A 487587-nucleotide genomic window follows, 5' to 3' on the forward strand; every position below is an offset into this window, starting at 1 on the left:
CCTATCCCTTCCCTGTCCCATCGTCGCCATAAGACCTATCTGTGTCGGTGCGACGTAAAGCAACTAGCAAAATAAAAAGAATAAAAATGTTTGTTTGTTCCACCATCACGTCGAAAGGGCTGGATAGATCTCAACCAAACTTCATATTTAGAGTATACTCACCCCGGGGAAGGTTTCGATATGCATATCATTTTAAAATCTTTGAAAAGACGGGGGTCTATAGGAAAACCACAACGGTCTTCCTCCATTTTCTCTTATACTATTGATTTTCTGCAAACTCTGTGGACCGTATGTGAAAGGTCTCTTCATCACAAACAACTTTCGTTGTGTTCATTGAGTGACCGACAGAGCGATAACGAATATATGGGTTACCATGGCAACGTCTCTGACTGCTTGCCAGCAGGGAAGTAACGTATTGTCATTTTCCTCATCATTCCTTTAAATTCGTGGTTGTTCCTTGGGTAGAAAGCAAGAGAGTCGTCAATCGGCCATTCTGCGGGATATTGGCGGAATATCATTGGAGGTTATAACCGTCCTCGAATAGCATAAGTAATAACACAAATATTCATCTTCTTATCTGATTACCTAAGAATCCCTGCGCCTAAATTTCTCTCCGATTACCGCTTTCTTATATCCATAACTCACTCCGGCATAATTTATTGAGGAGCATTTGATTTTCCAATACATTCACTTGGTATTTATATATTTGTCGTCATCCGGATGTCCTCTGTTATAATCTATTTTCTATTAATTTCAACTTACTAAACTGTATTACTTTCTTCCTTAATTACCACGTATGTATGCGAGTGCTAATCCCGAATGCTGTACACTCTTTCCTTTGAGGAAATATTCTAAGCTATGCAAATGTATAACTTCTGGCCCAGGAAAATTCCGAAATATGGATGCAATTTTAACGGCGGTGCAGACCTTCGTTTCGGGGTAATTGGTGGCTAATCAGTAAGTCGTATCAAAAGTCACAAAGCAAATTGCGTTTCATTTTGGAGAGATCTACAACTTTTGTCCTGTGACTTTTCGTCGTATTTCTATCCCTAATGCATTAAACACAAGTTGATTTTGTACTTTTACACGTATATGTTATCATTTGGCACACTTATAGGAAAGGTAGAATCATGACATTCGGCACGCACATTGACATGACCATTGGCAATGTTATAGCCAAATTTTATGATTCTAGCTGTCACACGAGAATCAAAAATATAAAGTAGCATTCAAAAACTGTACAAGATTTCACCCCATTCAATGACTCTAACTCAATCTAACCCATAAATAAAGGAGATACGAGAAGATGTCATAGGACCAACCATGTAGAGCACTGAAAGGGGCGTCTGATGGTGAAGTCCGTTTGTAGATACGTCGTACAGTTGCAAAGCAGTAACTATCGAAATAAAGGTCTACACTTCTAGAGTATGTCTGTACATTGACAATTTTGGCGAAATTTCCGTACAGTTAACCGTTTCAGGTGTAATAATGACCATCTGCATATATTCTGTTTTGGTGTCTGTCTGTTTGTTTGTTTGTCTGTTTGTCTAAAACTTGGAAACTACTGGATATATTTCCACCAAACTTGATATTTAGAATCCATCTGTCCTTTGGTAGGTTTTAGGGCAAGTATTGTTTCTGAATCCCTGAATTGACTGGGGGATTATACGAAACCGAAACCGTCATTTTGCAACCAAACTTAATGTAAATTTAGCTGCCGTAATGGAAATTCATTTCTAGGCCTTTTTCCTCATGTGCATCATTTCAATACGAGGATTAATAAGGGAGATATCATTAACGGACCGTTTTCCGGTACAAGTCCCACCGGACTTAACTCAAGAGCGGGTGCGTGTAAAGCGTATGTTTTACAACTTGAAAACTACTGAAGATATTTGAGTCAAACTTTATATTAACATCCACCTGTCCAACGGTAGGTGTTAATCGTCAATAACATTTCATGTTCCCGGAATGGACTGGCGGTTTATAGGGAACCGAAATGGTGATTTTACTCTTCCAGAATATATACAGTACAAGACCAACCTGACTGGAAATCGACCAAACATGATGGAATTCCATCTCTAAAACTTTTTTTCATGTGCATTTTTTAGACAGGAGGATTAATAAGGGAGATATCATAAACGGTCCGTTTTTCCGGTTAAGTCCAGCGGATATAGCCCAAAAGGTGTTGTACGTGGAGCAGGTTCCTTATTTATCTATGTAAATAAAATCGTAACTACTGTGTGCCTGTACATAGACTATTTTGTCGAAATTTTCGTACAGCTACACGCTTAAGGGGTAATAATGATCATCTGCATATTTTTTGGTTTAGTATCTTGAAAGTTCTACTTTTTACACTTCTCACTGAAAACCCAGATTGCGGCATAATCTGCCAGTCGAGAAAGAAAACTGAAATTTGGCAAAATTTTACGACTTAGCCTGTAACGGGCGGAAAACTTCCAAGAGCTTTAAATTTTTCCCTTTCTATCCCGAAGAATATCGAAATATGGAGGCAATTTTAATGATGGTGCAGACCTTCGGGAAGTATCATCACATAACGGATGGCACAATCCCCGTTCAATTTGGAGTGATCTACAACCTTGGTCGTACGACTTTTTGTCGTATTTATATCCATTTTACGTTTGACTTTTCTCTATTTCTCGATCTTAAGTAAAGTAGTACTTTTCACATACATAATTCATACCTTCCATCACTTAGAGGAAAGATAGAATCATCATACTCTACACGAAAATTGGTCCACCCAGTAGCCATATGTGAGCCAAATGCTATGTATGTAGCTGTCACTTAATTATCCGAAAAGCAATGCAATGTGAGATAATCTTACACAAATTTTACCCACGTTTCTAACTCAATCTGACCCATGAATAGATGAGATATCATATGACCAGCAATTTAGGCCGCTAAATCCGGCGTCTTATGGTACAATCTTTTCTCGATATGATGTACCGTTTAGAAGCAGTTAATCTGTAAATGAAGGTCTGCAATATTGTAAACAAGCACATACTTTCGTATGTCGAACTATATATATTCACTGATGTCGATTTTGTAGCGATCGAGAAAGGGTGTGTCTGCTATTGTAATCAGTACTCCGCACACCGACTATGACTGGCAGTAGGAATGGAGTCCTTCTCCAATTCCTGTGTAACTGGCATTAATGAGGCAGGCCTACCATTGTAATGAATAATTCACTTCTCGATTTGACTTTCAGAAGGCAAGGGAGCATGCAGCATATAGTCTTTGGCTGTAGGCAAGCGTTCCCGCAGTTATAAACAGATGTACCCATCTAAAATGTGACTGGCATTAGGCATACTGGCCTGCTATTTTGATGGAAACTCATCAACTTGGTGTGACTGGCAAGAAGCTGGCTGGCAGTTGGAAAAGGGGCCTATCATTATAATGATAACTGCACAACTCAATTTTGACTGGTTGTAGGGAAGTTTCCTGCCATTATAATAAAAACTCTTCAATTTGTAATATGTCTGGAGGTAGGAAAGGGGGCCTGCAATTGTAACGGAAACTCCCCAAATAGATTGTGACCGCGCAGTAGGCAATGGGGCCTGCAATTATAATGTAAACTTCCCAACTCGATTGTGAATCGCAGTAGGGAAGTGAGCCTGTCGTTATCATCACAAATCCGTAACAAGCACTTTACACTGGAAACAACGTATGGGGACCTCTGCATATTGTTTCTCGGATAACGCTAAGAGACATGCTATTTTAAAACAATCTTATTTACTGCATGTACAGTATTTACTTCAATATTCGTATACAATGCAGAATACCGTAGCGAAGCACGGGTACATTTGCTAGTCTCACATAACACCACAGCTACCATCACGCAATCACCATAGTACACTCGTGGCTACTACCGCACACAAAAACCAGTGCTCTGCGGTGGGTATTTGTGGCTTCAAATTGAAACATACGAACGCACGCGTCTTTTTTTATATGTAGTGGGCCACTTTCAACCCTTATATCGACCACACACAAACAGTGGTCTGCGATGCGTTGTTTGGCCGCGAGGTAAAAATATGGACACACACGTCTATTTTATATATACTAGATGTAGTACCCGACGTCGCCCGGATAATTTTTGAATGCTTACCTGTAAGTTTTGTATTACCTGATAATTATGTATCAGGTGAAATTTTGTAGAAATCCTTTCAGAAGTCGATTGACATTTTAAGATCTATTATGTAGTTTTAGAGTTATTTGGATGTAGATGATTTCAAATTTTAGAATTTCGAGTAAAACTTTGTCCTTGTGAAAGCGGAAATTAACTGGGAAATATTATATCCTTTTAAAAAATCTCTTTGTTTACCCTTCGTGCTATAGATATGGTGTAGATACACGATTCCAACTGTCACAGAGACTGCCACGTATCAGCCTTGTGATCCCAAAAGCAGTTGATTCAACACTAATCTCTGTCATTTTAGGCTATTTATTTTAAGCCCCTTTTAGTACCCCGTCTCAATGGAGACTGAACGTGGACCGAACGGTATCCACAGCATCACAATGAATCTCAGCGACACATATGCAATGGATTGGACATTAATATAGGTTATTTTCCATTATTTCTATATGTCATCCCCTCCCATAACCCAACCCTAGTGGGGGTTGCGATGTTTCTCTCCGTAGCATTTTTTTTTCCAGCTGGTCATATGTTTACCAAGTTTCGTTAGGAGCTATTCTGGAACATACCCACATACATGTATAATCTCGGTTAATTTTACTTTCATTTTCACCCCTTCTCAACCTCCATTCTGATTGATGCTGAAGTATGACAACCAGCATCCAGAGTGTCACATTTCAAATCAACGACTTCGTAAACCACGGATTCGACATTAATATCAGTAGTTTCCATTTATTTTTATAATACACCCCTTCCTGTACAAGTGCTAGGGATGTTTTACCCCAACAGTAATTATTCAGATAATAAGTCACATGCAAACCAATTTAGTTGAGATCTACTATGGAACACACACACATACAGCACATCCATAATCTCGGTAAATGTGGACATTTTTCTTTCACCCTTCTAAATCTGCTTTCGAATGGGGACTGAACATGGACTTAAATGACAATCGGATTGCCACCATTCCTCTCAGTGACCTCGGAAACTAGGGGTCCTATATGAATATTGGCCGTTTTCTATTATTTATATATTTCACCAATTTCCAGCCCCGCCCGTAGGGGTATCTCACCCCACAACGTTTTCCCCAAATAGTAAGTCATGTGTGTACCTTATTTTGTTGAGAGTTACGCTGGATTATGCACACATACATCCATGCTTTCGGTTTTTGTACAATATGTTTTACCCCTTCTCAACCCCCATGCCGACGGAGACTGAGCTTGGACTTGAAGTCCTACCGTTTTGCCACTATTGATCTCAATACCCCACCCCCATTGGCACTACACCTTTGAAGTGCCTTGACCTGACAAGCGACCGCTGCTCAGTCCGAAGGCCAGTAGATTACGAGGTGTCGTGTCGTTAGCACGACGGATCCTCTCGACCGTTGTTCTTGGCTTTCTAGACTGGGAATATTCATCTCAGGTATCCCAAAAACGATGGATTCTACAATAATATTGGCCGTTCTCTGTTCTTTTATATTTCATCCCTTTCAAGAATACGGGTGTCTTATCTCACAGTTTTCTTTCCCAAATAGAAATTAATATAATACCAAGTTTGCTTGAGAGCAATGCCAGAATATAGACATTTATTTACATAATATCGATGAAATGAAATGTCGTATGGCTTTTAATGCCGGGATATCCCAGAACGGGTTCGGCTCGCCAAGGTGCAGGTCTTTCTATTTGACACCCATAGGCGACCTGCGCGTCGTGATGAGGATGAAATGATGATGAAGACAACACGTACACCCAGCCCCCGTGCCATTGGAATTAACCAATTAAGGTTAAAATCCCCGACCCGGCCGGGAATCGAACCCGGGACCCTCTGAACCGAAGGCCAGTACGCTGACCGTTCAGCCAACGAGTCGGACTCATAATATCGATCATTTTGGACAATTTCCTTCTCAACCCATCTCACCCTGCATGCTGCTGGGGGCTGAAATTAGACCTAAAGTACATCTAGAGGGTCACTATTTACCTTAGCTACCCCGAAAACTATTGATTCTACATTAATATAGGACTTGCTATTGTTTGTATATTTCACCCCCTTCCCACCGCGCCCCTAGAATTTTTATCCAATACTAAGTCTTGTGTGTGTCAAGTTCGGTTGATAGCTATTCTGAAACACACATTTTTAATCTCGCTTTTTAGGATGAATTCTTGTTCACTACTTCTCGCTGTCACCGGCTCGCCGATGGGAGATAAACTTCGAGTTAAACAGCATCTGGAATGTAACTATTCATCTGAGTATTCTATGGATTAGACACTAATATTGGCCGTTTTCGATAAATTTGTTTGTCAACCTTGTGCAAGGCGTCACCCACTCAATAGGTGATAAGCACATGTAATAAAGTACATAAATGATTATATCCATTGAGACGGTTCCGTAATGTATTCTTTGTTCGACTTAAAGTAGGCCTACAACTAATTCTCTCTCCGATACTACCTATATTTCACTATTGTGATACTGTGTTGACTGAAATAACCTGCCACAGTAACAAGAAACTGGACCGGAGCCTGAACAGCCGCGTAAGATATATTTTAAATTGCGATATGATGCTCATATATTACCTTATTATTAAGGTGAGGATTTATAGGCACTAAAAATACCCAAAATAGGCAGGCACATATGCACTTAAAAATCGCAATATATGCACTAAAATGGCAAAAATAGGCACTAAAAACCAACCCGAATATACCATCTGCTTATCATTTAAAATGACTCAGTATATTTGAATCATGCCACTTAGTTCTCAGTTAAACGGTTTACGCCAAGGAACAAGTGACCACCAAAATCATGAAAAGGTAAAAGTAATAATGGTTATTATTATTATTATTAGTTATTATAATTATTATTAATACAATTGAAGACACTTATCTCTTACAGACTATAATTATGTGAACAGGACACTTCAAACGAATCTTAGCACAAGTTACAATGGACAGTTAGATATTGTTCCGAATTTTGCACATTAAATTTTTTCCTGTTGTCAGTTAATGTATTTTTAAATTGTGAAAATGACCTTTCCACTTCGTATGAGGTCAGGGGACAGTATGTTAAAGCAGAACTAGCTCTGCTGGGTGAAACCTGGTGGTGCTGCGTCGTTCCCTGCGAGAACAGCAGCAATGACCAAAGCATCCTTTCAGCCGGGATTTCTCTGCATTAAGCTACGAAATTTGGCACTGATCTTCGCTCCTATTGGTCCATTAAGGTTAACCATTGTTGCCTGCAGAGCTCTGTATTGAAGGTTTTCTGAGAACTGTCCCCCATTTGGTGGAGAAATGGCACCAGGCCTGTTGCTGGTTTTCTTGTCTTCAACATATGTGTAGCAGTGTTCTTGTGCTGGTCTAGACAGTATTTCTTCACACATTTTATCTGAAGGGACAGAAAACAAAACAGAAAATTAACTTTGAGAACTCGTGTGAAAAACATTAGCAGGTCTGCCGTATAGGGAATAAAAGTATGAAGCATTTAATAAACACTGCACTTACTTCTTTTGAACAGGCTTGGCAAAATATCACTTTCCCATCGGTAGTGAAATTTGAGTCGCCATTGATCCACTGCCGATACAGAATAGATCTGCATGATTTGTCCTTCGACATTTGCTCGAGAAATTATTTCACTTCGTTTAGAGAATGGAAAGCACCGCCCGCTATATCCTCCCTGACACCTTCAATTATATTAACACCATGTACGTGGTGCACTAACAATCTGGCTTTAACAAATATTTTTACGAGTCCAGGAATTCCGAAATTACTTGCAGCTTAGCACAAAACGGGTAGTGTGTAAGCAACTGTTCCCACCGTTCGCGTTCTCTTTCTCTCTCTCCCCACCTCCCCCACAACAGGGTGCAGATTCAAGGCCACTTGTTCCAAGCAGAATCAGAAGATAAAGAGAACACTGTTGTCCTCTCTAATCCCATTTAAGTGCCTGTCTTTGGTAGCTACCTGCAAACAATACCTGCTTTCAGCGGCTATCTGGTCAAGAAAACTAACAAGGTAGAGATGGCTGGAAAAATACGACTTAAAAACTTAATATTTTTTGTTTTAGGCACTTAACATGCAAATATCTTCAAAATAGGCGCTAATGCACGAAATAGGCATTTATTGGCAATATAAAACCCATGTATTTCCTTTGAAAATCGACTGAAACAGATTTTAGACTTGTAAGCATACGATTCTGGGTTGAGGATAAAAATAGGCATTTATGACGAAATCCTCACCCTATAAGTGCACCAGCGCCGTGAACTTCACATGTTATCGCTTCTGCTTAAAATACTTTTTACTAATACTCCCAACCATCTGTCTTCATCTTTTTCTTAGCTCTCGTCCTATCATGACCATAATACAAGACCTGACTCCTCCCTGGCCATACCTATAAACCACACTGTTTAAAACCACTCCTTCATAACCTCTGTGTCAAGGTCATGGAATTCGCTACCTGCGAAGATTAGAGATATTCACTCTCATCGCAAGTTTAAAGTGGCTTGCCACGAGCATTTGCTGAGTAGATCCCGCTGACTTGCTCGATAATTGGTGAATTAATGAATAAATGGATGGGATGAATGAATAGATTACTGCAGTTACGTCATTTAAGTGTAATTTATTTTGTATAATTTAAAATTAAGGATTACATTATAGTTATTAATATTATCATTATTGCTATTAACATCAATTGTTTCATTTGTGTTTGTAATTATGTACATGCATTTTTTCTAGTGGTGAAGTGTAAGAGAGGGACTTGAGCCCTAACTTCGCCACCAATAAATGCATTATCTATCTATCAATCTATCTATCTATGTATACCTCCACAGTATTTTTTTTCTTTTTCACATATTAAATATTTTGTTTAGAAAGTTTGGTTGAGATCTTTTCTGGAACATGCACAGATCTCATCCATAATCTGGGTCTTTAGGCATATGGAGTCTTGATTGTAGGCGGCTTCACATCGTCCATAAATAAATCAGCCCTCGTGGATAATAGATTCATTTACACTACATACAGTTTTAGTACACCTTTGCATGTGAGACAGGTTACACTGATTACACCAACCAGGCACAGAGAGGCGTGATGCTCATGCTCACTCCACGCCGCAGAATGACGCTAGTTTAGCAAGCTATACCCTGATGCAATGTTGCATCGTGCACAAGGGTGCGTTCTGTATGTGGGGCGAGTTCAATCTTCCCAATGCCGCCACAGGAACATTCTTTTCATCTCTTATAACCCCTCATATCGATGGGGAATGTAAATGGACTTAAGCGACATACGGAGTGTCATTGTTCAACTGAGCAACGTAAAATCACTATGGATTAGACATTAACTAGCAAATGTACCCGTGCTTCGCTACGGTATTCTACATTGTATACGGATATCGACGTAAATACTGTGCGTGCAGCAAATGAGATTGCATGTCTCTTAGCCTTATCCGAGAAATAGCATGGGGAGGTCCACATACGTTGTTTCCAATGTAAAGTGAGGGTTGCGGAGTTGTGATGATAACGCCAGGCTCACTTGCCTACTGCCATTCACAATCGAGTTGGCACGTTTACATTATAATTGCAGGCCCCAATGCCTACTGCGCGGTCACAATCGATTTGGGGAGTTTTAGTTACAATGGCAGACCCATTTCCTACTTTCAGACAGGTTACAGTTGAGGAGTTTTTATTATAATACCAGGCAACTTCCCTACCACCAGTCAAAATTGAGTTGTGCAGTTATCATTATAATGACAGTCCCTTTTTACTGCTGCTAGCCAGCTTACTGCCAGTCACACAGAATTAGTGAGTTTCCATGAAAATAGCAGGCCACTATGCCTAATGCTAGTCAAATTTTAGATTGGAACATTTGTTTATAATGGCGGGCACCCTGGCCTAGAGCCAAACACAATAGAGTAGGGGACTTTCGAACAAAACTGCATGATCCCTTGCCTTCTGCAAGACAAATCGAAAAGTGAATTATTCATTAAAATCGTAGGCCCTCCTTACTAATGCCAGTTACACAGGAGTTGGAGAAGGACCCCATTCCTACTGCCAGCAGTCAAAGTCGGTGTAGGGAGTACTGATTACAATAGCAGACACATCCTTTCTCGATCGCTACAAATCGACATCAATGAATATATATACAGATGGACATACGAAAGTATATGAATGTTTGCAATATTGCAGACCTTCATTTACAGATTAACTGCTGCTAAACGGCACGTCATATCGACAAAGGATTGTACCGTAAGGCGCAGTATTTAGCGATCTAAATGGCTGGTCCTATGATATTTTCTCGCATCTAATCTATTCATGGGTCAGATTGAATCAAAAACGTTGAATAGGTTGAAATTTGTGTAAGAATATCTTACATTGCATTACTTTTCGGATAATTATGTGACATAGCATTTGGCTCACATATGGGTACTGGGTGGGCCAATGTTCGTGTAGAGTTTGATCATACTATCTTTCCTGTAAGTGATTGAAATGATGCACATGAGAAGAAAAGGTTTAGAAATTAATTTCCATTAAGGCAGGTAGATTTCCATAAAGTTTGGTTGTGTGTATTTTGAGGGAGTGCAAAATCACGGTTTCGGTTTCGTATAAAACCCCAATTAGTTCAGGGATTTAGAAACAATATTTGCCCTAAAACCTCCCCAAAGGACAGGTGGATTATAAATATGAAGTTTGGTGGAAATATATCCAGTAGTTTTCAAGTTAGAGAAAGACAAACAGACCAACAAACAAACAAACTAACTAACTAACTAACTAACTAACTAACTAACTAACTAACTAACTAACAGACACCAAGGAAACCTACCATTGGACAGATGGATGCTATATATAAAATTTGGTTCAAATATCTTGTTAGTTTTCAAGTTGTAAGAAGTACGCTTTACACGCACCCGCTCTTGCGTTAAGTCCGCTGGGATTTGTACCGAAAAACGGTCCGTTAATGATATCTCCCTTACTAAATCCTGTTATCGAAATGATGCACATGAGAAAAAAAGGTTTAGAAATTCATTTTCATTAAGGCAGGTTGATTTCCATTAAGTTCGGTTGTGTATACTTTGAGGGAGTGCAAAAGCACGGTTTCGGTTTCGTAAAAATCCCCACTCAGTTCAGGGATTTAGAAACGATATTTGCGCTAAAACCTACCCAAGGAGAGGTGGATTCTAAATATGAAGTTTGGTGGAAATATATATTTAGTAGTTTTCAAGTTATAGAAGGACAGACAAACAGACAAACAGACAAACAAACAGACAAACAAACAGACAAACAGACACCAAAGTTAAAATGATGCAGATGGTCATTATTACACCTGAAACGGATAACTGTACGGAAATTTCGCCAAAATAATCAATGTACAAACACACGGTCGTTACGATTTTATTTTTTGCGCTAAAACCTACCCAACGACAGGTGGATTCTAAATATGAAGTCTGGTGGAAATATATCCAGTAGTTTTGAAGTTATAGAAGGACAGACAAACAGACAAACAAACAGACAAACGGACACCAAAGCAAAAAATGATGCAGATGGTCATAATTACACCTGAAACGGATAACTGTACGGAAATTTCGCCAAAATAATCAATGTACAGACACACGGTCGTTACGATTTTATTTATATAGATGACGGATAAGCATGAGCACGTTGAAAAGTGCAGACTTCCACTTCGAGATTCATATCTCCTAAACGGTTTATGATATTAAGAAACGGTTTGCGCCATCAGACGCCTCATTTATCACTCTACATGTTGGTTTCTAAACCACTTCCTCGTATCTCCCATATTAAGGGGGTAAATTGAGTTAAAATTTTGAATAGGGTGAAATTTGGGTGCATTTTTAACATTTTACATTACATTTTGCCTACTTATGTATAAGCTAGAATCATGAAATTTGGTACACATATGTCCCTTAATCGTGCCAATGTGCGCACACAACGTGATGATCCTATCATTCTTATAAGTGTGTCAAACAATGAAATATACTTGTAAAAATCACCAAATTTACGAACAATCCAGAAATACGGCCAAATTTAACGTATAAGGGAGAGAGATACGACAAAATGTCACAGGACCAAAGTTGTAGATCACTCCGAATTGAAGGGACATTGTGCCATCCGTTTTGTGATACGGCTTACCGTTTAGCCAAAAAATAGCTCAAAAGGAATGTCTGCACAGTCATTAAAATTGCCTCCATATTTCGATATCTTTGGGGGGTAAAAAGTGAAAAATTTGAACATCTTGGAATTTTCCCGTCGGTTAGGGACCAAAAGCTATAATTTCACCAAATTTCAATTGTCTACCTCGTCTGGCAGGTTGTGCCGCCATTTTGATTTGGGGGGATAGGGGATATAAATGAGGAAATTCCCGAAAATTTTTAAGCCCACGAAACCTATAGGTTATCGTTTTGGATATACTATACGACTGTGTTCTTATGCTGAGCCCAAAATTTGAGCCCCCCCAGCGTGCCCCCTTCAGGGAATTTTGAGAATTTCCGATTTTTCTAGGGATCCTGGGGTCATCAGTTTCCTCCGTACCAAGTTTCAAATTTCTGAGATTTCTGGAAGTGCCTCATTAATTCACGTCTTTTTTCATTTTTAAATATTTATATATACATCGCTCCAGCCCGACTTGCTTTTATATATATAGATGACGGATAAGCATGAGCACGTTGAAAAGTGCAGACTTCCACTTCGAGATTCATATCTCCTAAACGGTTTATGATATTAAGAAACGGTTTGCGCCATCAGACGCCTCATTTATCGCTCTACATGTTTGTTTCTAAACCATTGCCTCGTATCTCCCATATTAAGGGGGTAAATTGAGATCAAATTTTGAATAGGGTGAAATTTGGGTGCATTTTTAACATTTTACATTACTTTTTGCCTACTTATGTATAAGGTAGAATCATGAAATTTGGTACACATATGTCCCTCAATCGCGCCAATGTGCGCACACAACGTGATGATCCTATCATTCTTATAAGTGTGTCAAACAATGAAATATACTTGTAAAAATCACCAAATTTACGAACAATCCAGAAATACGGCCAACTTCAACGTATAAGGGAGAGAGATACGACAAAATGTCACAGGACCAAAGTTGTAGATCACTCCGAATTGAAGGGACATTGTGCCATCCGTTTTGTGATACGGCTTACCGTTTAGCCAAAAAATAGCTCAAAAGGAATGTCTGCACAGTCATTAAAATTGCCTCCATATTTCGATATCTTTGGGGGGTAAAAAGTGAAAAATTTGACATCTTGGAATTTTCCCGTCGGTTAGGGACCAAAAGCTATAATTTCACCAAATTTCAATTGTCTACCTCGTCTGGCAGGTTGTGCCGCCATTTTGATTTGGGGGGATAGGGGATAAAAATGAGGAAATTCCCGAAAATTTTTAAACCCACGAAGCCTATAGGTTATCGTTTTGGATATACTATACGACTGTGTTCTTATGCTGAGCCCAAAATTTGAGCCCCCCCAGCGTGCCCCCTTCAGGGAATTTTGAGAATTTCCGATTTTTCTAGGGATCCTGGGGTCAACAGTTTCCTCCGTACCAATTTTCAAATTTCTGAGATTTCTGGAAGTGCCTCATTAATTCACGTCTTTTTTCATTTTTAAATATTTATATATACATCGCTCCAGCCCGACTTGCTTTTATATATATAGATAGATGACGGATAAGCTAGAGCACGTTGAAAAGTGCAGACTTCCACTTCGAGATTCATATCTCCTAAACGGTTTATGATATTAAGAAACGGTTTGCGCCATCAGACGCCTCATTTATCGCTCTACATGTTTGTTTCTAAACCATTGCCTCGTATCTCCCATATTAAGGGGGTAAATTGAGATCAAATTTTGAATAGGGTGAAATTTGGGTGCATTTTTAACACTTTACATTACTTTTTGCCTACTTATGTATAAGCTAGAATCATGAAATTTGGTACACATATGTCCCTCAATCGCGCCAATGTGCGCACACAACGTGATGATCCTATCATTCTTATAAGTGTGTCAAACAATGAAATATACTTGTAAAAATCACCAAATTTACGAACAATCCAGAAATACGGCCAACTTTAACGTATAAGGGAGAGAGATACGACAAAATGTCACAGGACCAAAGTTGTAGATCACTCCGAATTGAAGGGACATTGTGCCATCCGTTTTGTGATACGGCTTACCGTTTAGCCAAAAAATAGCTCAAAAGGAATGTCTGCACAGTCATTAAAATTGCCTCCATATTTCGATATCTTTGGGGGGTAAAAAGTGAAAAATTTGACATCTTGGAATTTTCCCGTCGGTTAGGGACCAAAAGCTATAATTTCACCAAATTTCAATTGTCTACCTCGTCTGGCAGGTTGTGCCGCCATTTTGATTTGGGGGGATAGGGGATAAAAATGAGGAAATTCCCGAAAATTTTTAAACCCACGAAGCCTATAGGTTATCGTTTTGGATATACTATACGACTGTGTTCTTATGCTGAGCCCAAAATTTGAGCCCCCCCAGCGTGCCCCCTTCAGGGAATTTTGAGAATTTCCGATTTTTCTAGGGATCCTGGGGTCAACAGTTTCCTCCGTACCAATTTTCAAATTTCTGAGATTTCTGGAAGTGCCTCATTAATTCACGTCTTTTTTCATTTTTAAATATTTATATATACATCGCTCCAGCCCGACTTGCTTTTATATATATAGACGGATAAGCATGAGCACGTTGAAAAGTGCAGATTTCCACTTCGAGATTCATATCTCCTAAACGGTTTATGATATTAAGAAACGGTTTGCGCCATCAGACGCCTCATTTGTCGCTCTAAATGTTTGTATCTAAACCATATCCTCGTATCTCCCATATTAAGGGGGTAAATTGAGTTCAAATGTTGAATAGGGTGAAATTTGGGTGCATTTTTAACATTTTACATTACATTTTGCCTGCTTATGTATAAGCTAGAATCATGAAATTTGGTACACATATGTCCCTTAATCGTGCCAATGTGCACACCTAACGCGATCATCCTATCATTCTTATAAGTATGTCAAACATTGAAAATTACTTGTAAAAATCACCAAATTTACGAACAATCCAGAAATACGGCCAAATTTAACGTATAAGGGAGAGAGATAAGACAAAATGTCACAGGACCAAAGTTGTAGATCACTCCGAATTGAAGAGACATTGTGCCATCCGTTTTGTGATACGACTTACCGTTTAGCCAAAAAATAGCTCAAAAGGAATGTCTGCACAGTCATTAAAATTGCCTCCATATTTCGATATCTTTGGGGGTAAAAAGTGAAAAATTTGAACATCTTGGAATTTTCCCGTCCGTTAGGGACCAAAAGCTATATATTCACCAAATTTCAATTGTCTACCTCGTCTGGCAGGTTGTGCCGCCATCTTGATTTGGGGGGATAGGGGATAAAAATGAGGAAATTCCCGAAAATTTTTAAGCCCACGAAACCTATAGGTTATCGTTTTGGATATACTATACGACTGTGTTCTTATGCTGAGCCCAAAATTTGAGCCCCCCCAGCGTGCCCCCTTCAGGGAATTTTGAGAATTTCCGATTTTTCTAGGGATCCTGGGGTCATCAGTTTCCCTCGTACCAAGTTTCAAATTTATGAGATTTCTGGAAGTGCCTCATTAATTCACGTCTTTTTTCATTTTTAAATATTTATATATACATCGCTCCAGCCCGACTTGCTTTTATATATATAGATGACGGATAAGCATGAGCACGTTGAAAAGTGCAGATTTCCACTTCGAGATTCATATCTCCTAAACGGTTTATGATATTAAGAAACGGTTTGCGCCATCAGACGCCTCATTTATCGCTCTAAATGTTTGTTTCTAAACCATATCCTCGTATCTCCCATATTAAGGGGGTAAATTGAGTTCAAATGTTGAATAGGGTGAAATTTGGGTGCATTTTTAACATTTTACATTACATTTTGCCTACTTATGTATAAGCTAGAATCATGAAATTTGGTACACATATGTCCCTTAATCGTGCCAATGTGCACACTTAACGCGATCATCCTATCATTCTTATAAGTATGTCAAACATTGAAATTTACTTGTAAAAATCACCAAATTTACGAACAATCCAGAAATACGGCCAAATTTAACGTATAAGGGAGAGAGATACGACAAAATGTCACAGGACCAAAGTTGTAGATCACTCCGAATTGAAGGGACATTGTGCCATCCGTTTTGTGATACGGCTTACCGTTTAGCCAAAAAATAGCTCAAAAGGAATGTCTGCACAGTCATTAAAATTGCCTCCATATTTCGATATCTTTGGGGGGTAAAAAGTGAAAAATTTGAACATCTTGGAATTTTCCCGTCGGTTAGGGACCAAAAGCTATAATTTCACCAAATTTCAATTGTCTACCTCGTCTGGCAGGTTGTGCCGCCATTTTGATTTGGGGGGATAGGGGATATAAATGAGGAAATTCCCGAAAATTTTTAAGCCCACGAAACCTATAGGTTATCGTTTTGGATATACTATACGACTGTGTTCTTATGCTGAGCCCAAAATTTGAGCCCCCCCAGCGTGCCCCCTTCAGGGAATTTTGAGAATTTCCGATTTTTCTAGGGATCCTGGGGTCATCAGTTTCCTCCGTACCAAGTTTCAAATTTCTGAGATTTCTGGAAGTGCCTCATTAATTCACGTCTTTTTTCATTTTTAAATATTTATATATACATCGCTCCAGCCCGACTTGCTTTTATATATATAGATGACGGATAAGCATGAGCACGTTGAAAAGTGCAGACTTCCACTTCGAGATTCATATCTCCTAAACGGTTTATGATATTAAGAAACGGTTTGCGCCATCAGACGCCTCATTTATCGCTCTACATGTTTGTTTCTAAACCATTGCCTCGTATCTCCCATATTAAGGGGGTAAATTGAGATCAAATTTTGAATAGGGTGAAATTTGGGTGCATTTTTAACATTTTACATTACTTTTTGCCTACTTATGTATAAGGTAGAATCATGAAATTTGGTACACATATGTCCCTCAATCGCGCCAATGTGCGCACACAACGTGATGATCCTATCATTCTTATAAGTGTGTCAAACAATGAAATATACTTGTAAAAATCACCAAATTTACGAACAATCCAGAAATACGGCCAACTTTAACGTATAAGGGAGAGAGATACGACAAAATGTCACAGGACCAAAGTTGTAGATCACTCCGAATTGAAGGGACATTGTGCCATCCGTTTTGTGATACGGCTTACCGTTTAGCCAAAAAATAGCTCAAAAGGAATGTCTGCACAGTCATTAAAATTGCCTCCATATTTCGATATCTTTGGGGGGTAAAAAGTGAAAAATTTGACATCTTGGAATTTTCCCGTCGGTTAGGGACCAAAAGCTATAATTTCACCAAATTTCAATTGTCTACCTCGTCTGGCAGGTTGTGCCGCCATTTTGATTTGGGGGGATAGGGGATAAAAATGAGGAAATTCCCGAAAATTTTTAAACCCACGAAGCCTATAGGTTATCGTTTTGGATATACTATACGACTGTGTTCTTATGCTGAGCCCAAAATTTGAGCCCCCCCAGCGTGCCCCCTTCAGGGAATTTTGAGAATTTCCGATTTTTCTAGGGATCCTGGGGTCAACAGTTTCCTCCGTACCAATTTTCAAATTTCTGAGATTTCTGGAAGTGCCTCATTAATTCACGTCTTTTTTCATTTTTAAATATTTATATATACATCGCTCCAGCCCGACTTGCTTTTATATATATAGATAGATGACGGATAAGCTAGAGCACGTTGAAAAGTGCAGACTTCCACTTCGAGATTCATATCTCCTAAACGGTTTATGATATTAAGAAACGGTTTGCGCCATCAGACGCCTCATTTATCGCTCTACATGTTTGTTTCTAAACCATTGCCTCGTATCTCCCATATTAAGGGGGTAAATTGAGATCAAATTTTGAATAGGGTGAAATTTGGGTGCATTTTTAACACTTTACATTACTTTTTGCCTACTTATGTATAAGCTAGAATCATGAAATTTGGTACACATATGTCCCTCAATCGCGCCAATGTGCGCACACAACGTGATGATCCTATCATTCTTATAAGTGTGTCAAACAATGAAATATACTTGTAAAAATCACCAAATTTACGAACAATCCAGAAATACGGCCAACTTTAACGTATAAGGGAGAGAGATACGACAAAATGTCACAGGACCAAAGTTGTAGATCACTCCGAATTGAAGGGACATTGTGCCATCCGTTTTGTGATACGGCTTACCGTTTAGCCAAAAAATAGCTCAAAAGGAATGTCTGCACAGTCATTAAAATTGCCTCCATATTTCGATATCTTTGGGGGGTAAAAAGTGAAAAATTTGACATCTTGGAATTTTCCCGTCGGTTAGGGACCAAAAGCTATAATTTCACCAAATTTCAATTGTCTACCTCGTCTGGCAGGTTGTGCCGCCATTTTGATTTGGGGGGATAGGGGATAAAAATGAGGAAATTCCCGAAAATTTTTAAACCCACGAAGCCTATAGGTTATCGTTTTGGATATACTATACGACTGTGTTCTTATGCTGAGCCCAAAATTTGAGCCCCCCCAGCGTGCCCCCTTCAGGGAATTTTGAGAATTTCCGATTTTTCTAGGGATCCTGGGGTCAACAGTTTCCTCCGTACCAATTTTCAAATTTCTGAGATTTCTGGAAGTGCCTCATTAATTCACGTCTTTTTTCATTTTTAAATATTTATATATACATCGCTCCAGCCCGACTTGCTTTTATATATATAGACGGATAAGCATGAGCACGTTGAAAAGTGCAGATTTCCACTTCGAGATTCATATCTCCTAAACGGTTTATGATATTAAGAAACGGTTTGCGCCATCAGACGCCTCATTTGTCGCTCTAAATGTTTGTATCTAAACCATATCCTCGTATCTCCCATATTAAGGGGGTAAATTGAGTTCAAATGTTGAATAGGGTGAAATTTGGGTGCATTTTTAACATTTTACATTACATTTTGCCTGCTTATGTATAAGCTAGAATCATGAAATTTGGTACACATATGTCCCTTAATCGTGCCAATGTGCACACCTAACGCGATCATCCTATCATTCTTATAAGTATGTCAAACATTGAAAATTACTTGTAAAAATCACCAAATTTACGAACAATCCAGAAATACGGCCAAATTTAACGTATAAGGGAGAGAGATAAGACAAAATGTCACAGGACCAAAGTTGTAGATCACTCCGAATTGAAGAGACATTGTGCCATCCGTTTTGTGATACGACTTACCGTTTAGCCAAAAAATAGCTCAAAAGGAATGTCTGCACAGTCATTAAAATTGCCTCCATATTTCGATATCTTTGGGGGTAAAAAGTGAAAAATTTGAACATCTTGGAATTTTCCCGTCCGTTAGGGACCAAAAGCTATATATTCACCAAATTTCAATTGTCTACCTCGTCTGGCAGGTTGTGCCGCCATCTTGATTTGGGGGGATAGGGGATAAAAATGAGGAAATTCCCGAAAATTTTTAAGCCCACGAAACCTATAGGTTATCGTTTTGGATATACTATACGACTGTGTTCTTATGCTGAGCCCAAAATTTGAGCCCCCCCAGCGTGCCCCCTTCAGGGAATTTTGAGAATTTCCGATTTTTCTAGGGATCCTGGGGTCATCAGTTTCCCTCGTACCAAGTTTCAAATTTATGAGATTTCTGGAAGTGCCTCATTAATTCACGTCTTTTTTCATTTTTAAATATTTATATATACATCGCTCCAGCCCGACTTGCTTTTATATATATAGATGACGGATAAGCATGAGCACGTTGAAAAGTGCAGATTTCCACTTCGAGATTCATATCTCCTAAACGGTTTATGATATTAAGAAACGGTTTGCGCCATCAGACGCCTCATTTATCGCTCTAAATGTTTGTTTCTAAACCATATCCTCGTATCTCCCATATTAAGGGGGTAAATTGAGTTCAAATGTTGAATAGGGTGAAATTTGGGTGCATTTTTAACATTTTACATTACATTTTGCCTACTTATGTATAAGCTAGAATCATGAAATTTGGTACACATATGTCCCTTAATCGTGCCAATGTGCACACTTAACGCGATCATCCTATCATTCTTATAAGTATGTCAAACATTGAAATTTACTTGTAAAAATCACCAAATTTACGAACAATCCAGAAATACGGCCAAATTTAACGTATAAGGGAGAGAGATACGACAAAATGTCACAGGACCAAAGTTGTAGATCACTCCGAATTGAAGGGACATTGTGCCATCCGTTTTGTGATACGACTTACCGTTTAGCCAAAAAATAGCTCAAAAGGAATGTCTGCACAGTCATTAAAATTGCCTCCATATTTCGATATCTTTGGGGGTAAAAAGTGAAAAATTTGAACATCTTGGAATTTTCCCGTCCGTTAGGGACCAAAAGCTATATATTCACCAAATTTCAATTGTCTACCTCGTCTGGCAGGTTGTGCCGCCATCTTGATTTGGGGGGATAGGGGATAAAAATGAGGAAATTCCCGAAAAATTTTAAGCCCACGAAACCTATAGGTTATCGTTTTGGATATACTATACGACTGTGTTCTTATGCTGAGCCCAAAATTTGAGCCCCCCCAGCGTGCCCCCTTCAGGGAATTTTGAGAATTTCCGATTTTTCTAGGGATCCTGGGGTCATCAGTTTCCCTCGTACCAAGTTTCAAATTTATGAGATTTCTGGAAGTGCCTCATTAATTCACGTCTTTTTTCATTTTTAAATATTTATATATACATCGCTCCAGCCCGACTTGCTTTTATATATATAGATGACGGATAAGCATGAGCACGTTGAAAAGTGCAGATTTCCACTTCGAGATTCATATCTCCTAAACGGTTTATGATATTAAGAAACGGTTTGCGCCATCAGACGCCTCATTTATCGCTCTAAATGTTTGTTTCTAAACCATATCCTCGTATCTCCCATATTAAGGGGGTAAATTGAGTTCAAATGTTGAATAGGGTGAAATTTGGGTGCATTTTTAACATTTTACATTACATTTTGCCTACTTATGTATAAGCTAGAATCATGAAATTTGGTACACATATGTCCCTTAATCGTGCCAATGTGCACACTTAACGCGATCATCCTATCATTCTTATAAGTATGTCAAACATTGAAATTTACTTGTAAAAATCACCAAATTTACGAACAATCCAGAAATACGGCCAAATTTAACGTATAAGGGAGAGAGATACGACAAAATGTCACAGGACCAAAGTTGTAGATCACTCCGAATTGAAGGGACATTGTGCCATCCGTTTTGTGATACGACTTACCGTTTAGCCAAAAAATAGCTCAAAAGGAATGTCTGCACAGTCATTAAAATTGCCTCGATATTTCGATATTTTTTGGGGGTAAAAAGTGAAAAATTTGAACATCTTGGAATTTTCCCGTCGGTTAGGGACCAAAAGCTATAATTTCACCAAATTTCAATTGTCTACCTCGTCTGGCAGGTTGTGCCGCCATTTTGATTTGGGGGGATAGGGGATAAAAATGAGGAAATTCCCGAAAATTTTTAAGCCCACGAAACCTATAGGTTATCGTTTTGGATATACTATACGACTGTGTTCTTATGCAGATTACAAAATTTGAGCCCCCCAGCGTGCCCCCTTCAGGGAATTTTGAGAATTTCCGATTTTTCTAGGGATCCTGGGGTCATCAGTTTCCTCCGTACCAAGTTTCAAATTTCTGAGATTTCTGGAAGTGCCTCATTAATTCACGCCTTTTTTCATTTTTGAATATTTATATATACATCGCTCCAGCCCGACTTGCTTTTATATATATAGATGACGGATAATCATGAGCACGTTGAAAAGTGCAGACTTCCACTTCGAGATTCATATCTCCTAAACGGTTTATGATATTAAGAAACGGTTTGCGCCATAAGGCGCCTCGTTTATCGCTCTACATGTTTGTTTCTAAACCATTTCCTCGTATCTCCCATATTAAGGGGGTAAATTGAGTTCACATTTTGAATAGGGTGAAATTTGGGTGCATTTTTAACATTTTACATTACTTTTTGCCTACTTATGTATAAGCTAGAATCATGAAATTTGGTACATATATGTCCCTTAATCGTGCCAATGTGCACACCTAACGCGATCATCCTATCATTCTTATAAGTATGTCAAACATTGAAATTTACTTGTAAAAATCACCAAATTTACGAACAATCCAGAAATACGGCCAAATTTAACGTATAAGGGAGAGAGATACGACAAAATGTCACAGGACCAAAGTTGTAGATCACTCCGAATTGAAGGGACATTGTGCCATCCGTTTTGTGATACGACTTACCGTTTAGCCAAAAAACAGCTCAAAAGGAATGTCTGCACTGTCATTAAAATTGCCTCCATATTTCGATATCTTTGGGGGTAAAAAGTGAAAAATTTGAACATCTTGGAATTTTCCCGTCCGTTAGGGACCAAAAGCTATATATTCACCAAATTTCAATTGTCTACCTCGTCTGGCAGGTTGTGCCGCCATCTTGATTTGGGGGGATAGGGGATAAAAATGAGGAAATTCCCGAAAATGTTTAAGCCCACGAAACCTATAGGTTATCGTTTTGGATATACTATACGACTGTGTTCTTATGCTGAGCCCAAAATTTGAGCCCCCCCAGCGTGCCCCCTTCAGGGAATTTTGAGAATTGCCGATTTTTCTAGGGATCCTGGGGTCATCAGTTTCCCTCGTACCAAGTTTCAAATTTATGAGATTTCTGGAAGTGCCTCATTAATTCACGTCTTTTTTCATTTTTAAATATTTATATATACATCGCTCCAGCCCGACTTGCTTTTATATATATAGATATTGGTTGTTTTCGATTATTTTTAAGTTTCAACCCTCACCTAAGGGTGATAGGGATTTCTTACCCCAACCCCCAACCTTCCGATTTCATGTCTGATGATCTACGAGTTTCGCTACGGAGCTCTAGGCCATATTTGTTCTGCTGGTTGGGATCTGAGCTTCATGTGCAAGACTTGCGGTTCAGTATCGCACTTAGACATCGAAGGTTTCGAAAACGCAAGAATGTGAAAGGGATACGATGGTGCCTAGACATTCGAGTCACAGTTATTGCACAGGCAACTAGTATGTGTAAGGTGATGAATACGTAATCCACGAGCAACACGATGTTTATAACAAGAACGATTGCCTGGACAAAGACAATATGCTTCATATACTCTTCGAAAGGTTGAAAGATTGCTCACTAAAACGATGTTCTTTGGAAGGACCCTGTCGGTATTCGCAGTGCAGTCTGATTATAACGAAGAAGCTGTGTATAATATAAATGATAACTATCCCCACACTAGCTTATGAACCATAGCACAAGATCTGAACATTAGCCAAACGTCTGTAGTATGCATATCGCATTGCAATAAATTGTATTAGTCCAATGTAATATCTGATAATAATTATTGTTGGTCATAATTTTTACGGTTCACATAAGATTGAAATACATGTTTAAAGATATGATTCAGTCTGCATCAGGTTTGAACCTCCGGAAACTCGCCACAACATTAGCCGTTAACAAAGCGCGGCCGTGGAGAAGTCTTTTGCTGCTATTCCTGTATCGGAATATTTTAGTGTGAACGCACTTTCTGATCAACACGGACTGTCCCTTTTATACGAAGAGTACGGTTCTACGCGTTCTTTCTTTATCACCTCCTTACTGTTTAGTCAGCAACAAACAAATACATGTATTTCAAACCATATAATTTTATATGTAAACTCAGAAAGAGCTTATTATAGGGTGGGAGGGAGCGAGGCAGAAGCACGGATGTCCCCGACAACTTATTAGCACCCAGAACCTTGTAAACGATATCCTTATTGCACCAGGATAATTGGTCATTATTTCGCACAAGTACGTAAGCCTGCCTTCGACAATCGGCTTTACTGTCTATAAAGTAATTGGAAATTCTAAATGGGCTGTTAATATTCGTATCTTATGAAAATATTTACACATTCCAGGTCTTATACGGCATTTGAATGGAATCAAAATAGGTATTGTAGCACTTCTTCACTAACCATATTGAGTGCTACATAGGCTACAACTGTCTAAAATACTGGAGTGGAGAGATTTATCCCAACTTTAAACTTTGTACTAGTGGCTTATTCATTGTTACATAGAAGGCTAAATTTATAGTAAATTGCGTCCATTTAAGAACGAATGATATACCCGGATTTCCAGGTGCTAAATATATTCATGGAATAAAACACTTTCTTCCTGAAGCAGAGTCCGTCTGCACTTCCGGACGAACGGTATCTTCGTCCACCTCGCATAGATTCAATCTCGCCCCATTGCAAAAACCAGCTTTATAAACTTCATTAACAACATCGCACACTATTGAGGTCAATGCTAGTGTTCGTTACTTGGTCACCTATCAAACTATTCAGAACCAATTGTCTGATGTTGTTAATTTGTTCGTTTCTTGGGCAAACAATCTGCTAGTTTGGAAAACATTCTACTCTGACTTCGATGAAATGGAGAACCAAGTGAATGTCGTACAATATTTTTTGAAATACTGTTTTGTTGAATCTCAGTAATGCCGTTTGGCCTAGTTCTCCGGTTTCGAATTCTAGAATCCATTCAGTGATGTTAATTCTTAATTGACCGGATAACACTTTTTCTGTAACAGGGAGGAATTCTTCCAGGTACTGTCTGAAGCCTGCACCAATCAAGTTTACTTTTCTAGAGTAAGGTGATCTATTGTAGCAGGCCTACAAATGAAAATGTGTAAAGGGGAGCCATGGTTGCCTCGTCCCTGTCTCATTTACTCCGCATCTTTTGATATTCTTATGTTAGACGTAGAGACCTGCAAATTTAGAGTTATTTCTTTGTCTTTTATGAGACTTCAGTTCATTCATATTTCTCCAAACGCATCCTTTTAGCTTAAATTGTTTGTAGTAACTGCTTATTTTATCTTTGTCACTTGTTTACCCATTTCGTCTTCCTTGTTGAGGTTTAGTACGTTGGATGTCGACTCATGTAAAACAAAAAAGTTGTAACACACGAAATTCATACAGCCTTTGACGATCGAAAATTGAAATGAACGACTCGATATATGATAATAGGAAGGGAGAGGTTGAAGCCTGGTGCCGGCACGTAGCTTACTCCTGTCGAATAGCACCAAGGGATCTGCTCAAGTGCTTACGTCTGCATCCGACGGACGAATCACCATCAACAACGTTACTACGTCCTCACTCCATATGAGCACTGCGTACAGGTTTAAAATTTAATCCAGGCTTTTGGCACGAATTCTAGCAATTAGAACTTGTATACCGCCACCTCTCTTACCCTACCGGCCAATATTCTGAAGGTAAAAGCATTATCGACGGACCGGACTCGAATCAGACAACAACTCAGAGTCTATTTATGTAACCACTATAAGTGAAAAAAAAAGTATTGAATAGGTGGAACAAATTAAAACACCTTTATTGTTGTTGAACTGTAAATTTTCAATACGGACCTAAAATTAGGTTTATAACATGTGGATATTGTATGTGGAAAAATACTTTTTCTAGTAAAACGTTAGTAGAACACTAGAAAATACTTCATACACTCCTCTACTGTATCAGTTTTGAACCAAAAACACCCAGGAAATTCCCACGCCACTGGTAGGTGACGACTTAGGTCCTTCATACGCATCCTTCTCAGACATAGCTGCTACCTTCATTGTGGATCCTCTGATGTGCGACAAGGACCGGGAGAAAATTACCAACTCAGTCATATCATTCTCGATTGCAGTAAATATCGACACAAGCAACAATGTGAGTTATATGAAAATCTGGTCCCTGTTATTGTTCTTTTCCGTAATGAACAGTATTTTCTTCTAGCGGAAGTTCAAGGAACTGAATTTGCCGTGAAAAGACCCCTTTGAAATATCGAAGATTGAAAAGATTTGATGTTATTGAAATTGGTGGAGTGAAGAAGTTTGATTTCAACGGGTAAACCTATAGAGTATTATAATCATTTGTCTATTGAAACTACTTTATGAATCAATAATATAATACTGCCTTAGTAATGAGTATGTTTCATGTCAAGATTACAGGAAAATGAAACAAATTCCTAATGTCTTAGAGCAACTAGTCAATTCTAGATCTAACGAAATTTTTACACTCAAAACTAAAATTTCCTAGAGAACTGTTTCAGAACTACAATTTTTAAGAATTTCGGGTTCCGATAGCGATTTATTTACTACAGTGTATTTCTGTGTTGGTTGACAGTAAAGAAAGTAAACTCGTATCCTCTTACCCTCCACATGGTACAGTTCTTTATTAGGAATACCTAAATAGAAGTGAGCTATATGTACCTCTTTAACCACGTACTAGTCCTCCTAACGTTCTAAAATTACTGACAGTAGCGGGAATCTGACCCAGACCTCCGAGGACGGCAGATAATAACGTTAACCATTAGGTTACGGACTTTTTGTGTAACTGAAGAGGGATGTACTGAGAGAAACGTAAACATCCGGTCCCCGAGTCAGAGGAATTAATCAGACGAGGCAATAGTCCTCGTCTCGGCTGGGAATCGAAGTCGCGACCCACTGAACTGAGGTCCTCGACACTGACCATTCATCCAAGGAGCTGGCCAGGTTACGAAAGGCACAGGAGAAAACTGTATCGAATATGTTCACACCAGTAAAAATTTGTGGTACTCCAATAGTTTTCATATAAAAAGAAGTATTGGTAATGGCACGTATTACCAAAAACCGAACTGAACAATAAAATATTCACAATATTGTTTTCTAAAAATTTTGTTATATGGTATACCACGTTATTGTATTAACTGTTGTGGAAATATGTGCAAGGAGATTTAGGAGTTCTACCCAAAAAACCGCGCGGCTCAAGAGTACTTAAACAATTTGTAGCTGAGTTTTCTTTCCACTGTGCCTTGGAATGAATAACAACGTCCATGCCAATAATTCCCGTAGTTTTGGCCTTAAATTGCACAGAGAGACAAGAAAGAAAATGGAGCTGATCACTATACATCTCGGAGAAGATGAAATTGAAGTATTAGCAAAAATACTTAAAAATCACGTTTCAAAAATAATACGTATCTATTACGACTCTAGTTTTCACGAACACCTAAAGTATAGGGCTGTAAAACTTACGTACTAGCATAAAGACTGAGCATTTTACAAGGCTCATATAAGTCGTGATGCCATGAAATTTAAAAGTGCTGATTATTTGCACAGTAGAAACGAATTTATAGCTCACGATGCAACAGTTATCGTTAAAGTGGTTCTATTTTAATTGGTTAAATTTTTATTATGCATCATAATATTGCATACACATGAAGTAGATTTTACGATGCTCAGTCACACATATAAGTAAGGATTAAGCTCCAAATCCTGAACAGTAATCTGCAGAGAGATAACGTACTCGGTCAATATGTTGAGCCTGGTTTTGTCTGTAGTGCTCTTGGCACTTTCCCTTGGAAACTCTGGTAAGAACAGTCTTCAGTCTTCAATACCAATGGCTAATGTTTCCAAAACTTCGTTGTGCGAAATATTTTCTTCAGTAGTAGAAAACCTGATGTCTGTATGTTTAATAGTGTATCTAATTTGTGATATAGTGCAAAAATTCTTAGAAAATTTAGAAAACAACAACATTTAATCCAATGATTCCTTAAGTTGTAAAAATCCCCAGGAAAGCTATAATCTCTTTATATTACCGCTATTAACTTGGTTGCTTACCTGCTGCATTTCTACACCCACACGTGGTTTGAATTACGGTCAAAACCGGGATGGAGTTTTCAAGGATATCCAGCAAAACTAAAATGAGCCAAGGTTGCTCCAGTGATTTCAGAAATATCTGGTTATGGATTTCGTAACAACAATATTTGATTTACTTATAAGGTTTCTAAACCTTCATTGTTATAATAGAAACTTCTATACAATAGTGATCATAGGGGAAAATAATACTTGTTCCCTTTACGAAAGACTTATCATCTTAACGGAAATAGAATCACCACAATTGCTTCAACGTGTTATGACTAGAGCCCCGCGCGGATATATAAAATATTATCCACATCCACTCTGCATCCGCACTTCCTTCATCCGCGGATATTGCAACTACTTGACCATATGACGCCCAAGACATTTAAACGGATAGGTCTGTTAACAAAATACAATATGCCTGATACCTGGTACCAGCCCTCCTACAGTGACAGGTTTATGAGGGATTTCCCCTTGCGATAGCTACCGACATATTGAGCGGTTCTCTTTCGGAATCTTTGTTCCTTACATCCACTAATTGCGGACAGGAGCCAGTTAGGCTTGGGTCAGATTAACGACTTTAGGAACTCAAGGCTCTTCATATATCACTATTTTTCCACACTAATGTGAAGGGTGGCCTCACCACAAGCAAACATAACTGCATGAAATGAATGAAAGACTAACTTTCAGAGATTTCCAGAGTAAACCCGAGTGAAAGTCAATAACATCATTATTTAGAAATTATTGGCAAAGTTATCCACACTGCCATAGACTTCTCTTCCGCCAAGAAACTAACTTGGCGGATATTCGCGGATAAATCCGTCGATATCCGGATCTGTGCCGCCGGGTTCTGTTTATGTCGTATTTCTGAGCAACCGTCTTCTTCACTACAAAGCAGGAAATCAAAATAATTTACTCTTCCCCGTGTAAGTGAAATTTCCTCAGTGTAGCTGTATCTTGTGATTCGTGAATAAATAAATGAATAAAACATCTCACTAGCTAGCACCATTATTATTATTAGTAGTAGTAGTAGTAGTAGTAATAGCAGTAGTAGTAGTAGATGAAGTACCCGTTCTTCCCTTGAGTCATGAAAACGGATGAAAAATAAATCAAAAGCAAAGCCATCTCTACACAGGCCATGAAGGCCGTTTTTGGAATGGGAAATTAAGGCTCCATTTTCCGTAACCTTTGCACTATGAGTAAGTTGGATAGGATGGTTAATTTAATGCTTGGCCACCTTTACCCCTGGAATTAATCTGGTACTCATATTTTGTGGAGGCTGAGTGAACCTCAGAACCATATGCCACTTCAGGAATGGGAATCAGGTTTCATAAAATTTTTGACTTCCCACGTCCTCCTTCGTGAACCCAACGTTCTTTTACAGCCTCAGTTAGGTTTCCACAGTTTAATTAATCTTCCTAAGCACTGGAACTCGGGTACAGCCGAGGCTGTGTGCCACCAACTGATGCTGATATTCCAAATTAACATCTACAGATGCTGAAGTATTACATAACACCCGCAAACACTTGCTCTTTTAACATACTAAAAGAGCAAGTCGCGAAATTAAATACGATGCAGCGTTGCAAGTATTGCAACTCACTCTCTCTCACACACGTACACACACACGCACACGCACACGCACACACACACACACACACAAATCCTATCACAATGAAGCAATTAACAATTAACTGAAAACAAAAGCAATTAACAATTAACTAAAAACCAAACTTAAAAGACCAATTTAATAACATAGCACACAACATTTAACAATACACAAAACGGCCGACAGAGGAGACTCGAACGAGGCACCGGTATCGGCAGACACAAGATGGATATACAGAAACTAGGGTTACCTAGATATAACTGAATCTCAGTCTGCCAACAGATTTTATGCCATAGATGAGTGTGTTACGAGAACATGTGTAGAACCCAAATATATTTAATTTTAATGTAGATAGCATTCAAAGAATATTGTAGAGGTTATACGATGTATTATTAAGATTGGTTGTGGAAGAGTAACGTTATTAGACAGGACAAAGGCTAAAAATATGAGAATAAATGGATCCTATATTCATTATGTGTAAGAATAGGGGCAATGATACGTCGAGGGAGGTATTCCTATGATGATGTGCAGATATTGAGAAGAGATGCGATGTGAAATGCAGTAATTACGCGGTAGAAAACTTGATTGAAGTATAATATGGGATATGTAGGGCCTAGTCTATGGAAATGTATCCGTCGTCGAGTGTAAGAAGAAATTGAATACGCCAGGTAATAATTAATACGAGATAGAATCATACATGTCAATGATTGAATAGCAATGTGTTGTCTTCAAGAATATCTATACCACTGCAGCATACTCAATCCGATCTAAGACCTAATAATGGAGTATAGTCACCTGATAACCTCCCTATTATAAATTATGATTCTAGGTTATGATATGGTTAATCATCACCTACAGAGCTACAATCTTCATAATGAATGAAGTCAAGGTTGAAAGTTATAAAATAAATCATTTCTGTTGCACACGAGAATAAGTGATATTATGTAGTAGTATACCATCGGATATTGAGAATTTTCACTATGTTTACTGGCACACATACAGAAATTGAGCTAGACGGGACATACGTGACCTTGCTAGTGTATTATATGTACTGGATACTTAAATGTTAGACATGGTATTATTTCTTAATGAATAGTAGATTAATAACAGTGAATTTTAGCTGTATATAAATAAACTTGTTTAATATTCCGAAGCTAAAGCAGACAACGAAAAACATTATGAAACTCAGAACAACGAAACAACATCCATAAAAATTTGGTAACATGTAGAAAATAATTCAATTATGAGAACTATATTGGAATATTAAATATTATAATTCCTTGTAAGTTACAGTAGAAGATACTTCCATTTTCAGCTAAAAACGCATGTTAAAGAATAGATCAAATTTAAAGGGTTTCATTTTGTGAAATTGTATGAAGATAGAAGTTAGCCTATTTCAATTGATCATGAGCGAAAGATGAGAGCAAGAAAGTGATGCAATAGCTGTTCAGCAGCATATTATTAATTTGGTAATCTTTATGCAAATATCATGATTTTTCTCTTGAAATTTTTCTTTCCTTTCTATATTTTTTGCCAGTAAATAGTTGACATACCGATAGCCAGCGTCATGGTGGGTATGCTAGGTACCAACTGATGAGCCCAACCTAGCACACGGGGGTGAAACCCTGGCAACCAGGAATGAGTTAGCTGGAAAATTTGCAATGTCCAGTAACGGACCATATATATTGGTATTATAAATTTACTTATTCGGGACAAATATCTCAGGTTCCCCATGAGAATCGACATCTATATAAATAGTTGCAGTCAAAAAAGGAATTACTTCAGAACTTATTTATGAATATAATGTTGGAGTAAGGTATATTAGATAAGTCACTGCGTATCTGTAAGTTAGAATGTCACTGTTGATGCCTCCGATGTAGATGTCTATCAGGAAGAATGAAAATGAGTCACAATGTATCGATGCGTCGAAGTCTTTTTCGGATACCACATTAAATTAAATTGAAATTTCGATAACCCCTGAGAAGCTGGCTGGGAATCTTTTACGCTGACCTACCTGGACGCAGGAAGGGCGTAATACTTTCATATGCACTGAGTAAAATGCTGTTATTTTGACATTACCAACAACAGTTTTATTTATTTGCATAGATTATTCACCAACCAAGCATCAGCTTGGGCAATATTGTACAAGTGTGCAATAGAGGTAGGTGGGCAAAGAGGTTAATTAATTGGCGGAAGGAAGGAGGACGTAAAATTGAAATATATTAATCAGTTCAGATGGATGATTTGCAATTACCAATATATCCGTAAAAGTAATTATAGTGTCAAGATAATCATAATAGTTTCGTGAGGATGCTTACACCTACAAATTGTGTCGGATTTCGCAGGGAAGAAAGTGTCTGTGAAAGGCATCGCGCAAATCTTCCCAGAACTGAAAACGGTTCATATTCTCTAACCAAAATTTGCCCAAATATGTAGAAATCTTAGAGTGTAATAAGGTAAGAATTTGGGAACAGTGAGCTAACTGAGTTTGCAAAAATTTACGGGCAGAAAATAACTATAAAATTAAACTTCTTAGATCAGTGGTAGTTAACTGCGGGACTTGAAGAAGAGCTTGCGTTGTTATGTGAAAGTTAAGAGAATGTTGCAGGACTGTATTTGGGAGACTTAAGGAAATGTCAGGTTGATGTGTGGAAGTAGGAGGACAATATGTCTTCTGAGATGGATGTTCAGGGTCAGGTTGCATAGTGTGTATTCTAAGAAATGCTTCTGATACATTAGATGCAGGACTCAATGTTTAACAGGAAGTTCTAAATGTTCATAGAGAGGTAGTGTATCCGACAATTCAAATATTGAAGATGTATCCCCGAATTAGGGGCATTAAAATTTCGTAGAGACGGAGTCTGCGGCTGGTCAATATTGGAAGTAGACAAATCTAAAAGATCATCAGAAATATGTGCGACGATAAATGAAATATAAAACGGAGGTGAGAATATATATACACGAGAGAAGAAAAGAAGAAAAGTAATAGAGATATGAAAATCATACAATGAAGTCCCAAAAGTAGTTTGCTACACGATTAAAGAAACGGTAGTAGCTTGATGTAAGAATATTAGATGTACTCTGCTACCAACTGTTACATCACTTTACGGGTAGCATGAGTGTAATCAAAGTAAGGTTATTACTCCAATGGGGAATTCAATAGAATCCCAGTGAAATATACATATATGCGCAGTGGAAATGAAAAGGAAAATAATACGGGCTCGATGTTAGAGAAAGAGGACCATTAGGACCGAATGAATATAAGGGCAAGAACAACGTGATAGAATCTCAAATAAAATGTACCATTGTCTCCTTTTCCGCGTTCGCTCAGCCAGGTGCACGAGAGTCCCAAGGGTGGAACGTTCGTAGAGCCGAAATTGCTATATCAAGACATTTTTAATAAAATGTATATTAGCAGGGCATTGGTGGCAGGGTAGATGATGGCTGGCATACGAAATGACACAAAACAAAAATAAATGGACATTTATTTAACACAAAGACAATTCTGGACATTATTCTTAAAATAATGTTTTAACATTTTCTTTCTTGAATGAAGAAGAAAAAAATATTTACAAGTGCTTATAGTTCTTGAACTTCATTACGATTTTTACATATGAATCAAAAAATATTATCGTCTATGTACTAAACTTCCAGGCATCAAAGGTGAACCGTAATAATTGCAAATCAATCAAAATTTTCAACATTAGTTAAAATTCTTTCCATCTCAAATAACAATGTTACATTTCATAATAAATTCATTTGCTCCCAATGACATTTTCACTTTCCTGAGAAATTGAGCACCCTACTTACTCAGTAGTTCATTAAACCGTGTAGATTTCCAAATTTATCCTCATTTATTATTTCATCTTTAAGAAATTAGAGTATTATTTTCAGTTCTATTCCCTATGCCTATACCACTGTACATTTTATACTCAAAGATTCGAGTTAAATCTGAAATAATTTAATTGCTTTAGGCTTTTTTTATTTTCTCAGTTACGTTCCTTTCATTTCACAAGTTACCATTTCTACTTCTCAACTAATTATAGGCAACGTTTACTCCTATCATCAATTTATGTTGCATTTTAACCTTACACTCATTTGTATTATTTATTTCTAATTACGAGGCTTTTATCTTACATCAATAAATCAAGAAGGATTTTGATCATTATAGTCCTATGGCTCAATTTCGTTACAATACATTCCCATTTACTAACTACTTTCATTTTTATCACCTTCTAGTCTTACCAAATTCTTTGGTTTATTCCCTCCTTTCCGAGACCTTCCTCGATTGTATTCAATCTCGTTCATCATCAAACATTTACTGTATTAAACTATTTGTTGGAAATATACAGCATAATCTATCACAAATCATAGTCCTGGGTTCAACATGATCAGAATCACTCGCTACGTGAATACGCACAGAGTCCAAATGAATAAACACAAAGTAATGTACACAAGATTCCAAAATACATCACAACCACACCATCATATCAAATAAGAGTTTCATTACGGAATTATTGTTGTCTAGGCTTATTATTATCATTATTATTATATCCTTATTTTTCGGTTACGGAGCCCTCAGATTATGCAGATGACCCTACAATGATGTCACACTCAACTCCTAGCAATGGATGAAAACAAATAATGGGACAAAAAAAGTCACGATCAGACATACATCAATCCGCCATCAACACGTTGGCCTACAATTAGGGATATATTCAGATAACACACGCTCAATCGTGCGAAAGCAAAACTAAATGGAAACCAAAACCAAACCCCATGGCGCAACAGCCCCGCAGGGCCATAGCCTACCAAGCGAAGGCTGTTCAGCCCGAAGGCTTGCAGATTATGAGGTGTCGTGTGGTCAGCACGACGGATCCTCTCGGGCGTTATTCTTGGCTTTCTAGACCGGGGACGCTATCTCACCGTCAAATATCTCCTCAATTGTAATCACGTAGGCTTCGAACCAGCCCTCAGATGAAGGTAAAAATCCCTGACCTGGCCGGAAATAGAACCCGGGTTCTTCCGCTAAGAGGCAGGCACGCTACCCCTACACCACGGGGCCGGCCCAATACCAAATCACAGGATACAAATCTTTAATAAATTATTGTTGAGATCATTTTTATTAAATTATTATTACACCTAACCAACGTGTAACGTAGTAATCACCACGTGGTTATAATTCAATCCACCATTGCAATTAGCCCACTCATGCCCCACATTCGACGCATGGATTCAATTCCATATCATCACAGTCGAATTGGGCACCTTCGGCATTTCGACAATCACCTCACAACCAAATTTAACTCTCGACAATTATCCCGTCCTACTTCCCTTTACTTATATTTTCTGATTATTACTCCCTAGCATGAGAAAATATTCCGAAGACATAAATATCACGTGGCTGCCAAGGCATGAAATTAATGTTACAAACTGGTTTAAATAGTTACGATGGTCTCAACTTCAATCTATATTCTAATTTAAGTCATTGCTTTAATGTCGGCTTCTGAAAGCATTATTATTATTATTATTATTATTATTATTATTATTATTATTATTATTATTATTATTATTATTATTATTATTATTATTATTATTTAAATTATCTTATTATTATTATTATTATTATTATTATTATTATTATTATTATTATTATTATTATTATTGCCTCACTATTCTATTGATAATCTTTAAAGATCATATTTCACACACATACTCACATAATGAACTAGCAACACCCGTGCTCTAATTAACCAACACCAAGTGAAAGTAAAGATCAAATCTATCTAATCGTAAAGAAATTAATTAATCTAGAATACAATCTGACGAAAATCTACACAAAAGAAAACAATATTTAATTGGTACTCATGTTTCTCGATCCAGACAGATTCAAATGTGTGGACGTGAAGACAGGTCTCATCTCTCGATTAAGTTGGATCATACAAGTTCATTGTGCTGGCTTACACAGTCATAGCTTAGAAGTACATGATATCCACAAAGTCAGGCAATACGAAGTTGTGGCGATAATTACATGAAATTCTCGAGAAGATCCACCCTCGTCGATCCATGACTGATGATCTTGCTCTCGTAGTCAGATTAAAATTAAGTGAAATTAGAAAATAGATCCATTTGCGTTACATCACTAAGTTGCGCACGATTATACTTAACTTGTCTATTTCTTGACGCAAAGATGTACAACATTTAACGCTCCATTTATCCTCTGGCACCTTGGAATAGTGTCCAATACTTATAGATCCTAGCTAATAACTTGATTCAATGCCCTACAATTACACAACTCTTGCCATTAGCTGCTTGAATTTGTCTCTAGCCGACTTGCGCATTATTGTAAGCTTTTATGTTGATCCACTTCATGTTCGACGGGTTAACAAGTTTACTCGTAAAATAATAATTTCTTCTCGAAGAGTTGAAATATTACAAGTTTACTTTAGAACGAAATAATCCACACGAAATCGTAGAATGAAATTCCAACTCGAAGTTAGAATACGAACTCATAAGACATTTACAGACCTAGTCCATAAGATTACGTAGATGTATTCGAAGTTTCCGGATGTTGTATACAAGACGAAGTTGAATCATCTAGACTGTTCCAGAAAGAGGATGTTCGTTCCTTCACAGCTTCTCATTTCCTCAGAGAGAGATAAAAGACGAACGTTCGTCCATTCACATCAGCTTAACATTACACCTCTAGACCAATGAACTAGTAAAGTGACGTAATCTGCCGATTAGAGTTACTATTGGTCGAGATTGCAACTTAACTGTGATTCGTTCCCTCTTACGAGAGTACGGATCTTTCTAGAATTCTCACACCCCCTTCTCCAGTTCTCTCGCATGACATTGGCACACCGCTGTGACGTAGCCCACGTGTCCTTGACCGCTCGACCCATTTCCGGCTTACATATCCTCAACGGGACGGCCTGACTATCAGCTGTTAACTGGTCCGCGCGTATGCATGAATAAAATGAAAATTAAACCAAATATTCTTTCGTTCCTACAAGGTACCATTTAGACGGGTACTATATATATATTTCTTTCTGAACTAGCGGAAAAATAGAACTTATGGTTAAGCAACAACAATTTAATAACAATATTTCTAAAGATAAGCAGAAGGAGAACTGGACAAATAAAACGGAGTGTACAAAGCTATAAATTAATTTCACATTTAGAGTTTTTCTCCAAAACATTAATTGCCAAGACACAGCTGATGATAAATAACAGGAGTACCAAAGGCAAGAAAATATAGGAGCATTTAAGGGAAAAAGGGGTTGATGACCAAGCAAAATAAAAAGCAATTTCAAAACAACACTCTTACATTTATTAACATAAGCATTTCTCAACAAAAAAATCCTTGCTGGATTTTGTTTTACAACGAACTTTCATAATATTTTATTCTTCAGTAGTATTTGAGAACCACAAGTATTTCTCGTCCTCCAGCCTTACTGTTCTGGAATGAAAATTAACAAATGAAAATTAGGCCTTTACTTCCTTTAAAATTAAAATATTTAGCTGAAAGAGTTCAAAGACTCCAACAAAGATTTTTACAAAATTATTAGATAGCTGTCTCGCTTATGGTTCCACAATAAAAGTTGCTAAAGGTTCCATGAATTTACAGTAATCTCAACACGTGGTCAATCTGAATTCTGATAAATCACAACATTTAAAGTGTATAATATTCGTCATTTACACCAGTAGAAGCTTTAGTAAAAATCAAAATTAATTTCAAAATTTTATAATTAATTGATTATTATTATTATTATTATTATTTTGTTTTAGTAATAATCTCTAACCTTGTTTGTGTAACATGTTCCTTTATCATCACACGATCGTGTTTTCTAATTAGTGTATCTCACTGCATTATCCACATGGCAATTATAATTCACATTTTAAAATAATTATTCTTCAATTAATTACTATGACTCATTATTAGTAGAATTCAAGTTAATTATGCCGTTTGTGAACATTTAATTCTGATATTTGCATTGCATTCAAATTTTCAAATTAATTTAAAATGTTTCGAAATTTGAGTATAAATGTGTTGGAAATTTTCTTACCCACGTGTGACCTAATTAAAATATTAATTTACAAATCGCTTGCCTTTGCGGAAAATAAAGAGATGATCTTTCCCTTAAATCATAATAACAGCAAAATAAAATCCTACTCTAGTTTTTCTCGACATAAAACTCATTAATTTTTTCCTTAAGGTGTGCAAAAATAAATTCTCAAGGTGGCACACAACGTTGAACATAATCTGTGTCGCCATAGATGCACGACCAGATTAAATCAAAGTGAACAACCAAAAGACATGGAAAATATCATATTTACACACACACATATATCACATTCATACAAGTAACACGTATTTTTATATACATTATTTACAGCGAATCCTGCCCTTATGGTTTATTCTTTAATTTTAAGCATGGTCACGTCAACATTCTGCAGAGGATAAATTCTTGTACGGAGAATACTCTTTCTTCGATAGTGGCTAGTGATCGAAATTAGGGATATCACTAGGGTTGAAATATTCCTCTCACAACGATGGAGATTCATCTAAATTTCTGAGATATAATTGAAGATTCCAATAAAATTCCATAATCACCACCATCACGTGGGTTACAAGTCGCAACTATCACGCTCGTGAGCCTCAATCGCATTATTATTATTATTATTATTATTATTATTATTATTATTATTATTATTATTCCCTATCCGTGAAATACATACACAACACGTGCTCCATTTACAATAAATTCCATTGTGCTCCCAAAGACACAAGAACAAGTCAATCATCACAAATAAATTCTCCAATTAATCAATTACATAATTAACATCCCGCAGGATTGCCGTATTCCAGGCACTTCATAAACAGAGCACATTAAATCTCACATATAAGGAATCTAAGATAAGTTATAGCTCACGACCGTTTAATTCCATTTTTACCCGATCTTTATTTGATTTTATTATTACTCAAGTGATTACTATATCTATCAATCCTGATGAAATATCGTAAAATTAGATGACTCGATCCTAAAGAATACAAGTCATCTGAAAATGACACTAGGTTCGATCCTATCTCACAAATTGTACACGTAAATTCAAATCCGATTAATTTCAATATCACAGGCAAATAAATAAAGTTTATCGCGTGGTCAGTGATTTTTAGATATATCTAACTCACATGCATGGGAACTCACTCAAGGACAGACTACACATCTAATCTAATAGGTTCCAAATTCCAGTCACACACATGAAACTATACTACCATGACACCTCAAGAAATGGAAAAATGAAATGCTTCTATCTACAACAAAACTAATCGATCTACGATTTAAAGAAGAAAGACCTTCTACCTTTACAAAGATGAGAAAGAAAGAAACTTTTAAATGGTACTCAAGTTTTAGATGAAGTTCGATCCCAGGTTGTAGTCAGTTATTCCAGCATTTCCCCGGTCAGTCACCTTCTCTTGACCAGATACGCCTCATATACTTAGAAAGTCATGGAGACACGGCAGTAGACGTCCCACGATGAAGTTAAGGTGTACATTGTCGAAGAATTATTCATCTTGATGTACACTGCGATCTCCGGGATGACTTCTGTCGCGTTCCAGAAGTGTAAGCTGTAACCGAGACGACAAATATTAAGATATGCACACACACGCAGAATTTCTGAATGTTCTCCTGGATAATTGCACTTAACTTGGATTTTCTAGGTTGAATTTTACTCCATAAGAGTTAGTAAATAATTTCCACTAAATTCGGCACAACGGACGTCTGCTCATACGACAAAGTTCTCTCCCACGTGGTCACGATGAACACCAGAGTAACGTAGATCAGAGTAGAGTAGAGTAGAGTAGAAGAGAGTGATTTACTTAGAACATGGCTTTTTATATCCGTAGCTTGGGAGGTGTGTACTTTTCGAAGACGATTATTGGTTCCCGGGGTCTCTTATAATTGGCTCTGACTGTTCGAGAAGCTTGCTGGCAGTCAGGCCGTTCGCGCGTGGCAGGTTAGCACACGGGCTCGTAACGTGATTTACCTTGCCCTGGTCGAACGTGGATCAATACATCGCCCCTCTGAATGAAGAAAAAAACTGGTTCGGAGCTCGCTGACTGCTTTCCAAATGACAATTACAGCTTCCAGCGGAAAATAAAACATTTAATATTAACTTGTTGTAAATATTTTAAAGATCACCAAATTTGAAGGGGACAATATAAAGCTTACAGGTAAATATAATAAAATTTACAAATATAATAGCAATGAGTAGTTAAATTTTAAACCAATGGTAGTGGTAACAACTTGCTTGATATTACAGTTGTGGGTAAGAATGTCATACATGACAAGGGTAAACCTATTCCAAGGGATCACACTACATATTTAGAATCAATGGTGGTCTTGTGCAACTTCCTGTTCAGACAGTTTGACAGTTTGTGAAACCTATTCGTATGCACCGAACTAAATTGCTCTTAGTGTACGCTTTCATTACTTTCCCTTCAAGGCTCCTAATTTTCCTATTGTAGTATTCCGGATCTGGGTTCCTTTTTAGTAATTTAAGGGCCCCAATCTGTTCAAAAGCCCTATTATTAATCTAATATTTACGAATGTATCACACATTACGTTTATGTGCCTGCCTTTTGATGCCAAGTGAGGAAATATTTAAAATAGAAACTCTTCGAATTTAAAGGTGTCAGCTTAAATATACTGGTATACTTTTATTTTCTCCTCGTTACGTAGTTTAGTGTTTAAGGGATACCTAATATTTAATTCTGCAGCAGAGTGGTCACTAAATTCTGGTACTGGCTAACAGCTGTTGCGAATCTTCACACTTATGGGTATGTTTCCCAATCCCTTTAAAAATCATCAATCAATGCCAGTATATTGCCAAGTATTAGCAGGAACATCATTGCAAATATCAACAAGAGATCAATGCATAAGAAGTGAAACACTCCTGCGAATACGTTTTAGTGTGCAAGGCAAAGAACTCAGCAGAGTAGTGCGCAGGGAAAAGTAAGATATACGAATGTCACACTTCAAATGTTGACAATCATTCAAAACATTCAACAACACAGATCATGGGCACTTTCCCAGGAGGAATTTCCGTAATAAGTACATGTTAAACAAAGGGAGAGGGAAAACAAAAAAGGAATTCCCAAAACACAGGTTTTAAAAATAGAACAAATATATTGAATCAGGTTCAATTAGAATTACATATGTTTTCACAACGGAGGGTATAAACGGACCCAACGGGAAATTTACGAATGGATTATTATTTGGCTTTGGCTCATATAGATAATTACAACAGAGGGCCAATGACCCGTAAATCAGACTTAATTTTGGTATTGCACAGATACGAAGTCAGAAGTTAGACCAGAATAAACCAGCATTCTCAACACATTCAGGTTCCATTATGACGGTGTTCTCATAGACCGAACCAAAATTAAGCAAGAACAAGTAACAATTATTTTATGTTAAAGAGAACCTTTCAATATTTAAGGGTTTTACTTTGCGAAAAGACACCACTATCCCCCAAAACCTAACACAGCCTAGATAAATAAGGGAAACAACAAACATCCAAAATATAACGAATAGATACAGCGTAAAGGTTAGCAGACCACGATATTACAAATTTGCATAGTGAACGTGAGAAAGTAGGAACGGGAATGATGAAAAGGGGCCGAAAGACAGGAGCAGGACAAGATAACAAAAAAACAAAGAGGAGGGAAAAGGAGATAAAGTACTGATCAGGCTGCCAAGTCCGCTCTTCATATCAGCGTAAGGCTAAAGTTCACACATGACAGGTTAAGGTTAGAGCTGACCAAACATCGCTTGTCCTGGTCACTTCCTCCATCACAATCACACCACAAGTTCAAAGTTTTCAGTTTAACACAGCTTTAATCTCGTAGTGTCCTGAAGGGACCAAAGTTCGAACTCCAAGCAACACGTGAGCCCAAATGAAAAGAACGAGAGCAAAATTGAATGGATGTAAAATTTAAAAAAATATAAAGTCTGCTCACCCAGTACGTAGAGAAAAGAGGATTAAAACTGAAATGCACACGGTCCAGCCGGGTACACTGCCAGAGCTTCCACTGCCTATCACAACATTTCACTCACACCTGAACATCGAACAAGCAAAAGCAGGCCGTATATATACAGAAGCAAGGCGAGCAGGAGAACATACTAGAAGCAGGTGACGTCACAGAGCTCGCGTAGAACAAGGAAACAGTCCAAGCAGTGGAGTGACAGGCTTGAAGGCAGACAGTTCGTATAGCGACGGAGTGCACTGGGTCGAGCGTAGAAGAACAACAAGGTGAGCGAAATTGCACCCGTTACACAGCTTATGCGTAAGTCGTCGGATCTTACAATATAAACATCTTAAAAGTGTTGTTTCCTCTAGTAGGAACGTCTACTACTTGGGTAAATCCACCATCCCTAGTTCGCTTGTTTTCCACGACCTAAATGTAGCCCTTTCCCGTAGCTTTGCCACACCAGTTTGTGTCTGAAAAATTTAGGCCACCTGCAAATATAAAACTTTTCTGCATTTTGTTGCCTGTACACGTAACATCGTACAGACTGCCTAGTACCGAAAAGTTGTTACCAGGCTCCCTGTATATTCCTATTATTTGAATGAGGTTGGCATTACCTTGATCCATGATTTGCACACACAGCATTTCGAGATCCCCATCAACCCATTTCAAACAGCTACCTATGTATTTTTGCACACAGATAAATACAACCCTCCACCTGTACTCTCTGTCGCTTCTATATATACTTTACTACGCTACTGTTTACATTACCATTCCGCCATGACCTTGTAAAAATGACAATATCTACATGGTATGATTCACTAAGATTCCGAAATCCAATAATTTTATTTTGCACGCTTTGACAATTCACCTGCAATAGTCTTAGGGTCTTATGTCCATACTCTACAATCCGCGGCTGTTAATTCCCCATCGTCAGTTCCAGTTCGCTGCCGTCCTCCGACTCCAGTCTTCCTCATCCTTGCCTGCACGACTCAATGACTCTCTCGTGCAGGGTTCCTAACTCGCCTGTTCAGGTGCAGTCCGTCCCGCGTGAAGTTCCCGTCTCCTATTCAGCAATCCGTCCCAACATACACCAAGTCCAGTTCCTGACACACTCAATCTATCCTATCGTTCAAAGCTTTGACCCGCCGTAGAGGTACGTCCTTCCTTCGCATTGCGCCACTAAGTATGCTCTTCGCTTTCTTAAAGAGTTTCTTGGCTGCACTCGCCAGCACATACATCTCTCCCAGTAAATAGCCTACTGACAACTTTCTTCTAACATCGTTAGTTTCTCCATGAAGCACTAACTCTTCCACATCATTGCTATCTTCCACTCTCTGAACCTACTTAGGCAGCTATTCATTTTTTATTCCCGGATAACACTGTACCGTTTTACAAGTCACCGTTCCAGCGAATCATCGAGTCATCCATGATGAGTACGTCATGTCAAATTTTACGATCGAATCACTTTCCTCCTCTGAGTCAACTGTAGGAATATAATCAAGTTATGCTTCCTTCTTCCTTTTTGTGATATTTTCTATCTGTACCTTCACTGTTACCTCGAATAATGCAAGCTTCCACTCTAGATTATCTATTTTCAAGTCTCCAGCCTTGATTGCTTCCCTCATATTTTCCACAGTGTCACAAATTCTACAAAACCAAAAGTTGTCCGGACAATCTTCTTTCTTCACCTTAGCACAGCCGAAGTGGAACAACTTTGAACACGTAATACCCTAGATCCCATTATTTAACTTCTTGGTACACGTTGAACACTTAACTGCCATCGTTTGTGTAAAGGCCTGAACATCATACTCCACTGGAAGTCCTGGGTTCAACTCAATACCACCAAACTATACACAGGGTGTTTCAAAAATGGGGGGAATAATTTCAGGTATGTATTTGTTATATGTAGACAATCAAAATAGTTCATTACAACATGTGTCCGGAAATGCTTCATTTCCGAGTTATGGCGTTCACAACACTGAACTTCACCAGAACGTTTTTCTTCCGCAGGTCACTGTAATTACAAAAGATGTTCAAAATGTCCACCTCCTGCTTGAATACAGACCACACATCGATGTCTCATTGACATGGATCGAATGTTTCCTGATCGATGGATAGGTACAGGTGGCCCGATTGCTTGGTCTTTACGCTCATCTGATCTGAACCCTCTCGTTTTCTACTTGTGGGGCCATTTAGAATCATCGGTGTATTCGTGTCCGGTTCCTGATGTGGAAACCCTTCGGAATTGAATTGTGGCATCGTGTGAGGACATACGCAATACTCCTGGAGTTTGGGATTGTGTTCGCAGATCAATGAGATATCGATGTGAGGTCTGTATTCAAGCAGGAGGTGGACATTTTGAACATCTTCTGTAATGACAATGACCTGCGGAAGAAAAACGTTCCGGTGCAGTTCAATGTTGTGAACACCATAACTCGGAAATGAAGCATTTCCGGACACATGTTGTAATGCACTATTTTGATTGTCTACATGTAACCAATACATACCTGAAATTATGCCCCCTATTTTTGAAACACTCTGTATATAAAATGCCTAACTCTGTCTGACATTCACAGCGATAATGAGAAAATGTGGAGGTTTCAACAGATGATATTGGCACCAGTTATAGACTGTTGTGTCTACTATAAAAAAGCGAAACTCTCATGACCACGGCGTTTGTACTTTTAAAGGAAAACATTATTCCATCAGCGAACTTATTGTCTCATCGCCAAGAATATTTCTACCATCAGAACATTGGCTGGCGGGGTAGGGGGGATGTGGTATACAATTTATAATCACTAGATTGGTGCCAATTAAATTCGAAACCTGTACGCAGTGCTCATATGCAGTGAGGGCATATGGCGCTGTTGATGGTTATTCATTCATCGGATGGAGACGTAACTGCTTCCGCAGATCCCTTGGTGCTATTCGACAGGAGTAGGCTCTGGGCCAGCACTGGGCTTCATCCTCACCCTTCATCTATATATAAAATAACTTGTCCTGACTGACTGACTGATTCATCATCGCCGAGCCAAAACTACTGGACATAAAGAGATGAAATTTTGGGGATATATTCATATTAAGACGTAGGTGCTCGCTAAGAGAGGATTTTTGGATATTCCTTCGCTAAGGGGGTGAAAATGGGGGTGAAATTTTAAAATGAGTTGCTCTATATCTCAAAACTTTAAGAGTTTACAGATGTAAAAATTGGTATTTAGAATCTTCTTTAAAAATAAGGAAACACGTATTTTTTTGTTTTCAGAAAATCCCAATAGGAGGGGTGAAAAAGGGTGAAAATGGGGAAAAATTGGTTGAATGCCTTTAATCAGGATACCGGTACCTATATCTCAGAAACTGAAGATATTACAGACCTGAAAATTGGTACTTTTGATCTCTTTTAAAAATAAAGAAACGCGTAATTTTTTGTTTTCGGAAAATCCAATTAATGGGAGGGTGAAAAGGGGGTGAATTTTTAAAATGAGTGAATCAATATCTCCAAACTTTTAAAGTTTGCAGATGTAAAAATTGGTATTTAGAACCTTCATTAAAAATAAAGGAACACGTATTATTATTTTTCGGAAAATCGCAATAGGAGGAGTGAAAAGGGGCTAAAAAGTGGTTGAATGCCTTTAATGAGGCTACTTATATATCAGAAACTGAAGATATTACAGACCTGAAAATTGGTGTTTGGGATCTCCGTTAGAAATAAAGAAACACGTATTTTTTTGTTTCTGGAAAATCCAATTTAGGGGGGGGGGTGAAAAGGGAGTAATATTTTAAAATGAGTGTATCTATCTCAAAATTTTTAAAGGTTATATATGTGAAAATTGGTATTTAGAATCTCCTTTAAAAATAAATAAACGCACGTATTTTTTCGTTTTTGGAAAATACAAATATTGGGGTGTAAAATGGGGGTAGGGTAAATTTTTTAAAATGAGTGTGTATACATCTTAAAACTTTAAAATTTACAGATGTAATAAATGGTAGTTAGAATCTCCTCTAAAAATAAAGGAAAACGTATTTTTTGTTTCCTGTAAATCCCAATAGGAGGGGTGTAAAATGGGTTGAATGCCTTTAATGAGGATACATATATCTCAGAAACGAAAGATATTACAGAACTGAAAATTTGTATATGGGATCTCCTTTAAAAATAAAGAAACACGTATTTTTTAGTTTTGGAAAATCCAATTAATGGCGGTTAAACAGGAGTGACAAATTGGGTGAATTTTTGAAAGACTATATCTACAGAATATCTTGGAAACGTAAAATGTTACAGACGTAAAAAGTGGGTGTTTGTAATCTCCTGTAAATCTAAAGAAACATAGGTGATTTATGTTTGGAAACTCCACTTAAGGGGAACTCAAAAGGGGTGAAATTTTAAAATGAGAATTTTTACAGTTTATCTCAAAAAACTTAAAATGTTACGGAAGTGAAAAATGGTATTTTTTATCTCTATTAAATATAAAGAAACGTGTATTTCTAGTTTTCGGAAATACCACTTGGGTGGAGGGGGGGGATAAAAGTGACTGAAAATGGTGTTGAATTCTTTTAATTAGGCTACTGATATCTCAAAAATGAAGATGTTACAGACGTGAAATTTGATATTTGCAATCTGCTTTAAAAATAAATAAACACGTATTCTCGGAAAATCCAATGAAGGGGGGGGTGAAAGAATTGAAAAATTAATTGAATTAATTGAATGAGAATACATACATCTAATAAAAACTAAAGTTGTTACAGACGTGAAAATTCGTATTTGGATCTCCTTTAAAAACAAAGAAAAACGTGTTTTGGGTGGAAACCATCTTGGAGGGCGGGAGTGTAAAGGAGTTGAATTCCTTTCATGAGGACACATAAATCAAAAACTGAAGAAGTTAGATTCGTGATAATTGGTATTTATAAGATCCTTTACTATTAAAGAAACAAGTACTTTTTGCGGGAAAATTCACTTAGGGGGGGGGGGGGAGTAGTGTGAAATGAAGTGAAAAAAGTAAATTATTTTTATGGGGATACTTATATCTCAAAACTGAAGGTAATAGACGTGAACATTGGTGTTTGAAATCTTCTTTAAACATATGAAACAAGCCTTCTTTTAATTTTTTTTTGGGGGGGGGGGGGGTTGCCGGTAAATAAACTTAACGGCGGTGGGGTGTAGAAGGAGGTGAGACCAATTGATTTTACTGTTCTTAACGTACTTATAAGGATCCTCGGTAGCGCGCCGGCCTCTCACAGCTGGGTTCCGTGGTTCAAATCCCGTTCACTCCATGTGACATTCGTGCTGGACAAAACGGAGGCGGGACAGGTTTTTCTCCGGATACTCCGGTTTTCCTGTCATCATCCATTCCAGCAACACATAATAATAATAATAATAATAATAATAATAATAATAATAATAATAATGTTCCGGACCGTCATCAAATGTGCGGACCGCGCTGGAAACGTCTCCTGGACGGGTAATGACTAAGAATGCAGTCCGGCCGCGGGTTCAGTGCCTTCTAGGCACCCAATATGACACCACGCCGGATCTCCTGAAGGATTTTATCCATATTAAAAATTATTATAGGAAAAGATGGCAAAGATTTACCGACCCAACTGACCGGGAGGAATACCTGAGCCTAGCCCGGGAAGTACGAAATCGATTGCTGGAAAAGAAGATTGAAAAATGGGAGGAAACATGCCATAATCTAATAGAAAACGAGTCAGATCGGGAATTTTGGTGGGTTCTCGCGGAAAACGAGTCAAACCGCGAATTTCGGCGGATTATATATCTAAAACAATAAGCATTCAATTATAAATTTCAGTATAATACCGTAGCGAAGCACGGGTATCTTGCTAGTACTATCATATATTACATCATTCATTTCAATTTTTGATCGTCAAAGGCTGTATGAATTTCATGTGTTGAATCAATTGTTTTTAAATGTAACGCACTAAAACTCCACGAGGAAGACGAAAAGAGTAAACAAAGGCAAAAGTGGCAAAGATAAAATATGCAGTTACAGTGACAAACAATTGAAGCTGAAACGATGTGTTTCAAGAAAGATTAACTGAATAAAATTAAGTTAGAGGAAAGACAGAGAAATGACTCTAAATTCGCAGGGCTCCAGGTCTAACATAACAATGTCAGAAGACGCGGAGTAAATGAGACAGACTGAGTTAATCATATGGGACGAGGCAGCATGGTTTCACTTCACGCACTTTCAACATTAGGCCAGCTACTTAGAACGAACAACAAATCACTTCTCGCTAGAAATGCGATCTTGACTGGTGCAGGCTTCAGACAGTACCTGGCAGTATTTCCCCAACGTTACAGAATAGATGCTATCCAGTCTAGTTTTAAATATTCTACTTTATTGCCCAAAGTGATTTAACTTCACTCAATTGCTTCTAAAACTCGAAAACGGAGAACTCGGCTAAATGCCACGGGGTTAAAAGTCAGGTTGTGAGTTTTACAAATAGGAAAATTCCTCTCTGTTTTAATTACTGCCTTGATGAGGTGAAAGTTTCTTTTGGGGATCATTGTAAGTATGTACGTAGGTGATAATATAAGGAAAGATCTTCATTGGGGTAATCACATAAACGGGTTTGTAAATAAAGGGTACAGATCTCTGAACATGGTTGAGGGGGTTTAGCGGTTGTAGTAAGGATGTAAAGCAGAGGGCATGAGTCTCTGGTAAGACCCTCACCAGGATTACTTGATTCATGAACTGGAAAAATCCAAAGAAAAACAGCTCGATTTGTTCTGGGTGATTTCCGACAAAAGAGCAACGTTACCAAAAGTTTTGGTTTGGAAGAATTGAGAGAAAGAAGACGAGCTCCTAGACTAAGTGGTTCCGAGCTGTCAGCGGAGAGATGGCGTGGTATGACATTAGTAGACGAAAAAGTTTGAGTAGTGTCTTTAAAAGTAGGAAAGATCACAATACGAAGATAAATTTGGAATTCAAGAGGACAATTGGGGAAAATATTCGTTTATAGGAGGATGAGTTAGGGATTGGAATAACTTACCAAGGGTGATGTTCAATAAATTTCCAATTCCTTTGAAATGATTAAAGAAAATGCTAGAAAATCAACAGATAGGGAATATGCCACCTGGGCGACTGCCCTAAATGCAGATCAGCATTGATTGATTGATTGATTGAATGAGATTCTTCGAAACAGTACTTAAAATATTCTGTAAGAGATCCACTTGGTTTTTCCTTTCGTCTAAGTCAGAGTATAATATTTCCCCCATTCCGCTGTTTATCTGCATTAATAAGGACGAAGTACAGCCGTCCACATTTTGACTGTGATCGTTAACGCTTTAAATCTGTATGGTAGGTCTCTATGTCCATTAGTTGAAAATATTTTTGCCTTCAGAATGTTAGTATGCAGGCTAGGCGCTATTGCGGTGTAACATTTCCAACACCAGAATTCGTGACAAAAGCCTGGCTTAAATTCCAACCTCTCCGCAGTGCGAATATGGAATGAGAGCATATGACGCTGCTGATTTGATTCGTCCGTCCCGTTGGAGACGTAAAGCCTTGAACAGACCCCTTGGGGCTATTCGACTTGAGTAGATCATATGCCCAGCAACGGGCTTCACCCTCTCCCTTCCTACCATCATATATCACGTCATTAATTTCACCTCATGAACTCCTCTGATGAGGTTGACGTCAGGAAAGGTATCTTGTCGTAAAAACTCGCTACGAAGATTCATCTCACTTCATACCCGATCGCGAAGAGAAATGGGACAAATGTTGGGCATACAAACGTGAGACAGAAAGCCTTCCGCTGAGTTTGAAGAATGACATCTTAACAAAAGGGTGATCCCCATGCATTGTATGTGTTTCTATGGTAGAGATATGATTCGGTTGCGATGGAATTTCTATGCCTGGTTCATTCTCGACAAAATGCCTCCCTTTCAGCGAGGCGAGATTCTATTTTTTGCACGTAATGACATTAACGTCATTTATTGGCATAAGACTGAACGAAGTTCTACTCTTTACTTTTAAATTTCCGCGTATTTAATGCGTTAACATACAACAATTGCTCATGCTTCTCATTCAGTACAGTGAGATTATTTTTATTTTTTTTGCTAGTTGCTTTACGTCGCACCGACACATATAGGTCTTATGGCGACGATAGGACAGGAAGGGGTTAGGAGTGGGAAGGAAACGGCCGTGGCCTTAATTAAGGTACAGCCCCAGCATTTGCCTGGTGTGAAAATGGGAAACCACGGAAAACCATTTTCAGGGCTGCCGACAGTGGCATTCGAACCTACTATCTCCCGAATATTGGATACTGGCCACACTTAAGCGACTGCAGCTATCGAGCTCGGTAGATTGTTATTTTAAGGCAATCTAATGGCATTAGGCTAATGCTGCCAGCTTTGATGTCTTCACATTACAGACAGAAATATTAGCAAAATTTAATTATTCAATATTAAATATATGTGTATTCTGTGCATTTAAGTGTTTGGGTAGTAAATATCGTCTCCATTTTCTCGCACTACAATGGCAGATGTTTATTTACTAGGAGATTATGTTAATTATTTTTTCATGACATTGTCTCCAGAGAAACATATTTTAGGCAGCAAAATGTGTTTTTCCATTGGAGCTTGGAGTCTTGGACTTAATTCTACCGGCTATACTGCCACACACATATAGATAATAATTAGAAGAAATGTCAAAACATTGATGATGTCACGCATCGTATACGGCACGTGGTTTTACTGATTTCTTCAATGTTAATACTGTATTAAAGATAGTATAAACACTAATACTTCGTTGTCACGACACAAGGATTTTATATTTAGGCTGTTCCTGACTCCTGTCCCAGTGGTTATCACCTATTAGATCATTTGACAAACATAATGGATTGTGAAGTTTGCGCCATCGCTTTTGCTGCATGCGCCACTTAATCAGAAATCCTTCGGGAAAACATGGAGTCCATGAAGATATGAGGTCTCACTTGAAAGACATTTCGATCGTCAAAGGCTGTGTGAATTTCCTGTGTTAAATCAACAAATGTTTAAATGAGCCGGAAATCGAACGTACTAAAACTCCACGAGGAACACAAAATGAGTAAACAAATGCAGAAGTGGCAGAGATAATATGCGCAGTTACTGAGGCAAACAAGTGAAGCTAAAACGATACGTTTCGAGAAAGATGAATTGAGTAAAGTTAAGTCACAGGAAAGAGAGAGTAATTCTCGGACTCCCACGTCTAACAAAAGAATATCAGAAGACGCGAAGTAAATGAGAGAGGTTAGGTTAATCATATGGGATGAGGCGGCCATGGCTCCCCTTTACGCTCTTTCAGCAGTAAGTCAGCTCCTTCCGCTGGAAATATAATATTGTTTAGTTTACTGTTACAAAACAGGTGTTTTCCAGTCAAGTTTTAAATATTCTACTTTATGGCCCAAAATTATGATTTCACTTCACTGAATGGCTCCTAAAAGTCGAAAATGATGAACCAGGCCAAATGGCACTATTGAGATTCAACAAAACATAATTTCCAAAAGAAAATGTTTTACATTATTGAATTGGTTCTTCTTTTCATCCTAGTCAGAGAGCAATGTTTTGCAAAGCAGCATCCGCCCCCCCGTACAAGAAACGAACAAGTTAACATCATCAGCTAATCGGTTCTGAATAGTTTGATAGGTGAAAAAATTACGTACATTAGCATAGCCTAAGTAATGTGCCATTATGTTAATGAAGTTTAAAAAAAGCTGTTTTGTGCAATAGAACGAGATTGAGTCTACAGAATCTGAACAAAAATATCATTCACGCGGAAATTCAGATGGACTGAACTTCAGGAAGGAAGTGTTGTATAGGCCTACTAAGAATTCATTTAGAACCAGTACCATTAGCTCTTAAATGGAGACAATTTCCTCTAAATTTATCCATCTCTGTCACAACGAGTAAGTCACCAGGAAAAAATTTAATGTTGGAATAAATTTCCCCATTCCAGTGTTTTGGACAATTGTAGCTTTCTCAAGAGCACGTAGATTCATAGACGTCAAGTACAACTCCGAGCTACAACTGCACTCAATACGGTTTGTAAGGAAATATTACAATACCTGTTTTGATTCCATTCGAATGCCATATAAAGCCTGGAAAGTATACATTTTATTCGTAAGATGCATTAATAATTATTTCTCTTAGATAGTAATTTCGACTGTTGAAGACAGGCTTATTTACTAGTAGCCTTCGTCTTCTTCTTGTTCTGCTTCTTCTTTATCTGTTGAACCTCCAGGGTCGGTTTTTCCCTCAGACTCAGAGAGGGATCCCACCTCCGCCGCCTAAAGGACAATGTCCTGGAGCTTTAGACCCTCGGTCGGGGGATGAAACTGGGGAGGATGGCCAGTACCTCGCCCAGGTGGCCTCACCTGATGTGCTGAACAGGGGCCTTGGTGGGGGATGGGAAGATTGGAAGGGATAGACAAGGAAGAGGAAAGGAAGCGGTCGTGGCCTTAAGTTAGGTACCATCCCGGCATTTGTCTGGAGGAGTGGGAAACCACGGAAAACCACTTCCAGGATGGCTGAGCCAGGAATCGAACCCGGGCCCCCGGGGTGGCAGCTAATCACACTAACCACTACACCAGGGAGGCGCATATTTACTAGTATAGCATAATATAACAGAGATCGCTTTAACCCTCACTCAGTCGCAGCCTCCTGTTCCTTAACATTATCGAAATTGGTATGACAAATTTTAGTGATATATCTTGGAAACATACTGTTATTTAGGGAACCGTTTTCCACGATATCTATACGCAAGCTAATTATCTCTTATATAATCCAATAATAAAAACTTCTTCTTCTTCTTTTCCTGCCACTTTTCCCACACCTGTGGGGTCGCGGGTGTGAACTGCGTTACACATGTGGATTTGGCCCTGTTTTACGGCTGGATGCCCTTACTGACGCCAACCCTATATGGAGGGATGTAATCACTATTGCGTGTTTCTGTTATGGTTGAGAGTGTAGAGTGCTGTGTGAATATGAAGAGGAGAGTGTTGGGACGTACAAAAATACCCAGTCCCCAAGCCAGAAGAATTAATCAGAACAAATTAAAATCCCCGACCTGGCCGGGAATCGAACCCGGGATCCTCTAAGCCGAAGGCCAGTACGCAGACCATTCAATGAACGATTCTGACACTCCAATAATAAAATATTAATAATTTTTCCTTTGAGTTCGTACATATGCAGACACGTACTAATAACCCGCTTCACTGTGTTAATATTGCCTTCATGTTGGTTTTCTGCTGATTGGCGGATCCTTTAATACATCGAGAAAACTACAGGGACAGCCTTTCTGAGGATGTAAGAAGGTAGGTAGAGAATGAGTGTCTGCCATATGAGTAAACTGTCCAACTCGATTCTAACTGGCAGTAGGCAAGGGGCCTGTTATCGTAATGAATACTCCTCAACTCGATTGTGACTGGCGGTAGGCAAGGGGCGTGCCTTTACAGGGCTGCGTGAACTCAGAGTAGGGGACATACACTCGGCCCGTACACCTCTATTCCTACAGCACTGTCATAGGAATGCAGAAATAAAGTTGGCTATCTGCAAGACTGCCGCACATTATTTCACATTTCTCTCTTTGTATTTTGAAATTGATATTTTCAGTACTCAACCCTTTCAGAAACCATCACCGAACGAGTTGCCTGTGGGGACTGAAACTCACTATCTGTAGTCCTCAAGATGTTTTTCTGTGGTTTATAACTAGAGCCCGGATTTTTATGCATTAATAGGTTAGAATGCAAACTTACTGAAGCGAGTAGCAAGTATAGTCTACCTTCACAACTACTATGCTTTGGGGTTTGCATAAACATTAGGGGTAAGGCCCATCAGATCCCTATAATTTATGTTATTTTTGCTACATTATGGAAGAGCGGGTGGCCGACACTTCCCACTAATCAAGCTAGTTTGCAATCTAACCTGTTACTGCTTAAAAATCCGGGCTTTATTTATAACTTTAAAATCAGGTAAATGCTGTGTATGAACCTTAACTGAAGTCACGCCACCTTCCCTTTGCTATCCATTTGTCACAGAAAGCTTATCTGAGTTTACGTGACGTTAAACCACTATCAAGGGAAAATTACCTCAGACATCACTTTTTTACGTGTACGTATCAGAGAGTTCACTAGGCTGAAAACATTCATTTCAGTTCGCAATGGCAGTGTAACTAATATTGTACCAAATGTTTTACTTTCCAGGGAGCTATGCAAGTCAGATAGACGATCGAATCCGTGGTGGAGAGAAAATCTCCGATGATGAACGATATACAGTAAGTAAACGACAAAGATTATTATCAAAGCGCTACTAATGGTTTCAACTGTTTGCAACGTAGAATATACGTAGAAAGAGAAAGTGTGATTTCCTCATTCTTTTCCCTCGTATCAAAATTCGTGTTTTACCTTCATTGTTTTCGTGTGACAACAAAGAACGAAATCACTCTTACAGGTAATCTTCCGTATCACTTGTTTCAGGAAAACTTTCATCAGCTTATCGCAGTTATTGTCTGAGGTCACTGGAGCCATCCAAGTTAATTTCTTTTGGTCGGGAGTTTTATGGCCGGTTATTTTCTTTTATGAGATGAAAACGTCAACCCTGTAGGATCAGGGATTCAAACCTCATCCGTCCGGGGTGAAGCCAGTAACTAAGCCGCTGAGCTATTCATGCCTCTTCGGTACCTATCGAATAATAATAATAATAATAATAATAATAATAATAATAATAATAATAATAATAATAATAATAATAATAATAATAATAATAATAATAATAATAATAATAATAATACATTTTTTAATTTCGTGTAGCTATTTCTAGCCGAGTGCAGCCCTTGCAAGGCAGACCCTCCGATGAGGGTGGGCGGCATCTGCCATTTGTAGGTAACTGCGTGTTATTGTGGTGGAGGATAGTGTTATGTGTGGTGTGTGAGTTGCAGGGATGTTGGGGACAGCACAAACACCCAGCCCCCGGGCCATTGGAATTAACCAATTAAGGTTAAAATCCCCGACCCGGCCGGGAATCGAGCCCGGAACCCTCTGAACCGAAGGCCAGAACGCTGACCATTCAGCCAACGAGTCGGATATAATAATAATAATAATAATAATAATAATAATAATAATAATAATAATAATAATAATAATAATAATAATAATAATAATAAATAATAGGCTGTGTCAGACAATTTCGATAACCAGTGTGAAATGGTTGTAAACCTGGTCGTCCAGTGTGAAATGGTTGTAAACCTGGTCGTACGTATGAAACACAACACAACACTCGAAGTCTCATGCAATGGCGAATAAAGAAATGAAGAAACAGGTGCATCGGAGGAGCGTTCGGGCACGTCTAAAGCTGGTGCTGGACGTGACAGTTTACCAGTCACCAGCGGTTGACAGCTGATACAGCGGACACCTGCCGGCTCACCCGAAGAAGCCTCAGTTGCCAATGACAATACTGCTGATACCCACCATCAACATGTTAGCACCACCGAAGTGCTTTGCAGAATTCTTCTTCAACCACAAGAGCAGGCCAAACAATACAACGTTTGCTATGAACTCCAGAAATGAACACTGACGTCATGTGTTTCTATTTCAAAGCAAAAGACCTAGAAAAGAAACATAAGAGGATATTAAACTACTCTCCATCAGATGTTACCAATAAACACCCATATCGTACCTGAAAATAACTGAACAACGAGCAAGTGATCAGCCTAGAACAATAACATGAAAGAGTCTTCTAAGGAATTTTTACATACAACAAATAAAAGAGTGAGTCCTCAAAGAACTATAACGGATGCAGGAGAACTTCGATGAAAATTATGAGACCATTAGTACAGACATAGGTAGCAAAAAATTCAAGTAATACAGATAGCCTACCCGCACATTTACAAAATGAAACCATAAAATCACACAAAACAATAATATACAGTCTAAAAGCAGCATTTATCAAATGGTAAGGCACTGATCAAAATTCAAGGTCATTTATCTCGAAGCTGAGATCAAATCACAACACTAAAGAGGTTATTGAGGAAGTTAAGCGATGATTGCCATCATCTCATGATAGAGCAGAGAACCTTATGAACTTTCACCTACTCAGTATTACTCTCTCAACACTCCGCGACAAGAGTCCCAATGACCAAAACCTTAACCCCAGTAAGAAAATTATTCATCAGTGGAAACGACGGATAATCTATACTTTTATCCTTACTAATCTATCTACATAAATAAAATCGTAACTTCCGTGTGCCTGTATATTGACTGTTTTAGCAAAATTTCCGTGCGGTTATCAGTTTCAAGTGTAATAATGACCATCTGAATATTTTTAGCTTTGATGTCTGTTTATCTGTTTGTCTATTTGTTAATCTGTTTGTCTGTTTGTTTGCCTATAACTTGAAAACTACTGGATATATTTCTACCAAACTTCATATTTAGAATCAACCTGTCCTTGGGTAGGTTTTAGAGTCAATATTGTTTCTGAATCCCTGAAATGACTGGGGGTTTATCCGAAAACGAAACCGTGATTTTGCACTTCCTAAAAATATACACAACCAAACTGAATGGAAATCTACCTGCTTTAATGGAAGTCAATTTCTAAACCTTTATTCTCATGTGCATTTTTATAAATAGGAGGATTAACAGAGGAGATACCATTAACGGACGGTTATCCGTTTCAAGTGTAATAATAACCATCTGCATATTTCTTAGCTTTAGTTTCCTGAAAGTACTCACTTTTAAAACCCCTCCCCAAAGCAAGTTTGACGCACAATCTGCCAGACGAGCGAGAAAGTTGAAATTTGACAAAATTTTATGTCTTAGCCTGTAACGACGGAAGCTTCCAAGATCCTTAAATATTTAAATTTTTACCACCGAAAAGTATCGGAATATTGAGGCAATCTTAATGTCGGTACAGACCTTCGTTTCGAGGTATTTAATGACTAAACGGCAAGTCGTATCGCAAAAGGAATGGCACAATCCCTGTTCAATTTGGAGTGGTTTACAACTTTGGTCCTATGACGTTTCGTAGTATCTCTACTCCTAATGTGTTAGATTTGTCTATATTTCTCGAGTATACATATATGTTGCTTTTTCTACACGTATAATTCGTAGTTATAATCACTTACCCGAAAGATAGAATCAACTAATTCTACACGAACGTTGACCCCATCTATACGTGAGCCAAATGCTACTTTTCTAACGCAATGTTGCTTATAAATAGATGAGATAGGAGAAAATACCGTAAGACCAGCCATTTAGACCTCTAAATGAGGTGTCCTACGGCACAATCCGTTTGTCGATATGATGTTTAGCAGTCTGACTCGTTGGCTGAATGGTCAGCTTACTGGCCTTCGGTTCAGAGGGTCCCGGGTTCGATTCCAGGCCGGGTCGGGGATTTTAACCTTCATTGGTTAATTCCACAATGGCCCGGGGGCTGAGTGTTTGTGCTGTCCCCAACATCCCTCCAACTCACACACCACACATAACACTATCCTCCACCACAATTACACGCAGTTACCTACACATGGCATATGCCGCCCACCCTCATCCGAGGGTCTACCTTACATTCAGCTAGAAATAGCCACACGAAATTAAATTTTAATCGTTTAGCAGCAGTTAATCTGTAAATGAACGTTTGGAATATTGTAAACATGCATAAATTTCGGGCCTGGATAGCAGCCTGCGAACGCCAGAGGGCGTCCTCCTCCACTACTGCGCTGCCGTCCGCCGTTTGGGGCGCTTTCTCGGACTGCGCCTGGGTAATAAGCCTTTCCAGGTTGGCCTTGGTCTGGGTCCACTTCGCCGTAGTGGGCCTTGGGACCTCAGTCTGCATCCGAATGGCAGAGCCGAACCGATCGGCTGGGTCGCACAGTCCCGACTCCACGGCACCACCTGAGTAGTAGCGTCCTTGTTCTACAGCTGTGTGGTTTGCACTAAGTCGCTATTAACCGTCCTATGCCTTTGCCTCCTCGGCGTCTGGATAATAGCCTGCCTGGTCTCCGTCTCGGCCCTACTCCTGAGGGAGCCCCCGTTCGTCCCTGCCACACCATCGTTCCCTGGTAGTTGAACGACTTAAAACAGAGAAGAGCTCATTCTGCACGTCGCGCATCCACTCCCGGCCGTGATGCCTGATGATGAGGCCTCCTGGTAGGAAGCTCTCGACAGACATGGTCGTCGAGATCTTCTTGCCTTCGTGGAGAGGGCGCCGCATTCCATGCAGGACTAGGCCCCGTTCAAAAGGTACAGGGCGCCGCGGGCAGTAGTAGACGAACAGCGCATCGTAATCCAGCTTCGTATAGCCCTGAGAGAAGAAAAAGCCATTAAGGGGATCATACCCGTCCCTGTACAGTTCCGTCTGCACCTCGATCTCCGGTTCTGGTGCCGGCATTACCGGCTCCGTGCTGTGTACCGGCGCCGGTACAGGTGATTGTAGGGCCTCCTGTATGAGGCTACCAAAATCGCAGATTGCCTCCGTAGCACTCATCTTCTTCGCCTGGCTGCCCTCGTCGTTGTCTGCCATCGTAGGGCTGAGAAGCTCTGGGAAGTGCACTGGCACAGACAAATGCTGCTCTTTTCTGTTTGTACTAACAAGTACAGTTGTTTGACTAGTACTTGGGAAATACAAGTAGCCTGGAGAGAAAAAAGAAACGGGACGCACGTACGTCCTCTTGATTTGACTGTCAAACTCGTCTTCAGGGGAGAATTGCATCTCCACTTGCTATACATGCCCTCCCGGTCTAGCATGACCAAACATACGGATTCCGACTGAGATAGCTCAAACTCAATCGTCAAAAATTACCAGTGTTTCGTCCCACTGCGGCATGTGCTGATCAGTTGGATACCGCACCTTCCTAAGACACTGTCTGGCTAAAACGCCGGTAGCGACACCAGTGCAAGCTATACATGAGATAAGCGCAATGCAGTGCCGACGTACTAGGAGAAAATTGCATCTCCACTTGCTATATAAGCCCTCCCGGGCTAGCATGACCAAAAATATGGCTTCCGATTGAGAGAGAAAAATAAAATTCACCAGTGCTTCGCTCCAGTGCGGCATGGGTCGCAGTGGTGCAGTGTAGTCGCTACCGCGTGCTAGCCGGCCAGTGTCTTGGGGAGATGCTGTGCCATATCAAACATGACCCAAGAGTACAATGTGTAATAATGTGTAATACTGTGGACTCATTGCAAGAAGGAAGACCTGGTGTAAGCAGGAGGTTGCGCAATGCAAGCTCTCGTAAGCGCGTGGCATCGGAAGGAACTCGCTATCTTCCATGGTAACAGCGAGCAGTTTGTATATTTCATATGCGCCAGTTGGGAATATTACGAGATAGCTTGAGAGGGGCAGATTCGAAAGAGGCCAATCACAAGCTTGGAAGCGAAATTGTGAAATGCAGGGATCTACAGAACAAACGAATTCAGACCTACCAACTTTGACTTCCAAAGTGCTGCATCATCATCGATTTAATTAGCCAATCTGTTATAAAGCCATACTCTGCGTTTTCGATACGTAAAATAAGTTAATCATGTATTTCAAACTACCTGTAGACAGAAATAGTAATTAATTTTGATCTAATAAAGTAATAAATATATTTTTATTCAGTCAGCGTTTTCTACCAAGTAGGCGGCTGGGCCATTGCGTCATCGTATCAGTGGAGATCCCCGAGGTGTTACTAATACAGGAAGTCTTGTCAGCGCGTGCGGTTTGAGTTGCAATCTTACATTCATTCTGCTCTGAATTTTTGGACTGTGTGGGTTGGAGCTTCTTACACCAAGCACATGTTGAAGTGTGGTATTATTAACAGTGACGATTTTCTTTAACCAAGTACACAGATTTTACATCGTGAAATGTGAGACATTATTTAATCACGGAAGTGTACAGTACAATTTACGAAGCAATTAACTTCGCTATATATAATTATGTATTACGTTGCAGTATGCCAGAGTGCGGTTTTGGCACGGGATTGTTAATGACTAAGACAGTATTTGTTATCGATATCTCAAAGCCCGTGTACTCATTTTGCATTCCCGCAAAGAAAAAACTGTAATCGGTATGCTTTCCGCGGTCGCGAAGACCGTGTGCGTATCGTTATTTACCGTTCGATGTAAATTAATGGTGTGTTTGCGGGAGCACTATATTTCAAAGACGGCGATGGAAGAAACAAAGACCGGCAGTGTATTTTCTAACGCCATGCAGTGGGTTGCAATGATGGCGTAATTTACGCAGACGCAGTGGCCTGGGGACCGTGAAAGCTGAAACGACACCGGTTAAGTTTATCACACATTATAAGCGTGCTTAGATTGAAGAATTAGCCTAGTTCTATCGTGATGTAGTTTAATTGTAAATGTCAGTCTTTTTGTGGCTGAGCTGTGTTTTTATTATTGTAAAGTAAGGTTATGTTTCAGGGGAAATGCATGTTAGAACCCTGAAGTTCTCTTGTTATTATAATATTTCCTTTTTATTAGGTGGCAAAGAGGAAAATTATTAGGTGTAGATAGGCGTATGTGTTTGTCATAATGTTATTGTGTATTCCAATTTATGGTAAGAGATATACTCTTTCCTTAAGGAGGCTGCACAGCCTAAATATTGTATGGGCACAAATTTTAGTAGGGGACAGATTGTTTGTTTTAATGCATGGAGCATGACTTACAGGTAATTGCACGGCAGATGTATCCAGCTTGAAAGTTCATCGTTGTGTTAGTGCCTTTCAGGTAGGCAAAGAGGAGCAGCTAATTGTGAATGTGATGTGTATGATACGAAAGAAAGGCAAGATTAGCCTGATAAATTGAGATTTAGATAGATGTGTGTGAAGACAGGACAGAGGTGCCTGCAAAGTTTTATAATGGGGAAATGTAATGGTGTTAGCTAAGTAATTAGAGAAAGGCTTGATTTGCCTAGATTGCTCATTGATACTACAAGAGTCGAACTCTTGTACCACGAGGTGTTAGGCTTGATCTGCCACGTGTTTTATGATGTAGCTGTATTGAATGGAAAACTGTAATTAAGGCTGTAGTAATGCGTATTGAAGAGCATTGAGACGAGTTCGAGGTCCTTTGATTGAATAATGAACAGAGCAGTGATTTGCGGCGTTAATATGTCGCCCGGTATGTTAAGATCTCTCAGGCAAGGACTAAGAATCCAATTAGCTGATGTTATCTCTTGCGAGGCAGGCCGTGTTACAGCTGGAGAATTTAGTAGAAGATTTATGCTACGACGTAAAAGGTGATATGTTTACCCTCAACATGTTTAACTGAGTCAGGATTTCCATGTGTTTTCTAGTAAGTAGAAGTTTGGCATCTATATAAATAAAATTGTAGGAGGTCCGCTGTCTGTAATTTCTTTTGTTTTGCCAATTTTTCAGATATTTATCCGTTTTAGGTCAACTCAAGACCGAATCGGTGGTTTTTACGTTTCGTGTCTGTTTGTTTGTCTGTTTGTCTGTTTGTCTGTTTGTCTGTCTGTTTGTCTGTTTGTCTGTTCCAACATCGCGTCGAAACGGCTGGATAGATTTCAACCAAACTTAATATTTAGAGTATACTCATCCCGGGGAAGGTTTCGATATGCATATCATTTTAAACTCTTTGAATAGACGGGGGGTTTATAGGAAAACCAGAATGGTTTTTCCACCATCACGTCGAAACGGCTGGATAGATCTCGACCAAACTTCATATTTAGAGTATACTCACCCTGGGGAAGGTTTTGATATGCATATCATTTTAAAATCTTTGAATATACGGGGGTTTATAGGAAAACCAGAATGGTTTTTCCACCATCACGTCGAAAGGGCTAGATAGATCTCAACCAAACTTCATATTTAGAGTATACTCATCCCGAGGAAGGTTCGACCTGCGTATCATTTTAAAATCTTTGAATAGACGGGGGTTTATAGGAAAATCAGAATGGTTTTTCCACCATTACGTCGAAACGGCTGGATAGATCTCAACCAAACTTCATATTTAAAGTATACTCATCCCGCGGAAGGTTTCGATATGCATATCATTTTAAAATCTTTGAACATACGGGGGGTTTATAGGCAAACCAGAATGGTTTTTCCACTATCACGTCGAAACGGCTAGATAGATCTCAACCAAACTGCATATTTGGAGTATACTCATCCCGGGGAAGGTTTCGATATGCATATCATTTTAAAATCTTTGAAAAGACGGGGGTTTATAGGAAAACCAGAATGGTTTCCCTCCCTTTTCTCTTATACTATTGATTTTCTGTAAATTTCGTTTACCGTACGGGAAACGTCTCTTCATTATAAACAACTTTCGTTATGTTCATAATTTACCTTACTCTTCATATGACGGAGAAATTTTTAATTTTCGGCTGGTATCATGCTCTGCATTGAGTGACAGACAGACCGACAACGAACCTACAGGTTACCATGGCAAAGTTTCTGACTGCATGTCAGCAGGGAAGTAACGTATTGCCATTTTTCTCACCATGCATTTAAATTCGTGGTTGTTCCTTGCTTAGAAGACAAGAGAGGCGTCAATCGGCCTACCTGCGGGATATTGGCGGAATATCGTTGGTTGTTATAACCGCCCTCGAATAGATTAAGTAATAACACCATTAGTCATCTTCTTCTTATTTGTTTACCTAGGAATCACTGGACCTAAATTTCTCCTCTGTTACCGCTTTATTATATCCATAACTCAGACTAGCATAATTTATTGAGGGGCATTTGATTTTCCAATACATTCACTTGGCATTTACAAATTTGTCGTTATCCGACTGTCCTCAGTTATAATCCATTTTCTATTAGTTTCAACATCTTAACTGTATTATTTTCCTCCTTAATTACGCCGTATGTACGCGAGTGCTAGAAACTACTGGATGTATTTCCACCAAGACTCATATTTAGAATACACCTGTCCTTGAGAGGTTTTAGGGCAAATATTGTTTCTAAATCGCTGAACTGACTGGGGGTTTATACGAAACAGAAACAGGCTTTTGCACTTCCACGAAATATACACAACCAACGTTAATTTAAATCTACCTGCCTTGGTAGAAATTAATTTCTAAACTTTTTTTCTCATGTGCATCATTTCGATACGAGGATTAATAAGGGAGATATCATTAACGGACCGTTTTTCTGTACAAGTCCCATCGGACTTAACACACGAGCGGGTGCGTGTAAAGCGTATTCCTTACAACTTGAAAACTACTGAAGACATTCGAACCAAAATTTATATTTAGCATCCACCTGTCCAAAGGTAGGTTTTAAACGTAAATAACATTTCATGTTCCGGAATGGACTGGCGGTTTATAGGGAACCGAAATGGTGATTTTACTCTTCCACAATATATACAGAACAAAACCAACCTGACTGGAAATCGACCAAACGTGATGGAATTCCACCTCTAAACCTTTTCTTCATGTGCATTTTTTCGTCAGGAGGATTAATAAGGGAGATACCATGAATGGTCAGTTTTGCAGGTTAAGTCCAGCGGACATGGCCACAAAGGTGTTTTACATGGAGCAGATTCCTTATTTATATAAATCAAATCGTAACGACTGTGTGCCACTACACTGACTATTTTGGCGAAATTTTCGTACAGCTTTCCGTTTAAGGGGTAATAATGACCATCTGCACAATTTTTGGTTTAGTTTCCTGAAAGTCCTAATTTTTAACCGCCTCGCCCAAAATCCAGATTGCGGCATAATCTGCCAGAAGGAAAAAAGAAGATAATTGAAATTTGACAAAATTATACGTTTTAGCCTGTAACGAACGGAAAACATCCTAGATTATTACATTTTTCACTTTTTATCCCCGAAGAATATCGAAATATGCAGGCAATTTTAATGATGGTGCAGACCTTCGGAAATTCCTATCACATAACGGATTGCAAAATCTCCGTTCAATTTGGAATGATCTACAACCTTGGTCTTATGACTTTTTGCCGTATCTGTATCCCTTTTACGTTTGATTTTTCTCTATTAATCGATGTTAAGTCAGTTTGGAATTTTCACAAGCATAATTCATACTTTCAATTACTTATATGAAATACAGAATCATCAAACTCTTCACGAAAATTGGCCCACCTAGTAGCCATCAGTGAGCCAAATGCTATGTATGTAGCTGTCACATAATGTTTCGAAAAGTAATGTAATTTGAGATAATCTTACAAAAACGTTACCCTGTTCCACGTTTCTAACTCAATCTGACCCTAGAATAGATGACATATCATAGGACCAGCCATTTAGGGCACTAAATCCGGCGTGTCTTATAGTATAATTCTTTGTCGATATGACGTTCGTTTAGTAGCAGTTAATCTGTAAATGAAGGTCTTCAATATTGTAAATACGCATATACTTTCGTATGTCGATCTATATATATTCACTGATGTCGATTTGTAGCGATCGAGAAAGGGTGGGTCTGCTAATGTAATCAGTACTCCCCACACCGACTATGACTGGCTGTATGAAAGGGCCCTTCTCCAACTCCTGTGTAACTGTCATTAGTAAGGAAGGTCAACAATTGTAATGAATAGTTCGCTTGTCGATTTGACTTGCAGAAGGCAAGTGAGCATGCAGTTTTGTGCAAAACTTCCCTACCCGATTGTGTTTGGCAGAAGGCAAGGGTGCCCGCCATTATAAACAAATGTCCTCATCTAAAATGTGACGGGCATTAGGCATAGTGGCCTGCTATTTTGATGGACACTCACCAACTTGGTGTGATGGCAGTAAGCTGGCTGGCAGTAGGAAAATCGGTCTGACATTATAATGATAACGGCACAACTCAATTTTTAATGGTGGTAGGGAATTTGCCTGCCATTATAATAAAATCTCCTCGACTGCAATCTGTTTGGGAGTAGGAAATGGGGCCTGCCATTGTAACGAACACTCCCAACTTGATTGTGACCGTGCAGTAGGCAATGGGGCCTCCAATTATAATGTTAACTTCCAAACTCGATTGTGAATGGCAGTAGGCAAGTGAGCCTGCCGTTATATCACAAATCCGTAACAAACACTTTACATTGGAAACAACGTATGGGGACATCCCCATGCTCTTTCTCGGATAACGCTAAGAGACATGCAATTTTAAAACAATCTTATTTACTGCATGTACACTGTTTACTTCGATATTCGAATACAATGTTGAACACCGTAGCAAAGCACGGGTACATTTGCTAGTCTCATATAAATTGTATTTCAGCTATGCGGGCACACAGTGATATTCTTTTTATTTTTTCTTTGCATGATATTTACAGGATTAATTTGAGTGTTTCATTTATATTGAATTGTGTCATATATGGTATTGATGTTTATGTGTCATTGCCATCGTTGTTAAGGACTTGTTTCTTAAATATGAGCCCTCAGCTCATTTTGATGGGAAGTCGGCTATTTAAGCTTTCCACTTGTAACAAAACGGTCTGTTTGTAAATTCAGTGTAGATTTAAGTAGCAACCCCTAAAACAATGTAATTTGTTTATAATTGTTGTAAATATAACTTGTAATGTGGATCGGATCTAGTATAATTCTATATTGTGGTGGTATGTCTTATAAAACGTTTATTGAAATAATATCCATCAGGTTTTTTAAAGATAAATTTAACTGCGTCGACTCGAAGCGAAGTGTGTATTTTCCCCCACATTTATTTTGTAAATAGTTTTATATAAATACTGGATATTGCCCGTCTTTTCATGTAATATATTAGTTATTTGTTAACAATGTGCACGGCACATATTTGTGAATTTGGCATTTGTTTGGGCCATTTTCAAGCGTTTCAATAATGAGTTTATTATACGAATAATCTATAATGTTCTTAGATAATAAATCTTACCCTCTATTTTGCATTTTATTCACGGAATTATGTTGTTGTTTCCCGTCCACATACCTATGGTTTATTTATCCTGAGATTCTGATTTAATTTTAGCCCTGATCTTATTTTACGAACCGAACACGCAGATGTGCGATTGAATTTTGAAAGAGGCAGATGTTATATACTGTATCTTTGTTAAGGCTATTATACTGGTGTTGAAACCATAAAGAGTGAAAAGACGTTGTACCTATTTTCGACCGATAGAATGATGCTCGTCGCACACATAGCGAGTTATCATATAGGCCTTTAGAGGATTTTGTAATTCGACATTTTGGGAATGTTCGTGATGGATACCTGTGCTTAAATATTCATAAATTTTGATATTTAGAGATAATTTCGAATGGGTGAATGATAAATGACGAAGTCTGAGATTATTTTTCGATACCGAGACGGAGACATGTGAACTGGCAACCTAACGTAGTAGACAATTGAATGTAAGGTCCTGTGTTCAATATTACTTGTTGGTATGAGGATACAAGAGGGCAAAGTATATTTAGAGAAAGTCAGTAATATCTGAATATATTAAATTACGTCGGGATTTTATCGGCATTTAAATTAAACTTTTATATGGTGGATAATTGTGAATAGAACATGTTAGCCGATGAGAAAGACATGTCAAATATTAAATGATTCCATTGAAACTCGTGAACAATAATATGATTTCACATGAGGCAAAACAGATGATGGTATATCCTTCATATATAGTTGATCGGAGACATAGCCTGAAAAAAATGTTGTGTTTAGCTAATTTTTGAAAGCCAGTGAGTTAGTAAATTTTGTTATTTAGATTCTATTAGGGACACGAGATAGACTCAATCTCGGATGGAAACAGATAACTGTAGTGGCATTGTTATCGAAGGCTGAAGGTGTATGGACCACTGTAACGGGAGATATTATCCTTTAGCTGGAGATAATATGCAAATATAATTAGGCATTGTTGTCTATTGCTTAGATTTGAGCCCATATTAGGAAAAGCCTCTATTTAATTAAATATTTGGGGCTTAGAATTAAATTATTTTAAATACATTTTATTTGCATGTATTTTATATTGATTGTGCGTGATAAGAACATTATCGGTATTCGATAGGCAGTTTCGGCATGGCGGATTTTATAGCCATATTTTTTGTTGTTTATGTAACGTAAATCGCAGAAACTGATGAAATTAAATTTGAATCTGGGGAATATACTTAAAACTTTCATAACGGTAGCTAGGCGGCCCAGTCGTATTTTGATTTGGAATTCTGGCAGTAACCTTAGCTGACCTTATGGCTAAGATCGGAGAAAGAAGCGAAGAAGCGGGAGCAAGCAACGGAAAGACTTGAACAGGAGCGTATGCAGCAGATCATGGAGAAAATGGACTTAATGGCTGCGGAAGTGGAAAAACGTGAAAAGGAGCATAATCGGGAAAACTTGGCAGGGATTATGGAAACAATTGAATTAGCATCGGCTGAAGCTGAAAAAAGTGAAAGGGAACGTGAACAGAAAGCCTAGAAACGTGAGCAGGAAGGAATAAATTGCGAACTTAAGAACTGTAATGAACTTTTTGATAAAATATTAGAGGTGAATGGAAACGAGGAAAAGATCGATATAGTTCAAAAGTACTGTCACGAACGAATGATACGTTTAGAGAGGCTTATGGATGATATAGAAAATAGAAATGAGGAACAGGTAGATCTGGTCAGAAAAAACATTGAGGAGTTAACTGGCCAAATAACAGATGGAGCCGTAAAAACTGAAAAACAATTGGAGGAAATGACAAATAGCTTAGAGGAGGTGCGAACTGAGATAGGGAAAAATCGAAGCGCGATTGATCATTTAAGCGGGGCTACAGACGGAAGATTTTCTAATATTACGGAGGAAATTATTATCCCAATAGTCGAAGTACAACGGATGAATGAGGTTAAGCTGGAAGCGAAGTTATCCGAAAGACAACGGGAAACTGAGTTGACGATGAGGACTATGGAAGAAGAACTGAGACAAGAGGTCAAAGATCAAATTGCAGGCAAGGGTGAAGAAATCAAAAAGATGTTTTTGATAGACAGAGAAAATGCTAGAATCAACAGACAAGAATTAGGTGCAAGTATTGAGGCTTGGGTGAAGCTTCTCAGAAAAACACAAACAAGTTGATAATCTGTGAAAAAGGAGGTACAGCATTTGAAGAATAAAATAGAATTACTTGACATAAGAACAAATAAGGACCTGGATAAGCTGAAGTGTTCAATACAGCAAAATAGAATTGAGAGAGAAGTTAGTCAAGCTAGTGAACCAGTTATGATTAGTGACCCTCTGAATTTACCAAGACCGGAAGAAAGATAATCTACGCCAAGGGAGGCGAACGGAGGACAGATCTAGAACATATTCGTACTTCACTAAAAGATAAACCGCGAAAATTTAGTGGATTGGATGATAGAACACAAGTGCATTTCTTCGAGAGATGGATGATTATATGCCAGGTGCTAAGATACCAGCAGATAGAAGATTACGTACGATTGGAAAATTCTTATCTGATTCAGCGCTTGAATGGATGATGGCATTCCAATATACGTTTAGTACGTATGAGGAATTCAAGGTAGCATTCCTGAAAACATTTTGTCAATGTCCATGCAGCAATCGTTAAGTATGGAACTTTATTTTTTAAAAATATTCTGCAACCATTGCAACAAAGTTTGCTAATTATTTCATTTCTCAAATTATTAAATTCAGAGACCTGGATACACCACCGTCCGAGTCCGATATGATAGCTGTGATATCTAAGCAGTTACCGTTAGAAGTACAGAGAAATCTGATAGCAAATTTTAGAACAGCGACTGAGGCAGAGATGACCTTACACAAGCTGGATTTAACTTCTCCTCAAAATCAACCAAGGATTAGTCATGCGGAGGCTTTACATACGATTGATTTAACGAAACATAGTAGTCCACCACCTAAGATTAGGAAAGGAGGCAGAGTTCAGAGTTCAGGAACGCAAACGACATCACATCATACTAGACAGATGGAAGGTGTGCAACCACGGCGAGGTGAATGGAACTTCAATAACTATCCAGATATTAGGAGAGGACAAGGATACACCACTGATAGGAATGAAAACTGAGGATAAAATTTACTCATATGAAGAAATGGACGAACATTCAGATATCGACATAGAGGTTATGCAGGACAGCGACGACCTTATAACAGATGGGAAAACCGAAGAAATACGGATGGTCGGAACGATTTCAGACAAAAACCTGACTAATCATTTAAGAAATGCTGAATCACAGAGGTACGTGACGGAATTGAAAACATAGACGTTAAGATGGAGATCAATGACAACAAGCGATACATGGAAATTCAAGCAACCAAAACCATGGTGTGGAGAAAGTTATTAACTGTAATTTCAAGGAAGCAGATCAAAATAATGGACTAGGCTCACATACATTAGATTCCGATATGAGTCATACTGGAGCTATTAGAAAAAGAGTTCAACTATAGCAGTTGGAGATAGCACAAGGAGAAGATGACCTAAGATAAGATGATGATGACATTGATGCAGAAGAAGATGACATGACAAAAGAAGATGTGGAACAAGAAGATGAAGAAGAAGCTACAGAGGAGGTAAACATGGCAACTTTGGAAGGTAAGACCCATTATCAGCAGAAATTTGTCATCAATGTGACGAAAATGAACACAAGTTCCAAGATCTATTGGAAATATTTTATGAAGCTCGGAAAGAGAAAGAGATTGCTAGCTGAACAAGAATTATTATTGTCAGAAAAGTGGACAGAATTGGAGCCACAGTAGTGAAACATAAGATAAAATTGGGCAAAAAATACGTGGTCACATTTTTTTCTACGGGGTGTGGGGAGAATGTGCCATATCAAATACGACCCAAGAGTACAATGTGTAATATTGTGTGATACTGTGGACTCATTGCAAGAAGGAAGACCTGGCGTGAGTAGAAAGTTGCGCGATACAAGCTCTCGTGTGTGAGTGGCGTTGGAAATAACTCGTTATCTTCCATGGTAACAACGAGCAGTTTGTATATTTCATATGAGTCAGTTGGGAATATTACGAGATCGCTTGAGAGCGGCTGATTCGAAAGTTACCAGTCACAATCTTGGAAGCGAAACTGCGGGATGCAGGGCTGACTAGGACGGTATTTGTTATCGATATCTCAAAGCCCGTGTACTCAGTTTGCATTCGCGTAGTGCAAAAACTGTAATCGGTACGCGTTCTGCGACCGGGAAAACCGTGTGAGTATCGTTATTTACCGTTCGGTATGAATTAATGGTGTGTGCGTGTGTGTGCGCGCGGGAGCACCATATTTCAAAGACGGTGATGGAAGAAGCAAGCACGAGCAGTGTAATTTGTAACGCCATGCAGTGTGTTGCAATGATGCTATAATTTACGCAGACGTAGCGGCCTGGCGACCGTGATGAAAGCTGAGACGACATCGGTTAAGTTTATCACACATTATAAGCGTGCTTAGATAGAAGAATTAGCCTAGTTCGATCGTGAGAGAGTTTAATTGTAAATGTCAGTCTTTTTGTGGCTGAGCTGTGTTTTATTATTATAAAGTAATGTTATGTTTCAGGGGAAATGCATGTTCGAACCCTGAAGTTTAATTATTTTTCCTTTTTATTAGGTGGCAAAGAGGGAAATTATTAGGTGTATATAGGCGTATGTGTAGCAATTGAGGCTTTCACGGCCGGCGTTACAAATCATTTCAGCGTTTTCCAGGCTTGTAGGCCGTGATCTAAGAGCGAGTGAATGTCCCGACGTTTCACCGAAGACTGCGTTCGGCATTGTCAAGGGTTCCGACTGACTTCGATAGCAGCGAAGCTCTCAGTGGAACAGCTTCCACTACAAGCCCGGAAAACGCTGACATGATAGGCGTATGTGTTTGTCATGATGTTATTGTGTATTCCAATTTATGGTAAGAGATATACTCTTTCCTTAAGGAGGCTGCACAGCCTAAATATTGTATGAGTACAAATTTCAGTAGGGAACAGATTGTTTGTTTTAATGCATGGAGCATGACTTACAGGTAATTGCACGGCAGATGTATCCAGCTTGAAAGTTCATCGTTGTGTTAGTGCCTTTCAGGTAGGCAAAGAGGAGCAGCTAATTGTGAATGTGATGTGTATGATACGAGAGAAAGGCAAGATTAGCCTGATAAATTGAGATTTAGATAGATGTGTGTGAAGACAGGACAGAGGTGCCTGCAAAGTTTTATAATGGGGAAATGTAATGGTTTTAGCTACGTAATTAGAGAAAGGCTTTATTTGCCTAGATTGTTCATTGATACTACGAGAGTCGAACTCTTGTACCAGGAGGTGTTAGGCCTGATGTGCCACGTGTTTTATAATGTAGCTGTGTTGAATCGAAAACTCTAACTGAATGGGTGCTCGCAAAAACGGACTAACCAACAAATTTGGAAAAAATGATTTATGTGCTGCCATCAATTGCGGAAGGTTCAAAGTATCTTCTGTGAGTTGGGCTAACATGAGGCAATCCTGTGTGATGAGATACAACGCTTTGAATTTTATGCCATTTTATTTAGGCCAATTTTGTTATTGCAAAATCGGGCTAACAGACGTTTACGGAGGACGCCGTAAAGATGGCGTTGTTGTATATGTAGGTTAGCAAAACCTCATCCCCATGTATACTAGAGGCTGTGGGTGTTTCTTGTTTTTGTGCCAGATGAATGGAAGGATTTAGTAAAATGAGCTAGAGTAAGAAAATCATTTCAAGTAGTAAAAATGACAAGTGATAAGTTTGTGAGCACTCAACATTTGATAGAAAAAATAACCAAGAGAATGGTATCTGTAAATAAGCAAAGAGTACTAATTAGTAAAGTTTCAGGCATAGTATTTATGAAAGATGTACCATTTAAGTATTTTAAAAGTATTTATATAGTATTGTTGAGGAATATGATTGTGTTGACCTTCACGAAAGGAACAGTAATGGAGGTCGGCCATCACTTGCTAGTGTTTAGCTGTCACCAAAATACAGTGTTACAAGGCCAATAAAGCCAGCAAAGCTTAAGGACTAGCTTGAGCTATTGAATATATTCCTGCAATATATCACCAGTATTACAGAGAACTGACAACTGGCATTGGCCAAGAGGTGATTGAGGGATCATTTTCCAATGCATTAGAATATGACCCATATGACTGATGATTGCCCCATGAGGGAATGTTATGTCATATTTCAAAATAAGTCTGAAGCATTTTTATGTCTAAAAACCCACGGCACTTATGCACTTGGAAGGGCTCTGGCCTGCCCAGCGACCGCTAATCAGCCCGAAGGCCTGCAGATTTCGAGGGTTGGTGTGGTCAGCACGACGCATCCTCTCGGCCGTTATTCTGGGTTTTCTAGACCGGGGCCGCCATCTCACCGTCAGATAGCTCCTCAATTGTAATCACGTAGGCTGAGTGGACCTCGAATCAGCCCTCAGGTCGAGAGAAAAATCCCTGACCTGGCCGGAAATCGAACCCAGGGCCTCCGGGCGAGAGGCAGGCACGCTACCCCTACAACACGGGGGGCGGCATCTTTATGTCTAGTTTACTGTATAAAACACCTTTTTTGTATTGTATGATCATAAAATAAAGTTTGGTTACGAATCTAATGTAAACTATTAACTATAGCTAGGTCAACGCAGAAGTCAATTTTCCTCCATTTTTTATATTCCTATTTTTTCGAGCACTTTTCATTTTTAATACAGTTCCAATATATGGTATTGATAATTTAAAGGTACTACATCAAGATAAAATAATGAAACAAATATTATTTTTATGGTATAATTTTTGTTTTTTGACATTTGCAAAAATTGATTTATCTCTGTTCTGACAAAATGTTGGTTAGCCCGTTTTTACGAGCACCCATTCCATTAAGGCCGTAGTATTGCGTATCGAAGAGCATTGAGACGAGTTCGAGGTCCTTTGATTGTATAATGAACAGAGCAGTGATTTGCGGCCTTAATATGTCCCCCGGTATGTTAAGATCTCTCAGGCAAGAATAAAGAATCCAATTAGCTGATGTTATCTCTTGCTAGGCGGGCCGTGTTACAGCTGGAGAATTTATCAGAAGATTTATGCTACGACGTGCAAGGTGATATGTTTACCCTCAACATGTTTAACTGAGTCAGGATTTTCATGTGGTTTCTAATAAGAAATAGTTTAGTATCTCATATAAACTGTATTTCCGAAATGCTTGTACACAGTGATATTCTTTTTTATTTTTTATTTGCATGATGTATACAGGATTAATTTCAGTGTTTCATTTAGATTGAATTTTGTCATGTATGTTTTTGATGTTTATGTGTCATTGTCATCGTTATTAAAGACTTGTATTTTAAATATGAGCCCGCAGCTCATTTTGATGGAAAGTCGGCTATTTAATCTGTCCACTTGTAAAAAAAACGGTCTGTTTTTAAATTCAGTGTAGATTTAATTACGAACCCCTGGAACAATATAATTTGTTTATAATTGTTATAAATATAAATTTCAATATGGATCGGATCTAGTATAATTCTATATTGTGGCGGTATGTCTTATAAAACGTTTATTGAAATAATATCCATCAGGATTTATTAAGAGAAATTTAACTGCGTCGACTCGAAGCGAAGTGTGTATTTTTCCCGAGATTTATTTTGTAAATATTTTTCTATTAATACGGGATATTGCCCGTCTTTTCATGTATTGTATTAGTTATTTGTTAACAATGTGCACGGCACATGTTTGTGATTTTGACATTTGTTTGAGCCATTTTCAAGCGTTTCAATAATGAGTTTCTTTATTATACGAATAATCTATAATGTTCTTAGATAATAAATCTTACCCTCTATTTTGCATTTTATTCACGAAATTATGTTTCTGTTTCCCGTTCACATACCTATGGTTTATTTATCCTGAGATTCTGATTTAATTTTAGCCCTGATCTTATTTTACGAACCGAACACGCAGATCTCCGCCGGCGCCGGTAGACTTTTATTGGACGGGAACGGTACATAATTTTCTTGGCTTCCGTAACGTGGGGCTAGATTTGATGTTTATCGGGCAAGCTCCATAGCCACGATGGCGTATTGTTTTCCTCATTATCATTGCTATGTCCGAATATTGTTAAACAGGGACGGAGTAGAGTACCCTTATTTAAATTTATGTTGTTAACCCTGAATGTGCACTGGAGCGAAACACTGGTAATTTTTGAGGATTGAGTTTCCTGAATTTTATCTATGAAACATGAAGTTTACGTATCTCACGGAGATTCTTTAGCCCGTGGGCTTCGATTGGGTACCGTCTCTTGACATGTAAACATGGTGACTGATTCAAATTGTAGGGGACTAATTCTGAATTAGTTGGACACTTGTTGGATACTGGTCCCAAAATAAATCTTCCAAAAAACACTGGCTCTATTTGAGGCAACGATACCGCACGCAATGGACATAGATATGAAACCTCGCTATCCAACTACAGCCAACGGGCTTTGAAATGCTAAACAACACAAATAGTCGACGACATATTGGACACATCAATAGCAATAAACACAAATGAACCCTTCCTGAATATCAAGCAACATAAATTTCATTGAAGGACCATCGCGCTCACGAGCTCCAGAAGGTCTCGTATCCGCAGTCCGTGTAGAGTACACACAAACCTTCTCTTATGTACACGTCATCAAGCCGTGGAGTCAGCTGGGTGCAGTGGTATGAAAAACAAGTTTTTATCTGGAGTAGTCAAAAGGCTCTCTAGCGTACGCTGTTCTGGTAAATAACGGAATCCTGCAAATACTAGGTTCATTCACTGAGCTCACTAGGGCACTCTCATATATTTCAATTAAGGTGTGTTTCCCAAGGTGCGACTGTAGCCACCACGGCGGCCAGAGCAGCACGACTGTGGTCACCATATACGTTGGCGACAGCAGCCGCAGGGACGGGCATGTGGGGTGTTTTCTTAGACACGATTCCAGCCGCCAGTCGCGCAGTCCAGTCCGTCATAAATGGACGAGAGCACGGGCGATTTGGTTAGGGGCAGGGCTTTCGTTGACATTTTAATGAAAGAATAATAATAAGACGACCATTTACTGTCATTTTTGAACCAATATCATCTCAAACATTGTCTCGTACAAACATACCCTTGTACTGCAGGTGCTTTAAATTGTACACACATTTATGTTCGGAAAATAAGTGGCAAAGAGCTATATCATGCGAGTGACTGAACTCTCCCTCGACTTTTCGTTGCTTCCACATCGTACCCAAAGTCAATAATTAACTGCTACAGAATAGATACATTACTTGTATCAACTATCGCAGCGACTGCGGCCGCCAGCACTACTCACTGCACCAGTGTGGCGGCTCAAGCCGCAGTCGTCGCGAGTCGCAGACCAAACTCAAACTGCGCATGCGCGGAGGTCGAGACTGCTGTCGATGTGCGGCTACAATCCCACCTTGGCAAACGCACCCTTACCTGGCTTGGCTCTTCTGCTAGACCCAACCTTCCCGGTGGTCAGGCCTTGTACATTTATTCTTTTAACATACAGATGCGTCCACTCGCGCAAACTGTAGTTCTCATATTCACATACTGCCCTAAATCGAGCTTAACGTCGCAATCTTTATCCAACACACATCTTGGCCTATTCTTATTATTCATGGGCATTTTCAGCCGATGCAAAATTTCCTGGCTCCTTCCGGCCATATACTCAACAGTCCCTGGTTCACGTCCTTTGCACGGGTGAGTTACTCCGACTTCTCTTTGTTAATAATCCTCACTATTCAACGCCAAATATTATTCTGCACACGCACACAGCCAAAAATTCATGCGCTAACTATGGCATGCACATCCTGACTATAAATCTGATCTACCATTTTCTCTGAGTTTCCCTTCTATACTCATGAGGTGCCAAGCCCTACAATTTACAATGATGATCTTAACACTGCACAAAATTAATTGTCTGAAAGACACAATTGAACTACTCTGAAGCACACCTGATAAAAAAAGTCCTAACATAGCTCTCGTGTCCAAACCACTTACACTAATAAAATATGGGTGAAGGGATTACCTCCAGCCCCAGTTGTATTTACTTCAAATGAAATATCAGAACAGAAAGCCTATCTGGATTATATTTAAGACCACTATTACCGGGCTGAGTGCCTCAAACGGTTGAGGCGCTGGCCTTTTGACCCGCACTTGACAGGTGCGATGTGGCTGAGTCCAGTGGTATTTGAAGGTGTTCAAATACGTCAGCCTCGTGCCGGTAGATTTACTGGAACGTAAAAGAACTCCTACGGGACTAAATTCTGGCATCTCGGCGTCTCCGAGAAACGTAAAAGTAGTTAGTGGAACGTAAATCAAATAACATTCATTATTATTATTATTATTATTATTATTATTATTATTATTATTATTATTATTATTATTATTATTATTATGATTAAGACTATTATTTACCTACACACTATGGCTCTATATCGAATCTAATCCCTACACTTGCATGCAAACATATTGCACCAGGAAATGATTATGGTGCCAAAGCATGGGAAGGATCTCAGGTAGTGTTCGGTTTCTCATTGGAGCAGGTACAGAGATGGATAGTATCGTAGGGCGATGGTAAAATCTTTTTGACAATATTTATTAAAAATATTCATGAAAATCACTCTGCAGTTGAATCGTCAAATTCAAAATTTTCTGTCGATATTTCCAAAAATGCAAAGTAAAATATCGATGCTGTTGTATTCAGAGACATCCACTTGATTAAAATGTCCAAAATAAATATCACTCTTTTAGAGATTGCAAACACCCTACAGTTCATCTAAGAGCTTTGAAATGGTTTTAAATACCAACATAACCCTTTGCACACTGAATTTCATTAAGTCCATCACTTGTGATGCAAACCTACAGTTTTTCTAATATGTTTGAACATAATATTAGCACACACTTCCATGAATAAGTTGACAATTCAAATAAAAATATTTGATCACTTGCTGTATACTCCTACAGTTCATCTATGAGAAAATAAAATCGTGCACTTGCAAACCCAAGAGTTCATCTACGTGAAATTACTTCAAATTATATAAGATTTTAAAAATGAATTTACAGTTCAAAAGCAAGACATGAAACTTTCCTGAATTATTATGAATAGTAAGCTGAAATTCGCACGAAGCACTTTATTGTTCCTGGAGCACTATAATTAACTGAGTGCTTTGTTAAAACTCAATTAGTGGGATTATTCACTCAAAATATGGAAAGATCACGTGTAATCTGCTTATAAGTGTTGGTGTTGTGCTGTCCTGCGTCTTGGTGCCTGGAATATTCTGCAGCGTGCAGCCAAGGATCGAACTCAGCACTAGCAGCGTGACAAGTCCATTCAGTGAAGATACCACGTTAATATCCCTCGCCGACGTCCCTCGATGGGTACCATGATCGAAGAAACCACGTTAATCCCACGTTGGAAACGACGTTCGATGCAACAGAATCTCATAACATTTTGCCAAGATTTCCGTTATTCTTTTAGAGATAATGTCGGAACACGGAAAGTTCAATTGGCACTATAGAGCTTTCAATTATCACTAAGACTGATATTATACATCGACACAAGTCTCGATGCACAGTTCGTATTCTCACATTGGTTTTACGGTGTTGAACAGGTGACTTAGAATATCACAGTCTATACTACAGTGTGATTTGTAAGTCAGGTTAATGAAGTAAGGACTTACAATCGTTTTCAACACGGAAAACACAGTTTTTACACACACACAATTTTCGGAATTCGGATTTAACACTGTCACAATTCATAAGTCACTGATTATATCTGAGGTTAGACCGTAGAATAATCATCACAGTCCATAAAACACTGGAAGAATGTCATTAACAACAGTCTCTACAACAGTCTCTGGAATAATACTGTTCGTAGATTAAGACAATTTTATGACTGAATTTGCACAACACAAGTCCGTACGACTTAATATCGTCATAAAAAGTTCTTAATATTCTGTTAGTTTCTCGAAGTAGTGATCGAAAGTTCGAGTAAATGCACGAAAAAGTAGTCACTTTTAGCCTAGCTATTTGTTGGATGTATAGTGGAAAAGTATCTCACACAATTCACAATTGTACTAGTGTAGGAGAAATGTGTCTCAGAATCATTAAAATGGTCGCAAATTAGAAGTTTAGCTCATCACACGCAATATTTTAGAATACTGTCACAGTCAATGATGAAGTTCAGAACCACGTGAAAATGTCAAAGTCCACAATATCGTTTACTGATAAATGAAATACTTGACACCTCAATTCACAATTTCTATTATTCTTCACTCGGTTAATACACTCCTAAATATTATATAACGACGATTTAGTCGGAGAAAATTTTAGAACATTTCCTTCGTCGCGACACGGCAGAAACTTTACTTGCGACGTCTTCGCACAATTTCAAAGTGTTCGAGTGTGACTTCTACGTCCTCGCGGATCGCGATGGAGCATACTATCCTTCTGTCATAATCGCAGAACACACACTGGCTATACGCTCAGTTCAATGACCTATTTATACCTGGCTGCGAGCAGCGCTCGGAATCAGGTGATGAAGGGGTGATAATACTTTCCAAATTTTAACTTGTTATATCTTGGGAACCACTTCACGGATTAATCTCAAATTTGCAGCGAATTACTTTCAGAATATTGGCTACAATTTAGTATTGGTATCATGTTAATTGATCCAGGCATTAAAAATTCAAAAAAATGGATTCGAGAGAATTCTGAGGGGAGGGGAGGGAAGCTACAGGCAGTGCTGACGTCACTTGACCTTGATTCACTCATGTGGTCTCCCGCACGCAGTGCAGTGAGAACGAGAACATTCTCTCGCACAGCTGTTCGTGCATCGGGACTGCGTAGTCATCTTTCTCGTACCGCTGATAGCTGCCTGGAACCTCGTAACCCAGGTTAATATCGGAACTCTTCGCTGCTTAGCTTTTGCCCGAAGAACACATTCGCAATATAGGTTAGGATACATTTTACGTTATCCACTATTGCGGCATTAGTTTAGCCAAAAAATAGCAACCTAATTGGGATATCTCCCGTTTTCGTTCCCATCCTCCTCAGCAGTATCTCCGATTACCGCACTCGAATTTGTATTACGGTGCGACTCTACATAATTTACAGTATTTAGTATAGTTAACACTGCTCGGATGAGCTAAAGTTTTGCTAACTCTCTTGTATCACTGAATACGATAAAACATTTTTTATCCCGTTCTCGCAGAAGATCCACACACAACACGACTGTCTATGACACATTGGGGGCCGGTTAAAGTCTCACTTTCCCTCTTATAATCTCGGGCAGGGGACGCACCCAACAGTGCTTCGCCGGCTAACAAGAAGGTGCCTTTGTGTGAAGCAACGGATATTTCAAATACATCATAATTACACAAAACAGGCACAGTTGCTGGGTTATAAAGTCTCAATCCGCTCCATAAATGTCAATGGGAACTGTCCTCATCATGGACATGTTGGATATGACTGTGACGTATATACGAGATCGAATTCAAACAATTCCAGACCTGAATATTTTGTGTCTAGGGACACCCTGAAGTTGTTCGGACATTCCAGAGTTCAAATCCCTCGCTCTCTGTACTGGACGGTTTCCTTTCTTTGTCAGCGACTAGCGTACCCAAGCGGGTGACGGGGTTTACGCAAGTAAAATTAAAGCATCCTGCCTTCGTTCATCTGAGGGAACTCACTGCACTCTGCTTGCTATGGGTTCGACACACTTATTCTCATGCTCACCCAGTGTTCCTAAATTTCGTTCCTCGGCGCTAAATTCAAAAAATAATCCACAGGATTAAATCAATTCAGTTAGACCGTGTTATGTTACGGTTCAATATACGGAAGCTGCAACGTGCTAGAATCGAGTCCGTCATCTACAAACAGTGCATTTACTAAGTCGTAGACGCTCTCTTGTAGAACCAACAGAAAGTAGCTGTACCTACTTCAGGAAGGTAGTACCTGAGACCATTGAGTATTAAATATGCGTCGTTTTCTGCAGCGTTTCTAAAATATCGAACTTCCCAAATATTTTATAAATAGGATTTTCCAGCAATCATGGTATTTCCAACTTTCGATTGAGACCTTTTACATCATAGGTATTACAGTTGCCTCCATATTTTCGTACCAAGTTCAAATTAACTGTAGATAAAGAATGTAAATATTAATATTCCTAAGTTTATAATCAATATCGAATATACGAGTTTGGGAGACATCTTGAAATCTCCCTGCTATGCATCTGCACATTCATTAATTCTCGGTCACTGTTTTCCTAGATGTCATAGACTACTTATAGGAATAACAAATGGAAACTCTTGGAAGAAGATGTACTTAACACTTCTGTAATGTTATGTTTACTTCCATGTTTATTTTATAATAACCTTTTCATTTTTTTCAGATATTCTATGTCGGCCCATCGTTTTTTTGCTTTGTAACGAAGCTCAGTGAACAGTGGGTAATTACAACTTCGTACTGCATAAATGCGAACAAGTAAGTTGAATTTTTATGTCATAAGCTATAATCAAAACAACAATACCATTTATTTAATATTTCTATTAGAAACCAGTGTGGTTGCAGACAATAGAGTTGCTGTTAGGTCATATTTTCAGAATTTTTCAATTAATTGAAAAATGCTAAAAGAGAAACAGACACTTATGCGTATGTTTTAGAGATTCAGATAAGGAACATGGCAAAGTATGAAAGGAAAATACGTTGGCCATGTTGAGGGTTTATGGGAACAGCGGTAGGTTATTATACGCTGTCAAAGGCATTTCTGCTGACGATTGAATCATGGTATGAACTGAGGATAGAAGTAGTTATTGGTTCATAGTATTCCGCTCCATGGCTAACTGGTTTGCATGCTGTCCATTGCTCGAAGGAGTCCTCGTTTATATTCCCGGGCTGGTCAGCATTTAAAATTTCATTGGATAATTCCTCCGTGAGGGGGTCTGTGTATTCGTGATGTCTTCAACAACAGATATCATCCTAGGCCATAAATAAGCAAAATCGTGCCCGTTATTTGGTTTCCTGCTCGTTGACTTGCCGTGTTTGTCTTCGAGAGGCAATCCTGTTCTAACCGGGTTTGTTCCACCTCCTCCCCGTGTTCTTCGCCATCACTGATGTGTGTTCTCGTCGACATGTTCCTTGTACAATGTTATTTTTATTCATATTATATCTTTGTTTAGGCGGAGGCGGCACAGGTTTGTCTCCGGATACTCCAGTTTTACCTGTCATCCTTTATTCCAGCAACACTCTTCCGTTACCATTTCATCTATCAGTCATTAGTCATTGTCTCAGAGGAGTGTGACAGGCCTCGGCAGCCGGCACAATTTCTATCCTCGCCTCAACATGGGGGCTTCATTCATTCCATCCCTGACCCTATAAATGACTGGAAAACAGGTTGTAGGTTTAAAATATATATATTGAACCCTTTTGGTCCATATTGAGGGATACCTACCTTTCTTACCTATCAGCAACATGAGATCTGTCTCTTGGGTCGTATCGGGTTCTTCGTCACTTGCTGAGGTAAAGATAGTGTTCAGTAATTCTAATCTATCTACTAAATGAAAGGTCTGTTTAAAGATTCCTATTTATTCCTGAAATTCTGAAGCATTGTGATTTGTCAACGGTTTCATTGAAATTAATCGTGTCCACTGGACACCACAATAATTTTTATTACATATAAGGTCAGAACACTGGTGTGAGCCTTTGTCGTAACTGCCTGATGGGTATTCTTACTAGAAACCATTGTCTCTCTTTTTTTATTAAAGAAAGGAAAGTCTGGAAATCCTTAAATTCGGCTTCCATGTGAGACTACATGTATCATCATAGTGATTCGTTATGGTCCAGCCCTCGTAACACGAACTCTGGACTCTGGGTATAATTAAGGCAGTCCAATCGGTGTGTGCCACATAGTGGTTCTACGCCGTGGACCCTTAATTGAACCGATGAGACCTTCGTCTATGTCATGGATCGACATCTAAACTTATAAGTTACTTTAAAGTCATTGTGAATGATGACCGCAAGGAAAATGATGCTACAGTGGCATATGGCCCTAATCTAAGTCACTGAGTTTGATGACCCCTGACCATCCAAGTTTCTAAGCTGAAGGCTAAACACAATTAAGTTACATCGGTTGATGACCAAAGTTTCCACTTTACTAGCCCCAGCACATTCACTGCTCAATCAATCAAAGTTAAATAATACAACAATAGCAATGCTCACAATACTTTGTGGCAGTAAAATCCATTACCTTCGGATATGTCCCCTTAATCGTTACGTTAACATTTACACATTCCCCAGAAAACATTCTAAGATTTCCAGAATGCATCTCCAAGTTATTCTCTTGATTTCAAGTTATTTCAAAATGTGGTTTACTGAATTTAATAATTAAAGAAGTTTAAATGATTTAATGAAATCTTAAAGGATAAAAAATTCTATCTCCGCGGACTCTGGTTTCTTCACAAATTCCTACGCAATTGTGTTCTCACAATTTTAAAATCCCGTGAGGTTTATCTGTTTATTCCTATTGGCTGGAAAAGAATATTACATCATTCATGTCCAGTTTATATATCTTGTTTCATGACCTCACACTTTAAATCTAATCTAACCCTAGCCATTATTAACTCTTGGATACCCTAATAATCTACGTACAAACCAAAAGCAACTCGCCATATAATTACGATGTCATATCTCGTCATAACATTTTATAAAGTTTGCGCACCCCTCACAGACAAACAATCATCACTACCATCGCTCTATATTTTGGACAACCCTGAATTTGGCTAAAACTTGTTCACTGTACTCTAAGTCCGTGGCATCAAATGCACATTACGTCCCCAATTAAACAAATTTTACAGTATCTAATAACACTCAGGTTATTACCGGATGAAAATTTCAACTAAATCCAACATTTAACGTTATCCCTTGCCGAGAAATACAATCTCAATTCCACGCGTAACACATTCTCCATGTCCTGTTATCCCAGCGGCCAACCCCTCTCAGCTGACGGCATTTCGCCCCAGTCCGCTAGACAGTTACACGAGACATCTGTCGTTCTACCTAACTGGCCTCTCTCTTTAAATCTTTAAACTCTGCCGACATAATTAAACAAATACGATATTCTAACCAACAAATTGCACGTAGATTATACTTCAAAATGCCCACAATAATTATACACGTCGCAAATTAATATCAGCGCGGATTCCTTGTATATTGCTTTGCATTCCCAACATTATAAAATCTTCCTCGGGCTTCCACAAGTACCGGCTTCATTGATAGGTCTCTAACCTGATTCACAAATCTCATCTCGACTCACACGACAAAACTAACCTCTGTTTTCCAACTCACGACTATCACCGACAAAGGAACTGGAATAAAATCCTTACTAGAATCCACGACGCCTAATAACGCTCAATGCTTTAATAATAAATAACTTGGCATAAAATTATATCGTATTTTAATAACTGGATTTTCACGAAAATGACTGAAAAATTCTACTAGATCTTTTTATTGTCAGTGAGACACAGTTTAAATGAGCCTAGAAAAACATTTCACTCTGTGACCAAATTCATCACACTATACTCTCAAACGACAGCGCGCTTCCACTCGGTTGAAAATGGGTAACTATGGATTTCTTATATTATTTACGTCAAAATTTCGGACAGAAAACTTTTACGTCGAATGAACATCTTAATTTGACATCACAAAATATAGGCAATAAACATACGAAAATGACGACCTACATTGGACGTGATATCACTTCGAAACCCTATTTAATAACCGTTTTACAACATGATAAGGCACTCGCAAGACTTCAAAAATTTATCAAGTGGAAAATAAAACAAATGACTCTTTTTAGTCGTATTCTAACATTTACAAAAACCACATAGGGGTGACCACTGCGTCGTATATACCCCATTCAAATACACATTTTTAGAGATCATGAAAAAGATATAATAGGTAGTAAGATGGTAAGTCACATACCTTATGTTACGCCATCGGTCATCATTCGACTCACCAGCGACCCTGGCATTTTTATTTTGCCATTTTTACATTTCTGGCTTTACAGATCATTATATTCAGATTTCCTGGAAATAAAGCATAAAGAAAAGAAAATACCCTTCACTTGTTTTTGTTGAGCGCACACGATGGACTGTAATTAATTCCGCAAACGAATTTCTTTATCTATATAAATAAAATTGTAGGGGGTCCGCTGTCTGTAATTTCTTTTGTTTTGCCAATTTATCAGATATTTATCCGTTTTAGGTCAACTCAAGACCGAATCGGTGGTTTTTACGTTTCGTGTCTGTTTGTTTGTCTGTTTGTCTGTCTGTTTGTCTGTTTGTCTGTTCCACCATCACGTCGAAACGGCTGGATAGATCCCAACGAAACTTCATATTTAGAGTATACTCATCCCGGGGAAGGTTTCGATATGCATATCGTTTAAAAATCTTTGAATACACGGGGGGTTTATAGAAAAACCAGAATGGTTTTTCCACCATCACGTCGAAACGGCTGGATAGATCACAACCAAACTTCATATTTAGAGTACATTCATCCCGGGATAGCTTTTGATATGCATATCATTTTAAAATCTTTGAATAGACGGGGGTTTATAGGAAAACCTGAATGGTTTTTCCACCATCACTTCGAAACGGCTGGATAGATCTCAACCAAACTTCATACTTAGAGTATACTCATCCCGGGAAAGGTTTCGATATGCATATTATTTTAAAATCATTGAAGAGACGGGGGTTTATAGGAAAACCAGAATGGTTTTCCTCCATTTTCTCTTATACTATTGATCTTCTGTAAACTTAGTTTACCGTACGTGAAACGTCTCTTCATTATAAACAACTTTAGTTATGTTCATAATTTACCTTACTCTTCACATGACGGAGAAACTTACAATTTTCCGCTGGTATCATGCTCTGCATTGAGTGACCGAGAGACCGACAACGAACCTACAGGTTACCATGGCAACGTCTCTGACTGCATGCCAGCAGGGAAGTAACGTATTGCCATTTTCCTCATCGTGCTTTTAAATTCGTGGTTGTTCCTTGGGTAGAAGGCAAGAGAGGCGTCAATCGGCCTATCTGCGGGATATTGGCGGAATATCGTTGGATGTTATGACCGCCCTCGAATAGATTAAGTAATAGCACCATTAGTCATCTTCTTATTATTTGTTTACCTAAGAATCACTGGACCTAAATTTCTCCTCTGTTACCGCTTTATTATATCCATAACTCACACTAGCATAATTTATTGAGGGGCATTTGATTTTCCAATACATTCACTTGGCATTTACATATTTGTCGTTATCCGGCTGTCCTCAGTTATAATCCATTTTCTATTACTTTCAACTTTATTAACTGTAGTATTTTCTTCCTCAATTACGCCGTATGTACGCGAGTGCTACAAACTACTGGATGTATTTCCACCAAGACTCATATTTATAATACCCCTGTCCTTGATAGATTTTAGGGCAAATATTGTTTCGAAATCCCTGAACTGACCGGGGATTTATACGAAACCGAAACAGTGATTTTGCACTTCCACAAAATATACACAACCAAACTTGATGGAAATCTACCTACCTTGGTAGAAATTAATTTCTAAACGTTTTTCTCATGTGCATCATTTCGATACGAGGATTAATAAGGGAGATATCATTAACGGACCGTTTTTCTGTACAAGTCCCATCGGGCTTAACTCACGAGCGGGTGCGTGTAAAGCGTATTCCTTACAACTTGAAAACTACTGAAGACATTCGAACCAAAATTTATATTTAGCATCCACCTGTCCAAAGGTAGGTTTTAAACGTAAATAACATTTCATGTTCCGGAATGGACTGGCGGTTTATAGGGAACCGAAATGGTGATTTTACTCTTCCACAATATATACAGAACAAGACCAACCTGACTGGAAATCGACCAAACGTGATGGAATTCCACCTCTAAACCTTTTTTTCATGCGCATTTTTTTGTCAAGAGGATTAATAAGGGAGATATCATGAATGGTCAGTTTTGCAGGTTAAGTCCAGCGGACATAGCCCAAAAGGTGTTTTACATGGAGCATATTCCTTATCTATACAAATCAAATCGTAACCACTGTGTGCCTCTACATGACTATTTTGGCGAAATTTTCGTACAGATTTCCGTTTAAGGGGTAATAATGACCATCTCCATAATATTTTGTTTAGTTTCCTGAAAGTCCTACTTTTTACCCGCCTCGCCCAAAATCCAGATTGCGGCATAATCTGCCAGAAGAAAAAGAAGATAATTGAAATTTGACAAAATTATACGTTTTAGCCTGTAACGAACGGAAAACATCCTAGATCATTAAATTTTTCAGTTTTTATCCGCGAAGAATATCGAAATATGCAGGCAATTTTAATGATGGTGCGAATACAATGTAGAATACCGTAGCGAAGCACGGGTACATTCGCTAGTTTATCACATAAGAATTTACTCAGTACTTTGCCCGTCCTATCTGGTACAATTATTTCCACTCAAGAAAACTATCTCCACATGGAGTCAAGACCCCAGACACAATGGCTAAAATCTGCGGTTGAACTTAGTCTACTTTTGTTGTTTGATTTTCACAGAACAGCTCAACCCTTTGTTGTCCGCTTCGTAACACAAAATGCAGGAGAAGGAGACTTCGTCATGGCGTCAATTCTTATATATAGCAGCCACCCCCTCTCTTCGGGCATCTCCCTTTGCCGCCAAGGAAATTTCTATAAAATTTCTGACTTAACTAAACTGTAATTACAGGAGTTCTGAAGGTGACTACATACTCACTACATTTCTGGCGGTAGTGTTCATGGACATTTAAAATTTATATATGTTCAATTAATTGGATAAATGATCTCCTTTATTAGGCACTATATTTTCGACTTGGTTTGGGCACGCCATATACATGCGCTTTGAAATAGTTCACAAAAATGACTTAAGATTCTTCCGCCGTTGACACGTGCGACTGACGTCATGTATCCCAGAGCGGGGACAGAAGGTAATCACCCCCTCGTCACGTGTCAATTCCATGCTATCAAGAATCGAATTTCTTATTAAATTGACAGTTTATGCATAATATTCTTAGGGCACAAAGTTCATGGGTTCAATATCTTTGTTTCTTCGTATTATAAGCTAGCAAATATACACGTGTTTCGCTACGGTATTCTACCAAGTATACGACTGTCTGCGTAAATTACTGTACACGCAATGAGAAATACTACATTAAATTGCATATCTCTTAGTTCTATCTGAGAAGTAAAACAGGGAGGACGCCATACGTCGTTACCGACGTAAGGTATGCATTGGGAAAGTTTTGATGATGGTAGACCACATTTCCTACTGCCATTCACAATCGAGATCGGGAGTTCCTAGTACAAAGGCCAACTTGCCAACTGTGATTAAAAATTGAGATGGAGAATTTTCGTTCTAAACTGAGGCCCCTTTCCTAATGACAATCACAGTCGAGTTGGGGAGATTTGATTATAATCGAGAAATGGAGCGCTATCTAACCCATAAAGAATCAAGATACGACATAATGTCATAGGCCCAAAGTAGAACATCTCTAAAAATTGAGTTGCGATTGTCTAATCTGTTATGTGATATTGTGAGAAGGTACATATCGCCACCCGTTTCCTTATATGGAAGTAACAAGTCAGCCTTGAGGATAACGTCATCTTAGTACGGAACTTTCCTACCGTCCCCTTTATATAGGGAGATATTTTGGCTGAGAGGAGAGGGTTTAGTGTTTGAAGGCAGTGCGGCTTGTGACCTTAGTGACAAGACAAGGCACGACTCTGAATAAACCTGGCACTATTGAAAGGTAGAGAGAGTACTCCCACTGAAGGCACCCCCGAAGATGGTTTTCTGTGTGTTACCATTTTCACCCCAGGAAAATGCTGGGGCTGTACCTTAATTAAGGCCGCGGCCGCTTTCCTCTAACTCCTAGGCCTTTCATACCGCATCGTGTCCATAAGACCTATTTGTATCGGTACGACGTAAATCCACTAGAAAAAAAAAAAAGAATATTACATGTGATTATAAAGTAAAGTTTAAAACATTGGTAATTACCCAACAACTACAACAACATGAGTACATCAAGTATTCCCTGGAAATTGCTCCTTCTGGAGCGTTTTGGAATATTTCTGTATTGTTTTCTGTTTAGATTATCCATTATACGCCATGGGCTATTCTCTGTGTTTGTAATTGTGTTATTAAGCGGAAGAAAGAGAGAAAATATAAATTTCCGAAATTTTAGCTATATGTCCTGTCTGACCGTTCAAACGGCGCGTTTCCTTTCCCTCTGTGATCCGCGATAGTCCTGCAACAATTATTTTTGGCGTTTTCCCTTTGAACAAAATTAATATAAATTCCTAAACCTATTAAATGATCATCATCTCTGAAAGCTACCAGTATATGAACCTGTCAACGTTTTATTACCCAGGAATATAACATAATAATTCAAATTAAAAAATTTGCTACCCGATAATATAAAAGTATCAGACGTAAGACTTAAGAAAATTAATTTGTGTAATATAATCCTACTGATAAACAATGCAGGAATAAATGAACAAATAAATAAACAGGAACATGTTTCTACTTCTGAAACGGGAATTAATTGGTCTTTGCTTTTTCATACTGCGCTCCTCACGCCTGAGTCCCAAACTACCATTTATATCAGGGCCGACCGGTTCATCTCTAAAAATTTAAAATCAAAATACTTATATATTCCAAGTGATACTACTGGACAGAACGGGACATGCAAATGTTGGAGGGGTGAGGGCTCATTGTACTTTAAATCAAATGGGGCTGAGAGTGGGAGGCTCCATAATAGGATTGGGAAGACAACATTATCGATTACCATGGACAGGACCGACTATATGCAAGAAAACGTCAATGGAACTGTTTGGTTCTCAAATTCACAATTGAGTTAATGCAAGGTGTGTTACTGCAAAAATGTTGATCTCAAATAATGTCAACACATTTCTGGGCGCTTCCACACAAGAAAAAGACCTGGAGCTCCCGAGATTTTCACTTGAGAGAATTTCAAATAGATCATGTGGCTATTTAAAGAACAATCAAAAAGAAATAAAGAATGTTGGAGTTGAAAATGGAATCATAGACTCTGACCACTATATATCCTTAATCAAGGTAAAATTTCATTCAAAAAGGTCCAGACCAAGAATAACAAAAACCCTGCGCGTCAATCCGGAATTTCCTAAACAGAACACCAGTACTTTCATTGAAAGCATCCCTACTCACAATCCTTCGAACTAGGTAGAACTCAAAGACGTACGTTTGAAGGCATCTCAAAAACCACCCAGGAAATGCAAAGATAGGTGGTGGAATGAAATGTGCGACAAGGCCATAAGTTTTGGAATTAAAGCCAGGCAGAAATGGAATTATCATTCAACTGAACTAACATGGCAGGAATTCACCAAAGTACAGAAACAAACATAAAAATCATCAGGTCTGAGAAACGCAAATATGATCACTACAGATTGGGTAAAACTGAACTACATTTTACAAAAAACAATACATGTAACTTCCACAAAACTTTCCGAGAAGAATTTTCTAATTATCAGGCACCTGGTCTTCCCTTCAAACGCCCGAATGGAACATTAGAAACGAATAATCAAGAAAAGTGCAAATTTCTAGCAGTGTATTTCAATCATCTTTTAAACTGTGAATCCCCTAAAGAAAAACTCACCTTTGGAACACTCCTTCATCTAATCAAGATCCCTTACCTAACCGAACCCCATGGAACTACAGCCCTGAATGGCCTTAGCCTACCAAGCGACCGTAGATCAGGCCGAAAGCCTGCAGATTACGAGGTATCGCCTGATCAGCACGACGAATTCTCTCGGCCGTTATTATTGGCTTTCTAGACCGGGACCGCTATCTCACCGTCAGATAGCTTTTCAATTCTAATCACGTAGGCTGAGTGGACCTCGTATACCAATCCTCCGATCAAGGTAAAAATCCCTGTCCTGGTCGTGATTGGGATGGATTGGGTTTTGGAATGATTGAGGTGGAGGTACCATCGGTCGCAACAGGAGGAAACGATGCCTACGAAGGGATGCCTTGAACAGACGGAAGTGAGGCAAAATGGTGATTCATCGGCATATTAGAGGATTTGGTTGTATGGAAATGTCGGTGGCAGAAAGAAGAAATAGCAGTGGGGGTAGAGTAGAAACTTTGGATACTCCTACTGATATTGGGAAAGACTGGGATAGATGGCCGTTGAGTGATGTACAGGTAGTGCGATTGGTGAGATAGGTAGCAAAGACTCGGATCAAAGGCCTGGTTAAAATCGAAGGTAATAAGAAATTTTTCTACTACTACTTCTACTACTTCTACTACTTCTACTACTTCTACTACTACTACTACCTACCACTACTTCTTCTACTACTACTACTAAAATGTTTTAATTCCTACCCTGAAGGGGGAGGCGGGGGTCTTAGACGTCTCAGGCGGGGAGATTTGTGACTGTGAAGGAGATGATCGGAGAAGATGAGGGGGTTGGTAGTCATGGCCTATACTAGAAACTGTCCCGGCATTCGCCTTAGAGCAGGAGAATGGAAAACCACGGAAAATCGTTCTCAGGACAGCTGACCGTTGGGGCCAGCCCTGTCCCATCCCTCGAATGCCACGGTAGAGTCGTGGCCACCCCGCCTCTGCTCGGTTGGCCGGTCAGAGTGCAGAGCTGTTGGACCACGGACCAGCCGGGTCCACTTGCGGGCCGAGATCCACTCTGCATCTACCGACCTAAAATTTTGTTCTGAAATACCTGAATTTTGTTTCTTGTAGATTTTGGAAATGGCTTTTTAATGCCGGTCCGGGGACATGTTCGGCTTGCCAGGTGCAGGTCTTTTGATTTAACCACATTGGTGACCTGCGCATCGTGATGTGGATGAAATGATGATCAAGTCAACACATGCACCGAGCCCCCAGGCCAGAGGAATTAACCAATGATAGTTAAAATTCCCGACCTGCCGGTAATCGAACACGCAACCCCTGTGGCCAAAGGCCTGCACGCTAACCATTTAGACAAGGAGGCGGACTTTTTTCTCAATTACGCTTGTCAGTTCCTTATTGTTTACGATTGCTGGACACTCCTAATAGTGAGATGCCTGCGAATACTACAGATAGTGGATCATGTGGAGTGTGAGATTGCATGTGAACATGCCGTTCACCAAGTCAACTACATCCTTTTGAAATTTGGGTAATGGATATTCTTTAAAAATTGTATTTAACTCATTTTTAAGGACGGTTTCCCCCATTGTATTCTAGCTATTTCTCCCTTCTTCTCCTTCAAGAGTTTTCGGCGATTATCAAGCAAAGATGAATGTAATTCTGGTTGTTCGACGTTTTCAAAGTAATGATTTCACTTGGTTGTTAAATTCTTGTGGATTGGGAAGCTCCTTTTAAAACGATGCTTACTTGTATTGTCTATGTTTTATGGTGTTATCTACATCGTATGAAGAATTGTTCAAACACCAATCTTACGCCAAAGGTGTATCCTCACACCAGTTGTTGTTGTTGTTGTTGCTTTTGTAAATAGTATATGAGTGTTTCCAAAGAGGATTCTCGTCTTTATTGCGTGTAATCTTAATGCATTTTCCTATTTCATCTGCAAATAGTATGGAAATCTCATTTAGCCAAGTACCTTCTGAATTACAATAGAACTTCTTGAATACTGTGGAATTGCCTATTCACCGAACACCTATCAGCTGGAATAAGATCTACACGCGCCGAAAGGTAGTTCAGTGAAACGTTACATAAGGTTGTTGTACCTCGTACTTCGTATCGATTACCAAGTATCAATCAAACGTAACACAACTAATTTAGAAACACACGTTTTATGATAATTTAACGGACGTGTTTGTTGCTCTGGAGGTCAGGAAGATTGAATTAGTGTATAAACAAGGGAAACTGAAGTAATAGATGGTATTAGTGATCATGAAGCTGTTCTTGTCGTAGTTAAAAGTAAATGGATAGAAAGGAAGGTCTTAAAAGTAGGACAGTTAGGCAGTACCACATGGCTGATAAAGCAGGCATGAGGCAGTTTCTAAAAAGTAACTATGATCGGTGGAAAACGGTAAATAAAAATGTAAACAGACTCTGGGATGGGTTTAAAGATATTGTTGAGGAATGTGAAAACAGGTTTGTACTTGTAAGGGTGGTAAGGAATGGTAAAGATAATAGATAAGTAAAGATACTAAGAAGGAGGTGCAGACTGGACAGAAACAGAGTTAGAAATGGCTGTGGAAGTAAGGAGAAATTGAAGGAACTTACTAGAAAATTGAATCTAGAAAAGAAGGCAGCTAAGAATAACATGATGGCAGGCATAATTGGCAGTCATACATATTTTAGTGAAAATGGAAGGGTATGTATAGGTATTTTAAGGCAGAAACAGGTTACAAGAAGGACATTCCAGGAATAATTAATGAACAAGGGGAGTGTGTATGTGAGGATCTTCAAAAGGCAGAAGTATTCAGTCAGCAGTATGTAAAGATTGTTGGTTACAAGGATAATGTCGAGATAGAGGAGGAGACTAAGGCCAAAGAAGTATTAAAATTTACATATGATAACAATGACATTTACAATAAGATACACAAGTTGAAAACTAGAAAAGGGGCTGGAATTGGTCAGATTTCTGGGGATATACAAAAGACAATGGGTTGGGATATAGTACCATATCTGAAGTACCTATCTCATTATTGTTTGGTCGGAGGAGCTATACCAGATGAATGGAGAATTGCTATTGTAGCCCCTGTGTATGAAGGAGAGGGTGATAGACATAAAGCTGAAAATTACAGGCCAGTAAGTTTGACATGCATTGTATGTAAGCTCTGGGAAGAGGGGAGAAAATTCTCCTAAATAAATTTACAGTTTACCGCCTATAATCTCAGCCACCCTACCGCAACAATGACATTTTTCAACTAATCAGATGTCGGATTATATTAGACATGTTTGTGAAATGAATAACTGGATCAATAAAAGGCAGTTCGGTTTTAGGAAATGTTATTCCACTGAAGCTCAACTTGTAGGATTCCAGCAAGATATAGTAGATATCTTGGATTCCGGAGGTTAAATGGACTGTATCGCGATTGACCTGTCTAAAGCATTTGATAGGGTGGATCATGGGAGACTACTGGCAAAAATGAGTGCAATTGGATTAGACAAAAGAGTGACTGAATGGGTTGCTACATTTCTAGAAAATAGATCTCAGAGAATTAGAGTAGGTGAAGCTTTATCTGACCCTGTAATAATTAAGAAGGGAATTCCTCAACGCAGTATTATCGCACCTTTATGTTTTCTTATATACACTGACTGACAGAGCAAATGCAACACCAAGAAGGAGTGGTCAGAACTTTATGCCAATTGCAGGGTAGACTGACGTCACTGAGGTATGCTCATGATGTGAAATGCGCCGCTGTGCTGCGCACGTAGCGAACGATAAATGGGACACGGCGTTGGCGAATGGCCCACTTCGTACCGTGATTTCTCAGCCGACAGTCATTGTAGAACGTGTTGTCGTGTGCCACAGGACACGTGTATAGCTAAGAATGCCAGGCCGCCGTCAACGGAGGCATTTCCAGCAGACAGACGACTTTACGAGGGGTATGGTGATCGGGCTGAGAAAGGCAAATCGCAAAATGTAGTGAGATGGACAGATGGACACATGTTGATAAACGGAGTTAAAAGACAGGTTGTGAGTTTCACAAATAGGAAAAGTCCTCTCAGTTTTAATTACTGCGTTGATGGGGTGAAAGTTCCTTTTGGGTGTTAATATAGGGAAAGACCTTCATTGGGGTAATCACATATATGAGATTGTAAATAAAGGGTACAGATCTCTGCACACGGTTATGAGGGTGTTTAGGGGTTGTAGTAAGGATGTAAAGGAGAGGGCATATAGGTCTCTGGTAAGACCCCAACTAGAGTATGGTTCCAGTGTATGGGACAATCACCAGGATTACCTGATTCAAGAACTGGAAAAAGTCCAAAGAAAAGCAGCTCGATTTGTTCTGGGTGATTTCCGACAAAAGAGTAGCTTACAAAAATGTTGCAAAGTTTGGGTTGGGAAGAACTGAGAGAAATAAGAAGAGCTGCTCGACTAAGTGGTATGCTCCGAGCTGTCAGCGGAGAGGTGGCGTGGAATGTCATTAGTAGACGAATAAATTTGAATGGCGTTTATAAAAGTAGTAAAGATCACAATATGTAGATAAAGTTGGAATTCAAGAAGACAAACTGGGGCAAATATTCATTTATAGGAAGGGGAGTTAGGGATTGGAATAACTTACCAAGGGAGACGTTCAATAAATTTCCAATTTTTTTGACATCATTTAGGAAACGTCTAGGAAAACAACAGATAGGGAATCTGCCACCTGGGCGACTGCCCTAAATGCAGATCAGTATTGATTAAAGAGGTGAGTTATACATGCTGGAAAATTTATTTTTCGTGTAGTCTGAGGGATTACTTGGCTTTTTTAATCACACCAGAAAAGGTGTATTTTCATGTTCGGTCGTATCTGTAATATAGGAGAACGTATCAGCTTTCACTCACTGCTTGACTTTGATAATGACAAAGCAAGTGATTTTTTCCTGGACGTATTGGTATGAGACGGAGTTCATTCAGTCTTGTTAGGTCAATTGAGGTGATATGGAAGGGTTGCGTTCATGAATACGATACATGACATAGGCCTACCTGAATTAGGCACCGTTAAGGCTGTTATTGCAGATCCGCTGCACCATAAATGAATATTTAAATACAAAGAACATGATTCAAAGGGCAGAAGGCCTGAAAATGAAACAAAAAATATAACCATCAGATTTCTTTCAAAATTATACGGAGCAAGTTAGCACTGAAATTACACAGGTTTCACCTGCGACAGGTGAACCCTAAATATCCTCTCGGTGGCTGGATTCCTTAGTAACAACGTCACCGGGGTAAGGAAATCTAAAATAATGCACGGCCCATGAAATCTGGGGGCAAGCTTGCCCGCGGAAACAAAATTCTTGACCATAACCTGGTCGCCTACCTTCAAATGGGTGGGTCTCCGTCCACGATCATATCTTTCCCTAACCTTTTCATGAGACACTTTAAGATTGGCCTTAGCCTTCTTCCAAAGATATTTAATGTTATCCGGATCTATTGTCTCAGGTAGAATATCACTCAGAGACCAAAGGTTAGAGAGCGGCGTGTTGAGAACAAACTTGAACATCAAAGAAGCTGGAGTAAATTTATGGGATTCATGAACCGCCGAATTCAAAGCAAAAGCTAACCAATGCAGGGATGTGTCCCACCTAGAATGATCTTCATGATGATAGGCAATAAGAGCCGACCTCAGATTACGATTGACCCGTTCAGCCAGAGATGGTTGAGGATAGTAAGCAGAAGTTGTTACATGAGAGATAGATAGATCAAAACAAAATTTACGGAAAAGATTTGAAGTGAAAGCTTTAGCGTTATCGGACACGATATATTGACAAGGACCAAAAGAAGCAAAGATAGAATGTAAACAGGAAATGGTGGACTGAGCGGTAGCCAGCTTAGTCGGAAATAACCACGAAAATCGGGTGAAGCCATCTACACACACAAGGATAAACTTGTTGGCATTCCCCTTTGACTGGGGGAAGGGTCCGACGTAGTCGATATACAAACGTTCCATTGGGCGCGATGCTTGATGAGAAGACAATAGGCCTACCTTGGTGGACATGGTTGGTTTACTAAGCAAGCAAGATTTACAAGCTTTAACTAGTTCACGAATTTCACCGTCCATATCTTTCCAAATAAACAACTCCCGGATCTTTTCACGGGTTTTGAGGATACCTAAATGCCCCCCTAATGGGGTCTCATGATAGTACTTGAAGATCATGGGCACAAGAACGGCTGGAACCACCACCTTCATCTTCTTATCATGCCTCGACGGGCAACATAAAACACCATTCCTCAGCACATAAGGGACAACATGTTCCCCAGAAAGAAAGGGTTTCCATGATAGGGGCCAGCGTCGGATCTTCAGATCCCTAAACAATATGGGAGCATCAGTTAAAATGGCATTAACCTCAGGTCGTATGGAGTCGGGAGGTGAAGAACTATCGACCAGTTCATGAGTCTCTACATCATTGGAAAACATACGGCTGAGTCCGTCTGCGACAACATTTTCAGTACCTGTGATATGCCTAACGTCAAACTGGTAGGCAGAAATCCTGATGGCCCACCGGGCTATACGACCAGTACGACGCGGCCTACCTAAGACCCAACTTAAGGCTTGGTTATCGGTCTCCAAGTCGAATTTGACATGTTCCAGATAGAGACGGAACTTTTCTAAAGCAAATAAGACTGCCAAACCCTCAAGTTCATTGATGGAATACTTGGCTTCTTGAGCCGAAAGTGTCCTAGATGCGTAGGCGATGGGTCGCCTCCCTAGTTCAGTCTCTTGAAAAGGACTGCTGCCACCGCTGACGACGACGCGTCGGTTTGGACGATGAATTTCTTAGAGAAATCGGGTATAGCGAGGACAGGGGCATTACAGAGAGCTAATCTGAGGTCTTCGAAGGCGGCTTGTTGAGAAGGCCCCCACTCAAATTTGACGCCTTTCCTACGAAGAAGGTTCAAGGGCGCCACTCTATTGGCGAAATTTGGAATACATTTCCTGAACAAATTCACCATACCCATGAACCTAGCAATACCTTTGATGTCCTTGGGAGGCTTGAAATCACGGATGGCCTCTGTTCTAGAGTGATCGACTGCAACACCATCGCGCGACGAAGGCGATTGAGAACTTCTCGCAGATGATCTAGGTGTTCTTCGAAGGTCTCCGAAAATACGACATCATCAAGATAGTGGTACAAGTACTCAAACTTGATGTCGGAGAAGACCCTGTCTAGCAGTCTAGTGAGTACAGCTGCTCCCGTGGGGAGCCCAAAAGGCACGCGGTTGTATTCGTACAAGTTCCAATCTTTGGCAAAAGCTGTCAGGTGTTTAGATTCCTCTGCTAATGGTATCTGGTTATAAGCCTGGTTGAGGTCCAAGATGGTGAAGAACTTAGCTTTTCGAAACCATGAAAAAGAAGAATGAAGGTCTGGAAGGGGCACAGATTGTAACACCACCTTCCGATTGAGAGTCCTATAATCAATCACAGGCCTGAAGCCGCCTTGGGGTTTCGGGACAAGGAAAATAGGCGATGAATACGCCGACTTTGAGGGCCGAATAATACCATCTTTTAACATTTGATCGATGATCTCCTTCAAAGTTTTCATTTTAGGAGGAGACAGCCTATAAGGCGGAAACCGGACTGGAATCGAATCCGTAATCTCAGTCTTGTATTCAATAAGGTCAGTAACACCAAGATTATCAGAAAACACCTCTGGAAATGACTGACACAACTTACGAATTCTATCAGCCTGCTCCTCAGGTAGTTGTCTAAGATCTAACAACATCTCATCCTGGGTAGGCGAAACAGATGAGCATGACATAGAACTCCATTTAAGTAAAGGGATTTTACAATTAGAAGCAAATTTGAATGTGCACGACTTGCTCTGAAGATCGAGCACTAGACCGGTATGGGACATGAAGTCGGCTCCTAATATAATGGGGCAAGACAAGTGCTTTGCCACAAACAATTTAAATTTCCAAGTAAATTTAGAAACACGAATTTTGGCATTTAAGGAACCTAAAATTTCTAATGGAGAAGAATTATTCGAAACATATTGAACCGAAGACGAGCAAAGATCAGGAAGTTTACAAATAGATTTTAATTTGGAATACCATTCAGCCGAAATAATTGAACAAACACTGCCTGAATCTAAAAGAGCAGTTACAGGCTCATTATTCAATTCAATTTTCAGAAAAGGAACAGGTGCGGGGATATCCGCCGCAATCCTAAGACATTCTTTGGGACCTTCAAAATATAAATTTGAAGACTGAGTTTTCCCTGAAATTTCGACTTGTTTACTTGGGGCTGAGCCTCGGGAAGATGGGTTCGCCGACTCAACCGAAGCCAGTAGTCACTTATTATTATTGGCATTGGTGGAAGTTGCATCAGAAGTTGAGCAGGAGGGGGTGCTATTCGAATTTCGGCAATTCTTGGCAATATGTGAAAACGACCCGCATTTAAAGCAGCCTTGGGATGAACTTGCTCCATTCCTTGTCCCACTAGACTTGATCAATGGACATGTATTGTGAAGATGGTCAGGCGACCCGCAAGCGTAACATTTACGGGGTGTGACGGGTCGGCGAGGTGGAGGCCGAAAACTACTAGAGGATGGAGGGAGATCTCTCGCGACACGCGAGGTATCGGCGTATCGAACCCCTTTGGCTGAGACAGCCATAGCCTCTAACTCGGCAAAAGTTTGCGGACGCGACGCAAAACACAAGTATGATCGGTATGATGGAGAAATACCTTCCACTATGGCCTGAACAATTTGATCTTCGAGAAAATGAAGGCCAAATACACTAGTGTAGAATTTGATGTCTTGTATGAAGTCTGCCAGGTTTTCAACAAGTCGCTGCACTCTATAATAATACTTCTGAGTTAGAGATGACCTAGCTCGAGCTGGAATAAAATTAGCTAACAGATGGGCGTGGAAGTCTTCTATGGATGACTGTTCAGCAATTGCCCTAACTATTTTGTCCGATAGAACGCCAATAGAATACGGGTAAATAATCTGAAGGATTCGACACGGAGAAAGAGAAAAATCAAGGGCATGATCTTGGAACTCACTAAAAACCTTAAGAATGAAATTACGTCACTGGTAGAGTTAACAGAAAACTTAGAAATACCCCTGAGCAACATTGCTAATGGATGCGGCAAACTACTGAACCCGGGTGACATAGTAGGAAGGGGCCTAAGTGGCGGAGAAGCAGATTCAGAAGGAGCATTATTTAACACGAAGGGTGGAATGGACGTGCGACGATCGGACACAGTTTCTACTGGGGCAGATGTTCGTTGTGTAGCCTCCGCAGTACTACTCCTTTCCTCTTTAGAGGAATCCTCCCCACTTACAATATTTACTACCATAGGCTGGTCGACTTTAGGAATAGCAGATCCAGATAACAACTGGCTAACTTTACTAGAAATTTTAGACAAGCTTTCGGCAAGGGCGCTAGCTTCCTTACCCTGAACGTCATTTAACTTCAGAGAGAATAGATCACACGCCTTATTATAAAAGTGGTACAACCTGGCCTGTACTCTTTTGAGTTGATTAGGAGATGGATCACTTACTTCAAAAAAACTAACTACAGATGCTAGCTCAGTAGTATTACCATTGATCGTGGAGAGAGCGTCGTCAATCTCTTTTTCACCCAAAGTCGGGATGGTAACAGGCAAATCAAGGGAATCTTTTAACTTATTGGTGTCTATCGCAACCGTGCCTCCAGATTGAACATTTCTAATGGTTAATTCATAGATTAATTCCTCCTTGCGCAAGTAGCCGGGGTGGAGGACTTCGCGAGAGCCGGACATGATGACAAAAGATTAACAGTTTTGAAAATTGTTAGAGTTCGAAAGCAAAGCAATGTTTAGCCGTCAAAACGGGCTAAATTGTAACCCATTCAACCACGCTCTGCTACCACTTGTTACAAAGTTATCCGTGGTAGTTAGAGGTGAAAGAAGGTGCGGGCGGGAATAGGTCTCAACTTACGAAATTAAAGTTAATTTAAAACTTTAACAAAGGTTATATTTTCTTTTCAAACTCAACAAATAACAAATATAACAGGTACCCAGTAGCAAATCAACAAATTAACAAATTACGGTTCATTACAAAATTTGGGCTTCGAGCCCCAAGTTTACTTTCTGAGCTCTCAACTCGCAATCACAATTGCTAAAGGGCAGAAAACCCCTAAGTACAAGGAGCACTTGCTCCTAATTACAATGTTGAGGAAAAGAGCAGACCCGCTCCCAATTTTACAAGCCTATCAAAGGCTACAACAAACTTCATTCCTAACTGCCCTCAAGGCACACATGCAGTGAAACAGGGGTATCTTGTACCCAATCTACAGGGCTTTCACATGAAGAAAACAAAACTTTGGGTTAATTAACTGGCCCCAAAACCAAATTGACTGGAGGCGTAGCTTGCACTCCTAATACACTTTAAAACCTACTTGGCACTAGGCCGCATACACAAGGGCTAATCCCATACTAAGGAGGTGACTCGATAAGAAAACTTATTTACATTACGAAGAGAAGAAAAACGGTAATGAAAACGTAGTCACTTCAAAACAATATGAGTGGGAGATCGAGGGGGTTAGGCACTCTCTATCCCAATTTGTACTTAAAGATACGGAATTTACCAAATGTCTTTTACATTTTTAAAGGTAGGTTACATGAAAGTTTCGAACCTGCCCCGAGGGTTAAACTGCTGAGCTAGCAAGAAATAAAGTTATTAAGCGGCCATTACCTTGTGGAAGAACTGCTGCCCGAAGAAAGAGGCGCTACCCGCCCCCTGCTACATAATCACACACTAAGCAATATGTCGATGAAGTGGAGCAGCCATGAACCTCAGCAGTTTTATACCCACAAGGAAGCTTCGAGACCTTTCATGAAATAAAAGTGCCACATCCCTGCCCTTTATTGGCTAACATCAAAAGTTACACACAGCATGAACAAGAAACCTAGGATTGGAGGAAAATTAATTAAGAAAATTCGGGATTGGCTGAATTCAAAACTGGCGGCAACAGAGATCAATGTAGCCAACCAAAAGAAAGAAAGAAAGAAAGAAATTTCACAAAGAACAAACTTACGGATACAAAATTTTCTTCATAAACAGTTCGTTCACTTCGCACCAGCGTGCACAGTTATAGTTTTTGTGTAGTGACATCTAGAAGAGAATGTCCACACTTCTTGCTATAGAGCAAACAAACACAAATCGACATAGACACAGTTCAGAACACTTCAAAATTTACAGTAGTGACATCTTCCAAGAAACCTTTGAATTAATACAGATTGTCGAAGTTCAGGTTTCCTCCAGTAGAGGGATTCCAACTGGCGCAATATTTGAATTCGCGGCGTGGAGGTGTACCGCCCGGTACAATAATAATAATAATAATAATAATAATAATAATAATAATAATAATAATAATAATAATAATAATAATAATAATAATGCAATACAATATCATGTGGTTATTGTTAGTCTGCTGAATCCCTTGTAAAACAGACCATCCGACGAGGGTGAGTTTTATCTGCCCTGTACGGAAAACTGCGTGGTACTCAGGTGGAGGATAGTATTGTGTGTGGTGTATAATTTGCAGGGATGTTAGGGACAGCATAAACACCCTAACGTTGAACGGAAGAATTCACTATTTAAGTTTAAAATCTTCAATGCAACCTAGAATCGGATCCGGGGCCCTTTGAACAGAAGGCTTGTAACTCGTGTTGGCATTGTGTTAAAGTTCACTCTCATCCTCTCGTTGCCTTCTCGGATGGCCTGTCTCAAAAATACAAGTTACAAGTGACTTGTACTGACTTTTTTTCTAAAACTCGAGTTTCTAAAATTGAGTAATGTATTTTCCTGTGTAGTCTGAGTGCAAAATAAAATTATTAAAGGGTACAATATTTTAGCTTCTTTTGAAATTTATTTTGTTTTCATTCGTTTGCTCATGTTATTGAAATTAAGAACAACCCGCCATTTACTTGACAGGGCAGTAGCCAGCACTGAAAGTTCGGCATAACCGCTCCTATGCAATCCAATTTACGCACCCTATGTAGGAGGGGGGGAGAACTTTACAGAATACTACGTGAAGTAACTTATGACCGAGCTCGATAGCTGCAGTCGCTTAAGTGCGGCCAGTATTCGGGAGATAGTGGGTTTGAACCCCACTGTCGGCAGCCCTGAAAATGGTTCTCCGTGGTTTCCCATTTTCACATCAGGCAAATGCTGGGGCTGCACCTTAATTAAGGCCACGACCGCTTCCTTCCCAGTCCTAGCTCTTTCCTCTCCCATCGTCGCCGTAAGACGTATCTGTGTCGGTGCGACGTAAAGGCAATAGTAAAAAGAAACTTATGTCAGAGTGAAAGATTAACGTTAATTTTATTTTGTTTCTTTCCTCCAAGGGTTCGACCTGGTGAAATCTTTTTAGAAGAGCTCGGCACCGTGGCTGATATAACACTCCACTATGATTTGGCCCTCATCAAGGTAAGCTGTACGCTAAACTGATATTCCTACACATAATGCAACGGAAAATCTCTAAACGATGTCTTACACTGATTACTAGATTACAATAATGATTTAGCTTAGATTAAAAATCCTGTCAGTACTGCAGCGTACCGTAGGTAGAAAGGACCACCCAGGACGATCGCTCCATATCATGTCTGAAACTTCCGACTAAGCTCAAATGGGTAGAGAGTGGGTTAGACTGTCGAGGGTAGAATAAAAGCCGAAGTTCACCCTTATAACTACGTATAATGACCGGAATAATGAAGGCTTGTTGAATGAGAAATACAATTAAAGGTTAAGATGGATTCATTCCTGAAAATAACCGATCCGTACTAACTCAGTTAAAATTAAACAAATTAAATTGGCCTCAAGTCTGCTCCAAAATATAATCTGCAAATCACAAGAAAATAATTAAATTGAAGTCAAAGTAACTCAAAGAAATACAAACTCGGATATAGTTCCAAACTGATCACAAAATTGAAATTACATCGGGGTATCGACCCAAATCAAACTATACAAAAATCAGAGTTTTATTTACACATGGAGACACGACACTAAGTTTGCGTATTAACATAAGTATGATCCTGCATCCGTTAATTCTGATGTCGAGTGGCCTAACCACTGCGTTCGTTAACGTACATTTCATGAATTTATGATATACGAATAAATACTAGTGAATCAAAAACCACCCTTTATTTACATCCGTAATTACGGTCATACAATTCAAATACTATACACTGGTACAAGGTTGGCAGAATATCTCCCATCCAAAAACACGGATTCTACATGTGAGATCCGGCTCACGGCAATGATATAGTCAGAACTAGAAAACCAAAAATCATCAAACAGCATACGGGCTGTGTCCCCAATAAAAACAAGACAATATAAATATAAACACACAGCATGAACAAGACACTCCTGAAATAAAACAATGGCATAATATCACAACAAAAAGTAAAGAAGGCAACGGGAAACATTCCCGTCTCATCCAGCTGCACATGAGCGTAACACAGCGCCCACCGTCGTATCTCCTTCTCACACTACATGCTTGGCTAACAGCTGTAAACGTCAAATGCAGATCAACACACTGAACTTGGTTTGCTGTTTGGGGGCTAGTCTTACTACGGAAACGACCTTTCCCATCACACAGGGCTGATATTATCTTATCTGATTGCACTACTCGCTAGAGAAACTCACCATTCATTAGCCGCTCCTGGGCTCACATTAATACATACAGCGGGGAGACTAACAATTCTCTCAAATACACATAATATTCTCACTGCCGTGCATTCCAATGAATATCAATCCCCTTTCAAATACTGGGCTCACTCTGGCCTCTCACATTAAATTCAACATTGTCCATCGTGTACGCCGCACGAGCCCTTTCAAAAAAAAAATTCAGCCTCCATTTCAATATCATCAAACGTGCAACGTCACAAGCCCTTCATCCCTGTTATCCATGGTCCAACACCCTGCTCAACCTTCCCCCAGACACGTTTCCAATCTCTTTCATTGACCCTGCATTAATCAATGGCGTACACGCAACACATATCATCTTGTAGACACTGAAAAACATACGTTTGAAATGAATAATTTTGAAATGAAATTAACCTTAACGCAGCAGGCGTAAGTTATTTGATGATTTCTTCTAGCTAAACCTTCACAAGCATCACAAATGGAATAACATACATACCACTATACAAAACACACCGAAAAATACATATAAAGATAAACCTACAGTTCACTTGGATCCCAACTATCTAACTAAATACACAGAAAATCAAAGCAAACATATGCAATCCAACCCTGTCCATATATTTACATTTAACTATATACAAATGAGCAAATGCCTTCTGGCCGAAAATTACATTGAAACACTCTAATTCTCACTAGCATTTAATGTATATCATAAATCATGCATTAAAAAGACATCAAGAACTTAACTTCAGAAGCCTTACGACACACCTAGCGGTTCACATCTTCACTGTGTCCTGCCTCCTTACTCCATCATCATCACATGTGGCACACGCAGGCAAGTCCCTGCTTCTCCTCCAGTTGATGCCATCTTCTTATCAAACTCGTTCCTCTAGATCTGAAAAGTATGTCGAAGGTTAGTTCCTCTTCATCGCTAAGCGTGCTCGGTGCACAGCATCGAACAAACACAGGCTCTATATATATAACTTAGCCGTAGTACGAATTGTTTGTATTAGCACACCGTACGTTTAAGATATAAAGTACTTTAAGCTTCAATGCTCGTCCTAGGTAGCGCCACAATTTCATACGGAACGCACTCGTACAGTTTCCCTCACGCGTCCGCGACCAGACCGATGATAATAATCATAAGGGTCCGTCGCATTTTATTATCAGTCTGCGATTTTATAGTTACTATTTACATTGTTAATGCGCGTAAATAATGTCATCCCGCACTTGACAAAGGAATACAATTAATTTAAGGACGGCATGGTATCACTTATTCAAGATACAGCACACTGTTTCTGATATGCCTGACCGCACAAAGAAAGTCTATCCACGTGGAAACCGTCTCGTACAACTGTCACCACGCACAGTCAAAGAAAGGCAAATGAAGGAGAACTTTTCACCTTGTGGCGAGCTTATATATCCAACACCAGGTTCGTTAGCTCAGGGGAATCCCGTAATGTTTGAAAAGATAGCCAATCAGCGATCTATCCCTGCTCAACGGCACTGTATATATAGTATATATATAGACCTGCTCGTCCAGCCGCGAGAAAACGACGCCCAAGTTACCATTCTGGTCTGAATTAGTTCTGACTGCGTGGTGGTCTGCTATGATTGCCCTTACCATGAGGCGCAACGTTGTAAACTTTTATGGCTGTTGGTATTGTGTTCATAGCCATGGAACCCCCAGTTTTACGTGATATCGGAACATCATGAATGTGACATGTTTTTGAAGACTCTTACATGCATTAGTCGGTATCGAACAGTGGTCAACTAGGTGAGAAGTTATAAAATTGTCACTTTATTAATACACCTTACTGAACCTGCTCTAAGAGTATGGGAGCATTCAACTGACAACAAAAGCCAACATCACAGTTCCACTAACACATCAAGGATCAAAGATTACTGCAAAATTTCCGATACGATCACCTACCGTCACAAAATCTTACAATGCGAAATCTATCAAATGGATTTAATTGAGGGCATGAGTCCTCTTGGCGGAATGATAGCATACGCACTCCAGTTTGAAAATTAGGTACAGTACAGTGGTATTACAAGAGGTGTCAATGAAACTCGACCATAAACAGTCTTGAAATGACTGTATATACGACTCCGTAGTAATCGTATGTTGTAATTATGTCTAAACTAAAAATATATTTCATCATTATTGAAATATTTCACAAAACTTATGGTTAATTTGGTTGTTACAGTTGACCAATCCCGGTCCTTATTTTCATAGAATGAAGTCTGTAGCCCTTCCTGATCTTGATGAAGACTTGAACTTGTCAAACAACACCGAAGCAACCATCTTTGGATTATATATGGAGGTAAGAAGACGTTTCAAACTGTGTATATAGAGGTAATCATAGCACCTGGTTACATTAATGTGTCCTAATTATATTTTAACGCTCTGTACACAAAGTAATATAAACGCTTTCAGATGAAGGATATTTATTAGCTGAGTATTACAAAACTGTTATTTCCCTCTGACTTTAAATTTATCATCTATTTCTATCTCAAATTCTCTTAATCATTTGGATCCTCGGCTGAATGGCCAGCCTCGTAGCCTTCGATTCAGAGGCCTCCTGATTACATTCCCAGCAGATCGGGGAGTTTATCGTTATCTGTTTAATTGATCTAGGTCTGGGACTGGGAGTTTGCGTTTGTATCTGTACCACCACATAGGCAACGTAACAGTGAATACATCCCTCCATATACCGTTGGCGTCACTAAGGGCATTCTATCGTAAAAGAGAACCAATAGGTCATATCCGCGACCCCACAAGGTTTTGAGAAAAGCAATAAAGAAGAAGGAGAAAACGAATATTTCATATTAATCCTTCAAGTCAGCTGGGAAAGATGGAAATCAGTTAAAGTTTGCTCAGGCTGGTCGAATGAGACATACAAGAAGAAGAAAAGCTTACAGTAATTTGAGTCGTCCGTTCCACTAACCTAACTTATTAATTTCTTTCCTATCCCAGTAGTATATTTCGTAGGAACAGATCAATATTTCGGAGTATCTAAATTGCATATGTATACGTTAACTAGTAAGATTTCTGCGGATTAAGGGTGAAGTGTACTGAAGTGATTGAGAGAAGAAGTGAGTGCTCACACTTTTAGTGTTGCTGCTGAAATTTCGGATGAGTTTTAAAAATATTATTATGGCTGGTGTGCGAATTCTTCGTGGTCTGGTAGTGTTTCATATATTGCGCAGAGTCTCATGTCTGTTCAGGTTAAGTTGCTATTTTGTTTGCCCTAAGGCAAAGAATTAGTTTTAAGTGCTTCTCGCTCTGACGGTAAGTCATTTGCCCCTAGTTCTAGTCCATGGTCCTCTAACTTGGTGCCCAAATATTTTGTATGTCTACCAGCCCATCACCAGCCAACATCACCTGGTCGTTATTTTGAACTTATCCGTCGAAGCCTATTTCGTAATTGGTGATGGTGGTGATTGCTGTTTTAGGAGGAAGTACAACTAGGAAGCCATCCTCCCTTAACACTAACCAGAGGAAGAAAGAGAAGAGGGATAAGCTCCGATCATTCTTAGATGACTCCGCAAAAGAATGGGAAAGGATACGAAGGGCGTGAAAACGAGAGACTCCGCAAGCTTCAAATTTAAGTTGAACGAAAACGAGAGTTGACCAAGGGGAACCGAATAGGAAATATTAAAGTAAAGAAACTGGCACAACTCAGCTAGGGATCCGTTCTCACCAATCCATGCTCCCCTTTCATTTACCACAGAGAATACCGTGGATGTATTCTACCACCCACAGGGCGTTCCTCTTCTTTCAAAAGCTGCCCATTGAAACTTCTTCAGCATCGTCGTTGCACGAGTTTCCATTGATGTTTATACAATTGCTTCTGGCATATTGTCATTAATGTTAAAAGTGAATAGTAATTTTTTAAACTTAACTCTGTGAATCAGTATGCTGGCTGACGGTTTCATAACAAACCGATTATGAATGACAATATTAACTCTTCTAAATTAACACTGACAACGTCGAAGCTGGGTCAGATGAGCAGGAATAGAGGAGTAACAACTCAGAATGATTCCACGAAAATGTCATATCGAGGCCTAAATTGCCAAACTGATATAACATTTATTTTTGTTGAAGAAATGTATTTAGATATTTTAAAATCTCTTGTTACAGAAGGACGCATCGGAAAACCATTTTGCAATAGCCCGTATCTTACCTCAATTCTTGTGACAAAGGAAACTTATACAACCTGTGACAATAAAGTTCGGTGAATAGTCCTGTACTTTCAAGATAGATGAACAATGCACGATAGTGACCTTACTGTCCTTCAAAATAGTCCCTTCTCATAACTATGCACTGCTGAGATCGGCGACACATGTCCTGGAAACGTTGCAAGAAGGCTTCCTTCCTTTGGAATGGTGTTCAAAAGCCTCGTCTCGTTTCGTTGGATGTCAGGAATATCTCTTTTCTTTCAAAGCGAGTTTGATGCGTGACTTTTCGGCTCTGACCATTTTCCGACGAGGGGATCCCGGAGAACGCCTTTCCATGCCTTGCTGTTTCGTTTCAGGGTCGTACCTGAGACACCAGGTTCCATCCTCAGTGACAATACAGTTCAAGAAATTTGGTGTCGCATCCGCCGTTTCGACAAAATCCTGTGAAGCCTCTAAACGTGCCTGCTTCTGATCGTCAGTCATGTGATGTGGCACTAGACAAGAACACGTTTTCCTCTCCCCTAACTTCTGGGTAACGATTTGTCGCACGGATTCACAGTTAATCTGCAGTTCATCCGCTATCATGCGCACAGTTAATCGCCGATCGTTCGTGATTAATGTCCTCACCTTCTCAATGTTTTCGTCACTGACGGCGGTCTCCGGTCTTCCGCTACGGGGGTTGTCAGAAACACTTTCCCGGCCTCCTAGGCAACGGGCGAACGACTCGTACAAACACTTCAAGGACAGTGCTTGATCTTCATAAACACCGTATGCGTTCCTTTCGGTGTCTTGCCAAGCTTAAAACAAAATTGTACATTGATCATTTGGTCGTTAATGTTCCTGTTCACAGTTCAGGACCAACGCACTAAACACGCACTGTGTCAAAGAGGTCTTACACGGCAGACACAGGATACTCAACTGAACAACGTTGGGAGCAGGTGGTCAAAACCTGCTGCTACGCAGGTGAAGCGTTGTGTGTCGCCAGTGATGACCGGTCTGACTTCATTCACCGAACTTTATTGTCACAGGTTGTAAATACGCCAAATAACGTACATTTTTCATACCTTGATATTTACAAGTAATTTTATTTTCTTCAAGCTCATATATTTACATGTCAGAGTGATCTTTCCGTATGTACATAGTTATAAAGTATATTTTTCATAATTCTCTAAGTAGTTTGAAGGGGCACTTCATTGTTTAGGGAAGATTGTAGTCAGTCAGACTCAAACATAGGCAAAGTCGTCTACACAGCACAATAATCGATGGAACAAAATATCTTTCGGGATCCTTGGCCTACGTCACCCCAACGACATCTACAAAAACATATAGGAACATTTCCTTCTACAGTGAATAAGTTTCCCGCTACGGCGCCGTGACTGGCTGACTGATTGACTGACTGACATTGCGCACCTCCTCAAGTCAAGTCCGGTTGCTTTGGAGACATTAGTGATGTTACAATTTAACTGTGGTAGTGAAACAGTAATATGAGGAAATCATCAGCAGAAAGGCAATGAGAATACAAACAGCGTCTGATAAAAACATAAAGATAACAAAAGGAAAAGAAAATTCTAAAGCAAGAATAGGAATAGAGGCTAGAATTACAAAATGGAGTACATAAATAAGTTCAATGGTGAGTGCAGGAACTTGATGATGGTGCCGATACTGTGATGCCTGACACAGAAAAGTGCAGAAAACATTTACAGGAACCATTGCTCTGTTCACCTCGAAGAAGAAGGCAACTTGTTTTGTATTTGCCAGAAAAAGAGTGTGTAGGGATTAGCAAGAGAAGAAAATGTGTGCCTAGAAAGCAGCTATCGGATGATGTTAAAGCAGCTGTCATTAATTTTTATCGCTATGACGCCATCTCATATCAGGTTCCAAAAAGAGACGATAGTGCAGCGAGCCATTTTAAGCAAAAATACACCCTGAGAAATTTGGCGTTACTTTCTGCCACATTTGGATTTAAAATTGAAAGGAACTTTTTAGAATCATACCATGGAAAAAATGCAGTAGATGCAATTTGAGGCCAAGTAAAACGAATGGCGATGGTGCTGCAAAATCTGGAAAGAAGGTACAGAGTGCTGAAGATTTTGTAATCATTTTGAGCAATAAGACCGAGCAAATTACTCTACACTATGTACCACAGGTTGAAATAGAAGCGGTAAAGAGATATGTTGAAAAATTATTTCGACATATTTCAACTATTTCTTCCAACATTAGTTCATTATGTAGGAGTATTGGGCGAATATGTTATGGAATGTGCAGATCTTTCATGTGAACAATCAGCGAGAAGTATTCACAAGTTTCACAATTAGAACAAAAACTGTCGGATAATAAAGTGATACGTCAAATGATTGCACTGGGCAGCGTTTGTTGCAGCAGTGTCAGTCACACGTGCCCGGATGTTGCGTTATGTGTTCCATCCATCTGCTCAGATAAGAAGGTAATGACGCAAATTACAAACTACAAATAAAACACAGCTACATTATTTATTTATTTATTTATTTATTTATTTATTTATTTATTTATTTATTTATATATTTATTCACGAAGCACAAGATACAGCTACACTGAGCAAATTTCACTTGCACTGTCAACAGACTATTTAACAAACGTAAACTTTCATAATAAAATATAACAAACATAACAAAATATAACAAGATCAGGTACACATCCTACTAATAACTGTCCAAATCGAAAACCATGAGAATGTCCATGTTCATAGCCGAGTCGTCGTGGGTCAAGATGCCGGTATAATCCCTTCACATCAACTTATCTTTAAGGTACTATTTACACACCTCTCGAATACACTTTTATTTGATGCTATATCAAGCTCTTGTCTCCTATTAATATTGTTAAAGAGTGTTGGGAGGCGGATTAGGAAAGATCGTTGAAGTATTGAGTGCTGAGTGTGGGGAATGTGGAGAAGGTCTTTGGTTCTGGTGGAGCGGGAAGGAGCGCGGAGAGAGAAGAGAGAAACAAGATGTTCCGAGCGGTAATGTCCATTTAAGATCTCGTGGAGGAAACTCAGGTCAGCTACCTGTCGCCTGATGTGCAGCGGTGACACATTAATTGCCATTAATACCTGCTGCGTAGACAGATTTCTGAGCTTGGGGTTTCTGTTCCTTACAATTGCAGCAAAGAAGGACACTGCTCTGTCTAACTGCTTAGTATTGGAGGGGGCGGCTGTTGTCCAAATCGGGGAGCAGTAGTTTAAGAGAGGTTGAACGATCGTGAGGAAGAAGTGACGAAGAGCAATGGGGTCAGACATTTCTGTGAAGCGATAGAGAATGCCTAGTAATTTCATAGCCTTGGTTGTATTTGTTTCTATATGGGTCTTAAATTGTAATTTTGTATCGAATATTACACCTAGGTCACGCTGTTGCGTAACCACGGTGATGGGCTTGTCGAGTAGGTAATATGATGTCGGTAGAGGAGATTTACGCAGTGTTATGGTCATGTGGCTGCATTTTTGTGGATTGGGGATAAGTTTCCAAATACGGCACCAGTTCGAGAAGGCATTAAGTGAGGACTGTAGCAGAGCTGCATCTGCTGGATTCCTGATCTCCCTAAATATCTTGCAGTCGTCAGCAAAGAGTAGGGTATTCGCTGTTTCGTTGAGTTCGGACGGCAGATCGTCCATAAACAAAGAAAACAGCAAGGGGCCAAGAGTACTGCCTTGTGGGACACCGGAGGTGACTGGTAACCATGAGGATGAAGTGCCTGGTATTACCACTCTCTGCCAACGTTCATGTAGGAAGCCAGCAAGAAGGGTCAGAAGACTGCCATGTATATTAAATCGTTCGGAGAGTTTATGGAGCAACAGAGTATGGTCAACAGAATCGAAAGCTTTCGAAATGCCTACGTAGCAGATACCCAGCTGTGATTTAGCTGCAATGGCGTGTGATGCAAAGCTATGCAGAGTGGCCAGGTTTGTTAGACAAGAGCCACCTGGTAGAAAACCATGCTGCTTGGTTGAGATATACGGCAAAGTGAATGCGAGGAGACGCTGGTGTATAATTTTGTCAAAGATAAAGGATAGTGTGGGGAGAATAGAGATTGGTCGGTAAGACGAAACATTAAATTTGTTGCCTGATTTGAGAAGTGGAACAATATTTGCCTGTTTCCAGGTAATAGGAAAATAGCCCGCGGCAAAACATCTGTTAAATAATTTAGAGAGAGGGACGCAAAGAGTGCTGGCAGTATTTTTTAGGAAAAGAGGACCTATAGTGTCGGCACCGGTAGCTTTGTTGGTACGAAGAGTTTGAAGAAGGTTATGAACTTCACTTGGTGTGGTAGTTATGCTTGATAGGGTTCTGTTTGAAGCTGTACCAACGGGAGGGAGCGGTTGGTTTTGTAAGGGAGGGGAGAAGTTGGAGAAGAAATACCTGTTGAACAATTCATTGCGATCGGCGCCATCTGCTGTTGCATCGTTGTGGTTCACGCTGACAGGAATCCGCTCCGTCCTTCTCCGTGTGTTGATGAGACTCCAGTAGCGCTTGGGATTACTGCGGACGTATTCAGTGACAGTGTCTACGTGTGTTTTGTAGTCTCTTCTGACCATAAACCTCGCGTGGTGGCGGATTTTAACGAAGGTATTGTGAGTGTGTGGGTTAGGGAAGTCTTTCCACAAGCGCCAAGCTCTCTTATTAAATAGTATCAGTCTGGTCTCTTGTGATATCCAGTGTTGATGTTTGCTAGTAGTATTCCGTTGTGCCGGTACGAAGTCTTTAATTGCAGCTTGCAGCCAGTCGTACAGCAGATCAAGAGCCGATTCGATATCAGCTATTTCGAGCAGACTCCAGGGAAGGCATTCCAGGGCACGACACATTGCAGGCCAGTCGGCACGGCGCCAGATGTAGGTAGGGCGGTAGGATGTCCTGCTGTTATTCCTTCATTCATTTCATTTTCGTTTTTGTTCTTTAAAGTGAGAAACCTGCATTTACAGTAACGACCGTGATTTGATAACTTTTTTTGCCATGCACTGATGCGTGTAAAATTGTAAAAGAGTAAAATAATGTGATCACAGAATTATAATCAGTAAACTAACTCAGCATGAAATGTATTATTTCAGAGATATCAGTCACATAACGAGGTGAGTCAGTCATACACCACATGTTTACCAATGGATGAAGCTCTACGCATGAACCAGCTTCGGTGGTGTGGTCATGTGAGGCGAATGGAGGAGGATAGGTTACCTTCGAGAAGTATTGACTCTGTTGAGGGTAAGAGAAGAAGTAGAGGGCGACGATGGTTAGACTCAGTTTCTAACGTTTTTAAGATAAGAGCCATAGAACTAAACTGGCCCACAGCAAATGTAGCAAATAGGAGATAGTAGTGACCTGTAGTAAATACACCGAGGCTTACACACTGAACGCTAAAAGGCATAACGGTCTATAGTGAAAATGTATGAATGTGCATTTGTAGTGGTGAGATTGTGGTGCGAATTCTTAGCAAGCAAGAGGATTCACACTGATTTAACTCTTGCTTCACTCTCTGTGGTAAAGTTCGTCTGTCTACACGGTAGTGTTTCTACCAGTCTAGGCACTGAAGTCTCGAAAGTGGATCATTTTATCAGAGCGAAGTACATTTGTTAAAACTCCGTCCAGTTAGCGGTATAAGTCTTCTTTCTGGGCATCCGCTAATATTAACGTCGGGGAATAGAGTAGTTCACCGGTTGTTACCCGCTCTATAAGTGGAGCGTCGTGAGTCCTTCACTTATTCCGAAAGGTAATTGCTTAAGATGATTTATGAATAAATTTATTGTTTATTGCAAATCCAAGACCGTGAAGACGGGGTTCCTTTCCTTCTTAGCTTTCCAAAAGAAGATTTACAGTTCATTTTTCTGTGCGCCTAGTTTCACTTACAGCAGCAATGCCAACGTCAAATATTTTTAGTTCACGAGTTATAATTGCTTTTCGGTATTGTAGTCGAGTTTTGATGTCAGTGTCCATTAAAACAAAAATGGTACAGAAGTTCGCTATCACCTAAGTTACGTCATCACTCGACTCCTTTCGATGATTCAGAGAAAATAGAGTGTACCTAAGAAAATATTATTCCCCAAAAAAACCGTGAATGGCCTTGTCCGACCCGTGCATACAGAATCTTATTTACGAATGTAGTAATTACCATCACCACCACCATGTCATTCGCTAAATTATATCTTAGAAAGACCACGGGGAGGACCCCATACGTTGTATGCGCATTGGGAAGTTTTGCTGAAAATGGCAGGTCACGTTTCCTACCCCATTTCGCAATCAAGTTCGGGAGTTTCTACTATAACGGCAGGCTCACTTGCCTACTGCCATTCACAATGGAGATGCGGAGATGTCGTTATAAATACAGGCCCTTTTTCCCTAATGCCAGTCATAATCGAGTTGGGGAGTTCTGAACATAATCGAGGAATGCAGTTCTATCTAAAGCTAAAACGAAGTGGATTTATTGCAAGAATGAAATATCCCTCTCTACATTCTTATGATATGAGTTACGGATTTAAGAAAGCGGAAACAGAGGATATATTTAAGCTGAGAGATTCTTAGATAAGAAGATGACTTACGGTGTTATAACTTAAGGCTCGGTCAAACACGAAGCGGGCTGCCCACGCCCGACCGCTGTGAATTCAGCATCGCGTAATATAGCATCATCCTGGTTAAACAGAAGGCGGTCTACCGTGGCGGACCAAGCGAGTCCGCTGCGGGCAGGTGAGCGGTTGTGATTTTCCACAAAGTTCGCGCGGGCTGGAAGCCAAAACATGGCCGACGAAACTGAGAAGTTAATTGACTATGTGCGCGAGTGCGTTTTTTTATATGTTTTACGTCATCCGGACTACAAGGATGTAGTGACGAAAGCAGAAGAATGGAGAGTGATTGGGGAGACACTACGTCAAAGCAGTAAGTTACAGTATTATTACATTTTTATTCATAAATTAAAGATTCAAACAAAACTAAATGAAATTGAAGTGTGATCAAGTGATAACTGCAATAATATTATAGGTATAATAAGCACCAAAGAGTTAATAGTATAGTACAACATTATAAAAAAGATTGTACAAGTATAATAATGAATATATCATACAAAGGAAAGTAAAGTTTAATGAAAATATACATACGAAAATTGTTTGATACCATGATTCATGAAAGATCGTTCAAGTACTGAACGAAATGCTTTCGTACTGCACGGACATCATCACATTATCTTTCTCTCATTCGATTAGTAGCTGATGGAGCATTGATGGGCTGATTTGAGTTGTTTTCTGCTAATAATTCCCTCATCAGTAGTGAGATTCTCTATGTTATTACCTCGAATAAAACTGTGAAGGCAACAAGCAGATTTAACAGTGTGTACAACAGTATCAGTATCACACTGGATAGGGCTAGAAAAACACACGCCACTTTTGAGCTGAAATGCCGAATGCATTTTCAACGACGCGCCGTGGTCTTCAAAGTCGTTTAATGTAACTTCTTTTCTCTAAATCATCGAAGACAGCTTTTCTTGGAAAAGGACGCATTAAATACGTTTGTAACTTGAAACTTTCATCACCTACAAGCACATGAGGAACGGGGGTATCTGTCCCAGGGAATGGCTTTGGAGGCAAAATTGTTTTGTTAGCAACAAAATCGCGATAGAAGGAGGAACTCTCGAAGATAGTACTATCGCTGTGCCGCCCATAACTACCTACATCAACAACAATGAACTTCTAAGGATCAACTATGGCCAAGAAAACAATAGAATAATAATTTTGTGGCAAAAATAACTTGATCCGCTGTTATTAGGGCATTTAATTTCCAAGTGTTTGCCATCCATGCCCCCGATGCAGTTGGGAAAGTTCTCTAAACCCAACTTCGGACTTCCTCCAAACCTCCTCCGTTGGAGTGGGCAAGTACAGTGGTTGGAGAACATTCCAGATCTCCATACATACTTCTTTAATGATACTTGAAACAGTGGTGCGTCCAACACGGAACGAGAAAGGATAGTGTGATGGGAATCACCTGCAGCAAAATACCTGTAACAATGAATACAACATGAATAATTGCATAAACAAACAAAAACAAAAAACTATTATCATGACAAATTATTTTAACTCTATTTTAATAAAGATATACCTAAACAGTAATTGAAATAGTGCTATTTGTAACAATTATTTGTATTCATTTCTCACTTATATTTAACTTGACTGATTTCTTCTAAAATTACTGTTTTATTGTTTTCTATAGGTGACGCTGTGAGGCAGAAATGGAAGAATTTGAGGGATTCATACCTGAAGTACCTCAAGTTCTCAAACGGCGTTACTGGTTCGGCAAAGAAATACAAAAATTGGCTCTGAGCTAAAAATTTGCAGTTCCTTCAAGATACAATCTCTCCGCGGCCAATTGTGTGAAATGTACCATAGACAGGTGTGACAGATATTGTTCAGGTGGACGAGGATAGCAACGAGGATGGCTGTGCAACCAGCGGATCCCTAACAAAGCCACCGCCTCCGAAATAATCAAAGCCAAAGGACGTCAGCACGGAAGTTGGTACGGTTTTACAACATCTAGAGAGGAAAAGGACAACAAACCATAAAATTGTCTTGACCGTATCAGTCACCTATTTTTGAGCTAAGCTGAGACTTTTAAGAAGTTCTCACCTAGAACACAAGTTTTTTTTTTTTTTTAATTGAAATGGTCCAAATGTTTGGCCGGGCTGAAATTCGCGATATGGATGCTCAAACACCATCCCCAAGTTGTTCATCATAGCAAACCACTGCCAGTAATGATAATTTCCCTGAAGAAAGACTAACACTGATCTGAGCGATACAAACCGGTCACCACATGGATTCCGTGCACCCTCAGCGGATTCGGCGTAAGGGTGGTATAAAACGTTCACAGGAGATATGTGGGAGTAGCAGGGCCCTTCAGGGCTTAAATTTAATCTGTTGTATTGTGTTGTATTGTGAAATATGAATAAGCAAAAACAAAAAGCAAATTAATTAACATGCACTTTACTTACCTCAAGCATATTGCTAGTCTTTCCTTCGTCCCAATGTATTTCCTCCAGTTAGACGTCAGTTTTTGCTATTTTAGATTCAAGGAGATTATGTAAGTTGTCAAATTGTTGTACAGTCATTCGAAAATATACGAAGAAACGGTCTGTAGATGACCTCAGCTAACAGCATAGTTTGTGATACTCGCCGAACTCCTCTCTTTTTTCATTAATATTATGCACCAATTCTCTTTTCCGTCTTGCGAACAGAAGAAGCAATTCTTCTTCATCGGAGGAAGTGCTGGACCTGTCTAATATCACGAACATAAAACACTGTAATACGCACTTGATCGCGATTGCTTTCACACTGTTTCGCCTTGACTTGTCCGCATTCGGTTTGACCACCCTAGCGCGCGACGGACTGCGGTCAGTCCGTTCACTCGTATTTCTGTTTGATAGAACCTATAAGCCTAACGAGAAAAGGCAGAGACAAGAAATTAAACCAGAAAAGGGAAGTAGAAGAGATACACATACAGTAAAAATTATACCAATCCCTTAAAACACCTTAATGTGTGGAATAATGGGCTACAATCCGCGTACTGTTGAAATATTACAATCACACATAGATCTATTCGAAGACACTTGTAACCTCCAATGGTATTACGCAAATATCCCGCAGAATGGCAGCTTGACGTTTATCTCGCTTTCTACTCAACGAACAACCACGAGTTTACAGGAATAACAACGAAAATGACATTTCATTACTTCCCTGCTGGCAAGCGGCCAGAGAAGTTGCTCCCCTGTGGGTGGGGGCGGTAGAATAACACCTACGGTATCCCCTGCCTGTCGTAAGAAGCGAATAAACGGGGCCCCAGGGGCTCTGAACTTTGGAGCGTGGGCTGGCGACCGCGGGGCCCTGAGCCGAGTCCTGGCATTGCTTCCACTTACTTGTGCCAGGCTCCTCATTTTCATCTCCCCTATACGACCTCACTTGGTCAACTCTTGTTCCTTTCCGACCCCGACGGTATTACGTATGGAGGCCTAGGAAGTCTTTCATTTTCACGCCCTTCATGGCCCTTGTCTTCATTTGGCCGATATCTTCATTTTTCGAAGTGTCGGATCCCTTCCATTTTCCCCTCTGATTAGTGTTACATAGACGATGGTTGCCTTGTTGTACTTCCTCTTAAAACCATAATCACCACCACCACCAGAGAAGTTGTCATAGTAACAGGTATGTTCGTTTCTGGAGTGCGCGTCTGTCCGTCACTTATGCAGAGCATGAAACTCGCGGAAAATAGTAATTTTCTCCATCATTTGAAGAGTAAACGAAATTATGTGTACAAAAACTTTAATATGTTGAAGCGTTTCACATACGGTCTTCGGATTTTACAGTAAATCAATAGTACAAGAGAAAATTGAAAAATATGTTCTGGTTTCCGTATAAACTCCCGTCGATTCAGCGATTTTTAAAACCACTGATACGGTCTTGAGTTGACCTGAAACGGATAAAGAGCCTATCTGAAAACTTGACAAAATAAACGAAATTATAGACAGCGGACCCCCTACAATTTTATTTATAAATATTTTATGTTTTTGGTATTATATGGACTTTATTGTAGGACTAGGAGTTTCTATCTATATAGAAATATTTATATATTTATTTCAGCTGTATTTAGAAGTTGAAGGTGGCGTAGAATAAAGCTGAAATTCGAGTACCTGAAATGAAGTTGCTCGTGGTAAAAACTACATCTAAATGAAAACCGTTATTATAACCGTAATATCTGAAGTTCAGCCCCTTGGCTGAATGGTCAGTGTTAACAGCATTCTCTTCAGAGAATCGTGGATTCGATTCGCGTTCGATACTAGCTCATTTAGGTGTTCATTGTAATACTCAAGTATGTGCTGATTCTGGAACGGTTGAGGATAAAACCAGTCTGCGGGCTGAATGCTCAACATTCATACAAGTACCCCAGCCACGTGGTGGCAGAGTTAGCGGCACGACAGTTAACCCATGCGGTAGGTAATCCTTCCCCCTTAACGTCTTCGTACTCCATAACGGCATCTAGTCGGACGTACAGCTAATAATATTTAATCCTTTGTCCCTGATGTGAATTTGAACTTAAGTGTTGCTAACCAGTCGTATTATTCAGACAGGTGAGAAATCAAGGGTATCACTCTTTATTCTTCTTATTTTCCTTCAGTGATTTCTACGGTTTCAAGGTCGAGTTTTCGAATCAGTGTGCGCTAGTTTGCAGCTATGCATAGTTTCCGGGTCAAACTAGAAAATTCTCTCCCTTTTTTTTTTTTTACAATTTTTATTTCGTTGCACCGACACCAAACAGGTCTTATGGCGACGATGGGATATGAAAGAACTAGGAGTGGGAAGGAACCAGCCATGGCCTTAATTAAGATACGTACCCAGCATTTTCCTGGTGTGAAAAATAATTAATATTATTTGCTTTACGTCCCACTAACTACTTTTTCGGTTTTCGGAGACGCCGAGGTGCCGGAATTTTGTCCCGCAGGAGTTCTTTTACTTGCCAGTAAATCTACCGACACGAGGCTGACGTATTTGAGCATCTTCAGATACCACCGGACTGAGCTAGGACCGAACCTGCCAAGTCGGGGCCAGAAGGCCAGCGCCTTAACCGTCTGAGTCACTCAGCCCGGCGGTGAGAAAAATATAAACCACGGAAAACCATCTTCAGGACTGCCTACAGTGCAAGTCCACAGCTTCTCATATCTATGGCTTTAACCACGTAATTATTCAGACTTTCTCGGAAGCGTTCTCATGGACTATGAAAATATATTGTTAGTACTGCGGTCGACAACCTGGTGCTCCAGCTCCACCCCCTCACCCCTTCAGCTCCCACACTCCGGTGGATATGGTCCTTCGACTGCAAATGCCTTTCCGTTTGTTTAGGTGCAAATCTCAGCTGTTGGTGAATCGTGTTATTTAGTACGTTATCAAGAAGAGAAAACCCGGTAGACGAACATAACATAGCAAGTGTCAAAATTGTCACGGTCAGCACTTCGTACCGTTGTCGTGTCCTCCCAGGGACTTGAACCCAGGACTGCTATTCCCTCCGAGGATCGAACCCAGGGAACGTAGGAGGAATGGCTGTACCTGACGTATTGGGACCAGCCTGTAATAGAGGCTAGGAGTCAGGTATAGGCATGCCTAATAGGCGTACCTGATAATAATTAAAAGATGTAAAATTATTATATTCATGGAATTGAATAGTCAGTTAAGAGTGGAAATCATGTTTCTTGCATGTAGGAAATCTTGAGTAACAGAGAAGTTTGTCATACAGGAAGTGACTCATGTTGACCAGGGCATGGTTCAACCGCATAGACGCAGTAAGAATATACTAGAAGGGTCTCTTGGATACAGGCCACTGATTGGCCAGAATCACGGAAAGTGAGGCAGTCACGTACGCAGGTTACGACAAGCTTCGAGAACATTGGGCGTTGGCCCCGGAGGCTATATAAAGGCAAGGAAGCCATTATTCAGGGCTTCTACTATTCACTTCGCGGACCAGTTGTCAGTAGAATCCCTGCCGGTCGGTAGGACGATTACGCAATCAGTAATAATAATAATTATTATATACTTCAACGGACGACTAGTAGACAGAATTCCCGCTCAAGACTTGCCAACATTAAGTCTTTATTTTATATTGTACATAGTGTACATATTGTAGTCAACCTTCAGTATCAGAATATATTAACTTCGTGGGAATCCACTTCGTCTTCCTCCTGATCTGCACCTTAGTTGAAACTTCCCAACCTATACGTTCCAACCGCTCGGGAACGATCCAAACAACCTTCCAACCAATCTGACTTTTCCTGAGAGCTCACCTATAAGCTCTAATCCTGTCTGTCACGACACCGTACCATGCCACCGACCGTATTATTGTTCGGTTAACTTTCGTCATAACGATGATTGGCATAAATTACAGCGTGGTACTGTTTTTACCGGTTAATACCGCATTTACATTCTTTCGCATTTCGTGATCTGCAGGGCAAGGTATAGCTAACCCAGCACAAGGGTCAACGTACAGTACCGGTAACAGCACTGAAGTGATAAGAATGTAATATCGATTACTAATGAAAGCAAGAACTATATTATGTCAATCGGTTAGCACTGGCTATCACTGGCTATACAATGCTGCACAACAATCAACTTCTCTGGGTTCGCCACTAAAGATCCTTCTCGCAGCGCGGCCAGAGCACGACTACCAGATCGTACCCCTCAATATCGATGCATATCTCACAGCGTAGCCGTCGTTTGGTCAAAGGGGTATAAAATGATCGTTTGCCTTATAACCCTATTACTGAATAGAATTCTTCACCTTCATAATCATTATTGCCATCGCGTTTTGGATTAGATTCTAGTAACTATCAATATTGCCGTTACCTTTTACAAGGTCGTGGCGATTGTGCTCCCCGATAAATGAGCTGGGGCTGCTTTCTATACTGCTAATAATAAGAGTTGGTGTCTGACATTTCTTAGAGGGAGGTCCGTTTACTGCCTGCCGAGGCGGAATGAAGGGAGTGGCTGTGTGGTTGCCATAGAAACGAGGGTGGGGCGACTGCGGTTGCCATGGAGATAAAACTTCACGGCAGCTCGTCTTGCTGGGAGTTGCCAAACCTGTCACTGTCACTGATAAGAACCTGATTGTTTGTATAAGAGTGATCGCAAATGGGACGACACCGCCTGGCCAGGTAGTCTACAGCAGATCACAGCGGTCAGAATGAAGGTGGGAACAAATGAGCCGGAAGCGAGGGGTAAGAGTATGTGGAAAGGAATGCTGGAATGTGGCAACATCGTGAAATGGCACGTGCAGTGCTCCTCCCCCCAACATTACCTGTCAGACGCCAACTTTAGTTAAGTCTAGTATAGGCATTTAGATGTTGGAGAATTTGGTAGAGGCCACCTCTCCAATTTTGTGTGCACTATTACAGATCTGATTTTGGTGATGGTTGCAGGCAGCATGATTTATGCAACGCTATGATGTCGGCCATGTGAAGTAGCGTCGATAACAAGTAAAGGAAGAAGAACACTGGCTTCATAGTGAAACCTTTCTGAACGCTAATCTTTTTCGGAAAGCGCTCAGAGAGATTATAAACGTACTTCACGCTTTTACTATCGTTTTCAGAAAATGGTTTTTGAAAAATTATGTTTTTCTACCTTTCTAGTCATTGTTGGGTCTCCAAAGTCTTGCAGCTATGAATCACACTGCATTCATTATTTTAGGAGACAGTATAATATTACAGGATGTTCGGCACTCATATATGGATATACGTCAGTACGGTCTTGAACAAGGCTATCTTGTAACCCTCTATCGAATATCGCCAGACCAAAGCGAGGCGGCAACGTGCTTGCACTCAACTCGGAGTTCGCGTGTTTGATTCCTGGTCACTGCAGAAATTTTAGTTCTGAACTGAGGGCTGGAATAGGGTTCACTCAGCCTCGTGAGGCCAATTAAGGGGCTGGATATTACGAGAAGCTGAGGCTCCGGTCGAGAGAGCCAAGTAATACGGCTAAGGATGTTATCATACTGATCACGTTGTACTCTACTAACTGGAGGCAATTTGGATGGGCAGCAGTTGTTTGGACAGACAAAGCATTTACATGTTGATGCATGGGTTTGATATTTGTATGCAGTAAATCTTTTAACATTTACAGGTCATACAATCTGCGGAAATACATAAGATGAATGTGACGCTGAAGACTGGCGATGATTGCAAGAAGTTTTACCAAAGCCCGTACGCAAAGGAATACTATACATGTATGGAAATTACAGAAGAAAAAACTACATGCGCAGTAAGTAGCCTACTAATGTATACACCTATAGTTATGCCAGTTATTAAATATATAACGCTAATTTCCTTTTTTTTGTAAACTCGTAACATACACTTATCAGTTTCCTTACTAGGAGTATTAGTTGTAATACACTACCGTCATTGACCCAGCGGGAGGTAAACTTTGATGCAAAATTTACCCAAATGACATTAAACCAATTTGAATGCAATCGGAAGATGTTATGATGTTATTGATAAATTCCAGACACGCTTAATAGTGAAAAGTGTGATGAAACTGAGGGACTACAAATGTGTTAGTAGTAAGTGTTACTTAAGTGTGGACTGTAACTGATCTTATTCCATTATTGCTAGATATTTTTATGTACGACTCGTTGCCTGAATGGTCAGCGTACTGGACTTCGGTTCAGAGGGTCCCAGCTTCGATTCCCGGCCGGGTCGGGGATTTTAACCTTCATTGGTTAATTCCATTGGTTCGGAGGCTGGGTGTTTGTGCTGTCTCCAACATCCCTGCAACTCACACACCACACATAACACGATCCTCCACTACAATAACACGCAGTTACCTACAAATGGTAGATGCCGCCCACCATCATCGGAAGGTCTGCCTTACAAGGGCTGCACCCGGCTAGAAATAGCCCCACAAAATTATTATTATTATTATTATTATTATTATTATTATTATTATTATTATTAGATATTTTTATTACTTAAAAAGTGGGTTGCAACTAAATGACTGCAAGTGTATTAGTGGGCTATTGCCCTTTATTATTTTATTGTAGGTGGTGAGTAACGACTGAACATACATATAGAAACGAAACGGGGAAACTACCTAGGTAACGAGTCCGTTGACCTGTCATTTCTTGCCTGACTTTCAAAAGTAACGGAGTTTGAAGTTGAGTTCATCTAATCCCAAAGATAGCACCATCCTTACGCCCCACAAGGAAGACTGCAAGATGGAATTCACGCTGTATAATACAATCGGCAACATGTACAGTCATAGACAATGAAATAAACGAATTGTGTTGGATCCTGTAGGACACAGAAAGTCTCAATAGAAGGGTTATAGACACCTTACAAGTAATGCAGGGAACACTGTGTACAGCTCACTATATGAAAATGAGAGTTTTAATGGTGAAGCAACTGTACCCTCCAAGAACTGGAATAATACCATTGTGGGGTACGAATTCATATCTAACAAAATAATCTATATCAAATTAAACGCCTGTCCTTACAAACGTTACACAATCCACGTATATGCCGTTACTTATGGAGCAAGGACGTCCAAGATTTCTGTGATCAGTTAGAACATACTGTGAACAGAAGACCTAACGGAGAGATATTAATTCAGAAAGATTCCAATGCTAAAATTCGAAACAAACTCAAGATACGTACGTTAGGTATCTTCATGGTTCATATGGCTTAGGCACAGGAAATGATAGGAAAGAGCGTTTATCAGAATAATGTGCTAATATTTATTTAATTTGTTTCTACAATTCACTTTATATTGCACTAACGAGAGAACAGGAAAGGGTTAGGGTGGAAAAGAAGCGGATGTGGACTTAATTGAGGTACAGCCCCAGAATTTGCCTCGTGTGAAAATGGGAAACCACGGAAAACCATATTCAGGGTTTCCGTCATTGAGGTTCAAGCCCACTATCTCCCGAATGCAAGCTCACAGCCGCACGCCCCTAAAAGCACGGCCAAATCACTCGATGTGCTTATAATCACTTCACTGGATGCACCCCTCAATTCAAGACTTCTCTGCTGGACTACAAAATCTTCCCTGACGCGGACTGCAATACAGGCCACATTATGCTAGCTATGAAATATAGCATTAAGCTTGAAGTACATTAATAAAGAGAAAATAGTGGACAACACGTACGGACAAAATGTCCCTTAAAGTGTTTCTACAGTGCATAAAAGCATCAGGAGGGACAACATGAAGTCTAGTATCACATCATGCCTTCCAAGACCACAATGGATACAGGGTAAAAAGGAGCATTCTTGGTTATCGGATGCCACTGTTCAATTGGTTAGGGCAAATGACCTCGATCTTAGGCCCCTTTAAGCCAGAAACCTCATCATCATCATCATCATCGTCATTGAATTGGTTAAGGAGAAAAGTGACCTGAAGGAAAGTGCCGTACAAGTCATCGGTACAGAAGTCAAGTACAAGACGCTGAGCCGTGAGATACAGCGAAGTTGCAGGGCAGACAAAACACATTTCATCTAAAATATATATGACGAGATATAGGAATATCAAAACGGGAATGAATATAACGAACGTTTAACGAACTGAAAAGAATTCCGCGAAATCATATTGCGGATTTGAGTGGTTTATGATGATATGCGATCGTTAACTGATGATAGAGAAGCAACCACTGGGAGATGGAATAATTATTGCACTACGCTTTGTTGAGAGAAAGTTGCATTGCATCAGAGAACAACGGAGTATTCAGGAGCATAGCTTACTAAAACAGAGCCAAACGATTGGAACATTGCAGACGAAGAAGTAGACGTGTGCGTGCGTGCGTGCGTGCGTGCGCGCTGGGTGGGGGTGGAGGGCGAGGTCCTGAGTATAAGTAAAATGAAAATAGCAGTGGAACTCTACAGGGCAGTTATCGGCCGATGGAATAACCGCTTAAAGGTACGTGGAAGGAAAAATTATATTAACTACCATGAAACGCTGTTGTTGGCGATGAGGTGCTATTGATGATTGGAAGAGTGGAGATTAATCCTGGAGCCCTGAATTGGGAAAATATAGGAAGAACTAAGGATATGATAAAGGAGGTGCGGCAAGCCAAAATGACATGGGCGTTGATTATGGATCAGAACAAGGATATCAGGACCTGAAAAATAGCCTGAAATATGAACTGGCAGGGATTAGAGAAGGCCTAGAAAAATAGCAAGAGTAGATATACTTGTTAAATGGACATCACATGGTGCTGGAACAGCGTACACGAGAGCACTTACACAACATACGTGATCGTTGCCTCATTATATATGGCACTAGCTGATGTACCAATGCTTCGCTACGTAATTCTCAGATAGACTGATTTTGTATTTTTGCTAGCTGAAGTCAACATAGGTCATTACAAAAACGTCAGTAGGAATGTAACGATTAAAAGCAATGTTTTGATGTAAAATACTCGATCAAATGAAGAAAACGCACATTTTCTCACTTTCTACGAAGAGTACTACGGTGCCGATCTAACAGTCCAAAGTTCCAGAGCTGCACTGACCAGGCCGCAGACAGCCGTGAACACTGCTCTGCCATTATTCCGTGAAATATGCACACTGCTCATTCCAATCAGTGCCTCAGAGTAGGGATTGAATAGCTGGAATACTATGATGAACCAGTGTGTTACGTACCTGTAGTGTCAGGAAATATACGAATCAGAGGAAAGAAGAAAGTTATCTAACTCCCCAGCTACTTCCCACAAATATTCAGACAGTTGTTACACTCGGTACGACTGGGAGAGTTAGCCGTGCGGTTAGGGGCGCACATCTGCGAGGTCGCAACCGGGAGATGGTGTATTCGAACTCCACTGTCGGCAGCCCTGAAGATGCTATTTCACACCAAGCAAATGCTGGCTGGGGCTGTACCTTAATTAAGGACAAGGCCGCTTTCTTCACACTCCTGGCCCTTTCCCATCCCATCGTCGTCATAAAACCTATCTGTGTCGGTGCGATATAAAGCACATTTTACAAAAAGTACTCGGTAGGCAGCAGTACCTAATCCTGTCTATCGGAGATGAGCGGCAACAGAAGACACAAAGCACATAACAACAAACAATGGTCAATGTAATGTTATCGTTGATCAATTTTATGAGTTTTCTATATTGTAGACCTTCACATTTAGTTTTCTTTCAACTCTGAGATATTAAGGCGTCTTAAAAAATTATTTATAGCGTAGACTGTAGTTCCTTATTCTCAGATCTTACATATCGATTTTCATTATACCCATTTTCTCGATACTCGGAGCTGATATGAACTTAGAAACAAAAAGCCAAATTCATGAATATGTCTGTGATCATAGCCAGTATGGTAACGGTGTATAAAACATAAATGATCGGAAATTTAATACTATATAACTTAGGTTGTATATTAACTTTTAGGCCTTCCCCTAAACTACCATTTCACTCCATGTGAATACAATTATTCATAGCGTAGATTAAAGATTATATAGATATAGATTATATAGTATATCGATTTTCCTTAAGATACGACCACTAATAACATAAATATTTGAGAATTTCATTTAAAGCCTTCCCCTAAACTCCCATTTCACTCAGCGTGAATAAAACTGTTTATGGACTAGATTATAGCGACTCATTTCCCGACTTTTCATACCGATTTTCATTCAATTCTATACAGCCGTTTTCTCGTGATGCGTGTACAGACAGACAGACAGACAGACAGACAGACAGACAGACAGACAGACAGACAGACAGACAGACAGACAGACAGACAGACAGACAGACAGACAGACAGACAGACAGACAGACAAAAATTACGGAAAATTAAAAAGCGCATTTTGTTGTTACTATGGACACGACTGATACAGAAATACTTTCCTTTTTAAATTCTGAGCAATGTACAGACAAAACAAAATTTTATATATATAGATATAAGATAAGAAGAGCTATAATAAACTATCTTTACGAACATCTATTCTGGAAGAGATGAGAAGGGAGAGAATAAACTCTCGTTATGATCATTTGTGCTGGAAGAGATAACAGCAGGAATGAGAGTCTGCGCTGACTCTGATTTCGATGTTGTGGAGAGAATAGGAAGAAATGAGGAAAATAGGGCTATAAAGTTGCAACTGGTATCTGGTATGAAAGCTTACCAGATTCTATTTAATGCCAAGAATTCAGAAGGCACGGAGGTATGGATCAACAGAGAGATGGAATCTGAAGAGAGAAAGGAGATGAAAGTTCGTCGATTCCACTGGGGCAAAGCCAGAAAAGAGGGTATTACAGCTTTCTTAAGGAGCAAAATGTTGATCATCATGGAGTGTGGTTGAAGAAAAGTTACTCATTAGCACAGTTGGCTGGCTCGGGGAGGCAGAGCAGTGACAACGCCACAAGGCGGAATGAGGATTGCTGACACGCAAGAGGCAGAAGTGGAGCAGGTGCCAGCGGTATTTCTGTCAGCTACACAGCCCGAGGAGAGTGTCATCAGTGACGAGGGGCCAAATAGGATAGTACGCTTATGACCGGATGTTGGAAAGCAGACTGGGGCTAGTACAACACTGTCAGTGGTGGGAAGTAGGAATACACTAGGTTATTCAAAGAAAAAGAAACGAGTACAGGTTCTAAAAGGTTCTAAAGGTTCTAAATAAGGGGTATTCTGTAAAAGTTGGTGGAGGGAGTATATACCTCTGCTTAAGAAAGTGTAGTTCAACTTGATAAGCTTAAAAGTGCAAGAAGTAAAACAGAAAAAAATGGCAGATAACAGGAAAACTAAGTAACTGGAAATGAGGGTTGGCTATCTTAACCTAGATGGTTTATTAAGTAAACTGGAGAACGATGAAGTAGCCGAAAATGTTGACAATTGTGTTATCCACATTCTTAGAAACATGGTTACCCGAAGGGAAGACGCTATCGTAGAAGAGGTATGAGACTAGAGTGTAATGAAAAGAAAGAGAGGTTCATGAGACAGAAACCCTGGGGAAGTGTCACTTCTAATAAAGGAGTATGTTAGTAATCAGACTGAAGATTTATCAGATGATATGAAGGGAGCAGTTTGGATAAAACTTAAGCTGAATGGTAGAAGACAGAGAGTTATATGCATAGGCTTCCTATATAATTATCCAGCAAGTTCCAGTTTTATATTCGTATTTCCTGCCTTTAATAGGTCCACTCCAGCAGATTCGTTAACGAATGCCATTCCATGCCACTGCCAGCACGGAACATACCGCTTAGATGAGTATCTTGTCTTCTTACTAGGAAGTCTTCCCAGGCAAATGTTTGTACCATTTTTGTAATACTGATATTACCCAGAATAAATTATGCTGCTTTCCTTTGGATCTTTACCAGTCCATGTATCAAATAATTCTGGTGTGGGTTCAAACACTGGAACCATATTCTAAATGGGGCCTTACCAGAGACTAATAGGCTCTTTCTCCTACATCCTCAGTAAAACCTACAAATACTCTCACAACTATGTGAAGAGATCTGTAATCTTTATTTTCGACCTCATTAATGTGATTACCCCAAAGATGATATTTCCTCATATGAACACCTAATTACATGTAGTGACCTCCTTTAGGTACTAACACTAAAACTATCACGAAAAGGTTGTACTTACTTCTCATGAGAAATATGGGTTCGTGGTTCATGCCTCGACGCTCTTTTAAATACTTACAAAGGTCCCCTTCTCCCAGGACGTGGACCATCCATACGTCAAAATAGGTACATAATGGCACCTAACTACCGTTAAGCCACATAACGAAACCGAATGGTCTGATTTAAATATTTATTTGCTGACGGAAACAGAAGAAATTTATATAAAGATTAAAAACGGAGTTAACGAAATGTTTAAGGAAGTTACAACATAATAAAACCAAAAGATCTATTACAAAGGTTTACAACAACAATAACAGTTGGAACGGAAAAGATGACCTGAGATACAATAATTGACTAAATCTGCATTACATGAACTTGAAACCAGATAATCATCCAAACGTTTATTTAATTATAAAATTATATAATTGATAGTAAAATAACACAAAAATGGAAAGATGAATTAATTCCTTAACTAACCAATAATGAGCTACGTTGAAACTGGACTACAATACCAGCAGCATCATCAATCGATGATTGCATTTTAAAAATGACTGAAATACTGTTGTGATTAATGTATATTTATTTAAATTAATTGACTAATTCACAAAAATTATTTGTGAGTGATATCATTTTTTAAATGTGAGGTTCATTCTTATTTCATCCTGCATTTCTCATATCACTTAACTTTTTCAAATGCATATTCCTTGAACTATGCATAAGACTTGTCCCGTATTTTTGACTCGAACTTTGGACACTTCACTGACCTGATTTTATCACAAATCATAACTCGGATGTCTATAACACCATCAACAGTTTTTGAAATAGTCATGTGTTAACAAAATCTCTGACATTAAATATTTCATCCGAAAGGTCAGTTTAATCTTCGATTTTAAAATTACGCTGTAACAATTGCTCGTTACACTGAGAATTTATATTAGGCCATATGCCATGAATTCAAATGGTTTTTAAACTTGTTTCAGCTAACTCAACAGATCTCAAATTACTACATTGCAATTTCCATTGATTAATTAATTAAGTTACGTTACCTCGTTAATTATTGTTATCATAAGAGAATTGGTTATTGTTCTTAATTTTACGTTACACTTTCCATCGATGGAAACTCTTGGCTTGTGGAATACATTATGCAATGATCATTGTTACCTGTCCAGTTATCGTTCTGTTGTGGTAGCATTTCCATTTGAATATGCCTATTTAATAGTAATCAGCTGTCTGCACTGGCCCTAATTTCAATATCATTAATAAACAAAATGTGGTCTTTATAAGTGGACTATTTATCTGTCTATCTATATACATAAAAGTGAAACTATGTGTTTGTTTGTTTGTTTGTTTGTTTGTTTATTTGTTTGTTTGTTTGTTTGTTTGTCTCGCATGGACTCCAAAACTACTGGACCCTTTTCACTGAAATTTTCACATTTTGTACTTATTACTCCTGATACGGTTTTGGGAAGTGGTTTGAACGAAATCCGATTGGCCGATTTTTATGATGAGTAATTTTATGTAATTAATTTAATTGCAAACCCGCACCAAGATTGGATAGACATGATGGACAGATTGTCGTTAGAGGACAGCGACTTGTGCTGTATCATGATAGTCCGGCGAGAAATGCTGTGTACAGGAGGATGGGAATACGCCGCCATGTTTTATGAAGTCACTTTCTTTCTATGAGTTACGCGACCGTGCCTGTTATTTGGAAATTCAGTAGCAATCAAACATGCCGTGATCGAAATGTACCTTCATGTCATAGGACAACCTTGGTGATTGGTTTGCCATGTTTTAAGAATGTAGCTTAGCATTAGATGTGAATAAATATTTAAGAAACTGTGAAGAATGTAGAATATAAACAGTGGAGTGACACGAGTTATGTCTATATCATACAGTTCGTTCCAAAAAATTATCCCCAACTACAAATTTTACTTAATGCACTTTAAAACAACAACAAAGAGGCTATATTTCATTTGTTCTCTAAACTGTTTTAGTTTAATAGTTAAATTAAGTTGTACAGAACATATTACATCAAAATCAACTTACATGAGTACTTTTTATGTCCACCTCGTGCCTTTTTAAGGGCCTGAACTCCATATTTCATTGACTCAACAAGTTTTTCACATGTATCACGTGGAATTCCATGGTGCTAGACGTGAACAATTTTCTCAATTAACTTTACTCTATTTGTAAAACAATATTTACTTTGTTTTTGAGACATAATTAGTCACAAATTATCAATAGGTTTCATGTCGAGAGAATTTGGGGCCACCATAACAGCTGAATACCCAGATCGGCGCAACACTCCTTGACAACCCTGGCACGGTGACGGCTAGCATTGTCATCTTGGAAAATGAAAGGCCCATGATTTTCTCCACTGAAATGACCCCTTTCTGTACTTAATACCTCATTTTTAAGGATATAACAGTATTTTAACCCTGTAATTGAACCTGCCCAAACCTTAATTCTTCCCACTCTTTTAGCAGTAATTGCTCCCCACAGCATTACACTTTCACTGAACTTCTTCGTTTCCATTACACAATCTTTCTTTAATTACTATCCTGGCTCTATCCACAGTTTCAAACAACTGTCACTGCTATACACATTAAATTCCTTCTCATCCGAAAAATCACTCTCTTCCAGTCCTCAGATGTCCAGTGTTGATACAGATCAACAAACCTTTTTCTTTCTTCAACATGCTTTTGTGTTAGGAAAGCTTTCTTTGCAGGTTTTTTTTCTTCAGGTTGAGTCCAGAAAGGCGTCTTAGCACTGTTTGATGGGAAGTTGAGGTCCCAAACTCCTGCTCAATCTTAAAAGCGATCTGCCTTGAACTCAGTTTTCTGTCTTGCTTTGCCATCATTTTCATTGCCCTGCACAATCTGGGACTGGGGATTTTCTTCCAATCACATTTGTAAATCGAACTTGACTTTCCATTTTCAGATTGTTTCTTGAATATATTCCCGAAGTTCTGTGGTCAATTGATAATTTCCTAGCAACCCCTATTCGATAATCGTTCTGTTTTGAGTCCCAAAACCATCCCTTGGTGCCTTGGAGAAAAGCCTTTTCTCTTTCCTATAACCTGTGAAAACAAATATTTTTATAAATAACCATGGAAACACAAAGTCATGGTTATTTATGATTTAAATAGCTCAATAAGTAAATAATATAAAAACTGTCTGGATACTTACGGAATTAGGTTTTCACACAATTCTTTATGCAATCAATTCAGCTTAACAAGCAACAACTGACAGAAAATTGGAGGGAAGACAAACTAGAGACAACTGGTGGAGTGAAGTGAAACTTCCAAGTATGTAAGTGCCATCCTGTATCAATTTTTGTAACTAACTGATGTATATTTTATTTCTAAAAACGTATCGAGTCATTGACCGATCGAGTTAAAGCACTTAAAATGGCACGAGGTGGTAGACACACAAGATATTAATGCAAGCTGATTTTGATGCACTATATTCTGTACAACTTAATTTAACATTTAAAATATAATATAATATAATGTAATATAATATAATATAATATAATATAATATAATATAATATAATATAATATAATATAATATAATATAATATAATATAATATAATATAATATAATATAAGTACGCAACGAGTATAATTTCAACATCACCTAAATCACTGGAGCAATTTCAACCAAACTTGGCACTGAACGCATAATTCTACCTTGCTAAATATTGCAACTACAAGATGCAAGTACGAGGGCAACCGTAGTTCTTTATTGCAAGCTCATCTCACGTTCTGTGTCATGAAAACTCACAGTGGGGAACGAGCCGCCAAACATTCGAACGAGGTCGGAACCTCTCGGCAGACGTCGGGTAATTAATAATGAAATTCTAGATAATAACCCTCATTGCGAGAGATTTCGGCACTATCATTAACAAAGAAATAAGTAATTAAGAATTTTAAGAAATATTTTATGAAGCTTAAGTCTACAGGGTGGAAATGTATTTAAATAGGCCTGGAGAAAGTTGGCATCCATGTTGGCCATGAAGGAAACACGTATCATGGACATACAGTAAAAAATGTGCGGCAAACCTAATGCACGAAATTAATTAATTACGCCCCTTAAAGTAACGGGACAAATTAACAAACAATACCATCTTGACTGGAAAATTAGGTGGAAGTTTTGGGGTGAGTCTCGAAGAAATCAGTCCAGTGGTCATCCAATAATATGATTACACCAAAATACATCACGCCAAGTAAAGCGTCCCTAGAAAGGCTTTAAATACCCCTCCTCAGACAGCAAGTTCACTTACTATTCCGTGGTCCGAGTGCGTCGACCTGCGCCAGGCAACATCAAGAAGAGGGCTTCAAGTGGGCTAGAATGAACTTGTAAAATTTCGTAAGTCAGTTGGCTCGAGGGAGAATATTTTTACCAAGTGGCAAATAGTGAATGAAGACTAAATTAGCTATTGTTACAGTGTAGTTACGACATATATCATGATAAGTAAAGAAAATCCTTAGTTGAATTATTATAGGGTTCCTGAACTTCTCAAACGGAAACAGCGAATTCATAGAGAGCTTTCGTGAATTACTATGGGCGGTGTATATTTTTTGTAATCGGTAAAGGCATTGTTTGTAGACTGGCAGAGATAAGCTTCGGGTTTCACGGTCAGTCATATCTTTAAAATCACTTGGCAAAGGGGGAGTTGGAGATTTCCATATCTATAAAAATGTCGTATGGATGTGAAACACCCCTATATGTGGGGATGGGAAAGGGATGAAACGTAAAAATAATCGAAAAAGACGAATATTATTTTCGAACCCAGATTTATCGTGGTCGTTGGGATGAACACAGTGATTCTGGATGTCGTGCAAGTCCAAGTACAATCCCATCGGCGTTGGGAGTGAGAAGTGATCAGACAGAAAAACCCAAAATGATCAAGATTACGGATATATATATGCTCCAGTATAGCTCTCAACCAAACTTGATACATATAAGTTATGACTTACTAGCAGGAAAAAAGAAGAAATACTATGGAGGTGAGAAATTCCTATCCTCGCTAGTGGTGAGGAATGGGAGAGGATAACATGATATTAATGTCGAATCCATTGTTCATATGCCGCGGAGATATATTGTGATGCAATAGATACATTCTAAATCCACGTTTAGCCTCCATTAGGACGGGGGTTGTGATAGAGTGAAAAGTAAATAGTCTACAATGACCGACATTGGTATTGAATCCACAGTTTTGGGGGTCGCAAGGCTGGTTGGTAACAGTTTTAATGACAGGTGAAATCGTGTACATTTTGGGACCATACGTTCCTGGAATTCCCTCCCGGCTGAAATTAGAGACATAAGCAACCTAAAGGTATTCAAAAGAATGTGTTGGAACTTTTATCTACAATCAGAATAATTTACTCCAAGAAGTACCCTCAAATGTTATATTAAGTCAAATGAATAAAATGTAAATGTAAGATTAGTGACATTGACAATTTTCGAGGTATAGTTTTAATAATAGTAAATACTATAAATTCATTTTAAAATATAAAAACAAATTATTAAATTACATTTCACGTTAATTTTAAATTATATTAAACTTATTTTTAATTTTAAGTAGTTATAATGTTCTGTTTACACAGGTGTACAATTATATGGTTTGGCATAATAGCAGGCTTCATAGCCTGAGCCCCGCCATGTACAGAAAGACATTAATACATAAATAAATAAATAAATAAATATCTATAGCACTACGGGTAGGAACATGCATAATTTTCTTTTGAAAGTCTAAAATATTTGCCGGTCAATTCAGGCTTCCACAAAGACAAAGTTTAACTTAAGAATTGAATAACCTAACACTTAAAATGAAAGACATACAAATAACTCTAAAACTACACCATAGATCGTAAAAAATCAATCAACATTTCAATAAGGTATCCTACAAAAATTCCCTTCACACAAAATTAACAGACAATACAAATCTTAAAGGTAAACTTTCAAAACCTGTCCGAATAACGCCGGGTACTGCAGCTAGTGTATATATAAAGACAAAACATTTTAATTGATGGAAATAATCCAGCCCTCGACACAAGAATCATATTACCCTCATTACATGCACAATATTAGACACGCACACGCAAATATTTCCCTGTAATAATTTTCCAAGATATGAAACTTACGTCGTACATTATAGACGTTGAAACACAAACAAATGATTGACCAAAATTCGTCACAAAATTTGCAGGACACGGTGACATAATGAAGTAAACACTTTATGAAAAGGGTAATCCACATTACCGTAAACATCAGAATCCATTGCGAAGGGTGTTACCAGCTTTCCCTATGCCTTAGCCGGCCATCACTAATGCATTCCTGGATATGTTATACATTTTATTCACTTATTATAAATTTTCTTTTTGACACAATGGGTTTTACATTTTTCTAAACCTGTAAATAATCACAAAAAAATACCCTCACACACAAATTGGCTTTAACAAATCCACACTCGTTTGTACGAATGTTTTCCCACATACACTTTAATTGTACGTAGAACATCTTCTATTTTAATTCAATTCGGAATTTTTATTTTACCGTCTATGAATTTTAATATTACTCCATATTTTGAATGCCGACAATACATTTAATTGTTATGACTGACAATCATATTTGCGATTCGCAGTGTTTTACTTATTCTTTGGCCACTGCCAAGTGAATTCTGACTGACTAGTAATTCTCGGAGACAAAATACACTAGTGTTACAGAAATCCTTTCTCCTCTACTGCTGGATGCTATGCTCCAGGCTAGCCTACACGGCTAAAACCTAAGTCCTGTTTTTGGAGTTAGTCTCTAAACGTTGATTTGGAGCGTACGCAAAGCGACGTTTTTACTCCGAATTACCAAGTGAAAATGATCAAGATTAAGACGGTGGGAGCTGTTTCATTCCATCGTAACGATGTCATAGACTAGACACTGACAAATTTACATATCCAAATAATTTTAACCTGGACTCATATGGTATCGGAAAAATACACCGTTATTTGTTCTATTCGTCCAACGTTTAAGATGTTTACTTAATTTATAAGTTTTTAATTTCCAAACTGAAAGTTCACTCAGGCACTTTTCCTATGATGACACATAATTTTAACAATCAGGCGCATCGTTTCAGAAGCAAAGTTCGAACTTCGAGGCTGGGAAAGTAACTGCTTAGATACGACTATACGACTGAAAACTGTTAATCTCGCGCTTGGCCTGCTGTGGAACAAAGAGAATGATGAACAGTTCTGTGACGTTCGAATGATAACTGAAGCTAGAACCATCACAAGAAGAAATATCCTGTATACGGCTGAAGGGATTTTCGAGGTTTTTGGATTTTCATGTCCTCTTACTTTGAACCCAAAAATTCTTATACAGAGTAGTTGGAACCTCAAGATGGGCTGGGATGATCTGCCTGAAGAGATGCGGAAGAAATTCAAAAATGGGAGCAAGAAATTCTACAGCGTTCTGATTTGAGTGTACCAAGACGCATAAGTGCATGTGAAACTGAAGAAACTTGGAGCCTCTATACCTTCTGAGATGCCAACAAAAGTGCCTATGCCGCAGTTATCTTCCTGAGAAGTGGACCGGAAGTATCTGTTCTGGTGCAGCTTGTCATGACGAAGTCAAGCGTTATGTCTCTGAAGACTTTAGGTTAGAGCTTCTGGCTAGTTATACAGGGTGCCTTTTGGCAGCCAGTGTGAGGAAGACTTTAGGTAAGAATATCCCAGAGCATTTCTGGACTGGCTCTTCTACAGTATTGCACTGGCCCAAGACAAATGATTCATGGGGTCCATTTGTCAGTAACCGTGTGAAAGAGATTAGAACACTGACGAGAAAACAAGACTAAAGGCATACAGCCGGTGTTATGAATCCTGAAGACCTTCCATCCCGAGGATCTTCTGCACGATCTCTGATTGACACCCGATGGTGGAAGGGGCCAGGTTGGTTAAAGCTGGGAGAAAAGGACTGGCCCCTACCATGTGCTAATGGAGACGAAGATGAAATTCAGCAAGAGAAGAAAAGGGAGTCTCCATGCTGGATTACTACTTCACGCCAAGACGTAGCGTGGTATCTACGATGCTTTTCTAAATTTAATCAGATCGTCAGACTTGTAGCCTGGATACTACGCTTCGTTGCCAGAACGCTGAGGCAGATAAGGTGCGAAAGCGATGACCTCACGGTTGATGAAATACAAGAGGCTGAAAAAGGACTTCTAAAGCTCCTCCGGACAGCACAAGGAAAGGGAGAAGGTGACAGTATGAAATCACTTTGCACTTTCGTTGATAGGGGTGGTCTCCTAAGGCGGAAAATGAAAATTACTTGAAGGGAAGACAATGAAAACTTCAGATACCCTATTTTCTCGCCTTCCAAACACAGAATCACAGAACTTCTGACAGAAGAGTATCATGTGGAACATTCACACGCTGGAGTTCAGATGGTCGTTGGGAGGGGTAAGAGAAAAATATTGGATTTTAAGAGTCAGGAAGACAATTTGTGAAGTAATATCCAAATGTGTTACCTACAGAAGATTTGAGTCTAACAAGACAAGAGCATGCACCGCTGCCAAAGGATAGGGTGGTTTTAGAAGTAATTGGAGTGGAGCTCGCCAGACCGCTTTACATGGAGAGTTGTGAAAAGTCATGGACCGTGCTGTTCACCTACGCAGTCGATCGTGCTGTACATTTGAAGATGGTTATAAGTCTCCCTGCAGACGCATTCCCCTAGGGTTTGAGGAGGTCATCCTCAGTCATCCTCAGTCCCTACATACCACGTCCATCGACACCTCTGGATGAAAAACATTTTAAAAACCCTGCTGCTGACCGGCCATGACACCATCTCTGGTGAGAAAACGACCGTCCTCCCATGATGACACGACCGGTCCTATCCGTGGGGCCCGTAATACGCCCCAACCTTCCCTACCAGATGACAGTGCAGCTTTCTCACCATTCCATTAGCGGTCGACCTTGTGAGGTTGTAACCGCTCTTCTAGTATATCCCGCCTCTCTCCTCCTCGTTCCACATATATATATCTCTTGTATTTCCAAGGGGTAGGCCCGTCCTACCCCTCCTCGTCGGGGAGTGTCCTATTCTCTCTTACCAACTACTCCTTACTATTACTAACTGTACGTAAATCGTGAGAAAACTGCACCTGTCCAAATCTAAAAGTATTATAATAATAGCAATAATAATAATAATAGAAAAAGAAAATAATAATAATTGTTACGGGGCTACCCGTGGAGCAGAAAGAGTTTAAATAAGGTACGGGCTTGAATGGGTCTAACTACGATAACAAGAATAGATTTAAAACTTTAACAAAGGTTATATTTCTTTTAGAACTTCAAACTTAACAATTCTTCACAACAATGAAACATCATGTACAATGACAATTTAGAAAAAAGTATAGGAAAATCTAAGATTAGTGAACTTGGCAGATTCCGGACTTCAAGCCCCTCGTTTTACAATTCCTGAGCTCCTAGCTCAAATTTACAAAAGAGCACAAATTATTCAAGGGCAGAAATCCCCTAATTCAAAGAGCGCTTGCTCCCAAAATTACAACATCTAGCCTTCCAGAGGCATTCTTTACAGCATTTTGGAAAAGAGCAAACAGGCTCTCACTTCCTCAAGCCTATTCAAGGTAACATTACATCAATCTATGGTTTCTCAAACCACCATTTACCAATGGAACTTATTATTACAAGGGTGTTAAATACCTCGACCTACTGGGCCTTTGTGGGATAAGAATAACAGGTTCAATTAATGGCCCGAATACAAAATGAATGGAGGCGTATACTTGCACTCCTAGATATGAACACTTAAAAACCTAAAGGGCAAGAGGCCGATGAGACAGGGGCTATTCCCAAACTACTGAGGTGACTCGTATAGAATTTACTTTAACACATTACCGGAGGAAAAACAGTTTCAAAACGTAGTCACCTCAAACCAAGATGAAGGGGAGCTCGAGAGGGTACATCACTCTCTATCCCCGATTTTCAGTTGAATATTACCTTAGCCGAAAGAAGATTTACATTTTAGAAAAGTTGGTTACAGAGTCAAAGATTCGGACCTTTCGCTGCGGAGGTATCAAGAAAGAATCAAGTTATGTAGCCATTACCTTGTAGATGTTCTGGTTGCCGACGAAAGAGGCTGCCCACCTCCTGCTTAACACTCACGCTCAGAAAGATGACGATGAATTGGCCAAGAAACGTGAAAAGCCGCAGTTTGTAAACCCTCAGGGAAGGTTCGAGTCATTCAAGATGAATCAGGACACACCCTCTCAATGTTATTGGTAGATTTCAAAAGTAACACTCAAAATCGAAGAAGAAGCCTGTGATAGGTTGAAAATTAATTACAGAAATTAGTGATTGGTTGGATTCAAAACTGGCGGAAAGAAGATGAAATATTGCAAATCCAAAAATAAATGAACACCAATCCAAGAAAGCTTAGGAATACAAAACTTATTTGAATTATAAGTTGTTACACCTCACACCAGGGTGCATGATCATAGTCTTTAGTAGTGTCATCTGTGGAAGAATGTCCAAACTTCTTGATGTATAGCAAACAAAATTAGTTGAAATTCAGTCAGTTTAGGAAATTTCACAATAACAAAATTACATCATATTTCTGTGGTGACATCTTCTGAGTAAAGTCCTAAGTTGGTGTAGTTTCAGTTTCACTGTTTTACCAATAGAGGAGTTCGTTTATGCGCTGAATTTGAATGCACAGCGTTGGGGTGTACCTCTCGGTACAATAATAATAATAACAGTAATAATAATAATTCTCTAATAATACTATACTGAAGGTCTATATTCTAATTGGCTACCTGAACTAAATATTCATACTAGATATAACTGATACAAGAACATTTTGCTGCCGGAGTCACCGACTTCTCGACTCAGCACTCCTCACGTGTCCTTATGCACTCAGCAACTTGCTTCACATTCATTGTCCCCTGACCTACTTCCATTCAATTCCCAAAACAACGATAGTCAGCAATCACATTTCATTCTGCCATATCACACACAATAAGGCCTCTACCTTTGCAAAATAAGACATCATTGATCCAACCCCACCAACTCTCTAACTCAAATATGTACCCAACACCAGTACTCCCCTCACCTTGAAATAGACTGCTCATCCCCTTTTCTCAATAGTTTCCGATGTTCGGCACTCAATAATCTATTTCTTATCTTACTAGTTTCTTCACAGTCACCTAATTAGTGAAAATCGTCATTTACTGCCCCTCATAGTACACAAACTGTCTTGTCCCTCCCTTTTAATCAACCCTTATTCTTATGTAGATCCATCAGCCACCACACCAACCCACCCCTATTTAACCTGTCAACGTATCTAATATTTATCCCCGTTACTTCCTCTTCTTTAATAAAAACATTCAGCAAACATCGAGTTCTACTTTCCCCCAATAATTTCTGCCTATGAATGTCTCTAAACCTCCTCGAAAGCACTCTCAGCCCTCTGGCTTCTGTCTTCGTCCAGCCCTCCCCCCCCCCCCCACATGTGCCCTAATCCAATCATCTCCAAATATCTTTTAATTTTGACTAGACAGCATCCCTTTTACAAACTCTTCAGTTGTTGTTCGTACGCTGCTTGTAGCACCCTCCCGCAATCTTGTCTTTTCAAAATCATCCAATATTTCACTACTCGTTTCACACACTCAAATTCCAAGTCTTCCACAACATAGTAATTCCACCCCTGCATTAGCTGTGCACTGCGGAAGCCGCATCACCGATTTACCGAAATTACTAGTAATTCTACTCTTTTCTCATCCACCCCGCAATTTTCAGCCCCATACATTACCCTACCAAAAAACCACCGATCTTAAAACTAACCTCAAAGTTTTATAACTGATACCTGGGGCCTTGTTAATTGTGATGGCAAAAGCAAGTCTGACAGGAAATTGTGATCACTTGAAACCGAATGGTAAATCTGTTGGCATTAAAGGTATGGAAACGTCTTGACCTTTGTATTTTCTTGTCAATATTGTAGCTTCTATGATATTTGTTGACAGTCTTTTGACACTGAGCCTGGTAACGTTGAAAAGTTTTGGTGCATATAAATTACGTAATAGCAAAATGACAGAGCCAACTTTAAGCTGAAGTTGATGTGGTGGCATTCCAAGAGGGTTTGGTGTGTTCAAGAATTCAATGGGAAAATTCACATTACCATTGTACACTACTGTGTTTACAGGTTTATACTCGGTGATGGAGCCTGATATATCTTTAATCCGGTTGTTTGTCATGCACAACATCGTTTCTGGCTGCTACAATGGCTCTTTCACATTACCATTCGTGTTTTTTGTAATTTTTGGCCATGAGTGGATACATTTTGTTCATCATTTCTTTATCCGTTGCAACCTGAGTACAAAAATCATCTGGAAAGGTAATCTCTACGTTTGATTCAGTTGGTAATGTACCTTCACCGATTTGTTGAAGTCTATACGCAAAATGATGGGCAGTCTCATCTCTGAAGAGCCGAACCCTCATGTTTGTTTTTAACATGAATCTTTTAACAAACCTCCACAGAGGCGACATTTTAAGACAAACATTGAGCTCATCCGCCGGAGTCGATTTTGGTATGACTGGGAGAGTTTGTCGGAAGTTACCAGGAAGAATCAACAGAGAACCTTCCAGCAAGTGATCATTCTTCTTCAGGTCCCGGAGTGTCCCATGGAGGGCTTCCAATGATTTCTTATGAGCCATTGTGCATTCATCCCACACAATAATTATGCACGTTGGTATTTGCTGAAGAGCTGATGTCAACGTTGCTTGTCCCAGTGTTCATCATCTTCCAGTAAACCAAGTTTTTGACAGGCTTCCCTGAAGGTGTTACACACATTACCATGTACAGTTTTAAGCATTTCGTAAGATGTTGGTCCTTTGATTGTATGAAGCAACATTCTTAGGAAAAAGCACTCGGCATTATCTGGATGAACAGTGTAAACACGTCCTATAACCTAACTCACTACAACATCACTGCCCAAAACAATTACTCCTGTTTTCTTTCAGAAAAATCTTCCCAGGTACAGTAGCGAGGAACTTCCGAATATAACAATGTCCTTGCAAATGGATAGTGTTGACGTAACTGAAAGAAGCCTTTCAAGGTTGTCCTTGGTGGCTCAGCAGCAACTGCTTGTGCATTTTCTTTCTTAACACGTTCCGTGCGGTTCGGGTCACCATGTGTCCCGAAACATGTTACTCTTCTCCGTCGGTGCGAACTTCCCAGAATTGCGAAGTAAGTAACTACGTCCTAGTTACGAATTTCCGTTAACTAATGGCAACCTAGTGTTCCAATTGAAGTAAAGGATCGAGGCATACTGCTAGTTTTGATCGGCCCACCGGTGACCCGAAGGAAGTTTTTTCATCTTCCATTCATATCGCTTCGGGTCACCCTGAGTCCCGATTGTTGTCTGACCTATATTTTTACGCGGGAATCGCTTAGCGCGGTTACGGCGAATGAAGCCTAGAGTGTTGCTTCCCGCAGATGGTAGATTGTTGTTTAAGGAGTAACCCTTCTGATATCTGCTTTCTACATTGCTCTTAGGAAAGCCTATAGAGGTTACTGGAGTAGTTATTGATATATTTATTATCTTCCGAATATAATATTTACAAGCAATTTCACGTCCTTTTGAGGTATGGAGCTTTCACATTCTGACACACCGGTGGAACGGAAAAGAAAGAGGGTTAGGACAGCACTGGGGTAGGCTTATATCACGTTCCGTGTGGTTCGGGTCACCATGTGCCCCGAAATATGTTACTCTTATCCGTCGGTGCGAACTTCTCAGAATTGCGAAGTGAGTAACTACGTCCTAGTTACGAATTTCCGTTAACTAATCGACAACATATTGTTCCAATGGAAGTAAAGGATCGAGGCACACTGCTAGTTCTGATCGGCCCACCGGTGACCCAATTATTTCCGGGGTCATTTCTGTTTCACGCAATTGTTGAATAGGAACACTGTCGTACAGGTAAATACGCTGGAATGTCTCCTCAACAATAACGCACACAACAAGTGCACATGCATGGTTTAGGATGTCATACTAGAGAATAAACAAAGTCAAATTCGTCAGGTCACCGGTGACCCGAACCGATAATAACTAAAGGCAGCATCGGGTCACCGGTGGGCCGATACGACGTAACATTAAGTCATCGAAATTCACTGCCGCAGGGAACGTGTTAAAATAGACTCTTGGCCATTCTCTAAATGCACGCTAAGTTGAACGACAGCAGGGTACCTCTCATGAATGGGGAAACTTTGTACTCGCCAAACTGCCTCGTTACTACCAATGTATCATCCCAACTGATAAAGTGATACCTCATCATGCTATTTTCCCTTCGCTAAACCAAAAACAGCCATGTCACTACTCTTGTTGACATATTTGCATATGCACTTTATTGATTTGACTGAATTGTAGTATTGGACAGCTTGGAACATTTTAGAAAGGAGAGGAGAATATGGAACGACCCACTTCTTGTCGATCATAATTTCCTCCACTCGAATACTTAATTTCGCCTTGTATCCACCATCTTCTGGGCTCCTTATCCTATACTTCGAGTACTCATCATCTCCTGTTTGCGTCTCCTTAAACCTTTGTCCGGGATATTTCTTGCTATATCTGTCTTCTTTCATGCAAGGTGCGTTCAGGTTAATGTTTCCACAAGGGACATGTATAATGTTTTTCTTCACTATATCTGAAGAAATTTGGTCCACTTCAGGATTTGGTAACTGCAGAAATAACATCGTTTATTTTGGTCGTATGAATTTTATCTTTCAGCCAGATTAAGTTATGAGAATGCGGAAGACCAATTTTCTGCCATTCAATGGAATTCATCCAACAGCTGGTGTATCCATATATGTGGGTCTTGTCCAATACATTTATTCATTTTTGTTGTTTTACTCGAAAAATCCTGGCTAATAAGTCATGACGATCAATAGATGTCTGCCCAGGAGTTTGTTCTTCCTTTTTTTTCGGCCGTGCTGGATTACATGTAAATGTAATGAATAGGTCACGACGTCCATGTGATCTGACGTAGGTCATAGCATCTTGTGGGTACTCATGCATTTTGCTGGGACTGCCTATAAAAGTGGCAGGCAAAATCACCATTTTCCCAATATCGCTGACATTCTTCTCGCTGGCAACGGCACCTCTTAAATGAATGTATTCTTCACTTCGGAGTTTATTTTGATTAAGTCTTATGTAAGGAAGACGCTCCGTATCAGTTTTAGCGTAAATATCAAAAATAAACTGATGAAACAGCTGTCGAGCCATTAAAATGTGATTCGATGTGTTGTGGCGGATCATTGTCCTGTATGCATAAAAGTTCATCATGGAAACCTTCTTGTTAATTGTCGACTCTGTATTCGGATTATATTGCATGATGTTGAAGTGATATCCGTCCGCACCCTGCAAAATCATAATGGGATACTGGACTGCATGATAAGGGCGGTGAGTTCTGCAATGCGTTGTAGTGGGCCACATCCTTTTTGAATGACGATGTCCCTTCTGCCACAGTCACTCGATGCTATGATTATTGTCACCTCATTTATATGGAGACTGTTGAAGCGTCCCTCATGTTCCCCAACTGGTCATTTATCGGCACGGAGAACTAATTTGCACTCATCCGAAGGCATATCCTCTAAAGCTGTCTTCGATATTTTTATAAGCTGACTATGTTGTTGAAACCTTCGTTGAAGATTCAATACAATACCACGCCTCACTTCTGTTATGTTGTTACTTCGTTGATCCACTTCCAGTTCTTTGTCTCCCATGAAACAAATTTTTTAACACTTTGCGTTTCCCCTTGGAAGTGGGAGAAGTGAGCCTGCTTTGTGGTGTATTTGACGCTGCACCAAGAAAGTGGTTTCAAATCGACTTTGTTGAAGATGGCATGAGGTTCCTAATGAAGTCATCTGAAAACATGAATTGTATCTCCTGATATTTTAAAAGAAATGTGTTCTTTTCTATTTTGCTTTACGCCGCACCGACACAGATAGGTCTTATGGGACAATGGATGGGAAAAGCCTAGGAATGGGAAAGAAGGGCCGTGGCCTTAAATAAGGTTCAGCCCCAGCATTTGCCTGGTGTGAAAATGGGAAACCACGGAAAACCATCTTCAGGACTGCCGACAGTGGGATTCGAACCCACTATCTCCCGGATGCAAGCTCACAGCTGCGCGCTCCTAAGCGCACGGCCAACTCGCCCGGTTTAAGGAAATGTTTGGATTCTGAAGTATTCCCAGACATGTGAGACAGTAATGGGTCTGGTGGCGTTTCGAGTGCTGGTAGATTGAATGTCACGTTGCAGTAGCACATGCTCGGAGGTTCGCCTTTATATTTCTTCGCAAAACAGTATTTGCTTAATTGGTCCATTCCTCCAATTAACACACTGTTATGTTTGCTATATTCTTTCGTAGGATCGTAATGAAAACTCTCAAGAAATAAACAGTAATGCCATTCAGCCACACGCGATGCGGTTGTCTTCTCCCGTATTTCGTGAAGACGACGTTCATGTTGGACTTGGAATTCATTTGACCGGGATGTGCTAGCTCTCTCCCGCATTTAATGAAGACGACGTTCACGTTGGTCTTAGGATTCGTTTGATCGCCTAGCTCTCTCTCGCTTTTCGTGAAGACGACGTTCACGTTGGTCTTGAGATTCAGCCGCTCGAAATGTTGTGGCACGTTCCCGCATAGCCTGAAGCCGTTTTTGTTGTTGAACATCTGTTTCGTCAGCTCGCAGAATCTTTACTTTTTTTGCAACTGGGTTGAATTTGGCCTATTAACTTACGTTTCCTTTCAGGCATTATCTGAAATTATGAATTTCCGACTGAGGTTTTGACTTCGTTCTTCGATCTTAACACGTGCTCCTGTGTACTTGAATGAGCTACCATACGTGTTTACACACGTTGATGAATGCTTATATAGATGTAAGAGAACGATAAACATAATAATGAGAACAAATGCGGTACTAAAACCAGGCCTTGGATATCTTATGAAGAATCAATGGCAAATTCACGGCCGACTTGATGCATCGTTCTAGCTAGCTGGATTACGGCGTAGATATGGTCGGTCATGATAACTTAAACATAGTTCCATTGCGAACGTTAGATGGCAGACGCGTCACACGTTACATCATCGCTCTCGACTGCGCCACCACCTGCTCGATATACATCAAATGACTGCTTCGGATGGATATCGAGCTGGCAGTGGACTGTGCAGTCATAGTAGAGGGCGATGTTTACATATTGACGTCAGAAAAGTTGGATGGCGCAGCCACGCGGTAGAATGTTGAAGCTGCAACATAGTGACTGGTGAGATTTATTTACATGGCGAAGCATTGACGTCGTGATGGAAACAGAAAGAAAATTGTCAAATTTGAGGAGGTACTGCTCTGTATACGGTTGCAAATCGTATAAAACGGATGCGAAATCTCTTCACTACTTTCCTGTACAAAAAGTTCAGAGAGAAAGATGGGCTTCCGCGCTGTTAATTGGAAAACGCGTTACGCGATACATGACAGTTTGCAGTCTGCATTCTCGTGAAGACGACTTCTTTCCACAGCGTAGGTACCAGTACTGTTCATTGTACTCATTGATAGTTATTGTCTCTAATTTGTATTCACAAAGATTTAGCTGCATCAAAAATACTAATAAACTTGTAGCCTTCCTGTGCCGCACATAGAATGTAATCCGCTCTTTGTAAACTTCTTCATATGTGTAACAATAGACAGTAAATTAACTATCTACATGTGAGTAATATCTTTAACTGGTAGTAATTAAGCGCTGCATTAAAAATGCCTATAAAATACTTCTAACAATGAAAGAAAATATGTAGTATTTTTCCATCATAAATTAACTTTTCTTGCTATTTGTTTTACGCCACACCGACACAGACAGGTCTTATGGCGACGATGGGAAAGGAAAGGTCTAGGAATGGGAAGGAAGCGGCCGTGGCCTTAATTAAGGTACAGCCCCAGCATTTGCCTGGTGTGAAAATGGGAAACCACGGAAAACCACCTTCAGGACTGCCGACAGTGGGGTTCGAACCCACTATCTCCCGGATGCGAGCTCACAGCTTCACGATCCTAACCGCACGGCCAACTCGCCCGGTCATCTTAAATTAGAAGCCATAACCTAATTATTTGGTAGAATTGGACAAACCAAGTATTCTTCAACCCCAAACAGCTGTGACTGTAGAGGTTATAGTATTCTTAAATTATAATTTTCCAACTTTGGTCTGCATATTCTGTAGGTAGTTATAATTTTTATACTTATTATTGTCGGTTCTAAGTTCTAAATTTTGTGCTGATGGTAAAAATGGACGAACATTAAGTTTATGTGGGCTGTTCCAACACAAGCCTGTATAAAGCCTAGGATTTATTTGCTTTACAACATTTACTTAGTAGAATTATTATTTTCTTTCTTCCCCAAGATTACAGTTTACAAAACAGGTAACTCCCCCGTCACCTGGCTAAGGCTTTGGCATGGACCAAATCAACAAGAAATTACTCCATAACCTCTAATAGTGGAAAATTACAGTAGCTTAACTGTTAAGGTGAATCAGCGTGTCAACGGTAACATTTCTCTGACAAACCCGCTTTACATATACAGTTGCACTTCACATTTTCACCCCCTTGTTCAAGACAACATTAACTTTGTGCGGTTTTGAATCGATGTGGGATGATTGTAAACACAAAGCTACAACACCAGTTTCATCTTCGGTTTCAAACTTTTTACCTACACATATCAAGTAATTACGCTTGAATATTTCTTCCCCTTCCACCAATGGACGCGTGAAATCTCCGACAACTCTCAACAGTTGCGTATATGACACCAAAGACATTTTGAATACTTAATAAATCCTACAGACGCACACCCGATCACTGTCATGTTTACTTCCCGTCACTATCTCGCCGCCATATTGGAAACAGCTGACCGTAAGCTCCTCCCCCGTTTCGGACGTCAATAGTTCCATTGAAAGCGGTAGATGACAGACGAACGTACACAACTACGAATTTATACATGAGCGGCCACACTAAGAACGAACAAAGACGGGCAAATTTGATACCAAAGAAAGGCCAAGAATGTCTTCTTTACGATGAATGAAAAGTAAGTTGGACGTATTTATATGGCAACGGTAGATGGTTAGACGTGCTGAACTACATATTAATGTGAGTGGCGGGCCCGAAACGTGGTTAGGGAGGAGATCTGGAATAAGCATGATATAACTGTATGTATTTCGGTGGCGCGTTATAGATATGATGTAGACTATTCCAACTGTCATCGGGACTCTTAGCATCAAGACCACACACCGCTGACTGCGCAGTAGCGAGTGATTCGGGAAGAGCTGTCAAAGCACGTACCGCCATGTTATGGGCACTCCTCAGCACATCGAGGAGATGGTAATATGGAATTTTGCAATAACTTACATGGAACACGCGTGAAAACTGGAATCAGAAGATCCTTATATATAATTTTCAGTACCAACACAGTTCCTAGGAAAATATGTATGCTTCTTGAGAATAGTTGTTTAGCTCTTAAGAAGTCTTAACGTACACACAGCACATGTCACTACAAACCACTAGAGAAACACAATAGTTAACACATCCCTCCACATAGGGTTGCCGTCACGAAAGGCATCCGCGCGTAAGAGTCGGCTAATTCCATACAAAATTCTGACTCGACGTAATTGGGGAAAGGTATGAATGAAGAAGAATAAAAATAAGATAAATATATATGACCAGACTTCCTCTCTTTAAAAATTGACGATTAATTAAATTGCTATAGAAGGTATAACGTCTTATTCAGTGTAAATATTTAGCAATATACGTATAATTACTCCGTCACGTATAAACTACAACAGATCCATTCATAACAAACACGATTCAATAGTAAAACATGCACTTAACAGTAAACATTACCACTTGCTATTCATGCTGCCGTAGGTAAAACGCCGACAACACGGCCTTGCTCGAAGGTGTTCAATATAGCGCATAATATCAGCGGGGTCTGTGAGTCGAAATAAGCAATAGTGAAGTATTAGGCCCTATTCAGTGTAGGGATCCCGAAAACTGTGGATTCAAAAGTAATGTAGGTAATGTTCTCTCTTCTTCCTTCCAACCACCCTATGCGGCATCTCAGCGAGCTCAAAATGTATGGATTAGAATTGCTACATGCAAACCCCTCCCTTAGGCGTGCTAGGGGTGTCTTACCCGACAGTATTTTTGTCGAGATAGTAATTCGGATACGTACTAAATTTGATTGAGAGCTGTTCTGGCAGCTATACATCCAAAATCTCCGTCATTTTTTATATTTATTTTTTACCCATTCTCTCCCTCATGCTTATGGTCGATGAACTTGGACTTAAACTACACCCTGTGTATCACTATACATGTCGGTGACCGTAAAAAGTATGTACTCGACATTAATATTGGTAATTTTATATTCATTTTCAATTTCACACCTCTCCTAGGGTATGTCGGCAATTTTCGACATTTCCACTTTCACCCCTTATCACCACCACATCATGTCACTGGGGGAATATCTTGGACTTAAACAACATGTGGAGTGTCACTATTCATCTCAATGATCCGAAAAAGTATGGTTTGTAGGCTACATTCATATCGGAAACTATTATTTTTATGGTTCACCCCTTTCCAGCCTTCCCCTAGGAGTGTTAGGAATCCCGTACTATCTGCAGAATATACTATGGGGCTAGTTTATTTGTGCAGCAAGTTATATTGAGAGCTATGCTAAAACATACACACAACCATCCATAATCTCGGTCATTTTCGATTATGTTTACATTTCACCCCTATCCCACGGGTCTATGGGTCCCTTACCCCCTCCCCAGTACATTTTTCGAATATTAAGTCATACTTTTATCAATTTTGATTGATAGCTACATTGGAACACCATACATTCATAATCTGTGTCATTTAGGGCATTGTACTTTTCCACCATTTCTCTCATCTATGCCAAAGGGGTCTGAACTTAGACTTTAAAAATCCGGAGTGTCACTTTTCATCTCAGCAACCCCCAAAACTTTGGATCTACACTATTTTCGATTATTCTTATATCTCTCCCCCCTCGCTACTACACCACAGAGGGATGAATATGGAATTTAACAAATTTTGGAGTGTTACTATTTACCTCAGCAGCCACGGAAACTGCGGATTCGACATTATTTTCGATTTTTAACACCCCCTCGCCCACCATACCCAAGAGATAAAAATTCGTCGTGTCACTTTTCACCTCAGCGACACTGAAAAGTATACAATGGACACTATTTTCCATTATATATATCACTCCCCCCTCGCGCTCCCACTCCGAAGGCGTCTGAACTTTAACTTTGAAAAATCCGCAGTGCCACTTTTCATTCCAGCGACACGGAAAAGTATGGATTGGACACTATTTTCGATTTTTTTTTAAAATATCATTCCCCCCTCGTCCCCCACCAAAAGGCGCCTGAACTCTGACTTTAAAAAATTCCAGAGTGTAACTTTTCATCTCAGCGACACCGAAAAGTATGGATTGGAAACTATTTTCGATTAATTTTATAAATATCATTCCCCTCCTCGTCCCCCACCAAAAGGCGACTGAACTTGGGACTTTTAAAAAATCCGGAGTGTCACTATTCATCTCAGCGACCCCGAAATGCATTCGGCACTATTTTCAATTATTTTGATATATCATTCCCCCTCGCCCCCCACCTTGAAGGGGGCTAAACTTGGACTTTGAAAAATTCCGAAGTGTCACTATTCATCTCAGCGACCCCGAAAAGTATGCATTCGACACTATTTTCGAATATTTGAAATGGGACACCCTCGCCCTCCCCCGCCCCTAAGGGTATTTCGGGTGTCTTACCCCCACTCAATCAATCAATCAATCAACAATCAATACTGATCTGCATTTAGGGCAGTCGCCCAGGTGGCAGATCCCCTATCTGTTGCTTTCCTAGCCTTTTCCGAAATGATTTCAAAGAAAATGGAAATTTATTTAACATCTCCCTTGGTAAGGTATTCCAATCCCTAACTCCCCTTCCTATAAATGAATATTTGCCCCAGTTTGTCCTCTTGAATTCCAACTTTATCTTCATACTGTGATCTTTCCTACTTTTATAGACGCCATTCAAACCTATTCGTCTACTAATATCATTCCACGCCATCTCTCCGCTGACAGCTTGGAACATACCACTTAGTCGAGCAGCTCTTCTTCTTTCTCTCATTTCTACCCAACCCAAACATTGCAACATTTTTGTAACGCTACTCTTTTGTTAGAAATCACCCAGAACAAATCGAGCTGCTTTTCTTTGGATTTTTTCCAGTTCTTGAATCAGGTAATCCTGGTGAGGGTCCCATACACTGGAACCATACTCTAGTTGGGGTCTTACCAGAGACTTATATGCACTCTCCTTTACATCCTTACTACAAAGGTGGTATCATTGTAAAAACGTTTCAAGCTCTCGAAGTTAGACACATCTAGCGGCTGGCAGCGGTGAGCGGGGAAAGCAACACATCTCTATTCATAAAGCTGATGCAGTTTATCTCCTGACACTAAGTCGTAAACGCACCAAGTTTTCTTGAAATCGCCGTAATGGTTTAGGAGGAGACGTAATACTTACACACATACATACAGTGACATTTATAAATATAAGTTAATTTAGGGATTTCTCGACACGCTAAGCAAAAACCTGTAATTTTGATCATGCTTTATTTGTAAAATATGTCAATTATTTCCCTGGTGATTTTGTATACAGTTTATGTTTTCTATTAGGTTATTCATGTCAAAAAATAACATTTCGTAACATGTTAAATTATCAAATAAATAAATAAAAGATGCAATAATGTCCAGTTTTCCCTCACTTAGGGAGAACCTGACACTAGGTAAGTCCTCCGAATAGTTACACAACTATTGTACACAGTGGGTACATATAAACTGTTCATCGTTTCCGTTTTCCACACACATCTCGTGGAACAATTTCCTGCATTCCCATCTACATTGGAGCCATGCCTTATTAGGGTTGTCGTCATATACTGCGCAGTAATTCTCAGAACAATGAAGACTGCTTGAGAAAGTAGCTTTCCCGTTGCACACGCCGAGTTCTCGTTGTTGTCCTTCGATTTGAAGGATTCTTTTCATTTTCGCGTTTCCTATTCTTTAAATTCCCCCGATTATCCTGTGAAGTCACCGTGCCGGATTCTTGCGCTCTTCTTCCCCTTCCTTTATCAGATGGGAGTCTTAATATGGGAACAGGAGACAATTCTTGGACTGGGCAACTGAGAGGTGTTAATGCAGGTGAAGCTTCATGTTCCTGTGATAATGTAGGAGGACTATTGGTATTATCTTCTACGGTAATACTTTCTCCAACATGCACATGAGTTGAACCGTTTTCGTCTAGCACAAGGTCATATTAAAAATGTCGTCTTGGATGGAGGATATCGGGATTGTACGGATAAATGCCACATTTCCGAAATCCGCCGGTAAAATTTTCCTGCGTTGCGATTTGTCCCATGCCAGCTTTAGAAGATCTCCAAAATTGTCCTTAGTGATCCCTTTTCCCGGATGTGCGCGAACACAGTTCCTGGTGGTCTCATTGTAAAAACGTTTGAAGCTCTCGAAGTTAGACACATCTAGCGGCTGGCAGCGGTGAGCGGGGAAAGCAACACATCTCTATTCATAAAGCTGATGCATTATCAAGCACATCCGGATCTTTGCAATGCGTTGAGTGTCCGTCGATTATCAACCGAATTCTGACCCGAGGTTTGTAACGGTTTAAGTTATCAAGGAATAATGAAAATATCTCAGTGGTCGTATTTTCTGATTCGGACATTTTAACAACTGATCCACTGGGCATTCATTTTGAGTGTCTCCTTGCCTTACCCCTTTCGTTATAACAAAGGGTGATATACCATATCCAATAGCATTTCCACACACCATTACTGTTACCGCGGATTCCTTTTCTGCCGTGGTGATGTGAAACACGTTTTTCTTTCATTTTTCACTAATAATCTTCCCTGCCTTAAATACGACTGAACACCAGTTTCATTGGCATTGAAAATAGTACCAGGCTCTTAAAAAACCCAATCATATACAACCATGCCTTTTGTTTTCTAGATATGCTTCTTAACACCATTCCTTTGAGTGAACCTAAAAGCCAGTTCTCGTAAGTCGGTCACTGTTCGTCCAAACTCTTTAGAATCGAGATGAAAAAGATGGTTGACTAACAGGTCCTCAATAGCTTTGTCAATTGTTGCTCCGTTTTCCAGTTTTCTATCGGTAGATATACCAGATAGTATTCTGGATCTGAGTGTATTCCTTGGAACACTGAAATACTTCACAGCTCTTGCCAAAGGAGTTCCATTTTCTTTCACTTCCTTAATATCAGTAGCCATATTTTCTGCATTGCATTGTCCAAGCAGACCTTTCTACACATATTTCCGTGGCATCCTCCACCTATACCCATTTGGATGCAAAACTATTAATGCGAACTTCTACTTTATCATCAGTCTCCAACCTTCGTAATTTGCGTTTAACTTAACAAAACAATACAAACATTTTAATAAAAATATCGCATTACTAAAATATTATAAATATCCTAATACTCTATATTGTCATCATTTATTACTTCTACTAAACTGTAGTATTAACGCACCCTTAAACCCTGTCCTCAAAAATGTATCCCGGTTCAGAGATTTAGGGAGATCTCCCAGCTTGTCGTGTCTAGATCTCCCCGAGGTTCATTGGCAGGCAAGAGGTCGCAACACTTACCAAGCAGAAGGTTTGGCGATTTGGAAATGACATGACCGCTTCTCCGAAACTTGCTGTGTGCGCCTAACCTCAAACATTATCTTATCACATATCTACCTATGTCGTTACACAACCTACTCATCATATTATAGCAAGTTACTTTTAAATCATATATCACTTACTTACTCACTTTCAACTATTCATATGCCTTGTATTTATAGTGATAATCTTCAGCTAATAGATGACCATGAGCACAAAACCATACGGCTCTAGTAAATGTAGTTGCAAGTTTGACATGTGCAGTACTGTTGTTACCAGTAGCGCTAAGCTTAAAAGTATCGAGTTCTCCCTCATGTCGGGATCTCCCTAAGTTACTTTATATAGATTGTGATCTTTCTTTCTCTCAAAAACATCACTTATTCGTCTACTAATGTCATCCCACGCCATCCCTCCACTGACAGCTCGGAACATACCACTTAGTCCAGCCACTCGTCTCCTTTCGCCCAAGTCTTCCGAGCTCAAACTTGGCAACATTTGTGTAACGCCACTCTTCTGTTGGAAATCACTCAGAACAAATCAAGCTGCTTTCCTCTGCATTTTTCCCAGTTCTTAAATTAATTAATCCTCGTGAGGGTCCCATACACTGGAACCATACTCTAGTTTGGGTCTTACCAGAGACTTAAATGCCCTCTCTTTTACATCCTTACTACAACCCCTAAATATCCACATATCCATGTGCAGATATCTGCACCCTTTATGTACAATGCCATTTATGTGATTACCCCAATGAAGATCTTCCTTATATTAACACCTAGGTACTTCCAATGCTCGCCATAAGAAACTTTCACCCCATAAACACAGTAATTAAAATTGAGAGGAATTTTCCTATTTATGAAACTCACAACCTGACTTTTAATCCCATTTGTCATTTTACAATTGCCTACCGTCCATCTCACAACATTATCGAGGTCATTTTGCAGTTGCTCACAATCTCCTCTATACAGAATAACATCATTTGCCAAAACCGTTACCTGTGATTCCACTTCTCTACTCAGTCATATAATTTATATATAAGAAAATATAAACGTGCAATAATACTGCCCTCAGGAATTCCCCTCTTAATTATTACAGGGTCACATGAAGCTCCACCTACTAATTTTCTGAGTTCTATTTTCTATAAATATATCCACCTCTTCAGTCACTCTTTTGTCTAGTCCAGTTGCACTCATTTTTGCCTTGATTCTCCTATGATCCGCCCTATCAAATGCCTTACCAGACAGGTGAATCGTAATACAGGTGAATCCAGGATACCTGCTATATCTTGCTGGAATCCTACAAGTTGAGCTTCAGTGGAATAACCTCTCCTAAAGCCGAACTACCTTCTATCGAACCATTTATTAATTTCGCAAACATGTCTAATATAATCAGAAAGAATGCTTTTTTTTTTGCTATTTGCTTTACGTCGCACCGACACAGACATGTCTTACGGCGAGAAAGAATGCTTTCCTAAAGCTTACATGGAATGCATGTCAAACTGACTGGCCTGCAATTTTCAGCTTTGTGTCTACCACCCTTTCATTTATACACAGGGGCTACTGTAAACTCTAACCATTCATTTGGTGTAGCTCCTTCATGCAAATAATAATCCAGTAAGTAGATACTCCAGGTAAGGTACTATATCCCAACCCATTGTTTTAGAATCACCAGAAATCTCATCAATTCCTGCTGCTTTTCTAGTTTTCAACTTTTGTATCTAACTGTAAACGTCGTTGTTAACATTGGTAAATTTTAATATTTAATATTAGTCACCTCTCCTATTTGGACATTATCCTTGATACCAACGACCTTTACATACTGCCCACTACATACTTCTGCCTTTTGGGTATCCTCACATACACAGTCCCCTTGTTCATTAACGATTTCTGGGATGTCCTTCTTGGAACCTGTTTCTGCCTTAAAGTACCTATATATACCCTTCAATTTTGCACTAAAATTTGTATGATTGCCAATTATGCTTGCCACCATGTTATCCTTAGCTGATTTCTTTGTTAGATTCAATTTTCTAGTAAGTTCCTTCAATTTCTCTTTACTTCCACTGCCATTTATAAATCTATTTATTTCCAACCTGCACCTCTTTGTTAGTCTCTTTTATAATATAGTGGGTCTTTACCATTCCTTACAACCTTTAGAGGTACAAACCTGTTTTGAACTCCCTCAGCAATTGCTTTAAACCCTTCCCATAGTCTTTTTATACTTTTATTTACCGTCTTCCACCGAATACAGTTACTTTTTAAATTCTCCCTCATGCCTGTTTCATCAGCCATATGGTACTGCCTAATAGTCCTACTTTTAAGAACATACCACCTCTTTTTATAACTACGACAAAAGCAGATTCGTGATCGCTAATTCCATCTATTACTGCGGTTTCTCTATATAGCTCATCTGGTTTTAACAGCACCACATCCAGGATATTCTTCCCTTCTTTGGCTCTATAACTCTCTCGAGACTGAAAGACAACCAGCAACAACATGCCAGCGATGACAATGGGGTAGTTAGTGGAGACTATATGCAGTGCCGCATTCACTTGTTCACGCGCGATCGCTGAATGTAATGTCACTCGGGTTGCTTGTGTAAGAGCTGCGCGTCCGTTTCCTCTTCCGATTGGTATACGTTAAGTTAACTGTGTGTTGAGATCGAAAAGTGCACATTTAAAGTAAACAGCAAGAGTACATTTCGGGATGAATCAATGGAGCGAAGTCATTTGTAATAATAGGCCCTACTAATAATAGTAATAATGTTAATACTGAAAAGAACATCTACAGCCTATTTCCAGTCATTCGACCGCGTCCGGAATGCTATGAATGAAGACTCCATCTAGGGGCGAGGATATGAATTGTCGCGGCTGCCGAAGCCTGTCAGACTCCTCTGGCTCGTTGATTAATGACTGACGGATGAAATGAAATGATTTCGGCGAGTGTTGCTGGTATGAAAGATTACTGGAAAAATCGGAGTCCGGAGAAAAACCTGCCCTACCTCCACTTTGTCCAGCACAAATCTCATATGGATTGATGGGGATTTCAACCACAGAAACCGGCGATGAGAGGCGTGCGCACTGCCACCTGAACCACGGATGCTCAGTAATAATAATAATAATAATAATAATAATAATAATAATAATAATAATAATAATAATAATAATTGACAACTCGTCAAGAATGTTCTGCCCAGGAAACACCTCTCAACTATGGATCTCAAGTATGGATTTTCCGCACGTTAAAATGGGAAAACACGGAAAGCCGTCTTTAGGGCTGCCGAAATTGGAGTTCAAACCCACTGCCTCCCGAATGCAAGCTCATAGCTGCCCGCCCTTGACCTTAGTACCAATTTGCTATGCTGGGCGAGTAGCTCGAACGATAGAGCGCTGGCCTCCTGACCCCAACTTAGCAAGTTCGAACACGACTTATTTCGGTGGTATTTGAGGGTGCTCAAATACGTTAGTTTCGTGTCTGGAGATTTACTAGCATTTACCGTAGCAAAAACCGTAAAAAGTAGTACGCTGAACGTAAAACCATATTTTATCATCATTATTAGTAATAGTATCATTATTATTACGAAAGCTCAAATTATACGGATCAATTACAGTCTTCGTTTTACCTATCTCACTTACTGTCCAATAATAACCCTTCTATTACGAATACCTCGCGACACTTTTAAAGTAGCTCTTTACTCTTCCTGCATTTTCACATGGATGCAACTAAGGTCTTTGAAATTTGTGTCATTAATAACAACTTCACTGAATCTACAGATAGAATTTTTTCTGTGTCCACCTCCCTTTCAGTGCCAGAGACCATTATGAAAATAGCATAGACAACCCGCATAGTCTATTGTCAGAATTTCTACGTAGACTGACACAATAACACTGAAATGGTGCGTCCACTGTTCATTAACTCATGAACAATTTCCTTTAATGTTTGTCAGATTGGATCACGGAGTAATGCAATTGACGTCTTATAAATCACACACAACTGCACAACACTTGACTCGCATGTATATGACGGTACGGATATTCGACATAGACATGTACGTAAACGAGTGCAAATTAGCACTTGGCGGCAACATGAGAAGGCAAAAGTGTGGATACCTCCTTAAGGATTACGTGTACTTCTCACAGAGCACCCTAGACCGGCTCTCGAGTACAGCAGGTGGTCTGGTACACCCTCCCTACTTGCCAAGCGTTTAGGGGAAGAGCACAGCGACATGCGTTGGCGAGTGATGGCAAACAGGTTCAACAACCCCTATAATCTGCTCTTCTACTTTAACACATAACTCCACTACACGAGAACAGTATGACATAACCGCCGTTTCTTACAAGGGGCATTCAAAAAATATCAGTTTCTGAAATATTTGGCTCATTAACAGGGAAACTAAGGGGCAAGGTAAAACATACTTAGCATATGTTCTGAACTGTATTTTTCTTTACCGACTAGCAAAATATTTCCACATATGCCCATTACACCCTGATTTACATTACTCTCATTAACTGTATGAAGGAAGTCAGGAAGTATTGGATACCTTCTGAAGGATTATGAGTACTTACCACAGAGCATCCTAGACCCTAGTTGTTAAAACACAAAGAAAGAAATGTACAGATGAAACATATATACATATAACCAAATGGATCACACACACACATAAAATTAATCAAATTTCAATACGTGTTATCTACTTTATCCTTACGATAAGACAAGAGCACATTTAACAGTCGACCATCTACTAGTGCGTCCAACAATGGGCAAACATGATGATAAGATCATAGGATCAATTACGAGTGTGTTGCGGAAAAGAAGGTTGAGATTCTTGGGACACCTGATGAGGATGGACGACAACAGGTTGACCAAGATGATATGGAACGCCTCATGCTTAACTGAAAATGACTGGATGAAGAAAGTCAAGGAGGATTGGAAGACAATCAATATAATTGGAAGAAATCCACGGACGGCAGTACATTATAGATCCAGCCACGGGACACTGCTAGAAGGTCACAAATGGACTGACACTATAAACAATATTCAGATCATGGAAACAGGGAGAAACGGATGAGCGAGACAATGAAGATGTATCGGGAAGAACGAAGAAGCACTGAACAAGTTAACTCGTAATGCTAGGGGATAGTAACGAACCAGATAAATAAAGGTCTATTTACTTAACTATTTCTACTCATTGCTGATATTCTTGCTATTATTCTGTGTGATAATCGCCAATACACCAAACATTTGTGAGTGTTGCATAGTAAAATATGCTGTGGATAAAATGTAATTATTTGTACTTTTTCAGTATGACGAAGGAGCACTAATGGTTGTCAATGGTAAATTGGCAGCACTAGCAACCATCAGCACAGAAATAACGACCTGCCCTTCAGCTGCTACGTATCAGCTATTTGTGAAAATCTCTGCATTTAGAGCTTGGATCCACGATGTTACAAATCTGTAAAATGGTTGTGAAATCATTGATATAAATAAAAGCATTATACGATTTTACTTTACCTGATGCTGAAATGAAACTTGTCCAGATTTGTTTTGGATACCTTTCTAGTAACCAAATCCTTGAACGCATACATCCATACAGAAACTAGCAAATCGACCAAAAACCAGAGTATCTGAACACATCAAAGTCAAATTCTTCTCTTAACCTCATTCCACCTGCTTTTGACAGTTGCGAGGCGGGGATTTTGAAAAAGAAAGCAAGGCTGACTTCACACCTATCATTTTGATGCGGCTTGACCTCATTCTACTTGCGTTTGAGAGGCGTGAAGCGTGGATTTTGAAGAAAGTGAACGATCCTCACCTCACACCTGTTATCTTAACGGGACATAACCTAATTCCACATGCTTTTGACAGGCGTGAGACGGGGATTTTGAAAAAGAGAGTAAGGCTAACCTCACTCCACGTGCTTTTGACAGGTGTGTTGTTTGAAAAAAACCAAGGCTAACCTTACAGACGAAGTGTCTACCTACACTCTACGTGCTCAGACCACGTGCTCTTGTCTAACACAGTTCTCATACCTGGTATTCTTACGTTATTGTTATGTCATTAAACTTGTGAGCATGTAGTAGAGATGCCCTCTTGTCCTTTTTCACCTCCGGTTAAGACGTGTGCATTGATTTTATGCAATTTTCTTACTTACATTTTTCTATTTATCTCTTTTTAACGAACAAAAGAGAGAAGGGAGCGCAGGATGAATGTAGAGGGTTCGATAAGGAGGAGGTGATGGATTTTATATTTTTGGTTTATTTTGTAACATAATCCTAATCTAGTTTTTATATAAAATAATTAGAAAGAAAATGGAAGAGGAATAGAAGTGTGATTGGTGTACAGTTGTACTTCCTCTTAAAACAATAATCACTACCACAATCCAGATAAAAACAAAAAGATTTTATGCTTTTAGTCACTACTTAGCAGGGGATACCATGAAAAAATCTTTGTCCTGGTTATAAACGGAGAATGAACGACAGGTAAGGGATATTATGCACTACCACTATTAATGTAAATAGAGGATCGATATACAGTTGTACTTCCTCTTAAAACAATAATCACTACTACTATTAATGTTAATAGAGGGTGGATGTGCAGTTGTACTTCCTCTTAAAACAATAATCACTACTACTATTAATGTTAATAGAGGATGGATGTACAATTGTGCTTCCTCTTAAAACAATAATCAATACCACTACTATTTACGTTAAGAGTGGATTAGCGCACACAAGCCATAAGCAAAGAAATACGATTATTATTTTGTAACATTATTTTCACTACTACTGAACACGCATCACATCACTTACTTTAACACGTAATTGAATGTTATATTGTAAGAATAAAGAAACGCAGAATTAACATCATTCAGAGGATACTATTAAAAAAAAAATAATCACTACTAATTTTAATGTTAATAAGAGTTTGGATGTACAGTTGTACTTCCTCTTAAAACAATAATTACTACTATGAATGATAATAGAAGATGGATATGTAATTTACTTCCGTCCGTGGTTTCACATTTTCACTCTACACAGATAAAAGTTACGAATGAACTGTCTCCAGCACATCAGGCAGAGGATACTATTCTTAAAACAATAATCACTACTACCATTATTGTTAATAAGAGGATGGATTTACAGTTGTACTTCCTCTTAAAACAATAATTACTACTATTACTGATAATAGAAGATGGATATTTGATTGTACTTCCGTCCGTGGTTTCACATTTTCACTCTACGCAAATAGGAGGTGTGATCGTGCTGTTACGAATGAACTATCTCCAATCGAACATAGTCATAAAAAATATTGAATAAAACAGAAATCATAATTACAATTTCGCTGCTGCATATAAAAACATTTTCCCCATTTATTCACTACTTACGACATGCAGGGGATACAAAAAACATCTCTGACCACCTATAAATCGAATGAACGGGAAGTGAACGACAGGCATGAGGATACAGATCAATTCACATTATTATGTGGCTCTATAGCTCAGGCGGCAGCCTTATAGATGTCTCTTACATCACTTTCTTAAAATGATTAGAACACTGAATTTTTGATTGCAACATTTAGATCTTATAGACTTGAACACTGGAGACTTTTATATGTCTGCTGTAATGTTCACATCACATAGAGATAATCGAAAAAACTTTTCTGCCTTGCGATAACAGCACACCGTTATATTGATATTATTAGGGCGGCTCAATGGCTAAATGGGTTAGCATTCTGGCCATTAGTCACAGAAGTCTTGGGTTCGATTCCTTACAGTGTCTGTAATTTTAACAAAGGCTCACATTTTAATCATGCATTATACTGAAGAAAATATACATACACTTACCTTTGAAGAAAACAAAAATCACTACCGTTATTAACCCGCCATCGGTATCGTTGTTAGGTAGCCCCTAACAAAATCATTCCTTATTAAGAAAAGTTTTTTGGTTTAAGACTCAAACTTTTCAGACTCCAAGTATTCTCAAATGAGTTTATGATTCACATGTTTTCCTTCGTTATGCGATGATTCACGCACACGTATCACGTGGAGGAGTGGGGGAAGTGCGTTCTGTCTGGAGTGTTAATCCGCGCCTCGCTACGATACCGGTCGCGTCACAGTCAGTGTTAGGAGCATTCTAGCCTCGATACCTTTGGCGTCACAGTTTTTGAGCATTCCGTGCTGGTGTAATGTTTTAGTAAACAGTATCACAGTGAAATTATAATGGCTAATAGACCTAGTGAATCTCTTATTTTGAGTTGGATTGAAGAATCTTGCCCTGGAAATCGTAAAGCCACATCTGTTGAGACGTGCTTTAGTCGATGTTTTGTCAATTGGTCTCAGCAATTCCATCAAAAATATCTTAGGACAAGAAATTCCCGTCAGAAATGCGACACCAATAGCCCCAGGTAAGTATTGCTAACAGTTCTCACTTCTACATTTTTACAAGTATCTATTGAACACTTTGTAAAACTTGTGTATAATCATTACCAAAAAAAGCTATGGTGTTTACTGTATATATTTTCAGACGTTCCTGGGCGGAAACCAAGATGTGCCTACTCCCAGTTCGAAAAAAACGATTTACGTCAGCTCGCTGTGATGCGTGCAAACGCTCAATGTGCAAAGAGCACACGGGACTAACAAAAGTGGTATGCAGTGAATGTTTTTCGCAAGAAGTTGAAAGAAATGAGTGAAGAGGACAATGATACAAAATAATGAGGTTTACAAATCATGTTAACATTTCTTTTGTACTGTAATATGTATTTGTAATGCCAAGGATTTTTGTTACTTTTCATAATATTTAGTAATAGTTATGTAAATTTATATAAATAGTTAACATAAAACCAGTCTGTTAAAACAAAATTATAATTACCTTCTAAAAGAACGAAAACAGTGTACGAGTCGAAATTTTAGTAGCAAGTATTTAGGTAATAAACAATTGTGGATATATACAAATATGTAAATATATATACTAAATAACCAAATACTAGTGTAATTTATTCAAACTGCCGAGAAGAGCTCGTATAAGAACTAAAATCATATACCAAGCCGATGTTAGGTAGCCCCTATACACGCTACCTCTCGCGTAAGTGCGGACAACGATACCGATGGCGGGTTAATAGAGGATAGATGTACACATGCGCACACAAGCTGTAAGCTCGAACGTGAACACGCATCACAGTACTTACTTTAAAACGTAATTGAATATCGTATTGCATGAATGAATAAACTGAGAAAAAACATCGTGCAGAGGATACCATTCTTAAAACAATAATCACTACTACTATTAATGTTAATAAGAGGATAGGTGCACAGTTGTAATTCCTCTCCAAACAATAATCACTACTATTAATGATAATAGAAGATGGATGTATAGTTGTACTTCCGTCCATGGTTTTACATTTTCACTCTACGCAAATAAAAGTTACGAATGAACTATCCCCAGCACACGCAATAGCTTTCTGCGGTTTCACATTTTCATACTACAGTACACAAATAGAATGTGCGATCGGGCTGTTACGAATGTACGAATGAACTATCCCCTTCTTCTACATTTCGTTCACATTTTTTAATATTTTCTTTATAGTAGCATAAGGACTTACATGTATGAAAATAATAACAGGATTTATTTATGTTTTAAAATTATGAATGTAATATCGGCAATGTGTTGTTAAGAAATGTTCGTCTCTCTTAATCACAGCACAGCACACAGTGCTTGCTGCTTTGATCAGTACTTCCTGTGCTCTGCCTTGCTGCATCGAGCAGTACGGCGAAACCACCCTTACAATATTAAAATTAAAATCAATATTTCTTCTGGCTTGGAGACTGTGGGTGTTTTTGTTTGTTCCAACACACTCCTTTTTACAATGAGACAACACATTACACTACTAATCATGACAAAACACAGTATAGTAATTAGACAACAATAACAGTGAAAGGCATCCGACCGTAAAACCTACATATGTCAGTTCGCACCGTGGCTGAGTAGACGCAGTTCTACGCCTCATACTACTTTTCAAATTTGATAGCAGAGCTGGGGATCGAACCCCAGCCATGCTAGCTCTAGTATTTTGCCCGTTAGTCATAATTAAGATATAGTCTTGGTAATTGCCTGATGAAAACAACAGGAGCTGATAACATGAGGCTTGAAAGAACAGCCCTACAGTATTTTTGTCTGATGTGAAAATAGGAAACCACGTAAAACTACCTTTTATGGCTATCGACAAAGGCTTTAAGTCACGTCTAGGAGTGATTAATTCAATTCGCATTGTTATATGCCTCTATAGCTCAGTCGGCAGCGCGCCGGCCTCCTACCGTTGAATACCGAGGATTTAAAAATCCGCACACTCTATGTAAGACATTAGTTTTTACAACTAGATGCCCTTCCCAACGTCATCTTAGAAGAGCATAACCTTACAGGGTATGTAGATACCATTCTCGACGTTACCTTTTATGCGAGGATTTAAGGAAGTTGCTGGGGCCCCTGAAGTAAGGTAGCGGCTATACATAGGTTCCTATAGAGAAAGCTCGTTTAGGAGAGACATAGGACTTAAGGAGACGGCCTAGGGAGTAATGCGCAAGATAGTCTTCCTAGGGCCAAGGCCCCCGAGGCAAGCTAGTGGCTATAAGACTTCATACGTACGCTTTTAAACTTCAAGTTCGATACGCGGGCCTAACGTTACGATGACCACGCATTAACCTCTTAAGACTTGGAGTTGGACGTGGAACAAGATAGCGGCTATAAGGCTCCACACGTTTGCTTTTAGACTTTAAGTTCAATACCCGGGCTGCAAGGCTAACGTTACGCAGACTACGCGTTAACCTCTTAAGAGTTGGAGTTGAATATGGAACAAGATGGTGGATGTAAGGCTTCATACGTTTGCTTTTAAACATGAAGTTCGATACCTGGGCTGCAGGTCTAACGTTACGCTGCCTAAGCGGCGTTAACCTGACTTAACCTCCTTGAAATTAGAGTTGAATTTGGAACAAGATAGCGGCTATAAGGCCTTATACGTATGCTTCTAGACATGAAGTTCGATACCCGGGCTGCAGGCCCAACGTTACGCTGAGAACGCGTTAACCTCCTGAGAATTAGAGTTGAATTTGGAACAAGAAAGCGGCTATAGGGCTTCATACGTATGCTTCTAGACATGAAGTTCGATTAGGCCTAACGTTACATTGACTAGGCGTTAACCTCTTCATCTTGGAGTTGAACTTAGAGCAAGAAAGCGGCTATAAGGGTGCATACTAATGCTTTAAAACATGAAGTTCAATACCCGGGCTGCAGGCCCAACGTTAAGCTGACCACGCGTTAACCTCTCAAGACTTGGAGTTGAACTTAGAACAAGATAGCTTCTAAGTAGTATAATTGGACAGTTCTGCCGCCGCCACCGCCACCGGGCTCCCAGAGGCCACCTCCACCACCACCACAGCCAGAGGCCTCCCAGATGCCTCCTCCACCACCACCACATACAGAGGCCACCCAGAGGCCTCATCCACCACCCGCGGGAAATTTGAATTTGTAAACAAAGCCACGTGCTTTTTGACAGCTGTCATCGACAACAACGCATCGCTAACCTCAGTACTGCCATCTTGACGGGCCTAAAACTCAGTAGTGCCAACTTAACCTAACTAGCGCGAGATAAACAAAGCCACGTGCTTTTTGACAGCCACGTGCTTTTTGACAGCCACGTGCTTTTTGACAGACAACAATGCATCGCTAACCTCAGTACTGCCATCTTGACGGGCCTAAACCTCAGTAGTACCAACTTAACCTAACTAGCGTGTGGTAAACAAAGCCACGTGCTTTTTGACAGCCACGTGCTTTTTGACAGCAGTCATCCGCCATCTTTAAACCACAGAGCACTGTGCTGCCCCCTTTATCGTAGTAGATGTAAAATTCGTCACCTGTCATCGGCAGTGCTGCTATCTTGGCGGGCCTAAACCTTAGTGCTACCAACTTAACCTCACTAGCGTGAGATAAACAAATCCACGTGCTTTTTTGATAGCTGTCATCCGCCATCTTTAATCCAGAGAGCACCGTGCTGCCCTCTTTAGCTACTTACCTTTGAAATGTGGTACGTCACAGCTGTCATCCGCCATCTTGCATCGCAAACCTCAGTGCTGCACTCTTTAGCTAGATACCTTTGAAATGTAGTGGCGGCAATTTGAAAAATTCTTTATGCTCCTGTTTGGAAACAAACCTATGCGCTTTTTTGTCAGCTATCATCCGCCATCTTTAATCTAGAGAGCACCGTGCTGCCCTCTATGTGGTGGTGGTAAATTCTACACGCTCTTGTTTGGAAACAAGCCCATGTGCTATTCTGACAGCTGTCAACCGCCAGAGAGCACCGTGCTGCCCTCTTTATGCCGGTGACAAATTCTACGTGCTTTTTGACAGCTGTCATCCGCCATCTTTAATCAAGAGAGCACCGTGCTGCCATCTTTAGCTAGATACCTTTGAAATGTGGTGGTGGCAAATTCCACGTGCTCTTGTTTAGTAAACAAAGCCAAGTGCTATTTTGACAGCTATCATCCGCCATCTTTAATCAATAGAGCACTGTGCTGCTATCATGCGGGTAATTTCGTCAGCTGTCATCCACCATCTTTAATCTACAGAGCGCCATGCTGCTCTCTGTAGTAGCGGGCAATTTGAAAAGTTCTGTTACTTGTCATCCGTCATCTTTAATCAACAAAGCTTCGTACTGCTATCTTTAGCTACATACATTTAACATGTGGTGGCGGATAATTTGAAAATAAAAAACCTTCCGTTAGCTATCATCCGCCATCTTTATTCAACAGAGCACCGTGCTGCTATCTCTAGCTACATACATTTAACATGTGGTGACGGCAATTTGAAATTCTATCTAGATGCCATCTTTAATCAACAGAGCACCGTGCTGCTATCCCTTTGAATTGTGGTGACGGATAATTTGAAATTCCGTTAGCTATCATCATTAAACATTAGCGCATTCGCTAACCTAACCTCTCATCTACTATCTTGAAGGAGATTATACGACACCTCCTCTACCTCCTGCTCTTCCTCCTCCTCCTCCTCCCCTACCACCTCCGCCTCCTCCTCCTCCTCTGTCAAGGCATAACTTTATCGAACATGCATCGCGAAGGCAAGAGTGTGCAGCGATATGCATGTTTAGACTTGCGGATTACGAAAGAAACATAACAAGACTTGAATCGAACACTGCACTCGATGTCGTTAACTTCAACATGTGATTAAAACATTGTCCGGTGTGTTCAGAACACTACATAAGTAGAATCGAACGCTGTACAACATGTTAGGGGATACCTTTGTTCTAAGAAGATCGGATTGAAACATAACAAGATTAGAATTGAACACTGCACTCGATGTCGTTAACCTTAACATGTGATCAGAACATTGATTGATGTGTTGAGATCACTAAACAAGTAGAACCGAACACTGTACAACATGTTAGGGGATACCTTTGTTCTAAGAAAATTAGATTGCAAAATAATAAGACTAGAATCGAACACTACACTCGATGTCGTTAACCTTAACATGTGATCAGAACATTGATCGATGTGTTCAGATCACTAAACAAGTAGAACCGAACACTGTACAACATGTCAGGGGATACCTTTGTTCTAAGAAAATTAGATTGAAACATAACAAGACTAGAACCGAACACTGTACAACATGTTAGGGGATACCTTTGTTCTAAGAAGATCAGATTGAAACATAACAAGATTAGAATTGAACACTGCACTCGATACAACATGTGATCAGAACATTGATTGATGTGTTCAGATCACTAAACAAGTAGAACCGAACACTGTACAACATGTTAGGGGATACCTTTGTTCTAAGAAAATTAGATTGAAACATAACAAGACTAGAATCGAACACTGCACTCGATGTCGTTAACCTTAACATGTGATCCGATACAACATGTTAGGGGGTACCTTTGTTCTAAGAAAATTAGATTGAAACATAGCAAGACTAGAATCGAACACTGTAAGAACATTGTTTGATGTGTTCAGAGCAAAAGTACAACTTCAATGATTTACGTAGTATGAAAATCAAAAACACACTGTGCACATATCGCATAGCTAACTCGGCAACACTTCAAATGATTTGCTTAGTAGGAAAATAAAAAATCTATACCGCGTAGCTAACTCGTTCATCGCACTGCTAAGATGCTTAGTAATTGCAAATACACTGATATATGTCATACAAAAATCAAGAAAGCACACTGCGTAGCCAACTCGCTCGGGTCACTCGCTTAGTAATTGCAACACGACTAGAACACTGATACACGTTACTCTTTTTTTTCTCGAAACACACACACACACGGATAAGAATGTTCCGAGATACTACATACTTACATGTTTTTTTAAAAAAGATAGGGGGATGAAAGATCATAAATTATATGTACACATGTTGTCTCCTCCAAGTTGTAAGACGAAATAGACGCAGTACTGCGAGTTTCCGCTCTAGCTGGCGAACGGAAGTAGCATGATATCTCAGCAAAAAAAATACGCGTGTGCTTGCATACATGCAAGTCAGACACAATGATGGATACCGCGATTCAAATCCTGGCAACTTATGCCGTCAGGAAGGGCATCCGGCTAGATCATGTTATGACGATCGCGCAGGTCCCTCGCCTAGCATTTGCTATTTTTTTTGGCTTCCGACTGTAGGAGTTCGAACCTGCTATCTCCCGAAGTAGCGGGAATGATTGCGGGTACAAGAGTGTTGAGGGTGATTCATTTGTCGGATGGAGGCGTTAAGCTGTGTGGAGGCTTCTTCGGTAGGAGTAGGCTATGTGCCGGCACTGGGATATCTAGTTATAAATCCCGCTACAACAAAATTATCGCGTATACTGCGATTTAAAATCCTAGTCAGGAAGGGTAACCGGTCGTAAAACTATGGTGTATGATCTAAGAGGCGGGGTGTGCAAAAAAGCCAGCATTAAGTAAGGGCTGTTGATAGGAGGCGTTAAACCTTGTGCAGACTCCTTCGAAAATGATTTTGAGTACAAGACGTTGATGGTGATTCATCTGTCGGATGGAGGCAATAAGCTTTGTGCAGGCTTCTTCGGTAGGAGTAGGCTATGTGCCGGTACCGGGATATCTAGTTATAAAACCCGCTATAACAAATTTATCGCGTATACTGCGATTTAAAATCCTAGTCGGAAGGGTAACCGGTCGTAAAACTATGGTGTATGATCTAAGGGGCGGGGTGTGCAAAAAAGCTAGCATTAAGTAAGGGCTGTTGATCGGGGGGGGGTTAAACCTTGTGCTGACTCCTTCGAAAATGATTTTGAGTATAAGATGTTGAGGGTGATTTATCTGTCGGATGGAGGCGTTAAGCCTTGTGCAGGCTTCTTCGGTAGGAGTAGTCTATGTGCCGGCACCGGGTTTTACCCTCTCCCTACTATTGTATATTACATTCTTAGGTAGTTTCGAGGACGTGCAAAAAGCCAGCATTAAGTAAGGGCTGTTGATAGAGGGGTGTTAAACCTTGTACAGGCTCCTTCAACAGAAGAAGCCTACATGCCGGCGCCGTGCAGGCTCTTTCGATAGGAGTGGGCTATATGCTGGCACTGTGTTTTAACCTCTCCGTACAATCATGATATTTTATGTTAGGAGCTTACACGGGCTGAATGCTACTCAGCTAAGAAGACGTTCTATGAGTTACAAGTAGCTTATCACCACGCAGTGTCTTCGTTCAAGGTTACTACAGCCGGAAGATGTGTGTACAATTTCAGCCAACAACAGCCGATACAACTTCAAAGACTGTGGAACAAAAAAATTTAATCTATAGCCTACAGTTTGGTTTAGTGTGCATGCCTCTCACCCGGCAGTCTCGGGTTCGATTCTCTTGGGAATAAAAATATGTTTAAATCGCAAGAATTTGTTTTAAGACTAGTTGCCCTTCCTGATGCAAAACTGGCAGTATCTAGCCTCTTACATCATACACTATTGTTTTCGACCGGTTGCCCTTCCTGACGTCAAAGAACTCGGATTAAGAATCTGTTTTACAACTACTTGCACTTTCTAACACGAGAATCGGGGATTTACAGCTAGATGCACTTCTTAGATTTTAAATCGCTGTATCACGAACTATTGTTTTACAGCCGGATGCCCTTCCTGACGCAAAACTAAGATTTTTAAATCGCAAGAATTTGTATAAGTTGCCCTTCCTGACGCAAAACTGGCAGTATCTAGCCTCTTACATCACACACTATTGTTTTCGACCGGTTGCCCTTCCTGACGTCAAAGAACTCGGATTAAGAATCTGTTTTACAACTAGATGCTCCTTTTAACACGAGAATCGGGGATTTACAGCTAGATGCACTTCTTAGATTTTAAATCGCTGTATCACGAACTATTGTTTTACAGCCGGATGCCCTTCCTGACGCAAAACTAAGATTTTTAAATCGCAAGAATTTGTGTAAGTTGCCCTTCCTGACGCAAAACTGGCAGTATCTAGCCTCTTACATCATACACTATTGTTTTCGACCGGTTGCCCTTCCTGACGTCAAAGAACTCGGATTAAGAATCTGTTTTACAACTACTTGCACTTTCTAACACGAGAATCGGGGATTTACAGCTAGATGCTCCTCTTAGATTTTAAATCGCTGTATCACGAACTATCGTTTTACAGCCGGATGCTCTTCCTGACGCAAAACTAAGATTTTAAATCGCAAGAATTTGTTTTAAGACTAGTCGCCCTTCCTGACGCAAAACTGGTAGTATCTAGATTCTTTCATCATACACTGTTGTTTCCGACCGGTTGCCCTTCCTGACGTCAAAGAACTCGGATTAAGAATGTGTTTTACAACTAGATGCTATTTTTAACACGAGAATCGGGGTTTTAAAGCTAGATGCTCTTCTTAGATTTTAAATCGCTGTATCACGAACTATTGTTTTACAGCCGGATGCCCTTCCTGACGCAAAACTAAGATTTTAAATCGCAAGAATTTGTTTTAAGACTAGTTACCCTTCCTGACACAAAACTAGCAGTATCTAGCCTCTTACATCATATACTATTGTTTTCGACCGGTTGCACTTCCTGACGTCAAAGAACTAGGATTAAGAATCTGTTTTACAACTAGATGCTCTTTTTAACACGAGAATCGGGGTTTTACAGCTAGATGCACTTCTTAGATTTTAAATCGCTGTATCACGAACTATTGTTTTACAGCCGGATGCTCTTCCTGACGCAAAACTAAGATTTTAAATCGCAAGAATTTTTTTAAGACTAGTTGCCCTTCCTGACGCAAAACTGGCAGTATCTAGCCTCTTACATCATACACTATTGTTTTCGACCGGTTGCCCTGCCTGACGTCAAAGAACTCGGATTAAGAATCTGTTTTACAACTAGATGCTCTTTTTAACACAAGAATCGGGGATTTACAGCTAGGTGTTCTTCTTAGATTTTAAATCGCTGTATCACGAACTATTGTTTTACAGCCGGATGCCCTTCCTGACGCAAAACTAAGATTTTAAATCGCAAGAATTTGTTTTAAGGCTAGTTGCCCTTCTTGACGCAAAACTAGCAGTATCTAGCCTCTTACATCATACACTATTGTTTTCGGCCGGTTGCCCTTCCTGACATCAAAGAACTCGGATTAAGAATCTGTTTTACAACTAGATGCTCTTTTTAACACGAGAATCGGGGATCTACAGCTAGATGCTCGCCGGATGCCCTTCCTGACGGCATAAGTTGCCAGGATTTGAATCGCGGTATCCATCATTGTGTCTGACTTGCATGTATGCAAGCTCACGCGAACATTTTTTTTGTGAGATATCATGCTACTTCCGTTCGCCAGCTAGAGCGGAAACTCGCAGTACTGCGTCTATTTCGTCTTACAACTTGGAGGAGACAACATGTGTACATATAATTTATGATCTTTCATCCCCCTATCTTTTTTTAAAAAACATGTAAGTATGTAGTATCTCGGAACATTCTTATCCGTATGTGTGTGTGTTTCGAGAAAAAAAGAGTAACGTGTATCAGTGTTCTAGTCGTGTTGCAATTACTAAGCGAGTGACCCGAGCGAGTTGGCTACGCAGTGTGCTTTCTTGATTTTCGTATGACATATATCAGTGTATTTGCAATTACTAAGCGTCTTAGCAGTGCGATGAACGAGTTAGCTACGCGGTATAGATTTTTTATTTTCCTACTAAGCAAATCATTTGAAGTGTTGCCGAGTTAGCTATGCGATATGTGCACAGTGTGTTTTTGATTTTCATACTAGGCAAGTGATAGGCGAGATAGCTATGCGATATGTGCACAGTATGTGTTTTTGATTTTTACACTAGGTAAATCATTGAAGTTGTACTTTTGCTCTGAACACATCAAACAATGTTCTTACAGTGTTCGATTCTAGTCTTGTTATGTTTCAATCTAATTTTCTTAGAAGAAATATATCCCCTAACATGTTGTATCGGATCACATGTTAAGGTTAACCACATCGAGTGTAGTGTTCGATTCTAGTCTTGTTATGTTTCAATCTAATTTTCTTAGAACAAAGGTATCCCCTAACATGTTGTACAGTGTTCGGTTCTACTGGTTTAGTGATCTGAACACATCAATCAATGTTCTGATCACATGTTGTATCGAGTGCAGTGTTCAATTCTAGTCTTGTTATGTTTCAATCTGATCTTCTTAGAACAAAGGTATCCCCTAACATGTTGTACAGTGTTCGGTTCTAGTCTTGTTATGTTTCAATCTAATTTTCTTAGATCAAAGGTATCCCCTGACATGTTGTACAGTGTTCGGTTCTACTTGTTTAGTGATCTGAACACATCGATCAATGTTCTGATCACATGTTAAGGTTAACGACATCGAGTGTAGTGTTCGATTCTAGTCTTATTATTTTGCAATCTAATTTTCTTAGAACAAAGGTATCCCCTAACATGTTGTACAGTGTTCGGTTCTACTTGTTTAGTGATCTCAACACATCAATCAATGTTCTGATCACATGTTAAGGTTAACGACATCGAGTGCAGTGTTCAATTCTAATCTTGTTATGTTTCAATCTGATCTTCTTAGAACAAAGCTATCCCTTAACATGTTGTACAGCGTTCGATTCTACTTATGTAGTGTTCTGAACGCACCAGACAATGTTTTAATCACATGTTGAAGTTAACGACATCGAGTGCAGTGTTCGATTCAAGTCTTGTTATGTTTCTTTCGTAATCCGCAAGTCTAAACATGCATATCGCTGCACACTCTTGCCTTCGCGATGCATGTTCGATAAAGTTATGCCTTGACAGAGGAGGAGGAGGAGGCGGAGGTGGTAGGGGAGGAGGAGGAGGAGGAAGAGCAGGAGGTAGAGGAGGTGTCGTATAATCTCCTTCAAGATAGTAGATGAGAGGTTAGGTTAGCGAATGCACTAATGTTTAATGATGATAGCTAACGGAATTTCAAATTATCCGTCACCACAATTCAAAGGGATAGCAGCACGGTGCTCTGTTGATTAAAGATGGCATCTAGATAGAATTTCAAATTGCCGCCACCACATGTTAAATGTATGTAGCTAGAGATAGCAGCACGGTGCTCTGTTGAATAAAGATGGCGGATGATAGCTAACGGAAGGTTTTTTATTTTCAAATTATCCGCCACCACATGTTAAATGTATGTAGCTAAAGATAGCAGTACGAAGCTTTGTTGATTAAAGATGACGGATGACAAGTAACAGAACTTTTCAAATTGCCCGCTACTACAGAGAGCAGCACGGCGCTCTGTAGATTAAAGATGGTGGATGACAGCTGACGAAATTACCCGCATGATAGCAGCACAGTGCTCTATTGATTAAAGATGGCGGATGATAGCTGTCAAAAAAGCACGTGGCTTTGTTTACTAAACAAGAGCACGTGGAATTTGCCACCACCACATTTCAAAGGTATCTAGCTAAAGATGGCAGCACGGTGCTCTCTTGATTAAAGATGGCGGATGACAGCTGTCAAAAAGCACGTAGAATTTCTCACCGGCATAAAGAAGGCAGCACGGTGCTCTCTGGGGGTTGACAGCTGTCAGAAAAGCACATGGGTTTGTTTCCAAACAAGGGCGTGTAGTATTTACCACCACCACATAGAGGGCAGCACGGTGCTCTCTAGATTAAAGATGGCGGATGATAGCTGACAAAAAAGCGCATAGGTTTGTTTCCAAACAGGAGCATAAAGAATTTTTCAAATTGCCGCCACTACATTTCAAAGGTATCTAACTAAAGAGTGCAGCACTGAGGATTGCGATGCAAGATGGCGGATGACAGCTGTGACGTACCACATTTCAAAGGTAAGTAGCTAAAGAGAGCAGCACGGTGCTCTCTGTATTAAAGATGGTGGTTGACAGCTGCACGTGGCTTTGTTTCCAAACAAGAGCACGTGGAATTTGCCGCCACTACATTTCAAAGGTATCTAGCTAAAGAGTGCAGCACTGAGGTTTGCGATGCAAGATGGCGGATGACTGCTGTGACGTACCACATTTCAAAGGTAAGTAGCTAAAGAGGGCAGCACGGTGCTCTATAGATTAAAGATGGCGGATGACAGCTGCACGTGGCTTTGTTCCCAAACAAGAGCATAAAGAATTTGCCACCACTACATTTCAAAGGTATCTAGCTAAAGAGTGCAGCACTGAGGTTTGCGATGCAAGATGGCGGATGACAGCTGTGACGTACCACATTTCAAAGGTAAGTAGCTAAAGAGGGCAGCACGGTGCTCTCTGGATTAAAGATGGCGGATGACAGCTGTCAAAAAAGCACGTGGATTTGTTTATCTCACGCTAGTGAGGTTACGTTGGCACTACTGAGGTTTAGGCCCGTCAAGATGGCAGTACTGAGGTTAGCGATGCGTTGTTGTCGATGACAGCTTTCAAAAAGCACGTGGCTTTGTTTACAAATTTAAATTTCCCGCGGGTGGTGGAGGAGGCCTCTGGGAGGCCTCTGGATGTGGTGGTGGTGGTGGAGGAGGCATCTGGGAGGCCTCTGGCTGTGGTGGTGGTGGAGGTGGCCTCTGGGAGCCCGGTGGCGGTGGCGGCGGCAGAACTTTCCAATTATACTATGAAGTTCAATACCCGGGCTGCAGGCCCAACGTTAAGCTGACCACGCGTTAACCTCTCAAGACTTGGAGTTGAACTTAGAACAAGATAGCTTCTATACGGCTTCATGCGTTTGTTTTAGACTTTAAGTTCGATATCAGGGCTGCAGGCCTAACGTTACGCTGACTACCCGTTAACCTAACTTAACCTCCTAGACCCTAAAGTTGAATTTAGAAAAAAATAGCCCGTTTTTAGAACACAATATCTCTCTCGGGTGAAGCTTACAGCTGGACGCCTCTAACCGCACGGAATGCAACTAAAGAGAATGTCCAGTACCTCGCTCCCTGTTCTCATCTGCTGTGCAGAACAGAAGGTATGTAGGAGGATAGGAAACGTAAACAACATTAATGAACTCTGTTATAGGTTAGCCTACAGTAAATCAGGTTTTTGAACCCACTATCTCTCGGGTGTAGGAATTGAATCTGTAGTTGAGTAGAAACCGTTCTTTCTCTGTTAAATTTTGTTAAGAGCCGTGAATTAAACGCAAGAATGTGGTGTGTGACCATTATACAAAAAAATCACTTATAATGTTCATCAAGTATTCTTTGACGTAAAACTGAACAAGATAAGGAGGAGGAGGGAAGGAGCTCTATCCGTAAAACTGGGCCAGATGATGATGAGGAGGAGGACATCTAACCGTAAAACTAGGCTAGACGATGATGAGGGGGCATCTACCTGTAAAACTAGGCCATACGATGAGGATGAGGAAGGAGGGAAGGGGTACCTGACAGTAACGCTATGTCAGTTAAGGAGGGGGAGAGAAGGGGCATTTACCTGTAAGACTGGGCTTAATAAGGAGAAGGAGGGGAGGGGCATTTGACGAACAAACCAGATAACGAGGAGGAGTGAAGGGGATCCATCCGTAAAACTGGGCAAGACGATGAGGAAGAAGAGTAGGGCTTCTATCCGTATAACTAAAGGGCATCTAACCGTAAAAACTGGGATAGATGAGCAGGAAGAGGGAAGGGGACAAAACTATACCCAAGATAGCGACCGGGGACCCTATAAACCGAAGATCACAACGCTGTTTACTCTTCCCCTTGTAGACTTTGAAGTTCTATCAGAAAAGAAAATGTTTCATTTCTTATATTCACATAACAAATCAGTTCTACTTATAGACAGTTGTTATTGCCGGTTGCAGTATAAAACTCTACTTCGTATCTACCTAAGTGTGCACATTAATAGTAAAACGTCTATTATGTTTATGTGTGATCTTTGTATTGCGACTTTTTTTCAAGACTTGGCAATCTTCAACGACATAAAGCTGTAAAGCATAACTTTGGAATATTTTCATGCAAACATTGCACTGCTATATTTAACAGGCGTGATAATCTCACACATGTAAATTTTAAACTCATTTGTTTAAGTAATCTACCAGTAGAAAGCTTTGAAACTTCGACTTAATGTCGAAAGCGCAATATAAAAAAGAGTGATCTAAACTATACAACATCGTTTCAGCTTACTACAAGTTCTGTTACTAACCTCACAACATCAGAAAAAGAAAAGCAAGAAGAGGAGATACATTAGGAAGAGGAAGAAGAACTCAACGTCTCTTTTTTATCGGGGCTTTCTCATTCTGCTTTTTTCTCTAAGCCGACTGCATGTTCTATAGCTGTGCAAACATCTCAAGAAGAGAAGCAAGATGTAAGATACTGTAAAGACATTAACTTACTCGTTGAACGATTACTACTCCTAAGAGCTTACCAAAATGCTGGATACACAGTGTATGAACGAGAGATTCAAGAAATGGAAGAAGAATTACGTCGTTGGGGTATTATTGTGTAATAGCTTTTTAAAATGAAAACGCACATCAGTTACAACAACGAACTCATTCCATCTACCGTTGTAGACGGTGACATCACATGTAGAAACAAGATAAAAATCTGTAGTAATTTGTTTAATTTCGTAAATACATATTTTATTAAAATGTTCCACTTATTTCATTCCCATTACCTCTTTACACCTATCGTTAAGGCTTCAGTTTACTAGAGAATAACCTTAATAACGAACATGACTGAAAATTAATAACCATAACGATGTGACCGCTGCGGAGGAGGAGGGATTATGCTGACTTTCGTGACGTCACGCTGTTAGATACAGAAACTCTGATGGGGAGGAGTAGGAGGAGGAGGACGAACGTGGCTAAGTCCCGTCGGAAGAGGAGGAACATGGCTAAGTCCCGTCAAGGTAACAGCAGTGAGGTTTGCGATCGTTTGGGGGCATATTGGGAATGACAGCTAGCCTTAAAACTAGGGTTCTCTGAGGTTAGGCCCCCTCCAAGAGGGTGTCGAGAAAGGGGCATATCGAGAAGGGCAGCTAGCCTTAAAACTAAGGTCGTCTGAGGTTAGACCCTCCAAAATGGTAACATGTTCAGAAGGGCAGCATGTCTTAAACTAGGGTCCTTAGGCCCCTCCAAGGTGGCAGCTAGCTTTAAAATCAGTATCCCTTGAGGTTAGGCCCTTCCAAGATGGTGTCACACGTGACTAAATCCCGTTAAGGGATAGCAGTGAGGTTAAATCTTTCTCTTTTCGTAAAATTTCGTGCCTACACATGGCTAAGTCCTGCCAAGATCACAGCAGTGAGGATAAGGTTGTTCAAAATTCCGCACCAAAAACGTGTACAAGGTTAGAAAGTGTCAAGTTAACCACAATGAAGTTAGCCACGTTCACTTTTTTCAAATTCCGCGCCAGACAACTGCACGTTATTAGGACCTGTCAAGAAGGTAGCGGTGAGTTTAGCCACGTTCACTTGTTCAATATTCCGCGCCGACCTAAGAAGATAACTGCAAGAAGGTTAGGCAAGCGCAAGTGAACGTGGTTAGGACCTGTCAAGATGACAGCAGTGAGGTTAATGTTGCTCACTTATTGAAATTCCGTGCCGATCATGTGCACCTGGTTGGGACCTGTCAAGATGACAGCTGCCATGTTAGCCAAGTGCTCTTATTCAAATTCCCTGCCAAACAAGTGCACGTGTTCACGACCTGTCAAGATAGCAACAGTGAGATTAGCCGCGTTCACTTGTTCAAATTCCGCGCCCACGTGGTCAAATGAATGTAAGGTTACGACCCGTAAAGATGGCAGCTGTCTTTTTCGCAGCTGTTACTTATTCAAAATCCGCCCCATGAAGTTAAGATGGCAGCAGTGAGGTTAGGACCTGTCATGATGGCATCAGTGAGGTTGGCGACGTTCTCTTGTTCAAAAAAGTGATGTTAGCTTCTGTCAATATGGCAGCTGTCATATTGACAGCAGTCAAGATCAGGTGCTCATATTTACAAATAAGACAACGTGCTCGTGACGTCATGATCACCTGTTCATGACGTCTCTGGGTCAATGACCTCGGGTACTGACTCACCACAAAAATGCTGACGAGATGGCTCAGAACCTGCCTAGCCCATACTACTAGGTTAACCCAAGAGTGATTCCCTCATGCCATACCCAAGTTAATATTTTGTAAAGTGAGTACAGATGTTGTCGATTTTCTGGGTAATAGCTACTTAATATTTATTTCGTAGCTTTCGCTTTTGTTAGAAGCGAGAACATTGGTCAAAAATGTTCCAATTAAATTGTCGAGTTGTAAAGGAATATCGACTCAAATAATATTCCACTTGCATCTCTGGAATGTTGACATTTTTATGCCTCATAACAATACTCACAGGCACTCCTTGCTAAGCACGAAATAATGCCATGGTGGAGTAGGCCGTTGGAATAATTAAGGAAATGTTAAAGAAATATGCCAAGTATGGCAGAGACTATCATGAAGCGAATCTGCATTACAACAATTCGCCAATCTAAGTCATTGGTACCCCACCATCACGAATTTTAAGTAGCAGAATGTGCAGCACATAATTGAAGACTGGAAATTCCAAAGGGGCTAAGTAGGCCTACCATTTTTGTGAAAAATGAGATTTTGCTGCCTATAGGAGGTATGTATCAAGTCGAATGCCTGACGAAAGGTTCCAAGTCCGTGCGTGCTCCTGATAGTTTCCTATTGTACGTTTCCAAGGCTTCAGTACATAAACAAGCTACCGTGGTTCACAAATATGACGTTAGAATGGAGCACCATCGGTGAGCCTCGAACTCAGCCCAGTTGTCGAAGCCTCACCCTCCCCTACTAGAATAATTCGCTAGCTGAGTCGGTATCGCATTTTCGGGTCTGTAGACCTCCGATGGGGCGGTAAGTTCTTTAGTAATAGTCTCTATAGTAGGGGGAAAAGTTAATTATGAGAGGAATACTATGTCATTACTAATGAGAAGAGAAACTATATCTTGTATAACAAATTTTACTTATACTAGTGAAATACATATTATTTACATGGATATGCCATACAAACACCTTACATACAGTAAGTTGGGTGATCTTGACGTTTAAATGTTCGGTAGTCCTTTTTCTACACTTCATTATACGTTCAAATATTCAAACTTAAGAAGGCGTTCCCTCTTGGATTATTTACACTATCTCAAGTTTAGAGGGGCGCTTCATCTCGAATTATTTCACTCTACACTTACATTAAATCACACACATATTTAATCAGTATGGACACACCCCGCTGTAAATCTGTTTACCTGCCGAGAATTAATATATTCAAATTGTATCCAATTATGATATAAGTCTGCTAGAATCGGATGAACTGAAATAGGCAACTTACACTCCCAATCCTTTGAAAGTCGCGTTACAACACTCCTTAAGTTAAACGTTGCCAAATAGGCAGTATAATAAACACGCTCATTTCATTAGGATTTTTATCAATACACATAACAGGACAGTGTTTACACAACGTTGCTACCTATGGACAAGCACTTAGCGACTTCAATACCAGACCTCATAAACAAAGTATCATAGCACTACCTGCAATAAATGGACAAGAATATATACATTTCACACACACACGATGAATCAGAGATGGTACAAGCCACCCGCTGTTGGTAACAGTGAACATAAACTTTCACTTTCTCCTGGAACGAACCCAAGATATTCTGAGACGGGGTATATCTAACCTGGAATTCCCTGCACGCTATAAGTAATTAAGAAAAGAAATTGGAGGAATCCTTCCTTTAATGCATGTTGGAATCTATGCGACGTCGGCAATATTTAAATAGATGCACGTAATCATTGTATCCAAAGGAGAGAAACTCGCCACTTTAGTTGTTTCCTTTCACTGAAGGAAACACCTTTACTCCCTTTAAAGGGGGCCATAAATCTCAGCTGTTCCCTGCCCGTGACACACTTTAAAGGAGCGGCCTGCCAGCACTTCCCAGACAGTTATTTCACGGCAAATAATCTATTCACTTCTTTCAATACTGCTCACAATGGCATCACAACAAATCCCGGCTTTATATTCAGCCGTAATCGGCACATTCATATCGCGATATCCATATCGCGTATGTTAATAACAGATTCCAAGAGAACTTCACATTTTCATTTCACACTACATGTTATGGCCACAGCCTGTTCAATCATCTCGTTTCTCCTTTCGGTACATCAACCACGATGCATATATAACGATGAACTCCTACCACACGGGTCCAAATTACCTTACGCATTCCCGAGCTAATAATACGGCGAGATATATACCCCAATCTCATGCTCCATTCGCTGCTCCAGCAGTTTTAATTTCTAGTAAGGAGGATTTCCTAAGAGCTTGTGAAGTACCAAAAAAAATTTCTGAGATACCTTTGATGACTCATATTTGCTATAGAAAGGTGATAACTGGAGTAGTTTTTACAGAATATTAAGCCCTCTTCACTTGACAGTACTTCACATTTAATTGATCTACGGTCCTTAAATTTGCGTCATGCATTATCGAACCCTTATACAAGGATGGAAGTAAAATATGGTGATCGTAGCGGGAGATCTGAATTTGCCAGATGTCAATTGGGAAGGAAATGCGAACGACAGGAAGCATGACCAACAAATGGCAAATAAGCTAATATGGGAAGGACAGCTGATTCAGAAAGTGATGGAACCAACCAGAGGGAAAAATATCCTGGATGTGGTGCTGATAAAACCAGATGAGCTCTATAGGAAAACTGAAGTAATAGATGGTATTAGTGATCATGAAGCTGTTTTTGTGGTAGTTTAAAATAAATGTGATAGAAAGGAAGGTCTTAAAAGTAGGACTGTTAGGCAGTACCATATGGCTGATAAAGCCGGCATGAGGCAGTTTCTAAAAAGTAACTATGATCGGTGGAAAACGGTAAATAAAAATGTAAACAGACTCTGAGATGGGTTTTAAGAAATTGTTGAGGAATGCGAAAACAGGTTTGTACCTTTAAGGGTGGTAAGGAATGGTAAAGACCCACCTTATTATAATAGAGAAATAAAGAGTCTAAGAAGGAGGTGCAGACTGGAAAGATATAGAGTTAGAAATGGCTGTGGAAGTAAGGAGAAATTGAAGGAACTTACTAGAAAATTGTATCTAGCAAAGAAGGCAGCTAAGGATAACATGATGGCAAGCATAATTGGCAGTCATACGAATTTTAGTGAAAAATGGAAGGGTATGTATAGGTATTTTAAGGCAGAAACAGGTTCCAAGAAGGACATTCCAGGAATAATTAATGAACAAGGGGAGTGTGTATGTGATGATCTGCAAAAGGCAGAAGTATTCAGTCAGCAGTATGTAAAGATTGTTGGTTACAAGGATGATGTCGAGATAGAGGAGGAGACTAAGGCCAAAGAAGTAATAAAATTTACGTATGATAACAATGACATTTACAATAAGTTACAAAAGTTGAAACCTAGAAAAGCGGCTGGAACTGATCAGATTTCTGGGGATATACTAAAGATAATGGGTTGGGATATAGTACCATATCTGAAGTATTTATTTGATTATTTTTTGGTCGGAGGAGCTATACCAGATGAATGGAGAGTTGCTATAGTAGCCCCTGTGTGTAAAGGAAAGGGTGATAGACATAAAGCTGAAAATTACAGGCCAGTAAGTTTGACATGCATTGTATGTAAGCTTTGGGAAGGCATTCTTTCTGATTATATTAGACATGTTTGTGAAATTAATAATTGGTTCGATAGAAGGCAATTCGGTTTTAGGAAGGGTTATTCCACTGAAGCTCAACTTGTAGGATTCCAGCAAGATATAGCAGATATCTTGAATTCTGGAGGTCAAATGGACTGTATCGCGATTGACCTGTCTAAAGCATTTGATAGGGTGTATCATGGGAGACTACTGGCAAAAATGAGTGCAATTGAACTAGACAAAAGAGTGACTGAATGGGTTGCTACATTTCTAGAAAATAGATCTCGGAGAATTAGAGGAGGCAAAGCTTTATCTGACCCTGTAATAATTAAGAGGGGAATTCCTCAAGGCAGTATTATTGGACCTTTATGTTTTCTTATATATATAAATGATATGAGTAAAGAAGTGGAATCGGAGGTAAGGCTTTTTGCGGATGATGTTATTCTCTATAGAGTGATAAATAAGTTACAAGATTGTGAGCAACTGCAACGTGACCTCGAAAATGTTGTGAGATGGACAGCAGGCAATGGCATGTTGATAAACGGGCTTAAAAGTCAGGTTGTGAGTTTCACAAATAGGAAAAGTTCTCTCAGTTTTAATTACTGCGTTGATGGGGTGAAAGTTCCTTTTGGGGATCATTTTAAGTATCTAGGTGTTGATATACGGAAAGATCTTCATTGGTGTAATCACATAAATGAGATTGTAAATAAAGGGTACAGATTTCTGCAAATGGATATGAGAGTGTTTAGAGGTTGTAGTAAGGATGTAAAGGAGAGGGCATATAAGTCTCTGGTAAGACCCCAACTAGAGTATGGTTCCAGTGTATGGGACCCTCACCAGGATTACCTGATTCAAGAACTGGAAAATATCCAAAGAAAAGCAGCTCGATTTGTTCTGGGTGATTTCCGACAAAAGAGTAGCGTTACAAAAATGTTGCAATGTTTGTGTTGGGAAGAACTGAGAGAAAGAAGAAGAGGTGCTCGACTAAGTGGTATGTTCCGAGCTGTCAGCGGAGAGATGGCGTGGAATGACATTAGTAGACGAATAAGTTTGAATGGCGTCTATAAAAGTAGTAAAGATCACAATATGAAGATAAAGTTGGAATTCAAGAGGACAAACTGGGGCAAATATTCATTTATAGGAAGGGGAGTTAGGCATTGGAATAACTTACCAAGGAAGATGTTCAATAAATTTCCAATTTCTTTGAAATCATTTAGGAAAAGGCTAGGAAAGCAACAGATAGGGAATCAGCCACCTGGGCGACTGCCCTAAATGCAGATCAGTATTGATTGATTGATTGATTGATTGATTGATTGATTGATTGATTGATTGATTGATTGATTGATTGATTGATTGATTGATTGATTGATTGATTGATTGATTGATTGGTTGATTGTCCCAAAACCATGGTGAAAGTATTCTATAAAAGACCCAAATAAAAATGAAATTATTATTATTATCCCTCTGAAATGGCGTGCTTGCAGTCTACGTTACATCTATCTGAAAAATCTACATATTTACAATGGGACACGATCTTCAAAGATATAAATACTTGGAAATGTACTCAGCCTTCTGGATACCACGTTCACAGCCTTACAGAAGAGCACACCATGAGTTTACTCAAAACCCATAATGTAGTCAGCGATAAGAAGTTCTCTGGTGACCACCTGGTAAATCACGAACTCCATGGCTTGACCTCGTTCGACGTTCCAGATGATCTCCGCTACCCAGACAAAATGTCGGCAAACAGCTACATGACTCGTTCACTCCGGTACACTGTCGACGTTCTCATAGACATGTAAATGAGGGGAAGTTTTCTCGTGTGAATGCGTTAGTTTATTACACATCACAATTGAATATATGGTTAGATATACTCATTAGGACGAGCATTCCAACACGATGTCGGTTATGTCCCAGAAACCCGACATTAATCCCTTCTCATTTATCTATTCTTCTTGTAGGCAGCTATTATAGGCCCAGAAATTTCACTAGTTTCCCTAGAAACGACAGTGGTTAGGCCACTAATGTATTAGCATTCTCGTATTTCATGATACTAGTTCAGGCCTGTTCTATTGCACTTAGCCGTAAGTCGAGCTCTCAACTGCACTACGGATTACTTTAACGTGGCACTGTCCTCAATTGGGTCGACAATGAGCCGTTCACTGACCTTCTTGGTAATTCACATTTATATCGAGCACGCTCGCTCCACACACTTCGCTAAGTACGTCCCTATATATGTTAACTGAGCCGTATTAGCTTAGATACATAGGAGGCTCGATGTACGACCTCATCTACACACGGATATCGGTTATTGCGGTTTCGCACCGTTCCTATTTTATTAATTAGCGGCACACTGTACACGCTAACATCTCACTCAGATGGTGATTATTTCCACATATATTCACAGACTTTAATAAATCACTGCATTACACTGTTCAAATTACAAGATTATTTCTTCACAAACGACTCACACACAAACCACGACGAAATACTACCGTACTGGCGTTGCACTGAAAATGCACTGGGTAGTGTCTGCCTCTCAGCTTTTGAATATATAGGCGAGCTACGCGAGAGACTCGAATGCTGAGGGTGGGGGAAAAATGCGACCCTTTCTCACACGTTGGTCCGTTAATACGCAACGTATAGTGACGAACAGGATATCAAATTGTAGCTCTTGCATTCGCATTTCAACTGAGTGACTGTTTTTGTAATAGCTTCGTAGATTCTCAAACAATCTTAAAAGCGTCCTTTTTTTCTGGCGGTGAATGATGACGAGCGCTGGGGATTCCTTGTGTTCGCTGGCACGGTTAGGGTCCAACATATGTTAGTCATTAGGACGCACCCTTGTTTACAGCGTAGTTACCGCTCTGTCAGTTAAGTAAAGCACTTCTCGGTCTCATAATTATGCGTAAAATTCCCTGATTCAAATGAATGTTTGCGCTTAATTATCCATTGAGTATTTTGCGATTTATAAAAATTAACAGAAAGAAAACAGCTGAATGCGATAAGTTGGCAGTGGTGAATGAGCGAGGAAAACAGGGTATAATGTTAGTTTTCACGTTGGATATACTCTCTGGGCTCAGCTAGTGACTTAGATTCTCTGTCTAGTGATAACGCGTCTCTTTTCATCTCGCTCGCGGTTGGAGTGAGAAAACTTCGAGTACAAGCGCTCTTGCACCGCCTTGCTGCTAATTACCAGCAACTAGAACTGGGTCGCGCGACTCTGGATACTGCAAATCGAGTCCTGGAGCGGGTGTAAAAAATTCTAACTTGGGCAGTTTTTATCGTAGAATGACGCGGAAAACGGCATATTTCATCTCCTGGATGTCATGACATACCATAGGTGATGTTGTGAACGGTCACACTATGACTCCTCCTAGATTGCGCGGGTGGTACATCCAGCGCATGATGAATGTCGATAGGGGCTAAGTCCATTTTCTGCCACTGGATGCTCTGCTCTGTATCAGTCACCATATGTTAATGAAGATGGCTGATGTTACAGTGCGTAGTGATTCTATAGACTGTGCTGGACCAAAAACAGTGAAAAGAAAACCCGAAAGTGTAAGTAAGAGAGTGGTGGAGAAGAAAAGGAGATTGTCAGGTTTATCATACAAGACAAGAACAGGAAAAGCAATATCACCCAAGCAACAGTCAAGCATGCAGGTACGAGATCAGTGCGTTAAAATTTAATGTTTCACAGTAATATTGCACGATATTCATTGTAGTAGTTTCCTGGATTTCTTGTAGTGCTATTAGCGACAGTAATATACAAATATAACTTTGTTGCATTAAAACTAACACGTTTGCAATATTTTGGTTTTAGGTTACCTGCAAATGCGGGTATGATTGTCACTCCTTGTCAGCAGAACATAAGACGAATTTATTTGCTATGTTCTACCAGGAAGATGAGCAGACACAACGCACTTCTTTAATGGGGATCATGGATGTTATTCCTGTTCAACGTCGTTGAAACGGAAAGTATGCAGATCCACAACGAAGTCGCCGCCAGTGTACATAGATTTTTACGGTTCCTGATGGTGTGGGTGGACATAAGCAGGTATGTAAGAAGACCTTTATGGATGTTTTTGGTATTTCGAAGAAAAAAATACAGTTGATGGCGCAGAAGAAAACGGGCGGTGATACTGTTTTCGAAGACAAAAGAGGAGGAGCATCTAACAGGAAATACACACATGAAGACAGGCAGATGGTTCGGAACCACATTAAAATGTTGCCTAGAGATGTGAGTCACTACAGTCGAAAGCGTACAACGAAGGAGTACTTAAGCCCTGATCTTAATATGAACAGGCTATTTACTGCTTTTAAACTAAAATATCCAGATACTAATGTGACATATAAATTTTACAGAAAAGTTTTCCTTATGGATTTTCCACACGTATCCTTCCGAAAGCCACGATCAGATACATGCCGAACATGTGACCGACTCGTTCTAGAAGCTAAGGCAAATCACCAGAATGCTTAAAAAGCTAAGCAAGAACTTGAGTTGCACCATCGCAAAGCCGAAAAAGCCGCATCACTGTTAAGAAGGGATGCAATTTTTGCAACGTTACCAGATAGTGATACGAGCACTGTATCCATAGATCTCCAACAGGTAATGTTTGTACCATTCCTTACACATTCAGATATGTTCTATCTAAGACAACTCTCATGTTACAATTTCGGAGTACATATGCATGATACTGGTGACGCAACGATGTGTATGTGGAATGAGAGTGAAGGTGGCAGGGGGCCAATGAAATCGTGTCCTGTTTATTTACATTTTTCAATCAACTACGTAGCATTACAATGAAGAGAGAGCTGTGTGTATGGAGTGACAACTGCTCCGCACAATATTAAAACAAAATAATGCTATTCATGTACATGTTCCTTGTTTCTGGTGGTGTGTTTGAATGTATTGACCATAAATATCTCATATCTGGACATAGCTTTCTGGCATGCGATCGAGATTTCGCAATGATCGAAAAGAGAAAGAAGACAGTGAAGTGTTTTATTCCCGATGATCTGATGAAGTTAGTGAGATCATCACGTCATGCAAAGCCATTCAGAGTTTTGGAAATGCATGACTCTCACTTTCTGGACTTTAACATAGCAGCAGATAACTTGCTCACCACCAACAAACTGAATATATCAACTGCTTCTTGGATCAGAGTAACTACCCCAGGAGAAGTCAAAATACGAAGAACCCTGAATGAGCTTGAAGAGTGGACGACATTTAATGTTCTGAAGAAGGGAAAATCTGTTTGAGATTTCCAACATATTGAAATAAAGCAAATTGAGAACCGACATTGTATTTCAAAGGAGAAGAAGAAAGACCTTTTAAGCATGATTCAATATTTACCTGAAGAATATAGGAAGTTTTACCAGGATATTTGTAGTTAAAAGTGTGTAAAATGTCACAAGAAGGTATTTGTTACTCTCCTTCCACATCTTCTTGCTATTGTAATAATTTGTTTACATCAGAAGAAAAATGGACTTACCCCTTTTGTCATCAAAAGATAAATGGACTTAGCCCTTTTCTAAATTATCATTTTTGTTTTGGTACTATGTGCTTACTAGTTGTTCAGTTAAGTCTGTGAGTTAACTACCAGGCCACAGCAGCCTCTAGTGTGCAATATGAGTGTATTGTTTGTATCAAGTAATTCTTCAGGGAATAGATTGCTTTTCTTTAATTATCTCAAAACTTTCATTTTGGTACTTAGCCCCTTTGCAATTTCCAGCCTTCAATTGCCTATAATATAGGAGGTTGTCATCCCGGTAGTGCGGGACATACACGACCAGCTACTACGCTGGCTAAAATGAACATGGTGGCAGTGTAACACGTACGTTAGGCTCCGTAATAAACCGTGTAATACTGGGGATACAGAAGTAAATACTGCCATGTGAATGCACATCACGAGTCTTAACTGGTTTATATTAGTATGTATTACTTACATTAGAAGGTATATAGGTAGAAGCTTTACGCGGGTACTAAATCAAGGGCAGAAAAATTAAAAACGTAACGTGGCTCTGACCTTACAAGTTCGCAAGCTGGTTTATGTCGCACCCACACAGATAGGACTTATGGCGACGATGGTATGGGAAATGGCTAGGAATGGGAGGGAAGCGTCAGTGGCCTTAATTAAGGTACGGCCCCAGCATTTACGTGGTGCGAAAATGGGAAACCACTGAAAACCATCTTCAGGGCTGCGAACAGTGGGGTTCGAACTCTTAGAAGTTCAGGCGATTTTAAATTAGTGCTTTCGGTTAAGAGTGCATGCTGAAATTCCCATGGCGTCCTAGCCTAACGCTGGCTACGCGTGTAGGCTTAAATTTACAGGGCTGGGTTCGACCCCAAATTAGAAACGCGGGCTGCTGGCTAAGAGTGCATGCTTAAATTCACATGACGTCATAACCTAACGTTGGCTAAATGTTCAGGCTAAACCTTACATACCTAGGTTCGACCCAGTACTCAACCCACAAGGGCGTTAACTTAACAGACGTAAGTTCGATGACCAAGAGGGCAAACTTAACCTAACTAGGCAAGTTTCATTGGTCTAACTTTTGGGTGCTGAGGCACTGGCTACTAGGCAATATAACTGCTATACACTACAGTATTCTTATTGGCGTAACTTTGGAGAGCTACTTCAGGGGCTTATAATTTGTAACTTGGGGCCTAATAGTTACATCAGCCTAATTTTGGGAACTAACTCATGGACTATTAGGAAATATGGCTGCTATATACTATTCTTATGTGTAGAGAGCTACTTCGAGGCTTCGGAGCTGAGCTACTAATTGTTAACAAGATGACAACTATACGTTGTTCTTAGGGGTAAGGAGTGGGGCGAGGCTAAAGAACACTAAAGGGCACTGGAGGTGGAGGTGGAAGGGTTGGCTGAGGAGGAGGAGGAGGAGGTGGGGCGGAATTAGGGGTGGAGGCGATGAACACATGGACTGGTTATGCATATTAAGACATTTTCGCTGTGAAGCTCACTCTCTCCCTCGTAAACTAAACTGAAAAAAGTTCCAGATGCTGGAAGAGGACATACTGCTTTTAATCAAGAGTCTATATCCGATATTTTATATTCACTTCGAGCGGAAGCTCATTAGAAAATCGACAAAGAAATTGAGTTTCAATCGTGAGCTGTTTCTGGGTCAGCCTGTAACTGAGCCGCCTAGTCTCACTGGCCGTCGTGCACTACAGTGACGTATCACTGAAATTCCTCCCATCCGACTCTCACGCGCTCACACTGTCCTACGTTCGCTGATGGCTCCGTTCGCAAGTCCTCTACTATCTTTGTCACATAATCACAAGGGACACCCACGAGTGAAAGGTCGCTAACGGCCAATGGTACTGAATGCATTCCAAGCCCCATCTATCGTATACAGCGCATTCGCAGTATTGGCTGCTAATGGCAAGGGGGGCGGAACTGTAGATGTCCAAAAGTTAACAGAGCGTGAGGTTATAACAGGCAGTTAAACGGCGCATTTGACACGAACATTACAACAGTGCTATACTGTTAGTAGTACTGATATAAACCAGTGCAGTGGTAATCATAAACAAAGCAAACATTGTCTTGTATCTATAACAACAGTTGCGGTCTTCGACATTCCCTCAAAAAGAAACGCAAGATGATTATCATAATGAGAAGGAAGAGGCAGATGATATATTAGTGCTTTTTAAAGAAGAGTAAGTGGAATGTGTAGTGTTGTATACTCTCGACTATGTGGACACTGCACATGCGTACTTCACTGAAGACAATACGGGTGAAGGTGACGTAGAAATAGATGTCCAGGCATGCAGTTCACCGTCCATGTCAGATCCACAACTTCCCGCTCCAGTGAAGCGTAGTAAAGAACAATCGTTGTCCAACAAGACAGTACAAGGCATTATTGCGTACACGTATGGCCATCCACACACAGTAAAAAGTACTTACGAATAGATTTCAAGTAAGTCCGCAGCAATAAGACCGTGTGGTGCATAAGAAAAGCTGTGGTACTTCAAGGGAGAACAAGGCGAATCTGTAAAAATTATTGTTGTTTGCGCGACTCAAGGACGCTCGAGACAAGTTACATGATGTACGCGAAAAATACCTAGTGTGTTATGGGCATTGAATTAGGAAGAACATAGGTTACAGTAACTTCTAGGGGTGTAGTGGATGGTTGCAGAACTTCGATTGAATCTACAGCATTGGACGGTACAAATTAACGAGATTCCAAACAAAGCGGACAATTAAAGACGCACAGCAAACTGCAGAATCGGGTTCCGCATTTGTAGATGAGGTAAACAACCTTATCCCATCGTTTAGTGTGGAATTCGTTTCCAACATCGACCAATCGGGATTTGAAGAGGAAGTGCATACGAACGGCACTCTGGCAGTTAGAGGTACGAAGGGAATTATATTAAGAGCAACTAACATCAATGCCCTAACGCATTCGTATATAAACATGACAATTGTTAGTCCGGATGGCAAATTGGCTGGAAAGTAATTTATTGTGCAGCGAGAATTTGGAGGTTGTCTGCCTCCAACGATTCTGTCGCATGTCAGGGACAGCTATGGTACGAACACCGCTTTTGGCCCATAGCGGGTGAAAATATTTTCCTGTCGCTTGACTCCTGCTCCGTCTATAAACATCATACTGTGTTAGAGAAAACCATCCTTCCTCGAAAGTGTGTTACATCGCAGTTCTTATCACCTGGAACCGAGGGACAAATTCAACATCTGGATATCGGTTTTTTCTTGCCTACATACGATCACACCATCTGCAGCTACGCTATAAAGGATAGCCACTTTTACAATAAGCTACACGACATACTGGGTGGCATTCGGTTGCTTGGCATCTCTTTCTATCACTTCTCGTCACCACGTTATATCAATATAATTATCTAGGCATTCTTTAGGAGATGATTCATAGGTGATCGTTCTCAAGTATTTATAACTCCCAAGGCGTTCGCCTTTGATCCTTTTGGCGCTAACTTTCGTGATGAATGTGGCACGTCATTTTTCATTCGGTGCTCATGATGCAAGTGAAAGTTTTCTTTCGAACATTTTGTGAACAATGATGAAGTCCATTCTGTGAATTGTAACACATATATTCCATACATGGTTGATCTATGCACCTCCAGGACATTAATTTTCTGTCACCCTCCTATGAACAAGTGAGTCATCATGAGAATTATTATTTTCTGTCTCAATTGTCACTACAACACTTTCAAATGCCCCTTACTAGACTTCGCGCCTGCAAAGATATACCAACAACACCTATGTTAAATTCACTGAAGATCACCCGATTACAACCATAGATTGCAGAGGACGACCTCCTGTTCCCCCAAATGAAGTGAGATAACTAATAATACATAAATTTGATTAGGATCAATGATGAATTAGAACCATGTAGAATAATTTTTGTTATTATGCGCTGATGTATCTGGAACCGACTGGTGAAAATCTTATATCCTAGCTGTAGAGGTCGCACCCGCCAAGAAGTCTCATGAGGGGAACTGTGTGAGTGAGAAAGCAAATACTTGGGAATGGGAAAGCTGAATTCCCCTTTTACATTGGGATTTTGATGACGTACAAAAGCACTGGTAGGGAAGATTACGTTGATGTGTACCGTCCGAAGTGCACATGCATGGCCAGAAGTCTTCCTACCTGCTCAATCTAGTTTTGGGGAAGCACAATGCAGTTGTTTTAAAAAGCATACCGGTGACTACAATAGGCTGTATATCTTGCATGTCAACTTCGCCATTCGGAAACATCTGGAACACAATGACTGAAATGGCATGTCATAAGAATAAGCATTGCAAAAAAGTCATGCGGCATTGATAAGCAGGTTATGCGATGGTGGTGATTATTGTTTTATAAGAGGCAGAAAATTGAGGACAACTTCCCCTGACAAGAAAATTTATAAGGTTAAATTTAGTACAGAGTCTCCAAGAATATGCCAATAAAACCGAATTTGACGTAGCTCGTACGTTATTATTTTCATTCGATAGGCAACATATTGATCAGAAACGTACATTGCTGTTATACCAAACCCCTCACATTATTTCTAATTCCTGCCGTTGCCAGCCAGGCTTTTACCCCTCAATATCAGAGTTCTTCGACTATTAAGGATATAAATTTATTGACAATTGAATTGTTAATTAGGTATGTATCATGCAAATTATAAACATTATTAAGTTTTATTTAAGCTTTGTAGTGTATTTCACACGCTGCAAGGCATAACCGCAAACTCACGACCACTTGGGAGAGACCACAGACACAATCGGCTTGGTTTAATCCCAAATATCTCCATGTGTTTACTAATGTTTATTAGATTTGCATGTTTTTAAAATTATGCAAATTTGCTATATTGTACTGCATTTCTTTTGTTTGTTACAACCAAATAACAATACTCTTGTGCCTTTAGAGTTAATAGATACTGTACACTGTGTATAGTAATAAACATATTGTATTTGGATGACGTTTAATATGAGTGTTAACTTTTGATCTTAGTCATTGGTTGAAAGGTATACGTGTATCTTTATTCTAGGTAAATTTGAAATAACACAAATTATGGCCGTTTTCTATCGTAGTTTGAGAGGAAGGAGACGAGCTGCTCGACTAAATAGTATGTTCCGTGATGTCAGAAGAGAGTTGGCGTGGGATGACGTTGGTACATGAGTACGTAGAAAAGATCACAATATGAAGATCAATTTGGAATTAAAGAGGAAAAACTGGGGCAAATATTCGTTTATAGTGTAACCTTACACGTATTCCGATTCAGGGTTCAAGTTGTTGATGTTTTGCCTCTGCTTGTATCATGCGGAGATGCAAGGAACTCCACTCAAGGGACGTACAAGTTCGTCGAGTCTGGTCACAGTGTCTCACCGTTTAGATTTCCGAGGTCCGACTGACGTATGAGCATGTATATCCAATAATTACTTAAAACTATACCATACTATGATACTAAACTTAGCCTATTAATGAGAATTAAAAAATGATTATTTTCTTGGTAGGATATTCCGTTTATTGAATACCATATCACGAAAACACAATTACAAATTAATCGAAACAGAAACATAAATGGACATCTATTCGGAATTGAATATGATGACTAATTATAAACGTCCACAGTCCCTGAACTTTAGTTTGTTATTATATATCAGAATATCAGACCCATTCATAATATAAATGAAACATATTCGCTTCGCTATTAATCTTAAGATTCCAATAAAATTTGACAAACCAACATACGAGATGCTCAAGGCTTAATTACGTTACAAATACATTATTCACATTATTTATCATATGGCTAATTTAATGAAATTAAGGAAATATTATTTAGCACTCGTGTTCATTGATCCCAAAAATGCATGTCTTTCAGTATTCCGTTATCTTTTAAAGTCATCACCTAATTCAGAAATACAAGATAAAAACTACTTTGATGCTCCAATGATATGTTCTTAACTTTGTCGCTTATACCAATGTACGATCAGGAAATAGGATTACATTCTGATCCCCTCTCTAATTATTAATGTTGCGTAATAAATTGAAAATCAGACTCTTTCGAAATTCTGCAACAGCTGCATCTGAACAACAAAATTCCTGAAACTGAGGACATCACTAATAATAAATCAAAAATTCCGATGATTCTGCAGCCTCTGGCATTCTCCATGAAAAATCCTGAAAATCTGCACTCATTGCTCAAAACCAAATCTGTGATCTATCAGAAGAATATCATTTAGCAGGAAATCAAGCTGCGCATTGCTCAAACAATATCTACACATCTCATCTGCAACATGGATTTCATCTACACGGTGTCATTTATTATTCAAGATTCTATTTCATCCCTTCACATCTGTGCGTAACTAACTCACAGTAACTCTTAGGTTATCGCATGTTTGACGACTATCACAAAAGCAACTTTAGTATTCTTCGAAAACCTTCGATTGAGCATGATGCACATATAAAATGAGAAGGGTTTTGAATAGGATCGTCATTGAATTTCGTATTTAGTTCAGAAACCAATTAAGTGACGGCGCTTCGCTGGTCTCTGCAGTAAACTGCTGGTACATTTTGTGATGTGCCGCACCTTTCCGGTTGGCGCTGCTTCTCTGAATCCAGAATAGCCAGCTGTTCGGCTGTTTTATTGTCAGTGTTGTGTTTCTGGAATCGCATGTACGTAGTTTGTGAACAACTGAGTCAAAAAGTGTTTCTTTTATTTTGTGCAGTGTTTTTATAATAGTAGTGAAATGTCTGAAAGTTCAGAAGACGAACCTGTATCTAAAAGGAAATGAGGATTGGTAGAGAAACAAACTCACACGCGTACAGAATTTCTCACTCTCTGAAGAAATTAAATTTTACCCAACACGATTTAGATGTACGTATTTCAAACAACTCAGCAGGTTCAGTCATATTTAGTGCTCGTCACTTCATTGCACCTCCAGGACTAAGAACTGAATTTGTTACTTACAGTTTTCCAGAATGAAATAGAGATAGGAATCAAAAAGATATTTGGCCTTTCACCACACGGCGATGCAATCACCCTGGATCATACACAATCATATTGTCTCCTTCTTCTACTCGAATTCGATGAAAAGTCTAGCAGCAACAGCAAGGATTGGTGCTTCTTGTACAATAATCCGAAATAACAGACGACAGTCCGAGTATTGTCGTTACGCACAGAGATAAACAACGACGAGATGATTTCTATGCCTACTACCAGGTGGCAGTACGATACAGTCGAGCTCAAAGAAGGCTAGCGCTCACGTTAATCATCCGTACTACCAGGAGCTTACTGGAAAATGTAATAATTTAAGTGACATTCCAATAAGGACAACGAAGCATAATAATTATTGATTATTTGCCTTGATACTGCCCCAATATTACTAGTCAGCAGCCGGAGAACACTGAGGCACTTCAGGGGTGCTCAGTTCGCAAATAGGACGCACGAATGAAATATCCAAGGATGTGGCATGCATAGGGAAAAGATCTTAAATTGTGGAATATAATAAAGAAATACGGAATAAAATTAATATATGGCATGGTTTATTAAACAACAAAAAAAGTCTCAAATTGTCATCCATCAGAATTGTGTAGTGGAAATGATCGCTAATAAAATTAAAAATGTAGCTCTTGATGTACAAACGAAATAATCAAATGGGGTAGTACATAATTTCTCGCCCTATCTTGCCCTAACAAATCACAATTACATATTAATTTCAATAATTTTGTTCATGTTTACAGATTTCGTTTAGTTCACTGAAAGCTCTGGATTCAGATGATCCACTCTGAAATATTAGAAAAAAGAATTAATTTTGTACTATAATCACATTAAGTTTACAATTATCTATCTAAAGTTTACGTTTACCATTACATAATTTGATGCTATAATTTATCTCTAAAACTGAATCGAACCAATGAAATAATAATCTATTCAATTACCAGTCGCTTACTGGATTAACGAAATTAAATAAATATCTAAAGTCTGAAAATGTCGTAATATAAATTTGAAATGGTCTGCCTAACTCAAAATTTAACTTCTGAAATGCCATATCACAAATTCTGAATGCGAATATCGAAAACAAATTAACACTGTTCACATCGTATAACAACATCTGAGACAAAATATAAGAAAGTCAACTCAAAAATACCATGACCATATTATATTACTAGGTCATACTAATATTTACACAATATTTTACATTATCTACACATTTGGCTACTCAAAAGATGATCATAGAGTCAGGATGTCATCGAATAATTCTAGGATAGCTGAATGTACCTTAAAGTTTCTAGTATTCAATCAGATGACCTGGATGAAAGTCCTCGAATATTCGGGAAAAATCTCGAATTCGGGCAAAGTCTCGAATATTGTTCCAGAACCACCGTGAGTTAACGTGAACATTACAGTTATAAATTACAGAGAACTCGGTATAGAACTAATTAGGCATAACTCCTCGAAGACATAGTCAAATTCAAACATACGTAGGTTCATCATCCTAAATCACGCAAATATTCACCATATTGCACGACCAAATTATCACGTGCCTCAATAACCATCTTCTATAATCAAGGCGTGACTATTCTCGAAGAATTACATCAATTATTCACCACAATTTACTTTCTCTCGAAGACAAAATTATTACATTAATAATTGTGAAACCTCTAATAATGACGCATATTATACGACGATACATTTGTGATCCACCCCGAGATCTCAGAAATTCATTCCAATAGCATCGCGCAACTAGTCCGACGCGTATATAATTCTCGAAGATTCAGTCCGCCTACCGGTTCCCAAGTCTCGATATAACTATCTCTGTTACACACTTACATACACGGGTTCTGATTCAAAATGACGGAATCATTTTTTAAGACCAAGTTCAAATGTCACACAATTATATTCCAACGGATACCATATACAAGTATATTCCGCTTCTGTGCGACGACTGTACATCCAATAAAATCTAATCTACGTACTCGAATGTTCTAACATCATTCTCCACTAATCGTAGCTAAAATAAATTTATGATGAAGCAATGAGAATTATTACTGCCTGATACACCTAGCATAATTCATAAATCATGTACACCATTCAATATAACATTACGCCTATCTGACGGAGATAAATATGTGAGGACCATCTATTGTCACTATAATATGGCAAAGTACTACAACTACACAACTGAAACAGACTGCAAGACCATTTACCAATTACAACTACATAACTATCCCACTACAGAACAGATTGTATTATACAACTGCGTCGACTTAGCTTAACGATGTTTTCATGATGCTGAACGGCTGGTCGTCCTCAATAATACAATCACAGGTGCCTTTCTCTCAACCCATCGCTGTCAGCTATGGCCACATAGTTTAGGCTTCCATTTCAGCACCCATATACCGGTACACAGCGGTATGTAATATCAGCATGATGATATTCGTAACTGTCTTCTTCTTGAATTTCAGGCTGAAACTGATACAGTAGAAATTAATAAATTTGTTACACAACACTTCCTGGAAATATTGTCCAAATACTAAACACCGTAGGCAGCTCAAATTAACTTGACGTCTGTTGTGTTTCGTGTGTTGACAATCATAATAATCCAAATGATATATTTGTGGGATATCCAACTATGTTAAAACACAGTTCAACTTCCTCAATCAATCCTCAAGTATAGCCGTCCGCTATCGAACTATTTACTTGTTTTAACGGCGTGTCGAACACGACTGACGCACGGCGATTCACACACTAACACAGCAACCTACGTTTTCCTTCTCAACTGGCAAGCTGGAGTCCTTGAAGCTCTGCACACGCGCGCTCGGACCGGAAATCTCGTCATATTAACAACTGTAATAATTTCCCACATTGGTTTTACTCGTAAGATAATGTTCAGAAATGTTGTTATTATTATCATTATTATAACTTTCATTATTGGAATACGCATTGCCTTTCTAGCACGCTATTTGATAGTATCACAAGTCGTTCACATGGTTAGTTACAACCGGTGTTGGTCTACAGGCTTATCGTACGCTAGCGAGGCGCGCTCTCTTTCTTTCTCTTTCTTTCCTCTTTCTTTCGTCTTTCTTAGACGGGTTCACTCCTAATCGCCGACACAATTAATTCTAAGAGTACTACGTCCACAGGTGAAGTCAATGTGAATCCAGAGAGTACTAATTCCAAGATATACCACTCAGTTCATAAATTCGAGCCATCCGGCCTATCGAAACTGTCACAATACAATATGGCAATCTGCTAGGTACCCAAATAACATTAAACACTTCAAAATCCGCCAGAGTCTCCTCCCCCAAAAGACCAACATGGGGTTGGACGTAACAGTTGACGAGCGAAGAGAAAAATATTCTTTCCAATTTAAATGTAATAAGATGTTCTTACTATACGTTTCCAGGAGAAACAAGGGTACAGGTTAGAGTAAGACTTTCGAGATACCATGGTAGACGGGTAATACTAACAGTCAGCAAGTTGATCAGTATTTATCTGAGTCCATAAACTAATTTTCGTAGAACATGAACACATATCTCCATACGAGAATGATCTGTTAACACAAAAACAGTCTGTTACAAATGAGTAGCACATGAATCATTAAGGTTTCTTCTCATAAAATAACACAAGGTTTCATATTAAGTCTCCCTACGCTGAGGAAAACAGGTCACATCTTTCTTTTTGAACAATACTAGTAAATGTATTCGTAAATTAAATTTGGGGCTTCCACTACAGAGAAAGGCACGGTTCACACGCAAATACTAATTCGATAGAGAATAATATCCACACAGTCCCCGGGATAAATAGAAACAACAAACTAATGAATCAGTACATCGATATCATTTAACTAATAAAACAAAAATATATCAGAACAATCACTACATTTTCAGGAATTCAGGTATTCAACCCATCCAACGTAAATACTAAGCAGAAACAGAATGATGCCAGAAACTCAAACAGAGACCAAAGACGTATTGCTATTACATAGAAAACTACCAAGCAGTGAGTTAAATAATTAATACCTAGAATACTTTAATCGCACAACCAAAACAATTTAATAGTTTAAAGATAGCCCGGAGCTATATTTCACAAACACAATGCACAACCAGAAGGAAGAAGAATGAAAATAGGAACCAACTCTACGAACAGAAGAGTAACACAGAATTGATAAGGTTTAAAAGTAACACAAATCCATGGTTTAAAAGATAAATATATTCTAAACAAGGGAAGGATTGGCTGGACCGGTTGTAGACCTCTCCAATATTAAGATAGCAGGGTGCCGGATTAGTTTGTCATCAACAACAAATCAGCCAATTTACACCAAGCTACGAATAACTTACCGATCAGAAACTAATACCTCACTAGACCATAATAAGCACCATGGAACTAACAGGGCAAAAATAGGAATGGAATAGATTCAGGAGGGAACACCATCTTTAATCAAATAACCAACCTACTACTCGGGATCAATAAGACTATTCATTCCACAACGGCACATCCAATCAAAATAAAAAGGAAATGAAAAACACTTCCGATTATATGGCCAAGAAGGAAGATAAAGAGCAATAACCTACAAAACATACACCACGGGTTGTTCTTTACAGAACCTCGCCATGACCCGGTACTACAAAATAAATGACATCGCAATCACACTGCCGCTTCACGGCTGAACAGGTACCTCTTCCTATCCCCAGGAGACCAGGCAAATGAAATATAAGTGGCGGAATACGAGGCAAGTCCATAGAAAAGCTCAAAGAACCATGAAGAAACCAGTAATGCTGCTAATAGACCCATAATACATCATCAGGAAGACCCCAGTACCGACTAGAGAGTACTAGCTAATCCCGTACTTAACTAGTAGACCCACAGAACGGTAAGATGACCAACCAACCATGTCAAGAGACATCAAGAGTTCCGCTGAGGAAAAGAAAACGCCATAGAGTGGCAGATAACATTAAATGAGCTTTACAGTCGTAAAAATTAAACACAAGACTACATCGGATCAACAGGTAATGCAGGGACATATGAGGTGAAGAAACCAGGACACACGAAGCTAACATGTAACTAATAATAAGGCAAGGTAATTCACTAAGAGTTTCATATACATGGAAGAGTTCGTTTCAAAAACCTACTGGGACATAGAGGTAAATTAAAGGCCACACACCGCCCATACCGAAGTGCCATAACTACCTAACACCCGACAGTATAACACAATAATAGTAATGACTGGCAAGATACATGACTTAACTCATAAGAGATTAAGGGATAGTCATCCTCCACAACATGACTTCCAGCCAACATACAATCACAAATCAACACTAAACTGAAATGACATCACCAAAAGCAACCCTAAATCCAGGGCTCGAACCATACCATCTAGGTTCAAAGGAGATACACGTCTCGGGTTAAGAGTCCCTTTTTGCAGAACCAAAAAACACTAACAACAACCAGTAGATCAAGTAAATCACACTTCACCACCTGCAGTCCACAACTCAAAGATGAAAATCAAACGCTAAGGAATTACCAAGGTTTAGGACCAAAAATTCAACCACAGTGCTCAGAGTAGTACACAGACCGAACCCCCTTAGAAGAATGAAAGAGTAATATAATTTCGAGACAACTTCCAGCCACCAAGGTTATATTTATAAATATCATATAATGCCATTCACACGGTAAATGACGTTATAGATGGTTCACGCGTAGAATAAAGCACCAGAAACAGTTGACAAGGAAAACCAAGGAGAGAGCACAAGATTGTTTAGCAATAGATAAGTACAAGACATCAGTAGTCAGGAAATGAAATGCGATTAAGACATAGGGTCTATGCACTATCGAAACGGCCTACCATCTCTCACACTGACTAACCATACAACACCATAACCAATAGTAGCTCCATAAATAAATGACACAGAACGTAGCTCTGACTACTAGCAAGCGCCACGCACACCCACGCACACAATGAAAAGATGATAAATAGAAAATCTTTCACGCAGCAAACACACTCCATTCACCCCAGCACAAACACACCGCAGCTCAGCAATGATCAAGTCACGTCATCATAGATGAATCCAGCACTAAACTTTTCACCCAGAAACAGCCAAGATATGATTCCGTTAAGTTAAATTACAACAACTAGTATGCAGGAAACAAACCTCGAAACACAATTAACAAGGTTGAAGAAATTAGATATTAAAATGGCAATTTAGCTCCACAACACGCAAGCACAAGTTCCAAGTATACAATGATAATATTTTAAGAAATATTACAACATCACTAAGACAGATAATGTTGCAGAAAATGCATAGGTTACAAGCAAAAAGGTTCGCTAATGACCCAGCCACCAATACTTAACATAATGAAGACAAATTTATGAGCTCATCAACCTGCAGTTTGCGTACCAAGTTCAACAAAAAATACCAAGCCGCTACTAAAGTTACATTTAAGCAAAAAGGGTTTAGGAAAACATAACCAATTAACCAGCTTTTATTTAGGAAAGGTAAACACGCCTAATGCGTTTAGCCACCGGAGCACTCACCAGTACAGATACTGGAGACAAAACTCTAACAGGGTACAATGACCTTGATATCTGGGTCAAGAGTTGCAGAAATCTGAAAGGTAGCCTTACTGATGTGATAACATTTAACACATCACATGATCACTAACTTTCAAATTAGATTACTTTCTAGCTTTATCGTACTTATTGTTGACTTTCTCATATGACACAGACAAATTTTTCTTCGCTGTATCCCAATTTTTTTAACGTAATTATGTTTAGAAAACTCAGGTAAGAGATCTTCAATGCACAGCACATTCGACATAGGAGAATATGGTGTTTAACTGAACATAAGGGACATAGGTGTCTTACCATGTGATTCATGAGTAGCGGAGTTGAAGTGGTCGACCAACCAGTGCAGACAAGAACCGCATTTGGATTGATTATCATGATGATAAGCAATCAATGCGGACCTTAGGTTTACATTCATCCTTTCAGCTTATCAAGCGTTCGGATAGTATGGAGTGGCAGTAACGTGTGAGATGCACAACTGGAACAGATAATTCTTTAATCAATTACTAGTGAAGGAACGGGCGTTGTCAGAAACCGGAAACTTGGGAGGACCAAAGGATACAAAAATAGAATTTAAGCAGTCAATAGAAGTGCGAGAGTTAGTGGATCTGGTGGGAAATATCCAACGAAACCTAGAAAAAGCATCTATACACACTAAGATATGAGTGTTTCCCAGAGAAGTCCTAGGGAGAGAGCCTATATAGTCGATGAATAACCTTTCCATAGGACGAGAGGCTGGGGACGATGACAACAAACCAACTCGGTTATTCATGTTAGGTTTACTAACGCCACAAGATCTGCAAGATTTAAATATATTTATAATGCCACTGTCCATCTTCTTCAAATTAAAAACTGTCTGATTTTCGGCCGGGTTTTGTAAGTACCTAGATGACCTCCAATGGGGGAAGAGTGGTAGTACTTAAATATGACTGGTACAAGAACCCTAGGAACAACAATTTTGTTATTATGGTCCTTCCGACCCTTACAACAAAGGACACCCTTGATAGAAAGTAAGGTTTTACTTCAGTAACATAATTAATTTTGTCGATGATTCCTTTCAATTCTGGATCAGATTGTTGATGATCCCCAAACACTTCGTACAATAAAGGAACGTCCGAAAGGATGGCAAAGACACCAACAGCATTAACTTCAAGTTCTTCCACATCAGGTTTCACATCAGTTCCATAATTCCCTTCGAACATCCTACTCAAGCTATCGGCAACGACATTTTCGGATTCTTTAATATGTTGAACATTGAAACCAAAAGATGAAATATGGAGTGCCTATTTAGTTGTCATTCCGGTTCTTTTGGGTCGACATAGCACCCAAAAAGAGCTGGATTTTCCGTTCCTAACTCAAAGTTTACGTGTTCAATGAAAGACCTAAACATCTCAGGCCCAAACAATAAAGCGAGACATTCCAGTTCATAAACAGAGTATTTGCTTTCCAGATTGTTAAGAATCCTAGATACATAAGCTATAGGTATTCGTCCATCATCATATTCCTGCAGGAGGAAACCAGCAATAGCCTTACCTGAAGCATCGCTTCGTACGATGAAGCGCGTATTGAAATCTAGGATCGCCAATACTGGGGCATTAGTTACAGCAACTTTCAATGAATCGAAGGCTATCTGTTGGGCACTACCCCAGGTGAACTTCACATCTTTCCGTCTAAAATAAATAAAAGGAACAGCAACTTCTGCAAAGTTGGGCATGAACTTCCGGAAAAAGTTCACCATACATATGAAGCGGGCAACACCTTTATCAACCTTAAAACGAAACCAAACCCTATGACACTACAGCCCTTGAAGGGCCTTGGCCTATCCAAGCGACCGCTGCTCAGTCCGAAGGCCTGCAGATTACGAAGTGTCGTGTTGTCAGCACGACGAATTCTCTCGGCCGTTATTCTTGACTTCCTAGAACGCGGCCGCTATCTCACCGTCAGATAGCTCCTCAATTCTATTCACGTAGGCTGAGTGGACCTCGAACCAGCCCTCATGTCCAGGTAAAAATCCCTGTCCTGGCCGGGAATCGAACCCGGGGCCTCCGGGTAAGAGGCAGGCACGCTACCCCTACACCATGGGGCCGGCATCTTTATCAACCTCAGGGGGTTGGATATCTCTGATGCCCTGAGTCCTAGAATGGTCAACTGAGACATCATCTGACGAAACTACATGCCCGAGGAAGGACATGCTAGGCTTGGCCAGTACAACCTTGGATGGCTTCACGGTAAGTCCGGTCTTCTTCAGGCGTTGTAGAACTTCCATAAAGTGCTCCATATGTTCCTCAATAATGTAAGAAATACTTACCAGATCGTCCAAGTTATTGAACACAAAATTGAACCTTATGTCAGACAGGATTGAATTCAACAGGCTAGTAAGGTCGGCAGCGCCACATGATACACCAAACGGCAACCTCAAAAACTCGTATGATTCCAATCGGTGATAAATGTCGTAAGAGGAGTAGATCTTTTAGATAAAGGTACCTCGTAATATGTCTGGTTCAGATCAAGTACAGCGAAGCGTTTCGCCCCAGAAAACCAACCGAAACAAGTTTGCAGATCCGGCAAGGGGATAGATTGGAATACTATCTTACTATTCAAGGAACGATAGTCGGTAACAGCTCTGAAACCGCCAGAGGACATAGGTACCAAAAGTACAGGGGAAGCACATGGTGAAGTAGAGGGTCTGATAACCCCATTTTCTCCATTTGTTCAATTATTTTGTTCAACTCAAGCATTCGTGGTGGAAAAAGGCGATACGGGGCAGATCTAACCGGCTGGTTGTCCGATAACTCAGTGTCGTATTCCAAAATATCAGTTAAGCCTGATTTGCTTGCTAAAATTTCCAGACAAAGCGAACGGATTTGATCAGCTTCTACTTTCCCTAAATGACTTAGCTCCAGGCAATTCATGTCATTATCTTCACCAGAGGGAGGGTAACCCACTCAAGAAACAACAGGGACCTTCAACGGAACATCGATAAAACCAAATTTAATGTTAGGTGAAAATTTAAAAAATAAATTCGTACTTTGTAGGTCTAACACTAGTCCAGCGCCAGACAACAAATTGGTACAAAGGATTAAATTACAAGAAACGTTAGGTGTCACTAAGGACTTGATTTTCCAGGTAAAGCTACCTATCCTTAATTTAACTTTCACCAAACCCAAGATTTTCAAGAATTGACAATTAGCAGAACCTCATTTGACATTAGTATGTCCCAACTCAGGGAACTTACATGGAGATTTCATATGATAATACCATGTCGGATTAGTTAAGCACACAACACTTCCGGTGTCAGGCAAGGCATTTACAGGTTCATTATTGACTTCAACTAGAGCACAAGTACCTTGGTAGGGGACATGACCAGAAATCTTATTACATTGATAGGGAGAAATAGTTTTTTCAGAAGCATTGAATTTTCGAGACTAGGATGTTTACACTCCATTTTGTTGGCCTGTAGTCAGTGAGAACTATTTTGAACCTACAAGGGGCAATTTTTATTAAGGTGTTGTTTAGAACCAAAGGAATAGCAATCGCTAGGATTACATTTTACAGTAGGACAAGTGTTCCTCAAATGATTTCTGGACGCACTGCTGAAACATTTACGAACATTTACATCTTTAGAGGTTGAAGAAACAACAGGATACCCCGGTCTAACAGGAGGGGGAATCTTGACAGGTCTAGAAGCATTCCCGTGTTTAACGCCTTCAACAAATGAACACGCATCTTTTAGCTTCTGAAAATTGGTGGGACATCGAGTCAACGAAGGATAGGAACGATATGGAGGAGATATATCTTTTAGCGTTCTGAAACAGTGCTGCGGGATAAAGCTCTGGGGAGCAAGAGAGGGGATGAAATTCCCTAGCACTAGTTCATAGAAGACATTGATCGACAGCTTCCGTGGTATAGCTTGAAACATTTATCTTTTAAAGATCCCTTCGCAGTGAGAGAAGAGGGCGTGGAAAATACCCAAATCGTCAACTGAATAAACACTAACAGAATCAGTTAACTGGAAAAGAAATCGTGGGATTTTTTCTCAGAAATTGCCAGGTTGTCGATATCCCTGTTGACTAATTAAAGGTCAAGTTCGCGAAAATGCCTGAAACAACAGTTATCAACCTAATACGTTCAGATGTAAGCTCTGCCACAGGTTTAATCACAAGAAGGTCCTGAATTCGGCCAAGGTAGTGATGAGCTCTGACCTTCGACCTGTTTATCTGAGCTCTTGACGGAGGCATTTCGGAAACTCATCCCTGATGACATTTATTTCGTGCAACGAGTGGCATATTAGATTAAAAATTCAATACATTTGCTTCGATCGATAAGTGAGAGACTAATTTGAACTTGGGCACTTGCTGTCAACAAGGCAGCACACTCTCGTACAGTACCAACTGGTTCTCAGTCGCAGATGGATAGTTCATAAACCAATTCCGTCTTCCAAAGTTGATAGGGAAATATCACCGAGCGAGGCATATCTATGGACAAGAAATGGATGAAACAACAGATTACTCGCAACACATGCATTCTCTTTTACCAAATTCACTTATAGCCAGAGATTATTAGTCTCTTTTTCAACATTTAAATAACTCAACACTGCACGCGAACGGAACAATAGAAAATGAGAGGGCACGAGCAACCTACGAGAAACTTTAGGCACAAACAAAACGACTAGAGGTCTGGTAATACTCACTTCGCAGGTAAATTCGGCAAACTAACCTCATATAATTATCGTGCCCAAAATAAATAACAAGTCAGGGAGACACAGATACACACCAGCACAGATAACAATGAGACGTTCTTAGATCTTAGTCAATAATTATAATAAAATTCACAAGTTTAACTTCACACACAACCGAATAACAAATAAATAGTTTAATGAAAATCAATTAAATAACTCACCGATTCGCAGCCACACTACCAGCCCAAAGCACAATTTAGGGAATGTGTACGCGAATTTTTAGAAAAAATCGAATATTTTTGCTCTTATAATATCCCGCTGTATTTCCTGAATCCACCCATATACAATAAGATCATATTATTAATGTTTTAGGGTCTTTTACAGCCCTAACCTTAAATATCTGCAGAACTCTGCCACGCCCCTTTACATATCAAATGTATTTAAACTTCATAATACTTCCTGAACAAGTCACTTTGGGGCAGCAAAGGTAATTTCTATGAAAAAAACAGTAAATTTAACTTGCAAAAATTTGGCTAACCTGCACAATTTTCATCTTTCTCCACATCAGTAATATATAAACTACATCACATTAGTTTTTCTTAAAAGATAAGTAGTAAATATTTCCATAGATATGCCGAAGACTAGGAAATTTGGTGGTGGCAGGCGCAAGTTCTACGGAAATAGATTTACATCTAAAGAGCAAGAAACATAAATCATACCAGTGGTTCTGGTGAGAGTGAGGTTAAGGTGCAATCAAGTGCCTCAAAAAAAGAAACTGAAATATTTGGACTATTCATGCAGAAGTAGATTTAGTGAAGAAAAGAGGCAAAAAAGGAGGCAAGAACCAGAAAAAGGAATATAAATAGGAAGAAGGAGGACGAATAACTTCTGAACCAAGATGATTGAGGGTCTGGAATGCATTAAACACATCAGGTTAGGCCACAACTTTCATTAAAAGCAAAGTTAAACTTTAAGTCCAATTTCCCGAAAGTACAGTTTTCTGACATATTTAATTTAATAGACCAGAAACTACTTTTGCTAGAAGGCTGAATCTTTGTACATAGAATCAGTATGATAATTGAAGGAATGTAGACTACAATCATGGTCCTACTTTAACAAATAAGGACTTGACTTCAGTTAAGCCCCACAAAAAATTGCTGTATTTTTATGTGCCAAGTTGTAATTAATGCTGTTAATTCATTTCTTTCTGTATGTTCCCCAGAGTAGTCTACTTTGTGCACACACATATTTTCTGTATACAGTAAAATATTGGTGGATTTTATTGATAGGTTTCAAAGATATAGGTACCTAAAAAGCAGTCTACACTCCTAAAATGTAAATTACTTACGAAGGATAAATTAGGCTAATTACTAAAATACTTCACTAACTAATTTTTCTTTGTTGTTTTATGGTTCTAAAAGGTTAATTCCATTTGTACAGTGAATTTCAGGTGTATACGAAGCACACTACTGGTGATATATTGCGTGTGATTTGTAGTTAAAATTATGGTCCTTCACAGACATGTACCCTTAAGGACACTGGGAAGTGTTTTGAGGTCAAAAATTCGAATTTTCATTTTTGGTGTGATATTATTCCCTGGAGTGTACTCTACATGCTGATATAATTATGTTTTACATTATCACAATTTAAAGTCCCCAAATCGGTTTTTTAAATATGGCTTCTGTACAGCCACGCCCTCCTTGCAATGATCTGCAAATGTAACTGCTACAGTTGCAACAATTCTCTTTATTTATGAGTCTGTGGTAAATGTCAAATGACAGGTAGGTATCTTTGGCCACTCAGGAGTAGTTATGAGGCCCATGAAAACAAATGAACAGCATATTTCCCGCCTTTCATTTGTATGTTTACATGAGGTGTGTTTTGGTTAAAAGGTTAGTGAAACAATGTGTTTTACTAGTTTTGCTCTTATATTGTGTATCTAGTTTACGAGTATGGGCAGAATTAAGAAATTTGGGAAGGGAAAGTATTATTCCCATGTTGCCACTAAAGGAAACAGAGCCAATTGTAGTGAAACAATGGAATACTTTACGAATGTATCTATTAGTGCCTCCATGAACTTTGCCTAATAGGTGCTGACTCCTGGTGTGGGTACCAAAAGGCACAGGTAACTGGCGACACCTTTTCACATAAGCACTCATTACCTCAAGCAGTTCTGTCAGAAATAAAGCCTACGTACAGAGAACTCTGTGATTCAAAGCTGCTGACTAATTGTTTACATGGTCGTACCCAGAACCCTAAGGAAATCTTCAAGCATTTCATATGGGAAAGGATGCCCAAAACTGTTTTCATAGGAAGTAAAAACTTTAAAACAAGCAGTATTTGATGCAGTCATATGCTTTAACGATGGAGGTGTTAAAGGACTGCAAGTTATGGAGAAGCTTGGCATCAAACCATGGAAGAACATGGAGAGTGCCCTCCAGAAGATAAACTTGCAGCAAGTCATGGAAGCTGAAAAACTTTTCAGCAGATGAAAAAGGAAGCTAGGTTGAAAAGGAGGGTGAACAAAAAGAGGAAAGAAGGGGAGTTTTAACACCATTGGTATGTGCTAAATTGATATGGTTTTAGTTTTTTATGTTTTCCAAAAGTTGATACTTTCTTTATTTAGGTACACTTTTCTCAAGCCCTATTACTCATACAGTTCTGATGTTTTAGTAGTTATTAACAGGATTGAGTACAACACAGCTGGTAAAGATATGGTTATTATATGCAGATTAGTGTCCAGAAAAAACTGAAAGTTACTCAAAATATTGTATAAATTTCATGTATGTCAACAATTTTATTTTTAAAATGCAAGGAGGAAGATTGTAACTTTGAATTTCACCCACTATGTCAAACAGGGTCTTAGAAATCATGTATAAAAATTTTGCTGGAATCTGATCACTAGATTCTGAGAAAAGTGTATCTAATTGGTAGACAAATGCTTCCAAGTGTTTTCATAAGGAAGTGCAAGAAAATCTCTCTCCTAAAAGACATTTTAGATATATGGTATCTTATTTACATAGTCTTGTTTGGTAAGGGTCCCTAGTTATGTTTATGAAATTTCATTGGGATATCTCGAAATGGATAGGACTAAATGGAATTTAAATGACAACATATTTTAATAACATTTCCATCAGCAAACACTTCCCAGTGTCCTTAAGACAGCAAGCAATAACTTAGCATACGGAAGCTCAAAAAGCATAGAATCACGAACCAATAACACCAAGGTACATTACTCCACCGCAACATCCGGAATACACTCGATCAAGATAACAATTTGAACACGAAACAGAAACATTTCACATTATATTTCAAGCCAAATATAGCCTTCCCCTTTACAGTTTAGTGCTCCTAAAACACCCTTCTTTATTATTTTTGTCAGTATTTAATAACAAAAATGTTCCATTACGACTTCTTATAGTTTAACAAAAAGCAACAAGAACTACAAGGTAAATTAATGTTCAAAACAACAAGGAAGAACACAGTCGCAGCAACAACCACGCTCTGCTACCAGGGAAGATAACAAGTAGAATATTAAATAAATGCAAGACACTTACCAAGATGATCCCAAAGGAGAGTCGTGGCAAGGAGTGGAAGTTACTTGAGCCCGCCGAGGTCAGGTGGAGTACACAATAAATAAATTACTACTGAATAAAATATTAATACCAGATTTAAGTCAACACTAACTTTAATGAACATATAAGAAATTAAATAACTTCAAAGAAATTATAAATCGCCAAGTTAAAATAAGTAAATGTTAAATTAAATCAAAGATTTGTTTGTTAAAAATGAAGCCATGTTTTCCAGTGTTGACTTAGTTAACAAGGGTTTCTCAGTCTGTCAAACACACAGCAAGTACAATGTAAATTAAAACACTATAAACATATCTGTAAAACACACACTAACATTTAAATCAAAGAAGCATTGAACATATAAGTTTCATCATGACTAATGTGAAAGAAGTCTGTTTTCACAATGCAGTCCCCAGAGCTAATCATCAATCTGTTTAAAATAGATCTACTTTATTTTAAAGATAAAATTAAGGAACGAAGTACTCAATAAAAACTCTACACTTCTCTTTATATCCTAGGCTGCTGAGTGTTTGCACCGTTGCTCTGTCTTCAGTCTCAATTACATCAACTTCCTCTGAATCTCGTATACTGGGACGAGTACCCAATAACATTAGTCTCTCAAAATGGACAACTAAGTCAACATCTGATGACTTTTCTCTAACCCTATTCTCATTGACTATTTTCCATTTAAAGCAAATTTTCGTGCAACAGCCAGCAGCGTGATCCCAATGCTTTTTCTTAAATATTCCCGAAAATCACGCACAGCATTTATAGCATGTCAACAAAATTTTCAAAGTCAATATTGTACACACTATGATTTTATACACATTTACATCAGCATGTAACTGTTTTGTATATAATTCCTTTTCTTACACTAAATTTTCCACATCCTCTATTTTGACACCTGCGTTTTTAACGTCATCAATATATGTGAGTAGACCGTGCAATGGCTCCTCATGTAATTCAGGTGAGTCTTGTAATTTTATATCACCATTAAAATGTTCACAACATTCATATTCTAATAAAAAATCTGGAATTACACATTTTTTATAAGTTGTGTTAATAATACCTGTGGATCGTATCTTACTATTTGGTCAGTAAATGGTGCAAGGTTGATACATTGTAATTATCCCTACATTTACCAAGTTTACATTATGTGTTTCATCACAAACTAAGGTTACCTTTGTGAGTTTTGGAGTCAAATATAGATATTTATTGTCACTTACAGATAACAATACAGGCTGATTACCTTTAATTATGTTTTATTACACCCTTTTGGTATTGTTGTTGTCCCTTTCAACAAAGTTAAAACACAGTCTTTTTCTCCATGTATCAATTTTACCACAGATTTACACACTCTGTAAATTTCATCTACCTGTTCACAGTCTCTCACTTGTTCTTTAGTTAAATATGCATATAACTGCTGTTCTGAGCCAATAATAATGGAGTCTTCTTCTACCCTGATATGAACATATTCTTTTACATTATTTACATTATTATTACTGTCTTTCATTAACGTGGGAAAGGAAGTATTTCATACAATTGAAAGTTTCTCTTGTCACTCAGAGGCATAACCACTATATACACCAGCGAGTTTTTGTTTATGGACGCATTTTCAGTTGCAATCATTTAAACTAAATAATCTCGAGCCATATCCAACTCTACTGGTAGGATCATGCCTTGTGGAAACTGACTTTGTGATTTACTATAAGCTTTCAAAATCTCAGAAGGGCTCGTAATTTGCATATGAATTATCCCTAACTGTGTATACATTATACCGTATGATATCACTTCATACTGATCATACACTTGCGAGATGAGATCCTCTATCTCTGTTAAATGTCGGTTAATGGCAATCTGAACATCTAACTGAGTGAACTCACGTCAGTCTTTTATTTGTTCTAAATACTTATTTAATTTTAATTAATTAGCCGTTACGTCATGCAAGGAGTTATTCATTGATTGTAGTGTATACCTTACGATAATCATCTGTTCTTTTGCAAGTTTAAGTGTTGAAAGATTTTCCCTCTCTAATTCCGAAATTTTGTCTTGATAGAACTCGACGTCGTCACTATCCAACGTTCCGAATTGTGTTTTGGATAACGCGCCAATAAAATTAAATAAACGTCTCTTTTCTCGTTTTACAGTATTTTTAGTAAACTGTGTTAAAGTATCTCGTAGTTCTTGTACCCTCTGTAAACGACTAACTTCCATGTGCACTTTGTGTTGGCAGGTAAAGTTTAATTCACTCTGTAATTGATAACATAACACTTGAGTCTTTTGTATGTTCTTCCTAATTACTGTGCATGCTTCTGCTAATTTACTTAAGTTAACATAAATGACTAATCTCCACATGGTAATAGACATTTGTACGTTTCCCTCATCTTTGAAACATATCCCTGGGGTTTTCTCACAAGTAGTTTCTTGAAAATCTATTCCTTCCCCAATTATCTCTCCAGAAAAATGCACTATAATGGCTACATAAACTATCCAATGCATCTTGAACGTAGGGCGTAAACCACATTCTTGCTGAACTATGAACACTATAATAGTAACTCACTTGTAATGCGGGGTTAAGTTCACCACCTTATGTAGTACGCACATGTCACTGCCCTAGTGAACAATTCCCATATTGGGGTTCGTATCCCGCACGTGGTTTTGTTAAGTGCAGCCATCACCATATTTCATATAGCTCTAAATTGTACACCCCTTTTGGGTCGTTATGTCATTTCGCTTCCGTATATGCAATTGCTGCAGTCTAGTTCGTTCGACTCGCTCTCTTATCAGCGGTGGGCCTTGCCATGTTTACTAACAGCGACCCATGCTGAGAGCTACGGCCTCCCTTTATCCCTCTCATGCATGGTGTCCTCATATGAGGACATCCGAATTTTTAGGCGTTATTTATTCTCTAGAGTTTCTAAAGACGGAGTTTAAGTTATTGAAAGTATATTTTAGGTTAGTAAGAGTGAGAAACATCAGTTTTTAAAAGAACCAGCAGGTGGAAGCATTTAATTGGCATTATTGAAAACATGATATTCATGGTTCGCCAAGTTGTGAGAAGTCATCATAGTTTCCAATTGTTTTGAGCTGTTTCTATCTTGAAAATGCCCGAGGTAAGTGTGTGGTTCTTCATTTTGTACATTCTACTGTCATTACCACTATAATTCAGCTTATTCTGGTTTGTAGTCTTAGCACAATATTGGTATAATACGGGCGTCCACATATGAGGACATTATGCATCAAACTACCATGTGTTATTTTTGAGGTTAGCTTGTATTCTCAACTGCTTCATCCAATATTTATTTTCCAGGATTCTCCAAGTGGTGTATAATATTATCAGATGAGCGAGTGATGTTTGTAGGACAAGAATATAGTAGTTTACAACATTCCCACCAGATATCAGTATTCAGCTTACCCCTTGGGCTTAAACTGATATCTGGTTTTTAGGGACCCGAAGAGAAAATAGGCTGAAGGATGCTACAAAAAAATTGAAAGATGTCAAGGACCTAAAGAACGAGGGTCGAGGAAGCTCATCAGTTACAGCATCAACAGATGGCATCACAGTAATCCGGTGGGTTGATAATTCGGCAGTTCATATCATTTCTTCCTATGCAGGCTTAGAACCAGTTGGTAAGGCCAGAAGATGATGTAGAAAAGAGACGAAATTCATTTAAATTGACAGACCGAAGGGTATAGAAATACATAACGGCCATATGGGTGGTGTTGATCTCAGGAATTCCTTGGCGGCTCTTTACAGGAATGATATATGGAACTGCAGATGGTGCATAAGGATTTTTTACCATATGCTAAATGCCACAATTGTAAATGCTAGGTTACTATGGAAAATGGACTGTAAGACCCCTATGGACCTGTTCGAGTTCAGGAGTCGAGTGGTAACAGGACTCATCTTCAGTGGTAAGGCAGAAGTAGCACCACGGAAGAATGGCAAGAATGGCCCATCACCACCACTCAAGAAACAGGCTACACATACTGTGCCTGCTGAAAAGAGGATGGATGGAGTAGAGTAGGTCACTATCCGCAGAAAACACAGGCTGGAAATGCTAACTGATGCCGTGACAAAAACTGCGCAAGTAAAACGCGGTATATTTGTGGAAAATGTAATGTACCACTATGTCCAGAGTGTTTTCAGAGTTTTCATACCTTTGCCTGAAATATGAACATGTGAAGTACATCAGTTACATATAAATGCCCCCGTAGGACCAGTGTGATTTTGCTGTACTCATACAATTACCTCAGATGTAAAAAGTTCTTGTAAATACTAGTATAATAAACCAAAGTAGTAAATGTATCACGTGTTGCCATTATTCCACTAAATGCATGATGTCCTCATATGAGGACATCAAATTCCCGCCAAGTATGGTAACTTCATTATGTGTTTTAAGTTTGTATCACCTGATAGGGTCATTTTAACCAGGAAAATCACATTAAAGTATTTTTAATTTATTTATTTTTAAATTCATGCATGAGAGGGTTATCTACTGAGTACTGTTATGTTAGCCTTGACTGGTAATAATCAGTCATTTATTCGCCTCTCAAATATTGTATTCCCTTATTCAGTAAGTTTTCTAAGTGAGCTGGAACTTCTCTGGACATATATGCGCACATTAAATGATCACGTCTCTCCGTTCACTTCTATTCTATGGGGTCGGACTCTTAGTCTTATCTCCCTGAATGTGAGATTGACATCTGGGTTGTGAATCTCACTGACCACAACCTTTCTGAAGGGTGTTGCGATAGCACACACTGTGCTCCGTTCTACCAATTATTTTCTGGTCCCTTAGTTAACGAGGTTCGAATATCTAAATCCTTCTCGTGAAATTTAGGACGTGACTTGGCGCGGTATTTAAAAATTAACCCTACCAGCAGTCATCGCGATTTTCGAAGTGCCGTTGGGGTGGTGAGAAGTATAACCTACCTCGTCCTATATTGGAGCCAATTCTCAACCCTTTGATTCATACTTAACCCATTTCACATAACGTTTTAACCTGTTCTTATGTACCCCGATTATTTTGCCTTTTTTGTTAATTCTTAAAACACAGTTTACACAATCAATTCGTACTATTTTGTAAGGTTTAAGGGGTTTTCGAGCTTCTTGGACTTTCCACGCCTCAATGTTTCATACCTTAATAATACTTTGTCACCAACTTGAAAGGTTATCTCATGTTGTGTCTTATCGTACCTTAGTTTCTCTTACTCTGAATTAGAGTCTTTCTTGATATCTCATTGTTTTCCTGTAATCTACGGGTTAGGACTTCGATTACATCCCGATACTCATTAAAAGTAGGCTCTGGTTTTCATGCTAAATGCCCGGTATTTTAGCATTTCGTCCGAATATTAATTCATATGTCGTGAGCCCTGTGTTACTATGTTTCGAAGTGTTGTACACAAAAGTAGCTGTTGGCAAGAATCTGTCCCAATCATTCTGATCCTTACAGACGTAATGGCGCAAATATTCTATGATCACGCGGTGTGCTCGCTCAACACCCCTATTGGACTGCGACCGGAATGCCGTTGTGTGGACCGTTTCAATTCTCGAAATTTTACGTAAACTCTTACAGGTCTGGGTCATGAATTTACTTCGCGTGGCTGTCAAAATTGTAGTAGAGATTCCGAATATACTGATTACATTCATCATTAATGTCTTTGCCACTGTACCAGCCTCCTGATTGACCATCGGACTGGCAATTATATATTTCGACAATTGGTCTTGGCAGGTAAGTATGTACCAGCTTCCTTTCTCTTTATTTTTTTGGCACGAAGGACAAGAGCGGATAAACGCCTCTATATCCTTCTTCATATTTGGCCACTTTAATTCGTGCTAATGTTCTCGTGATCCCTTGATGTCCGCCTACAAGGGATATATGGGCATCACGTAATATTGACAACTTTTGTTCCTCACTTAAGTCCTTTCGCTCGCTAGCAGGTGAATTACTTTATTCTTTGGACTCACTCTCCTCTGCCATTGCGTACTCGGAGTTAGAGTCTTTCGTTCGTTCCTCGTTTCCTGACCTCTCTGCTTCCGCGTTCACGAGATCATTCCGCTCATTATTTACTCTTTCAGTTTCACCTGTTTCACCTGTCCCTTGGGGAATCGTTCCCTCTAAACTCATTACTTGCACCGCTCCTGCAGGCAAAGCGGGGATTCTACTCAATGCATCGGCATTTTTGTTCGTCTTACCCATTTTATATACGATCGTAAAATCGTATTCAGCTAACTTTAGCCTGAATTTTATTAGCCTTGATGACGGGTCTTGGACTTTGAATACCCATTTCAGTGGCTTGTAATCCGTCACAAATGTTGAATGTCGCCCGAATAGATACGGTCTCAAATACTTCACACCCCATAAAATTGCAAGTAATTCTTTCTCCGTAACTGAGTAGTTTTCCTCTGCTTTATTCAGTCCTACTCGCATATGCCAATGGTAAATCTTGGTCTAATTCCCCCTGTGACAGGATGACTCCTAAATCCTCGCCACTTGAATAAGTAGTAGGATGAATGGCTTTTCAAAGTGTGGGTATTGTAATACGGGTTTTTCGGTCAACTTCTGCTTCAATATATTGAAAGCCGTCTCCTGCTTGTCTGTCCATACATAAGGGACGTTGTTTTTCTGGAGTTTATACAGCGGTTTCGCAATCTTACTATACTCAGGAATGAACCTCCGATAATACCCGCTTATATCTAAAAATCCTTTCAATTGTTTCGTGGTTGTAGGCCTCGGAAAATTCTTTACTGCATCATCCCTTCGCTCGTCTGGTTGCACTCTATGCTCAGTAATTACGTGACCTAGAAATGTCACCTCTGTTCCCAGAAATTCGCATTTATCTGGCTGTAATTTTAACCGGTGTTCCCTGAGCCTCTGGAACACTTTCCGTAATTTCAGATTATGATCCTCAATTGAATCTCCGTATGTTAAAATGTCATCCATGTAAATTCAGGTATTTCACACCGTTTAGGCCTGACATTGCTGTAGTCATCAGCCTCGTGAAAGTACTAGGCTTGTCTTTAAGTCCCATTGGCATTCATAAGTACTCGTAATGCTTCCCTAAGGCTGAGAATGCCGTCCTCCCACGGCCCTCAGGCCTTATTAACACCTGATAGTACAATGACGCAAGGTGCATAGTGGAAAAGTACCGTGCTTTCCCTAAAGCATGTAAGAGTTATGATATGAGAGGTATCGGGAATACTGACCCTGTCGTCACTTCATGCAGTTTTCGAAATCAATGCAAATACGATATTTTTATTTCCCTGAAGCGTCCATTTTCTTTGCGACAATGGGGAATGGTGCGGACCACAACCTTGTACTAGGTACGATCATTTCGTCCTGTAACATTTTTTCAATCTGCCTCTGAATCTCTCCTTTCGAGCCTCGGGTAACCTGTAAGGTCTCACATTAATTGGAGGTTGATTTCCCTGACTCGGCTCTCGTGTTGTAACACATCAGTGTAGGTTAATTTATCCCCTTCTAAGTGAAAAATATCATGACATGCTGCACAAATAGCATACAACTCTCCTCTCTCTTTGGGTGCTAAATGGTCAGCCATTAACTGGTCTATCTCTCTTTGTTCTCAAGACTTCCCGTTCTCATGTTCTACTTGGGTAACCTGTTTCACTTTCTTTCGTTTTGCTCGCTCTGCGGTCGTCAAGCGTTCGCTCCCTTGCATAGAGTGTACGGGGCTTTCAAAATTTACTTCGGTATCCGTAGTGTTAAGCACGCTCACTAGTATTCAGTACTTAGTATTTGTTAGTATTTGCACGCTCACTGCTGCCCTGTGATCACGTGCCATCATTAAACAGATCGTTATGTATACCCCTGATAGATGTTTTTATTTAGACCTTTAGCCACTCTTTTGCTCGTTGTCACCTCGACAATCGTCTCTGTTCTAGGTTTGAGACAGATCGTGTGGACATGAGTGGTTTTCATGGTTGTGTGGTGTTGCTCACCCTTCTTTACAATTTATTATACTGTCCTTCAGTATATTTCTGACTATCATTCATACATGATCTGTACATCGTCACTCACTACGTGAAAGTCTGCATTCGACCTTCCTATTGGAAGCCTTACGGTACCCTTATTTCGGATTCTCTCTGAATCTACATCCTTTAATTTAGGCTCCCTAAAAATCATGGCTTCTCTTGGCACTATCTGTCACTTTATGTGGGATACTTCGCTCCCGTTATCCAGTAGAAATCGAAGCAGGTTCTTCTGACCTGGCATACCGACTTCTATGGTGCCTTCTAATGCACCCAAATTATCCCTATTAGCAACACGTATCTGACACATCTCCCGTACACTTAAGCCCAGTGGGTAACTTCGATCAAAAATCTTTACGTACCCATCTCGTTAATTAATTACGCTCTCTTTTAGAAGGTCTTTCCCTATGGAGCCATCTGCCGAAAGCCGAAATTCATCTCCGATAACATGAAATTGAGGGCAGGAATCCCCTACGTGCAATACAATGCAAACCTTGGTGCGTGACGTTCTCCCTGTCACACCTGAGAGATCCACTATTGTTTTACGGTAGTAAATCTCTCTTTTTTGTACACTTTTCTCTCTAAGTAGGCTAATGTCATCCCCTATATTGTCCCCTTTAAATTTGGCAATCTTGAGAATATTTCCAACAAGTTAATATTAAAAGTTTTATTGTCTGCCGGGAGCTGTAATTTGTCATTTGGGAAGTAGTCAGTGAGCTCCGAACCAGTTTTTCTTCATTCAGAGGGGCGATGTATTGATCCAGCTTCGACAAGGGCAAGGTAAATCACGTGACGAGCCCATGTGCTGTCCTGCCACGCGCGAACGACTGACAGCCAGCTTCTCGAACAGTCAGAGCCAATTACAAGAGACCCAATAGCCAATTATCGTCTTCGTAGAGTACACGCCTCCCAAGCCAAGGATATAAAAAGCCATGTTCCGAGTAAATCACTCTCTATGCTACTCTATGCTGTGCTGTTCTACTTTGTGCCGTTCGACTCTATGCTGTTCTTCTCTACGACGTTACTTGACGCTGATCTGCGTGACGGCGTGGAATGGAACCTTGCAGTCTGAGCATACGTCCGTTCTGCCAAATTTAGTTGAAATTGCTAACTAACTCTTATGGAGTAAATTTCAACTTAAAACCAAGTTAAGTGTGACTATCCAGGAGAATATTCAGTAATTCTGCGTGTGTTTGTGTCTATCTTAACATTTGCCGTCTCAGTTACAGCTTACACGTCTGGAACGCAACAGAAGTCATCCCGAAGATCGTAGTGCATCAAGATGGATAATTCGTTAATAATCTACACCTCAACTTCATCGTGGGACGTCTATTACCGTGTCTCCATGGATTTCTAAAATGTGAGGCCTATATGGTCAGGGGAAGGTGACTGACCGGGGAAATACTGGAATGATTGACTACTACCTGGGATCGAACCTCATCTAAAACTTTAGCACCATTTAAAAAAATTTATTTCTTTTTAATCTTTTGTAAAACTAGAGGTCTTTCTTCTTTAAATCGTAGATCTATTAGTTTTGTTGTAGTTAGAAACGTTTCATTTTTCCATTTCTTGAGGTGTCTTGGTAGTCGAGTTTCATGTGTGTGACTGAAATTTGGAACCTATTAGATTGGATGTGTAGTCTGTCTTTGAATGACTTCCCATGCATATGAGTTAGGTATCTAAAAATCACTGACCACGCGATAAACCTTCTTTCTTTGCATATAATATTGAATTAATCGGACTTGAATTTACGTGTACAACTTGTGAGATAGGGTCGAACCTAGTGTCTTTTTAAGATCAATTGTATTGCTTAGGATCGAGTCATCTAATTTTACGATATTTCAGGAGGATTGATAGATGTAATAATCACTTGAGTAATAATAAAATTAACTAAAAATCGGGTAAAAAGGAGAATTAAACGCTCGTGAGCTATAACTTATCTTAGCTTCCTTATATGTGAGATTCAATGTGCTCTGTTCATGAAGTGTCTGGAATATGATAAATTCTGCGGGATGTTAATTATGTAATTGAGTAATTGGAGAATTTATTTGTGATGATTGACTTGTTCTTGTGTCATTTGGAGCACAAAGGAACTTATTGTAAGTGGAGCACGTGCTGCGTGTTTATTTCACGGATAGGGAAAATAATAATGTGATTGAGGCTCACGGACGCGATAGTTGCAACTTGTAACCCAAGTGATGGTAGTGATTGTGGATTTTATTGGAATCTTCAATTATATCTTCAAATTTTAGATCAATCTCCATCATTGTGAGAAGAATATTTCAACACAAGTGATATCCCTAATTTTGATCACTAGTCACTATTGATGAAAGAGTAATTTCCGTACACGAATTTTTCTTCTACTGAATGTTGACGTGACCATGTTTAAATTAGAGAATAAAATTATAAGGACAGGATTCGATGTAAATAATGTATATAAAAATACGTGTTTCCCAGTATGAATGTGATGTGTGTGTATAAATATGAGTATTTTCCGTGTATCTTGGTTGTTCCATTTGATTTAATATTGTCGTGTACTTGTAGCGACGCAGATTACGTTCATTGTTGTGTGCCACCTTAAGAAGTTATTTTTTGCGCCCTTAAGGGAATATTTAATAAGTTTAAGTCGAGGAAGACTAGAAAAGGATTTATTTTGTTGATTAGTGTAATTTAAAAGGAAAGATCATCTCGTTATTTTCGCAAGGGCAAACGATTTGTAAAGCAAATTATCATTTAATTAGCTCACACGTGGATAACAAACACATTTATGTTTAAATTTCGAGACATTTTAAATTAATTGAAATGTGAATGCCATGCAAATGTCAGAATTAAATGTTCACAAACGGCATAATTATCTTAAATTCTAGTGATAATGAGTCACAGTAATTAATTGAGGAATAAGTATTTAAAATGTAAATGATAATTGCCATGTGGATAATGCAGTGAGATACATTAATTAGAAACATGGTCGTGTGATGGTAAAGAGCATGTTACTCAAACAAGGATAGAGATTAATAATAATAATATTAATATTAATAATAATAATAATAATAATAATAATAATAATAATAACAATTAATTAATTATGAGATTTTGAAATTGATTTTCATTTCTATTAAAGCTTATATTGGTGTAATTGACAAATGTTATATACTTTAAATGTTGAAATTTATTAGAATTCAGCTTAAACCACGTGTTGAGACTACTGTTAATTCATGAAACATTTAACTATTTTTATTGTAGAATCATCAGCGAGACAGCTATCTAATTATTTTGTAAAACCCTTTGTTAAATTATTTGAATTCTTTCAGCCAAATATTTTAATTTTAAAAGGCGGTAGAGGCCTAATTTTTCTTTGATTTTCATTCCAGAACAATAAGGCTGGAGGTCGATAGATACGTGTGATTCTCAAATACTGCGGAAGAATAAAATATTATGAAAGTTCATTGTACAACAAAAAACCATCAAGGATATTTTTTGTGATATGCTTATGTCAATAAATGTCAGTGTTGTTTTAAAATTTATTATCTTTGCCTGGTCATCAACCCCTTTTTCCCTGAAATGCCTCTAGAAAACGATAGCCATGAACGAACGGTCCACCTCGGGATTTCTCGCTCACTGGCTGAGCTTAGCTAGGCAATAATGGGGGCAGTATCTACCATAAATTTGAAGGGCTTATCTCCTTCTTTAGCATGTACCAATATTGAGAACGTTCTGTCATGTTCTTTTCGTGGTTTTTCCCGTTCGCTGACCCACTGCTCTCTATTCGTCCTCGCGTAGGGCTACGCGATTTTTTCACGATTTTCTGGATGCGCTCCTCCATGGGCCTTTACTTCGTTGGGACTCGTCCTTACGCCCGGTCTGGCGGTCCCTCCTTAGTTTAAATCTGTATCACTGGACCTTTTTTCCTTCGCATTTTATCTCTGTCCATCTATATATTCTACCTTCCCCGTCTAAAACAATGTTCTACCGGCGCCTTCGGAGAGCTGCGTGTTCGGTTCGTAAAATATGATCAGGGTGAAATAAATTAAAATTCTCAGGATAAAACATACCATGGTTATGTGAACTGGAAACAGTAACATAATTCCGAAATAAAATTCAAAATAAGGGATAAGATAAATTTATTATCTAAGAAAACATTATTGAAACTCGAAAATAAACAAATTAATATGAAAACGGTTCAAAACATGGCTGAAATCAATGCCAGAAATTCCAATATGTGCCATGCATATAATTAGCACAAAAACTATTACATGTCACAAAAAGACGGCAATGTACCTTTTTAGATAAAAAATACAAATAAAAAAACAACAACCTGGGGAAGAAAAACACACTTCGCATCGAGTCAACACAGCTAAGTTCATCTTATCGAATCCTGACGGATATCGTTCAATTTACGGATATAGGACATACCGTGCCAGAATAAATTTATGCTAAATCCGATCCAAATTAAAAATTATATTTACAGCACTTATTAGCAAATTAATGTTCCAGGGTTCTTATAGCTACACTGAGTTTACAAACAGACCGCTCTGTTACAAATTGGATGGATTGAAAGCCTACTTCCCAATAAAATGAGCTCCGGACTCATATCTAAGTACAAGTGTTTATCAACGATTGCAATGGCATGATCAGCAATAATACATGTAACAAAAATTAATATAAAATAAACACTCCAAGGAACCAGTAAAATTCATGCAAATTAAATAAACAAAACATCTGTGTATCCGTTATCTGAAATACAAGCAATAAAATGCTAAATTCCTTCATATTAAAAAGAACACGGAACTCCTGGCTCAGCTATCTATGTGTTGGTCTTTCTCTTAACACGCCGTATATAAATCAAGTGAAAATTCTAATGTTCCAGCTATGAAACATCCTGCCTTGCAAGAAAAGACACTAACTGATTGGATTTGAAGTTCCTGCCTGAGAGATTCTAGTATATCTGGGAACATATATTAACGCTGCCATTCACTTTCTTGTTCATTAAACTAAAGGCCTCGAAGTCAACTTATGGCATCACAATACACATTCATATGGCCCTAAATACATATTACAATTTAACACGGCTATAATATACGACATACGGCACATCTGGCTTAACACGTCGGAATCCATGAGTTCGACTCTCATAGTATAAATGAACACTCAAGGCAAATCAAGCATCTCTTTCACCATGCAGCTGCACCATTATATTTTCCCCTTTATTATATACCAGGCACCCACGTCCTGTATTAACACACATTGTAATCTCAGTATCAGGCTAATTTTGCCTTTTTCTCCTAAATTCATAACACAATACAAATTAGCTAGTTCTCTTTGCCGATCTAAAAGATACTAGTTCAACGGTGCAATTTCACGTTAGTTACAACTGCCATACACTCCTGTAATCATGCTACATGCTTTAAAAAATGTTCCCTACTGAAATTTATTCCCAAACAAGCTCTAGGCTAAGCAGCCTTCTTAATAAAAGAGTCTATATCTTGTTAATAAAATGGAGTACACAGTTACCTCTTGACATACATATATCCTCATCTACACCTATCATTTTCCTCTTTCCCATCTTATAAAAATAAAATAAAATAATATATAAAAATCAGGGTTCAAACATGCACCTTTCGTGAAACATGACATTAAACTATAAAAGGAAAACATAGCTCAGCCACAAAAGGACTGAAATTTACATTTAAACTACAATAGGATCGAATTAGCCTAATTTATTCTATCTAAGCATGCCTAAAATTTTGAAGATAAACTTAACTGGTGCCGTCTCAGCTTCTTCATGGTTCCAGGCCGCTGTGTCTAGGTAGATTACGCCATTATTGCAACAAACTGCATGGCGTTACCAAATACACTGCAGGTCCTTTCTTCTTCCATCATCTTTGAAATGTGGTGCTTCGCACACACAATTAAATTGAACCGAAACGTTAACGACAATTCGCACACGTTCTTCGCGGTAGCGGACGCGTACCGATCATAGTATTTGTTCTATACGGATGCAAATTACATATACGGGCTTGGAAATATCGATAGTAACTATCGTCTTAATTATAGTCAATCCCGTGCCACTACCACACTCTGGCATACTGCATCATCGTACGTGACCTTATATATATAGCAAAGGTAATTGCTTTGTTAGTGTACAATACATTTCGTAATTATATTATATAACTTGCATTTAGGTAATGTATATTCTCATAAAATAACGTTTCAGCTTTCAAAAAATATATCTACTTGTTTGATTAAAAATCGTCACTCTAAAAGTAACTTTCATATAACACTGGCTTAATATAAGAAACACCGAACCGCGCGGTTAGCAACTTCAAGGCAGAGTGAGCTTCCCATATCCAGAAGCTGCTGCGTTCACCAAACTTCCGGTATTAGTAATATCATAGGGGATTTCTCTGATGTGATGACGCCATGGCTCAGCCGCTTGCTCCGCAAAGCACTGACTCAATAGAAATATATTAATTACATTATTAGTTCAGAATTATGTACTGTAACTGTCTACAGATAGTTTTTAACGCCTAACTTGCTTCCATTTTATATCAAAAACCTGGAGTATGGCTTTATAACAGATTGCCTGATTAAATCAAGAGTAGTACAGCACTGTAAATCTCGAAGTTGGTAAGTCTGATTTCATTTGTTCTGTATATCCCTTCATTCCGCAATTTCGCCTCCAGGGCTGTGATTGGTCTCTTTTGAATCGGCCGCTCTCAAACACTCTCGTAAATTCCCCGATTGAATCATATAAAATACCCGAGTTGCTCGCTGTTACTATGGAAGATAAGAAGTTATTTCTGATGCCACGCGCTGCCGAGATATTGCATTAGGCAACTACTTTATTGCACCATGACTCCTTCTTGTATTAAATGCACAATATTACACCATATTACCTACATTATTCTTTGAGGCATATCTGATATGGCACGATATTTTTTATCCCTTTCATGACCCTTCTCCTCTTACTCCCGGGGTTTAAATTTTCGGTTTTCATTTGCACCGTTTCCCTTTTTCAACCAACAGGCTCTCTGTAAGTGACCCTTTCGTCCGCAAATGAAACATCTTTTCCCTTCATTGCTTCGGTCTTTCGCGGAAGTGGGATTGCTTGTCCCTCGTTCTGCCACAGTTATAACATCGGATTATTTCACAGATACGAATTTCACGGAACCGATTTTCTTCCTTCTCCCTAGATCTCTTTCTACAGTCCTTCTCTAGATGTCCTACCTTCTGACAATATTGGCAGGTAGGTGGACCTCCCTTGGGAGTTTTCTGCTTTCTGCAATCCCTGGCTATATGCCGCCCACGGTTACACTTATAGAAGATCACTCTAATATTCACGTTTTTACCTGAAGCTTGCCCGTCATTAGCGGTAACTACGTGTTCGGGTACGTCTTTGGCCTAATCTCTGTGGGCTTCCTAGCTTCAGTCATAAGTTGCTGCTTACATTGTGCCGAAACTATGGCTACCTCTTGCTCTTGGGCAATGTTTACGGACTGTTCTAGCGTTTGCGTGGCCCGGCTCTTGATAAGAGTTTGTATTCGTTCATCTCTGACAAGTTGCACGTTACTAACTTCCGTACCGCTCGTGCCTAGTGCTCCCTGGCCTTGGATCATCGCGTTTCGCAATCCGGCCTCCATACGGTCAGTTTTGTGCACCCACTGTGCTATGTTCTCACCTTTGCCTTGTCTCGCGGCAAACAATTTATACGCATAAAAGTCTACAGTTCGTTTCTCGGAGTATATATTCCTCTAAAGCTCCTTTTATATCGTCGCATGTTTCTATATCGGCCCGTACCAATAATTTACTACGCGCATCCCTCGTAATATTTGTGAGTATTAATTTGTAAATCAGTTCATGCTCTTCAGGCTTAACTAGCCCTGTCGCTGTTTCAACATTCTCACAGAATTATTGTAACCTTTCTGGGTGTAACCCATCGAACTCACCCCCTATGAGTTTTAAAGCTACTGTTACTGATAAAAAGCGGCCATGCAGAACTCCGCTTGTTTCATGTATTACATCTACATTACTAGGGGGTGGGACTATCGCTCCTATTTGACCCTTCAATTATAAATTAGCTTTTGACCCACCCTCTCAAAATACACCACTGGTCTCGAGCTCGATTGACTACTCCCGATAGCTGCTGCTATCTGCTTTCTGTTGCTGGTTCCGCCTCCAAGTGATTCGATCTCCTTCCTTTCCCGTTGATTTCCTTATAATGTACCTGAAACAGCAATCACACACAATTACAATTCTATTCGCTTATATTTCCAATCACTAAGCAACGCTTAAGGTGATCGTAATTACACTTATACATCTGCACACCAATTGAACATCAGATTTTTTTGTGATTTATCGTGAATTAATTATTACCCCACACCTGACACCATATTTTATAAGTCCACCTGTCATATCCTAAGGATGGGGCAGGCTTGGGACTTGGGAGCATATAATCAGATTGGCAAAGATTAAATTTCACTTCTTCTAAGACACTTGAATACGTATATATACAATTGCATATACATTTCTGACGCCATTTACTCTGTCACCATTACTTCTTCAATCCTCTCTTTTAACTAAAGACCTTTCTGTGAGTCTTTTAAGTCTTTATATTACACGAGAGTATTTATATTCACTGGTTGAAAACATAACTACTAGACTGATGTTCCTGGAATCTGTTGCTTCAGCGACGAGGCGGCACTACCCTGATTAAGAATAACTGCTGATTTTTATCGATTAGATTCCAACACTTAACTGACTACTTGTGTGGAAAACCCTGTGATCGTTCAATAACGAATCACACTCAGTTCTAGAGCCTATTGTTCCTCTAACTAGCTAATACTTTCTCTGCACACTTTCGGCTCTACTCATACTCTATCAGCACCCTTTAGTAAGCCTACCTGGACATCTAACTACTAGATCGCGGAGCGACAGGGCCTTCAGCTGCCCCAGTCAAAAAGCCTCGTTATTTACGAAATACTATCATTTATAGTTTCTTCTATTTTTTCGAGAACACTCCACTGACCAACACATCACCGCCACTTAGTCACTCGTACACGTCACAGTCTCAGTGGTCTTTGATTGGTTCCTCAACATGGGACCTCCCTGCCACGTGGCAATTACATATGACATCTAGAAAATCTTGGAAGCTGTCCGTAAGTCCCTAACACGTGACATACATTTCCAGAAGAAATGCGCATTTAGCGTATACAATGTTTTTCATAAGATTGAGTCACTAGGGAGCGTGCACGGTACTAGTAACGGAGCGCTCTGGCGGAGTTCCAAGAATTAATACGGTGAGAATGCGTTCCGCTGAAGTGAAGACTTGCGTTATAGTTACGGCAAAAAATATCGTTTCATCTTGTCGCAAGATATGAACTAGTGATATGGAAGTTGTAATACAATATGGATTTCAGTACATACACTTTCAAAATAGTCACAAATCAACAGTGAATAAATCGCAGAAACTAGTTGACGGTGGCCATGTGTTACAAGTTGAAGAAAGACGAACTGTTTCCAGTTGTACACTTACTGGCTTCGTCATAAGACAGACGAGTGTTAGCAAAAGCCCGTACAAGGTTACAATAGAGGTAATTGCGTTAGTTCATCATTGTTAAATGTACAGTATTATATTTTACATTTTAATTTTATGTGACTTGGCGAAGTCTGTGATATTTCGAATTTCTATTGCAACTTGAGAATCAACGAAACTGTGTTGATTCAAACTGTGACTGTGTGGCTGGTGCCGGAGGGCGCTGTAAACACGTATGCGCCATTATACAGCACTGCAATTCTGATTCAGGATTTAGTACGACAAATTTGCCACAAGAATGTGGAGAAACTAAATTTAAAAACAGCTGGTATGTAATATTATTGCTGTTAATTATGTAATAAATTTAAGTGCTCACAATATGATTAATACAGTGCAGATTTTATATCTTCTAGGTTCCGTAAAATATGCGCAAGGGAAGAAGGCTGAAGATCTCTTTCCCAAGAAGAGGGCGACAACTGACAAGGGTGCTGTTATTATCATCCACGAACTAGGAAAAACAGATCTAGATCATTCGCCTTGGACTGAAATTATTTGAGCGGATCTGAAAACAGAGTCTGAATCGGTACCTAAAAGTTTGTGTGAAGAGGTGTGCAATAATAGCATCAGTATTGGCATAAGGACAAATTTGCTAGGCCAGAAAATAAAATTAGAATTGCGTTTCTTGACTACTCCGAGAGCAATAAAAAATAATCACGCAGCAGTAGTCCGATACACCAAGTAAGTCTGTCAAGGCAGCAAAGGTTTTACCCAATTTCATTTTCATAAAAAAGAGTAAACAAACATCGTTATTACTTATTTATAGACACTTTAGAAAGAAAGAAAGAAAAAATGTGAATGTTTTTAATGAAAAACTTCTTAAATCCTTCAACTGTGCCTCACTTTTTATGCTCTGGTATCCATGAAATCCTCTGCATATGTCCAGGTGGTTGTTGGGACCACAACTTTTATCAAATTCTCCGAAATACTTTGAGGTACTGTGCTTGAGTTGCACTGTGTGCGTACATCATTCCCACTAAAACACAAGTGAATTCGAAAGTCGTTGCTACAATCTCAAACGCTGCTGGCACCGACTTACGTAGTTTTCCCACTCATTTTTCACAATAAATTCATGAGTTTCCTGATTATAAGGCTGATGTATATTTGAGAATTTCATTATTTTATCGGCTGTTTCAAACCGGGATACAGATTCTCTTTTCGGTTCCTTCTTATAGCTCTCATGAACCACAGATGGTATATATGATGGATGATTTTCAATATTACTTGGCTTTCCTCCAACATAATGTTCACTGCAAATGACAGAGCATTTGGTGGGTTCCCGTGGAGTTCTGTCTGCACTGAAATGCAGGAAAATTTTATTATTATTATTATTATTATATAATTCGCTGGGGCCATCAAGGACCACGTTAAGTCTTGTTGCATTTGACACTGAACTTGGCCTTCTTTAGAGCCCAAATTTGTCTCATTCTTTGTGAGTGGGCCCGCTTAAGCTCCTCTATACAAGGGGCACCGTGTCTTCTGTTCGGTTGCTCGTCTCGGTTTAGCCCGGTCGTCAATATTTTCTTGCGGAAGAGATCTCTGTTAAGGGCGTCTTCAGCTGAGATATTTAGCATTCGCAGGTCTTCTTTGGTATTTCTAAACCAGGGCATTGAATTTTTAGGGTTTGAATAAAAAAGTGAAAGATTTCTTTAGTTAACTTTCTTCCGTCCATTCCTTTCAGATGACCGTAAAATCGTGTCCGTCTTTTTCTGATTGTGTCGTTAATTTTCTCTAATTTGCTGTAGACTTCCTCATTGGATCTTTTTTGATGGATTCCATTCCTGTACTTTGATTCCAAGATTCCTCTCACAATTTTGCGTTCTTTTTTCTCTAGTTCTTCAAGGAGTCCTTTGTTGGCATTTAGAGACAGGGTTTCGGCTGCATATAGAACTACTGGCTTCAGAACTGTTTCATAGTGACGTATCTTGGTGTTTTGGGAAAGGCATTTTTTGTTGTACATTGTGCAGGAGGTTTGATAGGCTATTTCCAGTTTGCGTAATCGCTCCTGAAGTGCTTCTTTGTTCAGCCCATTTGTGATGATGATCCTACCCAGGTATTTGAATTTGTCTACTCGGGTGATGTCCCCGTATTTTGTATGGAGTTTTGGTGGAGCCTCTTTGATGTTAGTCATTACTTCTGTTTTCTCAAACGATATGTACAGACCAGTATGTTCGGCAATTTCCTTTAAAATTTCAACTTGAGCTCTAGCGGTTTCTATGTCGTTTGAGAGAACAACAATATCATCGACAAATGCTAAGCAGTCTGTTGCGATCACCTTGGATTTGGTTCCTATTCTTAATGGACTGTAGTTGGTTTCCTGTAATCTCACCCACCAGGTTCTGATGATCTTTTCAAGAACACAGTTGAAGAGTATCGGGGATAGCCCACCACCTTGTCGGACTCCTGTTTTGAGGTCAAAAGAATGCGAGAGACATCCGTGGAACTTCACCTTGGATTTTGTATCGGTCAGGGTGGCTCTAAGTAATGCCACCAGTTTCAAATCAACTCCAAATTCATTTAAGATGTTTAGCAGGACTTCCCGGTCAATGGAGTCGTACGATTTCTTGAAGTCCACAAAGACAGACACATACTGCTTGGACCTTAGTGTACAATATCTGATGATCGTTTTGAGATTTTGGATCTGTTCGGCTGTTGAGCGACCTTTACTGAACCCTCCTTGGTATTCACCTATTTGATGTTCGACTTGTGCTTCCAAACGCTGCAGCATGGTAATTGATAGAATTTTGTATTCCTCTGTAGTTGTTGATGTTCTTCATGCTGCCTTTTTTGTGTGTAATGGATGAGTCAAAGCTATTTTCCAATCTTCGGGTAGGGTCTCCTTGTTCCAAATTTCTTCTATTTGCTTTTGCAAGATATCAAGTGATTCCTCTGGGGCATATTTCCATAGTTCTGCTACTACTGAGTCTTCCCCCGGCGCTTTGTTATTTTTGAGATGGGGAATGTGGCGCTTGATTTCATCTCTGTCGGGTGGTCTGGAATCTGGGTACCTGAGTAAGGGTTCCTTGGTCTCAATGGGGCTTAGCGGTTTAGAGCAATTAAGTAAATTCTTGAAGTAGTCTGAAAGAAAGCTGCAATTCTCTTCATTTGACGTTGCCAGTGTGCCATCCTTTCGCTCAAAGCATAGAGATGGTAGTTTATAGCCAGTGAGTTTGCGTTTGAAGGCTCTGTAGTACTGTCTGCTTTCATTCTTCCTAAAGTTTTGTTCTATCTTTTCAATGAGAGATTTTTCGTATTTTCGTTTCTCAGTTCTGAATACCCTAGCTGCTTGGGCATGTTGGGTCTGGTAGGTTTCCCAATCATTTTCTGATTTCGTAGAGTAGTACTGTTTCCACGCATTGAGTCTTTCTTTGAGGACTGATTCGCAGGTACCATTCCATCAGGCATGCTTTTTGCTTTTCTTGATTGCTGCAACGTCTTTGGCGGCCTCAAAAAGGAGACATTTGGTGTTGTTAAAGTCACAGTCATTTGGTCTAGCCTTCTTCTGGAACTCCTCGATCCTTTGCCGAAGTTTATCATTGTCGAAGCGTGTGGTCTGTTTGGCTGTCTTCCTTGTGTTTGCGGGAATTGGTTTGATTTGATAAGAGACATATAGTGATCTGAGGCCACCTTGACATTCATAATCTCAGGACTGTTTCTCCTGGAGATTGCAACATGATCTATTTGGAACTCTCCGAGAGTTTGGACGGGAGAACGCCAAGTCATTTGCTTTCTGGGTAGATGGCGAAAGTGGGTCGACATGACCTGCAGGTTGTGATTTTCGCAAATGGACACCAGTCTTTTGCCGTTGGGATTGGTTCTTTTGTGAGCAGGGTAATTTCCTATGACTTTCTTGTACTTCTGTTCACGACCTAGTTGGGCATTGAAGTCACCCAAAAGAAGCTTGACATGGTGTTTGGGGATTTTGTTTATGTTTTCATCCAGTAGATCCCAGAAATTATCAACTTCGTTTGGATCAGACTTGTTCTTATCGTTTGTAGTAGCATGTTCGTCAACTAGGGCGTAGGTTTTGTTCGCGCATTTAATTGTGAGTATAGGCAATCTGTCATTCACAGGTTCGAAATTTGCAACCGATTTAAGGATCTTGGTTCTAACAGCATACGCAGTTCCAAGCATCACAGCTCCATTGAGGATTCCGTTTTGCGCTTTGCTCTTGAAAAATCGGTAGCCTTCGGATTCAAAAATCTCTTCATCTGGGTACCTTGTTTCCTGTAGGGCCATTATGGATATCTGATTTTCGTGAAGAGCTTTGGTGAGGGTTTTCAGCTTGCCAGTTTGTGTAAGTGAATTTATGTTGAAAGTTGCTAGAAAGGTTTTGGATTTTGGCCTGAGTTTTTGACTTTTCGGGGTACACCGAGACGCCTCGAATCGTCTCTTGAATGATGTCGAGTCTCCCCCAGAATCCGAACGAGACTCGTGCGCCGTGGCGTTCACGACGAGAGATTTATCCGAAGATTTACCCCCTGGGGTATGTTTCTTGAAATGTTGTGCCATCATGCATCTTGACTTGACTTTGCTTTTGACGGGTACCCATCCTTTTACAGCTAGGGTTGTTAGCCCTAGAGGTTCCCTCAAGATGTTTTCTGGCTTCTGGTCATTTACCAGTCTTCGCCGTAACCCTGGCCAGGGACCAGTTTTTTTCACGGTGGTATTTTAGTTCCCTACTACCCTCTGACTCTGCTGGCGGCAGACCCAGCGAGCTTCCCCAATTCCAATGGAGGTAACTGGTAAATACCCACACGGGTATTCTTCTTCTTCTTCTTCTTCTTCTTCTTCTTATTATTATTATTATTATTATTATTATTATAAATATTCGGCGTAGTTAAGACACGTGCACATGGAAGGACATGAATGTAAACATACGAACCTGCTGCAATGAACGTGTTCTTGACTTTTCATACCTGGTACGTTTGAAATGTGTGATTTACGTCACAAATGAAATAAGGTACTGTAACCTGTACTGGCATCGTAGCCCTAATTCTTGTCAAGTTCCACGTTGGACCGACAACAATATATGTATAACCATCGCGCTGTACTTCCTCTCAATTTGCTTCATGTTGTAATACTAATTTAATATGTTGTTGTCCGTGCTATATTTCCTCTTAAATGCTACTAATTAACTATACGAAATCGGGGACGAATATACAGATCAAGCGCGGTGGTTGCATGTCAATGTTTAGTCAGCGTCTCAGGGTAAAACATCCATATATATCAGATAATACTATCTACCCTCGTAAGTTCCGTTGAAGAGGGTGAATTTGTTCACTAAGTTACTCATTTCCCCCGAAATCCTATCGTAAAATCAATATGAGCCTCTAAATATATCATAACTCCGAAATACCAGTCTATATATTATCTTATAACTAATCTCCCTATCTCTACCTTGGAACATAAACGCTTAAATAATCTTAAAACTAATTTATTAGCATGCTAATACTACAAATAATAAAATAATATCAATCTCTGGTAATAGAGGAAAATAAACTCAAAAGTAACACGTTATCACTCTTGACAAATCAAATTCTTGAATTAATACAATTAAAATTGGGTAGGTCTCATTAATTCATTTGGGCATTAATTATTGTTTTGTTGTGTGACCACATTTCATGATTTTTATTTCATCATGGGGATAAATAAGGTTTATTCTTTATTAAAGGAGGGAGTGGTCTTTCTTTCCTTTAGCTCTATTTGCAGTCTTCTTTAGGATTGGTTTGGAAATACGTATTGACTTGTCTGTGGCATGAGATAAGTAATTCCTTTCCAACTATGGCTTCAAAATGCCATCTTAAGTAATTAAAAGAAATTATTCCTAACCATATTAATATAAATTCCAACATCCTAATATTTTAAAAAATATGTGCCAAAATAAAATCAAAAATCTTCATTCACGAGTGCCATATCCATGTTCATCAATCGTCATAACCTGCTAGAGTCGTACAAATCAATTAAATACTATGTGCATTTTCAATTAAAATGAATCCTTTTACTGCCTACCGATGTGTCATGTATAGGTTAAAACGTGCTCAAATATTATATATTCACTACGTAAGACAAATTTATTGCTAGGCGACTATATCTCTTTCCCATATGTGCTTCAAAACACATGTAAATTATGATCAACCTATCTCAATATTTGATTTAAATTCAACCAATCGACCATCTAACCTCTATGCTATACTTAATATTCACGTATCTAGGCATTAATTCCATTGCTTGCCTCATTTTCAATCATAACATAACCGTAGCTAGGCCATAAATTCGCGCCTATGTCATTCAATCATTCTTTACACAATAACCATTCAACATTTCAAAACACCAACATATTATTATTCACGCATCTAATTACTGCGATTCCTCCGCATACAATCAATATCTTTACTCAACTTCCCCATAATTAATACTACGTCGCAGTAAAACACTTGTTTTACCTCAGTATCTATTCATAACACTGCAAGCTGCTACTTTATTCCAATTCTTCGTAAATATGCACGATATTGGCCTTGTTAGTCGATCTGGTTGTTGGGTAACCTAGGCTTCTTACTATACACTTCACTTTCTTATCTTAGCCTCGCCTAGTTTGATATACGACGTTCTCTTAAGCATATAGGTTCAAAAATCTCATCATTCACTTCCCGATACTGCTCACATTAACCTAAGATCAACTTATGAGCACGGCAGTATATTACTATACATACATAACACATATCTGTGGTTATTTTCTCCGGCATATGCCTTAGAATTCACATATTGGCACAAACAAGTTATATTTTGGCACTTCAGCACTTCTACAATTATACTACACTAAATGAAGTAATTTGATAGTTAAATTTCTTGAAAATGTTACTTATCTCAAGCCATTTTTATGTCCGATGTTTGTTTCTTCTTCCTCCTCATGGCACCTCAGAACATCTAGCCTCGTGCTGGATTACGCCATACTGGATCTCTAAGTCGCCGGGCCTGAGCTTACGATGATCTGGTCAGCCTTCCTCCATCGATTTACGCTAGCTCCATTTCGAGTCCAAATTCCATGTAACGAAAAGACATTGTTAATTTCACAGAATACATCTTAGTTTTTCGTATACAAAGCTCTTCCAAGTACATTGACTAATTGTATTCATGCTTCTTATTCTTTAAGGATGATGCTCAGAGTTAATTATATCTTTATAAATTGGTTCTTCCTTGCTTGGTGAAATATATTGCCTAAACAATGTTATTTGAATCTTGTAGTTGGATTATTCGTATTATTTGAGAAAATATGGCCGCTTATTAAGTTACTATTGGCCTTATTTATGAATGCCGTAATCCGACACCTTTTCTTCAGCACAGTACTTGGAGTGTATTATACTTGCTTCCTTGCCGTTTTTTAAAAAGTAGTTTTCAATAGTTTGTTATTGGATTCTTCCCGCGTACGGAGTCTAGTACGGTTCTCTCGATTATAATAGCTGTTCTTCTGGTTAGGTAATCATAATTTTATAGCTCGTTTCTGGTGTAATCTTTTTGCCAAAGTAGATAAGAATAGGACGTTTTCAATTTTTTTTTTACGTACAATTGTTCATTTTTCATAGAGTTTCCTTTCCTTCTCGCCGGGCAATGCCTCTTAATTGCGATCAACTTGTCATAAAAGGTTACTCCGTGCATTCTTGACGCTTGAAGCTGACCTGCACCATTTTTCATCCGATCTATCTTCATGTCAATTGACGTCAGTTGTAACGTAATGGTACAGTACTGTACTTACTTTGTTCTCCCACAGCAGAAATCCTATTCCTGCGTCTGTCCGATTCCCATGGACGACCAGGAAATGTGTAAAATGTAATTCCTTTTCCATGCGTGTTTCTTTGTGTGTTGTGGCAGGTCACTACAGAACAGTTTCTATTTGATTTAGGCATTTTGATACACTACTACCACAATTTTACACCCACAGTTACACAGCCTGGACTGACAGCTAAAGACAAGATCACCAAAATATTACCAATTTCTTCCGCTAGAGGCGCTAAGACTGGCCGTGCACGCTCCCTCTACTCCTTCTTACAAGTTTCAACACAACGTAGAATGTTCCGATTCTGTCTTTGAAATGTTATTTCTATAATTCCTATTATTATTATTAATTATGAATTATACAGATATATACAGACTTTCCTGTAATTTCTCTTCATATATACGTGTGTTCATATACCAGCTACTCTTCATATCACAGGTAATGAAAATACCTATCAACTTTTCTCATAGGGAATAGTATGCTCGCATCCTCGCCCCGTGGTGGTGCAGCTCTTTTCAGACAACCCCCTCTCCCCCAATGGAGGTGAGCTATATGTACCATTCTATAATAGCCATCCTGCCATTCGTAAACCTCTGTTATTACCGGTAATCGAGCCCAGGTCGCCCAAAGACGGCAGCAAGTAACGTTAACCATTACGCTACGGAGGAGGACAGTTTTTCTTTTTATAGTTTTGCAATTTTCTTTACGTCGCACCGACACAGAAAGGTCTTATGGCGATGAGGGTCTAGGAAAGAGCAAGGAGCGACCGTGGCCTTAATTAAGATGCCCTGACCTTTGCCTCGTATGAAAATGGGAAACCACTGAAAACCATCTTCAGGGCTGTCGACAGTGATGTTCGAACCCACTGGCCTTTCCTCCTACGAGTCAATGGAATTCCAATGCTGTGGTTTTCTACCCCCAATACACACATATTTTCCGTCTTCGAATTAACTAACTTCTGTTCAGTTTTATTCAGTTAGTTGGCAAGTGTATATTCTTATAAGATGTCTCCAAGACATTCGTTCAAGGAGTTTGAGCTTCGTATGATAGTGAGCACCGTTTGTTTTATACCCTAGAGGGAAATAAGCTACGTGAAAAGCAGTTTCCTATTCATCAACGAACAGCTGATTGCCTTGGAATATCACATCGGTCTGTCAAACACGCAGTGAAGAAGGATTAAGAAAATAACTGCAAGGAAAACATTGAAGCTACCACCACGCCCTTTAAGAAGAAACGACTGTCAGCAGGACGACCGTGCATTACAATAGGTCAGTTCACTACTGGAATTAGCAGGCGTACCATTCACACGGTGTTCTTTATTTATTTATTTTTTTTGAGAAGGCTTTCCCGACGATTTTAAAATTAAAAGAGCGACTTCAAGATTCAATGACCGACTTTTCAGAAATGTCCCTTGAAAAACTTAGCTAAATTGTTCACAGTACCGGATTTCGATTTAAAAACTGAACAAAAATCCTGTTGTTATGGAGTCGTTATCAGTCGCAGCCTCCAGACACGTATTTTTAAGAAGAATTCGCCGACTTCGGGAAGAAGGCTACAGATGAAACATTGTGCCCCCAAAACCACACAATGACCTACGCGTTGCAAAGAAAGTTATTGAAGATCTGAAGAGACATGATAATTATGACCAGTACCGATACCACCTGGAGGAAATATACGGATGGAGGGGAGGTTTTGAAACTCCGACATGAGCTGGACAGCGTGCCATAATACTACACATTGGCAGTGAACAGAGATTTCTTCAAGGAACCGAGCTCTGCTTCGTGGGAAAGAAAGGAACAGGTGATTTTCGCCAAGAAATGAATTCACTCCACTTTGAAGACTGGTTCAGGAAGGTTTTAATCCCACTCCCTACAAATCTACTGTAGTTATAGCCCACGCATCTTACCACACAATGCTGGACCCAGAAATTAAGAACCCTACCAAGTCATGATTAAAAGCCGATTTTATAGCGTGGATTGAGAAATGAAACATCCCACTGCCGCCTTATGCAATTAATTTCAATTTCTTAACAAAAGCAGTACTATTCCATCATGCCAAACCCTACTTCAGAACGTCTCAAAAGAAAATTGAACGAATCACTAAAGAATTAAGAATAGTCACTGAACTTATCTGGCTGCCAGTAGCTCACAGTAAAATGAACGCTATATAGTTGATTTGGGCCCTTGTGAAGAATAAAATCGCAAAAATAAACCTTGGGAGCGCTGAAGAGAAGGGATGAAGCGTAAATATGACAAGGGACCTATGCCAAGAAACTTTACGTTCCGTAACGCCTGAGCTCTGGAAAAACTGTATAAAATATGCCATAGATATAAAAAATGTTACCGTGAAAAAGACCACCTTCCTGACGAGATTCAAATACAGCCAGTTGTAATCAGTCTTGGAAGTTCTGATTCTGAAAGCAATTAGTATGAATTATAAACGGATGACGATATTTCTTCTGATAAACTGTAAGCTAAATCAAACCAACGTATATATTGCTAATTTTTAGATATACCTAAATAAAATCTGTCAGAAGAATTAAAAAAATATAAAACGCAAATAACATAAAAGTATTAAAAAGCATTTTATAGCTGCCATTGAAGGTCCAAAGCCCTCGTGAGGAAAGCTAATGGGAAATGTTTTTCATTACCTCATAATGAATGGCATTTGCTTCAATGCTGACTTCAGGTAATTACTAAATACCGTAGGAACGTTTTAAGCATACGGAGAAGCAAATACCACTGTATATGTAACTGTAATCAGTAGACAAAACTTCCATCCTGGCGTGGCGTGGCGCGGTGTCTGGCACTATCGCGTCAACGTCGCAGGATCTTCCCAGCGCAAGCCATCTTCCCATTTATGTCATCCTACCCACTACAAATGCAAACTGATATAAAAAAGTGAAATCATGTACGTATTTCACAGTCATACAGCATAAATTTTGGATTCGTAACGATTACAACGCGACCAAGAACGCAATTTTCAACCAGCCCGAGTCGAGGAAACGTTACTTTAGAAAATTGATAACAACATTTTTCTTGGAAACGAAAAATTCTGAAATTTGTAAACTATACTTAAAATATCCAATGTATATTGTGTTAAAATTTGGAATCGATCAGATAACGGGATTTGGAGGAACGATGTCTTCAATTCGACGCATGGTTGAAACACGCTAAAAAGCGGGCAATTTTTGCATTCCACTTGTGATAAAAAATATTACAATGTAAATTAAAAATTCGAAACCAGCATTAAGTAACATGAAATAAAACGAGAAAAATGATGGTGTTATTGGATTTTCAGTGGGCCTATTGGTTATTTCATAAACAACCTCCAAACTCGAGTGCACATAATGTTTTGGTCGACAGTAGATGAATGAATCATTTTTACTCCTCTGTCAAACTTTCATATTCACCATATTCGCCGTATTCCCTCTGCTGTTTTACCTGCAGATATATATTTACATGATAATGTAATAGGAGTTCAATCATGGCTGAGATTTGACATTATTGATGCGGACATGCCGATTATGTGATGAAAAATGCCCATTATGACTGGACTGAAGGCATATCATTTGGTGGACTCTTTGCTGATGACACCACTCTCCTTGCCAGCAGTGAAGATGAATTGCAGAATGACTAGCAAGAGTAAAGGATGCAAGTTTAGAATATGGGCTAGAGATCAACATGAGGAAGTAGAAACTAATCATAATTGATAGAGTACCGCAGATCCAGCTGACAAGTCGATTAAAGGAACTGGAAGTAGTGAATTACTTTATATATCTTGGTCCAACAATTTGTGATACGGGAAGTTCCGAAAAAGAGGTTAGAAGGCGTACTACCTTAGGCCGAGCTGCCATGAGCAAGCTCTCTAAGATATGGCAGAGCAGAGCCATAACGTGCAGCACAAAGGTCAGAGTGATTGAATCGCTTGTGTTCTCTACCTTCTCCTATGTTTCCGAGACCTGCACCCTCAAGCCAGGAGATAATAGCCGTATCAAGGATTTTCTAATATGGTGTTGGAGAAGGATCGTCCGTGTACTTTGGACTCTCGACGAAAAAGAAAAACAATGCGTGTCTTATTCCAGAACCGAAAATCTCCAAACTTCTCCTCGCGTCATAAGGAGGATCATCCAGTTCTTTAGGTATAATAGTAAAAGTTTGGAGAGGTAAGGTAAGGTTGTTGGCAGAAGACCACGAGGAAGAATATCGAGCAGGTGGATTGATCAAATCAAGCACATCATTGAAATTATTTTTCAGCAGGCTTTAAGAGAAACTGAACACCGCCAGAGAGGGCGACGCTTAGTTCAGAATACTGTATGAAGTGAAATGGGGTTACGACGCTCAGCAATGATCGGTGTGTCACACGACTTACGATAGTGGTGACTGGAACAATCACACTAAGCAGTGACTGATGATGTTCGCGAGTAAATACCTTGCTCAAGTTTTGGTATTTAATAGATGTTCATAATCGTTACATTAGTGTAAGAGTGATCAGAAGTAAATATTTAGATCACCTACTATATTCTTGTAAGTAAGATACCTGACATTATTTCCGTGGTCCTTGTGTGAAGTGACGAACTATAGAGATAACCTAAAACCCTTTGTTGACCCACTCAAAATGGCCACCTCTCTTGATAGAGGTCGGCATTTATCGAATTCAATGAATGAAAAAATCAATGATATTTTTCCTCAACAGACACCATGCAAGCCAACAAATAATAATAACAACACCGTAAATAACCCTCCACATCCTAACAGTGCATCAGGTAACCAAATGACAACCGTCACAAGTAGGCCTAGTAACGAACGTAATTCAAGGTTAAGCTATTCTGCTGCAATACAGTCGTACCCCTCCAAAGAACAAGCTATTGTAATCGAATCTCATGACGGGATCAGTATCAAGGATTATGTGCTAGCTATAGGTAAACTTACAACCCCTAGCAACATTCGGTTTGTTTCACGTATATCGAACGGAAGGATATGCATCTTTCTCTCTAGTAAGAAAAATGTCGAAGATCTGATATTGACAAACCCTAAGATCTTAATAAACAATGTATCACTGGAAATACGACCCCTTCTAACAAAAAACAAGCGTATTATATTATCCAACGTCTGTCCTGTGATCCCAAACTATGTTATTGAAGAGGAATTGTTAAAACTCGGTGTGAAAATCATGTCTAGGATTACCCCAATCAGAGCAGGTTTGTCAATTCCTGGATTCTCCCACATTTTAAGCTTTCGAAGACAAATGTACATTCAGAATGAAGACTTTGATAAACTCCCCGAATCCCTTCATCTCGAATACGATGGTACAAACTACTGGATTTACCTATCATCCGATTCACCCACTTGTTTTCTTTGCCATACCGAAGGACATCTGGCCAAAGATTGTCCTAACAACGTATCACTTCCAAAAGATGAATCCTCTTCCAATAATTTTCCTCAGCTCCAAGAGATTTCACAAAAGTCACAGGTCGAAAACCCCAAAACAGACATCGGTACTTCTAGCTCTTCTAGCTCACTCCCAAAAGATAGGCCTACTCAAGAAGCCACTTCAATGACCAACCCTGACTTAGCACTTAGCCAAGTCTGTAATGATCCTCCCTCCTCCAGAATTCAAATTGAGAGAGAAATTGCAGCACCTATGGAAACACACGCCACCCCTACAACAGTGAATTTTCCTGGATGTAAAAGGCCAATTTCACTAGCTAGCAGTGAAACAACTAATCCAAATCCTCCTGATGGCAACAAATCCATACTGGCCTCTCCTGAACAAATAGAAAACCGTAAGACAAATCACACTTCCAAGAAACCCAAGACAGACACGCAAAAATCAATAAGTGATATGCTCCTGCCAGTAAAACAAGTTTTGGAAGCTGACCCATCAATATTCCCCCTCAGCTACCTACAGCTCCAGTCCTTCTTTGAAAATACAGTTGGTGCCAAGGACATATCAGAAATTGCTTCAAACTACACACAAGACTTAGAAGGTCTTGCTAAAGCCCTTCAAAAACTCTATCCTTACTATACCGATAAAAGCATAAAAAACAAAAGCACTCGAATAGTAAAAAAACTACTGAAATCCGCCAGTCAAAGTGAAGACCCAACGCATATCAATGTAACGCCAGACTATTCCAGCGACGACAATTCCTTCCCAGTATAACAATGGAGATAAACCTCGTTCTGCTTTTGATCATTATTATGGCAACATTACTCCAATGGAATCTTAACAGTTATCGATCACAGTTAGAATATCTACAACTCCTAATAAACAAACACCAACCATCTGTTATCTGTCTCCAAGAAACAAACTTTCAGAACGACTTTGCTGCCAATCTAAGACTCTACAGTGTCTACCACAAAAATAGAACTAATGTGAATCATGCGAGTGGAGGAGTAGCTACTTATATCAAAAACAATATCTATGCAAAGGAAATTACTGTTAACACTAATTTGGAAGCTGTAGCAATTTCAGTCCATCTACCACCTTCTCTATGTATCTGCAATGTTTATATCCCAAACAGTTATTTGTTTCAAGGTGACGATCTACGAAACCTTATCCACCAACCACCTAAACCATTCATCCTAGTAGGCGACTTCAACAGCCACAACACGTTATGGGGTAGCCATAGTTCTGATGCAAGAGGAAAAGAGATAGAAAAGATACTTGATGAATTTGATTTAATTCTAATGAACTCTACTGCTCCAACTCGCTTTGACATAGCCCACGGCACCTGTAGTAGTATAGACCTAACCATCTGCACACCGGACGTAGCAACCCTTTTCAACTGGTCTGTTTATTCAACACTCCAAGGAAATAGTGACCACTTCCCGATACTAATCAATAATGAAAATTCTTCTGTCAACTCCTCATTTATTAACAACTCCAAATGGAACTTAAATAAGGCAGATTGGACAAAATTTAGGCAGACAGTCAATAACCACTTAAAAGACTTAACCCCTCCAAATGATTTCCCTTCTAAGCACATAAATATCATTGTTCAAGATTTCACAGAAGTTCTTGTTAAATCTGCAGACATGAGTGTTCCAAAAGTAACCTCAAACTCCTTTAAGAAAAAAGTACCTTGGTGGAATGACACTTGTAAGGAGGCTATTAAGAATAAGAATCGTGCTTTCTACCTCTACAAAAGAAAACCCACACCTGAAAATAAAGCCCAATTTCAGAAATATAGAGCAATCGCTCGAAAAGAAATTAAACTCAGCAAAAAGAATTCATGGCTATCATTTGTCTCCTCGCTAAGTTCCCAAACCCCACAAAAGGAAATGTGGAATAAACTTCAAAGAATAAATGGCAAATATAATCACTTCTACATTACTTCCCTCAGAAACTCTGTTGATGGAACCTTCATAAACAAACCTCAAAACACCGCTGATAAATTAGCTGACACATTTGCCGAGATCTCTAGTGACAAAAATTATGATCCTGAATTTCTCCATACAAAGAAATCCAGTGAATCCGTTGATCTAAGGAAAGCTATCTCTGACCCTAACTATAATCTAAATGATACTTTTCAACTACAGGAAATAATTACTGAACTTGACAAATGTGGCAAATCTAGTCCTGGCCCAGATACAGTCCCTTATGAATTTCTAAAACAGCTTCCACTAAGTGCAATAAATTATCTTCTGGCCATTTTCAACCACATATGGAGCTCTAAGACATTTCCTGACCAATGGCGAAATGCCATTGTAGTTCCAATACCCAAACCAGGGAAAGACAACTCAATTGCAGAAAATTATCGCCCTATTGCTTTAACTAATGCGATGTGTAAACTCATGGAGAAAATAGTCAACAAAAGATTACGCTGGTATCTCGAGCACATAAATTTCTTCAGTAATGTGCAAAACGGGTTCCGTAAAGCACACTCCACAACAGACACTTTGATAAGTCTGGAATCTGAAATACAGGAAGCGTTTCTCAATAACCAACACCTAATAGCAGTCAGTTTAGATATTAATAAGGCATATGACATGGTATGGAAAGACTATGTAATCAAAGTTCTAATGACACATAATATATCTGGAAATATCCTATATTTCATTTATAATTTTCTCCAAATGCGCCGAATTCAAGTTAGAGTAAATGGAATGCTGTCAAAGGAAGTAGTAATCAACAATGGAGTCCCACAAGGATCAGTTATCAGTGTAACACTGTTTCTTGTGGCAATTAATGGTATAGTCTCTAACATCCACTCACCAGTTAAGTGTTGCCTTTTTGCTGACGATTTGATAATCTTCTGCCCAGGGAAAAACATTACGACGACTCAACTCCTATTACAAGAATCAATTGTAAATATTCAAAACTGGACTAAAACCACAGGATTAAAATTTTCTAAAACTAAAACCAAATGTATGCTCTTCTCCAAAAATAAACATACTATCGCTAACCCTGAATTATATATGGAAGACCATAAAATTGAATCAGTTAAAACTATTAAAATTCTAGGACTTCTATTTGATAACAAGCTCACCTGGACCCCATACCTTAAAAATCTTAAAGACGAGTGTCAAAGAAGAATGAATATCATGAAAATTCTCTCAGCAAAAAACTGGGGAGCAGACTACCATGTCCTAATGAACACATACAGAGCCACAATCAGAGCCAAACTGGATTATGGCAGTATAGTATATTGTTCTGCCAGACCATCTACTCTTAAGATCCTTGATACCATCCAATCTTCAGCTCTTCGAATTGCCCTAGGAGCCCACCGCACCAGCCCCATAGCTAGTATAGAGATCGAAGCCAACGAACCACCACTTGAAATCAGACGTAAACAGCTGAGTTTGACATACGCACTCAAGATAGCTGGTACAAGTAACCAACACTTGAAAAAACACCTAATTTCAAAGAGACATAAAGGAAAACTAACTGGATCTCAACCCCAACCCTTTAACATCAGAATATCCAATCTTCTCAAAGAAATAAACCTCAGCCTTCCACCCATTTTATTTCCACACAACTCACTAGATACCCCTCCATGGAAAACTCATTTGCCTCCAGTCAACTGGGAATTGAACAACAATCTTAAAGCTCAAACTGACACAGCAAAATTCCAACAGTTATTTAATGAAATTTGTAATAGATACTCATCATATAGTGCAATTTATACTGATGGATCAAAATTCAATGAGAGAAATGGTTGTGCAGTGAAATATAAAGACTATAGTAAGCTATACAGATTACCAGATCTTTTTACAGTGTTTACAAGTGAACTGTATGATCTTAAACAGGCCATGATTCATATTTCAAAAGCAAGCTACAACAACTCATTCATAATATTCTCTGATTCCAAAAGTGCATTAACTTCAATACAAAATCCATCAACAACACACCTACTTGTTAAAGAAATTCAAATGCTGTACCACAAGATCAAGATCGCAGGAAAAAATGTTATTTTTATGTGGATCCCATCTCACAGAGGAATACCAGGCAATGAATCAGTTGATCAAGCAGCAAAAGAAGCTACTAGTCTCCCAATCAACGACCGTCAAATTGCTACGCCACATTCTGATATCATCGCTTATATCAAAATCAAACTACACGAACAATGGAAAATGAACTGGCTTAAAACTTCCACTAGCAACCTCCAAAAAATTAAAATGATATCTACAAGAACATATCCTCTCCAAAACCTCACCAGACATGAACAAGTCTTAATCTCCCGACTAAGGATAGGACATACGAAGATCACCCACAACTATCTCCTAGAAAAGAAACAACCTCCCACCTGCAGCAAATGTAACTGCTCTCTCACTGTCAAGCATATCATCTCAGAATGTCAACTGTATGACCATTGGCGCCAACACCACAACATACCTAAAGGAATGGAACTGACACTGTCTTCTCCAGCACTGAGTCATCAAGTCATCAACTTCCTCAAAGACACTGGCTTGCACTCCAAAATGTAATTACATTATACTTATTTTTTTTCTTTACATAATTACAATATTATTATTATTATTACCATTATTCTGTAATCATATGTAAGAGTCGCGATAAGACCTTGGAGTTAAAGCGACTATAAACAACCCTAATAAAAAAAAAAAAAAAAAATCACACTAAGGTTCTTTGACGAAATACTGAGCCAGCTACCCTTTGTGGTGTATTATAACCCAGTGTAGCGATTACTCACATTTTCCCTAGCTTCAATGTTAAACTGAAATGTCACCCTACGTTCTTATAACGAGTGCGAAGTACAAGAGAAAAATCCCGATATAGGAGTCCCGATTTTTAAAAATGTTCATGGGGTCAAGAAATAATAAAAGTTCTAAGAATTTGACAACTCCTACGGATTTAAAAATCTTAGAAATTCAGAGGTTGTAATGTGGAACTGTACGAAAATAGTGATAAGAAAAGTATATAGCCACATTAAACAAATGGATTAGTTTAAAGCCAGCTATATTTTTTAATAGGTGTAGATGGAACAACATTACTGCTTACTGTGCTATAAAATGATAATCAACTTTTAGTACTTGAGTCAGTCTTCGACATAATTTGAACTATAATGCTATTGTTAAAGTTCAGAATAACTGCAAAATCACGAGTTCAAAGTAAAATGCTTTACTTTTATGCCTGAATCGTGTTTCACGTAAAGTGTGAGCGTATTGCACACGTTTCTCTAAGAATTTCACGAGAGGTTCCTTTTGAGTACAACAGACAGTATAAATAGCAGTTCATTGTTTGACAGCAACAGAATACACCAGCCATCATGAAAATACTCCTTGTGGTACTGTTCGCGGTGCACGTTTGTGCCTTGGATGATTGTGAGTATAGGAATTAATTTATAATTAGACTGGCTAAATACCCATTCTTCGTACGGAGTTATGAACAATGTTGGTTATGTAATATACATTGACAGGACACTAACAATGTAGATATTTGAGGATTAAATGTTAGGTTTTCCATAAAATACCATTTCACCCAGAGTGAATGCAATTATTTATAGCCTGGAGTGTAGAGCCTTATTCTCTTAACTTTACATATCGATTTTCATTAAATTCCGTTAGGCGAATTCCAAGTATTTGAACTGCGCCGGCTGAATAGGTCTGTCACACTACTCATGGGCGATAATTGATGAATAAGCCAAAGAAGTAATGAAGTACCTGTACTGGAATGAACTTTGAAACTGACAGGGGAAACTGTCGATCAAGTGGATTTCAGCACGATTTCGCCAAATAAATATTTTTATAAAAAAAGTAATATTATTATTATTGAATCGGAAGGAATGCGATTAGGTGAGTGGTTTGTTCACCTGCTTGCTTCCACCCAAAAGGCTGAAGTTCGAATCCCGTTCGATTCTCTGGGTCGAAATTTTCATCTTGGGAATCACATGGAGTTAGAAAAGGCATCCAGTCTAAAAACCCGGCCAAAATAAAAAAAAATAGGCAGGGTGGCTCAAGCGACCCCGTAAATAACTGGGATAAGCTGAAGAATGTTCTTATTATTATTATTATTATTATTATTATTATTATTATTATTATTATTATTACTCTCTCATTATTATCATCGGATTATTAGATTGGTATAAAATATGTTTATAACAGCGTATTTAAGCGTCAGTTTGCCTTGTGCAATAGTAATTAATCTGTATCGGTTAGGTGTACACCCAAGTCGGAATCAGAATCGTGGTCAGCACACGAAGTATCATCAATGGCGCTGGAGCTGTCATCACTGAGGTTGATCCTAGATTTTTTGTGAAGAAGTTCTATGAGGCCATCAGCTTTCCACATATGAATCTCCGTCTGTTTCACGTGTTTTACATAATGGCGCCATTGTTGTGAAGTAACTTCAGCACACGATACACACATATACTGTTTTTAACAGCGAATAAAACATTCCATTCTCTCACTGCTGTTTTAAAAGAACTCTGATAGTGACTGCACACACGTGGTCAAGACATCTATTGAGTAAGTATGGCAGCTCCGCACTGGCGGCAGCATTACCAGAACTCGTGTTAACAAAGGGCATGAAACGCGCGCCCCCTTACGTCTCTTCTACCATGTGACAACATCGTAGGCGCAACCCCTCTCACCCGCGTCTTCCCCTGGCCAACGCCCTCATTTTCGCTTTAGTCTGCTTAGAAAGTGGCCTGGCGCGTTGCCTACAAGATATTAAAAAGGCCGGGAAATAGAACGCACTAGACTCGGCCTCGAGATACTTCCGACTACCTCCACTAGAGTTCTCTTTACTGAGCTCTCTCATCCGCTCATTGCAACACGTGTGAGTATGAAAAACTATAAAATTCATTGAAACTAGTAATTTCAGAAGGCAGCAGACAGATATGACATGGAAGATAGACCAAGAGCAATTGGGAACATGCATCATTTTCAAAAATATTTTTTTTGAAAAGTACACCAATGAAATAGTACGTAAACGTATTACATTGTGGTATGTTGCCTTGTTTTCTACCATTAAAAAAATATTTAATAGTGCCTTTCCGCAAGGCGAGTGAAACGGCCTCTGACGTAAGCGGCGCGCTGTGACGTCACGATCCCGTATCGCATGGAGCTCTACCAGCCGTTGTGCATCAGCCGTTGCTAAAAGCCGATTGTTTATTATTCATGATCGCGAATAACTTCAGAATGACAGAAGAAAGGTTCAAAACAGCACAATCAGACAATCTATCATGTGTAGATGTCATCATTCTTGAAAAATAGTGACTTTTGTGGCCGCAGAATTTCGCGGATAAAAAGCAAGTTTGTAAGTGGCATCTTTTATATACGTGCAATGTACTGTAACCCATAGTATTAGGATAACAACTGAACCTGGATAGATATCACATCACTTTCAACATTTCCTTCTAGACTGATTCCCCTATTAAAGAATAACATTACATTTTCGGGCTTTCAGCATTAGTAAAGTAAGAAATCGGATTTCAGCACTAACATAAACATATAGGTAGCATTATAGTACTAGTCCGCTTCTGTGGTGTAGTGGTTAATGTGTGCCATTCCCGGAGGCCCGGTTTCGATTCCCGGCTCTGCCATGAAAGTTGAAAACAAATAGTACGAGGGCTGGAACGGGGTCTACTCAGCCTCGGGAGGTCAACTGAGTAGAAGGGTTTCGAATCCCACCTCAGCCATCCTCGAAGTGGTTTTTCGTATTTTCCTACTTCTCCTCCAGGCACCTAAGGCCACGGCCGTTTCCTTCCCTCTTCCTTGTCTATCCCTTCCGATCCTCCCATCCTCCAACAAGGCCCCTGTTGAGCATAACAGGTGAGGCCTCCTGGGCGAGGTAATGGCCCTCCTCACCAGTTTCATCACCATACTCAAAGTCTCACGTTCCAGGACACTGCCCTTGAAGTGGTAGAGGTGAAATCCCTCGCTGAGTCCGAGAGAAAACCAACCCTGAAGGATAAACTGATTAAGAAAGAAAGAAAGAAAGAAAGATCATAGTACTATAGGGCTATAATCTATCATTCCCAAAAAAATATATATTTATGGTTGGGACAACTGGCCTACCCACTTCCGGGGCCCATGAAAGAGAATTAAATATCTTTGTGGAGGGAAAAAGTTAAACATGATAAAGGTAAATATGACTTCATCTAGTTTTCACAAGTCGGGCTGAGTGGTTCAGACTGTTGAGGTGCTGGCCTTCTGACCCCAACTTGGCAGGTTCGATCCTGGTTCAGTCCGGTGGTAGTTGAAGGTGCTCAAATACGTCAGCCTCGTGTCGGTAGATTTACTGGCACGTAAAATAACTCCTGCAGGACTAAATTCCTGCACATCGGCGTCTCCGAAAATCGTAGAAGTAGTTAGCGGGGCGTGAAGCCAATAACATTAATTACATTTGGCTTTTAACAAGCTGAGCATATCAGGAAAGAAAAGTGTCCTGGTGACATTTTAGTCGTTCAATACAGGAATGTCTTTGGGTGCTGTGACTTTATTTTTTTTTCTGTTTGCTTTACGTCACACAGTCACATAATGGCGACGATGGGACAGGAAAGGCCTAGGAATGGGAACAAAGCAGCCGTGGCCTTAGGTACAGCCTCAGCATTTGCCTGGTGTGAAAATGGGAAACCACGGAAAACCATCTTCAGGGCTGCCGGCAGTGGGGTTCAAAACCCACTATCTCCCGGATGCGAGCTCACAGCTGCGCGCTCCTAACCGCACGGCCAACTCGCGCGGTATTTTTACCCTTCGGTTTATTGACTTGGCTTGTATAACCTAAAACTTAGGCTATGTTGGATTATATTTTAAACACCTACATCACTATTTTCACCTGTGTGCAATTATGTTATTTATTTCATTAATATTATGATAATTATTATAATTGAGCATTGTTAACTTATAAGACTCCAACAGACAAGCATTGGTTTTGTGTAGAGTTATACATTTGTTAAATTCACGTCGTTTCCTTTCATGATGTACACGCCTATTCTTTGCTACATTATAGGGTATTTAGACATAGCCTAAATTTCTTTACCAATTAAGCTCTTCAATAAAGACATACATAACTGTCCCATGCCAAGATATATTGGTAGAATTAGAGCTGTCAAAATGGTTCATAACCCCTTTGATTTATTATCTTGACATGGATCACCCAAAACATAGGTTAGGTTTGGAGAATACTTTAATAATCAGCATTATTTAATGCACCGTTTATTACTTTCATATTCCAAGATGTAATTGAAGCATTTAAATAAAGCATCATACATTAAAATTTAAAGTTTTACCACTAGAACAGCTGACATGGAAAAGTGATTTGAAAATTCAAACAAATTCATCTTACGTTAAAATCTTCAAAGAAATAAACTGTAGACTTTTCCGATATATCACCAGCATTTCTCCAGCTCGCCAAAATCCATTTCTCCCTAGTTTTAGCGTCTTTGGAACGTTTATAAACAATTTGTTTGGGATGGTATGCGATGTGCTATTGCACATCGGAACTCTACACCATTTATAAGTTTTCTGCCTCACTGTCTGCGCAGGATTCATTTTAAGTCTAAAATATACCACTCAGATTATTATCCAATGTATAGACCTCGAATTTAACCATACTAGACACTAACGTAAAGTAGAAATACGCGAAGTGTATCCTGCTTCTCACAGCACACTGTGTTATTTCGTCTGCTAATTCAGTCAACCTGTACGATGACGTCAGGCCAATGAGATCGCGTCCTTGCGTGACGTGACATTTTCGTAGATTTTTATCATGTTTGGAGTTATTATTTGTACATTCTGATCACATTTTTGAATTCTGCATGCAATTTTGTATCAGATTAGCATATTTTTAATTAAAACCCCGGATCATGCATGTTCCCTATTGCTTGACTCATTTTCTACAACGTATTTCTTATACCATGCTTAAACGAAATAAGTAATTCGCGAAAGAAGCAGAGAAATCTGATAGCGAGTTTGTCACTTCTTACCGATTCCTTTAATTGTGCCTCAGAGTATCCGATTAACGGATCGAGATTGCGGCGATAAATGACTTAGGATTTAATCGCCCTTTCACCAATTATCAGAGATCCAATCTTTTCCTCCGCACATCTGATGTTTTGTCATTCGTATTGAAGCCGCTGTTTGGTGAGCGCTGTTATGCTCGTTAACCACTAGAAAATACTATATACTTTTTAGCGTTCTCTGATCCGGTAGAGTTAGGCAGTGCAAGGTTCACAGAAATCTGTGACTGGTATGTGCTTTCCTATGCCAGAGGACGCGAATATTTAGCGTCGATTCACCGTATTTCTCTTTTTTCTTCCCGTAAAATTAAATTAGTTATAACAGGAATAAAGCTCCTAAATGACCAATTTTAGCATTCTTTTCAATTTGGTTCGCTTTTTGGTCAAGATCAGATACCTTAAAACATTTTTTTTTTCTGATTTCTTTACCCGTATCCTACTTCTCAATTTACAGATTGTTTTCTGTAATCTGGTATTTAATTTTCTCGTCCCTATATTTTTAGATTTAACAGAGATACTTGTAGCCATTCCTTGATATAGAAACGAGACTTCTACTCCTTTTTCGTTTGTGGCTGGCGTATGAAGATATGGTATGTTCATTATTATCTGAATCGGAACGTTTACTAAATTTTGATGGCAATACATCATTTCTTGGAGCCGGACGCTTCCTGCGTTTGACATTTTCCTGTTTGTGAACAGGATACACACTAAAAACATAAGGAACTTTGATTGATATGCTTGCACTGAAATCTGTTTTATGAGAAGAATTGCTAGGTACCTGAAGAGATCCTACTTTATCACCTTGCCTAGAAATAGCTTGCTTCCATTTCTCTCTTAAACCGCACTCGGAAGGCAAACTATGGAACGTCAATTTTCATGCTTTTTAAGTGTCATCCGATTTACATACAGGTGCACTTGTGCACTTTCTTCTCAACCGCACAGACACCGACAGAAACAATATTCACAATACATCACACAAAATCAACACAGCATCACAATTACTCCGCATATCACAATGTTTAAGTCCGCCAGAAACAGAACGGAGACCTGACATCTAGCGGCCAAACCGTGAACCGGAGTAGAACAGCCTGCCTATGTGTTAGTGGGAAGTAACTGGGGAGTTAGACAACTTTTTACCATGTCATTCCTCTAGTCTACACATGGTCTGATAATTACTGATATGTGACACACTGGTTGACGACGATGCGGTTCATTATCCACTTGAGTTCCTCAATTTTATTTTTGCGCCTGGTTTACCAGCACATGAAATTACCTCATAAACAAGAGTGCCGATAATGGTATGTGGAACCTAAACACACCGAAATCATGCAAGAGTATTCGCCTGAGAGTAAGGACATTATACAGGAATATAATTGAGGAAGATATTTTAACAGGTATTGGAAGGGATGAAATTGTTTATATACTACGTATTGCCCCAATTCCTACCAATTACTTCTTCCACTTTAGGTGACTTCAATTCCCCATAAGTGTCTGCTTTAGCCATGAACGTAAATAAGTCGCAAGGCTAAACGCTCACTATCGCTGGGGTATAGCTTGGACATTCAGGATCTTTCCCGCATAGACAATTGTATGTTTCTTGCTCTCGGTTCAGCTCTTCTAATACTCTTTGTATACATGTGTCAGGTGATGAGAACCAGAATATTAATAATAAATTTATTGCAACTAAATGGTCGTAATTTGTACACTTAAACATATTAAGATATATGTCAATAATAATATACAATCAATGCGTGCAGAACATCATCGGTTATTGACACAATTGTGTCAAGCTTCCTTTTCTACGGACACATTCGATGGCATGGTATATTATCACATCGTTGGTCACAGAAGACACATACGCAGCCTGGTCCTGGCTTATGAAATCCCAAGGTTCTGCATACCTTATGGTGGAACCCGTGTATGTCGAACCTGGTCACTATATGCCTCAGATCATATCCACCGCGCTTCCAATCCCTGTTCATCATCGCATGAGTAAAACTCATCCCATATCATAGCCCTCTTTGATTTCAGTTCCTGTAGCAACTCCCTGTAACTCCTTGTCACTTAAACTAACAATCTAAATCTTATGTCTTCAATGAAGTACGTCTCCTTTGCAAGAACGTATACTAGTCTTGATGATGTATATTTAGAGACACATAGAACTCTCCTCAAGAATCTAGAATACTGATTACCGGTATACCGAAGCTCTCCAAGAGAATGATGTCTGTTCTACTAACAGAACGAATATCTTAGAGATACAGTACTCAGTGCCACCTACAACGTATTACATACTATCTACAGTACTACCATGTTTTGATTTGTAGTTTACTTACCAAAAAGATTGTCTTTTTACAAACTGCCACATTCATATCCCCACTCTTGCTGCGAATTAGAACAACGTTACTATCTATGTATGTAAATAAAAACGTAACGACCGAGAGTGGTGGTGGTGATTATTTTGGCGACATTCTCTTATAGCTATGTTTTAAGTGAATTAATTACCATCTACATATTTTGAGCTCTGGTGCCTGTCTGTTAGTTCTTTGTTTGTTTACTGAAAAATACTGGACATATTTCAACAAACTTCATATTTAGAATCCACCTATCTAAATGTAGATTTCAGGGTCGATACCATTTCAAAATCCCTAAATGAACTGGGGTGGGGGTTATAGGAACACCGAAACATTGACTTTACTCTCTCACCAAGTATCCGTGATCAATCTTAATGGAAATGTATTTCTAACTTTTTGTCGTGTACAGTTTTCCGATAGGAGTATTAATAAGGGAGATGTTATTAGCGGAATGTTTTACAGTCAAATCAAAGCGGCCATTAGCCAAACGCAGGTGAGCGTAGAATTTAATACCCCCATAACCATTTGCAGAGATCTGTACCAGTTATTTAAAATCATATTTATGTGCTTACCCCAATGAAACCTACATTTAGATAGGTGGATTCTAAATATGAAGATTGTTGAAATATGTCCAGTAGTTTTTCAGTAAACAAACAAAGAACAAACAGACAGGCACCAGAGCTCAAAATCTGTAGATGGTAATTATTGCACCTGAAACAGATAGCTATAAGAGAATGTCGCTAAAATAATCAATGTAGAGACTCTGGGTCGTTACGTTAAAACCTGGGTACTTACAATGATCCCCAAAAGGTACTTCCACCCCATCAACACAATTAAAACTGAGAGGACTTTTCCTATTTGTGAAACTCACAACCTGACTCTTAACTCCGTTTATCATCATACTAGTGGTGGTCATTTCTGCTGTTTTAGGAAAACGCCAACGAACTGTTTGTTTGTTAAAAACAACTGTTTTCCCAAACAGTTTGAATACAACAGGTCATTCGTTCATAACGAGAAAGTGAAGGACGAGTAAGTCACATGCACAAGGGGGCTGCGGGATAGGAAATGAGATATTTCACCACCTTTCAATCTAACTTGTTTCGTAATGTCTAAGCAGACAGCACAAGCTGAAGGCTGACGAAATACCTGTATGAAGGATATAGGGAAGAACGATAAGACGAGTGAACACTCCATTGTTAAGCAAAGGATATAGTCTGTAAAGACATTCACTTATCATTAGGCTATCAACTGACATTAGCGTTTTGTGATCGCGGCGGTCTGCTCATCGATACGGTTCCACACACCCGGAGTTTTTGTTAACCAGTCTGTTATTAGTGAAGTATCTATAGCAGTATTATTATACAGTGTCTATGTTCATCATATACCATTATAAGATTATTGTTCAACGAGAACTACTTTAAAAAATAGAAGTTACAGAATGTTATAGATAACAGTGATAAATACACACAAAAAAAACGAGAGTATTCATAAGATGCACAATATTAGGAAAACACTTTAAAATTAATTATTCATATTTACATTAAGGAACATTAATATTTCGACCTCTTTTTGTGAGAGCTTTGCATTAATTACCAATCCAATTTGGGAAAGTAGGTCTTCAATATGGCACTGATGTGATCACTATGCTACACTTTATTATTCTGTTCACATGGTACCCGTTATGAAAAATACTCAAGCACTAACTCTTCGTATTTACATTGAGGAACATCAACATTTCTACCTTTCTTGATGACAGCCTTGTTCTCCTTTCATTAATAATCAGTCCAGTTCGGGAAAAAAGTCTTTCACAGGGCACTGAAGTGGCCACTATGTTATACTTTGTTACGAATATTTGTGCTAAATTGGGATACACATGTTGGTGATTTTTCCACCAATCTAAGGGGCAATTAGATTCTCCTGCTTCATTTACACGAGGTAAAATGTCATCTTTCAAATACAAATCCAGTTCCTTGTTGGCTCGTGACAGAGGGCTGGTTTGAGGACGTTTATCTCCAATAATGTCGTTGAAAATGCTCCAAGCGCTTATTGGACAAGAGGGCTGAAATGCACCAGTTGTAGATGGAAGTGAGGAGGACGGAATGTCAATATTCTGCTTCTCGCTGGTCTGGGCGTTTCTCTCTATTAAGTCTACTACCAAATTACGCACCCTCTTTTTGACGTTATCTAGTGCCGCAGGGTCCTGAAAAACGTGGTCTTTATAGCGCGGATCTAATAAAAGTGCATAAGGCAAAGGTGCTGTTGTGTTCAACGTTCTTGAACCTTTCTCCTAACCCTTTAATAAGGCTAGCAATTACGGCCCTCACTCCTTCTGTGAACTCGGCTGATTGCCCGAGTTTTTCGCAAATACCTTTCAGGCACCTGACGACCACAATCACAGAACTTCCAGTCATATATGCTTCTCCACTCAGAGAATTAGTCATTTCTTCAAACGGAGCTAGCACATTGCAAAGTTGACGACAAGCTTGCCACTCTTCGCCAGTTATTACGAGCAGATGTTTATCTAGCAGAGCAATAGTGGCTCTGATAGCTTCTTCGAGTTCTACAAATCGACGCAACATATAAAAAGTTGAATTCCAGCGCGTCGTGACGTCTTGGGAAAGGCGTTTAGGCACTGTATGTCCACTTGATATCTGGTACTTCAGTAGTTTTTCGCTTGCTAGTGAACTTCTCCTGAAGTAGCTGACAACTTTTTTGATTTTCTCAATGGTGACTTGCATGTCCTGAAGAGAACCCTGGACAATCAAATTTAATTTATGAGCAAAACAGCCATAGTGTTCCCACTTCAGAATTTCCTCAAACGCGTTTGTTATATTACTAGCGTTATCAGAAATTGAAAAATTCACTTTGTCATGCAGCTTCCAATCGGATAGTATGCACTTAATTTCGTTTGCCAACGCAACAGACGTATGGCTTCCAGAAAAACTAGAACACTTCAGTAAAACCGTCTTGAAGGAAAACTCTTTCGTAATGTAATGCGCTGTTACGGCAATGTAACTCTCTGCAACTAACGATGTCCACAAATCAGTTGTTATGCACACACTCACTGCTTCATTCTTCACTGTCTCTCTTATTAAAGAAAACTGTTGATGATAGAGTGTTGGAACCATCACATTTGAAATAGTCTTTCTACCAGGTAATTCATAGCCAGGGATCCACTTCATAAGTTTAGAAAACCCTCTATCCTCAACAATACTAAAGGGCTGATAATCTAAAATAAATAAATCAAGTAAGTCACGATCAATTAATTTCTTTTGGGCAGATGAAACATTTTTAGTGACGTAAGACCTAATTAATCTTTGTCTTTTAGGCGCAACACATGAATCAGCAGTCGAGGCTTCGCTATCAGGCCTGCTAGTGCTAATACTAGGTTCCTCTCTATCTTCTGTAGGCCTAGTTGGTCGTTTTTCCGCTGAAGGTATTTCCTTAACACTATGACACGTTAGCTCAGTATATATTGCTATATGTTTTCTTTGCAAATGTCCTTTCAAATTTGTAATAGTTGACTTGTAAGAAATAAGTTGCTTGCAGATAGTGCAAAGCGCCTTATCATTGTCACTTTTCGTGAAATAATTCCACACCTCGCTTCGTTTTGACATGTTGTAAAACAACTCGCCTCGCTCAGCACTCGGCAAACTTAACACCGTTCCGTTTTAAAACGGGCTTGAGAACACCGGTACATCACCCGCCAACAGCCCGCAACCAGCAATAAGCAAAAACGTTGAAGAACTGTTCAACGGCTAGAAGTTGCTTTTCCAAACAGCTCTTGGCTCACTGCCAACTAAATACGAGACAAACAGTCGATTTGACAGCGAGGGAATGGGAGTGGTTAAGTACCGAGCAATGCCGATTTCAGGCCGAATAGCTCCGAACGCGCGGGTAGGTTCAAGGTTACATCAGTGTCTACTCACTAGCGAACAGTGAAAGACAAACTGTGGACTGTATTGAAGGAAAAACAGTTTGGTGGAACTTTTAAAAACAGTTCGTTCGTTTTCCACCCGAAAACTGTTTTCTCCAAACAGTTGGGCGTTTTTCTGCCCATCACTACATCATACCATTGCCTACTGTCCATATCACAACATTATCGAGGTCATTTTGAAGTTGCTCATAAACTTGTAACTTATTTATTTCTCTGTACAGAATTACAACTTCTGAAAAAAAGCCTTATCTCTGATTACACTCTTTACACACGCACACATACACACACACACACACACACACACACACATATATATATATATATATATAAGAAAACATAAACATCCAATAAAACTGCCTTGAAGAATTCCTCTCTTAATTATTCCAATCAATTCCAGTCGCTTTTCTAGGTTTCAAATTTTGTACCTTACTAAAAGCGTCACTGTTATCATAGGTAAACTTTAATACTTATTTACCATTAGCCACCACCTCTATCAGAAGATTACCAAGCTCGATAGCTGCAGTCGCTTAAGCGCGGTCAGTATCCAGTATTCGGGAGATAGTAGGTTCGAACCCCACTGTCGACAGCCCGGAAGATGGTTTTCCGTGGTTTCCAATTTTCACATCAGGCAAATGCTGGGGCTGTACCTTCATAAAGGCCGCGGGCCACGGCCGCTTCCTTGCCATTCCTAGCCCTTTTCTGCCCCATCGTCGCAATAAGACCTATCTGTGTCGGTGCGACATAAAGCAACTAGCAAAAAAATATCTGGAGATTACCCTTGTAATCAACAAACTTTACATACTGCTGACTGAATAGTTCTGCTTTTTGATGATTCTCGCATACACACTATCATTGTTCATTAATGATTCCTGGGATGTCCTTCTTGGATCCCATTTTTGCCTTAAAGTACCTATACATACTATTCTATTTTTCACTAAAGTGTGCATGATCGCCCATAATCCTTGCCTTCTTTGCTAGATTCAGTTTCCTAGTAAGTTCCTTTAATTTCTCCTTACTTCCACAGCCATCTCTAACTCCATTTCTTTCCAACCTGCACCTCCTTAGTCTCTTTTTCCTCTGTTATAATGTAGTAGATCTTTACCATTCATTACCACTTTTAAAAGTAAAAATCTATTTCCACATTCCTCAACAATTGCTCTAAACTCATCCCAGAGTCTGTTTACTTTTTTAATTACCGCATTCCACCGATCACATTTACTTATTAAAAACTCCCTTCTGCCTATTTTATCAGCCATATGGCACTGCCTAATAGTCCTAATTTTGGTAACTTCCGTTCTTTCACAGTTATTTTTAACTATGGTGTAAACAGCATTGCGATCACTAATGCCATCTGTTATTTCGGTTTCTCTATAGTGCTCATCTGGTTTTACCAGCACCACATCCAGAATATTCTTCCATCTAGTTGGTTCCATCACTTTCTGAATCAGTTGCCCTTCCCATATTAACTTATTTGCTATTTGTTGGTTATGCTTCCTGTAGTTCGCATTTAACATTTGGTAAGTTTAGGTCACCCGCTACTATCACCTTCCTTTCCATATCGTTTCCCACAGAGCTGATTATCTTATCAAATAATTCTGAATCAGCGTCAGCGCAACCTTTTCCCGGTCTGTACAATTCAAAGACATCGAGTTGCCTATTATCTTTAGGGATGAGTCTTACACCTAGAATTTCATGTCCGCCATCGTTAACGTTTTCTTAGCTTACAAATGTTTTTCATTAGAATGAATACTCCCCTTCCCACCATTCTTATCCTATCTCTACGATTCACACTCCAGTTCCGTGAGTATATTTCTGCATCTATTATATAATTTCTCAGCCATGATTCAACTCCTATTACAATATCTGGCAAGTATATATATCTATTAAATTACTTAATTCTATCTGGTAAGTATATATATATTAAATTAATTCTATTCCTTTCTTTACAATGTTTCTACAGTTGAGCACTAAAATGTTTTGTCATCTTTACATGACGTCCAGTTCCCTGCACCCTTATCACCGCTCCCTAGACCACCCCGTTTCCCTTAATGTTCTTCTCTCTAACCCTTCTAAACAAATTTCCTAACTTATATGTACCACTACGGTATAAGTGAAGGCCATCTGAGTGCAGATCCCTATCTCCTACCCACACATTATGATCTATAATCTTACTCCCTGTTTCTCACGTACCCACTCCATAGTCTGATTTAAATCCCCAGTCACCTTCCATTCAGTATACCTCCTAGACAGTATTCCACTGATAACAATATCCGCTTCTCTAAACTTCACCCATGCTGCATTTACCAGATCCCACACATCCCCAACTATGTTGTACTTATACATGCTTGTCTTACGTTGTTAGCACCAACGTGAAACATTACCACCTTCTATTTTCCCTCCTCCTTCTCTTCTACTTTCCCCAATATCTGCCTCAACCTAATTCCTGGATAACATTCTACCCTGGTTGTCTTTCCTCCACACGCTTTCCTCGGAATCCCGTATGACAAGAGCCTAAATCCTACCCACCATATTTGATCTCCTCCCTTCCTGGTCAGCCCTATCTTTCCTGACAGCGAAGTATGACGTCAGTTTCGGAGGAAAATTTGTTCATCAAAATAAACAACATAAATATTTTAAAAAATAGCAAAAGTATCAAATAATCCAGATTTACATGACTCAGATTGTTGCTTTCTTCCAGTTGGATAGAGTCCATCTTGAGAATCAGAATATATTACAAATTTATAATGTATGCGACATACATACTTAACATATCAACTCAAATCTTGAAGTTTTATTAATTTTAATACATGGGCTTGCGTGCTCGTACCACGCTCCTGGCTTTACTTTTTGTTAACACTTTTAACTGTACATGAGTACGTTCCCCATTTCTGCACACTTGACATTGCAGTGGGGTCCCTAACCTTAAGAAAAGGCGTGATTTAATGCGCAAAAATGGGGGGAATAAAACTAACCTAACTGTACAATATATATATATATCACGCTGAGTGGTAAAACATCCTATGCACAATATATATACATCACGATTCATGAGCAATTTCATGAGCATAACAAACAATGTGGATCGGAACCACACAAAATCAAAATAATATAAATGGCAATATAAACATTCAAAGAAACAAACACATGATATATTTTCCAGGGCTCACCAAGGCATTCACGCAACTCGCATCCACTCAAAGCCTCAATGGAAATAAAAGGAAACAAAATTACATTTTAACCAGCACTTCCTATTCAACGCAGGTTCCTGGAAAATTATTACATGACACAAAATCAATCAACTGGTGGACTTTACAATATCACGCAAAAATCAACGTGGATTCCTGAAATGAAATTACGTGACACAAATTCATAAAAATTAATGACAGAGTAGGCTTTATCTTTCAATACCCAATTCAACGTTGTATCCTGGAAAATATTACATGAGACAAAATATTCCTCAGCGCGGTTATATCAATAAAAGATGGTCCGAAACAAACGTAGCGATATAAAACTCTCGTCAACTGCAACAACCGTAGAGACATGAACAGAAACAATAAAATCGCGAAGTATAGGCCGCTCAAATAAAACTCTCGTCGGTAGACAAACATATCACCCTCGCCAACACACAGCGGAATGACTCAAAGTGGAGATTCATGTGTCCCAAAAATAAAGCAGCAAATACCAAAACAACAGGGTCCAACCCTTTACACACGCTGCTCAACAGTCTACCCGAGGCAAGTCACATAAACAAGAAAACACGTCCTTAATCTTACTCAAAATCACACTAAATAAAATCTCATGTTCTAAAATTGCATAAAACCGAAGAAATATGACGGACGTCGTCTGACATTCGCTCGCATGAAAAGAAACAAGACCGCACTGTTCACAAATCCAAGCACTCGCGCTCAAAGTAAACATGAATAATAAAGTGGCCCACTCTGCAATAAATATGATAAACTGAAACTAAGAAATTGCCACATTGACAATCGATCATTTCTGAACATCGGAAAGTTACTGAAATATCTCAATCCTACATCGCGAGAAACTCGTATTGATAACAATAATAATAAATTTTACAGATATGTTATTCTAATATTCGGAACTCGAAATACGAAACAGCGTTTCACAAAATAGTGGTGAAGATGACGCTAACAATAAATGCAATGCAATAAATCCCAGAAAACGTGACGGCATGTTTCCGTACACTTTGAGCTCCCATTAATAATACTTTAATCTAGTCCTTCCCGACTTTAATTTGAATCCTTATTTACATTTGCAATTAAGCCCCGAGACGTACTCTGCGTCTCAAACATCAAAGCAAAACAAATAAAACAATTTATCAGGCTAAAATAAAAAGACTAACTCGTAAAAGAAATGACGCTAACCACTCAGCTAAATAAATCAGAATAAAATGTAAGAAAGCGAGCTGCGACCTCATGCAAACGGTCCAAATTTACGTTACAATTATATTTAAATTAACAAGCTTCCTTTCATTTACTTTAAATAGGACGTAGTCCTTCCAAACAAAGCTACATCCACTGAAATTAAATATCAAAGTAACCTATCCTCTTTTGCAACGTTAAACACGTTTCCACTCACATAATTACATTAAAAACTCTGTACTCATCTGTTTCGTTGACTTATGGCCGCCCGTATTTAGGAGACAGCCGATCCCATCTTGTTTTAGCCAACCATATTGATGGGGATGCTGCCTTCTGAAAAGACTTGGATCAGTCCTTTTGTCTCCATCAAGGGGTAGAAAGGTTCCGTTGCTGCTTCTGCTTCCGGATGTCGTCCAAAACATCCCCTCGTTCACGATGTAGGAACTAGGTCAAGTTCAATCTGTCGGTTACTAGAATACTACTGCCGGGAGCAATTTCCACTGACCGTGAAACCAGTTCTCATTCTGTCGCGGAACCGCTTCTCTTATCTACTCCCGTAACTAGGTCAAATATTTCCCATTTATAAAAGGCTGGACTGGAAATTGTTAAGTTTATGCCCTCGGAAAACTATTTACACAGGCAGGCTACTATGCGTTTTGAAATGATTAAATGGAACTCTTCTCTCCCTTTGGTAATCGTAAGTCAAATGCCATTCTCAGAGTATTAGAAAACTTGAATATATCAAATGCAGACTGAGCGTCTTCCAACAAAATTTACAAGTCCCCACACGATCACTCGCGTAAATAAAAAGTTCTTCTTACGATGTTACCTGCACAGAATCTTTCCGAATAAAAGGGTAACTAACTGACGTGGTCATCGTTTTTATTAACACGTCCTCGAAGACGCCGTCGTATCCTCGATTGGAGCCATCTCTTCCCTAGACCAATGCCATATCGACGGTGGCTCTATCGTTTCATTGGCTCAACACATCGCGTACCTAACGTTTACTTCAAACATCTCTCGTAGGCGACCCTAACCTCTCACCGGGCATCAGAAATGTTGCCCGTTGGAATTATATTGTTTCCCTGTTCGGCTTCCTGTACGTCATGTCGAAATTCCACCTTCCAAACTTAGCTGGCGAGCAAACAAACCCGAGCTCCTAGCTCTCTGCAGAAATTGCGACATATGCTGCTGAATATAATGCTCCCTGCCAGTTACTAGTACTTAATAAAATGAAATATTCTCTGTATATTTGAAGAAATGACTAATTAATTAAATGAGCACTTCAATAAGGGCTCAGAAGTACTACTTTATCCCACTATGCTCTAACAGAAATGAAACCCGCCGTTCGGTTAACTGCTAAATGCTACTCGCCCACAGAATATTCATAATCAAACTTAATGGCAATACGCCAGCATTAATGTAGATTTATTTCAAAAACTTGTTCAACTACACTTTTTCGATAGGAGGATTAATAAGGCAGATGTTATTAACGGAATATTTCAAAATCTAAGTCTAAGCGGGCAATGACCAAAAGCGGGTGCACGTATAGATGCTTTCTTATAATTGGAAAACTACTTGACACATTTTAATGAAACTGCATGTTTATAATCCACCTTTGCGAAGGTTCATTTTGGGATTCGCCCCTCACTGAAATACTGAAGTAGATATTAGTTGGGTTGTGCTATATTCGACCGTTTTATCCAGAGCTTGTCAACCTATATCATTGTTGATCATTGCAGTAGTGTGAAATATATCAAGTATATCTGCAAATATGTAAATAAGGGCAATGACCATAATGAATTTCTAAGATATCAGACCGTCCGAAGCTATTTGATGGATTCTCGCATTCCCAATTCATGAAAGGTATCCGGTGGTAATTCATTTGGATGTTCACCTAGTCCTTTCATTGCGTAGTTTTTTTCTGCTGATAACGCATAGGATGCTGTTCTGAGTTTACGGAACACCAGAAGAATGACATTTTTCATACTTTGCAAAATTCATTATTTTGCCATAGGACTGTTATATGAAGAAGTTGCATCCTTCTGCTACTTCAACAGACACCTTTAACAGAAGGAAATGGAGAAAGACTTCCGTGAGATGAAAAAAGAATATGCTATTTGAAGAGTGCATGCAGTGCACCCACTGAAAGCAGAATGCTTCTATTTGCATTTATTATTGCACGCTGTAAAAGGCCATACACCTTTCATCGACCTCAGGACTATAAATGGGATCCTTCATCAACCCTCAACAGTGCTAGCAAAGCTCTGGATCTCCTACAAGATGACTCCCACTGAGACTCTGCCTTAAATGGAGCATCATTTTCTCGCAGTCCATTAAAGCTAAGGCAGTTTCCGCAGTTATTTTACTATACTGTTATCCAACTCATACACTACATCTGTGGGATAAGTACAAGGAAAGCATGGCCAAGAACTTTCAAAGACAGCCACCACTAGTCACGGACAATATGGGAATTCAGAACATAAATACAGAAAATTAATATCTTCGAAAATTGGAAGTCCTTTATCAAAAGGAAGTCAGCAAATGATTACAGACTTCATGCTCCTGCTAATGTGGAAACGACTGAATTTACAATGTTTCATAAAAACGAGCTAATGAGGAATAACATGGCGAACACCATTCGCCATAACAAGCCTAGGCACAGTCCATGTTTAAAGTGCCCATTGATCTCGGCAACATCAACATCAACAAGGGAAGTATCAGGTAAGATAGGCCGGAACATACTTTGAAATTTTTTGATACACTCGTTGTACTATAAGAGGACAACGTGTGGAAAATCAGCCTCCATATTTAGCTGCAAGTCTTCGAAATCATGTGGTGAATCACATATCGATCAATGGGATGTTGCGCGAGTACTGTAAATGTACATGTTGACTTGAGTGGACAGCTCTGGTAGCCGACGTACCCAGTGATAAGCAGAGCCGCACGCGCCTTTTCTTAAAAAAAGTTATATTTATTCGTAGCGTCGACCTCAGTAGATCTTTTGCCACTACTTTCACCATATGTAGGAACTTGCGTGCAAGTGGAATTGCGGAAGTGTAGAGTGTTGAATGTGAGGAAAAGAACGTTAAGGACGACAAAATCACCCAGTCCCGAGGCCAGGGATATTAATCACTTACAATCAAAAACTCCTGACCCGGCCGGGAAACGAACCCAGGGCCGCTGGATGACAGGCGGACGCTTTGACCCGTACAACCCGTGGCCGGACGCCCCACGCGCTAGTCAGTTTAGGGCATCTTACTGCATCCATTAATTCAATGGTTTTGATGGTTGTTCTAAAGAAAGCAACACTGTGAAAATGAGTTCCTAGAAGAATTACGTTTTCACTCCTATTAACGTAACGAAGTTTGTAGTTAGTTATTTCCGCGAATAAGCGTTTTTCATGAAAATTAGCTCCACAGGAAAAGAAATGGAGCAATATCTGATTGATTTGATGGAATATAATCGCAGAGATGTGAAACGTATTGAGGAGGTTTTTCCACAGTAGAGACAGTGAAAGCGACTCAAGTGATTCCGTTCGTCAAAACCCTATGCCGATCGCAAACGAAGCTCCGAGTCCCATTTCGAAACTGGAATGCGACTCCTCAGAATCTATTGATGCTCTGAGTCAGCTACCACATAAACCGTCTAGTTTTAGTTATTTTCCTAGTTACGTAAAATGTGTGCGAGGAAACATCAGTATGGAGAGAAGAAGAGGGCCGTAAAATTCTGGCTTAACGAAGGTAGTAAAAAGTGATTATCACTTTCACACGTCCACAAATATTTTAGTTTAGTGAAGTCGGAGCAATATATTTACTTGTGGAAGAAGCAGTTGGAAAATACGGGTATGTCGGCAAGTTCGATTGAACATAAAATAGTATGTATAGTATGAAAAACTCTACTCCTATTTCCAGGGAAGCAAAAAGGGGAAGGTGAAATATAAGTGATGAAAATTTATGACTGAGGCCTTTGGAAATTGCACGTTAACTATCCATCGAAAAAAGTAATTTCTCCTCCTCTAAGGCCTGGACCAGCCGTTCCTAGAAACACAGAATTGGGAGTAGGAAAATTACGAAATGTGTTTCTCGTTCGTATATTCAGGACGGAAAACGAAATAATAAGTCTGCTAAAGAAGGGCGGCTCGAGAACGATTCTCGATTACACCCCATCCTCTATTTACAACACTGATAAAAGCAGTATATTTTGTAGGTGAGAAACACACACACATACACACACACACACACACAAAAACCAAATCGATTAGTTCACTCATACATTCATACACCATAATACCAACAATCACTATGCATGATTATTTGTTCCTAAATTATTTAATGTATTGCTGGAGCCGACCGGAACCTTCGGTTCTCTGGATTTAAAACATTTGTTTAAAACTGATAACATCGTTGTCATTGCCACAAAAGCAGGAAAACTTGAGAAAACAGAAGTGAAAGTATGGTTTAGAGAAGCCTTTTTTCCCGTTCTCTGGAGACAACTGTTCCCTGCTTTTCGATTTGTGGACCATACACAGTGATACAACTTGTCATGAAGACATCCTTCCATGCAAAACATTCGAACTGCTTCTGATTCCTCTAGGTACCACGAGTATGATTCAACCGTTAGACAAATTCTTACGGCAGTGGAAAGCTTTTTACCTCCGATAAACAGTAATTCTAACCTCTCGTAATGATGTAAATATTGAGGTCCACCATAGAGACGCAATCCTTAAACTGCAGTCTTTTATATATTTTCAGGTTTCATCTTCTCGATTTCGGCGTATGATAAAATTTCCATCGTTTGCAATGAATTGCGCACGAGAGTAACCTCCCGAGTTCGCAGTGCCCGCTAAGTATTGCTAGGAAAAGAAGAAATGTGTGAAGAATAGCGCGACAATGAAGTTCTAATTCATTGTGCTTCGTGTACAAAAACTTGTGTTATCATCATGCAATTTATACCAGTCATATCTGCTATTCTCTTGTAAATGAGTGAAGTGAATGAAACAATACAATTTCAGAACGAGTCGTGAGACTGCATGCATACCGCATACGTCCCGCCACAACCCAACCCCGAGCTGGCTCAGAGATGTCCAGTTGCGCCACCCGTCATTCTTGCGTACCAGGATTTTAGGTACGATTTCCGAGCCTTGCAGTTAAATCTGGAGACCGATTCTCCGCACGCTATCCCCTTACAGTACAACGATTGTGTCAAAACATTTCAAGGTACGTTTCGACCTCTCTTACCTGATACTTCCCTTGTGAGACACCAGTGTGCAATATATTGAAAGAGAAGATTATGCAGGACTGTGTACTGATTATATGGGATGAGTGGACAGTAACACACAAAAATACCATGATGGTCATTAAAACTGCTACACCGATAAGATAAGCAGGGAGTGGAATCAGACTGCATTTATTGTACACTTAGAGTGTGATGGGCGGATGAGATGACTGACTTGACAGGTAATCTTGAGGTACAGAGCATGCAGTAGATGCCAACTCTGGTAACGATAACAACTGTAATCTGGCTGGGTATCGAGTTGAACTGAGCCTGAATGACAGATACGCGTACGTAATTCCATGTGACTTCAACTCTATGCCAGAGTTCATCAATCGTAGTGGCTGACGAGTGGTTGCGAGTGACGAGTCACTTGGCAACCCATGACCAGATGTTCTGTCCGGCTCCATGGCTAAAGCGTACTGACCTTTGGTCACAGGGGTCCCGGGTTCGATTCCCGGCAAGGTCGGGAATTTTAACCATCATTGCTTAATTTCGCTGGCATGGGGACTGGGTGTATGTGTCGTCTTCATCATCATTTCATCTTCATCACGAGGCGCAGGTCGCCTACGGGGGTCAAATCAAAAGACCTGCACCTGGCGAGCCGAACATGGCCTCCGACACTCCCGCCACCAAAAGCCACACGCCATTTCATTATCAGATGTTCTCAGCTGGTGACAGATCAGGAGAACGTGCTGGTTAGGGCAACAGTCGAACAATCACCTGTATCTTGGAAGGTCAGACCAGCACGAAAAACATGCAGTTGTTCATTGTCCTGTTGAAAGGTATCATCATGGAGATAAGGCACAGCCATGGGCCTTAACATGTCAGAACTGTAACAGCGGCTGTCCATATTTGCGACTATATGAGCAATAGGTGACCAGGTTATGTACCCAATGCCACGCTAGATCATCACTCTAGCTGGTGGGCTAGTATGGCGATGACGAATGCAAGCTGGCTACGTTCGTCCTCTTCGGTACCTCCACACATGGATATGCACATAACGATGCTGTACGCAGAACCGGCATTCCTCTGAAAAGATAATAATACGCCATTTCTCTATTCATGGTCGTCGTTCAATGTCCCACTGTATGCCCGCCTGCCTCCGCTGCAGCATCAAGAGAAGCCGTAAGAGTGGTCACCATGCTGACAGTCTGTGGTGCTTCGGTGCTGCATATGTCGTCGCATTGTCCATGTGGACACTTGCCGTCTTGCAAACGAGCCATGTTCCCAACTCAGAGTACGCAACGTGGCTCTTCGACCTCGCAGGGCCATGCGCAAAGCATGTCTGTCCTCTTGAGCGTTAGTGGCCGGGGGTCACTGACATCCTGACACAATCAACTTTCGAATGCAACTTTCGACTGAGAAACCCGCCGTGCCATCTTCCCCTTTAATCACACTGTACATGGCATTACGCGAACCTGCTGCTTTGTGCACATGAACTGAAATGCAGATCACTTGTACATCCCGGCATGTTTTACCTTTCATGCAAATTTGATGTCCGTTGCATGCCAGATTCGTGGTACAGCAATTTAAATGGCCAGCAGTGTATATACTGGCAGCTGAATTATTGCTCCGAGATGTTCACAATTAGAACATTTGATTTGCTGGTGAATTTTTAAAGATCTTCATTGGGGTAATCACATAAATGGGATTGTAAATAAAGGGTACCGATCTCTGCACATGGTTATGAGGGTGTTTAGGGGTTGTAGTAAGGATGTAAAGGAGAGTGCATATAAGTCTCTGGTAAGACCCCAACTAGAGTATGGTTCCAGTGTATGGGACCCTCACCACGATTACCTGATTCAAGAACTGGAAAAAATCCAAAGAAAAGCAGCTCGATTTGTTCTGGGTGATTTCCGACAAAAGAGTAGCTTTACAAAAATGTTGCAATGTTTGGGTTGGGAAGATTTGAGAGAAAGAAGCAGAGCTGCTCGACTAAGTGGTATGTTCCGGGCTGTCAGCGGAGAGATGGCGTGGAATGACATTAGTAGACGAATAAGTTTGAATGGCGTTTATAAAAGTAGGAAAGATCACAATATGAAGATAAGGTTGGAATTCAAGAGGACAAACTGGGGCAAATATTCATTTATAGGAAGGGGAGTTAGGGATTGGAATAACTTACCAAGGGAGATGTTCAATACATTTCCAATTTCTTTGAAATCATTTCGGAAAAGGCTAGGAAAGCAACAGATAGGGAATCTGCCACCTGGGCGACTGCCCTAAATGCAGATCAGTATTGATTGATTGATTGATTGATTGATTGATTGATTGATTGATTGATTGATTGATTGATTGATTGATTGATTGATTGATTGATTGATTGATTGATTGATTGATTGATTGATTGATTGATTGATTGATTGATTGATTGATAAAGACTTTGCCTGTTGTCGCCAACAGAACCACAGCAGATGAAGTCAATGCCTTGCTGAAAAGATCCACTCTGAGGCCATTCATTTAAATGGGAGCTGATCTTGGAAGAAATCGCGTCAGCACATGATTTTCCTTATTACTCCTATCCATTGATAATGGAATAATGGGAGTAAGTGATGTAATAATATTATTCTCTACATCACCTCCGAATATCGATAACATCATAATACCCCAGTATTCAGAAAATAAATCTGAAACCGACTGAATGTCTCTATGAGCGAACAATACTAAATCCGACCAACAACAAAGCCAGAGCTATCAAAGGGTCCATCATGAATAGACCTCAAGCGCAGGAGGTGGCGGATACGTCGGTGAACCAAGTCGTAAATCAGGATGACGTAGTGCTTCTTCGGAATCTGTCCCGTCCAAAACTCTGAAATGGCACTTGATTAGATGTAACGACATTGAACAAACATGTGATTGACGAAGTTATACTCCTTGGCTGCGGCAAAAAAGATTACAGTTTTAGCATCTGCACTTCCCGGCCAGTCCATGTTTCAGGATAACTGTCAACAAGTCCGAGGTTCAGACACGCAGAACTGAACTCAGGTCGAGCTGATTCTCACATGGTAAACTGTATGGCACATATTTCCGTGTGAATATCAGCAATTGACTCTCTTTTTGTGCTCACGGTAACAGAATGACGAATGTGCTGTACAAAGAAGCATTACATTAAATGGCTGTCTCCAAGTAGCTTAAATATAGTATTGGTCTTACATGTAAGCGCCTAAAATTCAGTATGTCAGCAACGATAAAGTTGCGTATGCTTTGTGCGTATCAATCTCATATATTACATTGTTTCGGGCAGTGAAATTCAAAAAATAATGGATCGTATTACACCCATACGAAAAGATTATTTCACCGTGACGATTACCTCAAAGGTATGGTGCATGATACACTGAAGGGGTGGTTCATCTAAATTAACGGCTACACCGTTATACGCTGGATGGACTGGTAGTATGTAGTTAAGGGAAAAATGACTGGCTACAAATTAAATAATAATCTCTCATTGGCAGATATGGAAAGACTTATTACCCAAATAGTGAAATTATCAAATCATCATTTACAATGAGGGGGATTATTAACACCAAAACAATGGAGCATATTTTCAATAAAGTAGATCTGCCGTACAATGCTTCCTTAGCAAAGATCGATTAAACAAATATGTTTCTGCTACAATGACATCAGGCAAAATGATCATCCACAACCAAATTCCCTAATCGCATTACAGTACAACCAGGTGTCGGGGCAAATGAATTAATAATGACCAAATCAAAGAAAAGTACATGCTATATGGCGTCACAGATGACTAAGGAAATAAACTCGACGTAACAAAATAACTAATTGTTTTGCGAGTAAATTCAAGACGCGTGGAAATCGTCGCTTTTCACCCGAGCATGAAACTTTTTCGTAATAAAAATAAATGAATCAATAGTAATTACATGACTTTCGTAAAACATAAATATACACTTGTAACTTGGGCCGAAATCCAACCCATATAAAATAACAACGCTGTAGACCCTGCGAAAGATATTACATGAAATTCAAATAAAACAATAATCCGTGATCTGCATTGCTCTCCTGCATCACCGCTAAAATGCTACAGTAACACAAGCCCTAAACAAATGAGGACACAAAAAGAGACATACGCCTGAAAGGAAAAAACATGAGCTACAGATATTACTTTCAGTTCTCTCTACATCAAGAAGAAATCAAATCTCAGAACATACTCCCCCAAATCGTTAAATTAATAATGTTACTTTCTTTATAATTCGGAAGACTTCACATACTAGATTCCACACATATAATCGAACCCCGATTGGATGTCCTTCGTTACCTCGTGCATACCAAAAAAAAAAAAAAGGCCCTATTAACAGTACGTGAATGTCCCCTGGGAAACTATCAGCGTGATTATTTTCAAAGATCTCTCGTATATTACATACGGATGTAATATGCACATAACCAGAGTGGAATTTGTGGAGACTATAAATACTTCCCCTACCATCCACAGTACAAATTTACATAATGGTCTCCTTACATGTACCTATCCTTATGTTTATTATTTTTTTAACAAAAAATTTATATCACCCAAACTCATTTATAGACCACATTTTTCCATCACATATAACGAATTTTCATAAATACCACTTCCCATATTAATCATGTATAGGGTACGTTACGAGGACTTCGTCCTATATTCCACACGTCAAGATAATCCGTCCTAGCTAATAATTCACCAGCATATCAAGTTACATTCCTTTAGACTTTAGTACTCAGTTTGCTTTGATGACCCTCAACAATCCAGCGGCGCATTTTTATCTCGTAAGTTGATCATAAATTAATACCTTTGGTTATGAGAAGAATTTAGCCTCCGTAAATATGCACTCTAGGTCTCCACAACTGCTGCTTCAAATTGATATATACTCAACATAATTCTGATTATCTCCGAGGACATTATTCAAGCAATTCAGCATACCAACATTGGAAATATTTAGCCAGACACAATCTGTTTCCACAAAAATTACATATCGTGTTCACGTAAGGAAATCTTTTCCTTACTTTAATGAAGTACACAAAAAGAGCATAACAGAAAAGAAAAGGAATGTAGGAGTACACTGGGTTAATAACTGCATATATATATATTGCTAGTTGCTTTACGTCGCACCGACACAGACAGGTCTTATGGCGACGACGGGACAGGAAAGGGCTAGGAGTGGGAAGGAATCGGCCGTGGCCTTAATTAAGGTACAGCCCCAGCATTTGTCTGGTGTGAAAATGGAAACCACGGAAAACCATTTTCAGGGCTGCCGACAGTGGGAGTTCGAACCTACTATCTCCCGAATACTGGATACTGGCCGAACGTAAGCGACTGCAGCTATCGAGCTCGGTTTAATAAATACTAGCTGTAGTACCCGGCGTTGCCCGGATAGTTTTTGAATGTTTACCTTTAATATTTGTATTACCAGTTAGTTGAGTGTGAAGTGAATGCTTATAGAATTCTTTTTGAGATGCTGATTTTACGACTTATCATGTAGTTTTATAGTTATTTAGATGTATCTGATTTCAAGTTTTAGATTTAATTTTCGAGTAGACACTAATCTCGGTCATTTTATACTATTTACTTTTAAGCCCTTCTCAGCTCCTGCCTCGATGGAGGCTGAACGTGGACTTAAACGCTATCCACAGCGTCACAGTTCGTATCAGCGACACATAAACAATGGATTTCGAGATTAATATTGGTTATTTTCCTTATTTTTGCACGTCAGCCCCTCTCATTCCCCAACACCAGCGGGAGCTAGGTGTATCTGACCCCCACAGTAATGTTTTCTATACAGTAAGTCATCTGTATACCAAGTTTGATTGAGAGATATGCTAAAACATACACACATCCTTAAACTCTGTCCCTTTGGACGTTTTCAATTTTTTGCCAGTTCTCATCCGCCTGCCGAGTAGGACTGAGCTTTATCTTAAACGGCATCCAGAGTGTTACATTTAATCTCAGCGACCCCGAAAACTATGGATTAGACACAAATTTCGGTCATTTTCGGTTAATATTTACATTTCGCCCCTACTTTAGAGGCTAGGAGTCTCTTACCCCTAGCGTATATTTCTCCAGACAGTAGGTCCAGTATACACACATGCGTCCATTCTCTCGGTCATTTTCGAAATTTTGTTTTTCACTTTTTCTCACCGCTATGCGAAAGGAGGCAGAAATTTGACTTCTAAAAAAATTGGAGCTTTACTATTCATCTCAGCGACCCCGAAAAGAATGGATTCGACACTATTTTCGATTATTTCTACATCTCATCCCGTCGTAGGTGTGCTAGGGTTGTCATACCTCCACGCACTTTGTCTCCTGATAATAAGTCATAAGTGACCAAGTTTGTTTGAAATTGTTCCCGTAGTCCCGAAACGTATGGATTCAACACTAATATCGGTCATTATCGGTCTTAATTACATTTCGTACCCTTATCTAAGTCTTCAAGGGGTGTTTTTCCCGCTTAGTATTTTTTCAGGTAGTAGGTAATATTTGTATTAAGTTCTGCTGACAGTTATACTGGAACGTACAAAAAACATCCCTAATCTCGGTCATTTGGATATTTTCTGTTCTTGACTCCTTCTCACCCGCCTGGCAATTGGGGATCAACTTGGACTTAAACGACAACCGGAGTGTCACTCCTCATTTAAGCGACACCTAAAACCATGGATGTGACATTATTTTCGATTATTTTATATCTAACTCCCTTCCTAACCACTCACCACAAAAGGGGCCTTAATTTGGACTTTAAATGTCCAGAGTGCCACTATTCACCTCAGCGACCCTAAAAACTGTGCATTCGACACTAATTACGATTATTTTTATATATCACTCCCCCTTGCCCCCCACCCTAAAAGGGGCTGAACTTGAAATTAAGAATTTCCCGGAATGTCACTGTTCATCTAAGCGACCCCGAAAAGTATGGATTCGACACTATTTTCGTTTATTTTTATATATGACCCCCCTTGCCCCCCGCCCCTAATGGTTCCTGGGGTGTCTTATCCCCACGTGGTTTGTCTCCTGATACTAAAAATCCGGAGTTTCGCTATTCACTTTGGCGACCCCGAAAACTACGTATTCGACACAATTTTCGATTACATGTATATATCACTTCCCCTTTGCCCCCACGCCAAAGGGTCTGAACTTGGACTTAAAAAAATTGGAGTGTCACTATTCATCTCAGCAACCCCAAAACGTATGTATTCGACACTACTTTGATGATTTTCATATCTCAAGCCCCCCGCCCCCCCCCCCCTAATGGTTCCTGGGGTGTCTTATTCCCACGTGGTTTGTCTCCCGATATTAAAATTCCGGAGTGTTACTATTCACCTCGGCGACCCCGAAAACTGTATATTTGACACTAAATACTATTATTTATATATCTCACCCCCCTTGCTCCCCGCCTCAAAGGGGGATGAACTTGGACTTAAAAAAATCCCGGGGTGTCACTATTCATCTAACCGACCCCAAAAGTATGCATTCGACACTACTTTCGATGATTTTTATATCTCACCCCTTCGTCCCCCGCCCCTATGGGTTCCTGGGGTGCCCTAACCCAAGTGGTTTGTCTTCTGATAGTAAAAATCCGGAGTGTCAGTATTCATCTCAGCGACCCCGAAGAGTACTCGACATTCTTTTTGATTATTTTTATACATCACTCCCCCCTTGTCCCCCACCCTAAAGGGGGTTGAACTTGGAATTTAAAAATTCCCGGGATGTCACTATTCACCTAAGCGACCACGAAAAGTATGGACTCGACACTATTTTCGATTATGTGTATATATCACTCCCCCCTCGCCCCACCCCAAAGGGGGCTGAACTTGGACTTTTAAAAAATTCGGAGTGTAACTATTCATCTCAGCGACCCCGAAAAGTATGGATTCGACACTATTTTCGTTTATTTTTATTTATGACCCCCCTCGCCCTTCACCCCTTAGGGTTCCTGGGGTGTCTTACCCCCACGTGGTTTGTCTCCTGATACCAAAAATCCGGAGTGTCGCCATTCACTTTGGCGACCCCAAAAACTATGTATTTGACACTATTTTTGATTATTTGTATATATCACTCCCCCCTCGCCCCCACCCTAAAAGGGGGCTGAACTTGGACTTTTAAAAAAATCGGAGTGTCACTATTCATCTCAGCGACCCCGAAAAGTGTGGATTCGACAGTATTTTCGTTTATTTTTATTTATGACCCCCTCGCCCCCCGCCCCTAAGGGTTCCTGGCGTGTCTTACCCCCACGTGGTTTGTCTCCTGATACTGAAAATCCGGATTGTCGCTATTCACTTTGGCGACCCCGAAAACTATGTATTCGAGATTATTTTCGATTATTTGTATATATCACTCCCCCCTCGCCCCCACCCTAAAAGGGGGCTGAACTTGGACTTTTAAAAAATCGGAGTGGCACTATTCATCTCAGCGACCCCGAAAAGTGTGAATTCGACACTATTTTCGTTTATTTTTATTTATGACCCCCCTCGCCCCCCGCCCTAAGGGTTCCTGGCGTGTCTTACCCCAACGTGGTTTGTCTCCTGATACTGAAAATCCGGATTGTCGCTATTCACTTTGGCGAACCCGAAAACTATGTATTCGAGATTATTTTCGATTATTTGTATATATCACTCCCCCCTCACCCCCACCTCAAAGGGGGCTGAACTTGGACTTTTAAAAATATCGGAGTGTCACTATTCATCTCAGTGACCCCGAAAAGTATGGATTCTACACTATTTTCATTTACTTTTATATATGACCCCCTCGCCCCCCGCCGCTAAGGGTTCCTGGGGTTTTTTAACCCCACGTGATTTGTCTCCTGATACTAAAAATCCGGAGTGTCGCTATTCACTTTGGCGACCCCGAAAACTATGTATTTGACACTATTTTCGATTATTTGTATATATCAGTCCCCCCTCGCCCCCACCCCAAAGGGGGCTGAACTTGGACTTTTAAAAAATCGGAGTGTCACTATTCATCTCAGCGACCCCGAAAAGTGTGGATTCGACACTATTTTCGTTTATTTTTATTTATGACCCCCCTCGCCCCCCGCCCCTAAGGGTTCCTGGAGTGTCTTATCCCCACGTGGTTTGTCTCCTGATACTGAAAATCCGGAGTGTCGCTATTCACTTTGGCGACCCCGAAAACCATGCATTCGACATTATTTTCGATTATTTGTATATATCACTCCCCCCTCGCCCCCACCCCAAAGGGGGGCTGAACTTGGACTTTAAAAAAATTGGAGTGTCACTATTCATCTCAGCGACCCCGAAAAGTATGGATTCGACACTATTTTCATTTATTTTTATATATGACCCCCCTCGCCCCCAGCCCCCAGGGGTGTTTGGGATGTCTTACCCCCACGCGGTTTGTCTCCTGATACCAAGTCATAAGTGTATCAAATTTGGTTGAAATCGCTCCAATGGTTTGGGAGGAGATGTGGTACAAACCCACCCACCCACCCACCCACATACATACAATGACTTTTATATATATAGAGATTTGTAAGGTAAAAGTGTCCACTTACCTTGAGCCGTTTCCTCTTCGTCTGCCGCCGTCTTATCTCCAGCTGGAATTAACGTTTCGTTGTACTCATGGCTTCTGGAATAGTATTGCCCATTGTCCGTGCATGACCTGAAACTCAAAGAAAGGAGAGTTAATAACGTGTACACACTTCCACTTCCAACTTTTAAAGAACATAAAACGAGTACGCACCATATTACTATTACTAAACCTATAATTATTGCTTTCAGCAAAAATATGCACACTTCACGCGCTTATTATTTGTTTCCACAATCACTTGCAGAAAGCTATTGGTGCCCAAATTTACTTGGCATATTAAAAAGTAAATCTTGAAAATTCCCTTCAAATGGTTATGAATGAAGTTTCTGTGCAATCATCCATACAATTTTACCTAAAATAAAGAAATAAGAACAATGATTCCAAATGGAATGTGGAAAAGTTACTTACTGTAGGAAATTCACAGAAAACATGAAACTTAATGATTCCACTTGGAATCATAGGAATGGAGAAGGTCTTAAACTTCACACCACGTATTTACATAGTTTAGCTATCGTTTCAACCAGCTGCTTTGTCTCAACAGTCCAATGCACACACATCGAGTCGTCGTATTTTTTTTTTTTTTTTTGGAGCTAAAATGACCCACTCCAATGACGACAGTCAGCCGTGCCAAGGGAACATCAAGATTGTACCCACTAAACGAACATTACTACCCTCTATCGAAGCCAAAGACATGAGCGAGATGCTGTGGCCCAGACGTACATTGTTGAACGAAACTATTGCGATGTTGCCTTAACGACCTGGTCATTTCATGTTAATATAACGTTCTGAGAACTACCCGTACATGGTACACATTCGAGACTTCAGGTCCAATACTGCTAAGAAAGTATTTCAGACATTCTAAGTTTGGGCCATTCATGGATGAAGTCACTCTTCTTGAAGCAAATCCCGAGTATGCTCATATAAAACATCAAGGTGGAAAGGAGACTACTGTTTCGACTACAGACCTGGCACCATTGCCTTCTCCAATAGGCATTTCTGAAGAAAGGGGAGAAGAAGATGCCAGAGGAATAATAGATGGACAGCATTCCGATGGAAGTCCACAATATCGCCATTCCCCTGCCTCATCACCCGGATCTTCAATTCCAGTCCCATGCGAGACGCAATCTCTAGAATCATCGAGGTCAGAAGAAAGGGGTCCACCCGCCTCTCCCGCTCCTGACCGGCTACCGAGACGGACCATAAGAACCATTGCCTGTCCTACCTACCTAAAGGACTATTATTTTGGTGGGGGTGAATGATATATTATTTGACCTTATTTGTCTGATCTCTTTGATACTTCTTAGTCCAGTATTTTGCCTTATTTGTATATTTTCCCTGACACTACTTAGCCAGATGTTACTGTTGCCATTGAATTTGTTTATGTACCAATTAGTCATCTTGAGTTTGATAAAACCTTATAAAAGGTGATATTATAAATGTTCATTCAGTAGCTAGACGCACACGGAGAAGGCTTCGGCGCGTGATTGAATATGCGACCCGTACCCCACTTCCACCCCACGATCGAGCGGCCAGAGAAAGCTGAGTTCTCTCCGCTTACCTTGGCTGCTGGCGTGAACAAACCACAGTTGCTCTTCTGGTAGGCTTCATTACACAGATTCGCTTCTTGAAGGTACTTGCATGGAAGGTCATCGGCCCAGTTCTTTGTTTTACATTGTGTTTAAACGTATGTATATTTCTATGTTTGTGATATGCAATACTAAAGTGCTGGATAAAGAATATATCGTGTGTAAGCCAGATGACTTAAAAAGGAATTGATATATTATACACTACGTTTATTTACTTCATGTCCGACTCGTTGTCTGAATGGTCAGCGTACTGGCCTTCGATTCAGAGGGTCCCGTGTTCGATTCCCGGCCTGCTCGGGGATTTTAACCTTAATTGGTTAATTCCAATGGCTCGGGGCTGGGTGTGTGTTACGTATTCAGTATTAGAATTCATCCTAGGTAGGGCCCTCATCTTCATCTTCACAGACATGCAGGTCGCCTAACAGGCCGTCTACTAGAAAAAGACCTGCACCAGGCCATTTATTTATTTAATTAAAATTTATTTATTTACTTCATGCTAGCAACGGTATTCTATGCAACGCGAAAGGTAATTATTCAACTCTACGATTGTCTACAAATAGCTAGAGAAACTCTCTGCAAGAAAATAATTATTGCTTTTTTTCTTCCTTTGCAGTGAAGATTGAATTACCTATAGAAGAAAGGATCTATGGAGGTGAAGACGCAGGAGAACACGAGTTTCCAACTCAGGTATGAAATTAAGTGGTGCGATACGTACAGTGGTTAAACTCATGTGTCTAGTACTCAGCCCACTAGGATTTTCCTATCCAGTGATCCGCGGAACCAATTTAACGGGTCCTAAAATAATTTGCGCAAAATTCCCTAACATTAGAATGCATTCCCATTTTCAACATTCCATCTGAGTAGGAGCAAATTGAATGCGTGTAAGGGATTTGTGATGGATGGGAAAGTGTGATTTTGTGATACCGCCTTTAGTGGTGTGATTCCATTGATTTTTTTCACTTCAGTATACTTATCTTTTCTTTTTACAATCTGCTTTACGTCTCAGCGACAGATATAGGTATTATGGTGACGATGGGATAGAAAATGTCTAGGAGTGGGAAGGAATTGGCCGTAGCCTTAATTAACGTACAGCCCCAGCATTGTCCTGGTGTGAAGATTACTTAGATCACTGTACACTACAGATTTCAGTACACATGTATGTATGAAAAATATATGTATGTACGCGTAGGTACTGAGCGTTAATTTTTTGTAGCTTACCTGCAAAATAAATTAATCCGGCGGACTCAGTCGGTGACGTTCTTGAGCACTCATCTTTTCTTAGGGGTTCTTGGTCACTTGCATAAGACTATGGGAACAGTTAGGATTCAAATTATTCTACTACAAAATTAAAAGCTGGTAAGATATGATTTAATAAACTCAAGGCAAATAATTGAAATAGAGTGAAAAGAAAACAATTTAAATAAACAAGTCACCAGACTTGATGCCCGCATTGATCCAAACTACTCGGTTAGTGTTTCAAACTCTCGTAGCCATGTCATCTCACAATGGTGCCTGAAGGGCAATGAAATAGAAAAACCATCCTGGAAAAATATCATCATCATCATCATCATCATCATCATCATCATCATCATCATCATCATCATCATCATCATCATCACTCGAACGACAACCCTCTGTGGGCCTTGGCCTTTTCAAGAAGATTTCCCCATTATTTCCTGTTTAGTGCAGAGCTCCTCTAATTCTTGATTCCAGTTGTCTTTACATCCTCTCTCACCCCTTCTTCCCACCTTAGCTTTGATCTTCCAACTCCTGGTTCCTTCTGGCATTTCACTAAATATCTCCTTTATCATTCTGTCATTAAATAAACTCACTTACTTAAAACAACCACAATAATAACCTGAAAGCTGAAATTTCAACTTCCATTGACAACCGTGGGTTATTCCATGTTGTTCTGGAAAGTGTAGCTCCCGAGACTCGAGAACTAGCAAAGCAAAGCAAAGCTATGAAGGCCCTTGGAGGAGTGAAAAGTAAAGGCTTCCACCATTGTTAACCTCGGCACGTGATGGGGTAGAGTGGTTAACTCTACGCCCGGCCGCCTTTGCCCCCAGGAATTAACCTGTACTCATTTTTGGTGTAGGCTGAGTGAACCTCAGGGCCATATCCACATCCAGAAGGGGAAATCTCGTTTCTTAAATGTTACGACTTCCTGACGGGGATTCGAACCCACGTCCTTCCTGGCGAACCGAGCACGCCTTTACCGCCTCGGCCAGGCAGCCCCTCGAGATCTAGAATTTCTCTTAATTCCTAAGGTTGTTCACTAACTGAAGCGTTAAACAGGATCGTCGGTAGTCACCTGAACCCTTAATCGATTCGGACTGACCTCGGATGTCTCTATGTCATAAACGTTAATTTGAAGTTACTAGGGCTGATGGCAATGGATAAGTCCAATCGACTGATACCGGATTCAAGTTCCCAAGATGAAGTTAACTGCGTCATCATGTAAAAATAAACAAGTTAAATAATTAATTTAAAAAATGCTAAGTACAGTTAACAAAAATAAAACTCAAATAAAATAAATACAAAATAATTATTTGGAAGTACTCCCACAACAAAAATGAAGAAAATAACTTTCAAATTGATTACCCATACGACACGTGGGTCTAAATTGGCATTTATTACCATTACGTTTAATAAATTTAATAATTGAGAGTAAGCTTAAATGGCATGACTGTACTCGACGAGCAACTAAATTAAAAAAGCAACGATGGTTTTCCAAGAATTTAAATACAATAAAAAACTGTTTGGTTTATTGTTTCACTGATAGATCAAATCACGTGACCATCACATGTCTGCAGCACCTGAAAATGGAATACATGTGCTCCTAAATATAACTTACCATTCTAACTGTTGCATGAGTTACTAAATTACTAACTAAAAATCCTTAATCATATTTACACATGTGGGTATCCTGAGCTGACGCTTCAGCCAAAATAAATTCGCAAATAAAATAAAGGTGACATGAAATGATGTTCGCACATGACATCGAACCGAAATTACAGTGCACAGACCAGTGCTCACCCACTCCAAATGACGTCGTGGTAAAGACTACTAAGCTACCGTGGCAGTTTCCTAATCTCAGGAGGAAGAAAGTTCCGTTACCTTTCTGCGGATATCAACCGACGACCCTAAATATCGCAGGAATTAACTCCCATGATAATATTCCTATTGAACAACCCAAGCTCCGATTGATTCAGCGGTCACGGCTCATCACTACCTCGCTGACCGCGAAAGGAATAGCGACAACCGTAAAATCACCAAATGTGTCCTACGAAACACAGACTATACACTGGTACATTGTCACCGATCCAAATTTGAAATAAGGCGTAGTTGAGGAATAATGTCGGCTTTAAATTTCAATGTAGCTACTTGTTTCTCCCAGTCAGAAATGAAATCTTTCCGCTAGTGTGAAATACGGATATTCACCCTCTGGAAACAAACAGGTGGTCAGTGCCCTCGCAATCTCACCCTGCCTTTTATTCTACCTGCTCTGCTCGCTACTCCAGACAATAAACCCAAAGAGCACATTACTGACATCAGAGTTGCCCTCAATAAAATATAATTGTTTAAGCAACGTGAAATAACGCAGCAGAACCTGTCCTATACTTTGCCTGACAGCACGTTACCAAATATCAAAAAGCAATACGACTTCACAGATCACTATAACCAAGGAAAAATCACGGCCAAATTTTGTCGTTACAAATAATATCCTATTTCAGGACAATATCAAAACTACGTGGTCATCTCACCCTTCTCGTCACCAAGATACATATTACAACGACTCACCGACGACGCGAGAACAAAAAACCACGATATTCCCAATCCCTTCAGATAAAAATCGACTCACCTCGCGTGATCTCAAATTGTGACCGGTCTTACTACCTCTACAATCTCTACAAATCTCTATAAATTTTAATTGCACACAAAATTCCAAACCTCATTCTTCTCCCAAAACAACAATTATTACTTCACTGTCTACCTATTAGAGCCATAGTTACAAAAAAATGTCTATTACAGATTCAAAAGTATTTCCTCCTGCCCAAAACTTCACACCAATCTATTCCGGAATACAGTTACATTACCCAACTAAAATTTACGTTGTCTAATGCACACAAAACGTATTTATCAACACGCTTTGCCTAATTTATCTTAAATAAACACATTACAGCTTCAAAAATTATACATGAAAAATGACGGACTATTCCCGCGTCTGGAACAATTAAGATGGTAAGAGCACATGTCTACATAATTATTTACTACATGGATGCTGTACTTGTTTTCATAATGACTTTGGCTTCTGGCTGACATCACCAGCTTTTAAGGGGTCTGGTCCATCGTAATTACTGCTCACAGGGTAATACAATTAGGCAAAATGCCTTCATCATTGGTTATCTTTCCTATCTATATATTTATAAAATAAGAATTTTGTCTGTACATTGCTCGGAATTTGAAAAGAATGGTATTTATGTATCGGTTATGTCCATAGTAACAAGGAAATGCACTTTTTACTCTTCCGTAATTTCTGTCTGTCTGTCTGTCTGTCTGTCTGTCTGTCTGTCTGTCTGTCTGTCTGTCTGTCTGTCTGTTCACGCATCACGAGAAAACGGCTGAAGAGAATTTAATGAAGATCTGTATGTGAAGTCGGGTGATGAGCCGCTACAATCTAGGCTATAAATTATTTTACTCACGCTGAGTCATACATTGTTACCATACCTGCTTTGATAACACAGATATTCATGAATTTGTATTTTTGTTGCCAAGTCCATATCAACGCCGAGCCACGAGAAAATGGGTTAGCAGAATTTAATGAAAGTCGGTATATAGAATTGGGGAATAAGTACAGTCTAAGTTATAAACATTTTTATTCACCCTGGATGAAATTGTAGTTTATGGGAAGGCGCCTAAAAATTAATTTTTAAATACCTATGTTATTGTTCCTATCGAAAAGTACTACATAACAAAAGTTATAGAGAATACAATTTCCGACAATTTATGTTTTATTCAGTGCCGTACCGACTATGATAAGAGTGGTATTTCAGAGTTGGAAGAAAACTAAATGTGAAGGCCTACGATATTGGAAGCGCGTAACATTGATCAACAATAACATTACATTGGTCAATGTTGTGACGTTCTTTGTCTATTACGATACTGGAAGCACATAACATTGATCAACAATAACATTACATTGGTTAGTGTTGTCTATTACGCTGCCGCTGAACTTCGATAGATGGTATTACTGGCGGGAAATAGCTAGAGAGTTAGAAAACTTTCTTCTTTAGCATGTCATTCCTCTAGTTCATACACTTTCTGATACTGTACTGCTGGTACGTAACACAATGTTTCGTCATAGTATTCCAGCTATTCGATCCCTCTGACGCGCTGTTTTGCATGAGAGTGTGCACACTTAAGGCAGAAGCTCACTTAGTTGTAGTAGTAGTAGTTGTAGTAGTAGTAGTAGTATGACCTGGTCTAGAATTACATTTTAGGCATATTCCAAATCATAGCACCACATTTCACTAAATGACTCAACCCTGAAAAGAGCCGTTTCTTAAAAAAGAGTTTCTTCCTCTTCACTTTTATTAAATTCTACATTCATTTTATTCAAAATCAGCAGCGAAGAGGGGGTTTCTCCTCTGGCTTGGAAGCTTCCAAGTCAGATAGATTTTTCCACCGCCAGTGTAGTGAATAGAGATTTTGCGACTCATCGGGTACTCCTAAGAAACAAAGTAAAAGGGCATAGTTTTTGCCCTGGGACTCGCCACTATTCAACTCCCCCCGGAAAAAGGTAGAGAGGGTTCACGGAAAACGGCTCTCTGCGGCCTGGTCATTCCAGCTCTGGAACGTTGGACTCTTAGATCGGCAGCGTAGTACTGTTCGTTAAAAGTGAGAAAATGTGTGGTTTTTCATTTGATCGAGTATTTCATGTGAAATAATTGCTTTTACTCTCGCCATTCCTACTGACGTCATTGTATGACCTATGTTCATTTCAGTTGAGAAAACCACTAAGACAAAACTTTCTGAGGATGTAAAAAGGCAGGTGGAGAGCGAGTGTCTGCCATTATGATGTAATTCCTCAAACTGATTGTGACTGATGGTGGGCAAGTGGCCCTACCATTACAATGAAAATTCTCTAATGCAGTCTTCATATGAGAAAAGAAGTTTGGTGATTTCTCCTCGTGTTTCTAGAGTGAGGTTAAGATTTATGCAACTTAATACAGTCTTGCTCACAACGTGTACACTATCTAACCTACAATTCTGTATACAATGTAGAATTCCGTAGCAAAGCACGGGTACATCAGCTAGTATATTAAGGCAAAAAATGAAAACAGACGTGAATTAATGAGACCATTCTAGGCATCTTAGAAACTTAAAATTTGGTACCAGATAAGGTGATGACTTCAGCAGGATCCCAAGAAAAACCAAATATTCTCAAAATTCTCTGAGGGGGACACGCTGCGAGTTTCATATTTGCATAAGAACACAGTGTGTGATAATTATCCAGAACGATAAACTATAGGTTTCATGGGCTTAAAGGTTTTCTGAAAATCCTAATGTTTAACCCCTCCCCCATATCAAGATGGCAGCACAGTCCTCCAGACGAGTTAGAAAATTGATATTGTACCGTCGTGGTATAATCACAGTCTCCGTTCAATTTGGAGTGATCTACAACCTTCGACCTATGACTTTTGTCGTATCTCTATCACTTATACGTTAAACTTAGCTCTATTTCTGGATTTACCTCAATGTAGCACTTTCTACACGTATAATTGATGGTTTGATTCACTTATAGGAAAGATGGGATCATGAAATTCTACACGAATATTGGTCCACCAAATTCTGTGTTTGAACCTGTCTCATTAGTATCTGAAAAGTAATTCACTATGTGAAATCCTTACACAAATTTCACCCTATTCAATGTTTCTGAAACAATCTTACCTTTAAATTCATGAGATACGAGGAAATATCGTAGGGCCAGCCATTTAGATCGCTAAATGAGGTCAGAGGCGTCTTTTTGTACAATCCCTTTTTCGATATTATGCACCGTTTAGCAGGTTATTCTGTAAACATGCATATACTTCCGTATGTCGATCTACATTTATTCGTTTAAGTCGATTTGTAGCGATCTAGAATGGGCGTGTCTGACATTGTAATTAATAACATTATGATAATTATTTGGGGATATTAGGTCGTGTAATAATAAATAAATACTAGCTGACGCGTTTCAATCCTGCGACCAGGAGCAACAACAAAGCAAAATGGCTACTGTCACTCCATAGTAACCAGACTCAAGATAGAGAGACCCTGTTAGAAATGTAGTTCATTCCAGGGCCCCCAGAGTCACGGAGAAAGATGTTGACGAGTTTACTGTGGAGGGTAGCCATGATCTACTCAGTATATAGCCGTCACCTTTGTTGAAATTATTCGGGCGTTTAGCAATTTCTATCGCCTCACGAATGATTCTGGGAATAAAATGTTTCTCTTTACAAACGACAGAAGTTGCATCAAAAAATATTTGATGGTCATTATGTATGGCATGTTCTGCCACAGCAGATTTCTCTGGCTGGCAAAGACGCAAGTGCCTGTGATGTTCTCTAACCCTTGTTGCTACTTTCATACATGTTTGGCCAACATAAACCGATTCACAGGAGCAAGGAATCATATATATTCTAGCGCAGTTTAAATTAGGCTTAAAAATGGTCTTGATATTGTGCTTTCTGAGAATATTGCCAATCCTATCCGTGACAGACTGCACGTATGGCAAGAAGGCCAGACTCAAAGGACGAGAATCACGTGACAATCTGTCTTTTGGCTTAGGATGTAGCACTTCGTCAATCTGTTTCCTTGAATAGCCATTGCTCAGAAATGTTCTGGATAGGAACTCAAGTTCACCGTTTAATTTATCCTCCTCACAAACCTCCCTTGCTCGGCTGATAAGAGTGTTAAGCATAGCACGCTTTTGGCAAGGATGGTGATGAGAGGACCCATGAAGGTATCTATTAGTATGGGTAGGTTTACGGTAAACCGAATGACCTAAAGTTCCAACTGATTTCTTAGAAACCAAAACATCCAAGAACGGCAAACATCCTCCACGCTCAGTCTCCATGGTAAATTTAATGTTTGGATGTATGCTGTTCAAGTGATCCAAAAATATGGATAATTCGTGTTCACCATGGGGTCAGATAACAAATGTGTCATCGACATAAGCTTGGGATACATGAGAAACAGAAGGCAGGTTTTCCCCCATTAAACGTCTACTGCCTAACGACGTGGGTAAATGGCGTTTCCCGAAGACTGATTATTACAATACTTAGCAATATGTCCTTGTTCTTTACAACGAAAACAAATGACCGGGGACGAACAGTAGAAACGGAAGAGGAAGGCAATGATCGAGGTAGTGCAGTAGGGTTGATAACCGGTGGTGGAATAGAAGAATAATAAGAACGATCTCCTAAGGAGTTAATAGCACGAGATTGAGTTAGATTATATAACTGAAGAATGGAAACGGAAGGGTTAAGCATATTAAAAAGTGGACGGAATGAAGGGGTAGCAATGGAAATTACTTCCGAAGTATTATGGGCAATATTGATAACATCACTAAAGGTAATTATAGAATCTAAGTAATCATGTGCTGATGAATGAATATTTAATTTTCACGGCCGCATTGTAATCGAAACCGACTTTCAACTTATTAGGTCGTGTTACGTACATTTAGTACGTGTTGAAGGGATGTTAGGTACAGAACAAAAATGGCCAACCAGACACCAGTGGGATCCGAACCCACAACCTCCCGATTTCGCGTCGGTTGCTCTACCAATTGAGCTATGGTGGCCTAGGCCATCTTTGTTCTGTTGGAAAGGATCTGAGCTACAGGTCTGGTACTACCACCATCACACTGTAGAGTGCGTTTAAGTTGCCCGTTGAGGGTCAAGTCAATGAATATTGAATTTTCACGACCGCATTGTAATAGAAACCGACTTTCAACTTATTAGGTCGTGTTACGTACATTTAGTACGTGTTGAAGAGATGTTAGGTACAGAACAAAAATGGCCAACCAGACACCAGTGGGATCCGAACTCACAACCTCCCGATTTCGCGTCGGTTGCTCTACCAATTGAGCTATGGTGGCCTAGGCCATCTTTGTTCTGTTGGAAAGGATCTGAGCTACAGGTCTGGTACTACCACCATCACACTGTAGAGTGCGTTTAAGTTGCCCGTTGAGGGTCAAGTCAATGAATATTGAATTTTCACGATCGCATTGTAATCGAAACCGACTTTCAACTTATTAGGTCGTGTTACGTACATTTAGTACGTGTTGAAGAGATGTTAGGTACAGAACAAAAATGGCCAACCAGACACCAGTGGGATCCGAACCCACAACCTCCCGATTTCGCGTCAGTTGCTCTACCAATTGAGCTATGGTGGCCTAGGCCATCTTTGTTCTGTTGGAAAGGATCTGAGCTACAGGTCTGGTACTACCACCATCACACTGTAGAGTGCGTTTAAGTTGCCCGTTGAGGGTCAAGTCAATGAATATTGAATTTTCACGACCGCATTGTAATCGAAACCGACTTTCAACTTATTAGGTCGTGTTACGTACATTTAGTACGTGTTGAAGAGATGTTAGGTACAGAACAAAAATGGCCAACCAGACACCAGTGGGATCCGAACCCACAACCTCCCGATTTCGCGTCGGTTGCTCTACCAATTGAGCTATGGTGGCCTAGGCCATCTTTGTTCTGTTGGAAAGGATCTGAGCTACAGGTCTGGTACTACCACCATCACACTGTAGAATGCGTTTAAGTTGCCCGTTGAGGGTCAAGTCAATGAATATTGAATTTTCACGACCGCATTGTAATCGAAACCGACTTTCAACTTATTAGGTCGTGTTACGTACATTTAGTACGTGTTGAAGAGATGTTAGGTACAGAACAAAAATGGCCAACCAGACACCAGTGGTAGAGCAACCGACGCGAAATCGGGAGGTTGTGGGTTCGGATCCCACTGGTGTCTGGTTGGCCATTTTGTTCTGTACCTAACATCTCTTCAACACGTACTAAATGTACGTAACACGACCTAATAAGTTGAAAGTCGGTTTCGATTTCAATCATGTGTTGGTTCAGTAGGTAATTGATGACGTCGAACGAACTCGATGCTCAGCTAATATAGCACTTCAAAGGGTAAGAAATAATTATGCATTGCATGCCGCAATTCATACCAGTTAAAAAAATTGGACACTATCTGGAAAAGTTCTGTATTGGTTATGTAAAAATGAAATGTAAAAATAATGGAAAACAACTGATATTGGTCTCGAATCCATAGTTTTCGGGATCGCTGAGATGAACGGTGACACTCTGGATGCCGTTAAATCGACGTTCATTCCCAATCGGGAGGGGTTTGATAATGGGTGACGGAAAGAAAACGTCCAAAGTGATCGAGTTTATGGACGTATGTGTGTGCCATATTCTTGCATACCTAAACTTGGTACACATATCTGGGACTGATATGGGGTTAAAAGTAAATAGTAAATCGTCTAAACTTACTGAGCTTTTGGGGTCGCAAGACTGACTGGTGACAGTCTCAACGACAGTTGAAATAGTGTACTGTACATCGTATCTTTAGCGCGACGGGTAAATACATGTACAGTAGTTATCACTTATTATTTGTCTGAAATGATTAAACATTTCCCAGGCAATTCGAGCTTCCACAACATTCTCGAAAATTAAGTAATGTAAGACTTTAAATCAAACACATGTAAGTAACTCTAAAACTACATAATAAACCCCCAGACCCCATGGCACTACAGCCCCTGAAGAGCTTTGGCCTACCAAGTGACCGCTACTCAACCCGAAGACCTGCAGATTACGAGGTATCGTGTGGTCAGCACGACGATTCCTCACGGCCGTTATTCTTGGCTTTCGAGAGTGGGGCTGCTATCTCACCGTCATATAGCTCCTCAATTCTAATCACGTAGGCTAAGTGGACGTCGAACCAACTCTCAAGTCCAGCTAAAAATCCCTTTCCTGGCCGGGAATCGAACCCGCGTCCTCCACGTAAGAGGCAGGCACGCTACACTTACACCACGCGGCCGGCAAAACTATATAATAGGTCGTAAAATATCAAACAACATCTCAAAAAAGAAATCTATAAGAATTCATTTCACACATAACTAACTGCTAATACAAAACTTAAAGGAAAACTTCCAAAACTACCGAGCAACGCTGGTTACTATAGCTAGTATAAGTCAATGAGTGGAACCACTGATAACGAATGATGTAATACTGTATATTTAAATAAGTTACTGCAAAAGATCTCGGAAAAATTGTGGGATGGACAGCAGACAGTGTTATGACGGTAAACGGGGTGAAAAGTCAGGTTGTGAGTTTCACAAAGAGGAAAAGTTCTCTCCATTTTATACTGCGTTGGTGTGATGTATTTACCTCGAGGCGATCACTGAAAATACCTGGGTGTTAATAAAAGGAAATATAGATCCTATTCATCAGATTAATCCCATTAATGAGGTCATGTCTTCATTTCACTTCTCGGTTTCCTGTATAGCTTTTCTGACATCACCGATATCCACGCTCTCAGACTGTGCAGTCATTGTTCTGTGCCATTCTTAGAGCCAGAGTATCTGATTGTCGCAACTTGAGCAGCAATCGGATGCTGGATCAGTTAGACTTCCGCCCATTATCTACTCGCAGGGAAGTAGCCGAACTTAGATTCCTATTTGAGGCTGTTAACTGTTCATTTCGTTCTCCTGAACCTGTATACTTATTTTCCAGAAATATCTCAACTCGCAAAACCAGAATAAGTCCACCCCTTCATATTCTCTCTTTCCACCTCCCTCTTGTTCAATGAACATTATTTATCCACATTCCAGACCTTCTTAAATCTTTATCATCTGACAGAAACTTGGACGTTTCTCCTTCGCATGCCTCCTTTAGTCGAAATTGCTTAATTTACCTCCTTTCCTCCCTATTCCTTTCTTCTCTTCTCATTGTTGTCCCCTTTCTATACATAATGTAATATTTATATATATATATTTACTGTACTCGGGCCTATGCCGTTACTTATGTGTCCTACCTGTATTTATCTCACTGAGCCTAGCTTCAAATAATTCTTCTCTTCTTTTTTACTTTTAATCTTAAGTTTTCCTCGTTCTTTTCATTTGCCATTATTTTTACTATTAATTGTTGTTTCCCTACAGTTAACTTGCCATTTTTTTAATTTTCTTCCACTACTTTTGTCATTAGTTGATTTTCTTCGTTCCTCTTCCATTTACTTTTTAAAGTTTCTATTGTACTAGTCTATAGCAAATATATCCTTCACTGCGGAATTCTGTAATAAATAAATAAATAAATAAATAAATAAATAAATAAATAAATAAATAAATAAATAAATACGGTTAGAAGGGTATTTAGGGGTTACAGCAAGGATGTGAAGGAGAAGGCGTTTAAGTTGCCATTATCACCCAGGTAGAGTACGGTTCCCATGTTTGGGACCCTTGCCAGGATTACTTGATTCCAGAACTGGAAAATATCCTGAGGCAAGCGGCACGAATAGTTCTGAGTGACTGTAGACAAAATAGTTATATTACGAAAATATTGCAATCTTTGGGAGTAAGGAGACAGGTGCTAGACTTGACGGTATTTTCCAAGCTGTCAATGGAGGGATGTTGTGGAAAGAAATTAGTAGATCAATAAGCTCTAATGTTTTTAAAAGTGGGAAAAACAATAATGTGCAGATGAAGGTGGAATTCGAGAAGACGTATATTCGTTTGTAGGAAGAGGAATTTGGGATTGTAATGATTTACCCAGGGGAAGTTCGAAGTTCAAAATATTTCCGACTTCTTTGAGACTAGGCAAACAATGGATAGGGAAGCTTCCTTCTAGTTGACAGCTCTAAATGAAGATTAGTGATTATTTATTGAAATCCTCGTCACGTGTTCACTTCATGAATCACTGAACATATGATGTTGTTTGACTGTGTCAGGAAGTTCACAGAAATGACCAAACAAAAATGAACACGCTTCATTTGGACCACGAATAGCTTGCCCTTCGCGTTAGTAGAAAAACTGATTTGTGCTGTCCTTCAGACTGTGGATTCCTAACAAAGGGCTTGGTGTTGGTAGTGTCGGAATTATCACTGCCGACGTTTTAGAAGTGAAACGTCTTACTCCGTAGGGGTTATCAGTGTAAGGTTATCTGCACGGTTGGTTATAGTGAAATCAACGCAACGGACTTGCATATAATTTATTTTCATTATTTCCCTAAACGCTGTCAGCAAAGAAGATAGGATAGTAGTTCGGGTAGTGCGAAATAGAGGACTTACATGGCACACCTATATCTCTCTAAAATAGTGGTCCACGAAGTTCCGGGGGAGGGGGCGGATGCGTGTACCATAACGTGGGTGTACAGAGAGTAATCCAAGAGGGAGTAGCTATGAACACATTTTCATAATTATAATGTTACAAATAAAATCAATTTTGTGAATTAATTTATAGATACAGTCAATCAAGGCAAGAAGTTTTCCATTTATATTTCATGATCTCGAATAAATCGCCGTACCAGAGCAAGACTACGATATCTGAAAAAATAAATTTATTTAGTGGTTTGAATTTGTATTCGTTTCTCCACAGTGTGAAATTCTACAGAAATTTTTGAATTTTGGATATGTTTCTGTTGATTGCATAGTGTATAGAATATTTTTATTTAAATTTATAAATTTTGCAATAAACGCGGACAAAAAGGTCTAAAATGCAGATATCGTGGTCTTTCACTGAGTTCTCTGCGAAATTCATTAGACTGAAGTGTTCGAAAAATTCAGTTTCATTTTTCCCGGTTTACGCCTATATTTGAACATTTTATACACACAATTATAATTTGACAAAATCAACAGCTATTTAGAAAAGGCAAGCTTAGTCCGAAGATGGCATAAATATTGAAAAATAGTTCACACGATCAGCATGTGTGTGTCATTTTCCCCAGTAGTCAGAACATCATTCCTTTTCCGCTTCCAGAGCAATGAGAATGTGTGATGCGTCTTCGGTATCAAATTTTGGACACGGGGTGAAACAAGGTGTTTCTTCATCTTTGAATTCTGTCTAATAGCTGGTTTTGAGTTGAAGATTTTCAAGATGATGTGGATTGCTCCTCTTAGTCTTTCTGTCAATATGCATTTGTTTATATTAATTTTCATAGTAGGAACTTTTAAAAAGAACACCCCAAGGGAATTCCTCTTCACCATTATTTCAATGACAGCATTCCATGAAACTTTCTCCCCGTCGTCAATGATGAAAAAGTTGTTGCCGATATCACAGCATAATGACTTGTAACCTATGGAGTCAGTCGTTCCCACCTGTCTTACAATGTTATGGTTTCCCAATCCTTTCTGCTAGACTTGCGATAGTAGCAGCCTGAGAGGGAACTTAAATAAGACATGATTTCAGAGTTCTTTTCTTCTCATATTATATGCGAGAGGGGTAAAGCGTCTCCACCACAAAACTACGTTGCACATACGGAATTTCTAACTTTAGAACTGCGTAAAAGTACGCAGATAACGAAAATTTGTTCTAATTTTATCCAACACAACAGTCCCAGTAGGAAATCTCTTTTTGATTTGGGTATGCTTTCAGAAACTTCATTATGCGGCTACCAACTTCATTTGCTACTCTTCCAGCTTGACTTTCGTGCCATATGTAGCATCCTCCAATTTTAGAGACAGCTTCGTAAATAGTGAAATTAAATAAATTAAGTTTTCTTTTATATTAAAAGATTGTTATTCCATCGCTTGGCGGAGAGTATTATAGCTTTAAAATCAAACACAGTCACAACTCCACTGTTTCCCTCAGTCGCCTGATGAATATCGTTTTCTTTCTCCCATAATCATTGTTATCTTCTCTACCTTACGTCTTTCATATTTGTCTTTAAGTTGGCTTTTTTATTCTTCCATAGAAGTTTTATTTTTCACACACCATACACTGATCCTTCTTATGTATATGGAATCTGATGTTCAATTCTGTATTAAACATCCTTTCGCATACATGCTTCTTTGCGATCGGTTCGTTGTCTAACTTACACTTCTCAATATACATTCCGTATAATGTGAATATATCCAGCGAACCTTCAAAATTTTTGTATGTAATGGGACTCTATTATTGGAACTGAATTCACGTGTTGCCTCACTCCTTCCCTTATCATGAAGGGTAGCTTATTTTGCTTTCTATGTTTCTTCCTTCTGTCTTCTTCAAGGAAACCACCGATATTTTTGTAAATAACTGAAGAAATCATGCTATTACCCACGCCAAAAGTATCCATAAATATCATGCGAACCTTCATTTTATCTATATACGACTATATAAAGAAGAGGTAAAGTTTGTTTGTATGCAATGGCTAATCCCAGGAACTACGGACCGATTCGAATAATTATTTTACTAATGTAAATATTCATTATCACTGAGGGACATGGGCTGTACTTTACTTTCAAAAAGATTCGAGGGGGCGGAGGCACGGAGGGAGATATAAAAATACTAGGCTAATCTAGGCGAAATATCGGATTTGTCGTACAATGAATTGACAAAGCTCAATTTAAGCCCCTTGACTCACAGAACAAAACTCACGGGCCCGAAAACCATGCTTTAAGGCCTAAAAACCAACCGTTATGGTGATACTGGCACCATATTTGTCTTTTAGTTGGTTTTTTTATTCTTCCATACAAGTTTTATTTTTCACACACCATACACTAGGAATGTGATAAAGAAATGAACTGCCGTAACCAAGGCAACGTCAGCTCCAGTATTCTTACAGCAGCGAAATACCTATACTTCTTCTACTTCGTTATGCCCGTTTGCAGAGCGCTTTGAAACTTGGTGGCTTGATGATGGTTTTCCTTTCTTCTTCTCCTTCCAAAATCTCTTCATGAACTCGCTATGCTGTTCCTTGCGTTCCTCCGCCCACTGTTTCGCTGTGGTACTTTTAGCCTTTTCCGCGAATATGTGCTTTGCAGCCAGAGTTCCACAAGCCTAGCGATCCCTGATGATATCTTCTGTGATGTTCATTTCTTTTAAGTCCTGCTTTATTTTCTCTAACCAGCTGATTTTGATCTTCTTTGAATTAATTATATCAAGCAGTTTTATTTTTGCATATGTAGTGTCGTCAATTCTACAGATGTGGCCATAAAAACAATCGTCTACTGCGTACGGTATCTGTGAGCTTGTCCGTTGCTCTGTACAAATCTACAGTTTTTCTTTTCATCCATATCACATTTACATGAACGGGGCCATATATTTTCCTAAGAATTTTTCGTTCTTGTTTTTCAATTTCATCAATTTTAGAGTGGCTTCCTAGAGATGTGGTTTCTGAGGCATACAAAGCTTCCGGAGGAACAGCAGTACAATGCCGAAGTTTTGTATTTCGTGACATCACTCTGACATCACTCATTTTTTATAGTGATTCCACATTATTCGGTATGCTTTCAGGAGTTTGGTGGCTCTTCCTAAATTATCTTTCCTGTCCAATCCGGATGGTACAATGATTTCTCCTAGATATTTGCAAGAAGGTACCTGTGTGTTTAATCCATAATTTGTCTGTAGTTGGGATCTTTGGATATTGTGGTGTTTATTAGCCGTGATATGAGTCTTTTCATAGGATATTTGGAGGCCTGTCTTTAATGCTATCTTATGTGACGTTTCTATAGCATAGCTGGTTTCTTCACTAATCTTGGTAAAGGTAGCTAGATCATTAGCAAAAGCTAGACACTTCACGTTAATTCTTTGTTCCCATTCCCTAATGACTTTGTATAACACTAAATTAAAAAGGATCGGGGAAAGGTCATCTCCTTGTCGAACACCTGTATGCACTTCAAAAGGCTCCGATAGTTCACCTAGAAACTTCACTTGAGATGTTGTGTCAGTAAGAGTCTGGCGAATTAATTATATGGTCTTCTTAGCTCTCCTAGGATGTCCACAACAGTTTGCCTGTCGATAGAGTCATACGCCTTCTTAAAGTCCAGAAATGTGACAAATGTGGCGGTACTGCGGCGTGTCCTTAATATCGTTTTCAGACTTCAAGTTTGCTCAGAAAACGATCTACCTTTTCTAAAGTCTGCTTGGTATTCACCAATCAAATGATCTTCTTGTTGTTCAACTCTGTTTAATAGCGCTCTAGATAGAACCTTGTATATAACTGGTAAAAGGTTAATGCCTCTGTAGTCGTTGGAGCCCGCTTGATTTCCTTTCTTATGTAACGGGTGGATAATGGCATCCTTCCAGTCCTTCGGAATCATCATGGTCTCCCATATTTCTGTTAAGAGTGTGTGAAATCTTCTGATGAGGTTGTCTCCTATTTTCAAAATCTCTGCAGTTATGCCATCGTTTCCAGGGGCTTTATTGTTTTTGAGCGAGTGGATTATCTCTTTTATTTCTTGAGTTGTTGGGGGCTGTGAGTCTGGGTTTGGCGGAGGATTTTTAAACTGTAGTCTTTCAATTGGTGGATCGCAGTTCAGTAGAATTTGGAAATAGTAAGCCAGTATATTGCAGTTCTCTTTAATGTTTGTCTCTAGTGATCCATTAGGTCTACGGAAACTTGATGTTGGTAGTTTGTATCCTAATACGTCCTCACGGAATGTCTTATAGAAATTCCCAGAGTTGTTTTTCTGGAAATCCTGTCCTATCTCTGCGAGTTTGTTTTTTTCGTATGCATGTTTTTCACGGCGGATTGTTTTTGAGGTCAGTTTTGAGTCTTCAGAAAATTCTCCTATCTGTCTTCTGTTCGGTGTCCATTCTATTGATTCCATGCTTTGATTCTGTCAAAAATAGCTTCAACAAAGGTTTTGTTCCACTATCTGTATTTAATAATATATACAGAGGTAAACTTAGTTTTATGTAATGGCTAATCTCTAAAAATTATTTTACTAATGTAAATATTCATTATCCCTGAGGGAAATGGTCTGTATGTTATTTTCAGAACAATTAGAGTAGTGGGGGTAGACACGGGGGAGGTATAAAAATAGTAGGCTAGTATAGGCGAAATACCGTATTGAATTTGTCGTACAAGGACGAGACAAAGCTCAATTTAAGAATCTTGACGCGAGAAAAGAAAACTCAGTAAGCCCTATGGGAAAATAAACCATGTTTTGAGGCCCTAAAACCAACCGCTATGGAGATGTTGGCACCACACCACCCCTGATCTAGGAATCGGATAAAGAAATGATCTGCCGTAACCATGGCTACGTCAGCTCCAGTATCCTTACAGCAGCGAATGTACCCTTGTTTCGCTACGGTATTCTACATTGTATTCGAATGTCGAAGTAAATACTGTACATGCAGTAAATAAGATTGTTTTAAAATGGCATGTCTCTTAGCGTTATCCGAGAAACAGCATGGGGATCCCCAATACGGTGTTTTCAATGTAAAGTGCTTGTTACGGATTTGTGATGATAACGGCAGGCTCACTTGCCTACTGCCATTCACAATCGAGTTGGGAAGTTTTCATTATAATTGCAGGCCACATCGCCTACCGTGCGGTCACAATCGATTTGGGAAGTTTTCGTTAAAATGGCAGACCCCATTTCCTACTTCCAGACAGATTACGGGTGGGGAGTTTTCATTAGAATGGCAGGCAACTTCCCTACTACCAGTCGAAATTGAGTTGTGCAGTTATCATTATAACGACAGGCCCCTTTTTCTACAGCCAGCCAGCTTACTACAAGTCACACCAAGTTGGTGAGTTTCCATTAAAATAGCAGGCTATTATGCCTAATGCCAGTCACATTTTAGATGGATACATTTGTTTATAAGAGCGGGCACCCTTCCCTACAGCCAAACACAATCGGGTAGGGGGGTTTTAAACAACACTGCATGTTCCCTTGCCTTCTGCAAGTCAAATCGAGAAGTGAATTATTCATTACAACGGTAGGCCTTCCTTACTTATGCCAGTTACACAGGTGTTGAAGAAGCACCCCATTCCTACTGCCAGTCAAAGTTGGTGTAGGGAGTACTGATTACGATAGCAGACATACCCTTTCTCGATAGGTACAAAAAGACATCAGTGAATATTATATAGATCAACATACGAATGTATATGCATGCTTATATTGCAGATCTTCATTTACAAATTAACTGCTGCTAAACGGTACGTCATATCGACAAAGGGTTGTACAATAAAACGCCGTATTTAGTGGCCTAAATGGCTAAGGCTATTCATGGGCCAGTTTAAGTTGGAAACGTTGAATAGGGTAACATTTTTGTAAGATTATCTCACATTGCATTACTTTTCAGATAATTATGTGACAACTGCATACATAGCATTTGGCTCACATACGGCTACTGGGTGGGCCAATTTTCGTGTATAGAGTGATGGTTCTATCTTTCTTATAAGTGATTGAATGTATGAATTATGCATGTGAAAGGTCCAAATTTACTTAACATCGAGAAATAGACAAAAATCAAACGTAAAAGGGATACAGATACGACAAAAGGTCATATGACCAAGGTTGTAGATCACTCCACATTGAACGGAGATTATGCCATCCGCTATGTGATAGGACTTCCCGAAGGTCTGCACCATCACTAAAATTGCCTCCATATTTCTTCGTGGATAAAAAGTGAAAAATTTGAAGATCTTGGAAACGTTATGTCCGTTACAGCCTAAAACGTACAATTTTGCCAAATATCAGTTTTCTTGTTCGTCTGGTAGATTATGCCTCAATGTGGATTTTGGACGAGGAGGGTTAAAATTAGGACTTTCAGGAAACTAAACCAAAAAAATATGCAGATAGTCATTATTACCACTTAAACGCGTAGCTGTGCGAAAATTTCGCCAAAATAGTCCATGTACAGGAACACAGTCGTTACGATTTTATTTGCATTGATAAGGAATATGCTCCACGTAAAACACTTTTGGTCTATGTCTGCTGGACTTAACCTGAAAAATCGACCATTCATGATATCTCCCTTATTAATCTACCCGTCGAAAAAGTGCACATGAAAAAAAAGTTTTAGAGATGGATTTCCAAAACATTTGATCGATTTCCAGTCAGGTAGGTCTTGTACTGTATATATTGTGGAAGAGTAAATTCACCATTTCAGTTCCCTATAAACCGCAAGTCCATTCCGGGATTAAAATCTACCCTTGGAAAGGTGGATGCTAAATACAAAGTTTGGTTCAAAGATCTTCAATAGTTTTCAATACGCTCAACACGCACTCGTTCTTAAGTCCGGTTGGACTTGTACCGAAAAACGGTCTGTTAATGATATCTCCCTTATAAATCCTCTTATCGAAATGATGCACATGAGAATAATGGTTTAGAAATTAATTTTCATTAAGGCAGGTAGATTTCTATTAAGTTTGGTGGTGTATATTTTGTGGGGGTGCAAAATCATGGTTTCGGTTTCGTATAAACCCCAAGTTAGTTCATGGATTTGTTGTTTGAGTCATCAGTCCATAGACTGGTTTGATGCAGCCCTCCATGCCACCCTATCCTGTGCTAACCTTTTCATTTCTACGTAACTATTGCATCCTACATCTGCTCTAATCTGTTTGTCATATTCATACCTTGGTCTACCCCTACCGTTCTTGCCACCTACACTTCCTTCAAAAACCAACTGAACAAGTCCTGGGTGTCTTAAGATGTGTCCTATCATTCTATCTCTTCTTCTCGTCAAATTTAGCCAAATCGCTCTCCTCTCACCAATTCGATTCAGTATCTCTTCATTCGTGATTCGATCTATCCATCTCACCTTCAGCATTCTTCTATAACACCACATTTCAAAAGCTTCTATTCTCTTTCTTTCTGAGCTAGTTATCGTCCATGTTTCACTTCCATACAATGCCACGCTCCACACAAAAGTCTTCAAAAACATCTTTCTAATTCCGATATCAATGTTTGAAGTGAGCAAATTTCTTTTCTTAAGAAAGCTCTTCCTTGCTTGTGCTAGTCTGCATTTTATGTCCTCCTTACTTCTGCCATCGTTGGTTATTTTACTACCCAAGTAACAATATTCATCTACTTCCTTTAAGACTTCGTTTCCTAATCTAATATTTCCTACATCACCTGCCTTCGTTCGACTGCACTCCATTACTTTTGTTTTGGATTTATTTATTTTCATCTTGTACTCCTTACCTAAGACTTCATCCATACCATTCAGCAACTTCTCGAGATCTTCTGCAGTCTCAGATAAAATAACAATATCATCGGCAAATCTCAAGGTTTTGATTTCCTCTCCTTGGACTGTGATTCCCTTTCCAAATTTCTCTTTGATTTCCTTTACTGCCTGTTCTATGTAAACATTGAAAAGGAGAGGGGACAAACTGCAGCCTTGCCTCACTCCTTTCTGGATTGCAGCTTCTTTTTCAAAGCCCACGATTCTTATCACTGCAGACTGATTTTTATACAGGTTGTAGATAATTCTTCGTTCTCGGTATTTGATCCCTATCATCTTCAGAATCATAAACAGCCTGGTCCAATCAACATTATCGAATGCCTTTTCTAGATCTACGAATGCCATGTACGTGGGCTTGTCCTTCTTGATTCGATCCTCTAAGATCAGACGTAAAGTCAGGATTGCTTCACGTGTTCCTACATTTCTTCTGAAGCCAAATTGATCTTCCCCCAACTCAGCTTCAACTTGTTTTTCCATTCTTCTGTAAATAATACGTGTTAAAATTTTGCAGGCATGAGATACTAAACTAATAGTGCGGTAGTTTTCACACCTGTCAGCACCGGCTTTCTTGGGAATAGGTATAACAACATTCTGCCGAAAATCGGATGGGACTTCTCCTGTCTCATACATCTTGCACACTAAATGAAATAACCTTACCATGCTGGTTTCTCCTAAGGCAGTCAGTAACTCAGAGGGAATATCATCAATTCCAGGTGCCTTGTTCCTATTTAGGTCACTCACAGCTCTGTCAAACTCTGACCTCAAAATTGGGTCTCCCATTTCATCAGCATCAACAGCCTCTTCATGTTCCAGAACCAAATTATCTACATCGTTACCTTGATACAACTGTTGGATATGCTCCTGCCATCTTTCTGCTTTGTCTTCTTTCCCTAGAAGTGGCTTTCCATCTGAGCTCTTAATATTCATGCACCTAGATTTCCTTTCTCCAAAGGTTTCCTTGATTTTCCTGTATGCAGCATCTACCTTTCCCAGGACCATACAGCCTTCGACATCCTTGCACTTCTCCTTCAGCCATTCTTCCTTAGCTACCTTGCACTTTCTATCCACTTCATTCTTTAATCGCCTGTATTCTTTTCTGCCCTCTTCATTTCTAGCATTCTTGTATTTTCGTCGTTCATCAATCAGGTCTAGTATCTCCTGAGTTATCCACTGATTCTTAGTTGATCTTTTCTTCCTTCCTAACATTTCTTCAGCAGCCCTACTGACTTCATTTTTCATGACTCTCCACTCTTCCTCTACTGTGTTTCTTTCGGCCTTTTCATTTAGTCCTTGTGCAACATGTTCCTTGAAACGATCCATCACACTCTTTTCTTTCAACTTGTCTAGATCCCATCTTTTTGCATTCTTTCCTTTCTTCAATTTCTTCAACTTCAGATGGCATTTCATGACCAACAAGTTGTGGTCAGAGTCCACGTCTGCTCCTGGGAAAGTTTTGCAATCCAACACCTGGTTTCTGAATCTCTGCCTAATCATAATGAAGTCTATTTGATACCTTCCAGTGTCTCCAGGTCTCGTCCACGTATACAGCCGTCGTTTGTGGTGTTTGAACCAAGTATTGGCGAGGACTAAGTTATGGTCAGTGCAGAATTCAACCAGCCGACTTCCTCTTTCGTTCCTTTGTCCCAATCCGAATTCTCCTACTGTGCTACCTTCTCTTCCTTGGCCTACCACTGCGTTCCAGTCTCCCATCACAATTAGATTCTCGTCACCTTTGACATATTGTATTAAATCTTCTATCTCCTCATATATTCTTTCAATTTCTTCATCATCCGCTGAACTAGTAGGCATATAGACCTGCACTATTGTGGTGGGCATTGGTTTGGTGTCTATCTTGGCGACAATAATTCTTTCACTATGCTGGTCGTAGTAGCTTATCCGCTGCCCTATTTTCTTATTCATTATTAAACCAACTCCTGCATTACCCCTGTTTGATTTCGTGTTGATAATTCGGTAGTCGCCTGACCAAAAATCCTGTTCTTCCTGCCAACGTACTTCACTTATACCAACTACATCTAACTTTAGCCTATCCATCTCCCTTTTCAGATTCTCTAACCTACCACAACGATTCAAACTCCTAACATTCCACGCTCCGACTCGCAGAATGTCAGTATCCATCTTCCTGATGATCGCCCCCTCTCGTGTAGTCCCCACCCGGAGATCCGAATGGGGGACTAGTTTACCTCCGGAATATTTTACCCGGGAGGAAGCCATCATCAGTACATCTTTCATACAGAGAGAGCTGCATGTCCTCGGGAGGTGGTTACGGCTGTAGTCTCCCGTTGCTTTCAGCCGTGTAGCAGTATCAACACAGCTAAGCCATGTTGAGTATTATTACAAGGCCGTATCAGTCAATCATCTAGACTGCCGCCCTTGCAACTACCGAAAGGCTGCTACCCCCCTTTCGATGAACCATTCGTTAGTCTGGTCTCTCAACAGATACCCATCCGATATGGTTGCACCTGCGGCTCGGCTATCTGCATCATTGGGACACGCAAGCCTCCCCACCGCGGCAAGGTCACATGGTTCACAGAGGAGGTTCATGGATCCAAATTCATGGATTTAGAAACAATATTTGCCCTAAAATCTACCCAAGGACAGGTGGATTCTAAATATGAAGTTTGGTGGAGATATATGTAGTAGTTTCCAAGTTATAGAGAAACAGACACCAAAACTAAAAATATGCAGATGGTCATTATTACACCTGAAACGGATAAATGTGCAGAAATGTCGCCAAAATAGTCAATTTACACACACACTCTAGAAGTGCAGACCTTTATATCGAGAGTTACTGCTTTGAAACTCTGCGACATATCTACAAACGGACTTCACCATCACGCCTCATTCAGTGTTCTACGTGGTTTTTCCCATGACATCTTCTCGTATCTCCTATGGGTTTGATTGAGTTAGAATCATTGAATGGTGTGAAATTTTGTACAGTTTTCGCATACTAATTTATACTTTTGATACTCGCGTGACAGATAGAACCATAAAATTTGGCTATCACATGCCACTGGTCATGTCAATGTGCGTGACGAATGTCATGATTCTATCTTTCCTATAAGTGTGCCAAATGTTAACATATACGTGTGAAAGTACAAAATTAACTAGAAATACAGCTCTGTTTAACCTATAAGGGATAGAAATACGACAAAAATTCATAGGACCCAAGTTGTAGATCTCTCCAAAATGAAAGGCGATTGTGCTTTCCGATTTGTGATAAGACTTACCGATCAGCCACCAATTATCCCGAAACGAAGGTGTGCACCGTCGTTAAAATTGCATCCATATTTCGATATTTTCCGACGCCAAATGTTATACATTTGCATAGCTTAGAATATTTACTAAAAGGAAAGAGTGTCAAGCTTTCGGGATTAGTACTCGCATACATACGGAGTAATTAAGGAACAAAATCATTCAGTAAAGAAAGTTGAAAGTAATTTAAAATGGATTATAACTGAGGACACCCGGATGACGACAAATATGTAAATACCAAGTGAATGTATTGGAAAATGAAATGCCCCTAAATAAATTATGCTGGTGTGAGCTATGGATATAAGAAAGAGGTAACAGAGGAGAAATTTAGGCGCAGGCATTCTTAGGTCAACAGATAGGAAGATGACTAATGGTGTATTAAATAAGCTATCCGAGGACGGTTATAAACTCCAACGATATTCCGCCAATATCCCGCAGAATGGCCGATTGACGCCTCTCTTGCCATCTACCGAAGGAACAACTGGGAATTTAAAGGCATGATGAGAAAAATAGCAATACTTAACTTCCCTGCTGGCAACTAGTCAGAGACGTTGCCATGGTAACCTGTAGGTTCGTTGCCGGTCTGTCGGTCACTCAATGCAGAGCATGATACCCGCAGAAAATAGTAAATTTCTCCGTCATTTGTATAGTAAGGTAAATTATGAACATAACCAAAGTTGTTTATAATAGAGAGGCGTTTCACGTACGGTCCACGGAGTTTACAGGAAATCAATAGCATAAGAGAAAATGGAGGAAAACCGTTCCAGTTTTCCTATAAACCCCCCGTCTAATCAAAGATTTTAAAATGATATGCATATCGAAACCTTCCTCGGGGCGAGTATACTCTAAATATGAATTTTGGTTAAAATCTATTTAGCCGTTTTGCCGTGATGGTGGAACAGACAAACTGACAAACAAACAGACACGAAAAATAAAAACAGCGGATTCGGTCTTGAGTTGACCTAAAACGGATAAATATCTGAACAATTGGCAAAACAAACGAAATTACAGACAGCGGAGCACCTACAAATTTATTTATACAGATATATCGCAAATACCTAACATGTTACAGACATGAAAATTGGTATTTGGAATCTCCTTTAAAAATAAAAGAACACAAATTTTTGTTTTCAAAAATTCCACTTAGGAGGGTGAGGGGAGGGTGGAAAAGTGTGGGGAAGGAGTTGAATTATTTATATGGGGATACATATATCTCAGAAACTGAAGATGTCACAGACCTTAAAACAGGCACTTTAAATCTCTTACGTCGCACCTTAGTATTTGAACCTGTTTGACGGCCGGATGCCCTTCCTGACGCTAAACCCCTTGTGTAGGGATGCAGTTACTATTCAGTGTTCTTCTTGTGGTTGGTAATGTGGTGTGTTCAGTGAATATGAAGATGAGAGTGTTGGGACAAACACAAATCACTTGTCCCCTAGTCAGATGAGTTAATCAAACGCGAGTAAAATCCCCGAACCAGCCCGGAATCTAACGAGGAACCCCGTGAACCGAAGGCCTCAACGCTGACCACTCAGTCAAGGAGTGGGACAGTTTCTACAATGAGTATATCTACAGTATATCTGATAAACTTAAGATGTTTCAGACGTCAAAATAGGTATTTGTAATCCCCTTTAAAAATAAAGAAACACGTACTTTTTATTTTTGAAAAATCAACTTATCCAGTTAGTTATTATTGTCTCATTAGAATAAGTTAGGGATATGGGATAACCTCTGTCTCAAGTGAAATTGTGTAGCGATAGTTGCAATAATATCGAAGTTTAGGGGCATATAAACCACAGTTTTCGGAATATATTAACCTCGAGTCGGAGATATCGTGAGAATATGGTTACGTGTTGGTGTCTGACACTTAGCTTTGAGCGCAAAAATTAGGAAGCTTGTATTTTTATAATACCTTTGGGGCTAAAAATTAGTATTCTTTCAAAATTATTGTTTATAATCCGTTGTATATGATATTATCGCGATTTCATAAAAACTTAGATGGAGTTCGGTAGGCAGTTTCTGAATGGCGAGTTATTGAACCATACTGATTAACGTAAAATTACATTTAAGTATGAAACATGGAAACTTGGGGTTACATTATAAACTATTAGCGATGGGAAGAAGACCCCGTCGTCGTATTTCAATACAGATAACATGGCAGTTACGTTGGCTGATTTAATGGCACGAATGGATTTGGCCACGCAAAAGGCACGCGAGCAGGAGCGTATGAATGAACTTAAGGCTGAAATGAATAAGGCCGCGGAGAAAACTGACAAATTGTGTGAGGAGTTACGCGGACAAATGGATGAACAATTCAAACAGGTCTCTAAAAGAACTGAGAAATTAGAAAGCAAAATAGACACTGTACAGAAATGTTGTAAAGAGGGAATGAACAGACTGGAGAAAAGATTAGGTGAGGTAGAGAGTAGAACACAAGAGCAGGTAAAAAAGATGAGGAGTTCTGTTGAGGAATTAACATGCAAAATGGCGGATAACACGGCGAGGACCGAAAAACAACTGGAAGAAGTAACCTAAGTCTGGGCGACGGTCGAACTGAGATTGGGGTGGACCGGAATGCTATTGACGAATTGAGTGAAGACACCGAAGCCAGACTTGAAACTGTCGCGGTTGAGATAAGCAACCAGATTAAAGATGCGCAGCAGCAGACTGAGGAGAAATTAGCAACCAGGAACAGAGAAAATTAACGGGAAACCGAAGATGAGATGAAGCAGATGTAAGGAAAGTTAAGACAGGAGGTAGCTGAAGGAATAGCCATCAAAGGAAATGAGTTGAGGAAAATGATTTTGGCAGACCGCAAGGCAGCTAAGGCCAATAACCCTGAAGTAGGTGCTAGCGTAGGGACTTGGACTGATTTGAGCCATAAAAATCAGAGTAAGTTGGTCTCCGTAGAAAAAGAGCTCGAACATAAGAGAGAAAATATGGAATTGTTGGACTTGAGAACAAACGAAGATTTTAGGAAAATTAAATGTTCTATCCAACAACAGTCCCTAGATAGAGACCCCAGTCAAGCTAGTGAGCCCACTATGATAAGCGAGTTACTGCACTTACCACGACCGGAGGAGAGGACTTCGACTCCGAAATTACCCGGAGGTGCACCAGTATACAATATTCTACGTACGGCTGAGGATAAACCACGTAAGCTTAGTGGCATGGACGATCGGACGCCGGGGCTTTTCTCAGAGAAATGGAGGATTACATGGTAGACTGTAGAATCCCACCGGAGAGAAGATTACGGACAGTCGAGAAGTTCCTAGGCGACTCAGCTTTACAGTGGACGATGGCGTTCCGCTACACCCTTAGCACTTACGAGCAGTTCAAGGCAGCCTTTTTACGTAAATTTTGGGATGTTACAGTACAGCAAGGACTACGCATGGAGCCATACTCTAGGAAATATCCTGCCACTCTCTCGACTAAATTCTCCCAATCTTTCGTATCACAGATAATTAAATTCAGAGACCTAGATGTACCACCTTCGGAGAGTGAGACGATAGCAGCAATCTTGAGACAGCTGCCTATCGAGGTGCAGACAAAGCTAATGGCGGCGAAATTTAAAACCGCTGCAGAAGCAGAAAGGACGCTCCGCCAACTCGACCAGACGTCAAACCAAGAACACCCCAGAATTAGACAGGCTTAAGCGGTGTATACCATAGATTTGAGTAATGACAGTAACTCACCACCGAAAATCAGGAAAGGCTGTGATCGACAGAGCTTCCGTACCCAGACAACAGCTCGTGAGGCACGGACTGAAGAAAGGGAACAACGAAGAGAAATTTGGCAACCCAGTAATAGGATGGATGAAAGGGGAGGAGGTAGATTCGGTTGGAAACGGAGAGACGCGAGAGGAAGAAACCACCCCACTGGAAATAACGGAAGGAAATGTAGATACAAAAAAGGAAATTTTGCAGGACAAAGACGACCATACTCTCGTTGGGAAGAAAGATACAACCGGAATGGGAGAAGTGACAGGAACTATCTCCTAGTTTTCATCAGAGAAATTCAGATTCCCTGAGGTATATCGAGGAATTGCTCGACGAGCAACAAGGGGAAGCTAGGTGGAAAGAAACTATAGGGTAGCACAGAGGAACAATAGCATGGCGCAGATAGTGAGCAGTACCGGAGTTACCGGCCCCAGATTACGACGCTAGAGTGGTGCGTCAAGAAACATCAGATTTAAGGAATGGAGTTAGCCTAGATTTGACAAGGGATACGTCTGGTGATAACTGGATCGTGGTATTGGCGAACAGTTGGGTCATTCAACCATAAGACTTACTTGAAGGGAATAGTAAATAAAAACAAAATTCAATTCGAAAACTACCCATCATTTACATCAGAAGTGGAGTTCAAACTTTATTCGATGCGCAACTATTAGCGTGGTATAGCAAGTACTGGTCAATGAATTGAAATTTAAAACCAATATGCATATTATTCTTATCGCAAAACTAAAAGTGCGTGGTATAATCCTCGATAGAACAACGGCATGCAAAGAGCAGCCTGTACAGCCTTATTGGACATGAGCATGGGAAGTTCTATTGTGTCACATCGATGTGTGATCCTGCAGGAAATGGAATATAATCTAATATTAGGGGCAGATTTTCTAGGAAATTACAACGCTTTGATTGTTATGGGGACTAATACATTAATACTTCGGACGGAGAATGCTAGAGAGCGACTGAAATTAGACCAGGCGGATGATGATTTCAGTGACGAACGGATTTGGACGATTTCAGCAGCGGAAGGGGAAAAGGAATCTACCAATTTCCCGACCAACTGGACGCAAGATGTGCAGAACTACGAAAGGATTTCGAGGCAATGATAGTGAACATTGTGGAAGCTGATGAAGAAGAGAAATTCAATAAACTATTGCCTCAGAAGATAGCCGAAGCCCCAGTAAATGATGAGACCCATGGAAAGCTACAGGAAATCTTAGTCAAACATAAATCAGTTTTCGGTTCAAAACCAGGAAAGATCCCCAATTATGAAGATAAGGTTGTAGTGAACAATTGGGAACTTTTCAAGCAACATCCATACCAGATACCAGAAAAATTATTTCCCTAAGTCAAGGAAACCATTAAGTATATTGAGAAAATGAAGTTATAGTCAAATCGCCCACATTACCTCTTAGTCCCATACTCGCTGTGCCTAAAGCCAATGGATCGATCAGAGTATGCCTGGATGTCAGAGCTAAATAAACGCTTAACTCCCAAGTACGAGAAAGCTCCTGCCATAAAGGACATTCTGAAGAAGTTCGGAGGAATGGAATTCTTTGGAACGGTGGACCTTACGTCGTCTTTCCACCACATCTCGCTACATTCGGTATAGTGCATGCTTACAGCGTTCATGTTCGACAGCTAGACCTATGTTTTCTACAGACTTCCTTTTGGGCTGGCAAATTGGTGTTTTGCACTCATCAGAGGTCTGAAACGGAACCTTCGTCAAGAAGTAGAAGACTTTACGCTGAGATATATAGGCGATATCATTGTTTGTTCAAAAACAATGGAGGATCACCTCATGAAGGTCGGTTTGTGGTTAGCAGACCTGAATAGATGCAATTTCAAAATTAACTTGGAGAAATCCCATTTCTGTCAACGAAGCATACTATTTCTTGGACACGTAATTTATAAAGGGAGGAATTCGGCCAAATCCAGTGAAAATTTCTTTCAGAATGTCCCTAAACCAACCAGAGTCAAGCATATCCGACAATTCTTGGTGTTATGCCAATTTTTTTTTTGCACACAACTGTATTGCTTATACGGATACCGTAGCACCTCTGCAAGAATTATTAATGGTCAACAATAAATGTAAGTTGACCGACATACATGAAGATTTTTCAGGAAGACTAAGGAGACATTAGCACATGCTGTTAAATTGGGATACCCGTCCTATGACAGACTTTTCATTATTCAAACTGACGCCTCTAGTGTTGGAATTGGGGCTGTTCTATTTCAAGAGATGTCTGAGTGTGAACAGAAAATTACATACCTAGCATGTATGAGCAGGAAGTTAAGACTTCATGAAATAAAATGGACAACTACGGATTTGGAAATGTTGTCTATTTTTGTCGCTTTAAGTCGATGGAAGAAGTACATTTATGGTTTTCCTATCGCCATCTGGACTGCCCATACAGTACTTATTTTCATTATGTGGTCGAATATGGGAACCGACTGTGTGTGCCGTCGGTCACTTTTTATTCCGCAATTCGACCTTACCCTCGAACACTGTTTCGGCAAGTTAAATGTGGTAACCGATGCACTCAGCAGAAATCCATACCCATAGCAAGCAGTAATCAATCTAGCACTATTAGACGACGAAGATCATACTATCATCAACAGACTACAAGACATCAGTCAGGAACAGGCTAATTACCTACCCACTCGTCTTATGATAGATTCCTTCAAGACAGAAATCGAACCCAGCTCGCCAAGATTTATAGAGCCACAAAGGAAGGCTACGTGATATCACTTTTTCAATAACCTAGTACATAAATATATCGATGATGAGCACATGAAATTCCGAATAGTTACCCCAGCGGTGTTCCAGATTGACTTGATTTGTCTAGGACACCACGCTTCTGGTCATGCCGGAATCGATAAAGTTACAGCTGTACTCCAAGAAACTTTCATCTGGCCTCGAATGAGACGATGGTGCAACAAGCTCTCCGAACATGTGGCAAGTGCCAGCGCGCAAAACCCAACACAGTTTTATTGAAGCAAGCACCGAAGCCTATACTACATAGTGAACCGAGACAACTCTTTACAATAGACTATCATGGTCAACTACCTGCAAGCCGCCATAGAGTGAAATACATACTTGTATGTATGGATGTGTTTTCAAAGTTCGTAACACTATGTCCCATACAGAAGACAAATACCAGATCAGCACTGTACCAGATTGAAAATAAAATTATTTCGAGAATGGGCAAACCTGAGTGTATATTGAGAGACCATGGGCAGCGGTTTACTTCTCCAACATTCAAGTGAGAGCTTGAGAAGCTTGAAATTAAGCATGATCTAAGTTCTCTGCGTCACCCTGAATCGAACTCCAGTGAACACATTATGCGGGAGTTCGCCAAATATTGTAGAATTTTTATGTCGAAAGAACGTTGGAAGTGGGTGGACGTTATACCAATAATCACGGAGAGTATAAACTCCACACGCAATGAATCGACTGTGCAGATACTCTTGGTGGTACATTGCAATGAGTATCCAAATATACCGTGACATGGGGTGATACCTTGTCCCAGCGACCCCAGACCGTCGCCGGAGATGTGTATTCAAAGTACAGCAGAGGGGATGAAAGCTCCAGCAGAAAAGCGCTCGCGCAGGACGAGAAAAAAGGCCTTTCTACCGCCCTATAAGAGTAAGTAAGTTGAACTTAGTTAAAGAGACTCACTACGTCTGACGCACCTGAACGTTTCTACCATAAGTTTGCAGAGTTGTATGTTGGTCCTTATAGGATTGTTCATGATTATGCCAACAATTCTTACAAGTTTAGAAGTATGGACGGATCTATGGAGAAGACGTTTGACGCATCGAACCAGAAACTTTAATATCCACCAGGTCAGATTCGGATTGATGACGTACAAGAAGAAGCAAATATGGACGAAGAAATTGAGGATGGCGAAGAAGAAGAAGAAGAAGAATACATCGAGGAAGAGGAAGACCAGGAACCAGAAAATGTGATCCCAGAAGAAGAATAAGAAGAACAAACTGCCGAGGACGTGAATATAGTCCATAACGAGGATCGAGTACAGTTACAAAGAGATACATGCGATGAATGCGACAGCAGTCAGAGAAAATTCCATGCACTACTGGAGGTGTACTACCAATCCAGGAAGGAAAATGAGCGCCTGCTGGAAGGAAAACAGCAATTGCAGATTGAGGAGGAAGTAAACCAGGAAAATGATCCACAGTGTTAGGAGATGCCCGTTGGTACTTATGTTGAAAGAAATACATGTATATTTTTCCGGGTTAGTAGGAGGATGAACCATATCGTCATATGCTCCAATTTATTATATATAACGCTGTGGATATATTTTATTTAAAGCATCATTGCGTGGAAGGATACAAAGGCCGGAATATAGAAGGGCCGCGCCCTAGGCCAAGTCAGCCAGTATCGATCAAGTAGAAACGGATGTTTCAAATTTGAAAAGAGCCGTTGGCTGAGAAGTTGTCGCATAGACCCTTGTTCTCGAGTTCAAATTTAACCGACCGCAGACCTGAGAGGAGGATATTTGAACATTGGGATCCAGCGACCAGCGAAATCAGGCTGACCAACTTATTCTACCCAAGAGTTGGATCATTTGAATATAAGATGAGAAGTCCGCCACTGAGCTATAATTCCACAGTTTTGACTTGCTGAATAATTGAGTATAGAATTACGATTTACTTGAGTATCATAATAATGACTAGTGTTCTCTTGATTTTAATATGCATTTAAACACCCAGCCATTTGAACTTGCTTGGCACTTAGAAGAGGAATGCCAGTGTTTGATGGGGAACCCTCCGTCGCAACTACTTCACCGTGAGGATTTAAAAGGTCCAGTGGAAGGGAAACCGCTCTCATTTGGTTCTCAGTCGTTCTGATGCGCTTATGAAACGTTTGGTAGTCGAATAATAATTTCAGCTAATGTAGTTTTGAACTCAGCCGCATGCTAGAAGCGAGCTATTTATTTGTGTCGTTGTTAATTCAGCCGCACACTGTATGTGCATACTGCAAGCTCTTTAATTATTTTTGTGCTATAAGTGTCAAAAAGGTAGTTACCTCTATCTTGACTTTCTTAATTGTGATGACGCCAAGGTGCGGGCTGGAATAAATTTTAAATATTGCTAAACATTAAAAGGTGATACTTGTACTCGATATCTGCGAGTGAACTTACGCGTCTCTGTAATTTCTGTCATTAGAAATCGACATTCAGGTCACGTTCGTGGATCGCGAGATTACATGTGCGTTCCGTGATTGAAGGGTCCGCTAAGAAGGACAGACTCTGCCCGGGCTTTGATCCCTTAAACTAACTGTGTACAGATCTAAATAATATATATGTGCAGGCTGTAACTAATTACAGCCAAGCATTAAGGGTAGAATTCTGTGCACGAGCACAACTAAGCGGTGAAGCAGACGTGTTCTGATTCAAGTAAATTGCAGGAGGTTCCAGTATCAAAGGGACAGCAATGGCATTGCCTGACATTGTCAGGATGACCGTTCAAGCCCTGGAGATCACCGTCATGATGGGCTAAGTCCGTATGACAACAGCAGTCATGTGAACGTCGATGATGGCAGGTGTCAATGAAAGCTAAGGTTCCTATGCCCATTTTAGCATGCTGAACGTTGAAATAATACACTAGTCAGATTTTTATCAAGTAGAATGTCTTCTTCAGCGAGAGCGGCTCTTGCTTTGTTTGTTTTATTACCGGTAACGTATATGTGTTCAGGGCTTATGCATGCTCTAGCCCGTGACAAGTGCATATAATTTAGTTGGGATTGAAGGGACAAGATAGGATAGATGTGGGTGTGTTTTTCATTTGTGATAATTGGTGTATTTTTCATTTTTCTTTTGTTGTGTCTTCATTTTAATTTGATAGAGATGTTAGGATAGAGTCCTTACACATTAAATAGGCTGTACGCCCTCTGCGTCGTTTTGGGCCAAAGTAATTATTAACATCAGTAGATCAGGATGTATTTTCTTTGCACGAAGCACGAACTTTCAGATACGGTAAAGAGATTGTTTGGTAGAGCGGTATTCGACGTTGAATACGGCAGGATCTGTAGATATGCAGGGAAGACAAGTTCTGGAATGTGAAGGGTCTAACCAAGGAGATGTTAGTTGAGAGGCCAGTGTTGCCCATGAATTCGAGACGTGAAGTGTCGAATCAAGAAGATGATGGTTGAGAGGCCAGTGTTGCCCCTGAATGGCCAATGATGCCGTATGTATTTGAGGAAGGTATGAAGCCGTATTTGGTAGTTGGGTGTAAACTAATGTGTGTGATGTCGCCAGGGTGCGCATTTGCTAAATGAAAGCAGTGGCTGTGCGCTCTTATTTGAAGGAAAGGTTTTGCGACTTGTGTTAGGGACGGCATATCCGTTAGACCAGACTATTATTTGTTCTTCCCAGCGCAGGTACCTAGAGACGGCTGACAGTCTGTGAGCCCTTCAAGTGAAAGTCTTAACGAGGCGAGACAGCGAACTTCCATGAACCCCGCATTCCTTTCTTGCCAGTGAGTTAGATGTTCCTTTGTCACAGCTGATCGCCCTACCCACGTGGAGAGAGAGAGAGAGAGAGAGATTGCAGTGATGTGCCTTGTTTAAGATGCAACTCCACAACGCCTACATTTGTCGGAATAATATCCCGATAACTCTGTCATGAAGTGTACATATTTATGTGTTTTCATGTTGCAGGTTCTCTGTGTGTGTATATTTTGTCTGTATATTTCATTTTCCAGTGTTTATGTGTTTGTGTCATGATTTTTATCCTCCGTTGATTAATGTGATTTAGCTCGATGGATAATTATTGGGATGACGGTTTCTGTACCGGTCTATTTGCATATGGGTCGGGCCCATGATTAGAATCAGTGAATTTTGGTGGGATGATTACAGATGGCCCTGAACTAGTTATTTCCGGGTCGTTACCAGATTGCTTTGGTATCAACTTTAACTTGTCAGAGGTACTGTCGTTTATAAACGTGTCACAAATTTTGCGACCGATTTGGGGTCGATTTCATTAATTAATTATTCAATTTATTATATTAGTGTGAATTAAATCTATGCTTTTAGCCAAATAAACCCATCATTGCCCTTAATCTGCGTTCTTATTCATAAAATTAATGTAGTCGTATTTCCTGTCCATGTACTCTTTAGTATAAGATATTTAGTGATCTTTCTTGTCACCTACCTTTTCCGAATGTTACCACGCACTCTTACCCTAAGTTTAGCCCTATTTATGACAGGATACAGCGCTATACTTGTAGTTGCGAGTGATTTTTACGTCCGGATCCTTGAAGTGGAAGCTTGTTAGGATGTTTTTATTGAGATTTTCTTTGAAAGTTATACAGATGTCACGAGTGTTTTTCTTCTGGAATTCATTCTCAATTCGTCCCACATGGTTCTTGTCAAATATGCGCTTTACCCAGCGGATATTTTTGCGTGTTTTTTCCTGTATCCAGGAACTTCTCTCAATTATCTGGGAGCTTCAGCGAGTTCCCTCTTCACCAGGTGAGTTGTTTTTTCCTTCTTACCACATCGCATTCACTGGTCCACCAAGGATGTTTCCTTGATTTCGTTAGTGAGACCATCTCGTTAGCTGTTTCAGACAAGGACTTTTATAAAATAAATAAACGCATAGCCTTGCGAATCCCCTAAGGGCTATTGCCTCCTGCAATGCAGGAAAGGTGCTCAGTTCAACTCATCAGTTGAGCAGGTCCTGCGGAGCGTTATTATTCGCATATTTGTTATTTTCTTGTTCGTTTCGTGAAAACGTATTACTGCATGTTGTACACTTACCTATTCTTACCTCCGGGTGGATGCGATTGTGTCTTTCGAGATCAAGAATTCCAGAGAACGCACTGTCACATTATTGACACTTGTACACTTTTCCCCAGGGAGGGTTAATATTCCTTCGTTATGAAAGCGTACCCATGCACGCTTCGTTCTTCCATATCTTCTCCTCCGAATTCTGTAGACGTTTATTTTTTCTTGAGCCTACCCTCTATGACATACTTTGCATGCCCTCTTTTCACTATGTGTTCCGTGATTAATTATCAGATCACTACTTGCTACTTTCCCGAGTGGAGGCGAACTATTGTGTATCACTTATAGTCTCTCCCAATTCTGTAGATCCAAGGATTCAAGATTCTAAGTGACCTCTTGGTTGACTTAATTTTTTGTGTCAAACCTAATATCTCTTACTGGATTCTTGGCTGTCTCTTAATTTTTCTGTTTCATACCTAAAAGCCTGAAGTTATTACTATTGGTGCGGTGTACACACAAAATCATAACAATGAATATTGCATATTTTCACCCTCCCAAAAACCCACTAACAGCCGACCCGCAGAGTTAGATATCTTTTGTCGAAAGGAGAGATATCTTAAACTGAAAATTTATTGGATAATAATGCAAGGTAATTGGGCATTCCGCATGAAATAGAAAATAAGAGAGCTGTAAATAAAGTAGTGGCAACGTAGTCCAGACACTTGCAGGAGATGGGCATGCGCAATTAGGTATGGCATCGGCCAGGTGGCCCTGTTATCGATGTATAGAGGCATTTGACGGACATCCAGTTGGGAGTGGTGTTGTTGTGTGAATTGGAAGTGATGAGCGTCTATTACACCGCTATAAAGCTTTTTTCTAAAAATGATCAGCGTTCTTGGATTAAAATCTGTGTTGCCCGTCGAAAAAATGCATAAGATTTTTTTCGAGGATCAGGTGAATCCTGTGGCGAGAATGCACTACCATATAGGACGGTTCTACGATGGGTCAAAGCGTTTCGTGTGGATTGGAATAAGACTGCGGATTCGCACCACAGAGGTCGGACGTCCGTTCCACAAGATCAGATTGACATCGTGAAAGGTTTTGTTTACATAGACATTCGATGGACTGTCCAGGAATTATCCGTAGAGATTGGTCAGAGTCATAAAAGGTGCGGCACATAATAACGAAACAAACACATCAAATCACCTACGTACAGAAAGGTCACCGATACGCACTGGCTGGCATCCACCTGGACAGATACCCCAACGAACGAGACGCATTTCTGCAGCGTATTTTTGACGTTGATGAGACTTGGGAACGAGCCTATGAGTCTGGTTTAATGTGACAATCGAATGAATGGCGTCACTCAGGCTTGCCACATCCAGGGAAATTTCGACAAGAACCCAGTCGGGTGGAGCTTGTGCTGATTGTGAATTACGACTAGGAGGTTGTTATTCTTACGCATGCTGTGCCTGCGGAACAACATTGACTATTATTGCCAATTTCTGGAGCGACATCTGCGTCCGGCTATGCGATACAAACATCCACGTTTACTGCAAGACGATCTCCCTGTCGTGTTGCACATCGTCATGTCGAAAACTTGTTTTTCCTTTCTTGCTATTTGCTTTACGTCGCGCCGACACAGATAGGTCTTATAGCGACGATGGGATAGGAAGGCTTAGGAATGGGGAGGAAGCGGCCGTGGCCTTAATTAAGGTAAATTTATTTAATGTTATGTTTTATTTGGTTTTAATCTTGGCTTTTTTATTAAAAATTCCAATATTTCTTGTTCATCTGTGATTACCGAAAGAACATGTGGAAGCTCCAGTATCTGTGAAGATGGGAAACCACGGAAAGTCATCTTCAGGGCTGCCGACAGTGGAGTTCGAACACACTATCTGCCGGTTGCAAACTCAAAGCTGCGCGCCCCAAACCGCACGGCCAACACGTCCGGTCAAACTTGTTGTAGCGGTGACACTGGGAGGTCTTGAAACACCCTCAGCAGTCACCAGACATGAGTCCTTGTGACTTCAAACTGTTCCCGAAGTTGAAGGAACCGTTCCGTGGCCACCGATTTCGTGACGTGGCATCTATAGTCTCCACAGTAGAGAGCTCAGTTGCAGTCATCAGCAGAGAACGCCTTGCCAACGGTCCACAACGACTTGCGGACATTTGGTAAAATGTAATAGACTTTGCGGGTGACTGCATTGAAGGAATGCAATTGTACTTGATAGTTCATTAATTATTGTGTTCTCTCAACATTGCCAGTAGGTACTTTATTTGCAGAACTCGTAATTCCTGCTCAGTCATCTCTCAATTTAATGGCCTGTTTTCATAAGAAATGTTAAGGACACTCCATTTTTTTATTTTGCCTTACGTTGCACCGACACAGGTTTTATAGCGAAGAGAAGATAGGAGGAATGAGGCAAGCGTGGCCATTATTACGGTACAGCTCGAGCAATTGCCTGGTGTGAAAATAGGAAACCACGGGAAACCATCTTCAGGACTGCCCACTCTCACCCGAATGCAAGCTGATAGCTGCGTGACGCAAACCGCACGGTCACTTGCTCGGTCCCCTCCCCCCCCCCCCCGCGCCATTTTGAAAAGGGCACACTTTTATCAGTTTCATTGAGAAGAGGAGATGTGTACTTTGCTCCAGGCTCCTTGCAGGTGTAATATATATCAAGTGGAAGACGTCCAAATCTGTATTGGAAGTTTTCTTTAAAATATTCATATGGAAATTCCGATCAACATCTTGTTCACAGAAACGTGCAGATGTTTTCTTTACATGTAAGTCTGAGTTCAGATGAAGGGTAACTGGCTTTTTAGTGTGACGTAATTTATACGTCGGAAAAGACTTAGTATGAGCACCTTTCATGCAATTGCTCCGTGTTTTACAAAATTTCTTCCCTTTATGTGTCTTCCTCTTTTACCGCAAATTTCTTCTGTTTATGTGTCTTCCTCTTTTATCGTCTAGAGAATGGCTTTCATTGTTTATTTTTGTTTGCTGTTTGATTTTCATCGCACCGATACAGGTAGGTCTTATAGCGACAATGGGATATGAAAGGCCCAGCAAAGGGAAGTAAACGGCCTTGGCCTTAATTAATGTACAGCCCCAGCATTTGCCTCGTGTGAAAATGGGAAACGACGGGAAACCATCTTCAGGGCTGCCTACAGTGGGGTTCAAACCCACTATCCCCCGGATGAAAGCTCACAGCTGCGTGCCCCTAACCGCACGGCCAGCTCACCCGGTGATTGATAATTTACCAGTAAAGTTATATTAAGAATTACGACCTAGTCACTTGTAAATTCGAACATACACTGCGACACAACGTCTGAGCCCTTTTCATAGCGTAAAGTTATATGTACCCCTTTTCACAAATTCGTCTTCGTCGTCTACTTCTTCTTGCTACTGGACTACATTCTACGAACTATGACACCTTTCGTTACAAATCGTTCTATTTCTTAGTTTTGGCATCGTATATTCTAGAAATAATAATCGCCCGCTCCTTCTCCGCAATTTTGTCAATGCCCTGTTTGAACAGCGACGTCAAGGAGGTAAGTGACAGGTATTCACGAAATATTTGCAAAGCCATTGCACAAAGCTAACACTTTGCTCCTGTCGGTTGTAAACGAATGGTACTTTGCCAGATGGGAGTAAGTTCACATGTCTTAAATAGTCGCTTCTTTCTTTATGGTCATTCCTAAAATGCCAGTCCACTAGAAATTGGGAAGAATCTGTTATTTTGGTCAATAAAGTATGATGTAGAAGGTAGAAATAAGTAGGTTAGTTTAGTTTAATAATAAAATGCTCCGATCTTTTACTATAACGCTACTTAATAGCCGTAACCAAAATATAGATAGGCCTGTAATAAATATGATACTGTACAGTACTTACATGATGGTCCTATATAATTTGATTCTACAGCAATTCCACTTGATGTAAAATATTGATGTAACGTATCACCCCTGCCACCACCTAACATTGTGGTCGATCACTGCTGCTCAATGAAAAGTACTGTACCAGTAAAAGAGCCCGGCTTTAAGATTTTAATTTTAACGTAAGCACGAAATAGTTCTCACGGCGAAACTGGATGGACACTAGCTAGGGCTTGGTACAGGAGGCAGGGTACTATATACAAGAAAAATTTTAATCAGATTGAATAAGAGTTTATTCATGAAATGCATATCAAATTGCACATCACCTCATTGTAGATATGGGTTGTCATCAACATCGTCCTTTTAATGGTCCGGGTCTCCAGCTCACCGGGTCGAACAGGCTGGAACACGTTCCGGAAGATGCCACATACTCCGTTAAGATGAGGCCGGAACACCCATGTTGGTCGTATATGAGGAAGTCTCGAACTTCCGATGTTCTGGATGATCTCCGATGGTCTCTGACGATGTTGCAGATAATCATTCATCACCTAAGTCCAATGTGGCTGATGGACTCAATGTCCACAAAGACATCGAAAATGCGTTCTTCGTGACTCGCAGAATTTACAAGTCAAAATTCATAAAGACCTTGAATAACTGGTTTCTCACCAATGGCGAAATTACAAGTCAATGTCCATAAAGACTTTAAAGAATTCGTTCCTTAACACTTGCGAAAATGACAAGTCCATCTTCATAAAGACTTTGAATAATGTTAGAGTTCCTCACTGGCAGAAATTGCAAGTCAATGTTCGTAAAGACTTTGAATAAATTGTCCCTAAACACTCGCAAATATTACAAGTCCATGTTCATAAAGACATTGAATAATTTTAGAGTTCATCACTGGCGAAAATTACAAGTCAATATTCATAAAGACTTTGAATAAATTGTCCCTAAGCACTCACAGATATTACAAGTCCGTGTTCAGAAGGACTTTGAATAATTTTAGAGTTCACGCGCGCACAATTGATAAGTCCCATATGGCCGTGATGGTTTAAGTTCCGCATGAACAACGCAGAAGCAAACTACCATCCAAGGGTATTCTTCAAGGGTCATGAACTACAATATTGTGTCAATCCCAATTACTTCGGAGTAACATTGGACAGGTCTCTTACGTACAAAAATCACCTGCAGAAAACTGCCAACAAACTAAAAAGTCGTAATAACATTCTCCAACGATTGGCTGGAACTTCTTGGGGAGCGGATGGAAACACATTAAGGACAACATGTCTGGCCTTAGTCTATTCTGCAGCAGAATACTGCTCTGGTGTCTGGCTTAACAGTGCTCACACACAGCTAGTAGATTCACAACTTCGTCAAACCATGCGGATCATAACTGATACACTTCGTGCTACACCGACCCAATGGTTACCGGTTCTCAGCAATATACTACCTCCATATATCAGGAGACAGAAGGCCCTTTTTCAGCTGTGGACCAGAATGCTAAAGAATGAACGTCTACCTGTTCATGAGGATATCAGACAGAAATGCACACTCCTGAAGTCTCGCCAGGCTGCTTGGAAGACTGCCGTGAAGATAACATCTAGCGAAATCACCCCACCTCTAAATGGTTAACAGAGTGGTCTTTATCCCCACCTCGGGCAATAGTGGATATTAATAACCCATCCACAAAGCTGGCAGGCTTTGATCTGCCACGTTGCACCTGGAGTAGCCTAAATCGCATGAGATGTGGAGTAGGTAGAACAGCATCTACTTTACACACCTGGGGCTGGTCAGTTTCTCCATAATGTGATTGTGGGGAGTTCAACAAACAATGGAACATGTAGTGCAGGAATGTCCACTCCGTGCTTTCACTGGCACCATGGAAGACCTCAGCAACACCCGAAGCAGTGAAGTGGGTGGCGGGTTTGGACATTCACATTTAGTGAGATGTACATCACTCGCACTCAGTGTGTATATATGAACTGTCAGAGTTGATAGGTGGATAGCGATGTAAATATATTGTGTTTTCTTCTTGTTCTTTCAAACTCTATAATTTGCTTTGACTGTATAGATATGATAATTTTTATTTACTTTGTACTCATCTTTCACTGGTTGTGTAAATAGTTTATAGGTTGTCATTATTCATCATACGCCAAATAAATAAAATAAATAAAGACTGTACCTACTCGAAGATAGCCTCTGACGACTACGGCAGCGTGTAGAGCCAGGCTGAATACTCAGCTGTGACTGACTGATCAGGCTAAAGTGAGCCCTCCTTATATTCGGTTTGGGGGCTTCTACGTCACCATATAGCGTGATCCCTTGAAGCTGGTTATCCCATGAATCCCTCGACGGATTTACTTGAGATTCACGCTTTGCGACGTTTATGTGATTCCCTTCAAAATGACATGTCGCTCAAGTCGCTACCATAATTATTAGGGAGTTTTAAAAGTTTCTTAATCGAATGTTCGTGAAGGTGTGACGCTTGAATCCAGAACATACCAGGTCAGGCCAGCTACACTTAGCGTGTCAGGCGGGTGATCTATCTTGCCCCTGCCGCTACGTCACACACACAGCTGTCCTCGACTCGCTCGCTCGTTCCACCAAATGTAAAAAGAACAGGCTTGCTCGGAATGTTACGCGTGATGATTAAATGCAATGAACTATCAAAAATACGCATGCACAGGTCGTAACTGGTACATATCCCTCCCTCTCAGGGAAAAGAAAATACTATGAGGATTTTCTTTTGGTCTAATCTCACTCAAAGTATTTCTTGAGATTGGAAGCATTGTAGATGCCTTCAAGGCTGCCATCTAGTCTCGTGATCTTATAGGCACCGGGTATGGCTTGCGTTAATAGGGCGAAGTATTCTTGACGTTGAAGTGTTGTTTAAAATTCTTAATCTCTCCAGGCTTCTCATCGAAGACGTCCGGATAGGTCTGATATATCTCTTCCTCCGCCGCTGCTATGTTAGGGTGGTAATCTGGGGCTTCAGTTACACTGGAGATGTAGGTGAGAAAATCAGGCCCTTTGTCATTCAAAATTTCATCGATGGGTCCCTCTTCATTGTGGTCACCATCTTCCATTGACATTGTTCCCTCTTCTTCTTCGGGCTCACCCTCTTCTTTCTGTACCTGATCGTCTGGGGCGGCATCGCCAATCACCCCATCGACTTGGGTACTGGGTAAATCAATCCCTTGAAGTCTAAGATCTTCACCGTCTACCAGCTGCAACTCTACAGATCCAATCCTACATAGGTGTATAGTGTTGGCAGAGTAGTCAATGCTAGCCTTATTTTTAGACAGAAAGTCTGAACCCAAGATAAGGTTAAATTTCATAGGCGAGACCATCAGAAAGACATGCTCACACATTTCTTCATTGATAGCAAACTCAAGGAAGACTTGCTGCTTACATTTGATATTCTTGTCAGGAATAATGCCCTTGATCTTAACTTGTGCTACCGGCAAAATGAGAATGTTATATCTATCCTTGATTAATGTTATCAATTTGTCAGAGATTAAGGAAACTTGCGCTCCCGAGTCCACTAGTGATGATACTTGAAATTCCCAAATGGTAATATTGATTATCGGTAAACTTCGTTGGACATGTTGACGAATGGGTAATTCGTCTTCAAATACTAAGTCATCATCGATGTGCCAATAATTTCTTATATCTACATGGAATGACCCGACCTCTTCATTTTCAGGCAATCTTATTTCCGAAAAATTTAAGTTTTTTTTGCAACAGCACCTGTGGACTCTGAATTTTGACCAAAGGTGTTGTTTCCTTTATGGTATTCTTGGTATTCAAGAGAAGTTGCTCCAGGTTGATGACCCTCTTGTTTCTTCTGATGGAGGTAGTCCTGCGTTTACTTCCATCGTTGGTGCAAGTCGGAATTGTTTGAGTCTCTACTCTCTCCTTGCCTTCTCTCTTGTTTTAGCCAGGTAGGTTTGGTTTGGTACGGCGTCTGGCCACGGTATGGGCGTCTCTAAACCCTCTATACCGTGGAGGTGAAGGTTGCGTATCTCTCTCTTCCCTTCTATCCGCTCGTTCAGCACTTTGTAGCGGTTGCTCAGAAGTATTAACCTGAACTGGATGGGCGGCTACGTCCTTACCCTTGCTCGGTTTCAAAGTTCCCTGCGCATGAGCACTATCAAGACGTCGTAACACGGCATGTAATTCGTCCATGTTCTTAATGTTAGCTGCTACTAAGATCTCTTGAACGTGAGAAGGATACTGTAACGTAATGACCTGTATGAGTTCCTTCTCAGGCAAAGGAGAGTTTAAGTACTGCATCTTCTTCAACTGAGATAATAAAAAATCAGCGTATAGAGAGGTGTTAATGGAGGTGTTATACCTTCTCGAATGTAGTTGAAGTCTGATATGGTGTTGAGTTTCTGCGTTCCAAAAACATTCAATTAAAGCTTTCTCAAAGTCAGAGTATGTCTTGAAATTAGATTTGAATACGGAGTACCAGGAAAGAGCTTTGCCTTCTAATAATCGGGCCACTGTTCTTAGTTTTCTATCTTCACTAAGCTTGTGCTCTTGAAAATATTCCGCTACATTGATCAGATACTCGTTAGCCGTATAATCTTCTTTACCGGAGAATTTAGGAGGTTTTTCCTCTTGGATTTTAACTATAGTCGTCTGGTATGACGTTTCTCCGACTCCCTCTATCGAACAATGAATAGGTATGGACGTATCTCGAGATTCAAGATTAACAACTTTAGTGGCTAGATGTTCGAGATTATTCTTGACATCCCCCAACTGGAGTTGGACTATTCCTTCGACTTGTTTGACATCATTCTTTAATTCAGTTTTAAGTTCACCAACATCTTTGCAAATACGACTAATTTGTGTGGTCGTATTGTCGGCTTGCTGAGTGAACCGGTTTTCAAACTCACCCTGCTTAGCTTTTAACAAAGCAACTTCGTTTCCAACTCTGGAAATGTCATTCTTAACCGTGTCCCTAAGAGTATCTTGGACAGAAACAATTTTAGCCTGCATTTGCGAGAGCTGACGATGTGACTCCTGAAATTCGGCCTTGAAATCCTCGATGTCCTGCGAAAGCTGTTGGACTGAAGGAAGAACCTTCTTCAAATCCTCCTTAACAATTTCTATGACTTGGTCTTTAACAGTTTTTCTCATCTTCTCGATGTTACGAGTAAGCTGAGCATTAATTTCAGTGAATCAGTCATCAATTTTCTTATTGGACTCAGAGAATCTTTCTTCTATCCTAACACTTGCTTGATCAAAACGAGATTCTAAGTTCGCATTCATTTCAGTAAAGCGCTGTTCTAATTTGATATAATTAGCTTCAGCTTCGGCATTTGCTTCAGCTAATCGCCTATCTAGATTGGCATTAGATTCACCATTTGCTTGGGCTAATTTATTTAAACGTTGGTCTACATTGGCAAGATTAGCATTAGTTTGAACATTAGACTCAGCTAAGCTAGAATGATTGCTATTATTTTCAGGGAGGCGTCGCTCTAAGTTAGCACATGTTGCAGTAAGCCTAGTCTCAAACTTGGCGTTAACCTCATTCATATTAAGCCTAACGGCTTCAATTGCTGCGAGTTTATTACCCATTTTTATGACAATTTTTAATACCTCAAAATGTGACACTTAGAAATTTTCAATCATAAATTGAAATATCAGTGGCTTTAAAAGTTCAAAAGCACTGAGTTCAGCATATATCAACACATAGAATTCGACCATATGACAAGAACACATAAAACACAAATTATTTGCCACGTCCAGGGCATAAGTTTCACTTTGCAAATACCAATCACCACGTTCAGGGTGTTGCGATTGTCTATTAATTGCTAGCACTGTTAATCTAGCTATCGTGCCCCAACGTGTAGGGTGCCACGTATATTACCCTCCTCTCTGCACCAGTAAAAGAGCCCGACTTTAATTTTAACGTAAGCATGAAATAGTTCTCAGGATGGACACTAGCTAGGGCATGGTTCAGGAGGCAGGGTCCTATCTACAAGTAAAATTTTAATCAGATTGAATAAGAGTTTATTTATGAAATGCATATCAAATTGCACATCGCCTCATTGTAGATAGGGGTTGTCATCAACATCGCCCTTATAATGGTCCGGGTCTCCAGCTCACCGGGTCGAACAGGCTGGAACACGTTCCGGAAGATGCCAAATACTCCGTTAAGATGAGGCCGGAACACCCATGTTGGTCGTATATGAGGAAGTCTCGAACTTCCGATGTTCTGGATGATCTCCGATGGTCTCTGACGATGTTGCAGGTAATCACTCATCACCTAAGTCCAATGTGGCTGATGGACTCAATGTCCACAAAGACATCGAAAATGTGTTCTTCGTGAGTCGGATAATTTACAAGTCAAAATTCATAAAGACCTTGAATAATTGGTTTCTCACCACTGGCGAAATTACAGGTCAATGTCCATAAAGACTTCAAAGAATTCGTTCCTTAACACTCGCGAAAATGACAAGTCCATCTTCATAAAGACTCTGAATAATTTTAGAGTTCACGTACGCACAATTGATAAGTCCCATATGACCGTGATGGTTTAAGTTCCGCATGAAGACTGTAACTACTCGAAGATAGCATCTGACGACTACGGCAGCGTGTAGAGACAGGCTGAATACTCAGCTGTGACTGACTGATCAGGCTAAAGTGAGCCCTCCTTATATTCGGTTTGGGGACTTCTACGTCATCATATAGCGTGATCCCTTGAAGCTGGTTATCCCATGAATATCTCGACGGATTTACTTGAGATTCACGCTTTGCGACGTTTATGTGATTCCCTTCAAAATGACATGTCGCTCAAGTCGCTACCATAATTATTAGAGGAGTTTTAAAATTTTCTTAATCGAATGTTCGTGAAGGTGTGACGCTTGAATCCAGAACATACCAGGTCAGGCCAGCTACACTTGGCGTGTCAGGCGGGTGATCTATTTTGCCCCTGCCACTACGTCACACACGCACAGGTGTCCTCGACTCGCTCGCTCGTTCCACCAAATGTAAAAAGTACAGGTTTGCTCGGAATATTACGCGTGATGAATAAATGCAATTAACTATCAAAAAATAAGCATGTATAGGTCGTAACTGGTACAGTACTTACTGCTCGAGTTTTATCACTTGGATAACAGATCTTACCACTGTCACCACCCAACTCTGTTCTCAAACACCGCACTTGAATCAAACTTACACATTACTCAAGAGACTGATGGCCTTGTAGTTATGTCACTTGAAAGAATCATCGCCCACAATGATGCCACATCATAGTGTTGACATTCACTGCTATTGAATGATTATTACCTACTGTTCACAGGATTGAGGACGATCTTACAGTTTGTCACTTCAGACAATCGTCATTAATGCCGCTGCCTACTAACATTGTTCTTGAATGAAACCTACGTGCTCTTCGGGAGACTGATTTTCATGTAGTTTTACAATTTTCTTTACTTCACGCTGACAGAGAAAGGTATTACGCCGACGATGGGATACGACGGTAAACTGACAAACACGTGACCCAAACCACGCAGTCACTCGCTCGGTTCTTGTAGTCTATCTCTTAGGACAATGCAATTACCACTACTTAACTCCTGCCATTTACTTCATTTTTGTCTCCGTTTCTTCAAAAAGAAAGTAATAAATTCTTAATTCAACCAAATCTGCTTTATTTTAAAAGTCACAACCGCAGTACTTCGAAGTTTCTGAATAAATAGGACATAACATACTACGTTTAGGTTACTAGGAAACAAAATTTGATATTTTATGTTACTTATTTCAGGCATCCTTCACTTCGTTCTTCTTTCTTCCATCGTGTGGAGGAACAATCCTCAACGAGTGGTTTATTTTAACTGCTGCTCACTGTTTGTCTGCCGAGTAAGTATATTTACTATTTAATTTTCCTTTATCAGTCTTATGCCCTTGTGTTTGTGGGGTTTCCAGATGGTCTGCAGAAATTGAACAGATACAGATTTGGATAACAATAACAGGGAGTGTGTGTGGTGTGCATGTGTGTGTGTGTGTGTGTGTTATGCCCAGCCAAATCGGCGGCACGGAGAGATCTGAAATTCTTTTACATGGGTGGACGGAAAGGGGTCGAAATTCACCTTCGGATACTTTGGGAAGTTATGAACAAAAAATCGGCATAAAATGTGTGTTGAGATATGACAATCCAGCGTGCTATGACCGGGATAAATGTTTAGACTCACTTTCGCTAGGTAACGTACATAAGATAGGTAATACGAGTCAAGGAGCCATTTTAAGCCCATGGCACAGGAAGCCATTTTCGCTCCCGACACGAGGAGCGATATTCTGTCCGTGATATCCGGAAGTTTTTGTGTGTATGTGTGTGCTGCTCTGCCAAACCTATGGCTCGCAGAGATCTCACATTTTTAAAATGCATGAGCACAGCATTACGCTGAAAATGCATGGCCCTGTCAAAGAGTACTCTTGCTCCAAGAAGTGAAGCTCTACGTGGTTTGTACATGATTTGGAAACGCAAACATACTATGCACCCTAGCTCCAAATGGAAGGGTAGTTAATATAGTTTACCTATGGACTCTCTAAGAACAAAATAGTTTGTTGTTTAAGCAATATGGTAAATTATATTGTTATTATTAACAAATACAGTGCAAATGGAAAATGTCCCGGGGGCAATGGTCACTTACAGTAATGTAATAAAAAACAAAGTTAATATTGAACCCTTTAGGGTCCATAAAGGATACCTACCTTCCTTACCTATTACCAATCGGCATGAGATATTTCGCATGGGTCGTTAACGGATTCTTCGTCCCTTGCTTAGGTAAGAGGTGGGTTTCAGTCATTTTAATCTCTCTGCGAAATGAGAAATCAAATCTATGAAAATCTTTGTTTATTTGAATGTTCAATTTAAAACAAAACATTATAACTCCAACTCAAGCTTGTTCAATAAACACAAACAACAATGATAATTACAACGCTGAGGAGAGATATACTGGTTTGAGAGGCTTTAACTCAACTGCCTGATGGGTATCCTCACTAGAAACCACTGTCATAAGTTAAGAGTGAAGTAATGAAAGACTGAAAATCCTTAAATCGGCTTTCCAATGAGACTAAATGTATCATCATAATGATTCGTGAGGATCCAGCCCTCGTAACACGAACTCTGGACTCTTGGTATAATTTAAGCAGTCCAATCGGTATGTGTCACACAGTGATTGTACGGCATGGGCCCTTAATTGAATCGATGTAACATGCCACTATGTCAAGGACCGACATCTAACTTTACAATTTACGTTAAATTCACTGTGGATGATGGCTGCAAGGAAAGTGATGCTATATTGGCAAATGGCCCTAATCTAAGTCACTGAGGTTAATGGCCCAATGACCATCCAAATTTCTAAGCTGACAGCTGAACGCAATTAAGTTACATTAGTTGATGACCAAGATTTCCACTTCAGTAATTCCCCAGCACATTTAATGCTCAATCAATCAAAGTCAAATGATACAACAACAACAACGCCTCTCACAACATTTGTGGCAGTAAAATCCTTTACATTCGGACATGTCCTCTTCTTCGTTACGTTAACAATTGTATTTCCCAGCAAAATAAACTAAGATTTCCAGAATACATTTTCAAGTTAATCACTTGGTTTAAAAGTTATTTCTCAAATACGGTTTTCACTGAGTTTAATAATTTATTAAATGGAAATGATTTTTATAAATCGTAATTAACAATAAAATCTATCTCCCCGGACGAATGGTTTTTTTAACTAGTCCCTACTCAATTTTACTGACGTAATTTGATTATAGAATTTATCGTCACTCGGTTCGTGGAGGCTTGAAAAGGTAAAACATTTATTTTCCAGTCTTATTTATTTTATGACGTCACACCGTAAGTTTAATTTAACACTAGCAATTATTAACACTTGCTTGGATAACCCCTTAGTACTCAAATCTGCACAAAAATATTCAACGTAATAAGTCAACACAATATCACATCACATCGTAGCATTTAAAATAAGGCTTTGTGCATCCTTTGAAACATATCAACAACCACCACCAATACTCTACTTTGGACATCCCTGAAAATGTTTAAATCCGCTCATTATTGTCTAATTTCCGTCGCTTCAATTATACGTTCAAATCTCGATTGAACAAGCTAATATTCAGAATTCAATCTAATAAATATTTTACTCAATGATAAAAAATTCCAATTAGTATCTTTCAAAGTTACAGGCTCCGTTCTAAAGAATACAATATGATTTTACACGAGGTGACTCAATGACAGACTGCAAGTCACCGTTATATTCCAAGTGGCGGTCTACCCTGATCAGCTTTCATAGTGATCCACGTCACCCCTCCCGAATTCGCTTGACAGGAACCATAAGTTCTACTCGCGTTTAAAATCCTTTGTTGCCTGACGGTACTTTAAAGTACCATTTCATATTTCATGGCTTTGGAATTATTCAGTAAATCCTAGCCTTGTATTTTCCTCATGGTACTTTCAAGTACCTAATTCTTGAAACAGAGATATACCATTTTTGGGGTTGATATTGAAGAAAAACTAGGGAGATTTTTTTATTCTTAGGAGTGTAGTCATAGTGTTACCACTGTAAACAAATGACATTTTGATTGATTATTTCTTAGTCCCTATTGTTACATTTGACCTGCAAGCGATCTTAGTACATGTGTAAGTATGCTTCTGTAATGCAATAAAATACTCAAGTTGATGAAATTTGCAATTGGTGTGGATATATAACTAGTAAATGGCGAGGTACTTAGAAGTACCGTCCGGCCATATGGAGGGTCTCTTGTTAGTCATATCCAAAACCGAAAGTAATGCTTTATTGATGCAAAATATTCGGCCACGACAGGTTTGACACCATACTCAGCACGTTACACATCAATGACAATTCTAAAATTCCAGAAAATAACACGGACAAGCTTTACAAAGTTAGGCCATTGGTAACGGCATTCAATGGTCATTTTCCAGACATTTACAAGGGAACAAGGGAACTTAGCATCGATGAGTCAATGATTTTGTTCAAGGGAAGGAGTAGTATCAAGTAGTACAATTCCATATAAACTGTGGTGCATTGCAGATCAGAGGTGGTACATTGTGAAATTTGACATCTATCATGGGAAGAATCAGGCCCTAGAACATGAATTCCAGAATTATGGACTTGGGGAAATAGTTGTGCTGAGCATATCAAAGCCATTCTGGGGACAACACAGAAAATTATTCTTTGATAATTATTTTACTTCTCTCCCACTTCTTGAAAGGTTGAAAGAGGAAAATACTCTTAGCATGTGGAACCATTAGAATGACTAAAAAGGGAATCCTACAGAATTTTATGCCTGAGAAAGAAATGAAAAGGGGGTGTTCTGACCATAGAATTTCTTCGATGGACATCAGTGTTTTTCTATGGAAAGACAGTAAAGGTGTGTGCTTAGCATCTAATTTCCATGGAACAGAAGCCACAACTGTTTCTAGGAAACAGAAGGATGGAAGTAATGTTGCTGTTGATTGCCCGGTTGTTGTGCAAGATTACAATGCACACATGGGTGGAGTGGACCATGCTGACAGACATCGAGGCGTATATGATTTAGACCGTCTATTCAAAAAATGGTGGCATAGATTATTTTGGGGAATGATTGAGATAGCTTTTGTCAATGCCTACATCATATACTTTAATCTGCATGATAAAGTCCCTCTAATGACATTCCGGAGTAATGTGGCCCTAGGACTGATGAACTAGGAAGAAATTCCTCTTCCAGGATAACTTTCACGTTATATGAGGACACCAAAGTCACCAGAGCAAACTTGTCTACCAAAAAGGAGGAAAACAGAATATTCTGTGCCCAGTGATGTCAAAACTAAGTAATCGTGGAAATCATTTTCTTGTTTTTGTAAATAAACCGTGGTCGATGTGAGATGTGTTCGAGAAAGAAAATGCAATCAAGACTGCATTCAAAGTGTACTACATGTAGTGATTTTCTTTGCTGCAATGAAAAAAAATAACTGCTTTATAGGGTATCATAATGTGTCAGTTGTATAGGATATATGCAAGATGTTCTACAGTACATATGAACAATAATATTATGAAACTTCACTCTTATTACACATATTTGCTTTAAATATTGCTTTTATATTTTTGTAATAATTTTAGGTATGAAAAACATGTTCTACTAATATTTTGAGACAATAAATGTGATATAATTCCAAAATGTGAACATTCTTATCTACCCGAATATGAAGCCTCCAATATGCCTGACGGTACTTAAAAGTACCAGCCCCCCCCCAAAAAAATATGATTTGAAAGTATCAGCATTTACTATTTGAACATATTTCATTAGATTAAGGTGAAACTATCAATTATACTTATTATTTTTTTCTATTCTGGCAACAAAGGGTTAAACTGGTCGTTAAAGAAATGATATCTACAGTCTCGCTGACAAATTACAAAATATGACATTCCTGGCCCAGACAGATTATCCGCAGAGATTAGCTTTAAAATGTCACTCAATATTTATATATATCACGAACCAGCACTTTTACGTGGAATCCGACCGTATTCCCATCTCAAACATAATACAAATAATTTCCTCGGGTTTCAACGGAATATCCCAGCACCATGTACAGGCTTCCAACAACCTGATTCACAAAATCCTACATCAAGTCACATTTAGCAATACATGACCAATTGCTTAAACACGACAAATATCTCGACGACATTAAAATGGAATGTAATTCTCAGGATCCGCAATGTGATGACATGAACACAAACACTCTGAGAGTGAATCATCTTTTCACAACGTGACCTCATATTTCTTAAGTGGACTTCATAGAAATGACCGACAAAACTTACTGTTATTTTCGTCGTCATTTATACACAGTTTGAAACGAACATAAATTTAGCAATCCCTTTAACATATGTGCCGACAGCCGTAGCCGTGTTGAAACACCGGATCCCGTCAGATCTCTGAAGTTAACCAACATTGGGCGTGGTCAGGAGTTGGATGGGTTGCCACGCGCTGTTGGTGGGGGTAAGGGAATGGAGGAGCGGAAAGGAACTGGCTACCCTACCGCACGTAAACTCTGGCTCAGGAACACCTCTGAAGAGTTCGGACCTGCCTTCGGGCAGAATAACCCTTACCTTACCTTAACATATGTTTATCGATCTCACCTCGTAACTTTCCTTAATAGAAATTTTAACATTGCTCCACACGACATCGTGCCTTCATTCGACTGAAAATGGGTAACCACGGATTTCTTACACAACCTTGGTCATATTTTCGAAGAGAAAAATTTCACAACAGACTAAAGATCTTAACTTGACACCACAAAATACACAAACACAACGCACAGAAAGGACTATTTACTTTAGACATTTATCGTTTCATAACCATCAACTGAATATATTACAACACTTCACACGGTATTACTCAAATTTCCTAACCTTATCCCAGCATTTCAGACAAATGAAACTTTCGTCATATATTCTGACATTTCACGAAAATAAATGGGTGACCAAACTGCGTCACAAATATACATACACATACGGTGACATCATGAATTAAATGAAACAGGTTGTAATGGTGATCACTCATTTACACTGGGACGTATGTCACCTGCCTTCAGGTTAATTCACTAGTAACTCTGCGATATGTATTTGGCTTTTTTGCTTTACAAGAAACAAACCCCAAGGCACTAGAGCCCATGAAGGGTCTTGGCCTACCACGCGACCGCTGATCAGCCCGAAAGCCTGCAGATTACGAGGTGTCGTGTGGTCAGCATGACGAATCACCTCAGCCGTTATTCTTGGCTTTCAAAACCGGGGCCGCTATCTCACCGTCAGATAGCTCTTCAATTCTAATCACGTAGGCTGAGTGGTCTTCGAACCAGCCCTCAGGTCTAGGTAAAAATCCCTGACCTGGCCAGGAATCGAACACGGGGCCGCCAGTTAAGAGCCCGGCACGCTACCCCTACACCACGGGACGTTTCGTTTTACAGGTTGTTTTATTTATATTTTACTTCACCTGAAAATAATGGCGCATAGAATTTATATATATATATACTTCACACGGTATTTCAGTGGATGGAACACGTCTGTTGTAATACCGACCGCACACGCAATACTTTACAACATGATATTATTTAATAAACACTTCACTTGTAAAATTTGCGGCATAAGAATGACCATCTGTTTACTTTTTTTATTAAATGCACGTTACTTAAAGGGAACTTGGAGATGATACACCAGCCACATCGGCCAAAATCTATGTTCTCTGTTGGACTCAGTCTAAAAATCACTGGTAAAATTATACAAGAGTAGGAGGTTGCTCCTCGAGTTCAATTGACACAATGCGGGTAATTTCAAAACGGCGCACTCATTTGTATAGTCTTTACCACCTCTCTCAGGCATTTTTCTTTTGCCGCCAGAATATTTACATAATTTTCCTACCTTGTGGAAATGTATTGAAGGCAGGTTTAATGTTAACCCAATACTTGCTAAATTAGTAGTGATATCATTTATGAACATTTAAGATTATGTAGTAACAAATTGACTTGTTCAATGACCTAATATGGTAGGCACTATATTTTGTTTACGTGACATAGGTTGAACATATCAGCGCGTCTTTTGCCAATTTTCCCTCAGTAACTGTTTAGCAATCTGAAGTCTGTGTTATTAAGGACCAATTGCCTCACACATAATTACAGGACATTTATTATGTTACTTTCGCTGCTAATTCCTTTTAAAAAGTTTATTTATTAAATCAACACTTTTGTTGTATCAATACTCCATTGACACGTGTGGGTGACGTCATTTTTTCTTAGCGTGAGAAAGAGAGCTACTGCTCGCTTGTTTTGTGCCGTTTCTGTGAGATGAAAATATATATCTGAATCTTCTCATTTCGATTGATATGGGGCCTCATGTGGTAAGTTCAGGACTCTGATTTCTTATGACAAAGGTAATGGGTTCATATTTCCCCCAATGCAACGAATTCTTTCGCAAACTGGCAAGGAATTCCATTTAATATAATCCAGACGCTGAAGTTTGAAATTTTGACGTCTGATGAAACATGACTACTGAACAATAATTCGCATTTTTTCCCTCTTTTTCGGTTGCTCATCTCATGGCATGAATATAGTGGTTGATATGCTCAGCTTCCTGGTTGTCCTGTGTTATCATGTACGTCTCCATTGAATTAATCTCGACTACGAAAAATATCCCTTCCTCGCTAGCAGGATTTTCCTTCTCAGAACCTTCCTCAATTCCTTCTCTTACTTCCCGGATATGCTCTGTGAGATTCCAGTACTCCTCAAATGCTCTTAATATCACAGAGTCTGGAATCTGCCTACATTCCCTACATTGCTTCAGTGGGTCATCGTGATTATCTTCGAGCGGTTCTACATCCTGCTCCTCCACTGACTCAATGATGTTAACCTTTTGTACTACCACATCTTCAGGCTGGTGATATACCTTTAGATTGGCAGCACTGAAAATATGCTCAGAGCGTCCATATAACATCTGTATCGTATACGAACTGCTTCAGAAGCTCTGTCTGATTTTAAATGGTCCCATATACAGTGGTGCAAACTTCGCATAAAATTTACTCTCAGGATTGAAAGAACGGGTTTCCTGAGAAGCACGAATTCGCCTTCATTCAAGGGCCGATTATACCTCTTATGACGTGGTCAGCTTGGTGACGAAGACGTTCAGCTGTTTTTTATACACATCGCTTGAGATGGTCATGGGTGGCACGGACAATTCACTACTGCGTGGCATGGTCTCATAGGATAGGTGTTCGAATGGACCACCGATGGTATGTTTCTTATAGATTCGTGGACAGTGTTATTTACACAGTCTTCGATGATGGGTAGTATATCGAACCACTTCCAATGCTCTTGAGCACAGAATATCCGACAGAACTTTGCAATAACCTGCGTAATTCGTTCTGGCAAATTTCCCTCAGGATGCCACGCTGAGCTAGGGATGTGGCGAATTTCAAGGCATTGTAACTCCTGCTTAAACTGAGCTGAGGTGAACAGTGACCCGTGGTCCGTTAATAAAAACATTGTCTTCCCCAGAGTTGGAATAATGATTCTGTTAATAGCTCTGAAATCTTGGTTACTGTTTGCCACCTGCAATGGACATAGGGAAGTGAACTTAGAGAATACGTCCACTGTCACTAATACGTATATATTCCCTCTACCTGACTTTGGAAGGACTCCATAAATATCCATTGCGAATAATTATAGAGGTTTAGATGGTAAGTGAGGTATCGGTGGCTATCGAATATGGTACGGGTTCGCCGTAACTCGCTGGCATGTGTCACAGGCAATAACAATGCTTCTAACAGAGTCTTACAGATTAGTCCAAGTGAACTTTTCCTGGATGGTAGCGGTGAACTTGTCAGTTTCACCACGACCAGTTATCCTATGGACAGGCAATATAAGTCCCTTCCTAAGTGGTGGTGGTACAACGATTCCGGTCTTCGTGTGTTCTTTGTCTACGAAACCTTGTTGTTATCAACGAAAATATAGCTCTCATCTAGCTTCTCAACTGCTCCATATCCGGGGTCGTCTTGAGGAACATCTCCCTTCATAGATGAGATCAACCTGCCACAAAATGGATCCTCTCTTTGAATTTCTGGTCAACGTGCCTGCTCATCGAGAAAAGTTATATCTTCTTCTATCAACTCTACGAAGTTCACCTCTTGTTCATCTTCATTCGAATTCCGACCTAAGCATCCTCCAGGATAGTAGAAATTCCCGAACAGTGCTTGATAGTCAAATCGAATTGCTGAATAAAAAGCGCCCAACTAAATACTATCTCATTAGCAACTACTGCCTTCATCACAAACGTTAAGGCTTTGTGATCCGTCCTAATACAGTAGTTATAGGGAATCCAAAAATCATCATTCACCAGTGTTGTAAGGATTGAACAATTGCAAACATTTCCAGCTCAGTGACACTGTATTTTAGCTCATGCTTCCTAAGTTTACATCTAAAGAAAGCCAAGTAGCACTTCGTCTTGGGTTCCTCTTCTTCCTCTTGGTATAGAACTGCACCTATCCCTACGGTGGAAGCATCAGTTTGTAAAGTAAAGGTCTTATAGAAATTCGGGTACCCTAGCATCACAATTTTAGCTAATATCTTCTTAGTATCCCGAGAGGAAATATAATATTCCCTTGACCACTTCCATCGATTGTTCTCCACTAGCAAGTCTTGCAGCGGAGCCACAACCTCCGTATAATTTGGGCAATGGTAACTGAAAAAACACATTCGTAAGAACTGTCTGAAGTTCTTTATCTTAATAGGCCTTGGAAATTTGTCAATTTCCTGCAACTTCACTGCGTTAGGACGTACTCCTTCACCATCAGTGACATTTCCTAGGAAGAGATCTTCGTCCTGCCCAAGATTAGATTTTCTAAGTTGATCTTAAAACCAGCAACCCTGAGATTTTCGAAGAGAAACTCGAGATGACGAAGGTTTTCCTCGAAATCCTTCGTCGAAAGCAATATATCATCAACATAGAGCGTATTTACGGCCTGTACTTGCTCACTGAGGTTACGATCTAGGGCGCGTAAGACGGCTGCACTAGCATTTTTAACTCCGAAAGGCAACCGAATAAAAACGTACGTTTGCTGGTCATACAGGAATCCAGTGAACAATTTCGACTTAGAATCGAGCATTATATGATGATACGATGAGGTGAAATCAATGATAGTGAAACAGCGCTTGTCCCTAAACTTCCTAATAACCTCTTTTTAGGAGGCACTCGATCATGCTCGGGGATGACTCTCATTTAATACCCTGGTTTCCAGGCATACTCTCAACGAACCGTCGGGTTTCTGCACGGTTACCAGTGAAATAACGTAAGGTGTATTGGCTTTAGAGATCACCCCATTCTCTCCCATTACTCTAATAATCTTCCCAGCCTCCTGGCGATGGTTTTCATAATGGAGTTCGGCCTACGTTTAAACGGATCCCAACAGTTTACAGTCAAACATAGCTAAAATTAGGAATGCATCCTGGCTTCGAATCGAAGACATCTTGATATCTGAGAAGTATTTCGTTTAACGTCCTCTTCTCCTCAGCCGTCCTTGGACATTCTGATACTTTTTGATCTATCAAGTCTTCTAAAGCTTTTCCCAATTCAATCTCGAGAACGTCCCATTCTTCCTGACTATTTTTTTCTGCTCTCTGGCTCATATCCCTCATATCTCTATATCCCTCAATACTGCAGAGTAATGGACTTTCCTCACACATTCTTTTCCCAGCCTGACCCAATGATTCATCGTTTAGAGCAACTTTTCCGATCCGTCATCTTTCTTAAATTTCACCTCTCGTCTTCCTAAATCGATGTTCGCGTTACTCTCACAAATGGCGTCTGATCCAAGAAGAGCATTATAATCCAGCTTCGAAATCACTAGAAATGGATGTGAAAATATCATATCTCCTATCTGCAAATCCAGAAAGTTCTGCGTCTTACAAATGGCAGTTTTGTCAGGAATAACTCCTCTAATTTTGATATTTGCTACTGGAATTTCTGGTAAGATTTTCTGAATAGATAATTCTTTGAAACGTTTTTGTGTAATGAGGCTGATTCTGGCGCCAGTATCCAACAAACAGCTCACCTTAAAATTTAAAATCCTGACATTAATCATGGGTAGCTCCCTTATCCCCCTAACCTTCTGTCTGAGGTGGTCTACTAATTCATCCCGTTGGATAATTCATGAGTCAATCTGGGCCACTATCCAGTCGTCCCGAGAAACATATTCAAGCTGTGTGTGGGGATTCTGTCTCGTAAATACTACTGGAAATTTGGCGTTATTTTCACTCATTCGACGAATTCAGACTTCCATCGAAATGAGGTGCATTAGGGTTCAACTGCCTACGTTGGTGGCACGTTCTTCGTATAGATCCGGTATGGGACATATCTGGTGTTCCTACACAATCGGTATTTACTTGCTTTCGTTGAATACTATATTTCCGTTTATCCTGCTCCGTACCTGATCTGAGCTCTCTCAGATACTGATCTCCTACCCTTCTCCTTTCTTCAGACCCATGCCAACGATCAGGACGTCTGGAATTATCATAGTTATTCCATTTCCTGTTTGCTTCGTTCCCGCGATTGTATCTAAGTCTTTCTTCTGAACTTCCCTGATTTCGACCCCGATTCCTTCTCCACTGTTCACGGCATCAATCCCACACTTCGTGATGGTACCTAAGCTGTTCTCAACGCTTTCTGCCATGGTTTCGTCTGGTTTCGGACCATCGCCCACTATTCTCATATCTGGGTGTCTGCGAAACCTCCTTATTCGGCATACATCCTTGGCTGTGGTTCACTACATTAACCTGGTGTTCCGAATGCCTAACTACTCGTGGTGCTGATTGGTGATAATGGGTGTTATTTAAATGACGCAGAATTAACTCTGCCTGCATAGGTGTTTCGGCTTTAGCAGAGATTAATATCCTCTGAACGTCAGGTGGAAATTGCTCCTGGATCGCCTGAACAAGTTCCTGTTGACTTGGAGCTGATTCCAACTCCCTGAACTTAACCAATTGTTTCACGAAGTACTGAGAAAACTTAGGTGGTCCTACAATTTCAGCTTTCCAAAATTTTCCCAAAAATGCTGTCTGGAATTCATCGAATGTGTCGAAATTATACCGGAAACATTTTACCATAATAGAGCAACTCCGCCTAAGTACCGCTCGGCAGTCCTTAATTGTCTCTCTTCAGGTATTCGATTACCCCTAATGTATTCTCTTAGTTTTGCAAAAATCCTTTTGGCAATTGGGACCAATACCATCGAATTTCTTAGGCTGATTTTCCTTAAGCCGGATTATATTTATAATCTTTGTGACATGTTGACCCTGAGAATGGGTAGAATTGTCAAAAAGTCCATTCTCCATATGATGTATAGGATTATTGGTGTTACTAGAACTACTGAAGGAAATATCTCGGGTTTTACGTGATTTAATACCCACCTCCTCTATTTTGGCTTGGACTCCCACGATGTTACTTAGTAACTCACTCAGTTCTAGTTCCAGGGCGCTAACTTCCCCCTTAAGCGAATCTAATTCCTTATCGGTCTCTCATGGTCAGATGTCAGCTTATCACTCAGAGTTATGACTTTGTCTTGAGTATCCTTAAGCTGTTTCGATAAGTCTACCCTCATATCGCCTAGATCCTTTCTCAATTCCCACAAATCTGCTTGAACATCCTCAGTATTCCTAGCCGTTTCTTCCTGACATACACGTATCTTCCCTATATATATCTTATTCCTATGGAGTAATGTCGTGTCATTTGCTTTAATGCGTTCGTCTGTAATTACCTTAACCTCTTCCGCTACCTGGTCTACCTTGGCATTAACTGTGGCCATCTCTTTAGACAACGTCTTATTTTGTTCCTGTATCGTTGTGAAGATTTTCGACTTACCATCTTCACAGGGAATATTGAATTTCTCTACCTCTGTTTTCAGATTAGCCCTAAGTTCAGCTCGATTCAACATCAACTGCTTGTGTATCTCTTTGCTTTCATTTACGTGACTATCGAGGTCTCCCCTAATCATATCCTGGTATTCACCCAGAACACTATGTAGCTCACGAGATTCTACGAATTATTGGTTAATCTCATTTTTAAACTCAACCTGTGCTTTAGGGTTTTTCTCCAACTTTAAATTTAAGTCACCAATATCTTTCTTAATATCCTCACTGGCTTCCTTAAAACTGTCCTGCGTATCCTGCACGACCACCTTTATGCATTTCAAATCCACATCTGCACTACCCAATTTAAAGTATACCGTTTGTAACTTATTTTTCCACTGATTCTAACTGTTTGCCGACTTTTTCTAAATTGTTGCCGACTGTTTCTAACTTATCGCTTATGGCCGTAATACTATCTCTCGTGTCCTTTCTCCTGCCTCCAATGCCTTCGTACTCTCATTAATGTCCTTTAACATTTGGTGAGACTGAACCTGGGTCACTATTCCTTCATCAACAGACATGTCGACTAACTATAAACATATAAAGTTACTGGTGAACCTGTGACTTCAGACGACGAACTTCACTAATGTGAACGATAAACAATATAATACTCTCCTATTTGGAAAAATATAAATGTTAACAAGATATTGTCTTAATTATTATTTAATAAAAATGTGACATCCAATGTTCACTTGATGAAAGTTACCAGTTAAGATTCTCAACACCAATATCTGAAATTTTGGAAAGTTATTCTATCATAACATTTAATTATACCTCTCATTTAGTCGAAAAATTCCTATCATCGTTCTATATCCTAGCCTTACTCGTCGGACATTTATCTATTTTGCTCGAGTTCACACTCATTTGTACTATATTTGTTCATCGTGGCTTATACCTCAACGATGATATATCATGCCTTAATCCTCAATTCATTATCAATAAGTCTCAAATTTAGTACACAATTTAGTATTAATAATGTGGCATTGCATCAGTATTATGTTTCTTTTCTTCGGGTACACAACATACCAATATATCCTCATCGTTATCATGACATAAGACCCCTTATCGCTATCGTGACTCTAGTCCCACGTTGGATCGCATCTTGCTGAAACCTTTAAGGTCCATAAAGGATACCTACTTCCTTACCTATTAGCAATCGACATGTGATCTGTCTCATGAGTAGTTAACGGATTCATCTTCACTTGCTTAGGTAAGAGGCGGGTTTCAGTCATTTTAATCCATCTACGAAATGAGAAATCAAACAAAAAATCGATGTTTATTCAAGAAATTACTTGAATGTGAAATATAAAACAAAACATTAAAATTCGTACTATAGCTTGATCGATAAACACAATCAACAATGATAATTACAACGCTGAGGTGTGATATACTGGTTTGAGAGGCTTTAACTCACTGCCTGATTGGTATCCTCATTAGAAACCATTGTCATAAGTTAAGAGTAAAGTAAAGAAAGTCTGAAAATCCTTAAATCGGCTTCCATGTGAGACTAAATGTATCATCAATAATGATTCGCGATGTCCAGCTCTCGTAACACGAACTCTGGACTCTTGGTTATAATTAAGGCAGACCAATCGGTACGTGCCACACAGTGGTTGTACGGCATGGGCCCTTAATTGAATCGATGTGAACTGCGACTATCTCATGGACAGACATTTAACTTTACAATTTACGTTTAAGTCATTGTCGAAGATGGCCGCAAGGAAAATGATGCTATAATGGCAGATGGCCCTAATCTAAATCACTAAGGTTAATGACTCCATGACCATGCAAATATCTAAGCTGGAGGCTGAACAAAATTAAGTTACATTAGTTGATGACCAAGATTTCCACTTCAGTAATTCCTCAGCACTTTTAATGCTCAATCAATCAAAGTCAAATGATACAAAAACAACAACAACAACAACAACGCTCACAACCTTTGTGGCAGTAAAATCCTTTACATTCGGACATGACCTCTTCATCGCTACGTTAACAATTGTATTTCCCAGCAAAATACTAAGATTTCCAGAATACATTTTCAAGTTAATCACTTGGTTTCAAGTTATTTCTCAAATACGGTTTTCACTGAGTTCAATAATTTATTAAGTTGAAATGAATTTTATAAATCCTAATTAACAACAAAATCTCTCTCTTCGGGCGAATGGTTTCTTTAACAACTCCCTACTCAGTTTTACTGACGTAATTTGATTATTATTATTGATTATTATCGTCACTCGGTTCGTGGAGGCTGGAGAAGGTAAAACATTTATTTTCCAGTATTATTTATTTCATGACGTCACACCATAAGTTAATTTAATACTAGCAATTAACACTTGCTTGGATAACTCTAATTATTTAGTACTCACATCTGCACAAATAATCTCCCAAAACACCATGGCACTTAACGCCCTGCAGATTACGAGGGGTCGTTTGTTTAGCACGACGCATCCTCTCGGCCGTCATTCTGGGGTTTCGAGACCGGTGCACAAATAAAACTCAACACAATAAGCAAACACCATGTCACATCACATCGTAGCATTTAAAATAAGGCTTTGTGCATCCCTTGAAACATACCAACAACTACCACTAATACTCTACTTTGGATATCGCTGGAAATGTTTAAATCCTCTCATTATTATCCCATTTCCGTCGCTTCAAACGTATGTTCAAATCTCAATTAAACAAGTTAATATTCAGGAATTCAATCTAATAACAAATATCTTACTCAATGATAAAACAAGTTTAGTTTATTTCAAAGTTACGAGCTCCATTGTAAAGAATACAATCTGATTTTCAACACGTTGACTCAATGACAGACTGCAAGTTACCGTTATCTTCCAAGTGGCGGTCTACTCTGATCAGCTGTCCTAGCGGAACAAGTCACCCCTCCTGACTTCACTTGACAGAAACCATAAGTTCTACTCGCGTTTTAACTGGTCGTTAAAGAAGTGGTATCTACAGTCTTGCTGACAAATTACAAAATATGACATTCCTGGCCCCAACAGATTATCCGCAGAGATTAGCTTTAAAATGTCACTCAATATTTACATATATCACGAACCTACACTTTTACGTGGAATCCGACCGTATTCTCATCTCAAACATAATACAAATAATTTCTTCGGGTTTCAACAGAATATCCCAGCATCATTTACAGGCTTCCTACAACCTGATTCTCAAACATCCTACCTGAACTCGTATTTAGGAATTCATGAACAATTGCTTAAACCCGAAAAATATTTCAACGGTATTAAAAATGGAATATAATTCTCAGAATCCACAACGTTGTGACATGAATAGAAACACTTTGACAATGAATCGTCTTTACATAACGTGTCTTCGTATTTCAGAACTGGACTTCACAAATATGACTGACAAAATTAACTGTTATTTTCATCATCAGTTATACACAGCTTAAAACGAACATAAAAATATCAATTCCTTTAACAGATATTTATCGATCTTGCCTCGTAACTTTCCTTAACAAGATTGTTTACATCGCTCCAAATGACATCGTGCCTTTATTCGAATGAAAATGGGTAACCACGGATTTCTTACACAACTTTCGTCATATTTTCGAACAGAAAAATATTCGCAGAAGATTAAAGATCTTAACTCGACACCACAAAATACAGAAAAATAAACATATGGAAATGACAAATCTACCTTAGACATTTACCGTTTCATAACCAACACTTCACATGGTATTTCGCAAATTTGCTTACTTTATCCAAGCATTAAATAAATATCCTTTCATCATATCTTCTGACATTTCACGAAAATAACTGGGTGACCAGCATGCGTCACAAATACACATACAAATAAACGATGACATCATGAAACAAATAAGATAGGTTTTAATGATGATCATTCAAGTACCTTGGGACTACCTCAGCTGCCATCACGTTCATTCAGCAGTAACTCTCCGCTAATTCATGGATGGGTGGGTAAAGAGAGTTAAGTCAACAAATGCCAGTTTTGGGAAAACACGAGTTTTATGTTTGAACACTTTTGCAAGATCATGGCACAAAACAATAACACCGTCATTACGTAATTACGTGAGCCTGGTCCTAGTCCAAACATATTACGACTATCAAATGGCACTACATGACTTAATTCGGATTATATTATTACTTAAAGTAACATAAGATTATTTTCACTGACTTATATCACTTTACACATTATTTATTTTACACACAAATCCATTTACACCAGTAGCATAAATGTGATCTAAATTAAATCATTATATTAATATGTTGATACAACTCAGAACTTTTCACTAAATAATAAGAATACACTTCAATAATAATAATAATAATGGGCTACTCAGTTAGACAGTTCTTCAGAGCAGGTTGTTAGATATCACTGTCTTCATCATCAGAGTTCATTGTATCCGGAGGATATTGCGTACTTGAGTGCTGGTTTCCAAATCGCTGTAGAAGTTATGAAACACGGGTGAAATATAGGGAAGGAGGGACAAAAGATCTTTCCTCTTTTCATCTGAGAACGGCTGTGGTCCATTATAGCTTATAAGTGGGCGCAAAACTTGATTTTCCTTTCCCCACCTTCTGAAACTGTTCTACTTTAAAGTCGGCACCATGGTCAAGAGTTGATTTGTAGATGACCATTCCCGGATTGCTTTTCTCGTAACGCAACCATTTGATATCCCTCCAGTTCAGCTTTTCTCCACTGATATTAATCTTTCGTAGTTGGAGAGGCCCTTTCAACAGAGATGAATAGCTCCTAAAATAATTCCGAGCCATTTTCGTCACTCGGAACGGTTTGCTTTTACCGGTCTCCCGAACCAGCATTACCCAGTCATGTGGATTTTCAATGGGTCCTTGGAATTTCTTCTTTTTTCTATTTGGCTGTGGTCACCATCACACTCCATGCGTGTGTGACCTGAAAGAAGGAATGCATGATAATTTGTTTCTAGGTTGGGTGAATCTTGAAGTACAGTCATGCACATCACAGAAATGTGCATTGGCCTCCACATGTGTCTGAGTACATGTCGCATGTCTGACATGTATCAGCTTGGGGGTCCTTGATAGATAATTTTAATTCATGAAATAATGATTCGTAAATCCGACGGCTAACTGGACTTTGTGAACACTGCTTCTTATACTCAACGTATAACTGACGCATGGTCAGATGGGATATCAAATATCTACTCGTACATTGAGAATCTCTCCTTGTATAATGGCTCTCATAGCTGCGAATGGAAAGTATCTGTTGGCGTGCTTCTCCTATTTCTTCTTTTGTTTTCTTTTGAGGTGGCTCACATTTTCCTCTTTGATCTAGCTGGGGAATGCCAGCGATGGAACAACGCTTCTTTCTAACAACTGTGTCAATAAATCGGTTTGTTTCACATAATGTCTTACGAAAACAAGTTTTACAAATAGGCTTCTTTTGACCATTGTCATCCAAATGATACTGCACCGTTATTTGCCTGAAATGCTGTTTATCAAGGCTTTCCTGTCTTATCCTGGTCAATTTCTTATTCTCTTTTTCAGTCAAGCTAGCTATGTATGCTATGTACGCAATCCTTAAAAATCGCCTCCCTATCACCATATGTGAATGTCTCAGAACACTTCTTTCTGCATTTCTGTAGAGGCTTCAATTGTCTCGCAAGCACACGCTTTCACTTTTTACGTATTCCAGTCATAGATTCCTGGCAGTTTTTCTTTCTTGTCTCACTTTTCTCGTTTCACCTTTAACACCACGGATATGATGTACGCCCCTGTTTTTCCGGGAACAGTCACTTTTTCTTTTTGTTATTATCAACATTTAGTTCCTGACCCTGTGCCTTGTCGTTCAGTTCCCTATCTACCCCTTCCTTACTCTCAGTCGCAATTTGCACTAATGTTTCACTGCCTTCCTTTTCACTACTTTGTTTCAAAGCATCCGCAAGGATGTCCTCTATTACATTTTCGTCAGTCAGGTCCACTTTCAAACCAATGCAAGGATGGGTCTCATTGGTAGATTTAAACTTCTTTCTTGGTACCAACTGATGAATTTCGCTCCCATCAGAATCTGAGCTTTGCTGTATGTCAGAAAAACAATGTGAATCATCAGTGCTGTCATCTGAAGTCAATAACTCTTTAAGATCATCCGGCAAGCACGGAGCTTCGCTTGAATCTGAGAAAGAAAGAAGTTGTATTAATACACGACACATGATCTCCAAATAATACACATACAAACATATAAGTGGCAAGATATCCCTTACCTGAGTCTGCTTGCAGGCCCTGTTCATACACCAGTGCAACCATTCGCTGTCCTCTTGAAGGGTATATTACTGTAATGATTAACCACTGATCCATAACTCAATCACAAAGCGGACGATTCTAAAGGGACTGTAGTATCGAGTAGAATGAACAAGGCGGGACAAAAAGAGGTACCGTATGTCTCTTCCCGCCCACTGCTATCAACACAGTTTCCAATAATGCAGAACTAGATTCTGCATTATTGCCTGCATGAAATCACTGTGCATAGAGAGGTAAGTCAGTCTGAAAGTGACATAACCCTCTCTGCACGCAGAAATACGTTGTTGTAATGCACGTAGAGAGGGGTAAGTTGACATAAAACACTGTGCCCACCCAAAATTTCACAATTTATAATCTACCCCAAATTACACAGAGTCCTACCTAGCGTTCTATGCGAGATACGACTTGACTCTCTATACCCACACGTAGAGATCATTTTTCTGCAGGGGGCATACGAAATAACTCAATTTTCATAATTTATTGACTTAACTCTCTTTACTCACCCACCCACCCATGAATTATTTAGCCACTTCTACACATTTGGTTTTACATGTTATTTTATTTATATTTTACTTCACCAGAAAATAATATATACTCTACACGGTATTCAGCGGATCGAACACGTCTGTTGTAATACCGACCGCTCATGCAATACTTTAAACACGATATTATTTAATAATAACTTCACTAGTAAGATTTGCGGCATAAGAATGACCGTCTGTTTACTTGTTTATTAAATGCACGTTACTTAAAAATATGTCTCTACTTGGAGATGACACTCCAGCCACATCGCCTAAAATCTTTCTCTGTTGGACTCAATCTAATAATCGCTGGTAAAATTATACAACAGTACGAGGTTCCTCCTCGAGCTCAATTGACACAATGCGGGTGATTTCAAGATGGCGCCCCCTTTTTAGAGCCTTTTCCCCTTCTTTCAGGCATTTTCCTTTTGCCATCAAGAATATTAACATATTATATTTTCCTACCTTGTGGAAATGTATTGAAGGCAGGTTTCCTGGTAACCCAGTACTTGCTAAATTAGTAGTGATATCATTTATGAACTTTTAAGATTAACTCCTAACAAATTGACTGGTTAAATGACCTCATATAATAGGCACTATATTTTGTTCACGTGACATAGGTTGAACAGACGAGCGCGTCTTTTGCCAATTTTCCCTCGGAAACTCTTTAGCAATCTGAAATCTGTATTACTAAGGACCAAATTGTCTCACATACAAAATTACAGGACATTTATTAGGGTTCAATATAATTACCCAACAACAAACAAACAAACAACAGTACAACAAGCAAATCCATGGAGAGAAAGTGTTACAAGCAGTACTACTAGTTTAACATTCTAATTCCAGTATCATCATATAGAAATTCACACACAACTTATGTATTTCCAGTGCTTAACAGAACGGCTTACAATAATATAGGGTGACCTTACTACTAGCTTAACAAAATAAGTGATAATAAAGTGAAGTTAAACCATAATTACCCTACAACAACAACAACAACGGCAAGAGTACAGCAAGCACGAAACACTACTAGTTTAACTTTCTATATGAAGCGTCATTTTATACAAATTCGCACACAACTTAATTATTTCCATTATTTTACACGACGACTTACAATACTATAGGTTGAAATTACTACTAGCTTAACACTACAAGTGATAATAAAAGTCAAGGTTAAAACATAACTACCCAGCAACAAAGACGACTCGAGTACAAAAAGCAATTCCATGGAAAAACAATTTTACAAGAAATCCAGCATCATGTATAGTTTCATGCACAACTTAATTATTTCGAATACTTATCACTATGGCTTTCAAAACTACAGGTTGAGCTTATTACTAGCTTAACACTACAAGTGATAATAAAGTAAACTGAAAGCATATCTTTCCAACAACAGCAAATGGAGTACAACAAGCGATTCCATGGAAAAAGTATTACAAGAAATACTACTAGTTAACATTCTAAATCCATCATTATAGTATAAAATTCCGCCACAACTTATTTCTAGTGCTTAACATTACGGCTTACAATACTATAGGTTGAGATTACTACTAGCTCAACATTACAATATTAATAAAGTACCGTAATGTTAAAAGCTCAATTACGCTTCAATAAAAACAACAGTACAACAACAGTACAGTTGCACTGTATATTGTTTTAATATTATTTCTACCATCCAACAACCCGTTAACTTAAGCAATGAAGGTAACAATAAGTATAGATAAAATAATGTAATTCTAACAATATGATATCTGTTAAAATATCATGTTTTTATTTTGCTTTAACCTCTTCAGTGGCACGCCCGAGAAATTCTCGGGTGGCGCACGCCTGTCCATAACGTCACCGCCAGGGAAATTCTCGTTTAGCTACAGTGTTCATTTCGCGATCACCCCATAATTTCTCGGGTAGTGTAATCTCTTTGGAAAATGTTTTCCAGCATTCTCAACAGATGGCGGGAGGATTTCCAGCTGTATTCATGAAGCCTTTGGCATAAAATATGCCTTATCTTCTCTACTTTACATATACAGTCCCTGGCTAGCTGACGAGGTGAACGGAAATGACGAGCGCGAAACGGTAGAGAAGTTTGTCTGAAGACAAAATAAGGAAGTACATCAAAGATGAATTACTAAGTGACATTAGTGATAATGTTTCCATTGATTCTTCGGACGATGACCTTCTTAGTAATTCTAGGGAAAGTGAAGAAGATATTACTTCAGAAGCTTAGTGGTGGCAGATGTTGAATATGCATTAGTGTGGAAAAAGTGTAAGCTTGGGGATAGTGTGCGACCTAATATAATTCCATTTACAGGAAATCCTGGTATGAGGGTTGGATTATTACCAGAGGTGAGCGCGACTGACTGTTTTGAACTGGTTATAACGTATAACGGATGAAGTTGTAAATTTGACAGTGACCGAAAAAATTCATTGGCCCTATGCTAAAGGTGCATTAAAAATTGTAAATCAATCTCCGCATGCAAGGGCAGAGTTTTGAAAAAAAAAACTCTTACAAAATTTGGAAATTTACTGAGTTAGTGTTGTTGATGGGAATAAGACAAAAACCTGGAAAAAAATGTAATGTTCACAGGACAGTATTCTCAAATCACCAATATTTTATGAAACCATAATCACAGGCCTACTGTAAAGAAGTGTAAATAAAGTGTAAAGTAAGATTTTATTAACCTTGAATAATGTATGAATGTGTTCCCTTAATAACTGTTACTCATTCCTTGCTTCCTAAAATTAAATAATTTCCTCCAAAAGAACCTCACTTTTCTGGCACAGGAGGTCTGCCAAAACCCGCAACTGAAGGGGTAAAAAATAAAGTGTTTTACACACCTAACGGTTGAATTAATAAACGCGGGCAGCTATTACAGTGCAAGATGTGAGACTCAAGGCTGCTACCACACACGAACGCCAGTGATCTGCGATGGATAGTTGGGGTTGGAAGGTGAAATATGCGGACGCAAACGTCTATTTTAACATATAGTCGGCAAATTTCAACTCCCACATCTCCCACACTAGCGCAGCTACCAATACGCAACCACTATAGTACACAATGGAAGACTCGAGACTACTACCACACACAAACACAGTGGTGTTCGCTGAGTTATTGTGGCTTCAGTGTGAAATATACGGACCCACACGTCTATTTTTATATATAGTCGTCCATTTTAAACTCCTATATATCCGCACCAAAACAGCTATCGACACGCAACCACAACATCGCAAGATGGGAGACTCGAGTAGCACCACTCACAAACACCTGTTGTCTCCGGTGGGCAGTTGTTGTTGCAGCGTGAAATATACGAACACACAAGTTTATTTTCATATATGGTAGGTAAAATTGAACACCAATATATTCCACACCACAACAGCTACCAAGACTCAAAAACTATAGTGCACGTTGGGAGAATCGAGGCTGCTATCATACACAAACATCAGTGGTCTGCGGTGGGCAGTAGTAGCTCCAAGGTGAACTAATATGAGGATATACATGTCTATTTTATATGTAGTCATTCACTTTCTACCCCACATCTACCACACCACCACACCTATCATTACGCAACCACTATAGTTTACTACGGGTGACTCGAGGCTACTACCGCACACAAACACACCGGTGCTCGGAGTGCGGTTGTGGCTTCAGTGTGAAATATACGGACCCACACGTCTATTTTATATATAGTCGGCCATTTTCAACTCCTATATATCCCACACCACAACAGCTATCGACACGCAACAACAATATCGCAAGATGGGAGACTCGAGTAGCACCACTCACAACCACCTGTTGTGTCTGGTAGGCAGTTGTTTCTGCAAGGTGAAATATACGAGCACACACGTCTATTTCTACATACAGTACATAGTTCGCCAATTTCAACCGCCACATATCCCACACCACCGCAGTTACTGACGCGCAACCACTATAATGCACGATGGGAGACCTGATGCTACTGCCAAACAAAAACACCAGTGGTCTGTGGTGGGTATTTTGGTTGCACGGTGACATATACGCACTCACATCTATTGTTATATAGTCGTCCAAATTCAACCCCCAACATCCTCCACACCACCACAGCTACCGAGCCACAACCACTACAGTGCACGATTTGAGACTCGAGGCTACTGCCCCACTCAAACACCAGTGGTCTGCGGTGGACAGTTGTGGCTGTAAGGTGATAAACACTGACACACACGTCTATCTTGATATATAGTTTTCACTTTCATCCCCCACATCTCTCACACCACCTCAGCTACCGATAAGGAACCACTATTTTGCACGTTGGGAGATCTGAGGCTACTACCATACACAATCATAAGTGGTCTGCGGTGTGTAGTTTTGGCTGCAAGATGAAATATACAAACACAAACCCTATTTTTAAATATTGTCGGTCAATTTCAAACCCCACATCTGCCACACCACCACAGCTACGGTAAGCAACCACTGTATAGCAGGACGGGAGGCTCGAGGTTACTACCAAACACAAGCATCAGTGATCTGTGATATGTAGTTGTGGTCGCAAGGTGAAATATACGAACACACACGTCTATGTATGTATTCCTGAAGCCATCCGGTTTTATTTCAAACTAGCAAATGTAACCGTACTTCGTTACGGTATTCATCATTGTATACGGATATCGAAGTAAATTACTGTGCATGCAGTGAATAAGATACTTTTTAAATTGCGTGTCTCCTAGCGTTATCTGAAAAACAGCATGACGAGGTCCCCATACGTTGTTTCCGAAGTAAAGTGCGAGTTGCGGAGTTGTGATGATAACGGCAGGCTCACTTGTCCTCTGCCACTCACAATCAAGTTTGGAAGTTTTCATTTTAATGAAAGGCCCTTTGCCTACTGCTCGGCCACAATCGATTTGGCAGACACCCTTTCCTACTTCTAGACACATTACAGTTGAGGAGTTTCTATTATAATGGCAAGCACCTTCCCTTTTGCTAGACAGCATTGAGTTCTGCTGTTATCATTATAAATACAGGCCCCTTTTCCTAATGCCGATCAGCTTACTGCCATTCACACTCGAGTTGGTGAGTTTCGATTAAAATAGCAGGCCACTTTGCCTAATGTCATCACATTCTAGATGGGTAAATTTGTTTATAATGGTAAATTTGATTACAATAGCAGACGCCCTTCTACCGACAGTCACTCTCGATTTGTAAAGTATTAATTGTAATAGCAGACAACCCGTTCTTTAATCGGCACAAATCGTGTATATTGCACCCGTTCACCCTCTGAGTCCCAGCCTAACATTGATATCAGGGATGTCCTGTTCATTTGTAAACATGTAAATAAAAATCTGACTATAGACATAGGCGCACAAAAACACAGGGATGAATGGGGCATGCAAATTAAGGTAGGGGAAGACTCAACCATAAACACAAATTAAAAGACTCCGCAATAGGAATGGGAAGTGACACTTAAAAATCATGGGCATACATAGTTAACTAAAATAAAATATTATGAGAACGGTTTCCTTTGAAAAAATCCCATACGGAATAGTTTATTGCAACATTTGGCGCACTTAAGTAATATACAGTTTACCAATACACTGGTTTGACCGGAGAATAAAACACAAGATTCTTGCTCTACCGCAAGTGGCGTGGATAAATTTTACAATACCTATTCTGTAATAAAAACAACAAAACCTATGGGGTTTGTTCCACATTACTTGGTGTGAATTGCCGGAGCTGGCTCCATCATCTGATCCTTTGGGATCGAACCAGCGTTCGTATGAGTGGGTGGTTCCCATCGACGACCCTTTCGGATACGAGAGCCCGAGAGTAAAATAAATTTTACTGTCGGCTTCTCGGTCCGTTTGATGAAGTACCTCCAGGAAATATGTACATTGCCAAGTCCGGCACCTTGGTTTGGATAATGTTACATTGATTAGGCGGGAATTACTATGCGGACCGAACCCTATGATTCGTCCAGTTCATGTTATACCATACCGAAGTCGTCATTCCACAGATTATCTCAATAGTTATTCATTATTGTCGGGTCGACCACCAGGTTTGGGAAGATCAAACGCATCACTTATATACCAAGGGACTTGACTGGAAATACCTTACTGCTCTCCGCTCCCTGCCCTCGGGCAAATCCAAGCAATCGGGTCTCACAGTAAACCTGGCACACGACCATTCGTCTCGTTACCAGCCTAAATCTCCCTTTCTATTAGACGTATGATTATTATATTTGCTACCGGTCTTGAACCTATGGTTATCATTGATAAATTCAATCGTTATTTTTAGGATTATTATTTGTTCGGGATATTATCAGTTATCCTAAATGAGAGCGCCCAAGTGAATAGCGTCCGCATAAATTAATTTGCTCCAGTCGGATATTATTATTATTATTATTATTATTATTATTATTATTATTATTATTATTATTTATTACGATATTCGAAACTTCATTATTATTATTACTGTTACTGGTGTACAATATTAAAATATTATTATTATTATTATCATTATTATTATTATTACGATCGTCGAACCTTCAATATTATTAGTACTATTACTGATGTACACTATCAAATTATTATTGTTATTATTATTATTATTGGTTCCATTTAAATTTGTTTAATCAGTCATGATTAATCATTACACCTTACGGTCATTTATGCGGACTGTCAACCTCTCTAACCTCTGGGGCCTTAGTACTTCATATAACTACGCTTGCAGCCCATCCTTTTCGTACGTACTATAACGAGGTGCGATCCCTGCAGTCTCCGTAACTCAGTCTTACTCTACCTACATCCCACGGGCTGACAATTCCATTTTCCAGTACCCCGATACTAACACTCTCTGTGTTCATAATTTTTGACAACCGTGTGAGTGTAATTATTACGTGGTTCCAAACCACTATTTGAGCAAAAAAATGTTTACCATTATTTATAATTCATTAAAACTCCGATTTAAACAATAGGTTGAGACCAATATTTAGCATTTATTATAACCGGCGGCAGCATTCTTACTCATAACTACACAAAATTAATTAATACAACATTTGGTACCCAATTAGAAATGTTAGTGTGTCATTAGTCATCCTAGCATTTTATCCATTTCAAATTCAAAGTTTTTTGTGTTTTTTTGTTGTTGTTGTTGTTTTTTTTGCTAGTTGCTTTACGTCGCACCGATACGGATAGGTCTTATGGCGACGATGTGACAGGAAAAGGGTAGGAGTGGGAAGGAAGCGGCCGTGGCCTTAATTAAGGTACAGCCCCAGCATTTGCCTGGTGTGAAAATGGGAAACCACGGAATACCATTTTCAGGGCTGCCGACAGTGGGATTCGAACCTACTATCTCCCGAATACTGGATACTGGCCGCACTTAAGCGACTGCAGCTATCGAGCTCGGTAAAATTCAAAGTTTAACATTGTTTACATTTGAATATCGTATTTTATATCCCTACAATTCAATCCCTCTATAATCACCAGAGAAATCTAGGCATCGTGAATTCTTATGATATGACCTTCCAAACAAATATATCATAATAAATAAAACGAAACCAAAAAACACTGGCATTTCATGTGACTGGAATTTTCATAGAACACGATCAAATTTCACCCCACTTGTCATCATGTGACCGATATAAAATTTAGCAAACTATGGTTCAGTACAACCAACTGCACAATTGCTTCAATATCGAGAAAAGCTCGAATCAGCTAACACTATAATACATGCATGAACTAAAATACTAACTCCAAATCTAATGTCGACTATTTACAACAAACAAATATACTACTGAAATCTGACCCATTATTTACGTTAAAAATTTCAGCTCTCTCCGTCTATCCTAAATTAATAGGGGACTCGGGACGCGATCCATTTGTTACATGAAGTAACCACATCCAAATGACACTGTTTCCCTTCTAATTACGGTAACATTCCCAAATAATTCACAGATTAGTACTCATCTATTTAGTTAGATCCTGGGCGGCATTTTACGAATGAGAGGCCCATTTTGGCCCTCATCCGTCTACTCTTGCATGGTGGCTGGTTTCAGGTCACAAATATACTTTACCATGAGGAGTTCAGCCATTCAAAACACTGGTCTAATATTTCACACTTATACATGGAAATTTTTCTTAACACATCGCTACATTGTGGCGTTCAGCCATTATAAACACTGGTCAAATATTTACACTCATGTAGGGAAAGCTATCTTAACACATGATTACACTGAGGTGCCTAAGACCCAAATTTTAATTACGCTGGTTATTCTTCGTCTTTTCCCGCACAAAAGACTGGGACACGTACCGCGTAGTGTGGAATATATCACCCGGCGTGTCCGAAATGTTAGCAAGCCGCCTAGTTCATTCCGCTCTTGATGTGTTCGTTGTTCCGGCACTTATCGTGGCTCATATCACAGTCCTACGATATAGGCTCATATCGCTGAATAATAACGTTTACTATAGCTTGTACTGACTGTTCATCGCACTGCTTGCTATTTTCTGCATTCAACGTTGGTCAAAGAAATACTGTTTAGCACTCTGTGATAGATACCCGTCTGCTTGAATTCGCAGTTTAAATAACAGTCAGCTCAGATCGTAACAAGATCTGGCTTGATTTAAAGTTCACTCGAACGCGAATTCCGAATAAGAATGAGACGTCACTTCGCCCGAGATCAGAATACGATTGAGAGTATTGTTTGCTTCTTTCATTCGTATTTATGGATGGAAGGCCTCACCAATGGGTCAACTGACGTCACGCCTTGAAGAGAGGGGGTAGTATTCCTAAATTGGGATTTGCGATCTGAATAGGAGGTTGTAACTGATAACAATTAATCCATTCATACGGAACATACCCGTGGTTTAAAATGATCTATTATCGATCGTAGATCTCAGAGATATTATCGGATGTTGCTCCTCCATATTTCGCGGGCTAAACTGCGTCCATCGTAGCGTGGTCTCTTCCCGGCCAAAAGCGTTCGAGATGACCCAGTTCTGAGAATTGTATTCTTCACTTTATTAAACTTAATACCGATTCCTTTAAGCAAGACATCTAAAATATTCCTTGATTTGATTTAGGTAATTGCAATATTTAATTTCGGAAATAATTGATGTTTAAATTCATTTCTGTCATCCCTGTCATCCCTGGATGGCCATATGATTTTCGTGATTGGGCGATCGCGGGCGCTTATTTCTAATCTTTCTCCGTGGCAACATAACGACACTTCTTCCCTGAAGTGCTGGGATCTCCGGCATACGCTTCCGAGAATTTCTGACGTAGTGGAAAGTTTTGCCGACCATAAATACATCGCTGCAACCTTCATGTTGTAACTAGACCTTTGTCTTTTTGCTGTCATTTCTCGTCTCGTGCGATGCTCACTGGGTTATCCAAATCTTTCTGTCGATACGCTTCTGGTATTCGGCTATCCTTGCCATTATGACAGAATAATTCCTCTGACTCTGTTGGGCAGCGCAGCTGATTTATAAACATCTACACTTCCTTCTACCTGAATTTTGTTCACTGATTTTTCCCATTTCAGTATGTGTAACTATCTTCCTTCTGATATCAAATCATGACAAATTCGTGTGCTATGCCACTCCGGTACAATATATATGGATCAAATACGAAAGTATATGCGCGTTTACAATATTGCAGACCTTCATTTAGAGATTAACTGCTGATAAACGACACGTCATATTGGAAAACGGAATGCACCTCTTTTAGCGATTTAAATGGCTGATCTTATGACATATTCTCGTATCTCCTCTATTTATAGGTTAGATTGAGATAGTAACGTTGAATTAGGGTACAATTTTCAAACAGTGTACTTTTCGGATACATGTGTGACAGATAGAAAAATAGAATTTGGCTCACATTTGGTCACTGGTTGGGCCGATGTTCGTGTCGAAGTTGATAATCTTACCTGTATTATACGTGTGTCAGGCTGTGAATCATACGTGAACAAATTACCAAATTTACTTAAAATCAAGAAATGCAGCAAAATCTTAACGTATATGGAATAGAGATAAACAACAATCATAGGACCATTGCTGTAGGTCTCGTCATGCAGAGTTATATTGTGCCATCCGTTTTGTGAAACGACTTACCGTTTAGCCACCAAACACCTCGAAACGGAGGTCTGCACCCTCATAAAAACAGCCTCCATATGTAGATATTTTATCGAGGGTAAAAATGATAAATAAAAACGTCTTGGAAATTTTCCTTCCGTTACAGGCTGAAAACTATAATTTTGCCCAATTTCAACTCCCTAACTCGTCTGGCAGATTGTGCCGCGATTATGATTTGGGGGAGGCTGTAAATTTAGAAATTTTAGGAAACTTTTAAGCCCATGAACCCTACAGGTTATCGTTTTGGATAAATATATTCGACTGCATTCTTTTGCTGAGCCCCAAATTCGTAATCTCCGGCGTGGCCTGTTCAGGGAATTTTGAGAATTTTCGAATCTTCTGGGGTTCCTGAAGTCGTCAACTTCTCTGGTAACAATTTTTAAGTTTCTAAGATGCCTGGAAGTGTCTCATGAATTCTCGTCTATTATCATCTTTATACCTTAATTTATATGTACAAAGCCCCCCTTGTGGCCATGATCGTTAAGGTGCTGAAGTCTAAATGGTCTGATACCGAAGTTAGCCGGTTCGAGTCCCGTTGGTCGAAAAATTTTCACCATCTGAATGTTGGCCGGCAGGTGGTGGTATAAAATTTCTAATCACTAGATTGCGTGCCAAAAGCCTGGTTTAAATTCCAAACCTCTCCACAGTGCTCATATGGAGTGAGGGCATATGACGCTGTTGATGGTGACTCGTCCGTCGTATGGGGACGTTAAGCCTTGAGCAGACACCTTGGTGCTATTCGACAGGAGTGGGCTATGTGCCGGCACCGGGTTTCACCCTCTCCCTACTAACATATATCACGTCATTCATTTCATCTTATTAACTACTCTGATGAGGTTGACGTCAGGAAGGGCATCCGGTCATTAAAACCCGCCACGACAGATTCATTTCATCTCATACCCGACCCCGTAGGGAAACGGGACAAGGGTTGGACAAACACAGTAGAGTATATATAGATCGCTCCAAAGCGACTTCCATTTACTAATATATATTTCACACCCTTCCCTAGGGATTCTAGGGGCGTCGTTTCCCCACAGCACTTTTTCCAGATAGTAGATAATTTTTGTGACAAGTTTAGTTGACAGCTATTATGGAAAGTACAAATAAACATCTGTAATCTCACTCACATTGGACATTGTATATTCTTCACCCCATCTGACCCCCGTGCCGACTGAGGCTCAACTTGGACTTAAACGTCGTCCGGGGAGTCACTATTCATTTAGGCGACCCGTAAAGCTATGGTCTCGACACTATTTTCGATTATATATCTCACCCCCTATCCCCGTTCCCAACTACTAACGGGTAAATAATCCGAAATGTCACAATTCATCTTAGCAAACCCGCCAGCTCCCAAGAGATTAAAAAAACGGAGTGTCACTATTCATCTCAGCGACCACGAAGCTATGAATTGGACATTTTTCGATTATTTTTATATCTCATTCCCCTTCGCCCATACCAAAGGGGACTGAACTTGGACTTTAAAATTCCGGAGAGTCACTATTTATTTCAAAGACCACGAAAACTATAAATTCGACACTATTTTCGATAATTTATACATATCATCATCTCACCCCCACCAGTAAGGGATAAAATATCCGGAGGGTTACTATTCATTTCAGTGACCACGAAAACTATGGTTTCGACACTATTTTCTATTATTTTTATATCTCACTTCCATCTCGTCCCCAGCCCGTATAGGGATGAACTTGAACTTAAAAAATTTACATTTACATTTATTTATTTATTTAATGTTATCATATGCTCCTGCAATGTTATTATTTCCTCTTAAGATTATTGTTACAACTATAAAACTCCATCTGTTTGATACTTTAATTTATTTCAATATGGCCTAGTAAATGCACACACGCCTAATTAAACACAAACCATTCTAACCAGTTATGAATGGCCACACACTAATTACCAGTCTATTTATCAATCCCTCTTCTGTACACACACCCAGCAGTTCCGGCCGGTTGCTACCTAGGAACGTCTATAATCCTTACTTCCACTTTCCCCCAAGTCCAGTCACCTCGTACAGCCACTGTGTATAGACAGCTGGATTTGAACATAGTGCCCCTGGCTATACAACACACGACGACTGTTCGTCGGTTTGACTCCAATGATAGTCCGGTACTTCACACCATCACATGAAGTGAACAACAATCAGCAACAGCTCAACAGTATACAACAGCAGGACGATACTCACAACAGCGAATATTAACACACGTCCAATTATCCTCACTCTCACGATAACTGCTTCAATCGCTGATTCATGGAGGTCCTCAATCCACAGAAGTACACACGCACAGTACACCTAAGGCAGTACACAGTTCTGTCACCTCCAGTTACACACTCGCTGGTCTCTCCGACACTACTACAACAACTCGTTCGCAGAGGCCTTGTATTTATAGCTCGATGTTGGGCCACTAGAATATTCAGGGTTCGGCTGGAGATCGAACCTTCCCATCTTATCTTCCAGAAAGCGTATGGAGAAACTAGATGAAGGGAACAATAGAGGAAGGGCCATGGCATGTCCTCTGGCGGGCTGGGAAGTTCCCCGAGCTGGCTTACTCATCCCCTTTCAGGTAATAGCGAAAGGCCTGCGACAAGGTTGACGGTCACTTGAGCACGTAACATTATTAAATAATTTAACTAGTCCATCTCAGCCTCTAATTTAAAGTAAATAGGGAATTCCTGAACACCTATGGGATATGTCAGCAAGTGATGAAGGACCCGTAAGCGACCATGTATAGAAAAATCTCATGATCATCCTATCGACGAATGTGAGGTAATGTATATTTTATTGCGGCTTATACCTATCTAAGTGTTCAATACAGACTGAAACTTGAGACTAAAACTCTTTGCCACATAAGGCTGAGGAAACTGACATGAAAATTCCTGACGATTGTAGCGCTACTATAGTCGTGATGTACGTAGGTGCAGAGTAATATAGTATATTGTAAGAGTTAATAGATAGATGGATAAACAAATAAGTCGTAGAAGAAGAAGAAGTACAATAATAATAATAATAATAATAATAATAATAATAATAATAATAATAATAATAATAATAATAATAATAATAATAATTGGACGATAACGACTGAAACGTGCAGCGAGAAGGAACTAGGCTAAGAGAAAAATATAGCGACAAGAGAAAACCAAGGGTTAACAACGTAAATATATATATTTAACAATAAATAAATAATTAAAAATTTCTCAACAAGATAGTAAATCCGAGACAAGAGTTTACCAGACAGTAAAATATATATAGGAAACCTCAAAAGACAAGGAAAATGTGCCACATTTACAATACAGAATATTACATCAAAAAACGTACGAATAAGTATTAAGCGTACAATAAAGAGTGGTAAAACTCCAATAAGGGGAAACAACCTAAAAAATGAGAAGAAACTAAAATGCAAAACGATGAGAATATGGGAATGGAAGTAGGGATCAAACTGGGGAAAGCATTCTATTCGCCGGGTGTAGTTACGCTACGGGATATTTTATTATTATTATTATACTGTAGCAAAAAGTAGCATTGGTGCTAGGAAGCAGATAATGTGAGATCAAATTTCCATTGTCCGTAGTACAGTTCGTAGTAGAAAATTTTAAGTAGAAATAATGTCTTGCATATTTAATTTTGATGCGTCATAAACTGGCGAAACAGAAGTTCAACTGGGGAAGATGGCCCAAAGAAGAATCTAATGTCAAAATAACATCATGATAGGTCTTGCTCACCAAATGATCCGAAAAATTACAGTCCAGATGGTAATGACAATATAAACGCAGCACAGTAGTTTCGGTGCTCCACCACTCCGAGACGAAGGCAGACTCAATTTTAGAGCGGTGGAGGAGAGAAAATATAGCGATATAGAAACGTCGAGAAGAATAGAGAAGTTGAAAGCCAGCATGATCCAGAACGTCATAATCACGTGTGAAATAGAAGTTAGCACAAGCACACAGCAAGCGCAGAAGGCGATGCGTGGATGAGATGACAACAAATATGTAGGTGGATGGTCCGCCTAGTCAATACTAAATATGAATTATTTATATTTATTTACCTAAGTCTAGTACATATTTCGAGAATCTTAATACATTCCCTTTATCAGCTAGTCAAATTAAAATTAAAATCCTGTACACAAAAAGACCTAATTAAAAGGGGGGCCCCCATTAAGAAATCCAAAACCATTGCCAATACAATTTGACAGTTTAAAAATCGAAGAGTTGGTGCATGGAATTTCATTCCATCCAGTCGAGTACGATAAAACACAATAGAATAATGTCTGTATGAATTAAAATATTGAGCACTAAGTTCTTGTTGTGGCGTTAGATCACCGTGTACTTGATGATCCGATGATTACTTGTAAAATTCAATTGGAGGTAAGAATAAAATTAAATAGTGCAAGAACTTGTTGTCATGCCGAAACCATCCGTTAATGGGTGTGTTATGCAGCCAGGTGATATGAGCTTAAAATGATCTGTAAGAGGGAAAAGTAAAATAGAAACTATAATCGGAAGACTATAACATAAACAAAATGAGAATACAACGCGTAAAATTATTAAAACTTACCAATATAGTGATACAAGAAGTACATGAGGCTGTCATGTAACTATTAAGAATACATAAAAGCGGTTGAAGTTGTTCGGCGACTGATTGCGGAGTTACAGTGGTAGGCACGGTGAACGGACGGAGGAGGGGAGAGTACGGCCTCTGTGTTCTAATGTCTTACTTCCCCACTTACACGCTTTCCTTCCTTCTCTTTTGCTCTCTTCATAGCGTATTGGGTCACCAATTTAAACAACTGGTTATCCTCTGCCGTGTGCTCGTTAAGGCAATTTTCATTATCACATTTTTGTAACATGTATATTTCTAATTTCTCAAGGGTATTCATTTGTTTACCTTTGTTTAGCGAGTGTAATAGAACCATGTCCCGTTCAATATTAGTGAACTGATGATTGTTTTCGTGCATGTGTTCGCACTTGGCAGGGTATCTAGAATGTCTTCGTGTATTCACATGCTCTTTATACCGTACCGACACACTCCTTCCCGACTGTCCTACATACTTTTTTCGCAGTCTTTGCAAGACAATTTATATACTCCTGAGTTACGGAAAATGCTACTGCTGTTTACGCTATTTGAGTTGAACAAAATTTTATTATTATTATCGGTCCTAAAGGATACATGGATGTTGTGTTTCCTAAAGAGTTTAACCAAGCCATCTGATTGTTTATTAACATAAGTGAATGTAGCAAATTTCTTCTTTTCTTTCCCATTTGCAAGTAGAGTGTGAGGTATATTCACGAACTTTCTCTTTATCCTATTGACATAGCTCGTAGGGTAGCCATTTCCTCTGGCAATATCGTGGATAATGTTTATCTCTTTATTAAATTCACTTTTATCTAGTGGCGTTCTTACTGCTCTATTGATCAAGCTATAAAATGCCGCTTTCTTGTGTTCTCTCGGGTGGTTTGAGTCTTTCCTGATAACAACACCTGTATGTGTAGGCTTTCTAAATACATGATAAACAAGGTTTTCATTTTCTCCAGTTACTGTTACGTCTAGGTAGTTTAGGCTTTTATTATCTTCCGATTCAATTGTAAACGTAATGTGTTTATCTAAGTTGTTTAACTGGTCTAACAGTTCGTTTGGTTTGCGGTCCTGTGCATTAATGATAACGAACGTGTCATCAACAAACCTACACCATAAATCTAATCCTCTTATTTTACCGACTATTTTATTAGATTCCATGTGGTCCATATATATATATATCCGCAAGGATGCCAGACGCTGGTGATCCCATGGCCAACCCTTTTTCCTTGTTATACACGTTGTTATTAAAAGTAAAAAGGTTGTTTTCTAGTGTGAACCTTAATAAGTTGATGAATTCGTCTATCTCTACTCTACTCAACGGGCTGTGTGTATTCAAGTTATCTTTAACGATGTTAATAGTCTCCGTAATCTGGATATTCGAGTACATATCTTTAACATCAAAGCTATGGATGGCATTATGTTGCGATGAAATGACGTTTTCTGCCCTATCACAAAAATCTGTTGTATTGCAGAGGGTAGTGTCTACATTAAATCTATAATATTTCTTTAAAAACGTGTGCATAAATTTGGCCGCTTTATTTGTGGGAATGTTCCTGAAATTTACGACCGGTCTAATAAGCATACCTTCTTTGTGTACCTTAGGCATTGTCCTCAATTTAGGTAATCCTAGGTTTATATTTACCAAGCGTTTTCCTGCTTTCGTATCCATCAGGAAGTTAGTATTAGTTAAAATTTGCTTAAATGTCTTTTGCATATTGTTAGTGGGGTCCTGCTTTATCTGACGAAAATTATCTCCCTTCAAAAAATAATTCGTTTTACTAACGTAATCTTCTTTATTCAACAAAACTATAGTATTACCCTTATCAGCCTTCGTAACGATTATGTTGTTATCTTTGATCTCCTTGTTGATCATTCGGAGATTATTATTTGTTTTGACATCTGCGTTAGTCTTGTGTTCCAATATTTTACAAATTTTCTTTTTCGTCTCGAACCTCATATTCTCTTGTTCGTCTATAGGGACCTCTGCTAATGCTACTTCAGATTCCGCTATTAGTTTTATTAATTCCCTGTTTTGAATGGTCTTACTCGTGTGTGGCCAGTTATGTTTAGGACCTTTACTTAAGATCTCAACCTCATCTTCGTTGAAATCAACATTGGTCAGGTTTTTAAGTGACGGATAAAATATGTGTGTTGTTGTGTGTGTTATATTGTATCGCATTTTCTTTCTTGTGATGCGCTTGTCATCAATGAGCTTCTGGTATTTTCTTTCCAAAACTTCTTGTTTTTTCTTTAGTATTGAAAATAATGTGAGATTAATATTAAATTGCGCCTCCTCTCACTCCAAAACCGAAATCTAACTAGTGATGAGTGGGTGTAATTCATGAAGTGTGTTGTTCAGGTCTTTTGAAATACTAAAAATTTTAACTTCGGAATTCTTGAATTTATTTATTATAGTGCTCAATATTTTAATTCAGACAGACTTTATTCTATTGTGTTTTTCGTACTCGACTGGATGGAATTAAATTCCATGCACCAACTCTTCGATTTTTAAAATGTCAAATTTTATTGGCAGTAGTTTTGGATTTCTTAATGGGGCCTCCCTTTTATTTAGGTCTTTTTTGTACAGGAATTTTAATCTTAATTTGACTAGCTGATGAAGGGAATGTATTAAGATTCTCGAAACATGTACTAGACTTATGTAAATAAATATAAATAATTAATATTGACCCACATATTTGTTGTGATCAAGTCAATACGGATCAAATACCGGCCACTGTGGTCAAGATTATTAATAGTGATTATGCCAGCCAGGCTAGAAAAATGATAAATAAATTCAAGTATACCAAAGTTAAAATTCTTATTATTTCAAAAGACATGAACTTTCTCAAGAAATGTATTAAAAGTAATGCCATGCCTAAACATTTGAAATTCAGTACAAAAGAGCGGTAGATTGCAGCATCACGAAATGAGAACACAGCGAAAGTTAACCACTTGTGGATTAAAGACGAAATTAGATGTTTACACCTTAAAAAACGAAGATGAACAACACACTTTATGAATTACACCCACTCATCACTAGTCAGATTTCGGTTTTGGAGTGGGAGGAGGTGCAATTTAATATTAATCTCACATTATTTTCAATACCAAAGAAAAACAAGAAGTTTTGGAAAGAAAATACCAGAAGCTCATTGATGACAACCGCATCACAAGAGAGAAAATGAGAAACAATATAACACACGCAAAAACACACACATTTTATCCGTCACTTAAAAATCTGACCAATGTTGATTTCAACGAAGATGAGGTTGAGATCTTAAGTAAAGGTCCTAAACATAACTGGCCACACACAAGTGAGACCATTCAAAACAGGGAATTAGTGAAACTAATAGCGGAATCTGAAGTAGCAACAGCAGAGGTCCCTATAGACAAACAAGTGAATATGAGGTTCGAGACGAAAAAGAAAATTTGTAAAATACTGGAACACAAGACTAACGCAGATGTCAAAACAAATAATAATCTCCGAATGATCAACAAGGAGATCAAAGATAACAACATAATCGTTACGAAGGCTGATAAGGGTAATACTATAGTTTTGTTTAATAAAGAAGATTACGTTAGTAAAACGAATGATTTTTTGAAGGGAGGTAATTTTCATCAGGTAAAGAAGGACCCCACTAACAATATGCAAAAGACATTTAAGCAAATTTTAATTAATACTAACTTCATGATGGATTCGAAAGAAGGAAAAAGGCTTGGTAAATTTGAACCCGGGGTTACCTAAATTGAGGGCAATGCCTAAGGTACACAAAGAAGGTATACCTATTAGACCGGTCGTAAACTTCAGAAACATTCCCAGATATAAAACGGCCAAATTTATACACACGTTCTTAAAGAAATACTATAGATTTAATGCAGACGCTAGCCTCCGCAATACCACAGATTTTTGTGATATGACAAAAACATCATTTTATCGCAAAATACCATCCATAGCTTTGATGTTAAAGATATGTACTCGAATATCCCGATTACGGAGACTGTTAACATCGTTAAAGATTACTTGAATACACACAGCCCGTTCAGTAGAGTAGAGGTAGACGAATTCATCAACTTATTAACGTTCACACTAGAAAACAACTTTTTTACTTTTAATAACAACGTGTATAACAAGGAAAAAGGGTTGGCCATGGGATCACCAGCGTCTGGCATCCTTGCGGATATATATATATATGGACCACATGGAATCTAATAAAATAGTCGGTAAAATAAGAGGATTAGATTTATGGTGTAGGTTTGTTGATGACACGTTCGTTATCATTAATGCACAGGACCGCAAACCAAACGAACTGTTAGACCAGTTAAACAACTTAGATAAACACATTACGTTTACAATTGAATCGGAAGATAATAAAAGCCTAAACTACCTAGACGTAACAGTAACTGGAGAAAATGAAAACCTTGTTTATCATGTATTTAGAAAGCCTACACATACAGGTGTTGTTATCAGGAAAGACTCAAACCACCCGAGAGAACACAAGAAAGCGGCATTTTATAGCTTGATCAATAGAGCAGTAAGAACGCCACTAGATAAAAGTGAATTTAATAAAGAGATAAACATTATCCATGATATTGCCAGAAGAAATGGCTACCCTACGAGCTATGTCAATAGGATAAAGAGTAAGGTCGTGAATAGACCTAACACTCTACTTGTAAATAGGAAAGAAAAGAAGAAATTTGCTACATTCACTTATGTTAATAAACAATCAAATGGCTTGGTTAAACTCTTTAGGAAACACAACATCCATGTATCCTTTAGGACCGATAATAATAATAAAATTTTGTCAACTCAAATAGCGTAAACAGCAGTAGCATTTTCCGTAACTCAGGAGTATATAAATTGTCTTTCAAAGACTGCGAAAAAAGTATGTAGGACAGTCGGGATGGAGTGTGTCGGTACGGTATAAAGAGCATGTGAATACACGAAGACATTCTAGATACCTTGCCATGTGTGAACCCATGCACGAAAACAAAATCATCACTTTACTAATATTGAACGGGACATGGTTCTATTACACCCGCTAAACAAAGGTAAACAAATGAATACCCTTGAGAAATTAGTAATTTACATGTTACAAAAATTTGATAATGAAAATTGCCTTAACGAGCACTTGGCAGAGGAGAACCAGTTGTTTTATTCTTAACTCCAATTGAATTTTACAAATAATCATCGGATCATCAAGTACAGAGTGATATAACGCCACAACAAGAACTTAGTGCTCATTATTTTAATTCATACAGACTTTATTCTATTGTGTTTTATCGTATTCGACTGGATGGAATTAAAGTCCATGCACCAACTCTTCGGTTTTTAAAATGTCAAATTGTATTGGCAATAGTTTAGGATTTCTTAATGAGGGCCTCCATTTTAATTAGGTCTTTTTGTGTACAGGAATTTTAAGATTATTTTGTCTAGCTGATGAAGCGAATCTATTAAGATTCTCGAAACATGTACTAGACTTAGATAAATAAATATAAATAATTAATATTTAGTACAACCTACATATTTGTTGTGATCAAGTCAATACGGATTAAATACCGGCCACTATGGTCAAGAATTTTAATAGTGGAGGAGATGACTTCAGAGTCACGTGATGAACGGATTTGGCATGCAGCAATGAGCATAGCAGTAGGGTGAGTGAAGCTGCGGCGGCGTGATCGTAGAAAGGGCAGCGTGCGAAGGTAGGATATATACGTAGCATTCAGCGGAGTTCGTAACAAGATTTACCAATTATCATATCATGTTTTATTGAAGTCCAGCTCTCGTTTTAACGGTTATAAAGCAAGTCAAAGACATCACTTTTCACTACACTGTCACACATACATAACATGCATGTACAAATCGACGGATAATCACATAAATTGTTCTTCTGAAAGTGACATATCCTCATTGGACATTGGCGGACAATCTGTTCCGGGCCTCCTTACTAACAGCTGTTCTAAATAAGCCAGCTGACGATGAATTTTATCATTGGCTGAGGTTTCCCAACTATGAAATGCTTCCTCGCCCAGAGCCTCTACTTCATTTAACTTTTCCTTGAAGTATAAGTTGTTGAAGGTGGTATCTCTAATTACGCATAATGTGGCTAACGTTGCTGTCTTCCATCCTTTGATGGTCTTTGTTATTTCCCACCACATTAATACACCTACAAATTATCAAATAAGATGACATTGTGGAAAGTAATTACATACTGATATAAGCAGTTAATTTAATAATTCTGTTTTCTTTACTTTCAGCCGACAAAGTTCGTTACGAGTTAGTGTAGGATCTGCAAATATTACCAAAGGAAGGATATATTCTATACAGAAATTCATCATCCACGAGGATTACGCCAAACCAGGTGGAATCGACTTAGCCCTAGTAAAAGTAAGCGTCTTTTCTCAAACAATTTTAAACTTGTTTCGTTGAATCTATGTCTCCAATTTTATTTTATTTTTTATTTATTTTGTTGATGAATAGGGTTCCAGAGAGCAATATATCTGTGAAAGAGGAATAATAGTGTTATTACATATCCTTTAAGTATCACTACTTTGAGTAGAACTATTTACCTAATGGATAGGATTATAAGTGGATTATAATCAAAGTAACAATACACGAGGAACAACGTTTTGACTTTTAAGGTGTCTTTGGAAATCAAAAAAATATAAGAGGGAAAACTGTTACAAATCTATAGTGCCTAACAGGTACTTCTTAAGCTTATTACGATGAATTTTACCACTAGCGGAGGTTCCCCAACCATGAAATGCGTCCTCGCCCAGAGTCGCTACTTCATTTGACTTTTCCTTGAAGTATGAGTTGTTGGAGGTGGTATTTCTAGTAACGCATAATGTGGCTAACGTATGCTGTTTTAGGGATGATTGCTATATTGTCAGGAAAGCTGTTATGTTCAGATATTAGTAAGTGTTGCACTCTCTTAGTGACAAACCTTCTTCCTTAGCCTTCTTTGCTTCTCTGTTGACTAGGTTTCGGAGTCTTTTATAGTTTATGATTCCTTCTTTACTCTTCGAGTTTTTAAATTTCCTTGTTTCCTCTATAAGTTCAGATACATAATCTGTAACCCATGGTTCTCATGCTTGTTTCGTCGTTTTTCCTATTACCTGATTTGCAGCTTTTATGATATAGTGTTTAAGGCCCATCAATTTCTCATTTATTGTACCATTGGGTATTTCTGCGACGTTCTGTTTTACAAGTGTTTGATAATTTTCCTTGATTCTGTCGTGTTTTAGTTTCCTGACATTATATCTGGAACATTATTCCGCGTTCTTCCTCTTCTTTCTTAGTCTTAAATCAGATTTTAACAATACTAGGTAGTAGTCACTCACTACATCAGCTCCTGGATAACTTGTGCATTGTTTGACTTGGTTACGGTACTTTCCCTTACCATAATATAATCTATTTGGTACCTCGCTTTATCTCCAGGTACAGTCCAGGTGTACCTTCTTCTCTTGGGCTGTTTGAACGAGGTGTTTGTAATTATTAGTCCTTTGGTTTTACAAAAGTCTATTAATTGTTGTCGTCTGTCATTTCTTACTCCAAGATCATACTGACCTACAGTCTTCCCATCTTCTCCTTCACCAACAGAAGCGTTCCAGTCTCCAAGAAAAATGAGATTCTCGTTGTCCTTAATCGTATCCATCAACTCCTCTAACTTATCATATACCTGGTCAACTTATTCATCTGAATGATTCGTTGTTGGCATGCACACCTGTATTATTATCATGTCAATTGGTTCATTTTCTATTCTCACCATAATTATTCTATCACTGTATTGTACATAGCTCTTAACTCGTACACCTACTTTTTTACTCAATACGTTTCCTACACCTTTTTCTCCAGAGTATATAATTCTAAAGTTATCACTCCAAAAGTCCCCTTCTCAGGTCACTTTATTTCACTCACTCCTAATATGTCTATGTCGTGTTCAGCCATCTCCTTTTTTAAGTTCTCTAGCTTACCACAAATGTTGAGAGATCGTACATTCCAAGTTCCTAAGAGAATATTTCGTGTGTTTCTTCCACGCTTTGTCCCTGACCCCAGCCGGAGATCCAAATTGGGGACTATTTTACCTCCGGAATTACATTTAGTTCCAAAGCCTACCATCATTGCTGCATAACAAGGGATATCCAGTGGATCTTTAATGGAGTGGTTTCCCTCTGGCCTTCTCCATCCTATGCCGTTGACCGTACTGGTTCATCCGCCTTTAGGAGCAGTTTCCCACTCCAAGGGCAAGAGAGTGCCCTACCCTATACCGGCTCATCCGCCCTCCTTGGAGGCCGTTGGCACTTGGTAACGGGGGCCCTCTTATCCCGGGGGATATTCGGTCCATATCCTCTGTCCAATAATAAAACCAACTTGGTAAGACTTTGGATTAGTTCTTCTGCCCTCCAAGTCGTTGGGAGACCTCCTCTTCCGCCTTGGAGACCGTTGACCATTTTCGTTTTAGCCTCATTTGATCCACGGTTGCTTATTTGACCATGCCTTATTCGCACCTGTCCTGCATATTTAATATATATAAGAAAAAATTGGACCCAAAGACAAAATATCTCCTTTGGTGTGCCTTGTAGTTCACTTTTATTCATGCCAATCTGAACATATGATATGATAAGAAATCCTTAAACCAGAGCAGTGAGAGACCTCTCACACCAGTCTTTTCCAGTTTGCATGTCATAAGTTCATGGCTAACAGTATCAAAAGCCTTTTTCTAAAATCGATGAACAACCCAGCAGTCTTGTAACATTTATCAATGTAATTTTGAAGCTCAATTATAATGTCCATTAAGGAAGGATCCACCCCAGCTTTTTCTCTGAAGCCATATTGAAGTCTGGAAAAATAATTGCATTCTTCGAGGTAACTAATAAGCCTAACTTTGACAACAGTTTCTAAGATTTTAGACAATACAGGTGGTACTGAAATGGGTCGGTAGTTTTCTGAGTCGGATCTATCACTCTGTTTGTGTACAGGAACCACTCTAGAGATCGTTAATGAATCGGGGACCATGCCTCTTGCCAAAGAGCAGTTGATAAATTCAGATATTGGACCAGAGAGTGCTCTATTACAGATTTTGAGAACTTTACTGGAAATACTATCACTAGCAACTGAGCGAGCTTGTTTGAGAGAATTGATAATTGCAGACACTTCTTCTGGAGAACATGGTTTTAAGGAAATGGAATTAGGATGATTGTTTATTGTAGCAGTACGTTCAGGATGTGCAACAATATTTGAATATTGTGTGGCAGGGACTGAGATAAAATGATCATTCAGGGCATTGTAAATGTCACTTTTATCTTCGAAACATTCATTCCCTAGCTTGATACGACCAATATTGATTGTTGGTTTTGAAGGTTTACAAAGAACTTCATTTATGAGTTGCCAGGTGTGTTTAGTGTTGTGTAGATTTTTTAAACTGATTATCATAGCCTAGTACGACTTCTTGAGAGTCCTCTTCAGGGTTGTAGCTCTACTGCAGTAACTTTTATATTCTTCTTTAATTATACCGTTGTGTGGGTGTTTTCTTAACTTACTGTACAGAAGTGTTTGTATTTAGATGATGAAATTTTCTAACTGTTGATGCAAGTCAAGACCACTTTGAATGCATATGGTTAAAGCAGCATATGAAGCATTTATGTCTCCATCATCTACCCATTGCAATTGGTGTTGCTCAAAATATGGTCTAGCCCTTTCATAATCTATATGCCTATATGAGTGTAGTTTTGGCTCACTGGGGATATAAACAGATGTCTTTGAAATGTCTACACTAAAGAGCAAGAGATTATGGTCACTCAAATCATCAATTATGTTATCTACAGAGCAGTGATTAAGTTTTATGCTGCATAGAAACGGGTCGATTAGTGAAATGTTCGAATTCAGTCTGGTAAGGTACAGTTTTTAATGCCGTAGCTCTGCGTGAACATTTTATATTCATTAGTTAATACTGCAATTGAGAGTAAATTCATATTAAAGTCACCAGCAACAAGTACACTGACTGACAGAGCAAATGCAACACCAAGAAGGAGTGGTCAGAACTTTATGCCAATTGCAGGGTAGACTGACGTCACTGAGGTATGCTCATGATGTGAAATGCGCCGCTGTGCTGCGCACGTAGCGAACGATAAATGGGACACGGCGTTGGCGAATGGCCCACTTCGTACCGTGATTTCTCAGCCGACAGTCATTGTAGAACGTGTTGTCGTGTGCCACAGGACACGTGTATAGCTAAGAATGCCAGGCCGCCGTCAACGGAGGCATTTCCAGCAGACAGACGACTTTACGAGGGATATGGTGATCGGGCTGAGAAGGGCAGTTTGGTCGCTTCGTCAAATCGCAGCCGATACCCATAGGGATGTGTCCACGGTGCAGCGCCTGTGGCGAAGATGGTTGGCGCAGGGACATGTGGCACGTGCGAGGGGTCCAGGCGCAGCCCGAGTGACGTCTGCACGCGAGGATCGGCGCATCCGCCGCCAAGCGGTGGCAGCCCCGTACGCCACGTCAACCGCCATTCTTCAGCATGTGCAAGACACCCTGGCTGTTCCAATATCGACCAGAACAATTTCCCGTCGATTGGTTGAAGGAGGCCTGCACTCCCGGCGTCCGCTCAGAAGACTACCATTGACTCCACAGCATAGACGTGCACGCCTGGCATGGTGCCGGGCTAGAGCGACTTGGATGAGGGAATGGCGGAACGTCGTGTTCTCCGATGAGTCACGCTTCTGTTCTGTCAGTGATAGTCACCGCAGACGAGTGTGGCGTCGGCGTGGAGGAAGGTCAAATCCGGCAGTAACTGTGGAGCGCCCTACCGCTAGACAACGCGGCATCATGGTTTGGGGCGCTATTGCGTATGATTCCACGTCACCTCTAGTGCGTATTCAAGGCACGTTAAATGCCCACCGCTACGTGCAGCATGTGCTGCGGCCGGTTTCACTCCCGTACCTTCAGGGCTGCCCAATGCTCTGTTTCAGCAGGATAATGCCCGCCCACACACTGCTCGCATCTCCCAACAGGCTCTACGAGGTGTACAGATGCTTCCGTGGCCAGCGTACTCTCCGGATCTCTCACCAATCGAACACGTGTGGGATCACATTGGACGCCGTTTGCAAACTCTGCCCTAGCCTCGTACGGACGACCAACTGTGGCAAATGGTTGACAGAGAATGGAGAACCATCCCTCAGGACACCATCCGCACTCTTATTGAGTCTGTACCTCGACGTGTTTCTGCGTGCATCGCCGCTCGCGGTGGTCCTACATCCTACTGAGTCGATGCCGTGCGCATTGTGTAACCTGCATATCGGTTTGAAATAAACATCAATTATTCGTCCGTGCCGTCTCTGTTTTTTCCCCAACTTTCATCCCTTTCGAACCACTCCTTCTTGGTGTTGCATTTGCTCTGTCAGTCAGTGTATATCATTGATTTATTTTGTTTAATATTATTTCTACGTCATCGCATAGCTGTGTTCAATTTGAAGAGAATTGATTGTAAACAGCCATAATAATATAACTGCACCCTGACTTAGAATTCTCCAAAACCAGAATATTATGATGCTTTTGGACATTATTGATGATATTACATTGCCATGATTTGTTTTCAGCTTAAATTGATACTCTCCTACCGGTAAGTGATTTTTCAGAAGGAGTTCTAAATTAATGAAATGCTTTATAATCTGTGTTATTGTAGAAGTTAGACTCATCACCGTTTACAGACAATCATGTTTCAACAACAACTATAAAATCGATATTTTGAATTTACTCTATGCGATCAGCTATCATCTCTTACCACTGATCTCTATGCATGGATGGCTCATATCTTGGGTAGCAGTAAGCCGAATAGAAGATGACTGGCGTTGTAAGATGGCAGCGAGCGCACGGTGCAGTAGACCACGAGGAGCGCGCTTGCTTTGTTTGTGCTTAAGTCAGTGACGCCAGGCCTCCTCCTTGTAGTTCCGCGGGTGTTCTGTGCTATTTTAATTCAATACCCCACACATTTACAAAGGAAATAAGATCAAATACATCAATGAAAAATCACTAGTTTAGATATTTCACACGTTGAATTGAAACCACATGTTACTTCTGCATGTTAGTAAAATATAAACAAACAAGGGAGCCATGCTTGTACTACTACGATTAATACAAATACGAATTCCTAAAATGTAAACAATACAAATACATAATATATTTAAACTATCAAGGTATACATGTGTGGCAGATATAAATTGAGTACTGTTAGGAAGAGGTACAACATTCTCTCCGTCAGTTCAAATTACAAGATTTCCTAACATATCGTTATTGTATTGATTATGTAGTAAACAAGTGACTGTCAGCATGCCGAAGTGTACTTCTACGGCAAATACGCCGCAAAATACTTGAAGATATCAATTATGCCGTTACAGGAGAAGTGGGTGTGGTTCTAGGCTTTTAAATGTCCTGCGGGCTCATATTAAATGGCTTCTACAAGCTTTAAGCAAGCCGGAATTACTAAAATTGAATTTTTTCTCAAAGAGGCAGAATAGGGCTATTTTACTATGAATAAAAATAAAAACCGAGTTTTTGGCTCAAAATACGAAAAATTCAGTCATTCGTCCCATTAAGAATGCGAACATGTATAAAATATACAGCAATGTTTCCAGAAACTATATTTTACTCTTATTGTATTACCGATCGCTAATTGCATGTATTCAGCACCTAAGTTAATATTTGTCGGCCGTTATTCTACACTCATTTTTATTGCTATCCCGGAGATTTCCTGACCTCGAAATGACGTGCCGGTGTTCCCAATGTCCTTATGCTTCGAGTGAACATGTCCGAATATTTTTAATTATTCCAATGCGCCATTAACTGCAATTTAAATTGGTTATATTATCATTGCTTAGCGATAGGGAGAGCTCTAGGATGGGTACACCAACATGGCGGACCGCGAGCGAGCTCAACTTGGCGTACTTTCTCCTGCAGCGGAGAGCTGCCATCAGCGATCCATGTATTGAGATCAGTGTCTCTAACTTACCATTTCGTATGCTACGAGAATTGGAGTACAGTATTCTCAAGGATGGAGCAATTGTTCCAAATGAGGTAACCAAGTCACTATACTGAAAGTATGAGTTCCATTGTCCTTCTGTCATCAGTGTAGTTTAAAAGAAGAGGAAGAAAAACAAACATAAACATAAAAAAGATACTGTGAAGACTGACAGCTCATTTAAGCCTAGATGCTGCGAGCCTAATCAATTTTTCAATATCCTCTTCACATTTTATTGTAGACACTTCAAGGGAGGTGGTAGAGATGTTGCCAGAATTCGCCCTTGTCTCACAAATGCACGTTAAATTCTCTTTGTCCTAGCATCACGAGCCTTCTTGAAGAGAGATTCATTGTAGTGCATAAGGTGTTCGTTTAAGTATATATTCACTTTGGCGTCTTGCTGATTTCAATAGGGCATCCTTTTTTGAGCGTTGGACAAATATGACTATTACGGGCTTCACATTGTTTTTGTTGAAAGAAGAAACCCTGTGAACAGTGTCGATGCTGCCCGGATGTATTGGTACATCCAGGATGTCTCCAATTTTCTGGACATGTTCAGTTAAGTTTTCTTGTTAGTGGTACGGAATCCCAGATATTTTCATATTATTTGTTCTTGAATATTGTTTTCGTTTCTCAACGTTGAGTTTAAGCTGTACCACTTCTCCGGCGCAGTTATTCGATTTTAAGTCTTGTACTGTGGTGTTCTGCACTATCAGTTCTGATTGAATTCTGCCCACCTCAACACCAAAACCGTCAAATTTGTCACTGACAAATTGGACAGAAGTCTTCAGTTTTTTATGCACTGACTCTAGTTCACCAATTTTGCTTAATATTATTTTAAATTTTGTGGAAATAGAGTCTTGTAAATTTGAGTCTGGTGGAACGACAAGCTCAGGTTCGAGTGACGCCGAGTTGAAGGTCAAATATATCTTTTTAATAATCAACCTCTTATAAACGCACATGTTTCATGTTGACGATATTACAATATTTTTCATTTTCACATTCATGAAGAGTAAAAAACTGTGCTAATATATTCCAATATCACCTTCGAGGAAATGCATACCTAAAAAAAACATGCAGACTACAACGAACTGCCCTAAACAATAGGAGCTATCCGTTGCGGTGACGTGGATTAAAGTGGTTACCTCCGTCTGGCCAGCTTTATCCCTTGAAATTAATCTGGTATTCATTTCCATTGAAAGCTGAGTAAAATCCAGGGCCACGAGTTCATCCAAGAGTAGACGAATAGTTTCTCAATATCTCGACTTCATTCTGGGGAATAGAATGAATGTCCTTTCATATAAATCGAGTACACCTTTACCACACAGGCTTTTACGATAAAACTTTTCCCACAACAGCATATAATGGTAACGGACCACGTTATTGTTTTGGGTACCAGACTACAGACTGGTTTATTGCCAACCTGCTCTACGCTAACCATTTCATTTATGAATAAATACTACTAAGCCCAAGATATACTGTAATCTCTTTGTCATATTTCTACCTTGGTCCATCCCTACTGTTATTACCTCCTCCACTTCTGTGAAAAACTAACTTAAACATTTCTGGATGTCCCATCATGTGTTCTATCATCTTGTCCCTTCTTCTGATAAAAATCCGCCAAGTCGTTCTCCTTTCACCAACTCAACTGAACTGATCAACCTTCAGTATTCTTGTGTAACGCTACACTTCAAAACTTATTTTCCTTTCTGAGGTAGTTGTCAGCCATACTTCACTTCCATACACAGCCAAACCCCAGATGCAATTCTTCAAAAATGTCTTTCTAATTTTGTGTTGATTGTTAGAAGTAAGCAAGCATATACTAGTCTGTACTTTTGTCCCCCTTAAGTCTGCCGTGTTAGTTATCTTGCTACAAAAGTAACGATATCCATCCACCTCCTTTAGGACTTCACTTCTGTAATTGCTCTATTATCATATGGCAAATGAGGGAGAGATAGAGGCCGTGGTAATAATAATAATAATAATAATAATAATAATAATAATAATAATAATAATAATAATAATAATAATAATAATAATAATGATGTACACTCCGATGACAACTCAAATAGAAATTAAGAATGCCAAGAATGCCAAGAATAAGGTTTGAAATCTATGTCGGAATCAAATAAGCAACACAATAAATAAGTATTGAGCTTAGGAATTCGGGTTAGGCTCGGAAGCAGGATTGCCAGTATGGACGTCCCATTTTATGGCTATGTGCCAATTTCTGGAATGATCGCTGATTGCACTGTCGTATTACCATATTACCCCACGTTAATTTTATGGTCGTGTGGTCTGACATGGAAAATCAAATAAACCGTGGTTGAATGCAGGAATTCAATGGTTGGCCAAGAAATAGAAGGAGAACATGAACTGCTACAAAGAAATTATAGAGCAAGTCAGCTGGCAGAATTTTTCACCCATCGTAATTTAGTCCTTATTAACATTTTGTTCAAAACCCACAAACGATACCTGTATACATGGACAAGTGCTGGAGTCACTGTAATATAGCATACATATTTCATTATGGTTAGGAAGGGATTCAGAATTTGCAAGACCTGCCCAGAGGCGGACGTGAAATTTAACAACAACTTGATGGTCATGAAATGCAGTCTGAAGTTGAACAAGCTAAAGAAAGGAATGTAAAGAGATGGCTTGTGGAGAAGTTGATGATGATTCTAACTGCCAAATAAGTATACGAAGTATAAAGCAATATGTGGAAACTGTACAAAATTTCACCCCATTAAAAGCTTCTGACACAATTTAACGCATAAATAGAGGAGATATGAGAAAATGTCATACGATCAGTCATGTAGGCCACTAAAAATAAGGTGTGATGGCGCAATCCGTTTGTCGATGTTAAGTACCGTTCAGCAGCAGTTTAATTTCGAAATTGTCTGCTGTTACAAAGGTGCATTGAGTAGGGTAGTATCAAAGTCGGAAGTGTCACATTTCGATTCTTTCAGGGGAGACGAAAAACTGGTTGAGGGGTTTCTGGATGAGAAACAGTATTGAAAATTTTTCTTGAGGTGTGTTAGGCCTTTAGGATTGGATTTTAATGATACATTCGATACTTATGTAAAAAAACGTTAAAAAGTGGACTTGGCCGGTTTTGATACCAATATTTGGACTTGGCCGGTTTTGAAACCAAGTGCCTTTCATCTTGATTTTCATGCTGTCCGTTTTTGAAACTAACTTTTAGGAGTTCAGCTTCAGAAATGGAATATTGAGGAAAAAGAGGAGGAGATTAGGGAAAGAAAATAAAATGAAATTTACAAAACTTTCTTTATTTAAATTTTAATATACTCTATAGTACTCTAAAAACTCAGTGCAGACACATTTGACCAGTACAAATGTTTATCATAAAAATAAAAGAATAAGCTGTGAATATACTTCTCTCATGACACTTAACTGAAGAACGGTAAAAATTTTAAAATACGAAATTAAACAGGGACAAATTTTAAACAAACTGTGGAAAAACAACCATGTGGGAACAAAAGCAATGAGTTAGAAAATAGTTTTAGATGTTCAAGTTATGCACTCAGCAACCAAGATTTCTTCGTCACTAGCACAATTACTACTTTCAAATTCACACTCTGCTTCCATACATTCTACCACTGAAGTAGCATTGTTAATAATATTAGTATACCAAGCCAGCTCTTCGATCTCTTCCCACTTTTCTCCAAATTAGCTTTTAGCAGGTTTATTATCTTTTAATTCCTTTGAGTTAACTTCACACCCAACAAGTATTGGATTAGGATGAACAATAACAAATGAATTTCCTCTCTTCAAAATTGATCTTGCCACACTTGAATTCACATCGTAGGCGATCTCCCCACGAACGATAACAGATTGTCCAATACTCGATTTTTGAAAGATGAAACGTTTACACTTGGACAGGGGAAATTGAAGACTCTGAGTAGCCTTTACCACTTCCTGAGCTTCGTGTTTCCAGTTGTAAGCATGCCAGTGCTTACCGAGAACTTTCAGTGTACCATGCCGAGCATAAATTTCATGGCACTCCTCCATTTTTATGATTGTATTCTTTTTTAAGTTCTTTTTCCAACACGCCGAACACACGATCAGCAGGAAGGAAGGAATGGCCTGTAACCGGAAAAATCATCTGTACCGTTCGCACATTTTCAGGAGCATTATTCTGCAACAATGCAGCTACCATAGTCATAAAAATAATATTTTTGTTTTGACCAGCGCAACCGTCGGCCACTAGTCTGATTGTTGAAATTCCTGTGAGTTGTCCTGAGGTTTTCTTCTCTGTAAGTTCATTAAAAATAGCAGTTGCTACCTTATTAGATGACTTCGGATTTTCATGTTCCTCCCCCCCCCCCCCCATGTGTAAATGGAAATATTCTTCTCATTCAGTGAAGCTGTGGATGACTGCCACTTTGTAGCAATATAGCTGGCGGCTATAATACGCATGCTGGTCAGGTATTTTCGGTAGTGGCAGATTTTTTGATGTCAATAGAAATGGTAATTAGGTCATGGCGAGTTTCTCTCAAGTAATTAAAAAAACTCATAGCCTTCTTCTTGTGGAGAATTTTTGTGCTATTTAGTTCATGTTTCAGAGTTTCATTTGCGGCCTTTTAAGCATCTTTAATTCTCTCATCAAGCTGCTGACATGTAGAACAGGCATCAACCAATGGTGCTGCAAAACTGATGTTGAATTTCCTACGAAGAACACACAAGAAATACGATCTTTTCACTTCCAAGGCTCTTCCCAGTGCTACTTCGGTTTGATACGGTCGGAACATTTTGTTCTGATTTAAATCAGAAGGGAGGTAATTTCGCTTGCTTGGCGATCTCCCGTAGTGAGATTCCATACCCTCGAATTTCTGTATAAATGTTATGACAGATTCCTTACGATCCCGGAATAGGGGCTCTTTTCTATTACCTCTTCGGGTCTCCACTGGTACCAGAGAGCCGTTCTTTTAAATCGTTGAAAAACTCCTCCGACTCGATGTTTAGTAATCCCCAAGATGTCCAAAAAGGTTTTCTTACATACCTCAATCTTATTTTTACTTCATTCTTTACGTAGTACACATAATTTGTAGCTTTGGTTCTTGAACCTGTCCTCGGTCTTCGGTGAGCTGGCGGAGTTTCTTTGATGTATTTGAGGAGGAAAGCGTCTTGTTTCTGCTTCCCCTTGAAAGTATGAAACGCTGAATGGAACTTCTGAATATCCACCATTTTCAGAAGTCTACAGCATTTTGACCCGCGGCCTCCTCTGTGATTCCACCTTGGATATTCAGGCATTCCTTTTTCAGAGTATCTGTGAGTAAAAAGAAAAAAATTGTGATTAGATTTAGCAAGTACTATATTGATTGCGATCTACAAAGAGCATTATTAAAGTATGAAGGCTTTCACCGCCGGTGTCAATATAATAAAAATCTTCCGGGCTATTAAGCCGTGGTCCACTCCTCTCGTTTCTACCAAACGTTTCGACTACTGCTGCGGTAGTCATCTTCTGTGGCGTCGTGTCGATACGCTCTCCTGTATCCCGCTGGCGACTGCGAAACTTGTTTGTTTGTTTTTCTTTTTCTTTGGCCAGTATATGGGAGCCCCGGGGCGAAAATGATGCCCCCCTACTCATCTGTTTCCTAGTGTTGCCGATGAGGCAGGAAGTCTCTGTTCTCACTGCACTGGCGGGGGAAAAACGATCTGTCAGATTGGCCGAAGGCCTATCGTCAGAAAAGAAACCCCCTCTTCGCTACTAATTTTATTCTCAAAAGAAAGGAGTCGGAGTAATGTATTTGAAAAATCGAGCCCTTCTTAACAAACGGCCCCTAACAGGGGAAGAATTTTGAGGTATTTAGTGGGAAGTTTGTATCAATTTGGAAAAGGCCGAAAGGGTTGGCAGGTTCGAATTAAAACAGGTCATAGAGGATCCAAGGGCCACGGTACTTCAGGTGAGTACTTGGCTTCTTGGTCCTCATGACCCGCTTTAGCAGTAAAATACCAGGGTCCTCTGAATGGTTCGAGAGTATCCTAGCCCTGGTCATCCTCACCATTTTATTTATCTGAGATCTAAGTGTGGGATACGAAGTTCAGCTCGTATCCTCTTGTTAGATTTCAGATGAGGTGCTCTAGTCATCATTCTTAGTGTCTTATTTTGAAAGGTCTGTAATTTCGAAAGAGGAGTCTTGGCAATATAGCCCCAGGCCTCGCAGCCATACAGCAGGATGGGCCTGATACATGCTAGGTAAATATTTCTCTTGATGGAGGTAGAGATATACTTATTGCCTAGCAGAGGTCTCAGTGCTTTCATCCGTGCCGTGCCACGCTGACGGGCCAGTTCTATATTGTAGCTCCAGGACATAGTTCTGTCCATTATTAGGCCGAGATATTTAATTTGGTTAGTCCAAGACACAGGGACGTTGTTAATAGTGAGGCGATCAAGGCTAGGCCGGAGCCGGGTGAAAACAATTGCCTGAGTTTTGTCTGCATTTATTTTCACCTTGTTCCGGAGACACCACTCCCAGAAGGAATCGATCCATTGCTGTAATCGCCGGACAGTAGTGTTGGCTACTGAACGCATGATCCGAAGCAGTGTATCGATTCATTCAAGTGTCCGAGTGAATCGATTCACAGGAAAGGCGAGCTCATGGCACACGATTCAGCTTACTCCCAGCGGACAGTGCTGAGTGGCGCACTCACTGGACGTTGACGGGGAGCCGAGCTTCCGCTGCAGCGAGACAGTGTATCATGGCACATCGAAAGAATCGTGAACGAGCGCGGCTCAGTGAGACACATGATACACACGGCTCCTTATCGGCTCACTGGACACGCGGAGAGCCGAGCTTCCGCTGCAGCGAGGCATACAGTGAATCATGGCACATCGAAAGAATCGTGAACGAGCGCGGCACAGTGAGACACATGATACACACGGCTCCTTATCGGCTCACTGGACACGCGGAGAGCCGAGCTTCCGCTGCAGCGAGACATACAGTGAGCCATGCCAGACTGAAAGAATCGTATGCTATAATGGACTCTCGAGCTCAGCTCATTTGAAAATAATACCCATTTGCATTCACTGTCCTCTTCTTACAGTGAGGTTTAAATAATAGATGGATTTATTTGCAGTGTTAAAAAGGTAGTCACAACATAATTCTGAAGTAGCTAGTAAGTAGGTAGGATATTAGGTTATACTATTTATTAGTTTAATGAATCTTAGTATTATAACTTAGTTGACATTTGACAGTTAAACTCGACTCTAGCCTGCCCTATGACTATGAGTCATGCTCATGAGTCATGGCCACTCAAAAGTACCTGTTTTATATTGGGAAGAACGGCTCAGTATTCTCTCAGTTCATATGTCGCATCGTTGCACAAGACTTCAATTATATGTGGACAGACGCAATAACAGTATGTCGAATCAGAAAACCAGCGGGCTACTGTACATCTCGGGTAGCCTATACAAAATATGACAATTTAAAAAATCCTCAGCTGATAGAAAAATACTTTTAAAAAAAAGACTGAGCGAGTTGTCGTGCGGTTAATATCGCGTGGCTATGCGCTTGCATTCGGGGGATGGTGGGTTTGAATCCCACCGTCGGCAGCCGTTAAGATGGTTTTTCCGTAGTTTCCCCATTTTCACACCAGGAGATGCTGGGACTGTACCTTAATTCAGGCCATGGCTGCTACCTTCCTAACCTTTCCCACCCTGCATCGCCAGAAACCTTCGATGTATTAGAGTAACTAGCAATTTTTCTAAGAAAGGAGTTCATAGTATGAAGACCAGATGGCAGCTGCGAGCACTGAATGCTGTTGCTGCTGTCTTACCAGCACATACTACACAGATGCAGTAGGAGCGGTGACCAATGAGCCGTGAATCGGATCACTGTATCGATTCAGTAACGTGAACGGAATCAAATGAATCGATTCAGTAAAATGAATCGAATGTTCCATCACTACCGGACAGCATAGTCATTTCGCTTCATGCCGATGTAAATGGCTATGTCATCCGCGTACTGCTGGATCTCTACTCCATCTCGTGTGGGAAGATCGTTCACATATAGGCCGTAGAGTGTGGGGCTCAGCACTCCACCCTGTGGGACTCCAGCTCTAAGTACCTGAGGGGTAGATTGCTCCCCTTCACAGGAAACGTAGAATTTCCTGTTAGTCAAATATGACTGTATAATTTTGACAAGATAATTGGGAACTTTATATAGTTCCAGAAGTTTCACTATTAGATTATCGTGCCAGACAGTGTCGAAAGCTTTCTCTACATCGAAAAATACTGCTGGCACGCTACGGCGCATATTGAACGACCTTGTGACATACTGTGTCAGGCGCAGCACCGCAAGGGGGGCACTGCGCCTGGACCTGAACTCAAACTGCTCAGGTCGCAGTATGTTACGGGTGTTCAGGGTATCCATTGAGGCGAGAGAGAAGAAGTCTCTCGAATATCTTAGAGATATGTGATAAGAGGGTTATCGGGCGATAATTTTGAGGGAATAATTTATCTTTCCCTGGCTTCGGGAGACTATCATTTTACCGGTCTTCTAGACGTCAGGGAAGTACCCCAGCTTTATACAGGCCGAGAAGATGGTTGCTAAGAAAATTACTGCCCTGTATGGCAGTGATTTAATTTCCTTGTTCGAAACCCTGTCATCACCGGGAGACTTCTTCTCGTTTAAATTTTTAATAACCCTGCGAACCTCGCGAGGCTGAAAGTCAGGTACGTTAAAGTCTGGTGTCCATTGTCTTTCGAAAGCCAAGGCTTTTCTGCGTATCTCACGGGTCCGTCGTTCGTCATCGTCATCGTCATCGTCAGCTAAGTTGTGAGTTACGCATTGGCTTTCAATAGTGTCCGCGAAAGCCTCAGCTTTATCATAGGGGGAGAACACCAGGCCGTGCCGGCCATGAATGGCACGCCGGGGCTCCTGGGTTCGAGTCAGACCGCGAGTGACACGCCAGAAGTCACGTTCTGACTCTTTCTCTGAAAGATGTCGGCAGAACTCCTCCCATCTTTCAATGTTACGCTCCAGCAAGCGATTGCGGACTTCTCGGGCTAATTCCTGATATTCCGCCCAGTCAGCTGGGTCCCGGAATCGCTGCCATCTCTTCCTGTATCTATTTTTAATTTGGATCAAATCCTTAAGGAGATCCAGTGTGGTATCGTCCTCAGAGCCAGGGCGGGGCTGAGAACGATTATTATTATTATTATTATTATTATTATTATTATTATTATTATTATTATTATTATTATTATTAATTTTGGCTGCTCGAATGATGTATTTCCGTGCGTTACTGACCTTATTATTAAGGTGCGCAATCGCACGGTCAACATCATTCTCGCTGGTGACCGGAAAGTTTTTCAGATTTTTATTGACATGCCACGTGAATTTGTGGTAGTCAAGATTTAATTTAGGTACAGGAAGAGACGGCTCGTCGAGCCTAACCCAGGTAAGATTAAAGATGATAGGCTTGTAATCTGAATTTAGTTCATCAGGGACTAAGAAATCAATAGCCCTGTTGTAGTACTTGGTGACTGCGACATCTAAGACATCAGGTAAGCCACCCCCGTCCGGATAAAAGGTAGGTTCCGTGGGGGCGTATACACTGATATCAGTATCGAGTATATGTTGCTGGAGTATTCTCCCCCTAGGATTTATGGTCCTGGAGTTCCAGTCGGTGTGCTTGGAATTCAAGTCGCCTCCGATGATATAGGGCGTATGGCTTTGATTATTAAGTAAAATATCTAACTCCGCCGTATGAAGCGGAGCTTTGGGGGGTAGATAGGCAGCAAAAATTCGATAGTGATAGTTATCATGTCTAATCTCGATGCCGAGAGACTCAATAGCTCCAAGAGGGAGGGGGTCAATGACGTGGTGAGTAAGCTTAGACTTAATCAGCACAGCCACGCCCCCGCCCTCCCTGTCAGCTCTATCTTTGCGGTATACCGCAAAGTTCTTAATTTTGAAGGGCATATGGGGTTTCAGCCATGTTTCCCCTAGTAGGAGGATATCGATGTTATGCTCAGAGATAAACGACTCGAGTTCGTATCTCTGAGCAGAAACACCCTTGCAATTCCATGCACAAACCCTAAGGTCCATGGTCAAACAATGACAGCCTCTTTAGGGCTCTGAAAAACAGCACTTAACAGGACTCCAATCTTATCTATCATTGTTTCACATGACCTTAGTTTGGTCATCGTGTCTTTAATAATTGGTAGTAATTTTGAAAAGTTTATCTGCCTCAAAGTTCAAAATGTCACTCATGCCCGAGAAGTCGGAGATAGGTGACGCTTCCACTGAGGGGGCAGAGTTCGATGCAGGGGCGGGGGCGGCCTGGGCGCCTCCAGCAGCAGCTGCCCAGGAGAAGTTGGGGTCTACTGCACGGGAGGGGGGAGGACCTTTCGCTTCTCGGATTTCAAGACCTCCCTAACCATCTTCTGTTCCATAATATTACGGAACGGCTGGCATCCCCTCCAGGAGGCGGGGTGTTCGCCCTGGCAATTTGCACACTTAGCTGGTGCCTCCGGGTTTAAGGGGCAGGCAGCAGCGTAGTGGTTTTCACCACACTTGACACATCTTCTAGGCATTTTGCAATAATTAGCGGTGTGCCCCCACCGCTGGCATCGATAGCATTGAGAGGGGCCCTCACGTCCCCTAAAAGCCTCAATTTTAACCACACAACCACACAAATATTTGAGGGAGTAAATTGTCTCAGAGAATTTATCCCTTGGTAGTGTGACACTCATAACACTCAAGGGTATCACTTTCTTGGACGTGGCATCACGTCGCGTGTACTGGTACACGTCCTGAGGTTGGTACCCGAGTGCTACGAGTTCCTCACGAACCCAGTCTACATCAACTGTAGAAACGATATTTCGAATGATAACTTTCAAGAGCCTTTTTACTCGCGAGCTGATGCGTGTAAAAGCTCTTATTGTTGTCTTCGAAATACTGTTTCAACAGTTGGTAATCCTGCTCGTTCTCTGCATGGAATTTCAGAGCATCCCTGGTGTTGATAACTCTGATGTTACCAGTGCAGCGGGTCCTCAAGTAGTTATAGTGGCGCTGATACTCCGACTTATCATGCACCACTATAGGGGGAACAGAGACTTTCTTCTGGGGTACGACATCCATGGCCTCGCCCTAGCCGCCTTGTGAGGAGCTCTGCCCTGTCTCTTTTTGGTTAGGGGTCGAACTCGCAACCCCGTTAGGCCTAGGAGGCTGAGAGGGGGCAGTGCTGGTAGAGGGTTGAGGTGCTGGGACGGTGGAAGGGGGAAGGGGGATAAGGTCGGCTGCAGTCATGTTGCCCTCGGTGGGCAAAGAAGCCAGGACACTGTATGAATTAGAGGTGGGAACAGAGGGTTTGGGTAGTAGTTGCCTACTACTAGCCCGCTTTTCTTTTTCTTTGAAATATTGACTTCTAAATTTCTTCGCCTCAGGGTGATTGCTGCGAAGAAGTGTAGCCAAGTAAGCCGGGTAGTACCCAGTTCTAGAATATTCTGCTATTTTCTCTTTAGTGAATAAAGGCAGAATGTTAATGGAAGAGCCTGTGTTACAGGCCGGCATGCTTGGGTTCTCAGTCCCAGCTCACTTTAACGTAGCAGCAAGAGGTGGAAAATCATCACCACCACCTTCCGGTGGCGGGGAGTTAGCCATCATGCAACTACAACTCTAAAAACAGGCACACCAACAAGCAAGTCAGCAGGCAATGTGCACTTACCAGCAATATGCAGATAGGTAGCCAAAATGATTGCTGTAATCCACTTTAGCACTTCTCTGTATATATACTGTAGTATAATTAAGTTTGCGTCACTAAGAAAAAAAGGCTCACACCAAGTCAAATCAGGAGAAAGCAGAACAACGCGTCCGTAAAGATCACCAGATTGTTCTCGAATGGCTGGTTGGGGAAACTTGTTTGGGAAGCTGCTGTATTTATATGTAAGTGTGCGGCCTCCAATTGGCTCGCGCCGTGCAATCCATCTGATTGGATATCTGAAAGCACGACCTCCGATTGGGTCGCGCCGGGCAGTCTGCCGTCTGATTGGATCTCGGAATGCACGACCTCCGATTGGGTCGTGCCAGGCAATGGATCCTCTGGTTGGTTGACTGTGATGTCCCTGATCTTAGTTAGCTTCGGTCGTACGTTAAATAAAGGGGTGCACCATAGTTATTCGAGAACAATCTGGAGACTCATACGGACGCGCTGTTCTGCTTTCTCCTGCTGTGACCTGGTGCGAGCTTTGTTTTTAGTGGTGCTTGCCTGAATACATAACAGTATATATACAGAGAAGTGCTGAAGTGGATTTTTAGCAATCCTTTTGGCTACCTATCTGGATATTACTGGTAAGTGCTCACTGCTTGCTGATTTGCTTGTTGGTGTGCCTGTTTGTAGTAGTGCTGTGATTGCATGATGGCTAGCTCTCCGCCACCGGGAGGTGGTGGAAAAGATTTTCCACCTCTACCGCAGGCCAATCCTTGCGATACTATTAAATCGGGCCTGCCGGCTTTCCAGGCTGCCTCAACTATCAATATACTCCCCAGCATGCCGGAAGCGGTAGCTAATTATAATAAAACTGGGGAAATTCACCCAAGTATGGCCCATCTTTTCCATCTTCCCAACAGCGGCAATAACAAACCGAATAATGCTAACAGTAAATTACATCGCACTGATCTCAGGGATCGTAAATCCCTTAAATCTGGGAAACTAGCTAACATACAACCAAAACCTGTGACCACCTCAAATCATTATAGTGTACTAGCTTCCCTTCCCACTGAAGGGAACCTCACCCTAGCGGACTTCATTCCTAGGCAATCTACCTCTACTTCCAACCCCCTTCCCTCCACCAGCACTGTCCCCTCTCAGTCTGCTAGACGCGCTGAGGTCGCGAGTTCGACCCCAGTCAATAACATCGAGACAGGGCAGAGCCCATCTCAGGAAGGACAGGGGGGAGGCCATGGATGTTGTGGCCCCTAAAAGAGTCGCTGTTCCACCAATTGTTGTCGCTGATAAATCGGAGTATCAGCGAAACTACAACTATTTAAAATCACGCTGCACTGGGAATATCAGAGTGATCAATACCAGGGACGATCTGAAATTCCACGCTGAAAATGAGAACGATTACCAGCTCATCAAACAATATTTTGAAGACAACAATAAGAGCTTCTATACTCACCAGCTGGCGAGTAAGAGGCTCTTAAAAGTCATCATCCGCAATATAGTAGCAACCGTCAGCGTGGACTGGGTTCGTGAGGAACTCATGGCACTGGGGTACCAGCCTCAAGACGTATATTAATACACGAGGCGAGATGCCACATCTAAGAAGCTGATCCCCCTCAGTGTCATGAGTGTCACCCTCCCTAAGGAAAAATATTCCGAAACCATCTTCTCGGTAAGAAACCTATGCGGGTGTGCTGTGAAAATTGAAGCTTTCAGGAGCCGCGAAGGCCCCTCACAATGCTACCGATGCCAGCGGTGGGGGCACACCTCTAATTACTGCAAAATGCCTTTGCGCTGTGTTAAATGTGGAGAAAACCACTCAGCTGCTGCCCGCCCTCTTCAACCGGAGGAAGGGCAACCACCCCGCCTCCTGGAGGGGCTGCCAACTGTTCCGCAACATTATGGAGCAGAAGGTAGTCAGGGAGCTCTCCAAAGCCGAGAAAAGGAGGACCCTCCCCCCCTCCCGGGCAGTAGACCCCAATTTTTCTTATGCTGCTGCTGCCGGAGGCGCCCAGGCCGCCCCCACTCCTGCATCGAACACTGCACCCTCAGTGGAAGCGTCACCCACATCCGACTTTTCGGGCATGGGTGACATTTTGAATCTCGTGAGACAGATTAACTTTTCTAAATTACTACCTATTATTAAGGACACCATGACTAAGCTGAGGACATGTGAAACCGTGATAGACAAAATAGGAGTCCTGTTAAGTGCTGCTATTCAGTACTTTTCAGAACCTTAATGAGGCTGTCACGTTTTGACAATGGACCTCAGAATTTGTGCGTGGAATTGCAGGGGTGTTTCTGCTCAGAGATACGAACTAGAGTCGTTTATCTCTGAGCATAACATCGATATCCTCCTACTAGGGGAAACATGGCTGAAACCTCATATGCCCTTCAAAATTAAGAACTTTGCGGTGTACCGCAAAGATAGAGTAGACAGAGAGGGCGGGGGCGTGGCTGTGCTGATTAAGTCTAAGCTTACCCATCACGTCATCGACCCCCTCCCTCTCGGAGCTATTAAGTCTCTCGGTATCGAGATTAGACACAGTAATTATCATTATCGTATTTTTGCGGCCTATCTTCCCCCCAGTGCTCCGCTTCATACGGCGGAGCTAGATATTTTGCTTAATAATCCTAGCCATACGCCCTCTATCATCGGAGGCGACTTGAATTCCAAGCACACCGACTGGAACTCCAGGACCATAAATCCTAGGGGGAGAATACTCCAGCAACATATGGTAGATACTGACATCAGTGTATATGCCCCCACGGAGCCCACCTTCTATCCGGATAATGGTGGCCTCCCTGATGTCCTAGATGTCGCAGTTACCAAGTATTACAGCAGGGCTATTGATTTTTTAGTCCCTGATGAGCTAAATTCCGACCACAAACCTATCATCTTTAATATTACCTGGGTTAGGCTCGATGAGCCGTCTTTTCCTATTTCTAAACTAAACCTTGACTACCACAAATTCACGTGGCATGTCAATAAAAATCTGAAAACCTTTTCGATCACCAGCGAGAATGATGTTGACCGCGCGATTGCGCACCTTAACAATAAGGTCTGCAATGCCCGGAAATACATCATTCGAGCAGCTAAATCCAATCATAATAATAATAATAATAATAATAATAATAATAATAATAATAATAATAATAATAATAATAATAATAATAATAATAATAAAAATAATAATAATAATAATAATCGTTCTCAGAACTGCCCTGGTTCTGAGGACGACACTACACCGGATCTCCTTAAGGATTTGATCCAAATTAAAAATAGATGTAGGAAGAGATGGCAACGATTCCTGGACCCAGCTGACCGGGCGGAATACCTGGAACTAGCCCGCGAAGTCCGCAATCGCTTGCTGGAACGTAAGATTGAAAGATGGGAGGAATTCTGCCGACATCTTTCAGAACAGGAGTCAGAGCGCGACTTTTGGCGTGTCACTCGCGGTCTGACTCGAACCCAGGAACCCCGGCGTGCCATCCACGGCCGGCACGGCCTGGTGTTCTCCCCCTATGATAAAGCTGAGGCTTTTGCGGACACTATTGAAAGCCAATGCGTAACTCACAACTTAGCTGACGATGACGATGACGATGACGAACGACGGACCCGTGAGATACGCAGAAAAGCCTTGGCTTTCGAAAGACAATGGACACCAGACTTTAACGTACCTGATTTCCAGCCTCGCGAGGTTCGCAGGGTTATTAAAAATTTAAACGAGAAGAAGTCTCCCGGTGATGACAGGGTTTCGAACAAGGAAATTAAGTCACTGCCATACAGGGCAGTAATTTTCTTAACAACCATCTTTTCGGCCTGCATTAAACTGGGATACTTCCCTGACGTCTGGAAGACTGATAAAATGATAGTCTTCCCGAAGCCAGGGAAGGATAAATTATTCCCACAAAATTATCACCCGATAACCCTCTTATCACATATTTCTAAGATTTTCGAGAGACTTCTTCTCTCTCGCCTCAATTGATACCTAAACACCCGCAACATACTGCGACCTGAGCAGTTTGGGTTCAGGTCCAGGCGCAGAGCCCCCCTTGCGGTGCTGCGCCTGACACAGTATGTCACAAGGTCGTTCAATATGCGCCGTAGCGTGCCAGCAGTATTTTTCGACGTAGAAAAAGCATTTGACACTGTCTGGCACGATAATTTAATCGTAATACTTTTGGAATTATATAGAGTCCCTAATTACCTAGTCAAAATGATACAGTCATATTTGACTAACAGGAAATTTTATGTTTCCTGTGAAGGGGAGCAATCCACCCCTCGGGTACTCAGAACAGGAGTCCCACAGGGTGGAGTTCTGAGCCCCACACTCTACGGCCTATATGTGAACGATCTTCCTACACGGGAAGGTGTAGAGATCCAGCAGTACGCAGATGACATAGCCATTTACATCGGCATGAAGCGGAATGACTATGCCGTCCGGCGATTACAGCAATGGATCGATTCCTTCTGGGAGTGGTGTCTCCGGAACAAGGTGAAAATAAATGCGGATAAAACCCAGGCAATTGTTTTCACCCGGCGCCGGCCTAAATTTGACCGCCTCACTATCAATAACGTCCCCGTGTCTTGGACGAACCAAGTTAGATATCTTGGCCTTACAATGGGCAGAACTTTGTCCTGGAGCTACAATATAGAACAGGCCAGACAGCGTGCCACGGCACGGATGAAAGCACTGAGACCTCTGCTAGGCAATAAGTATATCTCTACCTCCATCAAGAGAAATATTTACCTAGCATGTATCAGGCCCATCCTGCTGTATGGCTGCGAGGCCTGGGGCTATATTGCCAAAACTCCACTTTCAAAATTACAAGTCTTTCAGAATAAGACACTTAGAATGATGACCAGAGCACCATATCTGAAATCTAACAAGAGGATACGGGCCGAGCTTCGTATCCCCACACTTAGATCTCAGATAAATAAAATAGTGAGAATGACCAGGGCTAGGATCCTCTCGAACCAATCAGAGGACACTGGTATTTTACTGTTAACGCGGGTCATGAGGACCAAGAAGCCTCAAGACGTATATCAATACACGAGGCGAGATGCCACATCTAAGAAGCTGATCCCCCTCAGTGTCATGAGTGTCACCCTCCCTAAGGAGAAATTTTCCGAAACCATCTTCTCGGTTAGACACTTATGCGGGTGTGCTGTGAAAATTGAGGCTTTCAGGGGCCGCGAGGGCCCCTCTCAGTGTTACCGATGTCAGCGGTGGGGGCACACCGCTAACTATTGCCAAATGCCTTTGCGATGTGTTAAATGTGGAGAAAACCACTCAGCTGCTGCCTGCCCTCTACAACCGGAGGCAGCAGCTAAGTGTGCTAATTGCCAGGGCAACCACCCCGCCTCCTGGAGGGGCTGCCAACTGTTCCGCAATATTATGGAGCAGAAGGTAGTCAGGGAGCTCTCCAAAGCCGAGAAAAGGAGGACCCTCCCCGCCTACCGGGCAGTAGACCCCAATTTTTTTTATGCTGCTGCTGCCGGAGGCGCCCAGGCCGCCCCCACTCCTGCATCGAACCCTGCACCCTCGGTGGAAGCGTCACCCATATCCGACTTTTCGGGCATGGGTGACATTTTGAATCTCGTGAGGCAGATTAATTTTTCTAAACTACTGCCCATTATTAAGGACACCATGACTAAACTGAGGACATGTGAAACCGTGATAGACAAAATAGGAGTCCTGTTAAGTGCTGTTATGCAGTACTTTTCAGAACCTTAATGAGGCTGTCACGTTTTGACTATGGACCTCAGAATTTGTGCGTGGAATTGCAAGGGTGTTTCTGCTCAGAGATACGAACTAGAGTCGTTTATCTCTGAGCATAACATCGATATCCTCTTACTAGGGGAAACATGGCTGAAACCTCATATGCCCTTCAAAATTAAGAACTTTGCGGTATACCGCAAAGACAGAGCTGACAGAGAGGGCGGGGGCGTGGCCGTGCTGATTAAGTCTAAGCTTACTCATCACGTCATAGACCCCCTCCCTCTCGGAGCTATTGAGTCTCTCGGTATCGAGATTAGACATAGTAATAATCATTATCGTATTTTTGCGGCCTATCTCTTCCCCAGTGCACCGCTTCATACGGCGGAGCTAGATATTTTGCTTAATAATCCTAGCCATACGCCCTCTATCATCGGAGGCGACTTGAATTCCAAGCACACCGACTGGAACTCCAGGACCATAAATCCTAGGGGGAGAATACTCCAGCAACATATGGTAGATACTGACATCAGTGTATATGCCCCCACGGAACCCACCTTCTATCCGGATAATGGTGGCCTCCCTGATGTCCTAGATGTCGCAGTTACCGAGTATTACAGCAGGGCTATTGATTTTTTAGTCCCTGATGAGCTAAATTCCGACCACAAACCTATCATCTTCAATCTTACCTGGGTCAGGCTTGACGAGCCGTCTCTTCCTATATCTAAACTAAACCTTGACTACCACAAATTCACGTGGCATGTCAATAAAAATCTGAAAACCTTTTCGATCACCAGCGAGAATGATGTTGACCGCGCGATTGCGCACCTTAACAATAAGGTCTGCAATGCCCGGAAATACATCATTCGAGCAGCTAAATTCAATCATAATAATAATAATAATAATAATAATAGTCGTTCTCAGGACTGCCCTGGTTCTGTGGACGACACTACACCGGATCTCCTTAAGGATTTGATCCAAATTAAAAATAGATATAGGAAGAGATGGCAACGATTCCGGGACCCAGCTGACCGGGCGGAATACCAGGAACTAGCCCGCGAAGTCCGCAATCGCTTGCTGGAGCGTAAGATCGAAAGATGGGAGGAGTTCTGCCGACATCTTTCAGAGCAAGAGTCAGAACGCGACTTTTGGCGTGTCACTCGCGGTCTGACTCGAACCCAGGAGCCCCGGCGTGCCATTCATGGCCGGCACGGCCTGGTGTTCTCCCCCTATGATAAAGCTGAGGCTTTCGCGGACACTATTGAAAGCCAATGCGTAACTCACAACTTAGCTGACGATGACGATGACGATGACGAACGACGGACCCGTGAGATACGCAGAAAAGCCTTGGCTTTCGAAAGACAATGGACACCAGACTTTAACGTACCTGACCTTCAGCCTCGCGAGGTTCGCAGGGTTATTAAAAATTTAAACGAGAAGAAGTCTCCCGGTGTTGACAGGGTTTCGAACAAGGAAATTAAATCACTGCCGTACAGGGCAGTAATTTTCTTAGCAACCATCTTTTCGGCCTTTATAAAACTGGGATACTTCCCTGACTTCTGGAAGACTGGTAAAATGATAGTCTTCCCGAAACCAGGGAAGGATAAATTATTCCCACAAAATGATCGTCCGATAACCCTGTTATCACATATCTCTAAGATATTCGAGAGACTTCTTCTCCCTCGCCTCAACGGATACCTGAACACCCGCAACATACTGCGACCTGAGCAGTTTGGGTTCATGTCCAGGCGCAGTGCCCCCCTTGCGGTGCTGCGCCTGACACAGTATGTCACAAGGTCGTTCAATATGCGCCGTAGCGTGCCAGCAGTATTTTTTTGATGTAGAAAAAGCCTTTGACACTGTCTGGCACGATAATTTAATTGTGAAACTTTTGGAATTATATAGAGTCCCTAATTATCTAGTCAAAATTATACAGTCATATTTGACTAACAGGAAATTTTATGTTTCCTGTGAAGGGGAGCAATCCACCCCTCGGGTACTCAGAGCAGGAGTCCCACACAGAGTGGAGTGCTGAGCCCCACACTCTACAGCCTATATGTGAACGATCTTCCTACACGGGAAGGTGTAGAGATCCAGCAGTACGCGGATGACATAGCCATTTACATCGGCATGAAGCGAAGTGACTATGCTGTCCGGCGATTACAGCAATGGATCGATTCCTTCTGGGAGTGGTGTCTCCGGAACAAGGTGAAAATAAATGCGGATAAAACCCAGGCAATTGTTTTCACCCGGCGCCGGCCTAACCTTGATTGCCTCACTATCAATAACGTCCCTGTGTCTTGGACGAACCAAATTAAATATCTCGGCCTTATAATGGACAGAACTTTGTCCTGGAGCTACAATATAGAACAGGCCAGACAGCGTGCCACGGCACGGATGAAAGCACTGAGACCTCTGCTAGGCAATAAGTATATCTCTACCTCCATCAAGAGAAATATTTACCTAGCATGTATCAGGCCCATCCTGCTGTACGGCTGTGAGGCCTGGGGCTATATTGCCAAGACTCCTCTTTCAAAATTACAAGCCTTCCAGAATAAGACACTTCGAATGATGACCAGAGCATCATATCTGAAATCTAACAAGAGGATACGGGCCGAGCTTCGTATCCCCACACTTAGATCTCAGATAAATAAAATAGTGAGGATGACCAGGATCCTCTCGAACCAATCATAGGACCCTGGTATTTTATTGTTAAAGCGGGTCATGAGGACCAAGAAGCCAAGTACTCGCCTGAAGTACCGTGGCCCTTGGATCCTCTATGACCTGTTTTAAATTCGAACCGACCAACATTTTCGGCCTTTTCCAAATTGAAACCTTCATACCACTAAATATTCTCTAAATTATTCTCTTGTTAAGGGTCGTTTCTTAAGAAGCACTCTGATACCTATACTGCTCCGATTTAATCTTTTTTTGAGTACGTAATCTGAAGCGAAGAGGGGGTTTCTCTTCTGACTGTAGGCCTCCCAGCCTATCAGACAGATTGTTTTTCCCCCGCCAGTGTAGCGAGAACAGTGACTTTTCGCCTCATAGGCAATTCCTCGGAAACAGATGAGTAGGGGGGCATATTTTTCGCCCCGGGGCTCCCATCCACTGGCCAACAACAACAAAAAAAGACTTGCTGAGTTTACCCCTATGATAAAGCTGAGGCTTTCGCGGACACTATTGAAAGCCAATGCGTAACTCACAATTTAGCTGACGATGACGATGACGATGACGAACGACGGACCCGTGAGATACGCAGAAAAGCCTTGGCTTTCGAAAGTCAATAGACACCAGACTTTAACGTACCTGACTTTCAGCCTCGCGAGGTTCGCAGGGTTATTAAAAATTTAAACGAGAAGAAGTCTCCCGGTGATGACAGGGTTTCGAACATGGAAATCAAGTCAGTGCCATACAGGGCAGTAATATTCTTAGCTACCATTTTTTCGGCCTGTATAAAGCTGGGGTACTTCCCTGACGTCTGGAAGACCGGTAAAATGATAATCTTCCCGAAGTCAGGGAAAGATAAATTATTCCCACAAAATTATCGCCCGATAACCCTGTTATCACATATCTCTAAGATATTCGAGAGACTTCTTCTCTCTCGCCTCAATGGATAACTGAACACCCGTAACATACTGCGACCTGAGCAGTTTGGGTTCAGGTCCAGGCGCAGTGCCCCCCTTGCGGCGCTGCGCCTGACACAGTATGTCACAAGGTCGTTCAATATGCGCCGTAGCGTGGCAGCAGTATTTTTCGATGTAGAGAAAGCTTTCGACACTGTCTGGCACGATAATCTTATAGTGAAACTTTTGGAACTATACAAAGTTCCCAATTATCTTGTCAAAATTATACAGTCATATTTGACTAACAGGAAATTCTACGTTTCCTGTGAAGGGGAGCAATCTACCCCTCAGGTACTTAGAGCTGGAGTCCCACAGGGTGGAGTGCTGAGCCCCACACTCTACGGCCTATATGTGAATGATCTTCCCACACGAGATGGAGTAGAGATCCAGCAGTATGCGGATGACATAGCCATTTACATCGGAATGAAGCAAAATGACTATGCTGTCCGGCGATTACAGCAATGTATCGATTCCTTCTGGGAGTGGTGTCTCCGGAACAAGGTGAAAATAAATGCAGACAAAACTCAGGCAATTGTTTTCACCCGGCTCCGGCCTAGCCTTGATCGCCTCACTATTAACAACGTCCCTGTGTCTTGGACTAACCAAATTAAATATCTCGGCCTAATAATGGACAGAACTATGTCCTGGAGCTACAATATAGAACTGGCCCGTCAGCGTGGCACGGCACGGATGAAAGCACTGAGACCTCTGCTAGGCAATAAGTATATCTCTACCTCCATCAAGAGAAATATTTACCTAGCATGTATCAGGCCCATCCTGCTGTATGGCTGCGAGGCCTGGGGCTATATTGCCAAGACTCCTCTTTCGAAATTACAGACCTTTCAAAATAAGACACTAAGAATGATGACTAGAGCACCTCATCTGAAATCTAACAAGAGGATACGAGCTGAACTTCGTATCCCACACTTAGATCTCAGATAAATAAAATAGTGAGGATGACCAGGCCTAGGATCCTCTCGAACCATTCAGAGGACCCTGGTATTTTACTGCTAAAGCGGGTCATGAGGACCAAGAAGCCAAGTACTCGCCTGAAGTACCGTGGCCCTTGGATCCTCTATGACCTGTTTTAATTCGAACCTGCCAACCCTTTCGGCCTTTTCCAAATTGATACAAACTTCCCACTAAATACCTCAAAATTCTTCCCCTCTTAGGGGCCGTTTGTTAAGAAGGGCTCGATTTTTCAAATACATTACTCCGACTCCTTTTTCTGAGAATAAAATTAGTAGCGAAGAGGGGGTTTCTTTTCTGACGATAGGCCTCCGGCCTATCTGACAGATCGTTTTCCCCCGCCAGTGCAGTGAGAACAGAGACTTCCTGCCTCATCGGCAACACCTCGGAAACAGGTGAGTAGGGGGGCATCATTTTCGCCCCGAGGCTCCCATCCACTGGCCAACAACAACAACAACAAAAATTGATGAGCTTAAGTCCTTCCTCCTTTCTATTAAAGTTATCCGGATGTTTGTGTATTTCGATTGCTTCCCTGTAGAGACGTGCGTGAAAATGGGATGTTGTGGCCAGTATTATACTTAAACAACGGAACTTGATTGCATACAAATTAGTAGTTATTTACATGCATGGTTAATATTTTGATTTGTGCTGCATCATTAAAGCAACCGTATTAATGGTTTCCAACGACACAAGGTTTTACTAGATACAATAATTTACAGAAAGCTGATAGTTGTTGTGAATGATGACAGTTTCTTACCTAGCAACTTGGCTCTGGTTACTTTCCAGTTGTTTCTGTCGCTGGAACTTTTCCTAGCATCTTGAGGGGCAACAACGCAAACAGCACTTTCCATTATAAAAAGGATTTCCTTCGCAAAAACATAAAAAATTACAGCTAACAGTAGAAACATCCTCACCAACAAAAGTACCAGCATGTAATATCTGTTAATGTGTGCGTTACATCATGGGTAGGATATACGAATACTCCGCTCTGAGTCACTGTTGGCGGACTTGGCCGTTTTGATTCACACGCACACTGGACTTGGCTGTGTTTTGATCCCAATGTCCAACTATGAGCTCAATTTTGAAGTACTTCTGTCCGTTTTTGAAACAAACAGGTTTCATTTGAATTCAGCATGAAAATTCATACAATAATCGATCAAAATATATTTTCCGAGAAAAATGGACACGTCCGACTTTGATACTGCCCTACACATATATTTTCGTATATTTACTTCTCCCTATATATACTGAAGTCGATTTGTAAAGATTTAGGAAAGAGGGGCCTGCCACCACAATTAAAACTCCCCAAATCGATAGTGACTACCAGCAGGAGAGGGGTCTGCAATAGTAAACAAAATTCACCTCATCGAGGGTGATTGGCAGTAGGAAAGGGACCTGCAATTATAATGGGAACTTCCCAACTCCGTCGTAATTGGCATTAATAAATGATGCCTGCCATTTAATGAAAAATCACCTTTTTTGACTGGCAGTAGGCAAGGGAACCAGCAATATTCGTAAATCTCCCCTCCAGGTCGTTTCCGTCAGTAGAAAAGGGTGACCACCATTATAAACCAAATTCCCCAACTAGATTGTGACTGGTGGTAGGCAATGTGGCCTGATTAAATCGAAACTCCCTAACTCGAATGAGACTGACAGTAGGGAAAATGACCTGCCATTATAATGTGTACCCCCCATCTCGAATGTAACTGGCAGTAGGAAAGTGCTCCTCTCATTGTAATGAAGAAACCCCGATTCTATTGTAACTGGTAGTACGCAAGGGGGCCTGCTATTGTTTTGAAAGCATTCCAACTCGGCTGTGACTGGCAGTATGCAAGGAGACCTGCCACTATTTTCAAAACTGCCAATCTCGATTGTGACTGGCAGTAGGCAAGTGTGCCTGCAATTATAATCAAAACTCCCCGATTCGATTGTGATTGGCATTAGGAAATAGGATTTTTCATAATCATGAAAACTCCCCAACTCGATTGTGTATGGCAGTAGGCAAGTAAGCCTACCGTTAAAGTAGAAATCCCGAACTTGATTGTGAATAGCATCAGGAAACGTGGATTGCCATTATCATCAAAACTCCCCAAAGCGCACCTTAATCTGAAACAGCATATGGGGACCTCCCCGTGGCGTTTCTCTGATAACGCTAAGAGACATGTAATTTAATAAAATCATACTCACTGCGCGTACAGTAATTCACGTAGAAATCCGTATGCAGTGTAGATTACAGTAGCGAAGCACGTGTACATTTGCTAGTAAATACATATTGTCAATGGTATGGATTTAATACTATCAAAAGACCGGTGAACTAGGTCAATCGCGTCCCGTAGAGGAGTGTTCTTCGTATCGTAAGAGGTGTTGACCGTGGGTCCCTAACTGTGTCTGGCATTCACTTATATTTCTCAGCCCTTCAATTTCAACCTCCAGTCTGACCTCTTATGGTCAATTTTTGACCTCTTCAGACTGACAATATTAGGAAGTTTTTCATTTTTACATCCTTTGTGCATCCTTTCTTTGTTTCTCCGATACCCTCTGTTCTTCGAACATCGGACCTCTTCCATTTATTCCTCTGATTACCGTTAAGAGGGGATGGCAGTAGTTCCCCTTAATACAGCATCTCTTGATACTGGAGTGGCAACATACTGAACCCATTGATCATCTGTCGAACGTCGATCATCGGCCTCAGCTGCTCTGGAAGTAAAACTCAGCTCTTGAAATCTTTTGGCCGTAACAGGTTTTTTCTTGTACGCCCTTCCCGCGTCCAGGATGAGTCACGTAAAAGAAATCCCGACTAGTCTCTCAGGATTCTTGAATATATATATATATATATATATATATATATAATTGTAGGTGAAATCAGAGAGAATGCCAACACGTCGAGTAATATTTTATTTACCAGCTAACTCGATGGAAGTCTCCATTCGACGTATCAATTGACCACATGAACGCCCGAAATTTCATCGCCATAACTCTAAGTTGCCTTGCATCATCACAAAAAATCATAAATAGAACCTCACGTAAAATCTTAACAACTATTATTTACTAAAAAATAGAAATCTTAATAAAAATTAAATTATGAAATTAAAATTAAAAATTAAATGAATAGTTAACATTTGTGTTACTTAAAATATCTGTTCGTGATAACAGTCTTCATTCTCATCTTCATTTTATTTTGTCAATCCTCTCTGCACTGCTCATATAGAGTAAGAACATATGACGGCGATGTTACTGATTCGTCTGTCGAATGGTGACGTAAAGCGTTGTGCTAACCTCTTTATTGTATTCGACAGGAGAAGGCTATGACCTCTCCCTTCCTACTAGAAGAACCGTATTATTATTAATGATAATAATATCCGTAAATTAGGGCTAAATCCGCATGTGCGACGCAGTTCGTGCCCGCGACCGCAGATATAGGGAAAAACGGTAGAATTATTATTATTATTATTAGTCAGGGATTCCAGTCTTGTGTGTCTAAGTCTTCTGGCTCGGGGAGTGGTATTTGACGGGAGAAGGATATACCCTCTCCCTTCCTATTATAAAAACCTTATTACTATTATTATTAATATATATATATAATTCGCTGGGGCCGTCAAGGACCACGTTAAGTCTTGCATTTGACACTGAACTTGGCCTTCTTTAGAGCCCAAATTTCCCTTATTCTTTGTGAGTGGGCCTGCTTACGCTCCTCTGTCCAAGGGGCACCGTATTTTCTCTTCGCTTGCTCGTCTCGGTTTAGCCCGTTCGTCAATATTTTCTTGAGGAAGAGATCACTGTTAAGGGCGTCTTCAGCTGAGATATGTAGCATTTGCAGGTCTTCTTTGGTATTTCTAAACCAGGGAATTGTGGTTTTGGGGTTTGAATCAAAAAAGTGAAAGATTTCAACTTTCTTCCATCCATCCTTTTCAGATGACCGTAAAATCGTGCCCGTCTTTTTTCTGATTGTGTCGGTAATTTTCTCTATTTTGCTGTAGACTTCCTTGTTGGATCTCTTTTGATGGATTCCGTTTCTGTACTTTGATCCCAAGATACCTCTCACAATTTTGCGTTCTCTTTTCTCCAGTTCTTCAAGAAGTCCTTTGTTGGCATTTAGAGACAGGGTTTCGGTTGCGTATAGAACTACTGGCTTCAGAACTGTTTCATAGTGACGTATCTTGGTGTTTTGGGAAAGGCATTTTTTGTTGTAGATTGTATTTCCAGTTTGCGTACTCGCTCCTGAAGTGCTTCTTTGTCCAGTCCATTTTTCATGCTGATCTCACCCAGGTATTTGAATTTGTCTACTCGGGTGATGTCCCCGTATTTTTTATGGAGTTTTGGTGGAGCCTCTTTGGTGTTAGTCATTACTTCTGTTTTCTCAAACGACATCTGCAAGTTTGTTCGGCAATTTCCTTTAAAATTTCAACTTGAGCTCTAGCGGTTTCTATGTCGTTTGAGAGAACAGCAATATCATCGGCAAATGCTTAGCAGTCTGTTGCGATCCCCTTGGATTTGGTTCCTATTCTCAATGGACTGTAGTTGGTTTCCTGTAATCTCACCCGCCAGGTTCTGATGATCTTTTCAAGAACACAGTTGAAGAGTATCGGGGATAGCCCATAACCTTGTCGGACTCCTGTTTTGATGTCAAAGGAATGCGAGAGACATCCGTGGAACTTCACCTTGGATTTTGTATCGGTCAGGGTGGCTCTAATTAATGCCAGCAGTTTCAAATCAACTCCAAATTCATTTAAGATGTTTAGCAGGACTTCCCGGTCAACGGAGTCGTACGCTTTCTTAAAGTCCACAAAGACAGAAACATACTGCTTGGACCTTAGTGTACAATATCTGATGATCGTTTTGAGATTTTGGATCTGTTCAGCTGTTGAGCGACCTTTTCTGAACCATCCTTGGTATTCACCTATTTGATGTTTGACTTGTGCTTCCAAACGCTCCAGGATGGCAAGTGATAGAATTTTGTAAGTCACGGGTAGCAAAGATATTCCTCTGTAGTTGTTGATGTTCTTCATGCTGCCTTTTTTGTGTAATGGATGGATCAAAGCTATTTTCCAATCTTCGGATAGGGTCTCCTTGTTCCAAATTCCTTCTATTTGCTTTTGCAAGATATCAAGTGATTCCTCTGTGGCATATGTCCATAGTTCTGCTACTACTGAGTCTTCCCCCGGCGCTTTGTTATTTTTGAGACGGGCAATTTGGCGCTTGATTTCATCTCTGTCGGGTGGTCTGAAATCTGTGTACCTGATTAAGGGTTCCTTGGTCTCAATGGTGCTTTGAGGTTTAGAGCAATTAAGTAAATTCTTGAAGTAATCTGCCAGAATGCTGCAATTTTCTTCATTTGATGTCGCCAGTGTGCCGTCCTTTCGCTCAAAGCATAGAGATGGTGGTTTATAGCCAGTGAGTTTGCGCTTGAAGGCTCTGTAGTACTGTCTGCTTTCATTCTTCCTAAAGTTTTGTTCTATCTTTTCAATGAGAGATTTTTCGTATTTACGTTTCTCAGTTCTGAAAACCCTAGCTGCTTGGGCATGTTGGGTTTTGTAGGTTTCCCAATCATTTTCTGATTTCGTAGAGTAGTACTGTTTCTACGCATTGAGTCTTTCTTGGAGGACTGATTCGCAGGTACCATTCCACCAGGCAATTATTATTATTATTATTATTATTATTATTATTATTATTATTATTATTATTATTATTATTATTATTATTATTATTATTATTATTATTATTATTATTATTATTATTATTATTATTCGTAAAATAGAGATAAATCCACATGTGCGACGCAGATCACGCCCGCGACCGCAGATGTAGGGAAAAGCAGTAGATTTATTATTATTATAGCTCGGGAATTTTAATCTTGTGTGATTAAGTCTTCCGGTTCGGTGAGTGGGTATTCGTGTTTGTTCCATCACTTTCCTCTTTATATTCAGACAATATACTACACTACCAGGAACACAGCGTATCTCATCACAAACACGACAATGTAGAGAAACGGGGGATGGAATAGACAAACAAAACGTTTTAAATAATATATGTTGAAAATGAAAATCCATAGTATGTTTCCAGTCATACCACAGGGTCAGGAAATGGAACGAATGAAACCCCACTTAGCGGCGAGGGTAGAAATTGTGCCAGCTGCTGAAGCCTTTCACACTCCTCTGGGGGCGATGATTAATGACTGACGGATAAAATAGAATGATTGGAGTGTGTTGGTGGAATGAATAAAGACAGGGAAAACCGGAGTACCCGGAAAAAAACCTATCCCCCCTCCGCTTTGTCTAGTACAATCTCACATGGAGTGACCGGGATTTGAACCACAGAACACAGCGGAAAGAGGCCAATGCGCTGCCGCTTGAGTCACGGAGGGAGCTAGTATATGTTAATTATTATCATGAAATTATTATTCCGTTTGAAAAAACTAAATAATAATCTTACTACTTTTCCATACCTGGCAGGTTACGTGTAGCCCATGTGGATTTGACCCTGTTTTACGGATGGATGATCTTTCTGACACCAACGCAATAAGAAGAAAGGCGGCGTTAGGGATCCATTAGAGCCACACAGCCCGGCTATTATTACCCGTTTCCTTTAATGAGTGGTCAGCGTTGGAGTTGATGATTGTTAATAATAAATTTTCTACTTTTCCAATACCTATAGGGATATATAAAAGCAGAATCGCCAGTTGAGTCGAAAATTACTCTTCATCATATATTGTGCTAGTGCGCGATCTGTTGGCTATTTTTATCAACTAACTGCTAGGGGCGCAACCATGGGCGCAACCTCTGCAAGAGTGGTCTGTTATGACGTAAGCTAGATCTGATAGTCATTTGATCACGGCCGACTGGATTACTCGCTGCGCTCCTTATACCGGCCTTGACAATCGCTTGTGAAGCCCAGCATAAAGCTGTAATTGGAAAGTTTCACCGTAATGCCGCTGGAGCGCTGGTCTACTACCCACTGACAGGAAACTGTATACCGCAAATTGCCGCATTTCCAGTTTTATTTATATGGTTTTGCTGTCGTAAATGTTGGCAATGTGTTCGCAATGAGGTGTTTGTTGGCTTTATATTGAGATCTCGCTGTAACTTCGTCCTGAACAAGGATTTTAATTTATGCGCTAATTCGTTTTTTAATGGTGTGGTGATTTGCTTTTCTTTAACTGTGTTAGGAAATATTCGAATATATATTGCTGTGTGCCTTTATTGTATTCCAAACAGGAATGAAAGAGCAAAGGGGCACTATCATTTCACGAATTCTCTGTAGACCAGGACAAAACTACGGAGTGGCTAAAAGCAGGTAGCACTCTCATCTCACTTCCGTTTCTATTTCGGGTACTTACCTTCGCTCTTTCTTTCTTTCTTTCTTTCTTACTCTGTTTACCCCTCCAGGGTTGGCTTTTCTCGCGGACTCAGTGATGGATCCACCTCTACCACCTCAAGGGTAGTGTCCTAGAGCGTGAGACTGCGGGTCGGGGTATACAACTGGGAAGGATGACCAGTACCTCGCCCAGGCGACCGCAACTTCTATGCTGAACAGGGGCCTTGTGTTGGGGATGGGAAGATTGGAAGGCATAGACAAGGAAGAGGGAAGGAAGCAGCCGTGGCCTTAAATTAGTTACCATCCCGGCATTTGCTTGGAGGAGAAGTGGGAGACTATGGAAAACCACTTCTATAGAGCATCCAGCGTTAAGAAAAGACTACAGGCCTTATGGGCTTTTACTTCTGTTAGCTCGATTTGTTCTGGGTGATTTCCGACAAAAGAGTAGCGTTACAAAAATGCTGCAATGTTTGGGTTGGGAAGAATTGAGAGAAAGAAGAAGAGCTGCTCGACTAAGTGGTATGTTCCGAGCTGTCAGCGGAGAGATGGCGTGGAATGACATTAGTAGACGAATAGGTTTGAATGGCGTCTATAAAAGTAGGAAAGATCACAATATGAAGATAAAAATGGAATTCAAGAGGACAAACTGGGGCAAATATTCATTTATAGGAAGGGGAGTTAGGGATTGGAATAACTTACCAAGGAAGATGTTCAATAAATTTCCAATTTCTTTGAAATCATTTCGGAAAAGGCTAGGAAAGCAACAGATAGGGAATCTGCCACCTGGGCGACTGCCCTAAATGCAGATCAGTATTGATTGATTGATTGATGATTGATTGGTGTTACCCACTTTAGTTCTACATGTATATAAACATTATAATGAATTCCTATCAAAATGTATACTTTTTCTTATGAAACAAGGATTGGTTGTGCCATACAATACTAAATAAGACGTAAAATCATTTTGATATCTTTGAGTTTATCCTTTTAAATATCGTATATGCGGTTCAGTACACGGAACAGCCGGCCATGCTTGTCGCATTGCGCGCCACATTTCAGCGTGTAGTGCGGAAGTGTGTACAGTAGACAACACGTGTAATAACTCAGCTTAACCACTGCGAATCATCATTGGTGAGGTCAGTGCGGCATGTTTCCCTTTTTGTGTGTGTCACTCATTACAGTGATTGGGAGATATTCGTCAGAGTGAAGTGATCGTCTTCCTGGGGCGCATAGTGTTTTGTTATAAATACAGTATAATTTATTGTGTTTCATTTTTCGTGTATTGCATTGCTTTTGGTTGTGTGTATCGTGTATAGTTTTTGTCTGTTTAGTATTTTTTATATAATCAGTCAGCGAGTAATACATTTAAATTATAGCTGAACATGTGAAAAGGATAAGTAGTGAAGTTGTCAGGAGAAAGGAACGGCAAATGGTGCTTAATTCATTTTCATATTTGAAAACAAAGCATCCAGGACGAAGTGTAAACGGGGTAGCAGATAAAGCCGCAAAGTTTTTAGGAATTTCGAAGACTTCCGTCTTCAAAATAAGGAAGGAAGCCAGCGAAGGGCACTCCAGAGTCCCAGCAAGAAGCGGGAAAGGAAACAGTTAATTCGCAGTAATTCCAGACTCATTAAATACTATGATTTTGTCAGAAGTGGAATACGGCGCACTGTTCATGAATTCTATTTTAGAGATGAACCGCCAACTCTGAACACAATCCTCACTTCCGAAAAACAGCAACTCCGAACTACCTGATTTTAAGAAATCATACGAATAGGTCATTCAGCATTCCATATTTTATGTTGCGGAAGAATATTTAAGTTATCGTATTTTGTGATAAACATGAAGCCCTTGCATCTGTTGTCACTTACGAGTAAATTTATCTGAAATGAGCTGAAGGATACATCACCGAGACAGAGATATCTCGCCGTCAGCTTCCTGTGTTGTAACCACACAGTATATGCCTTAATAATGAAATGTTTCTGGGGGCTAATAGACTCAGCACTGCGCTCCCTTAAAGCAACAACGATCATGAAACTTTCTCAGATATAAGAAACAAGACAATCATTTCGGTTTCTGGATATGCATATTATTATTATTATTATTATTATTATTATTATTATTATTATTATTATTATTATTATTATTATTATTATTATTTAGTTCGCATCCCTGCATGTTCAAACTCTTCCTCTATTTCGAATGATAGTCAGTGGGCTATTATCCTTAGAAACGTTATGGCAAAACGAAATTTCATTAATGACTGGAGATAATCTGGCATTTAGATTATTATTAGTCTTGCAACAGATGTACCAAGCGTTGTATAATTTTATGTCATGACTGTATTTCACAAGCAGTGTCCGAGCCGCGCTGAGTGAGCGAGTATGGCAACAGTGGAAGGCAGCAGGCCCATAAGGCCTGTAGTCTTTTCTTAACTCTGGATGCTCTATAGGATGGTTGAGGTGGGAATCGATACGCCCTTCTACACAGTTGACCACCCAAGGCTAAGTGGACCCCGTTCCAGCCTTCGTGCCACTTTTGAAATTTCGTGGTAGGGCCAGGAATCGAACCCGGGCCTCCGGGAGTGGCAGCTAATCACGCTAATCAGGTATTTTTACCCATGAATTTTCTTTCATAGAATAATTCTTTAGGCGGTGTCATATTTGCCATATGACAGCAACACAACACATTTTTTCCAAGATAATCTGAACTTGAACATTTAAACATTGACGAGTAAGTATCACTACCGCTATGACGGTAAGGCCAACGTATGAAGTGTTGTTACCTGAGCAATGGGGCCAATGACCTAGATGTTAGGCCTCTTTAGACAACAAGCATCATCATCATCATCATCGGGCAGAGAACAGTTTACAATTTATTTACTCAAAATATTTTTCTCTCACTGAATTTTTATTTAAATTTTTCTTCTTCTTTTTTCTCTATTTGTTTTACGTCGCCCCGACACAGATAGGTCTTATGACGCCGGTGGAAGAGAAAAGGGCTACCAGTGGGAAGGAACCGGCCGTGGTCTTAATTAAGGTACAGCCTGATGTGAAAATGGGAAACCACGGAAAACCATCTCCAGGGCTGCCAATGGTGGGGTTCGAACCCGCTATCTCCCGGATGCAAGTTTACAGCTCACAGCTGTACGCCGCTCGGCCAACTTGTTCCACCCTACTGCATTTCAAATAAAAATTATTGTCTGAATTTAGCACGGCCAACTTGCCCGGTATTTAATATTCTAGTGAAAGGTATGAATGAAATGTAATCTGAAACGATATATATTGAAATTAAAATGTAAATATGTTTGAGTCAAAATATTTATGTTATGCATACAACGAATATGGAGAAAGTAAGGCTTTTTATGTTGTGTCCAGCCCCCATCCTGAGAGCAGCGCTTGAAGAATTTAAAAACTCTAATTGAACAATGACTCTTAACCTCAATATTAAGTTCTGCTATGTATCTAAATACCATGATAATAAAAACGATCACTATTATTCCTCACATATAAGGAACGTCAGTTGGACTACTCCATCCTCCGCAGTTTCATTTCAGGACGTTATTTTGGCATATATCAATGAAAGTAGCCCTTAGGATTAATCAGTTTAACAATATTAGTCAATGTAACATACTATTTTATTCCCTAAATTAAGATACATCGGCAATCAGAGTCAATATCAGAACGTCTGCTGGACTAAGTCATCTCCCCGCAGTTTCATTTCACGACATCATTTTGGCAAATACCAGCGAAAGTAACCTTTAGGATTAATCATTTTAACGGTATTAACATATGTAACATTCTCCATAACTCTAAATTACGATAAATCGGTAATCAAAGTCGATATATTTTCCATAAAGAAGTATGCATTTCTACCGCAAATAGGTTGACCGCCAGCGCCACCTGTCGAGCTGTGTAACTACTCCGATTACAGTGCGTCGACCCGATTGTCAAGGCCGGTAAGGAGCTAGTTAGAGCGACGCATCAAGTCGGCCGTGCATTTGATTAGAGTAACTCGCAAAGTCGCCGCATAGGTGGGCGGTGCTATGCAACGACATGAAAGATATCTTTAATGTCGTTGGTGCTATGTCTCTTGCGCGATCCGTTCGTCATTTGCTTACAGTAACTTACGAAAGTCCACACAAGAGCGTGCTGTTACCTCTCTAGCGCGATATTTCCTTATAGTAACTCACAAAGACCGTACGAGAGCGCGCATACACACAGATGGTTACTCGCAAAGTCCCCGCGTGACTGCGCTATAGTCTCCCTCTCCACAGTGCGCAGGCGTGGTTGAATTCCTCCCACTCACACATCCCCCACCCACAGGACGAAGGTATAAACCGTTGCCTACGTTATAATACAAGGCCTGGAAATAGAGCCCCTAAAACGCTATGGAAGTGGTTACACTGAAGTTCAATGCTGGGCCGCTAGAATCGCTATCTTGCCCTCTGTCTACCAGGCTCGCGCCATTAAACGTGTTCATTAACTGAGTTGGTTGTGAATGTGTTATGTATTTGTCTGATGTTAAGCATTCGCAGTTCCAGTCATGGTTTATTCACGAGAAATTAAAGGTAGTGAAATTTCGTTTCACAATTTCCAGTGAATGTTCAATGTTCGAAACATTATACAGAGGAAGTATTACCCATGAGATACGAATTCAAGCTTATCGAAGTAGGCCTCTGTTCCTAAGTTTTGATCCGAGTTACGTCATAAGAATCGGGCGATCCCAAAATTTGTCACTTGACCTTTTTTAAACTATGCTACCGTGACCGGCAATCATTTGAGAGGCATCTTCAAACTCAGAAATCTTAAATTAGGAAACCAACGAGGAAAATAATTTGCTCAACAAATTTCACGAAAATGAATGTAGCAAGAGCCAAAAATATTGTATTTTCCCCTGAAACAATCTCTGGTTTGAAAAGTATGGAGGTGGTTTTGTCCCGAGAGCATGAAATACAGTTTAAAATGAGCCATTTGTTTTATGGAGCATTTTATTAAATTGTTCAATGCGCATAACGTCAACAACACCTCACATGGGACATATTCAGGAACGAGAACAAACGAGCATCTTTTAACCGGGCGAGTTGGTCGTACGGTTAGGGGCGCGCGGCTGTGAGCTTGTATCCGGGAGATTGTGGGTTCGAATCCCACTGTCGGCAGCCCTGAAGATGGTTTTCCGTGCTTTCCCATTTTGACACCAGGCAAATGCTGGGGCTGTACCTTAATTAAGGCCACGGCCGCTTCCTTCCAACTCCTAGGCCTTTCCTATCCCATCGTCGCCATAATGCCTATCTGTGTCGGTGCGATGCAAAGCCACTAGCAAAAAAAAAAAATCTTTTAGTACTGAAGATGAACTCCTCAGTTGGTTAATTAATGATTTCCTGTCATATATTAAGAACCTTAAAATGCATTCAGAGAAAGTAAAAAAGAATCATGAGAGAAATGTATCAGGCATAGACCTTGACTACCCAGGCCACTGTGGCCTGCGTAAAATACCTCATAAGTATACATTTGCATTATGCATTGACGAGGAACCTAACGAGCTATGACATCGAGCTCTTCTTCAGCTACCTAAGACGCCAAGCGGAATACAATGACTTTATGGTTCGTGTGGCAAAAGAAAAAACAGACTGTAAAGGCTGTTTAGAACATATCTGTTCTCCAGCTACTCAAAGTCCAACATTGTGTCTTATTCGTTTTCAAGATCGAGGAACCCTCAGATACCGAAAATCATCGTCTGTAGCACTTCTGCAGTGAACGACGGAATTTGTCACTTCCGCTACGCAGTACTTGTCCCAAAGAGAGTTACTAAAAGGTGTACGTTTATTTTTTCGAAAGACATGTTGAACAGTGAAATTAGGTGTGGAAAGTGTAAAGGCGACAAACCACCTCTTTTTCTACTATGAATATTTCTGAGACCTCTGTTAGACAACATTGCTTTGAGCCACTCAAGTAGAAGAGAGAAAGTTTTGAAACTTGATAAGAAGCTCCTCAGAAGGAAAGTTTTGAAACTTCATTGACATATCCAAGCCAATGCAGCACCGCTCTATAAATCAAGTACTGTCAATACTCGCAAAAACATTCAGTTTTTTTTTATTTAGGATAGGCTATACTTTACTTATTGACATATAAGGACATGCGAATATAAGGGGGCAACACCGCGATCCTAGCGGCTGAATGGTGAACTAGGAAGCAACCCGTTTCCACGAGTGCATTTCAAGGCCTTGTATTATAGCGTAGGCAACGGTATAAACAGTCGCTGCCGGAAAGCTCTGTGTTAGATGCCTAGCTAAGAAACTAGTAATATTTTTGGTCGAGGACCGGGAGAGGGAGAGAGCAATCTCTCTCACACCTTTCCCCCATATTTGGTAGTGGTCTGGGAGGTAGCCCCTAGGGAGGGAGGAGAGGACCCTCTTCAACCTCCCAGAAAGCCAAAACCTCGGTCCCTAACCTATCCCAATGAGGTTAGGTTAAGACGTCATTGTGAAGTTTTAACCTTACGTGTGAGAGGTTAGGACTGAACACGTAGGTAAGGTTTGACATCGCAATGTCGTCATTGACCTGACGTCATTGACTAGGGTTCAATGACCTTGCCCAACAAAAAAATGCTGACCTTGCAAAAAAGCTTGGGAATATGCTTCCTCAACACCCATTTCTTTTATTTTTTCTAGTGGTCTTGCTTCGCACCGACACTGTTAGGTTTTATGGCTACGAAACACCCATTATTTTCGAATATACTTTGTCCTTACTACTTCAGACTTATCGGGCCTTATTAGTACACATCTAGCAACTTGATCAATCTCACAAATAAAAGATGGTAGTCGGCGAAACTCCAGGTTTATTGTACTCAATAAAATGGAATGCAAAAGAATATAATAAGGGAAGGGGGAAAATGAGAATGGAGCAAAAATAACATACATACAAATCAAACATTTGTAGAGATTGCTTTTAGTCATCTCGATGAGTACAAACCAATGCAAGTAATTAACATTTATTTTAAACACCAACTCCTCACACATCATTCAGAACTAAAATTTTCATCGTACCTCGCCTCATGAGGTAAGAACGCAACCGATTTTTCCTGTGCTACATAACTCTTATACAGTACGGCCCAAAATCGTACTTCAAGATATCCTGGGATTACAGGCTTTCTATCCCCAACGAGTTCCCATTACTGCGTTAACAAAAAATCGAACCCACATTACAATCCCAAAAAATAAGTGAAAAGAGATCATTCATGACACTGCTCTAACAGAAAATTGATGTCGCTGAACATCGAACACAAAGGGAAGGGGTTTGGAAGAAAGCAGAAGGTATACAAAATTGAGTCCTAGCTTTCGTCATACCTTTATGCCTGCCGCAGGCCAAAATTAAGAATGAAAGCACTCACGAACATAGCCTATAATGAACTAAAATCGACAAAATAAAACATGAAAACTGAAGAAGAGCGGAATCTTGACAGAAAGAGATATATACCCCACACGCTCAGACTACTAGCCCCCTAAACAATGTGGCCAAAATATGGGATACACAGAGTTCCAAATGACTAACCGAAATCTTATTTCCCGCATATGAAAGACGAAAGTTTCCTTTTCAAAACACTCCAACAAACGTACAACAATTTACATCGTTGATCATCTCTTGTTGCTTTTGCGAAAACTGAAGGAATCATTCGCAACATACCCAGTCAAAATTTAATTCCTCCATGTCATCTAGCTGCATAATCAAAATTACTTTCGTCACTATGAGAAATGATAAAACAGATGAGGCCACACACACACACACACACACACACACACACACACACACACAAGCAAGCAAACTACTCAACTACGGAGAGTTCGTTCTAATATATTTCGCAATATTTCGCGAAGAGATAACCTACGACTACCGGTTATGTAAAACAATGAACATGGTAATGCAATATATAGGCTTAAAGAATAACAGTGGTCACGCACGAACATACGGGAGAACCAAATTAAGTTACATATTATGTTACTCTTCCTAGAGCTAGGAAAACATTAATAAAAGCAAACATTACATTTTCAGACACCAAGTATAATTATGGTGAGCCGAGAGATTTAAAAAATCATGGCACTATGGCCCTGAAGGGCCTTGGTCTACCTAGCGACCGCTGTTCAGCCCGAAGGCCTGCTGGTTACGAGGTGTCGTGTTGTCAGCACGACGAATGCTCTCGGCCGTTATTCCTGGCTTCAAGAGATAAAAACAAAGGCGAAATGTGGGTAAAACTCAAGGTTCACTATCAAATAAGCCTATTATAGAATGTCAGTAACATATAAGACAAACCAAGATGTGTCCGAAAATACATTTTTGTAGTTACGAGATTCATAGTCACGATTAGTCATTATGCGTCAATAAAATCGCCCATATAATGAAAGAGCAACGAGTTCAACAATCTCCAAGATCTTTCTCTCTAAAGAACAAAAATTGACCAATTGAGACGACAAGTCAAAGAAATACGCGTCATGGAACACAAGAAGTTAACTGTAACCTAGCGGCCAAATTAGCAAGTAAATAAGACATCAATATAAATATTATTAGGAGAGAATCACGTCCATTAGACCGTGTAACATTAAAATAAGGAAATTAGCTGGCAGAAAGATGGGCACACTAGGAACAGCTGATTCATTCTGTATATCTAACACTTATTGCCCATTAGATGGGAATTATATCTTATATTTTCTAACCAATCATTTGTAATTCTTTTTCTCATTACCTTAAAGCTGGCAGAGCCGCTGGTGCTGGACGGGGTGACGGTGAAAGCTGCTATCCTTCCTGAGCAAGATGAAGAACCTACGTCTACAATAGCAACCCTTATTGGTATGGGAGTAACAGATGTAAGTGTTATTCCCTGTAAATTAGCACTAACTCGTGTGAAACTCTTAATTGTTACGTCGACGTTGTCTTTGTTGTTGTTGCTGTTGTCTTTTGGTGGTGGTGGTGCTGATGGTGGTGATGGTGGGGGTTGTGGTGGTGGTGGTGGTGGTGGTGGTAGTGGTGATTTCTTACATGCATTTAAGAATGTTTAGTATTCATTCACCACCCGAATGAAGAAGGAATGTGGAGAATTATCTAATTGACCTACCTGTTCGCTACACAACTAAGGAGTTTGAGGCTCCATGGACGTTAACATACTCTTGCTATCTACTTAATATGGACTCCATGAAAGTAATAGTATAGTAGTCATGGTGATGTTTTGATGATGTTGTAGCAGGGGATGATTCTTTGTAAGAATAAATCAGTAACCTATGACATTTCAGTGTTCTTATGAAGTAAAACATTACATAATGGTGCCCAAACCCGTTTGTGGAACGATCAGCGGCAAGAAAGACGCGGACGGACAACAGTAAACAGCATCACGCAACATCGCCGTATCAACAAGAAACCAGCTAACCCAAGTAAGATCTCTACTTACATTCAGTTTCTTAAGCAACGGATATACATTTGAAGGAATATACGTAATTATGTACGTTACGAACAGACTCACTTGAAGTGTTACGAAACATCATTGTACATTTCAAAGTTCGTCGCAAAAACAGTGAATATTACAAGAGTGTAAAGCCTCTGTTGACAGGATCAGTACTATACGAAACCAACGCTTAAGATTTAACCGTCGTAAAAACATAATACGGAAACCCGGACTGTTTACGAATGCAGTGTAACTTCAGGTTGCAGTAAAATACCAATTACATTACAGATATAGGTTAAAGACAGGAATACGGTTATGTTCATGTACGTAGTGTGTGTTATTTTCGTTAACGGTGTTCGTGCATAATTCAGTTCGGGAAACATGGAGAATACGAATATTAACGCACCTACTGCTCAGTTTACAGTTTCAAATGCAAACATTTTACAGACTGAAAGACGCATTCGAACAGCAACCAGATCGTCGGAAACTAGACTCATTCAAAGACTACGAACAGTGATCGAAGATGGATATGATGACATCGAAATGGAAGTATTAGCACAAAGATTACACGAACTACTACTAGATTTGAGTGAAATTCAGAAACGGATACAGGCGTTGCAGGAAGACGATGCGAACGAACGGGATGCAGAAGAGTGTGAAAACCGTCAAATAGAAGGCCGAAAACTAATTGCAATAGCAAACAAGAAGATCAAAGAAATTAGGTTTCCCCAGCAGCAATCAAACGCAAAGAATGACACAACTATTCTTCAGTCTGCAATCGTGAGACCACGCTTACCTAAGCTTGAAATTAAACCTTTCATGGGTACCTTTTCAGACTGGCCAAGATTTTATCAGCAATTTGAATCAGCAGTTCATAATAATTCGGCAATTACGCCGGTTGACAAACATCTGTATCTATGGAACTTGGTAGATGGAGAAGTTAGACATCTCATCAGTGGGCTGAAAATGTCAGAGGAAAATTACAAGATCGCACTTCAGAAGCTGAAGGAACGCTTCGACAACATTAAATTACAGCAACAGGAACATATCGATTTCTTCCGTACCTTGAGAAAAAATTCAGATCCAACTAATACCGAGTTGAGAAGCATATATAACAGTTGCCAGATGAATATTGCAGCTCTTAAAGGACTTGGTTTTGATGCCTGCATGCTTGGTTCCTTTTTATCTGCAGATATTTTACGTGCCTTTCCAGATGAAACAAAATTCGCCTGGTACACTGCGCAGGGCGATGATGGTAACTTGGATGCCCTGATGAATTTCCTGGACAAATGGATACTCAGCAAAGAAATATCAGAGAAGTTGAACGAGTTCAGTGACAGTTTAGGAGAACAGTTTTCTACAACAATGAATCTACACACCAGTCAATACAAGAAAGAAATAAAAAAAGAGTAAGCATACTGAACAGCAAAATAATCCACCTAAACTAACGTACAGCGATGAAATAAAAACAAACCTAAACACATGCGCCTTTTGCGATAGAAGAGGTCACTGGAGTAACGAATGCCATAAAATAGTCTCAGTTGCAGCCAGATCAGAAAAATTAAAGAAAGATGGACGATGCTTCATCTGTTTAGACAAAAACCACAAAATGAAAGACTGTAGAAAGAAAGATCAGAAATGTCGAGTCTGTAATAACACAGGACATCATAAATCCATTTGCAAGTCACCTTTGAATACAGTAACGGCAGTAACCACAGGGGAGTCACTTACGAAAGAAGCAACTGTTACAGCTGTCCATACTGCAGAGACAAAAAATACACAATTGCATGAGATGTTTTTGAACACAGCATTATGTGGATTTCTGATCGCAACGGCAATCAGCATATGACAAAAATACTACTTGATGCCGGAAGTGAACGCAGTTATATCGTCAAAGATCTAACAGATAAACTAAACTTGGAAAACATTGGAAAAGAGTCCTTAATTATTTCAACGCTTGAACATCACGGTAAAGCAACAATACGCAACCAAGTACGATTTCAACTTACAGGAGCAGCCACGGAAACTGCAATCAAGATAGAAGCTTTAGAAGCTACACATACTTTTCAAGCTCTGAGACCAGTCCCAATGGATATTAGGCAACAATTCAGCAGTTTAAAATTTGCAGATGCGGATGAAATATCCAAGAACATCTCTATTGGAATATTAGTTGGCGCTGATTACCATGAACGTATCTTCCAAGATGACATCATCCGCTTATCAGACTCACTCACCATTCGCAGAAGTATTTTTGGTTGGATTCTATTTGGAAGTCGCACTGGGATTTCGATAAAAGAAACAAATTCATACTTCATTCACTCAGAAACAGACAACCTATTGAGGAGATTCTGGGAGCTAGAGAGCATCGGAATCAGGGATGATGAAACTCGCAAATTCACAGCCAAGGAACAGAAGATCTTGACAACAACCAATGAACAATTTGCGATAACTGAAAGGTTTAAAAAGCTTACAAACAGTTAAAATTCCACGATAGATAGGATCTTGGATCAAGCAAGACCAGACCAGAGAACTGCACATTTTCAGTGATGCCAGCGAATGAATATATGGTGCAGCAGTTTACATCAACATGTCAGGATCGAATTAATCTCAGCCAAAAATCGACTCGCACCAGTTCAGAAAATATCCTTACCACGACTAGAAGTCATGGGAGCTATCATAGCAGTTCGTCTTTCGGAGTATGTCAAACGTAAACTACACTTGGAGTTACACCACGTCCAATTTTGGACCGATTCAACCACTGTATTACACTGGATAAGAGGAAACGCGTCGGAATGGAACGTGTTCGTCTCGAACAGAATACATGAAATTCATCGAAGGTCACACCCAACACAGTGGCGTCATTGCCCCGGCAAGGAAAACCCTGCAGATCATATAACACGAGGGCTAACAGCAAATCAACTGCGTGAAAGTAACTCATGGTGGCATGGTCCAGACTGGCTTATAAAACCAGAAGAGTATTGGCCGAAATCAGTTGAAATATCACAAACAGAACTTCATAAAACAGGAACAGAAGGAAAGAAAACAGTTTCCCATGCTACCGCAGCTAAACAGACAGAAGCGATTTTCGATATTACAAGATATAGCAGATTAACCAAAGTTCTCAGGATTACAGCATGGATTTGGCGATTTACACGAAATACACGCTGTCAAGAAAAAACGTTAGGCCCACTACAATTAGACGAAATTCAAACTGCAAAGCTGTTTTGGATTAAACATTCACAGAGAGAATCGTTCCCAGAAGAAATAGAAGCACTACAGAAAAGGTCAGAACTACCCAAGCAGTCCACAATTAGAAACTTTTCTCCGTTCATCAAACATGGCATTCTTAGAGTTGGTGGACGTTTACAATTTGCCAGTTTAGATGAAAACGAGCAACATCCCATTATTTTAAATGGTGACCACCATTTCACAAAACTGTTAGTAGAAGAAGAACATAAAACCCAATTTCATGTAGGAACTCGAATTTTGTTGAGTATTTTAAGGACAGACTTTTGGATACTTCGAGGACGACAGATCATCAAGAAAATCATTATACAGTGCTTGCCGTGCAAAAAACTGAAAGCAAAGGCAGCTTCGGAAGTTGAACCCCCTCTTCCGGCAGAACGCGTAACTCCTAGCAGACCATTTGAGACCACTGGTGTGGACTTCGCAGGTCCGTTATATCCCAAGAATGGAGGCATATTACGGAAAAGATACAATGCATTGTTCACATGCGCTGTCACGCGCGCTGTACACTTGGAGCTTGTGACAGATATGAGTACGGAGAAATTCATTCACGCCTTACAGCGATTTATTGGACGAAGAGGTTTATTTCTAACAATTTGGTCCGATAACGCACGAGAATTGAAGCAACAATCAACAGTAGACCCTTGACGTATGTGGAAAACGATCCTCAGCATCGTGCGCTGACACCAGCACATTTTCTTATTGGTGATAACACAACAAGGCTACCAGACAGAAAGACCAATGTTGAAGATAGTAACAAAAAAAATGAAGAAATGAATCAGATGTGGATAGAAAAACAGTCTGCACTGAACACATTTTGGAAGCAGTGGAGGAACGAGTATCTATTGGATCTAAATCGTTTCCATGAAGTTCAACAACGGAACCAAAATCGTCCACTTCTTCAACAAGGAGATCTGGCGCTGCTAAGCGACGATAAACTACCAAGGCAAATTTGGAAGATAGCTAGAATCTCCAAACTCATCATGGGACGAGATGGGAAGATCAGGTCCTGTGAGCTGACTGACAAAGAGGGGAGAGTGTTTCGAAGACCCATTCAACTGGTACACTATTTGGAGTTGAGCAACCGTGATACGGCTCAAGGTGGGGAGTGTGGAGAATTATCTAAGTGACCGTACCTGTTCGCTACACAGCTAAGAAGTTTGAGCCTCCATGGACGTTAACATACTCTTGCTATCTACTTAATATGGACTCCATGAAAGTAATAGTATAGTAGTCATGGTGATGTTTTGATGATGTTGTAGCAAAGGATGGTTCTTTGTAAGAATAAATCAGTAACCTATGACATTTCAGTGTTCTTATGAAGTAAAACATTACAAGGAAGAATACGAAAAGTTAAACCATCTCCTGGATGTGGTTAGCGGGTTAAAGAAAAGTGGCATGGTAGGTAGAAATTTGAATGAAGTGCAATGTGGTTGGATGTAAACAAACAAATATCATAGGTATAATGTGATAAAAGCACTTAATTTAAAAAATGGAGTAGAGGAGGTGACGTTTGTTTTAATGGCCACTGATCTCTGGATAAAAGAGGAAGAGGCCCAATACCTTGAAGAATGAAACGAGCAGAAAAAGGAAGCAAGGAAAACGAAAGGTGTATAAACATCAAAGACGTAGGCTCTCGTAAACCAAATGTCACAAAAGGAAAGAAGTTAACCTATGGAGATCAGATAGAAAATATCGAAGTCTACGGCTTGGCCAGACTCAAAAAAGTGACAATGAAATTGTCACTACCCACTTTCAAATAGTAGCATCTGGGGAGGAGGGGGTGGGGAAAGGAGGAAGAGATGTGACTTCTCTAGGAATAAAATTATTGTAAATAGGACAAGCAAGAGAAGGCTGCAAAAGAAGTTTGAAACTGTCAGCGCACGAAGTGTGTGAAGGAAATGGTAGAGTGCCATACAGGAATTAGGTTAAGGCATATGTCGAGGAAAACAGAAGAGAAGGAGAAGGGAAAGAAGAAGGTGGTAGTGTTTCACGTTGGTACCAACAACGTAAGGCAAGCAGGTATAAGTGCCAAAGTATTTGGGAATGTGTGGGATCTGGTAAATGCAGCACGAGTGAAGTTTAAGGAAGTGGAGTTTGTTATCAATGGAATACTGTGTAGGAGGGATACAGACTGGAAGGTGGTCGGGAATTTAAATGAGACTATGGGGTGGGTATGTGGGAAACTGAGAGTTTAATTTCTAGGTCCTAATGGGTGGTAGGAGATAGGGATCTCCGCTCAGATGGCCTTCAATTAAACCGCAGTGGTACGCATAAGTTAGGAAATTTGTTTAAAGGGTTATATGGAGGTACATTCAGGGAAACGGGGTGCTCTACGGAGCAGTTATAACGGTAAAGGGATCTGGAGTCAAGTAAGGGTGACATAAAAATGTTAGTCTTGAACTGTAGAAGTATTGTAAAAAAATAAATAGAATTAAGTAGTTTGCTAGATATATACTTAACAGACATTGTCATAGAAGTTGAATCATGGCTGAGAAATGATATAATGGATGCAGAATTTTTCCACGGAACTTGAGATTGTATCGTAGAGATAGGATAGGAATTGTACGAGGGGGAGTATTCATTCTGGGGAAAGAAGAATTCATAAGCTACGAAAAAGTTTAAAAAATGAAATTCTATGTGCAAGGCTCATTTTTTAAGATAATAGGCAACTTGATGTCTTTGGAGTGTACAGACCAAGAAATGGTAGCGCTGACGCTGATTCAGGATTATTTGATAAATCAATCAGCTGTCTGGAAAACGATAAGAAAGGAAAGTGATTGTAGCGGGAGATACCAATTTACTAAATGTCAATTGGGAAAGTAATGCGAACGACAGGAAGAATGACCAACAAATGGCAAATAAGTTGATATGGGAAGGGAGCTGATTCAGAAATTGATGAAACCAACTAGAGGGAAGAATATACTGGACGTGGTACTGGTAAAACCAGATAAGCTCTATACAGATACCTAAATAATAGATCGCATTAGTGATCAAGAAGCTGTTTTTGTTATAGTTAAGAATAAATCTAATAGAAAAGACGGCCTTTAAAGTAGGACTATTAGATAGTACCATATGGCTGATAAAGCAGGCATGAGGGAGGTTTTAAAATGTAACTATAATGGGTGGCAAACGTTAAATAAAAATGTAAACAGATTCTGGGAATTGTTTAAAGATTACCGAGGAGTGAGAAAAAGGGTGTGTATCATTAAAGGAGGTAAGGAATGGTAAGGACCCACTTTATCATAACAGTGAAATAAGAGACTAAGAAGGAAGTGCACATTGGAAAAAAATAAAGTTAGAAATGGCTGTGGATGTAAGGAGAAATTCAAGGACATATTAGGAGATTGAATCTAGCAAAGAATTCACCTAAGGATTACATTATGTCAAGCATAATCGGCAGTCATTCAAATTTTACTGGAAAGTGGAAAGGAGTTTATAGGCACTTTAATGCAGAAACGGGTTTCAAGAAGGACATTCGAGGAATTGCTAATGAACAACGGGAGTGTGTATGTGAGTATCTTCAAAAGGCAAAAGTATTCAGTCAGCGGTATGTATAGATTGTTGGCTACGAGGATAATGTAGAGATAGAAGAGGCGACTAATGCTAAAGACGTATTAAATTTTACCTATGATAACAACGACATTTACAATAAGATACAAAAGTTGAAAACTAGAAAAGCGGCTGGAATTGATAATATTTATGGGGATATATATTTATGGAATATAGTACCATATCTGAAGTACTTATTAGATTATTGTTTGCATGAAGGACCTATACCACTCGAATGGAGATTGCTATAGTAGCCCCTATGTACAAAAGTAAAGGAAGATAGACCTAAAGTTGAAAATTACAAGTCAGTCAGTTTGACATGCATTGTATGTATACTCTGTGAAAGCACTCTTTCTGATTATATTAGGCTATGCATGTTTGGAAAATGAATGTCTGTTTCGATAGAAGGCAGTTCATGTTTAGGAAAGGCTATTCCACTTGAGTTTAACTTGTAGGATTCCAGCAAGATATAGCAGGTATCGTGGATTCAGAAAGTCAAATAGGCTGTGTACCGGGAGGTACACCCCAACGCCGCGCATTCAAATTCAGCGCCTAAATGAACTCTACTATTGGTAAAACAGTGAAACTGAAACTACACCAACTTAGAACTTTACTCAGAAGAGTCACCACAGAAATGTGGTGTGCATTGTGCAGTTGCCAAAACTGAGTGAATTTCTCCTTGTTTTGTTTGCCATTCATCAAGAAGTTTGGACACTCTTCCATAGATGACACTACTAAAAACTATGATTATGCATCCTGGTGCAAGGTGTAAGAAGTTATAATTTAAAGAAGTTTGGTATTTCTATGTTTTTGTAATTGAATGATGTTCATTTATTTTTGGGTTGGCAATATTTCCTTTTCCTCTCTGCCAGTTTTGAATCTGGCCAATGAAAAATTTATATAATTAATTTTCAACCTATCACAAGCTTCTTGTTCGAATCTGAGTGTAATTTTGAAATTGACCAATGAAATTGTGAGGGTGTGGCTGGTTTAATCTTGAATGAACTCGAACCTTCCCTGAGGGTTTATAAACTGCGGCTTTTCACGTTTCTTGGGCAATTGATCGACATCTATCTGAGTGTGGGTGCTAAGTAGGAGGCGGGCTGCCTCTTTCGTCAGCAACCAGAACATTTATATGCTAATGGCCACATAACTTTAATCTTTCTTGATACCTCCGCAGTTTAACCCGAGGGAAAGGTCCGAATCTTTGACTATGTAAGCAACTTTTCTAAAATGTAAATCTTCTTTCGGTTAATGTAAAAACTTCGTAAAATCTTTAACTGTAAACCGGGGATAGAGAGTGATGTACCCTCTCGAGCTCCCCTTCATCTTGGTTTGAGGTGACTACGTTTGTAACTGTTTTTCTTCCTTTCCGTAATGCATTAATTTAACCTTATACGGGTCACCTCAGTAGTTTGGGAATAGCCCCTGTTTCATCAGCCTAGAGCCCTTCAGGCTTTTTTTAGTGTTCATTATCACGGAGCGTTGTTCGCCTCCATTCATTTTGTGTTTTAGGTATTTATTTAACCTGTTCTTTTCCACATATGCCCCATAGGTTGGGTACGAGATACCCCTGTTTCGAATTGTAAGTTGGGGCATGGAAGGCCAGTGATTGCAAATTAATGTTGCCTTGTGTAGGCTTGGAAGAAACCGAGAGCCTGTTAGCTCTTTTTCATATGTTGGAATTGTAAAGAGTGCCTCTGGAAGGCTAAATATTGTAATTTTAGGAGCAAGTGCTCCGCAATTAGGGGATTTATGCCCCTCATTAAATTTTCCTCCCATTTGTAAACTTGCAAAACTAGGGGCTTAAAGCCCAAAGTGTTATGGTTCTGAACCTTGGATTTTTCCTAATCTTGTTTTAAGATTGGCGTTGTACCTGCTTGTTATTTTTCCCTTGTGGAGATGTGTTAAGTTTTGTTTTGATGAAAGAAATATAACCTTTGTTAAAGTTTTAATTCAATTCCTGTCATTGTAGTTAGACCCATTCAAGCCCGCACCTTCTTTCACCTCTGCTTTCCACAGATACCCCGGAACAGGCTGTATCGCGATTGACCTGTCGAAGTCATTTGATAAGGTAGCCCATGGGGCACTACTGGCAAAAATGAGTGCAATTGGAATGGATTGTTGTATTTCTATAAAATAGATCTCAAAGTTAGAGCAGGCGAAACTTTATGTGACTCTGTAATAATTAAGAGGGAAATTCCTCAAAGCAGGATTATTGGTCCTTTATGTTTTCTTTTATACATAAATGATATGAGTAAAGAATTGGAATCAGAGATAATGCTTTTTGCGGATGACATTATTCTGTATAGAGTCATAAATAAGATACAAGATTGTGAGCAACTACAAAATGACCTCTCTAATGCTGTGAGATTGACAGCAGGCAATCGTATGTTGATAAACGAGGTTAAAAGTCAGGTTGTGAGTTTCACAAATAGGAAAATTCCTCTCATAATTACTGAGTTGATGGGTTGAAATTCCCTTATGAGGATCATTGTAAGTACATAAGTCTTAATATTAACTGGGGTATCAAATAAATGGGATTCTAAATAAAGGGTACAGATACCGTATATGCACATGGTTATGAGGATGTTTATGGGTTGTAGTAAGGATGGAAACGAAGGGGCATAAAAGTCTCTGATACATCCCCAACTAGAGTATGGTGCATGGGACCCTCACCAGGATTACTTCGTCAAGAACTGGGAGATATCCAAAGAAATGCAGCTCGATTTGTTCTGGGTTATTTCCGACAAAACAGTTGCGTTACAAAATGTTGCAAAGTTTGAGCTGGGAAGACTTGGGGAGAAGGAGACGAGCTGCTCGATTAAGTGGTATGTTCCAAGCTGTCAGTAGAGAGATGGCGTGGAATGATATTACTAGGCGAATAAGTTTGAGTGGTGTCTTTAAATGTAGGAAAGATCACAATATGAAGAATAAGTTGGAATTCAAGAGGACAAATTGGAGCAAATATTCATTTATAGGAAGGGGAGTCAGGGGCTGGAATAACTTACCAATGGAGATGTTTAATAAATTTCCAATTTATTTTAAAATCATTCAAGAAAAGGCTAGGAAAACAACAGATAGGGAATCTGTCACCTTGGCGACTGCCCTAAAAGCAGATCATTAGTGATTGTTTGATATTGTTATTGTAATTATTGTATTTGACTGTCACGCGTTCTCTTCTAGATCTGAGCCAAACCAAATCATTTCTTTATGCGTACTTAGAAAATACAAAACGATATAGTTACATCAACTGACAAACTAAGCGCCATAGTCTCCACGACGTTTATTCAACGCTCTGCTCCTGTGGCATTCGGCCAACATTCGATATCACAAAATGCAATAGGCCGGACGACGGTGTGACAGATTCTCGATTTCAGGTTGTCTTTCAACCGGCGATAGTAAATGACCCCTGTCTTTCTTCAATACTTCATTGAGGCTGCACCATCTCTCACCTCTACCTAAGCAGTAAGTTGATCGTTGTCTGCAACATGGTGCAGAAGTACAATTTACTTCACCACTAGTAGGAGGACCTGATTATTAATTTGCATTGTTCCGATTTTTTATGTGACGTCATAAATTATATCTGTCTTTTGCTGAAACGAAACCCATATTGCGCCAATTGATCATGCCAATCTTGGGTACGGTTTTGGAGAATAAGTTTAATTTCAGCTACTAGTTCTACAAAAGCGTCAGTTGAATAGCTTGGTGCAGTTTTGCGTTAGCAGCTTCCATCAGTAGGATGAACAGAAGTTGTAATTTGGCGCTAACTTAGAGCTCATAATAACAACAAACGTAAATGAATAACATTGTTGATTCTCTCTTTTCTTTACAGGCTCGCGGTTCAATCCCTGGTGTATTGCAGAAAATGACGACACAACTAACCGAATGCAGCCTTGGGAAGTTATTTTCTGATGCAAAGTATCTATGTATCACTCAGGGGATCCATAAAGGCGTATGTCACGTAAGTAAACGAGAATATTCTAGCATCCTATGTATAGGACTGCGTCTTATATTAGTTATATTCCCTGGATGGTAGGGCATTTGTATAGTTCCTCAGTGAGCGTATTTTTAATATGATATGGTTTCTGTATTTTAGATAAGAAACTACCAAAGTGAAGCAATTGCGAATAAAACGTTTCAGGCTGGTAACGACACACAGAAAATCATTTTCCCCCTATCCTTAATTATCTGTCCATATAAATAATGGTAATTTTATGCATTTATATTTGTATTTATGTTCCTCATCTCCTCCTAAACCCGTAGAACGATTAAAACCAAACGTGTTACACTTATGACTAATTACGAGTATCAGGAGACAAACCCTGTGGGGTAAGGCAACCCTACCACCCGCAATGATGGAGAAGCGGAGGGGGTGACATATTAGAAAATCGAAAATAGTGTCCAACCCATAGTTTTCATACTGAATCGTGTCATTCAGTGTCAATCAATCAATCAATCAATCAATCAATCAATCAATCAATCAATCAATCACTACTGATCTGAATTTAGGGCAGTCGCCCAGGTGGCAGATTCCCTATCTGTTGTTTTCATAGCCTTTTCTTAAATGATTGCAAAGAAATTGGAAACTTATTGAACATCTCCCTTGGTAAGTTATTCCAATTCCTAACTCCCCTTCCTATAAACGAATATTTGCCCCAATTTGTCCTCTTGAATTCCAACTTTATCTTCATATTGTGATCTTTCCTACTTTTAAAGACACCATCCAAACTTATTCGTCTGTGGATCTGTTGTAGTGTTGTATGTGGTGGAGTGATTATATAATGCCAAACATTTTCAGTGAATAGGACGAGAGAGCTTTAGTTAAATTAATCGTCAATATTAAAGGAGAGTATGTTTGGCCTTACTTCTGTAGTGATTTGTAGCGTGATGTGTTTAGTGGTACAATCCGGATGTCGCTTAAATCGAAGTTCAGCTCTCATTGGCATGGGGGTGTGAGAAGAGGTTAAAAATGAAATTTTCAAAATAACTTAAATTATGGATTTATATATTTTCCAACTTTGCACTCAATTAAATTTGGTGCATCTATGACTTACCATCTGGAAAAAATACCTTGTGGGTTACACAGTCCCAGTACCTCTAGGGAACTAGAAATGTGGATGCAGAAACTATAATCCATAGATTTCGGAGTCGCTGAAATTAACTGTGACACTCTGGACGCCGTTAAGTCCAAGTCCACTTCCTCCCCTCTTCGGCATGAAGGGTTAGAAGGCGTGGAAATAGAAAATGTACGAAATGACTGAGGTTAGTTTTGAATCCACAATTTTCGTGGTCCCTAGTCCGAACGGAGGCCAAAGATTTCAATATGACTTATCTAAATTCACAGAGCGCGCTGGTACTATGCGGAATATTGAAGCATCTTCGCATATCACCATGCTGTGGGCGCTTCGTCTTCGAATGCATGGTTATCATGTGGTAATATTTACAGTTACGTGCATCGTTTCGTACTGAATCGTGTCATTTAGTAGATTTGTTGTAGTATTTTAGGTGGTGGAATGATTATATATTGCCAAATATATTCAGTAAAAAAAAAAACGAGACAGCTTAAACAGTAATAAAATTAATCATCAATACTATAGGAGAGTAAATTTAGCCTTAAGTCTGTAGTGATTTGTAGTGTTATGTGTTTAGATTAAGATGTTTAATGAGACAAACACACACATCGATCCCCTAACTAGGAAAAGTAACCATACAAGGTTAAAATCCTCGAACCGTGGCCTTCTGAACTGAATTAAGTAGGCTATATATAGGTGGATTCAAGGAACGTACTATGAATACATACATACATTATCATTCTAGACTGTTATGCCTCTTAGCGTTCAGTCTGCAAGCCTCTGTGAATTTACTAAACGTCGCCACAATCCTCGATTTGCAACTAGTGTTGTGGCTTCATTTAGTTCTATACCTCTTATATTTAAATCGTTAGAAACTGAGTCTAACCATCGTTGTCTTGGTCTACCTCTACTTCTCTTACCCTCCATAGCAGAGTCCATTATTCTCTTAGGTAACCTATCCTCCTCCATTCGCCTCACATGACCCCAGCACCGAAGCCGGTTTATGCGTACAGCTTCATCCATCGAGTTCATCCCTAAATTAGCCTTTATCTCCTCATTCCGAGTAACCTCCTGCCATTGTTCCTACCTGTTTGTACCAGCAATAATTCTTGCTACTTTCATGTCTGTTACTTCTAACTTATGAATAAGATATGCTGAGTCCACCCAGCTTTCGCTCCCGTAAAGCAAAGTTGGTCTGAAAACAGACCGATGTAAAGATAGTTTCGTCTGGGAGCTGACTTCCTTCTTACAGAATACTGTTGATCGCAACTGCGAGCTCACTGCATTAGCTTTACTACACCTTGATTCAATCTCACATTCCATATTACCATCCTGGGAGAACACACAACCTAAATACATGAAATTATCGACCTGTTCTAGCTTTGTATCACCAATCTGACATTCAATTCTGTTGAATTTCTTACCTACTGACATCAATTTAGTCTTCGAGAGGCTAATTTTCATACCATACTCATTGCACCTATTTTCAAGTTCCAAGATATTAGACTGCAGGCTTTCGGCAAAATCTGCCATTAAGACCAAGTCGTCAGCATAGGCCAGACTGCTTACTACATTTCCACCTAACTGAATCCCTGCCATTTTATACCTTTCAGCGGATGATCAATGTAAACTACGAACAGCAAAGGTGAAAGATTACAGCCTTGTCTAACCCCTGTAAGTACCCTGAACCAAGAACTCATTCTACCATCAATTCTCACTGAAGCCCAAATGTCAACAAAAATGCCTTTGATTGCTTTTAATAATCTACCTTTAATTCCATAGTCCCCCAGTATGGCGAACAACTTTTCCCTCGGTACCCTATCATATGCTTTCTCTACATCTACGAAACATGAACACAACTGCCTATTCCTCTAGTAGCTTTTTTCAATTACATGGCGCATACTGAAAGTCTGATCCTAACAGCCTCTCTGTGGTCTGAAACCACACTGGTTTTAATCCACCTTCCGCTCAACGACTGATCGCACCCTCAGTTCCAAGATGCCAGTGAATACTTTGCTGGTATACTAATCAATGAGATACCTCGATAGTTGTTGCAATCCTTCCTGTTCCCTTGCTTATAGATAGGTGCAGTTACTGCTTTTGTCCAATTTTACTACTCTTTGAAGCCATTTCGTCCCTGCCTTCCCACTACACTTCACCATTTCAGGTCTAATTTCATCTATTCCTGCTGCCTTATAACCATCCTTTCCATTTCCTCAAGCATAATTTCACCAACATAATTTTCCTCCTCCCCATGAGATTGGCTGTTCGCAACACCACCAGAATGATTTCCTTTTATATTGAGAAGATGTTCAAAATACTCCCTCCACCTCTCCAGTGAGTTCCTGGGATCTATTATGAGTTCACCTGAATTACTCAAAACACTGTTCATTTCCTTTTTCCCTCCCTTCCTAGGATTCTTTATTATTGTCCAGAAAGGTTTCCCTGCTGCTTAACCTAGCCTTTCCAGGTTGTTACCAAAATCTTCCCAGGACTTCTTTTTGGATTCAACAACTATTTGTTTTGCTCTATTTCTTTCATCTACATACAAATACCTGTCTGCCTCGGCCCTTGTTTGGAGCCATTTCTGATAAGCCTTCTTTTTGCGTTTACAGGCTGCTCTCACGTCATCATTCCACCAAGATGTTCCTAGGCATTCCCTTGCTGTTTCTACTATAGCATCCCTGTATGCCACCCATTCACTTTCTATATCCTGAACCTGCTTACTGTCTACTGTTCGAAACTTCTCACTAATCATATCCATGTACTTCTGTCTAATTTTCTCGTACTGGAGATTTTCTACCCTTATTCGTTTGCAGACAGATTTCACTTTCACTACCCTAGGCCTAGAGATACTTAATTCCCTACAGATCAGAGAGTGGTCTGTATCATCGAAAAACCCCCGGGAAACTCGTACATTCCTAACAGCTTTCCTGAATTCGAAGTCTGTTTAGATATAGTTTATTATGGATCTGGTACCCCTAGCCTCCCATGTGTAGCGGTGAATAGCCTTATGCTCGAAGAATGTATTCGTAACAGCTAAACCGATACTAGCACAGAAGTCCAGCAAACGCTTCCCATTCCCATTAGCTTTCATATCTTCCCCACATTTACCAATCACCCTTTCGTATCCTTCAGTTCTATTCCCAACTCTCGCATTGAAATCACCCATTAGCACTATTCTATCCTTGCTGTTGACCCTGACCACGATGCCACTCAATGCTTCATAAATCTTGTCAACTTCATCCTCATCTGCACCCTCACATGGTGAATACACGGACACAATTCTTGTCCTAATTCCTCCAACTGACAAATCTACCCACATCATTCGCTCATTTACATGCCTAACAGAAACTATGTTACGTACAATGGTATTCCTGATAAAGAGCCCCACCCCAGACTCTACCCTTCCCTTTCTAACACCCGTCAAGTACACTTTATAATCTCCTATCTCTTCCTCGTTATCTCCCCTTACCCGAATATCACTTACTCCTAGCACATCCAGATGCATCCTCTTTGCTGGCTCAGCCAGTTCTACTTTCTTTCTTCCGTAAGCCCCATTAATATTGATAGCTCCCCATCGATTTCCATTTCGTTCGTCAAGTTGTTTCCAAGGAGTCCCTCGCCTGTCAAATGGGAGTGGGACTCCGTTACTCCCATAGGTCCGAGGCTTGCTTAAAATGTTCTGAGCTCGGTAAATTCATGAAGCAGGATGCTACCCTACTTGCACATCGTCCAAGTGAGGATCTCTCCTCTGACAGGTTATGGACCAACGGTGGATTGTATAGTCCTAGCCGCCTGAGCACAAGGAGGGCCACGACTCAGAATATGTCCGAGATGCCCACTCCCATTCCATAGCAACTGGTATCCCGACTCTCAGGACCACTTACTAGGCCACTCAGCCGTTGCCCATGGTTCACGATCTAGGACGTGACTACAGTAACCCACAAACATTTAGGCATTTTTTGGCATTATCCCTATTCATTGGTGAAACTTATTAATAACTAAGTAGCTATTCAGAAGACACCTGTACTGGTACTGAAAATTAGAAACAATCTTCTGCTGCCGTTTGTGGCATCCTTTCTTACGTTTCAATTTTGGTGCATCCAATTAATATCTGTTCTTAACGTATTATCCTCTGCGAACCATGTGACCTTGCCGCGGTGGGGAGGCTTGTGTGTCCCAATGATGCAGATAGCCGAGCCGCAGGTGCAATCATATCGGATGGGTATCTGTTGAGAGACCAGACTGACGAATGGTTCATCGAAAGGGGGGTAACAGCCTTTCGGTAGTTGCAAGGGCGGCAGTCTAGATGATTGACTGATACGGCCTTGTAATAATACTCAACATGGCTTAGCTGTGTTGATACTGCTACACGGCTCAAAGCAACGGTAAACTACAGCCGTAACCACCTCCCGAGGACATGCAGCTCTCTCTGTATGAATGATGTACTGATGATGGCTTCCTTCCGGGTAAAATATTCCGGAGGTAAACTAGTCCCCCATTCGGATCTCCGGGTGGGGACTACACGAGAGGGGGCGATCATCAGGAAGATGGATACTGACATTCTGCGAGTCGGAGCGTGGAATGTTAGAAGTTTGAATCGTTGTGCTAGGTTAGAGAATCTGAAAAGGGAGATGGATAGGCTAAAGTTAGATGTAGTTGGTATAAGTGAAGTACGTTGGCAGGAAGAACAGGATTTTTGGTCAGGTGACTACCGAATTATCAACACGAAATCAAACAGGGGTAATGCAGGAGTTGGATTAATAATGAAAAAGAAAATAGGGCAGCGGATAAGCTACTACGACAAGCATATTGAAAGAATTATTGTCGCCAAGATAGACACCAAACCAATGCCCACCACAATAGTGCAGGTCTAAATGCCTACTAGTTCAGCGGATGATGAAGAAATTGAAAGAATATATGAGGAGATAGAAGATTTAATACAATTGTCAAAGGTGACGAGAATCTAATTGTGATGGGAGACTGGAACGCAGTGGTAGGCCAAGGAAGAGAAGGTAGCACAGTAGGAGAATTTGGATTGGGACAAAGGAACGAAAGAGGAAGTCGGCTGGTTGAATTCTGCACTGACCATAATTTAGTCCTCGCCAATACTTGGTTCAAACACCACAAACGACGGCTGTATACGTGGACGAGACCTGGAGACACTGGAAGGTATCAAATAGACTTCATTATGATTAGGCAGAGATTCAGAAACCAGGTGTTGGATTGCAAAACTTTCCCAGGAGCAGACGTGGACTCTGACCACAACTTGTTGGTCATGAAATGCCATCTGAAGTTGAAGAAATTGAAGAAAGGAAAGAATGCAAAAAGATGGGATCTAGACAAGTTAAAAGAGTGTGATGGATTGTTTCAAGGAACATGTTGCACAAGGACTAAATGAAAAGGCCGAAGGAAACACAGTAGAGGAAGAGTGGAGAGTCATGAAAAATGAAGTCAGTAGGGCTGCTGAAGAAATGTTAGGAAGGAAGAAAATATCATCTAAGAATCAGTGGATAACTCAGGAGATACTAGACCTGATTGATGAACGGCGAAAATACAAGAATGCTAGAAATGAAGAGGGCAGAAAAGAATACAGGCGATTAAAGAATGAAGTGGATAGAAAGTGCAAGGTAGCTAAGGAAGAATGGCTGAAGGAGAAGTGCAAGGATGTCGAAGGCTGTATGGTCCTGGGAAAGGTAGATGCTGCATACAGGAAAATCAAGGAAACCTTTGGAGAAAGGAAATCTAGGTGCATGAATATTAAGAGCTCAGATGGAAAGCCACTTCTAGGGAAAGAAGACAAAGCAGAAAGATGGCAGGAGCATATCCAACAGTTGTATCAAGGTAACGATGTAGATAATTTCTTTCTGGAACAGAATAGGCTGTTGATGCTGATGAAATGGGAGACCCAATTTTGAGGTCAGAGTTTGACAGAGCTGTGAGTGACCTAAATAGGAACAAGGCACCTGGAATTGATGATATTCCCTCTGAATTACTGACTGCCTTAGGAGAAACCAGCATGGTAAGGTTATTTCATTTAGTGTGCAAGATGTATGAGACAGGAGAAGTCCCATCCGATTTTCGGCAGAATGTTGTTATACCTATTCCCAAGAAAGCCGGTGCTGACAGGTGTGAAATCTACCGCACTATTAGTTTAGTATCTCATGCCTGCAAAATTTTAACACGTATTATTTACAGAAGAATGGAAAAACAAGTTGAAGCTGAGTTGGGGGAAGATCAATTTGGCTTCAGAAGAAATGTAGGAACACGTGAAGCAATCCTGACTTTACGTCTGATCTTAGACGATCGAATCAAGAAGGACAAGCCCACGTACATGGCATTCGTAGATCTAGAAAAGGCATTCGATAATGTTGATTGGACCAGGCTATTTATGATTCTGAAGATGATAGGGATCAGATACCGAGAACGAAGAATTATCTACAACCTGTATAAAAATCAGTCTGCAGTGATAAGAATCGAGGGCTTTGAAAAAGAAGCAGCAATCCAGAAAGGAGTGAGGCAAGGCTGCAGTTCGTCCCCTCTCCTTTTCAATGTTTACATAGAACAGGCAGTAAAGGAAATCAAAGAGAAATTTGGAAAGGGAATCACAATCCAAGGAGAAGAAATCAAAACCTTGAGATTTGCCGATGATATTGTTATTTTATCTGAGAATGCAGAAGATCTCGAGAAGTTGCTGAATGGTATGGATGAAGTCTTAGGTAAGGAGTACAAGATGAAAATAAATAAGTCCAAAACAAAAGTAATGGAGTGCAGTCGAACGAAGGCAGGTGATGTAGGAAATATTAGATTAGGAAACGAAGTCTTAAAGGAAGTAGATGAATATTGTTACTTGGGTAGTAAAATAACCAACGATGTCAGAAGTAAGGAGGACATAAAATGCAGACTAGCACAAGCAAGGAAGAGCTTTCTTAAGAAAAGAAATTTGCTCACTTCAAACATTGATATCGGAATTAGAAAGATGTTTTTGAAGACTTTTGTGTGGAGCGTGGCATTGTATGGAAGTGAAACATGGACGATAACTAGCTCAGAAAGAAAGAGAATAGAAGCTTTTGAAATGTGGTGTTACAGAAGAATGCTGAAGGTGAGATGGATAGATCGAATCACGAATGAAGAGATACTGAATCGAATTGGTGAGAGGAGATCGATTTGGCTACATTTGACGAGAAGAAGAGATAGAATGATAGGACACATCTTAAGACACCCAGGACTTGTTCAGTTGGTTTTTGAAGGAAGTGTAGGTGGCAAGAACGGTAGGGGTAGACCAAGGTATGAATATGACAAACAGATTAGAGCAGATGTAGGATGCAATAGTTACGTAGAAATGAAAAGGTTAGCACATGATAGGGTGGCATGGAGAGCTGCATCAAACCAGTCTATGGACTGATGACTCAACAACAACAACGTATTATCCCGTTTTCCAGGATTAAAAATAATTTATCGACTGGTATGTTCATGCTTGTGCAATGTAATTTATAGCATTAATTCCATACTCCTCGGCGTGCTGAGAGGTCCCTTGAAACATGGCGGTATGTAAATTGGCAGCTCTTCCTCATTCACACGATACTGTGCAGCCAGCGGGGTGCTGCCTTGACGGTGGCAATCCCGATGATAGTTGGAATCGTCCACATTGTGTCTCTAGTGAAACCATTCAATGCCACATTAATAGACGTGTCATGAAGCCCAGTAAGACACATGTGCCGTTTTCCGCATCATTTTATGAAGTTCTTGGTTTAAACAGCATTTTACGCCCTGTGCGGGACACGAACGATGCTACGTTAGCTCGGAGGCGCGAGTTCTAAGTACGCGTACACAGAGGGAGAAGCCTTTAATAAGCGTGAACTTGCTATTGCCATCTCTATCGTGCAACGGAGACGGATAGATGACGCTACTCTCAGGAGGCTGCCTGAGTCAGAAGGCGTGGTCAACATGCAGTGTTTCAACTCAAAAACGGGATATTACCACCAGTTCCCCACCTATTTCTTTGATACCAACCTTCAAATTTCGCGGGATAAACAAGAAGAAGAAGAAGAAGGAAAATGTTTCGAGCCCAGGAATAGTATATGGAAGGCTTCAATAAACTCTGCCTAATGTACCGTATTTAATAATATAGAGACATTAATTACTTCTCGAACGCATTCCTGATGACGTATTTAGATAACACCGCAGTGATGGATGCCAGATGTTTTGGATAGTGTTCGTAACACAAATTGGGGAGTCTCCATTACCCCCATTATAATGCGCCAAAGAGTCAAAGAACGCTTTAGCAATTACTACTAAACTTGCGATGCGATTTGGATGAAAACAGATCAGTAGATAGAGGATGTAAAGATCTATGTTTTGAATATCCATTCCACTCTGGAAGTTGATTACTGGCGGAGCGATTGTATCAAAGTAGGAGGAGCTTTCCATCTCCAGGGCGAACTCCAGCGATGTGCTATAAAAGGAGCCTCCCCCTGCCTCCCAATATTCATTGTATTCAATCTACTGAGTCTATTCAGTCATACGTTTATTATGTGTCAGCCAGAGGTTTATGTGTTTCATAGTGCAGCCTAAGATTTTCTGTGTGTAGAGCTACGTTTATTGGGTGGTGGATGTGTGCGATACCGACATCAGTACTCAGTGAGCGAGTGAATACAAATGACATGATCTTCAGGCTAAATGAATGAATTTCATTTAAGACCGGGTTACGATATCTGCAACCGTCAGTGCGTAGTGAGATATTAAGCATCGAGAACTAACGATCATTGTGCCACAATTAGCTCATGTACAGTTACTAGAAGCCATAAATGTAATAAAGTAGGTGTCGTCAGACCTGGCAGGGATGTGTACCATAAGTGAAGAGTGTCGCTCAGTCGGAAATAGATTCATTAGCGGATATATCTATCTGTAACGAACGGAGTGCAAGTGGCGAACTTAAGAGACACTAATAACAACTTGTGGTAGCCCATCTCGAACTTATGAGTGTTTACTGCCATTGTCGCATTATCTTGAAGTCAGATAAACATTGCTCCGAATAATCCGACTTCTATTTATGTTTGCATGTTTGTGAGTGCTCTTCGAACCCAGGATCTGCATCTTCTGGAACGCGCCTTTGTGCCAGCAATATTCTTGAGTGGAGAAACATCGTTGGACTTTCAACGACTTGGAGGTAGCAGTTTCCAGGACATCGTGGAGTCAACGCGGAGCCGGGTGAACCCAAGAACTTCTACTAGCGAGAGGGCAGTCATGAATAACTAAATCAATATGGGTATCGCCAGATGATAGCAGATTACACAACAGAATGATAAGTACATTCCAATGATTTCTTAGCATGCAAATCCGTCAATGTCGCAATAGTATGTCAATTTAACTTTTGTAAATAAAGTCAGTTAAATGCAATTTGATTTCGTACATAATATGTAGATAACGAGATGTACACGTTTCAATGGAGTATAGTTTGTTTACTAACTTAATTCCTTGTCTTCAGTGTGATTATGGATTAATCACAACATATATTTCCGGGAATCTGCACGAACTTGTGTATAACGCTATATAGGTTGTATGTCTATATAGTAAAGCACTTGTAGATAGGGTGGATTTAAGTAATTCGTTTAGTTTCCAAAATATTTCCAATTTAATTCAGATGTATCTTCTTAATTTCCAAACATTAATTTGTTCAGGTGCTTCATATTTATATTTTGCATGACTACAGACGTCCTCCTTAAGTTTAAAGATGCTGTTAAGTGGAGAAAATACGATTGCTTAAGGTGCGAATCAATGACTTAGATACGCGAGTTTGTGTAATATTATAATTCAATCCATATTGTTGAGGATCATCCAAATATTTTAGAAATATTTGAATGGTGTTAATATTAAGTACCTGTGTGTGATATTGAGGGCTTGAAAAATAATATTTTAATTGCACACAAGATGGAGAAATTATGATAATAATAGTAATATATAGGCTAGTAATGAATTTTGCCGAGGCATTAGATAAAATGAATGCTATGTGAATAGTGCCCATGGAGGTAATATGCATTGAAAAATGCGAGAAATGAAATGAATTAATCGTGAATTAATCGTTTATTCGTGATGGAATTGCGCGTACACACTCAGCTCAGCTCTTGGAGTCAGAACGTGTCTTCAAGACGAGTGATTTACGGCCTCGTAGTGGGGCGGGGGAAAAAATGGCATTCCGGACCCTCAGTTGTTCTCTCCCGTTAGAGATATGCCTGCCGCCTGCACGCCTGTAAATGGCAGAGATAATATCGCGCGCGCATTTCAAATATTCAAGTGCTCAGTAATTTGTTTTCGCAAGACCACGTGTTCATTGAACCGGGGTTGATGTATTCCCTCCAATTAAGGTATTTAAACAAAGTAGTAGTAGGAAATTACTGATAGCACCTCGAAGCAAAGACAGCGTGGTTCGACACCCGACTGGTATCGAAGTGCTTGTATCGATACCCGAATGCCTTTAAGGGGTCACAGATTTCGGAGAGCATTAAAGTGTATTATTATTGTGATTGTTTCCGCTGTATGTAATTATATGTTGATTCATTTGTGGAATTGCAGGCTAACCAACGCTGAGGTGTCCGCATTGTATATATTAGTACTAAGTTTTTTTTTGCTAGTTGCTTTACGTCGCACCGACACAGATAGGTTTTATGGCGACGATGGGACAGGAAAGTGCTAGGAGTGGGAAGGGAGCGGCCGTGGCCTTAATTAAGGTACAGCCCCAGCATTTGCCTGGTGTGAAAATGGGAAACCACGGAAAACCATTTTCAGGGCTGCCGACAGTGGGGTTCGAACCTACTATCTCCCGAATACTGGATACTGGCCGCACTTAAGCGACTGCATCTATCGAGCTCGGTTTTATTAAGTTTTTCACTCCGGAGACACCAGTATACTCGATAGTATAGTAATGTTTAATGTTATATTATAAGAATTATAGTAATAGCCAACGACGTGATTTTCATGACTGCGTGATTAGTGGAGTACAGTACATGGGATGTACTTGTCAAACACCATGTCCACGATCTCGACTCTATAAAAATGATTCACAAGAGGTGCCACCTTTTTCACGTAATATATGTTGTTATGTCACAGTATAGTGAATATCCAAATGATATTAGTATTGAGGTGAAAGGGACAGATCCCTATTAATTTGTAGTGAAGTGTAATATACTGTATGCGGTGTTGAGTAATTTTGTGTTGGGAATGCCAGAATGAAATTCAGGAGTAAATAACGAACCGAGAAAGGCATTAAGTGACATTGTTGTTGTTGTTTGAGTCATCAGTCCATAGACTGGTTTGACGCAGCTCTCCATGCCACCCTATCCTGTGCTCTTCCTGATGAACGCCCCCTCTCGTGTAGTCCCCACCCGGAGATCCGAATGGGGGACTAGTTTACCTCCGGAATATTTTACCCGGGAGGAAGCCATCCCATGCATTAAGGTTAAGTATATTATATTTTTAAAATTCCCCCCAGGCAATTATGTGGCATCTCTCGTGTGTATAAAGTTTTTCCTAACCAATTATTTCTCTCGGTGAATAAAATTATGTTGTGAAATCGGAAAAACCAATTTTTATTATTTAGTAGATTGTGATTTCCTCTTACCATAGTGCCCTACCTTCAAGATATTTATCTCATATGCCTATTTATTTATTGAACATAAGTACGACTCGTATACTCTAGAGCGTGGCCGTTGCGCTGAGTGAAAGTAGGGAGAATGGAACTTCGATGCCCGGGTTTGATTTCCGAAGTTCTTCATCTATGAGAATTCCATCCGTGGCCTATTTGTGAGGCAGGATTTTATATTTTGTACTCTGTCGAGAGCCAGGACAGGTGCCGTAACGTGACGCCTAAATACACACAGTCAACACATATTTATTCCACATCTCCCAAATCACGTCGCGGACCCGCCGCTCACATATACATACATACATACATACATACATACATACATACATACATACATACATACATACATACATACATACATACATACATACATACATACATACATACAGTAGTTCAGCAGATTTTAGTTCCCCTGCCATCTACTGCTTACTTGTAAACGTGTACAATAAACATTCATCGTAAAGAAGACATTCCGGGCCTTCGTTTGGTACCAGATTTTCCCACCTTTGGTCGTTCTTGGTGTGGCCGCTCATGTATAAATACGTATAGTTCAAGGTCTAGGCACACAGGTCAGGACACAAATGCTAATTATGGAGCCACTATTGTGGGACTCGACGTGGGCGTTCCCTACAGCATTTCTGCATTGCTTATAGGAGGATTTTTGGATCAAAAATGGATTTAAGAACACAAAAGCTATTAAAATTAGTTTTATTAGCCTCGCATTACATGTAATTGGTAGTTTTCCTGCTACCTGCGAATCGAGAAATAATAATAAGACATTTAGTTCGTCATCTATAAGAACTCGGGTTTCATATATTGTGAACAGTTGTAATGGAATTAAAAACAGACTATATGGAAAAATTATCATAAATATATCAGACAGTAGGACTAATTTATTTATTTTTATTATTTGACTTTAGCGGTGGCAATGTTAGGGGTCGTGGTCTTCTCTTAGACTTAAAAACGTACATTACAAGATAATACATATTTAAAAGAAAAGTATTATCTATATAAATAAAATTGTAGGGGGTCCGCTGTCTGTAATTTCTTTTGTTTTGCCAATTTTTCAGATATTTATCCGTTTTAGGTCAACTCAAGACCGAATCGGTGGTTTTTACGTTTCGTGTCTGTTTGTTTGTCTGTTTGTCTGTTTGTCTGTTTGTCTGTTTGTTTGTCTGTTCCAACATCACGTCGAAACGGCTGGATAGATTTCAACCAAACTTCATATTTAGAGCATACCCATCCCGGGGAAGGTTTCGATATGCATATCATTTTAAAATCTTTGAATAGACGGGGGGTTTATAGGAAAACCAGAATGGTTTTTCCACCATCACGTCGAAACGGCTGGATAGATCTCGACCAAACTTAATATTTAGAGTATACTCATCCCGGGGAAGGTTTTGATATGCATACCATTTTAAAACCTTTGAATATACGGGGGGTTTATAGGAAAACCAGAGTGGTTTTTCCACCATCACGTCGAAACGGCTAGATAGATCTCAACCAAACTTCATATTTAGAGTATACTCATCCCGGGGAAGGTTCGACATGCATATCATTTTAAAATCTTTGAATAGACGGGGGGTTTATAGGAAAATCAGAATGGTTTTTCCACCATCACGTCGAAACGGCTGGATAGATCTCAACCAAACTGCATATTTAGAGTATACTCATCCCGGGGAAGGTTTCGATATGTATATCATTTTAAAATCTTTGAATATACGGGGGGTTTATAGGAAAATCAGAATGGTTTTTCCACCATCACGTCGAAACGGCTAGATAGATCTCAACCAAACTTCATATTTAGAGTATACTCATCCCGGGGAAGGTTTCGATATGCATATCATTTTAAAATCTTTGAAAAGACGGGGTGTTTATAGGAAAACCAGAATGGTTTTCCTCCATTGTCTCTTATACTATTGATTTTCTGTAAACTTCGTTCACCGTACGGGAAACGTCTCTTCATTATAAACAACTTTCGTTATGTTCATAATTTACCTTACTCTTCACATGACGGAGAAATTTACAATTGTCCGCTGGTATCATGCTCTGCATTGAGTGACAGACAGACCGACAACGAACCTACAGGTTACCATGGCAAAGTTTCTGACTGCATGCCAGCAGGGAAGTAACGTATTGCCATTTTTCTCATCATGCTTTTAAATTCGTGGTTGTTCCTTGGGTAGAAGACAAGATAGGCGTCAATCGGCCTACCTGCGGGATATTGGCGGAATATCGTTGGTTGTTATAACCGCCCTCGAATAGATTAAGTAATAACACCATTAGTCATCTTATTATTATTTGTTTACCTGGGAATCACTGGACCTAAATTTCTCCTCTGTCACCGCTTTATTATATCCATAACTCACACTAGCATAATTTATTGAGGGGCATTTGATTTTCCAATACATTCACTTGGCATTTACATATTTATCGTTAACCGGCTGTCCTCAGTTATAATACATTTTCTATTAATTTCAACTTTCTTAACTGTATTATTTTCTTCCTTAATTACGCCGTATGTACGCGAGTGCTACAAACTACTGGATGTATTTCCACCAAGACTCATATTTAGAATACGCCTGTCCTTGACAGGTTTTAGGGCAAATATTGTTTCTAAATCCCTGAACTGACTGGGGGTTTATACGAAACAGAAACTGGATTTTGCACTTCCACAAAATATACACAACCAACGTTAATTTAAATCTACCTGCCTTGGTAGAAATTAATTTCTAAACCTTTTTTCTCATGTGCGTCATTTCGATACGAGGATTAATAAGGGAGATATCATTAACGGACCGTTTTTCTGTACAAGTCCCATCGGACTTAACTCACGACCGGGTGCGTGTAAAGCGTATTCCTTACAACTGGAAAACTACTGAAGACATTCGAACCAAAATTTATATTTAGCATCCACCTGTCCAAAGGCAGGTATTAAACGTAAATGACATTTCATGTTCCGGAATGGACTGGCGGTTTATAGGGAACCGAAATGGTGATTTTACTCTTCCACAATATATACAGAACAAGACCAACCTGACTGGAAATCGACCAAACGTGATGGAATTCCACCTCTAAACCATTTTTTCATGTGCATTTTTTCGTCAGGAGGATTAATAAGGGAGATACCATGAATGGTCAGTTTTGCAGGTTAAGTCCAGCGGACATAGCCACAAAGGTGTTTTACATGGAGCAGATTCCTTATTTATATAAATCAAATCGTAACGACTGTGTGCCACTACACTGACTATTTTGGCGAAATTTTCGTACAGCTTTCCATTAAAGGGGTAATAATGACCATCTGCACAATTATTTGTTTAGTTTCCTGAAAGTCCTAATTTTTAACCGCCTTGCCCAAAATCCAGATTGCGGCATAATCTTCCAGAAGAAAAAAAGAAGATAATTGAAATTTGACAAAATTATACGTTTTAGCCTGTAACGAACGGAAAACATCCTAGATTATTACATTTTTCACTTTTTATCCCCGAAGAATATCAAAATATGCAGGCAATTTTAATGATGGTGCAGACCTTCGGAAATTCCTATCACATAACAGATTGCACAATCTCCGTTCAATTTGGAATGATCTACAACCTTGGTCTTATGACTTTTTGCCATATCTGTATCCCTTTTACGCTTGATTTTTCTCTATTAATCGATGTTAAGTCAGTTTGGAATTTTCACAAGCATAATTCATACTTTCGATTACTTACATGAAATACAGAATCTTCAAACTCTTCACGAAAATTGGCCCACCCAGTAGCCATATGTGAGCCAAATGCTATGTATGTAGGTGTCACATAATTATCCGGAAAGTAATGTAATGTGAGATAATCTTACAAAAACGTTACCCTGTTCCACGTTTCTAACTCAGTCTGACCCTAGAATAGATGACATATCATAGGACCAGCCATTTAGGGCACTAAATCCGGCGTGTCTTATAGTATAATTCTTTGTCGATATGACGTACGTTTAGTAGCAGTTAATCTGCAAATCAAGGTCTTCAATATTGTAACCACGCATATACTTTCGTATGTCGATCTATATATATTCACTGATGTCGATTTGTAGCGATCGAGAAAGGGTGGGTCTGCTAATGTAATCAGTACCTCCCACACCGACTTTGACTGGCTGTATAAAAGGGCCCTTCGCCAATTCCTGTGTAACTGTCATTAGTAAGGAAGGTCTACAATTGTAATGAATAGTTCGCTTCTCGATTTGACTTGCAGAATAGTTCGCTTCTCGATTTGACTTGCAGAAGGCAAGTGAGCATGCAGTTTTGTGTAAAACTTCCCTACCCGATTGTGTTTGGCAGAAGGCAAGGTTGCCCGCCATTATAAACAAATGTCCTCATCTAAAATGTGACTAGCATTAGGCATAGTGGCCTGCTATTTTGATGGAAACTCACCAACTTGGTGTGACTGGCAGTAAGCTGGCTGGCAGTAGGAAAATCGGCCTGACATTATAATGATAACGGCACAACTCAATTTTGAATGGTGGTAGGGAATTTGCCTGCCATTATAATAAAATCTCCTCGACTGTAATCTGTTTGGGAGTAGGAAATGGGGCCTGCCATTGTAACGAACACTCCCAACTTGATTGTGACCGCGCAGTAGGCAATGGGGCCTCCAATTATAATGTAAACTTCCCAACTCGATTGTGAATGGCAGTAGGCAAGTGAGCCTGCCGTTATATCACAAATCCGTAACAAACACTTTACATTGGAAACAACGTATGGGGACATCCCCATGCTCTTTCTCGCATAACGCTAAGAGAGATGCAATTTTAAAACAATCTTATTTACTGCATGTACACTGTTTACTTCGATATTCGAATACAATGTTGAACGCCGTAGCGAAGCACGGGTACATTTGCTAGTTCTATTATAAAATCAAAGATAATTAAGCTTTAACTAAGCTAAATTACAGATTTGGAAAACATATAATAAAGAAGAAAAGCAAAACTCAACAAATTAAAATAAAATAAGAAGAAATCCGAAGACTAAAAGTGAAAAAGGAACAGAGAACGTCATAATGAAAAAAGTAACATACAAACTCAAAAATGTAAACAATGCATAAACTGAACACAATCTACAAATATAAAATAAAAGTTTTCGTCTATACATTGCTCAGAATGTTAAAAGAATGGTATTTCTGTATCGGACGTATCCACAGTAACATGGAAATGCACGTTTTAATTTTCAGTCATGTCTGTCTGTCTGTCTGTCTGTCTGTCTGTCTGTCTGTCTGTCTGTCTGTCTGTCTGTCTGTCTGTCTGTCTGTCTGTCTGTCTGTCTGTCTGTCTGTCTGTCTGTCTGTATGTATGTATGTATGTATGTATGTATGTATGTATGTACGCGCATCACGAGAAAATGGCTGAAGAGAATTTAATGAAAATCTGTTTGTGAAGACGGAGTATGAGCCACTACAATCTAGTCTATAAATAATTTGAATCACGCTCAGTAAAATTGTAGCTTAGGGCAAGATCTGAAAAGTAATTCTCAAATATTTGTTATTCGTGGTCCTGTCTTTAAATACTACATAATTAAAGTCATATAGAATTAAATTTTTGATCATTTATGTCTTACACATTTTGCCGTACCGGCTATGGTAACAGAGATATTCATGAAGTAGTATTTTGGTTGCTAAGACCATATCAACACCAAGCTACGATAGATAGGTGAACAGAATTTAATTAAAGTTGGTGTGTAGAGTCGGCGAATAAGAAACTACAATCTAGGATGTAAATAACTTCATTCACCCTAGATGAGATGGTAATTTAGGGAAAGGTACCTAAAATACCTACGTTATTTGTCCTATCGAAAACTACTACATAACAACAGTTATAGAGAATACAATTTCCGATCATTCATGTGTTACTCAATTTTACCGTACCGACTATGATAAGAGTGGTATTTCAGAGTCGGAATGAAACTAATTGAGAAGGCCTACAATATCGAAATCTCATAAAATTGATAAAAAATATCACTATATTGACCATATACTGCTGCGTACCGGGTATAATAGCCCGCTTGAATGTTGGCAGGAATAACTAGGGAGATAGATAACTTTCTTCTTTAGCATGCCATTCCTCTGGTTCATACTTTTCCTGATACTGCTGGTACTTAACACCCTGGTTCATCAGTATTCCAGCTATTGGATCCCTGCTCTGAGACGCTGATTGGAATGAGCAGTGTGCACACTTAACGGAACAATAGCAGAGGAGTATTCACGGCAGTCTGCTGCTCGGTCATTCCAGCTCTGGAAAGTTGGACTGTTAGATAGGCAGCGTAGCATTATCATAGAGAATTCACTTCAAATGTAATATCGAGACCAATTACAATAAAACGTAGTATATATTGTGCCCGTTCGCATCTCGTAGACCATTTACAAAATGGCGGCGTAGGAAGGTATGGCCCATGCGATCTATTAAGGCAATGAACTTCTTATTAATACGGCATATAGGAGACCATGCACGTCACGGAACGGACTGATTTGGAAGACACTGCAGGACAGTTGAGGTTCATTTTGAATTGTTTAGAAAAAATATAGCAGGGGACTGATTGTTTAAAGATATACTCTAAAAATTCCAACTGCAGAAGTAAGACGCAAATACAAGCCAAGCTTTACATTTGAAGATTATCCTAAACTCCTGAGGAAGATATTGACTGTTTTACAATCGGCGATAACATCTGTTAAAATAATTCACCGGCGTATGTTATAAAAAAAGACGAGATATTATAGAAATAAATAATTTGTGGTGAGATACGTCTGACTTGGATCCGGTGAGCAGCCTCTGCGATTGAAGAAAAAGGACTCACCATATTGCAGAACCGACAATTTCGTATGAGAAGAAAGTTACCCCTGGGGTTATAAACTTAATATCTATATACGGAGAACTTATTCCAACCGAAGAAAACTTCGTCGTTTAGAATAGCAGTAGAACTATGTTATACCATCATGACTGATTGCTCCGCAAAAGGAATTTTCTACGCTGTCTGCAGATTAGGAATGATGACTGCTTGCTAAATCTACATGATGGACTGAACTGGGCATGAGCACCGGCCAGCCAGAGGACCGGATGATGAGGATTGGACCGATCAGCCAGAGGACCGGCCGATGAGGATTGGACCGACGAGCCATGTGACCAGCTGATGACCGGGAAGATGTTATCCAACCGGAGATCCAGATCCTAACAGAGGGTCTAACCACAACCAAGGAATGGAGCGACAACCAGACCAAACGTAGCATCTGACGAGCTAAGTCCATACATGTTTTTAGTAGAGTAGTTTCTTGCAATCTACACCCTCACTCTAACTTCGGGATGTGCTGAATAATTGGTGATATTTATGAATTAATTAAGAACGTGTGTGAAACATAAAGTGAAGTGTGAGATATTTAAGGCTATAAGATAAGATGGGAGTGTAGAATTAGAATTCTATTATATCATATACAGGCTATCGCACTTGCATACATACAGTAGAATCTAGCATGAGTAAATGAAAGAAGTGTTTCTTGTGAAGATCTAAAACTCAAACTGCTGTTTTTAAGATAAGAGGTTGTTAAAATGCGTTTATTATAAGGCAATTCTAAAATGTTTGGCATATAGTTTTGGGTGTAATCGGCTATATGCGTACGGCAATATGTATGCCGGTGGTATGATAATGTATATTTGAATGGTGTTGAAATGTGGTTATTTCTTGGAGCATATTAAGGAATACTTGAAATATAGACGTTTGTCTATATTCTGCGGATAGAGAAAGAATTGCTATTCGCCGAGGAAACGTTGTGTTAAATTTGCATGAGGTGAGTTTCTGTGTCATATGGAAAGAATATGTCAAAGTATGAACATCGCGCAGATGACCATTTTAAGGTAAGATTGACATGTATTTTGGTAGAATTATGAATCGTGACAGTTTTTATCTGACATTGGTAAATGGCATGTACCGAGTATAAGACAGTTCTTTAGTATACGGTTTACTAGGCTCATGACTAAGTATACATGTGATTTTCTTTGGTGCGGTGACGTTTCAGTATAATACGTATTAATTTCATTCTGTACTGTCCATACAAGTTGAGTAGCTCGTACACATAAGAGATATTGAATAAGAGCAGTTAGCTAAAGCACACTGAGCCGTTGATGGAGGAGTGTGTGGATCGGAAACGACTTGAACAGTTAGATAGATGTTCATTTCTTTTCACGCAGATATGATTTCAGTTGAAGTGTTTTAAATATAAAGAATAGGATAATGGTTAGTTAGGAGCCATATGTCGTAGGCTCTAGGGAGGTATTGTCTTAGCCCGTAAGTTGTTATTTATGCGTATTCAAGATAAGTGACCAAATAATCAGAGTTCAGATTTATGAAAGGAAAATTCTGGAGAGCAGTTTTACGATTTCACACTCACGCAAGAGTTTGTTTGGGAGATACATACATAAAGATATGATCAAATTTACATTCGCAATCTGACTATCCCATTTAATTTTTATTACGTTTCAATTTAGCAAACCATCCATTTTTATCACAGTGAGATGACTTAAATGTGGTGAGAATAATTTATATAATTAGCGTGACAGTATTCACAACGAGTATTTATATGGAGACCGTGATTGCTCAGTGATCTCTTGAATATAATTGGAGAAAATCAAAATACATTTCGGAACATGGCTACGAATATAGAAGTAAATAACTAATATGAACTTGAACATTGAAGAGAAAGAATGTAAATAATTTAAAGCTTAATTATTTTTTTTTTATTTGAGCCAGCGCTGACTCTAATCTTTTATGCTTAAATATTGTTAAGATAATACTACCCAGAATTCACATTAACTTACATTGAACATGATTTATTCAATAAATTTTCTTATATTTCTCTTTTAGAAAATGCCTGTGTTTTGAATTCCTTTTGGGTAACGGCTAGTTCGTAAGTTAGCTAATAAGTTTTGTAGATATAAGTAATTGATGAGTTTGACAAAAAGAAAGAGATTCTTTTTGAGGTTTTCGGCCACAGATCCTTACTTGAGCGTATAGGTATTCCAATGATGTGCATCTCAACAGACCGAGTCTCTTCCGAAACCACGTAAAAAACAAACCCATATAAAATCACAGATTTTATGAGCGATAGATAGAATACCCTGAGAAGAAATTGAGTTACCGGGAGAACTTGGCACTGACCGCTCGATAGGCGGGTGCAAGTTAAAATGGCTGCCCAATCGTGGGGCAATTAATGAGAAAGGTACTGGAAATGGTCTCCAAAGTGAAGCATGTTAAATGTCGCACTAACGTGAGGCGATTGAAGAGAAAGACACCGCGGGAGAGTAAGAAATTGTCCGATAACCCACACTACTTAATTGGCAGTCCAGTGTTGAAGCTCGAAATGTAGGTATCGGGCAAAGAAAAAGAGTCACCAATGTATTGATTAATTTATTTAATTACGGCCACATTGTAGGACCTGTTGAAGAGAAAGATACCGTGGGAAGCTATACAGAAGCGAACTATGTATTATGAGCAGTTGATATGGTTGTTTAAGGTGAAACTTATCCGATCATGAGACGTTATAATGAAGAAATGACGTAACAAGGAGAATTCCCAGGAATGTAGCAGTTAATGGACACATGATAGGAACGATACTAGGAAAAGAAGATGGAAGATGGACATAGATACAAGTCTATTAGTAGGAATAGATATTGATAAGGAATTATTGTTATTTATTAGATGATTGCTTTCTTTTAACGACAATAATGACGGATAAGGTGATTTTAAGTATATATGAATTGACACTTAGTTGATTTTAACTATGGTAAAGGCTGATGGCCATACATGTAAATATTGGATGCCGCATAGCGGAATTTTAATTTCTTTCTCTCGTAACATGTTCCGAAATGAGATCAAAATCATAAATCTGAGCTCGTGGTCCGGTTGTCGATGGTCTATCTGGTGGGATGGTGCCGATCTCCAGGAAGGTCGATCTATATTATCATTCAGTGAATAAGGAAAACTTTACACTAGTGCATAAGGTGCAAACTTTGAACTGCTTTGAACTTAGTAGACTAAGAAGTTGTTGTTTGTGTGATATTATATGTGATATTCTATGAACTTAGAGAACTGTTAGGCAAATTAGAGAAATTTTTAACAAAATAGAGAACTTATTAGAAATTTAGAGAGATTGTAACGAATATATTGAACTCGACAAAAGATGGCAACACAAGGAAGAGTACAGACAAGAAGGGAACAAGAAGAGGAAATGAGAAGAGCACAAGAAAAACAGGACGGAGCTCCATTATGGTTCCACGAATATTTGAAAAGACAGGAAGAAGAAAGACAGAAGGAGAGACAGGAACGTGAAGAGAAAGAGAAAAAGCAAGAAGAAAAAGAGAGGAAGCTGGAAGAAGAAATATAGAAGGAGAGACAGGAACGTGAAGAGAAAGAGGAAAAGCAAGAAGAAAAAGAGAGGAAGCTGGAAGAAGAAAGACAGAAGGAGAGACAGGAACGTGAAGAGAAAGAGAAGAAGCTGGAAGAAGAAAGACAGAAGGAGAAACAGGAACGTGAAGAGAAAGAGAGGAAGCTGGAAGAAGAGAAGGAAAGAAGACGGACAGAAAACGAGCGAAAACAACAAGAATGGTTCAGGGAATTTCAAAAGGAACAAGAAAAGAAACAAGAAGAATGGCAACAAGAACAACGCGAAGAAAGAAGGAAAGAACATTATGAATTGATGCAAGAGTTGCACAAGAAACAAAAAGAAGGGCAACAGAAACAAGAAGAGAAAGAACAGGAACGGGCACAATATTATTATTAGGAAAATAAGTATCATCTTCCAATTGCGATATTTTAATTATTACACCAGTCGCCTGCTAAATTTGACATAGTAGTGACGTGTCGCTCAATATTCTCATAACTCCGCTGGCACACTTCTCTCTTTTCTTTTTTTTCTTTCTTTTTTTCATTCTTTCTTTTCAAAAACGAGTTTATGCATTAGCTGTCGACACGGGTCTCCAGTCGCGTGGCATAGATCCGATGACCAGAAATAAATGTAAAAGTAGTAACTCCTCAAATAAAAGCGGCACGTGTGCAAAACCCGCTGACACACAGATATAGCACTCAATCTCATCAAAGCACACTATCAGGTCTATCAAAACTGTGAAAGTATTGACCAAGACCCATGTAATTGGAGAAACCAGGTGTTATATGTATTCTACGGAATGGCAGAAAAGGGGTCTCCACATTCTCATAACGTAATCTGGTTGATAGGTAAAATCCATCCTACCCAAACAGACGATATTATTTATGCAGAGTTACCACGTACAAAAGTAGACCAAGTTCTTTCGGATACTGTGAGAAAACTTGAAACATAGGCCCTGTGGAAACATTAACGTTGATGGTGATTATGTTTGTTGTTTAATAGGCCTATCAGCTATGTCATCGGGCGCGTGGAAACATTAACCTTAACGCACCTTGCATGAAAGACGGCAGATGTAGCAATACATATCCTAGAAAATGATTAAGCAGACACATGGGTACCCAAATTACACTGACTGACAGAGCAAATGCAACACCAAGAAGGAGTGGTTCGAAAGGGAAGAAAGTTGGGGAAAAAACAGAGACGGCACGGACGAATAATTGATGTTTATTTCAAACCGATATGCAGGTTACACAATACGCACGGCATCGACTCAGTAGGATATAGGACCACCGCGAGCGGCGATGCACGCAGAAACACGTCGAGGTACAGAGTCAATAAGAGTGCGGATGGTGTCCTGAGGGATGGTTCTCCATTCTCTGTCAACCATTTGCCACAGTTGGTCGTCCGTACGAGGCTGGGGCAGAGTTTGCAAACGGCGTCCAATGAGATCCCACACGTGTTCGATTGGTGAGAGATCCGGAGAGTACGCTGGCCACGGAAGCATCTGTACACCTCGTAGAGCCCTTTGGGAGATGCGAGCAGTGTGCTGGCGGGCATTATCCTGCTGAAACAGAGCATTGGGCAGCCCCTGAAGGTACGGGAGTGCCACCGGCCGCAGCACATGCTGCACGTAGCGGTGGGCATTTAACGTGCCTTGAATACGCACTAGAGGTGACGTGGAATCATATGCAATAGCGCCTCAAACCATGATGCCGCGTTGTCTAGCGGTAGGGCGCTCCACAGTTACTGCCGGATTTGACCTTTCTCCACGCCGACGCCACACTCGTCTGCGGTGAATATCACCGACAGAACAGAAGCGTGACTCATCGGAGAACACGACGTTCCGCCATTCCCTCATCCAAGTCGCTCTAGCCCGGCACCATGCCAGGCGTGCACGTCTATGCTGTGGAGTCAATGGTAGTCTTCTGAGCGGACGCCGGGAGTGCAGGCCTCCTTCAACCAATCGACGGGAAATTGTTCTGGTCGATATTGGAACAGCCAGGGTGTCTTGCACATGCTGAAGAATGGCGGTTGACGTGGCGTGCGGGGCTGCCACCGCTTGGCGGCGGATGCGCCGATCCTCGCGTGCTGACGTCACTCGGGCTGCGCCTGGACCCCTCGCACGTGCCACATGTCCCTGCGCCAACCATTTTCGCCACAGGCGCTGCACCGTGGACACATCCCTATGGGTATCGGCTGCGATTTGACGAAGCGACCAACCTGCCCTTCTCAGCCCGATCACCATACCCCTCGTAAAGTCGTCTGTCTGCTGGAAATGCCTCCGTTGACGGCGGCCTGGCATTCTTAGCTATACACGTGTCCTGTGGCACACGACAACACGTTCTACAATGACTGTCGGCTGAGAAATCACGGTACGAAGTGGGCCATTCGCCAACGCCGTGTTCCATTTATCGTTCGCTACGTGCGCAGCACAGCGGCGCATTTCACATCACGAGCATACCTCAGTGACGTCAGTCTACACTGCAATTGGCATAAAGTTCTGACCACTCCTTCTTGGTGTTGCATTTGCTCTGTCAGTCATTGTACACAGAAGGAGGAGTCCATTAAACGGTAGGCGCACAGCAAAATTAAGGATGCGATGTGACGAAATTGAGATCGACAGCAAGTGGGTTGTTCCATATTCCCTTCTCCTTTCTACAATGATCTATGTTGATATAAATTCGAATACTGCAATTCACTCAAATGCATAAAGTGCGCATGTACGTTTATCAACAAGGGTAGCGATATGGCTGTTTTTTGGTTTAACGAACTCAAATGAATATGACGGAATATCACATTATCAGTTGGGACTATACATAAGCAGTAACGATGCGTTATGAGGAGTACTCGGTTTTCCCATTCATGAGAAACACCCTACTGTCGTTCATCTTAGCGTGCACTTAAGAAAGGTCCTCCACTTCGCAAGAAAAAATGCACAAGCAATTGGTGCTGAATCGCAAGGGACAAGCATGAAACCCTTCTTTCAGTTTTTGAACAGGATCCGTTTGCAAGAACATTGTGATAAAAATATCCAACTCCATAGTGAATCGTGGTAGGTAGGTCACCATCGCGCTCCGAAGTAGTCTTGCTGTGCTAAAGGGGTTAGATAATAGAGCGTTGGCTAGCTGTCCCCAAGGTTTGGTCCTACCTCACTTCGATGTTATGTGAAGAGATGTCGCTCGTGAAAATCTGGGAATCTGCAAAGCTCGTGTCGGTTAATCCATCTGTACATAAATGAAATATTCCGGCACAAATTATCCGGCTCCTCAGTGTCTTCGGAAACGTCGAGGAGTAGGACAACATTATTAAATTCAGCCACACACGCCCTAGATTTACAATGACGTTCTTTCTACGAGCTGAATCTGGCCTACAATCAACATTGCTCTCCGAAAATCTTCCTAAATCTGTCCGTTTTCGAACCTGCCTGAAGTTCAGAAGCATTCTCAAACATCCTAGATATGAACTGGTTGCCTTAAGATTGAACGATGATTTTCAAGAGTCAGCCCATTTTTCTAGTTACCATAGTAAAGCGCACCAACTCTCAAAAGTGTCACAACCTACCCACTGACTATAAATAAGTTCCAGTTAAAGGTACTTAATAAGCGAAATCATAGACTGCAGAAGAAAAATGCATGAAAGAAATAGTACAGAATATCACTCAAAGGAAAGTGAGTACACGTTTCACGATTAGCATTCCCATACATACGGGAAAATTAAGGCAGAAAGTAAAATAGTTAAGAAAGTTGGCACTAACAGAAGATATAAACAGACGGATAGGATATTTATGCAAATACCATGTGGATGGTTTGCAAAAAAGAAATGACCCTCACTAAATTTTGATCATATGAGTTACGGATTTGTTGTTTGAGTCATCAGTCAATAGACTGGTTTGATGCAGATCTGCATGCCACCCTATCCTGTGCTAAACTTTTCATTTCTACGTAACTATTGCATCCTACATCTACACTAATCTGCTCGTTATATTCATACCTTGGTCTACCCCTACCGTTCTTACCACCTACACTTCCTTCAAAAACCAATTGAAGAAGTCTTGGGTGTCTTAAAATGTGTCCTATCATTCTATCTCTTCTTCTCGTCAAATTTAGCCAAATCGATCTCCTCTCACCAATTCTATTCAGTAACTCTTCATTCGTGATTGGATCTATCCATCTCACCTTCAACATTCTTCTGCAACACCACATTTCAAAAGCTTCTATTCTCATTCTTTCTGAGCTTGTTATCGTCCATGTTTCACTTCCATACAATGCCACGCTCCACACGAAAGTCTTCATAAACATCTTTCTAATTCCTATATCAATGTTTGAAGTGAGCAAATTTCTTTTCTTAAGAAATCTCTTCCTTGCTTGTGCTAGTCTGCATTTTATGTCCTCCTTACTTCTTCCATCGTTAGTTATTTTACTACCCAAGTAACAATATTCGTCTACTTCTTTTAAGACTTAATTTTCTAATCTAATATTTCCTGCATCACCTGCCTTCGTTCGACTGCACTCCATTACATTTGTTTTGGACTTATTTATTTTCATCCTTAATCCTCACACAATACTTCCTCCATACCATTCAGCAGCTTCTCAGGATCTTCTGCAGGCTCAGATAAAATAAGAATATCATCGGCTAATCTCATGGTTTTGATTTCCTCTCCTTGGATTGTGATTCCCTTTCCAAATTCATCTTTGATTTCCTTTACTGCCTGTTCTATGTAAACATTGAAAAGGAGGGGGACAAACTGCAGACTTGCCTCACTCATTTCTGGATTGCTGCTTCTTTTTCAAAGCCCTCGATTCTTATCCCTGCAGATTGATTTTTATACAGATTGTAGATAATTCTTCGTTCTCGGTATCTGATCCCAATCATCTTCAGAATCTTAAATAGCTTGGTCCAATCAACATTATCGAATGCTTTTTCTATATCTACGAATGCCATGTACAGTACGTGGGATTATCCTTCTTGATTCGATCCTCTAAGATCAGACGTAAAGTCAGGATTGCTTCACGTGTCCCTACATTTCTTCTGAAGCCAAATTGATCTTCTCCAAACTCAGCTTCAACTTGTGTTTCCATTCTTCTGTAAATAATACGTGTTAAAACTTTGCAGGCATGAGATACTAAACTAATGGTGCTGTAGTTTTCACAGTTGTCAGCACCGGCTTCCTTGGGAATAGGTATAACAATATTCCGCCGAAAATCGGATTAGACTTCTCCTGTCTCAGATATCTTACACACTAAATGGAATAACCTTGTCATGTTGGTTTCTCCTAAGGCAGTCAGTAATTCAGAGGGGATGTCATCAATTCCAGGGGCCTTGTTAATATATAGGTCACTCACTGCTCTGTCAAACTATGACCTCAAAATTGGGTCTCCCATTTCATCAACATCAACAGCCTCTTCATGTTCCAGAACCAAATTATCTACACCTTAACCTTGATACAACTGTTGGATATGCTCGTGCCATCTTTCTGCTTTGTCTTCTTTCCCTAGAAGTGGCTTTCCAACTGAGCTCTTAATATTCATACACCTAGATTTCCTTTATCCAAAGGTTTCCTTGATTTTCCCGTATGCAGCATCTACCTTTCTCAGGACCATACAACCTTCGACATCCTTGCACTTCTACTTCAGCCATTCTTCCTTAGCTATCTTGCACTTTCTATCGACTTGATTCCTTAATCGCCTGTATTCTTTTCTGCGCTCTTCATTTCTGGCATTCATGTACTTTCGTCGTTCATCAATCAGGTCTAGTATCTCCTGAGTTATGCTTTGATTCTTTGTTGATCTCTTCTTCCTTCCTAACATTTCTTCAGCAGACCTACTGACTTCATTTTTCATGACTATCCACTGTTCCTCTATTGTGTTTCCTTCAGCCTTTCATTTAGTCCTTGTGCAACATGTTCCTTGAAACAATCCCTCACACTCTTTTCTTTTAACTTGTCTAGATCCCATCTTTCTGCATTCTTTCCTTTCCTCAATTTCTTCAGCTTCAGATGGCATTTCATGACCAACAAGTTGTGGTCAGAGTCCACGTCTGCTCCTGGGAAAGTTTTGAAATCCAACATCTGGTTTCTGAATATCTACCGAATCATAATGAAGTCTATTTGATACCTTCCCGTGCCTCCATGTCTCGTCCACGTATACAGCCGTCGTTTGTGGTGATTGAACCAACTATTGGCAAGGACTAAATTATGATCGGTGCGGAATTCAACCAGCTGACTTCCTCTTTCGTTCCTTCGTCCCAATCCGAATTCTCCTACTGTATTACCTTCTCTTCCTTGGCCTAGCACTGCATTCCAGTCTCCCATCACAATTAGATTATCGTCACCTTTTACATATTGTATTAAATATTCTATCTCTTCATACATTTTTTCGATTTCCTCATCATCCGCTGAACTAGTAGGCATTTAGACCTGCACTATTTTGGTGGGCATTGGTTTGGTGTCTATCTTGAGACAATAATTCCTTCACTATGCTGGTCGTAGTAGGTTATCCGCTGCCCTATTTTCTTATTCATTATTAAACCAACTCCTGCATTTCCCCTGTTTGATTTTGTGTTGATAATTCAGTAGTTGCCTGACCAAAAATCTTTTTCATCCTGCCAAGGTACTTCACTTATACAAACTACATCTGACTTTAGCCTATCCATCTCCCTTTTCAGATTCTCTAACCTACCACAACGATTCAAACTTCTAACATTCCACGCTCCGACTCGCAGGATGTCAGTATCCATCTTCCTGATGATCGCCCCCTCTCGTGTAGTCCCCACCCGGAGATCCGAATGGGGGACTAGTTTACCTCCGGAATATTTTACCAGGGAGGAAGCCATCATCAGTACCATCATTTATACAGAGAGAGCTGCATGTACTGGGGAGTTAGTTCCGTTGCTTTCAGCCGTGTAGCAGTATCAACACAGCTAAGCCATGTTGAGTATTATTACAAGGTCATATCTGATTTATGAAATCAGTAACACAGGATAAATTTAGACCAAGTGATTGTTAGGTATTCAAATAAGAAGAGGCAAGGAATGAAAACAGAAAACTGATGTAGATGAGAAATATAGTAAAAGGTCAGAAAACACCACACAGTGTGAAATGATAGGCTACACTCCACGGTACTCTGGAAATATTAACAGCAACGCTTACCATTAATCGAAGAATGTATTACGCAAAAATATCCCGCAGAATGCCAGCTTGAAGTGTCTCTCGACTTCTTCTCAACGAACAGCCGCGAGTTTACAGGAACGATGAAGGAAATGGCCTTAAGTCACTTCCCTGCTGGCGAGCAGCCAGAGACGTTGGATTGTCATGGCAAGTGGTAGATTCGCTGTCGAACTGCGAGGGTGTCCATCAGTTGACACAGAGCACGAAACCCATAGAAAATAGTAATTTGCTCCATTGTTTGAGCAGTAAGTGAAATTGTGTACATAAATAATATTTAAAACTAGCAAATGTACCCGTGCTTCGCTACGGTACTCTACCTTGTACACGGAGTTCTATGTAAGTTATTGTACACGCAGTGAGTAAGATTATATAAAATTGTATGTCTCTTAGCGTTTTCTGAGAAACAAAACGGGGAGGACCCCATACGTTGTTTCCCATGTAAGGTGCACGTTGTGGAAATGTTGATGGTAATGGAAGCTCACATTTCCTACAGCCATTCACAGTCGTTTTCAGGAGTTTAAACAATAAACGCAAGCTCACTTGCCAAGTGCCATTCACAATATAACAAGGTAATAATATAACATAATAATGAGAGGTACCATTTCCTAATGCCAGTTAGAATCGAGCTGGAGATATTTATTATAATCAAGATATGCTGCGCTATCTAAAGTATAAAGAATCGAAATACGACGGTAAGCATAGACCCAGAGTTGAAGATCTCTCCAAATTGAACAGCGATTGTGCAATCGGCTTTGTGAAATAAATTACCGTTTTCCGCGACAAATAGTGTCATAATGAACATTTTTCATCCAGTCAGGGACACGAATGGCGCCGCGCCAGATCGGAGAGCAGAGGTCTCGTTACGCGTACCGAGACAAAAGGAGCCATGTCGAGCGAGTCCATGAAATAACGCTCTCATATCGCAGACAGAGAAAAGAGATAGCACGCCACGCGCAGGCGGATATTTAGGTCAGAGGGCGGAGTTTATCACGGTGTGTTAACGCGAGAACTAGAAATTCTTTGCGATTTCCCCGCAGATTCATAGGTGCCAACACACAATCTTCAAAAGTAATAATAATGAAGTTTTGGATCTAACCTATGGAAATTTATGAGTAAGGACTCTTTTGAACCAATGTATGTTATGTTAATCAATGATTCCGAAATATTTAATACATAACGAGTGGATCAGTAATGACGCACTTTGGACAGGTGCGGCTAATAGGAACCAGATGCTGGAGGTCTAATCGCGCGATAGAGACGTGGGTTTCCCCACGACACAATAAATAAAGCGCCAAATTATGATGGAAAGCCTACGATATTACGAGCGATCCCACCATGAGATCTGAATGGAACTCAATCAGGAGATAGAAGAATTTAAGTACTACAAACTGACACACCCGACTCTGAGAAGTAACTATTAGCGGAGCGATCTTTCAGAAGGAGAACGGAGCTTACTACTTCCACTGCCAAAAGACCAGATCTCTATTAAGGAAACGGCCACTACTCAGTCATTCATTCGTTAGTGTATTCGGAAGTAGTCTTCATGGTTCACAGTAGTTGTCCAGTGATACTGAAGAATTGTAGGTGATATTCAAATTTGAAGAATAGTGTTCAAGTGAAGTCTGTTCTGTATCAGACAGTTCTACGTGGAATATAATCCCATCTTACGGGATGAAAGCAGGATTGTGGTGTGCGAATGTAGGTGCTTGTAACTCCCATATACACATATTCGCATGTAAAGGGAGTGCATACTGTTAAAATGTGGTGGCTCACATAAACGTACTTAAGGAACGGGTCAAGCTTCCAACAAATCACTATTACGTAGTGAGACGTAAAATCCTACGAGCTATTAACCTGTCGTAATCAAGGAAATTGCAGTGTTGGGAGACGTACGAGACAATAGGCAATGCTACATAAAGCTAGAAAGTGCCGTCTTGTTAAACAAGTAGTGCTCACATACAAAAAAGCAATATTCTTGACTAGTGACGTGTGACAACAAAGGGGAAAAGAGTAGCGATCTCCCGGAACTTATTCGCTGCTTGGGAAGACTTTCCGAGTTAATGAGTGGATCCATCCTTAATAAGTAAATTTTGAATACATACAAACAGTATTCCACTAACCATTTTTCCCGTTTAACCATGTGTATGTGACTGTTCATCGAACTCATAAGGGCTCAACAGGAACGCGCTGTGTGCGTGAATCTCCAGGATTAGGAACCAACCAGAAACTCGCCTGTGTGTCTGCGATCTTCAGGGACTACCTAGAACGTCCGTGGCAGTTTGGAGACCATGCCATCATGAACGGGACCAAGCAGATGACTAACCAAGGACTTTCCGTTAACAAGGCTGCTGTGATGACAGCTTAAACACCCCAGACATGCCTTCCAATGACAGTCGACTACAAGTAGAGGCGTTAAGTACATTCCAGTTTTATGCATGAATTTCATATCCCGTAAAATGTTTAAAGTTATGTACATAAAAATTTATATTATATGTAAGTATATAAAGGATAGGTTAGCGCTATGGGCGTGTTTTGAAGGGATTGAAGCTTGTTATTAATAGGTTTTATTTGGGTTTGTTCTCTATAATTGGGTAATAACATTTTCCTTCCTTCCGTGAAATGAATGCATGAATTACCTCCAAGGCCCTAGTTCTTGTTGTGGGTCCAGCATTTGTTGATGGGATTAATATTTCAATAAACGTTCCAAGTTGCTACATGTTCCATTCATCCTCATGAATCGTCAGAATATGTCAAGTTTAATTTGTTTTAATGCTTCACCAGTAATGCAGGTATTATGCTCCCTTGTAGTATTAAGGCTGCTGACCAGATGATGGCAAAATGTGACGCGGGGTAGATCCATGATTTAATTAGTACGCGGGTGTCATGGTGTATCGGTAGTATAGAAAGGGAATGCCCTTATTCAAAGAAAAATGTAAATTTTTAAGTGCTTGTGTACAGAATGATTTACGAGTGTCAAATGAGAGTCATACATATATAACAGACTGAAGAGATCATGGAGACATGATATTGTCTCGTGTATTACCCTTGTGACTCTTTCAGTTCATTAAAATGTTATGTTTAATTGGGAACAAAAATCTTCTCATTTAGCAGTTGGTTTATTCCTCTCATGTTGTAGGACACCCTACTTTCAATATATTTAAATTAGTGCCCATTTTAGTCGAACAGATCATTGACCCGTATGCTCTTGAGTTTAGCCATGGAGACAATGAAAGTAGGGAGGATGGGACTTTGATGCCCGGGATCGTTTGCCGAAGTTCTCATTCAACAGATTTCCATTCAAATATTTAATTGTGAAATTTAGTTATTTTATAGTGACGCCCTGTAGAGCCCAGGACAGGTGCAGAAAGGGCACATTAACAAGTGCAGACCTTCATTTCAAGATGTACTGCTTATAAACAGTACGTTATATCAACAAACGGATTTCGCCATGAGACACACCTTTTAGTGTTCTATATGGTGGTCCTGTGACATTTTCTCGTATCTCCTATATTTTTGGGTTATATTGAGTTGGAAACATTAAATAGGCTGAAATTTGGGTACTGTTTTCACACATTACTTTCTCTCGTATACTAATGTGGCAGCTGGGATCATAAAAATTGGCTAACATCTGACCAGTGGTTGTGTCAATATGCGCACCGAATATGATGATTCTATCTTTCCTATAATTGAGCCAAACGAAAAGATATACGTGTAAAAGGTACAAAATTAACATAAAATTGAGAAATGCAGCTCTATCTAACGTATAAGGGATCGAGATACGACAATATGTCAAAGGACCAAATATGTAGATCCCCCAATTTGAAAACGGATTGTGCTATCTGTTTTGTGATACGACTTGCCGTTTAGCCACCAATTACGCCGAAACGAATGTCTGAACCGTCATTAAAATTGTCTCCATGTTTCGATGCGTTGCGGGGCCGAATATTAATACATTTGTACAGCAGCAGCTCGTTTTCTTTCTCCCATTTCTTCCCAGCCCTAACTTTGCAACACTTTTGTAACGCTACTCTTTTGCCGGAAATCACCCAGAACCAATCGAGCAGCTTTTCTTTGGATTTTTTCCAGTTCTTGAATCAGGTAATCCTGGTGAGGGTCACATACACTGGAACCAGACTCTACTTGGGGTCTTACCAGAGACTTACATTGCCCTCTCCTTTACATCCTTACCACAACCCCTAAACACCCTCATAACCATGTGCAGAGATCTGTACCCTTTATCTACAATCCCATTTATGTGATTAACCCAATGAAGATCTTTCCTTATATTAATACCTAGATACTTACAATGATCCCTAAAAGGAACTTTCACCCCATCAACGGAGTAATTAAACATAAGAGGAATTTTCCTATTTGTGAAACTCACAACCAGACTTAAACCCCGCTTATCAACATACCATTGCCTGCTGTCCATCTCACAACATTATCGAGGTCAATTTGCAGTTGCTCATAATCTTGCAACTCATTTATTACTCTCTACAGAATAACATCATCTGCGAATAGCCTTACCTCTGATTCCAATTCTTTACACATATCATTTATATATAAAAAAGAAAATGTAAAGGTCCAATAATACTTCCATGGGGAATTCCCCTCTTAATTATTACAGGGTCAGATAAATCTTCACCAACTCTAATTCTCTTAGATCTATTTTCTAGAAATATAGAGACCCATTCAGTCACTCTTTTGTATAGTACATTTGCACTCATTTTTGCAGTAGTCTCCCATGATCCATCCTATCAAATGCTTTAGACAGGTCAATCGCATTACAGTCCATTTGACCTTCTGAATCCAAGATATCTGCTATAACTTGCTGGAATCCTACAAGTTGAGCTTCAGTGGAGTAACCTTTCCTAAAACCGAACTGCCTTCTATCGAACGAGTTATTAATTTCACAAACTTTTCTAATATAATCAGAAAGAATGCCTTCCCAAAGCTTACATGTAACGCGTGTCAAACTTACTGGCCTGTAATTTTCAGCTTTATGTCTATCACCCTTTCCTTTATACACAGGGGCTACTATAGCAACTCGCCATTCAATTGGTATAGGTCTTTCAAGCAAATAATAATCAAATAAGTACTTCAGATATGGCACTATATCCCAACCATTGCCTTTAATATATCCCCAGAAATCTTATCAATTCCAGCCGCTTTTCTAGTTTTCAACTTTTGTATCTTATTGTAAATGTGATTATTATCATATGTAAAATTTAATACTTCTCTAGCATTAGTCTCCTCCTCTATCTGGACATTACCCTTGTATCCAACAAACTTTACATACTGCTGACTGAATACTTCTGCCTTTTGAAGATCGTCACATACACACACCCCTTGTTTATTAATTATTATTATTATTATTATTATTATTATTATTATTATTATTATTATTATTATTATTATTATTATTATTATTATTGAATTTCCCATTACAAACCCTATTTTACAAGTAGTATATTAGGGTTATAGATAGTGTGACTAAGTTAATACATGACAATTCAATTAAAATAGACATGACTTATAAATTAGATGGAGAAATTTAACAAACACTTTATAACAACATCTTCTCTGAAATACTATAGTGAGAGGTGCTTGGTATTCTATATTACACATGTTTAAATGCATTAATAATTCACATCTACTCCTGTTAAAAATCGGACACTCAAATAAGAGATGAGGAACAGTTTGTTGCAGTTCACAGATACAAGTGTAGGGCTTCTGAACACTGATTCCAAACCTCTCGAGGTATGATCCAAACTTTCCATGTCCTGTCATAAACTGAGTTGTAATATGTTCATGTTGCAAAAACCTACTTTGTAATCTGTCTTGGATATTTGGAAAAAACAACTCTCTTGTTAGCCGGCCATTATTGTTGGTGATCCATTGCTTGTTCCACATATCTTGTGTATACTCCCTCAGTTCCTTTTTTACATGAGACAAAGGAGACTTTTCATATATCAACAAGGCGTCAGAAGAAGTAGTAGCTGCTTTGGCAAGTTCATCAGCTCTCTCATTTCCTTCTTCTCCGTCATGACCTCGGACCCATTTCATGCAGATATGGTTACTGTATCCTGATTTGTGTGATCTTATATTAACAGCTACCGGATGAAAGTTATATTTTTCTTGGATTGCTCTCAAAGCTGCATGAGAGTCACTCAATATTTGTGCAGCACAGTTGTGTTTTTTAATCCACATAACTGCCTGTTGTATAGCGCACAATTCGGCTTGAAAGACTGAACATGAGGGAGATAGTCTAAATTTTTCAGCATGCACCTCACTGTTATTCTGTAGCACTACAAAAGCACATCCTAGAAGCCAGCCATCTTTTTCTTTGCTAATCCGGGATCCATCCCTATAAATATTGTAATGATGTTGTGTGTCGCACACTGCCTGCAAAAGAATATTGGCAAATTGACTTGGGTGACCTGCTGTCAATGCATTAGCTTACAGTTCAGGAGTGACCGTTAATATCCTATCAGGATACAAAACACCTTTTTTTTGTTAATGTGAGCTCAGTTTTGGCAATGACTGTTAAATACAGAGGTGGGATTCCCGCCACAACAAGGGTTGCTTCCGTGGATGTTGTGCGGTACGCACGAATAATTCTGAGTACAAAACCTCTTTGAATTTGGGCTAGTTTGGCTTGAACCCACTTCCTTTTCAATACACTACGATAAGCAGATGAACCATACAATAATAATGGTTCCACTGCTCCATGATATATTGTCTTTAATAGTTCTGGATTAAGACCCCATGTCAGTCCGGTAGCAATAGTAAAGCCAGACAGTAATTTGCTGCTTTGGTAGAGAGAGCATTGAAATGACCTCTAAATGTTAGTTTTCTATCTAAAACAACACCTAAGTATGACATTTGGTCCACCAATTTTATAACTTGTCCATTCATGTGTACTACAGGTGTTTCAGCTTTCCTCTTCCTCGTAATGAACATGCCGCTTGTTTTTTGAGGGTTGAACTCCAATTTATTTTCGAATCCCCAGTTGTAAATTATATTCAGCGCTGTATTAGCTCGAAAAGTCAAATTTGATCACTTTTAAGTAAGAGAAGGGCATCATCAGCATAAGCAATTATGTGACAGTCAGTAGGTAATTCTAAAGTCAGTAAATCATCATATAGAATTGTCCAGAATCCTGGACTACATGCAGAACCTTGAGGACAGCCTTTTGTGATATTTTTGGTAAATGTAGTACTGCCCATTGTGAGCCTTGCTATTCGATTATTAAAGTAGTTTCTGATTATTAATTATTCCTGGAATGTACTTCTTGGAACCCGTTTCTGCCTTAAAATATCTATACATACCCTTCCATTTATCACTAAAATTTGTATGACTGACAATTATGCTTGCCATCATGTTATCCTTAGCTGCCTTCTTTGCTGGATTTAATTTCCTAGTAAGTTCGTTCAATTTCTCCTTACTTCCACAGCCATTTCTAACTCTATTTCTTTCCAATCTGCACCTCCTTATTAGTCTCTTTATTTCTCTACTAGCAAGCGTACCCGTGCTTCGCTGCGGTATTCTACAATGTATATCGAAGTAATTTACTGAACATGCAGTAAATAGGATTGTTTTAAAATTGTATGTCTCATAGCGTTATCCGAGAACCAGCATGGACAGGTCTCCATACGTTGTTTCCAATGTAAAGTGTGGGTTGTAGAATTGTGATGATAACGGAAGGCTCACTTGCCTACAGCTAATCATAATCGAGTTGGGAAGTTCACATTATAATTTGAGGCCCCATTGCCTACTGAACGATCAAAATCGATTTGGGGAGTTTTCGTTACAATGGCAGGCCTCCCTTACAACTTCCAGAGAGATTACATATGATGAGTTTGCATTTTAATGGCAGAAAACATCTCTACAGCCAGTCAAATTTGAGTTGTGTAGTTAGGCTCTTCAGCTTACTGCCAGTCACACCAAGTTGGTGAGTTTCCATTAAATTGCAGACCTCTATGCCTAATGCTAGTCACATTTCAGATGGGTACAATATTGTTTACAAATGCGGGCACTCTTGCCCACAGCCAAACATAATCGGGTAGGGGAGTTTTGAACAAAATTACATGCTCCCTTGACTTCTGCAAGTTAAATCGAGAAGTGAATTATTCATTACAATGGTAGGCCCCCACTACTAATGCCAGTTACACAGGAGTTGGAGAAGGATCCCATTCCTACTGCCAGTCAAAGTCGATGTGGGGAGCATTGATTACAATAGCAGACACACCATTTCACCATCGCTAAAAATCGATATCAATGAATATATATACAACGCCATACGAAAGTATACGCATGTTTACAATATTGCAGACCGTCATTTACAGATTAACTGCTGCTAAGCGGTACGTCATATCGGCAGACGGATTTACCATAAGACGCCGTAATTAGCGGCCTTAATGGCTGGTCCTATGATATTTTCTTACATCTCATCTATTCATGGGTCAGATTGAGTTAGAAAAGTTGAATAGGGTGAAGTTTGGGTAAGATTATCTCACATTGCATTACTTTTCGTATAATCATGTAACAGCTACAAATATGGCATTTGCCTCACATATGGCTACTGGGTGGGTCAAGGTTCGTGTAGAATTTGAAGATTCTATCTTTACTACAAATGATTCAAAGTATGAATTATGCGTGTAAAAAGTCCAAATTTACTTAAAATCGAGTTATAGAGGCCAATTTAACGGATACAGATACGACAAAGAGTCATCACACCAAGGCTGTATATCACTGGAAAATTTGAAGATCTTGGAATTATTCCGTCGGTTACCAGCTAAAACGTGTAATTTTGCCTAATTTTAATTTTCTAGCTCGTCTGGCAAATTGTGCCACAATCTTGATTTTGGGTGAGGAGGGTAAAATAAAAGACCTTCAGGAAACTACAGCTAAAAAATTAGCAGATTTTCATTGTTACCCCTTAAACGGAGAGCTGTACGAAAACTTCGCCAAAGTAGTCAATGTACAGACACACGGTCGTTACGATATGATTTATCTAGATAGATAAGGAATCTGCTCCACGTATAACACCTTTTGGGCTATGTCCGCTAGACTTAGCCTGAAAACCGACCTTTCATGTTATCTCCCTTAATAATCCTCTCGTTGAAAAATGCACATGAGAAAAATAAATTAGAATTGGTTTCCCAAACAGTTTGATCGATTTCCAGTCAGGTTGGTCTTGTACTTTATATATTGTGATAGAGTAAAAATCACCATTTCGGTCCCCTATAAAACCCCAGTCCATTCCGGGAATTTGAAATAGTATAAACCTTAAAACCTACCCTTGGAGGGGTGGATGCTATATATAAAGTTTGGTTCAAATATCTCAGTAGTTTTCAAGTTGTAAGAAATACGCTTTACGTGCACCCACTCTTGCGTTAAGTCCGGTGGGACTTGTCCGGAAAAACGGTCCGTTAATGATATCTCCGTTATTAATCCTGGTATCGAAATGATGCACATGGGCAAAAAGGTTTAGAAATGTTTCCATTAAGGCAGGTAGATTTCCATTAAGTTTGGTTGTGTATATTTTGAGGGAGTGTAAAATCAAGGTTTCGGTTTCGTATAAACCCCCAATTGGTTCAGGGATTTAGAATCAATATTTACCCTAAAACCTACCCAAGGACAGGTGGATTCTAAATATGAAGTTTGGTGGAAATATATCCAGTAGTTTTCAAGTTATAGAAAGACAAACATACAAACAGGCAAACAAACAAACAAACAAACAAACTAACTAACTAACTAACTAACTAACTAACTAACTAACTAACTAACTAACTAACTAACTAACTAACTAACTAACTAATTACTAGACACCAAGGAAACCTACCCTTGGACAGAGGGATGCTATATATAAAGTTTGGTTCAAATATCTTCAGTAGTTTTAAAGTTGTAAGAAATACGCTTTACACGCACCCACTCTTGCGTTAAGTCTGCTGGGATTTGTACCGAAAAACGGTCCGTTAATGATATATCCCTTATTAAATCCTGTTATCGAAATGATGCTCATGAGAAAAAAGGTTTAGAAATTAATTTTCATTAAGGCAGGTAGATTTCCATTAAGTTCGGTTGTGTATACTTTGAGGGAGTGCAAAATCACGGTTTAGGTTTCATAAAAATCCCCACTCAGTTCAGGGATATAGAAACGATATTTGCGCCAAAACCTACCGAAGGACAGGTGGATTCGAAATATGATGTTTGGTGGAAATATATCCAGCAGTTTTCAAGTTATTGAAGGACAGACAAACAGACAAACAAACAGACAAACAAATAGACAAACAGACACCAAAGCTAAAAATTATGCAGATGGTCATTATTACACCTGAAACGGATAACTGTACGGACATTTCGCCAAAATAATCAATGTACAGACACACGGTTGTTACGATTTTATTTATATAGATAGATTATATTAAGGCGGGTCTTTACCATTTCTTACCACCTTTAAAGGTACAAACATATTGTCACATTCCTCAACAATTGCTGTAAACCCATCCCAGAGTCTGTTTACATTTTTATTTACTGTTTTCCACCGATCATAGTTACTTTTTTTAAACTGCCTCATGCCTGCTTTATCAGCCATATGGTACTGCCTAATAGTCCTACTTTTAAGACCTTCCTTTCTAACACATTTTTTCTAACTACGACAAAAGCAGCTTCATGATCACTAATGCCATCTATCACTTCGGTTTCTCTATAGAGCTCATCTGTTTTTACCAGCATCATATCCAGGATATTTTTCCCTCTAGTTGGTTCCATCACTTTCTGAATCAGCTGTCCTTCCCATAGTAGCTTATTTGACATTTCTTGGTTATCTTCCTGTCGTTCGCATTTCCTTCCAGTTGACATTTCGTAAATTCAGATCCCCGCTGCAATCACATTCCTTTCTATGTCTTTTCCCACATATCTGAATATCTTATTAAATAATTCTGAATCAGTGTCAGCGCTACCCTTTCCCGGTCTAAACACTCCAAAGACATCAACCATATATTGAATGGGTGACAATTTGTGTGTCACTGCAGGTCGAGTAAATGTTCACAAGATTTAAACACTCCTGAGTAACCTAAATCCACTGCAAAACTAGAGAAATACAGCAGTATCGCCAATCCATTAACGCAACTTACAGCCAAAGATTGTTTTTAATGAGTACTTTCGTACGTTGCAACTGCAGTTCCCAGACCTGAAAACATTTTGCCGACAGATACTTGCGCGTGCCGCCATTGGAATCAGAGCATCATTATGTAATCAGGGTTTTCACACGCTGTCCCACTTGCCTCCATTTCTTGGCAGTACTCCAGCCACTTCGCGATCTGTTGACCGTTATCTTACTGAAATTAATATGACTCCGGAATCGTTAGTCGGGGGAGTTAGTACATGAAGCCGTAGGATATCATGAAATTATCGCTGTGCATTCAGTGATTCTCATATCACTACCCACGATAATACACGTTAACATCACGTTAATACGAAGAGCTGTGTACTATGGGGGAAGTGAGCATTTACATGTGATCCTTCAGACTGCAGTAGAGTAGTTATTCACTCCCAAAGAAAAACCATTGGTCAAAGCTAGAAATAAAAATTATCCAGTGTATACTATAACACATTACTCTCTGCAGATACTACCGCGAACGGAGGCGACGATATTGAGATGATAGTGACAAATATAAGTTGTTGAGATCACAGATATTCGTACTGTACCCTTCCAGAATTACTTCTATTAGAAACAAGGTGCCATAGTGAAGGTGTCACATCACCGAAAGCAATGGTAAAGGAGCCGTTGGATCTGTGCCCTCGTTTCGAATTTGTACAGTTCCTTTTAGGTACACCCCATATGGAGAAAAAAATCACATGTACCATTTCAACTACACATCAGACCCCCTGCCATTTTTAAATCTGTGGCAGTACAAGTTATGAAACCCGGGCTTACGAGGACGGCAACTAATATCGCTAACTGTTACGCTACGGAGGTGGCGTTGGATTCATTCATGCCTGCCGTAAAATGAAACGATCCTCTCTCCTTGAGATCCGTTGTGGTCTTCCAGAATCAGTCTGCTTTTTAAACCATTACTCCCAGTATGATCTGACTCTGAAGTCAGAATGGCCCTAACAATGGGAAATTTGGCGTACCAGCCCAGTTGAATTGCCTCTCTCAAAATTCGACAGTGATTCATACTGATGTCTCGTACATCTTCTGTGCATGTCTTTCGGCTAGCGAGTATCATACACAATATCACATCGCATAAACATTTCGGAGGACTCTTCATATAAGCCACACGAAGAATAATGGCAGTGCTCTGGAATGATGTGTGCTCACGTACCATTCCACAAGATTTAATTCCACTGTATGTCTTCCTACAACGTATTAATTTTTATGAATGGCTTTTACAGATGGCCGAAACGTTATGTCAATAAGTATACAAGTAGTTATAAGACAAACAACTGAGCAAGGTCCAATTGTGTCTGAGCAGCGCGAGAAACGTTAGTATGTACGATTACACAACATCCATAACACCTCTAAAGTATCCATTTAACACAAGAAATGTTTGCATCTTATACTACTTTGTTGAACATTGTTAAATATACAGAGTGGTTCACCATCCGCGTAAATCATAACCAAAATATTTAGGCCCCTGTTCCTATACAGGACTAGCACAAGGTTTAAGCCTTACAATAGAGACGGAATCGTTTGCTCCACATAGAAAATGCAATGATTGTATGAAACGGTTACAGCTGCGAGTAACACGCTGGAACAGAAAGTGTACATTCAGTCCATGAACTCATACCTTAAAAGGAATGCGAACTTAATCATGATTGCAAGATCTCGTCCTAGCTAAGATAACAAAAGTATACACCTCTTCGATTTGTAAACTCGGCTCATCGGAGGCATGTTCAAATCCGAGGCATTTACTATTTTTATTACTGTAGAAATGGTCTGGAAACATACCTATTCATTTCCAAAGAAATGTCCAATTGTATTGAATGTTACGCAGAGTGATGTTTGTTGAATTGTGCTTCGTCTGAAAAGAGGACTATTGGAAATAGGCTCCATCACTGCCTAAGTAAATGTTCACCAGACGTCAACATCAGATCGTGAAAATACTGGTTTCATTGCACGGGGTGCGGATAAAATTTATTATTAAGTAATAGTCTCATAAGAGATCAAAGGCTGATATTCGTCTCTTGTACAAGTGCATGTGTACTGTAGCCGGGCAATATAGCCCATAATTTAATCATGATTTGATATCCGAAGGAGAGTATGTTACGCATATTGAAATGGGAAGAATTGGTTAACAATATTCGGGCTCAAGGAAATGTGGACATACTGTAGACGAGCAAGCTGCGCGACGGATTGGAGCCGTAGGGATTATTCTGTCACAATGGCCAGAGTTTCTCTCTCTCAGTAGGGTGCCTATTGGTTTACCGACTAGAAGACTTAGATGTCCCCAATATGTCTCGTGCAGAAAGAGAAAGGCGAGCCAGAAACAATGGCAGAGGTTACAACATTAGCGCTCCGAAGATGTATTTCTGTCAGGCAGAAGTTTCCACTACGTCTTGAATTCTCGGAAACTGGGGAGTTGAAAGACCAGCGCCTCAGAGCGAATGTGTGTTAAGTTGTCACGGAGGAAGATTTAAATAAACCGCTCGCCCTAGCCCAATCACAAAATTCATTTGGCCACCCAGTAATACCACCTTGAAAGAAATGAATTGGAAAATCAGCCATTTCCGAAATTTGAATTAAATTTAGGAACTTTCTGGATGTCATGCGTAAAAGAATCAGCTGCAAATTTAATAAATTGAAGAATGAAATTCCTGGAATGGGGGGCATCTCGAACGCTATTGGCCAGAGAGTGACCACGCTATGAGAGACACTGCTTAACCCGCGAAATATTGAAGAGCGATATCTGCTAATATCTCTGAAATCTGCTATCGTTAGGAGATCATATTAAACCAGGCGTATGTTCCAGACGAGGGGATTAATTTGGTATCAATTATAGCATTCTATTCAGACTGCCAGTGCCGATTTGAGGAAACCATCCCCTCTCTCCAAGGCGTGACGTCAGTTAATCCCGCACTAAGGCACTCCATCCATAAATACGAGTGAAAAGTACAGACCACACTCTCAATTCTATTCCGATCTCGGGCGAAGTGACGTGTCATTCGGATTCAGGTAGTTGCGTCCCAGTCATCAGCATTCGAGTGAACTTTAGATCCAGCCAGATCTTGCTACGATCTGAACTGATTATTCGTACACTATGAATTCGAGCAGATGTATAGTAGTCAGAGAGTTATAAACTGTATTCTTTGAAATTAACAGTGAGAGCAGGAATAGAAAGCTGTGTGACGGACAGTCAGTAGAAGTTATAGTGAAGAATGTTACCAATCTGTAATAGAGCCTCTACCGTAGGACGGTGAGATAAGTCATACGCACCGCCGGTAACATGAACACATCAAGAGTGCGGCATGATAATAGTTCGGACGCGCCGTTTCGGGACGCGTGAAACGCACCAGGCGATTTATTCGACACTACGTTGTTTGTGTCTCAGTCCTTTGTGCGGGAAAGAACGAAGAGTAATTTGTGTAAATAAAAATTTGGGTCTAAGGAACCACAGTGTGATCACAGGTTAAAAATAAAGTATCAATATGTAAGTGTTAAAATATCCAAATATCAAATCAGTGTTATAATGGCGGAACGCCGTAATATAAAATGTAATTGTGAAATGGAATCAATCACCATAAAGGAATAGACGGGGGAGGGCCGAATGGGCCTCTCGTCCGTAATATACCGAGCAAGGATGTCAACCGAAGAGATGAGTACTAATATGTAAATTTATTTGGGAATGTTACCGTGATTAAGTGGGAAACAGTATTATTTTGACTTGGTTACTTCGTTTAACAAATGGACCGCTTCCTGAGTCCATTCTAAATTTAGTATAAACGGACGGAGTTAAAATTTGGGAATGTAAATGTAACGTCAGATTCATTAGTATATTTTCTTTATTGTACATAGTTTATTGTGGGCGTGGGGTAGTAATTTAAGTCATACATGTATTATAATGTTAATCGATTCGAGATTTTCTCGATCTTGATGTTGTGTTCAGTGTTTGAACTGACCCATAGTTTGCTTTTTTATGTCAGTCACTTGATGACAAGTTGTGTGGAATTTCCTATGGGAAGATCCAGCCATGTGCAATGCCAGTGTTTTGTCTTATGTTGATTGTTGTCTTAAATTTACGTTTACGAATTTGTAGGGAAGGTTACGAACTAAAAATAATAATAATAATAATAATAATAATTCATGATGTTGAGTTTTGCGGTGATTATAAAGGTGATGTTATTGCCGGGATGTAAACCTAACATTCAAATGTCAACAGTGCTAAACCTTAAAACTTTAATGGATATGGTGCTTAAATAAACGGGAATCGTTAAAAATGACAGATTAACTCTTCTAATCGGATTTAAAACATGGTGTTAATTAAAATTTGTGAAATAATGATTATGAATGCTAATACCTGTGATAATAAACCCTAAATATTAGTTAAACGTGTTGTTTAAATTACGATTCTAATATGTTATAAATGAACGTCTGATATTGAGTGTGCAAATATTGGCAGGGCCACGTAGGCCTAATAATTACGTATTCATGATTGTCAAATTTATGCGAATAGGAAGTCACGCCCTCGCGATTAGTTGTGGAAAATGACTTCAAAAGTAGATCAAATGTGAAGGAGGACGTTTCGAAAATGAGGCAATCACGAGATTAAAATATATCGTACTACGTCATTGATGAGATATAAATCAGTCGAAAACTCTGTGATTAATAACTGGATAAATTTACGTTGAGAGATGAGGAAGGATAGAATATGGGAACACTTACTTACTGTATAATGAAGCTGTGTTGAAAGATAATGTGATACGAAGAAACGTATGAAAATAATGACAGACACAGAAAATATTAGTGTACGAGTACTGTCAATGTAAGCAGAGTAAGACTGAATTACTTAAGAGTGCAGGAATCGCACTCGTGATAGTACGTTCGAGATACATGGACTGCATACGTAGTTATTTGAAAGACTACGACCCTAAAGATTAAAGAAGTCGAGATTCCACATTAAGGATTGTATGGTTTGATGATTAAAAATGAAATGAAATGTCGTATGGCTTTTAGTGCCGGGATATCCCTGGACGGGTTCGGCTCGCCAGGTGCAGGTCTTTCTATTTGACTCCCGTAGGCGACCTGCGCGTCGTGATGAGGATGACATGATAATGAAGACAACACATACACCCAGCCCCCGTGCCATTGGAATTAACCAATTAAGGTTAAAATCCCCGACCCGGCCGGGAATCAAACCCGGGACCCTCTGAACCGAAGGCCAGTACGCTGACCGTTCAGCCAACGAGTCGGACGATTAAAAATGACAGTGATTGTAATCATGATAATCATAATAATAATTATTATTATTACAGATCTAAATTTGACCTATGATATACAAGTTAAGGAGAAATATAGCTAATGATTTAAAACCAATAACAATAATAACGTTATGACGGTGATAAATCGTAGTGATCAAAAGTAATAATAATAATAATTATAATAATAATAATAATAATAATAATAACATGATAATTATAATGACACCATGATAATAATAGTAATAACATTTAAATGTTGCATCCAATAATAATAATTATAATATTGCAGTTTCGGCATTCGTAAATAATAATAATAATAATATTATAATATTGCAGTTTCGGCATTCGTAAATAATAATAATAATTATAATTATAATATCCGACCGGAGCAGGTTAAATTACGCGGATGTCATTCACTTGTGAGTGCTAACTTAAGGTCAACTGGTAATAATAATAATAATAATAATAATAATAATAATAATAATAATAATAATAATAATAATAATAATAATAATAATAATAATAATAATAATAATAATAATAAAATCTTAACGACGACATCCCTATGTTCAAGACTTGAAGAAAAGGTAATAATCATATGTCGACTCGTAACCAGACGACTTGTCGTGTGTCATGTTACTGCAAGACCCGGTTTGTTTATTTGCTTGAGGGATGTGAGGAGAGTAGTTAGGTATTTCCCGTTAAACCTCTTGTTATATATATTTCTTTTTTTTTTGCTAGGGGCTTTACGTCGCGCCGACACAGATAGCTCTTATGGCGACGATGGGATAGCAAAAGGCCTAGGAGTTGGAAGGAAGCGACCGTGGCCTTAATTAAGGTACAGCCCCAGCATTTGCCTGGTGTGAAAATGGGAAACCACGGGAAACCATTTTCAGGACTGCCGATAGTGGGATTCGAACCTACTATCTCCCGGATGCAAGCTCACAGCCGCGCGCCTCTACGCGCACGGCCAACTCGCCCGGTCTTGTTATATAAGTGAGGCAAGAATCTTCCCGGACCAGGCGGCCGAGCCTGGCAATTATAAACATACTGAGTCAATATTTGTAGTGACGAGTTCAGTCTGGCATGGCATCAGCTGGATCAATTATAGGATCCGTCCGTGAAATACACCCTAACTAATCATAGTGGATTTACCCAACACTGGACTTCGACCTCGGAGAATGTGTATATTTGTCGGAGGTACTTATCTAATCGGATCGGGAAGCCGACAATAAACTTTATTTATTCTCGGGCTCTCGAGGCAAAAAAGGGTCGTCATTGTGGACTAACTAATCATACGAGCGCTGGTTCGATCCCAACGGGATCAGATGGTGGAACCAGCTCCATAAATGCACCCACTTAATATGGGTCGTACCCCGAAATTGTGTTTTTCTTACAGGATGGACATTATGGGTATATCTTGACCACTTGCAGCAAGAATTATGTAATTTAATTTGTTGTCAATCAATGTGGGTATAGATTGTATTTAAATTCAGCGCGCCGGATGGTGCAATAAACTGCTCCTCATGACATTTATTTTCAAAGGAAACCATTCTCATAATCTTTTTATTGAAGTTAGCTGTGACGCCCATGAAACTTCTAAGTGTCACTTCTTAGTCCTATCATGGAGTTTTTAAATTCATGTTTATAACTGAGCCTCCCCCACTTTATTTTTGCATGCCTCGTTCATCCCTGTGTTCACTGTGCCTCTATATTTATGCTGAGATTTTTGATGATTACTTAAAAAACGAACCGACACCCCTGAGATTAATGCTAGTCTGGGACTCAGAGGGTGAGCGGTTACAGTACCATTATGAGGACCATTCCGAACAGCGTCTAAATGGGCCTTTTCATTACGACCAGATGTTATACGAGTATCTGTCTCGAAACGTTTTCTTCGAAGTACCCCACTTGAACACAAACGTCTTCAAGGCTCCGGAAACGTATTGGTTGTCGGTATTGTTTCCTCAGGAAGGTGCTTGTGATACAGATATTGCGACTCTAATGTGTTCTTTCATTCATTCCCTTAGATGAGTGATATATTCGTCAATGGAATACGTCACGAGTGTAGATTACTAAAAACAATTAAGTTCGCTAGCACTGCGTGGAATGAATGAATAAATTTTCACTTGTGAACATTCGTAATACCTCAGGCATTCAGGCAGCACACATGCTTAACATAATGTTGCACTACCGCCTCAGAGGTAACATTCTGCAGTACGCAAATATAATTTATCTGTGAATACCTTCAAAAGTACCTGCACAGAGCAGAATTAAAATCGTGGATCCATTTCATGTTTGAAAGAATTCACCGGTACCTTCCCGATTAATCCACAATGAAAACACAAGCCTTGCTCGCAGAAAGCGCGCTACGTAGTTTGTGTCCACTCTTTTCATCTCCCATTTAATGTCGGGGTCATGCATCTAATTCATGTTTGGCAAAGTTCATTTAAGTTCTATTACAACAAATCATAGCTATTGGTTGTACAAGCGGTACTTGTATTATAACTACACTAATAGTCCTTTCATCTTGGCGCAAATATATCAAATACTTGTTTTCCTGTGAATGATTGGATCTTTGTACTATCCTAAAACGCACGTAACCATCAAAGCAATATCGACCTCAGCTGGCAGGTAAGATGGGTATCGAAATCTTCATGAACTTTAAGGAACTGGTGAACAACTCTGTATTTCTATTGATTTAAGGTTTCTGCGCCAGGAACCCACCGTTTCAACTTTGATTTTGTCTCTCCTTAACAGGGGGATTCTGGTGGTCCAATGATCGTCGACGGAAAAGTGGTAGGTGTAACCAAAGGCTTCATAATGCCAATTTGTTTCAAAACTCCTACGCAAGCTTTCTACACAAAAGTATCAAGCTACCGGTCTTGGATTGATCACAAGATGAAAACTGAATAGAAGAAGAAGTGCAGAACTTGTTGTAAAGGAAATGTCCTTCTGTAAAGATGTATAAAGATCTTCAAAATAACTTGGAAGTGTACATTATTTTCCCATATAGTCCCCATCCTTGTTTTTGTATACAGAGGAAGCCAGGAAATGACGTTTGTTAAGCTTCACCGTTTACTGAAAAAAGCTGTTCATTGAAGAGCATCCTATGAAATGTAAACAGAGGGAGGAAACTCGATACCAGAGGAAGGACTAGTCAATACTAATAGATAGGTAGTCCAAGTGTAGCGATGTGTGAAGGTAGGCATAAACATGAAAATAGCAATGAATTAATGAGGGACTTCCAGGCATCTTAGAAACTTGAACTTGGTACCAGAGAACCTCATAATCCCGTGATAATTTAAAAAAGTCGAAAATTTCGGAGATTTTCAAAGAGGGCGAAGAGGAAGGTATGTTCAATATTGGGGCTCAGACTCAAACCAGCTTAAGTCCGTACAGGTAAGCATGTTTTCACAGAGTAGTTTATGTTCCTCGAAAGATATAAACTATAGTTTGGTGAGCATGAGAATTTCTCTGAACGTTCAAGTTCATTTTTATAATGAAACCCGTAAAAGTTGAGAGAAATTTGCGAGTTATTAGAGCAGTGAGGATACATAAGTGATTAGTAAAAGGAGGTTCATTGAAGAGATCCGTTGGTTGGCAGAGGGCTAGAAGGCCTTCTTCAAATACAGTACCGTATATAATAAAACGACAGTAATCTCGACTAACTGAGGATCGTTAAAGTCCAGATCAATCAGAAATTAATCGAAATAACCTAGTTTTTCTGTACAAGGTATATTAAGATATTGTACTTAGAGCAAAACATGCGTATTTAAAACTGAAATTATACTGTAGAAACTTTATGTAAACCTTCAGTGTAAATAAAACCCCAAGAGAACACCCAAGGGCGCGGTCGAAAGATCACGTGATGGTAGCTTTAAAGCAGGTGGGGACGGCGGTCACAGAAGAAGACGCGATACAGACAACGATGGGTCAACATATGAAAAATGTTCCTGTAGTTGCGACACTTTTACTTCCCATATGATTGACATAACTCTTTGTAACTTGTGTATGTATATACACTGAGCGGCCAAAAATCACTGGAAGGGGCGTCCCATTAGAAAATGTGCCGTGTATGAGCCCTGAGCATTGCGGCTAGCTATGGCGTAGCTGAGCGGACTGTCAGAGACACCAGTGTCTGAAGATGGCAACACGTCGCGAGTTAACCGACTTCGAACGTGGGATGATCATCGACGCACTACGCATGGTTAAGGCATTGCGGAGATAACACGCGAATTCGGGTTTCCGAGGTGAACAGTGTCGAGTTTGGATCTTCAATCTCGCAGAGACAATGTTATCACCCACGTAAACATCCGCACGGAAGGACCACTGGTGATCAACGAACGAAAATCACGTCGCCTCCGCAAAACCATACTGTGAGTCAGATCACTGTCCAGATGAATGCTGGCAAAGGCAATTAGTTGATGAAGAAATGGGTAAAGATATTACAATGAATGAAATTGAAATGACAGTAATAAAGATGAAGAACGGAAAACTGCTGGAATAGCTGAAATTTCCGTGGAGGTGATAAAGACAGCTGGATCTGTAGGCCTGCAGTGGACATATCGAGTTCTCAGGATTGTCTGTGAGAATAAGAGTAGGGATAAAAGTGGGACTCTGGGCCAGGGGCTAATGCACAAGATGGCGTCTATACACGGGCTCTTATGGGACTAACTCCTGAGAGCTGAGCTAAGTGCTACTGCGCAAGATGGCCGCCACACGCAATCCACCTTAAGCTACGCGCTACGACGTCTGACACCTTCAGACAATAGGATGTTGTTATCTTAAGGTATAATGTTGTAAGAGGCGAATAAAAGGGGTACCTGACATGATAGAGCACGGATTAGCGAACTAAGGGCCTTTAGCTGAGTCTAGGCATGATGTATGCTAAGTTCTTATCTATCTAACCTCCCTTGGCCAACTCTTGTAAAACACTTTATTCAGGGATGGTTGGGGGTCGAGCAGGGTAAAGCTCCTCTAGGGGCACCGTTGACAGAGGTAGGAACCGAGCAAGCTGTGCTCTTGTTGTCTCTGCATTGGTGAAATCACGGGGTCTTTAACTGAGTCTAGACATGTGCGCTAAGCTGTTATCTATTCAACCTCCTCGACCAACTCTTGTAGGGGACTCTTATGCCCTAGGGGAGCAGAGTACATGTTATTTCTAAGGATTTGAAAGTGTGAAAATCGGAAAACTACGGAAACACATATTACACATACCGCTTAGCCAAATCGCTTGGTAAAGGATAATTTACAAAATATCAATACAGGTAACGTATAACTTCTATGATTTGCTAAGTACGAAAATCAGAAACCACGGAAAAATATATTACACATACCGCGTAGCCAAGTCGCTCCGTAAACGCTACTTTACAAAATATGAATACAGGTAACATATAACCTCCAAATAACAGAACACATGGAAACACATATTACACATACCGAGTAGCCTACTCGCTCAATAAGCGATAATATGAAAATATCAAACTTACAACTTCTATGATTTGCTACGTGCGAAAAACAGAAACCGCGCAAACGCGTATTACACATACTGCGTAGCCAACTCGCTCAGTAAACGATAATTTAAAAAATATGAACACAGATTACGAATATCATTTCCTAAGTGCGAAAAATAGAAACTACGGAAACACATATACCGCGTACCCAAGTCGCTCGGTAAACGATAATTTACAAAATATGAATACAGGTAACGTACAACTTATATGATTTGCTAAATGCAAAAATCAGAAACCACGGAAACACATTGTGCACATATCGCGTAGCTAAATCGCTCAGTAAACAATAATATGAATACAGCAAAAGTACAACTTCAATGATTTGCCAAGTACGAAAATCAGAAATTACGGGAACACATTGTGCACAAATCGGGTAGCTATCTCGCTCAGTAAACGATAATTTATAAAATACGTATATAGCAAAAGTACAACTCCAATGATTTCCCTAGTGTGAATATCAGAAACTACGGAAACACACAGAGCACATATCGCGTAGCTATCTTGCTCAGTAAACGATAATTTACGAAATATCTGTACAGCAAAAGCACAACTTCAATGATTTGCTAAGTGTGAAAATCAAAAACTACGGAAACACACTGAGCACATATCGCGTAGCTATCTCGCTCGGTAAACGATAATTTACAAAATTTGTATACAGCAAAAGTACAACTTCAGTGAATTGCCTTGTGTGAAAATCAGAAACTACGGAAACACACTGTGCACATATCGCGTAGCTAAATCGCTCAGTAAACGATAATATGTATACAGCAAAAGTACAACTTAAATTATTTGCCTAGTGTGAAAATCAGAATCTACGGAAACACACTGTGCACATATCGCGTAGCTAACTCGGTCAGTAAACGATAATTTACGAAATATGTGTACAGCAAATGTACAACTTCAATGATTTGCCTAGTGCGAAAATCAGAAACTACGGAAATACACTGTGCACATTTCGAGTAGCTATCTCGCTCAGTAAACGTTAATTATGAATACAGCAAAAGTACAACTTCAATTATTTGCCTAGTACGAAAATCAGAAACTACGGAAGCACATTGTGCACATATCGCGTAGCTAACTCAGTAAACGGTAATATGAATACAGCAAAAGTACAACTTCAATTACTTGCCTAGTACGAAAATCAGAAACTACGGAAACACATTGTGCACATATCGCGTAGCTAACTCACTCAGTAAACGGTAATATGAATACAGCAAAAGTACAACTTCAATGATTTGCCTAGTACGAAAATCAGAAACTACGGAAACACCTTGTGCACATATCGCGTAGCTAACTCACTCAGTAAACGGTAATATGAATACAGCAAAAGTACAACTTCAAATGATCGGCCTTGTCTTGTGCGAAAATCAAAAACTAGAAAAACATACTGCGTAGCCATCTCGCTCGGTCACACATACCGCACAGCTAGCACGCTCAGTAATTGTAAATACATCACAATACGGGTTATCGACCAGAACACCGATATACGCATACACGTCATCCGAAAATCAAAACGCCATAATGCGTAGCCAACACGCTCGGTCAACATACCGCACTACACGCTCAGTAATTCCAAATACATCACAACACGGGTTATGGTCCAGAACAGTGATATACGCATACACGTTACTCTTCTCTTAATAAACGGAATACACGGACAAGAATGATACTTACATGTAAAAAAAAAGGAGGAGGAAAAGAATAAATCATAAAATTTTTGTATGCATGTTGTCTCTCCAATTTATAAGACCAAATGGGAGCAGGGCTGTGAGTTTCTGCTACTGCTTGCGAAAACGTGAACCTAAGTGACATGTCATCTCAGCAAAAATACACATTACCTTGTTCCAGCATACACAAGTCAGACACATTTAGTTTGAAATAAAATGATGGATACTGCGATTTTAATCCCGGTAACTTATTACTATTGGCGTCGGGAAGGGCATCCGGCCATGAAACAGATCCTTATGTTTCTTGTAATCACATCTTAGCGTTGTTGTCAGGAAGACTGACGATAGCACGAGAAAGGGCTACGAGCGGGAAGGAAACGGCCAGCCACCCCCTAGCATTTGCCATCTTCGCGGCTGCCGAGAGTAGGGGTTCGAAACCGCTATCTCCCGAATACTAGCTACGCTAAAATGTAATGGATAACGCTGTTGATGGTGATTCATCCGTCGGAAGGGGACGTTAACGCTCTGACACCGAAGTTAGCCGGTTCGAGTCCCGTTGATCGAAATATCAGAATGTTAACCGGCAGGGTAGGGGAGGTGGTGGTATACAATTTCTAATAACTGGAGTGTGTGCCAAAAGCCTGCATTAAATTTCAAATGAGTGAGGGCATATGACGCTGTTGATGGTGATTCATATGTCGGATGGGGACGTTAAGCCTTGTGCAGCCCCTTGATGCTATTCGACAGGAGCAGCCTATGAGCCGGCACCGGGTTTTACTAGGGCATCCGGTTATAAAACCCGCTACGACAGATTTAGCTTACTTCATATCGCGTATACTGCGATTTAAAATCCCGGTCCTAGCGTCAGCAAGGGCATCCAGCCGTAAAACGACAACATGTTTTAAATATTTTTGTGTGGCAACTGTAAGAACGTATTTTTTATTCCTGACCTCTGAATCTAACATGATGGGAGAAGTAAGCATGTAGAATAAATCATATGTAGTCTGCTCTTTGCTACTGCTTGTAAAAATGCACATGACGTTTCTTGTGAAGTAAGACACTGGATAATGTGATTTAAAATCCCAGTCCTTACGTCAGGAAGACCTTCCGTCCGTAAAATAGATTCTTACGATTTAAAACCCCGATCCCTCGACGTTTGGCGTTAAGAAGGGCATCCGGCTGTAAAACATAATTTGCGTTTAAAAATCCAGGTCGTTAGACTTTTGGCGTCAAGAGGGGCACCGGCCGTAAAACGGATTCTTAAGAAGAAAGTGCTAGGAGCGTGGAAGCGGCCAGCCGCCTCTTAGCATTTGCTGACAACAGTGTAGTTCGATCCCCACTATTTAGGCGTTAAGCCTTGCGAGTAGGCTATGTGCCGGCACCGGACTGTAGTAAGCTAAATGTTGCGAAGCTGTAGGGGCATATCTGTTGAGATGCGTAAGTCCCCGGGGCAAGAAATATCGTGGGTGTGTGTTTTACTGAAACGTTGTATGAATATTTCTTAGAGTGAGCTTCAAGCTGCTGCAAGAGTCGGCCAGCGCGAGAGCACACTCGCAGGAATGCGATGTATCAGCAAGTTTCGCCCGGTACTAAGCCCACTAAAAAGTCAAAGCAAAGTCATCCCCCTACAGGCCATGAAGGCCCTTGGAGGGGTGGAAGGTAAAGGCTTCCACTATCCGTAACCGCGGCACTTGATGGGGTAGAGTGGTTAGCTCTACGCCCGGCCGCCTTTGCCCCCAGGAATTACCCTGGTACTCATTTTTGGTGTAGGCTGAGTGAACCTCAGGGCCATATGCACCTCGGGAAGTGGAAATCTCATTTCTTAAATTTTACGACTTCCTGACGGGGATTCGAACCCACGTCCTTCCGGGCGAGCCGAGCACGCCTTTACCGCCTCGGCCAGGCAGCCCCTACTAAGCCCACTGCCCGCTTAAAAACTGTACAACAAGTAGCAGCAGCAGCAGAGAGCCCTAGAGGGACTTAAGTCTCGAAAGTGTTGCTCTCTCCTGCTGGGGAGCGGGCTGAGTAGCTCAGATGGATGAGACATCGGCCGGATGCCCCTCTTGACGCCAAATGTCTTAGGACCGGGATTTTTAATCGCAAAAAATCTGTTTTACAGCCGGATGCCCTTCTTAACGCCAAACGTCGAGGGATCGGGGTTTTAAATCGCAAGAATTTGTTTTATGGTCGGATGCCCTTCCTGACGCAAGGACTACGATTTTAAATCGCAGTATCCAGAGTCTTACTCCAAGAACAACGTCATGTGCATTTTTTACAAGCAGTAGCAAAGAGCAGACGTTTAGCGGTATTTTTCCTATAAATTTTACTTTTTTGCAGTATTTTTCTAAAAATTATACTTTTCTCAGTATTCTTCCTCTGTCTTTACTACAACCTGCTTCAATTGTTTCTCGGTTCTATCTGCCACCTGCTTCAATTGTTCCTCGGTCCTTTCCGCGACTTGCTCCGTTAACATGGCCATATTAGCCATCAAATCGGCTAGGGTAACAGCCATCCTGACTCGGTTCAAATGCGACGTCGAGACAATGCTCCCTACTATTGGCGTTTTAACCGTAACGTTAGTCTCCATGTAAACCTCATTTAATTTAACAAGCAAGCTTCTATCATCTTACATTCATCACCAAAATCAAACAACATGGCACAAAAATCGCCATATAGATGCTTCCTAACGGATCGAATTATTTTTCTGTATCACCACGTATACAACAAGTACAAACATTCGGGTTACAATAATTTTGAAAAATATCTAATTCCTTTAGCTCCAACATTTTATTAGACAAAATGTCACTACGTTTCCTGCTTTTCTGCTCAAATCTATGTGCTAGTCTACAGCACTAGGCCATATTTACAAAATTCCTTCCGGCTTAAGGCGAATAATCCAACGTAGGTTTATCAGCCTTGTACCATAACCATTTCTTGTAACTATCGCCACAATTTCCACTTAAGACTGAGGTTATCTTAAGCTCCCTAGCCTTATTCTGAATAAAATTTATAATCTCGTTTACTGGCAATAGAAATTTGCTACGCAAAACAAATTTCAGGCTGTGCCCGGATCAATACATATCTGAAGGACATGGCATTGGCCACCTTTACCTCATGTTGAGAAGCCATTCTATTGTTCTCTAACTCGAATAGAATTTTGACACGCCTTGCTTATCAGCTATGTATTACTGATTCTTCCTAAACATGATTAAAATCTTACATTGTTGTCGATATTCCCAACGTTATGTATATAGACATTACTGTGTTTTCTAAATAAACGACTTCCAACGAAACCTTGCTCTTTCATGTCCACCTACCATCACCTGTAGTAACGAATATATGACTACTAGACTCAAACTGTCTAAACGTCAGGTTGCCACATACCTATGTAAGTGCACCCTAGTTCGGAATAGCCTATCCACCCTTGAATCAAATTGCCTGTCATCTGGGTACCAACTTTGCTTACTCCCAGCTTTCGAACCAACATCCTAACAAAATAGCCTGCGGAATGGCTTGCCAAACCATATCCACTTTTGTGAATCTCAATGTTGGCCTACCCAAAAAATAACAACAACCCAAATATCATTGGTTACATCAAAAATACATCCAACGAGATACGAATGCACGCCAAAGTGTCACCGTGCCCTTAGTTGCGGTGCCAGAAATTACTGTACCGTACCGTAGGGGTAAGGACCACTTAGGACGATGCCTCCATTTCCTGTCTGAAACATCCGACTGAGCTCAAGTGGGTAGAGAGTGTGTTAGGTTTTCGTGGGTAGAAATAAAGCTGAAGTTCAAACTTATATCTTAGTCTAATGACAGGAATAATGGAGGTTTGTCGAATGAGAGATATATTTAAGGGGTAAGATGGATTCATTACAGAAAATTACCGATCCAAACTAAGAAAAAATCAAAATAGAAATGGCCTAAATTAGTTCCAAAATACTGATCCGCACAATATAACATTATAAACTGAATCAAAATAACTACAAGTAAAACTGACTCGGAACACGTGCAAAAAGAATTACAAAATTAAATAGAAATGAAAACAAAATCTCAAATCAAAATATAGTAAATCAAAGTTTGTGTGTTACATGGAATCACGCCCAAAAAAACTAAGTTTACGGAGTCATATGGTTGTGATGGTGCTTCCGTTAAAGGCGATGTCGATTGGCCCATCCACGATTGAATGTGCTTAACGTGAATTTATGATATACGATCAAATACTAGTGAAGTTCAACTATCATATTATAACCTTCCAATGTATGTCAGGATGAGATTAGTGAACACATTGGAAGCTTATGTCGAGAAATGATGTCAATGAAATCTTATATCCGGTTATCACACCTCCAGATGAGTTAGAAAGCAGTTGATTTGTCTAATTACGTGAACGGCATCGCCGAATTGAAGATATCAGCAGATTGATAACCAGCTCTAAACCCCGTGGTATCTGGGAAATATTGGTAGATAGTTAATATTGTGAAACATAGGGCAGGATTATATGAATAATACGTATTCTTCAAGTAAAGTTTCCGAAATGCATGAACGGCAGAATATCTATGACAGAATGTTACTGAGGGCCATGAAATAAGTAAACAATAAATTCATATGAGAGGGCCATACCTTGTACATCTAGTCTCGCACGATCCGACGATCGAGATGAAGAAAGGAAACTGTCGATTACTAACCTAAATACGAGGCGGCAATTATTAAATAAGTTCCTTTACTAATACAGCTGATTTGTACGAGATCGTCTTACATTATGTGTCAAATGTTTCCAATTGTCAGAAACATATGGGAGCTAAAAGCTGAGAAGAATTCTAAAAAGCAAACCGTCTGCAATTATTATGTTGTAGTAGAATCTGTTTTGTCTCTGAAGAAGTTGACACTCTCAATCTGCATCTCAAAAAGATCAGAAGCAAGAATTCATAGGGAAAAGATTGTATTGAAAGGAGTTACTAAAGAGATATTGGCATATTATAAACATACAATATTGTAAAACAAGATATCTTGTTATTGAATGAAAAGGCAAGTGTATCGCTTGAACTGTTAAAATTGTATTAAGGTGTATGACCTTGTTCTAATTGATATCTCTAAGTTTCAGGTAATATGGAAATGTCATCAGATAATTATTCAGATGCTGTGTGTGCACGTATCAACATGAACAACTAAAATAGAGGGACCTCAAAGGATCTGATCTGAAATGTAATGGACAATACTTGATAATGTTATTGAGTGAGAGCTGAACTCGGAAGGTGACACCGTCGTGGAGCAACAACCCAGGATGAGTACTTGAATATCTTATACATATTCCGCCACGTAATTGCTTATTGTAGTTGTAGAGTAGTATTTATTTTGTTGTCAATTTTGACATGAACAATTTTAACTTGAAAGCGACCGTTATTTGTTGAACATTGCGTTGTAATATTTATGATCGTTACGTCTAGTGTGGTGAGCCAGACTACGTTGAGATAATATGCGATAGCTGTGTAAGATTTCTTTAATGTTTGCTAGCAAGGTTTTACGAAAGTTTCTTCGACATGGATGTTATTGGTACCGTAATGGTGTTATGGTAATGAACGTTAATTTTAACCTGTAGCTCAGAATACCTCGGAGGGGCTCGGTATTTTGCGACGTGCGATTCTGTGGTCTTCAAAATGTTATGTGCTTATGTGGAAATACAGTGTTTGATAATAGAAGTGTGATACTATTATGGTGATATGGAATTAATGCGGCAACGTATTTAGTAATTTTACGTTAATTGCCTGAATAGATTGTTCTTTAGTATTGTGAATTCGCTGTGCATGACGAGTTGTGCGATGTAATAAGGTGTTAGTTACGGTAGGATCTTTGAAAATATTTACGTGGATAGAGAGATGTGATGATTATAGACGTGTCATTAGGATTGCGAATTTTATGATGATGTTATGTGAAGGTCCTGATGATGGTATTGACGGTAGGAACTATGTTGGTCATGCGTGAATTTTGATGTTGTCGTGATGAATAATTTATTTAGGTACGAGGCCGTATTTTAGAATAATATTATAGGATGTTGCACTCACGAACACTAGTAGTTGGTCGTCACATTTATCCTATTTAAATACAAGATTGACCAGAGCGCACGATTTTTAAAGGGATGTTTAGGATCTTCGCAAGATAATCGGTAACGTAAAGATATTGAGGCTATGTCGTAAAAGAAATATGATCTTCTATGGTAAGTAAACCATTTCTTTGCTAGTTGGATTTTGTAGATCATTTGAGTTGACGCCTAGTGCTAATGTAGTATTCCAGGTCAAACGTCGCAGTGGTATCCGGAGGCGCAGAATCAACGTAGTTAGTCAAGGTTATCGTAGACGTTGCAATGTCACTTGATATTTTTATCTAGGTGTAGTCACCGACGAATGTACGGGAGGATCGAGTCTGTCTTGTAAAGCATGATTTTGATGGATGTCATATTATGTTACGATCCTGTGTTTTCAAACATTTCTATTGCATTTATGGTGATTTTATATGGTTAGAATAACGGTAATTTTCAAGTTGCTAGATAGACAGATACCGACATATAACGCGGTGATTTTTAAAGAGAAATGACGGAATATTTTGAGATATTTGGGTAGTAAATAGCATTCTGAAGTGGATGATTCTATAATTCCCAGTGATTTATTTTTGAAAAAATGCGAGATTGATGACTGATCTTTCTATGTAAGCCTTCAGCAGAGGGACACTTTGTCTCTTTTAGTTTCGAATGACGATGTTGTATTTATTTGTAACAAGAGCCTGAAGTTAGGTGTTTATTTTTCAAGTTAACAGAATATTTTCCTTCCTATTTTCATTTGTGTTGCCGATAATTTGTTCTTAATGTAATTGATACATCTGAAGTTATTTTAAATCATTAAACGGGAAATCCTTCCATAATTAAAATATTTTACGGAGTTCTCATTTAAAGTAGCGTAGGAACATTAGGATAGTTATTTATTTTAGGATAAGATAAAATGTCGGTCAATGTGTCTCGTCGAATATGCCAATATCTTCGATCTCTTAATACTTTATTGCGGAATATTCACGTAATTTAGGCAGAAATGATGATTACATTCCACGTTAAAAGCCACGATGATAACAGTCCACTTTTTTAACCTGTGTCCCAACTCGTCGGACTTGCACGTCCCTTGAGTGGAGCCTTCATGGATCTCCGACTGCATTGCTTCGCCGCGGCTGAACCCAACACTGAGATATAGAATTAAAATTTACGAAATGGTCACAGGGACTGCTGTCAGGGCACATATAGGTTATATAATTTTACTTGACACCCAACTGTGGGGCCAGAGTTGAGTTATTTTATTACCGAACGACTAGAGTCGAATTACTTATCGCGTGGCAGTAGACTTAAAGAAAGGAAAACTCGAAAAAATACATTGGTAATCAGAGAACATTGAATCTACAACATTGTTGGTGAAGAATGTTTGAAATATTTATTTAATCATATATTTTATGAATAATATTGGAAGGATTTGACCGTTAATCAGTACTACGATTTTACTTAGTTTCATTTTATGACATTATGGAAGGATTTTCCGTAAAGTTTCAGCTCTTGTTAATCGGGATAATGAATCATTTAACTCGGATAGAGCGATAGGTTGTTCCGTGTCACTTATTGTAGGATGTCCGTCATATTTCGGGTCAGATCCGGAGAGACCCATACGTTCATTTATTGAATCTAATTCGTGAGGTGCTAGGCAGGTATAGGTGTTGTTGAAACACTGGACAAGGACTGTAGAGTGAGATATTGAGAGTGATATATTATCAATAGGGAACGATATAGGAAATTACGATGGCGTCTCTTGCTCAAGTAAAACTGTTATTGGAGGAGCTCGCTGGAAAAATGAATAAAATGCAGGAATCGCAAGAGAGTACAGAAAAGAGAATTCAAGAGGTACGAGAATCGCAAGAGAGTACAGAAAAGAGAATTCAAGAAGTACGAGAAGCACAAGAAAATACAGAAAAGAAAATTCAGGAGGCACAAGAAAGTACCGAGAAAAGGATTCAGGAAGTACGTGAGTCGCAAGAAAACACCGAGAAGAAAATCCAGGAATCACAGAATACTACTAGAGTAGAAATCCACGAATCCCACGAGAAAATGCAAGGAACTTTTGACAGAATCACCGATATGGTGCAAGAGAATATGAAGGTGATGCAAGAAGAGATTGTATCACTAGGATCGAAAGTCGCTGAGGTACAAGGAGAAGTATTAAATTTAAAAGAAGAAGTGAATGCAGCGATGAATGAGAATAAGAGGAATTTTCAAGAAAAATTCGAAGAATTGAAAGATGATTTTAAGTCAAGCATCCAAGAGTTGCGAGTTCAAGTCGACCATGACCTTAAAGAGCTCAAAGAAGAAGTAGATGTGATGCAGGAGAAGATAAAAGAGACTGATAATGGTTGGGATGAAAAACTCAAGAAAGTATCGGATGAAGTCATTATCACCAATGAGAGTATACGGAAAGAGATAACCCAAGCAAGAGAGCAGATCAATGACAGGTTCAATTTGATAACGGAAGAAACTGAAGAGAATAAAGCTTTGATGAACCAGCAAATAAAAGGATTAAAAGACGACTTAAATGCTATTCAAAAGGACGTACAGAACCTAAGAATTGAAAACGAAACAAATAGGAATTTGGTATCATCGTTGAACGACCGGCAGACGATAATTGAGGATGGAAGGAAGACTGAAGTAAACAGTCAATTTGAGATACCTCAGTTTTGCGTTGATATTAATGACAACGGGACAATTCATACAGGAAGTGGAACCCAGATTGTTAACATTATACGCACTTATGAAGATAGGCCTAAGAAATTTAACGGAAATATAGGATCCAGTATGACTCCTCGTGGTTTCCTAAGAGAGATTGAGGAATACTTTAGGGAGACAAAGGTATCTACAGAGCGCCAGTTAAAGACAGTGGAGAAACACTTAGAGGGTGCACCACTCATTTGGTTTAAAGCTTTTCGCTACGTTTTTGAGGATTATGCAGGCTTTAAACAAGCTTTCTTGGATAAATTCTGGGGAATAGACATACAGCAAGGAATCAGACTCGATCTATACTCGAAGAAATATTCTTTAACGGGACCGAGTAGGTTTGCCGAATACTTCACGATGCAATTTCATCGACTGAAGGAGCTTGATTCTCCACCTACAGAAACAGAAATGGTACGAGCAATAATCAAACAGTTACCTGCGGATATACAGAGATTATTGACGGCGGCAAACATTCAATCAGCCGTGCAAGCAGAGTCGATACTTCGGCAAATTGACAGCACGACAACACATACTAATAGCCGCATAGTAAGACACGTCGATCCGACGGTAAACGTGGAAACACCAGCAGGAGATGAAGGTGTAGAAAGAAACCAGGGATACAATAGTCATGGTCAAGGAGATAGACCTAGGACGAATGAAAGCTACAGAAGAGTGGAACATAGGGATGAGAAGAGTGACAAGACACGCCAGAAGTGGGCACCGTCTCGAAACGAAGAGCGGAGATATCCTAGGTATTACAGAAATACAAGGTGGAGTCGGAACAGAGATAAATGGCCGTACCGCAGAAATAGGTATCGGGAAAATTCAAGACAATCAGATATTCGACAGGACGAGGAGATAAACAAGGAAAGAGAAAGGTACCTTGGCGAATTAAGAAAGCAGCAGGAATGCAAGCAATGGGAACGAGCGATATTGAATCAAGATATGAACGCTGATTGCGTGGGCGCGACTAGTCTGTTGTATCAACAAGAACAAAGAAAAGAAAGCGCTGATAAAACGTTAAATCCCGCAGCCACACCATTTGACAAGAATAATCAAGGCAATGACGGGGTGAAAAAAAAAAACTTCGTTTTGGAATCAGTAACAAATAATAGAATTAGTAAGATAAATCCAAATTATAGGCAGCACGAATGGGTCATAGCAGGAATCGAATCGTGGGAATTTGAACCCGAGGAATTGCTACACGAAGACGGTCTACCTAAAGGAATAAAATTAAAGAGAGGACTACCCGTTATTTACGTCACAATATTGGGTATTCGAGTATTGTCATTATTGGATACTGGAGCAAGTATAAGTATCATATCCAAACTACTATTCTCAGAGTTACAAGACAAAGCACACTTGCCTGTAATTCCGATTGCCAACATGAAAATCAAGGGCATAATTCCAGACAAGGTCACGAAATGCAAGATACAAACTTATTTGCCAATAGAAATCGGAGGAAATTTAATGGAACATCCATTTGTAGTCATGGACAAAATCCAATATAACTTAATTATTGGATCAGATTTTATCAGGGAAAACAACATAGTAATTGATTTAAAGAAAGAAGAAATAAGGATCAGATGTGACGGTGAAAGAGGACAGGACATTACAGCTAGAATAGAAAACAAGGAAACGAGCGAGCTACAGAAAACCATGAACATTTCAATAAATGAAGCTGCCCATGTTGCCGAGAAGATAATGGAAAGATACGACACAGAAAATGCTGTATGTGGACAGATAATCGACAGTGGAATAGGAGGAAATTCTGAACAGCAAGGGATAATTGAGAATCTGCTGAAAAGGTATAGCAATGCTTTTAAGAGCCAGCCTGGAGCAATAAAGAACTTTGAGTACAAGTTATTAGTGAAAGATTGGAGGCCATTTAAGATTAAACCGTACCCTATACCAGATAAATTCATGCCCGAGGCTAGGAAGGTAATACAGGAGATGATGGATAATGGTATAATATCTAAAGCACATACACCATTCGTTAGCCCTCTGGTAGTGGTAAGAAAAAGCAATGGATCGATTCGCGTGTGCATTGATGCGAGACAGGTCAACTCCAAATTAATTCCTGAGTATGATAAAGCCCCAGTAATAAAGGAGATAATAAGAGGATTTCGGAACAAGAGATTTTTCACGATCTTAGATTTGACTTCCTCATACTTCCACATAGTTTTGGAGAGTAAATCCAAGCTATTTACTGGTTTCATGTTTGATAATCAAACGTATATCTTTGAAAGACTCCCATTCGGCATTTCTAACTCTGCGGCTGCATTGGTACGAGCTTTAGACAGGAACTTGAAACCGGAAGTAAAAGAATTTATAACCATTTATGTTGATGACATCGTACTGGCGACAGCAACTTTCGAGGAGCATGTAGTCAAGTTGGAACAGCTGCTAAGAAACTTAGATGAGGCTGGATTCAAAATCAATCGATCCAAATCAAAGTTCTGCCAATCTGAAATCTTGTTTGTTGGACATGTAATTGATGGAACTGGAATAAGACCAAACCCAGTTAAGATACAGGCCATATGTAACTTTCCGAAGCCCAGAAGGATTAAGCATATCCGACAATTCTTGGGAATGACAAGATTTTTCGCTAGCCACTGTCCAAGGTATACAGAGATATTAGCTCCCCTGCAAGATTTATTGAAGACCAATAATCGTTGGCGGTGGAATGAGAGTCATGATCGAGCTTTTGTTAACGCGAAGGAATTACTAGCTAACAGTATAAAACTTGGATATCCGGACTTCGATCGTGAGTTTATCATTCAATCTGATGCCTCAGCAGTTGGAGTTGGAGCTGTATTGTATCAGGAGAGTAATGGGGAGAATAATATAAACTATTTGGCCTTCATTAGTAGAAAATTAAGAAACCATGAACTTAAATATACGACCACTGAACTTGAGATGCTGGCCATTGTTTACGCATTACAACAGTGGAGGAAAATAGTGTATGGGTATCCGGTAGTTATTAGGACGGACCATAAAGCACTAACGTTCGTGTTAAAAACCACATTATCCAGCGAGAGAGTATCACGATGGGCACTTTATGCGCAGCAATTTAATTTAAGAATTGAGTTCTGCCCAGGTAAAAGTAATGTGTTGGCGGACAGTCTAAGCCGAAATCCAACAGAAGAGCCTCTGGAGGTCAATGTTATTGAAATAACTCAAGAAGATGAAGAATGCTTGGAAAGCTTAAAACGATTGCCGGAGTTGCAACTTGAAGATTCATCTCTAAAAGAGATTATTGAATATTGTCTAAGAAGGTCAGCTGATGATGGACCCGAAGATCAAATAAATGATTATGTGCTGACGAATAACATCTTGTATAAGTACGTAGACAAAGATCGGAAGAAATTAAGAGTGGTGGTGCCACGCAAATTAAGATGTAAACTCATATGGTACATCCATAGAATGATTGGTCATGGTGGTCTAGATAAATTAGCGGCTACAATAGGAGAGACTTTCACATGGACTGGATTCCGGAGAACCATAGGGAGAATAGTAAAAACCTGTGATATATGCCAGAGGGTGAAATACAACTCCGTATTATTGTATCAACCACCGATAGCTGTAATACCAGACCGACCTAGGGAAGTATATGCCATGGATTTGTATGGGAGTTTACCCGTAGGTAAACGTGGAAACCGTTTCGTGTTGGTAGTCCTCGATGTGATGTCAAAGTTTGTATCACTTCAGCCCATTAGGAAGGCCAACTCTAAGTCCATAATTAGGAGTTTAGAAAGAGTAACGATACCAAAGATGGGTAAACCAAAATGCATAATAACGGACCATGGAACACAGTTTACGTCAAACGAATTTGCGGAAGCTTTAAGGAAAATGAACATTCAACACCGGTTTAGTTCCATAAGGCACCCTGAATCCAATGCAGCTGAAAGGGTCATGAAGGAAATTGCGAAATATTGTAGGATTTTCTGCCATGAACGTCATTGGACATGGACCTCTTGTTTACCAACAATAGCCGATTGTATAAATTTTACATGGCACGAGTCTATCGGCAATATTCCAAGCGTTCTTCACATGAACGAGCAACCAAGACGTCCCTGGAACGAGATCATTGCTAGACCAGTCGAAGAAAGTCCTAGCATCGAAGAGAACATAAAGCAAGCTCAGGCGTGTATGAAAAGGCAGGCCGAAAAACGTCTCAAGAAGTTAAGGCATAAGAAATTTCGAGAACCTTTGGAGGTTGGAACCTATGTTCTTGTAAGAAAACCAGCCGTATCTTGTCCCACGGAAAAATTCTATTCCAAGTTTGCACATTTGTACATCGGGCCGTTCAAAGTTATTGAAGCACTGGGCAATAACGCTTATAAAATACAGAATTTAGAGTCCAACAACATTGCTATTTTCAATGCTTCAAGTCTTAAACAGTACAGTTTCCCGATCGTTGAAGAGGAGGAAGTCAATATCATCGTGGAAGACGAAAGAAACGGAGATGCTTGGGATGTTTATTCGCTGACCGACGGATCAGATGACGAATGATGAAGTCCAGACAGGATTGGAAGACAGGATATGGTATAACGGTATCCCAAGACCAGAGTTATTTTCGTTCAT

General features: G+C 39.8%; 2 protein-coding genes across 2 annotated transcripts; both read left to right on the top strand.

The window, feature by feature from the left end:
* Positions 1 to 27508: 27508 nt before the first annotated feature.
* On the top strand, positions 27509 to 158320 carry LOC136867132 (trypsin-5). The gene is made up of 7 exons (XM_068227027.1): positions 27509 to 27635; positions 53748 to 53818; positions 79766 to 79857; positions 101444 to 101525; positions 104954 to 105070; positions 121579 to 121716; positions 158113 to 158320. Exons 1-7 carry the CDS (start codon positions 27581 to 27583, stop codon positions 158266 to 158268), a joined length of 711 nt encoding a protein of 236 aa, XP_068083128.1. The 5' UTR covers positions 27509 to 27580; the 3' UTR covers positions 158269 to 158320.
* Positions 158321 to 244167: 85847 nt separating this feature from the next.
* LOC136866109 (chymotrypsin-1) lies at positions 244168 to 470009 on the top strand. The gene is made up of 7 exons (XM_067142786.2): positions 244168 to 244295; positions 276605 to 276678; positions 323577 to 323671; positions 364001 to 364130; positions 408831 to 408944; positions 420150 to 420278; positions 469784 to 470009. Exons 1-7 carry the CDS (start codon positions 244241 to 244243, stop codon positions 469937 to 469939), a joined length of 753 nt encoding a protein of 250 aa, XP_066998887.2. The 5' UTR covers positions 244168 to 244240; the 3' UTR covers positions 469940 to 470009.
* Positions 470010 to 487587: the final 17578 nt, after the last annotated feature.

The sequence above is a fragment of the Anabrus simplex genome, chromosome 3 (genome assembly GCF_040414725.1).
Source record: "Anabrus simplex isolate iqAnaSimp1 chromosome 3, ASM4041472v1, whole genome shotgun sequence".
Taxonomy (NCBI): Eukaryota; Metazoa; Arthropoda; class Insecta; order Orthoptera; family Tettigoniidae; genus Anabrus; species Anabrus simplex.

Coding starts and splice junctions, on each gene's coding strand:
- LOC136867132 (XM_068227027.1), top strand. CDS start 27,581: ATGTTGAGCCTGGTTTTGTCTGTAGTGCTCTTGGCACTTTCCCTTGGA. Junction 27,636..53,747: donor ACTTTCCCTTGGAAACTCTG/GTAAGAACAGTC, acceptor TTTACTTTCCAG/GGAGCTATGCAAGTCAGATA. Junction 53,819..79,765: donor CCGATGATGAACGATATACA/GTAAGTAAACGA, acceptor CATTTTTTTCAG/ATATTCTATGTCGGCCCATC.
- LOC136866109 (XM_067142786.2), top strand. CDS start 244,241: ATGAAAATACTCCTTGTGGTACTGTTCGCGGTGCACGTTTGTGCCTTG. Junction 276,679..323,576: donor AACACGAGTTTCCAACTCAG/GTATGAAATTAA, acceptor TACTTATTTCAG/GCATCCTTCACTTCGTTCTT. Junction 408,945..420,149: donor TTGGTATGGGAGTAACAGAT/GTAAGTGTTATT, acceptor TTTTCTTTACAG/GCTCGCGGTTCAATCCCTGG.